General features: G+C 43.8%; 2 protein-coding genes across 3 annotated transcripts; one reads left to right on the top strand and one right to left on the bottom strand.

Moving 5' to 3' along the window:
* Nucleotides 1-102,364: 102,364 nt before the first annotated feature.
* Nucleotides 102,365-421,061, top strand: CAMK4 (calcium/calmodulin dependent protein kinase IV). The gene is made up of 11 exons (XM_077462295.1): nucleotides 102,365-102,705; nucleotides 242,023-242,101; nucleotides 260,506-260,568; nucleotides 273,301-273,383; nucleotides 277,566-277,638; nucleotides 306,789-306,879; nucleotides 322,947-323,021; nucleotides 405,608-405,683; nucleotides 413,266-413,392; nucleotides 413,701-413,853; nucleotides 420,084-421,061. Exons 1-11 carry the CDS (start codon nucleotides 102,530-102,532, stop codon nucleotides 420,240-420,242), a joined length of 1,155 nt encoding a protein of 384 aa, XP_077318421.1. The 5' UTR covers nucleotides 102,365-102,529; the 3' UTR covers nucleotides 420,243-421,061.
* Nucleotides 421,062-458,557: 37,496 nt separating this feature from the next.
* Nucleotides 458,558-500,417, bottom strand: STARD4 (StAR related lipid transfer domain containing 4). 2 transcript variants are annotated; one of them, XM_077462293.1, is made up of 6 exons: nucleotides 500,330-500,417; nucleotides 488,831-488,939; nucleotides 481,182-481,231; nucleotides 471,997-472,123; nucleotides 468,903-469,017; nucleotides 458,558-464,699 (listed from the first exon to the last, which is right to left on the bottom strand). In XM_077462293.1, exons 2-6 carry the CDS (start codon nucleotides 488,933-488,935, stop codon nucleotides 464,470-464,472), a joined length of 627 nt encoding a protein of 208 aa, XP_077318419.1. In that variant the 5' UTR covers nucleotides 488,936-488,939; nucleotides 500,330-500,417; the 3' UTR covers nucleotides 458,558-464,469. The 2 variants fall into 2 exon arrangements, with proteins under 2 accessions (XP_077318419.1, XP_077318420.1); XM_077462294.1 differs by lacking the exon at nucleotides 500,330-500,417 and adding an exon at nucleotides 498,683-498,719.
* Between the last annotated feature and the right edge of the window lie 50,144 nt (nucleotides 500,418-550,561).

Raw genomic sequence — 550,561 nt, 5'->3', positions numbered from 1 at the left:
CTATCATTTTTCTGCACCCCAGTTTGTATGTTTTCATGTATAGTTGAGTAGTTTAGCCTTGTTTCCACGAGGTATGGCTTTTTGGCTCAAATTCTTCCATGAAAACCACTTCAAATGGGTCCCACTGTCAGAATACACTGTTCAACACAGCTGATCAAATGCTGGTTTTCCAGCAGGACTGTCTTGTCACGAGGGCCTCACAAAAAGCTACTATTTGCAGGTGAATAAATCAGCTCATCTTTAGACCTTACACTCTAATGCAGTGGTTTTCAACCTCAGTCCCCAAGTACCCCCAACAGGCCATGTTTTGGGAACTTCTCTTAGATAAAATAGCTCTTATCAATACCATGTGATTGATATTGATTTAAAGCAGCTGTACAAAGTAAAGGAAAACCTGAAAGCATGGCCCGTTGGGGGTACTTGAGGACTGAGGTTGAGAACCACTGCTCTAATGGATAAGAGGCCTCCAGCACTTACGTGCTTACTCCACCAGATCGCTTACAAGACTGCCACCCGGTCTTCAGTTCATACTTTCTCCAATTTCTACCTGGTGCATGTTCAAGCTTCTGCACATGCAGCTTTTGACCAGAAGGTTCTTGCAGCAGCATTCTAAATTGGGTCACTTAAAAAGAAGAACCCCACAATCCTGCCTTTGGGGCAGTTTGTCACCATGTTACACCCTACATGTGGGTGTAACATAACGTGGTAAAAAGATGAAGTTAACCTTTAACCACTTGCTTACTGGGCACTTAAACCCCCCTCAGTCCCAGACCAATTTTCAGCTTTCAGTGCTTTCACATTTTGAATGACAATTACTCAGTCATGCAACACTGTAACCAAATGATTTTTTTGTCCTTTTCTTCATACCAATAGAGCTTTCTTTTGGTGGTATTTGATCACCTCTCGGTTTTTTATTTTCTGCGCTATAAATGAAAAAAGACCGAAAATTTTGAAAAAAAATGAATTTTTCTTCGTTTCTGTGACAAAATTTAGCAAATTAGCAATTTTTCTTCATAAATTTTGGCCACAATTTATACTACTACACATCTTTGGTAAAAATAACCCAAATTTTTGCATATTATATGATCTGTGTGAAATTTATAGAGTCTACAAGCTATGGTGCAAATCATAAAGATTTGCAAAAAAAGATCACATCTGATGTACTAAGGCCTATCTCCATTCTTGAGACCCTAACAAGCCAGGAAAGTACAAATGCCCCCCCAAATGACCCCTTTTTGGAAAGTAGACATTCCAATGTATTTAGTAAGAGGCATGGTTAGTTATTTTAAGTTGTCATTTTTTCCCATAATTCTTTGCAAAATTCCGATTTTTTTTTTTTTTTTTCACAAAATTTTCATTGTAATAGCTTATTTCTCCCACACGGAATGTGCATACCACAAATAACACCCCAAAATACGTTCTACTACTCCTCCTGAGTATAACGATACCAAATGTGTGAGACTTTTACACAGCCTGACCACATACAGAGGCCTAATTTTGAAGTAGCACCTTCAGGCATTCTAGGAGCATAAATTACACATTTCATTTCTCAACCACCTATTACAGTTTTGAAGGCCCTGGAACACCAGGGCAATGGAAACGTCCAGAAAATGACCCCATTTTGGAAAGCTAACACCCCAACGTATAATCTATGAGGCATAATGAGTCTTTTCAATGGTTCATTTTTTTCCAGAAGTTTTCGGAAAATGTGGAAAAAAATGAAAACGCATTTTTTTTTACACAAAGTTGTCCGTTTATAAGATATTTCCAACGCATAGCATTTACATAGCAAAAATAACACCCCAAAATACGTTCTACTACTCCTCCTGAGTATAACGATACCAAATGTGTGAGACTTTTACACAGCCTGACCACATACAGAGGCCTAATTTTGAAGTAGCACCTTCAGGCATTCTAAGAGCATAAATTACACATTTCATTTCTCAATCACCTATTACAGTTTTGAAGGCCCTGGAACACCAGGGCAATGGAAACGTCCAGAAAATGACCCCATTTTGGAAAGCTAACACCCCAACGTATAATCTATGAGGCATAATGAGTCTTTTCAATGGTTCATTTTTTTCCAGAAGTTTTCGGAAAATGTGGAAAAAAATGAAAACGCATTTTTTTTTTACACAAAGTTGTCCGTTTATAAGATATTTCCAACGCATAGCATTTACATAGCAAAAATAACACCCCAAAATACGTTCTACTACTCCTCCTGAGTATAACGATACCAAATGTGTGAGACTTTTATACAGCCTGACCACATACAGAGGCCTAATTTTGAAGTAGCACCTTCAGGCATTCTAAGAGCATAAATTACACATTTCATTTCTCAATCACCTATTACAGTTTTGAAGGCCCTGGAACACCAGGGCAATGGAAACGTCCAGAAAATGACCCCATTTTGGAAAGCTAACACCCCAACGTATAATCTATGAGGCATAATGAGTCTTTTCAATGGTTCATTTTTTTCCAGAAGTTTTCGGAAAATGTGGAAAAAAATGAAAACGCATTTTTTTTTACACAAAGTTGTCCGTTTATTAGATATTTCCAACGCATAGCATTTACATAGCAAAAATAACACCCCAAAATACGTTCTACTACTCCTCCTGAGTATAACGATACCAAATGTGTGAGACTTTTACACAGCCTGACCACATACAGAGGCCTAATTTTGAAGTAGCACCTTCAGGCATTCTAGGAGCATAAATTACACATTTAATTTCTCAACCACCTATTACAGTTTTGAAGGCCCTGGAACACCAGGGCAATGGAAACGTCCAGAAAATGACCCCATTTTGGAAAGCTAACACCCCAACGTATAATCTATGAGGCATAATGAGTCTTTTCAATGGTTCATTTTTTTCCAGAAGTTTTCGGAAAATGTGGAAAAAAATGAAAACGCATTTTTTTTTTACACAAAGTTGTCCGTTTATAAGATATTTCCAACGCATAGCATTTACATAGCAAAAATAACACCCCAAAATACGTTCTACTACTCCTCCTGAGTATAACGATACCACATGTGTGAGACTTTTACACAGCCTGACCAAATACAGAGGCGCAACATGCAAGAAACACCGTCGGCGTTCCAGGGACACATAGCCTGCACATACCAAGAATTACACCCCCAAATACATTATGCTGAGCAAAGGGTAAAGAAAAGATTACCTGTGGTTTTAGAAGCGCAGTTGTCCACAGGAGGATATCACTGGTCCAGGCAGCAGGCAGGGACTTGGTCAGCAACAGCGAACACAGTTTTTCAGGCAGCAGGCAGGGATACTGTCCATATTACAGTCCAGGGTTAGTGCAGAGATGTCAGCAGTGCCAAAAATATTGGTCCTGGTAGTAGGCAGGTCCTTGTGGTGTGGTCAGTGCGGCATGATGGCAGTAAGTCCTACAGGCAGCAGACAAAAGTAGAGCCTCGTTCAGGACAGAATGGGGATAGGGGTAGAGGCTTCTCCCTCCCAAATCTCTTTGAAGCCTCCGAGTCTCCAGACCCTAATCTAGGAATAAGAAAAGAAAGAAAATTGTTTTCTTCTTCCAGAAAAACTATACTGGAGCCCCTCACATATGTGAGACCCCGTGTTGAATCCCACTAGTCCAGTTGCAGAATACAAGATCAGTCCAAGAGGCAGGCAAATATCGTGGTCAAACAGTCCAAGGTCAGTTCCAGATCAGGCAGAGATATATACAGAATCGTTAGACAGAAGCATGGTCGAATAACAGTCCAGGGTCAGTTCCAGATGAGGCAGAGGTATGTACAGAATCGTTAGGCAGAAGCGTGGTCGAATAACAGTCCAGGGTCAGTTCCAGATCAGGCAGCGGTATGTACAGAATCGGCAGGCATAAGAGTGGTCAAATAACAAGCCAGGGTCCGTTACAGAGCAGGCAGTGGCATAAGGGGTGTGAAGGTGTATGAAGGCAGGAACTGAGGATTATGTTTACCATACTTCACTAAAAATTTATTGAAGTATGGTAACGCCGAAAACAGTCGCCTATACAGAGGCCTGGTTGGGAAGGACATTGTGCACAATAATAAGATGTGTCTTTTCTGACTCCTGCTTTGGTACACGCCTTACATCTTTTTTGGCGTCTTTTGCCTGCTGGTGTGGGGGGAATTTTATCCGGAAAGTGGCGCTCGGAGAGTCGACTTACAACGTCTGATCGGATATTTTCTGGTGGGCCGTTTGGGAATAAAAGGGCTGTGAAAACTTCCTCCTGGTAGCCAAAGAAACGTTTGGGGTTTTGGGTGGCGTTGCTGTAAATTACATATGAATTGTAAATGGCCAATTGAAAAAAATAAATTACTACTTTTTTGTACCAATGATATGTCCGTCTTGAGACCAGATATGGTTCCATCATTTGGTCGTTGAAGTCGACTCCTCCCATGAACAAATTATACTCTGAAATACATTTGGGTTTCTTTACGGGGCCATTCCTTCTGGGGATTTCTACGAAGGTATCGTTGTGGATAGAAGATAACATGTACACATCTCTTCTGTCCCTCCACTTCACTGCCAGAACCTCCTTGTTTCTTAGACTTGCGGTTTCTCCTTTCCGCAGCTTCTTGTTCACCAGACTTTGAGGAAAGCCCTTCCGGTTCTTTTTTACAGTGCCACATGCTGGCGTCTTCTTCCGGTGAAGGTTGTGGAACAGGGGCAGAGATGTGTAGAAGTTGTCTACATAGAGGTGGTAGCCTTTATCCAGTAGGGGGTATATGAGGTCCCAAACAATTTTTCCGCTGGATCCCAAATAATCCGGACAATTAGGGGGCTGTAGCTGGGTGTCCTTCCCTTCGTACACCTTGAAGGAATATGTGTACCCTGTGGCTCGGTCACATAATTTGTAGACCTTCACCCCATAGCGGGCCCTTTTGCTGGGCATAAATTGCTTCATCCTAAGCCTGCCACTAAATTTAATAAGGGACTCATCCACACATATGTGTTGGTCCGGGGTAAACAATTTGGGGAATATTTCAGAAAAATAATTTAGTATTGGTCGAATTTTGTAAAGGCGGTCATAATTTGGATCATTTCGTGGAAGGCATTGGGAATTGTCACTGAAATGTAAGAACCTCAGGATCATCTGATACCTGGTTCTGGACATTACCGCGGAGAAGAGCGGTGAGTGGTGGAGGGGGTGGGTTGACCAGTAGGTACGTAATTGGTTTTTTTTGTTGAGTCCCATATTAAATGTGAGGCCTAAAAAAAGCTTGAACTCCTCCACCGTTAGGTCTCTCCATTCGTAGGGACGGGCATAATAGGAGGTCGGATTTTGAAAAATAAATTGTTGTGCATACAGGTTGCACTGGGCCACAATTGACGCCAACATGTCCTCCGTAAAAATTAAATTAAAAAAATCGATGGGGCTAAAATTCTCCGTGTCCACCTGGACTCCTGGCTGGGCGGTGAAAGGGGGAACATTGGCCTCTCCTGAATTAGGAGGAAGCCACAAGGGGTTCTGAAGGGCATAGGGAAGGCCAGCATGGCTCCTAACCCTTTGGGGCTGAGATGACACCCCACTGGTACTTGGCCTTTCTTGCTGGGGCACTGCGGTGCTGGTGGACGGCATTGCGGTGCTGGTGGACGGCACTGCGGTGCTGGTGGACGGCACTGCCTCACTAGAACGCCTTCGCTTGATGGGCCGGATATCTTCCTCCTCGGATTTATCAGTCAGTGTTTCACTGCTGAGGACTGGCTCATAAGTTACGTCGGCTTCAGAATCCGAATCCGAAAAGGAATCGGAAGAGGAGAGCTCCCCGTTGCTCTCGTCGGCCGCGGAAATAATTTGGTACGCCTCCTCAGCGGAAAAGACGCGTTTAGCCATTGTAGCACTGATGGGCACTGATGAGGTGGCACAGATGGGCGTTTTTGAGGTGGCACAGATGGGCGCTTTTGAGGTGGCACAAATGGACACTGATGGGTCGGCACAGATGTGCACTGATTTATTGCACAGATGTGCAGATTTGTTGCACGGATGTGCACTGATGAGGCGGCAGATGGGCACTGCTGAGGCGGCAGATGGGCACTGCTGAGGCGGCAGATGGGCACTGCTGAGGCGGCACAGATGGGCACTGCTGAGGCGGCACAGATGGGCACTGCTGAGGCGGCAGATGGGCACTGATGGGTCGGCACAGATGTGCACTGATTTATTGCACGGATGTGCACTGATTTATTGCACGGATGTGCACTGCTGAGGTGGCAGATGGGCACTGCTGAGGCGGCAGATGGGCACTGCTGAGGCGGCAGATGGGCACTGCTGAGGCGGCAGAGATGGGCACTGCTGAATCGGCACAGATGGGCACTGCTGAGTCGGCAGATGGGCACTGATAGGTCGGCACAGATGTGCACTGATTTATTGCACGGATGTGCACTGATAAGGCAGCAGATGGGCACAGATGGGCACTGCTTAGGCGGCACAGATGGGCACTGCTTAGGCGGCACAGATGGGCACTGCTGAGGCGGCACAGATGGGCACTGCTTAGGCGGCACAGATGGGCACTGCTGAGGCACAGATGGGCACCGATTGGTACAGATGGGCACCGATTGGCACTGGCTGGCACTGGCTGGCACTGGCGGGCACTGGCGGGGCACTGGCGGGCACTGGTGGTGCACAGATGGAGTACTGGCGGTGCACAGGTGGGCACTGGCGGTGCACAGGTGGGCACAGGTGGGCACAGGTGGGCACAGGTGGGCACTGGCAGGGTAGATCTGGGCACTGGCAGGGCACTGGCAGGGTAGATCTGGGCACTGGCAGGGTAGATCTGGGCACAGGTGGGTTTTTTATCACTTTACTGTCACTTTTCAACTCACAAACACCTTCAGTCTCCTCACACGCTATCGCTGTGTGAGGAGACACGTTCGGCAATGGGTGATGATCTCATTTGTTTACATTTGAGATCATCACCCATTGGAGGAGGCGATCGCGCTGTAAACGGCCGCTGTGATTGGCCGTTTACAGCGATCTGTGATTGGCTGTGTCCAGCGGACACGGCCAACACAGATTTTCCCCGATGCGCGCTCCCGGGAGCGCGCGGGGAACTCTTAAAGGGGAAATTGAGATCCGCGCTATACACGTCTTTTTACTATAGCGCGGATCTCAAGTGGTTAAAGTGATATTAAAAGTAAAATCCTGGTTCCTTTTTTCCTCAGAGTGCTATGGGGGCATAAGACACACAGAACAGGGCTCAACCCTGCCTCCTTCCCTCCTCACTGGGTGTGATTGACAGCTACAGGAGCCAGTGGTTTCCACTGCTGTCTCTCAGCCAATGAGGAGGCAGAGACCTAGTAAGAGCAGCCACTCTCGTGGTTCGCGTTTGAAGTCGGGAAAGTATTAGGGGGAAGCTGCATACTGAAGGTTTTTTTTACCGTGCAAGGTAAAAAAAAAACCTTCAGCCTTTAGAACCACTTTATGTCAGGGCAGCAAAAATAAATTCCAGTTTGCTGTGGGATTTTACATTTAGCTCATTGCTTTTTTCCTTGTTAAGTAGTAATTATTGCTTAGTTGGAGGAATTCTTTACACAATCATTTCTCAACTGACGTGTAGAAATTAGAGATGACCTTTTTACTGTTACTCATTCTTTTGAAAAAGTGTGACATTGAATGTGAAAAAGATGTATTTGGGTTCAGTGTGCGGTAAACAGTCTTGTTGGTAAGTCTCTGAAGACCAATAGTGACAAATCATATCGCTTTCATGCTGTGGATGCTTTCAAGGAAGGCTGGCTCATGTCTCACCTTAACAAGGGCACAGATTGGTTTGGGTTATTATGTCCCTGCAGACAAGACAGGAATACTGCTTTGTTTAATGAAAGAGACTCTACGTTAAGCTAACATGAATAGTGCAAATATCTGAAAGATGATACAGTGGCTTTTATAGAGCCTGAGCAGGATTTCATATATTCCTGGACTTTAAATACAAATCCTTCATAAGGATAATGTGCTTATCATTCACATCCTGTATATGCATATATGTCCTTTGCCGTTTAGAATCAACTTGTCTAGTGTTCTGTGTACAGATGTGTGTCCATTCCTAGAGATTTTCATTTAAAATAATAAAATAAGATAAAGGCTGAGGAAAACGTGATATTCATATTTTAAGATGGAAAAAATGAAATATTTTGCTACACATTTTATTCTCCCCCAATAAAAAGGAAAATAAAGTCTCAGTAGTGAAACAGTTCAAACTCTGCATGTAAAGCTGGCCATGCATTAGTAGATTTGTTTGCACGGCCGTTTGTACAAACATTCATAAGAAAGTCAATCAAAATGAATCTGATTGTATTTCGATTGATCGGATTATAAGAATGCATGGTGGAGACAGAGATGCAGTCGATAAATAAAATTGCATATTCATTTTAAATCCTCTTTTCTATGTGCCACAAATTGATTTATTCGGTTGTCAACTATTGATCAATTGTTCCTAACAGTGCATGATGACGTGAATATACAGGCAGCCAGAGATATGAAAAGCCTGGCCATGATTTTGCCCACCACCTCAACTAGATCCTGAATTGCACGTATTGGTTGAAATCAGTCTTTAACCACTGGAATTTACCCCCTTCCTGACTCAGCCCTTTTTGCGATACGGCACTCCGTCGCTTTAACTGACAATTGCCCGGTCGTGCAACATTGTACCAAAACAAAATTGACATCCTTTTTTCCACCACAAATAGAGCTTTCTTTTGGTGGTATTTGCCGTAATCACCTCTGTGGTTTTTATTTTTTGCACTATAAACAAAAGAAGAGTGAACATTTTGGGGGAAAAAAACAATATTTTTTACTTTTTGTTACATATAGATACATAGTAGGTGAGGTTGAAAAAAAGACACAAGTCCAACCTATGTGTGTGTTTATATGTCAGTATTACATTGTATATCCTTGTATGCTGCGGTCGTTCAGGTGCTTATCTAATAGTTTTTTGAAACTATTGATGCTCCCCGCTGAGACCACCACCTGTGGAAGGGAATTCCACATCCTTGCCGCTCTTACAGTAAAGAACCCTCTACGTAGTTTAACCACTTAACAACCGGCCCATAGTCGAATACAGCAGGGCAGTTTCTTAACTCTGGGAGGACGTACTATGACATCTTCCCAGAATTCTGCTCTTGCGCGCCCCCTGGGGCACGCACTTGAGAACATCCGTGACCACCGGGTCCTTCCAGCTCATCGCGGCTGTTTACCACGTGATCCCTCCATCAAATGACGCTGGTTCCTCTCTCCTCTTTGTGTACAGTTCGGTAACGTGTAAGAGGAGAGAGGGAGAGATCGGTGGCAGCAGCGGTGTGGGCAGGATCTGTAGTGCTCAAAGCGCTGCTCTGTGCAGTCACCACCAATCCATCCATCCATGCTCAGCCATCCCTCCATACCCAGCAATACTCTGCAATACCCTGCAATACCCAGCAATACTCTGCGATACCCTGCCATACCCTGCGATACCATGCAATACCATGCAATACCCTGCAATACTCAGTGATATCCAGCCATACTCAGCCGTACCCAGCCATGCTCAGCCATACTTGACCATGCTCGGCTGTACTCGAAATATTAGATATAGAAATATTGTATAATATAATAGAAATATTGTATAAATGGACAACTTTGTGATAAAAAAAAAAATGAATGAAGCCTGCAGCTACAGGCATCATTCAGATAGCAGCTTTTTCCTACACCATAAGAATGATCATAATGGCTATTCCACTGCTTGATTGTTCTTATGGGAGGCGAGAGGGGACCCCCCCCCCCTCCCGCCGCCCTCCGGTGCTTCTACCGACTCACCACTGCAATCAAAGCCAGGATCGTTTTATTTTTTATTTTTTAGTTCAGGCTTTCCATATCTCACTGTAAAGAGGTCCTGTCATGCCATATTCTTATTACAAGGGATGTTTAGATTCCATGTAATAGGAATAAAAGTGATCAAAAAATGTTTGGGGGGGAAGTGTCAAACTAAAATAAATAAAGTAAAATGAACTAAAAAAAAAAAACATTTTTTAAAGCACCCCTTTCCCCATGTGCTTGCATGCAGAAGCATACATTAGTCCCGCCCACATATAAAAATGGTGAGGTATCGCTGCGAATGTTAGACCTCCTGTGTAACTCAAAACATGTAACCAGTAAACATTTTTAAAGCGTCGCCTATGGGGATTTTTAAGTAGTTGTGTGCAATTTTGAAGGGTGACATGTTAGGTATCAATTTACCCAGCGTAACTTTCACATTATACAAAAACATTGGGCTAAATTCACTGTTTTGTTTTTTGTAAAGCACAAAACAGTTTTTTTTCCAAAAAAAAACGCATTTGAAAAATTGCTGTGCAAGTATCGTGCGAGATAAAAAGTTGCAACGACCGCCATTGTATTCTCTAGGGTCTTTGCTAAAAAAAAACATATATAATATTTTGGGGTTCTATGTAATTTTCTAGCAAATAAATGATGATTTTTACATGTAGGAGAGAAATGTCAGAATTGGCCTGGGTGCTCCAGAACACCTGCAGGTGCTCCCTGCATGTTGGGCCTCTGTATGTGGCCACGCTGTGTAAAAGTCTCACACACGTGGTATCGCCATACTCGGGAGTAATAGCAGAATGTGTTTTGGGGAGTAATTTGTGCTATGCATATGCTGTGTGTGAGAAGTAACCTGCTAATATGAAACTTTTGTGAAAAAAAAAATATCTTGCTTTTGCAAAGAATTGTGGGAAAAAAATAGAACTTCAAAAAATTAACCATGCCCCTTACTAAATACCTTGGAATGTCTTCTTTCCAAAAAGGGGTCATTTGGGAGGGTATTTGTACTTTTTTGGCATATTGGGGTCTCAAGAAATGCTAAAGGCTGTTAGTACTTCAGGTGTGATCAGTTTTCAGATATTGGCACCATAGCTTGTGGACTCTATAACGTTCACAAAGACCAAATAATATACCCCAATTTGTACTTATTTTTACCAAGGATATGTAGTAGTATAAATTTTGGCCAAAATTTATCAAGAAAAATTACAAATTTTCTAAATTTTATAACAGAAACAAAGAAAAAATAATTTTTTACAGAATTTTCAGTCTTTTTTCTTTTATAGCACAAAAAATAAAAAACCCAACGGTGATTAAATACCACCAAAAGAAAGCTTGTGTGAAAAAAAGGACAACAATTTCATATGGGGTACAGTGTTGTATGACTAATTGTCATTCAAAATGTGAGAGCAACGAAAGCTGAACATTGGTCTGTTTATTAAGCGTGTTTAAGTGCCCAGTGGTTAAGATTAAATCTCTTTTCTTCTAATTTTAATGAATGGCTACGAGTCTTGTTAAACTCCCTTCTGCCAAAAAGTTTTATCCCTATTATGGGGTCACCAATATGGTATTTTTATATTGAAATCAAGCGTCTCTTCTCCAGAGAGAATAAGTTCAGTGCTGGCAACTTTTCCTCATAACTAATATCCTCCAGACCCTTTATTAGCTTTGTTGCCCTTCTTTGTACTCGCTCCATTTCTAGTACATCCTTCCTGAGGACTGGTGCCCAGAACTGGACAGCATACTCCAGGTGCGGCTGGACCAGAGTCTTGTAGAGCGGGAGAATTATTGTTTTTATCTCTGGAGTTGATCCCCTTTTTAATGCATGCCAATATTCTGTTTGCTTTGTTAGCAGCAGCTTGGCATTACATGCCATTGCTGAGCCTATCATCTACTAGGACCCCAGGTCCTTTTCCATCCTAGATTCTCCCAGAGGTTCCCCCCCCCCCCCCCCAGTGTATAGATTGCATTCATATTTTTGCCACCCAAATGCATTATTTTACATTTTTCTACATTGAACCTCATTTGCCATGTAGTTGTGTGTTGCAAAGATGTGTTCACATCTTTTTGCAAGGTTTCCACATCCTGCAGAGAAGTTATTGCTCTGCTTAACTTAGTATCGTCTGCAAATACAGGGATTGAACGGTTTACCCCATCCTCCAGGTTATTTTTGAACAAATTAAATAGGATTGGTCCCAGCACAGAACCCTGGGGGACCTCACCACCCACCCCTGACCATTTTGAGTGCTCCCCATTTATCACCACCCTCTGAACTCACCCTTGTAGCCAGTTTTCAATCCATGTACTCACCCTATGGTCCATGCCAATAGACCTTGTTTTGTACAGTATACGTTTATGGGGAACTGTGTCAAAAGCTTTTGCAAAATCCAGATACACCACGTCTATGGGCCTTCCTTTATCTAGCTGGCAACTCACCTCCTCATAGAAGGTTAGTAGTTAGTAGGTTTGGCAAGAACAATTCTTCATGAATCCATGCTGATTACTGCTATTGATACCATTCTCGTTACTAAAATCTTGTATATAGTTCCTTATCATCCCCTCCAAGAGTTTACATACTATTGATGTTAGGCTAACTGATCTGTAATTCCCAGGGATGTATTTTATGCCCTTTTTAAATATTGGTGCTACATTGGCATTTCTCCAATCAGCTGGTACCATTCCAGTCAGTAGACTGTCAGTAAAAATTAGGAACATTGGTCTGGCAATTACTTGACTGAGTTCCCTAAGGTCTGTCCTCCCTTTTTTACTGTTAATTTCTTGCAATTTTTTTTTTGCTCTCCTCCGCTATATGTCTTTCATGTTCTATCTTAGCCGTCCTTCTTGCACCCTTACATTTCTTGTTGCATTCTTTATAAAGTCTGAATGCTGATGATGACCCCTCAACCTTGTATTTTTTGAAGACCTTCGCCTTTACTTTTATATGCATTTTTACATTTGAGTTAAGACATCCAGGACTTTTGTTCACTCTTTTAAATTTATTACCCAATAGGATGCATTGGCTAATGCCCTTATTTAATATGCTGTTAAAGCAAACCCATCTCTCCTCTGCGTTCTTTGTTCCCAAGATTTTACCTCAATTTATGCCTTCTAGTAAGGCTCGTAGTTTAGGGAAGTTGACTCTTTTGAAATTCAGTGTCTTTGTATTCCCCTTATGTTTCCTATTTGTGTGATTTATGCTGAAGCCAATTGACCTGTGATTGCTGTTCCCTAAATTGCCCCGTATTTCCACATCTGTGATCAGGTCTGTATCATTGGTAATCAGTAGATTCAGTTATTTCTTGTTGGTGCCTCTACCATCTGAACCATAAAATTGTCCTTCAAGACATTTAGGAACTGGCGAGCCTTAGATGAATGTGTGGTTCCCTCCGCCTGGTCTATGTCTGGATAATTAAAATCCCACATTATGATAACACCTCCCATCCTTGCTGCTAATCCAAATTGTGATAGGAGATCTGTCTCCCCTTCCTCCCTCAAGTTAGGGGGCCTATGCTATAATAAATATCCCCCCCAAAAAAATGATTATATATATATATATATATATATATATAGTTCCAAAGGTTGCTGCACTTAAAAAAGAGCACATCTGAAGGTTTTCACAACAATCATCTACTATATGTGTTTCACAAGCATCATCACACATGGAATCAATATGGTTAATCATTCTCAGTTTCTATCCAATCAATTTTGCTGAATACTAATTTTATACCACAAACACAGAAAATAGCTAACCGCACAGCCTATAATCTCAATATCTCATTGTCATCTTGCAATTCATCCTATTTTCAGATCTGAAAGACATTTTATATATATATATATATATATATATATATATATATAAAATCTTCAATAAATAGATGTAAAAATCTGTTCAGTCACAACACAGAACCAATAACCTAAATAAACAAATAAAGATCTAGATCCACGTTTAAACCATGTGGGGCAATTGTATTCAAAAAATTGATCCAGTGTACCTCGTTTTCTGAGGGTTAATTCATGATTACCCCCTCTTCTATTTCTTTCAATCCCCTCCAGGACCATATATTTCAATTTTGACACATTGGCAAATTCAACAAAATGTCTAGCAAGTTGTAGCTGTATTAATTTATCCCTAATGGAATATTTTTGTCTTGCGATTCTATCCTTCACTTTTTGTGTAGTTTCACCAATGTAGACTAATCCACATGGACATTTGGCATATACTGCAAATGATGATTGACAGGTATAGTGTCCCCTAATTGAAATATTGAAACCTTTATAGGGGTGTGTGAAAAATTTACCATTAATCATAGAGTTGCATTGAATGCATGATAAACAGGGATATGAACCTAGATTTTTTTGGTCCCAAAAACATTGTTTTTGGTGTTGTTGATGAAAATTGATCAGATCTAATTAACCACTTTCAGACCGGACCATTTAACTGGTAATTGCGCGGTCATGCAATGTTGTACCCAAACAAAATTTGCGTCCTTTTCTTCCCACAAATAGAGCTTTCTTTTGATGGTATTTGATTGCCTCTGCGATTTTTATTTTTTGCGATATAAACGTAAAAAGACCGCAAATTTTGAAATAAAATGATATTTTCTACTTTTTGTTATTAGAAAAATCCAATAAACTCAATTTTAGTCATACATTAAGGCCAAAATGTATTCAGCCACATGTCTTTGGTAAAAAAAAAAGTCAATAACTGTATATTTATTGGTTTGCGCAAAAGTTGTCACATCTACAAACTAAGGTACGTTTTCTGGAATTTACGCAGCTTTTAGTTTACGACTGCCTATCTCATTTCTTGAGGTGCTAAAATGGCAGGGCAGTACAAAACTCCCCCAAATGACCCCATTTTGGAAAGTAGACCCCCTAAGGAGATTGATAAGTGGCATGTTGAGCCCATTGAATATTTTATTTTTTTGCCTCAAGCGATTGAATAATGACAAAAAAAATAATTTTAATTTTTTTTACACAAAGTTGTCACTAAATGATATATTGCTCACACATGCTATGGGCATATGTGAAATGACACCCCAAAATAAATTCTGCTGCTTCTCCTGAGTACGGGGATACCACATATGTGGGACTTTTTGGGAGCCTAGCCGCGTACGGGGCCCCTAAAACCAAGCACCGCCTTCAGGCTTTCTAAGGGCGTAAATTTTTGATTTCACTTCTCACTACCTATTAGAGTTTTGAAGGCCATAAAATGCCAAGATGGCACAAAACCCCCACAAATGACCCCATTTTAGAAAGTAGACACCCCAAGCTATTTGCTGAGAGGCATGTTGAGTCCATGGAATATTTTATATTTTGCCACAAGTTGCGGGAAAATGACAAACTTTTTTTTATTATTAATTTTTTTCACAAAGTTGTCACTAAATGATATATTGCTCACGCATGCCATGGGCATATGTGAAATGACACCCCAAAATAAATTCTGCTGCTTCTCCTGAGTACGGGGATACCACATATGTGGGACTTTTTGGGAGCCTAGCCGTGTACGGGGCCCCAAAATCCAAGCACCGCCTTCAGGCTTTCTAAGGGCGTTACAGTTTTGAAGGCCATAAAATGCCAAGATGGCACAAACCCCCCCCAAATGACCCCATTTTGGAAAGTAGACACCCCTAAAGGGTACACTAGTGAGACTAGGTAATAAATGGCGGGTGCCCTGAAACTATAAAAAAATAACTAACCAACCAGCGTCACCTGTAACAGTTATATGGTGATCACTGGTGAAAGGGTTAACTAGGGGGCAATCAGGGGGCTTTATGCGGTAGTATATGGGGGTCCCTGGCGCTATAAAAAGCTGCGGCGAACCTAAATACCTACCTGCCTAACTAGCGTCACCTGTGACACTAATACAGCGATCAGAAAAACGATCGCTTATTAGGCTGGGTTCACACTGGAGCGATGCGGGAATGCCACGAATCCGCGGCGGGTTCCCGCATCGCATGCCTCCCGGCGGCAGTTCACACTGCCCTATGCGAACTGCTGGGAGTGTCAGTGAAATGTTAATGACACCCCCAGATCAGTTTGCATATCGCAGTGCGATCTGCAAATTCGGATCGCATGGTGTGAACACCCATGCGATCCGATTCTGCTGCGGACCAAAAAAAGGGTCCCGTGCGAGTTTGCGGCGGGTGCGACACGAATTCAGCCATACTATCTGTATGGCTGAACTCGAATCGCACAGAGATCGGATGTGATTTGCACTGCAGTGCGGTGCGAATCACATCCGTTCTCATAAACCGCTGCAATGTGAACCCAGCCTTAGTGACACTGGCGACGGGGGGTGATCACGGGGTTAAACCTTTATTGGGGGGGTTAGGGGGGTACCTTAGAACTAAAGGGGGCTAACCCTAACTGCCCTAACAGTTAATACAGTCACAAATGACACCCGCCGGGTGATGAGGGGGGTTAAACCTTTATTAGGTAATAAATGGCGGGTGCCCTGAAACTATAAAAAAATAACTAACCAACCAGCGTCACCTCTAACAGTTATATGGTGATCACTGGTGAAAGGGTTAACTAGGGGGCAATCAGGGGGCTTTGTGCGGTAGTATATGGGGGTCCCTGGCGCTATAAAAAGTTGCGGCGAACCTAAATACCTACCTGCCTAACTAGCGTCACCTGTGACACTAATACAGCGATCAGAAAAATGATCGCTTATTAGGCTGGGTTTACACTGGAGCGATGCGGGAACGCCACGAATCCGCGGCGGGTTCCCGCATCGCATGCCTCCCGGCGGCAGTTCACACTGCCCTATGCGAACTGCTGGGAGTGTCAGTGAAACGTTAATGACACCCCCAGATCAGTTTGCATATCGCAGTGCGATCTGCAAACTCGGATCGCATGGTGTGAACACTCATGCGATCTGATTCTGCTGCGGACCAAAAAAAGGGTCCCGTGCGAATTTGCGGCGGGTGCGGCGCGAATTCAGCCATACTATCTGTATGGCTGAACTCGAATCGCACAGAGATCGGATGTGATTTGCACTGCAGTGTGGTGCGAATCACATCCGTTCTCATAAACCGCTGCAATGTGAACCCAGCCTTAGTGACACTGGCGACGGGGGGTGATCACGGGGTTAAACCTTTATTGGGGGGGTTAGGGGGGCACATTAGAACTAAAGGGGGCTAACCCTAACTGCCCTAACAGTTATTACAGTCACAAATGACACCAATGCAAAAAAAAAAATGCAATTGGTGTCACTGTGACTGGGGGGGCAGGGGTAATTGGGGGGGTGATCGGGGGGTAAAGGGGGGGGTGTGAGTGTGCCTGGCATGTTCTACTGTGTAGTGTCGTGTTGGTGCAACTCACCGATCCTCTCTCCTCAGTGCCGGAACGAAAAATACCGTCACGGAGGAGAGATTACATCACTTCCTCTCCTGTGTTTACATTACAGGAGAGGAAGTGATGTCACGGAGCATTTCTATTCGTCAGGAGCGATCGCGAGGGGGTGGCCATGAATGAATGGCCGCCCCCTCATCCCGGATCGCTCCCGAACGAATACCGACCGCCGCAGGCACCGGGGGGGGGGGGCCCGATCGGGCCCCCCACCCGCAGGAAGGCAGGGACCTAAATATACACCCATATGCCTGCCCGTGCCATTCTGTCGACGTATATCGTCGTGCGGCGGTGGGCAAGTGGTTAATCGATTGTGTTTTGTTCTACCCTTCCTATAAGATGACATAGGAGGACACCAGAACTGTAAAAAAAAATGTCTTCCTTAGTTTAGGCCGATATGTATTCTTCTACATATTTTTGGTTAAAAATAAATTGCAATAATTGTATATTAACCACGTGCCGACCGAGCCATAGCCGAAAGACGGCTGCAGCGCTGTTGGCTTATTCTGGGAGGGCGTCCATGAACATCCTCACAGAATCACGCACCCGGGAATGTCCGTGACCGTTGGGTCCTCTGGAGCATCACAGAGCAGGGTAAAGGACCAATGACAGCGGGCCTTTACCACGTGATCGCTCCGTTCAATGACGAAGCGATCACTTGTCAACAAACCAGAGCTTGTCCAGTGTAGCTCCTCCCACACTGTACCGATTGGTGCGAGAAGAGGAAGGAGCCGGGTGCAGCAGCGCTGTGGGCTCTCTCTGGAGTGCCCACAGTCCTGATCTGTGCCCATCCTTGCTACATCCATTCATCTATCCCTGGCTCATCCATGCTTCACATGTGCTCATACATGCCTTATATGTGCCCATCTATACTTCATCCATCACTGGCTCATCCGTGCTCATCCATGCTCCATCCATCCCTGGCTTATCTGTGATCCATCCATCCCTGGCTCATCAGTGCTCCTTCCATGCTCCATCCATCCCTGGTGGCTCACCCATGCTCCATCCATCCCTGGCTCATCCTTGCTCCATCCATCCCTGGCTCATCCGTGCTCCATCCATCCTCATCCATTCTCCATCCATCCCTGGCTCATCTGTGCTCCTTTCATCCCTGGTTCAGCCATGCTCCATTCACCCCTGGCTCATTCATGCTCCGCTCATCTGTGCTCCATCCAACCCTGGCTCATCTGTGCTCCATCCGTGCTCCACCCGTGCTTATCCATGCGCCATCCATGCTCCATCTATCCCTGGCTCATCAATGCTCCATCTATCCCTGGCTCATCCATGCCCATCCATGGCTCATCTGTGCTCATCCATTCCACAGTAGTGCTCATCCTTGGCACATCAGTGCTCATCCGTGCCACATCAGTTCTCATCCTTGCCGCATCCTTGCCACTACAGTGCCCATCAGCTTCTCACAACAGTGTAATAGGTAGTCAAATTATATTTGAAATGTATGTCCCCTGGTGGTGCTTCCTGCATGTTGGGCCTCTGTATGTGACCAGGCTGTGGAAAAGTCTCCCACATGTGGTATTGCCATACTCAGAAGGTATAGCAGAATATATTTTGAGGTGTCATTTTTGCTATGTACATGCTATGTGTTAGAAATATCTTATAAATGGACAACTCTCTGTAAAAAAAAGAGTTTTTATTTTCTTTCCACGTTTCCCAAAAACTTGTGGAAAAAAATTACGTTTAAAAGACTCATTATGCCTTATAGAATATACGTTGGGGTGTTTAATTTCCAAAATGGGATCATTTTGTTGATGTTTCTATTGTCCTGGTGCTTCAGGGCCTTTAAAATTGTAACAGGTAGTCAAAAAATGAAATGTTTAATTTATGCCCCTAGAATGCCTGATGTTGCTCCCTGCACGTTGGGCCTTTGTATGTGGCCAGGCTGTGTAAAAGTCTTGCACGTGTGGTATCGCCATACTCAGAAGGAGTAGTAGTATTTATTGTAGGGGTATAATTTGTGATATGCATATACTGTGTGAGAGAAATAACCTGTTCACATGACAATTTTCTGCAAAAATAAAAAAAATCTTTATGTTGCAAAGAATTGTGGGAAAAAATTACAACTTCAAAAAACTCACAATGCCTCTTTCTAAATACCCTGGATTGTCTAGTTTCTAAAAAAGGGGTAATTTGGAGGGTATTTGTACTTTTCTGGCTTGTTAGTGTCTCAATAAATAAGATAGGCCATCAGTACATCAGATGTGATCAGGTGAGATACATTTTCAGTAACTGGCACCATAGCTTGTAGACTATAACTTTCACACAGACCAAATAATATACACTGATTTGGGTTATTTTTACCAAAGATATGTAGCAGTATAAATTGTGGCCAAAATTTATGAAGTAAAAAGACAAATTTGCTAAATTGTATAATCGAAACAAAGAAAAGTTTTTTTTTTTTACAAATTTTTCGGTCTTTTTTCATTTATAGCGTAAAAAATAAAAAACCCAGTGGTGATCAAATACCACCAAAAGAAAGCTTTATTTGTGTGAAAAAAAGGGCAAAAAAATCCATATTGGTAACGTGTTGCCTGACTAAGTAATTGTCATTCAAAATGTGAGAGCACTGAAAGCTGAAAATTGGTCTGGTTAAGAAGGGGGTTTAAGTGCCCAGTGGTTAATTGGTTTGCGCAGAAGTTATCACGTCTACAAAATAGGGGATAGATTTATGGCATTTTTATTATACTTTTTTTTTTATTAGTAGCAGCGGCGATCTGCGATTTTTATCAATGTTGTCATGGTGCTAGGCAGAACAGGGAAATGCTTTATTTACATAGGCATATCCCCAATCTGCCTCTCCGCGTCATGATCGTGGGACCCGCTGGCAAGCACACACCTGCTAGGCTGCCGATGATGCAGCGACGAACAGGTACGTTGTTTTGCGCACCTATACCACTTTGCCGACGTATGTCAGCGTGACACTGTACTAATCTGGGGGGGGAGGTGATCGGAGTTTTGTTTCTCTTTTGTTCATTGACGGACACAGCACCTTTAGAAGGGGGCGGTCCTACTGGCTATAACCCTTCACTCTGCTTCCAGCATTTTTAGTTTCTTCCTGCCTAGTGTAGGAGAAGGACCTGACTCCCTGTGGGGACCACTGGTCCTCGGGATTTCTTTTTTTCTGCTTTTTGATTCCTGTGATCTACAATCAATAGCTGGGCCTGGTGACAGGCTGGATAATATAGATCCTGGTAGTCTCCCCATCCTGGCCATCAAGCGTGAGCAGACCCTAGCTACCTTCTGGGTCGGCCACGACATGCCCCATCTGGTCCAGGGGCAGCCGATGAGCTATATGCTCCGGGGAACACATATGATCGGGCTACTGCTGTCCGAGTTACACTGTGCCGTGGCCAACAGCCACCATGTACTGCTCGGGTGATGGGTCTGTCTGTGGAATGCGTCCAGCAGTCCCTGCAGGAGGGGTAAGTACAGTTCCACCTGTCTCGGCAGGATGGAGCAGCTGGGCATTCCCTAGGAGGTCGACTAGAGGGTCTCTCACTCTCCCTTTCTTCTCTCCCTGTCCCTTCTCCTCCTCCCCATGCTATGGTCCGCTGTGTGACTGGGCATAGGGGGTGCGATGCATTTATCTGGCCCGGCAGGGGGCTGGGCTGGACGGTTGGTGTTCCGCTAATTTTCTCCCTGTTTTTAGTCAATTTTTTTTGCATGTCTGTGTGTTTGCCATGTGAGATCTGGCCGCCGTGACCATTTTCTTGTAGCCACAGCCAGTTTTTTTTTAACCGCGGCCATTTTCTTGAGGTCCGGCAGCAATTTTCCTGGCGCTCTCAGTCGTTTTATTGCTGAGGTGGCCGGCAGCCATTTTCTAGTAGCCCCAGCTTTGTTTTACTCTAGCACTGGGTGGCTGTTTCAGTCTGGAACAGAGTGAAACTGACACAGAATACCTCATGGCTGGCACAGGGGAGAGCTGACGGCAGTAGCACAGAGCAGTACCTTGGTCAGGGTGGTGAGTCCTGCGGGGGGCCCCTCAGTCTGAGGCAGCTAGGAGGGTGAGATTTTGTTGTGACTTGCCTTAGGTCCCTAAGCGGTGACAGGCGAGAGTGGCTCACCATGGCGTCAGAAGCTGGCGCTTCTTCCCCAGACATCCCTGTTATTGCAGCCGGCTCACCTGCACCTGCGGTGCCTATGGACACTTTGTCGGTGGTCCTGGAGTCCTTTGTTGCCAGGGTGGAAGCAACGTGCAGTCGCAAGGGGGGTAAAAAAAAACGCCCCCTCCCCCCACCGTCTTATGGGGAAAGCTCTGATTCAGACTCGGGCCTCGCTGTGACAGGTGGCCCCTGTTCTGATGTGTCAGAGGATGCGGACCAGGACCGTTCGAACAGTGAGGATGCACTTATTGCAGCGTTGGGGGATACCCTAAAGATAGAGGATACGGCGGGGCCATCTGCAGAGGTGTTTGTCCCTTTTGGGTCCCACAAGCCGGCCTGCACTGCTAAGGTGTTTCCCTACCTAACTTGTTTTGATAGGTTTATTTACAAGGAGTGGGGAAGCCCGCAGCAGGCCTTTTCAGTCCCGAGACAGATGGCGGCGCATTACCCCTATGAGGAGAGTTTCCTGAAAAAATGGACATCTCCTCCGGTTTTTGACCCCCCGGTATCCAGATTAAATAAGGTAACAACGATTCCGGTGGAAGGGACTCCTGCCTTCAAGGACCCAGCCGACAGAAGGGCCAATGCGGTTGCCCGTTCCATGTTTACGGTCATGGGGTCAGCATTGCAGCCAGTGTTAGCCATGGCTCTGGTGTCACAGATGCTTACTGAATGGGCTAAGTTATTGCACCGCGAGTTGGAGAAGCAACAGGTTTCCCCGGTCTGCTTGGAACTGGCAGACCAGTTAATGCAGGGCCTGAAGTATGTCTGTGATGCGGCCCTAGATATGGCCCCTTTGCTTTCTAGAGTCTCAGTATCAGCAGTGGTGCTACGTCGCCTGATTTGGCTTAAATGCTGGTCTGCGGACCAGACTTCTAACCAGATTTGCACTTCCAGGAGGAGACTCTATGTGGAGCCTCGCTGGATGACATTATTAAGAATGTTACACGGGGAAAGAGTACTTACAATCCAGAAAGTGTAAGGAGCCACGCCGTAGGCAAGTGCCCTCCTTTTCTGCTCAGAAGCGGGTTTTTCGTCCGCCCCGGTCAGCAAGTAAGCGTTCCCAGTCCAACAAGGTGCCCGCTGAGGGACAAAAGCGTCCCTGGTTTCGCAAGCCAAACAAGCCTGCGAGCAAATCTGTTGCAGCATGAAGGTTTGGCCCCGCCATACTCTCGGATGGGGGGGTCGCCTTCAGGAGTTTGCAGCTCGGTGGACCTCCCTTCTTTCCGACCAGTGGGTTTGCGAACTGGTTTCATCAGGTTACAAGATAGAGTTTCTTTCTTGTCCGCCAAACTGTTTTTTTCCCTCCAACCTTCATCTCCTTCTGGCTCATCAGGAGGCCCTGTTTGGGGCAGTACAGGACCTGCTTCAGTGCGGGGTGATAGTACCTGTACCGACGCCGGAAAGGTTTCAGGGATTCTACTCCAATCTGTAGTCCCAAAGAAGGAAGGGATCAGTCTGGTCCTGGATCTCAAGACTCTAAACGGCTTTGTGAAAGTGCAAAGGTTCAGGATGGAATCGGTTCGCTCCGTGGTCGTTGCACTCCACCAGGCGGATTTCTTGGCGTCTTTGGACATCAAAGACACATACTTGCATGTCCCCACATGCGCCAGGCATCAGAGGTTCCTACGATTTGCGGTCAGGGATGAGCACTATCAATTTGTAGCTCTCCCTTTTGGCCTAGTGATGGAGCCAAGGATCTTCACCAAGGTTCTAGCTCCAATTCTGGCATTGGTAAGACAATGAGGGATCGCAATTGTGGGTTACCTGGGTGACCGCCTCCTGAGAGCAGCCTCAGAATTAAGGAAGGATGTGGCAATCACCATACAAACTCTCCGGGAGTTTGGTTGGGTGTTGAACCTCCAGAAGTCGGTCTTGGTGCCAACTCAACACCTGGAGTACCTGGGCTTGATTCTGGACTCCTCAGAGGCGAGAGTCTTTCTCCCCCTCAGACAAGCTGCAGGTGGTCATCGCTGCATTTTTGCATGCGAGTTCTGGGTCTCATGGTAGTCACTTTCGAGGCGGTACCATATGCTCAATTTCACACTCGAGTCTTGCAGAAAGAGATCCTCTCCAGATGGGACAAATCTCCGACATCCCTGGATTGTCAAGTTCCGGTGAGTCAGCTAGTCAGAGATTCCCTTTTCTGGTGGCTGAGGTCTCTGGCCCTTCGGTCTGGGAAATCGCTCCTTCCTCTCCATTGGATGGTGATCACAATGGACACCAGCCTGGTCGGCTGGGGGGGGGAGTTTGGGGCATACAGTCGGCCCAGGGTCGCTGGACACAGGAAGAGTCCCGCCTGCCGATCAATGTGCTGGAGCTTCGAACGATCAGGCGGTGCCTCTACACATGGTCAAAGAGGCTCTCCCTACTTAATCCTCCACAAGGATAAGGTGGTGCTGCGTCTGCAGCCTTCATTTCTTCCAAAGGTTGTTTCGGCTTTTTATCTAAATGAGGACATTGTGTTTCCGTCCTTATGTCCTCAGCTGTCACATCCCAAAGAGGTTGCTTTGCATTCTCTGGATGTGGTCCGGGCTCTACGGGTGTATCTGTCTGCTACAGCTCCTTTCTGGAGGTCAGACTTGTTTGTATCGATGGCTGGTCCGAAGAAGGGCTTGGCGGTCACGCCAAGCACTATTTCTTGGTGGATCAGACAGATTGTGATTCAGGCCTATGCCATAAGGGGGCGGGCGTCCCCCTTTCCTATCATGGCACATTCTACCAGGGCAATTAGTGCCTCCTGGGCTTTCCGAAATCAAGCGTCTGTTTCTCAGGTATGGTCACACTTTCACAAAAAGGTTGACGTAAGCACATCTTCGGATGCGTGCTTCGGCCGCGAGGTTTTGCAGGTGGTCGTTTAAGGTTGCAACTCCTCTGTTGAGGAGTTCCTTTTGTTATGGGTGGAGTTTATTTTCTTGCTGTTAACAACCCTCGTTTTTTGACACTGCTTGGGAATTTTTTTTTGTACTTTATGTTTGTACTGCTTTTTGACAAACTGAGCTGCTGGAAGCAGATTGAGAGGTTATAGCCAGTAGGACCGCCCCCAGGGCTGTACTGTGCAGTTTTTCTGTTTTTAAATATTCTGCCTAGTCGTCTCCTGAAGGTGACGATATAACCCTTAGGTCAAGATTAAAGGTGCTGTGTCTGTCAATGAACTTCAGAGAAAAGGATTTTACAGTGAGTACAAAAATCCTATTTTTTACACTAATATTGCTTAAAACCGTGATGATCACTGTTATAAAACAATAGTTTTAACTGTCATGATTGGCTTTCATTCATGACAGCTTTCTTACTATGCTGTCATTGACTACAACTAATCACATGGTACAGGGTGCTATGATCGGGCCAGGTACCATGTGATTGCTGTTATGAATGGTTTCCATTCATGGCTGTTTTGCTTACATGTAATAAATGTGATCGCTGTGATTGGTCATAGCAAATCATATGCTAGTCCGGCCATTGTGAGAACCATGATCCGGTGTGTCCACCGAACCAGTGCGCATGTGCTGAGCAATGTATAAGCAATGTATAAGCACATGTAGCTGCTGCCTGCCTGCAGTAAATGTACTGTGACGGGTGGCAAGTGGTTAAAAGCCTACTTTCATATTATTTGTAATCAACTTGCTTTACAATGCTACACAATCATAGTTCTTTGCTGCGCCTTCTTGCATTGCAAGTCTAGAAGTCTGGGTTCACTTTTCAGTACGTTGCTAAGCAAACGCTATTTTTTTTTGCCAATGCAGCAGTTTTTTAATTGGGCTAATGCGGTGCAGACCTATGGACTTGAATGGCCGAGTTTGACAGGTAGTGCCACCTGTCAACTCAGCATGTCTCCTTAAGTTTAGCCTTCAAGTGGGCAGCCATTGAGGCAGTAAAATCACAGCCCACCCACTTGATTCTAAAGCTCCCCAGCTGGCTGTGTGTAAGAAGGCCAGATATGCTGAATCATTAAAAACAATGCATTCTGTTTGTGGCTGTCTTATCCCCAGTGTTCTTAAAGTGGACCTCCTAATATCTTTACAAGTCTGCATGATGCTATTCCTGATGTCACAATGTACAGAAACATTATAACTACAAATATATATAGATTGATTGACAAATTAACATTTATAAAGACTCTGGGTGTTTGTTATTTTTGAAATTCAGCCCAGGCTGATTAGACGACTTGCACAGCATTTTCAGATTTTTAAAACCTCTTGTGCAAAATATATATACCGGTAATTATTTCTAAATAATTATATTTCTAAAATGCTGGCCAGGACTGTGTTGTTGATCAAACCATACAGTAGATGGCAGTGTAAATTTTACATATTGAAAAATCTTTCTGAACATCTCAACGGCTGTGGAGGAATATATACAGCGATTTGCCCAGTATCCATAATAGCCAGATGTGCAGGCTAGCAGTGTGCAAAGTCCAATAGCCCATAGCAACCAGATTTTATACCAATTGAAGATTAACTTAATCCAAGAACAAAAACGTAATATATATATTGTAGGTGTGGTGGCCGCATTACAGTATATTTCATTTTTTCTTTCAAGCTAATAACCTGTACTTCCTGTGAGCTGCACGGAGGAATATTTTTCTTTCTAGCTATCAGTTGTCTTGCCCCCCCCCCCCCATGTAGTAATGGAGGTGAAGAGATATGGACATATTTGTAGCCCATATCAGGAGAGCAGACCAGGGTGACAACTAGGGTTGACAGCCGCTTCTACCAAGGCCCCCCACCCCACGGCTTTCAGCTGCTTTGTTGAAATCTATAAAGAGAGATCGGTGCTTGTAACTCCCACCACCACCGCACCAATCACCCCTGACTGTCCTGTGTCCTCCTCTGGTCCCCCTCTGTGCGCCTGCTCCATGCTGCTCCAGTCCCCTTCTGTGCTTCACCTCCGGTCCCCCTCGGTGCTGCTCCGGTCCTCTTCTGTGCTCTTCCTCTAGTCCCCCTCAGTGTCCTCCTCCGTGCTGCTTTGGTCCTCTTCTGTGCTCTCCCTCTGGTCCCCCCTCTGTGTCCTGCTCCGGTCCCCCTCTGTGTACCCCTCCGGCCCCTCTCGGTGTCCTCCTCTGTGCTGCTCAAGTCCCCCTCTGTGTCCTCCGTGCTGCTCCTGTCCCCCTTGGTGTCCTCCTCTGTGCTGCTCCGGTCCTCCTCTGTGTACCCCTCCAGTCCCCCTCTGTGCTCCTCCACCATGCTGCTCCAGTCCCCCTCTGTGTATCCCTCTGGTCCCCCTCTATGCTCCTCCGGTCCCCCTTATGCCCTCCTCCGTGCTGCTCCAGTCCCCCTCTGCGTACCCCTCTGGTCCCCCTCTGTGCTCCTCCGGTCCCCCTTATGCCCTCCTCCGTGCTGCTCCAGCCCCCTCTGCGTCCCCCTCTATACTGCTCCTTCAGTCCCCTTGGTGTCCTCCTCCATGCTGCTCCAGTCCCCCTCTGTGATCCCCCCTTCATGCTGCTCTGATCTCCCTCTGTGCTCTTCCTCCTCAAGAGGAGGAGCCTTGGAGCCACCACACTGGAGCAGTGGAATTGTTGGCTGTGCGCCACCCCCCCTACAGCCCTACGATTTAATACTGTGCTGCTCTCTACAGAGTAGTGGTGGTGCCTGCACACAGAAGAATGGACAGCTGGGGCCAAACCTGTATGTAGAAAGAAGAAGAATTGCATCAAAAAGTGACACTAATGCTACCTGTATGGCCCTGGCCAGAGTCTTATTAACGCCGACCACTACCTTCCTCTCCAAGGCTGGCCATACATTATACAATTTTCTTGTACAATTTTCCTTTCGATTTACCGCAACCATATAATATGAGGTAAAACCTAAACACTGCAATCAGGCAGGCCCTTGTACTACATAGGTAAATGTAAAGGAAATTGAAAAATAAAAATGTATGGCCAGTTTTACAGAGGGTTCTGAGTTTGCCTTAAAGTGATTGTAAAAGCTTGTTTTTTATTTTTTTTAAATAACAAGTCATACTTACCTCCACTGTGCAGCTCGTTTTGCACAGAGTGGCCATGATCGTCTATTTCTGGGGTTCCCCGGCGGCTCTTGCAGCTCCTCCCCGCATCAAATAACCCCCTGGGAGAAGCGCTGTCCTGGGGAGTTACCTTGCGGGCACGCTCCCAAGTCCAGCATTTGTGTCCATAGACATGAATGCCAGACTCGGCCCCGGTGCCCGCATCATTAGATTTGATTGACAGTAGTGGGAGCCAATGGCTGTGCTGTGATCAATCTATCCAATCAAGAGCCGGGATCCTGTGGAGAGAGGGACAGCGCGTTCTCGCCAAGGTAAATACGGGGCTCAGGTAAAGTAAAATGGGGGGCCTAGGGGGCCGGTCACTGGCAGGTGTTTTTTTACCTTAATGCATAGGATGCATTAAGGTGAAAAACACAAGGGTTTACAACCCCTTTAATGTTACCCTATGTTTTGCACAGGGCTGTCAGACATAGTGTGATGTTATGGAGGGAAAGACTAATCGGTGTATAGTACTGTTGCTCCTTCATCGTTCATTCTATTTGATGTTGCCGTTTATTAGTATACATCTATACTTTTTATATCAATAAAGCAATCACAAAGATAATGCGCTAGGCTTGTGCTCCCTCTGTTTCTTATCCCTGCTTGTGCTTTCCCTGGTGCAGGTTTCCTCAACAGGTAAAAAAAAAATCCATATTTCGAGTTCGTATTTAGCTGTCTTTTTTTCAGCTCTAATGACTTCAAAAACATTGACATCTTTCATTAGCATGTTTGGATTATTAAATCTGATCTAAAAAGGATCTAATTAGTTTTGCAACAGCTTTAGCAAAAACTGCAATCCTAAGGTTTGTGCTCACATTCCCACTGCTTTCATTCATGTCCTCAAATACCTAGCAGTAGAAAGATATGATGAATCAATTCAAATGTGTCAGTAATTGGAATTGTATAACAAAATAGGCCTTTTATGTAGATTTGAGAGTTAGGCTATTATTCCTTACTTACTGGGTTATCCGCCATCTATAGGTGAATGGACACTGGTAGACCAAAGGTCCACCCTCATATAACCCCTCTCATACAGGAAGTACTTCAGTTTTTTTGACCAGTGTCTGCAAGGTGGATGGGCACGTTTGTTTGAACTCTTGAGCTCCAGACCTTGAGTTCCTTGAATGGTTCCTAAAAGAATCAAGGGATTTACCGATCTGATCCATTTGAAGAAAAGCTTATATGCTTAAATAAATGTTACCCGGGCCTCTCAAAGAAGACACAAGGATCCTGCAAGGTTTTGCCTGTAACGTAACCTTTGGGCGCTGGACCCTGTGTAGTGGAGTCCTGGACACTACAGAGCTAAGACATTTATGCGCTTTACAGGTCCAAGGGAGTGGAGCCTAAAATATGAAAAGGGTAACCAGTCCTTAAAGGTGCCCAATTGATGGAACCTGCCGCGATGGGTGAAGATTGGGCTCTTAGTTTCTAAGGTCGTCCTGCACCTGGATGGATAAGTGAAACCCCCCTTGTTACTTATTGTGGGACCCTGTGTATTGTAACAATCTGTGCCAGACACCAGTGTGGCGATGACCACAGAGGGGAGCTTGGGCTGGCTGCTGGTATTTTGTGGTAGATCCGCCAGGGCGCACGTAGTCGTACACTGCTGCGCAGGTACGCCGTGATCACGCACACATGTGCGCGAGCCTCCCGGTGCACAGCCATATTATTTAAACAACATGCGGCGCTTCCAAGGAACAGCTGTGGGACACAGAGCAGGCTCTGAACCAGTTCACTTCAACAGTTCATTCCTCCTTGCCCGGGTCACGTGAGTCCTCCATGTGTTGGTTGGTAGGCTAAAGTGCTTAGCAGGATGGTTGTATAGTGGCTTGGTGAGCCCAATTAACTCTTTTGCTGCCAGGCCCTGCACGCCATTTTTACACTCAGGTGGCCAGGCCATTTTTGCAATTTTTCCATTGTTTTTTTTGTATTTCCCTTACAGCTTTCAGAGTCTGTCAACCACTTAAGGACCGGAAGATTTTCCCCCTTAATGACCAGGCCATTTTTTGCAATATGGCACTGTGTGCTGTACCCAAACAAAATAATTTTTTTCCACAAATAGAGCTTTCTTTGGGTGGTAATTGATGGCCACTCGCATCAGCCCCCCTGTAGAGGGCGCAAACCCAACACATCACATCACCCAAAGAACACCATCCCCACAGTGAAACATGGTGGTGGCAGTATGATGTGGGGATGTTTTTCAGCAGTCGGGACTGGGAAACTGGTCAGAGTTGAGGCAAAGATGGTTGGTGCTAAATACAGGGATATTCTTGAGCAAAACCTGTACTGCTCTGTGTGTGATTTGAGACTAGGACAGAGGTTCACCTTCCAGCAGGACAATGACCCCAAACACACTGCTAAAGCAACACTTGAGTGGTTTAAGGGGAAATATGTAAATGTGTTGGAATGGCCCAGTCAAAGCCCAGACCTCAATTCAATAGAAAATCTGTGGTCAGACTTAAAGATTGCTGTTCACAAGTGCAAACCATCCAACTTGAAGGAGCTGGATCAGTTTTGCAAGGAGGATTTGGCAAAAATCCCAGTAGTAAGATGTGGCAAGCTCATAGAGACTTATCCAAAGCGACTTGGAGCTGTGATAGCCACAAAAGGTGGCTCTACAAAGTATTGACTTTAGGGGGGTGAATAGTTATGCACATTGACTTTTTCTGTTATTTTGTCCCATTTGTTGTTTGCTTCACAAAAAAAAGCATCTTCATAGTTGTGGGCATGTTCTGTAAATTAAATGATGCAAATCCTCAAACAATCCATGTTAATTCCAGGTTGTGAGGCAACAAAACACAATAAATGCCAGGGGGGGGTTAATACTTTTTCAAGGCACTGTACGATGCCCACCCAGGATCCCATCTGCGGACGTCATATGACAATGGGTGGGGAAGGAAGTGGTTAAGTTTAAAATCCTTTTCTTTGAATACATCACGGGACACAGAGGTCCCTCCCCTCTTTTGGGGATTCAGTGCTTGGTACAAAACTGAAGTACTTCCGGTATGGGAGGGGTTATATAGGGGCAGACTTCCTAGCTAAGACCTTTGGTCTACCAGTGTCCATTCACCTATAGATGGCGCATAACCTAGTAAGTAACGAATAATAGCCTAACTCTGTGTCCTTTGAAAAGGGTTTTTAAGGGTAAGTATGACGAAAAAATCCTATTTTGGTTCTTTCCAAATATTACTGCTTAGTCCCTAATAAATTGTGGCCAATCCAAAAAACGTAACTGTAGTGCTAAAGTGTAAAATCTGTTTCTCTTCCGTCTCTGAATCAGGAAACTATTTTTTTATTTCCAGTAGTATTCCCACTCGATTGCTCTGAAATTAAATCATATTAAATTATATTATCTGTGCAGTAAATTTGTAACATTTTTACATTTTGTCTCCTAATTTTTGTATTTTATTATACAATTTAGTATTTCCAGTTGCAATGTACTTATTCTTTCCCTCGGAAATTGTAGCCTATCCAAAAAAGGTTTTTAAGGAAAATCTGTACACGATTTCATTTTTTAATCCTGGAAAAACCAAACCCATTTTTTCAGTCACAAAAAATACACTATTTGTTTAATCAAGATGAAATTTGCATGCTCTCTCCCTCTGACATTGCATCTTAGCTAAAAAGGAGTAGATACTGCCCATCAAACTGTTTTTCTTGCTTGTGGCTCTGGAAATGTTTACTTTACCTTAGTTACATGTAACACTTGTAAAGATTCACCACTCCAGAATAATGACCTCTCCCAAAATCAGCTGTCTCCACAATCAAACAAGGTGCCGGCTCTGTTTGCAACAGGGATGAAATGGAAAAAAATATGTACCGTATATACTCGAGTATAGGCCGACCCGAATATAAGCCGAGGCCCCCAATTTACCCCCAAAAAAACTGGCAAACTTATTGACTCGTGTATAAGCCGAGGGTAAGACATGCCTGTCCATCCCTGTGTGTGTGTCCGTCCATCCCTGTGTGTCCGTCCATCCCTGTGTGTCCGTCCATCCCTGTGTGTCCGTCCATCCATCCGTGTGTGTGTGTGTGTGTGTGTGTGTGTGTGTGTGTGTGTGTGTGTGTGTGTGTGTGTGTGTGTGTCCAGCCTACCTGTGTCCTGAGCCTTTGTCCCGAGCCTCCGTCCCGTGCCGAGCCTCCTTGCCTCCGTGCCTCGCCGCCGTGCCTCGCCGCCATGCCATGCCTTGCCTCCGGTCCCGTCCCGTGCCGTGCCGTCCTGTGCCTTGCCTCCGTCCCGTGCCCTCTTCGTTCGTCGGCGCCTCGGCGGCCATTGTAAAATTCAAAAGCTGCGCCGCCGCCTTCGCCTGTGATAGGCGGAACACTGAATTTCCCAGCAGCCTGTGTTCCGCCTATCACGTACATCGTATCATCCTCGTCCGTAGTACGAGGATGATACGAAGTCCGTGATAGGCGGAACACAGGCTGCTGGGAAATTCAGTGTTCCGCCTATCACAGGCGAAGGGGGAGCCGGAGGCGCGGCTTTTGAATCAGAATGGCCGCTGGCTGTCTGCTCGACACGCTGATCGAGCGGGCAGACAGCGATGACTCGAGTATAAGCCGAGGGGGGCACTTTCAGCCTCAAAAAAGAGGCTGAAAATCTCGGCTTATACTCGAGTATATACGGTAGCTGGATAGCTGCACTCCAGATATTCACCTTTATTGAATAATTTTTTTTAAAATCAAGACATCTAGGCTAAGTACAGACTAACTTCACAGCCGCTGACATGTTTCACACCAAACACGGTGCTTAGTCATAGCTCGTACATCCCCACAAATACTAAATTGTATAATAAAATGAAGGGGAGCAGGTGTGTTTAATTTGGTGTGATCACACTCACTCTCTCATACTGGTCACTGAAAGTTCACCTCATGGCAAAGAACTCTGAGAATCTGAAGAAAGATTTGTTGCTCTACATATAGATGACCTAGGCCAGTGATGGCGAACCTTGGCACCCCAGATGTTTTGGAACTAGATTTCCCATGATGCTATGATGCTCATGCACTCTGCAGTGCAGTTGAGCATCATGGGAAATGTAGTTCCAAAACATCTGGGGTGCCAAGGTTTGTCATCACTGGCCTAGGCTATAAGAATATTGCCAAGACTCTGAAACTGAGCTGTAGCACAGTGGCCAAGACCATACAGTGGTTTAACAGGACAAGTTCTACTCAGAACAGGCCTTGTCAAAGAAGTTTAGTAATGTAATTGGTAGCAGTAATCAGCATGGATTCATGAAGAATACTTCTTGCCAAACCAATCTATTAGCCTTCTAAGAGGAGATGAGCTGCCATCTAGATAAAGGAAGGCACGTAGACGTGGTGTATCTGGACTTTGCAAAAGCATCTGACACAGTTCCCCATAAATGTTTACTATACAAAGTAAGGTCCGTTGGAATGGACCATAGGGTGAGTATATGGATTGAAAACTGGCTACAAGGGTGAGTTCAGAGGGTGATGATAAATGGGAAATACTCAGAATGGTCAGGAGTGGGAACTGGGGTCCCAGGGTTCTGTGCTGGGACCAATCCTATTTAATTTGTTCATAAACGACCTGGAGGATGGGGTAAACAGTTCAATCTCTGTATTTGCGGACATTACTAAGCTAAGCAGAGCAATAACTTCTCCACAGCATGTGGAAACCTTGCAAGAAGATCTGAACAAATTAATGGGGTGCGCAACTACATGGAGAATGAGGTTTAATGTAGAAAAATGTAAAATAATGCATTTGGGTGGCAAAAATATGAATGCAATCTACTCACTATGAGGTGAACCTCTGGGGCAATCTAGGATGGAAAAGCATCTGGGGGTCCTAGTAGATGATAGGTTCAGCAATAGCATGCAATGCCAAGCGGCTGCTAACAAAGCAAACTGAACAGAATATTGGCATGCATTAATTCTCCCACTCTACAAGACTCTGGTCCAGCTGCACCTGGAATATGCTGTCCAGTTCTGGGCACCAGTCCTTAGGAAGGATGCACTGGAAATGGAGCGAGAACAAAGAAGGACAACAAAGCTAATAAAAAGTCTGGAGGATATTAGTTATGAAGAAAGGGCGTGAGCACTGAACCTATTCTCTCTGGAGAAGAGACGCTTGAGAGGGGATATGATTTCAATTTACAAATACCATACTGGTGACCCCACAATAGGGATAAAACTTTTTCACGGAGGGGAGTTTAATAAGACATGTGGCCACTCACTAAAATGAGAAGAAAAGAGGTTTAACCTTAAACTGTGTAGAGGGTTTTTTACTGTAAGAGCGGCAAGGATCACACACATAGGTTGGACTTAATGGACTTGAGTCTTTTTTCAACCTTACCTACTATGTAACTATGTAAGTTGAGTGCACGTACTCAGCGTCATATCCAGAGGTTGTCTTTGGGAAATAGATGTATGAGTGTTGCCAGCATTGCTGCAGAGGTTTAAGAGGTGGGGCGTTAACATGTCAGTGCTCAGAACATAGGGTGCATTAAATTAGTCTGCATGGCTGTCACCCCAGAAGGAAGCCTCTTCTAAAGATGATGAACAAGAAACCTGCAAACAGTTTGCTGAAGACAAGCATCCTAAGGACATAGGTTACTGGAACCATGTCCTGTGGTCTGATGAGACCAAGGTAAAAGTATTTGTTTCAGATGGTGTCAAGCGTGTGTGGTGGCAACCAGGTGAAGAGTACAAAGACAAGTGTGTCTTGCCTACAGTCAAGCATTGTGGTGGGAGTGTAATGGTCTGGGGCTGCATGAGTGTTGTCGGCACTGAGGAGCTAACGTTCATTGAGGGAACCATAAATTCCAACATGTACTGTGACATACTGAAGCAGAGCATGATCCCCTCCCTTCAGAGACTGGACCTCAGGGCAGTATTCTAACATGATAACGACTGCAAACACACCTGCAAGACGACCACTGCCCTACTAAAGAAACAGAGGGTAAAGGTGATAGACTGGCCAAGGATGTCTCCAGACTTAGGCTGGATTCACACCTATGCAGTTTTAGTGCTTCTTGCATTTTGTAGATTTGCACTACAGTCCATTTAACATGGTTTCCTATGGAACACGTTCTGTAGTGCAAATCTGAAAAATGCACAAAGCACTAAAAATGCATAGGTGAGAATCCAGCCTTAAACCCTATTGAGCATCTGTGGGGCATCTTCAAATAGAAGGTGGAGGAGCACAAGGTCTCTAACATCCACAAGCTCCGTGATGTTATCATGGAGGAGTGGAAGAGGACTCAAGTGGCAACCTGTGAATCTCTTGTGAACTCCATGCACAAGAGGGTTAAGGCAGTGCTGGAAAATAATGGTGGCCACTAGGGATGAGCTTGGTGTTCGAGTCGAACGCATGTTCGACTTGAACACCAGCTGTTCACCCGTTCGGCGAAGCCAGAACTCTGTGGGCCGTTCACGTCAAATTCGTGTGGCGCTCACGCCCCACAATGCACTGCGCCATCGCAGTGCATTGCTGGCTCATGATTGGCCAAGCATGCACTGTGACCCCGCATGCTTGGCCAATCACAGCACTGGCAGCGAGGAGAGCCATAATTGGCCACAGGCAGGATGCCTGTGGCCAATTATAGCTCAGGCTGTTTAGTACATGCCCCACACTATATAAGGCCTCCAGCACGGTGGCCTTGTGTAGTGTTCCGGCGTCTGCAGGAGTTAGTGAGTGTTGTGTGCCTCCAGCGCAGTATACACCTGTATCTGCCCTTTATTGCTGTTCTCTAATTGAGCCATCTGCAGGAGTTAGTTGGTGTTGTGTTCCTCCAGTGCAGTATAAACCTGTAGCTACCTATATTCTCTAATTGAGCCATCTGCAGGAGTTAGTGGGTGTTGTGTGCCTTCAGCGCAATATACACCTGTATCTACCCTTTATTGCTGTTCTCTAATTGAGACATCTGCAGGAGTTAGTGGGTGTTGTGTGCCTCCAGCGCAATATACACCTGTATCTATCCTTTATTGCTGTTCTCTAATTGAGCCATCTGCAGGAGTTAATGGGTGTTGTGTGCCTCCAGCACAGCACAGTATACACCTGTATCTACCCTTTATTGCTGGTGTTCTATAATAAAGGCATCTGCAGGAGTTAGTGGGCATTTTGCGCCTCTAGCACAGCACAGTATACACCTGTATCTACCCTTTAATTGCTGGTGTTCTATAATAAAGGCATCTGCAGGAGTTAGTGGGTGTTGTGTGCCTCCAGCACAGTACAATATACACCTGTATCTACCCTTTATTGCTGGGGTTCTCTAATACAGCCATCTGCAGGAGTTAGTGGGTGTTGTGTGCCTCCAGCGCAGTATACACCTGTATCTACCCTTTATTGTTGTTCTCAAATAGAGCCATCTGCAGGAGTTAGTGGGTGTTGTGTGCCTCCAGCACAGCACAGTATACACCTGTATCTACCCTTTATTGCTAGTGTTCTATAATAAAGGCATCTGCAGGAGTTAGTGGGTGTTGTGTACCCACAACACAGCACAGTATACACATGTATCTACCCTTTATTGCTGGTCTTCTATAATAAAGGCATCTGCAGGAGTTAGTGGGTGTTGTGTGCCTCCAGCACAGCACAATATACACCTGTATCTACCCTTTATTGCTGGTGTTCTCTAATACAGCCATCTGCAGGAGTTAGTGGGTGTTTTGTGCCTCCAGTGCAGTATACACCTGTATCTACCCTTTATTGCTGTTCTCAAATAGAGCCATCTGCAGGAGTTAGTCAGTGTTGTGTGCCTCCAGCACAGCACAGTATACACCTGTATCTACCCTTTATTGCTGGTGTTCTCTCATACAGGCATCTGCGGGAGTTAGTGGGTGTTGTGTGCCTCCAGCACAATATACACTACCCAATTGCTGGTTTTCCCATCTCACTGCAGGCTATTATCATGTCTGGAAGGCCAACAAGGAGAGGCTGACAGGCACGAGCCAATAAAAGAGGGCAAGCAAGCTCTGTGTCTAGAGACAACTGTGCTGGTCGTGGACGCAGTGCATCGTCATCAGCACGTGGCCATGGGACACGCTTGTCCTTATTTTCGGCAGCTGGACGTGTTGAGCCGCATCATGCCGAAGACTTGGTAGAGTGGATTACCAAGCCCTCTTCATCCTCCTCATCCTCTCTCACCCAGGCTCAGGGTACTAGCAAAGCAGCTGCCACCGCATCCTCTTCCCTCGTCTCAATATCATCATCAGTCACTCCTTCCCTAGACCCACCATGTCCTCCTGAGGAGTCCCTGGAACTGTTTGAGTACAGTGTTGGGTACATGCTCCAGGAGGATGCCCAGTGTTTTGAAGGCTCTGATGACGATACTCAGCTAGAGGAAGGCAGTAGCGTGAGCACAGAGAGAGGGGATGCTCAAGAAGGACAGCAATCTGGCAGTCATATTCCACAAGCTGCAGCATACTGCCATTTTTGCTCCAGTGATGAAGAGGGAGGGGATGATGAGGTCACTGACTCCACATGGGTGCCTGGTAGGAGAGAGGAGGAGGAGGCGGCACATCTCCAACAAGGCAGGATGCCCTCCAGAGGCCAGCTTAGGGGCAGCACACCCACTGAATCACACCACAGAGCTCCGCCTGTGAAGGGCGCTGCCTCTGCGCGTTATTCCAAAAGTTCTTTGATGTGGGCCTTTTTGAGATGAGTGCATCAGATCGCACTGCTGCTATTTGCAACATATGTCTCAAGCGTATCTCACGTGGCCAAAACATCAGCCGCTTGGGCACCACATGCTTGACCAGACATATGTTGACCTGCCGTGCATCTCGTTGGCAAGCGTAAGACCCACACCAAAGAACAAAGCGGACCTCTCCTTGCTCCTCATCAGCTGGGATCTCCAACCCCACTAGACCTTCAGTCCTCTCTGAAACCTGCACTGAGAGGAATGAAGGTGTAGAATTAGATGTGTCACAGTCAAGTGCTTGCGGACACTCTGCTAGCAGTACACCCACATCAGATTGTAGCAGGCAAATTTTCCTACCCCAGCTGCTGGACCGTAGAAAGAAGTTCACTCCCAGCCATCCACATGCCCAGTGGTCGAATGCTAGCTTGGCAAAATTGCTAGCACTTCAGCTGCTGCCTTTTCTGTTGGTAGACTCGGCCCCCTTCCGTGAGTTTGTGCAATGTGCGGTTCCTCCGTGGCAGGTCGCCAAACGCCACTTTTTCGCACCGGCATGTGAAAGGCAATGTCCTTGCCTCGCTGGACATGGCGGTCAGCGGTAAGGTGCATATTACCGCTGACTCATGGTTCAGCAGGCATGGACAGGGACCTTACCTGTCTTTCACGGCCCATTGGGTCACTCTTCTGGGAGCTGGGAAGGATGCAGGACAAAGTGCAGTAGGGTTGGAGGTTGTTCTGCCACCACGCCTCCAAAATGCTACTACTGGTTGTGACACACCTCTCTCCTCCACCCCCTCCTCTTCTTCTTCCTCCATATCCTCTTCCAGTGCTCTGTCCTCGGAACCAGCGGTGCTCCATAGGCGTTCAATGGGCTACGCAATTACGCAGGCAAAAAGATGCCAATGCCGTGATTGCGCTGGTTTGTTTGGGGGACAGGAGCCCTACTGGGGCAGATATTTGGTCAGCTCTGCAGGGGCAGGCCGAGAGGTGGTTAACGCCACACCAGCTTAAGCCAGGAATGGTGGTTTGTGACAATGGCACCAACCTCCTCTCCACCCTCCGACAGAGACAACTGACACATGTGCCCTGTGTGGCTCACGTCCTTAACCTGGTGGTGCAGCGGCTCTTGGGCAGGTACCCAGGCTTACAGGATGTCCTGAAGCAGGCCAGGAAAGTCTGTGCATTTCCGCCGATCATTTAATGCCAGTGCTCGGCTGGCTGAGCTCCAAAAGGAGTTGAACCTGCCCAAGAACTGCCTTATATGGGACATGCCCACCAGGTGGAACTCAACGTTGGCCATGCTGCAGCGGCTGCACACGCAGCACAGGGCCATCAATGAGTTCTTGTGCGACTACGGCACCAGGATAGGGTCAGGGGAGATTGTTTTTTTTTCTCACCACACCAGTGGGCATGATCAGGGATGCATGCACTGTCCTGTCACCTTTTGAGGAGGCCACCCTTGTGCAGCAGTGGTGAGCAGTGACAGTGCATGCATCAGTGACATTGTACCTCTTGTCCACCTGTTGGAGCATACACTGCGTGGAATAATGGACAGGGCACTTGAGGCAGAACAGAGGCAGGAAGAGGAGGACTTCCTTGCCTCCCAAGGCTCCCTTTATCTAGACAATGTTCCTGCTGTCTCAGCCATCACACAGGAAGAGGAGGAGGGGGATAGTGTCAGCATTGAGGTGGAGCCTGGCACTCAGCATCAGCAGCAGTCTTGTAGGGATGATTTACAGTCCCAAGAAACCCGTGGACTTCTACGTGGCTGGGAGGAGGTGACTGTGGATCATGTTGTCCTTAGTGACCCAGAAAACTCTGGACCGAATGCCTCAGCTAACCTACGCTGCATGGCCTCCCTGATCCTACAAAGCCTGCGGAAGGATCCTCGTATTCTTCGGATCAAGGAGAGGGACCATTACTGGCTGGCCACTCTCTTTGATCCACGGTACAAGGGTAAGGTTGTGGACCTTATCTTTCCGTCGCACTTTTATTTTTGCATATAGGGCTGGCTTACTTTGTGTTAGCTGCTTTTTTTTTTTTTTTCGCTGGTTTGGAGCGCTTGCTCATATTGTTAGATTAAATACTTTGATAATGCTTTTAGCTATATTGTCCCTGCTACTTCCAGCTCTCAATTATGGTTTATCGTTGCTACACCAAAAAATTGTTGTCTTTGAAAGAACTACCAAATAAAGCCCCTTTCTTTTGAAAATCTAGCATAGTGGGCTGCTGCTATATGTAAGAAAATTAATAGTATAACGTAAACAACATTATTGCACATGCAATTTCTATAATGCCAGGATAAGGTATCAATGATGCGGTCCCTGAGAATTTCAAAGGTCTGTAAAACCACATAAAGCTTTAGGTCATCCATTAATCATTTAATTTGAAGGATTTTTATCATTTCAATGTTGCCCTTTAAGCTACCTGAAAAGTCCCTTTGCTTGTCAAATGTCAGAGATCCTCAGAGTGCCTAATCCTCTGATTCAAAACCCAGAGACAGCCTTTGGTACCCTTCACATGCTATTCAAGCGGTTGCCTAAATATCCTTTGTAGTCCCCAATAAATAAATGAATGCATTGTAGGATTCTGTTCCCCTGTTTAAACCAAAGCTGTACAGTGTATCTACAAGGCCTGAAAGTCAGTTCATAGTGCTATCATGATGATGTGCCGATGTTGTTAGAAAGGTATAAGGAGGCTTTAGCTAAACCCCACACTCAGGCACTGAACTATGGCTAATGGACCATGGCCTGCAGTACTAAAATCACTGTATTTGAGATATCAAAGTATATGTAAAGGCAACATTTTTTCTTGGCATGGGGAAGCGTAATGCCCCGTACACACGATTGGACTTTCTGCCAACAAAACCGTGGATTTTTGCTGAAAGGATGTTGGCTCAAACTTGTCTTGCATACGCACGGTCACACAAATGTTGGCCAACAATTACTAATGTGGGAACGTGGTGTCGTACAACGAGCCGAGAAAAAGGAAGTTCAGTAGACAGTGCGGCTCCTTCTGCTTGATTCTCAGCATGCGTGAACTTTTGTGCGTCAGACTTGTGTACACACGATCGGAAATTCAGACAACAAAGTTTTGTTGGCAGAAAATTTGAGAACCTGCTATCAAACATTTGTTGGCGGAAAGTCCGACAGCAAATGTTCAATGGAGCATACACACGGTCAGACTTTCTGACAACAAGCTCACATCCAACATTTCCGTGTGTACATGTCATTAGAGTTTCTATGGCATGCCGTATCCCCACTTGGAAGATATACTTCTCTATTTCTATGGATGACCAATGTTACTGATACAGACAAGGAGGGGAAATACATAATTTCAGAGTCTTTACCAGAGCAAGAAGTGAGGCTAAATTATCCATTTAGGACATGTGTGCCAGTTACAACCGTTTAAGGTAGGAATTTAGCCCCACTTTGAAAAGATTTTGCCTGCTGTTGCCTCTCTCAGACAGGAAGTAAAGGCAAATCTCAGCAGCAGGACAGGGAAATGATTTTGGGATTATCCCTTTCCCACTTTATCCAAAACAAATTAAAAAAGGCTACACCTCTGTGCAGCATTTTTGAGTGATTCAGGCTTCATTATTTTTAGTGCATGGAGTTTGGCTTTAAACAGTGTAATAACAATGGTTTTCAAGATTTACATTAAACATTTATGTGTAGTAACTGTATTAACATTTAAAGATACATCTGCAACTGCTGTCATGTGGGGAAAAGACTATTTAATACATCCATGGCAAGGCAGTGAAATATATTTTTTTATTAATGACTAAGTAATACTGGTAGCATTGGTTTGTCCTTGGCCCAGCTTCTAACCTCCCAGTGATGAAAATACATATTTGAATGTCATTTCCTTTGCCAATATCTCCAGGGATTGCAGAACATGAAGCTGATTAAAAATATTAAATTGTTCCTAGCAATTCTTGTGTGTGATATCTGAGATTCCGTAGCTTGCCCTTGAAAAGGTGTATCCCTGTTGGAATGTTATACTTTATTTCAGTTTTTATCAACTAAAAAAATTCTACATTGAGATGTATATAATTTACACCATCTGTCACATGCATACAATAAAATGCATTCACATACCCTAAAACTGGCAGCATAGCAAAAGGGGTAGCAAATAAAGCACTACTCTGGTGCCCAGCTTTGACCATTATTCAAGCATATGTGTCTTCTTACCTGTTACTAAAACAACTGCAGCATCATCAGAAAGACAGTTCTATGTTGATGAGCATGTTAAATTGTGTCCACACTTTTCACGAGGGCTGGGAAGATATGAATTACACCACTGAATAAAACATGAATAACCTCCACTATCACATAATGGTTAGTGCAATAGGCCCAAGCATCTCTAATTAGGTAAGTCTTAAGAGGCACGTTGGATATGACAGAGATATAGATGCAGCCATCATAAAGCTGATTGCTACCTGCACCCAAAGACTATGACGACTGCTCTGACCTTACAGCCTACCTTTAGCTGCTCCTCAAGCAGAGTGTATAGGTACAGTATTTACTTTATAGACCACACAAGTCTGTCTGTGGGGGGATGCTCAAATATCAATAGCAGAGATTTTGTAGCACTGACACTGAACAGTACCAACAATATCAACCAAGAAGGGAAATGCCAACTGTGAGCAGAGTGGTCTTTTAAAGGACAATAATGTTATTTTGAAATTCTATTTAAATACCACTGCCATTCCTGGTATATTTATAAATGAGGCTCATCTATAGAACTTGCCGTATCCTTCGAACTTCCTTTGTGTTTTGTATGATGCTCTATGCTGTGTATATTCTATGGTGTATATAGACAGGTGATTGGCTGCAGTATATTTGTCGACCTCAAGATGGTACGGTGTTGTTCCTTCAGGCCGGTGTTCTGTCTAAAAACTTCCACTTATCGAATAGTGTCCGATAGATTCGGAAAATCTCTGAAGATGAACGGCGCCTGCACCGTAAGTTGAGGTGCAAGCCCCACTATCCAAGTGGACATAGGGCTGCACATAGTTAGAGGGCCCCTCACAGGGACGCTTCGCTTGCCACGCTTCGGGCACTGCCTCGCTTCGCTCGGCTTTTAATTCTAACTCTGTCCACTTAGATGGTGGGGCTTGAACCTGGACTCACGGTGCAGGTGCCGTTCATCTTCGGATATTTTCGGAATCTGCTTGTCATGTGTACTGCGCATGCGCACTACACAGCGGACACTATCCGATGGGGAACACTATTTGACATGACACCGGCAGTAGATCATAGAGGACTATTTTGTACCCTATCATGAGTTTCAGACATCTATCTTGGGGAGGCTGTTGCCCCCTATTGGATGCTAAAGTTGGGGGAAAAAAGCAAGATTTGGGCAACCATGTTGACTCAGAACTGCTTACACTTGGCTCCGCTGGCGTGTAGGGGTAAATTAGGGATAAAGCCCTCCCCCCTGATTAGGGAGAGTGAAGGAGTAGCATTAAAGGGAGGTACCTTGATGAGGAAAATAATAGGTTTCTCTTCTGTCAGATCCAGGGGATAGTCTCCTACCCGCAGCTGAATCGCTGCAAGGACTTTTGGGTATTGCAGTGTGACCCAGTGGTACCCCTTCAAATCAAGTGCTCCTCCAGCATCCTGTGACCTGTAAGTGTATATTATAACGCTTCTGAAAAAATGCTAAAAACATTACATTCCTTGCCTGAAGAATTGTATTATCTGCAGCATACGTAGTACTCTCGCTATAACTGCCTTAATTTATTCATTATGTACATTATAAACAACATTTAACTCCCTGTAGTGATACTTCCCAATCCTCGTGTTACGATGCCTGTGGAATTGCATAATTCCTCCAATAATGTGAGGGGGGAATCCTCTGTAGGAGGGGGAGTCAGTGAGTGGAGGAAGTGGCCTAGTTGGCGGGCCCTCAGGAAGTCCAGTCTGAACTGGCCTGTGGGCTTGAAGAGCTCTGCTATTGTGTACCATCTACCCCTAGTACTGAAGTGGGAGGATTGAAATAGGCCCACGTCTGCCAGTCTCCGGAATATTGGGTCATAATTTCCCGGCAAAAAACTGGGGTTCCCCAAAATGGAGAAAAGAGGCGAGTTAGGAGATGATATGGAGTTCTCTGCTATAAGGCGGGCACAAATTTGTGATGTGTTGCCAATTAGTGGGTGTTGCTTGTCTTCGGCTGGAAGGGACGAGTGGCACCAGGGGGCTCTGTTAAGGGGGATCCCGCTTTGGTGTTGCTCTAGCTGTGTTCAAAGCTTGGACTCATAATGCCGGGTCCAGTCTATGAGTCTTCCTAGGTGTGTTGCTCGGTAATATGTGCGAATGTCTGGCAGCGCAAGCCCACCGTGTTGTTTGGGAAGGACTAAAAGTTTGTGTGAGAGTCGTGGCCTTTTCTTAGCCCAGACGAATTCTGTGAACGTAGTTTGTACCTGCTAAAAGTAGGAAGTCGGTATGTGGATGGGTAGTGCCTGCATGAGGTACAGGAATTTCGGGAGGATCGTCATTTTTAATATATTGCAGCGGCCTATCCACGAGTGTAGGCCCATGCTCCATTTGGTCAGTAGTGTCCTAACTGTGTTCAGGAGAGGCGGAAAATGAAGTTCATATAGCCGCGTGAACTTGCAGGGTATGTTTGTACCCAAGTACTTCAGAGGGGTTGCTGTCCATTTCTGTTTGAAGCTAGATTGTAGGTAGGCAAGTTGGGTCGGTGGAATCTCCATTCCCATTGCTTCTGATTTGGCGAAATTGATTTTTAAGTTGGAGATAGCTCCATATGTAAAATTCATATAAATTCCCGTAGGAGGTTAGGAAGGGAGATCGTGGGGGTGGTGAGTGTGAACATAAGGTTGTCCATGTAAGCTGAGACCTTGTGTTGGGTTTGGCGGACCTGCACACCCGAGATGTTGGGATTTAATCGTATATAGCATAAGAACGGTTCGAGGGATAGGGCGAACAGGAGGGGAGACAACAGACAGCCCTGCCTTGTCCCGTTGGTGATCGAAAATGGGTCTGAGAGTACACCATTGGCCCTGACTCTAGCCGACGGGGTCTTGTACGTTGCGGATATCCAATTTAGCATATTGTCACCCAGACCTATATGTCAAAACGTGGCAAACATAAACGCCCAGCTCACACGGTCAAATGCTTTCTCAGCATCTGTGCTTAAGAATACATTGGGTGTTTTGGTGTGGGTGACCGAATAGAGCAGGTTCAGGACTTTTGTGGTGTTGTCCCTTGCCTCTCTTGTGGGGACGAAACCTACTTGGTCAAGATGGATCAAGTGGGCAAATCAATCTGTAGTCTGGTAGCTATTATTTTGGTGAACAATTTAAGGTCTGTATTGAGAAGCGATATAGGTCTGTAGCTTCCACAGTTGGTCGGGTCCTTACCTTCTTTCGGTATAACGGATATATAGGTTTGTAGCGTGGTGGCGAGTAATTTTCCTCCGTCATTGAGGCCGTTAAGCATCTTAACCAGATGATCGCTCAACACCGTGAACAGTATCTTATAGTATTGGAGAGTAAGTCCATCAGGTCCGGGGGCTTTACCGACTTTGGTGTTCTTAATTGCCGCTTGTATTTCGGTTACCGTAATGGGGGCCTCTAATAGTTCACGTGATTCGGTGGAAAGGGTGGGCATGTGGGAAGTGACAATGTAGTCAGTTATGTGTTCAAGTGGTGGAGGTGAGCTGTTCAAATTGTAGAGTGATTCATAGTAAGATTTAAATTCCTGTGTTATTTGCTGGGGCAGGGCTACCTTTTGTCGTGTCGAGGATTGTATGAACGGTATGTAAGAGGCTGTTCTCTGGTCGCGTAGGGATTGAGCAAGTAGTCTGCCGCATTTATTTCCCGATTCGTAGATCTTTTTGCGTGAGAATTGTAGGGCCGTCTTTGCTTTAAAATTAAGCAGGTCAGTGACTTGCGTGCGTAATGCGTCAAGTTCTCTTCCCAGTGGGTCTGTCGGGGTTCGTTTGTGTCTGGATTCTAGGGTTTGGAGTCTGTTAAGCAGTGAGGTCAGTTGGGCTGTCCTCTGTTTTTTGAGTCTTGCGCCGTGTTTAATAAGTACCCCGCGTATTGCAGCTTTATGGGCCTCCCAGACTAGGTCCTCTTTGCTGTCGGATCCGCTGTTAGTGTTGAAGTATTCAGAGATTTTTCTCATCACATCTGCGAGGGTGTCGGGGTCCTTCAGGAGACTTTCATTGAGCCGCCATGACTTCCTTTGACTTCTTTGGTAGTCTGTCAGGGTGTAGCGCAGGATGGCTGGGGCATGGTCTGACCATGCTATGGACCTTATAGAGGTGTTTTTCACCGCTTGGAGTTGGTTATGTGGTAGTAGGATATAGTCAATCCAGGAGTATACGTTGTGGGGACATGAATAGAATGTATAGTCCCGTTCTCCGGGGTGGAAGAGGCGCCAGGTGTCTATCAGCTGCGCTGTGTGAAGGGCTTGGTGAATGGTTTTACGCGCTTGCCCGGAAGTGGAGGAGCGGCCTGTGGATGTGTCTTCCTTCGAGATTAAGGGAATATTAAGATCCTCGCCCACAATAAGTTGTCCCACAGTAAATCTCTGTAGAGCAGAAAGATGCTTTTTAATTAAAGTGTCCTGCTGGGTGTTTGGCACGTAAAGGTTCGCAATGGTCACCTCCACGTCTCCAATCAGGCCCTTGAGGAATATAAATCTACCCATCGGGTCTGTTAGTACGGCTGTCAGGGTCCAGAGAATTTTTGCTGATATCAAAATGTACACCCCTCGGGATTTGGCTTCCGTATACGTCGAGTGGTATACCGTCGGGAAGTATTTGTTTTTGAGGATCGGGAGGGTATTGTCACGGAAGTGCGTCTCTTGTAAAAGGACAATGTCTGCCCTTAAGTGCCTTATGTCATTTAGCAGCATTCTCCTTTATTCTGGGACGTTAAGTCTCTTCGCATTTAACGTAACAATGTTGATATCTTCCATGGTTTAGGGGGGAGTGGGGCAACTAGGTGACGGGTGGGTTGGGGGGGAGGGAAGGAGGGGGAGGGAAAGGGCCAGTAAAGGTCAATCAAGACTTAGGAGGGGGCAGAGGATGAAGTAGGGAGGATAAGAATCCTCTAGAAGGTATCAGTTCTAAGAGGGTGTGGGCGCGCCCTCACAGGCTGAGTGCCCGCAACGGTCGTCCACCAGTTAAGCTGATAGTCTAAAGTGTTAGCAAGGTATATGCTATGACGCTCCCCAGGGAAACTGGGTAACGAGCGCCATCCTAAGTGGAGGTGTGTTCGGCAAGGGCCTTTGGGAGTCTCCCAGTCCCTTCCCGACCCTGCAGACCCTTCCTAAATTCAATAGGTGTGGACCATCATTATGATAGATAGGCATGTATAGTTCAAGATGCATAGTACTAGAGCATGCATTTTATTGCTTTTTTAGCTGCTAAGTATCCTATAGGGTCAAACATGAACATAGGCAACATAATAATTATAGCAATTATAGCAGAATGCATAGGATGAGTCATCTTAAGCGGTGTGTCCCCATTTAAACCGGCTCCCCCCCTGTGCCATCCCCCAGTTCTGTCGGTGCACACCCGACCCAGCGGCATCCGGATGCCTCTCCGGGGTGAGGTGGGGTCGAAAGGGGCGCCCCGCGAAATTGCCCCTCCCGGCACTTCCAGGCAACGTCATTAGAGCAGTGTCAGTTACTTCACCCACCCAGCCCGCCCCCCCCCCCCAGGAGCACGCCGGAGGCGCCACCCCCCAAGTGTAGATTCACCGCTCCAGCGGTACCTACCACCTCGGTGTCCCGTTGGGCTCTGCCGCACCTTGGGGTTAGGGTCCCGTCCCCGCATGTGCCATTGCAAAGTGTGTAATCCCCACCCTCTGTTAGCACTCACGTGACCGATATACGTGCCAGTGTGCGGGTCCTCTCCACCAGGAGGTCTGCGGCAGTCCTTGTGGTTTAAGCCCTTCCAAGTCAGTGGGTTAACGTGTCTGATGGGGAAGGAGGGGTACAGGCCGAGTGTCCTGGTGTTTCTTGTTGTCAGAGACTGCAGGTGGTGCGAGGTGCCTCCCGAGGTTGGCTAGCAGTGGGGCTACCTTCGTTGCCAGCGGTGAGGGTTTTGTTTTGCAAAATGGAGAGTGGGGTGCGGTCACTCAGTTGTGATATCTTCTCAGGGAGGGGAGTCACCCTCAAAGTCACAGCTCCCTGGCGTGTCAGTCGGGGTTAGCTCGGGGGGCGCCTGGGGTCCTGGATCCGAGGAAGGATAGAATATGTCCATGGCTCCCAGGGGTGTCTCCCGCGCCCCGGGATCTCAGTGCCGTATCAGTCCAGGAAGGGGGGAAAGCACCGTCCAGAGAGAATGCCATAATGTGACAGGCTGGGGAGACGGGGTCACAGGGGCAAAAGCACTGAGTGTCGGCGTCGCTGCAGCAGTCCAGGCACCCCCCTCAAAACACACCGAGGGGAGGAGCTGTTTAATGGAGGTCTGAGCCTTCCGCATGATGTCTGGTGGGAAGGGGAGCATAACACCTGGGACAGTAATAAGGAATGCAGTCTGTCTATATGCTATGAACAGTGGGGCCAAGAAAGACGTTAGTAACTTTTAGGACTCACGTGACTCAATATTGGTATTGGTGCGGAATCATCCCCTGGACCTCTGCGTGCGCGGGGGCTGAGGGGGTCTGCCCGCAGCTGGGCCATAGCGTCCCGGACCTCTGGGGAGTCTCAACAGCCAGTTAGGAACCTGCACCGGAGCTGCCCCTATGCAAGTGAAAAATTCCAGCAGATCTGCAGGAGATCGCAGAGTAAAGGAGGTTTGCCCTTTATGGAAAATGACCGCCAGGGGGTATCCCCAGTGGTAGGTAAAGCCGTGTCTCCTTGCTGCCTCCAATGCCGGCTTCAGCATTGCTCTTTGTTACAGCGTTGCTCTGGACAGGTCCGGAAGAATCTGTATGCAGGCCCCGTCAAACTCAATCTCTCCAGAGTCCCATGCCTTGCGTATAATGGCCTCCTTCTGTGTGAAGCGGTGCAGGCGGCATAGTACGCCCCGCGGTCTGGATGGGTCTGTCGATCTGGGTCCTAGGGTACGTGGCACCCGGTCGATTTCAAGGGATGGTGGTGGGAGGTCCAGGAGAGTCTGAAATATTGCAGTTACCGTCGCTGCTAGGTCCTCCGGTCCTGTGACCTCAGGGATCCCCCACAGCCACAGGTTGTTGCGGCGGCTGCGATCTTCCATCTCTTCTAATTGTAACTCATCTCCTGGCCAACCAGCTCATGCGAATCCAGTGCCTGTTCCAGGGCCGGTAGCCTGGTCTCCAGTGCTGACGTACGGGTTTTCCCGGAGGTCACTCGGTCCGTGACTGTGCGGAGCTCTGTCCTCACCTCCTGGATGTCTCTGCTGTGCGCTTCCTCTATCCTCTGGATGAGCGTTTCTATGTCGGCTCTGGTCGGCAAGGCCTCTATGTCAGCTCTTGTGGGAAGCGCCCGGAGCATGGTTCAGAGGTCATCATCCAGCTGGTTCTGTGCGGGGTCCGGCATGCCTGAATGGAATACCGCTGGGGTCCCTGTGAAGCTGTCTGGTTCTCCCAGAGGAGCCAATGCAGTGTGCCGGGGAGAATCTGGAGACTGTGCCATGTGCGTCTCGCGCGGTGCAGCTGCTATGTCTCCTGCAAGTTGCCTCTCCGGGGCTACAAAGAAGCTCTGGATACTGGGCTGGGAGGTCCGGTTTCTGGTCCCTCTGGAGGTCGAGCGAGTCCTATAATGATTTGGGGTGCTCATGCCGTGCCCATCGATAGGGAATGGTGCGTTAGGGCCGCAGAAGGTCGGGTTAGGCCGGGAGCTCCTTTTAGCAAATTTTGGCCAGTTTTACATCATTATAATTACTCTGCTGCTGGCTACTTTGACACTGCTGTGTCCTGTGCGGTCTCTTAATTCTTATTAAAAGTCTGATAGAAATTGGCCAGCAGCAGGACAGTCTTGCATGAAGGAGAACAGGAACAACCACAGAAAACTATTTGGCAATTTCTATCTGCTGGTAAAACCGGACCTATTATCGCTTGATGGAAAAGCATGTGCCACTGCTAAACCTGTAAAAAGACTTTTTTCAAACTGAAATTAATCCGATTGGTGTGCTATATTTAGGCCAGGCTACTTGTAAAGGGATGACATTGATTCCACAGCCAAACATGCTGGAATGATGCACTGGCCCTGAGACTTCCCATAAAATTGTCCTCAACACTGCATTGCCTTGGTATATGTTCCAAATAGCAGTGCCCAGCTTCCTATGCTTTTTTTTTTTTTAACTAGTTTGCCCCAAAAGTGGACAAAATTTAAAGCAGTATTAAACCCAAAAGCAAACTTTTATTAGTGCAGCTTACCAATGCTTAGATTTGATTCTTGCATTCATTTTCTTTTGTAGACTTTTTTCTTCTATTTTCATTATTTATTTTCAAAAGAACACACTCTCCTGTAAATGTATTGGATAACAGGGAGGTGACAAGCTATTTACTACTGACAAGGGTGCTTACAATAACCAGATTTTATTTATTTGTGTAAAACTGCTTATAAGATTTAAGCTGGAGTTTGGCTTAGTGTATCTAAACCTGCTAGTTCATCTTAAAGCTCCCCTCAGCCCCAGACTGACAACGCTGCTGTCCAAAGGTGCCCCTGTTCCCATTAATCCAGAGTAGTGCCTCTCTAATATAGAAGGTGTGTTACTGGCCAGATCACCAGGTGAAAACAGAGGGAAAAAAAGCCTAAAAAAACAAATGCAGCCACTACATCTGATTGGTAAGCTGCAATATATTACGTTTTTGGTTTGGGGTTTATTTCCTCTTTAATAACAGGATTCACCCCACCATAGGAACTCAGTTGAATTTGCTGCTAAGTTCAGGTTCACCAAATTTCAAACCACACTCCCAATCTCACGGGGAATCATACCCAGGCAGATTCACTCACCCCTTACTGGGAATTGTGTACTTGTATTAAAACATTAACATTAGATCTATTATCTTTGATGTTTGATTCTGTATATTGCTTACAGGTCAATTCTAATTATCAGGCTGCTTTATTACTTGGCATGGACTATATTTAAGGTTTCCTTTGCACTGTGTACAGTAGTGCATTGAAAAAGTATTAAAGTGGAAGTAAACTCCCCTATCGTTTTCATTCACGGAAGCTGCCATCTTTGCCTCTGTTTAATCTTCAGCTGCCACGGTGCTGCGCATGTGATCCGTTATGACACCAGCCATTGGGTGGTTTGACAGTTTGGTTAAGAGCACAGCCAATGCGCAGTTAGCATTCCCGGCATGCCGTTTTTTGAAACTGTTTAAATCGATGGGTTTACTTCCACTTTAATACCCCTTGAAATTTTCCAAATTTTGTCATGTTACAAACAAAAACCTAAATGTATTTTATTGGGCTTTTATATGATAGACCAACACAATGGCAAGGGTGGATGAAACTAGGTTACCTTACGGCGGCCATGACGATTGGATTAGTTTCAGAACCGATCAGTCTCCAGGCCCAGCCAATGATTTCTGGCCTGGACCTGCTGATCAGATCTGACGAATGAAATGCGTCCCCTGCCTGTAAATGTAAACACAGACAGGGGAAGTGACGTCATCCCTCTCTCTGGAATTCTTTTCTGTCCCAGAGAGAGGACATCCAAATGTGAGGTTGCACCAACACTACACTGACACAGTACATGTAGGCAGACATTTCACCTGATCGCCCCCCCCCCCCCCCCCCAGTTAACCATTTCACTCCCCACTACCCAAAGAAGATGTGTCTGCAGAAGACGTGGATATAGGCATGACACCGGCTTTTATTGTCCCCCTGTCCTGACCAATCTGGTCTTTGCATTGGTGAATGTTTTGAACGCTACCACACACTAGTGGAGCATTAGCGTAGGTTACAGCATTGCACAGTCCTCTCTATTGTTACTGTATTTTAGAACTGTAAAGTTTTATTTTTACTATTTTTATTGTATTTGCTTTGCAGGTATGGTATGTCTTACTGTTATACTGTAATGTCACTTTGTTTTGTTAACCATCATTTGCTTAGCAGGTATGCTATTCAGCTGCAGCACAGGTTTATTTATTTTGACAGCAACAGCATTTGCTCCCACGATATGTAAAGCCGTGACTCCAGCGCTATAGGAGGTGATTTCACCACCACAGTTAAAAAAAATTAACATATTTGCTGGATTGTCCTCATGCTTCGGCATATAATTTTTAGGCACAGACTGGGTTAAAAAAACAAGTTGTTTTATTGAGTTAATGTTTTATCATTACCATTGTTTGCTTTTCAGGTACAGTGGAACCTCAGATTGCGAGTAACTTGGTTAACAAGCATTTTACAATACGAGCAATTATTTTTTTTAAATCCTGAGGCTCGGTTCACACAGGGGCGACACGACTTCAGGACGACTTTGTGAGGCAACTTGGAGACGACTTGAACATGACTTTTAGACACGACCTGGGGCGACTTACAAGTCGCCCCAGGCCAGGCGACTTTTGCCGTGGGCAATCAGAAAATGAGCTCTGAAGGGGGAACTCCACGCCAAATTTCTGAAAAAAATTTGGCGTGGGTTCCCCCTCCGAGAGCATACCAGGCCCTTAGGTCTGGTATGGATTCCAAGGGGAACCCCCTACGCCGAAAAAACGGCGTGGGGGTCCCCCCAGATCCACACCAGACCCTTATCCGAGCACGCTACCCGGCCGGCCAGGAAAGGGGGTGGTGACAAGCGGGCGCCCCCCCCTCCTGAGCCGTACCAGGCCGCGTGCCCTCAACATGGGGGGGTGCCTTGGGGGAGGGGGGGCCGCGCGCCCCCCCCACCCCAAAGCACCTTGTCCCCATGTTGATGAGGACAAGGGCCTCTTCCCGACAACCCTGGCCTTTGGTTGTCGGGGTCTGCGGGCGGGGGCTTATCGGAATCCGGGAGCCCCCTTTAATAAGGGGGCCCCCGGATACCGGCCCCCCACCCTATGTGAATGAGTATGGGGTACAATGTACCCCTACCCATTCACCTGTAAAATAAAGTACAAAAAAAAAACACAACACACAAGATAAAATAGTTTATTGCACAGCTCCGGGGGTCTTCCGTCTTCGGGGGTCTTCTCGCCGGACTCCTCCGCTATCTTCTTGTAGCTCTTTTACTAGCGGAGGAGCCCGGCATTCTTCTTCATCGCCGCGGCCTCTTCTTACGACTTCGGGGGTCTTGTCCCCCTCTTCGGTTCTTCTGCCGGGCCACCGCGCCTTCTTATAGCTCTTTTACAGGTGGTGGCCCGGTCTTCTGTCGCTGCCGCCGCCGCCTTCCGTTCTTCTTCTTCTTCTTCTCCTGGAGATGTTGACTCGACGTTCTCTCCGGCCGCAATGCCAGGGACGCGCTGCGCAGGGAGAAGGAGAAGAAGAACGGAAGGCGGCGGCGGCGGCGGAGATGACAGAAGACCGGGCCACCGCCTGTAAAAGAGCTATAAGAAGGCGCGGTGGCCAGGCAGAAGAACCGAAGAGGGGGACAAGACCCCCGAAGTCGGAAGAAGAGGCCGCGGCGACGAAGAAGAATGCCGGGCTCCTCCGCTAGTAAAAGAGCTACAAGAAGATAGCAGAGGAGTCCGGCGAGAAGACCCCCGAAGTCGGAAGACCCCCGGAGCTGTGCAATAAACTATTTTATCTTGTGTGTTGTGTTTTTTTTTGTACTTTATTTTACAGGTGAATGGGTAGGGGTACATTGTACCCCATACTCATTCACATAGGGTGGGGGGCCGGTATCCGGGGGCCCCCTTATTAAAGGGGGCTCCCGGATTCCGATAAGCCCCCCGCCCGCAGACCCCGACAACCAACGGCCAGGGTTATCGGGAAGAGGCCCTTGTCCTCATCAACATGGGGACAAGGTGCTTTGGGGTGGGGGGGCCGCACGCTCGTCCCCACCCCCTTTCCTGGCCGGCTGGGTAGCGTGCTCGGATAAGGGTCTGGAGTGGATCTGGGGGGGACCCCCACGCCGTTTTTTCGGCGTAGGGGGTTCCCCTTGGAATCCATACCAGACCTAAGGGCCTGGTATGCTCTCGGAGGGGGAACCCACGCCAAATTTTTTTCAGAAATTTGCCGTGGAGTTCCCCCTTCAGAGCTAATAATTCTGTCAAAGTCTCCTCCGTATAGACAGAGATCCGACTTGGAGGCGACCTCCATTGAAATCAATGGGTACAAGTCGCCTACAAGTCGGATTGAAGTAGTACAGGAACTTCTTTTGAAGTCGGAGGCGACTTCAGTAGCGTGCATTAAGACGGCTCTCATTCACTTACATTGATTTTTATATGTTGTCCGACCTGAGGCGACTAGGGGCTACCTGAAGTCGGATCGCAGTCGCCCCTGTGTGAACCGAGCCTGACTCGGTTTGCGAGTGTTGTTTTGACAAACAAGTAGGATTGTGCACCTCTGGCCAAATGCGGTGTGCAGTACCGCATTTGGCCAGAGGTGCGGGGGGCGCCGGTGACACTCGGAGCCATTCGGGAATAGTGTTTCCGAGCCATTCCGAGTCTCTCTGGCCCCCACACCTCTGGCCACATGCGGTATTGCATGCAATAGAAGTCAACGTGGAACTAATTATCTTCGTTTCTGTGGACTTCTTTGGGGAAACTCGCTTTGATATGCGAGTGCTATGGATTACAAGCATTTTCCTGGAACGGATTATGGTCATAATCCAAGGTTACACTGTACGCCCATTCAGGTGCAGCACTGATTTATTTATCTTGACAGCAACAGTGTTTGCTCTCACGATACAAAAATCAAAGACTCCAGTGCTATAGGAGGTGATTTTACCACCACAGTTAAAAAAAAAGAAATGGTGCATGTATGCCCAACATTAGAAGTGGGTGAATGAAAAGTTGGGCATAACCACCGATCAATCAGAACATTACAATAAATGCCCAACAAGGACCAGCAACGTACTGGTATGTTGCTGTTTGAGTGGTTATACCAGAATGATGCCTGCAGGTTTAGGTATCATCTTGGTATCATTCTTTTCAGCCAGCGGTTGGCTTTCATGTAAAAGCAATCCTAGTGGCTAATTAGCCTTTAGACTGCTTTTACAAGCAGTGGGGGGGGGGGGACGTTCCCCCCCCATCATCTTCCATGGTTTGCTCTCTTGTACCAACAGGGAACCCGAGAATGCAGCAGGTGGTTCCAACAGCTGGCCATAGAGCTGTTCGGAGACCAGAACGGCCCCAATCATCTCTATGGCCTAAGAAACCGGAAGCAATGAGCATTTCATGACTTAAGTTTCCCGAATATAAACAGCGCCATTGAGAAATTGGGAAAGCATTTTATCACACCGATCTTGGTATGGTTAGATGCTTTGAGGGCTTTGAGGAGGGATCTAGGGTCTAATAGACCCCATTTTTTTTAAAAGAGTACCTGTCACTACCTATTGCTATCATAGGGGATATTTACATTCCCTGAGCTAACAATAAAAATGATAAAAAAAAATGAAAGGAACAGTTTCAAAATAAAATAAAAATGCAAAATTTATAATAATACTTTTTTTTTTAAAAGCACCCCCCCCGTGCTCATTGGTAACCTGTAGAGGATTTTAAAGGCTTTAAAAAATGTATGTAGTACACCCACCATTTTAATCCATAGGGCCTTGCTTTAAAACAATATATAATGTTTGGGGGTTCAAAGTAATTTTCTAGCAAACAAAAATATTTTTTCATGTAAACAAAAAGTGTCAGAAAGGGCTTTTGTCTTCAAGTGGTTAGAAGAGTGGGTGATGTGTGACATAAGCTTCCAATATTGTGCATAAAATACCAGGACAGTTCAACCCCCCCCCCCCCCAAATGACCCCTTTTTGGAAAGTAGACACCCAAAGCTATTTGTTGATAGGCATGTTGAATCCATGGAATATTTTATATTTTGCCACAAGTTTTGGGAAAATTACAAACTATTTATTTATTTTTTGCACATAGTTGTCACTAAATTTCTCAAACATGCCATGGGCATATGTGGAATTACACCTCAAAATACATTCTGCTGCTTCTCCTGAGTACGGGGATACCACATGCGTGAGACTTTTTGGGAGCCTCGCCGCGTACAGGACCCCGAAAACCAATCACCGCTTTCAGGCTTTCTAAGGGCGTAAAAAGGTCATTTCACTTCCTCACTACCTATCACAGTTTGGGAGGCCATAAAGTGTAAAGATGGCACTAAACCCCCACAAATGACGTGCTAAAAAATATATATATATAATTTTTTTTGGGGGGGGGTCTAGTGATTTTCTGGCAGAAAATACTGGATTTTCACTTGTAAGCAACAAGTGTCAGGAAAGATTTAGTCTTTAAATGGTTAAACTGAGAACTCTACACACAGAGTTGAGTTCATTCATTCAAGTGTAAACATTGTATCTCCTTACTCTTTTCTTGGCAGACTGCCCAGAGAGGAGGAAAGTCCCTTCTATGAAGACTCAGGCACCTTGCACTGACTTCTATTACAGAAATCATTTGCAAGTCACTTTTTTTTAGCACAATCGGCCGATGCCAATTAATTAAAAAATGGCAAATATCGGCCGATATATATCGGTCGACCTCTAATGTTGGGTCCATGGCATATTTTATAATTTACCACATGTTTTGAGAAAATTATTAATATTATTATTATTATTTATTTTTTTTACACAAAGTTGTCACTAAATTATATATTGTTCAAACATGGCATGTTATATGTAGAATTACGCCCCAAAATACATTCTGCTGCTTCTCTTGAGTTTGGGAATACCACATGTGTGAGACTTTTTGGAAGCCTAGCTGCGTACAGGACCCCAAAAACCAAGCACCGCCTTCAGGATTCCTAAAAGCGTAAAATTGTTACATAGTTGCATAGTAGGTGAGGTTGTAAAAAGACACAAGTCCATCAAGTCCAACCTATGTGTATGGTTATATGTCAGTATTACATTGCATATCAGTGTATGTTACTGTTGTTCAGGTGCTTATCTAATAGTTTCTTGAAACTATCAATGACCCCCGCTGAGACCACCGCCTGTGGAAAGGAATTCCACATCCTTGCCGCTCTTACAGTAAAGAACCCTCTACGTAGTTTAAGGTTAAACCTCTTTTCTTTTAATTTTAATGAGTGGCCACGAGTCTTGTTAAACTCCCTTTTGCGAAAAAGTTTTATCCCTATTGTGAGGTCACCAGTACCGTATTTGTATATTGAAATCATATCCCCTCTCAAGCGTCTCTTCTCCAGAGAGAATAAGTTCAGTGCTCGCAACCTTTCCTCATAACCAATATCCTCCAGACCCTTTATTAGCTTTGTTGCCCTTCTTTGTACTCGCTCCATTTCCACTACGTCCTTCCTAAGGACTGGTGCCCAGAACTGGACAGCATACTTCAGGTGCGGCCGGGACAGAGTCTTGTAGAGCGGGAGAATTATCGTTTTATCTCTGGAGTTGATCCCCTTTTGAATGCATGCCAATATTCTGTTAACTTTGTAAGCAGCAGCTTGGCATTGCATGCCATTACTGAGCCTATCATCTACTAGAGGGGTGTCCAAACTTTTTTTCAAGAGGGCCAGATTTGATGAAGTGAACGTGCGTGAGGGCCGACCATTTTTCCTGACATTTTTTGAACCATTAAAATTTGGTCTGTGTGTTCATTTCAGCATTGATACACTGCCCAACAAGAATTCTCTTGCCTTTGTGGCTGTGCGTGGTGAAGAGATGAGCTCAGGCGTGTTATTTGGATATACCGTATTTATTGGCGTATAACATGCACCTTCACTTTAAGAGGGAAGTTTCAAGAAAAAACTTAAATTTTAAATAAAGAACTTTGAAGCAAAATAAGGGTTAGTGCCCATCTGCAGCCCCACCATTGCAATGAGTGCAGAATCCACCATTGCAAGGAATGCAGCCCCCCAACCATTGCCAATAATGCAGTCCCCCATCATTGCCAAGAATGCAGCCCCTCATCATTGCCATGAATGCAGCCCCCCATCATTGCCAGGAATGCAGGCCCCCCATCAATGCCCAGAATGGAGCCCCCCATCATTGCCAAAAATGCAGCCCCCCCATCATTGCCAGGAATGTAGCCCCCCATCATTGCCAAGCATGCAGACTCATCATTGCAATCACTGCAGCCTGACTAATTCCCATCCATCTGCAGCCTCGGAGGGGACAGGGAGGGGGGCGGGACAAGGACGAGTGCCAAAATATTAGCTACAGGAGAAACTCCTGTTTTCTCTGTGGCCTCTTTAATAGAAAGTCCCGCCTCCTTTGATGGACAGATCAGTCATCCAATGGCAGCGCCAGAGACGGGACTTTCTATTACAGAGGCTGCCGTGTAAACAGGAAATTTTCCTGTGTGCACGGGACTTGTCCCGCCTCCTCCCTATCCCCTCCAAGGCATCTGGACATATATATCTACTGTGGCCCCAGCGCTGGGAGATTGTTGGGGGCCACAAAAGATATATATGTCCAAGTAACCAGGCAGGCCATTCAGAACCGGAATGCTGGCCATGATTTGCCCGCAGGCCGGACTTTGGACATGCCTGATCTACTAGGACCCCCAGGTCCTTTTCCATCCTAGATTCCCCCAGAGGTTCTCCCCCCAGTGTATAGATTGCATTCATATTTTTGCCACCCAAATACATTATTTTAAATTTTTCTACATTAAACCTCATTTGCCATGTAGTTCCCACCCCATTAATTTGTTCAGATCTTTTTGCAAGGTTTCCACATCCTGCGGAGAAGTCATTGCCCTGCTTAGCTTAGTATACTCAGTATACTCCTCACTACCTATGACAGTTACAGAGGCCCTGAAATGTCCAGATAGGACAAAGCCCCCCCCCCCCCAAATGACCCCATTTTGGAAAGTAGACACCAAGGTATTTGCTAAGAGTCATGGTGAGTATTTTGAACAATATGTAATTTAGTGGCAACTTTGTGTAAAAAAAAAAAAAAAAATTTAATTTTTCCAAAACTTGTGGCAAAATATAAAATATTCCATGGACTCAACATGCCTCTCAGCAAATAGCTTGGGGTGTCTTATTTAAAAAAAATAGGTAATTTGGGGGGGTTTTGTGCTATCTTGACATTTCGTTTTCGGGGTGCTGTACATGGCTAGGCTCCCAAAAGGTCTTACGCATGTGGTATCCCGTATCCCCGGAGAAGGAGCAGAATGTATTTTGGGGTGTAACTTCACATATGCCATGGCATGTTTGAGCAATATATAATTTATACTAATGCGACCTGACACAACCTGGTTATAGCAGTGACAAGCCTCCATCCATAATGTGTATTAAACAACAGGAAAGAAATGGAATGGGACTTTGTGTGAGGCATGTCACTGAATGGATACCTTATTCATATCTTTCATAGGATTATTTATTAGTTACAAATCACGTTATAAAAAGTGTCAATCTGTGCTACAGGACACAATATACTATGATACGCTTGTATGAATATATAGTTATTATACAAAATAAAATCCAACATGATTAGCAGTACAGTTACAACTGCTCATGGTGAGCCAAACTTGTCTGGACATCAGTTCGATGTATACTCGACCCATGTTTCATGGCTCATGCTAATCATCAGGAGTAAAATACTCTGAAATTAAATCAGTGATATATATATATATATATATATATATATATATATATATATATATATATATATATACACATACATAGGATACCCTTGAAACAAAGAGCAATATCTCAAAATAAAGGTCTCAGGCTCCTTTCACACGGATGGGCCGTTCAATTTTTTTGGCGGACCTGAATGGGCACTCCATGTAAGTCTATGGAGCAACGGATGTCAGCGGTGACCATGTCCACTGACACCCGATCCTGTCCAATCCGCTAAAATCTGACGGATGGCCCTACGTTCGCATCCATCCCTGGCGGATCAGATCAGGCTGTCCGTTTTCGTCCGATCTCTCCATAGCAAGCAGTGGCACTTGACAAGCCGCTCCCCCCTCAGTGAGCAGAGAGGGACCTCTCATCCGCCGGCTCAATGGAGAGATCTGCTGAGCTAGCGGACTCCGTGGCAGCGGATCCGCCTCGTGTGAATGAGGCCTAAAACTTACAATGCGGCCCAGTGGTGACGCCCAGCCTATGTCCAAGGGAAGGCAGGGGACAGGGACAATGATCTCCCCCGGGGCTGAGGTGAGGAATCCCATCCAGACCAGAGGCAGCAGCCAGGTGAAGACCAGGCGACCATATCATGACCATGTGAATCTGGTGTGTGCTTAACAGTCCACACTGCTCTACAAGGATATGGAGATGGAACCATGTGAAATTAATGTATTATTCATGGGATAAACCTATGCCTGTAAGTGAGTGAAGGTGAAGAATGGTATATAATTACTGCAGTGATGTGGAGTGTATTAGCTAAGGGAACTACAACCAGGGAAAATGTATATCCATATGCCCACAACAGATAAATCCAAAACCAAACCCACCATGTGGTGGTGAACTGTGAAATGTGAAACTGAAATGAACAAAAAAGTATTGTAGTAGGTTTGAGTAAAGCTCAAATAACCTTGTGTATGATTCTGTAGCCGTAAGAATGCCTGGAATCCCGCTTGTGTGAATGGCCCATGTGAAATGGTCAGCTGGCCAGCTCGAGCAGCTTATATCCCACGTCATGAGATCCCGCCAATGAGGCGGGAAATGGTGACAAGCTTAGGCTCCTTCAGCGGCATGCAGATCCTCTGCGGAACCCAGCAAGTCCCAGCCCCAACTAGATGGAAAGAGAGAATCTGTTCGCTATAACTTCGCTATAACTTTTGTGCAAATCAATAAATATGCACTTGTTGGCATTTTTTGTACCAACGACATGTGGCTGAATATATTTTGGCTTAAATGTATGACTAAAATTGAGTTTATTGGATTTTTTTTATAACAAAATTAGAAAATATATTTTTTTAACATTTTCGGTCTTTTTCCGTTTATATCGCAAAAAATAAAAATCGCAGAGGCAATCAAATACCATCAAAAGAAAGCTCTATTTGTGGGAAAAAAAGGATGCAAATTTTGTTTGTGTACAGTATTGCATGTACGCGCAATTACCAGTTAAAACAGTGCAGTGCCAAATTGTAAAAAATGCTCTGGTCATTGAGCAGTCAAATCATCCGGGGCTGAAGTGGTTAAAGAAAAGGCAATTATTAATTATATTCACTGCTTTAGCTAACTTTGTCATCCAGTTAGGGATTTACAATTGCTTTAATTTATTAGAACAAGCAGTTCAGAATAACAGCCAAGCACATAGCATTTTCAAATTCATATCAGTCATAGCATCCCCCACAATTTTCTTATGGCAGATATACTTTATGGAATCAATACCAGGCAATGCATCTCCCTTTTCAACAGGACAGTTCATGGAACAAAGCCCAGATACTGTTATTTTTGAATGCTATTAATGACTCCACTGGAAAGATTTCAGCACAAGCCTCTAGAACCTTGCTACTATGATAAGACATTTATTTACAATGCTAGAGGCATCCATTCTACACTCACGGAAAGTCCTCCAGCATTTGTTTTTTTTTGCAGTTCTTGGGCCCCTTACCATCTCATCCCCCTGATGAAAACCAGAGTCTGTCCAATAGGGTTTAGGTAGGAATAGTAGGTCCCTTATACCTTCTCTCCCTTCACTCTACTGTGGAAAAACCCTTCCCCATCCCATTTTCAAATGCTCCCTGAACCCCAGTGTTGGACTAAGTTTCAAATTAAGACCTTGACGCACATTCTAGAAAATGGCTATTCATCACTGGAAAATTTACTACATACCAACCAACTCTCAAAACCAGCATCATCCCTGTACAAACAATATGATTTTTGAATACAGCTTACCTGTAAAATCCTTTTCTTGGGAATACATCATGGGACATAGAACCTTCATTACATAGTGGGTTAGATAGGCACCATCGGTGATTGGACCCTGTTTAACCCTAATTAAGGAGAGTTCCTCCCCTATATAACCCCTCCCATTTGGGGAGCACCTCAGTTTTGTACCAAAGCAATAATTAACCACGTAAAAACCCGTAGAAGGGCGGGAGCTCTGTGTCCTGTGATGTATTCCGAAGAAAAGGATTTTACAGGTAAGCTGTATTAAAAAAAATATTTTCTTGTTCATACATCACGGGACACAGAGCCTTCATTACATAGTGGGATGTCCCAAAGCAATGCTCAACTTGAGGGGAGGGAGACACAGATCAGAAACATAGACCACAAACGGATCAGAAGAGCTAAACTGTAGCCTGCAGTACACTGCGCCCGAAGTTGGTATCCTCTTGCCCTCTTACGTCCACCTGATAGAATCTAGTGAATGTGTGGACTGAAGACCAAGTCGTAGCCTTGCAGATCTGAGCCATGGAGGCCTGGTGCTGCACTGCCCAAGAAGCACTAGATGAGTGTGCTTTAACTTGAAAAGGAGGAGTCTTCCTCTTTATACCATAAGCCTGAAAAATAACTTGTCTAATCCATCTAGCAAGAGTGGATTTTGACACTGCCTGGCCTTTTTTAGGGCCTTCTGGCAGAATGAATAAACAATCAGTCTTCTGTATCTGAGCGGTTGTCTGCAGATAAATACTGACTGCTCTTACAACATAAAGAGTGTGTAAAGATTCTTCTTCCGCGGACTGTGGATCTGGAAAAAAGGATGGTAGGATCGCATCTTGATTCAAATGGAATCCTGAAACCACCTTGGGTAAGAAGGGCCGATGCGGACGCATCACTACTCTGTCCTTGTGAATAATCAAATATGGCTCTTTGCAAGAAAGAGCTGCTAACTCCAATACTCTCCTAGCAGAAGTTATAGCTACCAAAAAGACCAACTTCTTAGTCAAAAGAGCTAAAGAAGCATGGTGCGATGGTTCAAAAGGTTGTCCTTGAAATGCGGACAAAACCAAATTCAGATCCCATGGGCACTCCGGAGGTTTGACTGGCGGATTTAAGCGCAGTGCCCCCTGAACAAAGGGCCGGACAAGGGAATGTGAAGCAAGTGTCTTTTGAAAAAATACTGACAAGGCCGAAATTTGGACCTTGATAGTGCTCAAGGCCAATTTCATCTCTAGGCCTGACTGGAGAAAGGCCAGGATCCTGCTAATGACATACTTTCTAGGGCATCCCCAGGGTTCACACCAGGAGACATATGCCTTCCAGATTCTATAGTAAATAAGCCTGGAGGCCAGCTTTCTGGCATTAATCAGAGTGGAAAGGAATGAATCCGAGAGCCCGTGGTTTTTCAGAATGTGGGTCTCAGCGGCCAAACCGTCAAATTTAGACTTTGTAAGGCAGGATGGTATATTGGACCTTGTGAGAGTAGATCTGGCTGGAGTGGAAGGACCCAAGGCCTGCCTCCTGCCATCTTTACGATATCTGCATACCAAGGTCATCTGGCCCAAGACGGACCGACTTTGCTTCCCTTTTGACTCTCCCCAGGAACCGCGGAAGAAGTGGATTTGGAGGGAAGGCATAGATTAGATTGTACTGATCCCATGAAATTGTCAGAGCATCTGACCCCTGAGCAAGTACATCCCTTGTTCTTGACACAAAGTTATCCTGTTTCCTGTTGAATCTGGCCTAGAACAGGTCTACATCCGGGGTTCCCCACTTTCGCATATGATCTGAAATGTCGGGTATAGAGACCACTCTCCTGGACAAAGCTGCTGGCTTTGAAAATCCGCTTGCCAATTTTCTACCCCTGCAATGGAGACCGCAGATAGGCAAGGAACATGCCTTTCTGCCCATGCAAGAATGTGATTCACCTCTGTTTGGTCATCCAGACTTCTGGTGCCACCTTGGTGATTGATATAAGCCACTGCTGTGGCATTGTCGGACTGTACCCAAATAGGATGACCTTGTAGTCTTAAAGACCAGTTCATAAGGGCCAAATAAATTGCCTGAATTTCTAGGATATTGATGGGCAAGAGCCTTTCAGCCGCAGACCATCTTCCCTGAGTATGTTTCTTCCAGAACTGCTCCCCAGCTTATCAGGCTGGCATCTGTAGTTATGATTTTCCATGGTAGTAGAAGAAAGGTCATGCCTTTCAAAAGATTTTTGGTCTGTAACCACCAATTGAGGCTTTGGCGTATCCTTGGGGATAAGCACATAGAAAGATCCAAGGCATAAAGCTTATTTTCCAAGCCGCGAGGATTCTTCTCTGCAAAGGCCTTGAGTGAAACTGGGTGAATGGAACAGCCTTGAAAGAGGCGACCATCTTTCCTAACAGTCTCATACATAGCCGAATGGAGGGACTCTTTTTTTCTTAATACTAGGCGGACCAGAGCTCTTATGGCCTTAGCTTTTGGCTCTGGCAGAAACACCCTGCCTTGAGCTGCATCTATGATCATGCCTAGATATTCCAACCTCTTTAACGGTTGCAAGGAAGACTTTTCTAGATTGGGAATCCAACCTAGGCTTTGCAGATGTTTCACTGTCTTGGAAACACTGTGGTTTAGGTGCGTTACTGATTGCTCTATGAGTAGCAAATCGTCCAGATAAGCTATCACGGTTATGTCCTGGGCTCTTAGATTCGCTAAGAGTGGAGCTAGAATTTCTGTAAAAACTCAAGGAGCAGAAGCGAGACCGAAAGGAAGGGCCACAAATTGAAAGTGGCGCTGGCCTACCGCTTACCTTAGATATTTTTGGTGAGCGGGAAAATTGGCACATGGAAATATGCATCCTTGATATCTATTGATGCCATAAATTCTCCCCCTTGAAGGCTGAAGACCACTGGGCAGATTGACTGCAATCGGAATGACCGAATGTGCAGGAATTGATTCAGGTCTTTTAGATCTAGGATGGGTCTGGCATCCCCATTTTGTTTTGGAACCGTGAAGAGATTTGAATAAAACCCTGATATTCTGGGTTCACCTCTACTATCACCCCCTGGGATAGTAGGTGATCTAAGGTCAGAAGAAGTGGCTTTCACTTTACTCTATCTCTGGAGGCCTTTGACCTTATGATCGAAGGTGGTGGAAGCTCTTGGAACTCTAGCTTGTAGCCCAGAGATACTGAGGAGACTATCCATTTGTCTTGAAACCGCTCCCGCCAGGCTCCAGCAAACTGCAGGAGCCTTCCCCCCACTTGGCTGAATGGGGATGTCCCTTCATAGGGATGCTTTGGGGCCCTGCCTGGCAGATTTTTGTCCCCAAGTCTTCTTCTGACTTTGGGTGTGACCTTGGTTCTTTCCTCTGGAACTAGATTGGGAAGGCCGTCGCTACTGCCTAGTGCTTTATGCTCTAGGGGATGGGGAAAGAGAATGTTTAAATGATGGCCATTTACTCTTTTTAATTGGTAAAAGCATAGATTTACCACCAGTAATCTTTTGGATGAATTTATCAAGATCATCCCCAAACAAGCGCTTCCCTTTGAATGGGAATCCAGTTAAGTATTTGTTGCATGAGAGGCGTGGTCTGGAGCTGCATTAAATAGGATGTGCGGTGTAGGAGCTCCGCTCGAGACATATCCTTTTGCCGATCCTTTGGGCCTTTCTTCTTTAATTCTGCACGTTGCCGGGCCTTGGGACTACCCCACTGCTTATTATGTCCCCCCTAAACGCTCCGGTGCTGCTTCCAGGCTGGACAAATACCGCCGGGAGGACCGTGACCCTGCTGAGGAAGATGGTGCCGTCCAGCCTCCCGAGGGTGAACAGCCTGCTAACGATACTGCCCGCGTGCTCGAGGCCATAGCGCTCTGCCAATCGACCCTCACCTCCAGGATCGAAGAGGTGAAGGTGACCATTTCCTTGATATGGCAGGACATCCACAGGCTCCGGGAGCGGGTGTTGGAGACCGAGCGCTGGGTTGGCCACGTGGAGGATGGCCTGCATCCTCTCCAGGTTGCCACCGAGCAGATGCAATTTCAGCTGAACTCCATCCTCTCCAAACAGGACGATATGGAGAACCGTCTCCGGAGGTGCAACCTCCAGTTTGTGGGCTTACCTGAGCGCAGTGAGGGTGCCGATCCCCCCACATATTTGGAGAATCTGCTGATCACTACCTACGGCCGTGAGGTGTTCTCCTCGACCTTCGTGGTGGAACGCGCCCATCGCCTTGCCGCAAAGCCGCCTCCGGCAGGGGTCCCACCGAGAACCCTCATCGCCAAGTTTCTCAACTTCCGCGACCGCGACACCATCTTGAGACTCACCCGGGAGCGGGGTAACATCCCGATTGACAACGTGACTGTTGCGGTGTACCCAGACTTCTCCGCGGAGGTGCAGAAGAGGAGAGCCAAGTTCACCGAGGGGGAGCGTCAGCTACGTGTGCTCCACCTGCCCTACGCGATGCTCTTTCCAGCTCGCCTCCGTGTGACCAGGGATGGCAGGGCGCATTTCTTCGAGGATCCGCAGGCCGTTTTCGCCTGGCTGGAACGTCGTGGAGAGGCTGGCCGTCCTGATCACTGAAGCCTGGCTCCCGGTGCGGACACCACCTGTTTGGCCTACGGACAGTGCGCAAGACCTGGACATGTGAGTTTTAGCAGCCTCCACCCTGTAAAGCCTCCCCTTCTCCTCCTGGTCCCCCCATAGACTTCCTACTGTCCCTCGGCCCTGGCACTGTGTGCCCAGTTCCTGCGCTGCATGCCCGCAACTGTGTCATTGTGCCTCGGGCGGCCCTCGCTAGCCCGTTCTGTTTGGGACTGGTTTGAATCCCCCAGAAATTGATGTGTGCTCTACAGTTTGTTCGCCCCCCTGCTGAGGCTTACTCTGAGACATTGCTGTATATGCAGCTACCTGCAGCTGCCTGTAAGCCTGAGTTTCCCTGGCCGGCCTCTACCCCTCCACCTTCGGAGGTGGCTGGAGAGTTGAACCTGCCTAGCCGGACCAGTGTCAATGCAGTATTTTTGTTGTTTTTTGTTTTGTGCATTTTGCTGTTTTCAATTCTTTGCTGCAAGTGGACTCATATTACACTAACTGCTGTACTTTCTCCTCCCCGGTGGTGCCTGTGCTCGCTGCTACGGCTGCCCATGGTTGCCGGGCTCCCCCCTGACCTGCACCACCCTGGTGCTGGTCGTGACTACTGGGTTTTGACCCTGTTTGTTCCGGGGGGTCCTCCCGGGGGGTCCCGGCGACCCGGGCTGCTGGGGGCGGGATATGCACCTGCTGGGCATGGGGTTCTTATTATGTGTGCCAATGCTGGTGGAAATGGAGGGATCTGTATATACATGCGCCCCTTACATGGACTATGGTGTCCCTTAAGATTTTGACGTGGAACATTAGGGGTCTGGGAGATAGAGCTAAGCGGGCTGTGGTCCTGTCCCATGTTAAGTCTCAACGGGCAGAAGTCTCAATCCTGGTTGAAACTCACTTAGTGGGACAAAAACAGCTGTGTCTTAAGAAACCGTGGGTGGGCTGGCTCTATCAGGCCCCCCACACCTCGAACTCCCGGGGTGTGGCGGTCCTGATCGCTAAAACAGCTCAGTTTCAGCTGCATGACCTGCAATCGGACCCCCAGGGTCGCTTCTTATTTCTGCACGCCACTATTGGAGGTCTGGAGCTCCTTATCCTTGCTTTTTACATCCCCCCACCATTTACCTTTACCGTGTTGCAGCAGGGTATTACATTTATGGCCCGGTACCCCTTGGTGCCTGCTGTTTGGGCAGGGGATTTCAACATGGTTATAAACCCCCTACTGGATAGGTTGAGCCCTCTGGCCTCCTCACCCCCGTCCCTGGGTGTCACTAGGTTTGGGAGGTTTCTAGTGGAATTTGCCCTTACGGACACATGGAGACACAGACATCCCTCGTTAGCACACTATTCTTGTTTTACTCCCTCCCGTTCTGCCATGTCCCGCATAGACCTGATCCTTATCTCGCCCCCTCTCCTTCCCCACCTCCTAGACGTGGGGTTTGAGGCCAGGGTGCTCTCTGACCACTCCCCCTATTGGGTGCGGTTGCGTCTGCCGAACCCCCCTGGACCCCGTGGTTGGAAATGTAATCCCTTCTGGCTCACTGTCCTGCTGGACCTGGACTCCGTCCAGCGTGAGTGGGACCATTTTTTCCACACCAATGCGGGCTCCGCCTCGTACGGCTCCGTCTGGGGGGCCTTCAAGGTACATGCCCGCATGATCCTCACCACACGCATCTCCAGGCACAAGGCTTCCTCTAAACGCCTACTTGGACAAGCGGAGGAGCGTCTGCATGCCCTTGAACTGGCCTTTCAGGCTGACCCGTCAGAGGCTAATGCCTCCCTGATGAAATTGCAGGCCAGGGTCACAGACCAACTCCACCACGAAAAGGCTAGATGAGGCATTTGTTACGCTAAACAACGCTTGTTTGAATACGGGGAGCGCGCGGGCAAATTGCTGGCCTACATGGCCCATCTGGATCACCGGCCCCCGGTGGTGGTGTCCCTTAGGAACGCCAGTGGGAATGTCATCACTAATCCCGATATGGTGGCGGAGGAGTTTGGGTCCTTCTACTCGGGCCTGTACTCCTCTACCGCACAGTACTCCCAGGATGAGCTCGTAGCGTTCCTTGGTACTGTTCCCTTCCCCTCCCTCACGCCCATGCAAAAACTCCAACTTGAAGCGCCCATCACCTCCGATTGTGTAGCGGATGCCCTGTCACTACTCCCTACTTCTAAGGCCCCGGGTTCCGACGGCCTGCCCTTGGAGTTTTATGCCCAGTTTAGTGAGACCCTGATCCCCCAACTGACCAAATTATACTCGCACATATTTGATTCTGGCACCCTCCCCAGATCCATGGGTGAAGCCCTAATAGTCCTCATACCTAAGCCGGGCAAGGACCCGATGCTCCCCGAATCATACAGACCCATATCCCTGCTCCAATTAGATGTAAAGATCTTGGCCAAAATCCTTGCCCTACGCCTAAACAAAGTAATCCACTCCCTGATACACCCCGACCAGACCGGGTTTATGCCCCAGAGGAACACGGCTTTTAACCTTCGGAGGCTTCACATGAATCTCCAGGCCCAACACTCTGACATTGGCTCCAGGGTGGTTGTCAGCCTGGACGCCGCCAAGGCGTTTGATACCGTCGAGTGGCGTTACCTCTGGGAATGCCTGTGCAGATTTGGAATAGGTCCCAACTTTATTAAATGGCTCCAGCTACTTTATTACGCCCCCATGGCGCGTATCCAGGTAAATGGTAGGATCTCCCCTTCCTTCTCACTCTCCCGGGGGATGCGTCAGGGCTGCCCCTCTCGCCGCTGCTTTACGCTTTGGTGGTGGAGCCCCTGGCCACGGCCCTCAGGACCCACCCTGACATCCGGGGTTTTCGCTGCGGTGGCCTGCATGAGGTGGTCAGTCTCTACGCGGACGATATGCTCCTTTATTTGGCGGAAGCTGGCCCCTCATTGCAGGCGGCCCTGCGAACCATCACGGCCTTTGGAGCCTTCTCTGGGCTTCAGATTAACTGGACCAAGTCCCAAATACTACCGTTAGACTCCCACCGCCGAGCAGGCGGCTCTCCCGCTTGCTAGGGCAAGTACCATTAAATACCTCGGAGTGCACGTCTCTAGGTCCCTCCCAGACTACCTTGCCCTCAATGTCGAGCCCCTATTTGACACCCTAAAATCTAAAACGTAAATATGGTCCCGTCTCCCCCTTGGGGTGATGGGCCGAATATATTTAGTCAAGATGATACTCCTCCCCAAGCTTCTATATGTTTTTTGGCAGACACCAATACGCATCCCCCTTCGCATATTTAAAGCTTTGGAATCGATCCTCAACACGTTTATCTGGGGCTCGTCCCGACATAAGTTGCCGTGGCGGGCTTTAAAATGCCCCTCGGATTCTGGTGGGACCGCCCTGCCAGACCTTTTCCTCTATTATATCGCGTCGCAACTCTCCCACTTTTTCCATTTCCACCACACGGACAGAACCCGATACGCTACCCTGGTATGCTCACAGATCCCAGGCCCGCTGACTCACCCTTTTCAACTTTTGTTTTGCACCTTCCCCCTCCCACCCGCTCCAAGGGATAGGCACTCCATGCTTTCTCACCACTGTAAAATCTGGCACCTTGCAACACGGCTAGGTCAGACCCCTTCCCCCCACTCTCACACGCCCCTCTGGAATAATTCTGATATGCCAGATCTTGCCCTCATCCCGGATCCCGGGTTGTGGGCAAACAGGGGGGTCATCTATCTCTCGCAGGTAGTCTCCAATGGGATGGTTAAATTGTTCCAGGACCTTAAGGACGAATTCGACCTACCCAATCACATGCTATTCCGTTATCTTCAACTCCGGCACGCGCTCCACACCCAGTTTGCCAATCGTATCCCGAGAATCGGAACTCCGGCATTGGTTGACCTAGTGCTGGGTTCCGAACATGCACAGTTAATTTCACGGCTGTATACCTACCTTCTGGCTCCCACTGCCTCGGCCGTGGCCTCTCAGGTCCGTTCTCGGTGGGAGGGTGATCTGGGAGCGGTGTCGGATGAGGATTGGGACGAAGCTCTAGCGAACCACAAAATAGTGTCACCTAAACTCTCGGACCGCCTCACCCACCTCTATGTCCTGCACAGGTCTTATCTTACACCTCATCGTATAGCCAAATACAGACCTGACCATGACCCCCGCTGTCCCCGCTGTGCTTCCTCGGATGCCTCCTTTTACCATTTACTTTGGGCATGTCCGATTATACAGGGATACTGGGCACAGGTGGTCCAGTTCCTCCATGATCGCATGGGCTCCCCGGTGACAATGTCTCTTGGGGCTCCTCTCTCTGTCTGAATGCGAAAAAGTATCTTAATATCTTTCTGCAAGAGACTCTGTTTCAGGCCAGATTGCAGATCGCCAAAACATGGTTGAGAGGATGTCCCCCTACTACACAGCAATGGATCAGGGCGATCAATATCACTCTCCCCCACAAGAAACTGTTGTACACTCACAGGGGCTGTCCCCATAAATATAATAAAATCTGGGACAGGTGGTTGGAGGACGCCTCCACCTGTAGTGTTGAGGGCTAGCTGGTTTCAATCAGGTATATTTATGGATTTTTTGTGGGGACTGCCTCCCCCCCCTCGCTATACATCCTTGTTAAAGCCTCCTCATTGCTATGTGCCTCATGTGTCTCCCTCTGCAGTTATCTGTATATTTCAAGCACTTGTATGTGAAATGCACTTGTTAGGCCGCGTACACACGGGCGGACTGTTCGCCCAACCTTGTCCGCTGAACAGTGTTTGGGCGGACAGTCCGCTCGTGTGTGGGCTTTCAGCGGACAGTTTCAGCGGACAGTTGGACGGACAAAGTCTTTCGGAAATTCCGAAAAACTGTCCGCTGAAACTGTGTTTGAGCGAACAGTCCGCCCGTGTGTGGGCCTGTCCGCTGTACTTTCGAAATGAGCGGACTGTTCCTGCTCGGAAAGTCCGCCCATTTCGAGCGCGTGTACAGGTAGGCGGGGCCCGCGAAGGAGACGTCGCGGGCTCCGCCGCCTGGAATGGGCTTAAAGGGGAACCCCAACGGCGAAAAAAATCGGCGTGGGGGTTCCCCCAAAGTCCACACCAGACCCTTGTCCGAGCACGCTACCCGGCCGGCCAGGAAAGGGGGGCGAGCGAGCGCGCCCCCCCTCCTGAGCCGTACCAGGCCTCTTCCCGATAACCCTGGCCGTTGGTTGTCGGGGTCTGCGGGCGGGGGGCTTATCGGAATCCGGGAGCCCCCTTTAAGGGGGCCCCCGGATACCGGCCCCCCACCCTATGTGAATGAGTATGGGGTACAATGTACCCCTACCCATTCACCTGTGAAATAAAGTACAAAAAAAAACACAACACAGGGAAAAAATATTTTATTGCACAGCTCCGGGGGGTCTTCGGTCTTCGGGGGTCTTCTCGCCGGACTCCTCCGCTATCTGTGTGTAGCTCTTTTACTAGCGGAGGAGTCTGGCTTTCTTCCTCCCCGCCGCCGGCCTCTTCTCCCGACTTCGGGGGTCTTGTCCCCCTCTTCGGTTCTTCTGCCGGGCCACCGCGCCTTCTTGTAGCTCTTTTACAGGCGGTGGCCCGGTCTTCTGTCGCCGCTGCCTTCCGTTCTTCTGTCGCCGCCTTCGGTTCTTCTGCCGGGCCACCGCGCCTTCTTGTAGCTCTTTTACAGGCGGTGGCCCGGTCTTCTGTCGCCGCTGTCGTCGCCGCCCATGTGACATATACCATGTGACACCGCCCCATTGTCACTATATAAGTGACCGCACAGCGCGGCCCTGGCATTCCGGCCGGAGAGCTCGTCGAGTCAACATCTCCAGGAGAAGAAGAAGAAGAACAAGAAGAAGAACAAGAACGGAAGGCGGCGGCGGCGGCGACGACAGCGGCGACAGAAGACCGGGCCACCGCCTGTAAAAGAGCTACAAGAAGGCGCGGTGGCCCGGCAGAAGAACCGAAGGCGGCGACAGAAGAACGGAAGGCAGCGGCGACAGAAGACCGGGCCACCGCCTGTAAAAGAGCTACAAGAAGGCGCGGTGGCCCGGCAGAAGAACCGAAGAGGGGGACAAGACCCCCGAAGTCGGGAGAAGAGGCCGGCGGCGGGGAGGAAGAAAGCCGGACTCCTCCGCTAGTAAAAGAGCTACACACAGATAGCGGAGGAGTCCGGCGAGAAGACCCCCGAAGACCGAAGACCCCCCGGAGCTGTGCAATAAAATATTTTTTCCCTGTGTTGTGTTTTTTTTTGTACTTTATTTCACAGGTGAATGGGTAGGGGTACATTGTACCCCATACTCATTCACATAGGGTGGGGGGCCGGTATCCGGGGACCCCCTTAAAGGGGGCTCCCGGATTCCGATAAGCCCCCCGCCCGCAGACCCCGACAACCAACGGCCAGGGTTGTCGGGAAGAGGCCCTTGTCCTCATCAACATGGGGACAAGGTGCTTTGGGGTGGGGGGGCCGCGCGGCCCCCCCTTCCCCAAGGCACCCCCCCATGTTGAGGGCACGCGGCCTGGTACGGCTCAGGAGGGGGGGCGCGCTCGCTCGCCCCCCTTTCCTGGCCGGCCGGGTAGCGTGCTCGGACAAGGGTCTGGTGTGGACTTTGGGGGAACCCCCACGCCGATTTTTTTCGGCGTTGGGGTTCCCCTTTAAGCCCATTCCAGGCGGCGGAGCCCACGACGTCTCCTTCGCGGGCCCCGCCTACCTGTACACGCGCTCGAAATGGGCGGATTTGCCTCCTTACGTGGGCGAGTCCGTTCATTTCAAAAGTTGAGCGAACTGTTTGGCAAACAGTTTGCTGAAACAGTCCGCTCGTGTGTGGGCAAGTCCGCTCATGCAAATTTTGAGCGGACTGTTTGCCGAAACTGTTTGACGAACAAGGTTGGGCAAACAGTCCGCGCGTGTGTACGCGGCCTAAGTGTTGGTAGTGCCTGTTGCGCTACACAATGATGTCACTATCCTGTTTACTATGCTCAATAAAGCTGCTTTTTGAATCAAAAAAAAAAAAAAAGTATTTGTTGCATGATAGTTCAGCTGCCCAATGCATAAGCTACAGAGACCTGTGCATGTGCACTAACAGGAGAGACAAACGAGATGCTTGTTGGACTGAATCCAGAATGGCATTGATCATAAAACACAGAACTTGAGGAAGGTCTGCATAATTCTCCACTTCCTCATTGGGAAGGAGGTTAAGCTTCTGCTTAACTTGTTCCTTAAGGAATTGGCATAAACTAATGGCTGCGACTGTAGGTTGGACTACAGCACCAGCCATGGAAATGGAGGCTTTTAATAAAGTTTACAGCTTCTTATCAGTTGGATCCTTAAATACCTGAGCATTGTCCAGAGGACAGGTCAGGCTTTTATTCACACAAGAGACAGTGGCATCCACAGATGGAACCTCCCACTTCTTGGTGAAGCTTTCCTCCAGAGGATAAAGCATAGAAAACCTTTTAGGAGGAGAAAACAGTTTATCGGGATGTCCCCAGTCCTCATACAACTATTTATCCATTAGGGCAGTCTATGGGATCTTTCTGACCCACAAGGAGGAAATAGAGGATGTGGCAACCTCAGTAGAGGGTATCCTGAATGTGGCATGCACCAAAGGGATCTACCCCTTTTTATGCTATCTTTTAAGGAAGCTGTAATAATTATTAATAATAATCCTTATAAACCTTCTAATGTAGCCTAAGGGAGTCTTCTGTGACATATGCTGGGGCTGCAACATTGGGAGAGGCTGCAAAACCTGACAAGGGCACTAACTCATCCTGTGAGGCTGGCTCCAGTCTTGCAGAGGGTGGGGGGGGGGGGTTATTAATTTACAGGCATCTTTAGGACCCCTAGACATAGGCAGTGTTTTTTGTGTGCCTTTATTACCTCCCCCTGAGGTACTCTTACGAGGAGACATAGTCCCAAGCTACAAAGCATAGGTACTAGTACATATGCAATCACTCTTGTGCTGAAGTCTTATAATATACATATATGCTCAATACTGCACAACCTGATGCCAAGTAGGTGTCTTAGGTTTGCCTAGATCTGACCACTTTAGGATGCGTACGGCCCACAGCTCTGTGTCCATCTGCTTACAGGGCTCTGACACTCTGGGTTTTTCAAAATAGCCACCTGGCGCCTGCGCACTGGTACGCCGTGCATGCCGCACGTGCACTGCGCCACAACCTCACCCCCCATTCCCCTGCAAAAAGTGTAAAAGGCACGCCACCCTGCACACGTAGGACATCATGGTGGTGGCTGAGGATGAGGGGGAGAAGAGGACCATCGTAGAGAACTGCGTGGGACCTTCCTGACTACTGATATACGTTATTTGTGGCAGAGTCTGCAGCAGAGGAGGGGAGCGGCACGGAGACCGGCTTCACTGTGTGTGTATTCTGGAAGTCATGTAAGTGTAGCACTGACCCACGAAGGAGCTGCTGGTTTTATTGGGCTTAACGTTACCTTCTTGACCTCGTCTCTGTCTAGGGTTTCCCGTGGTAGATGGCCCAAAGAAATGCAGAAACTGACACTGGATCCTCTTTTGGGTTATTTATTTAGAAGATAACACAGTCTCTTAATGGAGGGTAGAGGGTTAAGGGGAAGTTCAGGTATTTTTTGGACTTTAAAAATAGAAAGTCTTTATAAAAGAAATCCAGAGAATAACTGTTTCACAGCTGGATTCTCACAACCTCTGGATAGACCTCCTCCCACTAGGCCTAGCAGCCAGTAGGGTGTTAAGGAAAGTAAAGTCTCTGCCACAGACTTGGATGTAGAATACTTGAGAAAAGTCTCTGCCACAGACTTGAATGTAACCCAGGAAATTTAGAGAACTATCATACGGTCCCAGTATCTCTCAGCCAGTCCGGCGATACCGTATGAGTGTAGATCCATGAAATGTCCTTCAACTGAGCCTCCAGGCTCCTTCAGAGAAACCAGCCTTGTGCATGGCCTTCTCCTGAAGAATCGTCCCCTGGATGCTTCTCCAGTTGCTGGGCCTCTCCTTAGATGAGACGGCACCGGAACACCTTTGAATCCTCAGGCCTCGATATCCATTCAGGCCTGTCCCTGCAATTACTTTGTCTAGGGCTATCCAGCCCCGAAACCTGGAATTGCATGGATCCGCACCCCAGGCCAGGAGGGCCATGGGGGCCATTCAGGAGGACCAGGACCAAACAGACAGAAAAAATCTTCTCGCCCAGAACCCCGAAGCACATGATGTCAGTACCTTAAATACCACCTCCAAGAGTGCACAGCAGGAGAACACTCCCACTGGGATGGTTCCGAGAAAACGTGGCACTGAATACACCCAGCTAAACTGTGTTCTACCACTTGCCGACGGTGACAGTGACACCTGCGGCCAAGGAGAACTCAGTGCAATCCAGCCAGATTGGTACTGAAACCACAGTTTAGCAAAATTAGCCCTAAAACCCAGGAATATTAATTTTCAAAACATATAGCGCATGCTCATCAGGAGGCGGCGCTACTTAAGTATTCACCAGGTTTGCTTTTTACTCCCTCTAGTGGCGAAAACCAGGCAAGACATACAACTACTCTCTGAAGAAATCCATAATATGTAATATATATAGGATTAACTTCACTTACCTGTCCCCGCCACAGGAACTCCCGAGAACAAAGAGTTTCCAGCCTTCACCCATCACGGCGGGTAGCGTTGTGCCAAACCTTCAGGGTTTTATGGGTTCCTACTCAGAGGAACCTCATCCCTGGACCTGTACAAGACTCTGCTAGAACTTTCGTGCCACTGCCTTAATAGTACACCAAGCCTGGTTTTCCCAGAGCCCAGTCCTCCAAGGAGAGACTTTCAGGCAAAACCTTGTTTCTTCGCATAACGAGGCCCGGGTATCATACTATTTTAGGAATCAAAATATCGGCCCGAGATATGGATCCGGTCAGCATAGCACCTAAGCCTTTCTTCATAGCACATGTTTTACGTAACCAACCACCTTAGACAGTGGCGAAAAAACTGAGGTGCTCCCCAAATGGAAGGGGTTATATAGGGGAGGAATTCTCCTTAATTAGGGTTAACCAGTGTCCAATCACCGACGGTGCATAGCTAACCCACTATGTAATGAAAGCTCTGTATCCCATGATGTATGAACAAGAAATGTTGCTTTCAATATGCTTTCAGATGTTTCTGGCCTATAGAGAAAATGGCAGGGTGATATACTGGAATTGGACCGGACTGATATTTAGATGCACCCTACCTTCAGCTGGCCTCTATTAGATTTATCCAATTTAAACCTCTCCACAAGGCGTATTTCACTCCTTGAAGTCTCCATAAGTTGAGGCTGTCTCTATCACCAGCCTGTTTTGGAGATGCAGTCATATGGATGAAATTTTATTTCACATTTTTTGGACTTGCCTGTTCATTGCTCAGTTTTAGCTTGATAGTCTAGTCATCAGCTCCAAAATTCATCTCACTGCAACACCAAGTATATGCCTGTTGGGTCTGGTAAAAGACCTGGCCTCTACTGTAGCTGAATGGACATTCCTAGGCCTTATTCTATGATCTATGCTAGAAAATCAATTGCTATGCACTGGAATAAAGCTTCTCCCCTACTACTGTTTTCTGGAAATGCCTGGTGAAACCACCCTCTCTACCAGGACACTTCAGTAAATAGGGGCAGTAACAAAAAGTTTGATAAAGTGAGGGGCCAGATGGTTTGAGGACCCAGCTACTGTTGTGGATTTGGCCCCCTGGTGCCTATTGGTGATCTTTAGTTTAGTGAGCTTATTTGATCATCCCTAGCCACATGAAGACATTCTACTCATCTCATAGCATTGTGAACTGGTATATCAGCCCTTGTTAGGTACAGTTTTTGTCAGTTGTGCAAGTGTTTGTTCTCTCTACAAGTAAACACCCCCACCCCCCAGTGCAAGCTCACTTGGAGTGTGTTCAAAATGAAAAAAAAAATTTGATTTGTAAATATTGGCAGCCATTTTACAGGGGCGTTTATAAAAAGGTGGTTGACCTACCTCCTGATCACCCACCTAAATCCTGACATTGCAGTCAGACTGTATAGTACACATGCCATGCTGTGGCAGAGCAGCACCACAAAAGGAGCCAGTGGTACAATACCACTGTGTCAGATAAGGAAGTTCAAAATTATCCCAAACACTTCATTTTCCAATTACAGAGCCTCCGGAATAAATTACATCTTTCTGATGTCAAATGTGCTTATCACCTTCATTTTGCTGTATGGTAATTTACTGGGCTTTAAAGCAGTATCACATAAAAAAAAAAAAAAAAATGTAATATATTGCAGCTTGCCAATCTTTAGATGTGGTGGCTGCATTTGTTTTTTTGTTTTTTTCAGGCTTATTAGCTTTATTTTTCCCTGGTAATCTGGCCAGTAAAACACTTCTTGTCTTAGGGGGTCTCCACTGCACTGCAATGGAGCCGCGCTTGGACAGCAGCATTGTCCATAAGGGGGAGGGTAGTGTTAGATTTACTGGTAGATTTAGATGGACTGGACTAACAAATTACAGGCATACACCACTTTACATACACTCACAAGTATGGACATTTTTCGCGGTGCACGGTCGTTTTTTGTAGTACACGCTATAGGATTGTAAAATACCTTGGGTTACCCAAAAAGAGTAGTAATGAGGTGTGTTACGGTGAACAGTGGCCAAATTGCATTAACAGTCGGTGGGGGACTTAAAGGGGCATGGTTAAATGAAACAAAAGCATTAGTGTACCCATAAAATATGATTTGATTAATAAAAGAAATAAAAGTGAAAATAGCCTACCTTAAAAGTGGACACTGTCAGCCAGTAGCTCAGTGGACGGTGTCAGTAGAGCAGAGGACAGTGTCAGTAGAGCAGAGGACGGTGTCAGTAGAGCAGGGGGCGGTGTCAGTAAAGCAGAGGATGGTGTCAGTAGAGCAGAGGACGGTGTCAGTAGAGCAGTGGATGGTGTCAGTAGAGCAGAGGACGGTGTCAGTAGAACAGGGGGCGGTGTCAGTAGAGCAGAGGATGGTGTCAGTAGAGCAGAGGACGGTGTCAGTAGAGCAGGGGGCGGTGTCAGTAGAGCAGAGGATGGTGTCAGTAGGGCAGTGGATGGTGTCACCCGGTGAGAACTGTATGTATGGATGGGGTTGGGGGGGGGATGGAGAACAGTATATATTTAGGGGGAGGGGGGTGTTCATGTATGTATAGTGTATGGTATTTTTTTATAGTAAAAATGTATACTTTTTTTCAAAATTGTTTTTGTTTGTAGAGCAAAAAATAAAAACCGCAGAGGTGATCAAATACTACCAAAAGAAAGCTCTATTTGTGGGAAAAGAAGGACGTCAATTTTGAAATTGCACTTTTAAAAAAAGTGTGTTTTTTCCCCAAAAATGCATTTGAAAAATCGCTGCGCAAATACTGTGAAAAAAAAATGAAACACCCACCATTTTCATCTGTAGGGCATTTGCTTTAAAAACATATATCATTTTAGGGGGCTCTTGCAAAAAAAAAAATATTTTTTCATGTCAACAAAAAGTGTCAGAAAGGGCTTTGTCTTCAAGTGGTTAGAAGAGTGTATGTGTGTGACATAAGCTTCTAAATGTTGTGCATAAAATACCAGGACAGTTCAAACCCTCCTCCCCCCTAAATGACCCCATTTTGGAAAGTAGACAGCTATTTGCTGAGAGGCATGTCAAGTCCATGGGGAAAAAGTTGCGGGAAAAAGAAAAATTTTTTTTTGCACAAATTGCCACTAAATGATATATTGCTAAAACATGCAATGGGCATATGTGGAATTACATCCCAAAATACATTCTGTTGCTTCTCCTGAGTACGGGGATACCACATGTGTGAGACTTTTTGGGAGCCTAGCCGCATACGGGACCCCGAAAACCAAACACCGCCTTCAGGCTTTCTAAGGGTGTAAATATTTGATTTCACTCCTCACTGCCTATCACAGTTTCAGAGGCCATGGAATGCCCAGATGGCACAAAATGCCCAGATGGCACAGACCTCGCTTTTTGTCACAAAGTTTTGAAAATTGAAAAAAGAAAAAAAAGAAAAGTCTTTCCTTTCTTCATTTTCAAAAACAAATGAAAGCTGCAAAATACTCACCATGCCTCTCATCAAATAGCTTGGGGTGTCTACTTTCCAAAATGGGGTAATTTGGGGGGGGGGGGGGGTTTGTGCCATCCTGGAATTTTATGGCCTTAAAACTGTGATAGGTAGTAAGGAGTGAAATCAAAGCGTTACGCCCTTAGAAATCCTGAAGGCGGTGATTGGTTATCAGTGTCCTGTATGCGGCTAGGCTCCCAAAAAGTCCCACACATGTGGTATCCCCGTACTCAGGAGAAGCAGTAGAATGAATTTTGGGGTGTAATTCCACATATGCCCTTGGCATGTTTGAGCAATATATCATTGAGTGACAACTTTGTGCAACTTTTTTGTCATTATTCAATCACTTGGGACAAAATTTTTTTAATATTCAATGGGCTCAATATGCCTCGTAGCAATTTCCTTAGGGTGTCTTCTTTCCAAAATGGGGGGGGGGGGGGTTGTACTGCCCTGCCATTTTAGCACCTCAAGAAATGAAAGCTGCATAAATTCAAGAAAATGTACCCTAGTTTGTAGACTATATAACTTTTGCGTAAACCAATAAATATACACTTATTGACTTTTTTTTTTTACCAAAGACATGTGGCTAAATACATTTGGCCTAAATCTATGACTAAAAATTGAGTTTATTGGATTTTTCTTATAACAAAAAGTAGAAAATATCAGTTGTTTTCAAAATTTTCAGTCTTTTTCCGTTTATATCGCAAAAAAATTCAAATCGCAGAAGCAATCAAATACCATCCAAAGAAAGCTCTATTTGTGGGAAAAAAAGGACGCAAATTTTGTTTGGGTACAACATTGCATGGCCGCGCAATTACCGGTTAAAGTAGCGCAGTGCCAAATTGTAAAAAGTCCTCCGGTCATTGAGTTGCCAATTGGTCCGGGACTGAAGTGGTTAAATGCGTTGGCTCATCCCTCGACGTAGCACCACAATTCTTTCTATGAGACGCAGTGCCTCATGCCGCTCTATTACATATAGCCCCTTATGTCTAACTTTGTGAGATAGTTTGTTAACATAAACGTGAAGAAAATACAACATACAATTATTGCCTGTGCTAACTGCATAGACTTATTCACATTTTAATTTTTTTCATGACAAAAGGTCTCTTTACCAAAAGCAGAATATTGATACACTGTTAAGCGTATAAAAAAAAATGAAAATATCATTCAATCTAGATGTAAGAAAATAGCTTGAAAGAAAAGATTTAGTTGTGTGTGTCTAAATTATACGATCTCATGTGTATTTTACAACTGTGTAGTAAGGGGGCCTGCCCTTTAGCTATATACAATTAATCTGGTCTTGCCATTGAGTTCTACCCAATTAAGAAAGGCTACTAATTAGTTATTGGTTAATCTATGCACAGTACATGTATTGGTGCGCTGCTGTGTCATTCATTGATAATGGTACTCCTACATATCTTCTCAATGAAAATATACCCTGGCCAATTTCCCAAGAAGCCACAGCCAGCAGGGTCATGGAGGGACCTACAAACATCGGAGTGTTCCCCAATTTCTTTGTATTTGGCTAGCTTGGCGGAGTGTAATCAGATATATACAGGCACCATAGGAATTGTATTTTCCTGAAACACATCTCTATGGCTCACACTCTTGTGTAATCAAAGCTAAAAGGGACCTCTTTAGACCAGTTCCAGCAGCAGCCGCAGGCCGTACCAAGCAGGGTTGCGATAGCAGCACTTCAGCTAAACAAAGAGTACTCCTATTAATACCCTTGGCTTCTCTCCACCACTGCCAACCATGAACAGCTGGCAGCATCTTAAATGGTGAAAGGAAAAGCTAGAAAAATGCAGACAGATCCTTATTAGTGGCATCTACATAAACATTCTGCCATGACTGCTTCCTGCTATTTGCACTTTGGCATCCGCAGGCTGATTGCAAAAGGGCGCTAGGTGCCAGTCCTTAACCAGCGGGTCTCTTATCTATTCCACTGCTATAGAAAACAAGACATGGCCAGCATCACTTTAGATGTGCATTATCCTTGCTTGTCCCAGCCAGCCCCTAGGCACCAATATTAGCTGTGATATTGTCTTCAGTGCCAGGGCAAGGTCCTCTAGCACCCAGAGCAAAGATGCCAATGTTCCGCCACCTCGAGCTGAGGCTCACTGGGGGGAGGAATAGTCAACAGATTTCCTAACATTAGAATTATGTTTCTTGTACAAAGCACAGCAAATGTATTTACAAATGAATGAAAGGTGTTTTAAAAACTTTAATTGAAAAATTCTTATGAAATAATAGAAGATTAAAAAAAAATGAAATAAAAATTGCTAAGAGAAGGAGAGGAAAAATGTTAACAAGTAATTAAGCTTAAAGTACATATAAACCCTAACCTTGTAAATGACCCATGCAGTTTAAAATATAAATGAAAGCCTAAACATCTGTGTGAAGATATAAAAGACAACACTGTATAAATTCCTTTGATTGCATACCCTCTGTTCCCAGCTGCATAAGGAGCTCAGAGAGCTGGGGGAGGAGAAACAGCAGAGTACTGGTCTTCCCAGTGAATGGCTATTTGGGGGGTGTCATGACAAGTCTGATCATTGGAGGATCATTTCATATTCATTACAGGATATTACAGGTGAATGGTATGAGTAATGACATATGGAATGAGTTGGAGACCTTTGCACTTGAATGAAGGCGCTATACCCCCTGTGTCTTATATATGCACATAGCACTGACCTGAATTACATCCCTAAAACATTGGATATCACCTGCACCTTCTCTTCTGGTCAGAGCTTTTTTTGAATGAATTAAATAATATACAGTACATGGTCCAGATGAAGTGTGTGCTCCCGTGAAACATGTAGACCAAGAAACTACTGGATCATTGATCAACGAAAACAAGATTCTATACCAGCTACTTTTATGCTCTGTACTGTATGGTATACATAATGATTTTAACGTATGTTTTTAAATAAAAAAATGGAAAAAATACTTGCTTAATACTTTGTTGAAGCACCTTTGGCACCAATTACAGCCTCCAGTCTTTTTGTGTATGATGTTACAAGCTTGGCACAGCTATTTTTTGTCAGTTTCTCCCATTCTTCTTTGAAGGACCTCTGAAGCTCCATCAGGTTGGATGGGGTGTGTCGGTGCACAGCCATTTTCAGATTTCTCCAGAGATGTTCAATCTGGTTCAAGTCTGGACTTTGGCTAGGCCACTCAAGGACATTCATAGAGTTTCCCCATAGCCACTCCTTTGTTATCTTGGCTGTGTGCTTAAGGTCGTTGTCCTGTTGGAAAATGAACCTTCGCCCCAGTCTGAGGTCCAGAGCCCTCTGGAGCAGGTTTTCATCAAGAATGTCTCTGTACATTGCTGCATTCATCTTTCCCTCGATCCTGACTAGTCTCCCAGTTCCTGCCCCTGAAAAACATCCCCACAGCATGATGCTGCCACCACCATGCTACACTGTAGGGATGGTATTAGCCGGGTAACAAGCGGTGCCTGGTTTCCTCCAGACATGATGCTTGCCATTCAGGCCAAAGAGTTTAATCTTTGTTTCATCAGACCAGAGAATTTTATTTCTCATGGCCTGAGAGTCCTTCAGTTACCTTTTGGAACACTTCGGGCGGGCTGTCATGTGCCTTTTACTGAGGAGTGGCTTCCGTCTGGCCACACTACCATACAGGACTGATTGGTGGAGTGCTGCAGAGATCTTCTGGAAGGTTCTACTCTCTCCACAGAGAAACACTGGAGCGCTATCAGAGTGACCATCAGATTCTTGGTCACCTCCCTGACTAAGGCCCTTCTCCCCAATTGCTCAGTTTGGCCAGGCGGTCCGCTCTAGGAAGAGACCTGGTGGTTCTAAACTTCTTTCATTTATTAGTTGATGGAGGCCCCTGTGCTCTTTGGGACCTTCAATGCTGCAGAAATATTTCTGTGCCCCTCCCCAGATCTGTGCCTCGATACAATGCTGTCTCAGAGTCCTACAGACAATTCCTTGGACTTCATAGCTTGGTTCAATCAACTGGATTTAGCACAGATGGACTCAAGTTGTAGTAACATCTCAAGGATGATCAGCGGAAACAGGATGCACCTGAGCTCAATTTTGAGTGTCATGGCAAAGGCTGTGAATATTTATGAACATGTGATTTTTTTTTTTTCTTTTCTTTTTTAATAAATTCGCAACGATTTCTAACAAACTTCTGCTATGTTTTCACATGGAATATTGTTTGTAGAATTTTCAGGAAAATAATGAATTGAATCCATTTTGGAATAAGGCTGTAACAAAATGTGGAAAAAGTGAATCACTGTGAATACGTTCAAGAGGAAGTAAAGCCTCTGAAAAACAAAAAATAAAATAAAAAAATATACTAGACATGTGCATTCGTTTTCGTCCGAATTCCAGGTATTTTCGTTATCATTTTGACAAAGTAGCGTAGACATCGGTGCCGATATTTCTGCAAATATCTCCTAAACCTTTTAGATGATTCTGTCACATTAAGGGTCCACAGTAATGTGAGGGAACCATAACATTAGGGAGAGGGCTTGCTTTAACTCCCAAGGACCAATGATACCAGGGCATTTTCTAGTCCCACTAGCCACACTATGGACCCCTTAAAGTCTGGATGACGATGAGCTTGCCTTTTGTTTAAAAAGTTTGATGGATATGGCTTAGCACAACCTTTCTCAACCTGGGTTCTGTGGAACTCCTGGGTTCCTTAGTAGTTTATAAGCATTCCTCTTAGATAAGTAACCACTGAAATCAATTATGCTTTTAGCTATCAGTAAGAGGACATGTTTCCCACTTACCACCCATGTAAAGGGCATTCTTCCAATTGACCACCAATGTAAGGAGCATTCTTTCAACTGACCACCAATATAAGGAGCATTCTTTCAACTGACCACCAATGTAAAGGGTATTATTTTGTATGAACGCCAAAGTAAGGGAAATTCTTCCCAATTTTTCTTTCTTAAAAGTCTTGCAATCAATAAGCATAAAAACAATATATACATATAATATACATACGTATATACATATTTACATAAAAAAATATAGCAAATCTGCTCAAACAAAGAAAGACTTTGCAGCAAAAGCAAAAAATCATGTAATTACTGGGGAAGATAAATCTTACTACAACTCACACCACTACACCAGACAAACCTGCGAGGTCAAGTCTCCCTTCCCTTCTCAAGACCCCAAATTTTCCAAACCTCAACCAGAATATCATGCACTACCACCTCAACAGAGAGGACTTTCTTCCGCAGGGTAATCTGGCACTGTGCATTCCATGTGAAGTAACGGACAACTATACTAACTAGAAATCAAATCAAAATCAAAATCCCAGCAAGTCGGGAATGCCCCGTACACCCACTCTGCATAACTCATGTGATAGAAAAAGGGGATGCCTAGAGCTCTCCCCACCCTTTTATACACCTCTATGTTAAAGGGACACTGCAGCAAAAAGTGGTCCATAGACTCCCCGTTACAAACACACTCTGCTCTAGGACAAGCCCGATCATCCACAGGGTGATGCTTCAAGTTCCCTCTAACATAGAGCCTTCCATGGAAGGCTTGATCCCTAGACTTCAAATGGATTCTTTCTTAATTGATTTAATGCAGCCCATCCCTCATGACGGAGCTTGGACAACCCCTTAAGGCCAGTGACACACTGAAAGCAGAGCTCAAAATCCTCTTCTCCAGAAGCCTCCTGGGCAGGGACTTGATATCCTCCACTGTAACCTGCCATTGCCAAAGTGTTTTCAGGCATGGGGCAACATAAGCCAGGAGCTTGTCATGTCGGACTCTCAGACTTTTCACTGGCCCACCATCTTCCCAGCATCACAGAAAAGGCCTAAAACAAGATTGAAATATGCCCACCCATCCCGGCGGGTTATCTGCTAGCATATTACCAAGATTGTACTTTAAAATAAGCAGAGAAAAAAAAAATTGGGTTGACCATTACTAGGCCACTCTCCCACCTGGACAGCTAAGTTACATTGCGTTTGATCAGGTTCAGCCTATTTCCCCATAACAGTTGAAAAAAACAGCTGTACACCCTTGCATAGAGAGATGCTGGCAAGATACAGACGAAGCTGGCATAAAAAAAAGATTGGGACCAGGTACGTTTTGATAAAGTCAACCCTCTGCCTCAAGGAAAGCTTCCATTTCTTCCAGCTTGCTACTTTGGCATTGGCACCCACCAACCTGCTTTCCCAATTTCGATGACCATAGTCACCAGGACCAAATTTGATGCCCAACACTTTCCTGCTGGGGCTCTGGGAAGGCACCCAGAATTTCAAAGCTTTCATCCTCCACCCATCAAGAAAACTTCACTCTTTTCATGGTTGACTTTAGAACCAGAAGCCTTCCGTGTACTGCTCTATTATAGAGACCACCTCCTGCGCCTCCTCCATCAGAGACAATAACAGACACATCATCGGCATAGGCCACGACCTTTAAAGATGGCACACCAGCAATGCCCACAGGCACCCCGCACAAAGATCCACTCTCTAGCCTTCTTATGAAGGGGTTGATTGCGAATACATATAACAGGGGACTCAGAGAACATCCCTGGTGCACACCAGAGCCAACCTCAAAAGGCCGTCCAACCCAACCATTAACCGTTCAACCCAACCCAACCATTAACCAGTGGGAAGATCTCAGCCCCTCTATATAATGTCTTCAGCAATTCTATAAACCTCCCCTGCAGGCCGTATCTACCAAGTAGCAAATACAGGTATTGGTGATCGACTCTATCAAAAGCCTTCACCTGATTCAATGCCAGCAAGTACTTTCTCCATCCAGTAGCCCTGCATCGTTCCAAAGCCTCCCAGACAGCTTAAACTGCTGAAAAGGTACTTCTACCTTGGACCGAGCAGTGCTGATGGCTGGACAGCAAATCACCTGTCACTGACGAGTGCCAAAAAAGAATCTTCGCCAAGATCTTTCTATCAACATTGAGAAGACTGATAGGGCACCAGTTCTCAATCATTGAGGGGTTCTTACCTTTTGACAGAAGAATCACAGCAGATTGCCTCATGGAGGGAAGGAGCGAACCCTCTTCTAGACAGCTGTTATAAACCTCTGCTAAAAAGGGACCCGGAATGGACTTAAAACACTTGTAGAATTCAGCTGTCAACCCATCTGGCCCAGGCAATTTTTTGGTAGCCAGCTTCTCTATAGCATGAACTACCTCATCCACTGAAATTGGTTCTGTCAAATCCATCAAAGGCAATGTACCATTTCCCAATCCTGGAGTAGAATCCAGAAAGCTTTCCATCCTGTCCCGACAAAGGTCCTTTCTTCCCAGAAGGTCTGCGTAATATGATCTGAAGATTTCCAGGATCCCGATCTGGACTTCACCAGGGAACCTATACTATCCCTTAGGCCTATGACCGTCTTAACTGCTATGACTTGCTTACAGTTCTGGTAAGGATAAAGCGAGTGATATTTTCCATAATCCCTCTCCAGAACCAAGGAGACATGCTGGTCGTACTGACACTTCCTAAGAAGAAACTTCACCTCAGAGATCGCCCCTGGATCTCCTCTATACGAGACAAGATTATCAAGCTTCCTCCACAAATGCTGGAGGGCAATGTACATACCAAGCTGCTTCTTCTTATTTATGGCCTTGAAATGTCAAATTGCCCTTTGTTTTACAAGTTCTCACCACTCTGACTTACTGCCGCAGAAGTCCAGAATACAAACCATTGTCTGAAAAAAATCCTCAAAGGACTGTCTTACCTCTATATCTTCCAGGAGAGCCAAATTCAGTTTCCAGGTACTCCTTCCCCTGGGTGGAGTGTCCGAGGCATCTGAGTCACAGACCGCATACAGTGGTCAGAGAACTCCACCGCCCTCAACTCAGGAGCTGAGAAGGCAGAGCTCTCCTTTAGCCACTTCAATACCAGGCACTTAGACACCTTCCTGCCCAAGCCAATTTTCAGCATGGTCTGGTCATGCTACACTGTACCCAAACAAATGTTTTATCATTTTGTTCCCACAAATAGAGCTTTCTTTTGGTGGTATTTGATCACCTCTGCAATTTTTATTTTTTGCACAACAAATAAAAAAAAAACATTACATTTGAAAAAAAAAAAAGTTTTTCTTTGTTTCTGTTAATTTTTTTGTAAATAAGTATGTTTTTGTCTTCAATGATGGGCAATAATATGGCTGCACTGAAAAGGCGGCACTAATGGGCACCGATGAGGTGGCACTGATAGATGGCACTGGTATGCGGCACTGATGGGCACTCATAGGCGGCACTGATAGGTGGCATTGATGGATACTGATGGGTGGCATTGCTGGGCATCACTTAATTGTTCTTTTACATAATGGTACCAGTTAGTGCCCATATGTGGGCACTGATTGGCACAGATTTGACATTAATTTGCACATGAGGATGTCCATGGGAGATTTACCTGGCCATCCACATTTTATGTGCCTCCCTGGTGGTCCAGTATGGGCATCAGAGGGGGGCTCCCCCCTGTCGGGAGAGCTGCCGATCAGCTCTCCTCTACTCGTGTCTGTCAGATGTGGCCAGGGCAGTGCTTAATATGCACATCTACCAGGCCTGCTTGTCTCACTATATCTCTAAAAAAACGCTATCATAATGTCTATGGAGCCTCTACTGTCTATGACTATGGTGTTAAAGTCACCTCCAAAGACAACATGCTGGGATGTAAAAAGGAAGGGTTTGATCTCTATGAGGAGGCATTTCCTGCCCCATTTTGACTGCGATCCATAGATATTGATCAAGCGCAGGTCCTACCCCCTAACAGAGACGTCCAAGACCATGCATCTCCCCATTTCTACCTCAATTACCCACCGGCACATTACCATATCGGTTTTAAAAAGGACCGCAACTCTGCTGCAGGGCTCGGCCGCAAGAGACAAAAAGGAGGGACCGCATCTCCACTCCCTTCTCCCGGTAGTCGTTTCTTAACCTTTACCACACTCTCATCACCAGAAACAGCTCTCTTCAGACTACGTGACTCCCCCTTATCCATGCATGATAAAGAGAAAGATATATCAGACACATCACCTGACAAAACTGAAAAAGTGTTGCCAAGAGGAACCCCTCCTGGGTCCAACTCTGAGGAAGAAATTACCATTTTACTTGTCTTTCTCTTCCTCCTAAACTTCTCCCATCCCTCATCATGCGAATTCCCCTCAACAGAAGGTGAGACATCGGGTCTAGACACCCTCCCATCAGCCCCACCCAAGTCCAGCACCCCCACACTCCCCACGTTTGCATTGCTGAGGGACAGGGACTGGAGGCTGAGAGGGAAAATCCGCTAAACCTGCCCCCCCAGCAGCTTCTGCTAGTCTGAAAAATCTACGTACAGAAGGATTAGGGACCACCACAGGAGAGACAGACTCAGGGTCCACATCACTAGGGCAAACAGACCCCGAAACAACAGATGTAACAGACACAGGAGGGACAGACTCAGGGACCACATCACTAGGGGAAACAGAATCTGAAACAACAGATGTAACAGACACAGGAGGGACAACAGTTTCAGTGCCCTCATCCTCCTTATCAAGCCTCTGCAACTCAGCCTCCAATCCTGACAAGTTATGTAATGCATCCGGACTCTGACTATAAGGATGACCAAGCTTTTGGCACAAATTGCACCGAATTTTGGTACAATCCTTAGCCAAATGGTCCAGATCCTGGCATAGTGAGCATTTCTTACGGGTACAGGTAAATGCAAAATGGCCTTTGTCACCACATGTATTAAAAACTTTAGGCTGACCCTGGTAAAAGATGGTCAGCCTATCCCTCCCCAGAAAAGCTGAACAGAGCAGGTGTTGAACTACATTTCCCAGCATCCCCAATTTTAGTGACACTGTTCAGGCCCCTGTCCATATTCCATGTTCATCCAGGAACTTCCGCAGTGGAGTGAGGACCTCACCATATCAGCGTAGCCATACTATCAAATCAGCCTCTGGTATGGATTCATTACACACCAGGATCGTCACGATTTTATCAGAGGCTGCCTTTGAAACCACATTTGGCACCAAACCACTCCACTGCGGAAGGCCCCTGCACCTCCTATATCCACCCCAAAAGAAATCCAGACCCTCAGGCTTTACAAAGGACAAATCAAATTCATAACTCCCCACTGGGCAAATAAAGCAAATATATCCAAGGCTTTAAACCCCATTTCCAAAACCAGCTCAGCCACCCTCCCCCTCACTGGTGGGGTCCAGGGCCGTCTTTAATATAGATTGGACCCCATGCAAAATTTTTCTTGCCCCCCCCATGCAATTTCCCTCTCCACCTGCTCTGAGAAATTCCCTCTCCACCTGCTCTGAGATATTTGCTGAGAAATACAATAAATAGCAGCTAGACTTAAAATCTGTTTACTGTATCAGATCAGGCAGCAATTGTGATTGGTTGCCAGCACTTACAGCATATCATTACTGCTTACTGACTGGTTGCTAGAGGTTACAGCACACATTACGACTCACTGATTAGTTGCTAGAGGTTACAGCACATCATCTCCTCACAGCAGGGGAGCATGATATACATATGAATGCCGCCTTTATTTACATATCAATGCAGTCGGCCACAGCTATTTACTAGTATTGTTGCGGCTATTTACATATGAATGCCGGTTATTTACATGTAAACACAGGGTCTGCAGGTGAGTCATCTGCACACAACAATAAGGCAGAGCTGGGCAGCATTAGTGCCAGCACTTTACACTGAGATATTGGGACGCAGCACAGGAATAAAACTTCAAGGGACAAGGGAATTTAAACCTGGATAGTTGGCAAGTATGAGGCAGCTGTTATGGGCCCCACAACAATGACAGGGCCCAGGGCAGCTGCCCCTTTTGCCCTGCCTTAAAGACGGCCCTGGTGGGGTCCCCTCCCAGTTCAACTGAACCACATTCCTCCTCCTGTACCCACCAACCTCCCCAAATTGTGATCACTAGTATTTACAAAATTCCCTCCACCCTCCTTGGTGTGACTCCCCAAAACAGATGCATAACTGCCCACATTTCTCCCGGCAGTAAAAACATTTGTGCGTTTTGGACCATCTGACACATTTCTATTTCGTTTGTATAGATTTGGTCTGCACAATCAATGAGTCTTTCCTCTACTGAGAAATGTCATTTTTATTTTACACTGCAACAGGAGAGGCATCCTTGGCTTCCACTGCACATGGTGCAAAATGCTGATCCCGTCCCCCACCAGCATCAATCAGCTTTGCTGGAACACAGAGAGGCTCAGGTGAGGCAATCTTTTTGCAAGCAGCTGGCATACCTTGTGCAGCAAACTTAGCGGAGGAACTACAGGTCTCAGCAGAAACATGATCAGAAAAATCCATGTCTGGGGTGCTTGCTGCAGGTTCATCAGCATTCCTCTGATGGTCCAAACACATCTCTGTCAGGGCTTTTCCTTCCATGTCTGCAGAGGGATCTTTCACAGCAGAAACTCAAGGGCAGCTCTTTGCACAGGGCCTTCTCTTTTTGCTCCTCAGTCAGGTGACCATCCGCAGGTGGAGCAGACATGTTGGAAGTGGAAGGCAGCCTGATGTACTGGGATTTCTCCACCTGTACTGGCCTTGCTGGTCTGTATTTCCTCTGCTCATCTTCAGTGAGCAGAAGAAACAGTAACAGTAAGGAACATTCTTCTCACTGATCACCAATGTAAGAAGCATTGTTCTTACTGATCACCAATCTAAGGAGTAGGGATGAGCCGAACACCCCCCGGTTCGGTTCGCACCAGAACTTGCGAACGACCCCCGCGTTCGGTACGAACGTTAGAACCCCATTGAAGTCTATGGGACTCGAACGTTTGAATTGGAAAGTGCTAATTTTAACGGCTAATATGCAAGATACTGTCCTAAAAAGGGTTTGGCGACCTGCCTCCTGCCTCAGGGGACATGGGTCACTGCAAAAAAAAGTTTTAAAAACTACCGTTTTGGCGGGAGCACTGATTTTAATGACGATTAAAGTGAAAAAAAAAAAGTGAAATATTCCTTTAAATATGGTGCCTGGGGGGTGTCTGTAGTATGCCTGTGAAGTGCCACGTGTTTCCCGTGTTTAGAACAGTCCCTGCCCAAAATGACATTAAACGGAAATAACACCATTTAAAACTGCTTGCGGTTTTAATGTTATATCTGGTTCCTGCAATATGGTTGAAAATCATTCAGAAAAATGGCATGGGTAGCCCTCCCTGCCCATTACCAGCCCCTTTGGGTTTCGTACGCATATTAAGGGGAACCCCGTACCCATATTAAAAAAAAGGAAATGCGTGTGGCCCCCAGGCCCTATATACTCAGAACAGCAGTATACAGGCGGTGCAAACAAGACAGGGACTGTGAAGGTTTGTTGTGTTAAGTTGAATCTGTTTGTAATTTTCAACTGGTACATTTTTAAAGTGTAGCTCCAGTCAAAAAAACTAATTTTTAAGCTTTTTGGAAAACATAGGGAAGGGTTATCACCCCTGTATAATTTGTTTTGTCGTCCATCTTTTTTCATCTCACTTGCTGTTGTCTCCTTCCGTTTGAAAGTAGGAGATGTTTGTAAATTGGATGTTTGAAAGTAGGGGCCTGCCCTATATGCTCTGCAGAAATGGCGGAACAAGGTGTTGGTTTTGCAACAACATTGTAAGCCCTCAAAGTGACTCTTGGTGGGCGCTGGAGTGCCCTGCTGTGAACGATTATATCAAGAATTGTAATTACATGCCATTGTTGAAGAGTGGTAGAAAAATTGACCTTTGGTGGTTGTGGTGCTGGTGCCACAACACTATAAGTCCTCACCGTTACTCTGGGTGGGCACAGGAAGGGGCCCTGCTGTGAAATATTATATCAAGAATTGTAATTACATGTCCCTGTTAAACAGGGGCAGAAAAATTGGGCCTTAGGCACTGGTGCCATCACACTGCAACCTCTGCCATATACTCTAGTTTTATTGCAGGAATTAGCCCTGCTGCAAAGCATTGCATCAAAATTTTTACTTAAACGCTCCTGTTAAACAGGGGCAGAAAAATTGGGCCTTAGACACTGGTGCCATCACACTGCAACCTCTGCCATATACTCTAGTTTTATTGCAGGAATTAGCCCTGCTGCAAAGCATTGCATCAAAAATTGTACTTAAACGCCCCTGTTAAACAGGGGCAGAAAAATTGGGCCTTAGGCACTGGTGCCATCACACTGCAACCTCTGCCATATACTCTAGTTTTATTGCAGGAATTAGCCCTGCTGCAAAGCATTGCATCAAAAATTGTACTTAAACGCCCCTGTTAAACAGGGGCAGAAAAATTGGGCTGCTGGCATCACCCAGAACCAAAAATGTTCTTCCAACATATCAGCGGAGGAGGAAAAGGATAGACAATCAACATAACAGGACAGTCACTCAGCATCAGCATAGGCAGTCTTGAAGGGATGTGGTATTTCAAAAAAAATTATTCGGTTACATCAGCTTCAGGTGCTTGGTAGCTGTGGGTGATCCAAGACTGATTCATCTTGATGAAGGTCAGTCGATCAACTGATTCGGTGGACAGGCGCACCCTGTGATCGGTAACGAAGCCACCAGCAGCACTGAAGGTGCGTTCCGAAAGAACGCTGGATGCAGGACAGGCCAGTAGCTCAATTGCATACTGTGCAAGCTCTGGCCAGTGATCCATCCTCAAGACCCAGTAAGCCAGAGGATTTTCAGTGGGAAAGGTGTCCAAGTCTGACCTTGCCCCTAGGTATTCCTGCACCATGTAAATTAGACGCTGGCGATGGGTGCTGGAACCAATCATACCTTGGGGCTGCGGACTAAAAAATTGTCTGAAAGCATCAGTCAGACGGCCACCTTCTCCACCGCTCCTTCTGACTGATGCCTCAGCAACACGTTGTCCAGGACCAGGAGTTTGTGACCTCCCAGTCTCTGGGAACGCGTTGCACAGAGCTTTCTGCAAGGCCTCCCGGAGATGTCTCATCCTCTGCTCCCTCTGCGATGGCAAGATAAGGTCGGCAACCTTACCCTTGTACCGTGGATCAAGGAGAGTGGCCAGCCAGTAATGGCCCCTCTCCTTGATCCGAAGAATACGAGGATCCTTCCGCAGGCTTTGCAGGATCAGGGAGGCCATGCAGCGTAGGTTAGCTGAGGCATTCGGTCCGGAGTCCTCTGGGTCACTAAGGACAACATGATCCGCAGCTACCTCCTCCCAGCCACGTACAAGTCCACGTGTTTCTTGGGACTGTAAATCATCCCTATAAGACTGCTGCTGCTGATGCTGAGTGCCAGCCTCCACCTCCATGCTGACACAATCATCCTCCTCCTCCTCTTCCTCCTCCTCACCCTCTTCCTGTGTGATGGGTGGCACAGCAGGAACACTGTCTGGATAAAGGGGGCCTTGAGAGGCAAGGAAGTCCTCCTCTTCCTGCCTCTGTTCTGCCTCAAGTGCCCTGTCCATTATTCCACGCAGCGTATGCTCCAAGAGGTGGACAAGAGGTACAGTGTCACTGATGCATGCACTGTCACTGTTCACCATCCTTGTGGCCTCCTCAAATGGTGACAGGACAGTGCATGCATCCCTGATCATGCCCCACTGGCGTGGTGAGAAAAAACCAAGCTCCCCTGACCCTGTCCTGGTGCCGTAGTCGCACAGGTACTCATTGATGGCCCTCTGCTGCGTGTGCAGCTGCTGCAGCATGGCCAATGTTGAGTTCCATCTGGTGGGCATGTCACATATAAGGCGGTTCTTGGGCAGGTTCAACTCCTTTTGGAGCTCAGCCAGCCGAGCACAGGCATTAAATGATCGGCGGAAATGCACACAGACTCTCCTGGCCTGTTTCAGGACATCCTGTAAGCCGGGGTACCTGCCCAAGAACCGCTGCACCACCAGGTTAAGGATGTGAGCTACACAGGGCACATGGGTCAGTTGTCCCTGTCGGAGGGCGGAGAGGAGGTTGGTGCCATTGTCGCAAACCACCATTCCTGGCTTAAGCTGGCGTGGCGTCAACCACCTCTCGGCCTGCCCCTGCAGAGCTGACAAAACATCCGCCCCAGTGTGGCTCCTGTCCCCCAAACAAACCAGCGCAAGCACGGCATGGCATCGTTTTGCCTGCGTACTTGCGTAGCCCCTGCAACGCCTACGGAGCACCGCTGGTTCTGAGGACAGAGCACTGGAAGAGGCCATGGAGGAAGAAGAAGAGGAGGGGGTGGAGGAGAGAGGTGTGTCACAACCAATAGTAGCATTTTGGAGGCGTGGTGGCGGAACAACCTCCAACACTACTGCACCCTGTCCTGCATCCTTCCCAGCAGCCAGAAGGGTGACCCAATGGGCCGTGAAAGACAGGTAATGTCCCTGTCCATGCCTGCTGGACCATGAGTCAGCGGTAATATGCACCTTACCGCTGACCGCCCTGTCCAGCGAGGCAAGGACATTGCCTTCCACATGCCGGTAGAGAGCCGGAATCGCCTTCCGTGAGAAAAAGTGGCGTTTGGGGACCTGCCACTGAGGAACCGCACATTGTACAAACTCACGGAAGGGGGCCGAGTCTACCAACTGAAAAGGCAGCAGTTGAAGTGCTAGCAATTTAGCCAAGCTAGCATTCAACCGCTGGGCATGTGGATGGCTGGGAGTAAACTTCTTCCGCCGGTCCAGCAGCTGGGGCAGGGACATTTGCCTGCTATAATCGGATGTGGATGTACCACTAGCAGAGTTCCCGGAAGCACTTGGCTGTGACACACCTAATTCTACACCTTCATTCCTCTCAGAGCAGGTTTCAGAGAGGACTGAAGGTCTAGTGGGGTTAGAGATGCCAGCTGATGAGGAGCAAGGAGAGGTCCGCTTTGTTCTTTGGTGTGGGTCTTTCAGGTACGCTTGCCAACGAGCTGCATGGCAGGTCAACATATGTCTGGTCAAGCATGTGGTGCCCAAGCGGCTGATGTTTTGGCCACGTGAGATACGCTTGAGACATATGTTGCAAATAGCGGTGCGATCTGATGCACTCGTCTCAAAAAAGGCCCACACCAAAGAACTTTTAGAATAACGCGCAGAGGAAGCGCTCTGCGCAGGCGGAGCTCTGCGGTGTGATTCCGTCGGTGTGCTGCCCCTAAGCTGGCCCCCGGAGGGCATCCTGCCTCGTTGGACATGTGCCTCCTCCTCCTCCTCCTCCTCCTCCCTCCTTCCAGGCACCCACGTGGAGTCAGTGCCCTCATCATCCCCTCCCTCTTCATCACTGTAGCAAACCTGGCAGTATGCTGCAGCTTGTGGAACATGACTGCCAGATTGCTGTGCTTCTTGAGCATCCTCTCTCTCTGCGCTCACGCTACTGCCTTCCTCTAGCTGAGTGTCATCATCAGAGCCCACAAAACACTGGGCATCCTCCTGGAGCATGTACCCAACACTGTGCTCAAAGAGTTCAGGAGACTCCTCAGGAGGACGTGGTGGGTCTAGGGAAGGAGTCACTGATGATGACATTGAGAGGAGGGACGACGATGTGTTGGCAGCTGCTTTTCTACTACCCTGAGACTGGGTGAGAGAGGATGAAGAGGGCTTGGTCATCCACTCTACCAAGTCGTTGGCATGTTGCGGTTCAACATGTCCAGCTGCAGAAAAGAAGGACAAGCATGTCCCATGGCCACGTGCTGATGACAATGCACCGCGTCCACGACCAGCACTGTTGTCTCTAGACACAGAGCCTGCTTGCCCTCTTTTATCGGCTCGCGCCTGTCTGCCTCTCCTTGCTGGCCTTCCAGACATGGTAATGGCCTGAAGGGAGTTGGGTAAAACAGTGGTTGGGTAGTTTATATTGTGCTGGAGGCACACAACACCCACTAACTCCTGCAGATGCCTTTTTTATAGAACAGCAGAGTTAAAGGGGTATATACAGATGTATACTGTGCTGTGCTGGAGGCACACACAACTTCCAATAACTCCCGCAGATGACAATCGGGCCCAAATAGAGAACAGCTATGTAGGTGGATAATAGCGGTATGTACTGGGTACAGAGCACGCACACAGCACGCACTATCTCCTGAGTGACACTACTGACTGCAAGCTCTATTGTTAAAGATGGACCACTAGCTATATAGGTGAGGTGAATATCACGGTGTATACTGCGGTCAGGGCACGCAGACAATAACCAGAAAACAGCAGAGTTAAAGGGGTATATACAGATGTATACTGTGCTGTGCTGGAAGCACAGCACAACTTCCAATAACTCCAGCAGATGACAATCGGGCTCAAATAGAGAACAGCTATGTACAGTGGTGTGAAAAAGTGTTTGCCCCCTTCCTCATTTCCTGTTCCTTTGCATGTTTGTCACACTTAAGTGTTTCGGAACATCAAACCAATTTAAACAATAGTCAAGGACAACACAAGTAAACACAAAATGCAATTTGTAAATGAAGGTGTTTATTATTAAAGGTGAAAAAAAATCCAAACCATCATGGCCCTGTGTGTTAAAACATACTATAACTGTGGTTGTCCACACCTGAGTTCAATTTCTCTAGCCACACCCAGGCCTGATTATTGCCACACCTGTTCACAATCAAGGCATCACTTAAATAGGAGCTGCTTGACACAGTAAGGTCCACCAGAAGATCCTTAAAAGCTACACATCATGCCGAGACCCAAAGAAATTCAGGAACAATTGGGAAAGAAAGTAATTGAGATTTATCAGTCTGGAAAGGGTTATAAAGCCATTTCCAAAGCTTTGGGAATCCAGCGAACCACAGTGAGAGCCATTATCCACAAATGGCGAAGACATGGAACAGTGGTGAACCTTCCCAGGAGTGGCCGGCCGCCCAAAATTACCCCAAGAGCGCAGCGATGACTCATCCAAGAGGTCACAAAAGACCCCACAACAACGTCCAAGGAACTGCAGGCCTCACTTGCCTCAGTTAAGGTCAGCGTTCATGCCTCCACCATCAGGAAAAGACTGGGCAAAAATGGCCTGCATGGCAGAGTTCCAAGGAGAAAACCACTGCTGAGCAAAAAGAACATCAAAGCTCATCTCAATTTCTCCACAACACTTCTTGATGATCCCCAAGACTTTTGGGACAACATTCTGTGGACCGATGAGACAAAAGTGGAACTCTTTGGAAGGTGTGTGTCCAAGTATATCTGGCGTAGAAGGAACACTGCATTTCATAAAAAGAACATTATACCAACAGTAAAATATGGTGGTGGTAGTGTGATGGTCTGGGGCTGTTTTGCTGCTTCAGGACCTGGAAGACTTGCCGTGATAAAAGGAACTATGAATTCTGCTGTCTACCAAGAGATCCTGAAGGAGAATGTCCGACCATCTGTTCGTGTACTCAAGCTGAAACGAAATTGGGTTCTGCAGCAGGACAATGATCCTAAACACACCAGCAAGTCCACCACCGAATGGCTGAAGAAAAACAAAATGAAGACTTTGGAGTGGCCTAGCCAAAGTCCTGACCTGAATCCTATTGAGATGTTGTGGTATGACCTTAAAAAGGCCGTTCATGCTCGAAAACCCTCTAATGTAACTGAATTAGGACAATTCTGCAAAGATGAGTGGGCCAAAATTCCTCCAGGACGCTGTAAAAGCCTCATTGCACGTTATCGCAAACACTTGGTTGCAGTTGTTGCTGCTAAGGGTGGCCCAACCAGTTATTAGGTTTAGGGGGCAATCACTTTTTCACACAGGGCCATGATGGTTTGGATTTTTTTCACCTTTAATAATAAACACCTTCATTTACAAATTGCATTTTGTGTTTACTTGTGTTGTCCTTGACTATTGTTTAAATTGGTTTGATGTTCCGAAACACTTAAGTGTGACAAACATGCAAAGGAACAGGAAATGAGGAAGGGGGCAAACACTTTTTCACACCACTGTAGGTGTATATAGTGGTATGTACTGGGTACAGAGCACGCAGACAGCACGCACTAACACTACTGACTGCAAGCTCTATTATTAAAGCTAGATCACTAGCTATATAGGTGAGGTGAATATAGTGGTGTATACTGCGGTCAGGGCACAGACAGTAACCACTACACAAGAGCAAAATAGTAAATCAGCCAAAAACGATTGGTGTGTAACTGTGTTGAAGGTACACAGAACACCCACTGCTTCAGATGCTAACAAACACTACACGAGGCCGCCTGAAAGGCGGCTTTATATAGTGTGGGGCGTGCACTACACAGGCTGAGCTATGATTGGCCACAGGCAGGATGCCTGTGTCCAACCATTGCTCTCCTCGCTGCTGGCGCTGCGATTGGCCAAGCATGCGGGGTCACAGTGCATGCTTGGCCAATCGTGAGACAGCAATGCATTGCGCCATCGCAGTGCATTGTGGGCCACACGAATTTTGCCGCGAACGGCCCAAACGTTCGGAATTCGGCGAACGCACGAACGACCGATGTTCGAGTCGAACATGCGTTCGACTCGAACACGAAGCTCATCCCTACTAAGGAGCATTGTTCTTACTGATCACCAATCTAAGGAGCATTGTTCTTACTGATCACCATTGTAAGGAGCATTCTTCCCACTGATCACCAATGTAAGTGTAGCACTATCCCCAACCTCCAGAGTCCTGGTGGTGACTACCAGAGACAGGAAGGGCTGGCATTCCTTCTCCAGGTGCAGGTTACTAGGCATGGTGGGTGTTGTGTAAGGTGGAAAGATGGGCGTCAGTCACAAAGAGTAACAAAGAGAAGTTTATTTCTCTTAACAGGAAAACTGTGGGAGAGAGGAGTAGGGCACAGGACACCCCTAGGCAAACGCAATAGTAAATTAGCAGACTCCTCAGACAAAATGTAGAAAAAGCTAGACAACAATACAGAAAAAGTGCCTTTAAGATTGACCCAGTGATCTGTATTTCGTAGTAACAGCTGTCTCCTATAGCAACAAACTCAACTCACAGCATCTCACTGAATTTCCTCAGATGGGTTCTCTCCTGAAGCTTCCACAGCCACTTCATAATCCCCAGTCTATGAAGAGTCTCCTCTGGTACTTACTCAGAAACCCATCCCTCTTAGCATGCTCTCCGACAGAGGCCCTGAACACATGGCTAGACCTCAGGCTCCAGGTCTACACCTCCGCAGCTGCTCCTCACACACCCACCCAAACCGCAGACCAGGTGGAAAGAACCCAGATCATATGGCCTCCTCACAATAAATACCTTCTCCCAGCATCCTCAGCGGCCAAAGAAACTCCTACTGATTGGCTGAGAGAAGTATACACACTCATAACCTGAATTCACTGTAATTATTCACACTAATGCCAAATGTAACAGTGCCACCTATTGACAAAAGGGAGAAATTGCAGTTAAACCCAGGCTTAGGAGAAACCCATTTGATCAAAAGACTACGAATTAGCTAGGCTAGCTACCACCTAGCACAAATAAATTGATAAGAAGCCCTGTTTAGGACAAGGGTGCTACATAAGGAACATTCTTCTCACTGACCACCAATGTAAGGCACATTCTTCTCACTGATCACTAGAGCTGGACGATTAATCGTTAAGAATAGTTATCGCAATTTTTTCCTCCTTGAGATCTCAACAAAGCATTTTCCAGATTTTTTCTATGCAGAGAATTCTCTGCTTTGTTGAAGCCACAGGGGTCAAAATAAAAAAAATAAAAAAATAGGCAGTCTGCCAAGTATCACAACATTAACTAAGTATAAACATTGTAACAATTTATCCTTTAGATCAAAGGAATACACTTTGGTGTGTAAATTAGGGAACTTTAACCACTTAAACACTAAACCTTTTTCTTATATTTGCTGGTTTCGAGTTAAAATCATTATTTTTTGCTAGAAAATTACTTAGAACCCCTAAACTTTATATATATATACATATATATATATATATATATATATATATATATATATATATATATTAGCATAGACCTTAGGGAATAAAATGGTGGTTGTTGCATTATTTTATGTCATACTGTATTTGTGCAGCAGTCTTTCAAATGCAATTGTTTTGGAAAAAAATACACTTTACGGAATAAAAAAAAAAAAAGAGAGTAAAGTTAGCGCAATTTTATTTTTGTATAATGTGAAGATGTTACACAGCGTGAATCGTGAAAAAATCATGACCTTTATTCTAAGCAAAAAAAAATTGTGATTCTCATTTTGGCCAGAATCGTGCAGCTCTATTGATCACCAATGTAAGGAACATTCTTCTCACTGACCACCAATGTAAGGAGCATTCTTCCTAATGACCACCAGTGTAAGGGCTGTTCTTCTCAATGACCACCAATGTGTGGGCTGTTCTTCCCAATGACCACCAATGTAAGGGGGGATTCTTCCCACCGATCACCAATGAAGGGAGAATTTTTCCCAATTTTTCTTTATTAAAAGTATTGTAATCAATAAGCATAAAATCACTATATATACATAAATATATACATATTTACATAAATGAAAATAAATATAGCAAATCTGCTCTCAAACAAAAAATACTTTACAGCAAAAACATAAATCCTATTACAACTCACACCACTACACCAGACATCAAACTTGTGAGGTCAAGAAACAAACCCGCACCCATTATGCATGCAGCCCTTCTTCAAAAAGAAGATAATAACCGACAAAAGCTAAGGGAGTGAAAGAAACAGAAAAAGAAAAGAGCTCCTCACCCAGAGATGGGCAGTTCACCAAAGGCAGGTCTGATATTCCTCCACGTCCTTATCCAGACTGCCCGAGGCTCCCTGCCCTTCTCAAGACCCCGAATTTTCCTTACCTCATGCAGAATATCGTGCACCACCACCTCAAAAGAGAGGACTTTCTTCCGCAGGGTAATCTTGCACCGTGCATTCCATGTGAAGTAATGGACAACTATACTAACTAAAAACAGTGTATCGAAATCAAAATCACAGCGAGTCAGGAATGCCCTGTACACCCACTCCGCATAACTCATGTGATAGGAAAAGGGGATGCCTGGAGCCATCCCCACCCTTTTATACACCTCTATGTTAAAGGGACACTGCAGCAAAAAGTGGTCCATAGACTCCACTTTACCAACACACTCCGCTCTAGGACAATCCCGATCATCCACAGGGCGATGCTTCAAGTTCCCTCTCACATAGAGCCTTCCATGGAAAGCAAGCCAGGCTTGATCCCTAAACTTCAAGGGGATTCTTTCCACTGATCACCAATGAAGGGAGCATTTTTCCCACTGGCCACCAATGTAAGAAACATTCTTCCCCCTGACCACCAATGCAAGGCATGGCAGGGTGTTCCCTTCTTTTAATGAAGGGTGTCCCTCTTATTCATCTGATGAAGTAGGGAGGTGGGAATGTTGTCAGACTTTTCTATAGCTATGAATCTGATCTATGACATGTATGCTGATGGGAATATTCCATGCTGCTCCTGGCTTCTATGCACAGTGCAGTGTTGAGGATCACTCTGGGGTCCCCCCATGATTTCTGTGCACAGTGCAGTTTTGAGGATCACTCTGGGGTCCCCCATGCTTGCTGTGCACAGTGCAGTGTTAAGGATCACTCAGGATCCCCCATGATTGCTGTGCACAATGTAGTGTTGAGTATCACTCCGGGGTCCCCCCATGATTTCTCTGCACAATGCAGTGTTGAGGATCACTCTGGGGTTCCCCATGATTACTGTGCACAGTGCAGTGTTGCAGATCACTCTGGGGCTCCCGGTGATCGCTGTGCACGTGCAGATCACTCCAGGATCCCCCATGATTGCTGTGCACAGTGCAGATGACTCCAGGCCCCCCCATGATTGCTGTGCACAGTACAGTGTTGAGGTTCATTCCGGGGTCCCTCATGATTGCTGGGAACAGTACAGATCTCACCGGGGTCCCCCATGATTGCTGTGCACAGTAAAGATCACTCCGGGGTCCCCCATGATTGCTATGCACAGTACAGATCACTCCGGGGTCCCCCATGATTGCTGTGCACAGTACAGATCAGTCCAGGGTCCCCCATGATTGCTGTGCATGGTACAGATCACTCCAGGGTCCCGATGATTGCTGTGCACAGTACAGATCACACAGGGGGCCCCCATGATTGCTGTGCACAGTACAGATCACTCCAGGGCCCCCCATGATTGCTGTGCACAGTACAGATCACTCCAGGGCCCCCCATGATTGCTGTGCACAGTACAGATCACTCCAGGGTTCCCCATGATTGCTGTGCCCAGTACAGATCACACCGGGTCCCCCATGATTGCTGTGCAGAGTGAAGATCACCCCGGGGTCCCCCATGATTTCTGTGCACAATACAGATCACTCCGGGGTCCCCCATGATTGCTGTGCACAGTACAGATCACTCCGGGGTCCCCCATGATTGCTGTGCACAGTACAGATCACTCTGGGGTCCCCCTTGATTGCTGTGCACAGTACAGATCACGCCAGTTCCCCCATGATTGCTGTGCACAGTACAGGACATTTCAGGGTCCCCCATGATTGCTGTGCACAGTACAGATCACTCTGGGGTCCCCCATGATTGCTGTGCACAGTACAGATCACTCCGGGGTTCCCCATGATTGCTATGCACAGTACAGATCACTCCGGGGTCCCCCATGATTGCTGTGCACAGTACAGATCACTCCGGGGTTCCCCATGATTGCTGTGCACGGTACAGATCACTCCGGGGTCCCCCATGATTGTTGTGCACAGTACAGATCACTCCGGGGTCCCCCATGATTGCTGTGCACAGTACAGATCACTCCGGGGTTCCCCATGATTGCTGTGCACAGTACAGATCACTCCGGGGTCCCCCATGATTGCTGTGCACAGTACAGATCACTCCGGGGTCCCCCATGATTGCTGTGCACAATACAGATCACACCTGGGTCCCCTATGATTGCTGTGCACAGTACAGATCACTCCGGGGTCCCCCATGATTGCTGTGCACAGTACAGATCACTCCGGGGTCCCCCATGATTGCTGTGCACAGTACAGATCACTCCGGGGTCCCCCATGATTGCTGTACACAGTACAGATCACACCGGGGTCCCCCATGATTGCTGTGCACAGTACAGATCACACCGGGGTCCCCCATGATTGCTGTGCACAGTACAGATCACACCGGGGTCCCCCATGATTACTGTGCAGTAGTGCGCACCGAGGGAAATCCTCTTATTATTGAAATATCACCCGGGCAGAACATGTGATGAGCGAAGCAGGATGATCTCCAGTACAGCGGCCCCTAGTGTTCAGTGTGTGGCGGTGCACGTCTAGAGGGACCCCGGGGCCGCCTGTGTGGTGTAGGTTGGATTTCGGAGGTACCCGGGCGCTCGGTGATCCTCCTCCTCATTCTCCTCCTCATTCTCCTCTTGCAGCTGACCGTGGCTCCATTGATCGGGGATCAGTGCTCGGTGTCCCTGTGTCGGTCCCTCTCCTGGATCATCCCGAGATGCTGAAAGTCACTCTGCCCTCCTCATCCTCATCTTCCTCCTCCTCCTCCACTGCCTTCTCCTCCACCTCCTCCACTTCATCCAGGTCCGCCAGCGCTGCCCCCGACTACTGGATCGATGGCTCCAACAAGGACACCTTGGCCCAATACTACGAGCTGGAGTCCGAGCTGGGACGGTAAGTGGACGGAGGGTATCCCTTGTCATGTCCGCTCTTGCCTCCTCTATGGACCATTCCCTGTCTGATCGGAGGAATACCGGGGAAAGTTGTACTGGAGGTGCTGCCAGATGTCAGCCTGCACCCTCCTCAATGGCCAGCAATGGCATGCACGCCATGGAGCCAGACTGGGAGGAGGGCAGGGGTACCCATACATGGCTAGGGATGGGGACACTATGATGGTCAGAGATGAGGACACTATGATGGTCAGAGATGAGGACACTATGATGGTCAGGGATGGGGATCTATGATGGTCAGGGATGGGGACACTATGATGGTCAGGGATGGGGACACTATGATGGTCAGGGATGGGGGATCTATGATGGTCAGATATGAGGACACTATGATGGTCAGATATGAGGACACTATGATGGTCAGGGATGAGGACACTATGATGGACAGGGATGGGGACACTATGATGGTCAGAGATGGGGACACTATGATGGTCAGAGATGAGGACACTATGATGGTCAGGGATGGGGACACTATGATGGTCAGAGATGAGGACACTATGATGGTCAGGGATGGGGACACTATGATGGTCAGGGATGGGGACACTATGATGGACAGGTATGGGGACACCATGATGGTCAGATATGAGGACACTATGATGGTCAGGGATGAGGACACTATGATGGACAGGGATGGGGACACTATGATGGTCAGAGATGGGGACACTATGATGGTCAGAGATGGGGACACTATGATGGTCAGAGATGAGGACACTATGATGGTCAGGGATGGGGACACTATGATGGGCAGGGATGGGGACACTATAATGCTCAGGGTCAGGGAAGCTGTTATGGGCAGGTATGGGAATACTATCATGGTCAGAGATGGAGATGCTGTGATGAAAAGGGGTTGGGGATGTCAAGACAGCCAGAGATAGAGGTGTTGTGATGGTTGGGGATTCTGCGATGACCAGGTATTGGATGGGATATGCTTTGATGACCACAGATGGAGATCCAGTGTTGGCCAGGGATAGAAGGTGCTTAGATTGCTAGGGATGGGGATTTTGTGATTACCAGGGATAAAGATACTATGATGGCCAGGTTTGGGGTTGCTGTTTTGACCAGGATCTGAGATGCTGTGATGGCCAGGGATGGAAACACTGTGATGGTCAGGGATGGAAATGCTGTGATGGCCAGGAATGGGAATAGTTTGATGGCCGGGGCTGACACCATTGTCATGGCCAGGAATGGAAATGCTGTGATGGCCAGGAATGGGAACATGGTGATGGCCAGGACTGAGAACATTGTTATAGCTAGAAATGGGAAGACTATGATATCCAGAGTTAAGAACTCTGTAATGGCCAGGGATGGGAACACGGTGATGGCCAGGGATGGGAACAATTTGATGTCGAGGGTTGAGAACACTGTGATGACCAGGGATAGGAACACTATGATGGCCAGGGCTGGAAGCACTGTGATGACCAGAGCTGGGAACACTGTGATGGCCAGGATTGAGAACACTGTGTTGGCCAGGTCTGAGAACCCTGTGATGGACAGGGTTGAGAACACCATGGTGGCCAGGGCTGAGTACACTGTGATAGCCAGGGCTGAGTACACTGTGATAGCCAGGGCTGAGTACAGTGTGATAGCCAGGGCTGAGAACACTATGATGTCCAGGGTTGAGAACACCGTGGTGGCCAGGGCTGAGTACACTGTGATAGCCAGGGCTGAGAACACTATGATGTCCAGGGTTGAGAACACCGTGGTGGCCAGGGCTGAGTACAGTGTGATAGCCAGGGCTGAGAACACTATGATGTCCAGGGTTGAGAACACTGTAGTGGCCAGGGCTGAGTACACTGTGATAGCCAGGGCTGAGAACACTATGATGTCCAGGGTTGAGAACACTGTAGTGGCCAGGGCTGAGTACACTGTGATAGCCAGGGCTGAGAACACTATGATGTCCAGGGTTGAGAACACTGTAGTGGCCAGGGCTGAGTACACTGTGATAGCCAGGGCTGAGAACACTATGATGTCCAGGGTTGAGAACACCGTGGTGGCCAGGGCTGAGTACAGTGTGATAGCCAGGGCTGAGAACACTATGATGTCCAGGGTTGAGAACACTGTAGTGGCCAGGGCTGAGTACACTGTGATAGCCAGGGCTGAGAACACTATGATGTCCAGGGTTGAGAACACAGTGCTGGCCAGGGCTGAGTACACTGATAGCCAGGTCTGAGAACACTATGATGTCCAGGATTGAGAACACCATGGTGGCCAGGGCTGAGTACACTGTGACGGCCAGGGATGGGAATGCTAATGCTGCTGATGGATCAGCACAGCGTCTATGGAGACAGCAGGCATTCGTATGCACACCACATCCCAGGACAGCGCAGGATGGCTTATCTGCCCAGGAACTGCAGTCTACCTGTTATTAAGCTATTAGGACTGATCTCTAGGGAGTGTTGCATTAGATTGTGTCTGACTGGAGTGGAGGCATCCGTCTCTCAATCGCTGATTTCTAATGCTCTTACACTTATATATAAGGCGCTATGAGCATCTCTGAGTAGCACAGTTGGTAAATTACATAGATTTGATCTTTCTGCCCCTGTTGAAGATTACAGTCTGTCTACTTATTTTAAGTCTATAGATATACTTTCCCTGCTGGGCAACAATGACTTTAGCTTATCTAAATATCTTTATGTGGTGACATATAGTTCCTTTACTGTATTTGGGTCTTATATAATGCTCAGAGAATCTAAGCCAAGTAATCTATATACATATTTAGGATTGAAAAATGTACATCCTCATCCAGTTCAACCCAAAAGGTCAGCCCCCCCCCCCCCCATAAAAAGTGATATTTTAGTTCTACATGGAGCCGGGGAGGCTAGCCAGTTCCTAGCTTCTGATATGTCTTGAATACTCCAAAAGTGAGATCCCCAAGTTCCTGATCGAATCAAAGAAATTATCTAGCATTGACCACAAACTGAAATATCAGTTTTGGGTGGACTGATCCCTTAAAAGGAATACAAAGAGGACCTTGTGTTCTGAGGGAACTCTAGCTATTCCAGTCTTCCAGAGAAAGGAAAACCCCAATAAACTATGGCCAAGTGCTGTAAAGGGAAATGGTCCTTCTTGACCTGCAGTGGGGTATTAGAAAATTGGTATTTTAAAGAGTGTTATCCTCTTTTTTAATTACCCAACAGGTTTATGGCCAGCTCATGTTTGGAAGTGTTCAGACCCATTATACTAGATCTGGAGCATTACAAATTCTGTATATCTGGACAGTTTCATGGCCAGCCCATGGTTGGAGGAGTGTTCAGACCCATCATAGTTAATCTGGGGCATTGAGGGTACTGTATAACTGGACTAGTTCATGGCTAGTCCATGATTGGAGGAGGGTTCAGACCCATCATAGTCGATCTGGGGCAGTGAAGACACTGTATACCTGGACAAGTTCACGACCATCCCATGTTTGAAGAGTTTTAATACCCATTATACTAGATCTGGGGCATTGAGGATACTGTATAACTGGACAGGTTCAGGAGAGTATCCATACCCATTATACTAAACTTTTGACATTGAGAGTACTGTATATCTGGCCAGGTTCATGGCCAGTCCATGGTTGGAGGAGTGTTCAGACCCATCATACTAGATGTGAAGTAATTTAGACACTGTATATCTGGATAAGTTCATGGCCAGTCCATGGTTGGAGGAGTGTTCAGACCCATCATACTAGATGTGAAGTAATTTAGACACTGTATATCTGGATAAGTTCATGGCCAGTCCATGGTTGGAGGAGTGTTCAGACCCATCATACTAGATGTGAAGCAATTTAGACACTGTATATCTGGATAAGTTCATGGACAGCCTATAGTTGGAGGAGTGACCAGACCCATCATTCTAGATGTGAAGTAATTTAGACACTGTATATCTGGATAAGTTCATGGACAGCCTATAGTTGGAGGAGTGACCAGACCCATCATTCTAGATGTGAAGTAATTTAGACACTGTATATCTGGATAAGTTCATGGACAGCCCATGTTTGGAGGAGTGACCAGACCCATCATTCTAGATATGGGGCAGTGAGGACACTGTATAAGTGAACAGGTTCATGGCCAGCCCATGGTTGGAGGAGTGTTCAGACCCATCATACTAGATGTGAAGCAATTTAGACACTGTATATCTGGATAAGTTCATGGACAGCCTATAGTTGGAGGAGTGACCAGACCCATCATTCTAAATGTGAAGCAATTTAGACACTGTATATCTGGATAAGTTCATGGACAGCCCATGTTTGGAGGAGTGACCAGACCCATCATTCTAGATATGGGGCAGTGAGGACACTGTATAAGTGAACAGGTTCATGGCCAGCCCATGGTTGGAAGAGTGTTCAGACCCATCATACTAGATGTGGGCCAATTTATATACTGTATAACTGGACAGGTTCATGGCCAGCCCATGGGTGGAAGTGTGATGGGTATATTGGCAGGATTGAGGCTGCCACTCCCAGTGATCAGACCCATCATACTAGATGCAATTCTATTTCATAAATATGTAATTCTACTAGTCTGTGATCCTCCATGGTAGAATGGTAAAGCTAGTCTTACACATGTAGAATCTCATTCGAACATTCAGTCAAGAACGTATATAAATCACTTGTATTTTTATATATAAATGTATTATATTCAACTTTTTTTATTAAGATCATGAATTTAAAGGAATATAAATGTATTTTAGCCCATTATCTGCACTTATTTTCACCCGATAATTTTTGGCGGCGATTATTGGCATCTTTGTTTCTATTGGCCAAATGTCGATAACCCTATTTTCAGATGATATATCAGTGCATCCCTACAAGCAACAGGAGGCAGCAGTTTTGCCTCCTGAATGGTTTCAAACCTCTTTTCACTGCCCTCTGAAAAGCGACCCATCACAAAGGAGAAAAGGAGCGTAAAAGGAGCTTTAGGCTGGCCATACATTATACAATTTTCTTATACAATTTTCCCTTAGCTTTACCAAAGCCATATAATATGAGATCAGACTTAAACACTTTCAATTTCAATCAGGCAGGCTCTTGCACTACATAATCGAAGGAAAATCTAAAGGAAATTGAACAAGAAAATTGTATAATGTATGGGCAGAGAATACACGGCTGTCAGCTTTGTCTGTATTAGTGAGATCATTATCACACTATGCGCACCATAAGGTCACCTTTGCCAGTGCCTGGTGGAGAGCAGATAACCCTGTAAGGGCAGCATGTGAGTTTGGTGAATCTAGAATTGCAACAATAAAAATAAAGGAAGCCATTTAGACATTGTATTGATTTGATCTATCCAGACAAGAATTCTTTGGACCAGGGGTAGGCAACCTTTTGAGTACAGTGTCCCGAAAAATGTTTTCAAAGAAATTGAGTGTGCCGATTTTATAATAAAAAAAATGTCTCATCCTCGATCACGAAAAGGATTTTTTATAAAGTAAATGCTGTAAACTACCTTAGTAGTGAGAAATGAACATCCTGCATTCTCACACCACAGATCAGATTCACCTTCACACCTCAGATCACCGTCCCGCTGCACATCTGCCCCACCTCTGTACCCCCCTGCACATCTGCCCCACCTCTGTACCCCCCTGCACATCTGCCCCACCTCTGTACCCCCCCTGCACATCTGCCTCACCACTGTAACCCCCTGCACATCTGCCCCACCACGGTATGCCCCCGCTCATCTGCCCCACCACTGCACCCCCCCTCACTCATCTGCCCCACCGCTGTAACCCCCTGTACTTCTGCCCCACCACTGTACCACCCTACTCATCTGCCCCAACAATCTACCCCCTTTTTCATCTGCCCCACCACTGTAACCCCCTGTACATCTGCCCCAACAATGTTCCCCGTTTCTCATATGCCCCACCACTGTACCTCCATGCATATCTGCTCCGCCACTGAACCCATCTTCTCATCTGTTCTAACACTGAACTTATCTGCTCATCTGCGCCACCACTGTAACCCCCTTTCTAACATGCCCCACCCCACGACTGTACCTTCTGTATGTCTGTCCCACCTCGGTCCCCTCTTCTCCTCTGCCCCACCACTGTAACCCCCTGCTCATTTGTTCCACTGATGTACCTCCTTTCTCCTCTGCACATCTTCCCCACCTCTGTACCCACCGCTGTAACCCCCTTATCATGTGGCTCATCACTGTACCCTCCTGCTTTTCTGTCCCGCTGCTGAACCCCCTTCCCATTCATCCCACCACTGTGCCTCCTGAACATCTGCCCCACAGCTGTACTCCCTTGCTCTTCTGTCCCACCACTGTAACCCCATGCTCATCTACCCCATCAATGTGCCCCTTTTCTCATCTGCCCCACCACTGTACTTCCCTGCACATCTGTTCCACTGCCGTACCCCCATGCTCTTCTGTCTCACCACTGAATCACCTTCTCATCTGTCCTAACACTGAACCCATCTGCTGCACCACGGTAACCCGCTTTCTCATCTGCCCCCACCAATGTACTGCCTGCCCTTTTGCCCCACCTCTGTTCCCCCTGCTCTCTTGCCTCACCACTGTTCTCCCTTCTTATCTGCCCCACCAATACACCTGTCACATCTGCCCCACTGCTCTACCCCCCGCTCATCTGGCCCATCACTGTACCCCCTTGCTCTTTTGTCCCACTGTTGAACCCCCTTCTCATCGCTTCCACCGCTGTACCTCCCTGTGCATCTGCCCCACCGCTATACCCTCCTGCTCTTCTGTTCCACCTCTGAACCCCTCCTCATGTACCCTCTTCTCATCTATGATATGCAGAGTGGTGAAAGGAAGCAGATATGAGACACATCCCCAGATATGAGACACATCCCCAGAGTGCAGGGTTCAGTAGTAAGTGACAGAATTCAGGAATAATTTCAAAGTTCCCAGAAGCTCAACAGTAATTCCACAAACCGTCACCCGATTGTGATTTTCTCAATCACAGTGAAATTCCTTCTTTCTGAGGCCGCGTACACACGCGGGGACTGTTCGCCCAACTTTGTCCGCCAAACAGTTTCAGCGGACAGTCCGCTCAAAATTAGCATGGACGGACTTGCCCACACACGACGAACGAACAGTCCGCTGAAACCGTGCGCGATGACGTGAACGGCACGTACGACGGGACAAAAAATACGACGTCCTATACACTGCAATGCAAACTTCGGCGTGTAAATCCTTTCTGAGCATGCGCGGAACTTAGTTTGACGAACAAGCCTACACACGAGGGGACTGTTCGCTGAAACAGAGTTTCAGCGGACAGTTTTTCGGAATTTCCGAAAAACTTTGTTCAGCAGACTGTCCGCTGAAACTGTCCGCTGAAAGCCCACACACGAGCGGACTGTCCGCCGAAACACTGTTCAGTTGAGCGAACAGTCCCCGCGTGTGTACGCGGCCTAAGATTGGTGGCAACCAAGCAAATCATTTTTCCTCCATGCTGAAGTCATGTGGTGACTCTCTGGGTTTTGACTGGATGTTAGTGATCATAGCAGAAGTTCAGTGTAAGAAATACACAGGAGAAAATGCATGTTGATAAGGGGGGGGGGGGGTAGAGGTGGGCGGGGTGTCTACTGACATCACGACTCCACCCACTGAGCCCTGGAAAACAGACCCACCCACAAAATCTGCAGTTTTTGGGGTCTCATAGCAGACAGAGGGGAGACATTTGACAGATAAGTATACATGCAGGAGGCATGTATATCATTCTAGATAACCAATAGTAGGTCCCTAGGGAGTGCTTGCTAACTGTGTGGGGGTTGCTTTAACTGTGGGAAGTCGGAGATCTGTGTTCCTATTTAGCAGAAACACAGGATCTGTCTTCCCTACTAACAGAATGACAATCTGCCTTGTTTACATAGGCAGACCAGCGTTCTGCCTCTATCGGGAATGATCGGGGGGGGGGGGGGCATTGGCTTGTGTACACATGCTCAGCAAATCCGACAACACACATTTGTCCACGGAAAATTTGAAGATATGCTAGCCAACATTTGTGGGTGGAAAGTCTGACAACAACTGTCCGATGGAGCATACACACTGTCGGATTTTCCATCTGTCATCGAACATTTCCCGTCGGAAAAAATGATAGTGTGTATGGGGCTTAAGACTGCTACTGGTGATTAAACTTAAAGTGGTTGTAAACCTAGTTATACCACTTGTACCTACAACAGGTAAGCCTATAATAACGCTTACCTGTAGGTACTGGAAATATCTCTTAAACCTGAATGGTTTAGGAGATATTTGCCATATACGCTTGCACCGACGTTATCGGCGCTTGACGTCGGTGCATGACTTTGGCGCACTTGCTGGTGATTTCTTCACCAGCAAGTACCGTGACTGAGGGTTCTCGCGCGCATGCATGAGGGTGACGTCACGCGGCTCTGGCCAGTCACAGAGCCGGAGTCCACGGCCCTGGAAGGAAGATGGGTGAAGGTGGATACGGCCACTAATGGGGACAACGCAGGCTTAATTTGCAGGTAAGTGCCACCTAATGGGCTAGTATGAGAGGCATACTAGATCATTATGCTTTTACTTTGCAGGGGAAAGCAGGGGAAAAAAAAGAGGAAGTAAAACCCATCAGGCTTTATGTGTTTTTACTCAAAAAGCATATTACTCTCAGCTTCCTCCTAATCTCCAAACTTATTTATTTTTTGCATGTGTGATCTGACTTCCTGTTAGAGGGTGGCTACATTCATTCTCCATGCTTTGGTTCACTTGCTCACTCCACAGGTGGACTAGGCATTATGTACTATGGGCATAGGGCATAATTGTAATGAGCATAGGGCCAAAACTAACGGGCACTGCTTGTTCCAACAAACAGAAGTAAGAGGGAAAAGTAGAGGTTCAGGAGCTCACATTACAAGGAAGCAGAAAAACACAGTAAAGCTTCATTCACATACATGGCTAGGGGGTGGTAAAACAAGCAATCTAGGCACAAATTTAGCACCCCCTAACCACTTACCAGAACCAGGGCATGCACCCACTCAGGGCTGTGCACACACCCGCAGCCACAATACTGTCCTTTGTGGTTGTGTGTTACCCTTGCCAAATGAGACCAATGCAAGTCTATGGGGGCCGTGCCTATATTCTTGTTTGCAGGGCGGTTGTGGTGTGACCCCCATAGACTTGTATTGGTCATTTCATTTTGTTAAGCGCTGAGCAAACTGTTGGCGCTATATAAATCCTGTATAATAAATAATAATGTGCGGCATTTACAGGGAGGCGACATATTGCCTCCTTACCACCTGTCAAACACCCTCTGAAAAGCAGTTCACTGCAGGTCGCATCTCATCTTTAGGTTTATTATTAGGTTTCTGTTGCTGGCTGTGTCCCCAGTAGGAAAATGTATTTGTGCTGTGACCTCTGTCCTCAGGATAAAAAAGGTGTGGGAAATCCAAAAGTTTGAGTTGTCACCAGAACAGCAATAGAAAGGAAATCTTCCGGTGGGGACATGTGTTTTCATTATGGTGCATTGTGGTACACTGCATTAGACAACCCGTTCAAAGTTCAAAAAGCTGCCCTGTGCCTTGTGGTACTTGGTGGTGCACTGGAATACAGCTACAACATTCATTGCTGTGCTATTCAAAGTGAACGCACACACATTGTGCTGCCCTGGGTTGTGGTAATGCTCACGTTACCACAACAAGGAAGTGTAAATGAGTCCTAATGATATATTCCTAATTTAGAAGAGAGTGCCTCCCACTTCCTGTTTTGTCTGCAGGACAGGAAGTGAAGTCAAATGTCCCCAATGGGGCGCAGATAGCAATAAAAAAAAATACTGATAGGTGTTTCAGGTGTCTATCTGAAATGAAACAAAATGTGTAGGCTTTAGATAAACTTTAAAATGAACATACTGCTGCAGGACAGCAATATTTTAGTATGAGGCAGTTTTTTTTATGTCAAATAGCTTGCAATTTATATGTTATTTCATTGTCACTGGAAGTCTATAGTAATGAGGTATCTGCAAGAGAAAAGCCATGACAGCAAGTCACAGAGGCCGGAGCCACCTTACAGAGAAAAGACCTGGTCATTCAGGACACGGCAGCAATCTCTGAGGTGTGTTTTTTTTACAGACGCAAAACAGATTGATTGGCAGGAGTCTATTCGCGGTCCATGGCATTTAGGTCGGTCATTTCCTACTGTTATTTTAAATGTTAAGAATTATAAAATTGGAATACAAAAAAACAAAAAAAGTGCTCAATCTAATGAAACCTTAGCCTGGTCATACACATAGCAGGTGTTAGGCAATCTCCACCACTTTAAAGCAATGTTAAACCCAAAAGCAAACATTTATTATATTGGAGCCTACCAATTCTTACATGTGATGGCTGTATTGTTTCCTTATTTCTTTCTTCTATTTGTATCTGGTGATCCAGCCAGTAAGTCTGTTGTTTTTCACAGCACAAGCTCTCCAGCAGAATCTATCAGTTTAAATGGATGAGACAAAATACTTAACACTGACAGGGGTGCTTAAAATTATCAGCTTTTCTTTATTTAAAACCCGCATCCTAAAAGGAAAAAAACTGTTTGCTGTAACTGATTAGAAAGTGTGGCTTTTGGCTTCAATTTGTTAGTGTGTTCTGATAATACATTTAACACTGCCCTCCCCCCTGACTGACAATGCTGCCGTCTGCTGTGCCCCCTGTTCTTATTCCTCCAGAGTTTTGTCTCACTAATACAGGAGGTGTGTGACCGTCCGGATCACCAGGTGAAAACAGAGGGCAAAAAGCCAAAGAAAAGGAAACCAATGCAATAAATTAAATGTCTGGTTTTGGGTTTAATACCGCTTTAGGACCTTATGTACACTTGCAGTTGGGGTCAGTAAAGACATGCAGCTAAGCTTCATTTTTACCACCACCAACCTCTCCACCTTAAGTTGCAGACAAGGGTGTACGCATGTCACTCCTGGCATGCTTTGGTTCCCCAGCCGTTGCAGGAATGAAACCCTCTGTCACATTCGGCAGGAGCTACCCGCCTAACCCAACCTGCATGGGGGCGCACTGCAGCCGTTCCGCAACTGCTTTCATTACACAGTGATGGGGCACTTAAGGTGTTACATAGTTAATCTGGTTGAAAAAAGACACAATTCCATCCAGTTTAACCAATATAGAAAAAAAAACACACACACATCCATATACACAATCCTATACCGACAGCTGATCCAGAGGAAAGCAACAAAAACCCCAATAAAGCATGGTCCAAATTGCACCAGCAGGGGAAAAATATGCCTTCCTCATCCATTTACAGGCAAGCGGATTTTCTCTGGATCAACTTTACCTATAAATGTTAGTACACAGTTATATTATGTAGATTTAGGAAATAATCAAGGCCTTTCTTAAAGCAATCTACTGAGCTGGCCAGAACCACCTCTGGAGGGAGTCTATTCCACATGTTCACAGCTCTTACTGTGAAGAAACCTTTCCATATTTGGAGATTTATGAAATCTATTTTCTTCTAGAAGTAAAGAGTGGCCCTCTTGTCCTCTGGGATGACGTTAAAGTGAATAACTCAACACCATGTTCACTATATGGACCACTTATGTATTAAACCAGGAGGTGAGATGGTGACATATTGCCTGCTCACCAAACACCTCTGTAAAGCGACCGCGACCATGTATCACTTTTTTCAGAGGCCTGACAGGCTTTGGCTGCCTGTGTTAATGAGCCCCAAACCAACTTTAAATCACAAAATCTGCAAAACTATTTCTTTTGAAAGCTTGAAGCAATTGAAACATTTGGGGGTAGGTTGCCTCGATCCCCTCAGTGGTGTTTGTGATTGAAGGCTGGTTTCCATGTGGGAGATGGTGGAAATGACTGTGTATGGACACCATTAGGCTGTTAGTTTAAACAATAATGGTGTGTTTGAAAATTTCTGAATATTCCTTGGTGGAAGTCTTTGAATTGTTAATTAATCTGCAGCATTTTTCCTTTCTTCCTTTGAAGTAATGCAAATGATGGTGTTTTGGGACAATGATGAATATGGAGCAGCTGAATAGAAGCAGAACACTATGTAAAGTAATGACATTGGGTGGTCACATGGGAGATTGTATTGCTGGGTACCCCCATAGTTTGCATTACTTCTGGGAGTCATATAGGGTTCAGCCAAATGTAGGTGGCCATGGGGTCCTTATGTATGCTGTGTGGCATTATGCTGGGGCTCCAAAGGAAATTTACAAACCTCATTGTGATTAATAGAAGGGGGCTAGAAATATTTTAAATTAAATGTGGAAATGAATATACAGTGATACCTCGATTCGCAAACTTAATTTGTAAAACGACTCTGCTCATAAACCAAGGCAAATTTTCCCATAGGGTTTAATGTAAATCAGGTTAATCCGTTCTGACTTTTTTTTTGTTTTTGAACTACAAAAAAATTGAAACAAAGTACAGTACAGTATGAAGAGAGAGAGAACACTAACTTTGCTTAAGACGACTTGGAGGTGGTTATTGTTCGGAGGGAGAGTCCCCCTCCATAAGGACATTAGGGAGATCTCCTTCAGAGGTTTCCTCTCTTCTCTGACTCTTGGCCACAGGCTCAGTTTTGGTGAAAAATCTGTCCAATGTCGCTTATCTTTTCCTGCACCGCATAACCCTCTGGAGATGAGAGACCGTGTTATCATTCATCAGATTTAACACTGTTCGTTACTGTTACGTTGAGGTGGTGTTTCTCAAAAAAACATGGCACTCATTCTATTTTTCAGTAATATATTTTATGGCCTCACTGGTAACCACCTCCCTGTCTTCCTCTTCCTCAGTGGAATTCTCCTCAATAAGCACCTTCTGCTGCTCACTGTGGAGTTCAGAATGTTCTTCCATGGTCAGCTCCTCCTTATGTTCCTCAACAGGCATCTCTGTGTCTGCACCCTCAATGTCCAGACTCATAATGTTGCCCCAATCCCATAATGGCCACAATCTCCTCCACTACCCCTGCATCAGACCCTTCAAAGTCACGTTTAGTGACACATTCTGGCCACAGTTTCCTCCAGGCTGAGTTTAGAGTTCGGCGAGTGATGTTTTCCCAGGCTTTGTCAATGAGGTTAATGCAGTGGAGAACATCGAAATGTTTCTTCTAGAATTCTTTCACACTCAATGACGTCTCTTCAGTGACATTAAACCACCTAGTGAAGAACGCCTTTGTGTACAGCATCTTGAAGTTGCAGATCACCTGCTGTTCCATGGGCTGCAGAAGAGGTGTCGTGTTGGAGGGGAGGAACTTAACCTTTATGAAATCATACTCAGCATGCATATCATCCACCAAGGCTGGAGGGTGTGCCGGGGCATTGTCCATCAGAAAAATGCACCTTTCAGGCAGTTGGTTGTCAGAAAGATATTTTCTTACGGTGGGTGCAAACACCTCGTGCAGCCATTCAATCAACAATTGCTTTGTGACCCAAGCTTTCGCATTGGCCCTCCACATGACAGGCAGTCTGGCCTTGTTCACATTCTGTTCCCTGAATGCACGAGGGGTCTGGGAATGGTACACCAGTAGTGGCTCAATCTTCAGATCGGCACTTGTGTTTGCACACAACAAAAGGGTCAATCTGTCCTTCATGGGCTTGTGCCCCAGTAGTGCCTTTTCCACTTGCGTGATATAGGTTCTGTTTAGCATCTTTTTTCCAGAAGAGCCCTGTTTCATCACAGTTGAATACTTGTTGAGCAATGTATCCTTCTGTCTTCATGAATTCTTTCTTGTAGGCTTCTGTATGGGCCTTGTCAGAACTGAAAGCCTCACCATGTCTTATCACGTTGTTGATGCCACTTCTCTTGCGGAATTTTTCAAACCACTCTCTTCTGGCTTTAAATTCTTCACTTGCTGCATTTGTAGATGGTTGTTTTTGCAGTAAATCACTGTGCAATTTCTTGGCTTTTTCACCGCTCATAGCTTCACTATCTGCCAGCTGTTTCTCATTCAACCACACTAACAAAAGTTTTTCCACATCTACCAGCACTTGCGTCCTCTGCTTGGTTAACAGTGTTACTCCTTTGGCCACATCAGCTCCTTTGATTTAAGTTTTCTTCTTCAAAATAGTTGAGATTGTCGACTTTGCCCTCTTGTACTTCGAGTCCAGATCAGTCACACGAATACCACGGTCATGCTTTTCTACAATTTCTTTCTTCAGCTCAATGGTTATTTTCTTCAAAACCTTACTCTTATGCCGCGTACACACGACCAGACTTATGTCCGACAGACTTTCGAAGGAGTTCTGCCGGAGTTCTGACAGAGTTCTGACGGACTTTCCGAATGAGCGGACTTGGCCACACACAAACACACCAAACTCAGACGGATTCGAACGTGATGACGTACGACTGGACTCGAATAAGGAAGTTCATAGCCAGTAGCCAATAGCTGCCCTAGCGTCGGTTTTAGTCCGTCGGAATAGCATACACACGAGCAAATTTTTCGGTAGGAACTGGGTCCGGCAGAGTTCTGGCGGAAAAATTTGAAGCATGTTGCATTTCTAAAGTCTGTCAGACTTTTGCGAATCAAAAGTCCGTTGCAGCCCACACACGATCGAATAGTCTGCCGGAATCATTCCGTCAGACTTTGGATGTTGAAAAGTCCGCTTGTGTGTACGGGGCTTTACAATTCCTGCTCTGAACAGTCTTGTCACCTTCATTACTGCTCTGCACTTTCTTTTTACCACCATGCTTGCACTGCACATTCTTGTCACCTGCATTTCCCTTCTGCACATTCTTGTCACCTGCATTTCCCTTCTGCACATTCTTGTCACCTGCATTTCCCTTCTGCACATTCCTTTCACCTGCATTTCCGCTCTGCACATTCTTGTCACCTGCATTTCCGCTCTGTGCATTCTTGTCACCTTCATTACCGCTCTGCACATTCTTGTCACCTTCATTACCGCTCTGCACATTCTTGTCACCTGCATTTCCGCTCTGCGCATTCTTGTCACCTTCATTACCGCTCTGCACATTCTTGTCACCTTCATTACCGCTCTGCACATTCTTTTCACCTTCATTATCGCTCTGCACATTCCTGTCACCTGCATTTCCGCTCTGCACATTCTTGTCACCTTCATTACCGCTCTGCACATTCTTGTCACCTGCATTTCCGCTCTGCGCATTCTTGTCACCTTCATTACCGCTCTGCACATTCTTGTCACCTTCATTACCGCTCTGCACATTCTTGTCACCTTCATTATCGCTCTGCACATTCCTGTCACCTGCATTTCCGCTCTGCACATTCTTGTCACCTTCATTACCGCTCTGCACATTCTTGTCACCTGCATTTCCGCTCTGCGCATTCTTGTCACCTTCATTACCGTTCTACACATTCTTGTCACCTTCATTACCGCTCTGCACATTCTTGTCACCTTCATTACCGCTCTGCACATTCCTGTCACCTGCATTTCCGCTCTGCACATTCTTGTCACCTTCATTACCGCTCTGCACATTCTTGTCACCTTCATTACTGCTCTGCACATTCTTGTCACCTGCATTTCCGCTCTGCGCATTCTTGTCACCTTCATTACTGCTCTGCACTTTCTTGTCACCTTCATTACCGCTCTGCACATTCTTGTCACCTTCATTACCGCTCTGCACTTTCTTGTCACCTTCATTTCCGCTCTGCGCATTCTTGTCACCTTCATTACCGCTCTGCACTTTCTTGTTACCTTCATTACCGCTCTGCACATTCTTGTCACCTTCATTACCGCTCTGCACATTCTTGTCACCTTCATTACCGCTCTGCATTTTTTTCTTACCACCATGCTTGATCTGAAGAGTCTTGTCACCTTCATTACTGCTCCACACTTTCTTCTTACCACCATGCTTGCTCTGAATTTTCTTTGGCGCCATACTGGATGTCCGGTGCAGTACAGTAAAGTATGTGATAAAAAAGCACACAAAAAAGCTTTACAGCAAGTGTGACACAGGGTTGTACAGTACAGTACTGTACAGTAGGTGCTAAAAAGCACACCAAAAAGCTTCTCAACACTGTAAGTGTCTTCACAGTACACTTTCAGTGTCTCTCTGTGACCGCAATCTCACCTACAGGAAGTTGTGACGATGTGTCATAGCAGCTGGTGTTTGTGAATTTGCATACCAAAGCGGAGTTCGTGTACCAAAGCTAATTTTTTTCAGTTGTTCTTAAACAGAAGCGTTCATGAACCAAGATATCACTGCACTCATCTTACATTTTGACCATAGATGCGATTTAATATTACTTTTTGCACTTTTGTATGTTGGGATTTTTCTTAAAGTGTAAAATCACCTTCTGCATAAAAGTGGCTATGGAGTCAAAAGGCTCGTGTAGGTTTAATTTCCCCCCCCCCTCCAAAATAATAAACATGTCATACTTACCTGTTCTTTGCAGTGGTTTTGCACAGAGTAGACATGTGCAGAGTAAAATATTTCGTTTCGGAATTTCGTTTTCGTCCGAATAATTAATTTATTTAGTTACTCCCGAAATTCTTTTTTATTTATTTCGTTTTTCGTTCAAAAATTGCATTCGTCCAAAAATCCACATGAATTATGGACGAATCTGTCTTTGAAGGCTTATGGTGTCTGTCGAAAGTATAAATAAGATTAGACGGAGCTAGTATATAGCATACTTCGTGTGACTTTAGAACCCTATTAAAGTCTATGGGACTCCAACGTTCAAAATCTAAAGTGTCGGGTGTCTATAGTATGCCTGTGAAGGGGCGCATGTTTCTGGTGCTTAGAACTGTCCCCGCACAAAGTGTCATTTATGCAGGAAAAAAAGTCCTTCAAAATCACTCGCAGCTATTATGAATTGTCGGCTCCGTAATACAGAGAACACTCATTGAAAGTCATTGATCAAATAAATAAATAAATAAATAAAAAAGCGTGGGGGTCCCCCAAATTCAATTACCAGGCCCTTCAGGTCTGGTATGGATATTAAGGGGAACCCTGCGTCAAATGTAAAAAAAATTTGACGTGGGGTTCCCCCTAAATATCCATACCAGACCCTTCAGGTCTGGTATGGATATTAAGGGGGATCCTGCATCAAATAAAAAAAAATTGACGTGGGGATCCCCCTAAAAATCCATACCAGACCCTTTATCCGAGCACGCAACCTGGCAGGCCGCAGGAAAAGAGGGGGACGAGAGAGCGGCCCCACTCCCTTCTGAAATGTACCAGGCCACATGCCCTCAACATTGGGAGGATGCTTTGGGGGTCTGTGACCCCTCAAAGCACCTTGTCCCCATGTTGATGAGGAGAAGGGCCTCATCCCCACAACCCTGGCCGGTGGTTGTGGGGGTCTGCGGGCAGGGGGCTTATCAGAATCTGGAAGCCCCCTTTAACAAGGGGACCCCCAGATCCCACCCCCCCTGTTTGAAATGGTAAGGGGGTACAAAAGTACCCCTACCATTTCACAAAGAAAGTGTAAAAAATAGTTAAATAAGACAAACACACTTAAAAAATTCCTTTATTAAAAATATTTTTTTTTTACCCCCTTACCATTTCAAACGGGGGGGGGGCAGGATCTTGGGGTCCCCTTGTTAAAGGGGGCTTCCAGATTCTGATAAGCCCCCCGCCCGCAGACCCCCACAACCACCGGCCAGGGTTGTGGGGATGAGGCCCTCCTCCTCATCAACATGGGGACAAGGTGCTTTGAGGGGTCACAGACCCCCAAAGCATCCTCCCAATGTTGAGGGCATGTGGCCTGGTACGTTTCAGGAGGGAGGGGGGGCCGCTCTCTCGTCCCCCCCTCTTTTCCTGCGGTCTGCCAGGTTGCGTGCTTGGATAAAGGGTCTGGTATGGATTTTTAAGGGGACCCCCACGTCAATTTTTTTTTTCATTTGACGTGGGGTTCCCCTTAATATACATACCAGACCTGAAGGGCCTGGTAATTGAATTTGGGGGACCCCCACGCTTTTGTTTTTATTTTTTATTTTTTATCAATGACTTTCAATGAGTGTTCTCTGTATTACGGAGCCGACAATTCATAATAGCTGCGAGTGATTTTAAAGGACTTTTTTTCCTGCATAAATTACACTTTGTGCAGGGACAGTTGTGAGCACCAGAAACATGCGCCCCTTCACAGGCATACTATAGACACCCCCCCCCCCCCATGAAATTTAAAGGAATATTACACTTTTATTGTTTCACTTTAATCATTATTAAAATCACTGCTCCCGAAAAAACTTTTTTTTGCATTGATCCATGTCCCTTGACGCAGGACCCGGGTCCCCAAACACTTTTTAGGACAATAACTTGCAGAATCTTTTGTCTCTGTCAAATCTTTTTTCTCTGTCGAATATTTTCTCTATATAATCTTGGACTAATAGAGGTAAGGTTAGGCACATTCGACCACAGGTTCTATAGACACAGATTGTTATTGTCAGAGTCACGTCGAATCTCCTATTCTATATCGAACTGTTGTAACAACGAAAATGAAAATAAAGCATTTATTTATGTCAGATCTTTCGTTTTTCGGATTCTGTGCTTTCGTTATCGTTTGTAAAAAAAAAAATAGCTGAAATTCGGACGAAAATGCATTCGGACGAAAACGAATGCACATGTCTAGCACAGAGCAGCCTTTAGTCTCCTCTTCTGAGGTCCACTGCCGGTGTTTCTTGCCTTCCAAGCACCTCCATAGCATGTGGCTTGCTTGAGGGTATGTCTATTGGCACATACAGTGTGGCTCAGCCTTGCCCCCCATGCTCTCTACTTAAAGGATTTGATTGACAGCAACAAGAGCCAATTGCCTCTGCTGCCACTGAGCCTCCTGTGAGAAGAGAGGAATGAAGAGCAGCACTGGATTTAGATGGGGCTCAGTAAGTAAGTATTTAAGGGGGATGGGGGAAGCTGACATGAAAAGGTTTTTTACCTTAATGCAGAGAATGCATTAACCACTTTCCGACCGTATAACCCAGGTATAAGGCTATAAAAAGAAAAATGTAAATAAGTACAAATTACAGTATATACTGTATACCATAGTTTGTAGAAGCTATAACTTTCGCACAAACCAATCAATATACGCCTATGTAGCAGAATACATATTGCCCTAAACTCATGAAGAAATTTTCTTTTCAAAATTGTCGCTCTTTTTTTGTTTATCGCGCAAAAAATAAAAACCACAGAGGTTATCAAATACCACCAGAAGAAAGCTCTATTTGTAGGAACAAAAGGGACATACATTTTATTTGGGTACCGTGTTGCATGATCGTGCAATTGTCTGTTAAAAGAACACAGTGCAGTTTAGCGAAAAAAGGCCTGGTCGTGAAGGCGGGTAATCTTCCGGAGGTCAAGTGGTTAAAGTGGTTGTAAACTCTTCCATATACCCTTCTACATACGTTGTACCTATTTATCAGCAGTCTTTTCTTCATCCTTTCAAAGTCCAGAATTTATAAGCTTGTCTGACCTGTCAAAAAAAGGGGTGGGGAGCTTATCTCTGCAGAGCTCAGAGAGGAGAGCTCTGAGAGCTTATTGGAGGGAAGGGACACACCCCCATTCACACAGAACACAGGAACAGAGCTGAGGCTATCAATCAGCTGGAGGTCCATCCCCTGTCACCATTTTTCCCTTGGTGTCAGGAAAACTTGTCAGAAGTTATTCATGCTGATAGCAGAGGACCGAAACAGCAGACAGAAATGAGACAAGTCCACACTATAGAGGGATATTAAGTGACAAAAACTCTCATTTTAATTAGTGCTATCCCTAAGGCTTTATTCACACCTGAGCGTTTCAAAGTCACACGTTTTTACTGCAATTTTGCCACTTTTTTTACAGTTTTTTTGCTGCAATTTTGTTCAGGTCACCAATGTAAAAGGCAGAAAAACACCTGTAATCTGCCCCAAAGCAGCTCATGTTCTTTTTTGAGCTTAGGGCGTTTTTCAGGCGTTTTACTTCAGGTTACAAAACGCTCAGATGTGAACAGGTGCCATTGAAGTGAATGAGATTCTGCTTGTTGGGCATTTTTTCTGGCATTTTACAAGTGTTTTATGAGCTGGAAACGCTCAGGTGTGAATGCAGCCTAATACCCTCAAACAATATTAAAGTGGCTGTAACCCTAAAATAGCAGAGGAATGAAGCAGCAGACAGAAATTACATGTAGTGCTCTTAATTGAAACACGTTCCCACTGTAGAGGAATATGCTTTATTCATTTCATGTCTGAAGTTTACAAAACCTTTAAGGCAAAACATTTTTTTTACCCTTATGCCCGGTACACACGGTCGGACATTCCGACGACAACATTTCCAACGGATTTTGGCCCAAACTTGTCTTGCATACACACGGTCGCACAAAGGTGTCGGAAAATACGATCGTTCAGAACGCAATGACGTAGAACACGTACGACGGGACTATAAATGGGCCAGTAACCTATAGCTTTTGTCTCGTAATTTATTCTGAGCATGCGTGGCACTTTGTCCGTCGGAATTGTCTACAGACGATCGGAATTTAAACGATCGGATTTTGATGTCGGAAAATTTTAGATCCAGCTCTCAAACTTTGTGTGTCGGAAATTCAGACAGAAAAAGTCCGATGCAGCCCACGCATGATCGGATTTTCCGACAACAAGATCCGATCGCACATTTTCCGTCGGGGCATTACACTTAAAAAAACCGAGCAGCTTTGACAAATGTAATTGCCATACCTGTAGGTTATTTGCAGCACTGCTTGACCGAAAAACATCCAAAAAGTCATCATTCCCCCATCCTGCCTTGTTCTTTGGTGAGACGCTCGCTCCCAGTATCATAGGTATGAGTCTCCCTGGTTCAAAAGCTGTGCATGCGCAGTGCACACTCTCTCCCTCTGTCACAGCAATAAAACTGCGTTTATATAGTAGCGAGGCTGGACCAACATTTTATTGCTGTTTGTGCCTTTCTGATGAGAGCAAAAGCGTTCCATTTCATGAGCAGCTGTCATTGTTGTCAGGAGAACCTCTGTGACTATTTACGGGGAGCAAAGCACAAAGCGAGTCAGCCCTGGAACACATTGGCCAGCAGATACTGCAGACGGTATAATCATGAACTGATGTGTGTACAGATCACTGTGTATATACATTACACAGCACCATCCACTACCTGTACAGGGATATGGATGTCCTCTTACACTACCTGACAGCTGTCAAAGCTAGATGAATCTCTCAACATCTCTACATCTGTGATCCTGACACTTGTAGACACGGACTCCTGGATACTATTGAATAAAACTGGATGACCTTTGGTGGCTCTGTAGTCAGTGAGGTTCTGGCTGGACAGATAGCTGTGACCTGTGCTTCTTTACCTGCCCCAGGGTAACGCACTGCTATGCTTGTAGGCTTGCAACTGACAATGCGTCAAAGGGTGCCTTTGCTAAACTGACAATCGGGATGATAATTCTAAGCATTTGCAATAGACAGGAAAAAGAAATACAACTTCCCTTTAATGCAGCAATTGTGATGCACTTTTGGCCTCCTTCATACGAGTGATTCGGGTCATAAAGTGTATTCTTGTGGCTGGGATCCTAGGTGTGTGTCAATAGCTGCAGTGGCTCAGCCTGTACAAAGCGACGTTTCCATAAATCTGCACATCGAGCAGTTACCTGCGGTTAAGGACAGGTTTCTGACTATGAATGCATACAGATGAGTCCGTAGTCATCACCCTGAGCAGCCTAGATAAAGCATCAAGCTTGGTGTATGTGCTGGAACTGCGCCCATCTTCCTTTATAGGACAGTTGAAATCACTGCCAGGCACTACTGTTTTGGAAGTGATAAGCTGGGTCTGCAGGGTCTGGAAAAGCTCTTCTCTGGGAAGGTGTACATGTTCCAGTGGAGAATTCTAGAGAAAAAAGTAGGTGTTGAAGGTCCCCTGTCAAGGGGGTCATTCCTTAGCCTGTTCCCTTACATGTCCAAAAGCCATTTGCATCGAGGATCTGGACTGTGTTTTTCAACACAGTGCAGAATCACTGGAGGTAGATAGCGATGTCCTTTCCAGGTGTACTCACTTTTGTTGCCAGTGGCTTAACCCCTGTACACACGGTCAGACATTCTGATGGAAAATGTCCGATCTGACCGCGTTGTCGGATATTCCGACCATGTGTGGACTGCATCGGACTGTTTCCGTCTGAATATCCGACCGACAAAGTTTTAGAGCTGGGCTATAAAATTTTCCGACAACATGATCTGATCGGACTTTGTCCGATCGGAATTCTCTAGAAACGATCGGACAAAGTCCGATCAGATCATGTTGTCGGAAAATTTTTGCAAAGTGCCACGCATGCTCAGATCAAATTCCTAGACCAAAGCTATTGGCTACTAGCCTGAATGTAGTCCTGTTGTAACCAACGAACGTCATCATGTTCCGAACGATCAGATTTTCCGACAACTTTGTCCGACCGTGTGTATGCAACCCCAGTTTCGGACAAAATCCGTCAGACAAAATCCGATGGGCTTAGACATTAATGGCTGTGTGTTGAGTTATTTTGAGGGGACAGCACATTTACACTGTTATACAAGCTGTACACTCACTACTTTACATTGTAGCAAAGTTTCACTTCTTCAGTGTTGTCACATGAAAAGATATAATAAAATATTTACAAAAATGTGAGGGGTGTACTCACTTTTGTGAGATACTGTATGTAACTTATACAAAGGTCTGCATTGACAGTGTCTCCACCCTGGTCGAGGATCATTATCTTCCAAAGGACTTCTGCCTCATCCAAGGCAGGCCCTTCTACAGATTGCTGGGGCTTGGTTGACTCCAACAGGCCTGTGCCACCTGGAGGGGCCGTGGAGATTGAGGCGGCTTGGTTCGGGGACTCTGTGGAAGAGGCAGGATCAGAATCCTTGGTTTTCCCTTTCACCATGTCACCGGAAGTCACTTCTGGGAGTCTTCAGCAACTTCCTTCCCGTTCCTCCACATCCATATCTTCACTTTTTTGCAGCCTTTAAAGAAACCTTTGCACAGCTACTACCTGAATTCAGTAATATAAAGTGGGGAGTAGGGTAGATTGCAATTTCATTCCTTGTGGGGGCTAACCCTCTAACCCAATGGCAAGTACAATGTATGTGAAGCCAAGCTTAATTGACAATCCTACAAGGCTGAGAAGATAGGTACCCCACAAGGACCAAGAGGCGAAGTGGCTCTCAACATCCTAGCTGGGCAGCAGGAAGGCCCCTGGGGGCTAAAATCCATACTATACATGAATCTTAGCCAAAAGACTGAGAAGCTTAGGTAAAAGAAAGAGATGCCGCTCCAGACAAGAGTTCCTTGAGACACATGCCCTGATAAGGCACACAGGTGCAGGCTCTGCAATGAATCAAAGTGCAGGAAAAAATCCTGGATGGCCACACACCGATACAACACCTTTATTTGTGAATTAAAATGCAAAACAGTCCAATGCTATGCAGAGGTAGAGGCATGTATCTTACGCATTTCACACCGTTAGTTGTTGCTTAATCATGATTGATTAAGCACCAACTCATGGTGCGAAACGCATAAGCTATTTGCCTCTACCTCTGCATAGCATAGACTGACTGTTTTGGATTTTAATTCACAATTTTCTTGATCTTTGAGAAGCTTAGGTACTCGCTTAAAGGGTGTTTTAGGTTTTGGATAGAGTGGTGGAGGATAGAACCACTGCAGGTATTTATTGCTGTCTGTGTCTCCATTAGGAGATTTCCTCTTCTTATTTGCCTTGGTTTCTGACTTGCAACTTTTGGCCCAGGGGACAGGTACAACCCAGAGACCCATATTTCCCTTTTCCCTGCCTCCTCCCGACTTTCACCTTAGGCAGAAGCTCCATTCCAGGTGCTCTCTGCTCCCCAGGCATGTTGGGCTGGACAAAGCCTGCTGCACTGACTCCAGTTTCTTGAACTGGCCAGAAGGGGGCTACAGGGGGGAGTCAGAGCGACACGGTTGGGGCTGGCTGGGGGAGGAGAGCCTCTGTTGGGGCACAGAACTGGCCTCTACTCAGACTTGGGGGAAGAGGGGATGGGGTAATTGCCCCCCTGACCCAGTCTGCCCCTGGTAAAAATCACAAATTTTGAGCAGGTAGAGGGGAATCTTCCAATGGGAGGTTTGTTCCGGTGACAACTATCTTTGAGGGGATTTCCCTGACTTCAGACAGATTTCTACCCACTTTATGTTGTGTCTACTGGACACCAAGTGAAGGGAAGTTTGCCCAATAGCACACAAATGGCAAAAACTGATGGGTTTCAACCATTCCCGACTCTAACCAACAATTTAAAAAAAATGTCTTACCTGTAGACTGCATTAAAATTACAATATTTTATGATCACGAGCAAAATCACACCATGTATGTGAATGTTTTTGTGTGTTGTCCTACCACGTACATAGGGAAGCCGATTCATTTGAATGGGCTGTGCTATGTGCAACGAATGTGGGAAAGTAGCTCAAGCATCATTTTTGCATTTGTAGTTTGATTAACAATGAATGTACGACCTGCATTTTTTATTTATTTTTGTCAATGCTCAAGAAACATTCACAAAGCGTTATAATATGAATGTAGCCTTAGATATCTAAAGCTGGGTATATGCACTGAGTTTTTTTCTAGTTTAACCAGATCCCCGCATCCACACAAGTGATATGGAAGCAGGGATCTTTCCTGCTGTGCAGATGTATTCTAACAGCAAGGACTTTCCTCCTCATCAGAATACAGGGATCAGCGCTGCAGGCATGGGCTGCATGTGATAATTGAATGCTCGTTTTCCAGCAGAACCGTTTGGCAGAAGCCGATCGTTAGACTGACTTCTGTTGAACAGACAGCGATACCCATGTAACCAAATTCAGCATGTGTATATCCAGCTTAAGCCCTAGATTTACTTTAAGTCTGAACAACATTATGGTGTGTACTCGCCTTAAGACTTGGAACAACAATAATATCACGCAGATTAAGCATGCATTCCTCAGGTATGTATGATCATAAACCCCTGTTGTGTTCCTTATACTGAACAAGACGTATGGCTGTCACTGCAATGTTTTGGATACGCTGTTTGACCATAAAAAGTAATCCTGTGTGTAAAGGCGGTTTGTTTGGTCAGGAGCTTGGATTGTAGATTGTTTGATGTTTTTCCTAGTAGTGTACATTTGTGTGTATAGCCAAGCCTGTTTGATTTCAGTTATTGATAAGCAAAGCTTGCATGACTGTGTTTTGTCAGATCTAAAGCAAGATATTTAGTGATGGCCCGCACAATTATTTGTCATGGTTACACTGTATGCCTGCTTTCTATAGACAATGTATATAGGTATGCCTGGGATGTGCTGCAAAGAGCACCAGTCCCCTACAGAGGAGCAGACATTTCCTGGATTGCTGCAGAATTCTGAGAAACATTTTAGGAACTCTTGGGAAATTCCTGGATTTTAGCATGAATGAATTTGAAATGTTATATCATAGTCTTCTAACTCAAGATAATAGATAAGACCAGGGCAGGATTTAGGGTGGTGGGGGCTCCTGGGCTTGAGTTGCTTTCGGGCCCTACCTTCTATACATTACTTTAAATAGAACAAACTGATACATACACAAGCTATGTATTAGAGCTACACAATTCATGATAAACTGAGAATAAAAATAGAGATCAGGATTCTGAACAAACAACTAAACAAAATTACATAATTTATGTTAATTGCTGAAGTCTATTAAAAATGTTAAATTAATGAAGATTTTTTTTTCAGATAATTGTCATTGTAATAGGTTATTTCTCTCACATGGCATGTGTATACGACAAATGACAGCCCAAAATACATTCTGCTACTCCTCCTGAGTATTACAATACCACATATGTGGGATTTTTCCACAGCCTGGCCACATAGAGAGGCCCAACATGCAGGGAGCGCCATCAAGAGTTCTTGGAGCATAAATTACACATCTAACTTGTTGACTACCTATTACACTTTTGAAGGCCCTGGAGCACCAGGACAATGACATGTGACCCTGACGTGTCACTGATGACAGATGGCACTAATACGTGGCACTGATGACACGTGACACTGATGTGGCACTGACATGTGGAAATAATACGTGGCACTGGTGACAGATGACACTAATACGTGGCACTGATGACAGATGGCACTAATACGTGACACTGACAGATGACACTAATAGGTGGCACTGATGAAACGTGACACTGATGACAAATGGCATTTATACGTGGCACTGGGGACAGATGCACTGACAGGTGGCACTGGGGACAGATGGCACTGACAAGTGGCACTGGGGACAGGTGGCACTGGCACCTTTTTTTTTTACCTTGATGCTGCAGCCATTCGCTCTCCCTCCTCACATGCTGTCTCTGTCTGAGGAGGGAGAGCCGGCGATGAGAGATGATCTCATATGTTTACATATTTACATATGAGATCATCTCCCATTGGACACTGCAATCAAGTGCTAAATGGCCACTCTGATTGGCCATTTAGCACAATCTGTGAATGACTGTGTCCAAGGGACACAACCAACACAGAACTTCCCCGTTTCGCGCCTGCAGCGGCACGCATTGGGGAGGTAAACAGGAGAACATCCAGGGACGTCCTCCTGGGTATTGGAGTACGTGCTGCAGCCATCTTTCGGCTATAGCGTGGACGCCTATTGTTTAAAACATAAACAGGCGGGGCCAATGGGGGCCCCCTATTGGGTGGGGCCCATGGGCTTGAGCCCAGTCAAGCCCAATGGTAAGTTTGACCCTGGATAAGACACACAGGTGGACTTTTCGTCGGACTGAACTCCGAAGGATGGAGTCCCGATGGAGCTACGCCAAAAACAGACTTTTCTACACACAATCACACCAAAGTCCGATGGATTTGACTGTGATGACATACGACTGGACTAGAATAAGGAAGTTCATAGCCAGTAGCCAATAGCTGCCATAGTGTCGGTTTTCGTCCATCGGATTAGCATACAGACGAACTGATTTTTCGACCGGACTCGAGTCCGTCGGAAAGATTTGAAACATGTTCTAAATCTAGTCTGTCTGATTTTTTGACAGCAAAGGTCCATTGAAGCCCACGCGTGGTTGAATTGTCTGACAGATTAGTTCAGTCGGACCTTTGCTGTCAAAAAAGTCCGGCCATGTGTACACAGCATTATTTACCCACTTGCCACCCAGGCCAATTCTGATACTTCGCTCCTACATGTAAAAATCATCATGTTTTTGCTAGAAAAATTCTCAGAACCCCCAAACATTATATATGTTTTTTTTAGCAGCGACCCTAGGGACTAAAATGGTGGTATCTTGCATGGTATTTGGGCAGTAGTTTTTCAAACGTGTTTTTTTGGGGGAAAAAAATCAGTTTTATGCATTAAAAAAAAACAAAAACAGTAGAGCCCAATTTAAATAGTAAATAGTAGTAAAGAGTAAATAGATACCTAACATGTCACACTTTGAAATTGCACACACTCGTGGAATGGTGCCAAACTTCGGTAATTAAAAATCCCCCTTGGTGACGCTTACATTTTTTTTTACAGGTTACCTGTTTACACAAAGCTAAACCGTGCTACTCCTTTGCAGATGCGCAGGAAACTTTCTCCTGCATTAAATGCATTTACAGCAGCTCATTTATCAGAGCCATTATACGTTTTTTTTTTGTCTGGAGATCATCTTTAACCACTTCTCGCCCACCATATAGCAGAAAACAACAAGGCCTGGGGTTTGCCCAGGAAAAATCCAAGCCTACTTACCACCAGCTCGCAGACAACCAATTGACCTGTCTAAGCCCTTGTACACACGGTCGGAGATTTCGACAACCAAATCCGTCGGATTTTCTCCGTCAGATCTTGTCCAAAACTGTTGCATACACACGGTCCGACTAAGTTGTCGAAAAATCCGATCTTTCAGAACGTGATGACGTAATTTCGTTACGATGGGACTAGATTCAGGCTAGTAGCCAATAGCTTTGATGTAGGAATTTGATCTGAGCATGCGTGGCACTTGGTCCGATCAAAATTCTGTACACATGATCGGATTACGTCCGACCGGCCCAGTTGGTCGGGAAATATTTCCAACATGTTGGAAAATTGGGTCCGACGGAGATTCGGACGGAATCAGTCCGATGCATACCACACACAGTCGGATTATCTGACGACACGGTCCGATAAGACGCATTCCGACGGATTCTCCGACCGTGTGTACGCGGCATAACAGTACGTTAAAAACAGGGGTTTAGTCCGCACGCATTTGCAAATGCATGCGTAAGCCACAGAGCGTCCCCACAGTGGAGGCACATGCATTCTAATGGATAAATGAGGTCAGGTGGACTGAACGGGAGCCCACCCCTTCTTAAAGGTACATGCAGTACACCAAACACCCAGCATGTAGCACAATGGCTGCAAAGGTGTTGGTGCATTGCTGCACATATAGCAGAATGACAGCTGCAAAGTGGTTAAGTTATCCTGACTGGGCGCCATATCACGTCAAGCAGGATAAGCCGCTTGTGTGCACCCAGGGCGATTGGTGGAGTGTTGCTCTAACACATCGCATCTTCGACCATAGTAAGGAGCCTATGACGTAGGCTCTTTACCATGTGATCAGCTGTGTCCAATCACAGCTGGTCACTCATAACCAGGAAGTGCCATTTATCGGCTTTTCCTCTATACACACTGACAAGGCACAGGTAGAAGAGAGACGATCAGTGGCTCTCTTGACGGGGGGGGTCTGCGCTTATAATCAGCGCATTTATTTTCAGTTCAAACTCACCAGGGATGCCCACTAGAGCCCACCAGGGATGCAAATCAGTGCCCATCAAGGATGCCAATCAGTGCCCATTAGAGTTGACATTCAGTGCCCATTAGTAATGCCTGTCAGTGCCTCCTTATCAGTGCTGTCTATGCCCTTGTACACACGGTCGGACATTCCGACAGAAAATGTCCGATCGGACCGTGTTGTCGGATAATCCGACCGTGTGTGGGCTTCATCTGACTTTTTCCCGTCGGAATGTCTGACCAACAAAGTTTGAGAGCTGAATATAAAAATTTTCCGACAACATGATCCGATTGGACTTTGTCCGATCGTTTGTATAAAATTCTGATCGGACAAAGTGCCATGCATGCTCAGATCAAATTCCTAGACCAAAGCTATTGGCTACTAGCCTGAATGTAGTCCTGTCGTAACTAAATAACGTCATCACGTTACGAACGATCCGATTTTCCAACAACTTTGTCCGACCGTGTGTATGCAACACCAGTTTCGGACAAAATCCGACGGATTTTGTTGTAAGAATGTCCGACCATGTGTACAAGGGCTAACATTGCCATCTATCAGTGCCCATCAGTTTGGCCTCTCAGTGCCCATATGTGCCACCTATCAGTGCAAATCAGTGCCCATCAGTGCTGCATATCAGTGCCCATCAGTGTTGCATATTAGTGTCTCATCATCAGTGCCGCCTCATCAGTGCCCACCAGTGCCTGTCAGTGAAGGCGAAAACTTGCTTATTTACATTTTATAACAGAAACGAAGAAAAACATTTATTTTTTCAAAATTTTCGGTCTGGCTTTATTTGTTTAGCAACAAATAAAAAACCCAGTGGTGATCAAATACCACCAAAAGAAAGCTCTATTTGTGGGGAAAAAATGATAAAAATTTTGTTTGTGTACAGTGTAGCATGACCGCGCAATTGTCTTTCAAAAATGCGACAGCGCTGTAAATTGGCCTGGGCAGGCAGGGGTATAAATGCCCAGTATTGAAGTGAAATTCTGTATCCTCAATACAGACATACCCCACTTTTAAGTACACAATGGGGTTTATTTACTAAAGCTGGAAAGTGCAAAATCAGGCTCACTTCTGCATAGAAACCAATGAGCTTCCAGGTTTTATTACCGAAGCTTAATTGAACAAACTGGGATTAAAAGCTCATTGGTTTCTATGCAGAAGTGAGCCTGATTTTTTGCTTTCCAGCTTTAGTAAATAAACCCCATTTCGTACTTAAAAGTGGGGTATGCCTGTAGTGATTGGGGCCCTTTAGAATAGACGTAAAAATGCAGGCTTTTTTGGTTGACATGAAAGAGTTAAAACCCAGGGAGAATCCCATTATGTGACAGTAATATGAATGTAGTGAGCTGCTTAAATTATGGATATATCAGTTTTATCCAACCTACATGATCATACAGCTGCTGTAATGATTTAGTTATTCAAAGTACATCTCGGATGTGAAATGTAAAAATCTTGCTGCCAAGCGGCATTTCAGAAGGAGATTATCAATAATTGATTAAAATATTCAGCACTGGCCTCAAAAGCAGAATCCCCCTCTGAACCAATGCATGAACACATGGCTTGCAAATACATGTAGAGCATGTGTTCCTAATATGATTCCCACTTCATGGTACACTGGTAACACAATATACGCTCCATCTATATATACAACAAGCCAGAATCTTATGTTACATATAAAATGTAAAAAAAAAAGAAAAAAGCGACAAGGGACATGGAGTGGTTGTTATGAATACAATTAGGCTGCTTGGAAAGGAGTGAAAATGAATATTCATACTAATAAGACTGTTAGCAAATCAATACGGTTTGAAATTTAACCACTTGAGTCCCAGGAACTGCTTTAAAACACAACGTTTTTGACTATTAGTTCTACCATTCTGCTACTTTACATAAAAATACGTGAGTGAAAATCTTTTAACCAAAAGGCTTTGTTGATTGTAATTTGGGGGTAAGTATCTGGGGGAAGGTAGCTAAAAAGACATGTTTGGACCTATTACAAAAAAAAACCTTTTTTGTTATTTTTCATCTTTTTCTAATAAAAAAATACTTAAATTCATATCTGTCTAAAAAAACACTCAAAAACACATATAAAATTTTAGGATTAACTAAAAAATCTGGGAGGTATAGAATGATGAATCTGCAAAATGGAAAATGTTTGGGTATTAAAGTGAACTGCAGCCAAAATTATTAGGATAGAGTGGGGAAGGGTTAGAACCCCATTGAGGTTTCCCTTCTTAGGCCTTGTTATCACGGTTTTTACCACCCAACCAGTGGCAACCTGTCCATTAGGGGCCCACTGCGTCGCCCCCCCATCCATGCACCCGGCCCCCTGATCTACATACAGGGGTCCGGACGCATGGATTCCAATGGTGGGGATTTGTTTTTTTGAAGCATGTGATTAGAGCTGGAGGCTCTAATAGGCTTCAAAAAAGGGTAAGCTATGCGCGCCGATCCCACCCAGTTGTGTGACATTAGCGAATGAATATTTGCTATCACCACATTGATTCCAATCAGGAAGCAGGCTTTGAGACCCGTCGCCCGGTTGGCTGAAAGGACAGGCGATCCTATTGGATGCCTATGGGGGGGAGGAGCCGCCATCATGCACAAGAAGAAAAGAGGACACAGGAGCCACTGCCCCAAGCCCATAGGAGTCCACTGCCCGCCGCCTGTAGGAGCCTGCCCGCCCCCAACCTAGATGGGGTAAGTCCCGGGGGGGGGTGCCACCGACCAACCAACCAGTGGGTGGTTGTTTGCCTTCCCTCCCAAAAACAACACCAGCTGCCCCACTGCCCACCTATGATTTTTACATGGTGCCCACTTGGGGTTGGTCCACTTACCAAATGTGACCATTGAAGTTATTGGGACCGCAATGCAACTGTATGCCAAACTCTTGCCACACAGTTAAGACACAGTATTTTATTAAAAAACCCCCTTTGGGTCGAAAAAAAATAAATCCAGGCATTCAGGAGGCAGCAGTATCGCCTACTGAGCTTCTGTGAACTGGTTCCAAACCACCTCTGGAATACAATCCTCTGCAGATCGCTTTGCAGAGGTGTGTGTAAACCTGCCGTCCCTCTGAACGAGGCCTTAGACATCTCCCAATGGACAAGGTGTCTCTTTTAGAAGATTTCCCCCTAGCCCAGTTCTGATGGCAACTCTAAAGTTTTGTATTTCTCATCACGTTCTCTCTATGTAACAATGGCTACCAGGACATATATAGAGGACAAGTCTTCACGGGGACACAACAATAAAATCCTGATGGGGTTTAAAACCAGAATAGTCAAAGACTACAAAACCAAGTTTTGGCTTTAAAGGCATACTTTAAGTGGGAGGGGTCTCTGGTAATGAAGTAGTTAAAGAACAATTCCAGGAAAATAAAATAAATTAACAGTGAACCTACCCTGGAGTCATTGAGTCCACTCAATTTACTTTAATATGGTTCTGTGAGATCCTCAGGAGCAGTGCCAGCCCTGTCAGACCTTTTCATTCTAACATGTGTGAACGCCTGAGGAGCACGCGGGTACAGAACAGCAGAGTGGTAATGGTGCTGGAACCATTAATGTGTATCAAGTCAGGAGAGTGGCTGGAGCATTACGGTAATCTGCCCGAAGTCAGTACATACATCACAAGCATTATAATAACTTCCACCTACAACACCTCTTCCTATGGTCCATGGTCTCCAGGGGAAAACAATGTTTGCTTGGAATATCTTTGGTCCAGGTTAATGAAACTTTCTTCTGACCAGTCCCCTACTCTGATATATTTTCTGATACCTGCCTATCACCAACTCTGATATATTTTCTGATACCTGCCTATCACAAACGCTGATATATTTGGTCCAGTTTAATCACATTTTCTATTTATCTTTCCCGCACTCTGATATATTTGGTCCAGTTTTCTGACAGTTTATTTCTGCCCATCGCCCATTCTAATAAAGTTTACTCACATTTTTTCCTACCTATTTCCATTTCTGAAATCTTTTGTTTTCTCCTGACATATCTCCTACTCTCATATCTTTGTCTAGTTTACTGACATTTTCTTCCTACCTATCTCTAACTTTAATATAGTTGGTGAAGTTTATTGACGTTCTCTCCTGGCATATCCCCTACTCTGATATCTTTGGTCTACTTTACTGACATTTTTCTCCTAACCTATCTCTGACTTTGATTATATATTCTGCTCCATTTACTGACATTTTCTTCCTACCTATCTCAGGCTTTTAAATCTTTGGTCCAGTTTGCTTACATTTTCCCCTGACCTTTCTCCTACTGTGATATCTTTGGTCTGCTTTACTGATATTTTTGAGCTATCTGCTACACCAATGCTGTCTTTTTGTTTCGTTTACTGGCATTTCTTTCTACCTATCTCCAACTTTGAAATCTTTGGTCCAGTTTACTGACATCATCTCCTGACATATTTCTTAATTTGATATGTTTGATCTACTTTACGGCCTTTTAATTCCTACATATCCCCAACTTTGAAATTTATGGCCCAGTTTATTGACATAGTCTCCTGACATATTTCCTAATTTGATTTGTTTGATCTAATTTTCTGACATTTTATTCCTACCTACAGTATCTCCAACTTTGAAATCTTTGGTGGTCTAGTGTACTGACATCATCTCCTGACATATCTCCTATGTTTGATCCAGTTTTCTGACATTTTATTCCTATCTATCCCCTATATTGATATGTTTGGTCAACTTACTCTCATTTCTCCTGATCTCCTACTCTGATGATATCCTTTGCTCAGTTATTGACATTTACTTTTGGCCCGTCTCCAACTTTGTAATCCATGGTCCAATTTGCTGACATTTTCTTCAGACCTATCTTATACTCTGATAATATACATGATAAAGACAATCTAGTATTGTGAACATGTAAACTGTGCTCATTACAAGAAACACCCTGAAAGATGGGAGCTGCCCTTTTTACTTGTTTTTTAAGAAGAATGTTCAAGGTTGTCATCCTTGTTCCGATAGGAAGGTAAGTAGGCACAAAATGTGTAAATGATCCAGTATTGACAGGTTTAGGAGTGACACGCACGTGCTTATTTTTTATTTATTTTTTGTAAAAAAAAACTTTGTTTTATTGTTCAAAACATAGGCATAACAGACATAGACAGATTTGGGGTGATCAGTGTTTCCCATTGTTCAAAACAGTCCAAGAATCAATCAAAGAATCTATCACCTATCATTTGTATACTCAATCAACAAAAATAAAAAATTAACATAACAATAAGTAAACTAAAAGTAAGGGAAATTGCAGATTCCAAAGTGTCGTATAGACTAGACTAGTGTGTAGGGCCGGAATCAATGGCATTGTAGACACCAATATTGGTCATATGCCATCCCAACAGGGAAGGGAGGCCATAGTGACCACCGTATTAATCAGGAAGATAAATGGTGGGCCACAAGATGGGAATATCACATGGGGGGGGGGGGATTTGCGCACATACTTATTTTATGTCTGCAAAGCACCTAGTATTGAAGAAAAGATAAGAGTAGAGTATGCACTTTTAAACACAGCTCAAACATTGCAACAAATGTATTTCGATCCTAAAAGGTTCCTTTTATCACTTTCAAGAGACCAGTCATTCATGTTTTGATCTGCTCTTGGTGAATCATACACTATACTAGAAATGTTGAAGAATAAATTCTAAGAAGCGTTTTGCAGTGCACCCACTGTGATGGGAATCTGGAGGGTGAGAGCTGTGCATGCTAATACTGAATGCTGTGATTCCATGGCATTATTTACACAGCCTGGAATAGGGAGTATTAAAATTCCAACACCTCCGCTATCACACCATTTCATGTTTTACCAGAAAATAATAAATGAACGGGAGGCAAAATTGTGGTATAATGTTCATGCCAAAGGAAAAGTCATCTCATGTATAGATAGCAAGCTAATATATACAAAAAACATCTTTATTCATGTATCCTTTCACTACATACCGTATTTAGCGTATTCAGTAATGCTGAATTTACAGTCTTATTGTATAGTGTATGCTCACTCTCATAGTGGTCATACACTTCGATAAATGATTGATTTCTTTTGTGATTAATCCCTTCCGAAATCAATAAATGATCTATAGTCAGAAACCCGTTCAAGCAATATGTCACACACGGGGAAGTAGGTTTCAATTGAAATTTAAGGTACAATAGATTAACATCCGAATAAAAAAATAACGAATTTCAACTAATACCAAAGAAATTATAGCGGATATAACGAATGAATTTGACATGATTCGGTAATTCGTTAAAGATCTAATGAAACCAAAGGTCAACTCAAAGTAAATCTTACAGTCCAATCAGCTGATTAATTTTGTGCTGGAGGTTGGATTACTGGCAAAGTGCATTCCTGAGAACTGAGTGAGAAGGGTAGATTCAATTTGGTCCTGCTACAGGAAAAAACACCCATTAAGGTAGGCACCACATCCCAAATTTAAAAAGAAAGTAGAGAAAAATTTGGAAAAGGGATTTTAACGGTGCAAAAATAATGATTCCAAAATATTTATAGAACGTTTTTTATACAATTTTATTATAGTCCGGATTAAAATCCTTATACAAAAAAAAAAAACGATGCAAAAAAACACAACAGTAGTTTACATAGGAGGTCTTTCGGCTCAAGGGTGAATTAAAGGGAATATCTGTTGCACACTAGCCCGACATGTTTCGCTGTTTGCTTCTTCAGGGGATGTGCAATTTATCAATAAAAACACTGTATTTACAGAATTAAGAAGAAAAAAATGATATACATAATATACAAAGCTGTTATAATAATATAAGGACACTGTCAGACCAACACCACCAAAGCTACGCTTAACCCAAGCCGTGTCCATCCACTGTCAACTACTGCCTGAGTGAGAAGGGTGTTGTATTGTATTTGATCAGAGGAGAAGAGATATTATCACTATGTGTGTTAATAGATTCAATAAACAAACATCTTTCCAAACTACGAACCATTATCACGGATATATATACATACATAAATATCGAATTTCAACCAATACGAAAATTGAGTACTGTCCGTGATACTTTTTTTATTTATTTGCAGTCACAATTGCACTAATACGGCTACAATCACAACCAATACGAAAGAAATTATAGCAGATATAACGAATGAATTCAACATGATTCGAGATTCAGTATAACGAATCGACACTCTACAGAAATAACGAATTATCGGAAAACGAATTAACGTAACATAACGAATATAACAGAACGAAATTATGTATTTTATGAATGACAACGAAACTAAACTACATTTTCCGTTGTGTACAAGTCTAGATACAATTGTAATTTATTAATCCTATCTCTGTTTTCCCCATGTAATCCCATAATCTGATCAATCAAAATACAATCATATTCTTGAACAAAGTAAGTATTTGCTGCCAATTGATGTAAAACAATCAATATTATTTTGCTCTGGCCGCTCCACTCAGTTTGATTGAATGTAATCTGATCAAAACGGAGTCTAAATTGAGCAGAATGGAAAGTTATGGCTATTCGATGGTTTGTGGATTTTATCATTTTAATTGAATCGCACATCTAGCAGATAAAATGTGAAGCATGTGCGGTCACCAGAAGGCAGAGAACATTTTGTAGGGAAATCCTCTTTCTATTATATACTGAAATTGTATTGGTTGTCATACATTACTGCTTTTGCATCACTTTATTAACATTTATTGTACAGCAGAGAATAGATATAAATGTAAGTACCATGAAAAAATTGTATAATGAAAGGAATATTTGTGTAAAACAGAATCTTAATTTTATTGTCTTAAACATTGCAGTTTTATTAGAAAGCTGGGGGCAAGCCAGAGGTTAGAATGTGCATAAGCAGATGTATTAGTCCCTGTTGGAATCGAAACCCCAAAACAAAATTATTATATTGCAGCTTATCAGTGGCTGCATTTGTTTTTTTTTTTTGTTTTTGTTTCTTATTTTCACTTGTTGATCTAGCCAGTAAGTCTGTTATTTTAAACTTTTACAAACCAAGCTGTCTAACAAAATAGGCAGGTAGCGTGTTGAGACAAAACATTTAAAGTGATTGTGTTTTTAATAACATACATGATATATTTATCTGCTATCTGCAATGGTATTGCACGGAGCAGTCTGATCCTCCTCTTCTGGGGTCCCCCACTGTCAGATGGCTTACCATAGGGGCACTCGTGAGGGCTTGATCCCGAGTCAGGCTATATGCGTCCATTGACACACACACAACACGGCTCGGCCCCGCCCCGCTCTGCTCTCTCCTCACAGATTGTGTAAAGGTTACGTTGATAACATTGTTTGAGATATCAGTTTAGTACACAGGAAGATTGGCCCCATTGTTGGTGCCAGTGGGAGGAATTGCCCCATCGTTAATGTCAGTGGAAGGAATTGTGCCCCATTGTTGGTGTCAGTGGGAGGAATTGTGCCATATTGTTGGTGTCACTTGGCCTCATTGTTGTCATTGGGAGAAATCGTGTGCCATCTTTCGTGTCAGTGGGAGGAATCGTGCCCCACTAATTGGTGTAATTTGGCCCCAGTGTTAATGTCAGTGGGGGAATTATGTCTCATTGTTGGTATCAGTGGATGAAATAGTGCCCCAAGTTCTGGATAAAAGAAAAAAAAGGGCCCCTTCTTGCCCCCTGGACCACAGTTTGAAGACCACTGCTCTAGAGTGAAAGTGAATTTTGAGTTGTTACAAGAGCAGAGATTACTCTTCCAACAAGGACACTAGTTGTTGTAAACCTAGATTTCCCTCACCTGGAGGGGATTTTTTCTCACTTCCTGATGTGGCTATGTGACAGGAAGTGAAGAGAAATCTCCCGAATGGGACATGGACACGTGAGTTTATATTCCTTCCTAAGGCTAGATTTAGATGTTTGTCTAAACCCACCACTCCTCTGAAGAGCATCTGCCCTTAAGTTTGAACATAGTGAGTGCTGCCTCCCGATGGCGGAAACACCTTCATTATGTCCAGATTGTACATGGCCTGATTAGAATGTACAGTATGTGCTGGGAAGATAAGTCTAATGGTGACTATACACGCTTCCAAAACAAATTTTTTTCTGATCGATCTTATCCAATAGGAATAATTGGTCTATAGTCTATCGATTATCAACAACCCATTCAATATGTCAAACATGGGGAAATGAATTTCAATCAATAGTTAAGATATTGTAACTTATCAACCGCATCTCTGTTTCGAAACACCATGTAGTCTCATAATATGATCACTCATGAATGAAGTATCTAAGTGCTGCTGATCAATGCAAAACAATCAATAATTGTTCATCCTACCTAATCAACTCGTTTTGATCGAATCTGATCTAGATCAGGTCTAAATCGAAGGGAAGTTATGACTATTTGATTATTTGCGTATTTAATTGTTTTGATTGAATTTTATAATAGTAAAGTTGAAGGATGTGTGGCCACCATATGCTAGAGAGAAAATAGGTCTAATAACAAAACTGGGGAAATGAAGTATTTCTTTGTGTGCCTGGAAAACATTTTTATTTATACTGTAGTTAGCTTTCTTTGTTCGCAATGAAGTTTAGTATATTCCCAGCATAGTCTTTCCAAATCGATACCGACATGTATAAAAATGCTTCTCTAATGAAATAAACAAAAGGCTTAAGTAACAGTTGCTGAGCAGCCATAATGCAAAGTAGCTCTGCGCTATAAAACAGTCTCAAATGTATGCAGAGTTTACTCTGTAATGTAACTGCTCAGTGCGGTGTGGTTGATCCACCAAACATTTTGCCTAATTAAAGCTCCCAACTAATAATGAAAAGTGACAGCTGAGGGACTGAGGCGCCTTTACCACAAAACACAGCATGCAATTATAGGGAGATTGTTTTGGAGACTTTTCTGAATTTCAAGATGTTCCATTTTCTTTAACATACTTTAAATTTGAACTCTGTTTGATTCATTTGTGTATTTAACTTACACGCATTAGATATATTTTTGTGTATATTTTTGTGCAGCAAAAAAATGTTGTTTGCATTTTGGGCAGCGCATACATCTACTGCTCAGATGCGCAAATATCTGCATTCAGTTGCTGCATGTTTTAGCCTGTCATTGATTTTGCCACAGACAATTCCAACTACTCAGCTCCATGCCCTCCTTCCTCGCTCCACCCACTGATGGCTCCTGGCTTTAAAGCGGTTGTAACCCTAAAAAAAAAATTAGCTTGTTCCTTTAAAGCATAAATAACAGCACAGTGCTTGTGCTGTGTAATGTTTCTCTTTCTATCATCTAAAATACCTGGTTGAGCCTGCCTGGTGCTTCCCTCCCCTCTGTAAACTGAGTAGGTTTATCATGGCTGCTGAGCCCTGATACCTTGATAAGTTTACATGCTTCCATCAGCCCGCTGTTTCTCCTCTCTCCCACTCAGCCCCTCCCTCCCTGCCTGTCAGCCAATCTCAGTGCTCATCTGCTCCCCACCCCTCCCCTCCTGCTGCTATAACACTATATATTGCTAAAATAACTTTGTTTTATTCATAGAATCCCCTGTGTTAAATTAAGTTATGTGCCCCCAGTGTATGTGCTTTATAAAAAAATATGCAGCTTTATACGTTATTTCAGATTGCCTCTGAGCGCTCACGTGACCCGCCGCTCTCCTCCCGGTTGACATAGGCGGGGATTCTCAGTCCCTTTCGCTGTAGTTCTCAGATCAGGGGAGGAGAGCAGCGAGCAGTCACGTGAGCACCTACTGGCGCTCTGAAATAAGGTATAAAGCTGCATATTTTTAAAAAAAGCACATACACTGGGGCACGTAGTGTAATCTAACACGGGATTCTATGAATAAAACAAAGTGACTTTACAACCACTTTAAGTGCTCTTTGACCCATGAATTATAGCTCCAAACACAAAAATGAAAGCTTCCTTTCTAAAAATCCAAAATGTATTTTATTGTAGTTATACAGTACAAGGGTAATCCATCTGATCCTTTTATGCAAACCAAAAATTACTGCTTCAATGCTCCTATCACTAATATTAGCCTACATGATGTAATGAACTGGTGCATCCATTGCCAAGGATGACAAGATTCCATTAACCATGCTGCCTGTGAAAATTTGGTTCTTGGCTGTATGTACGATATTGTCTCAGAGAGATCAGTTCTATGCTCCTGCCTAGAAATGAAGAGAACCTGTACTATAATTGTACAAGCGTACAATTGAGGCACCATAAGGTCGTACAATCTCTGTGTTGTCCTGCCGTTAGAGCCCTGAGGAAAACCCAGTACTGCTGGGTGTAAACACATATGAATCTCCTTCTAGGCCCCTCATTTAAAGCTTGGTACCAGCCAAGGTACTGTCACGTAAGGGTAAAAGTACCATGTAAAAACCTATGTAAGTTCTGATCTATGGAAAAGACAAAAGTTTCTTTGCAGTTTTTTTTTTTATTGAAATTTCACAAAATACAAATATAACAGTGTGTATGCAGTGCACAAAGGAATATCAGCAAAATATTGTTTTCCAGTCAACAGAACAGGAACATACCCTAAAAGTATGTTGTCCATTTAGTAATAGAAAAATAAGGATCTGAGGTGAGAGATAATTGCCCCAGAGAGAGTAGGTCCTGGAGGCAAAAGTACATCATGCACAAAGAAAGAACAAAATAACCTCCATGGTAGGCGCACCGAGAGACAGAAAAAACAGATGCTTGGCTAGGTATGATTCCGAAGCTACGGTAGATCAAAAAGTTCAGACCTAGAACGGACTGTCCTCTATAGCTTAAGCGGTTAGCAGAGAATGGTCAGCAGCATATAGTGTGAGTCTGCCAGCATATAGTGTGAGATCCAGAGCTCCCATATTTTAGGAATTTGGACATCTTATCTAATATGGTTTCCATGCACAGAGTAATATGAGCTTTAAGCTCCTCAAAGGAGATGGAAAAGACAAATCTTTCACATGAATTTTTGGGTAGACTGAGAGGAAGATGGGGTAGCTGCCTCAGGCGCAGTGTTTTCACATAGCATACAGTAGGAAGGTCACAGAAAATCAGTTTGCACTTCTTAGTCCAACTGGAACCCGAGTGGTGGACCCGGAACTGTGCAGTGACACTGAAACAAGCGGGCACATACTGACTAAAGGAGGAAGAAGTTTAGCATCTTCACCTTCGGCACTGGATAACCTTTCCTGGCGCTACATACATACATTCTGGTTAGCACATTTACCATTGCATTGGATGATATGGGTTGTTCATTAAACTTACCTATTCAATGTTCTGCAGAAATTGCTGGTGCTTGGAATCAATCATTAAGAAACAGCAATGACAATACCAAATATAACTTTTCATGTAGGGAAAAATGAATTTCATTCAGGGTGTACTTATTTGTTTCATTGTTATTAATGGAGCCTTGGAATCCCTCACCCCAACATGAACTAACAATTGACGGGGCTTGTACTGTGCCCAACATTATCAATTACCTTTGTTGGAGGTAGTTTGCGTGTTTGACTTCTGCTTAGTCTTGTTTAAATCTCTGTGAAAAATGTTTGGGCAATGACATCAGTCTTCTGAATGTGGGTTTAACTGGGAACTTCATATCGCATAGTAAATATTGAGTCAAGCTCAGAACATAAATACTAATGAAAACTCATGTAACTAAATATCTCTCATACCGATGCGCTTGTAAATCAGGAACCTAAGACCTAAGCCCTTGTACACACGGTCGGAGATTCCGACGGAATGTTTCCTATCGGACCGCTTTGTCGGATATTCCGACTGTGTGTGGTCTGCATCGGACTGTTTCCGTCGGAATATCCGACAGACCAAGTTTTCCAACTTGCCGGTAAAATTTTCAGACAAAATGCTCCTATCGGACATACTCCAATCATGTGTAGCCTACTCCAACGGACAAAGTGCCACGCATGCTCAGTTCAAATTCCTAGACCAAAGCTATTGGCTACTAGCCTGAACGTAGTCCCGTCGTAATGAAATAACGTCATCACGTTATGTACAATCGGATTTTCCGACAATATAGTCCGACCGTGTGTATGCAACATCACTTCCGGACCTCTTCCGGAATTAATCCGTCGGAATTACTCCGACGGATTTGGTTGTCGGAATCTCCGACCGTGTGTACAAGGGCTAAGAGTTAAAAATGCTGAAGTTATGTGAATACTTACTTTAGTAAAAGAATGTATGGTCCTACTTCCTGTTTCACGTTCAATATTTTCAGAATTGCTAGAGATCAGGCTCTAAATTTTGGGAAAACGAACTTGGTATTACTATTTGAAATTTGTCGTGGGGTACCATGACTGGTAATAACCACTGTGGTGTCATATACTCCTTAGTCCACAATGCACATGATGTATATAATTACCAATAATGGTGTTATTTTAAATAAAATTTGTATATCATATTTCAAGAATTTGGATCCATTTATTGTATTCCAATAATTGTTCACCATCTTTTTGACCACATACAGTATAATTACCATAATTGCAGACAGTTTAGCATGCACATGATTGTAATAGATATCCCTAGCTTCACATTGTACACAAAAAAGGTGTCTAGCTGTATCACTGTACACTTGTATCATGCATGCTCCTATCCATGATCAGAGATCTTCAGAACCTGCCAGAGTATTAAAAAAGCAACTGGGTTGAACTACTGTTCTTTCTAGATACAATTGGCTATGGTTGCCTGCTTAAACCTGAAGGTGTCTATTGAAATACAGCAATTGCTTTTGTAAAGTTTAAGTGCCAGTTATAGGAAAATGAGGAAATTGAATTTTTGTTCATTTGTTGGACTAGTATATAGGCGGTAACACCAGTAACAGCTAGTACTGGACCAGCAGTAATGTCAGACTCAAATGTATTTCCATTGTGCAAAAATAATACACCATTTTACATACTATATACACTTAATTAGACGCCTAAATATTGGTGAATATTATTTCAATTGACTGCCTGAACACTTAGTTGTATCCCATCAACACAATCTAACATTGTGTCAAAAAACATTTCAACTGCAATTGAACAGTAGCCAGTAAAATACATTACTGTCTTTAGTTGGAGAATTCCAGTATAGTAAAACCTTGGATTGCGAGCATAATTTGTGCCAGAAACATGCTCATAATCCAAAGCACTTGTATATCAAAGCAAATTTCCCCATAAAAAATAATGGAAACTCAAGTGATTCGTTCCACAACCATTTATTCATAAGTCCTTCAGTTTATAGTCCATATAAAAAGATTATAGCAATGTGATAGGTTGTGTAACCATAAAATGTCCATCCACAAATAGAAGCCTCCACAAGGGGATTAGAAGCAAAATCCAGCAGGAGCCACAGAGTATAAAAAGAGAAGAGAGGTGCTTCTAAGTGTAGCAATATGGTTACATTTAATGAAGGTAGAACATTTAGCAACTCACATGGTTGATGATTAAAAGAGGAACAGCTAGGTATGGAGGCATCTGGGGTAAAGCTGTCCAGAGCACAATGGAAGAGTCAACGTCAATGGCGGTGTGGAGGATGGTCTATGTGGACAGCATACTTAGATGTGCCTCTTTTAATCATCAACCATGCGAGTTGCTAAATGTTGTACCTTCATTAAATGTAACCAAATTGCTACACTTATGCCGTGTACACACGATCGAATTGTCTGGCGGAATTGGTCCGGCAAACAATCCACCCGACTTTATAACGATCAGACTTGGCCACGCGCGGATGCTCCGAAAGTCCGGTGATTTCTAATGCGATGACATACAGCATGTACGACGGGACTAGAAAAAGGAAGTTCAATAGCCAGTAGCCAATAACTTCCTTCTCGTACTTGCTTCAGAGCATGCGTCATTCTTAGTTCGCCGGACTAGCACACTGACGAAACAGATTGTCTGCTGAAAGCCAAGTCCGGCGGACAAATTTTGAGTCAAAACTACTTTCTAAGTCCGCCGGACTTTACGATGAAAAAGTCTGCTGGAGCCCACACACGATCGAATTGTCCGGCGTACTGTGGCCTGGTGGACCGAGTCCGCCGGACAATTCGATCGTGTGTACGCGGCATTAGAGGCACTTCTCTTCTCTTTTATACTCAGTTGTGACATGACGCTACTTGTATATCAAGACATCGCTTGTATATGAAGTCAAAATATATTAAACATTTTTGCTTGTCCTGCAAAACACCCTCAAACCAAGTTACTCTCAAACCAAGGTTTTACTGTAGTAGGGTTCAACTAAACTAAAGTAATATTATTTCACACAATATTTCTTGGCTTGTATCCAGTAATAGCATGCTAATGTAGTTTGTTTGTACTGTACACAATGTACCTCTATCCCTTGAAGATGCCGTTTGCAGGGAAATGCGTTGGGTGGGGACGAACACATGATGTCTTTATGCACGCTGGTGGGAATCCAGAGGTGGTTATTGTTTGTTACGTGCCTGTGTTTGTCTTCTTATAGTAAGTACAATACCTTATTAAAAACCCACGATTTTAAAAATTCTGCACTATGATGGTCCCTTCTTGCTTAATCCCTCTATGCTGAGTACATTTACATAGGGTCATACCTAGATGGAGTGGTGCGTCTGAACATTTGGTGCTGTGGGACAGCGAGGCACCTCATGATCTCTAGGTGGGATCAGTGTCTCTGGTAAGGAGTTTACCTTACGTGTGGGTGGTGGGATTCCTTGCACCCTTTATTCCAGCTACACAGAATGCTCCTCATCTCACACTTTGAAGTGCGTTTTCTTATCCTTTAGGGTTTTTTTTAATCTTGATTTTGGACTAGGATTTTCACCAGGATATTTATCCATCTGTACACACATTTTCCTTTTTTTTGCTTTATTCACTTTTATAATCTTTGTAACTAAATAACGCGCGTTTGTATATGCTTGTGTCTTCATATTTGAATTGTCCATATGTACATTTCTCCATCAGTATGGATATAAACACTTTATATGTTTATTTTAATTTTAGGTTGACGTGATTTATCAAATTGTAATACATATTTTTCAGGGCTTGAGTGTCCATTAGCACTTCTAGAATAATACTTATTGGCACTATTGCATCTATATTCAATATTTTTTTATTTTTTTTATTTACGTATTTTTCATGTAGATTGCATGCACTTAGCTTACATTATTGGCACCTTCTCATGCTATGGTAATAGTTTATGACATATCTTTATTGTATGCACAGTAACACTTTTGAATTTAAAAGGGACAGAGCGCCCACTTTTGTTGAACTAGCTTTTTTATGTCTAGTATCTAGATTGTGTAGTGGATGCAGTAGTACTTATTTATATTTTGTTTGCTAGCGCAAGTAATTTATTTGGTTTGTCATTACTATTTCAATTGACTGTCTGAACACACAGTTGTATCCCATCAACACAATCACCTGCGAATGAACAGTAACCAGTAAAATGCATTATTTAATTGGAGAGTTCTAGTAGTAGCAGGGCTGGTGCAAGGATTTTTGACACCCTAGGCTGAACCTCATTTTGCCACCCCCCCCATGGCTCTGGCCCATGAATCCACTCTCTTTGCCCTGCCCATGTGACAGTAGCCGGTGCTATACAGGAAACATTGGTTCTGTTTCCTCTAGTGCCAACTCTGTTCTTCACACTGATGCTCAGAGATGGCGGTTCGGGAACCTGCAATATGGGCTTGCCGACCCACCCTGCCAGAGCAGGAGGTAGCGAGCCACATCAGAGGGCGCCAGCGGTTGGGCACCCCTGCTGTAAAGGCATGCATTGTGTGTTTCTGTGTGGAGACCTCCACTCCTCAGCAGCTGGACACAGATGACAGCTGAAGACAGCTGAACGTCCTGTTTGTGGAGGAGAAGGAGGTCTCCATAGGAGAAGAATAGGCCCTGGCTGCATTACATCATCCATCCATATGAAGCAATGTATAGATAGACAACCTATACCAGTGCAGCAGGGGGTCACATGACTCACCATAGACAGACAGGTCACTGATTATAGAAGCATGCAGGGGATGTTTGCTTCCATTCCAGTGGGACATTGGTCAGTGGCTCACCTCTATAATGACACTACAGAGCGGAGTGGCTGCCTGAGTTACATGGAGCAGAGGCATCTCCTGCATCCCTCTAGATGCGCATGTTTTATCCCACCCAGCGCCCACTAGAGTTTATAACATTGGTACAGATGTATTTATAATACAGCACAGAAAACTACCATAGTGTGGTTGTGGAAATGGAGAGTAGGGAAAGCCTTAGCCGGGTGCCCTAGGCAGCAGTGCACCCTAGGCGGTTGCCTAGTTTGCCTAGTGGTGGCATCGGCCCTGAGTAGTAGGGTTCAATTAAACAAGTGTTATTATTTTACACAATATTTTTACTTTTAGCCAGTAGGGATGGTTCCGATGTTCGAATCAAACATAAGTTCGACTCGAACATCAAGTGTTTGTCCGCAAATGAACCGAACATATGGCAAATTTGAGTGCCGCAACGTGCCCCAACGTGCCCCATAATGCACTGCGAGATTGCAGTGCATTGATGACTGCTGATTGGCCAAAGCATGCACCTGACCTGCATGCTTTGGCTAATCACCACGCGATCTGCTGGGAGAGCCATGATTGGCCAAAGGCAAGTCCACGCCCCACACTATATAAGGCTGCTTACATGCCGGCTGTATGTAGTGTGATAACATGGAGAGATTGAGAGAACTTGAGCTAGATTAGGCAGGTTAGTTAGTGGCATGCAGGCAGTTTAGTATATATATCTATATTTACAGTGCAGTCTGTGTAGAATATATATATATATATATATATATATATATATATATATATATATATATATATATATATATATATATAGATAGATAGATAGATAGATATATACAGTATATATATATATATATATATATATATATATATATGGTGCAGGCAATGTATTACTATTTATTTATTTTTTAAAATAAAGGAATTGTCAAAAACTGTTTATTGTGGTTTTTACTTTTTGACATGTTTATGGTGAATGTACCCGATACCCACTTACATACGGGGGGCAGGATCTGGGTGCCCCCTTGTTAAAGGAGGCCTCCAAATTCCGATAAGCACCCCACCCGCAGACCCCGACAACCAATGGCCAGGGTGGTCAAGGAAGAGGTCCTTGTCCCCATCAACATAGGGACAAGGTGCTTTGGGGGGACCCCAAAGCACCCTTCCCATGTTGAGGGCATGTGGCCTGGTATGGTTCAGGAGGTGGGGGGGTGCTTGCTTGGATGTTTGACTCATCCCTATTAGCCAGCAGGAAAATGTAATCTTCTGTATTTTCAGCAATTGGTTTCCAGAAAAAATAGGGAATGTGTTCTCAAAGGATGGGGTTTTGAATAAGTATAGCTACTAGATTACAGCACACAAAATGAGTGTAAAGCTGATGTCTGATGACAGAGAATAATCGCTGCTACAAATTGCCAATGCCAGGGATTGTCAGTGATTTGTAGCTAGCAGTTTAATCGCTATAGAAATGGTGATTTGTCGCTGCTACAAGCTAAACTAGTGCTACAGTATTAGGTAGGTGTTCTTGTCTACAAATCTGTCTACTTTAGTGATTTACAGCTAAGCCAAACAATTTGTAGCTAAGCCCATGGAAGTGAAATGAAGAGTGAGCATTTTTGTTGCCATCGTGGAATCTTGATAGGTTAGCAACAGAGCAATGAATTGCTTTAAAATGTGAGTTAGCAGTTCCATATAAGATTATAAACTACTTATTGAAAAATTGCTTAAATAAAAATAAAGGGGGGGGGGGGGTGTAAATGACTGTAATATGTTTGATTTTCCTAATGGACTGGCACTGTGGTGGCTAGTGTATGAATCACACATGCAGAGAAGAGAAGTAAAAAAAAATCCCACCACCATCCACCTTAGGGCTCATGTACACACAGACTAGGTTGACCGCCCCCCACAGGAAAATGCAAGAATCGTGTTCAGGTTAGGAACGTATTGTCCGCCGCCTGCTAAGCGCTGCAAAATCATGGTAAAATTGCAGCGCGATTTTGCTGTGTTTTGCTGCCCGCGGTCAAAACGTTCCTATCCTGAACACTATTCTTCTGCGTTCAGGAGAGGGTGGTTGACTCTCCCCCAAGCACAGCAGCTTCTAAACTCTTGTAAAAGCCTATGTGTGCATGGACACATAGGCTCTATGGAGTTGAGTTTAGGCAAAAAAAAACGCCGAAAGCTCCTAAACTCAAGTGTACGTGAGCCCTTATATAGATTGAACTGTAAACAAGGATCAAGAATATTTGCTCTTTCTTCGAGATGTTCCCCAAATGTTTTCAGGACATGTTTTGGGGAATACTTTTCTTTGTATCTGCTAATTAAAAAAAAATAACGTATAAGCCAACACTTTTATTCCATTCTGGAAAGAGTAGGGAATGATTGAGACCCTTCTCAGGTATGTTTTACCATCTGTGTCCCATTGAGGAGATATTCCTTTACTTCCCATCATGCAGACAACCTAAGGAAATAAGGAGAAATCTACTGAAATCTATCCAACGTGAAAAGATTTACCTTTTAGTTGCCGATTTTACCTAAATTTTAGTGTTGTACCTCAATTTCAGTGACTTTGAGGGTTTTGATATACTTTATTTAATGTATACACATTATAATGTTAGTAGTCTGTTTTCTATGTTTTAGCATATTTTCTTTCTCTTTGGAATTCATTTGTGTATTGTTAGTAAATACATATTTTAGTACTTTGGGGACTGATATAAAGCCAAGTGACAGAAATGTGGACAGTCTATGTGACATTTTATTTAGTGCCTACGTTCAGTGTTGGCTGTGTATTCAAAAGGTAATAAACAAGAGCAGGGAGTCTGTTGCTTTGTACTATACAGTAGTTTGTTTTATTGATCTGGATTTCACTTTGATTTATTGGTGCTCTGTGGGATAGTGGGGCTCAGGGAACATAGGCAGATTGAGATAAATGTCCCACGAGGAACATCTTTTAAAACTTAATGAGCAATTACTATAGCCTTGTGCCAGCAGCTTTATGCTTTACACTCATCCACAAGTATGGCTGGAGCTGGTTAATAGATGTTTAAAGGGCCCAGTCATCTAAAACTCATAATTCATGCATGCGTGGGCACACTCGTCTTGCTGGATTTGCCTTGATATAAAAGTGAGAGTAGAATCTTCGGGTAATGGCCATGGTAGGTGTATAGGCCTGGGAGATTTCAACCACGAAGATTTTACCAACAGTCCTAAGGGAGGTATAGGATACTGTTAATTTTGCAGGATTTTTGCTAGTTTGTCTAATATTTGAACAGAATTTTCATCAGAATGTTGGAGGTAACAATGGTTCACTGGGAGTGCTAGAGGCTCTTCTCCAGATAAAATAAGAGGAATACTTGGGATTCAATGAGGTTAATTATGAACTGATCTGAGATGTAGCATTTAGAAAATTATTGGGGTGCATATTCATGTCTCCACACATTGCTTCTTAAAACTGTAGGAAGAAAGTAGCAGTTTACTATTTATTTGAAACGCTTTGAAAATGAAAAATATTATAAAGGCGATTGAGAACTAATGCGATTTTTTTGGTCATCTCCTGTTAAAATAAAACCGCAATGCAGTTTTATTTTAGGGCCTATTCACCCCTTTGTGTGCAGTAAATCACATTCATTAACACATTTTTTTGTGCACAGAGGCACGTTGTATTGAGAGAGCCCATTCATTCTGTAGTCCGGTGTCAGGCACCTCAATGGACAAAAAATGCACCTGCATTGTTTTCGCAATTAGTATTCATATCTGTATGTTGTGTTTCGCTATAGAGCAGCTGCATTTATTGTGTGCAATGGGGCGTTAGTCACAATAAATGGCAATGCACATGTAACAGAACATTAGCAGTATATGCAGCAACACAAAATGTGAATCTAGCAGTCTATTTTGGGTTAACATCAGAGCACTAATAGAGGGGACATTTTCCAATGAGGACACTAGTTCTGGTGACCCTGGTAACACACTGGGATTAAAGAGGGAGTCCACCCGAAAAAAAAAAAATATTAAAAGCCAGCAGCTATAAATACTACAGCTGCTGACTTTTAATAAAGGGACACTTACCTTTCCTGGGGTCCAGCGATGTCGGCAGCCATGGTCGATCGATCGCTCGGCTCTCAGATGCTGCTGCCGCCATTCTCGGTGAGGGAATCAGGAAGTGAAGCGTTGCGGCTTTACTTCCCGGTTTCCTACTGCGCATGCGCGAGTCGCTTAGCGCAATGGGAATGGTTTGCACTGTCTCTGGGACCCGTGTGTGTCCCAGCAGACAGCGCGGCTGGACAGAAAGAGGCATAGACTCCCATGGGAGTCTGTGCCCTGAAGTGGGTGCAAATACCTGTCTTAGACAGGTATATGCACCCCCCCCCCCCCCCCGAAAGGTGCCAAATGTGACACCGGAGAGGGGGAGGGTTCCGATGAGCAGAAGTTCTACTTTAGGGTGGAACTCCGCTTTAAGTAGGGAGCTTGAAATTTTCTTTGGCTTTGTTTGGTAAATTGAGCTGGAAATTTTCTGTGCTTTTGTTTGACTCTCTGAGATTCCTTCACTTTAGAGGGATTTCCGCTAACTTCCTGCTGTGGCTTTAGGACAGGAATTGAAGGAAAATCCTCTCAGTGGGACACAGATGGCAAAGAAAAACTGACTCTCCCTTACTCTATCCAAAAAAAAAAAGTTTAATTGCAATGTTTATTTATCCTTAAAGTGATACTAAAGTCTTGTTTTTTTTCTTTAAAAATAACAAACATGTCGTACTTACCTGCTCCGTAAAATGGTTTTGAACAGAGTAGCCCAGATCCTCCTCTTCTAGGGTCCCTCACCAGTGCTTCTGGCCCCTCCCTCTTGCTGGGTGCCCCCACAGCAAGCAGCTTGCTATGGGGGCACTCCAGCCGAGCTGCAGCTCTGTGTGTTCAGTCTCGGATGGCCAAAGCACTCATGAACATCGCTGTATTGAGGGGGAGCTGAGAGGGGCTGCTGTATACAGAAGTTTTTTCTTAATGCAAAAAAAAAAAAGAGGAGGGCCGGTTTTATTTTTATTTTTAAAAAGTCAGCAGCTGCAAACAATGTAGCTGCTGACTTTTAATAAGCACACTTACCTGTCCAGGGCGCCCGCAATGTTGGCCGAGGCTGACCCGTCCCTCGCCTCTCGGGTCCCGGTGCTGCCATTTTGGCTAAGGGAAACAGGCAGTGGAGCCTTGCAGCTTCACTGCCCGTTTCCTACTGCACATGCGCGAGTCGCTCAGCGCTTTGTGAATGGGGCACGCTGTGTTCTGGGACACACAGTTCCCAGAACACAGCGTGACCCATTACCTAGAAGACGCCGCACGGAGGAAAGAAGACAGAAGATCTCCGCGGAGGAGGAAGAGGCAGATTAGGACGATGTGCCTAGCAACAGGCATTTCTGGTAAGTTAAAAAAAAAAAAATTTTTCATTTTTTTTCTGATTTTTTTAAAAATTTGAATGTATTTATTTTTTCAGGGTGGCCCTCCACTTCAAGATAAAAAACCTTCTGCCTTTAGAATCACTTTAACTAATGTATATATACACTGCTACATAACTATGCAAAAAATGTAGGCAGGCATGAAAAACATGCTATAAAATAAGAATGATTTCAGAAATTGAAGTGGTAGCCTCCCTGGCGGTATTCCAGAGTCTGGCTCGGGGTGAGATTTAATTATCATAAGCGGTATTCCCGAGCCAGACTCGGGATCGCATCGCTGGATCCATGTAAGGGGTAACTTACCTTGTTCCCTGGATCCAGCGATGTCTCCCCGCTGTGATCAGCGAGCTGCCGTGTCTCGCTCAATCTGTCACAGTGCCGAGGACGGAGTTCGGTGCCAAATTCAAAAAGTAAATAACACAGTATAGATACAGTACTGTAATCTTACAGATTACAGTACTGTATCAAATAATTACACATCTCTTTTGTCGCTAGTGGTTTGTCCAGTGTCCTGCATGCAGTTTTATATTATAAATACTGTTCTTTATGCCTGGAAACTGGAGATTGTCCATAGCAACCAAAAAATGTCCGTTTACATCAAAAGTGGTTATAGACCAGCTAGAAAACAGCGATAATAAATTAGAATCACTCGCAGAATTGAGCGATAGTTATTTGTGGGGAAATTCGTCATCAAACACTAAAAGTAATGACAGCGACAATTCTGCAACTAAGCACATTTCAGTGTTTTTGATTTGATCACATTATTGAATAACTTATTATTAATATTATTATTATTATTTGTTATAATTATTTATAGTTATTTATTTTATTATATATATATATATATATATATATATATATATATATATATATATAATTTATGATTTCTTATTTCAAATTTTATCATACCTGGGATGTCTATTAGACTCTTGTTTGGACGGATTTAAGTGAATTATTTCTAAGAATTACAGGCCTACAATATAAAGCGCCAAATTTCCATGCAAAATAATGGTACCGATTTCAGCGCCTAAAATCTGAAATAATCATACCGCCAGGGAAGTTAATATTTTATTTTGATCAATTAACAAAATGGAAAGTAAATGAACAGAAGAGATAACCAAATCAAATCAATATTTGGTGTTACCACTTTTTGCCCTCAAAATAGTATTAGTTCTTCTAGGTACACTTTCACACAATTTTTGAAGGAACTCGGCAGGTAGGTTGTTCCAAACATCTCGGAGAACAAACCACACATCTTCAGTGGATGTAGGCTGCCTCAGATCCTTGTGTCTCTTCATGTAATCCCAGACAGACGTGATGATTTTTAATACAGATATACAATTAAGCCATATTATAATTTATTGTAAAATTTACCTTTCCTTTTTGATCTGTAGCTGCTGAAATCTTCTTTTCTTGGAGGCCTTCTATACACTGTAATGCCCCGTACACACGATAGGATTTTCCAACGGAAAATGTTTGATAGGAGCTTGTTGTCGGAAATTCCGACCGTGTGTAGGCTTCATCGGACATTTTCCATCGGATTTCCCATCACACAAAATTTGAGAGCTGGTTCTCAAATTTTCCGACAACAAAATCCGTTGTCGGAAATTCCGATCATGTTTACACAATTCCAACGCACAAAGTTCCACGCATGCTCGGAATCAAGCAGAAGTGCAGCACTGGCTATTGAACTTCATTTTTCTTGGCGTTTGGAATTTCCGACCAACTTTGTGTCACCGTGTGTAAGCAAGACAAGTTAGAGCCAACATTTGAGCCAACATCCGTCTGGAAAAAAACATGGATTTTGTTGTCAGAAAATCCTATCGTGTGTACGAGAATAAGTGTGCAGAACATCGCCAGAACTCTCATTTCCTGCTTGGCTCACTGTTTTTTCCTAGAAATCTGCACTAGATTTTTGGTGATATACTCCCAAAGGGTTAATTGCTTCTAAAGGTATGCAGACATTACAACTTTCCCCTGCAAGTGCATCAGCCAATTGGATTGAACAAAGACACCAAATAGACTTCCAAATAGTACATCGTTCCATACTAGAATATACAGCTTTTTCCTAAGAAGAGTCACTGGTAGGGCTTTGTGACAAAGTTTGCTAAAGTGTTTGAAATGTACATATATCAGCGAGAGAGAGATTTTTTTTTTTTGCTCTCAACAACAATGGCTTTACCATTTAAGGCTGTTGGCCTTGCCTTCTAAAGGGAGTTGTTGGGAGGAGGATTCACTGCTCTGACGCACTCAGTTGTAAGAGTATATTTCAGCTTGAGCTATTTAAGTCTGTAAACGGCAAGCTTTTTAACAGGGGTGTCAAAGAAGAAAGAACTTCATCTGTTGGCTATATATGAAAATACGGAAAATCAGTTTGCAATATTTTCATTTTAACTGTCATCCTAGTTTCTTAAGTACTAGGTGAGGTAAAAAAAAATTATATACGTATCAAATGTCTGAACACCTGCTATGTTCATGATTATTCCAGCGGTGGTGCTAAGCATTCATACTGTGTATTGATTCCTGCAGTATTAGAAAAAAATCAAAGCATGGTTCCCAGGCAGTTTGTGGCTTTTTAACCTTGAAGACATTTTTTTAATTATTTTTCCACCATACACAGTTGTCGCCGACGCCTGGGAGTAAAACCATTGTATTAGTATTCACCTTTGCATGCTAGTAAAATAGGAATTAATAAATAGTATATTAGGCCCTGTTCATTCTCCCTGTGAAGGAATACATTCAGCTCTTAGCAGTGATAGATGTTTGTTTCAGATGAACTATTTTTATGGTATCGCCCAACCGCATAAGAGAAGGTCTACTGAAAAAATAATGATCTTTTATTAATAGATGAGATACATTTAGCTTCCCCTTGACTTTCAGCATGCAGTTGTTTTAATAGAGCACATTCCAGAAGTAAGTGTCTTTTAAAGCACATTGAAAGGCCGGTTGGGTCCAACGGCCCTACGTTTAATTAGCACTGGTTAGTGTAAAACATATGAATTATTTGAATCTAGTATGCATATATCTGACAACTCTAATTATTCAGCTTTTAATTGAGTCCTTGGCTCATAAAATATTTTGCCAGCGCAGAAGCTACTGAACACAATATTGATTAAATATAATCTTTTAATAGAGTATGGAATAAACGTAAGGCTGGATTTTAATAATACGCGTCTATAAATACGTCTTTCTGCCCACCTATTGATCACAGATTTTTGTGGCTACACAATTCCGTGTACTTGGTAATAAAAAATAAAAAAAAGTAATGAAATAATGCTGTGAAAGTAATATTATTAGATGATCCAACAGGATCAGGTCATTAAGGCTCAGGCGGTTCTCACTTTTACGCTTCTTTGTGCGTGGTTTTTGCCATATAGAAACGCAATTCACGTGTGAACACTATTCAGGTTAAAGGAGCCTGCTTTTCTGCATTTTTGTAACTATATTAATATGATGTAGTTTTTAGGTTAAAGCGGTTATAAATTAGACAGGGTTCCTTCCCAACTTCCCCCAGTCTTCCTTCCAGATTTGCAGACTCCGGCTGTGTATGTAGCTGGAGCCGCGATAACAACACTCCCGCACATGCACACAGGAGTCTTCGGTTCTGGCATGGTACTCTGAAGGTCAGGCGCGGTATGCCAAACCTTTAGAGCGTATGCACCAGTGACGTCACCGGCTGCATCCAGGGTGAATATTTCCTAATCGGTGCATGTTTAGGAGATATTCATTTTACCAACAGGTAATCCTTTTTAGAGGCTTACCTGTAAGTAAAAAAATCACAAAACAGACTTAGCTACCGCTTTAACGGAGATTGAACAGGGCCATGGAAGTCAATGGTGAACACACAAAACACGTCAGGCTCTCTTGTGTCATTCTCATGAACATTTCTCCTCCACATGACAAAATACACAAAGCTACTAAAGGAAGAAATGTCCCAGGTATGACAGCCAGGCTTTATTACATCAGCTGCTATCAAAAAAGAACCTACTTAGAGTGTTTATAAACAATGTTCAGAGGCCAGTTAGATTGAAAATAGCATTGATACTTTCTGTTTCATTCATCTGTAGATCAAGGTCAACTTCAGTCTGCGTATGATGTCATTTAAAGCAACCTAACATGTAAAATATGATCCTATTTAACCCCTTATTAATCCTTAGTTTTCCCTAATTGACCCTGATTAGTTCCTTCTTTATGCCCTGATTAGTTCCTTCAAATACTGCAGCTGATGACTTTTAATAATCAGACACTTACCTGTCCCAGGGTCCAGCGATGCAGGGGAACGAAGCCCCGCTCGTTCCCCGCTCCACTCGGCGGCATCGGCATTCTTACTATGGGCACCCGGCTGTGGCTTCACAGGGCACCCACTGTGCATGACTGCGCCAAGGGGAAGTGACGTCAGGTGCCCGGGCACTGAAGGAGGCAGGCTACGATGGACCCCCCTAGCAACAGGCATTTAGATGTGAGTTAAATAAAAAAAAATGCCAAAAAATTTTTTTACATTTTTTTTTTTTTTATTTTAATAATTTTTTTTTTTTTGGGGGGGGAAACACCACTTTAAGCCCCAGACCAATTTGCAGCTAAAGGACCAGGCCCCTTTTTGTGATTCGGCACTGCATTGCTTTAACTGACAATTGCGCGGTCATGCGATGTGGCTCCCAAACAAAATTGGCGTCCTTTTTTTTCCACAAATAGAGCTTTCTTTTGGTGGTATTTGATTACCTCTGCGGTTTTTATTTTTTGCGCTATAAACAAAAATGCAATATTTTTTACTTTTTGCTATAATAAATATAACCCAAAAATATATAAAAAAACATTTTTTTCCTCAGTTTAGGCCGATACATATTCTTGTACATATTTTTGGTAAAAAAAAAATAAAAAATAAAAATCGCAATAAGCGTTTATTGATTGGTTTGCGCAAAAGTTATAGCATCTACAAAACAGGGGATAGTTTTATGGCATTTTTATTAATAATTTTTTTTTTTTACTAGTAATGGCGGCGATCAGCAATTTTTATTGTGACTGCGACATTATGGCGGACACGTCGGACAATTTTGACACATTTTTGGGACCACTGGCATTAATACAGCGATCAGTGCAATTAAAAATGCACTGATTACTGTAAAAATGTCACTGGCAGTGAAGGGGTTAACCACTAGGGGGCAGTATAGGGGTTAAGTGTGAGTGTGTGTGTTTTTTTTACTGTAGGGGGCATGGCTTGGCGTGTGATGTCACTGATCGTCTTTCCCTATGACAGGGAACAAACGATCAGTGACAGGCTCACTAGGAAGCACGGGAGAGGTTTGTTTACACTTACCTCTCCCCGTTCTTCAGCTCTTTGACCCGATCGCGGGACACCGGCGGCGATCGGGTCCCGCGGCCATGGTCACAGAGCCCAGGACCGGGTCGCGAGTGCGGCACCGGCGGCGCGCGCGCGACCCACGGCTGGGCTCTTAAAGGGCAACGTACCTGTATGTGCCTGTGCCCAGCCGTGCCATTCTGCCGACGTATATCGGTGGGAGGCAGTCCTTAAGGGGTTAAAAAATAACACAGGATATTGGCAAAGAGCTAAGGCCACCTTAAAGAGTAAGTAAACCCTGATGGGTTTTACTTCCTCTTTATTCCCCTGCAAAGTAAAAGCATAGTGGGCTAGTATTCATCGCATACTAGTCCATTATGCTGCACTTACCTGCAAACAAAGCTTGCAATGTCTCTGAGGTCCCTGCTGGTGGCCATGTCCATCCTCACCCCTCTTCTTTCCGTGGGCCGTGGATTCCGGCTCTGTCTTTTCTTTAGTGCACATGCGCTGATGGCATCAGTGCTAGCGTATATGGTAAATATCTCCTAAACCATGCAGGTTTAGGAGATATTTCCAGTACCTAAAGGCAAGCCTTGTTATAGGCTTACCTGTAGGTAAAAGTGGTGTGTGTAAGGGTTTACAACCACTTTAAAGTAAGCCTTTAATATTTAGAACTCTATTTAAGCTGGCCATACATGGATCGAAATTGGGACAGTTCAGCAGGGACCATGCAAACTTCAATCCATGTATGTATCCATGTAAGGGGTGGTCACTAGAGCCAAGTATGGCAAAGAAAGGGGGACATTGGTTCTCAGTGAGGAGACAATGGTAATAATTGTGTGGAGAAGGGGGCATTGGTGCTCAATGGCGGAACAATGATGCCAAGTGGGGAGAGATGGGGGTCATTAGTGTCCAGTAGGGGACATTTGCTAACTGGGAGGGGGCATTGGTGCTAAGTGGGGGAGATGGGCATAGTTGCTCAGTGAGGAAAGGGAACAGGACAATGGAGCCGCACACATGGAGGATGCACCTACGCCTCAGGCCTATTACTTATTTTGAAGCAGGAATGATGCCATACCTGTGTGCAAGAAAGCCATTGTTGAAAGAAAGCCATAAGAAGTCCAATTTGCAGTTTGTGAGAAGCCATGTGGGGGACACAGCAAACATGTGGAAGAAGGTGCTCGGGTCAGATGAAACCAAAATTTAACTTTTTGGCCTAAATGCAAAATGGTATGTGTGGCAGAAAACTAACACTGCACATCACCCTGAACACACCATCCCCACCATGAAACATGGTGGTGGCAGCATGATGTTACAGGAATGCTTTTCTTCAGCAGGGACAGGGAAGCTGATCAGAGTTGATGGGAAGATGAATGGAGCCAAATACAGGGCAATCTTAAGCCCCATACACACTATCAGTTCTGCTGAGTTTTTCCTTCAGGTTTACCAAAACCATGTAGTACAAGGGCCTGCCTGATTGCATACAAATTGAAACTCCGAAGGTTTGACCTCATATTATGTGGCTTTGGTAAATCTGAAGGAAAAACTGATAGTGTGTATGGGGCTTTAGAAGAAAACATTTTAGAGTGTGCAAAAGACTTGAGACTGAGGCGGAGGTTCACCTTCCAGCAGGACAATGACCCTAAACATACAGCCAGAGCTACAATGGAATGGTTTAGATAAAAGCATATTCATGTGTTAGAATGACCCAGTCAAAGTCCAGACCTAAATCCAATTGAGAATATGTGGAAAGACTTGAAAATTACTATTCACAGACACTCTCCATACAATCTGACAGAGCTTGAGCTATTTGGCAAAGAAAAATGGCCACATATGTCACTCTCTATATGTGCAAAGCTGGTAGAGATATTACCAAAAAGACTTGCAGCTGTAATTGCAGTGAAAGGTGGTTCTACAAAGTATTTATTGACTGAGTATTGAGTATTGAGGGGGGCTGAATACAAATGCACGCAACACTTTTCAGATCTCTATTTATAAAAAAAATGTAAAACCATTTAGGATTTTCCTTCCACTTCACAATTATGTGCCACTTTGTGTTGGTCTGTCACATAAAATCCCAATAAAATACATTTATGTTTTTGGTTGTAACATGACAACATGTAGAAAATGTCAAGGGGTATGAATACTTTTTCGAGGCACTGTATTCTGTGAGGCAGAGAAAATTGTCTTTTTTTTTTTTTCATTGAAGAAATTGCAGGTTACAGATAATAACACATCAAACCAGGCTGCAGTACATACTTGAAATATATCATTAACAATAGTGTATAGTCATAGTGTAAAGGGTAATATGAAGTCAAAGAAAAAAAAAAACAGAAACAGAAACATGAGCCAAGATGTCAGCTAGAAATTCTCCAGAATGCTTAGCTCTGTGGAGCGCTTTTAGGACTGAAAATAGGGCATATGCTCTTTCTGAATAGCCCTTAATGAAGTCTTTCCGCAGGTTTCTCCATGAGACCGGGTGTCACGTCTCAGCTACACGCACCCCTAATGGGAACTGTGAGCGGGTGAGGCTTGTATCTCCTTAAAATCAAGTCTAGAACATACCAGTCTCTCTGTCATATCCAGCGTAGTAATAAGTCCTATTACCACCATGGATAATCGATGTGATGGTGTTTGACTAAGATTGGCTATGGAGATAGCGTATGTGTATGGGGATACGGGGAATGGCAGAAAGAGGGTGTTAGGAAACGAGAGGGGGAGTATCCAAGGCTGGGTGTAAGGTTTATTTGTGAGGTATCATATATAGTCCCCCAGGCCAAGCTGTGAGGAGACATAATGGTATTATAATCTGTTGTTTCTTTAAAATGTAGTCAACATGCCCATATTTGATGAAATTTAGTCGGGGTATCCCAAGCTTGATAGATTAAATCTTCCATCGCAGCAATTTTCCTATTCTATGGAGCCATTCAGTAAAAAATGTAGTGCAAGCGCTCAACCTGTACACACTTCTTATAGTGCTACAAAGTGATATAAGTTCAAATGTATATATAAAATAACCCAAAGAGAAAAAGTGAATACAATATTATAAAGGTACAAAATATAAACATATATATAGTGACTTATATATGTGTATATATAACAAAAAATAGTGATTAATAGGATATTATATCCCAAAAAGAGAAGACAGTGACTGTGGATATCTGTAAACAATAATCACAGTGATGAAGTCCATAAATGGATATATAGTCCAAAGCAATCGTGCAAAGTGCCAATAGCAGCCAGGGTTCTGTAATGTTGTGACCGAAGAAAACAATATTTCACCATGTGACGATCCCACCACCGTATAGAGTGCAGGCTTACCGGATCTATATGACCCTAGCAGACATACGCCTCAGGGGTCAATCACAGCTTGCGATCCCAAAAAAGGTCTCAAGAATTGGATGTATCAGTCATGTCATATACGATCCCAACAGATCCCAACAGATGGCTAGATGTGGTCAATATTCCTCATGTACATGTACAAATCCAACAACGACTCATAGGTAGGCATAGAAGATGAGAAGACAGAGCCAACATGGCATAATAATGTTTTTTTAAAAAAACTTTAATAAAATTTTTTTACTAAAACTCACATTTCAGGAAGAACAATCAAGCGTGTCAGAGAGATGAAAATGGCAGTAGCGGAGTCCTCCCGACGCGTTTCGACCCACCGGTCATCATCTGGGCCCCACCCCAGATGATGACCGGTGGGTCGAAACGCGTCGGGAGGACTCCGCTACTGCCATTTTCATCTCTCTGACACGCTTGATTGTTCTTCCTGAAATGTGAGTTTTAGTAAAAAATTTTTATTAAAGTTTTTTTAAAAAAACGTTATTATGCCATGTTGGCTCTGTCTTCTCATCTTCTATGCCTACCTATGAGTCGTTGTTGGATTTGTACATGTACATGAGGAATATTGACCACATCTAGCCATCTGTTGGGATCTGTTGGGATCGTATATGACATGACTGATACATCCAATTCTTGAGACCTTTTTTGGGATCGCAAGCTGTGATTGACCCCTGAGGCGTATGTCTGCTAGGGTCATATAGATCCGGTAAGCCTGCACTCTATACGGTGGTGGGATCGTCACATGGTGAAATATTGTTTTCTTCGGTCACAACATTACAGAACCCTGGCTGCTATTGGCACTTTGCACGATTGCTTTGGACTATATATCCATTTATGGACTTCATCACTGTGATTATTGTTTACAGATATCCACAGTCACTGTCTTCTCTTTTTGGGATATAATATCCTATTAATCACTATTTTTTGTTATATATACACATATATAAGTCACTATATATATGTTTATATTTTGTACCTTTATAATATTGTATTCACTTTTTCTCTTTGGGTTATTTTATATATACATTTGAACTTATATCACTTTGTAGCACTATAAGAAGTGTGTACAGGTTGAGCGCTTGCACTACATTTTTTACCGATTTCCCAGCTAAAAAAATCCCTAGTTTTAGCGTGCTGGCTGCTAACCATACACATTTCTTATTATTTTTCCATTTTCTTTTGCGCAATATTGTTGGTGTATATTCTTTCTTATGGAGCCATTCAGATGTACTGGGGGGGGGGGGGGGGGGGGTATAGATCGCCAGTGAGTGGCGATACAAAGTTTTGCGGCATTTATGAGGTGTAAGGTAAGAGATTTTTTTATAGGCCGATTGTGGTATGAACGTATGGTGTAAGAGATATTGAGCTGGCGTGAAATCTGGGGTATATGTTGTAATATGTGAAGTAAGATGGTGAACTTTGTTCCAGTAAGGATGGATTAGGGGACATTCCCACCAGATGTGGATTAAAGAGCCTTGAGCTGTGTTGCATCTCCAACAAAGTAGAGGGACACTGGGGTGGAATTTGTTAATTCTATCTGGAGTTCTATACCACTTGGAGTATATTTTGTACCCGTTTTCTTGTGCAGACACATTTAGAGATCCTTTATGAATGAGTATCTATGTTGTGCCAGTCCTCCTGAGTAAGATCTGTGGATAGTTCTCTCTCCCATTATTGGCATGTCACATCTTCTGTGATCAGTGTCTCGGGGGAACATTACAGAGTACATATTTGAGATAACGTGTCTTTGAGGGTCGTGTCTGGTGCAAATGGCTTTGAACGGCGTATGATCTCTAAACCAACGAGATTGAGAATTCGAGCTCTGGAAAAAATGTCGTATTTGGTGATACTTAAAGAAGGGGTTGTCCGCATCAGGGAGCCGATTTGGGATGTCTTGGAAGGACACCAATTTCCTTTTATCAAAGAAGGACCTTGCTCTGATGGAACTTGATGTTCATCTGTCATTGTTGTCATGGAATGCGATACCCAAGGGAAATCCTGGGTTCTGATTGAGCGGGGTCAGTGGACCGGTTGAGGAGGCAATATTCTGCTAAAAACCTGTATCGTGGGGCCTGTCAGAGGATTTGATCTGTTTTCCTGTGGTGTTTTGTGTGGGTTAATCCATGGCAGGTGATGGATAGGCAGGGAGGAGAATACCTCCTCGATGCCTATCCATGCTTTGGTCTTGGAATGTAAGTGCCAATCTATAATTCTAGCTAAGTGACATGACCAATAATATTTTTGTATGTCAGGGAGGCCACTTCCTCCTTTCAACTTTGGGGTCATTCATTTTCCCCAACTTACACGTGATTGTTTGTCAGCCCAAATAAAGTTTATGCATAGCCTTTTATAGGTATAAAAGAATGTTGGCAGCAGTTTAATCGGGATTGTTTGTAGTAAATAAAGAAGGAGGATGTTCATTTTTAAAATCGCTGCCCTCCCAAACCATGAAAAAGTGCCTCTGTTCCAATCTTGGAGGTCTTTCTGTATTGTTTTCAGAAGGGGGGCAAAGTTCTTAGGATAAAGGTCAATTAGTTTAGATGGTATCTGAATCCCTAGGTAGGTTATGAAGCGAGCGTCCCAACCAAATGGAAAGTTGGCTTTGCATAAGGTTACTGTGGAACCAGGTAGGGATATGTTAAGTGCCTTGGATTTGGTGAAGTTTATTTGAAGATTGAACAGCTCTTTGAAGAGGGAGAAGTCTTTCAACAGGTTGGGAAGTGTGGTAATTGGGTCCGTAAGGAATAGGAGGAAGTCGTCGGCGTACAGTACAATTTTGTATTGTTTATTGGCTATTTTCACTCCTTTGACGTCCTGGTTGGACCTTATGCTGCGGCGTATCTGTTCCATCGAGTGTATAAATATGAGGGGGGACAAGGGGCACCTCTGTCTGGTTCCATTCGACACGGAGAAAACATCAGACAGATGACCGTTAACCATGATTTTTGCAGTTGGGGATGAGTAGAGGGCTAGAATGTATTGAAGCATGCGATCTTTAAATCCTATTTTACGCAAGACTTCCGTCATGTAGTACAAAGGCCACTCTGTCGAATGCTTTCTTCACGTCAAGGGAAAGGAAGAAACCCGGAGTGTTGGAGGACGATAGCCAATGATGGATACTAATTGCATTCAGGGTATTATCCCTGGCTGATTGACCGGGGATGAATCCCACTTTGTCTAAAGGAATCAGTGAGGGGAGTAGAGGGAGTATACGTGCGTATTTTGCGTAGCGTTTCATATCTACATTTATAAGCGAAATAGGTCTATAGTTGGAGCTATGGTTACGCTGGCATCTTTACCCCGGTTTCGGTATCACCACATTGTGGGCTTCGAGGAGATCCCTACATTTGTCACGTTGGGTGTATAGTGAGTTGAACATTTTTAGGAACTGTGATATGAGAGTCTCCACAAAGGTTTTATAGTAACTGACGGATAAGCCACTCGGACCGGGGCTTTTGCCTGGTTTCATTTGTTTAAGGGCTTCAACGGTTTCTTCCCATGTGAGAGGTTTGTCTAAAGCATTAGCCTCGTTGGCGGTGATGGGGTGTGGGCCAAATTGTGTCAGAAAGTCGTCAAACAGTTTTTTCCTGTCACCATTTGGGTCAGTCAGCGGGTGGGTATTTTGATTATATAGTTCGGAATAAAATTGTTTAATCTGGTTTGCTATACTGTTCGATGATTCTATTTTGTTCTCTTGGGGGTCCAAGATATAGTGGATGGTTGAGTTTGCCCGTTTGGTTTGGAGGGCTCTAGCGAGCATTTTACCAGATTTGTTCCCGAATTCATAAAAAATTCTTTGCAACAGGGGGAATTTGTGTCCGCTTGATTTCCCTATTTCTTCTAGGAGATCTTTGCTGGCTTTCAATAGCTCTTGGAGGGTTTGGTCTGCTAGTGATTGCTTGTGCTTCCTTTCCAGAGAGTGAACTCTTTCCAGTAGATAAGTGCTTGTTTGGCTTTTCGCTGTTGTGCGGCTATTGAGATTAAGAGGAAATTTTCTTTAGGTTGTAAACCCTCCCCACCCAATGAGACATGCGCAGCTTTTAGAGGAGATAGGTGGAGGTAATCAAGCCCTTCACAGTCCAATCATAAAAGGGTTACTCTGTTAATGTCTGTGTACAGAGGAGGAGGGATAGAGGATATTCCGCATCTCCTTACAGTTCTTTCATTCTCTATGCTGTTATCTGTACTTTTCCTGGCAAAATTAAAAGCTGTACAAGCTGCCAAACCTTTCCTTAACAACTGATGATGCCATGAGTTGGTAGGATGCGGGCGGCCGAATGGCACCCTGGGTGAAACACCATGAACTAGACCAACACAGTATATAATGCTAAACTTTAGTTCATCTAGTTTTTGTTCTGCTATATAATTGCCTCTAGCAGTAAGTGTGATGATGCTAGCAAAACACAATTATTTTAAATGTGATTCAGCTGGATAACTGTATATTTTGGTTTTCTTCCTTGGTAAATGTCTATCAGATGCCAAGCTGCTTGTGTATTTTGGCCCAGGTACAGCCTATAACACAAAGCTTTATTTGTAAATTATCTGCTCTTTTGTCTCAATGCCAGAAAGTTATCTTTAAAGCGGAACTTCAGTCATTTTTTCATCTTTCCATCTATTAAATCTTCTGCCCTTGTTGTTTTAACTTTGGATAGTAAAACATTTTTTTTTCTGCCAGTAAATACCTTATACAGCCCACTTCCTGTTTCTTGTCTGGTAAAAAGCCTAGGCATATGACATCATGAACAGCTCTCTCTCTCTCTCTCTACATGAGAGTTTGCCAGAAAGGGAGAAGGGGTGAGTCATAAGAAGGCCAATGAGAGCTGCGGAGCTGGAGGTGTGCCTCTGTGTGTCTGTGTAAATCCTGGAAGTGAACAGGCAGCCAGTGGAGGGAGATTTCTGCAGCATATTTTGCAAGTACAGAATCACAGTATCTATAAAATAATATGCAAAGTAGTTGGAGGGAAGCTTCAGAATGGCAAATATGTTTTTATTACCAATTATGTGAGCAGACTGCAACTCTCCTTCATTTCCTGTGTAAATAGTTTTTAACAACTGTGCCAAGAAGCTTCGAGGCTGCTACTCTACTGATCAGAGTTGCTTTGCATTCTCCATTGCCATGCAATGCAGCTTCACAAATACGTTACCTTTTTACAACATTAAAAAAGCCAAGCAGCTCTGCAGTCAGTGGTAGCCGTAGCAGTCTTAGAAAAGTAACTGGCCTATGAAATATTTTGAACCCAGTGATATACTCTTTGGGTCTCTTCACATCTGGGACCCATGGCGACAAGCGGGAAGATAGAGATGTCAGTCATAAGGGGAGGATGTTCCTAGGCAAGTAGTATTTACATGCAGGCCATCATGGGAAACATCCACTTAGGCCCTGTTCACACCTGAGTGATTTTCTGCTTGAAGCCTGTAGTTCTAAATGCTTTACAACCCAAATCCCTTTCATTTCAATGGCCCCTGTTCACATCTGAGCGTTTTGTTGCCTGAAACAAAACACCCGAAGCTCAAAAAAGTACACAAGCTTCTTTTTGGCAGATTACAAGAGTTTTTGGCCCTATAGACTTCAATAAAATGTCTGAGTTGAGCATTGTATGAGTGTTGTGTAGCTAATTTTCTGCTCAAATAGCAGCTCTCCACCCCTAATTTCCTCTCCTTCACCTCCCCCTAGTACTTTCTATTGGCTAAATAAAAACACCTTTTAAAAAGCTGGTAAAAACCTGCAAAAAATCTTTAGAAAAACATCCAAAATATGCCAGTAAATTGATATGCTCAGGTGTGAATGGAGCCTGATCATTTATACCCCGTTCACACTTAGCTCAAAGCTTGATGCCCAGAAGTGCTCAACAAGCAAAAAAAGTTTTGATAAGCTTGGAAAACACTGTACAAAAATGCTCAAAAACATGCACACTAATGCGTGACAAACATGCAATGTGCAAAACGTGTCACCCAGGTGTGAGTGCAGCCTTGAGGCACTGACCTGGAACATGCAATGCAGTGAGGAAGTCAGGGAAAAGTCAGAACTCTTTATGTGCATGCTTGTGCCAGATCAGGTGAACTATTATTATTGAAGCCTTTAGATCAGCAAGAAAGCTGAGCAACCAGCACTGTTAGAAGGAAAGGCAGACATTGCTGCCTACATGTTCTTTCAGTAGTGTTCCACTATGAGCTGTTGGAAATCCTATTACAAAACCATGGGCATTAATATGGTGTGCCCACTTTCCCCTTTCTTTGTGGCAATAGCATCCTTTATTTAAGATTTTGGGAGTGCCTCTGTAAATTCATGTCCATTCAGCCAAAAGAGCCTTTGTAAAGGTCTGTACGTTATTTGGAACAAGAATACCCGGTTTACAATTGATGTTTCAATTCATGTCAAAGGTGTTTGAAAGGGTGGAGTTCAGGTGTGCAGGCCACTCTGGTTCTTCCATAGTAAACTTTATGGACTTGGATTTATGGACAGGGATGCAGTCATGCTAGAACAGAAATGGGCCTTCCTGGAACTGTGCCTCACAAAAATGGAAATGCAAAACTATTAAAACATATTTGAATACTATATAATTTTTTTTAAATCAGAAGAAAAAAATGATTTTGTCTTTCACAATACAGGATATATACCATTCAGTATACAATAGGAAAAGATTTATAGCATTGGTCATTCCACAACATTCTGCTGGCCAGTACAATGTATACAGAACCATGTAAACCATAATTACTAAGATTGACATATATATATATGAAGGCATAGCATGACTGAGAAAAAAAGGACTAACAGTTTAACTTGTCTAAACCCTAAGGGTCCTGAGGGTAAACCAAAAACGAACACGATCCATCAAAGTCACCAATGCCATATGGGATCCTATGTGATGTGAGACCCAGTCAGCCACAATTCTGGACTTCTCATATCATTTACCACTGTAGGAGCCTGTCTCTAATTAGCTGATGTGGTGTTAATCCCGGGACATCCAGCCAAGCCTGTCACATTGAGTAGAAATTACGTGAGACATTTCTATGTTGGTACGTCAACTTACTAATTAACATGTTCCACCCATTGCCGCCTGGGAACAATCCAATATTGTGCCATCAGTTTATGTGCAACATACAGCAGTCGCAGAAACTGCAGTGTGAACTTGCGGAGTTAGGGATTCCTCATCCAGGGCACCCAGCAGACACACAACTGGGTTCCGTGGAATAATAAAAATGAAAACCTGAGAGATCACGTCAAGAACCTCCTTCCAGTAGCGGAAGAGCTTGGGGCATTTCCAAAGCATATGAATGAGGTCGCCGTGATCTCTCTTGCATTTGAACAGAGGGGGGTACTATGATTGAAGTTGCACAGGGGTTCTGTATACCCTGTGCAACAGATACAAATGGGACCATTTTTGAGAGGCTGATGCTTACACCAAAGAGGCAGAGGTCAGGCAAAGATCCCTTGTCTCCCGATCTATGGCACCTATATCCTTTTCCCGGCCATGCGGGGAAGGCAGATTGGAGGGATCTTGTATAGCATTGAGGATAATATTATAACTTCTAGAAATCATTCCCTTTTTATTGCCTTCCATAACAATCTCCTGTATTAGTATATCCCACCCTTTCCCAATCTCTAAACTCCCTGAGTTTCAGTATCTCTCTATAATTCAAATTTTGCCATAGTGGAGTATGAGTTAGAAAGCCCCGTATCCCCAGCATCCTTTTAATGTATGACCATAAAGTCTTCAATAGAGTCACTGTGGGGGCCCTAGGGTCCAAGTGCTTCCAAACACGCAAGAGCAGAGACATCATCATCCAGTGGCATCAGAAGTTTGCGGATAGGGTCCATTAAGTCTACCATTCCCAGCACCCCAACTGTTGTAGCTGGGAAGCGAGGTAATAGGCTCTAGAATAAGAGACCACCAGTCCCCCCGTCATCTTTGCTATATTGTAATGTCGACAGACTAATCCGGGCTATCTTTTTGCACCATATCAGTTTCTAAATTGGAAATCTATCCTGGCAAACCACTGTAGGGAACCCACACAGGAGAATTGTTAAATACATATAATAATTGTGGTGCTCATACCATTTTGATGAGGGTAATCCTCCCCACTACTGATAATGGTAGTTTACATCAAGTAGTACATTTTTCAGGAAATTTGCAGAGTAGGGGAGTTAGGTTCAGTTCAATATATTGAGATGGGTCTGGGGTAACCTGAATGCCCAGATAGTAAAACAAGGAGACCACTTGTACCATTCCCTTACAATCAGGGAGAGGGGCTGTTAAAGGATCTATAGGCATCAGCACCGACTTGTTCCAGTTAATGGAAAAGCCTGAGAGTGTGCCAAAGGCCTTAATAAGGGTCATGATGGTCTGCAAAGTACCCTGAGTATCACCCAGTTTAAGGAGGGTATCATCAGCATACAGTGACACTACGTCAGTGCCTGTGCTTTGCTTGAACCCAGCTATATTGTCCCCCCCCCCGTATCCGTGATGCAAGGGGTTCCAAAGCCAGAGCAAACAGCAGGGGTGACAAAGGACACCCCTGCCTAGTGCCCCGGATCAATGGAAAAGGTTTCTGAGAGCTCTCCTTTCACCCTGATACTACCTGATGGACAGCATACAGTATCTGGACCCACCTGATAAAATTAGCACCCAGGTCCATATGTTCCAACACCTTCCACAGGTAAGGCCACTCGACACTGTCAAAGGCCTTAGCTGCGTCCAGTAAAAAAAAGTGTCAATTACCAGGATTATCCACAGGAAACTGCAAGTTCAAGAAAAGCCTCCTAATGTTCTGGGCTGTGGATCTAGTGGGGATGAATCCTGACTGGTCCCTGTGTACCAATTTATGTATCACCTGAGCCAATCTGGTAGCTAACACGTGAGCCAATAATTTGACATTGGTTGTGAGCAAGGAGATAGATCTGTATGAATCAGGCAGAGCAGTCTCTTTTCCTCGTTTTAATAGTACAACCATGATCACCTCATTCATAGAGGTGGGCAAAGTTGCCTCCTGAAATGCCTCATTATAAACCTTCAATAATATGTATGGGTAGCAACGTGCCTGAATATCACTTGTAGACCATCCCCGGAGATTAATTGTTGTGAGATTGTGCTAAAGTTACTGCTAGTTCCTCCTCTGTTAACTGGGCATTGAGTAAGGCAGCATCCGATGGCGACAAGTGAGGCAGCACCCAATCATCTAGAAATCCTTAAATCTCCATGTCAGACGGCTGTACTTTAGAGGTATAAAGATCAGCATAGAATGAGCTAAAGATCTGCATAATATCAGAGGTCTGGGACTGGAGGACACCCTGATCATCACAGATGGTCAAGACAAGAGAGGAGGAACTCTGTGCATGTGCCAACATAACCAGCATGTGCCCAGTGGCCTCCCCCTCCTCTAAGTGAGTTCTTTGTAAGAAAAAACATTTGTTTTGAGCCAGCTGCAATGACAGTTGCCTAGACATGGATTGTGCTCCCAACCAAGCTCTCTTTGTGTCCTCCATTGGGTTAGCAATATATCTATATTCAGTCTTTGTAACCTGTCTGCAGACCATTGTTTCCCAGGCTTTGGTATTGGTCATGATATGGGTTATTAGTTTGATAAATTGACCCCTCATATAGGCCTTAGCAGTATCCCAGACAACACTTAGTCGTGCAGTGTTTATAGTATCTTAAAAAGGAAGTTTCAGCAAGCCACGCATGGAGTCCTGCTCCGGGTACAAGGAAAGCCAGAAAGGGTTAAGTTTCCAGCCTGTGATTTTAGAGGTTGTCGGCAGGAAAATGCTCACCCAAAACGAACAGTCATCAGATATGTGCCTTGTATCATAATCCGAGGCTATAACCAACGGAAGTAATGTTTTATTACTTAAACCTAGGTCTATCCTAGACAGTGCCCCATGCGTGGTTGAATAGCAAGAATACTTTTTTGCATTTGGATCCCCAAGTCTCCAGACATCTGTCAGACCGAGCTCATCAAGTAGGCAAACAAAAGTTGTAGGTCCCCCTCTACTGGAGGAGGCGTGGGCAGGTAATTTGTCCAATATATGATGTAGGTAGTTGTTAAAATCGCCCACTGCCAGGAGCGGGATATCTGGGACAGGCCATGACACTCGCTAGACACCTGAGGACCTCAGACGAAAACGGTGGTGGTACATATATCCCAGCTATTATACATGACAAGCCAAAAACCGTGCATAGTAGGAACACATATCTCCCCCCTAGATCTATGATCTTGTGAGAACAGGAGAACTGAACATCCTGAAGTATCAAGATGTTCACCCCCTGGAATATGCGGAATAGGTGGAATGAAATTGGACACCATACAATTGGGGGCAGAAGCTGGGTGTGAGGTCAGAGGAGAAATGGGTCTCCTGCAAGCAAACAATACCAGCGTCTAACGACTTAAGATTTCTAAGGACTGCCAGTCTCTTAACAGGGCTACCAAGTCCTTGGACATTCCAGGACATCATTTTCAGGTTCGAAGCCATAGGGGAATGCATTTACCAGTGGCAGAATCATGCCAGTTACCCAGGCATGTTACAATGTCACAACTAGCATGATAGTCTGATAGAGAATGTATAGTGCTTTCCATGGTGGCACTACCACCAAGATAAGTGAGTATTCTGACAGAGTCCACATCAGAGAAGACAAAGGATTGGGGAACTGGTAGGTCAGAATAGAAACAGTAAACACAACATAATAGCAAAAGTAAATTGAAGTGTAGAGTCAACATGGCTCCCAGCCAGTCAAGCTGAGGTATAAGCTGCCCCCATGGATCCTCCATGGGGGGAGGCAGTGGAAGCGCCAACGAAAAAAACTAGATGGTAAGTGGGTTTCACTTCGGCAGTGTACGTGTGATAATCCATGGTGTAGATAGTTCCAATGTTTTCCATTGTCCACCTTGTCTAAGAGGAACGAGAAGAAAGTGTAAAAAAAAAAAAAAAACACATATGAGACCAGATAACATTAAAGAGGAAAAAACAAACCCTCTCCTTTTGATAGGGCGACCATATTTCAACCCGCAGCAGAGCGTTGCGACTTAGCGGCTCAAAGTGCGCTATCCTCCCAATCCAGCCATTGCGCTGCAAAAGTAGGACGATCAAAAAAGGGGATCTCTCCCAGCGCGTTTTTGCAGTTCCCATGAGAAATCCGGGAAGAGCGATATTTTGGAGTTGTCAATAGCTATAGCACCACTCATGGTTCTAGCTTTGGAAGGGTATAGTATCCCTGTCCTTATAATTCAATAGTTTGAACAGAAACAGGCGCGGTTGGTTGCCCGGTGGTAAAGGGCGCGTTGGACCCTATGTGCCCTCTCAACTGCAAACAGGGAGGAAAGTATATTTGCTAAATCTGGAGAGAAGCCATTGCTCAAAATAAGTAACAGGATTTTTGCCCTTGGTCCGCTCAAGAATAGCCATGGCGCGCACATTGTTGCGACGCATGCAATTTTCTAGGTCATCTAGGCGGGCGGCATGTTGGGCTGTGAGATGACAATTGTATTTTAGATCCTTTTAAATGGGAGCCATATCATCCTCCATTGTGCTCACTCTGCCTTCCAGGGTCCCATAGTTTTTGGTTGTCAAGTTGCACAAATGAGATCTCTGCCTTCACCCCTTTAAGTTCATCAGCGAGGGCAGATATAGACATATTGCAGGATGTTACAGCAGGGAATATATCACGTAGTGTGGACTCTGGTTCTTCTGTGTCTATGGAAGTTGCATGTGGTACAGTAAAAATGTCCCTAAAAGTACTCCCTGTGCTCCACTTAGGGGGGCGATCCGCCTGCATCCTCCAGCGAGACAGTATAATCAGCCTTGAATTGACCCCCAAGACATCTCCTTGGGCAGATGAGGAAGGTAGGTGTTCTTTGGGAATCTTCCCGCCAAAGAGAAGCTTCTGAGCATCTTCCTTATATTTCTCCTTGGAGGAGCGTTGCAACCAGGTGCCATGTTGGCTCAGATCCTCCATGAGGCCTCGGTTTTCTTTAAGCCATTTTGCCATGTCAGTGGTGGCAGCAAAGTAGCGGGAATGTGGGTCACAGGCACGGTGATACCGGTACCGGTCAGCGAGTGTCCGTGAAGGAGCGATATCAGTTGGGATGATTGCACGGATTTTCAGGGGAGAAGAAGACAGATGTGACCAGCTACATTTGCTGCTCAGCCACGCCCCTCGAATACTGTATCATTAAAACGGTTGTAAACCCCCCTGTATGATAATTGCATAATGTACTAGTATGCATCGCATTCTAGCACATTATGAAATACCTACCTTAGAACGAGGCCATCCAGCGGTGCGCTGTCACCGCTGACAGGGTTTCAATCTTCACCCGGTTTTCCTTACGGGTTTGCGGGCTCCGACTGTATGAGTGGCTGGGGCCACAATGACATCACTCCTGTGTATGCGCACGGGAGCCTTCAGTTCTGGCACAGTGCTGTGAAGGTCTGGCACGGCATGCAGGACCTTCATAGCACACACACCATGATGTCGTGGGCTGCATATCTCCTAAACTCTGCCCCTTTAGGAGATATTCATGTTACCTACAGGTAAGCCTTATTATAGTCTTGCCTGTAGGTAAAAATCAGTGAACTGACTTTACTTCCCCTTTAACAGTACCTTTAAAGAGGAAGTAAACCCTGATGAGTTTACTTCCTCTTTCATTCCCTGCAAAGGTAAAGCATAATGGACTACTATGCATCGCAAATATCTCCTGCAAATATCTCCTAAACCGAGTAGGTTTAGGAGATATTTCTTGGACCTACAGGTAAGCCTTAATCTAGGCTTACCTGTAGGTCAAAGTGTGTTGTAAGGGTTTACAACCACTTTAAAGTGTATGCTAAGCCAAAGACTCTTATTCTAGTGTTAAATAGAGGAGAAGGATTGGAACCCCTGTTTGTTGGGTTTTTACTGTCGTCCAGGCCTCTATTAGAGACCTTAATCTCACCAGACATAACTAATAAAATACTTTACTCAGTATGTGTTTGGCTGAAATGCCATGAGATGTGTAAAATAGAGTTTACGAGAAACTTTTACAGTAATGATAAAGCTGACAGTTCAATCCATGACAAAGTGATAAAGCCCTAATAACATATTGATTTTCTGAATTATATTTTCTTGATTGTTGAGATCTTGAGCAGCATGGTGATGGATTTCCCCCCATTTAGATACAATTTTTCTTAAAAATACTGCACAAAATGCTTTTGAGAAAAATTGGTTTGAGTTAAAAGCAAACTGTACATTCTATTTTCAATTGATTTATTGCATACTCTCTTGGAGATGATAGAGAGATAAAAGAGCTTCCTATTTGCTGGATTGTAATTTCAGTTGAACTGAATCAAGGGGATACGACAGTTTAAATGTTAAAGCGGAGTTCCACCCTATTTTTGATCTTTAGCCCCCCAGCGTTGCTGATCGCAATACAATGAATGTTTGGAGTGTTGTTTTTCAAAAGCATATTACCTGTAGGCTAAATATAGATCTCCATTTCCATTTCTGTTCCGCCGTGGCAAGGTACGTCATATCCTGCTGCCTCCTTGGATATGTGATTTTATCAATCCCAGGAGCAGGATGGTATGCTAGCTTTCCTCCGGGTTTTCTATATTGATTGACAGGTTGACATAACAACGGGACCAGACTTCCTCTAATGCCGCCAACGCATCCGATTAGTTAGCAGGTAATGAATTGAATATTGTTTTATCTGACTTCTGCTACTTACAGTATGATTTCTTTGATAACACTTTAGTAGTCTTATTCCCTGTACACATGTTCGGACATTCCGACAACAAAATCTGTCTGATTTTTTCCGACGGATTTTGGCCTCAACTTGTCTTGCATACACACGGTCGCACAAAGTTGTCGGAAAATGCGATCGTTCAGAACGAGGTGACGTAGAACACGTACGACGGGACTATAAAGAGGCCAGCAGCCAATAGCTTTCGTTTCGTAATTTATTCTGAGCATGCGTGGCACTTTGTCTGTCAGAATTGTCTACACACAATCGGAATTTAAACGATTGGATTGTGTTGATGGAAAATTTTAGATCCAGATCTTAAACTTTGTGTGTCGGAAATTCCAACGGAAAAAGTCTCAGGCCGCGTACACACGGGCGGATTGTCTGCCCAACTTAGTCCGCTGAACCGTGTTTCAGCGGACAATCCGCTCGTGTGTGGGCTTCAGCTGACTTTTTCAGCGGACAGTCTGACGGACTTAGTCTTTCGGAATTTCCGTAATTTTGTCCGTCCAAACTTGGTTTTGTCCGTCCAAACTTGGTTTCAGCGGACAGTCCGCTCGTGTGTAGGCAAGTTGGACGGACTAAGTATGGCGCATGCTCAGAAAGGATTTACACGGCCGAAGATTGCATTGCAGTGTATTGGACGTCGTTTTTCTAGTCCCGTCGTACGTGCTGTACACGTCATCACGCAAGCTTTCAGCGGACTGTCTGTTCATTGTGTGTGGTCAAGTCCGTTCATTCAAAAGTTGAACGGACTGTCTGTCGGATTGTCTGACGAACTTAGTTGGGCAGACAATCCGCCCGTGTGTACGCGGCCTCATGGAGCCCACACACGATCGGATTTTCCAACAACATGATCTGATCGCACATTTTCCGTCAGAAAGTCCGACCGTGTGTACAGGGCATTAGAGTATCTTTTTGCTCAGAAGATTGTAGAACTACGATGTTCACACATCACAACATATATTGATGCTTAACTTGTGAATTCTGTTTTGGTGCCAAAACAGCAGTATAAAAATACATAAGAAAAGGGCAGTCAGAATAACAATCATCAAATATATTATGTGTCTATGGCCATACTAGGCAAAGTAACAGGTTTGCTATATAGAAGGCACCATAAGTAAGGTATAGTCATTATCATCCTGCTGGTCCGCTGTCCTGATCAGCAACCAAAGAACCCCCAAATTCCTGTAAAAGTTGAATCTTTCTGAAAGACAATCCAAAAACAAAGCTCACCCAATATAAATGGTCTTGGACAGTGATGGGCTACCCCCTGCAACCTACCTGGTGAAGATTGAGCTGAATAGGGGGATTCTCTTGGACCTCTGGTCTAACAATCCTGGTACCTGATCAGAAATGCTATGCTAAGTGCATAGCAAGGACACAAGCTGAAGGTCATCAACAGCTGGGCAGCTTAGACAGTGTCAGGATACAGGCAGATTTCAGCAACAGTCAGAAAGCAGAGTCCAAAACACAGGCTGAAGTCACAACAGGAAGATAGGGATCCAGGGACAGGTCAAAAGCAAGCAGAGTCATATACAGGAAAGCAGAAGTAGCACATTAGGTTACAAATTAAACAGTAACTAGCTGAAGACCACTCAGCAATCTGTCCTTGTCATACTCCAGTTTATATAGGCCATTTGGCACTAATACCTGTGCCTGGCATGCCTGCACATTCTGCTTAGTTTGGCCACTAATACATGCATGCATACACGCACGCTAATGCCCATCCAGTAGTGACCCTATGCACAGGACCTCGCATGCACCCACACTGGTTCTTTTGTTCTTTCACTGGACCTTCCCTACATCCCCCATATGGAGAACTTGGGGGGTTGTCATGTGTTTCCCTCCCACCCAAAATATTTCTCAATCTCTTCCATCAGATCAGAATGGCAGGAGAGTGCGGAGAAGGTAAGTATACCCTGTTCGTGATATCGCTAATAGGGAGAATCTGTTATTTTGTCTAGGGTTGTACCACAGTACAGGCGATGCAAGTATTTAAATGTTGAGATGCTGTATGTTAGAATTAGACTATATTATTATTATTATGATTATAGTATAAAAATAGCAGTGGTGTTCAGCCTAATGCTAAATAGTCTTAAAAATGTTTATGGATAGAAAACGGCTTACAGGGGCGTGTCCAAAGGGTGGTGATAAATAACGTGACTGTGGTCTGGAGTGGGAAATGGGTTACCCCAAGGCTCTGCTCTCGGACCAATTCTGTTTAATTTATTCATTAATTATATATTGGTCAGTATAAATAGCTCAATCTCAGTTTTTACGACACAAAAATAAGCAATAACTTCACATCAGGATATAGAAACTTTACAGGAAGACCTGAATAAAAAAAAAGGGGGACGGGTAACTACAGCGAAAATTCGGTTTAATGTTGAAAAATGTAAAGTAATGCACTTGAGGGCTAAAAATACGAACGCAAACTACTCACTAAGGGGAGAACCTCTGGGGTAACCCAGGAAGAAGAAAGACCTGGGGGTCCTGGTAGAAGACCCACTGAGCAATAGCATGCAATATCAAGCTGCAGTAAGTAAAGCCAGTAGACTATTAGCATGCATAAAAAAGGGAATTTACTCTAGAGATAAAACGATAATCCTGCCAATTTATAAAACTCTGGTTTGGCCACAAGTATTCTGTCCAGTTCTGGTCACCAGTCCTCAGGAAGGATGTGCCGAGGCTGGAAAAAGTCCAGAGAAGAGCAAAAAAATGAATACGCGTTCTGGATGACCTCAATTACGGGGAATGACTTCAAGAACTGCACTTATTCTCTCTGGAGAAGAGACGCTTGAGAAGGGATATGATAGCAGTATACAAATACCTCAATGGTGATCCCAGCATAGGTAGAAATCTTTTCAGTCTCAGGGAGTGTAAGAGGACACGCGGCCACACAATGAAACTGGAGGAGAAACGGTTTATTCCTAAATTGTGTAGGGGGCTTTTCACTGTCAGGGCAATAAGAATGTGGAACTCTTCCACAATTGGTGGTGTCAGTGGGGCGTATTGATAGTTTTAAAAGACTCTCGGACATACATCTTACTGAACACAACATACAGGGATGTGGAAAATGATTATCGACACTGATTCACATACTGTACACCTACACAGGTTGAACTGAATGGACTGCCATCTTTATTCAACCTAACCTACTATGAAACTGTGTTCCCTCCAGCCCTACTGCTATCTATCCTGCCTACTCTGTGGAAACATAAATATAAATCCGCTCCAGTCCAGTCATGTGATCCCAGCAGCTGCTGCTGGGGAGAGGAGGTAGCACTTGACACCAGCTGGGAATTCCAGCAGCGGGCATGTTACTTATAGGCTTCCTTGTACATACAGTAGCTGTTGTCAGTGCTTCCTCCTCTCCCCTGCAGCTACTGCTCACTGACATAGGGGAGCCAGAGCTGCAGAATCACATGACCAGAGTGGGGGGGGGGCATTTTAAGCATAGTTATTAGTAGGCTGGAATTCTACTTTAAAGTGGTGTTGCCACCCAAAAAAAAATAGTTTAAAATTCATTAAAATAAAAAATAAAAATTGGAAAATAAAATGTTTTTACTCACCTCTAAATGCCTGTTGCTAGGGGGTCCCTCGTAGTCTGCCTCCTTCAGTGCCCGGGCACCGACATCACTTCCCCTCGGTGCCGCACAGTCATCTAGGACCTGTCACGTGTCCCAGATGACTGTGTGGCGTATCACGGTGCACTGCGCTGCTCGCGCATGCGCAGTGGGTGCCCAGCTGTGAAGCCACAGCCGAGTGTCCATAGTAACAATGCGAGGGGAGCGGGGAACGAGGGGGGTCTTCGTTCCCCTGCATCGCTGGACCCTGGGACAGGTAAGTGTCCGATTATTAAAAGTCAGCAGCTGCAGTATTTGTAGCTGCTGACTTTAATTTTCTTTTTTTTTTTTTTTTAGGGGGAACCCCACTTTAAGGTCAACTCCAGATTCCCTTCATCTTTTTTTTTTTAATTTTATAACAACATCCATAGCCTGTCCAGCTGTGACAGGACAGATGGAATAAACAAATTATTTTTTTTATTTTTTTTTTTACTTCATACAGTATTTAAAGAACCAAACTATTGTCACTGTATTGAGTGCCAAGACCGTGTTATGTTATCTTGCTGACATGTGATTGGTATCAAGATGTGACATAGAGATTTACTTCATCTTATAAGAAGATTAGCAGCAGAACAAAAACAAAAATCGCAGTGTAAGCCAGGATTTGCAAAAAAGTCTAAAGATTACAGTTCAGTCAAATATTAGGTCACAGTATGACACGTATTATTACAGATGTTGTGGAACTGCTTTGAAAATATGTATTACTGCAGATGTTGTTGAACTGCACTGAAGAGCAAGGAAATATGAACTTTTTTTGGAACGGGACATTTAATATTTTAAGACTTTAGCTTTTTTTGGGGGTTAGAGGGAGTGGTGGGGGCCCAATAAATTATTTGTACTATAGCTCCTTTAAAACAACACATCTGTGGCTTATTAAAAAAAAATAAAAAATAAAAGCTACACTGTGGGTAGTTATTGTACATACATTTATCCTCCGTTAGTTGTAGTGTCCTCTCTACAAGCCTAATGTGACCATATTTTATTAAATAATACTCATCTCTGTGTGTTTCATTGTGTGTTGAAATGGTATTACCAAAAAGTTATAGGATGCATTTTAAAGTGGGAGTAAGCTCCGTTGCTTAATATTTACCTATAGGTAAGCTTATAATGCACGGGGGGTGCACCGTTTAGGAGATATTTACTTGCAACACTACAGGTGACATTACCTGTGCATGTTCTCTGAAGGAATGGCATTGCCTGTGCCGGTCCTTCAGAGTACTGTAGCATACGCGCAGGAGTGACATCATTGTGGCTCATCCAATCAAAGGACCAAAGCCCACCAACCTGGAAGGAAGACTGGGTAAAAAGCCCTGTCAGCGGCGATAGAGCACTGATGGAGGGCTTCGTTTTAAGGTAAGTTTCACATAATGTGCTAGTATGTGATGCATACTGGCACATTATAAGGTTGCCATGCAGGTTTAAAAAAAAAACTGCGGTTAACTACTGCTTTAATACTAATAGCTTATATATAAAAAAAACAGATTCCTCCATCCACACAAATGAGGCCAATAATGGAATCCTCCCCGCTGGGACCTGCTATTCTGACAGTTGCACCCCGTGTTGTCAGAATACACTAATCATGGGTTATAGTGTGAAATAAAAAGGTTATGGCGCTAAACCCTATCAGTGATGAGATGAGTTAACTTATCAGAACCTAGTGTTTATTTTTTATATATAAAAAGAAAAAAGAAAAACTGTGGGTGATACCGTGCAGAGATATCCTAAAGCAATTTTATCCAAAGAAGATTGTGTGTGATTAATGTGGAGTCAACATTCATGTTCCATTATAATTAAAATCAAAAATGGGTGTTAAATAATCCTATACGTATCAACCTACTAAAAACATGTAAATATTCATTTAAATGTGCAAAAATAGTGGAAATAATATTAGTATTCGACAATATGTTAGTTTAAAACAGATTGTGCAAACATGTGCAAAAAATGTGCAAAAAAGCAACTAAAGGTCAGAACAACCAAGGATCAGAAATGATTCAGCCAAAAAATCGCATGAAGACGCAAAATGTGCAAATAGACAATAACTAAGGATCACAACAACCAGGGGTCTGAAATATTTTCAACCAATAATCGCATGAAGACGCATCTGTGTCCAATATAAGTCCAAAATTAATATTTTGCTTGATACTACTGCCTCTTCAGATTATTGTTGTAATTGTTACAAAAAGTCAATAGGGAGTATTTGATTCACTCGTGCAAATAGTGCGGGCTTTCAATTAGAGAACTTCATCCCCGGTGCGCCACTCAGTGTTATAGTGTGTAAATGCTCTCACCAGAGTTAATGCCCCTGTGGGGCTGGATGGACCTTCACAATGTAAGCCACTGTGTCGCTCTCTGGCTGCTGCTGATGCACTGGGTGAAGCTTCGTTATTCCGTCCGTATGGTATCCAACGTTAATTATATAAGGAAAGACATATCCATAGTGTAATACGTTCTTAACCAAATCGTTCGTTTATTAATATTAAAATCTACTCACATTTTACATTAAAAGCATATGCGTATAGAAAAACTCCGCCGTTCGTCTCAAACGAGTGCACACAACGTGGCCACGCCCTACGCGTTTCGTCACTACGACGTCCTCTGGAGCGGCCATATTGGTGCACCTTATTGCTTAAATAGGGTGCAGTGCTCCACTACGCCTGCGCTGAACTAACAGCGCCATTTTAGGTGTGGGATGCCCTTACTCTGCTGGGGATGAATACAATAGCTCCCCCTAGTGCCCTTAGGGAAGACAGATATAATTAGCCTTGGAGCACTGCAGCCTACCCATAAACCATACTCAATTTAAATGACATTCCTTAGTCTTTTCCCATTTAACCGGGCGTTTATAATTATTTCTATCTGGGGAATATTGAATAAGAAAACAAGAATGACAATAAGAAAATAAATATATGTATAGGAATACATATATAAAATTCACTCATATATATAAAAAAATTCTTACATAAAAAATTCATACATAACAAAGGGGGGTACATATTAATACTGAAGAAAACGCATGAAAATTTATAAAGATTATAAAAATTATAAAAATTATAAAAATTATGTGACATCGTTTAAGGGGTTTTATTATATTTAAAAAAGTTTTTTTTTTTTTTTTTATGCATACTGATATGTAAATATAAAAGAAGAAATTATTCCAGAGGAAAGTTTTTTGGGGAGAAATTAAATTAAAATTCTTAAAAAGATATAAATGTATATGGAGGTACTAAGAAGGTCTATTTAGCATCGTCCTATAGGTGATTGTGATATTTGTGACTGTGTGTTAGGTTCCAACAGGGAAACTTTTAGATAATTTAGATAAGTCTTGTTGCAATTCTGACACATCTAATGTATTTTGAATGAATAACATTCCACCTAAACCCAAAAGTGTGGGCCATGAGGTTCATGAATTGTCTTGTGTTGGGGCAGATAGGCTACTTGTATATGTGGTTAGGTCTTGTCGGGATCCTGTAACATTATGTATGTGTATGGATAACATTCGACTATGGAATATTCGTCCAGCATTATCCAATGCTGAGGCAAGCAGTTAACTATTAAAAGTTAGTTAAGAAGCAATTGAGGTCTAATTCTATGTTCATTCCCCTTGGCTGGAGGGTATCTAAATTAAAAATCCATTTCGTTTCGTTCCTGGATATTTTGATCGTTTTGTCTTCCCCTCTCCAGTGGCCTCTTACTTTGTCTATTCCATAGAAAATCATTTGTCCAGGGTCCCGATTATGGAAATCCCTAAAGTGTTTGGAAACACTGTGTTTCTGGAAGCCTTTTTTGATATTTGCAATATGTTCCCTTATCCTGACTCTTAACTCCCTGGTGGTCCTTCCCACATATTGCTTATGGCAAGGACATTCAATGACGTAAGTGACGTGGGAGCTATTACAAGTAATCAATTCTTTGATTTTATATTCTTTTCCATTAGAGGTGGATTTAAAAGTAGTTTTCTTTTTTTTTTTTTTTTTTTTTTTTTTTCTGTCTTTTTACTATTTCTGCATGGGAGGCAGTTTCCGCACTTATAGAATCCTTTTAGGGTCTCAGAGATTCTTATTTGTTTTGGTGGGTCCACCACATTTTTTACTAATTTGTTTCGGAGTGTTGGAGCCCTCCTGTAGATGAACCGTGGTTTGTTCGGCAGCATGGCCTGGAGTGAGCTGTCTGCTTGTAAAATCGGCCAGTGTTTTTTGATGATACGCTCCACATCTTTGTGTTGTCTGTTATACCCTGTAAGGAACGCGATGTTATGGAGGTTTTGTTTTGGTTTTACTTTCTTGCCTTCAATTAATTTTTTCCTATCCATATGTTTTACTTCATTTTTTAATTTACGGAGATTTTCTTCTTTATATCCTTTCTTCCTAAACCTTTCAATGATGATTTCCGCCTGCTTATCAAAGTCGTCAATTTTGCTACAGTTCCTGTATAGCCGTAGAAGCTGGCCTTTGGGTATGTTCCCTAGCCACCTGGAATGGTGGCAGCTATTTGTGGGAATGTACCCATTGCGATCCGTGGTCTTGAAGAAGGTGCGGGTGCCAAGATTTCCTTCATGTTTGTAAATTTGGAGGTCCAGATAATCTACAGTCTGGGTATTGAACTTTCCTGTGAATTTAATGTGATATATATTGTCATTGATTTCTCCAAAAAAGTCTTGCAGTTGTTCTACCGTGCCTCCCCATACCAATACAATATCGTCTATATATCGACGGTAAAATTTCAAATTTTGCCTATGCACTCCATAGATTTGTTCTTCCTCCCATCGGTTCAAAAACAAGTTCGCCACACTTGGAGCGTACTTTGCCCCCATTGCCACGCCTTTCGTCTGTGTATAGAAAGTTCCATTGTACCAGAAATAGTTCGAAGTCATTGCCATCCTTAGACCTTCAATGATGTATTTTATTTGCTCCTGTTTTAAATCCGATAGTCGTTGTAATGCCCACTCGACACTGCTGATGCCATCCTCTTGTTTTATATTTGTGTATAGCGATTCCACGTCTATCGTCACCAGTATGTCACTTTCACTAATGGGGATTCCATTCAAGTCCTCTAGTAATTGCTTACTGTCCCTTAAGTATGACCTTCCTTTTGTCACCAGGGGCTGTAGGAAACCATCCACATATGCCCCTAGCCTGGAAAACAAACTTTTGGGTTTAGGTGGAATGTTATTCATTCAAAATACATTAGATGTGTCAGAATTGCAACAAGACTTATCTAAATTATCTAAAAGTTTCCCTGTTGGAACCTAACACACAGTCACAAATATCACAATCACCTATAGGACGATGCTAAATAGACCTTCTTAGTACCTCCATATACATTTATATCTTTTTAAGAATTTTAATTTAATTTCTCCCCAAAAAACTTTCCTCTGGAATAATTTCTTCTTTTATATTTACATATCAGTATGCATAAAAAAAAAAAAAAAAAAAAAAACTTTTTTAAATATAATAAAACCCCTTAAACGATGTCACATAATTTTTATAATTTTTATAATTTTTATAATTTTTATAATCTTTATAAATTTTCATGCGTTTTCTTCAGTATTAATATGTACCCCCCTTTGTTATGTATGAATTTTTTATGTAAGAATTTTTTTATATATATGAGTGAATTTTATATATGTATTCCTATACATATATTTATTTTCTTATTGTCATTCTTGTTTTCTTATTCAATATTCCCCAGATAGAAATAATTATAAACGCCCGGTTAAATGGGAAAAGACTAAGGAATGTCATTTAAATTGAGTATGGTTTATGGGTAGGCTGCAGTGCTCCAAGGCTAATTATATCTGTCTTCCCTAAGGGCACTAGGGGGAGCTATTGTATTCATCCCCAGCAGAGTAAGGGCATCCCACACCTAAAATGGCGCTGTTAGTTCAGCGCAGGCGTAGTGGAGCACTGCACCCTATTTAAGCAATAAGGTGCACCAATATGGCCGCTCCAGAGGACGTCGTAGTGACGAAACGCGTAGGGCGTGGCCACGTTGTGTGCACTCGTTTGAGACGAACGGCGGAGTTTTTCTATACGCATATGCTTTTAATGTAAAATGTGAGTAGATTTTAATATTAATAAACGAACGATTTGGTTAAGAACGTATTACACTATGGATATGTCTTTCCTTATATAATTAACGTTGGATACCATACGGACGGAATAACGAAGCTTCACCCAGTGCATCAGCAGCAGCCAGAGAGCGACACAGTGGCTTACATTGTGAAGGTCCACCCAGCCCCACAGGGGCATTAACTCTGGTGAGAGCATTTACACACTATAACACTGAGTGGCGCACCGGGGATGAAGTTCTCTAATTGAAAGCCCGCACTATTTGCACGAGTGAATCAAATACTCCCTATTGACTTTTTGTAACAATTACAACAATAATCTGAAGAGGCAGTAGTATCAAGCAAAATATTAATTTTGGACTTATATTGGACACAGATGCGTCTTCATGCGATTATTGGTTGAAAATATTTCAGACCCCTGGTTGTTGTGATCCTTAGTTATTGTCTATTTGCACATTTTGCGTCTTCATGCGATTTTTTGGCTGAATCATTTCTGATCCTTGGTTGTTCTGACCTTTAGTTGCTTTTTTGCACATTTTTTGCACATGTTTGCACAATCTGTTTTAAACTAACATATTGTCGAATACTAATATTATTTCCACTATTTTTGCACATTTAAATGAATATTTACATGTTTTTAGTAGGTTGATACGTATAGGATTATTTAACACCCATTTTTGATTTTAATTATAATGGAACATGAATGTTGACTCCACATTAATCACACACAATCTTCTTTGGATAAAATTGCTTTAGGATATCTCTGCACGGTATCACCCACAGTTTTTCTTTTTTCTTTTTATATATAAAAAATAAACACTAGGTTCTGATAAGTTAACTCATCTCATCACTGATAGGGTTTAGCGCCATAACCTTTTTATTTCACACTTTTTATTTCCCTCTCTTCCCCAATAAGGAAGTGAGGGCTTCAGGCACAGGCAGCTCTAACCCAGTATATTTCCTTTCCTCTCTCCATTTTTTAATTTTAATTTCATTTCACATAATTCTATCACATTGGAGATCTGATTTTTCCATAGCGCGACTTTATTTATTCATTCAATCATGGGTTATAGCTAAATGGCTGCAGCCACTGATTAGGGAAAATTTCCCAACATGTTCGTTTAACAAAAGTCGATCAAACAATCAACTTCTGTTTAGCGGGAAAGGCCACAAACGTATCAAAATTTGGCCCGTCTCTGCTAAACCAGCTGAATTTCAGTCAGATTTACCCCTGACCTCCTCAACTAATGTGGGTACTTCAGTATCCAAGAAAGACACTCTCACTGGACAGGGGAAATGACAGGTGAATGGGGCTTAGTTCTAGGAATGGGCCTCACTAAATCAAGCCCTTGTAAAAAAGTCAAACAGGGGTGCAAAGAAAACATATTTAGGGTAATAACTGGTTCCTTATGGCAGTGGTCATCAACCATGTCCTCAGGGCCCACTAACAGGCCAGGTTTATGTATTACCTTGGGGAGATGCAGACTAGAATACTGCAATCACTGAGCAGCAAATTATATCACCTGTGATGTATTTCGGTTATCTTGCAAACCCGGCCTGTTAGTGGGCCCTGGGGACAGGGTTGATGACCACTGCCTTATGGCATCTACTTAAAGGCGAGAATACATTACAGGTTCATGGCCAGCTTCCAGATCTGCCTCTGTAGCCCCCAATAAAACCTTGGCACAAATGTGCACACTGGACACCCCTCCCCACTTCCACAATGACTGATATCAGGTATCAGTTAGGCCGGCCATACTAGGGTTCGAATTTTGGCCAGTTCAGCAGGACCAGCCTAGTTTTGAACCATAATAGGGATCCTGAATGTACCAAGTTGATCAATTGATTAACTTGGGTACAACCAGCCTGCCAGATTCCCTTACCACTATCGCTAGCAGCTGCTTTAGCTGTTAGTAATAATCATCGTCTTCCCCTGCCCTCCCCCTGCGGGAGCAGACAATTGCTCGGCAGGAGCGATTCCCCCTGGTCAGCACTGTTTGTGTTGATGGGGGAGTCACAATAATTTCTTTCCTGCAACACGTGGTTGCAGAAAAGAAATTCACACCATGTATGGCCTGCCTTAGGCAAACCCCTATCACGTGAAGGGTTTGCCTAACTGCAAATACAGAATGTCCATTGATATGTTGATATTTGCATGGGATCTCCCGAGGACTGCACTGGGGGATCCGGACCATTAGAGGGTGTCTCCTAAACGGCTATAAGCTCCGTTTTTTTGATGTACAGTCACATAACAGGTGTACTTTAGTTGTTTCAGTGATAGGCAATACAAAAAAAAACATCAACCATATGTACAAAAAAGATACAGTACATTACTGTAGACTGAAATTTCTTGTTCTCTGTGGTAGATATCCATCTGGCCTGATTTTATTTATTACCAAGCTTTAGAGAGACACTGTACTGCTGTGACTTTACTTTCCATTATTAAGCCTTGATCAACCAGAAGGTTAGAAGTTTGTCCTAATTTGTCCTAAAGGCTGCAGAGAGAAAGCCGAGTCGGTAATCCTCACCGTTTGAACTGTATTGTTAACTGTATATGGGAGTGGTAAAAACAAATAATCAGCATGTATTGAAATAGTAATAAATACGAACGCCTCATGCACCCTTGGACTCAAAAATGTTGCTTTTACAGGCATTTGAGCTCCCGCCCCCTCCCCCGAAGCGCCCCTCCATGTTAACCTACAGTATCTCACAAAAGTGAGTACTCCCCTCACATTTTTGTAAATGTTTTATTCTATCTTTTCATGTGACAACACTGAAGAAATGCCACTTTGCTACAATGTAAAGTAGTGAGTGTACAGCTTGTATAACAGTGTACATTTGCTGTCTCCTCAAAATAACTCAACACACAGCCATTAATGTCTAAACCACTAGCAACAAAAGTGAGTACACCCCTAAGTGAAGATGTCCAAATTGGGCCCAAAGTGTCAATATTTTGTGTGGCCACTATTATTTTACAGCACTGCCTTAAAGCGGAGGTCCACCCTAAAGTGGACCTTCCGCTGATTAGAATCCTCCCCCCCTCCGGCGCCACAATTGGCACCTTTCAGGGGGGTGCAGGTACCTGTACAGTACAGGTATCTGCACCCACTTCCTGGATAGAGCTCTGCGGAAAAGGGGCGTAGATTACGCCCCTTTCCAAAAGTCCCCCGCTGCCTGCTGGGAAACACACAGATCCCAGAGGCAGCGGGTCCATCCTCATTGCGCAGCGCGGCTCGTGCATGCGCAGTAGGGAGCCGGGAAATGAAGCCGAAAGGCTCCACTTCCTGATTCCCATACCCAAGATGGCGGCGGCAGCACCCTGAGAGACGATCAAGAGATCGGCTTCGGGTGCCGACATCGCGGGCGCGCTGGACAGGTAAGTGTCACTATTTTAAAAGTCAGCAGCTGCAGTATTTGTAGCTGCTGGCTTTTAAAAAAAAAAAAAATGTCCCGGCGGACTCCCGCTTTAACCCTCTTGGGCATGGAGTTTACCAGAGCTTCACAGGTTGCCACTGGAGTCCTCTTCCACTCCTCCATGTCAACATCACAGAGCTGGTGGATGTTAGAGATCTTGCGCTCCTCCGCCTTCCATTTGAAGATGCCCCACAAATGCTCAATACAGTTTAGGTCTGGAGACATGCTTGACCAGTCCATTACCTTTCTTTAGCAAGGCAATGGTCATCTTGGAGGTGTGTTTGGGGTCGTTATGTTGGAATACTGCCCTGCAGCCCAGTCTCCAAAGGGAGGGGATCATGCTCTGCTTCAGTATGTCACAGTACCTGTTGGCATTCATGGTTCCCTCAATGAACTGTAGCTCCCCATTGTTGGCAGCACTCATGCAGTCCCAGACCATGTCACTCCCACCACCATGCTTGACTGTAGTCAAGACTCACTTGTATTTGTACTCCTTACCTGGTTGCCGCCACACACGCTTAACACCATCTGAACCAAATAAGTTTATCTTGTTCTCATCAGAACACATGATATGGTTCCAGTAATCCATGTGCTTAGTCTGCTTGTCTTCAGCAGACCGCTTGCGGGCTTTCTTGTGCATCATCTTTAGAAGAGTCCTCCTTCTGGAACGACAGAAATGCAGACCAATTTGATGCAGTGTGCTGCGTATGGTCTGAGCACTGACAGGCTGACCCCCCACCCATTCAACCTCTGCAGCAATGTTGGCAGCACTCATACATCTATTTCCCAAAGACAACCTCTGGGTATGACGCTGAGCACATGCACTCAACTTCTTTGATCGACCATGGTGAGGCTTGTTCTGAGTGGAACCTGTCCTGTTAAACTGCTGTATGGTCTTGGCCACCGTGCTGCAGCTCAGTTTCAGGGTCTTGGCAATCCTCTTATAGCCTAGGCCATCTTTATGTAGAGGAACATTTTTTTTTTCAGATCCTTAGAGAGTTCTTTGCCATGAGGTGCCATGTTGAACTTTCAGTTACGGTATACGGGAATACCACCAGGGAGGTTAAACATAAAAAATGCTCAAAAGTGCCTAAACATGCATAAACACACATTAATGCTAAGTGCATTTAAGCATTAATACATTCTAATGGCCAGAATTCAGGCCTATAGAATGTATACACGGGAATGCGCATAGACAAGCATACAAAAATGTGGCTTTTTATGACATTTTTGCTACTGCTAAACTGTAGGTGAATACAGAATACAGTGTGCATGAACCCTTTTAATTATAAGTTAAACAATTTAAAGGGGTTCTGGGGAACAGGCAGGATAAGTACAGTGATGTGAAAAAGTATTTGCCCCTTCCTGATTTTTGTTATTTATTTTTGCATATTTGTCACACTTAAATGATTCAGATCATCAAATGTACTAATCAAATTATTCAGGAAAAACAGAGCAAGAAGCACGATAATTGTGCAAGTTAGAAGGCAACTGTTGGCATAGCAAAAGGAATATATGCTAGTATAGAAGAAGAGGAAGAATAAAACAGCATAAAACAGCTTGCGTTCACAGTCCACAGCCAGGGGGGGGCTCAGTTTGTCAAGGGAGAGGGGAAGGAAAAAAAAAAGGGGGGGAAAGAGACGAGAATGATATGGAGAAAGGGGTAGGAGAAGAAAAGATTAAATGACAATAAGAAGGGAAACATTAATAAGCCTCACCTATAATCTGAGAAAATTACAGGTCTAGATACCATCCCATACAGCTTCCATCAAACTAATTTTAATATTACACAAAGACCGAGTAAATAAAATAAAATAAATAAAAACAAATCCCCCCCCGCTAAATCATAAATTATCTGTGATTAACCACAGCTGAGTTAAATTTGACTTGCCACACCCATGCCTAATTATGGCCAGACCTGTTGAATCAAGAAATCACTTAAACACACGTACACACGATCGGACATTCTGACAGATTTTGTTCGAAACTGTTGTTGCATACACACGGTCGTACAAAGTTGTCGGAAAATACAATCTTTTGGAACGAGGTGGCGTTCGTTGCGTAAGACGTGAGTACGTAGAGGCTAGTAGCCAATAGCTTTGGTCTCGTAATTTAATCTGAGCATGCGTGACACTTTGTCCATCGGAATTTTCTATAAATGTTCAGAAAAAGTCCAATCTGATTTTTTGGTCGGAAAATTTTATATCCTGCTCTCAAAAAAAAAGTCCGATAGAGCCCACACACGATCGGATTTTGCGACAATATAATCCGATATAATTCCGTCTGAATTTCCGACCATGTGTACAGGGCATAAAAGATCTCAAAATGCAACACATTTAGGAACAGATGAGAAACAATCTACAAATGGAGAAAACTTGGAACACTGGTGAATCTTCACAGGAGTGGGCAGCCTACCAAAAGAGCATGAGGACTCATCCAGGAGGTCATAAAAGAACCCAGAACAACATCTAAAGAACCGCATGCCTCACTTGCCTCAGTTAAGCTCAGTATTCATAATTCAACAATAAGAAAGAGACTGGCCAAAAATGGCATCCATGGGAGAGTCCCAAGGCGAAAGCCCCTGATGACCAAAAAGAACACAAAGGCTTATCTCACCTTTGCAGAAAAAGAATTTGATGATCCCCAAGACTTTTGGGCAAATATTCTTTGGACTGATGAGACAAAAGTTGAACTTTTTGGAGGTGTGTGTCCCATTACATCTGGGGGTAAAACTAACACAGTATTTCATAAAAACAACATCATGGCAACAGTCAAACGGGGTGGTAGTAGTGTGATGGTCTGGGGCTGCTTTGCAGCTTCAGGACCTGGACGACTTGCCATAATAGATGGAACCATGAATTCTGCGCTATACCAGAAAATCCTGAAGGAGAATGTCCGGCCATCAGTTTGTGACTTTAAGCTCAAGCACATTTGGGTTATGTAGAAGGATAATGATCTGAAACACACCAAGTCCACCTCTGAATGGCTCCAAAATAATAAAATTAAGGTTTTGAACTTGCCTAGCCAAAGTCCAGACTTAAATCTGTTTGAGATGCTGTGGTATGACCTTAAACAGGTAATTCATGCTGCAAAACCCTCCAAAGTGGCTGAATGAAAACAATTATGCAAAGAAGAGTAGGCCAGAATTCCTGCACACCAATGTGGAAGACTCGTTGCCAGTTATCGCAAACACTTGATTGCAGTTGTTGCTGCCAAGGGTGGCACAACCAGTTATGGGGCATTTACTATTTCACACAGGGCCAGGCAGGTTTGGACAACTTTTTTCCCTTAATAAATTAAATCATCATTTAAAAACTGTATTTTGTATTTACTTGGTTTATCGTTCTGAAATATTAAAATTTGTTTGATTATCAGAATAATTTAAATCTTACAAATATGCAAAAAAAAACAAAAAAAAATCAGGACGGGGGCAAATACTTTTTGACAGCACTGTTTATGTGTGTGCATTTGTGTGAATGTAAACTGCCCACAGAAAATCTGTAAGATAAACTTACACTGGACCCCCTCCCCACCCCAGCCCCGCGATCCCCAGCTGTGAGGCAACGGGACGTCGCTTTACCAGTCCGAGGATTTGAAATCCTCCTGATTTTCTCTCCTCTCTTCCAGCTCTGACAGGACAGGCAGTCCTTTTTTATGTATGCAGACCCAGAGTGGGCAAAAAACACTACTAATTTCCAAAAACAAAACTGGATTGTTTGCAAGAACAGCAGCAATTAAGACAAAGTCAGATTGCCAGGAAGATAGGGTGGTAGTCTTTCTTTCATTACATGTGTCAGTATGTTGCAGGTGGTACGGAGCATGCCATGTGGGTAGTTATGTGCCACCCCTGGTGGATCTGCCACTCTAGGACATGGCCTACGGTGGATCTGCCGACCTAGGACATGGCCTATGGTGGATCTGCTGACCTAGAACATTGCCTATGGTAAATCTGCCGCCCTAGGACATGGCCTATGGTGACTCTGCTGCCCTAAGATATGGCCTATGGTGGATCTGCCGCCCTAGGACATGGCCTATGGTGGATCTGCCTCCCTAGAACATGGCCTATGGTGGATCTGCCAACCTAGGACATGGCCTATGGTGGATCTGCCATCCTAGGACATGGCCTATGGTGGATCTGCCGCCGTAGGACATGGCCTATGGTGGATCTGCCACCCTAGGACATGGCCTATGGTGGATCTGCCGCCCTAGGACATGGCCTATGGTGGATCTGCCGCCCTAGGACATGGCCTATGGTTGATCTGCCGACCTAGGACATGGCCTATGGTGGATCTGCCAACCTAGGACATGGCCTATGGTGGATCTGCCTCCCTAGGACATGGCCTATGGTGGATCTGCCTCCCTAGGACATGGCCTACGGTGGATCTGCCGCCCTAGGACATGGCCTATGCTGGATCTGCCACCCTAGAAAATGACCTATGTTGGCTATACAGAACCTTGGCACTGTTAGCGAAGGCAACTCATGGTCTCTTACATCAGATTTACTTTTGTATCCATGGCCGTTCTGATGACATTAGAGATCTCAGGTAACAGTGAATATCAGCTCAGGCAATTATATCTTTCTCATGAGCTGTTTTCAGGATGTTTAGTGCTGATACTGAAAACATAATAAATAACCTCCTTACATATTGTTAACACAATTTCCATATCTAAAGCACAAGCAGTAAAACAAGCACTGCATGCCATAAATATTATAAATGGATACATTAATAGGCTATGTGAGCTAGCCTGCGGTTTGTTTCCTTTTCTGCATGCATGGTATAGAGCTGTTTGTTCTATTTATACACTGAATGGATGTGGGCTTGTGATAGAGAATTCATCCTACACATGTTACTTGCCATAGTCTACAGTTGATTTTTACAATTTTCTCAGATGTGTAGAGAACAAGACTGGAGGTTTCTTAAAGAGGCAGAGTCAGTAAAGGTATAAATAAAAGTCAGGGAAAAATGGAAGCCTGGCAAAAAAATGACAATCATATAAAACCTTTTCAGGTTTCCAATAAAACTTTACCTATTGTTTATGTCCAGATCTCCCCTTCATAACCTCTTTTTTTCTGGAGTGTTAAAAACTTGAAAGCAATATAAAATTGGTGTGCTTTTTTTTGTTTATAGCGCAAAAAATAAAAACCACAGAGGTGATTAAATACCACCAAAAGAAAGTGTCATTTGTCATAAAAAAAAGGACATACGTTTTGTTTGGGCACAGCGTTGCGTGACCACGCAATCGTCAGGTAAAGTGACGTAGTGCCATATCCTTCCAGGGCTAAAGTGGTTAACCACTTGCCGACCGCCACACAAACATTTACGTCAGCAGAATGGCACAGACAGGCAAATGGGCATACAGGTACGTCCCTTTAAATTTGCCACCGTGTGGTCACGCACGTGCCGTGAGTGTCATCGCAGATACCGCAGACTCGATGTCCGTGGGGATACCTGCGATCGTCTCATGGAGAGGAGAGGGAGAAGAACGGGGAAATGCTGATGTAAACGTAATCGCACTGATCGCTGTACAAATGTGAATGGTCCCAAAATAGCGCCAATTGTGTCCGATGTGTCTGTCATAATGGCCCAGTCACGATAAAAATCGCAGATCGCCTCCATAACTAATAAAAAGAAATGAATAAAAATGCCATAAATCTATCCCCTATTTTGTAGACGCTATAACTTTTGCGCAAACCAATCAATAATCGCTTGTTGAGATTTATTTATTTTTTGACCAAAAATATGTAGAAGAATACTTATCGGCTTAAACTGAGGAAAAATAAAATTATATATTTTTTGGGGATATTTATTATAGCAAAATTGTCGCTTTTTTTGTTTATAGCTCAAAAAATAAAAACCGCAGAGGTGATCAAATACCACCAAAAGAAAGCTCTATTTGTGGGGAAAAAAGGATGTCGATTTTGTTTGAGAACCACGTCAAGCGCGCAATTGTCAGTTAAAGCGAAGCAGTGCCAAATCACAAAAAACGTTCTGGTTTTTGGGCAGCCAAATGGTCCGGGGCTGAAGTGGTTAAGGAACCCTTCTTTTGCTTGTTTTCTTTGGTACGTAGCAGACAGACATCTAGATCTAGGAAAGGCAAAGTCCATGGCTAGTGGGCATCTGCCTCCACTTGCTTGATAGCCTCTAACTTCAAAAACAGTATGCTAGCTACCAGTGTGGTGACTATATTGTAACTTATCAATGGCATTGCCTTTGCAATGGATCACGCTCTTAAACCCTTAATGACCAGGCCATTTTTTGAGATACGGCACTGCTTCGCTTTAACTGATGATTGCGTGGTCACGCAACGCTATGCCCAAACAAAATTTCATGTCCTTTTTTTCCCGACAAATGGCACTTTCTTTTGGTAGTATTTGATCACCTCTGCATTTTTTAGTTTTCGTGCTATAAACAAAAAAAAGTGCCAATTTTGTAAAAAAGCCCAAATTTTATACTTTCTGCCGTTTGCGCAAAAGTTATTGCGTCTACAAAATAGGCAACAGATTTATGGCATTTATATTATTTATTTATTTTTTTACTAGTAATGGCAGCGGTCAGTGATTTTAAACAGGCTTGGACACCTAATGGACATTTTTGACACTTTTTTTGGAACCACTGACATTACTACAGTAATCAGTGCTAAAAATACGCAGTTATTGTACTAATGAAACTGGCAGGGAAGAGGTTAACATCAGGGGCGATCATAGGGCTTAAATAGCGATTATTGACAATTAATTGTGCAGCTCTAGTACATATAGTTAAAACTTCACAGTTTTATTATTGCAGAATATATTAAAAATAAAGCGCAAGTACCATATTTATCGGCGTATAACACACACTTTTTCCCTCTGAAAATTGGGGGCAAATCATGGGTATGTGTTATATGCCTATAGTGTATCTCGGAGGTGAAGGAGGGGGAGGAGCTCCGCCAGAATTCACTGAGCCGTCATCTCCTGTATAATCATCTCTCACTCAGCTCTGACGTCAATCACACAATCCCACTTCCGCCACCGGCATTGGACCAGTGTTCTATCAATCACAGGAGCTGGTCCAATGCTGATGGCGGAGGCAGGACTGTGTATGTGACTGCCGACTGAGAGCCAAGTAAACAGGAGATGATGGCTCTGTGATTTCCTGCATGAGAGATGGTGAGGCTGCAGATGGGCATCAGGCTGCATTGATGGGAGATGGGCACAGATCAGGCTGCAGATGGGTGCATAGGCTGCATTAAGGCTGCAGATGGGCACAGATCAGGCTGCATTGAGGCTGCAGATGGGCACATATCAGTTGCATTGAGGCTGCAGATGGGCACAGATCAGGCTGTATTGAGGCTACAGATGGGCACAGATTAGACTGCATTGAGGCTTCAGATGGGCACAGATCAGGCTACATTGAGGCAGCAAATGGGCACATATCAGGCTGCATATGAGCACAGATCAGGCTGCATTGAGGCTGCAGATGGGCACAGATCAGGCTGCATTGAGGCTGCATATGAGAACAGAGCAGGCTGCATTGAGGCTGCAGATGGGCACAGATCAGGCTGCAGATGGGCACTAATCAGGCTGCATTGATGGGCACTGACCATTATTTTGCTTCAAAGTGGTCTATTTTGAAAAAAAAAAAGTTTTTTTCCCTGAAACTTCCCTCTTAAATTGAAGGTGCGTGTTATACACCGATAAATACGGTATGTTCACATGATACATAAATGCATATTTAAAAACATATCCGGCCCAGAAAAACTACAAAATAAAGGTCTCCCAAAATATAAAAAATAACCACCCCTTAAAGTACCAGAGTAGAACATTTCCAACACATCTACACAATCAATGGTTAGAATTTAGAAAATAGGCTTTGAAAGGTAAGTATAGTATGCTGGGATGTTCAAGGGAGCTGGAACTCTAATGGGTTTTGTGGGAATCTGGCTTTTTCAGGAGATTAAAGGGATATCAATGGAGTGAGAAAGCACTTAAAAACCAGGCGGTAGCCCACATTGGCGAGCATAGGGACAAACACTAGGTAGCACTAAATGGATAAGAATTGGTGATATACATGTGACAAAAAGAGGAAGAAGAATTTTTGGGACTTTAAATGAGGTAATAGTAAGTCCCCTCCTCCATCCCGGTTCAATATTAGTAATTTTTTTCATTCATAGATGATCACTACAGTTTTTCTCCTGATGAGTGGCTATAAGGTCCCAAAACGCGTAGAGCTTACAACTAGCGATACGTGTATACAAATATCAACTATGTATGGATGTTCCATCTAGACCTGTTCTTTTTTCTTATTCCCAATAAGTGACATTTCAGTGGGTCACCAATATGTATAGGTATTAATTACTACAAGTGTATTATATGTATCAAATTCCCTATGTATTTGTAAATATTTCCTTGTTGGTTTGTATACTACTGTGCAATATTAGATTCTAATGCAATATAACATTTTGATATATAGCAAAATGCATTATCATTAAATATGTCTATTTGAATCTATTAAAGCGTTTTTTTATTCAATTTACTCAACTGCTTCCGTGTGCCTCATATAAAGTCCTGCCTCTTGCTCTCTTTTTTCTAAATTACTAATGGTGATAAACATGTGTTCTTCAACGAAAGGGGGAAGGATGTATAAATCCAGATGAACATTCCAAGGGCCTTGATTTGTACGAGACTTTTGCCCCATACACACGGTCGGAAATTCCGACGGAAAAAGTCTGATCAGATTATGTTGTCGGAAAATCCGATCGTGTGTGGGCTCTATCGGACTTTTTATGTCGAAATTACCAACGGAAAAAGTTTGAGAGCTGGATCTAAAATTCAATTGGACTTTTCCGATCATGTGTAGACAATTCCGACAGACAAAGTGCCACGCATGCTCAGAATAAATTGCGTGATCGAAAGCTATTGGCTACTGGCCAGTTTATAGTCCCGTCGTACGTGTTGTACATCACCACATTCAGAGCGATCGGATTTTTCTGACAACTTTGTGCCACCATGTGTATGCAAGACAAGTTTCGGCCAAAATCCGTCGGAAAAAATCCGATGGATTTTGTGGTTGGAATGACCGACCGTGTGTATGGGGCATAAGTTTGCAAAGACAAAGTCCAAGTGGACAGACTGGTAGATATGGTAAAAGTGTTTGTTACTGTCATCTGTACAGCATGGTGTTAATCATCCACTCCCAGGAATAATGCTGTCCATTTTGACTATGTGTTTACTTTAGAGGCAGATGCAGTTCGGTGGGGGGCAGTACCACCCCTCAACTGCTCCCCCTTTTGCTACACAATGAGTACAGTTGTGGCACAGTTGTCTGGTTATTCTGGGGATAAAATCCTCTCTTAGAAAGTGTCCTGAACGTGGGTCACTCCTCAAAGGGCACAGTCGGTGTAAACGAGCCTTAAAGTAGAACTAACGCCCACCCCCCTGAATGCAGCCTCACCTGGTAAGACACTTATCTTTCTCCCCATTCCAATGATCTTTGCTGTAAAGCCCTGCCCTGCATTAATTTTGCAAAAAAAGTTGTCCTCAAGACCCCCGTTTAGGTCAAATCGCATGTCAAATCTGAGCCTATTGCCATCAACAGAAGCGTCCCAATCGGTGCGATGGCGACTTTGTGGCAGCGCACCGATTTCCAAAAGTAGTTACTGCGCTACTTTTGGCAGCTGTAAGAGGTGAGCAGTCAATGGCAGCCTTCTACATGCTTTAACTTTGTTGCCTTCCTACTCATAGGACAGGGAACATCCACATTTGACCATCAGTTTTTAAGCCTAAAACCAAAAATGGAATATATTGCAGCTTCTTTTTTTCCCCTCTGTTTTTAACTGGCCAGTAACACACTTCCTGTATTAGAGTGTCCCCACTCTAGAGGAAGGAGCACAGGTGGCACAGCGGAAAGCAGCATTGTCACTCTGGGGGAAGGGGAGTATTAGATGTACTAACATATTTAGATACATTAACAAACTGAAACTCCAGCTCAAACTACAGTTACAGAAGCAGTAAGAGCCGGTTCACACAGCGGGCGATGCGAGGCGACACGACTCGCCTCGCCTCGCTCTCGCAAGTCGCCCCCGTTCTGTACAATGGAACCGTTCTGAGAGGAGCGACTCGAGTCGCTCCGACTCAGAAAAAAGGTTCCTGTACTACTTTTGGGCGACCTCGGGGCGACTTGCATTGACTTCTATACAGAAGTCATCTGCAAGTTGCCGCTGAGGTCGCGGCGAGGCAAGTCGGTGTCGCCCCGCCTCGCCTGCAGTGTGAACCGGCCCTTACAGCAACGATTGTTTTGGGGCATAAAAGTTTAAAATAAATAAATAAAGCAGATTATTAGTTATTATTTCAGATTTTCGAATTTTCAGATTTTTGAATTTCCGAATTTTTGAATTTCCGAATTTATGAATTTTCAAATTTACAAATATTCAGAAAAATTTGTTAAACGGCTTTTCATTATTTTGGATATTTCCGAATGAAAGAATTTGGCGAAATTCGTTAAACTAATTCAAAACAAAACAAATTGCACATTTCTACTCTTTGTATGAAATCTCCTGGTCAGGAAATTGATGGACAGTGATGTAAAGATAAATCTAAGACAGAATTTTAAAATACATTTTATTTTCTTCAGCACATAATGAATAAAATATGTTTTCATATACAGTATCTCACAAAAGTGAGTACACCCCTCACATTTATGTAAAGTAGTGAGTGTACAGCTTGTATAACAGTGTAAATTTGTTGTCCCCTCAAAATAACTCAACACACAGCCATTAATGTCTAAACTGCTGGCAACAAAAGTGAGTAGACCCCTAAGTGAAAATGTCCAAATTGGGCCCAGTTAGCCATTTTCCATTCTCAGATGTGAATGAGGAGCAGATGTGTTAAATTTGGTGTTATCGCTCTCACTCTCTCATATTGGTCACTGGAAGTTCAACATGGGACTTCATGGCAAAGAACTCTCTGAGGATCTGAAAAAAAGAATTGTTGCTCTACATAAAGATGGCCTAGGCTATAAGAAGATTGCTAAGACCCTGAAACTGAGCATTAGCACAGTGGCCAAGACCATACAGCGGTTTAACAGGACAGGTTCCACTCAAAACAGGCCTTGTTGTGGTCGACCAAAGAAGTTGAGAACACGTGCTCAGCATCATATCCAGAGGTTGTCTTTGAGAAATAGATGTATGAGTGCTGCCAGCATTGCTGCAGAGGTTGAAGGGGTGGGGGGTCAGCCTGTCAGTGCTGAGACCATACTCCGCACACTGCATCAAATTGGTCTGCATGGCTGTCGTTCCAGAAGAAAGATGATGCACAAGAAAGCATGTAAACAGTTTGCTGAAGACAAGCAGAATAAGGACATGGATTACTGAAACCAAGTCCTGTGGTCTGATGACACCAAGATAAACGGATTTGGTTCAGATGATATCAAGCGTGTGTGGCAGCAACCAGGTGAGGAGTACAAAGACAAGTGTGTCTTGCCTACAGTCAAGCATGGTGGTGGGAGTGTCATGGTCTGGGGCCGCATGAGTGCTGCTGGCACTGGGGAGCTACAGTTCATTTAGGGAATCATGAATGCCAACATGTACCATGACATACTGAAGCAGAGCATGATCCCCTCCCTTTGGAGACTGGGCCGCAGGGCAGTATTCCAACAAGATAACGACCCCAAACACACCTCCAAGGTGACCACTGCCTGATGAGGGTAAAGGTGATGGACTGACCAAGCATGTCTCCAGACCTAAACTGTATTGAGCATTTGTGGGGCATCCTCAAACGGAAGGTGGAGGAGTGCAAGGTCTCTAACATCCACCAGCTCCATGATGTCATCATAGAGGAGTGGAAGAGGACTCCAGTGGTAACCTGTGAAGCTCTGGTGAACTCCATGCCCAAGAGGGTTAAGGCAGTGCTGGAAAATAATGGTGGCCACACAAAAGATTGACACTTTGGGCATTTTCACTTAGGGGTGTGCTCACTTTTGTTGCCAGTGGCTTAGACATTAAAGAGGGATTTCACTGTGAAAAAAAATATTAAAAGCCAGCAGCTACAAATACTGTAGCTGCTGACTTTTAATAAATGGACACTTACTTGTCCCTGGATCCAGCGATGTCGGCAGCCAAGGTGAGGAAATCAGGTGAGGAAATCAGGAAGTGAAGCGTTGCGGCTTCACTTCCCGGTTCCCTACTGCGCATGCGTGAGTCGCGCAGCGCAATAGGAATTGTCCGTGCTGTCTCTGGGACCCGTGTGTGTCCCAGCAGACAGCGCGCAGGGACAGGAAGAGGCATAGACTCCCACGGGAGTCTATGCCCGGAAGTGGGTGTAAATACCTGTCTTTGACTGGTATCTGCACCCCCCTCCCCCCTGAAAGGTGCCAATTGTGACACCGGAGGGAGGGAGGGTTCCGATGAGCGGACGTTCCACTTTAGAGTGGAACCCCACTTTTATGGCTGTGTGTTGAGTTATTTTGAAGGGACAACAAATGTACGCTGTTATACAAGCTGTACACTGACTACTTTACATTGTAGCAAAGTTTAAATTCTTTAGTGTTGTCACATGAAAAGATAGAATAAAATATTTACAAAAATAGGAAGCGTGCACTGACTATTGTGAGATACTGTATTTGCCTGGATTTCAGCTTTATAATTGTTATGCTCCTTTTTAAAAGCAACTCTTCTTAGGATATATGGCAGTCAAGTGACTGATAAACCAGCTTGTGGAACAAAATAAGCCTCGTCAGGCATTCACAAGCTAATTAATACACACTTTATGTTAAGAAAGTAAATATACTGCAAACATCAGCGCACTTTGTGGTGATATGCTGTATAAATTACTTTGAGTGGCTCTAATGTTATTTAGAGTTTGTAACAAGATCACCAAATGAAGTTTAATCATAAAAATATTAATACATGGCACATTCCTTCCCTTATGTACTTTCATGTTCTTTCTTGATAATTGCAGCTAATTACCATAAGAGATTTTAATTGGATCTTCTAGCTGACAGCTTGGCAGTTGGAGAGCCCAGGCTATCTCAGTGAATGAATGTTTGCACTCATATAAAGATACAGCTAAGATTTCAGATGCAGCATATAAGACTAAACTCTTAAAGTGGAACTTTTCAAATGTGCATGAATACATTCCTTACATGACAAACTATTTTATTATTGTTATATATAACTTCACCTTTGTAATATTGTTATATTTGTAAAATATATCTCGGCAGTGCCCAGCCCCCTCCCTCCCTCCTGCACTCCAAGGGTTAAATGCTCATTAAAGCAGAGTTCCACCCAAAAATAGAACTTCCGCTTTTCGGATTTCTCCCCCCCTCTGTGTCACATTTGGCACCTTTCAGGGGGAAGGGGGGAGCAAATACCTGTCTAATACAGGTATTTTTCTCCCACTTCTGGGCATAGATACCCGAGCCACCCGCGGGTATCTACGCCACTTCTGGTGCCTTTTTCACCCCCCCCCCCCCCTGCTGTCTTCTGGGAGACACACAGGTCTCAGAAGACAACAGAGACCAGTGGGAATGCACAGCATGAGTCACATGCAAAGTAGGGAACCAGGAAGTAAAGCGCAAGTCTTCACTTCCTGATTCCCTCACCGAAGATGGCAGCAGCAGCACTTGAGAGCCGAGGGACATATTGGCGTCCGGTGCCAACATTGTGGGCGCCCTGGACAGGTAAGTGCCCTTATTTTATAAGTCAGCAGCTGCAGTATTTATAGCTGTTAGCTTTAAGGCCCCTTTCACACTTGTACAACTTGTCCTACGATTTGGGACTGCAAAGTCGTATCCCCATAATTTCCAATGATTACCCGTCATATTAGTACGACTTCAAAGTAGTCCCTGCACTACTTTGGTCCAACTTTGATCCTACTTCAGCCCATTGAATATCACTGAAGTCGGATCAAATTCAGATCTCAGTCTTAACTGATCCCACTTTGGCGTGCTCTGATGGTCTTGAAGCGGAACTCCACAGCAATTTTTTTTAAAACAGCATTAAAAAATCCCTCCAAAAGCATCTCCAAAATTCGGTCTGGCATGGATTTTAAGGGGAACCCCCATGCCGAAAAAATTGGTGATGGTCCCCCCAAATCCATACCAGACCCTTATCCGAGCACACAGCCTCGCAGGTCAGAAAAGGGGGGTGGGAACGAGCAAGCGCCCCCCCAAACCATACCGGGCCGCATACCCACAACATGGGGGGTTGGGTATTTTGGGGCGGGGGGGCTCTGCGCCACCACCCCCAAAGCACTTTGTCCTCATGTTGATAAGGACAAGGGCCTCTTCCCGACAACCCTGGCTGTTGGTTGTCGGAATTCTGTGGGCGGAGTGCTTATCGGAATCTGTAAGCCCCCTTTAACAAGGATGCCCTCAGATCCCGGCCCCCACCCTATGTGAATGAGTATCGGTACATTGTACCCCCACCCATTCACCAAACAAATGGTAGGGGGGTACCCCCAAAATCCATACTAGACCCTTATCTGAACACACCCCAGCAGGTCAGGAAAGTGAACTGTACCAGGCCGCATGCCCTCAACTTTTGGGGTTGGTGCTTTGGGTTCTTCTCCCTCTGTTCTTTTTTCAATGTTGACTCAACGCTCTCTCCCACTCTAATGCCGGGAGAGCATTGTGCCACTACTTATATTGGCATGGGGTGGAGTCACCGTGTGACACCATCTGGAGGCCCCGACCCCTCATGATGTCACCGCCCGGTGAGCGTTGAGTCAACATCGGAGGAAGAACCGAGGGAGAAGGCAGAGGAGAAGACCCAGCAAAAAAGCGAGAAGATAGCGGAGAAGACACAACAGAGACAGAAGACAGCGGACAGAGGGAGAAGAATTGGAGAGGGCTAGAAGACATCAGCGGAGAGCGGAGAAGACCCAGAGAGGGGAGAAGAACTAGAAGAGGCAGAAGACATCAGTGGAGGAGGCAGAGGAGGTCACCAGAAGAGCCGAAGAACAAGTCGGAAGAGACCCCAGAACTACCTAATAAATTACTTTAAAAACGTGTTCTGTGTTTTATTTTTGACACTTTTTTAGGTGAATGGGTAGAGGTACAATGTAGCCAATACTCATTCACATAGGGTGGGGGGCTGGAATCTGGGGGCCCCCTTGTCAAAGGGGGCTTCCATATTCTGATAAGCACCCCGCCCACAGAACCCCAACAACCAACGGCCAGGGTTGTCGGGAAGAGGCCCCTGTCCTCATCAACATGGGAACAAGATGCTTTGCGGGAGGGAGCGCAGAGCCCCCCTGCACCAAAGCACCCACAACCAATGTTGAGGGCATGTGGCCTGGTATAGTTAAGGAGGGGAGTGCTTGCTCATTCCCACCCCCTTTCCTGACCTGCCAGGCTGTGTGCTTGGATAAGGGTCTGGTATGAATTTGGGGGGGACCCCACACCATTTTTTGGGTGTGGGGGTACCCCTTAAAATCCATGCCAGACCAAAGGGCATGGAGTTCCCCTTTAAAGATTCATACCAGACAGTACCTTGTATTATTGGGGATCAAATTCGGGTCCCTGTTCATTGAAGTCGGACTTTAAGTTGCAAGGGAAAGTCGGATCGTACGACTGTTTTGTCACAAGGCCGGTGGAATCGCGGCAAAATTGTGCGACTTTACAGTCGCCCAAATGTGAGAGGGGCCTTAAGGGCTAATGCACATAGCAGCTCAAAGGAGCTCAAAGAAGTGGCTCCTACATGCTTTTTAGCTCTTATTTCTTGGCCCAAAGAGCGCAAAAAAAGCGCAAAAACGTGCAAAAACATTTGTTCCAGCTTTTTGTTTAAACAGTGGTTAAGAAAATACTATCTAGGAGGGTTTGTGAAAAAAAAAATGCATATACTCAAAAAAGCTCAAAGGAGCTTGAAGAAGCTCAATAAAAAAGGTGCACAAGAGCACAAAAAAGCACACGCTTCTTCAAGCTGAAATAAAAGCGGAAATGCTTGTAAATACAGTTGATTTACTAAAGGCAAATAGACTGTGCAGCAGTTGCACTCTGCAAGAGCAGTTGATCCTGAGCTTAGTAAATGAGCAGAAGCTCTGCTGACTGCCATCATCCAATCATGTGCATGCAAAAATGCTGTTTTTTATTTTTATTTTCCTTGCACGTGATTGAGTATTCTTTGTAAAGTGAAACTTTACCTCATTTACTAAGCTCTGGAGCAATTTGCCTTTAGTAAATCAACCCCATAGTCTAGTGGTAGAGTGTACACAGGATGTTTTAAACGCTCTCCTGAACGATAGTAACTGACATTTAAAAACGTCCGTTGTGTCGTGTTTACAAGCTGTTACAGGCGTTTGGTGTTTCATCTGCATCTGAATATCCGTCCTGAACCCTTTTTTTTCTTTAAAGAAAAATGCTTCTAAACTCAACTGCCTAGAAACGACTATAAACAACCCTGTGTACGTGTACTGATAAGATGACATAGAGGAGAGTTCAGGGGCAGCTAAAAAAAAACGCCCAACTGCTCCTAAACATCCGTTTACCAGCAGCAGCGTACATGAGGCCTAATACATTTTCTTTGTTCCAGCAAGCTTAACCTCTTCAACCCCGGAAGATTTGGCTGCTGAATGACCGGGCCATTTTTTGCAGTTCGGCACTGTGCCGCTTTACCTGACAATTGCGGCAGAGGGGGCGTATCAGAGCAAGTCCAATCATTGTAGGACAATCAGGCTGTTCTCCCAGCACAGCCAGAAAACTGACCACTCTAGAAAAGATGCCTGGCATGGTCTGTTTTCAATAGAAAAGCAGAGGGACTGGCAGGATCACCAAGGATTTCACACAAAGAGAACAGGACACTTTAAAACACAACTACATGGTACAACAGACATATATCAGGAATATAAAATATCGGGGGAACAAACACTTCAACTTGTCCCTCTGATGCTAGGGGTTGTGAGCAGGCCCATCGCCATCTTCATGTACAAGACAGGGCTGCTGGTCCTGCAGTGTACTACAGGATATCAGAGTGTGACCATCAGCTGGAGCACCGAAAAGGAAAGGTTCCAGGGGACTGGTTACACAGCGTGGTGGAAGACTGTTGGAGCCAGGAATGAGGGCACAGCAAGAGTAATTTTTTTGCAGTTTTATTTTCTTTTAATCTGCGATGATGTCATCAGTCTGATGCAAGCAGTAATGAGCATTTCCTCAGTCCCTCCCTTTTAGTGATCCCACTGCTACATTGTAACTTTGTATCCTGTCACAAGGAGAAAGGCTGCTGCTACAGGTCTGTATCAGTCATTTGTTAACAAAGCCAATATGCTGCATCTGAAATCTAAGGCCGCGTACACACGGGCGGACTGTCTGGCCAACTTAGTCCGCCGAAACACATTTCAGTGGACAGTCGGCTCGTGTGTGGGCTTCAGCGGACTTTTTCAGCGGACAGTCTGGCGGACTAAGTCTTTCGGAATGTTGGAAAGACTGTCCGTCAGACTCGCATTTCAGCGGACAGTCCGCCCGTGTGTGTGCCAGTCCGCCCTACTTTTGAAATGAGCGGACTTTTCCCGTCCGGAGAAAAGTCCGCTCATTTCGAGCGGGTATCCAGGTAGGCGGGGCCCGCCGCCTGGTATGGACTTAAAGGGGAACCCCAACGCTGAAAAAAATCGGCGTGGGGGTCCCCCCAAGTCCACAACAGACCCTTGTCCGAGCACGCTATCCGGCCGGCCAGGAAAGGGGGGCGAGCGAGCGCCCCCCCCCCTCCTGAGCCGTACCAGGCCGCGTGCCCTCAACATGGGGGGTGCCTTGGGGAAGGGGGGTCCGCGCGGCCCCCCCCACCCCAAAGCACCTTGTCCCCATGTTGATGAGGACAAGGGCCTCTTCCCGACAACCCTGGCCGTTGGTTGTCGGGGTCTGCGGGCGGGGGGCTTATCGGAATCCGGGAGCCCCCTTTAATAAGGGGGCCCCCGGATACCGGCCCCCCACCCTATGTGAATGAGTATGGGGTACAATGTACCCCTACCCATTCACCTGTGAAAAAAAGTACAAAAAAAACACAACACAGGGTTAAAATATTTTATTGCACAGCTCCGGGGGGTCTTCCGTCTTCGGGGGTCTTCTCGCCGGACTCCTCCGCTATCTTCTTGTAGCTCTTTTGCTAGCGGAGGAGTCCGGCTTTCTTCCTCCCCGCCGGCCTCTTCTCCCGACTTCGGGGGTCTTGTCCCCCTCTTCGGTTCTTCTGCCGGGCAACCGCGCCTTCTTATAGCTCTTTTACAGGCGGTGGCCCGGTCTTCTGTCGGAAGGCGGCGGTGTGTGTCCAGAACGCCCCTTTAAATTATCAATGCATTGGAATGAGTTTTTGTGTGCAGTATGGTGTGAAGGGGCCCTAAATGATGTATTCATGATTACAGAGCTGCATTCATTGTCCTTTTTACCTATCTAGAGATGACCTTCCTTGTCTTGTTTTACAATATCAGAATTGTCAGTGTAGAATAAGCTTTGGTTGATGTACACCCGTGTAATAATCGGACTTCTCGTACATACTCCCGTTCTGGAATGGCTTTCTCACATAACAACATAAATTAGCGGGATTGCTTCAACTGCAATAAGTTATTGATTTTTCTGTACCATTGAGACAAAATGCCTCACTATGTTCCCATTGGAAATGCCAGCTGCTGTAATGAATTATTTGAAGAACAAGCTACAGTGCTGGCCTGGACATTGCCCTTAGCTTTAGCAACAATCATTAGTGGCAAATGTATCATTTAATGCAAGAGTTATGTCCCCGACTGCTTCAGAAAGTTTTGTTTCTGACCGCTGTTTTAATATTCATGTTTTACTTTAGGGCACGGGAATGTTGTGGAAATCAATACACTTGTTTTATTAAAGAAAAATTAAGAGCTAAATAGAAAATATGACCCTGTAGTCTTGTATTGTTAACATTACTGAACAGTCAGACCTCATACTCACAAGGATGTTTTTTTTTCCTCCACGGGGGGGCCTTTTGCTCCAGGGGAGGAAAATGCAGCTTAAAAAATGCGTCCAAAGCTGCATGTCAATCTTATGCCAAATTGCTTCAATTTGAACCTAGGCTTAAACTCCAATGTGTGCATGGACACACAGGCTAACTTGGAGAGGTGCAGTGTTCATTTTGGTCATAGTCTTTTGACTAAAATGCCATTTTAGTTTTAGTTGTATTTTAGTCATCTGAATTGTTTTAGTTTTAGTCGTATTTTAGTCGACTAAAATCACCAGTACATTTTAGTTGACTAAAATCAAATGGATTTAGTTAAATTGTAATGCATTATTTAAGCATTTTTCTAGAATTGCCAAACTCATTATATACTCCTGGAGTCTAATAACATGTTATTATTTATGACATTAAGGTTTGAACATGCACTACAGACACACATTTAGATCTGTATTATAAATAAAACCAAGTTTCATAAACAAACTAAAAATATTGTTTTTTGACAAAAATAAAAATAAAAAAAATAGAACAAAAAAAGTCAACTGTAAACTCTATTGGCTGTAATGCCATTTCACATATTAGGATGGGTTCACACCGATACAATACGACATTCATACAACTGTGGATCCGAATTTGCCCTGCGACTTGAAGTCCGACTTCTATCCAGCTTCAATGAACGGGATCCGATTTTGATCCTAACAATACCAGGCCCTTTGTGTCTGGTATGAATCTTGAGGGAAAACTCCATGCCACAAGAAAAAAAACAAAAAAAGGCATAGAGTTCCCCCCACACCCTGAACCATACCAGGCCATATGCCCTCAACATGGGGGGGTGGGTGCTTTGGGGCAGGGGGTCCTGTGCTCCACTCCCCAAAGCACCTTGTCTCCATGTTGATGGGGAAAAGGGCCTCATCCTAACAACTCTGGCGGTTGTCGGGGTCTGCGTGTGGGGGGCATGTGCCCCCAGATCCTGGCCCCCCTACCCTATGTGAATGAGTATGGGGTACATTGTACTCCTACCCATTCACCCCCCAAAAAAGTGTCAAAAATAAAAACAGTAAACAGGTTTTTGACAAAGTAATTTATTATTATTTTAAAGCAGCTCCAGCATCTATTCTGGTTTCTTCTCCCTCCGGCGATGTCTTCATCCTCCTGTAATTCTGCCTCCACTGATGACTTCTTCCACCGACAGTTCCCCTCTCTGCTGTCTTCTCCCTCTGTTCCTCCTCTGATGTTCTCCTGATGATGGCTCCTGCTGTAATGCTAGGGCCGCTGTGTGCCATTACTTGTATAGCAATGCGGCGTGGCCACCCGGTGATGTCATCCAATCCGAAGGCTCCCACCCCGAATGATGGCTGCAGCACGGTCAGATAACCCTGGGAGGGCATACATTGACGTCCTCCCAGAATCTCGCACCCATTGGGGCGCGCACCTGGGAATATCTGTGACCATCATGGTAAATGGCTGCTGACAGCAGGCATTTACCACGTGATCGCTTGGTCAAATGACGGAGCGATCACTTGTAAACAAACCAGTGTCAAGTCTGGTTCCTCTATCCCCTCTGTATCGATCGGTACAGAGAGGTGAGAGATCAGAGGCAGCAGCGCTGTTGGTTGGATGTGCAGTGCCCACAGCGTTGATATGTGAAAACTTCAGCCATTCATCCATCCATACTGAGCCATCCATCCTCCTCAATACTCAGCCATCCATCCATCCATACTCAGCCATCCATCCTCATCAATACTCAGCCATCCATGCTCAGCCATCCATCCCCAGCAATACTCAGCCATCCATCCATCCTCAGCAATACTCATCCATCCATCCATACTCATCAATACTCATCCATGCTCTGCCATCCATCCATACTCAGCAATACTCATCCATCCATCCATACTCATCATTACTCATCCATGCTCTGCCATCCATCCATACTCAGCAATACTCATCCATCCATGCTCAGCCATCCCATCCATACCCAGCCGTACCCAGTCATACTCAGCCGCACCCAGCTATACTCAGCTGTACTCAGCCGCACCCAGCCATACTCAGCCGCACCCAGCCATACTCAGCCGCACCCAGCCATACTCAGCTGTACTCAGCCGTACTCAGCAATACTCAGCCGCACTCAGCGGTACCCAGAAATACTCAGCCACACCCAGCAATACTCAGCCGTACCCAGCAATACTCAGCCGCACCCAGCCATATTCAGCCGCACCCAGCCATATTCAGCCGCACCCAGCTGTTAACCTTTAAAATCTATATTTCTGATTTATTAATCACAAGATATGATATGGGTTAAATAAGAGTTATTTTGCCCAGAAGAAAAAGCTTTAACATAATAGCATTTATTAGAGTAAGATACGGGTCTATCTAATACACAGAAAATATCTATAGTCTTAAGCAAGGGAGTAAATATTAGGTTAAAATACAAGAATATAGAGTATATTCGTCACAATACAAAACGAACAAACCAGACATATGACGAGCAGGTATACCTTTAAGTGCTGGGAGATGATCTGATAATTACCTATCTTAATGGTCCTGGGCCCATGTCAGATTTCATCTACCATCTATCTTTGTGTGAGTCCCACTAATAAAGGGCCATCTCTCACTGACTTGCACAGGACCACCCTGATTGGTTAGCCCTCTCCTCCCCCCAGGTGTATCTCTTCCAAGATTGGTCAATTTCCTTATAACTTAATTTCCCCTCAATAGCATCTCCTCTCTTGGGTTAATGAGTTAGTGATAATTAGTTTGAAGCCAACTTAATTAAAGAGGAGATCTTCTCTTGAATGGGGCAATTAACTATGCACAGTCATAGCCGGGGTAAATTGTCCATTCCTGAACAGATCAAAGAAATATTTTAAGCATATCAAACACCCTTGGAAATGTATAAATGGTTGATTAGCATGAAAGAATACAAAAGCATACTTAGCATACCTGTAAACCAAAATGAACTGTTAATTGAATTACATACTCAAAACAAAAGTCTGTTCATGTATTTACTCACATCCAGCCAAGTTAACCCTAACATTTACTATACACATTCTTTATTTCTTATCCTAAACTTATATATACATCTATATACAAATATTCCCAGTTGCTAATGGAAATTACTCATAAACTCCTCATAAGGCAACACAGCCATACTCAGCCATACTCAGCCGTACCCATCTGTACTCAGCCGCACATAGCCGTACTCAGCCGTACCCAGTCATACTCAGCTGCACCCAGCCGTACCCAGACGTACTCCGCCGTACCCAGCCATACTCAGCCACACCCATCCATAACCAGCCACATCCAGCTGTACTTAACCATACTCAGCCGTACCCAGCCTCAGCCGTACCCAGCTGTACTCAGCCATACTCAGCCGTACACAGGCATACGCATTGATGCTCAGCCATCCCCATCCACGGCTCATCCATCCCCAGTCATGCTCATCCATGCCACATCAGTTCTCATCCATGCCACATCCATGCCACTACAGTGTCTCACAAATGTGTAATAGGTAGTCAAATTAGATTTGACATTTATGCCCCTAAAACAGCTGATGGTGCTCTCTGCATGTTGGGTTTCTCTATGTGGCCAGGCTGTGTAAAAGGCTCCCACATGTGGTATCGCTGTACTCAGGAGGAGTAGGAGAATCTTTTTTGGGGTTTAATTTTTGCTATGTACGTGCTATTTGTTAGAAATATTGTATAAATTGACAAATCTTTGTCAAAAAAAAATGTGTTTTCATTTTCTTTACACATTTTCCAAAAATCTTTAGAAAAAAATGACATGTTCAAAAGACTCATTATGCCTCAGAGATTATACGTTGGGCTGTTTTCTTTCCAAAATTGGGTCATTTTTGGGGTGTTTCCATTGTCTTGATGCTCCAGAGCCTCCAAAAATGTAAGAGGTAGTCAAGAAATGATATGTATAATTTATGCTCCAAGAACGCCTGTTGGTGCTCCCTGCATGTTGGGCCTCTGTATGTGGCCAGACTGTATAAAAGTCTCACACATGTGGTATTGTCATACTCAGGAGGAGTAGCAGAATGTGTTTTGGGGTGTAATTTGTGCTATGCATATGCTGTGTGTGAGAAATAACCTGCTAATATAACAATTTTGTGAAAAAAATAAAGAAAGAAAAAAAATGTGATTTTGCAAAGAATTGTGTGAAAAAAATTACAACTTCCAAAAACTCATCATGCCTCGTAATTTTTTTTAAATAAATAATCTCAGGATGTACATCCATGTTGTACAACAATGTAGTTCCAGGGCAGTCATGATGTCCAATGCCAAAAGAAAGTAACTTGCCACCCGATGACACACATCTGGTCCAGTCGCTTCATTCTCTCCAAATTACAGGGTAACACCAGATATAAAAGAGAAGCAGGGGGCTCCTGAGTAATGTCATTCACATGTGTTATATGGGGCCCCCTGATGATTAAAGAGGGCTTCCAGATTCCAGTCAGCCCCCCTGACCGCAGACCCCTACAACCACCAGGTCAGGGTTGTGGGGAAGAGAATCCTTGTTTTCTCCTCATCAACATGGCTACTTTGCCAGGCAATCCATGTTAAGGGCATGAGGCCTGGTATAGTTCAGGAGGGGGCCAGCGGCATTCATCCTGCCCTTTTCCTTGCCTGCAAGTCTACATGCTTGCATAATGGTTTAATATCAGTTAAATTTTTTTTTCTGCATAGGGTTCCCCCTTAAAATCCATACCAGGTCTGAAGTGATGTCGTCGGTTGTTAAGGATTCGGTGGTTCCTGCAAACTCCAGTGTCTTTAACCACTGAAAGGGGGAGGCTATGAGTCATGTATATTAGTTGTAGTATTACCACCATTATGATGTCTGGCTCCCACCAAATGGGTAAATGTTCAGGCGTTTGTCCGAAATGGCCAAACAGCCAAAGTTTGGACTGAACCTCAAGTTTATCTGCAGTTTTAGGAAGCTCTAATGCTAAAAGAAAAATTTGGTACACTTTTAACGCACACTGTAAAAGCTTTATGCAATTCCAAAAGGCACTTGGTTCCCTTTATTGTGTCCTGATTTTTCTTTACAATGTCTGATCTTGATCCTGGGTGGTTGGTGAGTGAAGTATTGTACACTTACTGTATAATTTAATGTAGTGTCCTGTGCTTAAGACCTGTAGAAGGTTGTTATTGTCATTGACAGAGAAAAGAATTCCTGCCTGTGATTCTTGCAACTTGTGTTAAATTTCACATTTCAGGGAGTCAGACTGCTTTCACTGGAGGAATTGCTGTATTTTTAAATGATAATAATGTACCGTATATGTAGCTTGTGGCACATAGAAAGAGCATATTGATAGAAGTGAGTGACAGACATAGTAGGATACACACAAACAACCAGTTTCAAATGCTAGACCCTGAAGTGCTGATTAAAAAAAAAGGAATCAGTCAGACAGACAACTCAACTGTCCTAGTTTTGCCTTAAAGTGGTTTTAACCCTAAAAAAAAAGATCCTGTTCCTTTACCACTTCAGTGTTTACCCACTTCCCGACCAGGCTTTTTTTTGCGATCTGGCGATATGTCATTTTAACTGACAGTTGCACAGTCGTGCGACGTTGTACTCAAATAAAATGGACGTCCTTTTTTTTCCCACAAATAGAACTTGTTTTTCGGTGGTATTTGATCACCTCTGTGGTTTTTCTTTTCTGTGCTATAAACAAAAAAAGAATGACAATTTTGAGAAAAATATATTTTTTTTACTTTCTGCTATGATACATATAAAAAAAATAAATAAATATATATATATATATATATATATATATATATATATATATTTATTTATTTATTAATTTTTCTCATCAGTTTAGGCCAATAAATAACATTCTTCTACATATTTTTGGTTAAAAAAATAAATCGCAATAGGCGTATATTGATTGGTTTGCACAAAAGTTATCACGCCTACAAACTATGGGATAGAGTTAGGACCTTATATATTTTTTTATTGTTTTGACTGGCAACGATCTGCAATTTTTAGCAGGACTGCAACCTTGCGGTGGACAAATCTAACCCCAAATTACACTTTTTGGGGACCAGGGAATTATTACATTAATCAGTGCTATAAAAATGCACTGATCACTATATAAATGACACTGGCAGGGAAGGGGACACTAGGGGGCAATCAAGGGGTTAACTGTGTTCACTGGGTGTGTTCTAACTGTAGGGGGGATGGGCTGCCTGGAACACCATAGAGATCGCTGTTCCTGATGACTGGCAACAGCAGATCACCATCATGTCCCCAGTCAGAATGGAGATCCACCTTGTTTACACAGGCAGATCCCCATTCTGCCTCTGTATACCACGATTGCGTGTCCCTGGTGGACATCACATGCACGGACCTACGTACACCTATGGCAATTCACGCTATCTAGCCACCTTGCCGCAGTATGACTGCGGAGGGTGGTTGGGAAGTGGTTAAATCAGGATATACAGCATAGTGCTTGTGCGGTGTCATTTGCTCCGTTATATGCTATATGCTGTAAAATACCTGGTTGATCCTGCCTGTTCCTGTGTCCCCCTTAGTCTGCTGAGCACGGTAATCATGACTGCTAATCCATGAAACCATGGTCATTTTACATGCCTGCGTCATCCCACTGCCTCTCTTCTCTCCCCCTCCCTCCCTGCCTGTCAGCTCGGGAGCCTGTGTGTAAGCCATCTCCCACCCCCTCCCCCTCTCCTCCTGCTGCTGTGGCTGTCATATCACTAATCACAAATCCTGGAATCCCCTCTGTTACAGAAAGATATACTGTGCAGTATCTGTGTTTCCAAAGCTATGCAGCGAAAATACCTTATTTCAGAGTAACGCTGTGCGCTTATGTTGTGACCTCCGGCCGCTCTCCTCCCAGCTGACGTCAATGGGGAATCTCAGCCCCTCCCACTGTAAAACTTAGATCAGGGAAGGAGAGCACTGGGAGGTCACGTGACTGCACAGCCGCTCTGTAAAAGACGGTATTTTGCTGTATTATTTTTCAAAAAATCACAGACACTGTATCTTCCTTTAACAAAGGGGATTCCAGGATTAATGATGAGTGACTTTACAGCCACTTTAACTCTTCAATAATAGCAAATAGCAGCAGGGTCCAATATTGATAGAGTCTGACCATGCTGTCCAGCACACTCCGTAATGTAACAGACCTGGTCAGACACACCTTTTCTCTTTCTCATCACCACAAGTGTGTCTGAAGATGCTTGTGATGAGAGATACCAATATACAGCACAAGAGGGGAAGGGCAGCAAACACATATAAAGGCATTGCCGAGTAAAAATGTGTTAAAAATCATAAAATACGCCATTAGGGAACTATAAGGCTCCATTCACACTTGTGTAAGTGTGACATTGGGCAATGCACAAATTCTCATTTTTTTGTGCATCATCGCGTTTTGCAATTAGGGCATGCTACTCATTTCAGTGGGGTGCCACACACGCAACAAAGACAGCAAAGAAGCCCATGTACTTGTTCTGCACTTTTAGTGTTTGCTTTTTCGTGTGCAAGATTTCCATTCTTACTTGGTTTATTTGGGGTGCTATTAACAATGAAGCATTAAAAGCATTTTTGCACAATTTGTGTACATGCAACAAATTGTGAGAAAAAAGATTTGTCGAGCTACACTAGTGTGCATTGGGCCAAAGAAGAAAAAATGTGTAAGACCTCAACTGAGTTATCAAATATATGGTTCATGTTGAAATTCATTAATAACAGCAGTTTGTCAGAGGGCCTATTGTTGTTTACAAGAGGGTTGTGATAGGTTGGACCTTTAAAAAAAAAAAATCTGAACAGGCGGAGAAAAATAAAAGCTCCAAACTGCTAAGCCCTCAAAGCTTCTTTGAGCTCCAGTGTTTATGAGGCATTCTTATGTGTTTATAGACCGCAACAAACCATGAAGAACAGAGGACCTAGATAGACATCCAGTTAAATAGGGAAGAACAATTCCAGCAAACACATTGCCCCAAAAGGATTTATCATCCAGGGCTATCCCAGGGAGATATCATCAAATGTTATGTAATTCCTCTAATATTTAGGGCAATCCGAGAGTGCCAGGCATCAACAAAGGCCCAAGTGGGGGCTTATGACCAGAGCCTATTAGCATCCTGAAAACAAATAAAAACCAAGAAGGAAAAAAGATTGAAGAGTAAAAAAATTGGGGGGGGGGGTTAGGGGGAAAATGGAGAAGTAGGAAAGGGGACAGAGGTGGGACCTTTTACACTTTTTAAAGTGTTACTACGCCCACAAAAGTAAAATCAATCTGTATATACAGTAAAGCATAATTGTTATACCTTCTGTGGAACCTAAGGGGTTAATCCTCTGCATTGCGTAAAAAGGCTGTTTGATCCTGTATGCACAGATCCTCCCCTTCTTCCACTGACTCTAAAACAGGTCCAGATAGTAAAGAGTCTTTGGAGTCAGGCTGCACATGCTCAGTTTGGTGTGTATTGCTAGAGAGTTTTTTTTTTCTTTGGGAGAGTGCATATGATCACCACAAGGCAAATCAGCACTGTCCAGACAGAGGTCAGGGGTCCTGGGTCCTAATAGGACAGCTCAGTGCAGTATGAAAACCCCTCCTACAAGCTATAACCAGGCACTTATAGAAGTCACAAGACTGCAATATACTGTTGATGAAAAAAAAGGTATTTAGCCCTTCATATTTACTAAAATAATTGCATTTCCATGTTCTGTGTACTGTGGGAGACCAGATATAGTGAATGCAGGGTCCTGGGTTTAGTAACACCAGATTTGATTTCTTACAAGCAGCCAATAAGCCTTCAAATAATATTGGGATTGATGCACCATAACAATACACTGTTAGAGCCGGTTCACACAGTGGGCGATGTGAGGCGACACGACTCGCCTCGCCTCGCTCTCGCAAGTCGCCCCCGTTCTGTACAATGGAACCGTTCTGAGAGGAGCGACTCGAGTCGCTCCGACTCAGAAAAAAGGTTCCTGTACTACTTTTGGGCGACCTCGGGGCGACTTGCATTGACTTCTATACAGAAGTCATTTGCAAGTCGCCGCTGAGGCCGCGGCAGGTCGCGGCGAGGCAAGTCGGAGTCGCCTCGCCTCGCCTGCTGTGTGAACCGGCCCTTACCAACTCTGCACACACTTTTTGTTTTTTACTTATAAATACATTGTTACAATTGCATTAACAATAACATATGTTTAGGCAACACGTGTGGCAATACAGCATGTTTTATCTTTGTATATTATTGCTGGTTTTGTTTTTAGTGTGGTCAGCTAGTTATTTTTTGGGAATTGTTTTATGAATGAATATAGATGGTGTGGTTAGAGGATCTAATGTTCCCTGCATCATTAAAGTGGAGTTCCAGGCTTATTAAAAGTCAGCAGCTACAAAAAGTGTAGTTGCTGACTTTTAACCACTTCAGCCCCGGAGGATTTTACCCCCTTCCTTACCAGAGCACTTTTTGCAATTCGGCACTGCGTCGCTTTAACTGACAATTGCCCGGTCGTGCGACATTGCACCCAAGCAAAATTGATGTCCTTTTTTCCCACAAATAGAGCTTTATTTTGGTGGTATTTGATCACCTCCGCTGTTTTTATTTTTTGCGCTATAAACAAAAGAAGAGCAACAATTTTGAAAAAAAAAAACACAATATTTTTTACTTTTTGCTATAATAAATATCCCATTTAAAAAAAAAAAAAAAAAAGTCGCAATAAACAGTATATTGATTGGTTACAAGAATCTATATGATATACAACCTATTCAGAGGCAGAGGGAAGATAGGGAGAGGATAGAAGAGATGAGAGATTATATTAGCAGTTCTACAATACCAAAGCTCCCCCCTAGGATAATAGAAAAACTAGAAGAACCAATAACTAAAGAGGAAATAAGAAAGGCAATAGAGAACCTACCAAGGGGGAAAAGCCCAGGACCCGATGGGTTAACTAATGTATACTATAAGAAGTTTGCCCAAATTTTAGAAACACCCTTATGCAGATACTTCAATAATATAACTGCCTCCAACCCCATGTCCTCAGAAGCACTGTTAGCGTATATAACAGTTTTACCAAAACCGGGGAAGGACCCACAGGAATGTGCCAACTACAGACCCATATCATTACTTAATACGGATACCAAATTAATGGCCAAAATTATAGCTACCAGAATACAAGAAGAGGTAACACAATTGATCCACCGCGACCAAACGGGCTTCATGAAAGGCAGGGAAACTAAAGATAACACCATACGAGCCCTAAATATACTTTATTGGATGCAAAATGGCCCAGAAGAATTACCCAGAACAATGCTATCAATGGATGCCGAAAAGGCATTTGATAGAGTGGACTGGGAATTTATGAAGGAAGTGCTGAAAGCAGTAGGTATGGGAGAGCGAATGATGGGATGGATAATAGCTCTATATGCAAAACCTAGAGCGAGAGTAAAGGTAAACGGTACTCTATCAGACTGTCTTGAAATACGAAATGGTACAAGACAGGGGTGTCCCCTGTCTCCAATACTGTTTGCCTTGACTCTGGAACCATTTCTGTGCAGGGTGAGAGAAAATAAGGGAATAAAAGGGATAAGAATAGGATCTGAGGAGCATAAGGTGTCAGCATATGCTGATGACCTATTATTCTATCTTTCAGAACCACAGGGATCAATAATGGCACTAATGGAGGAGGTCCAGAGATATGGAAAAGTGTCCAACTTTAAAATAAATATGGAAAAATCCATAATACTACCCTGTCACGTACCCCCATCGATATCAATGGCAATGAAGAATAACCTTCCTTTTAAATGGGAAAAAAAATCATTATATTACTTAGGAGTACATATCACGGTGGAGACCAAATCTTTATATGAACTTAATTATGAGATATTAATAACAGAAATAATTAAAGATCTAAAAAAGTGGAAGGGTTACTCATTGACATGGTTCGGAAGGATAAACACCCTGAAAATGAATATACTACCCAGAATAATATACATCTTAAATACTGTACCTATAGCAGTGCCTCAGGTCTTTTTTAAAAGAATACGTAAAACGTTTATATCTTTTATATGGACTGATAAAAACCCTAGAATAGCATATGACATCCTGCGCAGAAATAAGAAAGAAGGTGGAATAGGGCTTCCAGATGTTTTTTTGTATTATAAAGCAATGTCTATGGTACGAATATTAAATTGGTGCCACGACTCATTAAATAAGGCATGGGTGTCGATAGAAGAAAGCATGGCGGGCAGAAATTTAGCGGGGGCCCCATGGATACAGGCCACGAACAGAGCTCTATCAAAGTGGACATCACCACTAACACGGAATACGTTAGCAATATGGGATAGAATGAACAAAAACGAAGAATATGCCCCACGTACATCACCATTGGCACCATTAGGAGGATATCCATGGTTCCCACTGGGGGAAGAAAAGGGAGTGTTAGGTTCCTGGGGTTCAGGGGGGGATACAAGGTGTTTAAGATATGCTCCATTGGGAAGTTTACTCCCGTTAACAGAATTAATATCAGTACAAGGAGATATACATATGTCGGGATGGAGATATTACCAAATGAGAGACTTTTTTAATAAATTAGAACCCCAAGTAAGACCGCTGAGCTCCCTTACGACATACGAAAAGATGTGTATGAAAATAGAAAAACCAAGTAATTTATTATCCCAGATGTATAAATTAATTCTTAGTGAACAAAATAGAACAACCCCCTACTTTATAAGAGAGTGGGAGAAAGAACTAAAATGCACATTTAGACCAACACAAATAAAAAAACTTATGGAAATGACACACGCGACATCAATAAGCGCAGCAATACAAGAAATGTCATATAAGTTTATAGCCAGATGGTACCGAACCCCAGCCAGAATAGCAGAGATATACCCAACAGCGGATGGGAATTGTTGGAGAGGATGTAGGGAAAAGGGGACATACCTTCATCTATGGTGGGACTGTCCAAAAATTAGGATTTTTTGGAAGGGAGTGGCTAAATGGATAGGGAGGATAACAGTAAAACCAATAGAAATGACACCCCTACAATACCTGTTTCATGGGACAGAAGGATCTATTAAATCTTATAAAAAAGGAGTTATACCACATTTGCTGAATGCAGCAAAAATATTAATACCTAGGTATTGGAGGCAGAAAGCATGCCCCACCCTACTGGAATGGAAGGGAGAGGTGGATAAAATAATGGAAGCTGAAAAATGGATATATGATATAAAAGAACAACAAGGAAAACATAAAGACATGTGGGCAGGCTGGAAGCACTACTCCAGAGAAATAGAGAAAGAGTAGGTTATACCAGATCAAAAAATGTTGAAAATCCCTCCCGAGCCTCCCGGAGACCCCTGATAAGGAGAGGGAGGAAGGAAGGGAGAGAGAAAAATTAAAAAACTGTTACGTAGACTCGTGTCCTCCAAAGGTACACCGTAGAAGGGGTAAAGGGGAAATATGAATCCGAACCACAACCTTCAAATTTTGTTGTATGTAGTATGTTTTAATGTATATGGGAAGCGAATAAAGGATGGAAATGTAATTGGAGGAGGGGCTTGAGGGAGGGGGACAGGAGGAGAGATAACCAATCGTGGACATAAAAATTAACAACACAATTTTTAGGAAATATAAAGGAGGACTGAGGACCTCCCTAAGCACAAAACACAAATAATACAATAAGGGATTACAGACGGAATAAAAGCACGTAATAATGAAAAAATTAGCAAGGGTATCGGGGTTTTTTTTATTTTTTATTTTTTATCGGGGTTTTTTATTATATATATATATTTTTTTTTTCTCTTCTTTCTATAAATAAAAGGAAGCACAAGGGCACAATAAAAACACATAAAGAAGAGAAACAACACATGGGAGAAATTTAAATTCTCCCACACCTTTTTTTTTTTTTTTTTCTTCCTTTTTATATAAATAAAAGGAAGCACAAGGGCATACTAGAAACACATAAAGAAGAGAGAACACATAACACATGGGAGAAAATTAAACTCTCCCACAATTTTTCAATTCCTTTTTTTTTTTCTCTCTTTCCTCTTCTCTCTACACACAGGTTAACTCTCCACCAAGTATCCCCTTCTCCCGGGCCACCACCTAATAACGTTATAGATATGTAATGGAAAGTATGTAAGTAAATGTGAAGACATTGGAGGACTTGTGTAAACCCCAATGCTTCAGGGTTGAATGTAATTGTTTGTTGTACCTTTTATAAGAAAATAATAAAGATGATTTAAAAGAAAAAAAAATATTGATTGGTTTCTGCAAAAGTTATAGCATCTACAAAATAGGGGATAGATTTATGGCATTTTTTTTTTTTTACTAGTAATGTCAGCGATCTGCAATTTTTTTTGTGACTGCGACAATATGGTGGACACATGGAACACTTTTGACACATTTTTGGGACCATTCACATTTACACAGCAATCGGTGCTATAAAATTGCACTGATTACTGTGTAAATGTGACTGGCAGGGAAAGGGTTAAGACTAGGGGGAGCTGCAGGGGTTAATTATGTTCCCTGGGAGTGATTCTAACTGTGGGGGGAGGGGACTCACAAGGGGAGGAGACCAATGGGTGTTTCTCTGTACCGAGAACACACCATCGGTCTCCTCTCCACTGACAGGACGTGGATCTGTGTGTTTACTGGTGGACATCGTGGCTGCCGGGAGCGCGCACCACGTCTCGAGCGACGCCGGGTATAAACGGACGTCATATGACGCCCGCCCAGGATGGGAGATCCCATCTGGGGGTGTCATATTACAATACGCCGGTGTTGAAGTGGTTAATAAACAGACACTTACCTGTTCCACGGTCCAGCGATGCGGCCGAACAGAGTGTTGCTCCTCTCCCCCTCCTCTCCGCCGGCGCCTCCATTGCCACTCTGGGCATCCGGTCGTGAAACCGAAAGCTTTGTATTCTTTCCCCAACAATTGCTTTTGAAGGACTACTACGTACCATCTGACATAAAATATTGCAATGATTGCCATTTTATTCTCTAGGGTCTCTGCTAAAAAAAAATTATATATATATATATATATATATATATATATATATATATACTGTATATATATATAGATATATATATATATATATATCTATATATAATATTTGGGGGTTCTAAGTAATGCGTAAACTTGTAAGCAACAAATGTCAGAAAGGCATAAAAGAGTTAAGCTGGCCAACTGCGTCAAAGTAATCCCTCTAATGGCCGGTTCTACATTGCGTTGCCACTGCAAATGCTACGGTGGACACAATGCCAACGTGGGGCAAACAGATGTATTCACTGTCCCCTTGTATAGAGTTAATATAGATCTAAATGCTGTCAGTAAAATATCATCTAAGCTTAAAGCGTTAATGCAAATGTACAGAAAGAGTAAAAAAATACCAGGCGAGCCTGCAGTGGAGACTATAAGCTGCTGGGCCAACACACATTGTGCAGGCAGAGTTATCTTCAGGATAATAGTTCATCCATCCCTACTACGAAACGCCTTGACCACGTGCCTGTCAGTGTTATGGGCGCAGTAGGCAGGGAGGGCACGCACTGCGGAAGGACTGGGCACTCTGACCTCAGTGCCAAGCTCTGACAAATTCATAAACCTGTTTCTCACAAGAAAAAAAAGTTGGGTGCAAGCACCAACTATTTTGGAGTGGAAGCCCGACGGAATTCCAAAGGAGGTCTTCAACACCCTTTATGAATTCCCCCCTAAATATTCAATGGGGGGAGTGGGGTTAGATATACATTAATATTGAATGTTGTCATATATAATCCTGTAAATGGTATGCAGATAGAAAAGGAATGAATGAGTGAATAATTGACTTTGGTGTTCAAATACAGATGCATTTCTAACAAGCTAACTGAAAAAACCATTCACATAGGAACAATTCATCTGTAAATCCCAACAAGTTGGATTCACAGTTATGCAAATTCATAACGAAGCAGCTGGATCATTATTTTCAACATGACAGATCTGTTTGGAAAGTGAGATACTTTAACTGAGAAATCGCTAAATATAAAATGTGAGAGATTACACTTTGAGTTTTGTTTAATAAAACGTGTAATTACATTTGTTTTATACAGAATAAAAGGGTTTATGACAGTTGACAGTTCACAATGTATTTATATCTTGGATTAATATGCAGGGATGCACCTAGCCACAGACTGAGTGAAGGCCAATCTGTGGCCCAGAAGTTGTTGTAGTAACTTGTTCCCTATCACCACACCATTTAGATACACAAAACTCTAAGGGCTCAGGCACACTGCAGCTCAAAGAAGCTTAAAGAAGCTGTTCCTACAGGCTTTTGAGCCTTTTTGAGCTTTTTTGCCTGGAAACTCCCATCCATGTTAGCCAATGTGTCCATGCACACCATTACGTACCTGACGGATGAGCCTGACGTGGAGTGGGAAGGCTTCCTCGTACAACCCTGGTTCAAGGGCCACCAATGTTACAACAGTGGCCGCAAGAGCCTGGCGGTGTATGGGTGGCCATATCGTCTTCCGTGCAAAGGATGTGTCAGCTGGATAGACCATCAGGTTTAAACGACAGGTGTTGTCAGTTTAGCTGATGCAGCAGGAAACGGGAACAGGCTGGTAGGTGCAGAGCTGAGGAGACACTGAATGCGTAGTTAGACAAGCCGGCTTTGGTAACAGATGATCAGATGCAGATATAAACGGCAGGCAGAGAATGGTCAGGATACAGGAAAAGTTTGACAACAGGATATCAAGCAGGTAAGAGGTATGCAGAGTCAACGAGGCAAGCCGGGTCAGGATAATGGATTGCAACGTAGTCAGAACAGGCCGGGTCAGGTCAAACACAGGAATCAGATCAGGATCAGTAACAGGTTTCACAGTGTACAAGCTGTAGATCAGACAGCAAAGACTCAGTGCAGCCGTAGTGTTTAAATATGGTGGATTGGCGTGCAAGACCGTGCCCGCGTGCAAGTGCAGGGTAAACCCCTGACACACACTATGGCTTTTTCAGGAGTTTACAGGCATGTGCTCCTACAAAAAATAGTGCTGCGCTGTTAAATATACACTAAGAGAGTAACTACCCGTGTACAAATGAAACTAGGAACAATGCATAGTAGAAGCACCTAGTAAATCTACATAAACAATGAAAATGAAGTGTAAAGTGAGCAAATATATCAGTTTTGGTATAGGCATATAAACAAATATTTAAAAAAGTCCTCTGAAAAGTGATAAATGATCCTCTGAAGAGTGATAAATAAAAAAGTGCAATATGCAAAGATAAAGTGACTTTCTTCTGTGCGAAAAAATAAAGTGCAAGATTATTTCTCTTTTTTTGGTGAAACACACTTTACAACACGCTTCTGTGCATGTACATTCAAGTTAAATTAGTGATACAAGGTGATAGCCTCTTCTGTGCAGTGCCCTATGGTGATAGATGGCCTCTTACGTTACGGCTGTAAGGTAACAGCATGTATATAATAATCACAGCTGATTCCTCTGTACAGTGCCTTGCGAAAGTATTCGGCCCCCTTGAACTTTTCAACCTTTTGCCACATTTCAGGCTTCAAACATACAGATATAACATTTTTATGAAAAAAAAAGAAAAAAAAATATTTTTTATTTTTTGTGAAGAATCACCAACAAGTGGGACACAATTGTGAAGTGGAACGAAATCAATTGGATAATTTAAACTTTTTTAGCAAATAAAAAACTGAAAAGTGGTGCATGCAAAATTATTCGGCCCCTTTACTTTCAGTGCAGCAAACTCACTCCAGAAGTTCAGCGAGGATCTCTGAATGATCCAATGTTGTCCTAAATGACTGATGGTGATAAATAGAATCCACCTGTGTGTAATTAAGTCTCTGTATAAATGCACCTGCTCTGTGATAGTCTCAGGGTTCTGTTGAAAGCGCAGAGAGCATCATGAAGACCAAGGAACACACCAGGCAGGTCCGTAATACTGTTGTGGAGAAGTTTAAAGCTGGATTTGGATACAAAAAGATTTCCCAAGCTCCTAAGGGGCACTGTGCAAGCGATCATTTTGAAATGAAAGGAGTATCAGACCACTGCAAATCTACCAAGACCTGGCCATCCCTCTAAACTTTCAGCTCAGACAAGGAGAAGACTGATCAGAGATGCAGCCAAGAGGCCCATGATCACTCTGGATGAACTGTAGAGAACTACAGCTGAGGTGGGAGAGTCTGTCCATAGGACAACAATCAGTCGTACACTGCACAAATCTGGCCTTTATGGAAGAGTGGCAAGAAGAAAGCCATTTCTCAAAGATATCCATAAAAAGTCTTGTCTAAAGTTTGCCACAAGCCACCTGGGAGACACACCAAACATGTGGAAGAAGGTGCTCTGGTCAGATGAAACCAAAATCAAACTTTTTGCCCACAATGCAAAACGATATGTTTGGCGTAAAAGCAACACAGCTCATCACCCTCAACACACCATCCCCACTGTCAAACATGGTGGTGGCAGCATCATGGTTTGGGCCTGCTTTTCTTCAGCAGGGACAGGGAAGATGGTTAAAATTGAGGGGAAGATGGATGCAGCCAAATACAGGACCATTCTGGATGAAAACCTGTTGGAGTCTGCAAAAGACCTGAAACTGGGACGGAGATTTATCTTCCAACAAGACAATGATCCCAAACATACAGCAAAATCTAAAAAGGAATGGTTCACAAATAAACGTATCCAGGTGTTAGAATGGCCAAGTCAAAGTCCAGACCTGAATCCAATCGAGAATCTGTGGAAAGAGCTGAAAACTGCTGTTCACAAACGCTCTCCATCCAGCAGCAAAAGGTGGCTCTACAAAGTATTAACGCAAGGGGCCCGAATAATTTTGCACGCCCCACTTTTCATTTTTTTATTAGTTAAAAAAGTTTCAAAAATCCAATAGATTTCGTTCCACTTCACAATTATGTCCCACTTGTTGGTGATTCTTCACAAAAAATAAAAATGTTATATCTTTATGTTTGAAGCCTGAAATGTGGCAAAAGGTTGAAAAGTTCAAGGGGGCCGAATACTTTCGCAAGGCCCTGTATGTCCTGATGGAAACCGGACTCCTATGCCCTTGTGTTTTCAATATGGGGTTAGAAGTCTTCTCCTTTACGATCAAATACAGTTATCACTTCCACGGTATTGCTCATGAGTCCCGCAGTGAAAGTGCATGTAGGATAACAGGGGAGAAGAAGGGGATTCCAGAATGGTGTAGTATGTTTTTACAGCTTCATTTATTGAATAAAACAAAGATTCAGGTACTCACATTCCATAGTATCAATCAGTTAAAAAACCCATGAGTGCCGAGCTCACCAGCATCACTTCCAGTGTCTCTGTATCTTTATGAGTGTCGTCATAGTCACGTGACTTCATCAGGGGACCTGACTGTGACGACACAGTCGCCCCCTTTAAAAAAAAGGGTCGGAGAGCTGAAGTTATACTTTGCCGAGCTCAGTGAGGAGAGGTCTGAGAGCTGATTGGAGGGAAGAGACACGCCTCCTCCACACAGCACACAGAAACAGAGATGAGGTTGTCAATCTGCTGGAGGTCCCTTCCCATCACCATTTTTCTCTTGGTGTCAGAAAAACTTGTCAAAAGAGACTCATGCTGATAGCAGAGGAAACAAACAGCAGACAGAAATGACACAGTGCTCTTAACCACTTAAAGACTCTTTTCTGACATTTGTTGTTTACAAGTAAAAATCTGTATTTTCTGCTAGAAAATGACTTAGAACCCCCAAACGTTATATATTTTTTTTAGAAGAGACCCTAGAGAATGGAATAGCGGTCATAGCAATTTTTTATGCCACACCGTATTTGCACAGCAGTTTTTCAAATGCAATTTTTACATTTTTTAAAAAATAATTTTTTTCAAATTTTAATGCCAAACAAATACATAACATACCCCAATTTTTTTGTAAAATATAAAAGATGATGTCACTCCGATAAATAGATACCAAACATATCATGCCTTAAAATTGTGTGTGCAGGACCGACGCAGATGTTGGCCCTTGCACGCTAGCGGGGCGGGGCATATACTTTTTTTTTCTATATAATTTTGTTTTATTTGTTTTTTTAAACTGTTGTTTTATTTTTAGTTTTAGTTTTTGCTGTCACAAGGAATGTAAACATCCTTGCAAAAGCAATAGGGATGTGACAGGTACTCTTTATGGAGGGATCTGGGGTCAGTAAGACCCCATGTCCCTCCTTTGCACTTTGCGTTTTTAAATACTTTCGATTTCCAAAAAAAGCTGCTGATGACAGTAAGGTAAACCGGAAGTGATATCATGTCCTCGCTTTCAGGTTACTATTGCGGAGACACGATCAAAGCCGATTCTGGCTTTCTTTGGATCTCCGGCCCGCCGGTACAACCACTTGAAGTCAAATCACATACCAGGTACATAATTTGGCAACAAGTGGTTAATTGAGACAAGTACACACTATAGAGGGATTTGCTTGTTCATATTTCATGTCTGAGGTTTACAACCACTTTAAAGTGGAATTAACCATACTCTGAAGGGACGGCATACCGTGCCAGAGCTGAGGGGCAACGTCATCGCAGCCCCGCCCACTCTAACAGCCAGAGCCCACAGACCCAGAAGGAAGACTGGGTGAAGATGGCAGAGTCAGGGAGCCATGACAGCGCTGCACTGACAGGTAAGTCTGTCATAAACTACTAGTCCTCCCAGAATCTTGCTCACACGCGCCCCCACAAACATCCGTGACCGCCAGGTCTGGAAGACCCGGCGCATCACGGATCGCAGTAAACAGCCACTGGTAGCAGCCATTTACCACGTGATCGCTCCGTCAAATGATGGAGTGATCACTTGTAAACAAACATGTCATGACGCCGGTTCCTCTCTCCCCTCTCTGTACCAATCGGTACAGTGCAAGGGGAGAGGCGGAGAGATGGCAGCAGTGCTGTGCTGGATGTGTAGTGCCCACAGCGCTGCTCTGTTCCCATACTCTGCAGTACTCTGCCAGTACTCTGCAACACTGTGCAATACTTTGCAACATTGTGCAATACTCTGCCAATACTCTGCAACACTGCAATACTCTGAAACAATGTGCAATACTCTGCCAATACTCTGCAACACTGCAATACTTTGAAATACTCTGCCAATACTCGCCAATACTCTGCAATAAATTTTAACAGAAACAAAGATTTTTATTTTATTTTTACCAAATTTTCAGTCTTTTTTGATTCATAGCGCAAAAAATAAAAAACCCAGCAGTGATTAAATACCACCAAAAGAAAGGTCTATTTGTGTGAAAAAAAGGACAAACATTTCCTATGGGTACAGTGTTGCATGACAGAGTAATTGTCATTCAAATTGTGAGAGCACCAAAAGCTGAAAATTGGTCTGGTTAGGAAGGGGGTTTAAAGTGGTTGTATACTGTTTTTTTTACTTTTACCTAGAGGTAAGCCTATAATAAGGCTTACCTCTAGGTAAAAAAAATATCTCCTAAACCTGTATGGTTTAGGAGATATTCCCCTCGCAATGAGCCGCTGACTGCAGATGCACACAGGGGATTTTCGGCTGGAAGCTCGGCAGACGCCGGACTTTGCCGGACATAAATCTCCCGCGCATGTGACGATATTGCGGCTCCGGCCACTCACAGCGCCAGAGCCGCGATACCCGGAAGACACACTTGAGAAAACATGTCAGCTCCCTCGGCGTGGATCGTCGGAGATATCGGGGCCTCGTTCTAAGGTAAGTATTTCACACTAGCTCATTATGCCTTTTCCCTTGCAGGTCAGAAAAAAATAAAAAATTTCAGCGGGTTTGCTACCGCTTTAAGTGCCCAGTGGTCAAGTGGTTAAACCTGCAGGGGGCTCATTGCTTTTTATTTTATCTGACTGTTTACTACTGCTTTAAGAAGAAATTGCTCTAAAGTGGGGAAATATTCCCTCTTAGACAGTTATCACCAAGACAGATGTCTGCTTTGGAAGATTCCCTCTTTCCTCCCATCACAGTGAAAACTGTAAAAAATGTGGATTTCCCATCACCTGGTCTTGTTGGCCATTAGTCACAAGGACATATATGGAAGGTGAATCTCCAGTGTGAGCTCAAACAGAAATAAAAACCTTACAAGGGTTTTAAAGTGGTTGTATACCCACATTTTTAACTTTTACCTACAGGAAAGCCTATAATAAGGCTTACCTGTAGGTAAAAAAAATATCTCCTAAACCTGTACGGTTTAGGAGATATTCCCCTCGGTATGCGCCGCTGACTGCAGCGGCGCATGCGCACAAGGGGTTTCTCGCCGTCAAAATCCGGCAGCGGCCGAGCGGCCGGACTGAAATCTCCCGTGCGCATGCGCGGGAGTGACGATATCGCGGCTCCGGCCACTCACAGCGCCGGAGCCGCGATACCTGGAAGAAACGCCGAGGGAGCATGTCAGCTCCCTCGGCGTGGATCGGGCCAGATGTCGGGGCCTCGTTCTAAGGTAAGTATTTCATAATGAGCTAGTATGCGGTGCATACTAGCTCATTATGCCTTTTGCTTTGCAGGTTTAAAAAAAAAAAAAAATGTGGGGGTTTACTACCGCTTTAACCATCCCTTCCTCATTCTTCAAAAAGAAATAAAAAGTTTGGGCTTTAGATATACTTTATTGTGAAATCAGTCTTGTAGCAGAGTGTATATATATATATATATATATATATATATATATATATATAATTTTTATTATTATTATACTCCATTTATATAGCACCAACAGTTTACACAGCGCTTTACAATGTAGAGGGGGGGACAACACAATTACAGTACAGTTCAATACAAAAGGTACAGGAGGGCCCTGCTCATAGAGGTTACATTCTAAAAGGAGGGTGTGGTACAAAAGGTAATAGCTGCAGAGAATGATTTGATGGGGGTGGCCCGGGGACAGTTAGGTGGGTGTGGATATACTTATGTGACCTATTTTGCCTATTTTGACCTATTTTGCCTGCCTAAATATTTTAGTTTATCTTCTTTTGTGATTCATGCAAGGTGAAACCATGTTCTCTATTATATGAATAAAGTAGTGTCACCTCTCAATCTATTGGTTGGACAAAGAAGGAGTCATATCTGTGCTCTCCCTTCCCCTCTCCCTTCCCCTAATTATTTCCACAGTTTTAGAAAGGCTAAAAATGCCCATATGTGCCCCATGCCAACACTACTGTTTTTTTTACAAAGCTCTCACACAAGGCTGGGGCACTGGGGGAAGTGCAGTAAAAGTAGAAGTGAACATTAATTGGCAATAGTGGAACAAATACATAGCTGGAATGTTCATTATATTTACCTAGTATCCTAACATTAAAGAGTAACTCTACTTTTGTTGAGAATAAAATTGCACTCTGAGTGATCTATGTACATGGCAAGGATTTTAACAAACTTTGTTGCAGATTCCCACCTTGTTATTCTGAAGAAATCCCTGTGTTTGTCTGTGTCCATGGGGGGAAGTGAGTTTAATGGGAGTTCATAATTATCAACCAGATGTGCAAATACAGAGCACTAACGCGGAAAGCTACTGGGCCTGCATCCCTTTAGACATGATTTCTTATTGGGAATATCTCACAAAAAAAGTAACTTTTGTTGCAGAGGATGCTTGAAATCTCACTTGCATCTTAGTGTAAACTTCTGGAAAAATCAGTAATCTGATCACACAAGCAGGAAATGATGTTTCTGGAGGGCGTTCTGTACACATGCTATGTACAGAACACCCCCAGGTAGCCATATTGCATTGCATTTTCAGAAAATTACAGAGCTGCACATTGAAAAGGAAAGGTCATTTTTAATAACACTTAATTTCAATATGACTTGTGCCCCAATTGTATATGCTATATTATTTATTTGCTATTTTTCTTTCCCACAAAAGTGAAGTTACCTTTAAGTTAAACTCGCACTTTTAAGGCCAACAAACACAGCACAGAGGTTATATGTATAATACTTCTAGGACTTGGAGGTGTCAGAGAAGAGTGTGTGGGCCATTTTCCATTTGTAAATCAATAGGGGAAGTACTTTGTTATATTTCTTTGATCTTTGCTTCCTATAAACTCCTTGAGAGCATTGTATGAAAGTTTTTAATGGGAAAATGTTTCTTTTTACATTATACTTACAGTATAGTCAAATAAATTCAAATCATTTTTACCAGTGTTTTCACTTTTCCATCACAATGAAAAGAAATCCAATAACAAGCCAAGGTATGATGCACAGGAATCACATTTGAACGCAGAAATTGTAGGATTTATTTAGCTTCAAACACTCGACTTATTCATCTTGAACCGTAAACAAGTAAAGCCAAAGCTCATTTCGCTGTACTTGTCCTGTGGATGACACAAGTGCTGAAGCCCGCTGACGGCTGACTCCACAGAGCCGATCCAGGATGGGGAAAGATCGAGACCATATGGTCAGGATCCACCCAAATGCCTGGACTGGCACCTGGCTCAGCCTCTCAGCAAGCCACTGAGAGCCTGAGCCAGCGGTTCCAGCCCCCTCAACAGTCCAGTGAGCATGGGGGGGGGGGGCAGAGCAGAGAACAGCTGACTGACAGTCACCAGCTCTCTGCTCACAAAGATCTGAGAACTGAGCGATTGGTGGTGATAGTTCTCAGCCTCAAAGCTGGCGGGGGACAGATGCAGCATCAGACCAATGCTGCATCCACCTAGGTAATAATGATTTAAAAAAAAAATACTTGCATACTTCTCTTTTAAAGTAGAACTATAGACAAAACTTTTTATTTTGATTTTAAATAGAGTAAGGGAGGGTTATAACCACTCTAAAGGTCATTTATCCCAATGGGGAGATTTGCATAAGCTTCTTGTTTCATAGCCAAAACAGGAAGTAAGAGGAAATTCCTGCAAGCTAAGGGAATTCCTTAAGGCCCCCCAGGTTACAAGAACTAGTGTCCCAATTGGAAGATTTCCCCTCTATTAATTTTCCAAGGACAACAAAACATTTTGGATTTTTTTTACTTTAACTTTCAATGATAATGGTAAACAGGACAAATAGAGAAAGTGAATCTCCAGCATAGACAGCAATAAACCTGCCAGGTGTTCTAATCCTTCTCCACTTTATCTAAAACTAAAATTAAAAAAGTTGTGTATTTTGTCCTGGAAGATTTGGCTGCTCAATGACCAGGCCATTTTTTGTGATACGGCACTTTGTAGCCCTAACTAACAATTGCACAGTCATGCAACGCTGTACCCAAACAAAATTGATGTCTTTTTTTCCCCACAAATAGAGCTTTCTTTTGGTGGTATTTGATCGCCTCTGCAGTTTTTATGTTTTGCGCTATAAACAAAAGATGAGCGACAATTTTGAAAACAGAAACACACTGGGGGTTATTTACGAAAGGTAAATCCACGTTGCACTGCAAGTGCACTTGGAAGTGCAGTCGCTTTAAATCTAAGGGGTAAATCTGAAATGAGTGGAAGCTCTGCTGATTTTATCATCCAATCATGTGCAAGCTAAAATTCTGTTTTATTTTCCTTGCATGACCCCCTCGGATCTACAGCGACTGCACTTCCAAGTGCATTTGCAGTGCAAAGTGGATTTGCCTTTAGTAAATAACCCCCAATATCTTTTAATTTTTGCTATAATAAATATCCCACATTTTTTATAAAAAAAACAAATTCTTTCCTTAGTTTAGGTCAATATGTATTCTCTATATATTTTTGATAAAAAATTGCAATAAAGGTATATTGATTGGTTTGCGCAAAAGTTATAGCGTCTACGAAATAGGGGATAGATTTATGGCATTTTTATTTATTTATTTATTTTACTAGTAATGGCGGCGATCTTCAATTTTTATCGGGACTGTGATATTGTGGCAGACACATTGGACACTTTTGACACAATTTTGGGACCATTGACAATTATACAGCGATCAGTGATATAAAAATGCACTGATTACTGGTTAAATGTCACTGGCAGGGAAGGGGTTAACACTAGAGGTGATCAAGGGGTTAACTGTGTTCCCTAGGTGTGTTCTAACTGTAGGGGGAGGGAACTGTCTAGGAGGAGAGAGAGATCAGTGTTCATACATAGTATGAACACACGATCTCTCTCTACTCCGCTAAGCTCTTGTACACACGGTCGGACATTCCGATGGAGAATGTCCGATCGGACCGTGTTGTTGGATAATCCGACCGTGTGTGGGCTCCATCGGACTGCTTCCGTCGCAATATCCGACCGACAAAGTTTTAGAGCTGGGCTATAAAATTTTCCGGCAACATGATCCGATCAGACTTTGTCCAATCGTTTGTAGAGAATTCCGATCGGACAAAGTGCCACACATGCTCAGATCAAATTCCTAGACCAAAGCTATTGGCTACTAGCCTGAACGTAGTCCCGTCGTAACGAAATAACGGCATCACTTCACGAACGATCGGATTTTCCGACAACTTTGTCCAACCATGTATATGCAACACCAGTTTCAGACAAAATCCGTCGGACAAAATCTGGCGGATTTTGTCGTGTGTACAAAGGCTAAGAGAACCAGGACCTGTGTGTTTACACACACACAGATCCCGGTTCTTGCTGTGTCACAAGCGGTTGTGAGAGCGCGGCGGTCCGTGCACACGCTGCAGGCGCGAGCGCCCCTAGTGGCCAAAGAGATGTAAGGTAACGTCGTTTTGCCCTGCCCGTGCCATTCTGCTGCATTAAAACTGCAACAGCTGGTCGACAAGCGGTTAAGCCCTTCACACTGGCTGCCTCCAAGCCCTTTAAGGGCTCTAAACACAGGGAGGCAGAATTGGGCCTTTGGGTCATGTCGGTGTGATTGGCTGTCACAGTGGTCACATGATCGGAAAGCTCCCGATCGCTAGTTGCACCGGGAGGTTTCCAGTAGCCTCTGACTACCGCGCAGGGAGCGTGCTGTCAGCACAGTAAGTGTTTTACACAGGCACATATCCTCTGTATGAAGGCCCACACTCCGAGAGACCCCATATATGCGTTCGGCGAGCGTGAAAAAGTTAATTAAAAGGAAAACATTATTATTATTTTTGTTTGTTTTCACACCAGTGAATATAACATATTTGCTGGGCAATGCCATGTATCTATGCTGGAAGCTTGGTATGACCACGGTGTATGACATCATAATAGCCAAGCAGTGTAATACAAGTAAACTATTGATAGGTATTTGGGGGTGATAGACAGAAGGCAAGTAATACATTTAGTACCTTGTGCTTTATAATATGTTTTTGCTAAAACAAATAACCACCTACTATAGTACTGGCTGCGTTTTTTTTTTTGTCCTGACAGATTTTTGATGCTGCTGATTATATGTAATTCGCTTCACTTCCTCCTCTGGGAGAGTTATTGAATTGGTAACAATAACCATCTTTGCAACTCAAATCACATGGCGGAATAAAGCAGTGCTGTCAGAAGTATACAAACCCATACGGAGAGAGAAATTTATGGCATTTATCGAGTGGAGGTACAGGTTTGACTGCTATGACAGCATGTCTGAATGAATGGGAGGCAACTTCTGAAAGGGAGAAAAAGCGCTAATTGGAGTGGCATATTTCTAAAGCAGCTACTGTACGTTTCTACAATAATTTTGCAAATGTTGTCATCTCATTACACTCCATTTCCAGAACAGCGGTTAAATCTAGGAAAAGGAGAAGACTCGTTCTCCCCTGAGAGTGGGAGGAAGATGTAATGAGATCTGCCCTTAGTCTTTGTAATTTGTCTCTAAGATGTGGCATGATGTTTAAGAAGAACTCCAGGCAAAACACCAACTGCAGTAGCTACTATGCAATGTGAAAAGCTTTTTTTCCCATGTATCTGCTCTTTTGAATGCTCTGCTTGAAAGAAAGCAGTGAGTAGGCGAAACTGTAATCAGCGCTGCCAGCAGCCCCCTTCATTTGTTAAAGTGAACAGCTTGTTTCAAAAACTTTGCATTAACTTGACATAATACATAAAAAAAATGGAAAAAAAATGCTGTACAGCACAGAACATGTGTGAAAGTGATCCAGGTTCTATGTTATTCAACTCTCCAGTGCTGCACCAACCAAGATGTAGTGAAAGAAGCAATGTTGGGTGGGAACAGAGCAGGCCTTCATATCAGTAAAGCTGTGGCCAAAAGTTTTGAGAATGGCACAAATATTCATTTTCACAAAGTCTACTGCCTCAGTTTTTATGACAGCAATTTGCATATACTCCAGAATGTTATGAAGAGTGATCAGATGAATTGCAATTAATTGCAAAGTCCCCCTTTGCCATGAAAATGAACTTAATCTCATAAAAAAAATGTCCACTGCATTTGTGAAAAGGGCTTCAGGGCGCCCAAGAAAGTCCAGCAAGCGTCAGGACTGTTTTCTACAGTTGATTCAGCTTTGGAATCAGGGCACCGCCAGTACAGAACTTGCTCAGGCATGGCAGCAGGCAGATGTGAGTGTATCTGCATGCACAGAGAAGCGAAGACTTTTGGAGGATGGCCTGGTATTAAGAACAGCAAATAAGCCACTTTTCTCCAGGAAAAACTACAAGGACAGACTGATATTCTTCAAAAGGTACAGGGATTGGACTGCTGAGGACTGGTGTAAAGTAATTTTCTCTGATAATTCCCCTTTTCGATTGTTTGGGGCATCTGGAAAAAACCTTGTCAGAAGAAAAGGTGCTACCATAAGTCCTCTGTCATGCCAATAGTAAAGCATCCTGAGACTATTCATGTGTGGAGTTGCTTCTGAGCCAAAGGAGTGGGCTCACTCACAATTTTGTATAAAGAATGGTATAAGAATGGTATAAAAACATCCTCCGAGATGTAACTCCTCAGAGCAACTACTCACAACCATCTAAGAACAATTTGGTGATGAACAATGCCTTTTCCAGGATGATGGAGCACCTTGCCATAAGAAAAAAGTTATAACTAAGGGTCTTGGGAAACAAAACATCAACATTTTGGGTCCATGGCCAGGAAACTCCCCAGACCTTAATCCCATTGAGAATTTGTAGTCAATCCTCAAACTCCACAAATTCTTACAAACTCCAAGCATTGATTTTGCAAGAATGTGCTGCCATCAGTCAGGATGTGGCCCAGAAGTTGATTGACCGCGTGCCAGGGCAAATTACAGAGGTGTTGAAAAATAAAGGGCCAACACTGCAAATATTGACTCTGCAAAAAATGTATGTAATTGTCAATAAAAGCCTTTGCCACTGAAATGCTTGTAATTATACTTCAGTATACCATAGTAAGCATACCATAGTAAAAACATATAACCCAGATCTTAATCTATGGTGAGGAGTCACACCCCAGCCAATTCACAGAGGAACTGCACCGTGCAGGCGACCTAGATATATGGGTTGATTTACTAAAACTGAAGCGTGTGCATGGTAGCCAATCAGCATCTAACTTCAGCTTGTTCAATCAAGCTTTGACAATAAGGCCAGATTCACACTGGTGCGACAAATGCTCCGACATTGGGAGCTCATGTCGCATGACATGTGAAAATGAATGTTTCCCTACGGGGGCCGTCTTAACTGGTCTGACACAAGTCGGTCCGACTTTGAAAATGCTCCCTGCACTACTTTGGTCCGACTTTGATCCTACTTCAGCCCATTGAATATCATTGAAGTTGGATCAAAGTCGGATCGCCATCTTGCCGGATCCAACTTTGGCATGCGACTTGTGCTCTGATGATCTTGAAGGGGAACTCCAAACCAAACCGGAATGGGTTCCCCCTCCAAGAGCATACCAGTCCTTTCAATCTGATATGGATTTTAAGGGGAACCCACTATGCCAAAAATCCATACCAGACCCTTATCCAAGCATGCAGCCCGGCCGGTCAGGAAAGGGGGTGGGAATGAGCGAGCGCCCCCCCCCCCCAAACCGTACCAGGCCACATGCCCTCAACATGAGGGGTGGGTGCTTTGGGGCAGGGGGGCGCACTGCGGCCCCCCCTCACCCCAAAGCACCTTGTCCCCATGTTGATGAGGACAAGGGCCTCTTCCCGACAACCCTGGCTGTTGGTTGTCAGGGTCTGCGGGTGGGGGGCGTATCGGAATTCGGGAGCCCCCTTTAATAAGGGGCCCCAGATCCCGGCCCCCCGCCCAATGTGAATGAGTATGGGGTACATCGTACCCCTACCCATTCACCTGGGGGGAAAAAAGTGTCAATAAAAAAAAACACACTAGACCGATTTTTAAAGTAATATATTAGGCAGCTCCGGGGTCTCTTCCGACTTCTTCGCTCTCTCCGGCCTCTTCTCCCAGTCTCCGGTTCTTCTCCCGCTCTCCAGTGTCTTCTGCCGGGCTCCTCCGCTATCTTCTGCTCTTTTAGTAGCGTTGGCCCGGTCTTCTCCGTTATCTTATTCCCTCCAGTCTTCTTCCGATGTTGATACGACGCTCTCGCTCAATGTAATGCCTTGCTCTCGCTCGATGTAATGCCTTGTGCGCAGTGCGCAGTGACTTATATAGGCATGGGGCGTGGTCACCGGGTGACCCGACCCCTTATGATGTCACTGCCCCATCATGCCCCACTGCCCCAAAGCACCCACCCTTCATGTTTAGGGCATGCAACCTGGTACGGTTCAGGGGGGGGGGGGGCCTTCGCTCACTGATTGCAAGCTGGGAAGCTGATTTGCATGTGTTTAGGGAGTGTTCCTCCTTTACTATCTTTTAATTAGCGGGGGGACCGGAGGACAGTGGGCATTGAGTGGTGCTTTTTGTGGTACCGCGTGGCGTCAATTCCGGTTTCCCGGCTCACTGCTGTCCTGTGTGGAGTGGACTGACTCCAACTGAGACTGCCTGAGCGACTGAGGTGTGGAAGGCCTGAGCGGGTAAGCCTCTAGTAGCAGCACAATGTTCCAGTCAACACAGCATAAGCATCCTTTTGGAGAAGCACAACAATCCCCCTGAGGCCATGACACAATCCGATACCCATACACAGGCACGGTGGGCCTCAGCCTCAGTAAAGTCTCTTTCTCCTCCTACCTGAGCTCAGCTGACTGACAGCCGCGAGCCACCCCTCTGCTCTGCAGTGTGCCTCAGTCAGTTCCGGCACTTCTCTGCTGGATGAGGTCTCTCCACTAGCAGATGATGTATATCTGTATGGATGGACTTCAAAGTGTGTAAGGGCTGAAAGAAACAATGTCTAAAAAAAGGAAACCAATGCAGCCATTACCATTGGTAAGCCATTGGTAAGCTGCAATATATAACTTGTTGTTTCTGAGTTTAATACCACTTTAAATCCATTTATATCCATTTACTATGCATTTCCTACAAAATAAACTGAACAAAATATATGTATGTGCACCTTTTATACAATGCAGATTAAGGCATTGCACAGCCTTATGTGCTACTCCATGGTGTGTTGATAAAAATAAGAATATCCCTAGCCTACAAAGCTAAGTATATTTTAGGCTGGAAATAAAGGTGGACCATCTTTATCTTTCAATTACTTTAGTATTAAGTAAGGCTGCTTTCACACTGGGGCGGTATTCAGGCGTTACAGCGCTAAAAATAGCGCCTGTGTAACGCCTGAAAAAAACCGGCCCCTTTAACTCCAGTGTGAAAGCCGGAGGGCTTTCACACTGGAGCGATGCGCTGGCAGGACGGTGAAAAAAGTCCTGCTAGCCGCATCTTTGCAGCGGTGAAGGAGTGGTGTATTCACCGCTCCTAAACCGCTCCTACCCATTGAAATCAATGGGACACCGCGGCAATACCGCCGGCAAAGCGCCGCTGCAGCGGCGCTTTGCGGGCGGGTTTAACCCCTTATCGGCCGCTAGCGGGGGTTAAAACCACCCCGCTAGCGCCCGCACACTGCCGCTAAAACGACGGTTAAGCGCCGCTAAAAATAGCGGCACTTTACCGCCGACGCCGCTCCCGCTGCAGTGTGAAAGCAGCCTAAATGATTCAATTAGTGAAAATTTATAAATGTGTGCATCTAAAGCACAGAGGACAATTCTAAAATTTGCCTCCTCACCAAAAGGGTCCTTAAAGGGGTTGTAAAGGAGAAGTTTATTTTTTTTATCATTTTATACATTAAGATAAAAAGCCTTCTGTGTGCAGCAGCCCCCATCCCCCCCCCCCACCCCAGCCCCCCTAATACTTACCTGCGGTCCCTTTCTGTCCAGCGATGTCCATGAGTTTCTCAGCCATTCAAAATTCTTCTTCCTGATTAGCTGAGACACATTGCCATTGGCTCCCGTTGCTGTCAAAGTCAGCTAGCCAATCAGGGGAAAGAGGGGGTGGGGCCGGGTCGGGGCTCCGTGTCTAAATGGACACAGGGAGCTGTGACTCAGCTCGGTGCCCCCATAGAAGAGGAACCCAAGAAGAGGAGGATCTAGGCTGCTCTGTTTAAATCCACTGCAACAGAGCAGGTTAGTATAACATGTTTATGATTTTTATAGGAAAAACATGATACTTTACAATCACGTTATGCTTTTTTTTAGTGTGTATTTGATTTGAAATAAAACCAACCTTCTTATCATTGTCAGAAGAAATGTTTTTTTCCTAGGCTCTACTAAATACAATAAATGCTGCAGAAATGTTTATGTACCCTTCCCCAGATCTGTGCCTCCATACAATATTGTCATGGAAGTCTATAGACTCCGTGGACTTCATGGCTTAGTTTGTGCTCTGACATGCACTGTTAACTGTGGGACCTTATATAGACAGGGGTGTGCCTTTCCAAATCATGTCCAATCAAATGAATTTACCACAGGTGGACTCCAATCAAGTTTTAGAAACATCTCAAAGATGATCAGTGCACCTGAGCTCAATTTTGAGTATCATGGCAAAGGCTGTGAATACTCGTCGTGTACATGTGAATTTTTTTTTTGTTTTTTAATAAATTTGAAAAGATTTCAAACAAACTTCTTTCATGCTGTCATTATGGGGTATTGTTTGTAGAATTTTAAGGAAAATAATGAATTGAATCCATTTTGGAATAAGGCTATAACATAACAAAATGTGGAAAAAGTGAAGCGCTGTGAAAACTTTCCAGATGCACTGTAGGTTGATGATAAAGTATTTTTTTCAAAGCTAGGAGGATGGCATCCACTTACAGTCTAACCTAATCCTAGAGATAGAAAAAAAAAAAGGCTCCTTAGCAAATATTTATTCTGATCTCTAATATACTGAAACTTTAATATTGTCCTAAGATCCTGTCTTTTCCTAGTGTAAATAGGTACAGTAGGCCTTTGGTAATAATTCTATAACCTTCTATTTTCTAAGTTGATCCTTGTTACATTGATGTCTGTCATGTTGATGCATAAACTATAATAATTGCTATTTGCAGACATTACAGTACATCAAAATCACTTGCTACACAGGTCATTGGGCTCATAGTCAGCTGTGACAGTTGCACAGTCATTACAGTTGCTAACGGATGAAGGTGGTTCTGTGTGGCTTATGCAGCACTTTACCAGAGCTGGTAAGGTACACTATAAGTCCTACACTAATGTGTCCACTTAACGGTAAACTTGGATCATGGCATTATTAAAATACCAACAGCATGCTATTAAAATGTTCTTTCATTGAAATGTTGTGTTTGCATACAGTGGGAAAAATAATTATTTGCCCCCCTGCTGATTTTGTAAGTTTGCCCACTAACAAAGAAATTAAGTTAGTTTTTTTTTTATCATAGGTGTATTCTAAATGATAGAGACAGAATATCAACCATAAATCCAGAAAAAAAAACGATGAATGAATGTTAAAAATTGAGTTGCAGTTCAGTGAGTAAAATAAGTATTTGATCCCCAAGTAAAACATTAATTAGTTTGGCAAGCACAGAGGTAAGACATTTCTTGTAGTTATTGACCAGGTTTGTACAGATCTCAGGAGGGATTTTGGTCCACTCCTTTTTACAGATCTTCTCTAAATCCTTAAGGTTTATTGGCTGTCGCTTGGCAACGTGAAGTTTCAGCTCCCTCCATAAAATTTCTATAGGATTAAGGTCTGGAGACTGGCTAGGCCACTCCATGACCTTAATGTGCTTCTTCTTGAGCCACTCCTTTGTTGCCTTCGTGGTATGTTTTGGCTCATTGTCACGCTGAAAGACCCATCCATGACCCATCTTCAGGTTTTTGGCTGAGGGAAGGTTTTCATCCAAGATTTTACAATACATGGCCCCTTCCACGGGCCCATCAATGCAGCAAAGACAGCCTCAAAACATAATGTTTCCACCTCGGTGCTTGACTGTAGGGATGGTGTTCTTAGAGTCATAGTCAGCATTGTTCTTCCTCGAAACACAGCGAGTCCACCTACTCAAGAAGGCACATGTACAGTCATGCCAATAAACATTTAAATGATTCAGAGAAGGAGTGGGAGAAAGTGCTGTGGTTACATGAGAACAAAATTGAGCTCTTTGGCATTAACTTGACTTGCAGTGTTTGGAGGAAGAAAAAATCTGACTATGACCCTAAAAACACCATCCCTACAGTCAAGCACGGAGGTGGAAGCATGATGCTTTGGGGCTGTTTCTCCGCTAAAGGCACAGGCCGACTTTGACGCATTGAGGGGCCAATGGACAGGGCCATGCATTGTAAAATCTTCCCTCAGCCAGAACACTGAAGATGGGTCATAGATGGGTCTTCCAGCATGACAATGACCCAATGACCCAAAACATACCACCAAGGCAACAAAAGAGTGACTCAAGAAGAAGCACATTTAGGTTGTGGAGTGGCCCAGTCAGTCTCCAGACTTTAAAACTATAGAAAATTTATGGAGGGAGCTGAAACTTCAAGTTGCCAAGAGACAGCCAATAAACCTTATGGATTTAGAGAAGAGGTGTGCCAACAAGGGTTTCTCCACCAAGTACCAAGTCATGTTTTGCTTGGGGACCAAATATGTATTTTACTCACTGAACTGCAACTTAATTTATAGCATTTGTTTTTTTTTCTGGATATTTCTGGATATTTGGTTGATATCATTTAAAATACACCTATAATAAAAATTATAGACCCTTAATTTCTTTGGAAGTGAGCAAACTTACAAAATCTGCAGGAAATCAAATAATTTTTTTCCCAACTGTATACGCACTACGACAACCTTCAACAATAACAGTTGAAACATTTATCTTCTAGGGGAGCAACATCCGTTGTATACAGATGCAGACAAAAAGGAACTCAGAAGCCTTTTGCTGTCAAGATGTTGAAGAAAACTGTAAGTTGACAATTTCTTTGTATGGATGATTACTCATAATTATTTCTATAAGATGACTAAAGTAAAATGAGGCAGTAAATATTTTTTTTTTCTGTCATACATATATTATCCACTCTTAACATTCACAAATATAATATTACTCATGTGAGCAGGGGTGTTACTAGACCCTAGCACCTACAGCACATGCCATGCTTTTACTGACTGCCCCTAGGTCAGCTTTGTAGCAATTTTTCCTGTCAGCCCAAGAATGGTCATCCAGACAAACCAATTAATCTTTGCTGAATTGCGGTTTACACATTTTTAGAAGTCGACTTATAAATGCTTTATCAAAATATTCACATAAATGTGACCCAGGAGTCACACAATTTTTTTAATTGAATCTAAATAGAATCTTGATTGTTAACATTTATGAATAGGCCCCTTATTCCTTTAAGAAATTATAACACATTTCATTTTTAATCAGTCCTGTCATCAACTTTCATGAAATAACTGTTAAGGATATGTCATACCTATTCATTTTTGCAGTAAAAAAAAAAAATATTAGACCTGATTTGATCCAGAGAGATTTTTTTAACCAATAAATGGCATTACGAAGTAGCTGATTGTCTCTGGTAAAAGCTATGTCATTGCTTGGAACTTTTGTTGGCCTTTTGCAAGTCCAAGGTGTTTGGCTTCACATCCCTGTCATCAAAAGGCCACCAAACTTTTGGCAGTACATAAGAAAATAGGTTAAAAAGAAGGCAGGCATAAAATAGAAGTAAATAGGTATGGTAAAGAGAGTGTATAAAGACGAGAAAACAAAAGCTTTTATAATGCTACAGCATTTCACCTACACTGAATTTTTATTAAATTTGTTAAAAATATAGATCATAACATGAATGAAGAGGTAGATATGGGCAATGCAGTCACAAGGACTACAGCCACCATTAACATAATTACGTTTATGAGCATAATGAAAATCCATACATTTTCAGATTAGTAAGCAAACAATACATGTGATCTGTGGCTAACTGGTAGGGGATTTGGTGGCTAATCAGAAACTGACCAAGATGTGGTGCCAAGTACAGGTGGATTGTAGAATCTGTTTCATGATGAAAATGAGAAAAGATATAAAGGTATCTACACAGCAAGGGGTATAAGGAAGTGTAAGCCCTTGTACACATGGTCGGACATTTCGACAACAAAATCCGTCAGATTTTGTCCGGCGGATTTTGTCCGAAACTTGTGTTGCATACACACGGTCGGACACAGTTGTCGGAAAATCCGATCGTACGTAACGTGATGACGTTATTTCGTTATGACGGGACTACGTTCAGGCTAGTAGCCAATAGCTTTGGTCTAGGAATTTGATCTGAGCATGCGTGGCACTTTGTCCGATCAGAATTCTCTACACACACAATCGGACAAAGTCCGATCGGATCATGTTGTCTGAAAGTTTTATAGCCCAGCTCTAAAACTTTGTCCGTCGGATATTCTGACAGAAACAGTCCGATGGAGCCCACACACAGTCGGATTATCCAACAACATGGTCCAATCGGACATTTTCCGTCGGAATGTCTGACCGTGTGTACAAGGGCTTAGAGGAGAGAAAAAATAAGAAAAAACGGGGAGCGGAACAAGTTTATTGATTACACCCAAATGAGGACCTCGAGGCCCAGCACTTACAGAGAGGAATAACTTGCCTAAAACATTGAAGGATGAGCACACTGAATCAACAGAGCCAATACCTTAAGGAATTTCTTACGTGTTTCTAAAAGAATGCTAGTGAGTTTTTATTGATGAAAAAGTTTTGAGACGTTGGTGGATTGCCACAAAGTGAGAAAACTGCTTTTTCTGCACTTCTGCAATAGTTTGTTTTGTTGATTAACAGAACATGGGTCACTATTTTGATGAGACTTGGTAAACCTTGGGGTTTAAAATGTAGTAGGATGTAATAGGAAATGCCAAGGGTCTCAAAGACTGCAAGTGCTTGAGAACCTTGGTCCAGAACCTTGCAAACATGGGAAAGGTCCATCATATGTGGAAAACATCTCCCAAGGTGGGACAGCCAAGAAAGCACGTGCTAGGAAGAGATGGATGGAGGTATGCTTATCGGGACAAAACCATGTACCATCTTAAATGGTCTTGAATGCAAATTCAGTTGTGTTTAGGTTTATAGAACAGGAGACCATTGTTGACCAAATCTCTCTATCTTTAGTGCACCAGAGTTGTTTAGTTGTGAGTAAAGGATGGACATCAATTTGGGAGACAAAGCAAGATGTATGATAGTAGCTATGTTTAAAAAGTAAGGGCTGGCTTGTGAGATCTTTGTTAGTGAATATGGTGGAAAGCCAATGTTTTATTTGCAGGAAGTGAAAACATTCAGAAGATGGAGCATGATATTTATCTCTGCCCAAGTATAAGTGGTGCAACTTTTAAGGAGTTGAGTAGGCGTAGTGAAATATGTGGAAAGCACCAGGAGAGTATAGTCCTGGGGAGAACAATGGATTGCCCAGAAGGGGTAGGAGAGGTAAATGCTGAAATATTTGTGCCCAATATATTAAGTATTGAGTATGCCGCATCAGAGGGCCCATGGAAGTTGGTCTGGACTTTAATGAGATCCAGGGAAGTGAACAAGGGGAAACAGGTTGACCCATAAAAGTTCCTATTGCGTGGTGTACAAGGGGATTAACGGGTGATTTGTGCACCTGTGAAGTATTTGACGAAGTTGCGGACTCCAAGTCTGCCCTGCCTATTGTGTATTTTGAGATCCATGTTTTTTTACCGGACCAAATAAATTGTGGAACATGGTTCTGGAAAGATTTCAGGGTGTATGATGGAACTGGGATTGAATGGGTGCGGAACAGGTAAAGGAGCTTTGGTAGAACTGTCATTGTGATGGCATTGAATTTCCCTATCCACGGTAGGTGGTATCAGAACCAGGAGGAGATCAAAGTTTTTAAGCATTGTAAAGTTGGAGTATAGTTAGTTGCATGAAAGGCAACGTTCGAGCGGGTGAGGTGAATTTGATATGCTACAACATTTCATATATAACATACATAATAGATGTTGTATGGGGAGCAGCAGCAGTGTATGTGCAGCTGCTATATCCAAATTGACAGCAATGGGACTGCTTGCACGGGGATGTACAGAACACCCGTGCATCCTTATGCAGGTAAACACGGCTCTCCATGGGCATATGGTTTTGTATACTCTGTGTGATTGAGGCTTTACACTTGAGGGTTCTAATTGGTCTTAATTGCAGGTGAGACGTAGACGTATTTTTCAAGTGATTTGCAATTGCCACTTATTGATATTTATCATGTGGACTATCATCTCTTTGACAGCAGCCTATACAGGCATACCCCACTTTTAAGTACACAATGGGGTTTATTACTAAAGCTGGAAAGTACAAAATCAGGCTCACTTCTGTATAGAAACCAATGAGCTTCTAACCTCAGCTTGTTCAATTAAGCTTTGGTAATACAACTTAGAAGCTCATTGGTGTCTATGCAGAAGGGAGCCTGATTTTTCACTTTTCAGCTTTAGTACATAAACCCCATTGTGTGCTTAAAAGTGAGGTATGCCTGTATTTTGTTACTTCTTCTATCTTATTGCTCCATGTATGTTAGCAGTCATTATTGTTTCCACCCATAGCAGGCAATTTCTTATATATGATTAAGGCCCACTGAGGCAGAAAACAAATTAGCAAATCATTTATAATGCCGTTATAGTAAAGGAAGAATTTGGAGGCTTATGCTGTGCTAGATACTTTCTTTGCATGCAAAACAAAACAGTGGGTTCCCTTAACTGTCAACGCCTCAGCTGTTTATTCTTACCTTCTATTTGCACCCCCCCATTAAGGGATCTCAGCCCACCCCATGTGATGGTGCTGGCAACAGGCCACTTATTACCCTGTTTCCCCAAAAATAAGAACTAGCACGATTGTCGGTGATGGCTGAAATATAAGCCCTACCCCCCAAATAAGCCCTACCCTGTTTCCCCAAAAATAAGCCCTACCCTGAAAAGAAGACCTACAAGGACATTAACTAGGGCTTATTTGGGGGATAGGGCTTATATTGCAGCCATCACCGACAATCACGCTAGGTCTTATTTTCGGGAAAACAGGGTAGGAAGAAAGTGAGCACATGTTCTCTGTACCCTGTATTTCAATTTGATTCCGGAATCAGACAGAGCAATAGGGGACCAAAGGGAAAGGAGTATATTTGCACCTTGAGGGATAGAGGAAGGAATAGCAGTAATGTTATGTACAGCCAAAACTTTTTTTTTTTTTTACGTTCGCTGACTGACACAGCTCCTTTATTCTTGACCATTGGGTTGTTACGCCACCTTCAGGATAGGACTTGGCTGAACATGTTAACATGTACAAAAAACAGAACTTTCTAGTTCCCCCAAGGGGCAGTCCCTTCAGTAACAACCTTCCAGCCTGCTTCCTGCAGCCTCAGCCTCAGTTTTTTTCTGCCTAGCGAAGGAGAAGGATCTAGGAACCCTGCGGGCCCATCGGTCCGTGGATTTTTTCTGCAGAAGTTTGCTTTTTGTGCAAGATTAAGATCCTGTGATCTGCTATCAACAGCCGGCTAGGTGACAGGCTGGATACTCCCCAGCCTGGCCGGTGAGAGCTCCACGCTGGGTCGGCCATGACATGCCCCCCAGGCTCCAGGGGCGGCCAGTGAGCGTAATGCTCCGGGGCACACATATGACCAGGCTACTGATATCTGCGTCACTGCGCTACTGATGGCCAGCAGCCACCCCGTACTGATCGGAGAGTGGGTCTGTGATGGAATGTTCCCCAGCTCATCAGGACTTGTAAGTACAGCTCTCCCTGCCTCGGTGGGGCTGAGCATCTGGGCATTCCCTGGGAGGTTGATTCGGGGGTCCCTCTCCTCCCTCTCTTCTCTCCCTGTCCCTATATCCCCCCATGGGGGAAGCTGCATGGGCTGCTGAGCGGTGTGTGTGCCACATGGACAGGGGCCCCCTGGGGGGGCTCTCACCTTGGGTGGGGGGCTGCGCTGGGTGGCTGTGCCCTGGATGTCTGTTGTCTCTCCACTGGGTGTCTGGAGGTCTCTGTCTGCTGATCGCTGTAGCACTGTTTGCCGCCATTTCCTCTGCCTGTGTTTCACTGTCCCTCTCTGCATACATTGTTTGGCAGCCATTTTTGGTGTGACCAGGGAGAAGCATGGTCAGTAACCATTTTTCTGTAGTTCGGCGCCCATTTTCCCTGTGATTATGTCCTTTGTACTGGACACTCGACGGCCATATTGTTGTAGCCTAAACATGTTTTCATGCCTCAGCGCTGTTCTCTGAGGCTCAGCACAGCACGGTTTTCTCTCACAAGCACCTGGGAGCTGACACAAGACACAGGCACACCTAGCTGGACAGCACAGAACTTGGACAGGGTGGTGAGTCCTGTGGTGGGGGCCCCTCAGACTGCAGCAGTTAGGAGGGTGGGACCATCACTCTCCTAAGTCCCTAACAGGTGGCAGACAGGGTAGGGTCAGAATGGCTTCAGAAACTGGTGTTTCTTCCCCCGAAATCCAGGCAATTGCAACCGGTTCGCTTGCAGGTGGTCCTTAACACATTCGTTGCCAAGATGGAGGTGGTGCGTGGGCGCAAGTGCGGTAAAAGCGGCCCCTGCCCCCCATCCTCCGGGGAGAGCTCTGATGCAGACTCGGGCCCTGCTGAGGCTGTTGACCCCTGCTCTGTTGTTTCAGATGACGCTGACCAGGACCGATTGGACAGTGAGGATGAGTTCCTCTCTTGGCCAACAAACAGATCTTCCCTTCCAGCATACCCTTTCTTCCGGCTTGCTGGGAGGCCCCATGGGGGCAGTATGGGACTTGCTCAGGGTGATAGCGTCTGTTCCGGTGTCAGAAAGTTTCCAGGGGTTCTACTCCAATCTGTATGTAGTCCCCAAAGAAGGAAGGGGTACGTCCAATCTTGGACCTAAAAAGCCTCAATTGCTTTGTTTAAGTACAGAGGCTCAGTGTGGAATCAGTTCGCTCAGTTGTCGCTGCACTCCATCAGGGGGACTCCCTGGTGTCTTTGGACATCCAGAATGCGTACCCGCACATACCCATATGCTTCAGGCATCAGAGGATTCTGTGAAATGCAGTCGGGGAAGCCCACTACCAGTTTGTGGCTCCCCCTTTTTGGCTTGGATTCAGCAGTCCTTACCAAGGTATTGATTTCAATTTTGGCGTTGTTGAGACAACACGGGATTGCAATCGTAAGTTACCAGGATGAACACCTTCTGAGAGCAGCTTCCACCTCAGATTTAAAGGAGGATGTGGCGATCACCATACAAACCCTGCAAGTATTTGGGTGGCTGTTGAACCTAAAAAGTCGGTGTTCATACCGATTCAGCACTCGAGTGCCTAGGCTTATCACTGGACTCCATGGAATCAAGAGTTTTCTCCCTTCAGACAAACTGCAGACTCTCAGAGCCGCAGTAAAACTATCGCTGAACTGCAGGTGGTCGTCGCTGCGTTTCTGCAATGCGAGTTTTGGGCCTCATGGTGATCTCCTTAGAGGCGGTACTGTATGCCCACTTGCCACCAGAGTCTTGCAGAAGGAGATATTGACACAATGGGACATATCTCCATTATCCCTGGATCAGCAGATTCGGGTGAGCCAGTCAGTCAGGGACTCCCTGCTTTAGTGGCTGAGGTCCTCGGCACTTCGGTCCAGGAAGTCGTTCCTACCTCTGCATTGGGCTGGATCACAACAGACGCCAGCCTGACTGGCTGGGGTGGACTACTGGGAGTACAGTCGACCCAAGGTCTCTGGTTGGGTGAGAAACCCAAGTTGCCGATCAATATGCTCGAACTCCGAGTGATCAGGCTTGCCTCTCCACATAGTCGATGAGACTACGAGGGCACACGATCAGGATCCAGTCAGACAACGTCACGGTGGTGGCATATGTCAACCATCAAGGAGGAACAAGTAGCTCGGCTGCAGCACGGGAGGTCACTCACATCCTTCACTGGACAGAGCTACAAGTACCGGCCTTGTCGGCCATTAAATCCCGGGAGGAAGAATCAGGCAGGCGGACTACCTAAGTCGCCAGATGCTGGGCCCAGGTGAATGGGCATTGCATCCAGACATGTTCAGGCACACCAGATATGGATCTCCTGACTCCTGTCTCAATCGGAAGCAGCCAAGATTCGTATTCCAGGATAAGAGATCCTTGGACAGACGTGTCAATCGCACTGGTGGCTCCATGGGATCAGTACCTGCTATTCTACGACTTTCCTCCCCAAAAGCTACTACCAGAGTGGAGGCTGAGGGGGTTCCAGTAATACTAATACCCCGGATTGGCCTTGGCGTCCCGACCTAGTACGCCTGGTTGCGAAGGCTCCCTGGTGACTGCCATTGCGAGAGAACCTTCTGTGTCAAGATTCTCCTATTCTCCATCTTGTTTTACCATAGCTGGTTTTAACGGCATGGCTGTTGAGAGCCAGATGCTAAGGTACCGAGGCCTATCGGACTCAGTGATCTCAACTATGTCGCTCTGGTGTGTAAGGCGGCAATTTAGTCGTCCGTTCACACTTTTACCAAATTCTACTGAGTGGATGTAAGCGCATCGTCTGATGTCTGCTTGGCCACAAGTTTTTTCTACAGAGTGGATGTAAGCTCATAGTTTTATGTCTGTTTGGCGCAAGTTTTTTCTACAAAGTGGATGTAAGTGCATCGTCTGATGCCTGCTTGGCCGCAAGTTTGCGGGCGGCCGTGTAAAGTTGCAATCCTGCACTACTTTTTCTGTTTTAAAGAAAATACAGTTACTTTTGAGTATAATGCACTGTTGCATTGTTACCACAAGTTCTGATGCAGTCAGATAAGGTGGTGACTCCCTTGTTAGGGAGCACTTCTGATTGTGGGTGAAGTTCTTTTATGCTGTTTCCCACCCCTTGTTATGATACTGCTTAAGGATGTTCCAATGGTCAAGAATAAAGGAGCTGTGTCAGTCAGTGAACGTAGGAGAAAATAGGATTTTTGTACTCACCATAAAATCCTTTTCTCTGTAGTTTACTGACTGACACAGCATCCTCCCCTCTTATTTTTTTACGTTATACTGCTTGTTGACGTACTGAGGCTACAGGAGGCAGGCTGGAGGATTGTTACTGAAGGGACTGCCCCTTGGGTGGAACTTCTGTTTTTTGTACATGTTAACATGTTCTGCCTAGTTCTCTCCTGAAGGACAACCCAATCACAACTATGTTGAGAGCATGGAAATCTTCTTCTCGGAAGATATACCGTTGTATCTGGAAGGCATACATCTCTATGTGTGAGGAGAAAGGATGGCACCCGTGCACCTATTCAGTTTCCAGGATCCTGCTGTTTCTACAACGAGGAGTAGACCAGAAGTTGGTTTCAAGCACCATTAGGGGACAAATATCAGCCTTGGCTGTCGTCTCACTTTCTAGTGAACGCTGTTGTTCAGAGGGTCCAACTTGTAGTTACTCCGGGGCGTCCACCATTACCCCGTGGGATCTGAACCTGGTGTTATTGGTGCTTCAGATACTGCCATTTGAGAACATCAGAGGAATTCCCTTGTTGACTATTTCTCAGAAAAGGGTTTTTTCTAGTAGGGATGCACCGAATGGGTTTTTTGGTGCCGAAACCGATACCGAAAATGAAAAATACACTAGGCCGAAAACCGAAACCGATACCGAAACAGCACCGATACCGAAAATGACTGTTTTTAAAAAATATTTTTATACAGGAGGTGGTCAGAGACTGGGGACATGGTACAGGAGGTGGTCAGAGACTGGGGACATGGTACAGGAGGTGGTCAGAGACTGGGGACACGGTACAGGAGGTGGTCAGAGACTGGGGACACGGTACAGGAGGTGGTCAGAGACTGGGGACGTGGTACAGGAGGCATCCCCCATTGCAGCCAGTGTGCCCCATTGCAGCCAGTGTGCCCCATTGCAGCCAGTGTGCCCAATTGCAGCCAGTGTGCCCCATTGCAGCCAATTGCAGCCAGTGTGCCCCATTGCAGCCAATTGCAGCCAGTGTGCCCCATTGCAGCCAATTGCAGCCAGTGTGCCCCATTGCAGCCAATTGCAGCCAGTGTGTCCCATTGCAGCCTGTGTGCCATTTTGCAGCCAGCCTGTGCACTGTGTGCAGGGAAGAGAGCCGCCTCCGCTGCCTGTTTGATAACAGCGCCGGGAACATCACAGCTTTCATTTCAATAGCTGTGTGTTCCCGGCCGCGCGCCGTCCCACGCAGCCCCTCCCCCTTGTCCGGGCACTTTGATAGACAGATCATCCGTCCAATCCTGCGGATGATCTGTCTATCTAAGTGCCCGGACAAGGAGGAGGGGCTGTGTGTGACGGCGCGCGGCCGGGAACACACAGCTATTGAAATGAAAGCTGTGATGTTCCCGGTGTCTTGTCAAACAGGCGGCGGAGGTGGCTCTCCTGCGCTATACACCCCCCATGATGGGCGTCACCAGGGGCGGGGGGCGGAGCCCGTCCCCACCCAGGCCACGCCCCATTTTCGGCTTCATTATCGGACGTTTTTCTCTTTCGGCAAATTGCCGAAAAGGGCATTTTCGGCCGATATGTTTCGGCGGCCGAAATTTCGGTGCATCACTATTTTCTAGTGGCCATTACATCGGCCAGGATGGTTTCAGAACTGGCGGCCTTGTCTTGCAAGTCGCCCTATATGGTTAACCATGCGTTTGCAACATTCTTTTCTGCCGAAGGTGGTTTCGGCGTTCCACATCAATGATGATATTGTGTTACCATCTCTGTGTCCTAAACCGACACATCCTAAAGAGGTTGCACTTTATTCCCTGGTCGTGATCAGGGCTATAAGGATATATTTGTCTGCTACGGCTTCCCTGCGGGAGTTAGATCTCTGTTCGTTTCGGTAGCTGGTCCGAAAAAGAGGTATGGCGGTCTAGTCGATCACTATTTCCGGGTGGGTCAGACAGATGTGGTACAGGCCTACGCCTTGAAGGGGCAGGTGCCCCCCTTTCCTACCATGGCCCACCAGGACAATTGGGGCCTCTCGGGCTTCCAACATCGAGTGTCAGTCGCTTTGGTGTATGAGGCGGCGAGTTAGTCGTCCGTTCACACTTTTACCAAATTCTACTGAGTGGATGTAAGCGCATCGTCTGATGTCTGCTTGGCCGCGCGTTTTTTCTACAGAGTGGATGTAAGTGCATCGTCTGATGCCTGCTGGGCCGCAAGTTTGCGGGCGTGTAATGTTGCAATCCTGCACTACTTTTTCTGTTTTAAAGAAAATACAGTTATTTTTGAGTATAATGCACTGTTGCATTTTTACCGCAAGTTCTGATGCGGTCAGATAAGGTGGTGACTCCCTTGTTAGGGAGCACTTCTGGTTGTGGGTGAAGTTCTTTTATGCTGTTTCCCACTCCTTGTTATGATACTGCTTGGGGATGTCCCAATGGTCAAGAATAAAGGAGCTGTGTCAGTCAGTGAACGTAGGAGAAAATAGGATTTTCGTACTCTCCATAAAATCTTTTTCTCTGTAGTTCACTGACTGACACAGCACCCTCCCCTCTTATTTTTTTTTACGTTATACTGCTTGTTGACGTACTGAGGCTGCAGGAAGCAGGCTGGAGGGTTGGAACTGAAGGGACCGTCCCTTGGGCGGAACTAGAAAGTTCTGTTTTTTGTTAACATGTTCTGCCTAGTCCTCTCCTGAAGGTGGCGTAACAACCCAATGGTCAAGAATAAAGGAGCTGTGTCAGTCAGTGAACTACAGAGAATATTATTTTACGTTGAGTACAAAAATCCTATTTTTTTTAGTTCTGGTTAGAGAAGGAAGGGTTGGAACACTTGTCCGATTTTCATTGCTGTCTGTGTTCCCGCTGTGTAGATTTATCCTATCTGTTCACTGGGACTGATTGTGGGGGAAAATACTACATTTGAGTTATCACTAGAATAGGAATAAATTGTAAATCTTCAAATGCTTGAGCGACAACTGCCTGTCTGAGGAAATATACCTCACTTTGTAGAGATTTCCTCTCCCTTTCTGTTGTGCAGGAAGTGAAAGGAAATCTCACTAATGAGACACAGAAAGTGAGGAACAATCTTCCTAGTGGTGCATTACAAAAATTGGCTGTAGGTAGCCCAGCCATACACGGTTTGAACCTTCAGCAGGAACTGGTTGAGATTTGAACCATTAATGGGCAGGCTGAACGTGCCAGGTTGATCTACCGATCAACTTGGGTTCAACCAGCCAACCGAATTCACTTCCAATTATTGCAAGCGGCTGCTATAGTGGCTAATGATAATCTCTTCTCCCAGTGGGAATGGCTCCCCCCGACCAGGGGAGAAGACAATTGTTTGGCAAGAGGGATTCCCCTATCCACACTCTCTATGTTGATGGGGGAATCATGTAAATTTATTTCCGTCTTTGGGCTGTCTTAGACTTTAGCCACTTTGTGTTTTTAAAGACCCTTTTAACATTATTTGATTTTCAATTATCCAATTTGTCTTCCTTAGGTATTCAACCTGAGCAATTTCTACGACTCATTGTTTCATGCCAATTATCCAGTGCAGTTAATTGCATTTAAATGTTCTGCTAAACTTAAGTGTTACTGTTTTACAGCGGGCACCAATTTTCCTCTATGCTTATCAATCTTGAGATTTTGTTGGCTTGATCGTTGGTTAAATGCTTTTCTTTCAAAGAGTTGTCTGCCATAAAACCTTTGAACTACATTATGTGATTATGAGCAGCGTCTAAAGCTTTACTAGTTTATAGAATTTGGCATGTATAGATCTGGAAATCAAATAAATTACATAGAAGCAGCTTGTCTCTATTTAGATTGCCTTTATTATCTCAACTGCTGAAAAACTGAAGATCTGTTCTGATTCTAAGTCTGTAAAATAATGTCATGAAATGCAAAATGAAAAGAAGCTGGAGGCGTGATGGTAATAGAAACGATAAACATTGTACCTTAGGAAAAATTGTGCTTTTGTCCTCAAATCATTCTTGCTTGCTTTGGTTTGTAAGCTGTCCAGCGCAATTGTAATTCTGATCTCACAGCAAGCTTGAAACAGCACGAGAATTGTACAGTATTATTCGTCTCCTTGGGCTGCACTAATCAGGAACCAAAAGGACTGTTTTCATCCGAATGGAGAGTATTCAGTATATTTATTTATTTTTTTAGATTGCTCATTTAGCTAAGCATTATCCTTTTTACAGTTTATTCAGTTATATGGAAGCTTGTTTTTTTTTTTTATACCTGGAGTGAGATGTTTTAATGTAAAAAATAAAATAAAATCAGAAGACATCATAGATTCTGAACTTAACATAATACATAACACATGCTGTATCATATTACTTAATGTATTTCCTGGGAATTGGTCTAATGGGCCTATGATTTCATTTGGGAGACGGAAAGGAACGGTATGCATAGTACACTGCAAAAATAATAGGTGTGTACATGGTGCACTGAGAAAAAAAAAACCTTACTCCTGAAATAGAAATGTGGTCAACATATTCATATTTCAAGAGGCATGGTTTTACTACATTGACAGGCCTTTAAGAGGGGTTTTTCAAAGTTTTTCTGAAGATTGATACACTAAACAAATCACCAGATGTGTCCTTTTTTCACTCCGAGCAGCCAGTGTACAGTACATCCCCAAAATCAAAGCATGGTTTTGGCTGCCATGATGACACGTGCAGACTAAAGGTACTGCACACATTTATGGCATTAATCATGTAGCTCAGTGGTATTGCATAGACAGCTCAATAGTAATGTACAGGCAGTTGAGCACTGATAGCACACCCAGACATCTCTGCCTACCGCCCTATCTCCATTTTAGGGCATGGAATTAAAAACCAGTGCAGCATCAGAAGGAGCAACTCCATCTTCCTCCAAACATGGTTATCTTTCTCTGCCCAATAACAAAAGGAAGGAGAAGAGGGCACAACCTACCCCAGCTTCCTCCTCCTGATATTCATTGTCAGTCAAAAGTCACATGAAACAGTTATTACGTATTACAGCTCTTGCTTAATGTGGTTATGTCAGAGCAAGCACTGTCCCACACAGGAGCCGCTTTGAAGATTGGGTGCTTTGTACTTCTACCTCGATTCTGAGAACAAACTTAGCCCAAATAACACACCGGGTTAAGCAAATGGATACTGCACTGCTACTGGGAGAAGAAATATAGATACCCTGCACACAACTAAGGTTCGGCATCAAAAAGCAAACATGAGACTGGTTAGTGATAAATGAACCCAATATATTTGTATAGAAAAGTGCCGCGATATCAAAAACACCCAGAAGAGCTCAAGAAATTAAATATATAAATTGCAATAAAAGATATACTGTATATGTTGTGGCAGAGTGTTGCCCTGACATGGTCTAGAATGAGGTTGTGACCCAGAATTCTCAACCGGATGGGTTGAGGGGCTCCAGCAAGCTTGTAACATGAAGAGGAAACTGGCTTTTCAGTTTCCTGCTTTCTTAGAAAAGTCCACTTTGGGACCTGGAGCCCGGGGATTTCTGAGAGATCTGTGTGGGATGAAATCCCCAGTCCTGGGTCCTGATTTTGAAAACAGCCAGCATACTGATTAGTCAGGTGTGTGCTGGGCTTTTAGTAGTAACCTGACCATAGTTCTGGGCTCCACCTCGGCAGAGAGGAAGTCTGAGTACCAGGAGTCAGGAGGGCTCCATGGGGGAGCCAGTGCAGCAAGAGGCTGCTAGCTGTGTGCACCAAGGTGGTCATGAAACAGTCTGTACAAGACAGACAAGGGCCTGGAGTGTAAGGCCAGAGCCACAGTGCTGCAAGTGAGAGCCAACTAGGCTGAATGTCATTTTGTTGATGGACCAAGGAATGCTGAAAACCCCTGCTTTTAATAAAAATTAGCAAACAAGAACCAGCGAATGGCGGTGTCCTTAAAGCTCTACATTTGACGCTGGTCCTTTACACATGGTGGAGAATGCAGGCACAACCCGAGATCCCTGCAATCAAGTAAGTTCATCTGTTATATGAACTGTGTTTTGGTACATGAGACTGCATAATCTGTGTGCAGGTGAGGAGAACCTGCAAGAGAAAGGTAACTAGCCTTAAAGAGACAGTGGTCCAATTTGTCACTGAACTATTTAAAGTTGTTTTGGAGTGACTGTGAGTATGGGGTGATCAAAGCTCCTAAAAGAAGCAAGGATGGCTGAGATGATAGATAGAGCTCTGTGGCTGGAGGGGCTGTTACCACCTGATTGAACCCCATACATGCCTGTACAGATTTTGCCAAGGAGAAAGCGGGCTGGGGTTGTCCCTAGCAACACTGGCGCAATGAGTGCACAGGTGACTATGAGTATGGAGAGTCCACCAGAGTCTGCATCTGTGTATGGGAAATTTGAGGGGATGGGAGACACTGCACACCACTAGCTGAATAAAGAGAAATGTGAATAGTCTCAGCCTTGAGCTCCACAAAGAAAACTCTATGATTAATCCCCAATGAGCGGGGCAAAATGCATCAGTACGGAGCTCAGGAGGATCTCTAGGCTGAGGCCATTCACATTCCTTTTTACTTGTTGAGCTAGTGGTGTGTGGCATCTCTCATCCCCTCATACTTCCCTGCTTTATTGCATGTGTTCTCCTTTAACAGCTAGGACAGATTTAGGCAAACAACTTTCTGTTGTTTATTTTCCTTTTCCAATAAAACAGCTCCACGATCCATATATGCAACTCTGCATATATCCATCTGGGGGAATCTAGAATGGAAAAGGACCTGGGGTCCTAGTAGATGATAGGCTCGGCAATGGCATACAATGCCAAGCTGCTGCTAACAAAGCAAACAGAATATTGGCATTCATTAAAAAGGGGATTCATTTCAGAGATAAAATGATAATTCTCCCGCTCTACAAGACTCTGGTGGCACCTAGAGTATGCTGTCCAGTTCTGGGCACCAGTCCTCAGGAAGGATGTACTGGAAATGGAGCGAGTACAAAGAAGGGCAACAAAGCTGATAAAGGGTCTGGAGGATATTAGTATGAGAAAGGTTGCGAGCACTGAACTTATTCTTTCTGGAGAAGAGAAGCTTGACAGGGGATATGATTTCAGTTTACAAATACTGTACTGGTGACCCCAGAAGAGGGATAAAAATTTTCACTAAAGGGAGATTAACAAGACTCGTGGCCACTCATTAAAATGAGAAGGTAAGAGGTTTAACCTTTAAACTACGTAGAGGGTTCTTTACTGTAAGAGCAGCAATGATGTGGAATTCCCTTCCACAGGCGGTGGTCTCAGCAGGGAGCATCGATAGTTTCAAGAAACTATTAGATAAGCACCTGAATGACCGCAACATACAGGGATATACAAGGTAAAACTGAGATATAATCACACACATAGGTTGGGCTTGATGGACTTTTTTTTATCTCACCTACTATGTAACTATGTAACTCATAAAAGGATACAAAAAATAAGAATTTGATTTGGCTGATGGTTGGAAAAGGGATTTACCATATAGGTGACTATCTTGGCCACTGAGGGATATGCCCTTCTTTATACTTTATGAACAGTTTGGAGATGACCTCTACTGAGAATTTTCACTTACACCAAATTTACAATTTTCTTAAAACATTACAGAAAAACAGCTCAGACCTAGCAGTACACATAATGTTTGAAAACAGGTGCATACAGGAGATGTCACATATTCACAAAGGAATTCTAAATGTTATTGAAGCAGGGTACAAATGTACCCAAGCTCATCAGCCTCCTGCTTCAGGGGTTGTGGCCAGAGGTACGACTTTGCCCGTATGGTGGTATTGCCCCAAAGTTCATCGTTTTTGGATGAGGGTACATTACTTTATATTTTCAATCACGACGATCAATACTACTAAAGATGCAAGTATCACCCTGCTGACCAAACCAGTCGAAAATATTCAGAGACACACAGACCTTAATATACTTTATGTTCTTAGTGGCCAAAATTGCTATTGCAACTGCATGGAAACGTCCAGTTATAGATAGAGCTGTAATGAAATGTAAAATCACGTGAATCATGTTAAATGAAAAAAATGTTAATGCCTTGCAAGATAAGCAATCTCTCTGCGAAAAAATCTGGTGCCCCTGGTTTGCCTATTTGCATGTTCCATATATACAAGGCTGATTTCAAGGATTGTTGACGAAAGATCCCCGGACAGATTCACCTTCTCTCTTTTTCTTTTCCTTTTTACACTCTTATTATCCCACACCCTCATTTTTCTTTCTTCTTCCTTCTTTCCCCTTCAGTCGTTTTTCTGCTCCCTCCCTTCCTGCTGTTCTCAACTATGATACATACTCTATTAGCTGTGGGGATTTGTGACCCTAATAAATGACTAGGATGATTTCTGACAATGAGAAGAGCCTCTGAAATCTTATAACACAAGTTAAATGCTCTACCATTTTGCAGACCACTTCATAGAGGTTATGCATTATTGATGCTTTGGACCTAATGGATCTCATGTATATCATAGACAGATCCAATAAGCTGTCTTTCGTGATGGTTTTCTTCCATTTATTATGGTGTTATTGATCAATATTATGTAGCTCTCTATCACATGTTTAATCTTTATATCTGTATATAATTATATGGGACCTCATAGATGGTTCATCCTATTTGTCATGCTCCCTCTAAGTTCCCCTTTTTGTGTATATACTTTGTTGTATGTACAGAACTATGCAAGGATAGTTTACTGCTCTGCTCAGTATTACTCCTTTTTCTTCAGAAAACAATTAATAAAAAACAATTGAAACAGAAACCTAGGTACATTTTATTAAAACCAGACTCACAAGACAGGTTAAAAGTAAACGTAGGACATCGGTACGCAGAGCAAGGTAACTTTCACAGCCTACTACTTTCCGTGGTATCTGGTTGACAGCTTTGATGTACACACAGGATGGACTGCAGCTGATAGAAACAAAATCTACTCATATCAAGCTCCGACCTATGCGTTACGCCTGGAATCGACTTCTTCCAAGGGGGGAAGAAGTCAATCCAGACGTAAGGTCTCCTCGTAGCAAAGAGAACATTCCTTGGTATTAGGGCTGCAACTAACGATTATTTTCATAATCGATTAGTTGGCCAATTATTGTTTTGATTAATCGGTTAATAAATTCTTTCATTCAGCGACTGTACAAATATTTTTTCACATGAATATTCTTGTCTGAAAATGTATCTGTGTGGCCAGCATAAGGCTCGGTACATACCTATGCAGTTTGCTTTTGATTAATTTATGCAGTGCTTTTTGCTGTGCATGTTTATTTTTGCGCATGTGATTTGGCTGTGATTTGCGTTTGCATTTTTTTTTTTTTTTTTTTAACTATTTTTCGTCCAATTTGTTGTTGGGATGAAAACACAAATTGATGCAAAAACGCACTACATTCTTTTCTGCAGCTTCTCCATTGAAGTATATTGAACCAAACAAGCACTGTTTTGAGTTGAAAAAGGTCCTGGACCCTTTCCACCAGCTGAAAAAAGTATAGATGGGAAAGTTAAATGAACTGTAGTGTGATTGTGCAAAAAGCATCAAAACACATGGGTGGGAACCAGATTTTAACTTAATGTGGTTAAAAAAATATATAAAAAAATGAGCCCTTCATAGTACAAAAAAAAAAGCAAATAATCGCTACTGTAAGGGGTTCATTTTTTTTTTTTTTTACTGTGCAACAGTGAAAGTCATATTTACAGTAGTGACTATTCACTCTTTTTGTACTATAAAGGGCTAATGTTAGTTTTTTTAACCCCATTATGTTACTGGCCGATTAATCGATTATGAAAATAGTAATTGATTAATTTCATAATCGATTAGTTGTTTCAGCCCTACTTGGACCTTGATAGGTCTGAGAAAATACAATTCTCTCTCCCCTTATACCCAGCTCGCATTGGGAATTGAAGCTCAATGGTCCATAGACTGCCATAGTAATGTTTCTTCTTTCTAAAAAAAATATGCAGCTCAGTAAGTGAAACTGAACATTTCCATTTTGGAAAATGTGTACTTGGTGACCAAACAAATAAATTTCTAAAATTTTCAACATTTTAGAAACATTTTATATAATAATAGTTTATATAGAACACAAGGGCTCTAATCCACAATAACCCTGCTAGATTCATACTGCCAATTTTCTTTGCATGCTATTACCAAGTTTTAACTGTTTCATGTATATACACCTTTATTTTTTGGGAAATAACCAAAACATATGCATACAGAGAGAATTGTGTGAATCCCTTTATTAACCTTTCCATCTTTATCTTGTTACTTTTGGCTGGTGTTCTGTTTTAGGTTGTAATATGCTCAGATTGTTTGGTACTGTTGTAATACTGGGATTCTGTTTTATGTATTTTAAAATTATCATTAGTTGTCCCTCAAGCTATTCAAATTAGTACTCTCAGTGATTATTACAGTTTTTTTCTTATTTCTTTCTTTATTCCTTTAGGTAGACAAGAAAATAATACGAACAGAAATCGGTGTACTGTTACGCCTTTCACATCCAAATATCGTAAGTATTTTTTATTAAAATAAAAAATGTTTTTAAATATAACAGGGCACACTTTTGCCTTTTAACTATAGATGTCCACACATTGCAATCTTAATAACACCAACAACTGCACAAATAGACTGTAACATGTTCAGCCACAAATGAGTGTTGGTAGTTTAAAAGTGAATTTCAGGCAAACGGGTAAATACTTAGATTAAATACAGATAGTGAGTTGTTTTACCTACCAAAGGCAATGGTATTTCTATCTTTCTAGCCCTGATTTTTAGCCAGCTCTACATTACTTGCTGCCAGTGAAATCACTGGCGCATGCGCTGTGAAGGAACTGCCATCCATGCCATTCCTTCAGAACCTTCATTGCGGCTCCCTCCAGTCATTGCGACACTGGAACAGCTTCATTTTAAGGTAAGTTTCACATAATGTGCTAGTATGCAATGCATACTAGCCAATTATGGCTTTACCTTACAGGGGAAAAAATAAAAACCATCCAGTGATTTACAACCGCTTTAATTATAAGATATTTCACAAGCCAAGAATATGCAGGCTGTATTGTTCTCCGCAAAGTATTGTACACTCTTTTAATTATATAAATAGAATCAATAAATACATTTTAGCACCACTCAAGTCCACAGTGCTATCCAGAGCTGAAATGCTTGTCCTCAGCTGTCATTCACTATGAAAACAGTCTGTCCCTGGCCATCAGCATAGAAATGGCAGGCATGTACCTTTTCAGTGGAAGAAACTGTAATAAATGTCTGCTCACTAGCAAATCAAATTCAAATGGACTTGTTCTGTAATGTTAAAGACATTTACCATAAACCCAAGTAGTGTACTCAGTTCCAATGAAGATCTGGAACATTTATCAATATTTACAGAGTTTGTCCAGTTACTGTATATATGACTAACTACATCATGACCTAGGGAAAATGAGAACCTTCACAGCCATATTGGTATCTCACTGTTCCCTGTATAACGGAATGTGTGTTTAGTTTGGAGTAGTGTTTTTCCCAAAGTATAATGCACTTTAAAATGTATCTAAAAACCAAAACGTTTTATTGGTTTGAGTAGAGTATGGAATGGGGTTCATCTGATGCCCCCATCAGTCGTAAGGTTCTTCAGTCCCCAGTTCTGTTGGTTTTCTCATGGACATGTTAGCTTTATTTTACTTTGATGCTCACCCCTCAGTTGGACTGCTTTTGGAAGTCTCGAAGTTTAAAGCCTTCATGTGTTCCTCAATGGACAAGATAGAAAGTAGGAATTTGCACTGTACTTTACTATTTGTATTGTAAAATTATTTTCTTGGAGTTCATTGAAGGATACAGGCCCCACCACCTTAGTGTTTATGATTATTCTCTTAGTGCTGCTTTGCTACAAAACTAAAGCTTACTGGTAGTCGATGTGGTTATCCTGGGCAATTTTTCGTGTTTGCCAATATCCAATACTCCTTTTTAATCTGCAGCTCTGCAATTCTCTGTAAAATGCAAGGCAATATGGCTACCTGGAGGTGTTCTGAGAATATGTACAGAACCCCCCCCCACCCCCACCAGAAACACAAGTTCCTGCTTGGGTGATTGTCTCACTGATTTTTCAAGAAGTCTATACTAAGATACAAATTTACAATTTTCCTCATTAGAGCTCTGCAGGTGGTGGTGGAGTGACTTTTTAAAGACATTATGGTGGTTATTTACAAAAGCAAATCCACTTTGCACTGCAAGTGCACTTGGATGTGCAGTCGCTCTAAATCGAATGGGTAGATCTGAAATGAGTGGGAGCGCATTTTATGATCCAATCATGTGCAAGCTAAAATGCTTTTTTTTATTTACCTTGCATGTCCCCCTCGGATCTATAGCGACTTTACTTCCAAGTGCACTTGCAGTGCAAAGTGGATTTGCCTTTCGTAAATAACCCCCTATGAGTCCGATTGGTTGCTTTGGGCAGAACGTAGAAACGTTTTTTTTGTCAATTTGCTAAAAATTGCCCTTTATCATTAACTATCCAAGCTATATCAACTTGGCTGTTAAGCCTTACATATCACAGAATACATATCAATAGTATTATTATTATCCACTTAACGACCGCCGCATGCCATTGTACGTCATCACAATGGCATGTACAGGCACAAGCACGTACATGTACATGGTTGCCTTCCAGCGGGTGGGGGGTCCGATCGGACCCCCTCCCGATGGATGTGGCGGTCCGGTTCACTTCAGGAGCGATCCGGGATGAGGGGATGGCCATTGGTTTCTGGCCATCCCCTCTCGATCGCTCCTGGCGAATGAGAAGCTTCCTCCCACTGTGTATTGTATACACAGGCAGGGAGGAAGTGATGTCATTCTCCTCGGGGCGGTCTTATTGACCGGACTACGAGGAGAGGACACAGTAAGTCTGCACCAAACACTACACTGACACTAACTAACACACAGGCACACAAACCCCCCCCCCCCCCCAATCGCCCCCCCCCAGTCACAGTGTCACTGATTGCAGTGATCATTTATTTACTGATCACTGCATTCAGTGTCAGTTGTAAAAGTAAAAAGTGTCAGGGCAGTTAGTGTTAGGTCCAGGGTAGCCCCTACCACCCCCCAATAAAGATTTAACCCCCTGATTGCCCTTAGAGTTAACCTTTTCACCCCCTTTTGCCAGTGTCACTAAACGATCATTATTCTGATCGCTGCATTAGTGTCGCTAGGTATCTAGTTATTTTTTTAGGTTCACCGCCAGGTTTTATAGCGCTAGGTACCCCGATATACTACCCAATAATGGTTTTAACCCCCTGATTGCCCCTAATTAACCCTTTCACCCCCTTTTGCCAGTGTCACTAAGCGATCATTTTTCTAATCGCTGCATTAGTGTCGCTAGTGTGGCTAGGTAGCTAGTTATTTTTTTAGGTTCACCGCCAGGTTTTATAGCGCTAGGTACCCCGATATACTACCCAATAATGGTTTTAACCCCCTGATTGCCCCTAATTAACCCTTTCACCCCCTTTTGCCAGTGTCACTAAGCGATCATTTTTCTGATCGCTGCATTAGTGTCGCTAGTGTGGCTAGGTAGCTAGTTATTTTTTTAGGTTCACCGCCAGGTTTTATAGCGCTAGGTACCCCGATATACTACCCAATAACGGTTTTAACCCCCTGATTGCCCCTAGTTAACCCTTTCACCCCCTTTTGCCAGTGTCACTAAGCGATCATTTTTCTGATCGCTGCATTAGTGTCGCTAGGTAGCTAGTTATTTTTTTAGGTTCACCGCCAGGTTTTTATAGTGCTAGGTACCCCGATATACTACCCAATAACGGTTTTAACCCCCTGATTGCCCCTAGTTAACCCTTTCACCCCCTTTTGCCACTGTCACTAAGCAATCATTTTTCTGATCGTTGCATTAGTGTCGCTAGTGTCGCTAGGTAGCTAGTTATTTTTTTAGGTTCGCCACCAGGTTTGTATAGCGCTAGGTACCCTGATATACTACCCAATAATGGTTTTAACCCCCTGATTGCCCCTAGTTAACCCTTTCACCCCCTTTTGCTAGTGTCACTAAGCGATCATTTTTCTGATCGCTGCATTAGTGTCAATAGTGTGGCTAGGTAGCTAGTTATTTTTTTAGGTTCACCGCCAGGTTTTTATAGCGCTAGGTACCCCCATATACTACCCAATAATGGTTTTAACCCCCTGATTGCCCCTAGTTAACCCTTTCACCAGCGATCACTGTATAAGTGTCACTGGTGACGCTGGTTAGCCAGTTAGTTATTTAGGTTCCCCGTCAGGTTTTTATATAGCGCCAGGGACCCCCATATACTACCTAATAAAAATTTGAACCCCCTGATTGCCCCTAGTTAACCCTTTCACCAGTGATCACCGTATAAGTGTTACGGGTGACTCTGGTTAGTTAGTTTGCTTTTTATAGCATCAGGGCACCCACCATTTATTACCCAATAAAGGTTTAACCCCCTGATCACCCAGCGGGTGATATCAATTAGGTTTTAGGGTCAGGGTCTGAGTCGCCCCAGGCAGCGCTAGGCTAGTGCCAGTACCGCTAATACCCACGCGCAAAGCATAAACCTCCCGTAGTGGTATAGAATCTGAACAGATCAATATCTGATCTGATCAGATCTATACTAGCGTCCCCAGCAGTTTAGGGTTCCAAAAAAACGCATTGTTAGCGGGATCAGCCCAGATACCTGCTAGCACCTGCATTTTGCCCCTCCGCCCAGCCCACCCAAGTGCAGTATCGATTGATCGCTGTCACTTACAAAACACTAAACACATAACTGCAGCGTTCGCAGAGTCAGGCCTGATCCCTGCCATCGCTAACAGTTTTTTTGGTAGCGTTTTATATTTAAATCCGAGAAGGCAGTGCTTGGTTTTCGGGGTCCCGTACGTGGCTAGGCTCCCAAAAAGTCCCCCACATGTGGTATCCCCGTACTCGGGAGAAGCAGCAAAATTTATTTTGGGGTGTAATTTGACTTATGCCCATAGCATGTGTGAGCAATATATCATTTAGTGACAACTTTGTGCAAAAAAAAAAAAATTTAATATTCCTGCAACTTGTGGCAAAATATAAAATATTTCATGGACTCAACATGCCTCTCAGTAAATAGCTTGGGGTGTCTGCTTTCCAAAATTGGGTCATTTGGGGGGGTTTTGTGTTATTTTGGCATTTTATTGTAGTGAGGAGTGAAATCAAAAATTTGCACCCTTAGAAACCCTGAAGGCAGTGGTTGGTTTTCGGGGTGCCGTACGCAGCTAGACTCCCAAAAAGTCCCACATATGTGGTATCCCCGTACTCAGGAGAAGCAGCAGAATATATTTTGGGGTGCAATTCCACATATAACTATAGCATCTGTGAGCAATATATCATTTAGTGACAACTTTTTGTAAACTTTTTTTTTTTTTTTTTGTGTCATTATTCAATCACTTGGGACAAAAAAAAAAAATATTCAATGGGCTCAACATGCCCCTCAGCAATTTCCTTGGGGTGTCTACTTTCCAAAATGGGGTAATTTGGGGGGGGGGGGGGTTGTACTGCCCTGCCATTTTAGCACCTCAAGAACTGAGATAGGCAGTCATAAATTAAAAGCTGTGTAAATTCCAGAAAATGTACTCTAGTTTGTAGACGCTATAACTTTTGCGCAAACCAATAAATATACGCTTATTGACATTTTTTTTACTAAAGACATGTGGCTGAATAAATTTTGCCCTAAATGTATGACTAAAATTGAGTTTATTCGATTTTTCTTATAACAAAAAGTAGAAAATATCTTTTTTTCTCAAAATTTTCGCTCTTTTTCCATTTATATCGCAAAAAATAAAAATCGCAGAGGTAATCAAATACCATCAAAAGAAAGCTCTATTTGTGGGAACAAAAGGACGCACATTTCATTTGGGTACAACATTGTATGACCGTGCAATTACCAGTTAAAGCAGTGCAGTGCAAAATTGTAAAAAGACCTCCGGTCCTTAAGCTGAAAATTGGTCCGGGGCTAAAGTGGTTATACATGTTTTATATAGTGCCAACAGTTTGTGCAGCATTTTACAACATGAAGGCAGACAGTACAGTTACAATACAATTCAATACAGGAGGGATCAGAGGGCACTGCTCGTTAGAGCTTACAATCTAGAAGGGAGGGAGTGAAACAAAAGGTAAAAACTGTGGCTGATGGAGAAAAGGAAAATACAGTTGTTAGGTGTGGGCAGGATAGGCTTCTCTGAAGAGGAGGGTTTTCAGGGATAATCTAAAAGCTAAAAGAGTAGGAGATAATTGGACAGATTGGGGTAAGGATTTCCATAGGATGGGAGAGGCTCTGGAAAAGCCCCGGAGGCGAGCATGGGAGGAGGTGATGTATTTTGAAACTAGGCTAGTGAGGGGGCTGAGTTGTGGATGGCTTTGTAAGTTATTGTTAGTATTTTGAATTGAATTTGTTGGGTGAGTTGAAGCCAATGGAGGGATTGACAGGGAGGAGTAGCAGACACAGAGCGATTGGTACGGTGGATGAGTCTGGCAGCAGCATTCACGATGGACTGAAGGGGTGATAGTCTATGTAAAGGTAAGCCAATGAGAAGGGAATTGCAGTATTCGGGACGAGAGATGACAAGGGAGGGAATTAAGAGCTTTGTGGTGTCATTGGTTAGAAAGAGGCGTATTTTGAAGATGTTGCGGAAGTTAAGGCGGCAAGATTTAGACAGTGATTGGATGTGGGGCTTATAGGATAGATAGAGTCCAGAATTACACCTAGAACTTTGGCATGTGGGAATGGGCTGATAGTTGTGCCTTCGATTTTGACAGAGAAATCAGGGGAAGGGGTACGTGGGGGATGAAAAATTATAAGTTTGGTTTTGGATAGATTGAGTTTGAGGAAGTGGTGTGACAGCCAGACTGATATATCTTAGTAAATTTTGATACATGAGGAGATGGAGGGAGTGAACTGAGAGGTAGAGAGATTTGGGTGTCGTCAGTATTGAGAATGTATTGGAAGCCATGGGAGGCTATCAGATGACCCAAGGAGGAGGTGTAGTTTAAAAAATAGGAGAGGTCTAAAAACAGAATTAGGACTGAAGGTGTGGTTGGATAAGTAGGAAGAGAACCACAGAAGAATACAATTACAGAGACCAAAGGCATGGAGTTTTTTTAAGTAGGAGGGGGTAATCAACCGTATCAAAGGCAGCATAAAGGAGTAGAAGTACATAATAGTGTCCATTTGTTTTGGCCACCAGTAGATCATTTGTTAGTTTTAGGAGAGCCGTTTCTGTGGAGTGTTGAGGAAGAAATCCAGACTGAATTTGATCAAGAAGGCTATTCTCAGCGAGGTGGATGCTCAGTCGGTTGTAGACCAGACGTTCAAGGAGTTTGGATAAAAAGGGGAACAGGGAGAAGGGGCATAGGTTTTTTTGGTTGATGGGGTCCAGGGAGTGCTTTTTAAGTATTGGACTGACTAGTTGTCAGGTCACCTAGAGCCCAGGTGACAGGTGCACACCGTAGGGTTGGGGATGCACCGCAAGGCTGTGGACACTACGGCTGACGGCTGCCGACGGGGGACAGATCCCACTGGGGTAAGAGCGTAAGATTCCCCGGGGCGCGGAGTCTAAGAGCCAGCTGGTGTTCACCAGAGCTTCGAGTGGTGAAGATGGTCTTGGCTGCAACTGGCTCCAGGTCGCGACCCCCAGGGTCCCCCAGCTCACACCCACAGTAGGTAACAGGAGGATAGGGATGGTGAGGGACAAAGCCAAGGTCGGGGCCACAAGCAGAACAGAATAGTCGGGTACACGCCAATAGGTCAGGGTCACAGGCAAGCAGGGATGGTCAGAACACGCCAAGGTCGGTAACGGAAATCAGAAGCAGAGCACACGACAGGAAACAGGAAGCTAATACACAAAGGTTGATCAGCAGGATAGGCTAGCAGTGCAAAGGTTAATATAGTGTAGTCTGATAGGGGCTAGGGTGGAGCCATTCCAGAGGAAGGAAATAAAAGCAGTCAGGTGAAGCTCGGCTGGTCTCTAGAAATGAACACATGCAGACAGGTAAGGAGAACCACTCTAATGCATAACCATGACAGTACCCCCCCTCTTACGAGGCCTCCCCCTCCCCCGCCTGGGACCAGGTTTAGAGGGGAACTTCAAATGAAACTTCCTCAACAGACGAGGTGCAAAGACCTCGGAAGCCGAAATCCACGACCTCTCCTCAGGACCAAAACCTTTCCAGTGCACGAGGTACTGGAGAATGCCTCTACAGAGTCGGGAATCCAAAATTTGGCTAACCTCGTACTCCTGATCATCCTCAGAGACCGGTGCTATGGTAGGGGAAGGACGAGAGAACTTATTGAGGACTAACGGCTTTAGAAGGGCAACATGGAAGGAGTTAGAGATTTTGAGGCTTTTGGGAATCTGGAGCTTGAAACAAACCGGATTCAGTTTAGAAATTATGGTGTATGGACCAATGAATCTTGGGGCAAATTTGAGGGAAGGAACCCGGAGTTTGATGTTCCTGGTGGAGAGCCAGACTTTGTCTCCTGGCTGAAAAGAGGGTGGCTTACGCCTGCGACGGTCAGCAAAACTCTTGAATTTGTTGGCAGCTTTCTGGAGGGAATCATGAACGTCAGCCCACATGGAATTGAATGATTCCTGAACAGTAGCCAAAGCTGGAATGTCAGAAGAACAAATCATAGGAAGGGGAAGCTGAGGATGTCTTCCATAAACAGTGAGGAAGGGTGTTTTCTGAGAACTGACGTTAACATGATTATTGTGGGAGAACTCAGCCCACGGTAATAGTGATGCCCAATCATCATGATGGGCAGAGACCAAGGTACGGAGAAAGACCTCTAACTCCTGATTAACTCTCTCAGTCTGGCCATTGGATTGGGGATGATAAGAAGAGGTAAAATCCAAGGTAATGTCGAGGGATTTGCAAAAGGCTCCCCAAAAACGAGAAGTAAATTGCACACCCCTGTCCGAGACGACATGCGAAGGAACACCATGAAGGCGGAAAATCTCTCGTACAAAAATGGGAACCAAGGCAGGGGCAGAAGGGAGACCAGGAAGAGGAACAAAATGAGCCATCTTGGAGAACCGATCGATTACTACCCAAATGGCCGTATTATTCTCCGATAGTGGAAGATCAGTGATAAAATCCATGGCGATATGAGACCAGGGCTCCTTAGGAATGGGCAAGGGCATGAGAAGACCAGCAGGGGCTTGAGTGGAAGATTTAGACTGAGCACAGACGTGACAAGCCTTAACGTAGTCTTTAACATCCGAGCGGAGATTAGGCCACCAGTAGTGACGACTGATAAGCAGGAAGGATCGGAGGAACCCAGCATGACCTGCCATCTTGGAATCATGTCCCCAACGAAGGATCTTGGTTCTTAGCTCCGTGGGAACAAAGGTCTTACCAGGAGGAATCTTTGATTCCAGGGTGGTAGAATGGGCAACAATGCAAGAGGTAGGAATGATCGGCTCAGGATCAGGGTTGGACTCCTCGTCCAAGGTGTCAAATGACCTAGAGAGCGCATCAGCTCGACCGTTGCAGGAACCAGGTTTGTACGTAATCGTGAATTTAAAACGAGAAAAGAAGAGACTCCACCTGGCCTGTCTGGGGTTCAGACGTTTAGCATTCTGTAGGTACTGTAGATTCTTATGATCAGTAAAGATCGTTATGGAGTGAGGGGAACCTTCCAAGAGATGACGCCACTCCTCCAACGCCAATTTAATTGCGAGAAGTTCCCGATCACCAATGGCATAATTTCTCTCTGCCTGAGAAATTTTTTTGGAGAAGAACGCACATGGTTGACGTTTCTTCTCAAAGTCCTGAAGAAGCACAGCTCCCACCCCCATCGAAGAAGCGTCTACTTCAATAAAAAATGGGTCTTCAGGATTTGGTCTCCTCAAGAGGGGTCCAGAGACAAAGGCCTGTTTCAGATCGTGAAACGCAGAGACAGCCTCGGAAGACCAGTCTTTGGCATTAGCACCCTTCTTGGTCAAAGCGATAATAGGCGCAGCAATGGAAGAGTAATTCCTTATGAACTGCCTATAATAATTTGTGAAGCCAAGGAAGCGCTGTGTGGCCTTGAGGCTAGCAGGAAGGGGCCAGTTGGTAATGGCAGAGACCTTTCCGGGATCCATGCGAAGACCCTCACTAGAAACAAAACATCCCAGAAACAGGACCTCGAAACATTCAAAGGAACATTTCTCCATCTTGGCATAGAGATTGTTCTCTCTAAGGCGCTGAAGTACGGTGCGTACATGGTTTCTGTGAGCAGGCAGATTTTGGGAAAAGATGAGAATGTCATCCAGATAGATGACAACAAACTGGTACAGTAGATCCCTGAATATTTCGTTGACAAAGTTCTGGAACACAGCTGGAGCATTACACAAACCAAAAGGCATAACCAAGTACTCGTAATGCCCGTCCCTAGTGTTAAATGCGGTCTTCCATTCGTCACCTTCTCGTATTCGAATGAGATTGTATGCACCTCTGAGATCCAATTTAGTGAAAATGGAAGCCCCCTTCAACCTGTCAAATAGCTCAGATATTAGAGGTAAGGGGTAACGGTTTTTAATAGTCACAGCGTTTAAACCTCTATAGTCAATGCAGGGCCTGAGGGTGCCATCCTTTTTGGCAACGAAAAAGAACCCTGCTCCTGCAGGCGATGAGGATTTCCGGATGAAACCTCTCTCCAAATTCTCAGCGACATACTCAGACATGGCTTGGGTCTCTGGAATTGATAAAGGGTTGGTACGACCCCTGGGCAGGGTTGCTCCAGGGACAAGGTCAATAGCACAGTCAAAAGATCTGTGAGGAGGAAGTACCTCAGCAGACTTCTTACAGAACACATCCCGGAAATCGCTATAAGCCGCAGGAAGATCGGACGAGACAGATGTGGTAGCAATGGGAAGTTTCCTCTTGGGGGTCACCTTGGAAAGACAAGACGAGAAACACGAAGGACCCCAGGCCAGGATCTGCCCAGATACCCAGTCCACATGTGGCGAGTGGAGCTGCAGCCAAGGAAGACCCAATACAATGGGGGTAGAGGCCTTGGGTAGGATGAGGAAGGAGATCCACTCCTGGTGGAGTATCCCTACCGACATCCTAATAGGTAGCATCTGGAAACAGATAGGACCCCCTGGGAGCACAGTGCCATCAATTGCCGAGACTACTAGTGGAGTAGCGAGGGGAGAAAGGGTAAGCTTCATAGAAGAGGCAGTTCTCCAGTCCATAAAATTGCCGGCAGCCCCGGAGTCCAGATATGCTAGGACTGATTGGGGAGAAGTGCCTACATGGAGGAACACCGGAAGAAGGAGACGAGAAGGTGATGTTTCTGGGTCCAATACTCCACCTTCCAAATGTATTAGACCCGAGCGTTTCCCAGACGGAGCAAGCAGGAGTCACGAAAATGACCCTTTCCCCCACAATAAAGACACAAGCCCAGAGTTCTGCGTCTAGCACGTTCTTCGGGGGTTAGTCTGGTCCGGCCCAGCTGCATGGGCTCCTCAGCAGACGGAGGATGCTCCACAGGGCGACGGGGAAAAAGCTCAGGCTGACTAGAACCTGGGGGGTGCTGGCGTCTTTTTTCTAAGGACCTCTCCTGGAAGCGAATGTCAATTTGATTACATAAGGAAATGACTTCGTCTAGACCGGCGGGGATAGCTCTTCCTGCTAATTCGTCCTTCACTCGGTCTGAGAGGCCATGTAAAAAGGTTGCGACCAGGGCCTCATTGTTCCAGCTCAATTCCGCTGTAAGGATACGGAACTGAAGTGCATATTGGCCCACTGAACCAGATTCTTGGCGAAGGCGTAAAAGGGCACTAGCCGCAGAAGAAACCCGAGCTGGCTCCTCAAAGATGTTACGAAAGAGCTTCAAGAAGTCGGACAGGCTGGAAACCACTGGATCATTTTTCTCCCACAGGGGGGCAGCCCAGGCTAAAGCTTCACCGGAGAGGAGGGAAATGATATAGGCTACCTTTGCCCGATCGGATAGAAAGTTTTGAGGCTGGAGCTCAAAATGAATGGTGCATTGGCTGAGGAAGCCCCTGCAGGCCTTGGAGTCCCCAGAGAAACGGGACGGAGCAGGCAGTACTAATGAATGCGTGGATGCGACTGGTGTGATAGGTGCAGTCGCAGACTGTACTTGAGGCTGCGGGTTCGGGGTTCCCAAGGAAGCCTGTAGCTGCTCGAAGCGAGAAGCCAGATCCTGGAGGAATCGCATCACCTGAGTCTGATTAGATTCCTGGGTCTCGAGTCTCCGCACTATGCCCTGCAATGGATCGACTGCAGGGAGCGGCACGTCAGCCGGGTCCATGGCTGATCAAACTGTCAGGTCACCTAGAGCCCAGGTGACAGGTGCACACCGTAGGGTTGGGGATGCACCGCAAGGCTGTGGACCCTACGGCTGACGGCTGCAGACGGGGGACAGATCCCACTGGGGTAAGAGCGTAAGATTCCCCGGGGCGCGGAGTCTAAGAGCCAGCTGGTGTTCATCAGAGCTTCGAGTGGTGAAGATGGTCTTGGCTGCAACTGGCTCCAGGTCGCGACCCCCAGGGTCCCCCAGCTCACACCCACAGTAGGTAACAGGAGGATAGGGATGGTGAGGGACAAAGCCAAGGTCGGGGCCACAAGCAGAACAGAATAGTCGGGTACACGCCAATAGGTCAGGGTCACAGGCAAGCAGGGATGGTCAGAACACGCCAAGGTCGGTAACGGAAATCAGAAGCAGAGCACACGACAGGAAACAGGAAGCTAATACACAAAGGTTGATCAGCAGGATAGGCTAGCAGTGCAAAGGTTAATATAGTGTAGTCTGATAGGGGCTAGGGTGGAGCCATTCCAGAGGAAGGAAATAAATGCAGTCAGGTGAAGCTCGGCTGGTCTCTAGAAATGAACACATGCAGACAGGTAAGGAGAACAACTCTAATGCATAACCATGACACTAGTGCATGTTTGAGAGGGTTGGGGAGCGTGCCAGAAGCGAGGGAGAGATTAAAGATGTGGGTTAGAGAGTGTAGAATAGAGCCAGAGGGGGAACGTAGCATTTGCGAGGGAACTGGATTTAGCTGGATGTTAACAAGTAGTTTAGCAACCTCATCTATACTGGTGGGGTAGAATGAGGGAAGCAAGTATTGTACATGTGGCCATTAAGTGTAAAGCATAGAAGGTATCTGTACAGCAGAGATCACCTCACAAATTGTATGTGTATCAAAAGTGTGTGTGATATAATCATATCTAGTATTAATATTTAATATCATTCACCTACAGATCAAATTGAAGGAGATTTTTGAAACCCCTGCAGAAATTAGTCTTGTTCTTGAACTGGTGACAGGAGGAGAACTGTTTGACAGGTGAGGATTGAAATTGCAGAGCAGAATTTGATGGCGCTTTATAATGCTGGTATATGAAAATGCAAGGTGATGTCCACTTTATAGACATGGTAGGCTATTTAATAAAGTAAATACATATTATTGCCATTGCCATTACCCTGAGGCCCTGACATCTTATTCCTGTGTCCACATTTTCCTGTTGGTTATTGTGCCTCAGGAGGACCTCCCTGTGATTCAGGCACGCTTCTATGTCCTGCAAATTGGTTTGTTTTCATGCCAGAGAAACTATAGCTTCAACTGCACTTCCTGGCTGCTTTGGCTGTAGGTCCCATAGTCCCAGCGCTATGGACCTGTCTCCCACCCTTTTTTTTCTCTAGGCCATTCACAAAATACACAACCCAAGACTCTGTTTTGTGTCTGTCCTGGAGTAGAGGTAGGCAAGAACATGATCATAGCGCTGAGGTTGGGGTGATTATATATGTTTAGAGCCACTTGCAGCCAAATTAGCCAGGAAATACAACAGGAGCTGTACTTCCTCTGGCATGTCAACAAACTAATTTTCAGGACATAGACATACAAGTGCTGGCAACCTGTGAAGTTAATTCTGCCACAAATTTGCCTTTAAGCTCGCCATACTTGTTACAGTCTGACTATACACATTTTGTACAATTTCCTTTAGATTTACCAAAGCAATGAATATAACAACCTACATAAACTACACATAAAATATGTATGCACAACATAGTTGTTGGTAGACCTAAAGGAGATTGTAAAGTTAGATTGTAATTGCGTGGTGAGCTTTATACAGTGGTTCTACCCTCCCTCAGTTCAAGTAGCTATAAAGCATTCTCTATGTGGCTACTGTTGCAGTAATGCTGAAAATAAATTATACAGCATACCAATTTACTGTCCTACACATGCTGGTTAGTGAGCCTCATTATTGCACATTGAGACTCGCTAGCCTCAGCAGACGCATGCAGTGGATAAATCATGTTTTATGCTTGTATACTGCTACATTACAACATGTTAGGAGTTTGTTAAGACTAATTTAACTTTTTTTTAATACAGTTATTCGAGTCCTTAGCATAGTTTAGTATTTATGAGGCATTATCATACTATTAAAATAAACATTTGATGTTTCTTAGTATCTAAAAACATCTCTATACAGAGCATTAACTATGTAATCAGCAGTGCTTTAGTGGAAGCACACTGCCTTTAATCAACATGCTTCTTATCTTTCATGAGTGACTGATTGCCATAAAATGTACATTATCAGCCTCATACTGAGTAGTCAAAGTGCTCCACTAAGCAATTTAATTGAAATGTATCTAGCTCTAACCACTTGAATGTCCCCAAGGAACACCAAAGTATGGGTATGCTTATTTCTGTCCGATTTTGGATAAACTTATGTTTATGTCTACTTTCTGTTTTTCAAGAAATCCATTTTTTTCAATAGGGTCAATTGTTTATTGAATATTGGTGCAGTACATTATTTCGTGGATAATTAGTTCATTACAATAAAGTATTGTAGAAAATGATACTTGGATTTCTCCTAGTAAATGTAAAGAAACTGTGTCATTAGTTTGCCCATTCAAAACTAATTTCCCAAGCTTTCCTAAGCCATCCTAACCCTATGTAGCTCTGTATTGGATTGAGCTTACACAATGTTGATGACGTCATCCTTTCCCTTACATCACAGTGTTTCGGACAGATGATTGGCCATTCAAGTACAGAACAGTGCTTGACATTAGTAGATCCCATGCTCCCCCCACGCAGGAACATTGCATATTTCACTGCGGCTTCAATAGGTCAATGCAGCTGTGGGAAAGAATTGTGAAAGTGAATTTCTAACAATATCAGCAATTATTTGCTTTTATCAAGTAGATATAACAAAATGCATCCATAAATATGTTTAAAAGACCGACATGGAACAAATAAGATAAGTTCACTGTTTTACAGACACTTTAAGTCAGCCACTTTCCCTTTGCTAATAGATTAGCACAGTACACTATTAAATGTTCATGTATAATTCCAAGGCATTTAGTTCTGTTCAAAAGAATTAACCTTTAATAATAAAACTTGTTTAGTATTGTACATCTTGCAGTTACTTGCTTTTTTCAAATTTCCTGGTTTTATGTGACTTTATTATTAATGTTAATTATGTAATTTTGTCTGACATTTGAAATACTGAATAACATAGCACTGCAGATGAACATTGAAGGTGCCAGTCTTCATCTGCAGGCTGAAGACGTTGTCAATAAAACTTCCAACTTGCATGTGATAACTATTTAAGATTTGACATGGTGGTCACGTGACCAGGAACCACTCTTGATTGGGTCCTGATAGTCAGTGGGAAACCCACTTGTCAGTAAAAGAGGAAGCATTCTGTAAAAGTGTCAGCTGCTTTCCCATAAAGGTGAGGATGTTTAATATTCTATCCTTAGCATTGGACATCATGTTAGAGAATGTTAAAGCAGTTGTAAACCCCGCTTGGTCATTTTTACCTATAGCTAAGCCTATAATAAGGCTTACCTGTAGGTAAAATTAATATCTACCAAATATTCAATGTTTAGGAGATATTCACCCTGCATACAGCCAGTGACATCACTGGGGCATGCACTCTGAATGTCTAGGATTGACATAATTGTGGCTTCGGCCAATCACATAGCCAAGCATGCGAACCCCCGAAGAAAGACAGGGGAACATGTCATGCCCCCTCAGAGGTAACATTACAGCGCTGGCGGGCTTTGTTCCAAGGTGAGTATTTCATAATGTGCAAGTAGGCGATGACTTTCACCCGATTGGCTGAAAGGACACGCAATCCTATTAGAAGCCTAGGAGGAGGGGAGGAGATGCACGGCAGAAGTGAAGAGGAGAAGAGCCGCTGACCGATGCCTGGATGCCTGATCCCCGCCGCTGCTTGGTGCCCTGATCGCTGCCAGTCCTCAGATGCCCGATCCCAGCCGCTGCTCCTCGGATACCCGCAAGTGCCCGATCCCCGCTGCCTAGATGGGGTAAGTAATGGTGGACCGACCGCAAGGGGGGGTGATTTGGTTAGTTGCCGCCCCCAAACAAAAAATCACCAGCCACCACTGATTGGATGATAATAATAATAGTGGTTGAATTAAGGGTAGGTAACAATGGGGGCCCATCCATAAGGGGCACAAGGGTGCTGCCCCCTAATCCATCCATCCGGCCCCTAATCTACTTGCAGGGCGCAGGACACATGATTAGAGCCTGAGGCTCTAATTGACTTCAAAAAAAGGGTGGGCTCAGGGTGCAGAGCCCTGCGCCCACTCAGTTGTGTGACAATAGCGAATTAATATTCGCTATTGTCTTCCTGACTCTCCGCCCGGCCAGTTAGGAAGCAGGTCCTGAGATACAATTGGCTAGGGAGTCTTAGGACCCACTTCTTGTGAGGCTGGGAGGAAAAACAACAGCCCCGGAGTGAGGACTAGCAGCCCTACCCCGGATCCTTCTCATCTGCCTCCTAAGGTAAGGAGGCCTCTGATTGCTACCTTCTCATCTGTCTCTCGCAGGGTGGGGATCGCTACTCCATCTGTCTTCTGTGGGGGGGGGTTCTGATCGTTGGTTTGCCTCCCCCAAATATTGAGCTCCACCCACCACTGGTAGGTAAGCCCACAGGGAGTACATCACTCCTTAAAGGCACAGGGACATACCACAAGCCCAGCACAGTAGAAGCTGAAAGCATCTAATGTATCCCTGTATCTGTTTTGATGACAGCTGTCAAATGTTGGATTTCCTATAACTTTTGGGAAATTTTCTGTCATTTCCTCTTTGCCTATGGGACAGGAAATAACTAGTAAAAATGTGACAAATGTTCTAAATCCTACCTCCCACAACTTCATCTAAAAAAATATATATTTTGTATGAATTTCCACTTTAAGTGCTATACAAAATGTAACTGTAAAATTCTGTTTTCCTGCAAAGCATTGATATGTTGGCACATTATTGAGAGCAGACGGCACTGTCATTGGGACTGCAGGAGGTGCAGCTGCTCTGACTGTTAAGGGTCAGTTTAGGCCAAGGTAGTCTAAGCATTCCAACTGCCTGCCATTGCCAGTGAAGGAAGTTGGTTTTAGCTATTATTGTGGATCCATTGTTAGAAATAGCCAAACTACATTACATGTAACCTTTACTAGTTATGCTTTTTGTAAGACATGTCTCTTGTGTTTTTTACAGGATTGTGGAAAAAGGATATTATAGTGAGCGAGATGCTGCTGATGCTGTGAAACAGATTTTAGAAGCTGTTGCGGTAAGTGTTTTGTTTTATCGTAATAATATATTACTGCTTTTGAAATTATTGGTTAAGCGAGGAGAAAAAGAAAATTTATGTTGCTTATGTTGATCAGTTTCCATCAATGTATTTAATTTAAAGGGCCATCCACCAACAACAAATATTTCAATTATTAGTAGATGCCGGAGGTTTAAAGCTGAACTCCGAGGAAGGGGAAAAACCATTGTACTAGTGCTTCACTCACACAGGCAGGTTAAATGCTTAGGGTACCAGCAAAACAGACTTCTACTTACCATATCCTCCGGGCTCGCTACAAGCAATGGAACCCACTGCATTCTGTTCTCTAAGCGGTCGCAGGTACTCTGACATCATCAAGTACAATGCAGGGCCAGTAGTTCAGCATTGTATATTTTGATGCCCAGGCCCTGTCCACAAGCTGAATCATCAGGGAGAAGAGTTGAGCACTGACCGCTGCCGAGTGGGGGATCAGGTATTTAAAAATCTTTAACAGGCAAATGCACAACCTCCTGCGCTTGAAAGTGGTTCCCAGAGGTAGAAGACTCTTATTTCTGTATTCAAGTCCTGGCTTTCATGGACATGCCATGTTTTGCTTGCCTCTCAATATTGGGGAAGTCTAAACACACTGCAGCCATAGAGCAAACAGCGGGAGCACCAGCCCAGCGCATTATCCTCAAAATATATTTTATTGTTACAAAGTAATAGTAAGTAATATGCTCACAAACCAACAGGTACATCAAAGCTTGTCATAATAAATCAGCTTCAAGTCCTTAAGTCCTTGACACATCACATCTCATAGAAGGACAGTATAAGTCTGACAGGCTAACGTGTTTCGAGGGACTTACCCTCTTCCTCAGAGCCCAGGGCTTCAGTTCTCAGGTCTATACGCTGCACAAGGGGACTTGGAATAAGCAAAGCTGGGCAAAAACACCCCAGTGGCAGATGTAGCAAAGTGCCCCTATGCAAGTACATTTTTTCTTTCCTTCCTTTTGTTTCACAGTATATTCACAGTATAAGGCAACAGTTGAGACACCATTAACAGTGTATCCCACTTGTCACCTCTCCAGGTTAAAGTGACAGCAGGAGGGGGATTGGAGGGTCCCCACACCCACCTGAACTACAACTTGGGTACATTGACCTTTAATCTCTGAAGGCCCTTCTGCAGTTGTACAGCCTGCAGAAATGGTGCATTCTCCTATGACACCCTGAGCTCCCAGGATGTCAAGAACTATGGCAGAGAGTTCTTGCAGCAGGAGTATTTCTTCTCACTTCCTGTCATGTGACTAGTACAATATGTACTTTAAAGTGACCCTGGCAGTGTTGCCTGGGTGCAGAAATGTGCCTGGAGTTGTATGGCCTAATCTGCCCATCTGCATCAGGCTTTTTTCATGCTTGCATTAACCACTTCAGGACCGCCGTATTGCCAATGTACGTCAACACAATGGCACAGGCAGGCACAATCACGTAGATGTACGTGCCTGCCTTCCAGCGGGTGGGGGGTCCGATCGGACCCCCTCCCGCTGGATACGACGGTCCGGTTCGGTCCAGGAGCGCTCCGTGATGAGGGGATGGCCGTTGGTTTTCGGCCACCCCCTCTGGATCGCTCCTGGCCAATGAGAAGCTTCCTCCCACTGTGTATTGTTTACACAGGAAGGAGGAAGTGATGTCATTCTCCTCGGGGCGGTCTTTTTGACCGGACTACGAGGAGAAGACTAATAGTAAGTGTGCACCAACACTACACTGACATGTAGGTACACACAGGCACACAAACCCCCCCCCCGATCCCCCCCCCCCCGATCGCCCCCCGATCCCCCCCAGTCACAGTGTCACTGATTGCATTGATCATTTCTTTACTGATCAATGCATTCAGTGTCAGTTGTGACAGTAAAAACTGTCAGGACAGTTAGTGTTAGGTCCAGGGTAGCCCCCTATCACCCCCCAATAAAGATTTAACCCCCTGATTGCCCCTAGAGTTAACCCTTTCACCCTCTTTTGCCAGTGTCACTAAGCGATCATTTTTCTGATCGCTGCATGTGTCGCCAGGTAGCTAGTTATTTTTTTAGGTTCACCGCCAGGTTTTTATATCGCTAGGTACCCCGATATACTACCCAATAATGGTTTTAACCCCCTGATTGCCGCTAGTTAACCCTTTCACCCCCTTTTGCCAGTGTCACTAAGCGATCGTTTTTCTGATCGCTGCATTAGTGTCGTTACAGTCGCTAGGTAGCTAGTTATTTTTTTAGGTTCACCGCCAGGTTTTTATAGCGCTAGGTACCCCGATATACTACCCAATAATGGTTTTAACCCCCTGATTGCCGCTAGTTAACCCTTTCACCCCCTTTTACCAGTGTCACTAAGCGATCATTTTTCTGATCGCTGCATGTGTCGCTAGGTAACTAGTTATTTTTTTAGGTTCACCGCCAGGTTTTTATAGCGCTAGGTCCCCCGATATACTACCCAATAATGGTTTTAACCCCCTGATTGCCGCTAGTTAACCCTTTCACCCCCTTTTGCCAGTGTCACTAAGCGATCATTTTTCTGATCGCTGCATGTGTCGCTAGGTAGCTAGTTATTTTTTTAGGTTCACCGCCAGGTTTTTATAGCGCTAGGTACCCCGATATACTACCCAATAATGGTTTTAACCCCCTGATTGCCGTTAGTTAACCCTTTCACCCCCTTTTGCCAGTGTCACTAAGCGATCATTTTTCTGATCGCTGCATGTGTCGCTAGGTAGCTAGTTATTTTTTTAAGTTCACCGCCAGGTTTTTATAGCGCTAGGTACCCCGATATACTACCCAATAATGGTTTTAACCCCCTGATTGCTGCTAGTTAACCCTTTCACCCCCTTTCACCAGCGATCACAGTATAAGTGTCACTGGTGACGCTGGTTAGCCAGTTAGTTATTTAGGTTCCCCGTCAGGTTTTTATATAGCGCCAGGGACCCCCATATACTACCTAATAAAAATTTGAACCCCCTGATTGCCCCTAGTTAACCCTTTCACCACTGATCACCGTATAAGTGTTACGGGTGACTCTGGTTAGTTTGTTTTTTATAGCATCAGGGCACCCACCATTTATTACCCAATAAAGGTTTAACCCCCTGATCACCCGGCGGGTGATATCAATTAGGTTTTAGGGTCAGGGTCTGCGTCGCCCCAGGCAGCGCTAGGTTAGTGCCAGTACCGCTAACACCCACACGCAAAGCATACACCTCCCGTAGTGCTATAGAATCTGAACAGATCAATATCTGATCTGATCAGATCTATACTAGCGTCCCCAGCAGTTTAGGGTTCCAAAAAAACGCATTGTTAGCGGGATCAGCCCAGATACCTGCTAGCACCTGCATTTTGCCCCTCTGCCCAGCCCACCCAAGTGCAGTATCGATCGATCACTGTCACTTACAAAACACTAAACACATAACTGCAGCGATCGCAGAGTCAGGCCTGATCCCTGCCATCGCTAACAGGTTTTTTGGTAGCATTTTATATTTAAATCCGGAAGGCAGTGCTTGGTTTTTGGGGTCCCGTACGTGGCTAGGCTCCCAAAAAGTACCCCACATGTGGTATCCCCGTACTCGGGAGAAGCAGCAAAATTTATTTTGGGGTGTAATTTGACTTATGCCCATAGCATGTGTGAGCAATATATCATTTAGTGACAACAAAAATTTTTTTTTAATATTCCTGCAACTTGTGGCAAAATATAAAATATTTCATGGACTCAACATGCCTCTCAGTAAATAGCTTGGGGTGTCTGCTTTCCAAAATTGGGTCATTTGGGGGGGTTTTGTGTTATTTTGGCATTTTATTGTAGTGAGGAGTGAAATCAAAAATTTGCACCCTTAGAAACCCTGAAGGCAGTGGTTGGTTTTCGGGGTTCCGTACGTGGCTAGGCTCCCAAAAAGTCCCCCACATGTGGTATCCCCGTACTCGGGAGAAGCAGCAGAATGTATTTTGGGGTGTCATTTCACATATGCCCATAGCATGTGTGAGCAATATATCATTTAGTGACAACTTTGTGCAAAAAAAAAAAGTTTGTAATATTCCCGCAACTTGTGGCAAAATATAAAATATTCCATGGACTCAACATGCCTCTCAGTAAATAGCTTGGGGTGTCTACTTTCCAAAATGGGGTCATTTTGGGGGGTTTTGTGCTATTTTGGCATTTTATGGCCTTCGAAACTGTGATAGGTAGTGAGGAGTTAAATCAAAAATTTGCACCCTTAGAAATCCTGAAGGTGGTGATTGGTTTTCGGGGTGCCGTGCGCGACTAGACTCCCAAAAAGTCCCCCACATGTGGTATCCCCATACTCGGGAGAAGTAGCGGAATATATTTTGGGGTGCAATTCCACATATAACCATGGCATGTGTGAGCAATATATCATTTAGTGACAACTTTTTTTTTTTTTTTGTCATTATTCAATCCTTTAGGACAAAAAAAATAAATATTCAATGGGCTCAACATACCCATCAGCAATTTCCTTGGGGTGTCTACTTTCCAAAATGGGGTCATTTGGGGGGGTTTTGTGTTATTTTGGCATTTTATTGTAGTGAGGAGTGAAATCAAAAATTTGCACCCTTAGAAACCCTGAAGGCAGTGGTTGGTTTTCGGGGTTCCGTACGTGGCTAGGCTCCCAAAAAGTCCCCCACATGTGGTATCCCCATACTCGGGAGAAGTAGCGGAATATATTTTGGGGTGCAATTCCACATATAACCATGGCATGTGTGAGCAATATATCATTTAGTGACAACTTTTTTTTTTTTTTTGTCATTATTCAATCCTTTAGGACAAAAAAAATAAATATTCAATGGGCTCAACATACCCATCAGCAATTTCCTTGGGGTGTCTACTTTCCAAAATGGGGTCATTTGGGGGGGATTTGTACTGCCCTGCCATTTTAGCACCTCAAGAAATGAGATCGGCAGTCATAAATTAAAAGCTGTGTAAATTCCAGAAAATGTACTCTAGTTTGTAGACGCTATAACTTTTGCGCAAACCAAAAAATATACGCTTATTGACATTTTTTTTACTAAAGACATGTGGCTGAATAAATTTTGCCCTCAATGTATGACTAAAATTTAGTTTATTCGATTTTTCTTATAACAAAAAGATTTTTTTTTCAAAATTTTCGCTCTTTTTCCATTTATATCGCAAAAAAAAAAAAATCGCAGAGGCAATCAAATACCATCAAAAGAAAGCTCTATTTGTGGGAAGAAAAGGACGCAAATTTCGTTTGGGTGCAATATTGCATGACTGCGCAATTACCAGTTAAAGCAGCGCAGTGCGAAATTGCAAAAAGACCTCTGGTCCTTAAGGTGTTTATTGGTCCGGAGCTGAAGTGGTTAAACTGCCTGGAGGTGATATGTGTTTGCTATAGATTAGTATTATTTTGTATGGTTTATACAGTTACTATTTACCTTTATTATATAAAGTATTTATACAATTTGCCCACTTTATAATTACTTGTTGATAGAACCTACAGTGCCTTGCAAAAGTATTCACCCCCTGTGGCATTTTTAGTGTTTGTTGCCTCACAACCTGAAATTAACATGGATTGTTTGAGGATTTGCATCATTTAATTCACAGAACATGCCCACAACTTTGAAGACTTTTTTTTTATTGTAAAGCAAACAACAAATAGGACAAAATAACAGAAAAAGTCAATGTGCATAACTATTCAACCCCCTAAAGTCAATACTTTGTAGGCTATCACAGCTCCAAGTCGCTTTGGATAAGTCTCTATGAGCTTGCCACATCTTACCACTGGGATTTTTGCCCATTCCTCCTTGCAACACTGCTCCAGCTCCTTCAAGTTGGATGGTTTGCGCTTGTGAACAGCAATCTTTAAGTCTGACCACATATTTTCAATTGGATTGAGGTCTGGGCTTTGACTAGGCTTTTGCAACACATTTACATGTTTTCCCTAAAACCACTCAAGTGTTGCTTTAGCAGTTTGTTTGGGGTCATTGTCCTGCTGGAAGGTGATCCTCTGTCCTAGCTTCAAATCACACACAGAGTGGTACAGGTTTTGCTGAAGAATATCCCTGTATTTAGCACCATCCATCTTTCCCTCAACTATGACCAGTTTCCCAGTCCCGACTGGGAGTCTCCCACATGCCTTTTTCGCGAACTCAAAACGTTGTTTTTTGCTGAAAGTAATGGCTTTCTACAGGCTACCACTTCAGGCCCAAGTCTATGGAATGTATGGCTTATTGTCGTCCTCTGCTTTGGAACTTTGCAACTCCTCCAGGGTTACCTTAGGTTTTTGGGCTGCCTCTCTGATTAATGCCTTCCTTGCTTGGTCTGTGAGTTTTGGTGTGTGGCCGTCTCTTGGCGGGTTTTCTGTTGTGCCATCTTCTTTCCATTTGGTTATGATAGATTTGATGGTGCTCCTAGGGACTGTCAAAGATTTGGATATTTTTTATTTTTTTTATATAGCGTAACCCTGACTTGTACTTATCAACAACATTGTCCCTTACTTGTTTGGAGAGTTCCTTGGTCTTCATGGCAGTGTTTGGTTAGTGGTGTCTCTTGCTTAGGTGTTGCGGCCTCTGGGGCCTTTCAAGAAGGTGTGTATATGTAATGACAGATCATGTGACACTTAGATTGCACACAGGTGGACTTCATTTCGCTAATTATGTACTTCTGAAGGTAATTGGTTGCACCAGAGCTTTTTATGGGCTTCATAATAAAGGGGATGAATACATCCGCACATGGCAATTATCAGTTTTTAATTTCTGAAAAATATTTTTATGTTTATATTTTTCGAAATTTCCTTTACTAACTTAGACTATTGTGTTCTGATCCATCACATATAACTCAGATTAAAAAAAACATTTAACCAAAGGCTGTAATGTAACAAAATAGGTAAAAAGCCAAGGGGTGGATACTTTTGCAAGGCACTGTAGCTTTTCTCTGTTAGCGAAATAAAAGCCTAGAAGAACATCACTTAGATGAGATCACCACTTCCCCAAGAGAGAGACCAGTCTTATTGCATTTCATCCAGAAACCAATTTATTTATTGGTTCATATTCTACACAGCTGCAGTGCACAGAGCAAACAACCCCTGTTAAATTCTTTTTTTACAAATGCTCTCCAGACAGAAAAATCATCAATTTATATCTAGCACAAAAAGAAAATAACCTTATGTTTTATGGGTGTTGTATAATGTTTGTGTTATATAAATTAGTGAAAATGCTGAAATCTTTGCATATATTACAAAATCACATCACAAATGACTACAATTATATGGTAAAAAAAATAATTAAATATATTTTAAATACTGTAGATCTAGTATAAATATCTGAATCAGTTTTTTGCTACTGATCAGGCTATATTACTTAAAGCGTTAGTTCACTTTTTCAGAAAAAAAATAAAAGGTGAACTAACACTGTACAACCCCCCCTCCCTTCACCCCTTCAGTCTCTGCTGTATTTACCTAGCTGGGTTACGAGCTGTTAGTGCCCTCGCAGCACGCAGACAGTGTAGCGGCCCAGGGATTCACTCTTCTCCCTCTTTTCTATGCAGTGCTTCCAGTATTAATCAGTGTGATTCTCCGTGCTGGCATTGACCAATTAGAATCACTCTGATCCATCCTAGAAGTGCTGCAGAAAGAAGAGGGAGCACACATTTTAAATCCATGGACTGCTGCATTAGCTGGGTGGGTACTGACAGCTCATCACCCATGGTGGTATATATAGTGGGGAGCAGGGGGAATAGGGAGGGTATGCAGTCTTAGTTCACCTTTAAATTTTTTCTTAAAAAAGGTAAATTTACATGTTAATGCATCAAAGGTACAGTATCTCACAAAAGTGAGTACACCCCTCACATTTTTGTAAATATTGTATTATATCTTTTCATTTGACAACACTGAAGAAATGACACTTTGCTACAATGTAAAGTAGTGAGTGTACAACTTGTATAACAGTGTAAATTTGCTGTCCCCTCAAAATAACTCAACACACAGACATTAATGTCTAAACCACTGGCAACAAAAGTGAATACACCCCTAATTGAAAATATCCAAATTGGGCCTAATTAGCCATTTTCCTTCCCGGTGTCATGTGACTCATTATTGTTACAAGGTCTCAGGTGTGAATGGGGAGCAGGTGTGTTAAATTTGTTTTTATTGCTCTCACTCTTTCATACTGGTCACTGGACATTCAACATGGCACCTCATGGCAAAGAACTCTCTGAGGATCTTAAAAAAAGAATTGTTGCTGTACATAAAGATGGCCTAGGCCAGTGATGGCGAACCTTGGCACCCCAGATGTTTTGGAACTACATTTCCCATGATGCTCAAGTACACTGCAGAGTGGATGAGCATCATGGGAAATGTAGTTCCAAAACATCTGGGGTGCCAAGGTTCGCCATCACCGGCCTAGGCTATAAGAAGATTGCCAAGACCCTGAAACTGAGCTTCAGCATGGTGGCCAAGACCATACAACAGTTTAACAGGACAGGTTTCACTCAGAACAGGCCTCGTCATGCTCATCTTCATTTCCAGAGGTTGCCTTCCTTTGCGAAATAGACGTATGAGCGCTGCCAGCATTGCTGTAGAGGTTGAAGGGGTGGGGGTCAGCCTGTCAGTGCTCAGACCATACGCCCCATGCTGCATCAAATTGGTCTGCATGGCTGTCGTCTTAGAAGGAAGCCTCTTCTAAAGTTCGTGCACAACAATGCCTGCAGTTTGCTGAAGACAAGCAGACTAAGGATATGGATTACTGGAACCATGTGCTGTGGTCTGATGAGACCAAGATAACTTTATTTGGTTAAGATGGTGTCAAGTGTGTGTGGCGGAAACCAGGTGAGTACAAAGGCAAGTTTATTTTGCCTACAGTCAAGCATGGTGGTGGGAGTGTCATGATCTGGGGCTGCATGCGACATTGGGAAGCTACAGTTTATTGAAGGAACCATGAATGCCAACATGTGCTGTGACATACTGAAACAGAGCATGATCCTCTCCCTTCAAAGACTGGGCCACAGGGCAATATTCCAACATGATAAGGACCCCAAACACACCTCCAAGACAACCACTGCCTTGCTAAAGAAGCTGATGGTAAAGGTGATGGACTGGCCAAGCATGTCTCCAGACCTAAACCCTGTTGAGCATCTGTGGGGCATCCTCAAATGGAAGGTGGAGGAGTGCAAGGTCTCATCCACCAGCTCTGTGATGTCATCATGGAGGAATGGAAGAGGACTCCAGTGGAAACCTGTGAAGTTCTGGTGAACTCCTTGCTCAAGGGGGTTAAGGCAGTGCTGGGAACTAATGGTGACCACACAAAATATTGACACTTTGGGCACAATCTGGACATTTTCACTTAGGGGTGTACTCACTTTTGTTGCCAGCGGTTTAGACAATAATGGTTGTGTGTTGAGTTATTTTGAGGGGACTGCAAATTTACACTGTTATACAAGCTGTACACTGACTTTACATTGTAGCAAAGTGTCATTTCTTCAGTGTTGTCACATGAAAAGATAATAATATTTACAAAAATGTGAGGGGTGTATTAACTTTTGTGAGATACTGTATGTCACCAGGATAGCTGTGCTGTGTAGTAAGGGTTTGTAAATCTCTGGGCAGGATAGACAGAAATACAAATCCTTTGACATGTAATATAGCTCCTGTATTTTAATTCATTACCATCATACACCTCGGCGTGTTAAACCCCCTTTCTGACCAGGCATTTTTTTTAGATTTCAGCACTGTAATACTTTAACACAGTTATGCAACACTGTATTCAAATGGATTTTATATCATTTTTTGAGACAAACCGAGCTTTCCTTTGGTGATATTTAATCACCACTGGGTTTTAGGAAAAAGCCCTAAAAAAATAAAACAAAATAAAAATTTTCTTAGTTCCTGTTTTAAAACTTTTCAAATCAATAATCTGTCTTAAGACTAAAGACTAAGGCCGCGTACACACGGGCGGATTGTCTGCCCAACTTAGTCCGCTGAACCGTGTTTCAGCGGACAATCCGCTCGTGTGTGGGCTTCAGCGGACTTTTTCAGCGGACAGTCTGACGGACTAAGTCTTTCGGAATTTCCGTAATTTTGTCCGTCCAAACTTGGTTTCAGCGGACAGTCCGCTCGTGTGTAGGCAAGTTGGACGGACTAAGTATGGCGCATGCTCAGAAAGGATTTACACGCCGAAGGTTGCATTGCAGTGTATTGGACGTCGAATTTCTAGTCCCGTCGTACGTGCCGTACACGTCATCGCACAAGCTTTCGGCGGACTGTCTGCTCATCGTGTGTGGTCAAGTCTGTTCATTCAAAAGTTGAACGGACTGTCTGTCGGATTGTCTGACGAACTTAGTTGGGCAGACAATCCGCCCGTGTGTACGTGGCCTAAGACTAAAATGTCTTCATAATTTGGGCCAAAATGTACTCCGATACATTTCTTTGGTAAAAATAAAAAAATATATATATATATAATTATATATATATTTTTATTTTATTTTTTTTATTATTAACTGTGTGCAAGTTCCAGAGTCTACAAACTTTGGAATATACAGTATATTTGAAATGTATCAACCCCTTTCTGCCCATCTCATTTCTTGACGCTTAAAATGCCAGGGCAGTGCAAACACCCCACTTTTTGGAATGTTATTCAAGGTATTCAATAAGAAGCATGGTGTTCTTTTTGAAGCTGGAATTTTTTTTCCACAATGTTTTGTAAAAGAAAGAAATAAAATATAATTTTTATTTCATAACGTTGTCATTTTAAGTTATTTCTCACACACAGCATGGGCATACTTACCATTTACACCCCAATGCACATTCTCCTTACTATGTTGTCTTATGTATGTCTCCTTAATATGTCTCCATACACGACTCCTTACTATGTGGATACCACATGTGTGAGACTTTTTAATGTCTGGACTGATTATGTACCAGACATTACACCTTGTGTATCACAAAATTCAACCAATACTATATTAAAAACAGTGTAGTGTAATGCTTGCCTCTGAGTGGTCAGCCTATTTGACCTTGCTAGCATACCAGTGTCCCCAATTCCTATATACGGTAGTGTTCAATTAAAGAAATCCATATTTAGCCATTTTTCATGATAGAAAAACGGGATTCAGCTTGAGTTTGCAGAATTTTAGCGTTGAATCTTTTATACAAAAGCATTAATGCCATGTGGAATTTCACATTGAGTTGTTCTAGTAAATCAGCACATTGCTGAAATAATCTCTAGGGAATTTAGTTAGCTACAAATGGGCCACAATGACATATTAGTCCAGGATGGCTTTTATTGCTATTTTTCTATCTCTGAAATAGTTGTTACAGAAGCCCATTAATCACAGAATTCTTTGATTTACTTATTGCACATAAAAGGCCAAAGACAGCGGTAGGTCAACTTAAAGAGGTGGAGATCTACCCAAACAACATGGAAGAAGTCGAGGATCATCAGGCACAGTGTCGCCTCCTCACACCTGATTTAAACCTCTAATTACCGTACTACCATCTTGAAATCATGTCACATTGCACAGCAGCCACGTGTTTAAATTAGGTGGTGGCACGTTTGCCCCCACCACTTTCTCCATTAGGTGGCTTTCCTTGGTTCACCCCAGGGGAGGACTTGGCCTTTTTTAAGTCCTGGGGAGGAGCTCAGGAAATCCGCTGTTTTTAATTTATGGCGGGTGCTAACTTGAAGCTGAACTCTGTAAGGAATGGGGAGGGTCGCCCTGGGACATCGGAAACATATCCAGCTAAAGAACTTCTTTAAAACAATAAAGGATGAGATGAAAACCAATGACTCCCTCTCCCAATTTGAGGCCATGTGTCTAGATAAAGAGGGCTCAACCCACTTACGCTCTAAATTATATAGACTCCTACTTGAGAAATTGACCACTACAGTCCTCTATTATGTTAATGGAAGAAGGAATTGGGTAGGGAACTCTCCGAAAGCAGCATTAAGAAAATTACCTTGCTAGCACACACTTGTTCTGTGAATTCTAAAACCCAGGAGTGTTTCAAATTTTTGTCTAGGGTCCCTGCCAAATTCTTCTGTATATTTCCAACAATATTGGAACTATTCTGTAGGGGCTGTGCACAGAGAGGCTCCTTTTTACACTTATGGTAGGAGTGTCCTGTTGTCAGACCTTTTTGGATTGATGTCTGTAATGTGATTATAAGGTGACACAATGCCAGATAACAGATGATCTTCTACCTATGTTATTTCATAATAATGAGGTCCTATAAATGCTCCCTGGTGCCTCTTCTCCTCAATACTGGTAAGAGCCTTATCCCACTTCATTGCAAGTCTGTGACAGCACCTACTATTAAGAAATGGTTGTTGAAGGTGCATGATATTATGGAGGAGTGGAGGCATCAATGTGCAGATATTTACCAGAAATTCTATAAATGTTGGGCATTATGTTCCTCTGACTTTTATAAAAAAACTCATGCTATGAATATGGAGTACTGCAGAGCTACTGTATATTCTGATGTTTACGTTTCTATCGAGGCTTTCTGACCAGGAAATTTCTGATATACATTGTTAGTCATTTTTGTTGTCTTTATTATCTACTTTAATTATCTGGGATTAGGGGGTTATTTCCCCTATCTGTCCAACATGTCACCACATTTTTGGTGGCCACACATTATGCTCATTTTCATTTTCTGTGTTCTTCACCTATCCTTCCCTCTACCCCATTTTAATTTTCCCCATAGTACCCTAGCCAAGCCATATAATGCTGGGCTCCATGCATCATCTTCCACTATAGATTTGATGGTGTTATACTCACAACATGTTTGAAGAACCATAATGAAGTCCTATAGTGGATTATCTAGACAGTTTCTTTTTCTTGGGAATGTTTATGTCTGCGTTGTTATTCCTGCATTACTTGTACATTGAAAAATAAAATAAAGATATAAAAAAATAAAATAACCAGGTGGCGAGGAGTCAACATATCACCTCGTCACTACCCAGTGGCGTAACTAGAACCTTCAGGGCCCCGATGCAAGAAACCATGAAGGGCCCCCCTGAACCCCAGCCAGGGCCCTTCCCTCCGTGTCCGGTGGTGGAACTCCAGGGCGTGGTCACAGGTATGACCTTTGTGAGCCCTGTAGTTCCACCACTGGTATCAGTAGTTTTTATTTATTTTTTTACATTTTTAGGTGCCCCATTGGGGGACTGTCCCTAGGCAGGATTGGGTCCCCGTCCCCAGAAGAGATGAGGTCCTTTTCTCCAGGGCAGATGAAGTTACTGCCCCCAGGGGAGGTGGGGGTCCCTGTCCCCACATGAGAAGGGGTCCCTGTCCCGAGGGGGATACGGAAGGGGTATGTAATAGTGTGTGCTAGCTGCCTATGCTGCTGCTGGTCATATGTAGAGGGGGCTGCATGGGCCCCCTGCATCACAGGGCCCAGTTGCGGTTGCGACTGCTGCACCCCCTATAGTTACGCCCCTGTCACTACCTGTCAAACACACTTGGTTCAATTTTCACATAGGAGCTGCCGTGCCTGCTGCACTTGTGAATGAGCCCTGAGTTAAATTGGGCAGTGCCACCCTTAGGGCTCATTCATGCGTAAAGTTAGGGGGGTAAAATCCAGAGATTGCGTTTTACCAGCAGCCAAAGGTGTAGACATGCCGCAGCAGAAATTAAATCCCCTTTTGCTTTTGGTGGGTGCTAACTCCTGCTAAATGTGACCCATTCAAGTAAATGCATGTTCCCTGGCAACTGCATGCTTCTGCAGGGTCCAAGGGGTTAAAGCAAGTAGTGAGAAAGCAACACAATGCTGCCTGTTTTAACCCCTTGTTTGCTGTACTGCACAAGTTTGAAGGAAACTTACAGAGCAGCCTCATTTACTTGAATGGGTAATGTTTGGAAGGTGCTACACCCACCAACCATGACAGGGCATATAACTTCTGCAGTGGCCAGGGGTGTACACCCCTGGCCACTGCAGCTAAAGGGGGTGCAGTTGGGGCAGGAGTGGTAAAAACACTTCTTAACCAGTAATACAGTTTACAAAGGGGTGGGGGGGGGGGATGGACCGCTAGTAAGAGCTGCTAGTGAACAGTTCTAGGGCCATAATACAGCTGGAGAAATGGGGATCACAGGGATTTCTTTGTGAAAAATGGAGACAGCTTTGTCAGTTCAAAACTATAAGTTCTGTTATATGTTGCAAGCGGCAGCCAGCTCCTGAGAGAGCAGAAGGGACTCTATAGTATAGGAGAGAGAGATAGAGCAGCACGCGCTCTAAGGGTAGTAAATCATTTAAACATTTGGCTTTAATCATAAAAAGGTTTGCACTCACATTTTGAGTAAATAAAAACAGGCAAGGAATGGTTCTCTTTAAGGCGTCCTCGGATGGCTTCCGGTTTCCTGCTGGGCTGCAGTGGGGGGTCAGATTCCGGTCGTTTCCGGCGTAGTGAGTACCTCCGGAGTGTGTTTTTCCACGATGGACAACGCCAGTAGGCACGTCAGCGGGAGGCGTCAGAAGCTTGAGATCGGGGGCGTGGCTATAGCGTTCGCGTTCAGAGCATGCGTGCTCCTTTATCAGGCATTGGTTGCAGCCATTACTGGCCATCTTTTTATGGAGGAGGGGAGGATAAGGGGAGGGGAAGGGGCGGTGCCCAAAAATCTATGTAAAAATACTTTCAGCTGACCAGCGTAGATTACGAGGTGTAGGCTATAATGGAACAATCTTTGTAGAACAACAAACACAGTACAAATGAGAAGAGGGTTGATAATAAGGGGGAATGAAGGGGGGGGGGGGGGGGGGGTAGTTCAGTATTGAACGAAAGGGAAAGAAAAAATAAAGAAAAAAATAAAAGGGAGAAAAAGAAGGGGGGTAATAATGGATGATAGTAATGATGAATAAAAATAATAAATAGAATGGAGACCAAGCTATGGAAAGGAGAGAGAAAGGGTCTGAAGCTATGATAATAGTAGTCAATAGTAGTCATGGGGAAGGAGATAAAAAGAGAGGAAAATAAGGATGAATGGATGTATTGGAGAGTAGTGAAGTGAATGGAATAAAAAATAATGAGAATAATAAATATACAGATAAAGTAGAATAAGTTAAATACAAATAAAAATAAAAGTGAAAATAAAAATAAAAGTGAAAATGAATATAAATAAAGATAAAGACAAATAATAATAACCAATATTAAAGAAAAAGAGAATTGCAAAATAAAAATAGTAATAATAAGAAGAATAAAAAAAATTACAAATAAAAATAAAAATAAATAAAAATGGAAAACGAAAAACAACCAAAGTTGTAAGGAGAAAGGGATATGCAATTATAAGTGGAAAAATAAATAAACAGAATAAATAATTCAATGGATGAGTAAATGAAGGAAGAGAATGTTTAGATAAAAATGGAGAGGCATGAAGGTGGAAATGGGAATTCTTTAGGGGTGGGGGTACAACTGAGGGGTGTATATATAAGTGACACATACATACACACATGCGCATGTATATATATATATATATATATATATATATATATATATATATATATATATATATACACACACAAACATACAAAAAACAGTGCAAGCTATCACATCACTAAAGATATGAGCGGGGGATAATTTGGACTATAGCATACTCAATGAAAGTAGAAACTAAATGGGGTGTTTTCTTGCCCTCTGACAGTATCCCACTCAGGCTTTTTATAAAAGATCCATGGGCAGCTGACTTGCTAGCAACCATTTCTACCTGGCCATTCAGTTGTCAGTTGAATTTAAACAAACGGGCAAGGATGGTGGTTGATATCGTGGAGCGATGGACTGTGGAGGGGGCAGGAGCGGCTGGCTCAGGCTCTCGGTGGTTCACTGAGAGGCTGAGCCAGGTTCTGGTCCAGGTATGTGGTTGGATCCCAACCATATGGTCGCAATCTTTCCTCAGCCTGAAACGGCACTGTAATGTCAGCCGACAGCGGGCTTCAGCCCACTGTCAGCTGAAAATGGATAACAGGACTACAGAACAGGGCTGTACTTCTTTTAATCAGGTCACCAACGTCCATAATATATGTGAATTTGAACATTTTTTCATTTTGCCTTAAAGAGTACATTGGGAACATTAGCTAGGAATTAAAAATAACTGTGTTTTTACAAAGTATGGCAAGTTTTAAACAAATTCCACATTTTCTGCTCAGAACTATTCTCTCATGAGTCATCTATGATTTCCATTTTGAAATGTAATGCTCGGAAAACATTTGTAAGGTTTAGCTGACTATTCTGTTCAGTTATATAGATTCTCTATAGAAAAGCATTAGCCCAAGCTCTCAAAAGGTTGAGCATTTTTTTTCATTAGCTTTAAAGCAATGACATCTGTATGGCGTAGGGTATTTCATATCATCTCTCATTACTAGACGTCTAAATCATTCTTATCTAACATGCTTTTTGTTGGCCTGCTTGAAATGGTGCCACCAATGAGTGTGCATTACTCACCGGAGAAGTGGTGTCTGCAGCAAAGTCTGAAAGATTTTCTTTTTTTAGAATACATTGTCCAACAAGGCGCTTGAATTTGATATACAGTGAATCTGGGCCTTATTCTGCATTACAGACAGTGATTAGTTTGTGTAAAAAGGAACAAAACAGCTGGCTGATAGGTGCCAAGGCACCGTCTAAGCTCAGTCAGTTGGGTGTCATTACACCTTTAGGTGCTCAGTCCTAAGGGTCACCATATATGTTACAACGTTTGTACAATCAGTTTTCGTTTTACCACAACTATGTAACATAGTAGCTAAACTATTCAATCAACCCTTATCCAATCAGACAGACCCTCGTAATACATATTTCTTGGTAGAGCTAAAGGAGATTGTACAATGAGACTGTAATGTGTGTGGTGAGTTTAAAGTCAAACGTCACTCTCCCAATCAACATTGGTAATTTTTAATCCTCATGCTGCTAGCATTAGTAAATGGATAGAAAAGTATATTATATTTACTTGTTTTAAACTTTTTATTTTTCATTACTTCAGTTACTTCCTGGTTTCTTACCTAGGCAAATGATGTCATACATCCCAGGAGTTTTCAGGAGGGATTTTCTCAGCTAAGCACACTCTCCTGCACGCATACTTGAGCTAAGGGCAGATGGATTCAAGGGGGTAAATGCTACATGAATCATTTGCCCTTACTCAAGATGGCCATGGGCAGAAAGGCTAAGGGATGTTTTTCACAGTCATTTCTCAACAAAATAAAGCATGGAGACAGGGATAGATGGGGAGTTTTCTTTGAATATTAAAAATGAATTAAAATGTGTTTTTGGTTTGCGATGCTCAAATGTGAAGTGAAGTGAAGATCCCCCCCCCCCCCCCCCAAAAAAAAATCGAATTGTATATTGCAGCTTACCAGTTCCTAAAGTGGTTGTAAACCGCTGTAGAGAAAAAAGAAACCTGTAAGACAATGCCAAAATGTGCTAGTATGCATCGCATACGAGTACATTATGAAACACTGCTTAGAACAAAGCCCTTCAGCAGGGTCCGCTCACTGATGAGACAGCTGACCTCTTCCATGGATTTTCTTCTGGGTTCGCGGGCTCCGGCGCTGTGAGTGGCTGGAGCCATGATGATGTTGCTCTCACGCATGCATGCGGGAGCCGCTGTTTCCAGTACAGGCTCTGAAGGTTCAGCACTGTAAGCCGGACCTTTAGAGCACATGCGCCTATGACATCATTAGCTGCATGCACTCTGAATATCTCCTAAACTGCAAGAAGATATTCACAGTACCTACAGGTAAGTCTTATTATAGGCTTACCTGTAGGTACAAGTGGTGTAACAGGGTTTACAACCACTTTGTGTATTATGTTTATTGTTATTTTTAATTAATTTATTTTTTAATGTTTTTTCCCTCATTTTCACCTGTTGAGAGAAACCACTTAGCACTGACAGGGGTGCTTAAAATAATCAGCTTTTATTTTTTTATGTAATGCCCTGTACATGCGTTCGGAAATTCCACCAGCAAAAGTCAGAGCTTTTTTTTTCGGAAAATGTGACCGTGTGTATGCTCCATCAGACTTTTGCTGGTGGAATTTCGGCCAGCAAAAGATTGAGAGCATGTTCTTAATTTTTCGGTCAGAAAAAGTTCAGATCGGAAATTCCGATCATCTGTTCAAACTCCGATGCGCAAAATACCTACACATGCTCGGAAACAATTCGACGCATGCTTGGAAGCATTGGACTTCATTTTCTCGGCTCGTCGTAGTGGTGTACGTCACCGCGTTCTTGGCGGTCGAAAGTTCAGAGAACTTTTGTGTGACTGGTTGTATGCAAGACAGCTTGTGCGGAATCCTGTCGGAAAAACCATCAGAGCTTTTTCCGACTGAAATTCCGATCGTGTGTACAGGGCATTACACTTTTATTCCAAAAGGGAAAAAAATGTTTCCTGACAGACTCCATGGCAGCCTACGTGTGGGTTTAGTCCCGCCTCCATTACCCTATAGGACGACACTCCCATAAATCTTTGCTCCCTGCCACAGGCCGTGTTCTTTTTTTGTCCTCCTCCATAGGACTTAACATGTGTCTTTTTACCCTGAAGACTTACTTTTTTCTGCATTACGGACCGGCCGTGCGACTTGGAAGTCGCAAATTTCCAATAAGCTCTAGCTACTAGCGGAGTATGGAAAAGGGGCATATGGAAGAGGCGCTGAAGAGGTGTATGCCTAGTCACTGACAGGTGAAACCGCGTTTGAAGTCGTGAACCTTGCTACTAGCAGGTGACTGTTTGCCCCATCTTCCCCTCCTCCTCCTCTCAGAAGTCCGGCATGTGTGGGGACCTACCTCGGCTGGTGTCCGTCTACTGGAGTGGTGAGCCGTTTTCTTTCCATGGCAGCCTGTATTTGTTTCGTTTGCTTTCTTTTTGTGTGCAGTGTCCCTTCGTTTTTTCTTTCCCCATACAGCGCCGTGCGTTGTATCTGGCTTGTTTGGGCGGCTGGTTTCCGTGCGTTCCAGCCGCCCAGTTACTTCCTCGTTCCGCCGCTCGTTCGTTCTGCGCATGCGCGGGACCGGAGCGAGGACGAGGCTTGGTTCGCGCATGCGCGATGCGGGCTTCGCGCATGCGCACTAGCGTTTTAGTGACGAAAATCGTTACGTCATTATGGCGGCGAATTTAAAAACGGAAAACAGCTGGTTGTATCCCTGGGATGTTTGTGAAGCCTGCAGCATCATCCCTGAGCTTTGATTCTTCTGTTTCAAGGTATGTGTCTTTATGGGATCAGTTTGTTCTCTGCCTCCTTGCTGTTTTTCTGTATTTAAATTAGGCTGATTTTTCTCCAGCCCTGATGGATCCTGTGGATGCCTCACCGCCTGCTAGTGGCCAGCCCCCTCGGAGAAGGTACTTCTTTTTGGGGTTACCTGCCGGGGGGGGGGGGGAGCAGTGGAACATTAGGGAATGTTCCACTAACACTGCTGGTTTGTTCTACAGCCCTTCTAGGTCTACTCAACGACGAAGTTCTCACCGAGGAAGTGATTCGTCTAAATCCCACCGCCGGCATTCCTCTTCCAGGTCCAGACGACATGATTCTCCTGCGAGAACCAGTCTCCGTAGCCGGGAATCTTCCCGCCCTTCAACAGCTCGCCCAAGTCTCGGAGCTGAAGGTGTATGCTGGGGGTGCAAGACGCAGGTTCCTGCTGACAAGTCCCTTTGTGATGACTGTTATATCAAAGCGACAGGTGAAAGGAGCGACTCTGACCAACAGCTAAGGTCTATGGTGGAAAGATTGGTTAAGGACAGTCTTAAGAAGTTTGAAGCCCCCCAGTTGTCTCCCATAGAGTCTCCAAGGTCTCCGGGGAGGGAGGCTCAGGCCCAGGACACTTGGGATTCCTCGTTGCCTAGCCATCCATCTGCTGTCCTTTCAGAAAGTGAATCTGAGGAGGAAGAGTCTGGTTCAGGTTTTGACTTTGCCCTGCTCCCTCCCTTGGTCAAAGCCATTAAGGAAACACTGAACTGGGAAGAGCCGGTAGTGGCCCCAGCAAAACAAAGAAAAATTTTCAAACAATTGAGGAAAGAGCGTATTAGCTTCCCCTTCCTCTCAGAACTGGGAGAAGTGATTTCAGATGAATGGAGTAAGGTAGAGAAAAAGAATTCTCTTCTTTCTAAAATTCAGAGACTTTATCCTTTCAAGGAAGAAGAGGTTAAGAATTTGGAGTCTCCCCCTCTAGTGGACGCAGCGGTAATGCGATTGGGCAGGCATGTGACCCTTCCCCTGGAAGACACAGTCTCCTTTAAGGACGCTCTGGACAGGAGAATTGATTCCGACCTAAAGCGGATCTACCTTACGGCTGGCATGGCCTGTAAGCCGGCTTTGGCCTTAGCGGCTCTGTCTAGAGCAATGGAGGTTTGGTCCAATAATGTTGATGATTCACTCAGGAATGTTTCTGAAGATCTGGCCAGGAGTTCTCCCATTCAGGAGATGAGATTGGCTTCAGCTTTCCTGGGAGAAGCCTCGATCGACATTATCCGTCTGGTGGCTCGAGTTATGCTCTCATCTGTAACTGCCAAGCGTGCCCTTTGGCTCCGTCTTTGGTTGGCCGATCCTGCCTCTAAGCAGGTTTGGTGTCGTATTCCTTTTGACGGTTCTTCCCTTTTCGGCAATAAGCTGGATAGTGCCATAACTTGAGCCACTGGGGGAAAGTCGGGGTTTCTTCCCCAGGATAGACGCCTGCAGAGTCAAAGAAGATCGTTCCCTAGGAAGCAGGTTCAAGATCGTGCTAGGGAGGCACGCACTTACAGGCCTGGACGAGAATTTTCCAGATCTTGGAGGTCCAGGCAGACATCTCTCAAGAAGTCTGCGAAAAGCAGTTCAATGGGGGAGAAGGAGCCGACTAAGTCCTTTTGAGATCAAGCCCGTCCAGGCGGTCCGGGTAGGAGCACGTTTGTTCCACTTTCGGCACGTTTGGGCGGCCTTGATCCAGGATTTTTGGACCGTCAAGACGGTTTCCTCCGGACACACGTGGACGTTCAGCAGTGTACCCAAACTCAAATGTGTTCCCACATCCATTCCAAAATCGGAAGAAAAAAGACAAATTCTTTTAGCTTACATAAAATCTTTATTGGATCAAGGCGCCGCTATTCCTGTTCCAGATGTCCAGCGCGGCAGGGGAATGTATTCACCTCTTTTCCTGGTCCAGAAGAAGAATGGTACATGGAGACCCGTAATAGACCTGACGCATCTAAATCGCTACATAAAAAAGGAAAAGTTCAAGATGGAAACACTTTCCACAATTCAACATTCAGTTCAGCCAGGGGACTGGCTTGTCTCAATAGACCTCAAAGACGCCTATTTTCACGTCCCAGTGGCCACAGAGTTCCAACAGTTCCTTCGTTTTTCCATTGGCCAGTTCCATTTACAGTTTACTTGCCTTCCTTTCGGACTGTCAACCTCCCCTCGCACTTTCTCGAAAGTCCTTCTGGCAGTTGTAGCCTTGTTGAGAATCAGAAAGATCCGGATTTATCATTATCTAGACGATCTGCTTCTTCTCGCTCGGGACAAGGATTGTCTCTTGAGCCACAGGGATCAAGTCATTACAACCCTCAAAGAATTCGGTTGGCTCCTAAATTTAGAGAAGAGCCAGTTGGTTCCTACACAGTCTCTCGTGTTCCTCGGCGCTCTGTTCAACACGGCAAGAGGTACCATCTCTCTACCCGAAGAGAAGATTGCAGTAATACGAGACAGGATCCACCTAGCTCTCTCCTCATCTCGTCTCAGTGCTCTTCATTGCCTAAAGATCATTGGCACCATGGTGTCTACTATACCAATGGTGAAGTGGGCACAATGGAAGAAGCGCCCCTTTCAGGTGGGGTTTCTCCGTCAATGGTCGGGAGAGAAGGCCCAGTCCATCGAAGTTACTCAGACCATGAGAGGTTCCCTCCTTTGGTGGCTTCGTCGGGAGAATCTACTGAATTGTCATTCTCTTCTGTCAATCAAATGGATCTCAGTGACATCAGATGCCAGCAACAAAGGCTGGGGGGCACATTGTCTGTCGGAAGTGGCCCAGGGCATTTGGGACTTTCCCTCTCGGGGAATAGTGTCGAATGTGTTGGAACTACGAGCAGCCTTCCTAGCGCTGTTGGCATTTCCGCATCTGATAGTGGGTGCATCCGTAGTCCTCAGGCTGGACAATACGACTGCGGTCGCATATGTGAGGAAGCAAGGGGGCACCAGAAGTCGGTCTTTGCTGAAGGAAGTGGATCCAATAATGCGTTGGGCCCAGAGGAATCTGTCCAACCTAACAGCAGCCTATGTACCCGGAGTCCTCAATGTCCAGGCGGACTTTCTTTCACGAGTCCACTTGGAGAACAACGAGTGGACCCTTCACGAAGAAGTGTTCCAGTGGATTCTATCCCTGGGAATGTCTCCAGAAGTGGATCTATTCGCCTCTCGTTTCAACAAGAAGCTAACAAGGTTCTATTCAAGGTTCAAGAATCCGCAGGCCTACGGGATAGATGCCCTAACAGAACAATGGCGATTCCACAAGGCATATGCCTTCCCTCCAACACCAATCATCTTCCAATTTCTGAAGAGACTCAGATGGGAAGGAGTAGAAGTATTGGCAATAATTCCGTACTGGCCCAACAGGCCCTGGTTTCCTCTCCTGTCCCTGCTCAGCTTTCGGGACCCGGTTCCTCTTCCGTCCAGGCGGGACCTTCTCTCCCAAGGGTCGGTTCTCCATCCATGTCCGGCTCAGCTCCGGTTGAAGGTCTGGTTCTTGAGAGGGGAAGGCTGGAAGCTCTAGGGTGTCCTAAGGAAGCCATCCCCACTCTCCTAAGTGCAAGGAGAAGAAGCACTAATAAAGTGTATGAACGAATCTGGGCCAAGTTCGTTTATTATGTCCTCCAGAACCAGTTCCTATGTTTCACCCACAGTTCAAGATGTGTTGGGGTTCCTGCAATCAGGTCTGGACTTACCGTTATCAGTTAGCTCCCTTCGGGTTCAAGTTTCAGCTATTTCTGCTTTTACAGGGGTTCAGTGGGCCAGCCACGCTCTTATTCAGCAGTTTTTTAAGGGTGCTGTAAGATTGAGACCCCAAAGAAAACCCAGGTTCCCTAAATGGGATCTACCCCTAGTCTTGGACTTCTTTTCTCTGCTCAGTAAGGATCTCTCCATCCGAGAACTTACCTTGAAAACCACGTTCCTGGTGGCGGTCACCTCAGCGAAACGAGTTTCGGAAATTCAAGCTCTGGGAGTCAAGGAGCCTTTCCTAACCTTTTTTCCGGACAAAGTGGTCCTAGTTCCAATGTTGGGGGTCAAACCCTAAGGTCACTTCGGTTTTTCATGATAATCAGGAAATCTCTCTACCCTTATTCAGATCCTCGGATTCCTCAGATATTCATCCTCTTGACGTTGGACGCTCTTTAAAGCTCTACTTGGAAGCTACAGCTCCGTTCCGACAGTCGGACTTCCTGTTCGTTCTGTTCTGTGGAAAGAACAAGGGCACTAGAGCATCAGTCAGGGCAATTGCAGCATGGATAGTTCAAGCGATCCAGTGGGCATACAGAGAAAAGGGCTTGGCTCCTCCTCAGGCGGTGACGGCACATTCGACCAGAAGTCTTTCTACCTCGTGGGCAGCTTCTCGCCATGTGGCTCCTGACGTGATATGCAGGGCAGCCTCATGGTCTTCCATTCACACCTTTATGTCTCATTATTGTGTTGAGCCAGCGGCTTTATCCTCAGTTGATTTTGGAGTTAAAGTTTTGTCAGTTGACGGTGTCAAATAAATCTTTGTTAAGCAGCATTTCTTGCCCACCCGGGTGTGTCTTGGCGAGTTATTTCCCACACGTAGGCTGCCATGGAGTCTGTCAGGAAAACTGAAAATTTATGTCAAATACTTACCGTAATTTTCCTTTCCTGATGGACTCCATGGCAGCAGGAGTTCCCTCCCAAATGGCTGGAGTAGGATAGTTACCGAACACGGCCTGTGGCAGGGAGCAAAGATTTATGGGAGTGTCGTCCTATAGGGTAATGGAGGCGGGGCTAAACCCACACGTAGGCTGCCATGGAGTCCATCAGGAAAGGAAAATTACGGTAAGTATTTGACATAAATTTTCCGTTTTTTTATAACTGCTTACATTGGATGGAGTTCAGCTTTAATTTGTTAATCAAGTCCATCTAAAGCTCGCCATAAACTGTTGGTTTCATTTTACTCAGCTCACTAACAAATTTCTTTATCCACAAAAAAGAGGTGGATGGAGAAATCCCCCACTCCTACTGCTGTCAGAATACGCTGATCAGCAACTGTAGCTGATGAAAACGTTCCAACATGTCTCCAACACAAGACGATTAAACAATCAATTTCTTCCAAGTGGAAGAGCGTAGCAGGGACCAGTGGAATTTCATTCAGTGTATGGTCAGATTTAATCTGCTAGGTCATCTATCACTATCCTCTCCACAAAGTGACTTTGCTGATGTCCAAAAGTGTTCTCCATTGCTCCTCCAGCCAGAGTGGAGACACACTAAGACAGAAAGTGTATTACTGGCCAGATCACCAGGTAAAAATAACAGGAAAATGCCTAAAAAAGGAAAACTAATGCATCCACCACATCTAAGGATTAGTAAGCTGCAATATATTACATGTCTGGTTTTGGGTACTGGGGTACTTGCCTGCCACGTGCCAGTTCATAACTGAAGCATGGAAATACTCTGCACATAAATTTTTTGCTTATATTGTTAGTGTTGGCTTTGGGCAGTGTGAAAAAGAGTGTAACAGACACTCTCAGCTTAGCCAACTGCAGCCAGCGAATCTGCTGGGAAGCCATAGTCCAGTCTGAATAATATGTGCGGGTTTCAGGTAGTCTGAAACACAGACGCATGATTCCAAACCCAAACTGTCCGGGTGAATCCCGGACAGGTTGCAACCCTGAGCTCATGCACTCTGCAGTGTAGTTGAGCATCATGAGAAATGTAGTTTCAAAACATCTGGGGTGCCAAGGTTCGCTGTCACTGCCCTATATGGTTACCATTGGGGTTTTTGTTTTTCATTTTCTTAACCTGTACAGTACTAGAAAATGAAGAGAACACCACAGATAAGGCTGAGGGTCTACTGAGAATATTGGCACCATTTTAGACTGGCAATCCAATCTGCTTACCAGAGAGTAATAGTAAAAAGGCATGTATCATGAAACAGAGGATCAAGGTATCACACTCCAGATAATGTAAATGGATCACAGGAACTCCATATCCAAATCGCATATAGCCACCAACTCATCAGACTCCAAAACAGGGATGCATATGATAAACGCTCATCTATGAGATATAACCCAAATGGAAAAAAATAAGGCAGCAATAGTGAAGCCCATAAGGTAGAAAACAATAATTTATTGTAGTCTACTTACAGGGAATAAGAAAATACAGGCATCATGAGGTATAATATAAATTCCGCGGCTTACAGTGTGCCCGCATCGGCCAGCCTGACATGTTTCATCCCCTAGGATATCATCAGAGACAAAATACGGCCAAGGTCTATCTATCTGAGCCTGCACATTTTTTTCGGGGGGTAAAAAATCAGGACAATCTCTCCATCATGCCTGGGATGTTTGTAAAGGTGACACAATCCCATATGTTACCGATTTTCTTTTCCGGATGAATGTCTACCAAGCAGAGATGAATTTTAGCTTGATTAAGATCCTGACAACAGCCTGGTTATACGACATGGGAAATGAAATATGTATTACCTGCCTGGCTTTCTAGGTTTTTAGGACACATGAATTCCTGGAATGTACAATATCTATGCTAAAGGCTACTGGCACTTCTAAGCCAATTTATATGTGCATGGTTCTAAAAAATAAAATTCAGATTACATTTTACATGTGGCTTTACATTCTGCACCAAAATATATACGGCTGCATTTCAATTTAAAAAAAAAATACTGATTTGCAGGTTAAAGGGCATGACTGTGTATTTTGTTAGTAAGTGTGAATTAAAGTGGTTATAAACCTCTGAACTGAAAAATGGACAAAGCATATCCTGCTATAGTGTGTACTTGCCTCTGTTCAAAGCACCTAGTGTGGTTCCTATTTCCTCTCCCCTCCCACCGTTAAAGCGGAACTTCCGTCATTTTTTCATCTTTCCATCTATTAAATCTTCTGCCCTTGTTGTTTTAACTTTGAATAGTAAAACATTTTTTTTCTGCCTGTAAATACCTTATACAGCCCACTTCCTGTTTCTTGTCTGGTAAAAAGCCTAGGCTTATGACATCATGCACAGCTCTCTCACTCTTGTGAGAGTTTGCCAGGAAGGGAGGGGGGATGAGTCATAAGAGGGAAAATGAGAGCTGCAGAGCTGGAGGTGTGCCTCTGTGTGTCTGTGTAAATCCAGGAAGTAAAAAGGTTGCAGCTTCAGCTGCCCACAGTTAAAATGGATGCAGCCAGACTCAGTGGATGGAGATTTCTGCAGCATATTTGGCAAGTACAGAATCACAGTATATATAAAATAATATGCAAAGTGGTTGGAGGGAAGCTTCAGAATGACAAAGATGTTTTCATTACAAGTCTTGTGAGCAGACTGCAGTTCCTCTTTAACTATATGAGTAACTTCCAAAAGTCTATGCTGACATCAGATAATCTCAGAAGATGGCCCCGCTCCCCTCTGGCACACAGCAGGTGATTGACCTCAGCTCTGCCTCTTTTCCTAAGAGACTATGTAGAGAAGGGTGTGTCTTTTCCTTGCACTCTCAGGTTACACTGAAGTTCTTGTCCTAGCTGTGCATTGTGTGATGTCAGATCCTTGCCCTCTGCTGTCTACTACTAAGAAATAGCATTTGATCTGTGTACTTTAAACAAATCTGGAGAAGAGAGGGCTGCAGATAAACAGGCACAACCTATGTAGAAGGATTTGTTTCATTTCTGTTTATCACCTTAGATTAGTAGCTTCAGTAGGTATATGTAATGCCGCGTACACACGTATCAGACTATCCGGCAGACTTAGTCTGGCGGACAAACCGCCAGACTTTCTGAACGAGCTACCTGCCCCCACACAGCACTTTTGCGGCTGACTATCCGCCGTACTTTTGAAATGAACGGACTCGCCCACACACACGGAGGAAAGTCTGTTCATTTTGAGTGCGGCTCCAGGTAGCCGGGACCAGCGAAGGAGGCGTCGCTGGCCCCGTCACCTGGTATGGACTTAAAGGGGAATCCCCTATGCCGACAAAACGGCGTGGGGGTCCCCCCTAGGTCCATATCAGACCCTTATCCGAGCACGCTACGCGGCAGGCCAGGAAAGGGGGTGGGGATGAGCGAGCACCCCCCCCTGAGCCATACCAGGCCGTGTGCCCTCAACATGGGGGGGTGCCTTGGGGAAGGGAGGGCCTCGCTCCCCCCCACCCCAAAGCACCTTGTCCCCATGTTGATAAGGACAAGGGCCTCTTCCCGACAACCCTGGCCGTTGGTTGTCGGGATCTGCGAGCGGGGGGCTTATCGGAATCCGTGAGCCCCCTTTAATAAAGGGGCCCCCGGATCCCGGCCCCCCACCCTATGTGAATGAGTATGGGGTACAATGTACCCCTACCCATTCACCTGTGAAAAAAATGTAAAAAAACACAACACACAAGGGTTAAAATAGTTTATTGCACAGCTCTGGGGGTCTTCTTCCCTCTTCGGGGGTCTTCTCGCTGGATTTCTCCGCTGTCTTCTGCTCTTTTACTAGCTCTTTTACTAGCGGAGGAGCCCAGCTTTCTTCTTCGCCGCCACCCTCTTCTTCCGACTTCGGGGGTCTTGTCCCCCTCTTCGGTTCTTCTTGCCTAGCCACCGTGCCGTTTTCTAGCTCTTTTACAAGCGGTGGCCCGGTCTTCTGTCACCTCTGTCTTCTTCCCCTTTAAGTCCATACCAGGTGACAGGGCCAGCGACGCCTTCTTCGCTGGTCCCGGCTACCTGGAGCCACGCTCAAAATGAGCGGACTTTTCTCCGGGCGTGAAAAGTCCGTTCATTTCAAAAGTACGGCGGACTGGCACAAACACGGGTGTATTGTCTGCCGGACTAGCACACAGACGGCCTGATTGTCCGCCGAAATGCAAAGTCCGGCGGACAGATTGATGTGCAAAACTACAATCTTCGTCCGCCGGACTTTTGGGTAAAAAAAGTCCGCCGGAGCCCACACACGGGCGGATTGTCTGGCGGATTGTTTGATCGTGTGTACGCGGCTTTAGGGTTTACAACCACTTTAAAGCAAAACACAATGTTGTAGTAAATATGATATAATATATATTATATATATATATATATATATGATTTTGTGTTTTTTGTATTGTTTTCTTAATGTTTGGAAGAAAAGCCAATGAGCTGCATCAGATTTCAGAACAATATCTGGGTTCAGAAATATGTAAAGTGTTTCAAACTATGTGAACCACAAATGATCCAGCTAAATCTATTTAGCATACTTAAGCCCCATACATAACTTTTTTCCCCCTGGAGTTCAGCTTTAAATATCAGTTTAAATCTCTAACATCTCTAGGTCCTCCTTAAGCCCCATACACACCATCAGATTTTCTGCTGACTTTTGTCTTCAGATTTACCAAAACCATATAATATGAGGTCAAACCTTATGCAATTTGTATGCAATCAGGCAGGGCCTTGCACTACATGGTTTTGGTAAATCTGAAGACAAAAATCAGAAGAAAATCTGATTGTGTGTATGGGGCTTAAGGAGGACCTAGAGATGTTAGAGATTTAAACTGATATTTAAAGCTGAACTCCAGGGGAAAAAAAGTTCTCCCTTTCAGGGAGGCTGCTTCCCCCCCCCCCCACCCCCACATTGCAAGGATTAAATGTTCATTGGGTCTAGGCTACTGGGGAAAGAAGTTATACCTCCTGGCGATCACAGGTTGGACAGACATGTCCTTGATATATGGACTGTGGTTGAAAGCCTGGTGTCACTTTCTGTAGGCTGTGCAAGAGGAAAGATGGTGGCATCCAATGATAATATACTATAACTAATTTCTGTCATCTGATTAAGCACTTTTGAATTCTTTATGAGCTAAATTGTAATATTTGACAGTAGTATCTGTAAACAGTGGTAAAGGAAAGGGTTGCTTTAAATACATACAGTATTTAGCTACGGCTATAAATTGTAGAGATAGGAAAAGCACATGGATTTTTCAGGCTGTTAGCAGTCCAGATCAGAGCATGAATAACTGATGAGCAACCACAACAGCAATTAGTATTTTTTCAGGTGAAGTGGATCTAATGGAATACTTTCATTTTCCAGTATTTGCACGAAAATGGCATTGTTCACCGAGATCTCAAGCCAGAAAATCTCCTCTATGCTACTCCAGCACCAGATGCTCCTTTGAAAATTGGTAAGCATTTTAAAAATCTTCTGTATTGTATTCATACTGTGATTGGTCCTGTACAAGTAAGACAGCAGTGATAAAAAAAATAATATAATTCATTCATGCAAGTGCATATACATTGTATATCAATCATTATACCAATAAAAGGGGATGGGCCAAACGGACCTCTGTTCGGTTCGCACTAGAACTTTCGAAAGTGCCCATTTTGCCCATATATGCAAGTAATTGGGTTTGCATATAATAATGGTTATGGGGGTCCGGGTCCTGCCCTGGGGGACATGTATCAATAAAAAAAAGTTTGTGAAAAATGTCATGAGCAGTGATTTTTTTGATTTTTAAAGTGAAAGCATAAAAATAAAATGTTTTTGTTTGGATACATTCTGGTGTCACTTTTACTTTGGATAGAAGTAACAGGTGCGTAAAAATTGGTCTTTATGTGTTGGTGGCGCCTTCCCACCATAACCCTATAGAGGTTATCTTGATGAAAGCATGAATTGGCCTTGCTGTAAGAAATTGCAATGATATGCACCTGTTAAACAGGTTCAGAAAAATTACCTGTAAAATGGCAGATATGTACCATGTCTAGAATCTGCTGCAGTAATAATTGCATTAAATAAAGCAAAAAAAATAAAAAATTCCCTGCAAGCCACCTTTATTTTGCTCAGCAACAGCTGGGGAGACAGTATGTATGATGAGGCCACAATGTAGTGCACTGGGAATAAGATTAGAGATTTTTTGGATACATTCTGGTGTCACTTTGACTTTGGATAGAAGTAACAGGTGTGTAAAAATTGGTCTTTGGGTGTTGGTGGCGCCTTCCCACCATAACCCTATAGAGGTACTCTTGATGAAAGCAAGAATTGGCCTTGCTGTAAAAAAATGCAATGATATGCACCTGTCAAACAGGTGGTGAAAAATTGGTCTTTGGGTGCTATATGTGTCCATGAAACCTATACCAAACATATTCGTCCAGATTAAATGATTGAACACCTTCAAAGCTAGGCAGCCTCGAACTCCTGCAGAGATTCCACATCCCAAAAAGACTTAAGTGACATCAGCATCAGGGGCTTCATAGCTGGTAATCCAGGACTGATTAATTTTTATAAAAGTCAAACGGTCCACGAAGTCTGTGGACAGGACAGTAACAACACCTCCTACAGCACTGAATGCCCATTCTGAAAGCATGCTGGATAGCACAGGCAAACTCGCTAAACAGAGGAAATTATGCCCTGCCTGAGGACTGACCACCATGTCCACCTTTGCCTGAGGACACGTTTGTTGCTGGCCCCCTTAAGCCGCGTACACGAGGGCGGACTGTCTGGCCTACTTAGTCCGCCGAAACACATTTCAGTGGACAGTCCGCTCGTGTGTGGGCTTCAGCGGACTTTTTCAGCGTGCAGTCTGGCGGACTAAGTATTTCGGAATTTCCGTAATACTGTCCGTCGGACTCGCATTTCGGCGGACAATCCGCCCGTGTGTGTGCCAGTCCGCCGTACTTTTGAAATGAGCAGACTTTTCCCGCCCGGAGAAAAGTCCGCTCATTTCGAGCGGGTATCCAGGTAGGTGGGGCCCGCGAAGGAGACGTCGCTGGCCCCGCCGCCTGGTATGGACTTAAAGGGGAACCCCAACGCCGAAAAAAATCGGCGTGGGGGTCCCTCCCAAGTCCACAACATACCCTTGTCCGAGCACGCAACCCGGTCGGCCAGGAAAGGGGGGCGAGCGAGCGCCCCCCCCCCTCCTGAGCCGTACCAGGCCGCGTGCCCTCAACATGGGGGGGTGCCTTGGGGAAGGGGGGGCCGCGCGGCCCCCCCACCCCAAAGCACCTTGTCCCCATGTTGATGAGGACAAGGGCCTCTTCTCGCAACCCTGGCCGTTGGTTGTCGGGGTCTGCGGGCGGGGGGCTTATCGGAATCCGGGAGCCCCCTTTAATAAGGGGGCCCCCGGATACCGGCCCCCCACCCTATGTGAATGAGTATGGGGTACAATGTACCCCTACCCATTCACCTGTAAAATAAAAGTACAAAAAAAACACAACACACGAGATAAAATACTTTATTGCACAGCTCCGGGGGTCTTCCGTCTTCGGGGGTCTTCTCGCCGGACTCCTCCGCTATCTTCTTGTAGCTCTTTTGCTAGCGGAGGAGTCCGGCTTTCTTCCTCGCCGCCGGCCTCTTCTCCCGACTTCGGGGGTCTTGTCCCCCTCTTCGGTTCTTCTGCCAGGCCACCGCGCCTTCTTATAGCTCTTTTACAGGCGGTGGCCCGGTCTTCTGTCGCCGCCGTCGCCGCCACCTTCCGTTCTTCTTCTTCTTCTTCTCCAGGAGATGTTGCCTCGACGATCTCTCCGGCCGGAATGCCAGGGACGCACTGCGCGGCCACTTATATAGGGACAATAGGGCGGTGTCACATGGGGACTATGACATTGTAAGGGGGCGGGGTCACCATGTGACACCAACCCATGTGACATAAAGCCATGTGACACCGCCCCTTGTCCCTATATAAGTGGCCGCGCAGTGCGTCCCTGGCATTCCGGCCGGAGAGATCGTCGAGGCAACATCTCCTGGAGAAGAAGAAGAAGAAGAAGAAGAAGAACGGAAGGCGGCGGCGACAGAAGACCGGGCCACCGCCTGTAAAAGAGCTATAAGAAGGCGCGGTGGCCCGGCAGAAGAACCGAAGAGGGGGACAAGACCCCCGAAGTCGGGAGAAGAGGCCGGCGGTGAGGAAGAAAGCCGGACTCCTCCGCTAGCAAAAGAGCTACAAGAAGATAGCGGAGGAGTCCGGCGAGAAGACCCCTGAAGACGGAAGACCCCCGGAGCTGTGCAATAAAGTATTTTATCTCGTGTGTTGTGTTTTTTTTTGTATTTTTATTTTACAGGTGAATGGGTAGGGGTACATTGTACCCCATACTCATTCACATAGGGTGGGGGGCCGGTATCTGGGGGCCCCCTTATTAAAGGGGGCTCCCGGATTCCGATAAGCCCCCCGCCCGCAGTCCCCGACAACCAACGGCCAGGGTTGTCGGGAAGAGGCCCTTGTCCTCATCAACATGGGGACAAGGTGCTTTGGGGTGGGGGGGCCGCGCGGCCCCCCCTTCCCCAAGGCACCCCCCCATGTTGAGGGCACGCGGCCTGGTACGGCTCAGGAGGGGGGGGGCGCTCGCTCGCCCCCCTTTCCTGGCCGGCCGGGTAGCGTGCTCGGACAAGGGTCTGTTGTGGACTTGGGGGGACCCCCACGCCGATTTTTTTCGGCGTTGGGGTTCCCCTTTAAGTCCATTCCAGGCGGCGGGGTCAGCGACGTCTCCTTCGCGGGCCCCGCCTACCTGGAGACGCGCTCGAAATGAGCGGACTTTCCTCCGCATGTGTGGGCGAGTCCGTTCATTTCAAAAGTAGGGCGGATAGTATGGCGGACTTAGTACGCCATATTAGTCCGCTCAAAAAGTGCCGTGTGTGGGCAAGTCCGTTCATTCGAAAGTATGACGGACTGTCCGTCGGATTGTCTGACGGACTAAGTTGGCCAGACAGTCCGCCCCATGTGTGTGCGGCTTTACAGTGCCAAGGGAACATCTGCCTCTCCTTGTTGTCCTCCCAGACATTATTGGGAGGGAGGGGGCGGTGCTTATAAGCACATGTAAAGAAGTTGAAATTTGTACATAGATGCATTTAAATCAATGTAAAGAGGTGTTTGGTGCAGTTTAATTTAAGTACTCACACTACACAGACACACTCCACGGATAGACTATAATATACTGCAATATAATGCTCCAAATGTACAGTGATGCACAGAACTATATGGCGTTAAACTGCCAGTAACGCACACAGAACTATATGGCGTTAAACTAGCAGTAAGGCACACAGAACTAGATGATGTTAAACTGGCAGTAACGCACACAAAACTATATGGTATTAAACTGGCAGTAACGCACACAAAACGATAAGGTGTTAAACTGGCAGTAATGCTCACAGAACTATATGGCGTTAAATTGGCAGTAATGCATACAAAATGATATGGCGTTAAACTGGCATTAACGCACACAGAAATATATGGCGTTAAACTAGCAGTAACACACACAGAACTATATGGCGTTAAACTAGCAGTAACGCACACACAGAACTATATGGCGTTAAACTGGCAGTAACGCACACAAACGATATGGCGTTAAACTGGCAGTAACGCACACAAAACTATATGGCGTTAAACTGGCAGTAACGCATGCAAAACTGTATGGTGTTAAACTGGCAGTAACGCACGCAGAAGTAAATGGAGTTAAACTGGCAGTAACATAATCAAATATACGGTGCTCAACCTTCACTATGCTGGCGCTATCTGAACTGTCCCTACTGTAACTATACACGATTACTGACACGGTCTCACTACACTACACTGAAACTATATGAGCTATCCCTACTTTACGCTAATGTATGTATAAATGACACGGTCTCACTACACTACAATGAAACTATCTGAGCTGTCCCTACTCTAGCTGCACACTATGCAAAGCTTAATGATGGTCTTTCTCACTACACGCACACTACACTATCTCTGGACTGAACTCAACTAATATTCTGCACTGAAAATTGAAGCAAAAAAGCACGGTATAGCACACTAACTAACTAATAGCACTGATCAGAGCCCTGTTCTATCTCTCTCCACGCCAAAATCACACTGAAAATGGCTGCCATTGAAAGAATACTTTTATACTGTGGGGCAGGAATGAGCCATGATTGGATAAAGTCATGATGACTGGTGACACTCAGAGGACAACTTCCAGCTTATTTTAAAACTTTAGGTATTTACTTTAGATGCATTTACCATCTTGAAAGAAAGCAAATTGATCCCTTTTGCTTATGTCCATGCACCCCTGAAGAAGAAAATACATTTTTGAAATGCGTTAGGTGTTTTTGATTATCATTCTTTGTTTGGTAACTTTTTGCCAAAATACTGTATCTAGTCCTGGTACTCAACCTATTTCTAATATGTATTGTCAGTTTTTTGTAATTTTTGTGCAACAATAAAGAATCTGTAAACTTTTAATAACCTTTCCAATCTTTTCTTTCTACTAATGTACTCTTAGGTAAAAGCCACTCCCCGGCCGTCAATCCACTGTAGGCCAGGCAGGAAGGTGTTAAACATTTACAGCAGCAGTTTTGGTCCTTTTGGGACAAAGGTATTTACATAAATCCCCCAGGGTTCTGTCTTGGGACCAATCCAATTTAATTTATTTATAAACGATCTGGAGGATGGGATAAACAGTTCAATCTCTGTATTTGCGGACAAAACTAAGCTAAGCAGGGCAATACTTTCTCCACAGAATGTGGAAACCTTACAAGAAGATCTGAACAAATCAATGGAGTGGGCAACTGCATGGCAAATGCAGTTTAATGTAGAAAAATGTGAAATAATGCATTTGGGTTACAAAAATATGAATGCAATCTATACACTGGGGGAAGAACCTTGGGAAATCTAGGATGGAAAAGGACCTGGGGGTCCTAGTGGATGTTAGGCTCAGCAATGGCATGCAATGTCAAGCTGCTGCAAACAAAGCAAACAGAATATTGACATGCATTAAAAAGGGGATCAACTCCACAGATGAAATTATAATTCTCCCACTCTACAATACTCTGGTCTGGCCGCACCTGGAGTATGCCGCATTGCCGTCCAATTCTGGGCTCCAGTCCTCAGGAAGGATGTACTGGAAATGGAGTGAGTCCAGAGAAGGGCAACAAAACTAATAAAGGGTCTGGAGGACATTAGTTATGAGGAAAGGTTATGAGCACTGAACTTATTCTCTCTGGAGAAGAGACTCTTGAGAGGGGATATGATTTTCCGCGAAGGGGAATTTAATAGGACACGTGACTATTCGCTGAAATTAGAAGAAAAGCAGTTTAGCCTTAAACTGCATAGAGCAGGGGTCTCAAACTGGTGGCCTTCCAGGTGTTGCGAAACTACAAGTTCCATGAGGCATTGCAAGGCTGACAGTTACAAGCATGCCTCCCACAGGCAGAGGCATTATGGGACTTCAACAGCTGGAGGTCCACCAGTTTGAGACTCCTGCCATAGAGGGTTCTTTTACTGTAAGAGTAGTAAGGATAGGGAATTCTCTTCAATGGCCAGTGGTTTCAGCGGGGAGCATTGATAATTTCAAAAAACTATTAGATAGACACCTGAACGACCACAAACTAACAGGGTTGGACTTGATGTAACTATAAATAAATAAGTGCTCATCATTGTAAACACCCCTGTCAGTGGTAAATGGTTTGTCTCAACTCTCCAACTGCCACATCTGCAGGACAGTTTGTCCTGTTAAGTTACAACAGCCATACCAGAATTGGTTAGCTGCATTATAATAAATGTTTGCTTTTGGTTTAATAGTGTTTGAAGTTTAGGCAAGTGCTGTCTAATTGGAGGTGAGATATTTAAAGTGGAACTTCACCCAACAGAAGACTTTCTGCTCTTCCTCCTCCTACCCCTTTTCTATTACAGTTGGTACATTTCTTTGGGGGGGGGGGGGTGTCTGATTTTGACAGTTACCCGGTCCCCCACTTCTGGTCAAAACGCGCAGTGATCTAAGCAGAATTTCGCCCCCCCTTCACCCGCATCCTCTGGGACACATCACAGATCCCAAAAGACTTCAGGACCAATCACAAAGCGTAGTGCTGCTCGCACATGTGCATTTGGAAGACAGCTGTGAAACCATAAGGCTTCACTGCTGGTTTCCCATTGTCAAGATGCCGGTGCCTGCACCCAAAGCTGACTGAAGAATTGGCTTGGGTGAGGACAGAGCTGGATCCAGGGACAGGCAAGTGTCCTTATATTAAAAGTCAGCAGCTACAGTATTTGTAGCTGATGACTTTTAATTTTATGGGGGGTGGACTGAAACTCCTCTTTAAATGTCACTTTTGCACCTCTGTTACATTCATTCTCCATTGCTAAAGTCAAGTCCTGTCATCCTGCAGCTCCATTTGAGTGCTCTACATAGATTGCCATCTCTGACCTCACTTTTGGCCTCACTTTAATGTTGATCCAAGGCTTCAATACTTTCTGACAATATAAACCTACAGATCGAGAGTTCTTAACTTAGTTTGCTGCATCCTTGTTCTGTCTCAGTGACTCAGAGCAGTAAAGCATAGCAGTCAAGCAATTAGGTCATATAACAAGGAGGTAGCTGAAAGCAGAAACACGCAGGGTACATGTAATATTTACAGAGTGCATACTTAAATTAATATTCTGAAAGGCATGTTACTCATTTCAAGGCCCAGAAAGGAGTCTTTTTTGACCTTACCTTTATCGTTACACATGGAGGGATACATTCTACTTTTCACTTTGCTAAAAATAAAATAGCTTTTGATGATAATAAAAAAATATAAGAAGAGAGAATTCCCATTTTCTTTTGTACTTTTTTCTAAAATGCAATTTTATAGAAGATTTTGCTCAATAGCAAAATGCCTTAAGGATATAGAAATAGAGCATGCTGTCACTTGATTAGTAAATGCACAAAGAGTTTAAGAAAATGATGTCGACCTCAATATTCTTATTCCATAGCTGCTTTTAAAAATCATCTTCAAGGTGCTTTCAAATTCTTCCTGCAAGCTAAAGACTGCTGTGTTTGAAAGGTCTGTATTATGAAGCATATAAAAGATAAATCCATTAAAATAAATAAAATTGCAGTTGCTAATCAGGAATACTGTTGGCATTTAATACCGACAGAACATTTCAGGATTTAACAATGTGAACTATTCATAGTGATTGCTGCACAGTTATTCGCTTTTTGTTATTTCCACTAAGACTGAAAGTGCTTAGGCTGGAGGGACAGCCAAAATTACATTTAATTCAACATGCCTGCTCAATTATGTTGAAAGTAAACTCAAATAAACTATTCTTGTTAAATAGTTTGGAGGCTATTCAGGGCTTTTGAAAATGCCTTTTCACAATTTGGTCTGTTTTAAACCTGTGGGAATGAAATTGCAAAATGTACAACACATACTAATTATCCAGACAGCATTTTCCTCAACCAGAAGGGTGCCACGAAAGGCCTGGCCTTTAGCATAGGTTCTACACATTGTTGGTGCCGGTTCACACTTGTGTGATGCGGGAACCCTGCAAATCCACTGCAGGTTCCTGAATCGCACCTGACTTGCACAGCAGTTCACATTGCCATATGCGAACTGCATTGAGTGTCAATACATTGTTAATGACACCCCCATTTCAGCTCGCATATCGCACTGCGAACTGTCAGTGAACACTCATGCGATCCAATTCTGGTGCAGAGCAAAAAAAGGGACCTATACTATATACTATATCTATGCTGAAATCACATTGCGCGGTCATGTGATTTGCATTGCAGTGCGGTGCAAATCACATGCGATCTAGCACCACACAGCAGTGTGAACTGGCACCAAGTATGATAACATCACTGTGTTTAATGTGCCATTACATTGTCAGAGAGTTCAGTAGACTCGCTGGGGTTGTTTACTAGAAGAGCATGTTAAGTTTGCAGGTGAACTTTTCCTCAGTAAGGGCCGGTTCACACTGCAGGCGAGGCGAGGCGACTCCGACTTGCCTCGCCGCGACCTGCAGCGGCCTCGGCGGCGACTTGCAAATGACTTCTGTATAGAAGTCAATGCAAGTCGCCCCGAGGTCGCCCGAAAGTAGTACAGGAACCTTTTTTCTGAGTCGGAGCGACTCGAGTCGCTCCTCTCAGAACGGTTCCATTGTACAGAACGGGGGCGACTTGCGGGAGCGAGGCGAGGCGAGTCGTGTCGCCTCGCATCGCCCGCTGTGTGAACCGGCCCTAAAAGCTTTATTAATTAACAAAAATCGGTATCGTACTCACAAATAAAGGCTTGAATAAAAGCATAACATATCATTCCTCCATATGAGTCCATATGAAGCTGTCCCCATCCATCACATGGGACTATTTTGCAAAAGCATAGGCTTTGCTGCTCATATGAAGGAATGCTATGATATGCTTTTATGCAAGCCTTTATTTGTGAGTACGATACCTATTTTTGTTGATTAATAAAGCTTTTACTGAGGATAATGCGCTAGGCCACACCCTTCTATTTTCTTTTCTGTTAGAATACATTTAGCGAGTGTAGTCGTTCCTCTGAATTGATGTCCTCCAGTCCCCATATTAATTTAGTTGCCCTTCTCCGGACTCTCTGCAGCTCCAGCACATCCTTCCTGAGGACTGGTAACCAGAACTGGACAGAATATTCCAGATGCGGCAGAACCAGAGTGGCAGGGTTATTGTTTTATCTCTGGAGTAGATTCCCTTTCTAATGCATGCCAATATTCTGCCAGCTTTGGTAGCTGCAGCTTGACACTGCATGCTATTTTTTTAGTGTGTTTTCTACTAGGATGCCTAGATCCTTCTCCATCCTGGAATCCTCAAGGGGTTCTCCCCCTAATGAGTAACTTGCATTTATAGTTTTACCCTCCTGCAGACCTCAGTTTGTAGATTAAGCATTTGTGGGGGACTCTATCAAATGCGTTTGCAAAATCCAGATACACTGCATTCAACAGCCTACCCCTGTCCAGATGGCAGATTACTTCCTCGTAGAATGTTAATAGGTTGGTTTAGAAAGAGCGACCTTTCATAAACCCATGACGATTACTGCTACGGTTTTCATCAGCAAATTCTTGGATATGATCCCTTATCACCCCCTTAAATAGTTTACTTACTACCGATGTTAGACTGACAGGCCCAGGCCCTTTCCCCAGCCAACTTGTGCAGTTGAATAGCAAGGCTGGGTATTGAAGCCAATGAGAAGAGGAGAGGGATGAGTAGGAGACATGGCTCCAAACTGACCATGGAAGATACAGAAAGGCTGTCCAGTGCACTGACCACAATATCGCATAGATAGGCTTCCATACTAGCGTGGTCAGTTTTCAACCATGAAGAATGGGAACTGTTAGGATCAGCTAGGTATTAGATGGCAAGATCAGTAAAAATTAACATAATTATATGTAAAAATAGATTTGAACTTATTAAAGAGATAGATTATTATAATTACATTTTTATGCTGCGTACACACAAGCAGATTTTCTGTCAGAAAAATCTTGGATGGTTTTTCCGATGGAATTCCGCTCAAGCTTGGGTTGCATACACACAGTCACACAAGTTCGCTGAACTTTCGATCGTCAAGAATGCAGTGACATACAACACTACAATGAGCCGAGAAAATGAAGTTCAATGCTATCCGACCAGGTGTCGAATTGTTTCTGAGCATGCATAGGAATTTTGCGTGTTGGAATTACTACAGACGATCGTAATTTCCAATTGGAACTTTCTCTGACCGAAAAATTGAGAACATGCTCTCAATCATTGCTGGCGGGAATTCGGCCCGCAAAAGTCCGATGGAGCATTTTCCGACCAAAAGCTCTCATCGGTCTTTTGCTGGCCGAATTTCCAATCGTGTGTACGCAGCATTAGGGTTACAAACATTTTAAGTAAAAGTAGATCTCCACCTGTTTACGGTTGCCCTTGTTTCAAACTGAGAAGCTAATAGGCATATCAGTAGGATCTCAGAGCCACACGTGTGTTATGAGTCATTGGGATCTAAGCCCTTGTACACACGGTCGGAGATTCCGACAACCAAATCCGTCTGATTTTTTCCGACGCATTTTGTCCGAAACTGTTGCATACACACGGTCGGACAAAGTTGTCGGAAAATACAACGTGATTACGTTATTTCATTACGACGGGACTACGTTCAGGCTAGTAGCCAATAGCTTTGGTGTAGGAATTTGATCTGAGCATGCGTGGCACTTTGTCCGATCGTAATTCTCCACACAATTCTCTACACAATTCTCTACACATCAGAGCATTTTGTCAGAAAATTTTACCAAGTTGGAAAACTTGGTCCGTCGGATACTCCGACAGAAACAGTCCAATGTAGACCACACACAGTCGGAATATCCAACAAAACTGTCCGATCGGACACATTCCGTCGGAATCTCCGACCGTGTGTACAAGGGCTAAGAGTGACATCTGTTATGAGCCACTGGGAGCTAACAAACACATGTGTGTTATAAGCTACTGGGATTGGATTAAGCTTGCTGAGAGAAAGCTACATGTGTTATAAACCACAAAATGATGAAACTGAAATGTATGCCATGAGCTACTGGACAGTGAGAGCTTTGTGTATGTTATGAGCCACAGGATCATGAGAGCCACATGTGTATTATGAGCCAAAAGATGTTGAGAGCTACATGTGTGTTATCTTGATTATTTCTACACACACAGTGAAAAAAAGAGAATGTTCAGCTTTCCCTTTTTTCAGTTTCTCAGGCTATACTGTATGTAGCAGTTTGGTTTTCATTTGCAATGCGATTATTGAATGAAAGTTTTGAAATCCCAAGTGCTTAACAAGGCTGATCTAATATTTATACCTAATACCTGTAGAATTTGTTCCTTGTCAGAACTGCCTGAGACGCAACAATGCTACCCATGGTAGCTGTCACCTTCTCATCTCTCATTATCTGCAAAGGGTGAATCACTGCTTTGCTCCCAATTCTGAATTTGTGAGCATTTTATGTTCATACATGTGTATTCAGCTTTATGCATAAGCTGATATAGAGAATTCTTTAGCTTATGTTTGATAAGCTTTTAGGGGGAAATTAGTGCCAAAGAATTTGCATAAACACTCTGCAAATAAGTCTTTGTATGTATTTCATGTTCATACAGTTAGTTCCATATATATTTGGACACAGGTAGAATTTTCATACTTTTAGCTCTGTATGCCACCAGAATATAATTAAGACAATCCAAATTAATTTGAAGTGCAGACTTTCAGCTTTAATTCAAGGGGTTGAACATAAATATCAAGTACAAATGTTAGGAGCTACGACCATTTTTATACACAGCCCCCCCATTTTCAGGGGCTCGAATGTAATTGGACAAATGAATATAATCATAAACAAAATGTTCATTTTTAATATTTTGTTGAGAATCCTTTACTGGCAATGACTGTCTGAAGTCTGGAACCCATGGACATTACCAAAGACTGGATTTTCTCCTTTCTTGATGCTTTGCCAGGCTCTAACTGCAACTGTCTTCAGGGCTTTCTGCCTTTAGTTTTGCCTTCAACAAGTGAAATGCATTTTCTATTGGGGTGAGATCAGGTGATTGACGTGGCCATTGCAGAATATTCCACTTCTTTTCCTTCAAAAACTCCTGGGTTGCTTTTGCAGTGTGTTTTTGGATCATTGTCCATCTGTACTGTGCAGCACCGTCCAACCGACTTTACTGCCTTTGGCTGAATCTGGGCTGACAGCATATCTCTAAAAACACTGCAGAATTCATCTGGCTGCTTTTGTGTTCTGTCACATCATCAATAAACACCAATGACTTAGTGCCACTGGAAGCCATGCATGCCTATACCATCATACTGCCTTCACCATGTTTTACAGATGATGTGTGCTTTGGATCATGAGCTGTTTCAAGCCTTCTCCACACTTTTTTCTTCCCATCATTCTGGTACAGATTAATCTTAGTTTCTCCCATCCAAGGAATGCTTTCCAGAACTGGTCTGGCTTTTTTAGATGTTTTTTGGCAAAGTTTAATCTGGCTTTTCTATTCTTCAGTCTTATGAATGGTTTGCACTTTGTGGTGAACCCATTGTATTTGCTCTCATAAAGTCTTCTCTTGATTGTAGACAATAATACGCCCACCTCCTGGAGAGTGTCCTTCACTTGCCTGATTGTTTTGAATGGGTTTTTCTCTCATAGAGAGGATCCTGCGATCATCCACCACTGTTGTCTTCTGTGGATGTCCAGGCCTTTTTATGTTGCTGAGCTTACCAGTACATTCTTCTTTCATCAGAATGTACACAACTGTTGATTTGGCCACTCTTAATGTTGCTGCTATCTCTCTGCTGGATTTGTTTTGTTTTTGAAGCCTTACAATGGCCTGTTTTACTTGCCTGGACAGCTCCTTTGAATGCATGATGTAGGTTCACAGCAATAGATTCCAAATATAAATACCACACTTAGAATCCACTCCAGACTTTTTACCTGCTTAATTGATGAAGGAATTATGAAGGAGTAGCCGCCATGAAACAGCTTTTGATTCAATTGTCCAATTACTTTTGGCCCCTTGATAAAGGGGATGGTTATTTTTAAGAGCTGTAATTCCTAAACCCTTCCTCCGCCCATATCCATTATATACTTATAGCTTGAATATGTTTTGGTAAATAACTGAAAAAAAAAAACAAAATTGTGCCTGTGTCCAAATTGATATGGACCAGTTAACTGTATATTGGCTTCAACTCACTCGTATGGGAAACTTTAAAAAAAAACAATTATCATAAATCAAACACAAATTATGGCAGCCTTTCTCAACCTTTTTAACTTAGAGGAACTCCTAAAATAACCTTCTGGTCTCAGGAAACCTCTGTTAAAATGTATTGTACTTACATTTTTTGATACATTAGTGTGATGGTCAGTGGGAAGAATTGCCTCCTTAGAGATAGCTAAAAAGATCAGTGGGAATTTATCTAAGAGGCATAAGTTGCTCATTGTTCAAGGAACCCTTATAAACCTCTGGAGGAACCCTGGTTGAGAGACCCTGGACTATGAACTGCCAATACTGACCAAGCAGGTGGCTCATTGGGCTAGCAATTCATCTCATAGTGCAGAAGTCATGACTTCCTATAGGGTAAAAGTGGTAAAAGAAATTTGGGCTGCAGTAATTTTTGTACATTTTTTATATTCCAATCTTTTTAAGGTTTAAGGTTATACTCCCTTGTCAAGAAAGAAAATAACAAATTAGGTACTTGGATTTTTAGTACAGTTAAGACACATTACAGCAATATGAAAAAGTCTCAAATTAAGGGTACATACCTGAGAATCGATAGGCAGTTAAGCTGTAAAATTACATATGGGATCAAGTCATAGTGAATTAAAAGTACAAAAATGTTTCCACATCTAAAAGTGTAAATGTACCAAGTGACTATATAAAAAATGTACTTAAAGATAATAGGAGAATCATTGCCAGAAATAAAGAAGTGAATAAGAAAGGTAATGCATTATTGAGGGGATCTCCGGATCACACAACACCCTATTTAAGATAGCAAATCCATGGTTGCCATGTTTTATCAAATTTCAATTGAGTATTGGTGAGAGTAGATGATATTTTATTGTTTATCATTATCCAGTTCAGTTTATGCTTAACGTATTCAAAGGATATCGTTGGTTGATTCAAAAATTTAGCTATGGCAATTCTGGCTGCCAGAATCATGTAAATGATAATTTTTTGGTTTATATTTAGATGTTTATATATCAAGTTTTGAAACAGGGCTGTTTCAGGGGTACTGGAACAGAGCTATTTCAGGGGTCCTGAAAGAAGGCTATTTCAGAGGTCTTGGACCAGGGATGTTTCAGGGGTCTTGGAACAGGGCTATTTTAGGGGTTCTGGAACAAGGCTATTTCAGGCGTCCTATTTGTACATTTTAAAGATTTATTTAGCTTCAGAAAACATAGAAGAGATGGTTAGGGCACAGGATACACAAATACAAGCAAAATTACAGCTCTGGAATTCTCCTCTAGTAAAGCATGTATTCGGCCCAGCCAAGCAGAACCCAGGCCCTATGCAATCTCAAATACTTTAGTGGATGAATAGTGAGAACTTGCACTATCCACCACCAGCAGCCTATACTTATCTTTTCAGGACACTCTTCAGCACAGAAGCCTCTTCCTAAGATACTACACACAGGCAGCCATTCTTCTCCAGGATGCAAGCCAACTTCTGTTTTCTAGTTCAGCCTATATTTCTGCAACACCATCCGTAGGCATCAGGCTTGGAAGGCAAGGAGCTTCCCTACTGGTGGAAGCCCAGGAAGCAAGGACTAATTCCCACTGACATCCTCTTCAGGCAAAGCCTGGGAGGAAAGACCCTTTTGAAAGATCATCCCAAATAGTTATTTTCTCCCCTAGGCTGCATTACTGATAATAAACCTCCTGATGATTGACCAGAGAGAAATAAATATTAGTAACTCAGAATGCTGTTTCATTTGCTCTATCTACAAGAGAACACTCCCTAGCAAGAAGCAGAAATAAACAATAGTGTGATCTTGGGGACATTCAACAAACACAGAAACAATAATAATTAGAGCTTAGGCTGACTACAGTCTAGCTTTTCTCTAAAATTAGACAAGGGATGCTCTAGCCCTGTCCCTACATGCCTTTTTGCTCCCTTTAGGGAGAAATCTACTAGGCCCTGACATTGAACTCAGGCTTGATTCACACAACCCATATTAATGGAGCAGTGGTCTGCTTGCATTCCATCCACTGTTCCAACAGCTATTCAGAATTGGACAGCGGTCGTGATGTAGCAAATAGTAGGTCACAGCCTAAACATTACAGATAGCAGTGAGGGACTGCACCCCCCATCCCCAGCCACAGGTGTACTGAGCCATTGGGTACATTACACTGAATCAGCGTACTTGCCAAGGATCAAACAAACCTGCTTTTTGCCTCCTTTTCCAGTGTGTGTGAACGCAAACCTTTGTTAAAAGAGTTTACTTATTATGGTACGAATTATGATATGATGATAGAAAATCTGAAACAAGAAAAAACAAAACACAACTGCCATGATTCAGTAATGTCTCTCCCCCCTCCTTCACTTTGTGATTTGCTGTCTGTATAAGGTACTGGAGTGGGTGAGCACACATATTACCTGCCTTCTCAATGCAGGGAAAGTGGGTCAAAGTGTAAAAGCAGAACTCCATGGAAATTTTAAAAATAACTATAGTTCAAATATGTATTTTAAAAAAAAAACATTAAATACATTTAAAAATACTGGTGATTTAAATTCCAAAAGTATGTACTGTACAGAAAATACTTCTGACAAAGGGGTACTGAGGAGGACCAGGCCCCTCTTGCCTCTGTGCTCTATACCATTTGCATGAATTGTATGATGTCAAACATCAGAAAACCTGAAAATTACAACTGTATGTAATTATTGATGTAATAATTGTAACATACTTGTGGATGTTTTTTTTTAATTATTTATTATTCATTTGTGATCTGTTTCTGGAGCTCAATACTGTTTTCCATTTTTATGCTATGTCTTACAGCTGACTTTGGTCTGTCAAAAATTGTGGATGATCAAGTGACAATGAAGACTGTGTGTGGGACTCCAGGATATTGTGGTAAGAGAATTTAAATATTCCCATTTACTGATTTTTTTAAGCAAAAAGCCTGACACAAATGCAAGCATTGTTTAATATGAGAGAATAGCTCAAAATAATACTGTATTTCACCACTTCTCGTTGTCCATATGAACTTATTCTTGTTTATTTGCATATTAGGAAAAGAGTACAGAGAGGCACATAGTGGTGCTTTGGTAATTGTAGACATAAGGGTGCTCATAAACTTCCACGTGGATAAAGTATAAAACAGATGTAAAAACAAATGCGGCCAGCACTTACTCCAATGGCCACTGTTCCACATGCATATGAATGCAGCATGATATTAAGATAGGCAGAGCCCCTGAAGACATGCATGCGCACGAAACGTGCCGAGTAGAGCCCTATACGGTGATGTCACACCGCCAACTCTGTGTGTATGTGGAGCGGCGGCCTTTGGAGGAAGTGCTGGCCGCATTTGTTTTTACATTTGTTTTATACTTTAGCCATGTGGAAGTTTATGTGATTTACGAGCATTAATACATAATACTACACTATATACGGCATCTCTGACTCCGGGTGGTGAGCATTTCTCCATTAGCATGGATGATCAGCAATTTTATATATTGAGAGGAAAGGACATAATAGACCTCTTGAAAAGGTGGATTACACATATAGGCTAATTGCCATTAGTCTTCTGGTGAGTGCAATGTGGTGGAGGAGTTGCACTTTTGGACACATAGATTGAGCTGCACTTTTTCCTTTTTCTTCTGCATGGAAGCACTTTAGAATTGAGAGTTGGCCCTTTGGAATTATATAGTGGACCATTTGCATCGACTTATACATTTGTATGATCTAATTGAGCACCTTTATTAGAGCACTGTTTATATTGATTTACTATATTTATTTATCTGTGTTACGCTTGTGATTTAATAGTGGTCACAGTTTATATATTTGCACATATAATTGGTATAAGCATAATACTATTTTTTGTTTTGGCGCTGCACTGTCCGTTTGCTTTATATTTGTTAGGGAGCTTACACATAGACAGTGTTGGTAGTGTTGAGTGTCTTGTACGACGAAAAATGCTCTGTGTTGTATTGCTCCCCATTGCTCTGCAAATATTTTGTAATAAATCTCAATGTTTTTTAAACATTTTTCTATGCAGGCAAGTTACCACAGTGCTCCAGCTCCTTCTCCTTTCTGTGTGGATGGTGGTGTGACCATTCTCCCTTGTTGACTACCCCTAGAGCTATAGATGCTGGCAAGTGACATCACTACTTTGGGTTATTCAGCCCTCCATGTCACAAATAGAAGCAGAAGCTTTGTTGGTCACATGACTATATAGAAAAACATTTAAAAAAATATTTGCATTTGAATTTATTATAAGGGCAATGGTAAGCAATGGGCTAGGCAAAATTTTTTAAGCTGGTTTATTGTTTAGCCTCTCCTACTTTAAGACACGTTCGTATTTCTAGCAAAACTTTAGGTATGGAGGGGGGCGTGGCCAGGATGTGAGACAGAGAGGACATGTACTGCCTGAGCTCCGCTCCTGCTATAATCCTGGCAGTTACCTGGGCTCCTTTTATTCCATCTTGAAGCCTATTTTCAGTCATCCTGGGTTCCAAGAGGACACAGGACACCCCGCAGCTTCTCTACTGTCATGGGGAAAGCTGTGATCCTCCTGAAATCCTGCTAGTATGCCATGCCACCCCCTCCAGTAGCGGCCATCTTGACCACGAGGAAGCCTGTGATTATCATGTCAGCAGCTAAACAGACACCTCCTGGGCATCAGGAGATGGCTGGACCTACTTCCACCGACATCCTTGAGGCCATAAAGTCCTGCAATGACACCATTAACCACTTTCAGACCGGACCAATTTGCTGGTCAAAGACCAGACCACTTTTTGCGATTCGGCACTGCGTCGCTTTAACTGACAATTGCGCGGTCGTGCGACGTGGCTCCCAAACAAAATTGACGTCCTTTTTTTCCCACAAATAGAGCTTTCTTTTGGTGGTATTTGATCACCCCTGCGGTTTTTATTTTTTGCGCTATAAACAAAAATAGAGCGACAATTTTGAAAAAAACGCATTATTTTTAACTTTTTGTTATAATAAATATCCCCCAAAAATATATAAAAAAAAATTTTTTCCCTCAATTTAGGCCGATATGTATTCTTCTACATATTTTTGGTAAAAAAAAATGCAATAAGCGATTATTGATTGGTTTGCGCAAAAGTTATAGCGTTTACAAAATAGGGATAGTTTTATAGCATTTTTATTAATAATTTTTTATTATTTTTTTTTTTACTAGTAATGGCGGTGATCTGCGATTTTTATTGTGACTGCGACATTGTCGGGGACCCATCGGACATTTTTGACACATTTTTGGGACCATTGTCATTTATACAGTAATCACTGCTATATAAATGCAGTGATTCCTGTGTAAATGACACTGGCAGTGAAAAGGTTAACCAGTGGGTGGCAGTGTAGGGGTTAAGTGTTCCTAGGGGTGTGTTACTAACTGTGGGGGGGTTGGGCTTTCATTTAGTGTACACTGATCTCTGCTCCAATCACATGGAGCAGAGATCAGCGTCACTAGTTGCTAGGCAGAATGGAAAAATGTTGTTTATACAGCATTTCCTCCATTCGGCCGCTCCGTGAGACGATCGCGGGGATGCCCGCGGCGATCGAGTCCGCGGGTCCCGCGACCAGACTCACGGGGGTCCCGACCAGCGCGGGAGCGCGCCGCCGGCGGCGCGCTCCTGATGGCAGGGCGGCATCGAATATTGGACGTACATGTACGCCAATATGCCTGCCCGTGCCATTCTGTCGACGTACATCGTCGTGCGCTGGTCGGGAAGTGGTTAAAACCTGCAAGGACACTCTCATGGTCAAAATTGATTACCTGGCCATGGACATTAGCCTAATAGATCATGGTCTGGATAAGATCAGATCTCGGGTATTAGAGATGAGGAATGTATCTCCCAGCTGGAAGATTCTACCAGGGTGGATTCTGGGGAAATGCATGCCTTACAGCTGCAGTAAGTAAGTAAGTAAGTATTCTAAGGGAGAATTCATTGTTTAGTTGGATAGGTGAGAAGGGATAAGGGTGGGGGGGGGTGAGGATAGAGAAAGTAGAAGTATAAGGGGGGAAAGGAAGAGGAGGCAGGCGCCATTCCCGGCACCCCCTTGTTTTATAAGTTATGTATCCTTAGTTGGGGGGGGAAAAGAGTCTTATATTTATCTGTGGTTTGAAAGTGTTTACAGCAGGCCCAGATGGTCGAAAACTTCTGTAGACGTTCTTGTGTGGTATAAATCAACTCTTCCATCTCCTCTATCTTAGCAATTCTAGTCAGCCATTCCCGAATGGAGGGGACATCAGTGGATCGCCAGTGTATAGGGATACACAGCCTGGCTGCATTGACCATAATCTATCGCTAATGATTTGCGATAGATCCGTTGTAACTAGAAAATAAATTACTGTGAGCAATTATTTAAAACAGATCAACAGATCTTGCAGTAAAGGGCAGGGTCCACTTATACTGTTTGGACCCCCTTCTTTAAAAAGCACGTGCTGTTAGTAGATGCAAAATATACACGTAAAGAAGAAAGCTAGACTAAAGCCCCGTACACACGATCGGATTTTCCGAGGGAAATGTTCCATGTCAAGCTGTTGGCGGAAAATCTGACTGTATGCTCCATCGAACAGGTGTTGTCGGACTTTCCGCCAACAAATGTTGGCTAGCATGTCTTCAAATTTTCCGCCAACAAATGAGTGTTGGATTTTCAGATCATGTGTACACAAGTCTGTCAGACAAATGTCCAAAGTACAAACACGCATGCTCAGATGCAAGGATGAGCCAGAAGCGGACGGTCTTGTAAACTAGCATTCGTAATGGACAATTAACATTTGTGACGTGGCAAATTATGAAATCTCGAAATGTACATATTCTCTTCTTCTTTAATGGGATAATAATGAAGCTGATTTGCTGGTGATACTGATGGAATTATTTCAAATTCATTTTCAAAGGTTTTTTTTTTCTAGTGATATCAAGAATGATATTATTATGTTTTTTATTTTTTTATTTGGGCAAGTTAACACAACACCATTATCCCATAGTTTTTAAGATCAAATATACAACTATGTTGGTGTCCCTTGTTAATTTAAAATTTTATTTTTTAAAATGTAACTGCCTACTCCCAAACTGTCATTTGAAGTAAAACACATAGCCAAGTATTATTCTACACAATTTTTTTTTATTGTGCATTAAAAAAAGAAAACAAATAAAATTAGACATGCTATCTGCCAATAGAACTTAACCAAAGAGTGCATTCTATGCATCCAAAATATAGAAAATATACCAATCAAATCATTATTCAACCAAAACAATAATGTCAAAGCAATAACTCCAAGGCCAATAATAAATAACACTTTATCTCCTCCGATTCCACAGCATGTTTGGTCATCAAACACTCACCAAACTTCCACTAACACAAAATTAGCAGAAGGAGCCCCAAGGGTGGCGCTAAGGAGCTGAAAAACCACATAATACATCTAGTACATCACTATGTTCGTAATTTTTGGCCAACAGATGTGTGACCGTGTGTATGCAAGACAAGTTTGAGACAAAGCCCTGCGGTTTTGTTGTTGGAAAGTCCAATCGTGTGGCATCATACTTATCTTGCTCCTACTGCCTGCAGCATCTTCAGTTAGATCCCTGGGAATGTAGAGCGGCCAAAATCTCTGGAGAAGACGCTCTTGCAAAAGACTTGAGTGTCTTATCGCCAAATTTCACCTGCTCTGCGTTCCCCCCCTGAATCTTCCTGGCAGAACAGTGTCATTCCCAGCGGGGTGAAAGATAGGCGTAGTGTAAATATAAATCTAACTTTCTTCTTTACAGGTACATTTTCCACATACAAACATCAGATGATTAAAGGGGGGACAGCTTATATGTAGAACTGACATTTTATTGCAAGTTTTGGACTGCGTACAGAATTATTAAGTTTTGTTTTTAGATACACTTCAAGCAAAATGTGCCACAAGTCAAATGTTTTATGGGGGTTTATTTACTGCTTAGCTTATGCACCCATTTCCTTACATGACCGCATAAAAAGTTATGCTTCAGTTATCACGTTTCTTGATGCTTTCTCTAAATAGCATACTGGAATTTATTTGACGGAAGATTAACATTTTGTAAAATACAAATAGTATTTATTATTTAAAATAAAGGTCAGTCCGTTAATGAAAAATCAAAATCATTTCTACCTTTTTCTTTTTTAAATAAATGATGTCCACATCTTACCTATCGCTGTTCACGTGGCAGGTCTGATTATCTTTATCATAAATAATCCCTTGCAGTGTTGGCGATAGAACAGAACCAACAGAAAAAGTCAAATGGGAGATTTTCATTGTATATTCCGATCGTGTGTATACCTCATCGGACTTTTTTTATCGAAAATTCAGACGGACCTAGAAATAGAACATGTTTTAAATCTTTCCGACAGAACCAATTCCTATCGGGAAAACCGCTCGTCTGTATGCTGTTCCGACGGACCAAAAATGACGCATGCTCTGAAGCAAGTATGAGACGGAAGCTATTGGCTACTGGCTATTGAACTTCCTTTTTCTAGTTCCGTTCTTAGTTGTTGTACGCCACTGCGTTCCTGACGATTGGACTTTGGTGTGATTGTGTGTACACAAGACAGTTTCAGCAGAATTCCGTCGGAAAAACCTTCAGAGTTTATTCCAACAGGAAAACTGGTCGCGTGTACGTGGCATAATACCCCCTTCCTGCCCAGGCCAATTTCCAGCTTTCAGTGCTGTAACACTTTGAATGACAATTGCGCGGTCATGTACCCATATGACATTTTTATCATTTTTTTCCACACATATAGAGCTTTCTTTTGGTGGTATTTATTCACCATTGTTTTTTTTATTTTTTGCTAAACAAACAATTGGGGATAATTATTCACAATTGTATATTTTTTTTTATTTTTTTATGCTAAACAAACAAAAAAGACAGAAAATTTTGAAAAACAAAAAAAAAATGTTTTTCATATTTTGTTATAAAATTTTGCAAACAGGTAATTTTTCTCCTTCACTGATGGACACTGATGAGGTGGCACTGATGGGCACTGATAGGTGGCAATTGTGGACACTGATGAGGTGGCACTGGTGAGCACTGATCAGGAAAGTTGACAGCTATTCCAACAAGGGGTATTCTGATGTTAAATGAGAGGGGACAGAGCTTTGTTCCTACTAGTGGAGGTCGGGCTTCTCGAGGGCTCTTGAACAGACTTAAGAAGGCATGCAGACTCTACTGGGTGTCTGTACCAACAAAATGATGGCAACTTGCGTCCAAACAAATGAATATAATTGTACTATAACTACAAAGAGCTACAAGAAATGTGCTATTTGCATGCCAAGAAATAAATGTGAGTGGTAGAGTATGTTCTGACAGCGTATATTGTATCTACCCAATATTGCAGTTTACATTACATTTTTTTTTCCACAAGCACACTTATGCCGCGTACACACGGTTGGATTTTCCAACAAAAAATGTTCAATTGGAGCTTTTTGTCAGAAATTCCGACCGTGTGTAGGCTCCATCAGACATTTTCCATCGGACACACAAAATTTGAGATCTGGATCTCAAATTTTCCGACAACAAAATCCGTTATCGGAAATTCCAATCGTGTGTACACAATTCCGACGCACAAAGTTCCACGCATGCTCGGAATCAAGCAGAAGAGCCGCACTGGCTATTGAACTTACATTTTCTCTGCCCGTCGTGCATCACCGCGTTCTTGATATCCGGAATCTTAGACAACATTGTGTGACCGTGTGTATGCAAGACAAGTTTGAGCCAACATCCTTCGGAAAAAATCCCATGGATTTTGTTGTCTGGATGTTCGATCATGTGTACGCGGCATTAGAATTTCTTTGCTGATTTGTGCAGCACCATGGAGAGGCCCCTACCCAAGTTTTTTTTTTTTTTGTAAAACAGAGTATGATCTCACATACAGGAACATCATCTGGCAAAATCTGGAAGTTCTGAGTAAGCAACAAATTTCAGCCTGTCAAGCCCTTTAAACACAAAGAAAATGTGGATTGCTCTGTTTAGGGGGAAATCCTCCTTGTTACCACAATACAAAGCCTGGTTACTTCGTCTTACATTTTAGCAGCAACCGGTTACAATGTATTTATGTTGTTTACACAATGATATAAAAAAAAAAAATATATATATATATATATATATATATATATATATATATATATATATATATAAAATGAAAAATAAAGATCTATATAAAAACCGCGCTATTCAGCACCAGGAGAGGCTTAAACCAAATCAAATAAAAAGCTCTGTATGAATATGACGTACCTGCATGTAAAAACACTACATAGGCTGCTGCCCCCCGGACAGAAGGAAACCCCTTAGTAGGGTTCCTTTTAAAGAGTGAAAATATTAAAATATTAACGGGTTAATTGGCGCTACCTAAAAAACAGGTCTCCATTACAAAAGGGTCTTATGGAGAATAAATGAATGGAGAGGCAGGACACGGTCTTACAAAAAGCCCAGTGTTCCCTCTCAACCTACTTCTAATGACACTGTATATTGGCAAACCCAGAATCACCTAAAGAGCCAGGACACCATAAAAAGCCCCAGCTCCGCCCAAAGAAAGGTTTAAATCAAACAATAAATGTAATAAATCTGTGGGCCACCATAGAAAAAAGGTCCCAAAACATAAATTGCTAATGACGGGGATTACTAATCAAACCCATTATGAATTAATACTACAAAACAGCAGAAAAATCAGGAACTAATGGTGTTAGAACAAGCCAGGATACTTCCTTAAAGAATATATGTTCAAACACACATTCTCAAGTATGTTAAAAATACAGGCCAAAAAACTACATGTACCAGACTACTTGTACAACCTGATGTGATTAAAGATCAAATCGCCTGAGATGCGACAAAATACATTCAGTGATAGGCCTATTGGCAACAGTAATGAAGAACCCTTTATCAGTGTAAAGTGATAAAGATATATATATATATTTAAAGTCCCGTACACTAGTGAACAACCTGGGGTCACATAAGTGTACCCACCAGTGTGTAATGCCAAAATATATATATATATATATACATACACCTCAAACAATATTGATATTAGATCAGTGTATATTGGAAACCAAAAAGAAAAGAAAATTATATGTGTAGGTCAAATAGCTGAAAGTGTGAACGTTTCACACCCCAGAACCCAAACGGTTAAAAATAAAATTGTGTGTGTATTAGTGCATACAAAAAATGAAAATACAGTAATACAGAACCTTTTTGCGATAAAAGCTAAAAAACATGTGCGAAGTGCAATAACACCTAAAGTGAAAATAGTGAAATAAAAATGAAAATGAAAAATTAAAAATAAAAATAAAAATAAAATAAAAAATAGAATCTGAAAATAAGTTACAAAAAATATATATATAAAAAATATGCAAAATGGAAAATATATATATAAGAAAATAAGTCCCAAAAAAATTATATAAGTTCAATGGTATTAGTCCAAGGGATCCTAAAAAAATCCTTAATGTGACTTTTGTGCTTCCTATTCAGTCTTCACTGTGACTTCTGTGCTCCCCCACCAGGAATCCTACTCACCAGAGGTAGATACCCCTACAGGGGTTATGCGCCTTAAGAATCAATCTCCAGATATCCCGTTCTTTATTTAGTGATAGATGCCCGAGCCTGTATCAACTTGGAATCCACAAGTCCTCATGAGAAAAAAATGGAAGCCTCCATAGTGTAATCCGTATAAAAATGGTTTATTGACACAATAAATAAAAATATATATGAGAGGCAAAAACAGCACAGCAAAAAATCAAAAATCAAAAATAAAAATAAAAATAAACAACCAAAAAATAAAAGATGTTCACAATGGCCACAATTCTCATAAAGTGGGCTATATTGTAGAACCACAGTTAATCAGGGGGTTAGTAGGATAATCTCCCCTAAAAAGTTCCGGATTAGCCCCAGAAACTACCATAGACCATATGTAGTATCATTAAGAACACAAACGGAAAAGTGGAAACAATAGTTCATGAAACCAGAACAAACCTCCCTATAGAGGTGGTAGATCACGGCTGTGTTCCCCCTGGGATAGGGCCCTTTCCGTAGTGTTCGAGAGCAAAAAGAAATCCTTCCTTCGGGGACCGTGTGATAGATACGCGGTTTGCGTTCCACCTGCGTACCAGAACACCAACGGCAACCCGGAAGTGACGTAACGGCGTGGTTCCGTCGGACGCGTTTCGTCATAGACGTCTTCAGCCGCCGCTGAAAAGTCACATTAAGGATTTTTTTAGGATCCCTTGGACTAATACCATTGAACTTATATAATTTTTTTGGGACTTATTTTCTTATATATATATTTTCCATTTTGCATATTTTTTATATATATATTTTTTGTAACTTATTTTCAGATTCTATTTTTTATTTTATTTTTATTTTTATTTTTAATTTTTAATTTTCATTTTTATTTCACTATTTTCACTTTAGGTGTTATTGCACTTCGCACATGTTTTTTAGCTTTTATCGCAAAAAGGTTTTGTATTACTGTATTTTCATTTTTTGTATGCACTAATACACACACAATTTTATTTTTAACCGTTTGGGTTCTGGGGTGTGAAACGTTCACACTTTCAGCTATTTGACCTACACATATAATTTTCTTTTCTTTTTGGTTTCCACTATACACTGATCTAATATCAATATTGTTTGAGGTGTATGTATATATATATATACCGGTATATATTTTTTGGCATTACACACTGGTGGGTACACTTATGTGACCCCAGGTTGTTCACTAGTGTACGGGACTTTAAATATATATATATATCTTTATCACTTTACACTGATAAAGGGTTCTTCATTACTGTTGCCAATAGGCCTATCACTGAATGTATTTTGTCGCATCTCAGGCGATTTGATCTTTAATCACATCAGGTTGTACAAGTAGTCTGGTACATGTGGTTTTTTGGCCTGTATTTTTAACATACTTGAGAATGTGTGTTTGAACATATATTCTTTAAGGAAGTATCCTGGCTTGTTCTAACACCATTAGTTCCTGATTTTTCTGCTGTTTTGTAGTATTAATTCATAATGGGTTTGATTAGTAATCCCCGTCATTAGCAATTTATGTTTTGGGACCTTTTTTCTATGGTGGCCCACAGATTTATTACATTTATTGTTTGATTTAAACCTTTCTTTGGGCGGAGCTGGGGCTTTTTATGGTGTCCTGGCTCTTTAGGTGATTCTGGGTTTGCCAATATACAGTGTCATTAGAAGTAGGTTGAGAGGGAACACTGGGCTTTTTGTAAGACCGTGTCCTGCCTCTCCATTCATTTATTCTCCATAAGACCCTTTTGTAATGGAGACCTGTTTTTTAGGTAGCGCCAATTAACCCGTTAATATTTTAATATTTTCACATATATATATATATATATATATATATATATATATAAAAATTTATTATTATGCCTTGTAAACATCTGACCTTTTTTCATAAGAGTTGCCCTTTCTTTTTGCGACAAGATATCTGTTGTTTATATTCAGTAGACAATTCACTCCTATTAGATCTGTGTCTAAAATATAGTAAGATAAAGCACTAATAAAATTCAATGTGTTTAAAGCACACCAACATCATTCTAAATAAATTGTCTGCAGCTGAGGTTTTTTTTTTTTTTTTTTTTTTTTTTTTTAATAAAACAGCTTCATAATGACCGTGGTAAATCAAAAATAATTTCATATAACTGAGTGAATAAATAATTGTAAGTTTCCGAAAGTTATAAATCTTAATTATAAAATACCCCAAAGCAATGTCTGATATTGCGTCTCATTATTTAGGAATACTTTCTTCACAGAAAAAAAGAAGGCTTTTGGAGTGGGTCACCCCCTCCAGTTAGGCACAAAGATCATTTTTACTTTTTAATTCTGCAATACAATGAATGATATTTCTAAAAAGGGCAGTCAATGCAAAATTGATATTTAAAATTTAGGTGAATGCAGCTGTTTGATTACTTATTGGCATACAGGAATAGTGTTACCATGGTGGGATGGGAAAAAGTATAAAATAGTATATTTGTATATATATTTTGAAAAACTTCCTTTCTCTCTTGGTGATCTAGTTCCTAAAAAGGCAAAGAAGGATGGAGTCAAAATAATATATACAGTCTAAACCTTTCCTCTTCAACCTTACTTTATAGAAGAGGCGGTGATGTCTCCAGCTTCAGTGGGTGACTTGGCTGTAACAATTGTCCTAGTTTGAGAAACTGAGTACAGTATCTAAATCACTTTATATTAGCAAGTTATATAGTTACATAGCTACATAGTAGGTGAGGTTGAAAAAAGACACAAATCCATCAAGTCCAACCTATGTGTGTGATTATATGTCAGTAATACATTGCATATCCCTGTATGTTGTGGTCGCTCGCTTACCTAATCGTTTTTTTAAACTATTGATGCTCCCCACTGTGTGTGGAAGGGAACTCCACATCCTTGCCGCTCTTACAGTAAAGAACCCTCTACGTAGTTTAAGGTTAAACCTCTTTTCTTCTAATTTAACAAGTGGCCACGTGTCTTGTTAAACTCCCCTCCGTGAAAAAGTTTTATGCCTATTGTGGTGTCACCAGTACAGTATTTGTAAATTGAAATCATATCCCCTCTCAAGCGTCTCTTCTCCAGAGAGAATAAGTTCAGTGCTCACAACCTTCCCTCAAAACTAATATCATCCAGACCCTTTATTAGCTTTGTTGCCCTTCTTTGTACTCGCTTCATTCCCAGTACATCCTTCCTGAGGACTGGTGCCCAGAACTGGACAGCATACTCCAGGTGCGGCCGGACCAGAGTCTTGTAGAGCGGGAGAATTATCTCTGGAGTTGATCACCTTTTTAATACATGCCAATATTCTGTTTGCTTTGCTTGCAGAAGCTTGGCATTGCATGCCATTGTTGAGACTGTCATCTACTAGGACCTCCAAGTACTTTTCCATCCTAGCTTCCCCCAGAGGTTCTCCCCCTAGTGAGTATATTGCATTCATATTTTTGCCACCCAAATGCATTATTTTACATTATACTACATTAAACCTAATTTTACGTTGCCCACCCCATTAATTGGTTCAGATCTTTTTGCAAGGTTTCCACATCCTGCAGCTATGCTATTGCCCTGCTTAGCATAGTATCATCCGCAAATACAGAGATTGAACCGTTTACCCCATCCTCCCGGTCGTTTATGAATAAATTAAATAGGATTGGTCCAGCACAGAACCCTGGGGGACCCCACTACCCACCCCTGACCATTCTGAGTACTCCCCATTTATCACCACCCTCTGAACTCTCCCTTGTTACCAGGTTTCAATCCATGTACTCACCATATGGTCCATGCCAACGGAGCTTATTTTGTACAGTAAACGTTTATGGGGAACTGTGTCAAATGCTTTTGCAAAATCCAGATACACTACGTCTATGGGCCTTCCTTTTTCTAGATGGCAACTCACCTCCTCATAGAAGGTTACGGTAATAGATTGGTTTGGCAAGAAGGATTATTCATGAATCCATGCTGATTACTGCTAATGATACCGTTCTCATTACTAAAATCTTATCCCCTCCAACAGCTTGCATACTATTGATGTTAGGCTAGCTGGTCTGTAATTCCCATGGATGTATTTTTGGCCCTTTTTAAATATTGGTGCTACATTGGCTTTTCTCCAATCAGCTGGTACCATTCCAGTCAGTAGACTGTCAGTAAAAATTAGGAACAATGGTCTGGCAATTACTTGACTGAGTTCCCTAAGTACCCTCGGGTGCAATCCATCTGGTCCCAGTGATTTATTAATGTTAAGTTTTGCAAGTCTAATTTTAATTCTGTCCTCTGTTAACCATGGAGGTGCTTCCTGTGATGTGTCATGAGGATAATGTGTAATGAGGATAAACACTGCCGTTTTGGTTACTTAATCCCCCCAATTCCCTTGTGAAGATTGAGGAGAAGAATAAATTCAATACCTAATAAATTCAATACCCTCCCCATCCTTTGTAACCAGATGTCCTTGCTCATTCTTTATGGGGCCAATATGGTCTGTCCTTGCTTTTTTACTGTTTACATACTTTTTTTTTTTTTTAAATTTATTTTTATTGAAAGTTTTCAATACATTAATAACATACAAACATACCAAACGGTCCCAACAACCTCCCCAAAACCCCCCCCCCTCCCTTCCACCCTCCCCCCACCCAACCAAGCTCCCTTCTGTGCAGCCCTCCATTCTTCCTCCTAGTTCAGTCTATAAACACCGACAGTACCACTCATAAAGAAACACATAGCCTGTACTGTATCTGAATAACGAACTACTTGAAATGGGGATATAACCAATCCAGGGGAAAGCACCTCTCTGCCCCGCCCCTCACCTTAAGGAGAAAACCCCACGCCTAGCGATTAATTCACAGTATCTGCGGCATCAAGCCAGCACCGCCACACCCTCTCAAATTTGTTAGGGCACCCTCTGCTAAGATAGGTGGCTTTGTATAACGGCAAAGCATTATTAATCAAACCTTTCCAATAAGAAACCGTAGGAGGTTCGGGTTTCTTCCAACACAGCAGGATAGCTTTACGCGCATAAAACAGCGCCAGAGAAATCAGAGTCCTCTGCGCCCTTCGAGGTGCCAACTCCTCCACCAGTCCGAGCAAACATACTGCAACTGTGACTGGAATCGGCACCGAAAGGACAGATTGTATAACCTGTGTCACTCCCTTCCAGAACTCCTCAATCCGCGGGCACTGCCAAAACACATGGTCAAAGTCCGCTCGGTCAGCTGTGCAGCGCCAGCATCCCCCCGCGCCGGTACCGTAAATCCTAGCCAGTCTGACTGGGGTATAGTATACTCTATGTAGAATTTTAAACTGAATAAGTCTGTCTCTGGCCGATACTAGGGTCTGAAACGGGTGTCCCCACATGTCGTCCCAATCCTCCCCTCCAAAGTCAGGTATCAAAGCACTCCAAACATCTCTACAGTTTTGGACAGGTTTCGGCCTGTCCGGGAACAGCATGCTGTACACAACGGAGAGAGGCTTTTTCAGGTCCTCTGTCCGCAGCACAGTCTCCAAAGGCGAGACTTCCACCCGCAAAACCCCAGGACCGAACTGAGAGAGAAAAGCATGCCGCAACTGTAAGTATCTAAAAAAATACCAATTTGGGAGATCATGCTTTACCTTAAGCTGATCAAACGTCAGGAGCTGACCCCCTCCCACCACATGCTTCAGTTGCTTAATGCCTACCCTAGCCCAAATCACCGGATCTGGTATGTCCCCAAAATGTGGCAATTTAGGATTGAACCATAGAGGAGTGTCAGGAGACCAACTCCCCTCTGGCTGTTTCAACAAAGTCTGCGCTTTTTCCCAGGCCCGTATCGTTGCCCGCATAGAGGCCGTCAGAGCTGGTGAAGCCCCCGAACCCCTATACACCAGATGGGATAGGCTCTCATAAGAGCCCAAAAGGGCCGCCTCTAGTACATTCGCCGAGTCCCCGTCCTCCCGTGTCAGCCACCGTCCGGCGACCACCATTTGCCCAGCTAAATAATATTTAAAAAGATCCGGCAATGCCAAGCCACCTTGACCCCATGGCTCTTGCAAAACCCTGAGACTTATGCGGGGGTGCGCAGCGGCCCATAAAAAGGATCCAAAGAGACTATTGACCCTCCGAAAAAAAGAGCAGGGAACCCAAATAGGGGAATTGCGTAAAAGATAAAGGAACACAGGCAGAACCTTCATTTTGAGCAAATTAACCCTACCTATGAGGGACAGTGGCAGATGCTTCCAAGCTTCCAGCTGCCCCTTCACCCTGGCCAGCAAGGGAAGGAGATTCAGAGACATAAAGTCGCCCACTCTTGGTGAGACTCTCACCCCCAAGTATTTAAATTCTTGCACCCATGCGATGGGGACCCTAGTGGTCGCCAACTCCCCCGCCTCCCCGTCAATAGCCAGCACATTAGATTTCTCCCAATTGACCCGGAGCCCGGAGAACTCAGCAAATTTGTCAAGCACCCCAAACACCGCCTCTAAAGATGGCCCTGCATCCTTCAAAAAGAGAAGCATGTCGTCTGCATACAGCGCCACACATTCCCTAATGCCCCCCACCTCCAATGCTCCTACCCCAGGTGATAGTCTCAGGGCTATAGCCAGCGGTTCTATTGCCAATGCAAATAAAAACGGGGATAAAGGACACCCCTGACGCGTGCCCCTGTAAACACCGAATTGGGGTGACACTAAGTTAGCTATCTTGATACCCGCCTGTGGAGAACTGTAAAGCAAAGAGACCCAGGTCACAAAGATCTCCCCAAAGCCCATTTTCCGCAGAACTGTCAACATGTATTGCCAGTCTACTGAATCAAAGGCCTTGGCCATATCCAGGGAAACCACCACTCTAGATCCCCTGTCTGCGTGGTCAATCTGTAGGTGGGCAAACAATCTGCGTAGATTAGTATCAGTAGATTTCTGCGGTGTGAAACCCGTCTGATCTATATCTACCAGGGTCGTGATAACCTGAGAGAGTCGGATAGCCAGCACCTTGGTTAAAATTTTCAAGTCCTGGTTCAACAGTGCAATCGGTCGATATGACGAGCATAGTAAGGGGTCCTTGCCCGGCTTCGGCAACAAGATCACCTGTGCCTCCAGCAAAGAAGCCGGGAGACACCTGTGTTCCAGACAGTAGTCATATAAGTTTTTAAGTCTAGGAACCAATTCTTCCAAATGCTGTCTATACCACTCGATGCAGAAGCCGTCAGGCCCCGGGGATTTACGGGGAGGAAAGGACCTAATAGCTTTTTCAATTTCTTATGTCGTTATGTCAGCCTCTAACAAGTCCCTATCCGCCTCAGACAGCCTCGGGATCTGCAACGATGTTAACACCCCGTCCAACTCTGCCATGTCATAAGTCGGAATGGGTGCGTACAGAGTCTTATAGTACTCCACAAATGTGTCCAGTATGTCCGTCGGGGATGTTAACAGGTCACCCTGAGTGTTCTTGATACAAGGGATATTAGTCTGTACCCGTTGCTCAGCCACCAGCATGGCTAACAGTTTACCGTTCTTATCCCCTTGTTCAAAAATGGCTTCAGCCATTTTTGTCCTAGATGTGTGCGTTAGATCAGAGTAATGAAGTGCCAGAGCGCGCCTCGCCTCCAACAGTGCGCCGTAGGAGACATCAGACTGATTATTCGCGTGCTCCATAGCACACACCCTCTCCCTGTCCTGCAATTCTTGATCTATCTGATTATGGGACCTGCGGGCCTGTTTAATGGCTGAAATATAGTGCCCCCGCATGCAGGCCTTAAAGGCATCCCAAACTATGGCGGCGTCGGCAGACCCCTCGTTATCCTCCCAATAATGAGCAAAGTGTGGCGCTACATGAGAGGACACCTCTTCCACCTCCAGCCACCCCGGGTTCAATCTCCACCCCCGCCCCGTAGGATTAACAGTGGAGCCAATATGGATCGACAAGGGCGAATGGTCTGAAATACCCCCCGCTAGATATTGTGCCCCCCCCACTAATTGCAGCATAGAAGCATTTGCAAACGCTAAATCTATTCTCGAAGAGGACTTATGAGTTTTGGACAAGAATGAGTAACCTCTAGTGACAGGGTTTTTCCAACGCCAAAGCTCCGTCAGGGAAGCAACCGCCGCCCAGGCAGAGAGATCGGCCGACGCCACCCTAGATGCATTGGACGAGTCCAAGGCAGTAGAGAGGATAGCATTAAAGTCCCCGGCTATAAGGAGAGGGAGATGCGTGTAAGGCGCCAATTTACCCAAAAGGTCATACAGGATCTGAATCTGGAAGGGAGGTGGGATATACACATTCACCAATACCATTTTGCACGCACCCACATCCGCCACAATCACCAAAAACCTACCACCCGGGTCCGAGATCACATGATGGATGGTACACGGTACCGCCTTACTGATTATAATTGACACTCCCCTGGAGTAGGTAGAGTATGTAGCATGTAACGCCCTCTGTACCCAGGCTCTGCGTAAGGCCAGCACCCTGCTCCCATCCAAATGTGTCTCCTGCAAAAACACCACATGAGGATTGAACGTTTTTAAATATTGAAACATTAAAGCTCTACGGAATTTATCATTAAGACCTCTAACATTCCATGAAACCACATTAAACCCCGATCCTGCCATCATTCCCCACATAACTCATTAGACGATGAATACAGTACCAACAACAGCAGTGATACATACACCGGCAGACTGAATTCAGAGATAACATTTAACATACAGATAAACCATGTACCTTGGAGGGCTGCACCTATCACACCCATTACCCCGTGAACCCCAAAAACACCCTGCTGCCGTGTAACAACACAAAAAAACACGTACACGCAGCTTATCCCCAAACTGAGTCCAAAAACAGTCCCGGAAGGCATAGCTTTGATGGCTCAAAAAAGGACCCCTAGACAAAAAGTAAGAAACCCCTATAACCAAGAAAAAGAAAAAGGGGGTCAAAAGTCCAATCTAACACGGACATAGTGTTCCTGTGCCTGGAGCTCCCACTCCCTTCACAGCCCGCCTGTCCCTCGGTATGAGCTTCCGGAAGGCCTGTGCCGCCCTGTGCCCACAACAACTCGTTCAAAAAAAAAAGAAAAAAAAAGGGGGAAAAAGTACGGGAGAAGTTGCCTTCAACTGCCACCACCCGCTCCCCACCCCAGCCAAAGTGCGTCAAGCTTCTTGGTGGATAGCAAGGATATTCCAGCTGGGGACATATGCGTAGAGGAGGCCGGCTCCCCCGACTGGGGGCACCAACCACACATGGCAACCATGAGAAAGAAAAAAGAGGAGCAGGCAGCTACCAAACAAACCGCCACTTGATGAGCAGGAGTGTCATGGCAGGCCAATTACAGTGATTGCAGCCATTGATCTGCTTCCACGGGAGACTCAAAGAATTTCACCGATCCTCCATGTTGCACCCGCAGCCGGCTGGGATAAAGCATGGAATATTTCAGCTCACGCTCACGGAGCTTCCTCCTGACGTCTGTAAATGTCTTGCGTCGTCTCTGAAGATCCGCAGAGAAATCAGGATACAGGTGCACCACCGTGTTTTCAAAAGGCAGAGTCTGATGTGTGCGGGCCTCACGTAGGATCCGATCCCGGTCCCGGAAATTGAGAAAGCGAACCAAAAACGGTCTTGGGGGGGCCCCCGGAGGACCCCGACTTGTCGGGACCCTGTGAGCTCGCTCGACCACATATGTTGGAGGGAGATCAGTCAAATGAAGCAGCGATTTAAAGAAACCCTCAGCAAATTCAGCCGGACGGTCCCCTTCTGCCCCCTCCGGTAGGCCCAAGACCCTGACATTGTTTCTGCGTAGACGGTTTTCAGCGTCATCAGACTTGGCCACCAGAGTCTGGACCGTGCGCTGCAGCTCTTGGATGGCCACATCATGGCGGTGAGTAGTATCCTCCGTCGCGGAGATGCGCGATTCAGTCTCCGAGAGCCTGCCCCGGAATTTGTCAAAATCTGCTCTTATAAGGTTGCATTCCTCCGCCAAGTGATCTATACGCACCAACAAGGAGGTTCTGCTTTGCTCAATCGCTGCAAGAATAACAGAGGTATCATTGGTGGGAGGTACCGTGGGTGCAGATGCGTTAGCCTCCGGTGGGGCCGCCTGCTCCATATCCGCCATGAGAGCCTTAAATTGATTTAAAAAGTCACTAGGGGTCTGCGCAGGCTGTAACGCTGCTTTCTTAGCTGCAGACTTGCCTTTGGAGGGCATGAGGAAAAGATAGCAGGCAGACTGGCTGTGGATGCACTTGTGGGTCTAGAGGGTGGTGCGGCCCTTTAAAGATATGTAGTCGCTGGGATGTAGCAGGAGAAGGATGATGAGGACAAAAAGTACAATGTTGGTAGCCCGCGAGCCACTCACAGCCACAAGCAAAGTAACACAGAATGCAGGCAGACCTGCTATATACTAGGAAGGCTGAGTATGGCCCTTTAAGACAGTCAGATCATGCCAGTCATTAGTACAGCAGGTGAAACAGCAGACAATGTCACCAACACTGCTACCCTCTCCCCCTCTCCTCTCTCCACCGCTTCAGAGCAAATAACAGTGCCCCCCAGTAAAAGGACTCACCGCCCAGCAAAGTCAATACAGGGCCTCCACAGAGCAGACAGGCCTCCCCGCAGTACAAGCGCCGCAACGCGGCCGTTCGGAACGGATCTTGGCCGTCACGGAATCCGTTTCTGGCGGTGGGGCCCGAGGATGGTTCTCCTTCCCCTCCGTTCCGCTTCTCGTGCGGCCGTTTCCCGCACTCGGTACTCCAGCGCGGCCGGTCCGAAGGCTCTACAGGCCGCAAGATGGCGGCCGGACCCCACAGATCAGCTAGGCCGCAAGCCTCGAGGCCTCCAGGGACACCGCGCTCCGCTCCAAAAAACCTCCCGGCGGTCCAGCGGAATGGCAGCAGCACAGGAGAAACACTTATGCAGTCCCCAAGGTCAGACAGGCGAAGGATGCCACAGGATTTTTATCAGGATGGCAGGAGCTCCAGCACCACACGTCCTCCTTGCTCTACATCCGGCCACGCCCCCACTGTTTACATACTTAAAGAATTTCTTGGGATTTATTTGCTTTCCTCCACTATGTGTCTTTCGTGTTCTATCTTAGCCGCTCTAATTGCACCCTTTCATTTCTTGTTGCATTCTTTATAAAGTCTGAATGCTAATGATGATCCCTCAACCTTGTATTTTTTGAAGGCCTTCTCCTTTGCTTTTATATGCATTTTTACATTGGAGTTAAGCCACCCAGGACTTTTGTTCGCTCTTTTAAATGTATTACCCAATGGGATGCATTGGCTAATGTCCATTTTTAATATGCTCTTAAAGCAAACCCATCTCTCCTCCATGTTCCTTGTTCTTAAGATTTTATCCCAATTTATGCCTTCTAGCAAGGTTCGTAGTTTAGGGAAGTTGGCTCTTTTGAGATTCAATGTCTTTGTATTCCCCTTATGTTTCCTATTTGTGTGATTTATACTGAAGCTAATTGACATGTGATCACTGTTTCCTATATTACCCCGTATTTTCACATCCATGATCAGGTCTGTATTGTTGGTAATAAGTAGATCTAGTAACGCTTTATTTCTAGTTGGTGCGACCACCATCTGGCCCAAGAAATTGTCCTGCAAGACATTTAGGAACTGGTGATCCTTAGACGAATGTGTGGTTCCATCCTCCCACTCTGTCTGGATAATTAAATTCCCCTATTATGATAACACTTCCTAACCTTGCTGCCAATTCAAATTGTGATAGGAGATCCATCTCCCCCTCCTCCCTCAGGTTAGGGGGCCTATAGCATACACCCAGTATTATTTTCCCCTTGACTTCATCCCTTTGGAGCTCTACCCTTAAGGATTCCACCGTATCCCTATCTCCCTTAGTGATGTCATCTCTCACATTCAGTTGTACATTATTCTTGATATATAGGCATACCCCTCCACCTTTTTTACCTTCTCTATCCCTGCGATAAAGGGTATACCCTTGAATGGTTGCCAGCCAATCATGAGAGCTGTTGAACCAGGTCTCTGAAATTCCCACAAAATCCAAATCCTCCTCGTACAACAGTATCTCTAGTTCACCCATCTTGTCCGCCAGGCTCCTGGCATTGGTGAACATGCCACGTAGTTTAGACCGGTCACTATACTTACCTTGGGTTTATGTGCTTTAGTCAACCTACCACTAATACCCTCAATACTATCATCTGGAATATGTTCCACACTGACTATCTCTATCTCTGCCCCCCCCATCGCCTAGTTTAAAAACCCCTCTAACTTTTTCTCTACTCTCAGCTGATCTGCACCCTCCTCATTTAGTTGCAGTCCATCCCTTATAGTACTGGTGACCAACTGAGAAGTTGGCCCAGTCCTCCAGGAACCCAAACCCCTGCTTACTACACCAGCTCCTCAGTCACTTGTTTACTTCCCTAATCTCCCTCTGCCTTTTTGGTGTGGCTCGAGGTACCGGTAGTATTCCTGAGGATACTACCTTGGAGGCCCTTTTCCTCAATTTAGCTCCCAAGTCCCTAAAATCGTTCTTTAGGACACTCCATCTGCCTCTGACTTTGTCATTGGTGCCAACATGCACCATGACAGCCGACTCTTCCCCCTGCCCCTCCCAGTAATCTGTCCATCAGATCCGTGATGTGCCGAACCCGAGCGCCCGGTAGACAACATACAGTTTGGCGCTTCAGGTCTTTGTTACAGATTACCCTCTCTTTCCTTCTAAGAATTGAGTCCCCTACCACCAGAATCTGTCTTTCCTTTCCCTTCGCTTCCCCCCCCCATTCTCACTAGAGTTCTTCCTCTGGCAGCTAGGAGAGTAACTCAGCTCCAGCAGTGCTGGTCCCTGACCGGTTTCACCAATGTCACTCAAAGAAACATACTTATTGAGATGCTCCAGCCCTGGATCGGCCTCCCTGGCACTTCCCCCTCTACCCTTCCTGACTGTCACTCATCTACTCTTTTCTAGTGCCAGCACCTCTTTGTCTCCACCCGCCTCTGTGCTGGCCCCTGTCGGCACCTGTCGGGTACGTTCCCAGCTCTCCTTTAGTAGAGAGGGTCTTCTAAGTGTTGACAGTTGCTTCCCCAGATTCAGAACCTGGGCTTCCAGGGAAACAATGTGCTTACATTTTGCACAGCAGTATTTTCCCTCGATTGGATGATCAAGGAATGCATACATGCTGCAAGATCTACACCGAGTCGCATCTCCACACCCACCGGGCATCATATAAGACAATACACAGGTACTCAACAAAACAATACACAGGTACTCACAGACCCATGTGCACTCACAGACCCACGTGCACTCGCATACCCATGTGCACTCGCAGACCACATGCACACACAATACACAAGTACTAACAATACACAAGTACTAACAATCCACACACACTACTCAGACAACACCCAGGTACTCACAATACACAGGTACTACCTGACACTAATACTCAATACAGCCCACATGCACTTGTAGCACTTATGTACTTACAATACACAGGTACACACTCACACTACACAGGTACTTTGAACCCTGTTATAACCTCCTGTTTTCAACTCTGGTTTTTAGCTCACCACTTAGTTCAATTCCACTTAGTCTAAATTCCAGGAAACTCAAAGATGAGCAGGCTAAAAATGTGTTCTACAGAAAGTGTGACCAATTAACCACTCCCCTTAATTAGTAGGCTGAACGAAGGAAAGAAAAAAAAGGCTGTTTAAAAAGTTACAGAAAAAGGTGTTAAAAATATGCAAGAAAAAGCCCCAAAAAGATGCAACACAGCAATCACCAGCAGTCAAAAGCAAAACTTGTTCACACTCTCCACTCAAGGTCCCCACTGTTTAGCTTTCAACCAGCAGTCTGGCCAAGTTGGTAACCAGTTAGATGACTTCTATCAGTTCTCTTCTGCGCTAACAAGTTTGTGCCAGAAAAATGTAAAGTTAGAGACTAGAATATTGATCATATTTAGCTGCTGCACAGTATAGTAAAAATCTGTAATGTACTAAAAGAGGAACAGAAGCCCTCAATTTTCAGAATTTGGAAGCCCCCAGATCCTGGCCACCCCGCATGTGAATGAATAGGGATACATAGTACCCCTACTCATTCACCAAAAAAGTGACAAAAGTAATTAAAAACTCCCAAAAAATATGAAACGTCTCCCCATGTAAATCCATTGTCAATCACGATGAACACTAGCCGCGACCCACACACAAAGAAAAAAAAACCCAAACAGCACTGTCGCCTGCCAAATATGACTGCTCCCATTACTTCACACTCACTGAATGACAGCGCTACTTCCCCCCGTTTTGTTAACGAACAAAGGGACAGGTTCTCCTGGTGATGAAACCGGGTAACCTCACCCCTATGATGCCTCTTGGAGACCCCTCCTGGTGATGTAACTGGGTAACCTCACCCCTATGATGCCCCTTGCAGACCCCACCTCATAACTTCATAGGGTCAGGGATCCCCACACTGTTTTTCTCCTTAACAACCAGTGACTCATACCTGCTGGCTGACAGCAGGGAAGAGTTGCAGAAGTAAAACATGCACTAAAAACATATAAAAAAATACATATGCATACACAGGCAGGCAGCCCTAAACTATTACCCAGTTTAAGCATATTAGCAAGTGATAATTTACATATTTTGTATTTAGCTTTAAAACAGGGATTTGAATTAGTTTTAATGGTTTATGCATGCTTCTGCGATGGTCAAGATCCTTTTATTGTCTGCAGTTCTCTGTGTTCTCATTAACAGCCACATGGCGGGGACCCACAATTCTAATTCCTGTTAGCTAACCTTTTCAGACTAGCCAAACAGCTTCATTAGCAGTTCAATAGAGGAAGCCTAGCTACTCACTGAAACGCACCAAAGAAATGTAGCTAACCTTTTATACCAGAGGATAGCTAAAAATAATAATATAAATTACTTTTAAAAAAATCCCGAAAATGGGGATAGCAATACAAGTCAAACATCTATTTAAAAACAAAAACTTAGTAAAATAAAACATAACCAAAACCATTATTCTTTACCTTTAAAAGGGTCACTCTCCCTTTCAACTTGACAAAATGTACCCATTGTTATCTCTCCTTATTCCACTACACACTGCTCACATACAGACTTTTGTTTTTTATGCACAATTAAGACCATAGCTTGTTATTTTACATCTGTTCCCTGGTCTCTATTATTCATCCTGTCAAACAAAATACCCATATAATTTTGTTAAGTTCATACTAATTCAATATTTCATCCTCTTTGTTAAATAAAACAGAGCATACAATATTGTGCAGAGAAGTGGATTTTCTAATGAGAAAAAATGCTCATAATTACGATGCTTACGACATATTTCGTGAGTTCAAGTAAAATGTTATTCAAGGCTGGGCTGAATACAGGAATTGGCTTTACTGCTGTATAGTAGACATTCCATGTCTGTAAAGCTAAAATACAGGCATCAGTGGTGGTCCCATACAAGATACCGATACATATGATCCGTGGTCTGGCTTTTTGCTTTACAGCGAATGAGCAAAGTGGTGATTAAGAAAAAATTTTAAGGAAAATGCAGCTTTATTAAAATAGGAATATATATACTGTATAAAAGCAATAATAATTAATACATGTTAATAAATAAATAATAACTATAAAAAATAATAACAAAAACTAATAGTTTTATTCCCACTTATCCTACTTATCATTTACAGGTCTTAAGGGCTATTTCACATGTGCAATAACCCATATAAGAGCCATGCTCTAATGCCATCTTTTTCAAGTACAACTTCTTTCCAGTTTTCTATGTAGAATTTAAATGGAACCTGAGGCAGACTCTTAGTCTAGGCTCCCGTCCAGCTCTGGGGGCTGCCTGAATCTTGGTAGCTGTGAAAGCTAATTAGGCGCACGCAATGACCTGATTTACTTTGCAAAGTGAAGATTCACTTATCTTAGTGTATGAGGTAAAACTAATTGAAAATTCAATTTGCAAAAAAAAAAAAAAACAATCACGTGCACTGAAAACTGCGAGTCAGCACGTCTTCACATCATTACCCCTTGGTGCTGGCGCCTCCTGGCCCTTTAAGATTGAATATGCTGGGAGGCGGGGTTTCTGATCATGCGACCGCTGTGATTGCCTGTCACAACGGACACATGATTGGAAAGCTCCCGATAGCTAGTATGCGTTGGGAGCTTTCCAATACCCACCGGCTACCATGCTGGGAGTACGCAGGGAGCGTCAGCCTTATAATAGCAATACAAACAATAGTTATATTTGACAATCTAAAATAAGCTTACTTAAAAAATTATTTGCATGTTGAGTACCACCTGTCTGCTGGACATCTCTTTCCACAACTTCCTAGATTCTTGCATGCTTTGCACTTCTCCTCTGTTGGTTAATTTCAATTTCTAAGGACTACAGAGATGTGTGACACTGCAATGCCTGCCCACAGGACATAGTGAATGTGTCACAGAATTTAAGAAACTACACATGTGAAATATGGAAATTAATATATGATCTTAGATATCATATGTTGGCCATAGATAAGCTTTAAGGTTAGTGAATTTTATCTTTTCAAAGTGCTTTTGCTCTTTGCAAAGTACATTTTATGAATGAGGTGAAATTGTGTTGACTTCAATTATCCAATCATGTACGAACACAAATCCTGTTTTGTTATTTTGTTTTTATTTGCCTTGTATTTGTTTGGGTATTCTTTGCAAAGTGAATTTTCAATTAGTTTTTTTTTTTTTAATTACCTTGTATTTGGGTATTCTTTGCAAAATAAATTTTCAATTTGTTTTTTTTGTTTTTTTATTTACCTTGAATTTTTTGGGGTATTCTTTGCAAAGTGAATTTTCGATTTGTTTCACCTCATTAACTAAGATAAGTAAAAGTTAATTTTGCAATGTGCTAATTCACTTTGAAATGAATGTGCTCTACTCCTTTAGTAAAACAACCCAACCTTGTAGCTATTGTACATCTAAAGGACATTGAACTAAATTGAGATTATAAATATTGTGTGTGATCAGCTTTAAGTATATAAACTGTAAAATTATTATGATCTAATATCGAGAGATTCAAGCAATTTAACCAGCTGTATGTAAGAATATACAGTTGTGTGAAAAAGTATTTGTCCCCTTCCTGATTTTCTATTTTTTTTGCATATTTCTCTCACTTAAATGATTCAGATCAGCAAACTAATTTTAATATTACACAAAGATAACCAGAGTAAATACAAAATGCAGTTTTTAAATTATTATTTAATTTATTAAGATAAAAAAGCTGTTCAAACCTGCCTGGCCCTATGTGAAAAAGTAATTGCCCCCTCTCATGCTGAATCATGAATGAACTGTGATTAACCACCATTTTTTGGAAAGCTGAATTAAATTTCACTTGACACACCCAGGCCTGATTACTGCCAGACCTGTTGAATCAAGAAATTACATAAATAGAAGCTGTCTGACAAAGTGAAGCACGCTAACAGATCACAAAAAGCCACACATCATGCCACAATATAAAAAAGTTCAAGAGCAGATTAGAAACAAAATAATGTACATGTGTCGATCTAGGAAGGGTTTTTAAGCCAGTTCTAAGGCTTTGGAACTCCAGTGAACCATGGGGAGAGCCATTATCCACAAATGGAGATAAATTTGAATAGTGGTGAACCTTCACAGGAGTGGCAGGCCTACAAAAATAACTCCAAGAGCATGACGAGGACTCATCTATGAGGTCATAAAAGAACCCAGAACAACATCTAAAGAATTACAGGCCTCACTTGCCTCAGGTAAGATCAGTGTGCATGATTCAACAATAAGAAAGAGACTGGGTAAAAATGACATTCATGAGTTCCAAGGCCAAAGCCACTGCTGACCAAAAAGAACACAAAGGCTCATCTCACATTTACCAAAAAAATCTTGATTATCCCCAAGACTTTTAGGCAAATATTCTGTGGACTGATGGGACAAAAATGTAACTTTTTGGAAGATGTGTGTGCCGTTACATTTGGCATAAAACTAATACAGCATTTCAGAACAAGAACATCATACCAACAGTCAGACATGGTGGTGGTAACGTGATGGTCTGAGACTGCTTTTCAGCTTCAGGACCTGGATGACTTACCATAGTTGATGGAACCATGAATTCTGAGCTCTACCAGAAAATCCTAAAGGAGAATGTCCGGCCATCAGTTTGTGACCTCAAGCTCAAGTTCACTTTGGTTATGCAGCAGGATAATGATCCAAAACACAACAGCAAGTCCATCTCCAAATGATTCAAACAAAGCAAAATTTAGGTTTTGGAGTGGCCTAGTCAAAGCCTGGACTTAAATCCAATTGAGATGCTGTATCATGACCTTACACAGGTCGTTCATGCTGGAAAACCCTCCAATGTGGCTGAATTAAAACAATTCTGCAAAGAAGAGTGGGCCAAAATTTCTCCACAGCAATGTGAAAGACTCCTTGCCAGTTATCGCAAAGGCTTGATTGCAGTTGTTGCCGCCAAGGGTGGCACAACCAGTTATTGGGTTTAGGGGGCAATTACTTTTTCACATAAAGCCAGGCAGGTTTGGACAGCTTTTTTGCCTTAATAAATGAAACCATCATTTAAAAACTTCATTTTGTATTTACTTGGATTATTTTTATGTAATGATAAAATTTGTTTGATTATCTGAGTCATTTAAGTGTGACAAATATGCAAAAAAAAAAAAAATCAGAGAGGGGGCAAATAATTTTTCACACAACTGTACCTAATGTGTTTTAATAGATCCATACTTGGATTAAATGGTGAGTTTCCTATATCTGATTAAAGTTCAACTTTAAACTGTAACTAGACCTAAAATTACATAGCCCAGTTTTCTCGATTTATATATAGTATGCAGGTCTAGTAAACCACATTACAAAGCTGATATATGCAAATCCAAATTAAGAGATCAGGGACAAAGATCTTGCTATGCATGTTTCTTAATTTAAACCTGCAGAAGGTACAGTATATAACTTTTGATCAAAATAGGTGGTGTGATATATAACAGTCCCACTGTGTCTCACATATGCAGATGATATTGAATGTGTTAGTAGAAAACAGAGCTTCTTATAGAAGCTTTCCTAGAATTAGAAAAGGATTCTAGGTCAAAGATTGGGAGTACAGTCAGTGATAATAATACAAAATATATAATTACACTATACTGCTTAGGACACAAATTGAAGAAAAAAAATAAAAATAGAATTGTTATGATTATCAAAGTATTAATTAATTTAAAGGGTAACTCCGCTTTCATTGGAAAAAAAATATAGCAAATAAATAAATAATATAGCAATAGCAAGCCATGTTGTAATTGAACATTATTAAAAATTATCTTTCCTTTTCAATCTGCAGTGCTGTAATTTTCTGTAAAATGCAATATGGCAACCTAGAGCCCATCTGTACACAGTTGGTGCACAGAAGGCCCCCAGAGATGTCAGTTCCTGCTTGTGTAATTCTCTCACCGATTTTCCCAGAAGGCTGCACTAAGATACAGGTCAGACTTTAGGCATCCTCTGCAACAAAAATGTAATCTTTGGTGATACGCTTCCAAAGAGTTATTCACTTAAAGGGATGCTGACCTGTTAACTTTCATCATTAGAGCCCTGCACGTGCATCAGCTGATCAACAATGAAAAAGTCACTCCTATTCAGAACCATTATCCAAAAGACATAGAAGAACAAATAGCTTTTTCTTCAGAGCAGAAACAGATGAGAATCTGAAAAAAAGTTTTCCTAAATCCCGGCAATATACATTGATCGAAGGAAAAAAGATTGGTCACACAACATGGAAGGAAGAACTGCTGTAAAAAAGTTACGTTATTGTGAAAGTGCCAAAGGACATAGACAGGACGTTACAGGAACATTGGTAGACCGGTTTCACATGGATAACTCGTGCTTCTTCACAACAAAAATGTAGCCCCAAACCTGAGCTATTTAAATGCTCCACCCAAAAATGATGCAAAAAAAAAAATGTTTGATTGGCTGACCAATCAAAGCAATTAAAAACACCAGATAAAATCACCAGAGACACACCAGATAAAATCATTAAATCACAAAGTGTGTAAAAACTAAACTTGAAAAAAACTGACATAATGAAGATAGAACGAAGAGTACAGCATGAGGAGAAATATACATAAACATAAATATAATAATAATATATACATAATAAAGACAAATTCAAGAATAAAACCAAAACAAAATGAATATAAAATAATAGGGTTATACCGATACTAGTATTGGTATCGGTGCCGATACCGAGTATTTGCCCAAGTATTTGTAGCAAATGCTCCCCGATGCCAGAGCAGATACCTTTGCATGAAGAGGCAGCTCCCTGAAGTCGGTGGGTGGAGCAGAGAGCGAGTCCTGGCAGTGGAGAGTGAGTCCTGGCAGGCTGACAGCAGCGGAAGGTAAGCTGGCCAGGCACAGGGGTGTGGGTCGCAGCATCGGTGACCTGGGCCGTCACATTCGTTATCAGAATTGACGGGCCCCGGTCTCCGTTGGAGGTTGAACAATGCAACGCCCATCTTGGTACACCCTGAACTCAGCCTCAGTAAGCAGCAGTCACAAGGTGGAAGTGGACATCTTGTTACACCCAGCCCATATAGTTCCCTGACTATATGGGCTGGGTGTAACAAGATGTCCGCTGCTGCCTTCTGATTGCTGCTTACTAAGATGTGTACTACAGGGTGTACTAAGATGGGCATCGGAGCACTTGTATGCTGGACAAAGTTTAAACTGTTATTGATTGTCTCTTATTCCTTTATCATGCCTGGCTTCCAGCAATTTCCAGTGCAATCAGTGCTGCATTTAATTGCCACTGCCTGCCCATCAGTTCCACCTGTCATTGCCCATAAGTGCCATCCATAATTGCCACCTATCAGTGCCCATAAATGCCACCTATCAGAGCCAGCATCAGTGCTCATGAGTTAGTGCCACCTATCAGTGCTGCATATCATTGCCAGCCATCAGTGCTGCATATCAGTGCCCATCAGTCAGTGCCACCTATCAGTTCTGCAAATCAGTGCCACCTATCAGTGCTGCATATCAGTGCCACCTATCAGCACCAGCCATCAGTGCTGAATATCAGTGCCCATCAGTCAGTGCCACATATTAGTGCTGCAAATCAGTGCCCATCAGTCAGTGCCGCATATCAGTGTCACCTATCAGTGCTGCAAATCAGTGCCCATCAGTCAGTGCCACATATCAGTGCTGCAAATCAGTGCCCATCAGTCAGTGCCACCTATCAGTGCTGCAGATCAGTATCCCTCAGTCAGTGCCACCTTTCAGTGCTGCATATCAGTGAAACATATCAGTGGCAGCCATCAGCGCTACATATCAGTGCCCAACAGTCAGTGCCCATATTAGTGCCCACCAGCCAGTGCCACCTATCAGTGATGCACATCAGTGCCACCTATCAGTGTCAGCCATCAGTGCTGCATATCAGTGCCCATCAGTCAGTGCCACCTATCAGTGGTGCATATCAGTGCCACCTATCAGTGCCAGCCATCAGTACTGCATATCAGTGCCCATCTGTTAGTGCCGCCTTATCAGTGGTGCATATCAGTGCCACCTATCAGTGTTGCATATCAGTGCCACCTATCAGTGGTGCATATCAGTGCCAGCCATCAGTGCTGCATATCAGTACCCATCAGTTAGTGCCACATATCAGTGCCAGCTATCAGTGCCAGCCATCTGTGCTGTATATCAGTGCCCATCAGTCAGTGCCACCTATCAGTGCTGCAAAGATATCATTAGTCTGTATTATACTTTGAAAACTGTCACATGACATTAAAAAAAGTATCGGTAATCAGTATCAGTGAGTACTTGAAAAAAAGTATTGGTACTTGTAAAAAAAGTGGTATTGGTGCAACCCTATAAAGTAATATACATTGAATGGTTAGTTAAACCGGAACAAAGAACACAAGAAGCAACCAAGGAATCTAAAAGTGAGAACATATATATCGATTGTAGGAGAGCAATCAAAAAAAAATGTACACTTAGAAAAATTATTACATAACAAAAAAAAAACATATATAAATGTATATACACATGTATACAATTAGATTGCAAATCCAACAACAGAAGCAGTCCTCTTTTGAACTCCTATAAACATTTTTCTGAATATATGCGAAAAGTACACACGGAAATATATAAGAGTGTTTGGAAAGTATGAGACCAAACAACCATACAAAAACAATTGCAAGTAGCAGAGATGTAAGAAATGGTGTGCTAAATAAAAATGCAGCAATGAATATATAATATTCACAAATGCTACATTAAAGCAATAAACATCCTAAGAAAAACACTATTGTCGGATAATCCGACTGTGTGTGGTCTCCATTGGACTGTTTCCCTCAGAATATCCGACAGACCAAGTTTTCCAACTTGTCTATAAAATTTTCCGATAACATGCTCTGATCGGACATACTCCGATCATGTGTAGCCTACTCTGACGGACAAAGTGCCACGCATGCTCAGATCAAATTCCTAGACCAAAGCCATTGGCTACTAGCCTGAACGTAGTCCCATCGTAACGAAATAACATCATCACGTTATGTACAATCGGATTTCCCGACAACTTTGTCCGACCGTGTGTATGCAACAGTTTCGGACAAAATCCGTCGGACAAAATCCGTTGGACAAAATCCAACGAATTTGGTTGTCAGAATGTCCGACCGTGTGTACAAGGGCTTAAACCTTCGAAGCATCATGATTGATAAAATATTATGACAACCCTGTGGAATGCAATAATATATGAATACTTAAAGCGGGAGTCCCGCAATTTTTTTTTTTTTTTAAGTCAGCAGCTACAAATGCTGCAGCTGCTGACTTTTAAAATAAGGACACTTACCTGTCCCAGGGTCCAGCGATGTCAGGACCCCAGGCCGAACCGTCCCTCGGTCCTCGGATGCTGCCATCGCCATCTTCGGTAAGGGAATCAGGAAATGAGCCTTGCGGTTTCACTTCCCGGTTCCCTACTGCGCAAGTCACGCTGCGCAATCAGAATGGTCCCTGCTGTCTCTAGGACCTGTGTGTGCCCCAGCTGACAGCGCGGTGGGACGGGAAGAGGCGTAGACTCCCACGGGAGTCTATGCCCGGAAATGGGTGCAAATACCTGTCTTAGACAGGTATCTGCACCCCGTCTCCCCGAAAAGGTGTCAAATGTGACACCAGAGGGGGGGAGGGTTCCGAAAAAGGGAGGTTTAATTTTTGTGTCAACCTCCGCTTTAAAGATAGCAAAGAATGACATGGCGGTAAATCCTGGAAAACTGTCCAGCATGACTGCAAATATCTGTGCAAAAACTCAAAATGGCAACCAAAATCCCAAAATCGGTAAATTGCTAGTTCATTAATGAGAACATTGAAATCGAATGTAGTCATGAAAATGCGTGATATCCCATTCTAAATTTAAACCGTACGGTATACGAGTGTTGAAATGAAAGATCCAAAAAAACTGTTGTTTATACAAAGCTCTAAACACATGCCCTCCTTTTAGGCGGGCTGACTTTCTCAAGGATCTGTACTCCCACTGCTGAGGTGTCACCATTATGGTATTGATTAAAGGGGCGAGCAACATTGGTGGAATGATTTTTCTCAATACTGGATAAATGCTGAAGGAATCTATCCCTGAGATGTCTGATTGTGCATCCAATGTACTGTACATTGCAGAGTCTATATGTAATGTTATATACAACATGTTTGGTATTGCAATTATAGAATGACTGCTCTCTGTTCTTTCGCAGTGGAATAAGAACGCACAAGTGCCAAAATGGTTATCCATGATAAATATAAGATCATCTACAGTATGTAACGTTTGAAGATTCTAATGTGGGATCTGAAAGGGTTGGTGCCGCCATAAATGAAATGGCGCTCCCACCAACCCATGTACAAGTTGGCAAGTGAGGGCAAAAATTTTGCCCCCATTGCTGCTTCGCACCTCTGGAGAAAGCATTCCTCATTAAACATGTATAAGTTGTATGTTAAAAGATACTCCAGAGCTTCCAACACATATAAACAAATCTCAATAAGATTGGTATTATGTTACAAGTAAAATCCAACTGCTGCATCGCAGGAGATCCACATAGCATGAGCATCCCACTGAGTGTCATGTGCAATGTTTAAAAGGTGATTTTTAGAGATCCTCCAATTCACCCAGGGCACAACATTACCTAAAGATTTGTTGTAAATGGTCACTGCCTACTTCATTCATTGGAGGTCTCACAACCATGTTACATTAACCTCCCTAGCGGTACGATTATTTCGGATTTTAGGTGCTAAAAGCGGTACCATTATTTTGCATGAAAATTTGGCGTTTTATATTGTAGTCCTGTAATTCTTAGGAATAACTCTCTTAAATCTGTCCAAACCAGAGTCTAGCAGACATCCCGGGTATAATAAAGTTTGAAAAATGAAATCATAAGTTATAATATAATAAATAATTATAAATAATTGTACCAAATAATAATATAACAATAATAAAAATTATTCAATAATGTAATCAAATCAAAAACACTGAAATTTTCTCAGTTGCAAAATTGTCACTGTCATTACTTTTCAGTATTTGATGACGGATCTCCGCACAAATCGCTATCCCTCAATTCTGCGAGTGATTACAATTTATTATCGCTGTTTTCTAGCTGGTCTAAAATCATTTTTGATGTAAAGGGACAGTTTTGGTTGCTATGGACAATCTCCAGTTTCCAGGCATAAAGAACAGTTTTTATATTATAAAACTACATGCAGGACACTGGGCAGACTACTAGGGACAAAGGGGATGTGAAATATTTACATACAGCAATGTAATCTGTAAGATTACATTATACTGTATGTATACTGTGTGTTTCACTTTTTGAATTTGGCGCCAATCTCCGTCCCCGTGCGCCGCAACGCTCGCAGGGAACGGAGATCGGCGATGTGATAGATCGAGCGAGACACGGCTCGCTCGTACAGCGGGGAGACAATGCAGGATCCGAGGGAGAAGGTAAGTAAACATCCTTCTGGATCCAGCGATGCAGTCCCGAGTCTGGCTCGGGGTTACCGCTTTTGGTATAAAAATTCCACCCTGAGCCAGACTCAGGAAGACCGTCAGGGGGGTTAAGAATCTGTATCTGCATTAAAGTAATGTTTCTTTATTGCTAAATTTCTAATGAACTTGTTAATGTCCACAATTGTTTCAAAAATATTAAAATGCTTCAATGGACAAAAGTTCAGACCCTTGGAAAGTAAGGAAGTCTCTTCAACGGTTAATACGCTACTAGAGAAATCTAACATGTTATGGGTACCCGTTAAGTCCTGTGGTTCTGGGTGTGAAGAGGATATCGATTGTTGCCTCCATCTGTTCCCTCGTTTCTGTCCTCTTCTTGTTTCTATTATACCCTGAGTGCGGGGCCTCCTGTATGATTTCCGTTTCTGTCCCCCATTTTTTGGAGGGATGGGGGTACTGACACCGCCCTGTTGTCTGGATCTGGATGGCTGTGCAGATTAATGGTCAGAATTAGGGATGAGCTTCGTGTTAGAGTGGAACATACGTTCGACTCGAACACCGGCTGTTTGCCCCGTTCGGCGAATTCCGAACGTTATGGGCCGTTCGTGCCAAATTCGTGTGGCGCTCACTGCCCACAATGCACTGCGATGGCGCAGTGCATTGCTGGCTCATGATTGGCCAAGCATGCACTGTGACCCCGCATGCTTGGCCAATCACAGCGCCGGCAGCGAGGAGAGCCATGATTGGCCACAGGCAGGATGCCTAGGGCCAATCATAGCTCAGGCTGTGTAGTACACGCCCCACACTATATAAGGCCGCCAGCGTGGCGGCCTTGTGTAGTGTGTTGGTGTCTGAAGCAGTTAGTGGGTGTTCTGTGTACCTTCAACACAGTATACACCGATCGTTATCGGCCGATTTTTCGATCTTGCTCTTCTGTAGTGGTTGTTGTCTGCGTGCCCTGACCGCAGGTTACACCGCTATATTCACCTATATAGCTAGCGATATATCTATCTTTTATAATAGAGCTTGCAGTCAGTGTTAGGAGCTTGTGCGTGCTGTCTGCGTGCTCTGTACCCAGTACACACCGCTATATCCACCTACATAGCTCTTCTCTATTTGAGCCATCTGCCATCTGCAGGAGTTATTGGAAGTTGTGTGTGCCTCCAGCACAGCACAGTATACACCTGTATCTACCCTTTATTGCTGTTCTCTAATAGAGCCATCTGCAGGGCTTAGTGGGTGTTGTGTGCCTCCAGTACAGTATACCCCTTTATCTACCCTTTATTGCTGGTGTTCTATAATAAAGGCATCTGCAGGAGTTAGTGGGTGTTGTGTGCCTCCAGCACAATATACACTACCCAATTGCTGTTTTTCCCAACTCCCTTCAGGCCATTACCATGTCTGGAAGGCCAGCAAGGGGAGGCAGACAGGCGCGAGACGATAAAAGAGGGCAAGCAGGCTCTGTGTCTAGAGACAACAGTGCTGGTCGTGGACGCGGTGCATCGTCATCATCAGCACATGGCCATGGGACACGCTTGTCCTTCTTTTCGGCAGCTGGACATGTTGAGCCGCAACATGCCAACGACTTGGTAGAGTGGATGACCAAGCCCTCTTCATCCTCCTCATCCTCTCTCACCCAGTCTCAGGGTACTAGCAAAGCAGCTGCCAACGCATCGTCTTCCCTCGTCTCAATGTCATCATCAGTGACTCCTACCCTAGACCCACCACGTCCTCCTGAACTCTTTGAGCACAGTGTTGGGTACATGCTCCAGGAGGATGCCCAGTGTTTTGTAGGCTCTGATGATGATACTCAGCTAGAGGAAGGCAGTAGCGTGAATGCAGAGAGAGGGGATGCTCAAGAAGGACAGCAATCTGGCAGTCATGTTCCACAAGCTGCAGCATACTGCCAGGTTTGCTACAGTGATGAAGAGGGAGGGGATGATGAGGGCACTGACTCCACGTGGGTGCCTGGTAGGAGAGAGGAGGAGGAGGCACGTGTCCAACGAGGCAGGATGCCCTCCGGGGGCCAGCTTAGGGGCAGCACACCGACTGAATCACACCGCAGAGCTCCGCCTGTGCAGGGCGCTGCCTCTGCGCGTTATTCTAAAAGTTCTTTGGTGTGGGCCTTTTTTGAGACGAGTACATCAGATCGCACCGCTGCTATTTGCAACTTATGTCTCAAGCGTATCTCGCGTGGCTAAAACATCAGCCGCTTGGGCACCACATGCTTGACCAGACATATGTTGACCTGCCATGCAGCTCATTGGCAAGCGTACCTCAAAGACCCACACCAAAGAACAAAGCGGACCTCTCCTTGCTCCTCATCAGCTGGCATCTCCAACCCCACTAGACCTTCAGTCCTCTCTGAAACCTGCTCTGAGAGGAATGAAGGTGTAGAATTAGGTGTGTCACAGCCAAGTGCTTCCGGGCACTCTGCTAGCAGTACACCCACGTCCGATTATAGCAGGCAAATGTCCCTGCCCCAGCTGCTGGACCGGCGAAAGAAGTTCACTCCCAGCCATCCACATGCCCAGCGGTTGAATGCTAGCTTGGCTAAATTGCTAGCACTTCAACTGCTGCCTTTTCAGTTGGTAGACTCGGCCCCCTTCCGTGAGTTTGTACAATGTGCAGTTCCTCAGTGGCAGGTCCCCAAACGCTACTTTTTCTCACGGAAGGCGATTCCGGCTCTCTACCGGCATGTGGAAGGCAATGTCCTTGCCTCGCTGGACAGGGCGGTCAGCGGTAAGGTGCATATTACCACTGACTCATGGTCCAGCAGGCATGGACAGGGACGTTACCTGTCTTTCATGGCCCATTGGGTCACTCTTCTGGCAGCTGGGAAGGATGCAGGACAAGGTGCAGTAGTGTTGGAGGTTGTTCCGCCACCACGCCTCCAAAATGCTACTATTGGTTGTGACACACCTCTCTCCTCCACCCCCTCCTCTTCTTCTTCCTCCATGGCCTCTTCCAGTGCTCTGTCCTCAGAACCAGCGGTGCTCCGTAGGCGTTCCAGGGGCTACGCAAGTACGCAGGCAAAACGATGCCATGCCGTGCTTGCGCTGGTTTGTTTGGGGGACAGGAGCCACACTGGAGCGGATGTTTTGTCAGCTCTGCAGGGGCAGGCCGAGAGGTGGTTGACGCCACGCCAGCTTAAGCCAGGAATGGTGGTTTGCGACAATGGCACCAACCTCCTCTCCGCCCTCCGACAGGGACAACTGACCCATGTGCCCTGTGTAGCTCACATCCTTAACCTGGTGGTGCAGCGGTTCTTGGGCAGGTACCCGGGCTTACAGGATGTCCTGAAGCAGGCCAGGAAAGTCTGTGTGCATTTCCACCGATCATTTAACGGTTGGCTGAGCTCCAAAAGGAGTTGAACCTGCCCAAGAACCGCGTTATATGTGACATGCCCACCAGGTGGAACTCAACGTTGGCCATGCTGCAGCGGCTGCACACGCAGCAGAGGGGCATCAATGAGTACCTGTGCGACTACGGCACCAGGACAGAGTCAGGGGAGCTCGGTTTTTTTCTCACCACGCCAGTGGGGCATGATCAGGGATGCATGCACTGTCCTGTCACCGTTTGAGGAGGCCACAAGGATGGTGAGCAGTGACAGTGCATGCATCAGTGACACTGTACCTCTTGTCCACCTCTTGGAGCATACGCTGCGTGGAATAATGGACAGGGCACTTGAGGCAGAACAGAGGCAGGAAGAGGAGGACTTCCTTGCCTCTCAAGGCCCCCTTTATCCAGGCAGTGTTCCTGCTGTGCCACCCATCACACAGGAAGAGGATGAGGAGGATGAAGAGGAGGAGGAGGATGATTGTGTCAGCATGGAGGTGGAGGCTGGCACTCAGCATCAGCAGCAGCAGCAGTCTTGTAGGGATGATTTACAGTCCCAAGAAACCCATGGACTTGTACGTGGCTGGGAGGAGGTAGCTGCGGATCATGTTGTCCTTAGTGACCCAGAGGACTCCGGACCGAATGCCTCAGCTAACCTACGCTGCATTGCCTCCCTGATTCTGCAAAGCCTGCGGAAGGATCCTCGTATTCTTCGGATCAAGGAGAGGGACCATTACTGGCTGGCCACTCTCCTTGATCCACGGTACAAGGGTAAGGTTGCCGACCTTATCTTGCCATCGCAGAGGGAGCAGAGGATGAGACATCTCCGGGAGGCCTTGCAGAAAGGTCTGTGCAACGCATTCCCAGAGACTGGGAGGTTTCAAACTCCTGGTCCTGGACAACGTGTTGGTGAGGCATCGGTCAGAAGGAGCGGTGGAGAAGGTGGCCGTCTGACTGATGCTTTCAGACAATTTTTTAGTCCGCAGCCCCAAGGTATGATCGGTTCCAGCAACCATCGCCAGCGTCTGATTTACATGGTGCAGGAATACCTAGGGGCAAGGTCAGACTTGGACACCTTTCCCACCGAAAATCCTCTGGCTTACTGGGTCTTGAGGATGGATCACTGACCAGAGCTTGCACAGTATGCAATTGAGCTACTGGCCTGTCCTGCATCCAGCGTTCTTTCGGAACGCACCTTCAGTGCTGCTGGTGGCTTTGTTACCGATCACAGGGTGCGCCTGTCCACCGAATCAGTTGATCGACTGACCTTCATCAAGATGAATCAGTCTTGGATAACCCACAGCTACCAAGCACCTTAAGCTGATGTAACCGAATAATTTTTTTTGAAATATCACATCCCTTCAAGACTGCCTATGCTGATGCTGAGTGACTGTCCTGTTATGTTGATTGTCTATCCTCTTCCTCCTCCGCTGATATGTTGGAAGAACATTTCTGGTTCTGGGTGATGCCATCAGTCCAATTTTTCTGCCCCTGTTTAACAGGGGCGTTTAATTACAATTTTTGATGCAATGCTTTGCAGCAGGGCTAATTCCTGCAATAAAACTAGAGTATATGGGAGAGTTTGCAGTGTCGTGGCACCAGTGCCTAAGGCCCAATTTTTCTGCCCCTGTTTAACAGGGGCGTTTAATTACAATTTTTGATGCAATGCTTTGCAGCAGGGCTAATTCCTGCAATAAAACTAGAGTATATGGGAGAGGTTGCAGTGCCGTGGCACCAGCACCAGTGCCTAAGGCCCAATTTTTCTGCCCCTGTTTAACAGGGACATGTAATTACAATTCTTGATATAATATTTCACAGGAGGGCCCATTCCTGTGCCCACCCAGAGTAACTGTGAGGACTTATAGTGTTGTGGCACCAGCACCACAACCACCAAAGGTCAATTTTTCTACCACTGTTCAACAATGGCATGTAATTACAATTCTTGATATAATCGTTCACAGCAGGGCGCTCCAGCGCCCACCAAGAGTCACTTTGAGGGCTTACAATGTTGTGGCAAAACCAACACCTTGTTCCGCCATTTCTGCAGAGCATATAGGGCAGGCCCCTACTTTCAAACATCCAACTTACAAACATCTCCTACTTGCAAACGGAAGGAGACAACAGCATGTGAGATGAAAAAAGATGGACGACAAAACAAATTATACAGGGGTGATAACCCTTCCCTATGTTTTCCAAAAAGCTTAAAAATAGTTTTTTTGACTGGAGCTACACTTTAAAAATGTACCAGTTGAAAATTACAAACAGATTCAACTTACCACAACAAACCTACACAGTCCCTGTCTTGTTTGCACCGCCTGTATACTGCTGTTCTGAGTATATAGGGCCTGGGGGCCACACGCATTTCCTTTTTTTAATATGGGTACGGGGTTCCCCTTAATATGCGTACAAGACCCAAAGGGGCTGGTAATGGGCAGGGAGGGCTACCCATGCCATTTTTCTCAATGATTTTCAACCATATTGCAGGAACCAGATATAACATTAAAACCGCAAGCAGTTTTAAATGATGTTATTTCCGTTTAATGTCATTTTGTGCAGGGACTGTTCTAAACACGGGAAACACGTGGCACTTCACAGGCATACTATAGACACCCCCCAGGCACAATATTTAAAGGAATATTTCACCTTTTTTTTCACTTTAATCGTCATTAAAATCAGTGCTCCTGCCAAAACGGCCATTTTTAAAAATATTTTAGGCATTGACCCATGTCCCCTGGGGCAGGAGCCAGGTCCCCAAACCCTTTTTAGGACAGCATCTTGCATATTAGCCGTTAAAATTAGCACTTTTAATTTCGAACGTTCGAGTCCCATTGACTTCAATGGGGCTCTAAAGTTCATACGAATTTGGGGTCCGTTCGAAAGTTCTGGTGCGAACCGAACCGGGGGGTGTTCGGCTCATCCCTAGTCAGAATCTGTAGTGACCATGTGACCATAGAGTCATCCATATACTCAGCTTCCGTATTCGAAAAACTGACATGTTTGCCTGATGGTTGGCCCCAAAATCATTTGTGCTTCCACACATATACTGTGTTAGTGTCATAGACCAGTTTATCTCTGAGCATTTTGGCATTTTTGGTTTCAATAATACCTTTTTCCAGACGATCCAATTTTTCATGAAGTACCAGAAATTTGTCCAGGTCGGCAAAATCAGCCATGCTTTGTAGAGGCTTAACTTCCTCTTGTAAATTCATGATATAATTTTGTAGTTCTTCAATCTCCTTGTTTTTAGACAAGATGTTGATATTCATGAGTGCAATGGAACAGGTGGACAGGGTGTCTGACCACTTCTTTTTTAGTTCATCATCATGAAGTTCAAACGTAGGGAACTTCTTTATATGTAAACCCCTTGGAATCCATTCCAAAGCAACATATTCAAAGTGCTGGAATCCCAATAGGTTCTGATCTCCTAATTCATGGACTTTTCCAATTTCGGAAACAATAGCCTAATTGAGCCCATGTTGCCTTCTGAATTATTTTTCAGTGTCCCAGGCATTGGCTCGATATGGATTCTCAGTTGATTGTCTGAACATGCGGCTGATGTCCTTGGTCCCTTGGCTTTCCAACATGTACATTGATCACCCAGAGGGAATTCAACAAAAGGGAACTTACTCTTTACTTACTCTTTTTAAATCTTTAGGATCTATTTTATAGAGAAAAACAAAGATATCCGAGAATTTGATATTACAATTAAAGCAGGAATAATTTTGCAGTACAATAAAGAAATGTCCAGAACGTAATAGTTTACAAAGCTGTACTTAGACCATCTGTAACATATGGCATGAACACAAGTAGATAAGAAAATGCTTTGTATGAGTATGGGAACAGAAGGTGTTTTTGAAAATCTATGGAACAGTGTGTGAGAATGGATTAAGAAGATTAAAGTAGAAGGTAAAACTTTTATTATTATTTTTTTTTTGGATAGATTAACCACTTGACCACTGGGCACTTAAAGAGGAAGTAAACCCTGATGAGTTTACTTCCTCTTTCATTCCCTGCAAAGGCAAAGCATAATGGACTACTATGCATCGCATAGTAGTCCATTATGTGTCACTTACCTGACACAGGAGCCAGCGAAGTCACCGATGTCCCCTGTAGTCCGGCGCATCCATCTTCTCTGTGGGGTCTCACTGCTCTGCCGCTGTCATTCGGCGAAGCCGCGATGACGTCACTCCCGCGCATGCGCAGGGAGCCGACATGTGTGGCATCTTCGTAGTTGACTGAAAATTCTGTAAAAAAAAGATTTTTTCTTCATTTCTGTTATAAAATTTAGCAAATTAGTAATTTTTCTATACATTTTGGCCAAAATTTATACTGCTACGTATCTTTGGTAAAAATAAGTACAAATTGGTGTATATTATTTGGTCTTTGTAAAAAGTTCACAAGCTATGGTGCCAATATCTGAAAATCTAATTTCTTGAGATCCTAACATGCCAGGAAAGTACAAATGCCCCCCAAATGACCCCTTATTGGAAAGAAGACATTCCAATGTATTTAGAAAGAGGCATGGTGAGTTTTTTGAAGTTGTAATTTTTCCCACAATTCAAGATTTTTTCTTTTTTTTTCACAAAAATGTCATATTAGCAGGTTATTTCTCACACACAGCATATGCATACCACAAATTACACCCCAAAACACATTCTGCTATTACTCCCAAGTATGGAAATACCACATGTGTGAGACGTTTACACAGAGTGGCCACATACAGAGGCCCAACATGCATGGAGAACCTTCAGGCGTTCTGGAGCACCCAGGACAATTCTGACATTTCTCTCCTACATGTAAAAATCATCATTTATTTGCTAGAAAATTACATAGAACCCCAAAACATTATATATGTTTTTTTAGCAAAGACCCTAGAGAATACAATGGCAGTCGTTGTAACTTTTAATCTCACACGGTACTTGCGCAGCAATTTTTTGAACTTTTTTGTTTTGGAAAAAAAACAGTTTTGTGCTACAAAAAACAAACAGTAAAGTTAGGTATCTATTTACTCGGCGTAACTTCATCTTTCACATTATGCAAAAACATTTGGCTAACATGTCACCCTTCAAAATTGCACACGCTCATGGAATGTCGCCAAACTTCGCTACTTAAAAATCCCCATAGGTGACCCTTTAAATTTTTTTACTGGTTACATGTTTTGAGTTACAGAGGTCTATGGCCAAAATTATTGTTCTCACTCTAATGTTTGCAGCGATACCTCACATGTGTGCTTTGAACACCGTTTTCATATGTGGGCTGGACTTATGTATGCATTCCCTTCTGCATGCGGGCACATGGGGACAGGTCTGGTATGGATTTTAAGGGGAACTCCACACCAAATTGAAAAAAAAGTGGCATTGAGTTCCCCCCAAAAATCCATACCAGACCCTTTTTCTGAGCATGCACCTGGCAGGCCGCAGGAAAAGAGGGGGGGACGAGAGAGTGCCCCCCCTCCTTAACCGTACCAGGCCACATGCCCTTAACATGGGGAGGATGCTTTGGGGGTCTGTGGGCAGGGGGCTTATCGGAATCTGGAAACCTGTGTTACATCAGAGGGAGACGGGGTCACCTGAACATCACTGGGGAAGCCTGGGTTTCCCCTTGCGTCAGAGGGGGTTGGGGTCATGTGACAGGTGGCCCCGTCCTCAGCTAAGAGACCTGTCAGGCTGCCGGGATTCCCGCAGTGCCTCCGGTGGAGACAGGATGCGCTGCGCTGGACATCATCATTGGACCTTGGACCTGGAGAGGAGAGATCATCCATTGCTGGACCCCGGAGAAGAGATGACTCATCGCAGGACACTGAGAGTAGATTACCACCACTGGAATCTTTTTTTAATTTTTTATTTTTAATAAAGGATTAATCCCAACGGAGTCTGTGTGTTTTTTTAAAAATGTTTACACTTTCTTTGTGAAATGGTAGTGGTACAATGTACCCGTTAACATTTCAAACGGGGGGTGGAATCTGGGGGTCCCCTTGTTAAAGGGGGATTCCAGATTCCGATAAGCCCCCCACCCGCAGACCCCCACAACCACCGGGCAAGGGTTGAGGGGGTGAGGCCCTTGTCCCCATCAACATGGGGACACGGTGCTTTGAGGGGTCACTGACCCACAAAGCATCCTCCCCATATTGCCTGGTACGGTTCAGGAGGGGGGCGCTCTCTTGTCCCTCCTCTTTTCCTGTGGCCTGCCAGGTTGCATGCTCAGATAAAGGGTCTGGTATGGATTTTTGGGGGGAACTCCATGCCATTTTTGGAAAAAAAATTGGCGTGTAGTTCCCCTTAAAATCCATAGGGTCTGGTATGGAAATTTGCCGCAAACATCCCAAATTGTTCACTGTTTGGCAAAGCTCATCCCTATTGCAGAGTACGGCTGGGTATTGCAGAGTATGGTTCAGTATGGCTGGGTATTGCAGAGTATGGAAGGGTATTGCAGAGTATGGCAGTGTATTGCAGAGTATTGCAGGGTATTGTAGGGTATCGCAGAGTAATCCCAGAGTATCGCAGGGTATCACAGGGTATTGCAGAGTATCGCAGAGTATTGCCGAGTTTTGCAGGGTATTGCAGAGTATTGCAGGGTATTGCAGAGTATCACAGGGTAGTGCATAGTATTGCAGGGTATTGCTGAGCATGGAGGGATGGCTGAGCATGGATGGATGGATGGCTGGATGTGACTGCAATTGTTACAGAGCAGCTGTGGACACTACAGATCCAGCCCATAGCGCTGCTGCCATCTGATCTCTCCCCATCTCCTCTCACACTGTACCGATCAGCACACAGAGTTAAATGCTCCGTCATTTGACAGAGCAATCACATGGTAAACGGCTGTGATCAGCGGCCGTTTACCATGATCAAAGAGGACACAGTAGTCACGGATGTTCTCGGGTGCATAAGAGCAGAATTCTGGGTGGAGGTCATAGTATGCCCTCCCAGAGTTAAGCAACTGCCCTGTAGCCGTCATTCGGCTTTGGGTCAGTTGCTAAGTGGTTAAAGGGGTTGTAAACCCTTGTTTATTTTTTAATGAAAAATAGTTTTGCACAGAACAGTCCTGATCCTCTTCTTCTGGGAAGCCCCACCGGCGCTCCAGGCCCCTCCGTTCATCGGGTGCCCCCACTGAAAGCCGCTTTCCCTGGGGGCACCCATGTATGCTCGCTCCCCAGTCCCGTTGCTGCATCCATTGGCACAGACAGCGGTACTCGAACCGGCCCCATGCTCCTGTGTCGCTGGATTTGATTGATATCTGATTTTCACCTTAACGTGGATGTAAACTAGATTCATGAAATTTTAGCTGGGCACATATATATCTGCCGTGTTTTGTTATCTCTCTCCAAAGCACTATGTCTCTTAGCTGTCTTCTGCTCTGTTCTTCTGTTATCAGCGTTATAACTCTGGAGAAGTTCTCAGTCACATATGATAAAAGCATCCTGAGTTTTGTGTTGGGGAGGATGCTATAAATAGATTAGCAGCATGCTGAATGATTCAAGGGACAGAGTTGAAAGTCTCTACCTGTGAGGAAGGGGGTGTGTGCTTTCCTCCAATCAGCTGTCTTGGCTTTATGCCCAGGCTTCCCTGCAGTGCTAAATAAGAAGAGAAAATCTGTTCACTTGTGCACTTTCTAAACAGTATATAAAGATGAAGACAGCAGATATACATGTAAAACTTATGTAGGGAGATTGGGTTCATCCCTGTGTATCATCTGAGGCTGTTCACTTTACTGGGTACATGTGAGGGTTTACATCCACTTTAATGCGTAGAATGCATTAAGGTGAAAAACCTTGAGGCTTTGCAACCACCTCAATACTGGACACTTTGACCCCCTTCCTTCCCAGACCAATTTTCAGCTTTCCAAATTTTTGGAAAATGTTTGTGTTTTTACACAAAGTTACCAATATATAAGATATTTCTAACACATGTCATGTACATAGCAAAAATGACACCCCAAAATACATTCTGCTACTCCTGAGTATGGCGATACCACATGTGTGAGATTTTTCCACAGCCTGGCCACATACAGAGGGCCAACATGCAGGGAGCACCATCAGGTGTTCTAGGAGCATAAATTACACATTTAGTTCCTGACCACTTATCACATTTTTTAAGACCCTGGAGCACCATGACAGTTGTCAATTTATAAGATATTTCGAACACAAAGCATGTACATAGCAAAAATTATGCCCCAAAATACATTCTGCTACTCCTCCTAAAAATGATCACAGACAGATGTCTATTGTGGGGTCACCAGTATGGTATTTGTACATTGAAATCATATCCCCTCTCAAGCGTCTCCTCTCCAGAGAGAACAAGTTCAGTGCTTGTAACCATTCCTCATAACTAAGTAAAAAAAACACAGACAAGCACCTCTAAGTGCAATGTTTAATATGCAGTATAATAAAAATATCCTAACATCTAGTTAAAGACTAGTATGCTTGTGAGAGATTGAAATCTCCTAAGATTATTTCCAGTGTCTAAAGCGTGTCCTGAGCAATCATTCAGTCCAGGCTGCAAGAGCCAGGGAGCCAAAGAGGGAGCATACTAAACCCTTTAGATGGCTGGAGGGGATGATGATAATAATCAGCTTGTGGAACGACGCTTCTGGGCGTGTGACGTCAGCGGGATGTAGAGGAACCACAACACATTTCAGAGAATGTGCAAAGCTCATATAGAGTATGCGCGCTCCTTTCTCAAGTGTAGGGTAAAGGGGTGAGATTTAAATGCTCTGCTCAGAGAAAACCTCAATTGGCTGATTGCTTGATGGATATACTGAACAGCCAATCGTATAATTGAACTATGCAGTAAAGGAAGAAATAACATTTAAGCAAGGTCAATTATCGTTAAAATAAACTCAAAACAGGTTGAAAAATGATTTTATATATATATATATATATATATATATATATATATATATATACATATATATACATATACACACACGCACGCACACACACATGGTGGATGCTGGATAAAATTTGTGATTAAAAGGAATAAAGATGAATATAGATTTAATTTTAAAATTAATGACATGGGGGCGTGGCCAAGCAGCGCATGTAGGCAGACGTGTGTTCCCGGAGCTCCGCCGATCATCCGCACATACATCCTCCCCAGCCCGCGCTAGTGCGGCGAAAAGTTCCAGAATTGCTCCACCGGGTACCGGGAGACGACCGGGCTCTGCCTCCGGACCCCGCAGGACACCGGACATGTCTAAGGGGCACAAATTGAGCAAGGCCCAGCCGGATCCCCCTGACCAAGATGGCGCCGGCGCGCGGAGGACGGAGAAAGACTGTTACAAGGAGGCAGCGCAGAAACTCCTGTATGGAGGGAAATTCTATAAAGAAGCTCTAGCTGGTCCACCCTCGTCGGGGGCTACCCCCCAAGGGTCCCCTGAAGCTGATGACACCCTTCCCTTGGAGGATGCTGATGGATTCCCTGCGCCATGGAACACAGTAAGTACCCCTGATGGCGGTGTCCCTGAGCTGCATGCTCACTCCCCTGCTGCTGATACACCAGAACCTACATTAAGAGACATATTTACTGCGGTTACTTCATGTAACCACTCTATAACTGCTCTCTCTGCTGACATTAAAGGTGTAAAAGCCGAGATTACTTTTGTCCGTCATGATATGCAGAAGCTTAGGGAGAGGGCCTCAGCCCTGGAGGGCCGGCTGAGCACAGTGGAGGATGACATGGCACCCATGCAGAGAGACTTGCGATTCAATTGCCATCTTACTGAGCAACATGCTATGCGACTTGACGAAATGGAGAATCGCATGAGACGCAATAATGTGCGCGCCCTGGGGATTCCGGAAAAGGCTGAGGGCAGAAATCCTGTAGACTTTATTGAGAACTGGTTGATTGCAACTTTTGGCAGGGAGTCCTTCTCTCCTCTCTTTGCTGTGGAACGTGCCCATAGGGTGCCATCCCGCCCGCTGCCTCCTGGTAACCACCCACGTCCCTTCCTGTTTAAACTCCTCAACTACAAAGACAGGGATGCGGTACTTTCCAAGGCCAGAGGCTTCTCTGACAAGATGGTGATTGATAATGTCAAAATATCGCTGTTTCCTGACTTCTCAGCAGAACTACAGAAGAAACGGGCAACGTTTATTGAAGTCAAAAAGAAGCTCAGGGATCTCAATGTTCAATACGGCATGCTGTACCCGGCCCGTCTTCGGGTCACCGCCCTGGGCTCTACCCATTTCTTTGATAGCCCTGCTGCGGCCAGGCAGTGGCTGGACCGCGAAGATAAGGCGCTTAGAGAAGCCAGGCAACAACGCCCTCCTGTTTGATCCCGGATCCGAATGACTTTTTCTGATGGGGACTATAGTTTTTCCAGATTCGGCGGAGCAAGCAGGACTCAGTGTTTACTTCTACCTACTGACAGACTATGCTGCTTGTTTGGGTGAAACCCCTTTTGTTACCTGGGAATGTTTTCTCTGGGTGTTTCCGTGGCCTTCCCCCCCATCCCCCCATAATGATAGTGGGGGCACGTCCCACCCTTGTTATGCAGATTCAGGGCCTGTTTGGCTCTGCAACTGACCTCCTTTTTTTCTCCCCCTGCTTTTTGGATTTTCTTTTTTTTCTCTTTTTTGTTTTGTTTCCCTTTTCTTCCCCCCTTTTTTGCTTTTACAGAATCCCTCTGCCTCCACAACCTTTTTTTTGCTACGCAGACAATGCCTACATATCTGGATCCGGAACTATGATGGGAGGCTTTGTGTTTGTCATGCCCAGATACTCTGACTCTTGGTGTGGCTATGCCGGGGTGCTTTGGTCTGTTATTACCTTCCTGTTTATTTTGATGCTGATATCACATATGTTGAGTGTGCACATTCTTATGTTTCTGAGCAATGTCGACCACCGTTAAGTGCCTTTCCTGGAATGTCAGGGGACTGAGCAGCCCTGTGAAGCGCCTGGCTGTCCTCCGGCATTTGAAGGCCATGGGATCGGGAATTGTCTGCCTGCAGGAGACTCATTTCCCCCCGGGTCACATACCTAGTCTTAGCCCGAGAACATACCCTACCCAGTTTCACTCTACGTTCTCTGCATTTGCTAGGGGGGTGAGTATCTTGATACGTCAGGATACCCGCTTTACCTGTTCTCGGGCAGTTATTGATCCTGGGGGACGATATATATTTCTGCATGGCAGGCTTGGTCACTGGGCATGTATTATAGCTAATATTTATGTGCCACCCCCGTACTCAGCTGAAGTTCTCCGCTGTTTGGCCAAGTTTATGGCCCCACACCATACGGTCCCCCTGCTGGCACTGGGTGACTTTAACAACTATCTTAATCATAGATGGGATAAGATCCCCGCCCCCCCGCCCATGCCTTCCCGCCCTGTGGGTGATACCCCGTTCGCAGACCTGTTGACTGAACTTGGACTGAAGGATGTCTGGCGGACTTCCCACCCCCGGGTCAGGTGCTACTCGTGCTGCTCTACTTGAATAGTAATGATGGGCTGATGGCGCTACCTCAAACCTTCTGTTACCTATTATCTTCCCTATAGGCTCTGTGAGACCCAATTTGTGCTTACTATGATGTCCCAATTGTTTAGTGTTTGTGTCCAACTAATTCTTTCTGTTAACCCAAATTCAACCATGTGCCACTACAAATCAATTATATTGCTTACCCTAAAAAAAGGTGACACGTACAGTTATTCACTAGCGTGATCAAACCCTCAATCAGAATCCCAAAGGGATAAAAAATAAATAAATTAAACCCTAAAACACCCAAAACCACATATAAAATCCAAGAATCCCAAACAATACACAAAATATTTTTGTGATAGTAATTTTTGTGATACCAAAAATATCAGTATACTACACAGCAAACAACCGCACTTATGCCCCGTACACACGAGCGGACTTTTCAACATCCAAAGTCCGTCAGACCGAGTCCGTCAGACTATCCGATCGTGTGTGGGCTGCAACGGACTTTAGCTTCGCAAAAGTCTGACGGACTTTAGAAATGAAGCATGCTTCAAATTTTCCCGACGGAACTCCGCCGGACCCGGTCCCCTTCGAAAAATCCGCTCGTGTGTATGCTACTCCGACGGACTAAAACCGACGCTAGGGCAGCTATTGGCTATGAACTTCCTTATTCGAGTCGGGTCGTACGTCATCACGTTCGAATCCGTCGGAGTTTAGTGTGATCGTGTGTGGCCAAGTCCGTTCGGCCGAAAAGTCTGTCAGAACTCCGGCGGAACTCCTTTGGAAGTCTGTCGGACATAAGTCCTCTCGTGTGTACGGGGCATTAGTGTACAAAACCCCTAATCGGGGAAAAATTACACCTATAATCGCACTGCGTTTATGCAGTTCCTGTGCAATTACTGACACTGTGCACAATTTATATTTCCACTATAATACCCCGTGGGTGAAAAAATATTACAATAAAGGAACAAAGACCACCAAGACCATGAAAAATACAAAAATAAAAAATAATAAAAATAAAAATGTGCGGGGTGATTCCTAACCCCCTTGCAAATGTGAAAAATACAAAAACCTGGAAAAAATGTAAATAAAATCCAAAAAATATCAATAGGTATATATATATATATATATATATATATATATATAAGGTCCACAAAGAGTCTCTTATCATGTATTTTCAACCATGCGATTATTCTTTTTCAAATAACAGGAAGGTGACTTTTGTGATTAGGCCTGCTTATTGGTGACTTCCGTGCTCGTTCCCCCTCAAGGGTCCCCACTCACCGAATCCACGCACCCCCTAGGGGGTATATTGCCTGTAATCTGTGCTCCACTAGGTTGAGGATTCTTCTAATTAGCTCTGTCTTCAGCTGGTCTTCCCCAGGGTTTATTGGAAATGATGAGAGAAGGAGGCTTTGTTATCCACCAATGGGTCCTCAAAAAAGAAAAAATCTACTCATGGTGTAGTATTCTCAATAACTGACCACTTGAGAGAAAGGGAAGCGGGCTACAAAAAAGTTCTTCAAAAAGGCTTGCACAGAGTAATAGCTTCTGAAAAGATTTATATACCTTATTGATATGTATATAGCAGAGGACTAATGATCACTCAAAATATGCTTTATTACAAAAATATTATATAATTACAAAAAAGAGAGCTTTCGCATATGCTAAAAAATTATTTTACAGCGCTTAGTGCAAAAAAAACTTTTTTACAAAAATGTCCCTTTAAGTCAAAAGTGCGATCTACAGCAATTGCACTATGAGCCTGTAAATTTAGTATATATGTATGTACCAATAATGCATCTCAAAAGAGTATACCAAAAAGTGGCAAAAAATAAACTAAAAGCCAAAAAATCAGAGAAATATTAAAAATAAAAATAAAAAATAAAAAATAAAAATGTATCTTAAAAACAGCGGTACAATCCTTTTTAGTGCAAACCAGCGCTATACACAGTTACATGGAGCCTAATTCCCCAATTCTCTAGGGGGTCCCGTTTTTTTAGGCACTACAGGCTTCCCATACACTGGATGCAAAGCTACTTATCTTCATTAAGCAGTCATCCTCCTATGGACGGAGGTTTAAAAGAAATTTTAGCACCAGCCCGGTTCGCTCATCCACAAGGGTAATCCCCTAATCGAACGGCGTGCGCTCCAGCTGCGCTCCACCGGGTCAGGCGCACCGGAAGTGACGTGGTGTACGTAATGACGCTGTACGCGTTTCGTCATAGACGTCCTCAGCAGCGATATCACGTACACCCATAACCACATCTTTAAAGGTGCCTGTCATGCCCATTCCCAGCCTTCAGCCAATCGCTGAACTGGGTGGGTCTACCGGTTTATTTACATATTGCGTTCCTCATTATATCATGCGGGCTAATCTTTGTGACCATACTCCTAATGTTTATATACTAAGAAGATGATTTCTACTAACATAAGGGGACGTATAAAAATAATAGTGAATGTATTCTCAATACTCCTCACTTTATACATAATGCTCTTAAAGAGAAAGAAAACCGGACTTTCACAGGAATAAAAGGGGAAGTTTTTTTAGTAGGATCTTTAGTGTACCCACATAGCGCATTAATTTTATTTCACTTATATTGATTTTATTTCAAAGAAAGGGAGTTTTTTTAAGAAATATTAAGTTTACAAATAGGTTCTACATTGCCCTCTGGGATGTTTATGCGCATGGAACCATCACTGCTATATTTTGCTCATCCCGAGTATCCCGGTAGTTTGACCCGGTATCATTTTAAATCTAATAGCAAATCAAGGGGGTGCTGGTTTCAATATTAAATTTCCTATGATTTCTTGAATTAATTTCCCTGTTTCTTATCCCATTCTAATAATTTCGCAGAAATTTCTATTTACTATTTTATATCCCAGATATTACCTTGTAAAACTGATGTTAGTCAGGGAATTTTTATATAAATTTTTTAGATTTTTAAATATGAACCTCTTATCAATATTCAAGAAGTTATTCCTGCTTTTATAACTATATTAACCTCTTCATTCCCAGATGATATCCTATAAACCTCAAATGGGGGGCTTAGATTACTTATTCTCATTAATGGGTTATATTTATTTTCATAACATGATTATTCGCATATTATTAAATTATAGGCTCATCCTTATCCTAAATTTCCAATGTTAAATGGTTAATCTTTGCAAATATATATATATACACATATGCTATCATTAAGACATAGGGTCATCCTCAATCCTATTCTATATTTCCAATGTAAATGATTAATATTTGCAAATATATATATATGCCCATATGCTATCATCAATGTACATATCTATATTATAATCAATCTATTTTTTATGTCTGACGCTGAAAAAACCTCTAAAACCACCTTTTTTGGTTCAATCCATTACATAGTCAGTTAAAGAACTATACCATATAATGAACCAAAGGAAATGAGATAACACAAACAAAAACTTAAACACCCATAAATAGGTGTAATCTACATTTACATGTACCACGTTTTAGCAATTCCAGTTCACCTACACCTACCACATAGAATTTCATGTGTATATATATAGGGGAGACTCTAGGACTGTCTAGCAGACAGTGGGCCCTGGGCAAAAATATATCCCACCTTACTATCTATGGATTTGCTATAAAGCAATTAAGATCTATGTCGATATTTAGCCCTTTAGGAGCCAATGTGTTCAGTCTATATATCCAGCTAGTCTCATTCTGAGATATAAGGGTGGTCATATTGCCCCCTCTCCAGTTTTGTTTTATGCAATCAATACCATAAAATACCATTTTAGAAGGATCTCTTTGGTGGAAAAGATCAAAATGTCTAGATACATTATGATTAGGGAACCCCTTCTTGATGTTATTAACATGTTCCCTAATCCTAATGTATAGTGGTCTAGTGGTTCTGCCCACATATTGTAAATTGCATGGACATTCCAACACGTATGTGACGTGTGTACTGCGACATGTAATGAGTTCTCTAATTTTGTATTCTGTGTGATCTGTTTTAGATCTAAATGTTTTCCTCCTTCGAGGTTGGGGTTTACTAGCCCTACAAGCCAAGCATTTGTTACACTTATAAAACCCTTTCAATTCTTCCAGAAAGGTACTATTCTTAGGGCCATCGACTACATTGTGTGCTAGCATATTACGTAGTGTCGGCGCTCTCCTATAGATAAATTTTGGTTTCTTTGGGAGGATTGTTGACAAAACTTTGTCTTCGTGGAGGATAGGCCAATATTTTTTTATTATTTTCTCTATTTCATAATATTGTACATTATATCCGGTAATAAATGCTAGATCAAATTTTTGTTTTTCTTTTATGGTTTTTCTTATCAGGGTGTTTCTATCAGTATTCCCAACTTCAGTTTTTGTTTTAACCAACGATTCATACTTATATCCCTTTTCGATGAATTGTGCGACCAATTTATCTGCTTGGGAAGAGAAATCCTCAATAGAGTTACAGTTCCTCCTGATTCTTAAAAGCTGTCCTTTTGGAATATTTGCTTTCCATTTTGGATGATGGCAGCTTGAAGTGGGGATGTAGCTGTTTCTATCCGTTTCTTTGAAGAAGGTTTTTGTATGAAGAACATCATTTTTCTTAAAGATTTCCAAATCAAGGAATTCTATCTTTTGTTTGTCACATTTCCCACTAAACGTGAGTCCATACTTGTTGTTATTCAGATTGGATAGAAATCTTTCAAATTCTTCTGGGGTTCCATCCCATAAGATCACCAAATCATCGATATACCGTCGAAAAAACTTTAGCTGGGGTATTTTCCTTGAGTATATATACTCCTCCTCCCACAGATTCATAAGCAGGTTGGCGACACTTGGTGCATAACGTGCACCCATAGCCACTCCTGTGGTCTGTACATAATAATGGTGTCCATACCAAAAATAATTACAGGCCATGGCCATCTTAAGGCCCTCTAAGATGTATTGCACTTGTTCTTGTTTCATGTTCGTGTGTTTGTGTAGTGCTCTTTCTACCCCTATTAGACCGTCCTCCTGCACAATGCTTGTATACAGCGAATTTACATCTATAGTTGCTAATAGATATTGGTCTGTGCCTTGGATGTTATTCAGAAGCTCTATAAGTTGGGCACTATCCCTGAGGTAGGACTTGCCCTTCAATACCAACGGCTTCAAGAAGATATCTAGATATTCCCCCAGTCTTGAGAAAACGGAATTTATACCACTGATGATTGGCCTTCCAGGTGGTTTATCTAATCTTTTATGTATTTTTGGATTGTAATACATAACAGGTGTTTTCGTTGAATTTGACACCAAGTATTCGGCACTACACAAACACACGAACATGAAACAAGAACAAGTGCAATACATCTTAGAGGGCCTTAAGATGGCCATGGCCTGTAATTATTTTTGGTATGGACACCATTATTATGTACAGACCACAGGAGTGGCTATGGGTGCACGTTATGCACCAAGTGTCGCCAACCTGCTTATGAATCTGTGGGAGGAGGAGTATATATACTCAAGGAAAATACCCCAGCTAAAGTTTTTTCGACGGTATATCGATGATTTGGTGATCTTATGGGATGGAACCCCAGAAGAATTTGAAAGATTTCTATCCAATCTGAATAACAACAAGTATGGACTCACGTTTAGTGGGAAATGTGACAAACAAAAGATAGAATTCCTTGATTTGGAAATCTTTAAGAAAAATGATGTTCTTCATACAAAAACCTTCTTCAAAGAAACGGATAGAAACAGCTACATCCCCACTTCAAGCTGCCATCATCCAAAATGGAAAGCAAATATTCCAAAAGGACAGCTTTTAAGAATCAGGAGGAACTGTAACTCTATTGAGGATTTCTCTTCCCAAGCAGATAAATTGGTCGCACAATTCATCGAAAAGGGATATAAGTATGAATCGTTGGTTAAAACAAAAACTGAAGTTGGGAATACTGATAGAAACACCCTGATAAGAAAAACCATAAAAGAAAAACAAAAATTTGATCTAGCATTTATTACCGGATATAATGTACCATATTATGAAATAGAGAAAATAATAAAAAAATATTGGCCTATCCTCCACGAAGACAAAGTTTTGTCAACAATCCTCCCAAAGAAACCAAAATTTATCTATAGGAGAGCGCCGACACTACGTAATATGCTAGCACACAATGTAGTCGATGGCCCTAAGAATAGTACCTTTCTGGAAGAATTGAAAGGGTTTTATAAGTGTAACAAATGCTTGGCTTGTAGGGCTAGTAAACCCCAACCTCGAAGGAGGAAAACATTTAGATCTAAAACAGATCACACAGAATACAAAATTAGAGAACTCATTACATGTCGCAGTACACACGTCACATACGTGTTGGAATGTCCATGCAATTTACAATATGTGGGCAGAACCACTAGACCACTATACATTAGGATTAGGGAACATGTTAATAACATCAAGAAGGGGTTCCCTAATCATAATGTATCTAGACATTTTGATCTTTTCCACCAAAGAGATCCTTCTAAAATGGTATTTTATGGTATTGATTGCATAAAACAAAACTGGAGAGGGGGCAATATGACCACCCTTATATCTCAGAATGAGACTAGCTGGATATATAGACTGAACACATTGGCTCCTAAAGGGCTAAATATCGACATAGATCTTAATTGCTTTATAGCAAATCCATAGATAGTAAGGTGGGATATATTTTTGCCCAGGGCCCACTGTCTGCTAGACAGTCCTAGAGTCTCCCCTATATATATACACATGAAATTCTATGTGGTAGGTGTAGGTGAACTGGAATTGCTAAAACGTGGTACATGTAAATGTAGATTACACCTATTTATGGGTGTTTAAGTTTTTGTTTGTGTTATCTCATTTCCTTTGGTTCATTATATGGTATAGTTCTTTAACTGACTATGTAATGGATTGAACCAAAAAAGGTGGTTTTAGAGGTTTTTTCAGCGTCAGACATAAAAAATAGATTGATTATAATATAGATATGTACATTGATGATAGCATATGGGCATATATATATATTTGCAAATATTAATCATTTACATTGGAAATATAGAATAGGATTGAGGATGACCCTATGTCTTAATGATAGCATATGTGTATATATATATATTTGCAAAGATTAACCATTTAACATTGGAAATTTAGGATAAGGATGAGCCTATAATTTAATAATATGCGAATAATCATGTTATGAAAATAAATATAACCCATTAATGAGAATAAGTAATCTAAGCCCCCCATTTGAGGTTTATAGGATATCATCTGGGAATGAAGAGGTTAATATAGTTATAAAAGCAGGAAGAACTTCTTGAATATTGATAAGAGGTTCATATTTAAAAATCTAAAAAATTTATATAAAAATTCCCTGACTAACATCAGTTTTACAAGGTAATATCTGGGATATAAAATAGTAAATAGAAATTTCTGCGAAATTATTAGAATGGGATAAGAAACAGGGAAATTAATTCAAGAAATCATAGGAAATTTAATATTGAAACCAGCACCCCCTTGATTTGCTATTAGATTTAAAATGATACCGGGTCAAACTACTGGGATACTCGGGATGAGCAAAATATAGCAGTGATGGTTCCATGCGCATAAACATCCCAGAGGGCAATGTAGAACCTATTTGTAAACTTAATATTTCTTAAAAAAACTCCCTTTCTTTGAAATAAAATCAATATAAGTGAAATAAAATTAATGCGCTATGTGGGTACACTAAAGATCCTACTAAAAAAACTTCCCCTTTTATTCCTGTGAAAGTCCGGTTTTCTTTCTCTTTAAGAGCATTATGTATAAAGTGAGGAGTATTGAGAATACATTCACTATTATTTTTATACGTCCCCTTATGTTAGTAGAAATCATCTTCTTAGTATATAAACATTAGGAGTATGGTCACAAAGATTAGCCCGCATGATATAATGAGGAACGCAATATGTAAATAAACCGGTAGACCCACCCAGTTCAGCGATTGGCTGAAGGCTGGGAATGGGCATGACAGGCACCTTTAAAGACGTGGTTATGGGTGTACGTGATATCGCTGCTGAGGACGTCTATGACGAAACGCGTACAGCGTCATTACGTACACCACGTCACTTCCGGTGCGCCTGACCCGGTGGAGCGCAGCTGGAGCGCACGCCGTTCGATTAGGGGATTACCCTTGTGGATGAGCGAACCGGGCTGGTGCTAAAATTTCTTTTAAACCTCCGTCCATAGGAGGATGACTGCTTAATGAAGATAAGTAGCTTTGCATCCAGTGTATGGGAAGCCTGTAGTGCCTAAAAAAACGGGACCCCCTAGAGAATTGGGGACTTAGGCTCCATGTAACTGTGTATAGCGCTGGTTTGCACTAAAAAGGATTGTACCGCTGTTTTTAAGATACATTTTTATTTTTTATTTTTATTTTTAATATTTCTCTGATTTTTTGGCTTTTAGTTTATTTTATTTTTTGCCACTTTTTGGTATACTCTTTTGAGATGCATTATTGGTACATACATATATACTAAATTTACAGGCTCATAGTGCAATTGCTGTAGATCGCACTTTTGACTTAAAGGGACATTTTTGTAAAAAAGTTTTTTTTGCACTAAGCGCTGTAAAATAATTTTTTAGCATATGCGAAAGCTCTCTTTTTTGTAATTATATAATATTTTTGTAATAAAGCATATTTTGAGTGATCATTAGTCCTCTGCTATATACATATCAATAAGGTATATAAATCTTTTCAGAAGCTATTACTCTGTGCAAGCCTTTTTGAAGAACTTTTTTGTAGCCCGCTTCCCTTTCTCTCAAGTGGTCAGTTATTGAGAATACTACACCATGAGTAGATTTTTTCTTTTTTGAGGACCCATTGGTGGATAACAAAGCCTCCTTCTCTCATCATTTCCAATAAACCCTGGGGAAGACCAGCTGAAGACAGAGCTAATTAGAAGAATCCTCAACCTAGTGGAGCACAGATTACAGGCAATATACCCCCTAGGGGGTGCGTGGATTCGGTGAGTGGGGACCCTTGAGGGGGAACGAGCACGGAAGTCACCAATAAGCAGGCCTAATCACAAAAGTCACCTTCCTGTTATTTGAAAAAGAATAATCGCATGGTTGAAAATACATGATAAGAGACTCTTTGTGGACCTTATATATATATATATATATATATACCTATTGATATTTTTTGGATTTTATTTACATTTTTTCCAGGTTTTTGTATTTTTCACATTTGCAAGGGGGTTAGGAATCACCCCGCACATTTTTATTTTTATTATTTTTTATTTTTGTATTTTTCATGGTCTTGGTGGTCTTTGTTCCTTTATTGTAATATTTTTTCACCCACGGGGTATTATAGTGGAAATATAAATTGTGCACAGTGTCAGTAATTGCACAGGAACTGCATAAACGCAGTGCGATTATAGGTGTAATTTTTCCCCGATTAGGGGTTTTGTACACTAAGTGCGGTTGTTTGCTGTGTAGTATACTGATATTTTTGGTATCACAAAAATTACTATCACAAAAATATTTTGTATATTGTTTGGGATTCTTGGATTTTATATGTGGTTTTGGGTGTTTTAGGGTTTAATTTATTTATTTTTTATCCCTTTGGGATTCTGATTGAGGGTTTGATCACGCTAGTGAATAACTGTACGTGTCACCTTTTTTTAGGGTAAGCAATATAATTGATTTGTAGTGGCACATGGTTGAATTTGGGTTAACAGAAAGAATTAGTTGGACACAAACACTAAACAATTGGGACATCATAGTAAGCACAAATTGGGTCTCACAGAGCCTATAGGGAAGATAATAGGTAACAGAAGGTTTGAGGTAGCGCCATCAGCCCATCATTACTATTCAATTTTTAAACATAACCTGGGTTTCAGATTGTGTTCTTAGGGAGGCAGCAACCTCATAGTGATTAATATTAATAGATCCAACTTCTATATATGTATTTTCTACATTGTTATACCTCATAAAAACTGCAACTAGTAACACATTATCAATAGAGTCAGGGGGAGACACAGGCATTCACATATATCCCTGTTTGACTGTGACCTGCTCCATAAGCGCGGCCTTCCGTGTACAGTTGACGTGCTGCTCTACTGCTTATGGAAGCCTGTCGCGCATTGACCTGGGGTTGGGTAACGCGGCCTTACTCCCTTTTGTCGTTGACTCTGGTTATGGGGACAGACATGTTTCTGATCATTCATCCTTTTGGGTCGAGCTTAATCTGTTTACCGCGGCTACCCCTAGAATATGGAAGTTGAACCCTTTCTGGCTGACGCTTTTTCCCTCACCCGACCCAATTAGTGACAACCTCCAGATTTTTTTACGGGACAACATTGGTTCCGCCCCCTTGGGCACGGTTTGGGATACGGCGAAAGCCTTTCTGAGAGGTCAATTTATTGCCGCTATTACTTCTATTAAAACAAATACTAAGGCCTGGGAGCGGGAGGTTTGTAAAACCCTTAGGGATACAGAGGACCGATATATCAACCACCCCTCAGATGATACTAAAAAGCTTTGGCTGAGTGCACAGGCTATGGCTACTCAGCTGACTCTACAGTTGGCGGAAAATAAGAGATTTTTTCTGCAACAAACACACTTTGAGGAGGGTGAATCTACTGGGCACATGCTGGCTGTGCTGGCGAGAGCGCAGGGATCCGCTCCGATGGTTTCCTCCCTGTGTGATGCACAGGGGGTACTCCACATGGATACTCCTTCTATATTGCAAGTCTTCCGCTCGTTCTATGCTGATTTGTATGCATCCAAGGTTCGTCCCGGCGCAGAAGAGATTGATGCTTTTCTGGCTAGGAGCGACCTACCTTGCCTGTCTACCTCAGATGCTTGTAAGCTGGATGCCCCATTGACTATAGACGAACTTGCTCTAGCATTGGAACACACCCACAATAATAAATCTCCGGGGGCAGATGGGCTTCCTTCTGAGGTGTATAAGCGATATGCGGCCACCTTATTGCCGACACTTTTGAATGTTTTTAATAATGCATTGGACTCTGGCACGCTTCCGGATTCCATGAATGAGGCCATTATAATTGTGTTATTGAAACCAGGTAAAGAGCCAACGTCCCCTGACTCCTACCGGCCTATCTCCCTACTTACAACGGATGTTAAGTTGCTGGCTAGAGTCATGGCGACCAGATTGTCTCACGTTATTCAAAAGTTAGTACACTATGACCAGGCGGGTTTTATACCCACGAGATCCACGGCACACAACATACGACGTCTGTATCTAAATATTCAAATCCCTGTATTAAACCCTGGTAACCAAGCCATCCTTTCGCTGGATGCAGCTAAGGCCTTCGACAGTGTCGAGTGGCCTTACCTGTGGAAAGTTTTGGAGAAGATGGGCCTAGGCAGACGGTTTATCGGATGGGTCAGATTACTTTATGCTAACCCTGTAGCTAGGATTAGGGTTAACTCTGCAACGTCGGAACCCTTTCCCTTGTTTCGTGGTACCAGGCAGGGTTGCCCCTTATCTCCCTTGCTCTTTGCTCTGGCTCTCGAGCCTCTTGCTGCTAGGATCAGGGGAGATGCCGGCATTAAAGGATTTATTCGTAACACGGGTGTGGATGTAGTATCGCTCTATGCAGACGATACTTTGTTATACCTAGGTGACACGCAGGGCTCCCTGACGGCCGTTATGACTCTAATTACGGACTTTGGTGCTCTTTCTGGCTTTTCTATTAACTGGAATAAGTCAGTACTTTTACCCCTAGACCCCATACCGACCGCCCTCCCTGACTGTGCAGCTATGATTCAAGTGGTGTCCACTTTTAGATATCTGGGGGTGCAGGTTTCCCGAGAGGTAGCACATTATGTTCAATTAAACCTGGTCCCCCTGCTGACTAAATTTAGGGAAAAATGCAAGGCTTGGTGTAAATTAGCGTTATCAGTGGTGGGGCGGGCTAATCTTATAAAAATGGTCTGGGCTCCCCAATTATTATACGTTTGCCACAACTCCCCGGTGTGGATACCCAAGTACTGGTTTGACAAAATAGACTCCCAATTCAGAGAATTAATCTGGCGTAAAAAAGCTGCCAGGATTAGTTTGCGAACATTACAATATGGTAAAGAAGACGGGGGTCTGGCTATTCCACATGCCAGGGCCTATTTTTTGGCGTCTCAACTACAGCAGCTTGGTGGCTGGGGACTGGAAGACTCACTGGACCCTGTTCGCAAGTTGCTGAGCCATACAGCTCACCACCGTGTAGCGTTCTCAAACTTAGAAGCGGGCTTCCCTCATCTTCCTAAGGGTGCTCCGACTGTGGTCTTATTAAACACACTCTGGAAATATGTTAAGCGACTATTGAAAATTCAGGGCTTTTTTTCTCTCACCCCTATTTGGGACAATGGTTTTTATTATCAGCTGCTGAGACTCAAGGGTTTCCGCAGCTGGCAGGTGAAAGGTCTGGAATACTTGACTCAATTATACAATGGCCCTACTCTTAAGTCTTTTCTGGAGCTACAGAGGGAGTTCGCATTACCACGCACTGATTTTTTTAAATACCTTCAATTGAGACACGCCCTACAATCTCAGTCCAGAGCTACCCCACTTGCCTTGGTTGACCATGCAATTATACACTCTATCATGATGACGGCCAGTAGGAAGGGTATGATTTCTAAGGGGTATGCCATTATTACCGGGGTGCTTCAAGACTCGGCTATGTTGCCGTGCAGGCGTAGATGGGAAGGGGACCTAGGACCGCTAGATGGTGAGACCTGGGATCTCTGTCTTATGTCTGCCCACAGGGTATCAGTGTCGGCCTCCCAGAGACTTTCCCATCTTTATTTGTTACATAGAGCCTATATGACACCAGCTAAATTATATGCTTGGGGCCTCCGGGATTCCCCTCTGTGCCCTAAATGTAAAAGAGACCACGGTGACCTTCTCCATATGTTCTGGAAATGCCCTAAACTGACTCGTTATTGGACTACGATTCTGGAAACTATCCATCAGGTATTTCGAATCATGATTCCCACAGACCCGGTGATATGCCTGTTGGGGGCCCTGGACGAAGAGTCCCTTACCCCGGCCGTCTGCACGGCGATTCTCAGGCTGCTTTATATGGCTCGTAAACTGATAGCCCAGATGTGGATCACGCCCAGGGTACCCAGCAGGCAACAGTGGATTGATCGGGTTAACGGGATGTTGATACGTGAGAAGCTGGCATACCAACATAGGAATACCCCCCAAAAGTTTTATAATATGTGGCAGGACTGGCTGGACGTCCCAGGTCTGGCACCGCACCAGTTGATTCAGAATAGGTTACTGCAGGGCTGATTTGACCTTGACATTTCCCATGGGTCCTGTCTTACCTGTTTGGTTTGGTTGTATACAATTGTTGAAGCATGCTATTGAATGCTAATAATTGTGGGTATTGTGTACGGTACTATTTCTATGTGTTCTGTGGCTCAGGGATCTCTGACTATCTCTCCCTCCCCCTAGTTTATTCTGCTTTCTTTTTCTGTTAAATTTTCTTTTCTCTTTATTATTTTGTTTCTTTTGAATAAGAAAATGAAAAATTTGAATACTGTGACTGCACGATAGCATTCTCCTTCTTCCCTCTTGCTTCTTATGCTGAGGACAGACTTGCTGACATCCTGTCTATTATCCGGTCTCCCTTATTCTCATTTACTACACCTCCTTGATCTGCTGTTTCTGGGAAGTTTATGTTTGTTACTCTGATTTCATATTGTGTGCGTTCTCATTATGTGAGGCCATTGTATGGATGTATTGTACCATTATGTTTTTCTAATAAAAACTTTTTCTGATAAAAAAAAAAATGAATGACATGAATTGATAGTTCGCTATTAGATAGATGGGGCAAGGGTCAATTAATATATAGAAGTATAGCTCACATACAAGTACATAGAGCGAATTTAATGATCGATATACAGAAGGTGGATCAATTGATGTATCATATAAAAGTGATCAAAATGGATAGGAGTTATAATATAATAAAATATTATAAAATATATTATATAATGAGGGGTAACTTGGATAGTATATATATATCGCTATAATGCTGACATATATCAATAGAAGTAGGGATGTCCTAGTGTAGTAAATGTGCACACGCGTCCTCCAGTCCCTTGGTATTAGTATTAGTTTTGTTGCCCTTCTCTGGACTCTTTCCAGTTCCAGCACATCATTCCTGAGGACTGGTGCCCAGAACTGGATGGCATACTCCAGGTGTGGCCGGACCAGAGTGTTTTAGAGTGGGAGAATTATCATTTTTTCTCTGGAGTTAATCCCCTTTTTAATGCATGCCAACATTCTGTTTGCTTTGCTTGCAGAAGCTTGGCATTGCATGCCATTGCTGAGTCTGTCATCTACTAGGACCCTCAGGTCCTGTTCTATCCTAGATTCCCCAGAGGTTCTCCCCCTAGTGAGTAGATTGCATTCATATTTTTGCCACCCAAATGCATTATTTTACATTTTTCTACATTAAACCTAATTTGCCATGTATTTGCCCACCCCATTTGTTCTGATCTTCTTGCAAGGTTTCCACATCCTGCGGAGAAGTTATTGCCCTGCTTAGCTTAGTATCGTCCACAACACAGACAGATGTGCGCATATTTCTACTGGGACAGGTGTTGCAGATGTTTACTGGGACAGATGTGGCAGATGTTTACTGGGACAGATGTGGCAGATGTTCACCGGGACACATGTGGCAGATGATCATGGACAGATGTGCGCAGATGATCATGGACGGATGTACACAGATGATCACAGACCGATGTGTGAAGATGATCATGGACAGATGTGACAGATAATCACTGACAGATGTGCCAGATGATCATGGACAGATGTGCGCCAGATGTGCGTAGATGATCACGGACAGATGTGGCAGATGATCACGGACAGATGTTGCAGATGATCATGGACATATGTGCACCAGATGATCACTGGAACAGATCTGCGCAGATGTTCACTGGGACAGATTTGGGGACACTATCTGGGTGATCAGTGTGTAAAAAGCTGTAAAATATAGCTCATACACACTGATCCCTGGCTCGCAGCACAGGTCCGCTCTCCTTCTCCGCACTGACGGGCTGTGTGAGGAGAAGGAGAACTGATCGCCTGGCATTGGCTATCTGTTTACATTACATGATGGCTGGGATTGGACACAGCCATCATGTGATCAGCAGGGCCAGTCACAGAGCCCTCCTGCCAGTCCGAGATGCGGCACATCCGGAAAGACACGAACGCACTGGGATAACGCGGCTGCGCTATCCAGCTCCTTCTGAGGGATGTTCAGGAACATCCACTCACAAGGATGAAATGCCCACCTGGCCGTTTATATGGATTGGCTGGGTGGGAGGAGGTTAGGGAATGTTATAACTCCTGTAAGGTTATTTTTTGCCATCTGTGTCCCATTGGGGAGATTTCTCCTTCTCTTTCTGTCACATAGCAAAACAGGAAGTGTGAGAAAATCCCTCTAAAGTGAGAGAATTTCCTGTTGTCACCAGAACTAGTCTTCACACTGGAAAATATCTACACTATTTCTGTTCTGTGGACAAGCCAAAATTTGTAAAAAAATAACAAATAGAAAGGGTGACTCTCCCTAATGGGGACACAGACAACAATAAAACCCTTAATTTTATCCAAAACTAGAAAAAAAAAGTTTTGCCTTTAGTTATACTTTAAAGTCGTAATGATGTGTGGAATTGTCAATCTGTATCTATGTCTAACTGCCCTTGAATGCCTATGACCAGAAAACCATTCTGTGATTTATACCTTTGTTATATAGCATAATTATTCACATTTATGTAATGAATATAACATGTCTCGTTTATTATAGACAAATCTAATATTACTAGAATGCATTCTACACAGACCAAGGTCCACACTGGCCTAATATGTAGTAAGATAAATTGACCTAAAGGGGTTGTAAAGGAATTTTTTTTTTTTTAACCACTTCAATACAGGGCACTTTCGCCCCCTTCCTTCCCAGCCCAATTTTCAGCTTTCAGCGCTCTAGCGCTTTCAGTGACAATTGCGCGGTCATGCTACACTGTACCCAAATGAAATTTTTATCATTTTGTTCGCACAAATAGAGCTTTATTTTGGTGGTATTTATTCACGACTCCGTTTTTTATTTTTTGCGATATAAGCGCAAAAAAGCGGAAATTTGGAAAAAAAAAACAATATTTTCTTTTTTCTACTTCAATAAAAATCCAATAAAATCAAATTTTGTCATAAATTTAAGCCAAAATGTATTCTGCTACATGTTTTTGGTAAAAAAAAATCCATTAAGTGTATAATAATTGGTTTGTGTGATCACGGACATATGTACGCAAATGATCATGTACATATGTGTGCAGGTGATCACGTACATATGTGTGCAGATAATCATTGGGACATGTGATTTTAGTGGGACATATGTGGGGGACATGTTTTTATTATTAGGGACATGTGTTTTTATTATTTGGGGACATGTATGTTTTGGGGACATGTGTGGGGACATTGTGTTTATACTGTGTGATGTGTTTACTGTGTGGTGTGTTTACTGTGTACACTAGACTGGTGATCAGTGAGTAAAAAGCTGTAAAAAGCAGCTCATACTCACTGATCAGCAGCCGGCTGCAGCGATCTGCTCTCCTCTCCACAGCGATGACTTCTGTGTGAGGAGAGGAGGAGCCGATTGCCTAGCAACCGGCTGTTTGTTTACATCACATGACGGCCGTGATTGGACACGGCCATCATGTGATCAGGAGGGCCAATCACAGAGCCCTCCTGCCGATCTGAGATGCGCCGTGTCCGGGTGACACGGGCGCATCGGGATCGCGCCGCTGCGCGGGCACGCGCGCGCGCGATCCCGCTCCTCCTGATGGACGTTCCTGAACGTCCTATCAGGAGTGGGCGGCTCCCACCCGGCCGTATATGTGCATTGGCCGGGTGGGAAGTGGTTAAATAACAAACATGTTATTCTTACCTCCACTGTGCAGCTCGTTTTGCACAGAGTGGCCCCGAACCTGGTCTTCTGGGGTCCCTCGGCGGCTGTCTTGGCTCCCTCCCGCAAGGATTCCACAACTTCATGCACGCTCCCTCACATGATGTGGAGTGCTTGTGGGCGCGCTTTTGTGATACAGCCGGCGGCTATAGCCATTCGCTATATATCACTCAGCCCCGCCCTCGGTGCGCTGCGTCATTGGATGTGATTGACAGCAGCGCATGCAAATGGCTGTGCTGCTTTCAATCCATCCACTGTAACCAATTAGCGGCCAGGCTGATCAGCGAAGAGGATGTTGGGGACAAGCGCAGGACTTTCGAGGGGTCAGGTAAGTATAACGGGGGGCTAGGGAGGCCAGTATTGTCAGATTTTTTTTTCACCTTAATGCATAGAATGCATTAATGTGAAAAAACTTTTACCTTTACAACCCCTTTAAGAACATTGATGAAACTGCATCCATTACTTTGACTTGACTTTAGTACGCTAACTACACAAATAACCAGTGTTGTCTTTGTCGCCCACAATAACTTTGATCTTAATGTTTCTTTACTCACTTGGCATTTTGAAAAGTCTTTGAAGTCTTGCTAGCGCAGGAAGATTATATTGATCACTTCAAATTCAGCAAAGGTGTCCAATTAATTTCTTACACGTTGCAGTAAGTTAACAGGAACAGTGGGAAAGCAACATCCCCATAAAATGCTGGCCATGTGTAGTCAGGCTTCTGATCCTAGCCAATTAAATGTTCCCTCTGACAGAGATGTTGATCCCCAACTGACAAGAGATAGTTGCTGGACCTGACTGAAAAATAGTTGGATAAATAATTCTCTTCTTTACTCTTTGAAGAGTCCCTAAAATGGGCTTGACCAAAGGAGGCCATTAAAAGTTTTCACTTTATTAACATTTTGAAAAGTTATTCAAACTGGAAAACAATGTCAGTAGCAGCCATATAGACAGGTGCAAAAGTAGGCTAATTAAATAAGGCAATGCAAAGTGCGATCATGAAGTGCAATGACCTAAAGCAGTAATCTCCACACTACGGCCCTCCAGCTGTTGTGGAACTACACGTCCCATGAGACATTGTAAATCTCTGACATTCACAGACATGATAAGGCATGATGGGAATTGTAGTTCCTGAACAACTCGTGGGCAATAGTTTGGAGACCCCTGGCCTAAAGGAATAGCACTTCTCTGTGATGGACACAGATCACTTAAAGATAACCGTCAATCAATTGCTATAGGTTGTTGAAATATGTACTGCACTGTTTGCCTTATTGAAGGAACATGGAAATGTTTAACACAAGTACATTAAATAAAGGTTTGCAGGCACACCATAACCTTGGTCCAGGTATCATGAACTATCTGCCACAGTGATAGCTACCTACCAACTAACATTAAATAAATATACAGTTAAAAAATAAAAAATCCAGTTGAACATCTATCAATCCAGACAAAAATGTGTTATTTTGGATAAAGCCCCCCGTACACACGATTGGCAATTCCGCAAGTCCGATGTGAGTTTTTGGTCGGAAATTCCGACCGTGTGTATGCTCCATCGGACTTTTGCTGGCAGAATTCCCGCCAGAAAAATATTTAGAGCAAGTTCTTAATTTTTCGGTCAGAAAAAGTTCAGATCGAAAAAATTCCGATCGGAAATTCTGATCGTCTGTAGCAATTCCGACTCGCAAAATTCCTACGCATGCTTGGAAAAAATTTGACGCATGCTCTGAAGCATTGAACTTCATTTTCTTGGCTTGTCTTAGTGTTGTACGTCACCTCATTCTTGACAGTTGAGTGAAATTCTGATCGTGTGTTCGGGGCATAAGTGTGTTTATGTTGTAGAATAGATCTATTCTTTATCTGACAGCAGTGGCGTACTAACTAGGGGGCGGGGGTGCGGACCGCCCCAGGTGCCACACATTAGGGTGGTGTCAGGCAGCTCCCCTGTATGAAACAGTGAGAGTGGGACAGGCTTGATAGTGCAGCCGATGTGACATGCTGAGCAGGGAGACCTCAGGCAGGCTGACCCATTGTCACAATGCTCTCACTCTCTGTTTAATTATAACAGCCCAGTGAGTGAGTACAATTCCCCCCCCTCCACAGAGATGGAAGAGTCTGCCCTAGCTCTGCCCCCTCTCTCCCCTGCGTGTCCCATCCATGCTCCGTGCAGCCTGTGTGCTGAGCTGCTCTGAAAGGAATATGGGGGAGGGAACATTTGAACAGTGTGAGGAAGAACATCCAAGTAAGTTATCAGCACTGTCCCTGTGTGCAGACTCTGCCCTCTCTCTCCCAAATCTCATTCACTCCCCCTCTTTCCTCTCTTGTCCTCCAGTATCTTTCCATCATGTCCCCATCATATTCCCATCATGCTCCTTTACCAGGGTTTACACTACTGTGTTCATAGACATTGCATGTGATTCACACTGAATTGCTGTGCAAATCCCATGCAATGTCTGTGCGATGCAAATTCAGCCATACAAACTGTATGGCTGAAATCACATTTGCACCAAAATGGTGAGGGACCCTTTTTTTGGTCTGCACTGGAATTGGATTGGATGGGTGTTTACACCTATGCAATCCGATTCTTGCACCATTTCACAGTTCTCACTGCGATTTGCAAACCGATCTAGGGATGCCATTAATTTTACATTGACACCCGTAGCAGCTTGCAAAGGGCAGTGTGAACAGCCAACAAGCAACATGCAATGCAGGAATCTGCACTGGAATCTCGTTGATTCCTGCATCGCATCGCATATATGTGAACTAGGACTCAGGTGGGTTCACACTGATGCGCTGTGGTTCAGTTGCCTCAATTTTCACTACAGTCCCACAGACTTCTATTAGGTTACACATTTTTGCACCATTTTCTGAAAGCGCACCAAATGTCCTCTATACTGAATCTTTCAGAAAACACAGTAAAATTACACAAGCTAATAGACGTCTGTGGGACTGCAGCTAAAAATGAGGATTATATGCAGAAAAACTGCATATACCCCAACACTGCGACAAACTCCAAGACACTAGTGTGAACCCAAAGGCTTCAGGGGGTTGTGTAATGTAAAGGGGTCCTGAAGTGCAGGGGGTTGTGTAATGTAAAGGGGTCCTGAAGTGCAGGGGGTTGTGTAATGTAAAGGGGTCCTGAAGTGCAGGGGGTTGTGTAATGTAAAGGGGTCCTGAAGTGCAGGGGGTTGTGTAATGTAAAGGGGTCCTGAGGTGCAGGGGTTTGTGTAATGTAAAGGGGTCCTGAGATGCAGGGTGCTGTGTAATGTAAAGGGGTCCAGGAGGTGCAGAGGGTTTTGTAATGTAAAGGTGTCCTGAGGTGCAGGGTGCTATGTAATGTAAAGGGGCCCTGAGGTTCAGGGGGTTGTGTAATGTAAATGGTTCCAGAGGTGCAGGGTGCTGTGTAATGTAAAGAGGTCCAGGAGGTGCAGAGGGTTTTGTAATGTAAAGGTGTCCTGAGGTGCACAGTGCTGTGTAATGTAAAGGGGTCTAGAGGTGTAGGGTGCTGTGTAATGTAAAGGGGTCTAGAGGTGCAGGGTGCTGTGTAATGTAAAGGGGCCCTGAGGTTCAGGGGGTTGTGTAATGTAAATGGGTCCAGAGGTGCAGGGTGCTGTGTAATGTAAAGGGGTCCAAAGGTGCATAGGGTTTTGTAATGTAAAGGTGTCCTGAGGTGCACAGTGCTGTGTAATGTAAAGGGGTCTGGAGGTGCAGGGGGCTGTGTAATGTAAAGAGGTCCACAGGTGCAGGGGGTTGTGTAATGCAAAGGGGTCCAGAGGTGCAGAGGGTTTTGTAATGTAAAGGTGTCCTGAGGTGCAGGGTGTTGTGTAATGTAAAGGGGTCTAGAGGTGCAGGGTGCTGTGCAATGTAAAGGGGCCCTGAGGTTCAGGGGGTTGTGTAATGTAAATGGGTCCACAGGTGCAGGGTGCTGTGTAATGTAAAGGGGCCCAGGAGGTGCAGAGGGTTTTGTAATGTAAAGGTGTCCTGAGGTGCAGGGTGTTGTGTAATGTAAAGGGGTCTAGAGGTGCAGGGTGCTGTGTAATGTAAAGGGGCCCTGAGGTTCAGGGGGTTGTGTAATGTAAATGGGTGCAGGGTGCTGTGTAATGTAAAGGGGTCCAAAGGTGCATAGGGTTTTGTAATGTAAAGGTGTCCTGAGGTGCACAGTGCTGTGCAATGTAAAGGGGTCCAGAGGTGCAGGGGGATGTGTAATGTAAAGGGGTCCACAGGTGCAGGGGGTTGTGTAATGTAAAGGGGTCCAGAGGTGCAGGGTGTTTTGTAATGTAAAGGGGTCTAGAGGTGCAGGGTGCTGTGCAATGTAAAGGGGCCTTGAGGTTCAGGGGGTTGTGTAATGTAAATGGATCCAGAGGTGCAGGGTGCTGTGTAATGTAAAGGGGTCCAGGAGGTGCAGAGGGTTTTGTAATGTAAAGGTGTCCTGAGGTGCAGGGTGATGTGTAATGTAAAGGGGTCTAGAGGTGCAGGGTGCTGTGCAATGTAAAGGGGTCCTGAGGTTCAGGGGGTTGTGTAATGTAAATGGGTCCAGAGGTGCAGGGTGCTGTGTAATGTAAAGGGGTCCAGGAGGTGCAGAGGGTTTTGTAATGTAAAGGTGTCCTGAGGTGCAGGGTGTTGTGTAATGTAAAGGGGTCTAGAGGTGCAGGGTGCTGTGTAATGGAAAGGGGTCCAAAGGGGCATAGGGTTTTGTAATGTAAAGGTGTCCTGAGGTGCACAGTGCTGTGTAATGTAAAGGGGTCCAGAGGTGCAGGGGGCTGTGTAATGTAAAGGGGTCCACAGGTGCAGGGGGTTGTGCAATGTAAAGGTGTCCAGAGGTGCAGGGGGTTGTGTAATGTAAAGGGGTCTAGAGGTGCAGAGGGTTTTGTAATGTAAAGGTGTCCTGAGGTGCAGGGTGCTATGTAATGTAAAGGGGCCCTGAGGTTCAGGGGGTTGTGTAATGTAAATGGGTCCAGAGGTGCAGGGTGCTGTGTAATTGAAAGGGGTCCAAAGGTGCAGAGGGTTTTGTAATGTAAAGGTGTCCTGAGGTGCAGGGTGTTATGTAATGTAAAGGGGTCTAGAGGTGCAGGATGCTGTGTAAAGTAAAGGGGCCCTGAGGTTCAGGGGGTTATGCAATGTAAAGAGGTCTAGAGGTACAGGGGGTTGTGTAATGTAAAGGGGTCTAGAGGTTCACCAGTTTTGTAATGTAAAGGGGTCCAGAGGTGTGTAATGTAAAGGGATCCAGAGCTGCGGGGGGCTGTGCAATGTAAAGGAGTCCAGTTGTGGAGAGGGGGTACAAAGTAGTGACAAAGAGATATTGGGGGATGCAGAGGTATGCAGGGGACACAGTGCAGTGTTTTTACATTTTAAAGTGAGGGCGGGTGCCAGATATAGGAGTCGCCCCGGGTGCCGAATGCTCTAGGTACGCCCCTGTCTGACAGTATTTAGTGGCTAGATGTTACTTGGATTTTACTGCAGCATACATTTTGAATTCACCTTACAAATGGTATACAAATGGCATACTCAAAGACTTTTTCTAGTTTCCAGCTTCCCTATGTACCAATATACCATTGATGTACTTCTGTTGCAGAAAAGAAAAAGCTTTCTATGTATTTTAAGAGAAGACATCACCTCAGCCTCCAGCTTGTTCCACAGAAAAGTTCATGGTATATAGATTTAGGGCATGATGGTAGACATAAAAGAGATTGTAGTTGATGGTGAATATAAAGGAGATTATACAGTCAGATTGTATAGTGTATGGTGAGCTTTACAGACTTTCAGGGACACACTTCTGTTTTCAATACTACTGCCTGCATATGACACACATCTGCATGTGAGTACAGAGGTGGGTGGGAGCAATATCCTGGAGGGGGAGGGCAGGTGCAGGGAGTGTGTTAATGAAGTTAGCTGGTGAATTACTAACTGTGTCTTAGGCCGCGTACACACGTGGGGACTGTTCGCCCAACTTTGTTCGTCAAACAGTTTGAGCGGACAGTCCGCTCAAAATTAGCATGGACGGACTTGGCCACACACGACGAACGAACAGTCCGCTGAAACTTGCGCGATGACGTACGTCACGTACGACGGGACTAGAAATAGGAAGTCCAAGACACAGCAAAGCACCCTTTGGGCTCCTTCTGCTGACTTTGCGTTAGTAGAAGTTTGGTTAGAGACGATTCGCGCTTTTCAGACTTCAGCTTAATTTGTCCGTTCACTGCGGCACAGTCTACCTGTGAGGTTTGTATCTGTCTTTCGGTACGCGTGGATCAGTTGTACCTGTTATTAGGCGCTTCTGGTCCGCTTGTTTCTGGGTTTCAGGTCGTTCTTCATAGGTCTGGCTGTTCTTCAGTGCGTTCAGTTGAGCTTGTCTGTCCAGCCGACCGTTTCAAAGCCATGGAGAGTGGACGTACTCGGGAACGATTTCGTGCTATATTGGGGCTTGGTGTTGGGGTTAATACTTTGACCCGAGCCCAGTCTGTGAACAGGGTGAGGAGGAGTTCATGGACAAAGAATTGGTTGCGCCAGCGTGACCAATTCTCGCATATGCCTTTACTCCGTGAGATCCGTGAGAATAATCCTGATGATTTCAGGAATTATCTCAGGATGACGGACCCCGTTTTTCACCGTCTGCTGGCTTTGCTGACCCCTTATATCAGCAGGCAGGATACCTGCATGCGGCAAGCCATCACTCCGGAGCAGAGGCTCGTCGCCACGTTGCGCTACTTGGCGACAGGGAGAAGCCTTCAGGACCTCAAGTTCTCGACAGGCATCTCCCCCCAGGCTCTGGGGATCATTATTCCAGAGACCTGTTCTGCCATTATTCGGGTCCTGCAGAAGGAATATATGAAGGTAAGTTTGTTCTTTTAATATTGCATTATATGCATTATATGCATTGTATGTTTGTATTCATTTAATCATGACTTTTAATATCCATGACAGGAATATGATGTGAATGTCCCCTTTATATGAATGCATGCATTTTTTTTTTTTGTGTCATTTTTTTTGAGCTTTTTACCTTTTTTGTGTCCCACATGCATATTTGCTTTCATTAACATCCTCAGCATTCAATCCTGGGCCCCATATACACCCACAGCCGAGACTGTTTTTATCTATAATTCATATTGTCAGCTCCATTGTACTATTTTACTTGCCCCCCCACCCTTTGTATACTCTTTGTATACACCCTGTGTGTGTAGATAGATAGATAGAGAGAGAGGGGGAGAGAGAGCGGGGGAGAGAGAGCGGGGAAGAGAGAGAGGGGGAGAGAGAGAGGGGGAGAGAGAGATATATAGATATATAGAGATATAGATATATAGATATGGATTGTCAACTCATTAATTATTCCCCCCACTCAAATTGCTTGCAGGTGTTGGATACTTATTAATTAGTCCCCCCACCCCACTCAAATTGCTTGCAGGTGTTGGATACTTATTAATTAGCCCCCCCACCCCACTCAAATTGCTTGCAGGTGTTGTATACTTAGTAATTAGTCCCCCCACCCCACTCAAATTGCTTGCAGGTGTTGGATACTTAGTAATTAGTCCCCCCACCCCACTCAAATTGCTTGCAGGTGTTGGATACTCATTAATTAGTCCCCCCCCCACCCCACTTACCCACCTAATTTATGTCCCCTGGTCCATCAGAGGGCTGATTAATCTGTGAATTGTGCCACCCATTTTTTTTTGTGGTTTATTTTTTTGTTTTTGTTTTTTGTTTAAATTTTTTTTTTTTGTGTGTCATTTTGTAGGAGCTTTTTACCTTTTTGTGTCCCACGTGCATATTTGCTTTCATTAACGTCCTCAGCATTCGATCCTGGGCCCCATATACACCCACAGCCGAGACTGTTTTTATCTATAATTCATATTGTCAGCTCCATTGTACTATTTTACTTGCCCCCCCCCCACCCTTTGTATACTCTTTGTATACACCCTGTGTGTGTGTGTAGATAGATTAGATAGAATAGATAGAATAGATAGAATAGATAGATAGATAGATAGATAGATAGATAGATAGATAGATAGATTGTCAACTCATTAATTAGTCCCCCAACTCAAATTGCTTGCAGGTGTTGGATACTCATTAATTAGTCCCCCCCCACCCCACTTACCCACCTAATTTATGTCCCCTGGTCCATCAGAGGGCTGATTAATCTGTGAATTGGTCCGCCTACTTTTTTTTTTGGCAGAAAACAAATTTGCAATATTTCTGTTTAACTGTTGTTCCAAAAGGTTTTTGAGTTTTATTTGTTATGAATTGTTTTTATTTAATGACTAATTTTATTTTTTTTCATGTGTTTGACTCCCCAGTGTCCTTCCACGCCACAGGAATGGCAGACTGTGGCTTCCCAGTTCGCTGCCCGTTGGGACTTTCCCAACTGCGGAGGGGCCATCGACGGGAAACATGTGAGGATTGTGCCCCCACCCCATTCGGGGTCCTACTGTTGGAATTATAAGGGGTTCCATAGTGTGGTGCTAATGGCGGTGGTGTCGGCACAATGTGACTTTCTTTATGTGGATGTGGGGAAGAACGGCCGGATGTCTGACGGAGGAGTCTTTAGGCAGACCGAGTTCTGCCACCGTCTTACCACTGGTGGTCTGGACTTGCCACCAGATGCCGAGAATGTGGAGGGGCTCCCGTTTGTTTTTCTGGCTGATGAAGCGTTCGGTCTGAGTGAACATCTTATGAGACCCTTCCCCCAAAGGACCCTCACCCCGGAGAGGAGGGTTTTTAATTACCGGCTGGCCAGAGCAAGAAGGGTTGTGGAGAGTGCCTTTGGCATTATGGCCAGCCGGTTCCGTCTGTTACTGACAGCCATCAACCTGGCCGAATATAAACTGAACTATGTTATTCTGTGCTGCTGCATTCTGCACAATTTTCTAAGGAAATTTTCAGGTAACCAGTACCTGCAGCCTATTGGGCCTGAGGCCGGACTCAGGCTTCCAGAACTGACAGGGCTGGATCATGCCCTTCCTGGCTTAGCCCCCCAAACAGCACGTGAGGTGTGTGACCGCTATGTCAGCTATTTTAATGGTAGGGGGGCTATTCCAATGCCAGCTGACCAATAAAAGTGTATTTTTCTTGAAATATGTCTTGTCTGTTCAAATTTTGAAGTTTGGTTCTTGTTTGCTTTTCACGTTGCTTGTATCCTACATTCTCCTAATTCAGGGATATGCAATTGGCCAGCCTCCGGCTGGTGCAAAACTACAAGTCAATCATGCCTCTGGGTCTCATGCTTGTGGCTGTCAGTCTTGCTATGCTTCATGGGACTTGTAGTTCTGCAACAGCTGGATTTCCACAAATTGCATATTCCTGTCCTAGTGCATTTGTATAGCAAAGTGGTTTTTGACAATAGGAAATAAGGCCCTTTGTGACAGAAAACACAAAATGACTTCCCAAACTGGGATTGAGTATTGAAAGAAGTAGACACACACACACACATCTTTTTTTTGATTTTTTAATAGTGCACATTCCAACCAGTGCCTCTTTTTTAGATCGTATTTTTTTGTGTTTTTTTTTTTTTTTTTGAAATTTTTTTTGTTTTGTTTTTTTGAATTTTTTTTTGTTTTTTTTGTAAACATAGAAATATATCGATATATCTAAAATACAATTATCACAAAATAAAAGCATATTTTTAACTATTTACATAAAACAGGGGGCAAAGCCAAATTTTGAAGATGCACACCAAAAATTGGTAATGTCAACATGTGCTATGTACCATCATGAGTGATCAATGGACGTGTTTGGTGTGTGCAATCCCTTCCTCTCACATACTAGAATGAGGAAGGGTTTTCAAACACCAAATGCGTCCATTGCGATCCTCTGATGGCACATAGCACATGTTGACACACCGTGTGCATCTTCAAAATTTGGCCTCTAAAAACTCTGTTTTTAAAACATTAAAAACGTTTTTACAAGGGAATGAAGAACATGATCGATTGGGTTTTAGGGAAAAGGGGCTTAGATTCTCCCTAAAACATCAATCATGTTCTTCATTCCCTGCCTCATAGTGACCAGTTCTCTTTGGATATTGAGAATCTGGTTCTCCATCCGGTCAATCTGCCCATTCCAGGCCATGATGTCACCAATTAGCCTCTGGGCACTGTCCGCTGAAAATGGCTCCGCGGCTTCTCCAACCACAACCAGATCATCACCTAAAAACATGTGTAGATAAAAAATTGGTTAAAATATACAGCCATTAATTGTTTACCTTAAGCTGGGTTGTCAGACACTCACTTTGTGGGGTGTGTAACTCCACCTGCTCTTCCTTCTCCACATCTAGCCCTGGGCTGGGCTCATCCAGTGGAGCTACAGAGCTTGGTCCAGCGGAGGATACCGAGCTTGGCTGCTCCCTCACAGACACAGGGCTGGGCAGCTCCAATACTGACGCGGGGCTGGGGCTAAGTGCCCAATCAGGCTGGCGAGGTCGGGGGGTCCTGGGCTGCTCCGCCTCTTGTCTGAGTCTTTGTTCCCCTATGAGAATGAAAAAAACAACAAAAAAAAACAAAACAAAAAAAGATACTTTTAAGCATAGTGATATTTGAGTTCAGAAATTTGAATATGAAACATTGGTTTGAATTGGTGTACAATTATTAGTGGTTATTACAAGATCCTAGTTTAATACATCCTTAAAATGACTTTTTTTTTGTTAGGCTGTGTTCAGACTGCTGCGATGTGCGAACGCTGCAAATCTACTGTGGTTTCACGCATCGCATGCGCAGTTCGCACTGCCCTATGTGACCTGCTGGGAGTATCAGTGTAAAGTTTTATTGACACCTCCAAATTAGTTCTCATTTCACAGTGCAATCTTTAAACTCGGACAGGAATCGGACCACATGGTGTGAACACCCATGTGATCCGATTCGGTTGTGGACTAAAAAAAGGGCCATGTACAAGTTTGGGCCGGATGCGATGCAAATTCAGCCATACTATATGTATGGCTGAAATCGCATCACACAGAGATCACATGTGATTTGCACTGCAGTGCGTTGCAAATCACATTTGATCTCGTACATTGCAGCAATGTGAACCTAGCCTTTAACCAAACTGTGATACTGTATTTCTTTTTTTCAAAGTTTCACAGACGGACACACTCGAATCATCCCCTGGAGTACCTGTGTGTGATTATGTCAAAAAATGTTCTATGATGGCCCAAACTACACTTATAAATGTTTCCCAGTCCAGATGTTGAACCAGCATTTTATCTATCTATCTCATTTTTTTAATTGAGTCTACATTGCACTGAATAAATTTATGAAACTTTAGTAAAAATGTATATCCTATAAACTGAGCGTGACAATTCAGTTTATCATGAATAATACAAAAAAAATAATAACTAATTAAAATCTAATCCAACACCAGATAAATTTACACCATACACAAATTCATGCTATTTACGCCCACATATACGAACAACCATATGCGCTCATTACATGAACTATTAACTACACGAACGATCAAATCCGCCAGATTTACATACACTACCTACACGAACGATTACGATCAAACCCGCCAGATTTTCATACACTATCTACACGAACGATTACGATCAAATCCGCCAAATTTACATACACTATCTACACGAACGATTACGATCAAATCCGCCAGTTTTACCCCAAGCCTACACGAACGATTATGTCCGACAGTCACGAGAAACGCGGAGTTTACTCACTTTTTTTCAGGGCCTTTTTGATGCGGTAATATTGGTCCGGCTCCCTGGACTTGATGTCGGACCATCGTTTCCGGAGCTGGTCCTTGCCTCTTCGTACCCCAAATTTCTGCTCCAAGGTTGTGACTACCTCATCCAAGATGCTGCTTTTCCGGACATTAGGTTTGGGGTACGGGCCATGTTCCCCATCATAATCCTCCCTTCTTAATATAGCCACCATCTCCACCATCTCTTCAAAGGCCATATTGGTGGCCTTATATCTCCTCCTTGCTCCGGAAGCATGGGGTCAATGGCTTTCCTCCCCGCTGCTCACGCTGCTCATAGAATTTGCGTCCGCCATTTTCTCCTATCATTCACCCACAGCGGAACGAGGGTAAAAGGGGCGGGGAAACACGGTCACAAGGAACGTCAGGGGCGGGCGACGCAGGCGGAGCCTGAGCGCATGCGCTGTATATAAAGCGTTACCGCGAGGCCGTACGCTTGTCCGAACGGAAGCAGCGAGTGCTACACGCGACGGTAAGATAGTTCTCGTTTTATTTTCTTTTTTTTATTTTTCGTCTAATTTAAAGCCTGCATTAGGGATGTGCATATTGAATTTTATTCTTATTGATGTTTAATTGATTTTTATGTGGGTTGGTGGTTGAGTGGGGTTGGTGTTTTGTGTGGTAGTGTGGGGGTGGAGGTAGGTGTATAGGGGGGGTGGGGGGTGGGGGTAGTGTGTGTGTGTGTGTGTGTGTGTGTGTGTATGTGTATGGGGCAGTAGTGTGTGTAGTGTGTGTGTGTGTGTGTGTGTGTGTGGGGGGGGGTAGTGTTTGTGTGTGTGTGGGAGGGGTAGTGTGTGTGGGAGGGGTAGTGTGTGTGTGTGGGGGGGTAGTGTGTGTGTGTGTGTGTGTGTGGGGGGGGGTAGTGTTTGTGTGTGTGTGGGAGGGGTAGTGTGTGTGTGGGAGGGGTAGTGTGTGTGTGTGTATGTGGGGGGGGGGGGTAGTGTTTGTGTGTGTGTGGGAGGGGTAGTGTGTGTGGGAGGGGTAGTGTGTGTGTGTGTGTGTGTGTGTGTGTGTGTGTGGGGGGGGGGGGTAGTGTTTGTGTGTGTGTGGGAGGGGTAGTGTGTGTGTGTGTGTGTGTGTGTGTGTATGTGTATGGGGCAGTAGTGTGTGTGTGTGTGTGGGGGGGGGGTAGTGTGTGTGTGGGGGGTAGCGTGTGTAGTAGTGTGTGTCTCGCCTACATTGTCACAATATAGTGTGCATTTGGTCTGACTTTATTTTTATTTTTATTTATTTTTTTGTTATACAGAAAATGCAAAGGTATACTCCAGACCCCTTTAAGGAGGAGGCCTTCCTCTCAACATTTCTTGATCTAGTTGAGTCGCACAGCAATCTTTGGGATTCAAAACACCCCCAATATCCAAGCCGTGCTGCCCGGAAGAAGACACTGGAGACAGTTTTGGCGTTTGTGAAAACCCGACTCCCCCAGGCAGACACTGACTTTGTGAACGCCAAAATTAAGAACCTGCGTAGCGTGTATAGGCGGGAGCAAAGAAACATCCTAGAGTCCCAAACATCAGGAGCAGCAGCAGGTCAGGTCTATGTACCTAGGCTGTGGTATTATGACAGGCTGCGTTTTCTGGATGACACGTCCGAAGCCAGGCCGTCACTTTCGACTCTTCCGTCTACCCTTCCCTCCACCCTTCCCTCCGCCTCAGGTGAGCCATCCCTGGAAGATTCAGACCCTTCCTTGCTGGACGAAGTTGATGCGCCCAGCTGGAGCCAGGTATATTTTAGTTTCTAAAGTTTGGATTGCTCAAATATTAATGATGTCAAGTTCAATGTTTGAATTGCTTCCAAATCTAGGATTTCATCACAAATTAAATTAGATAGAAGGATACAGTCGTTTACACAAATGTGGCTCAAATCTTGGTGAACTGATGGAAAAATGATGGTGTCAAAATGATAGCCTTTTGTATTTCAAGACAAATGTATTTGCAAGTGAGAACTGTAAAATTGTTAGTGATTGATGATTTCTAAATATAGACATATTTTAGTTATTGATTTCTTTGTTTTTTTTACACAGGATGAGCTCACCCAGGAGGAGGCCGGGACCAGTGGTATGGAGGAGGAGGCTGGGACCAGCCACACACAAGAGCTAGCTGGGCCCAGCAGGAGTCGGACTGAAAGCCAGGTCCCTCCCCTCCGCCTAGCCAGCAAAAGGCCCAGGAGGATGGCCCGTACAGAGGAGGAGTCCTTGGCACTTATACGCCAAGCCACACAAGTTTTGTCAAAACCCCCCAATCCGGAGGAGGCCTATGCCACTTATCTGGCTAGTAAGCTACAAGAAATGGACAAACCACAGCGAAACTTGTGTGAAGCAATCTTTTTTGATGCCATCCAACGGGGTCTGAAGGGTGAGCTCACACCCACCACTAAGCTTTACAACACAGACCCTACTGCTCCTCCTCCTCCTCCTCCTCCTCCTCCTCCTCCTCCTACCACAACTCCACCACCAGAGGCACAGCCTCCAGCGACGCGTGGAGGGAAGGCTAGACGGAAGAGTCGCAAGTGACTGCCTGGCTTCAGTCTGCTCTGAAAGAAGACGCAGGCTGTTGTAGTACCACAGTCTGGGGACATAGATCTCATCTGCTGCTGTTCCTGGTCTTTGGGATTCTAGGACCTGGTTTTGCTCCCTATGTACATGCTACGCAGGTTCGGAATTTTGGAGGCCACTCACTTGATGTGTGCCTGGGGGACAAAAGGCTTCACAAACGTCAAAATTGTCTCCAGTGTTGCCTCCCTCTTGATTTATTTTTGTTCTGAGGAAAAATAAAAATTTATTATTTCAAAAAAAATCTTGTATGTTTTTATTTTTTTTTATTTTTTTTTTAATATTTTTTTATAATTTTGGCTTAAAAAAAAAGTTTATTTGTGAGTAGGCAGATACATGTCAAAAGACTCTGGGGGTTATTTACAAAACACACGTTCATGTAAATATGCTAACTTCAAGTGCAATTTTTAAAGCACTGCAAGTGCACTTGGAAGTGCAGTCGCTGTAAATTTGAGGCTTAACATTTGAAATGAGGGGAAGCTCTGCTGATTTTGAACATGCAATCATGTGTAAGCTAAAATGCTGGTTTGGGTATCTATCTATCTATCTATCTATCTATCTATCTATCTATCTATCTATCTATCTATCTATCTATCTATCTATCTATCTATCTATCTCTACTTGCATAGTCCTGCTTGGCCAAAAAAAATGCAAGTCCATCTTGTTTCAACCCCCCCCCCCCCCCCACACACAAAAAAAAAACAATAAAAAATATGACAATAGTAGTTCCAAAAATATATAGTAATAGATAAATTCAATTTTTTTTTTTAAGAAATAAATATATATATATATATATATATATATATATATATATATATATATATATATATATATATATACATTTTTTGGGGGTGTTTTTATTTTATATTTTTTTTAAGATAGACATATATATATATATATATATATATATATATATATATATATATATATATATATATATATATATATATATATATTTATTTATTTATTTATTTTTTATTTTTTTTTTATAGGGTTTTTTTTGTTTTTTTAAAATGTAGAATAATTTTTTTTCTATAATTGGAAGATTAATCATAGGATGAGGATGAATAAAAACATGTGGTATAACTCTGTGTGAATATAAGCAGCAAAGCTACTTCACTTTTCTTGCATTACGAAGAAGAAAAGAACGGGCTATATTAAAAAACCACAAAATTAGCAGCATGACGAATATGCTAGCTTCAATACGAACACTAGTTTTACAAGACCGAGCGCTTCCGCCCTGTCCGCCCTGTAAATTCTTTCTGAGTATGCGCGGAACTTAGTTTGACGAACAAGCCTACACACGAGCGGACTGTCCGCTCAAACAAAGCTGAAACTGTCCGCTGAAGCCCACACACGAGCGGACTGTCCGCTGAAACACTGTTCAGCGGACAAAGTTGGGCGAACAGTCCGCCCGTGTGTACGCGGCCTTAACAGTTTTCGTGTTCTAAACCTACATATCAGGAAGTCATGAACTTTTCTATTATACAAGCTGGAGGCTAAGGTTATACCTTGTGTTAAAATACAACTTAAGATTTTTAAGAAGTAAATGAATGGTATATTGGTACATAAGGAAGCTGGAATTTAGAAGAAAGAAAAAGTGAACTTAGCCTTTAAGTAAAAATTTAAAATTAGGCAATGATAAACTTGAAGTGAAACAGCCTACCTTCTCATGTCTGTTTTTTAACAAATTATTATTGCATTGGTCGCCCTGTTCCTTAAATATTGTGAAAGTCCGGTGTTCTGGGAATGTCATTTTACCATCATAATGTTTGGGGGTTCTTGAGCTCAGTATAGCACTCACCAGTGAGTAGAGTTCATGCCAGTTGTGCATTTTAACAGCTTGTTGGCCCACTTTTATTAAAGAGCAAGAAAATGTCCAACAAAACAAATAGCTGTCTACACAGGGGTATCCACCATTGATGCAAAACAAAGCAAGTCAGTTTCAGCCTCCTGGTTCTCTTTAGCAGCACTGCTACTCAGACTTTAGGCCTCGGTCCTCTTGACCATATAACAGTGTCCCTGCATTCACGTGCAAACAATGTACCTTGGTTAGCACTTTTTTTGCAGCTTCCTACTGCTTCAGCTCGCAGGCTTGGGCAGGTCCCAAACCGGATTTTGTCAACAACAGAGGAAACAGTTTCCTCCAAGTAAAACAAGCATCCTGTAGCACCTCAACCTGCCTTGTTGAGAATAATAGGTGACATACAGCATCCTAGATGAACTGCACTGTCAAGCCATGTATTTTAAGTTTTTGTGCGTATTCCTAATCCAAGATACAGAAGTCTTAATTCCATGTGAAGGACTAGAAGATATCTTGCATCATCACAGTAGCACAAAATCACCTTTCACATTCTGTTTCCCATTAGCCTCCCTTCCATTCTCTTCCATTCTCCTGATATCATCTTTCTCTCCACAGTTGATTCCTGGTTCCCATCCCTCCCCAGACCCTTTGGACCCTCATACTGTTTCTCCTGTGGTTCTCTTCTCCCCCGGTGCTGTTCCTGGCTAACCCCTGGTGACTCTCCTTACTTTCTCTTGGTTGACTGGGATTAGAAGACTTTCTTTTCATCCAAAGAGACCTGCCAGGACTATCTGGAATTATTAATAGCATAATATATGAATGTAATAAAAGGTGTTTTGTGCCCTTCATTTTCTCTTTTTTTCTTAAAATGGTCCTCTATCATGGGCTTATTTGTAAAAGTAACACTAGAACAATACGGTTTTCCAATAGGTCATTGCAAACATCAATGGTACTATGCAGTACCAAATTGTATCTTCCATCAGGTAATAGCCTAAGGAACAATTACAGATTAGTGTTGGTTTGCTGCTGTGTTACCACGCTTCACACTTTACTCTTTGTATTGTTAAATAACCCCAAGGTACCCACAATGTTTGTAGGCTCCAAACCTTCTCCTTACCCTGCAAATATGTTCCACTGCTATAGAGATAAGGGAAAAGTACTGGTGATGTCGGAGTCCTCAGCTCTAAAACAAACTTAAGCTACATAACATCAATGCCTTTTAATACAATAAAACATTCAAAATATTTTCTTTCATGATTTTTATTAACTTTGTTTTATTATATTTCAGCTCCAGAAATTCTGAGAGGATGTGCATATGGACCTGAAGTAGACATGTGGTCTGTGGGTATAATTACTTATATACTGTAAGTAATACAATATGTATTGTTTTAAAATATTTAAAGCTGTATTATATGCAAAACCACAGATGTAATATATTGCAGCTTACCAATCTTTAGAGGTGATGGCTGCATTTGTTTTATTTTTTCAGGCTTTTTCCCTCTTGTTTTCCCTTGGTGATCTGGTCCGTAATACACCTCCTGTAATAGCGTGTCCCTCACTCTGGATGAAGGAGAAGAGGGGCACAGCAGAAAGCAGCATTTTTAACCTGGTGGAAAGAGTGTTAGATGGACTAACACTTAAAGACAAAGTCCAGCTCACACTGCAGTAACAAAAACAGTTAGCCCCCGTACACGATCGGACATTCCGACCACAAAATCTGTCAGATTTTTTCCAATGGACTTTGTCCGAAACTCGTGTTGCTTACACACGGTTGGACAAAGTTGTCGGAAAATCCGATCGTTCGTTACGACGGGACTACGTTCAGGCTAGTAGCCAATAGCTTTGATCTCGCAATTTGATCTGAGCATGTGTGACACTTTGTCCGATCAGATCATGTTGTCGGAAAGTTTTATATCCAGCTCTCAAACTTTGTTGGTCAGAAATTCAGATGGAAAAAGTCAGATGGAGCCCACACACGGTTGGATTATCCAACAACACGGTCTGATCAGACATTTTCCGTCTGAATGTCCAACCGTGTGTACAGGGGCTAACAGTAATGCCACGTACACACGACCGGACTTTTCCCGGCAGACTAGGTCCGACGGGATCAGTCCGTCGGACGATCCGATCGTGTGTGGGCTAGTCCAACCACTTTTTATAAAATAAATCTGACGGACCTAGAAATAGAACATGTTTCAAACCTATCCGATGGACTCAAGTCTGGCGGCCTAAAAATCTGGAAAAACGTTTGTCTGTGTGCTAGTCCGACAGACCAAATATGACACAAGGGCAGCTATTGGCTACTGGCTAGTGAACTTCCTTGTTTAGTCCCGCTTACGTCATCACATTCAAAACAAATGGACTTTCGAACGGACTTAGTCCGGTCGTGTGTGGCCAAGTCCGTTCGCTCAGAAATTCCATCAGACCTCCGCCGAAAGTCAGTCGGGAAGACTGTCAGACCTAGTCCGTTGAAAAGTCCGGTCGTGTGTAGGCGGCATGACAGTTTTATTTTCTTTTGAGATAAAGGTTTTACGTGACTAAATAAAAGCTGATGATTATAAGCAGCACCCCTGTCAGTGGTAAATGGTTTGTCTCAACATTCTAATTGCTACATCTGCAGAACAGCTTGTTCTGTTGAAAAATAACAGACTTACTGCTTGGATCACCAGATGAAAATTAAGGAAAAAAAACACAAAAAGAAAACAAATTCAACCACCACATCTAATGTGTATTGGTATGAATTGGTAAGTTGCCTTATAATTAATGTTTGTTTTGCGCTTTATTGGCTGAAATTTTCAACTGCTAACATATAAAATAATGTAGGGGTTGTTGCTAAATCTGTCGTTTGGCCAAACCTCCAAACCTTTATTAAGGTAAATCTGTGCTTTGCAACTGGCTCATTGTCATTTAGTACTCACCAGTTGCATATACTTACTTCCCTTTTGTTTAGTGGCATCTAAGAAAGTTTTAATGTAAACTTATGCGTTGCCCATTTAACCACTTCCCACCTGACCAATAGCAAAATGATGGCTGGGTGGTGGCTTTCCCGCTCTGACTGGATGTTATATGACGTCCTTCAGGATAAGTCGCTCATGTACACCGATCGTTGGTGCGGTGCGTCACTTGGACACACCACATCTCTGATCATGGTAAAGACGTAGGCTCTTTACCATGTGAGCAGCTGTTTCCAACCTCAGTTACAGTGTAACTAGTAAGTGCCATTTATTAGCATTCACGCTGACAGCGAGTGAGTAGAGGAGAGCCGATAAGTGGCTTTCCTGACAGGGGAGGTCTGCACCGATAATCAGTGCAATGATTATCAGTGCAGCCCCTATCAGCTATGCCTGCCAGTGCCCATCAGTGATGCCAATCAGTGCCTATCAGTGATGATAATCAGTGGCCATCAGTACTGCGTTTCAGTGCCCATCGTTGATGCCTGTCAGTGTCTCCTCATCAGTGCCACCTATCAGTTACATCTATCAGTGCCCATCAGTGTCCATCATTACGCATCAGTGCCGCCCATTGCCTATCAGTGCACATTAGTGCCGCTTATCAGTGTCCATCATTGCCGCCTATCAGTGCCAACTATCAATGTCCATCAGTGCCAACTATCAATGTCCATCAGTGCCAACTATCAATGTCCATCAGTGCTGCATATTAGTACCTCCACATTAGTGCCCATCATTGTCCCCCCATCAGTGCCCGTCACTGCAGTCCTATCAGTGCACATCAGTGAAGGAGAAAACTTACTTATTTACAACATTTTATAACAGAAATAAAAAAAAAAGTCAAAATTTTCATTTTTTTTTTCATTTGTCTAGTAAAAAAAAAAAAGCTCAGTGGTAATTTAGGCCCAATCTGTCTAAAAAAAAAATCATAACATTTAGTTTGGATACAGCATTGCACGACCACGCAATTATCATTCAAAGTGTGAGAAAGCTGAAAATGGCCTGGGCAGGAAGGGAGTAAAAGTGCCCTGTATTGAAGTGGTTAAGACAAAGCAACAAACTTGCTTTAAACCCCTACCCCCATCCACGCATTATATACATACTTTTCCTTTTCTCTTGCTGCTCTGTTTAGTGCAGAGAGCTGAAAGGAAATACATGTTACTTCTGGTTATTGAAAAGCATGTGGTTCCACTTGGCAGCCCTGGGCTGTACTGACCATCAAACACAACTAAGGGTATTATTTTAGCCACATCATGATGGGAAGCATTGCACCCACTGTATTTGTATCCCCCCCCCCATATGGCGTTTCATCCGATCTATAAAATTGATGATCATTAGCACCTGCTTGGTAAAATAATGAATCATATACCTAACTCTAATCATAAAAAATCCTTGAGTTTGTGCAAGTGTACAAAGTGTGCAAGTGTAAGAATTTATGCTGGTTTGAAGCCAAAGGGTAGTCACACCAGTGATTTGATTTAGGTTTGTCTTCTGATCGCTTGTTGATAAAAAAAACAAAAAAACTATCAAAATATATATTTTTGAAAGCAATCTTACTTTACAGTATTTCTTCACACCTGCCTAAATATTTTGCACAATACAGTGTATATTATTATTATTATTGTTATTAAACTGGTAAATGTAAATGACAGTTGCTCTTTTTTCTTCTGTACTATGTTCATCATTCTATTACCATTGCATTCAAATTCTCTGCAGGAGTTCCTCATGAACATTTTTCCTCTTTCACTAACCTTTACTACACCAGTATGGCCTGTAATTATACAGTATCACCCTGTGATCTCTCTTGACACAACATCCTAAGAGACATTTCTTGCTGGCTTTATTATCGTTATTATTATTATATGGGATTTATTTAGCACCAACAGTTTGCACTGTGCTTTACAACATGAGGGCAGACAGTACAGTTACAAGACGACTCAATACAAGAGGAATCAGAGGGCCCTGCTCCTTATGGCTTACACTCTAAAAGGGAGGGGCAGGTGATACAAAACGTAATAACTTTGGGTGATGAGGTGATGGAAACACTAAATGTACAGTTGTTAGGTGGAAGAAGGATAGGCTTCTCTAAAGAGAAGAGTTTTCAGGGCTTGCCTAAAAGTCTAAAGTAGGAGATAGTTGGCCAGATTGGGGTATGGAGCTCCAGAGGATGGGAGAGGCTAGGGAGAAGTCCTGGAGGCGAGAGAATGATTTGGTTTGTTTGTTTGAGTTGTGGATGGCATTGTAAGTTATTGTTATTAGTTTGGATTGTATTCGTTGGGTCAGTGGAAACCTATAGAGGGATTGGTAGAGAGGGCTAGCAGACACTGAATGGTTGGTAAGGTGGATGTGTCTGACAGCAGCTTTCATGATGGACTGAAAAGGGAATAGTCTATGTAAAGTTAAAGGAGTTGTAAACGCAGAAGGTTTTTTATCTTAATGCAGTCTATGCTTTAAGATAAAAAAAAAAAACCTTCTGTGTGTAGCAGTCTATCCAATACCCCCTAATACCCTGAACTTACCTGAGCCCACACCCTATCCAGCGATGTCCACGAGTCCCTCAGCCACCCGGGACTCTACTCCTGATTGGCTGAGACACAGCAGCAGTGCCATTGGCTCCCATTGCTTTCAGTCAAAGTCAGTTAGCCAATAAGTAAGAGGGGGTGGGGCCGAACAGCAGCTGTGTCTCCGAATAGACACACGGTGCTGAAGCTTGGCTCGGGTGCCCCCATAGCAAGCCGCTTGTCTTTACAATCACAAGTCTTTACAATCACTTTAAGCAAATGAGGAGGGAATTGCAGTAGTCAAGGCAAGAGATAACCAGGGAGTGAATGAAGATTTTACGGAGTTAGAGGTGACAATAGTTAAAAGCTCAGGATTACCCATAGCACTCTGGCATGTGGGGATGTAATGATGATAGTTGTCTCATCAATCTTGACAGAGAAGTCAGGAGAAGGAGCACATGGGGAGGAATTATGAGCTCATTTTTGTAGTGATTGAGCTTAAGGAAGTGGTGTGACATCCAGACTGATATGTCGGTCAGTAAATTAGTGATGCACGAGATGACTGACGGAGGGAGCTGAGAGGTAGAGAGATGGTTTTGGGTGTCGTTTGCATAGCCTTTCCACAGACATATGTTTTATACATAACCCATATGCCTTTAAAGAGGAAGTAAACCCTGATGGGTTTACTTCCTCTTTTTTTCCCTGCAAAGGTAAAGCATAATGGACTACTATGCATCGCATAGTAGCTCATTATGTGTCACTTACCTGACACAGGAGCCAGCGAAGTCGCCGCTGTCACCTGTAGTCCGCCGCATCCATCTTGGTTGTGGCGTCTCTCGCAGCTCCGACGAATGACAGCGGAGAAGCCGCGATGATGTCACTCCCGCGCATGCGCACGGGAGTCGCGTCTCGGAGCTCCGACGCTGCCATTCGCCGGAGCCGCGATGACGTCACTCCCGCGCATGCGCACGGGAGTAGACAAATTTGGCAAATCCATTCTTGGACTTGCCGCATTTAGTGCGCCTGCGCGCCGCTGTCTACGGCGCATGCGCCGTAGACAGCGGTGCCCATTTTCGGGCAAATATCTCCTAAACCATATAGGTTTAGGAGATATTACTTGGACCTACAGGTAAGCCTTAATCTAGGCTTACCTGTAGGTCAAAGTTGTTTGGAAGGGTTTACTTCCATTTTAAGCACTAATATACATTACCATGCTGTAGCTTCTGCACCATTCACTGTATATATTTAGATGTGTAAATTAAGTGTCTGGTTTTATCGGCACTGCGGAATGACTACAGTATCAAATAAAAAAAAGTAATTTTACTAAATATACAGTTCATTGTTAGGACTCTAAGAATGTGAAAGTAAGATTATAAAGCCAGTCAGGCACATGTGAAAAGGGTAAAACACCTTAGTCTTTATGGTGTAGTGGAGGGAGTGGGCACAGGCCCTGGACTGTATTTTAGCTGCCCTTCCAGGAAAGGTGACAAAAAGTTATAAAGAATAGGTTCACCTTTCCGAACATGTTACCTATATATAGTGTGTAAAATGTAACCTATTACTAAGCACCTGCCTCACACCCCAAGAGCCCCCTCTCCCTGTGACAGCACACAGGGGGTTCCTTTCCCCCACAGGCACTGTCAAAATTGAAATCAGCATGACTGTGCATGGCTCTGCCATCACAGTTGTGTCATTCATTCACAGAGATCTGTAAATGAATAAACTACAAGTTCCTTCCACTACCACAGCAGATGCACTTGTATTTCTGAATGGATTCTGATAGCTCTGATCAGCACACTCATAGTCCATTGACACTTCCTACAGCTTTGCAATTAAAAGCCTGTAAGGAGGTACAGGCGAAGAGCCATTGGAAGTGTCTGCAGGAGCCTGACATTGCACCTATGATCCACTGATGCCGGGTGCAATAGTTTGCAGGCTGCTATGAAAAAAAAAATAAATGCATATTTTTTCCTGCAGAAATATGTACATTTATTTTATTATTTTTTCATAAAGATGAATCAGCCTTTAAATCATAACATTTACAGTAAACATTAAAAATAAGTGCCTATACTGTTTAAAATCCAGAAAGGCATGGTCTAACCATGCTCTGCACAGCCTCAGTTGTCCTGTTGTCACGTACCAGAGAGGAGACTAAAATGACGAGGTAGGCCTCTCTTGTATCTCCAGCCCAGGCCCCACTGAAAGTGGAGCAGAGGGTACCAAGGGACAGGAGAAACACGAGTGCCAGCAGATGTTGATGAAATAACTTGCAGCAGGAGATGCAGTCCCAAAGAGACTGGATAACCAATGGATCAGGAACAATAGCAATGTTCAGAGGTCTAGCCCAGGTTAAAGGGGCACTCCATTTGCACTGCTGGTTCAGAACATGTGGCTTGTGAAAGCTCTCAGCAGACTTGAGGCAGGAACACTCAGCGGTGCACAGAGCTGGTACAGCAGACAGCCAGATAGGCACTCGAACAGGATAGGAAGCCAGGATCAGAGACATCAGCATAGTCACAGGAATAGCCAGGGTCTTGAACAGGGGGGTAGCGAGGTACCAAATAATGAGCAAAGCCGAAGTCAGCAACAGAGCCAGGTCAGAAGCAAAATCCAAGATCAGGAGCAAGTCAGGTCAGCAACAAGGGAATCATACAGGATAAACCCAGGACACAGGGAACAGCTAAAGATCAGTCAGCACAGACCATGGGCATGAGCATCCTTTATATAGTCCATCTGGCACCAGCAGGAAATGTGCATGCAAGCATGAGCAAGTGCATATCCTTGCGTGCATGTGCATGCCTGGTAACCGTTCTGTGGGAAATACCATGTGCATATCTTTTTTAGCCTTTCATGTTGCTAAGGGCCTATGCTGTTCAACTGCTCACTGCAGAAAAAAACATGGCCCCCCAAACAAACATGGGCAAGACCCCAAAGACTCACCCTTTTAAAAATATGCCCTCCATCTTGCGGTAAGAAGATATCAAGCTTTTAACATGGTCAGGATTACGTAATCCAAAAGCTCCTGGTAATTGGTGTAGACCAAGGCTGTGACATTGATTGATTTCAGACCAAATGATTGGTTAGAAGAGAAATGAACTAACAACAGGTGAATTGCTTGGTACTCCAGGATGTTGATTGGAGTGTATGGCCAACGTAACCCTTACCCTTAAACTGCTATAAGGAACCTAGCCCAACCTCTGACCCAATCCCTAACACCCTGAACTAACTTGCACTTCCCTTGTCCAGTGCCTGCACTTTTTTCCCAGAGTTCCTAAATTTATTTCACATTTCTTGAAGTGGGAGGGAAACTGTTAAAAATGTATTTCTGTGTACAGCAAATTGTATTGTAATTGTATTTTGTATAAAATATATTGTTGTTCATCCACACAAAAAAGCTGTGATGTATTGTTTTATGAGGGGGTAGCTTTTAGCTTTAAAACCAGTACATGAAAGACATAACTTGTGACCTGTTTATGATCTGATGACTTTACTGGCAGGCTGTGTGGTTTTGAACCTTTCTATGATGAACGTGGGGACCAGTACATGTTCAAGAGAATTCTTAACTGTGATTATGACTTTGTCTCCCCCTGGTGGGACGATGTATCTCTGAATGCCAAGGACTTGGTGAGTAAATGCCGAGCATGGTATACCTACTTTGTGCTTTTATTGCAATACATCGCTATCAACAAATTGTTTGTTTGACATGTTAGAGCACATGTAAAGGAAATGGAGACTGGCATCACAAGCTCTTGCTTAAGGATACTCTGACTTTGTAGTTGTAAATATATAGAAGTGCTGTATGTGTAAATGCAGTATGTTGGCAATTATATACAAACGCAAATTTAGACGTAAGCTAAATGCACAGCACTGTACATGAAGGTGCTAAAGAACACTTACTCTTATCTTATGCATTTTGTGTTTATTCAATACAGGTGAAAAAGTTGATTGTATTTGACCCAAAGAAGCGGCTTACCACTCACCAAGCATTGCAGCATCCCTGGGTCACGGGCAAAGCTACAAACTTTGCTCATATGGACAATGCACAAAAGAAACTGCAGGAGTTTAATGCAAGACGCAAACTAAAGGTATAACTGAATATACAATTAATAAATGTCATGGTCTCAGGACCACTGTTAGGCGTGCTCACAGGGTGTGTCAGGTGAGCCTGGGCACACCCTAATCATCCTGTGTGGCGCAGAATGCCCCTGTTTAAACCCCTGATATTTAACCAAAGCCCCCTAACCGGGCTCCTAAATTTTTTTTTGAAAATAATAAAAAAATTGTAAAAATAATAAAAAAATACAAAAAAATACAAATAAAAACTACTGACACCATCCACTGCCCTACTAACCCCATCCACTGCCCTACTGACATCATACACTGCCCTAATGACACCATAAGTATACAGTATATACACATGCAAACACACATATGTGTTTGAGCTTTGGGGTGCACACCCTAATGCATGAGGCTTTGCACAACTATGGGGGCACTGGTGTAGTTGCAGTAAATCGAGGGGAATCTTGACCCTTTATGAAGTTGGAAGCCCCTTTTAACCACTTGCCGCCCACCCACCGTCAAATGACGTCTGGGCGTTGTGGCTCTCGTTCTGGGTGGACGTCATATGATGGCTTCCCAGAATGACCACCCTAGCGTGACCCCAGGGGAGCGCAGCACGGCGACCTCGGCCGCATCATGTTGCTATGACACTGCGCAAATCCGATCTGTGTAAAGAGCCGCGGCAGCGGCTCTTTAACCATGTGAACGGCTTTGTCCAAGCACAGCCGGTCACATGTAAACACGGAGATGATGGTAATTGGCGTTCCTTGTCTCACACTGACAGAGTGTGAGTAGAGGAGAGCTGATCAGCGACATCTCCTCACAGGGGACAGCTAGGTATGTAATCAGTGCCCTGATTACAATTAAGTGCCCAGCAGTGCCAGCAATGATTGCCCACCACTGTCAGCAATGATTGCCCACCACTGCCAGCAATCAGTGCCCACAAGTGCCAGCAATCAGTGGCCATTAATGATGCCAGTCAGTGCTGGCTATCAGTCCTGCCCATCACTGCTGCTCATCAGTGCTCATCATTGCTGCCCATCAATGCCGTCCATCAATGCCACCTATCTATACCACCGATCTGTGCCCACCAGTTTCCGCCTATCTGTGCCTAGTGCCAACCAGTGCCACCCATCAGTGTCACCTATCAATGCTCATCAGTGCCACATATCAGTGCCACCTATCAGTGCTCATAAGTGCGGCATATTCGTGCCTCCTCATCAGTACCACCTAATCAGTGCCCATAAAGCCCCGTACACACTATCAGATTGTCTGCTGAGTTTTTCCTTCAGATTTACCAAAACCATATAATATGAGGTCAAACCTTAGAAGTTTCAATGTGTATGCAATCAGGAAGGCCCTTCTACTACATGATTTTGGTAAATCTGAAGGAAAAACTCAGCAGACAATCTGATAGTGTGTACAGGGCTTTAGTGCCACCTCATCAGTACCCATCAGTGCAGGCTATCAGTGCCCATCATTGACGCCTTATCATCGCCCATCTGTGAAGGAGAAAAATTACTTGTTTACAAAATATACTGAGAGAAACTAAGAGAAACTTCATTTTTTTTCAAAATTTTTGGTATTTTTTTAGGAAAAAATAAAAAACCCAGGAGTGATTAAATACCACCAAAAGAAAGCTTTCTTGAAAGATAAGACAGAAACAATCAAAATAAACACCACGTCCCAATATACAAAAGAAGGGGGGAAGGGAGGTCACAAACCTCTGGACTTTAAAGGTGTTAGAGAAAGAGGCTAAAAGGCTCACTTGCACAATATATAAAATTTATTTTATTTCAAAGATAAAAAACATGAGAACAGTATTTCATCCTTATCAAAAATGTATTGTTCTATACAAAGGCATATATTAACAGACACCACCAATCAACATGTTTCACTCAGCAGAGCTTCCTCAGGTGATGTTTTAAATGCTATAGACAACAAAAAGATTGGAATGAATGCTCATGTTGATAAATGCAAAAAAAAATATTATTGGCATACACTAAATATGCAAAGATTACAACATAGTGAATTTAATATCCATTATAAAGCCTCAATAAATTCTTATAGATATAGGGGAGAGACATGGATCTTACCCAGGACTGCCCAGGGTTGAAATGTAGCTTGAAAATTAAGAAATACAGATTTCATACGTGTAAAGAACGTCCCATTGGTAAAATGCCCAGCCAGTGTTTGCAGAAGAAGACAGAAAAAACAGTTTTCCTGAAAAAACAGGAAAAGAGTATATAAAATAGGGGTTTCCATTTTTTGAAATATACAATGCAGGGACCAATTCAATGATACTGAGACAGGGGAGCCTGGGTATTCCTATACCTCGTCCACGACCCAGCGGTGATGTCAGACGCCGCCGGCTTGGAGGGAGAGTATGAATTGTGGCATTTCGCCGCTACACTCTGTCAGAGACCCACTGAGAGAGGGAGAGTAAACATCTCTCCTGTCTCTGCTTAATTTCTTTTTCTTCACCCATGCTGGTAATTTAACTTTTACTTATGTGACTATCCTGTTCACTTAGAAAAGCCATTACTTGAACATTCAAACAACTGGGTTCTCTTCTATGGTGCTTTATTAGTACATATATTTTTTCAGGTTTGCCTGGGAAATGACAGCCCTTGAAACTATTTCCCATGCTATAAGTTTTTCTCATGACACTGGCACTGACTGCACTCCTACTGATATTCAACAATCTGGTTTCATCACCATTGCTTGATATTAACTTTAATCAGCAAGATTAAGTAGCTAATAAATTGGTTCAACTTGCATAACACCCCAAGGTAAATTATTTATTTATTCCTTCAGTATCAATTGAATTGGTCCCTGCATTGTATGTATATTCCAAAAAGGGACACCCCTATTTTATATACTCTTTTCCTGTTTTTCAGGAAAACTGTTTTTTTCTGTCTCCTTCTGCAAACACTGGCTTGGCATTTTACCAATGGGACGTTCATTACACATATGAAATCTGTATTTCTTCATTTTCAAGTTACATTTCAACCCTGGGAAGTCCTGGGTAAGGCCCATGTCTCTCCCTTATATCTATACGTATTGATTAGTGCTTTATAATGGATATTAAATTCACTATGTTGTAATCTTTGCATAGTTAGTTTATGGCAATAATAATTTTTTTCTATCAATAGGTTTTTTTTTTGCATTTTTCAACATGAGCATTCATTCCAATCTTTTTGTTGTCTATAGCATTTAAAAGATCACACCGGAATCTCCTGACGAAGCTCTGCTGAGCGAAACATGTTAAGTGGTGGTGTCTTAACTACTTAAGGACCGCCTCCTGTACATATACGTCGGTACTTTGAAGAGGGATACCGCGGTAACGGCAGCAGCTGCTGCCACAACCGAGAAATCCCTCTTTACAGGAGGTGGTCCTGTTTACGACAATGGTGGTCTCCGCGGCGAGTTCGACACAAGAACACCGTTATCGGCAGCAGGAGAGGTACCACCCCCCCTCCCGCCGCTCTCCCGCGCCCTCCGCCGCTTATTGGAGCCTTCGGTAGCGGCAGAGGTGATCGGGTCCTTCTTGTTGCTGGGTATGGAGACGAGTGAGGCTAAAATGGCCCCCACTCGTCTCTATACCATAGGAGGGCGGAAGCAACGTCAAAACGTCACTTCCGCCCATAGCTCTTAAAGGAACATTTTTTCAATGTCATTTTTCCAAATGACATTTATTTTTTATTAATATTGCCTGTCCTTGACAACAATTGCAGTGGGAAATACCTGCCAGCTAAAAGTTTTGTGTGCAAATATATAGTCACTAAACTGCCTTAGTCATTCTAACTACATATTTTGCAAAATCATTATAGCAGGCTTCTAAATATATAAATGATTGCTGAATTTGTGTGCTGTAAGTTTGCCTTTTCTGTTTAGTGCAAAGGGGACAGAAAGGCTACTTGTTAATATGCTTCAGGCTGTCAACAGGTGACAACAGAGTAAAAGGCATGGAAGTCTTTGTAGTTCATTTCATGCTCATCCTACCTGTACATCACTTCACTGATAGTGAAAAGCAATTTCCAGTCCTCAGAGGTTCAGAGGACCGTTTTTTTCAAAAAAAAAATTCTGATAATTCTGTGGGCAATAATATGTAATAATATGTATTGCCGTATTTATCTGCGTATAACACGCGCCGGAGTATAACACTCACCCCAAGTTTAGGAGGGAATTTTAAGGAAAAATCTTTTAGGAGGGAAGTTTAAGGAAAATAAACTTACATTTAAATGCCCATCAATGCAGCCTTATCAGTGTCCATCTGCAGCCTTATCAGTGTCATTTTCAGCCTTGTCAGTGTCATTTTCAGCCTTGTCAGTGTCATTTGCAGCCTTATCAGTGTCATTTGCAGCCTTGTCCATCATTTGCAGCCTTGTCATGTAGCCTTGTCCATCATTGCACCCTTGTCAGTGTCATTTGCAGCCTTGACACGCAGCCCTGTCCATCATTACACCCTTGTCAGTGTCATATGCAGCTTTGTCCATCATTTGCAGCCTTGTCAGTTTAATTCTCGGCTTTGCCTTTTAAAAATGGCGCAGCCGAGATACAGAGCCGGATGTCCTGTGTATCTCGGCGGCGCTCAGTAGTTCTCGGCGGCTTTCGGCCGTTCTCGGCCCCCATGCCTCCACGATAAATTTGAGCCTGCCTAAAGCCTCTGTGTTCTGTAACTAGTGCTACCAAGCTGGGTGGGATCTGTGCTGCCATGGAGCTGGTCAGGAAAGGAAAATTATGGTTAGTATTTGAATTACATTTTTGGTTTTCCTGACAGCTCCATGTCAGCACAGCTGGGAACTAGTCAAAACAGGGGAGGGATAATGCTACGTACTCCTCAATTCTGACAAAAAAAAACAGAAGCCAGGATGCCTCTGCCAAATTCAACTGTCATTCAGCCATGAATATGAATATTTTGGTGCCCACGTAGCTGCCTTGCAGAAAGTTTCAGACACTAGGCCTGCTGCCATTCTCAAGGTCGAGACCCTTCTAGTGAAGGGTGCCGTGATTCTCCTGGCACGGCCAACCCTTTCAACTTGTAGGCCAAGGAGATGAGCTTTACCATCAAGAGACAATAATCTTGCTGGGACCCATAAAATCATTATGTGTTCCACCTGAAATGACAAACAGATGCCCCAACTTCCTGATGGCAGAAGTCGCCTTCATTAAACATTTTAAATCGGAGCCGCAGCCGGCTCTGCTCCTTTTTTTTCCTAATTGGCTGACTGACTTGGATTGATAGCAGCGGGAGCCAATAGCGCTGCGCTGCTGTCTCAGCCAATCAGGAGGGGAGTCCCGGGCAGCTGAGACACTCATGCAACATCACTGGATTTAGAGGGAGCTCAGGTAAGTATTAGGGGGGCTGAGGGGGGCTGCTGCACACAGAAGGCTTTACATCTTAGGCCTCATTCACACCTGAGCATTTTGTAGCTTGAAGCCTGAAGCTACAAAACGCTGGAGGGGAAAAAATCTATTATTCTCAATGGAGATCTCCACTCCAAGTCACCTGAAGCCGAACGCCTGAAGCACAAACAAGTTCTGGACCCTTTTATGTCACTCGAATCGGACAGATTTGGGTGTTTTTCTTCTTTTTACATTGGTGACCTTTTGCCCTGCACAAAATCTCGGCAAAACACGGTAAAAAAACGCAGTAAAATCGCGGTAAAGACCACAGCAAAATCACACAATTTTCTGCCTGAAAACGATATGCTCAGATGTGAATGGGGCCTTAATGCACAGAATGCATTAATAAATAAATAAATATTCTGCCTTTACAACCACTTCCTATGATTTTTGCTTCTTCTGCACTGTTACCAGCTGCTCCCAGCAATCTCTGTGTATTACTGTACACCTCTCCTCTATGTTATGCAGATAAGGCAAGAGGGAGGTTTTCTGTAGCCCAGCATACTGTTCTAGGGTGCTGCTCCTTCATAGGTACAGTACACTGAGTGAATATTGACACCTTAAGACAGGAAGTGTGTTACTGGCAGGATCACCAGGTAAAATAAATAAATAAAAGTGATGCAGCCACCATATCGAAGAACTGGATTTTTTTTTTGGGGGGGGGGGGCTTGGGTTTAAATACACTTTAACATATATTAGTAAGCTTATTCATGATCAGCAGATGATAATCACACGTATAGCTAAAAATATGTTTAAAACAAAGGAAATGGTCTTTTAAATATGTTTAAAAAGACCACTGACATGCCCAAATTTTCATGTGGATGAAACTTTTGGACTTGTTTTACAGGCAGCCGTTAAAGCTGTAGTAGCCTCAACTCGTTTAGGAAGTGCCGGCAGCCACAGCAGCCACAACAGCAATAAGGCAAGCCGAAACCCGTCTCCCGTTCAGGAGAGCGGCCATGAAGAAAGGACAACAGCAGAATCCAAACAGGAAGGAGCCTCTTGAGTTTGCCACCTCCATGTTTGGGTCTGGGTCTCTGCCATTTCATGCACCAGCTACATCAATCTTTTTCTTACAGGAAAGATTCCTTAGCATGGCCTTCTGGCAGTTCTTTTCACGGGGTGCAATGAAATGCACAAGTTGGTTCTACTCTGTTCAATGCATGTGACTGCTTATCAAAATAGTTACTATGGGGGTGACCTGAGACATGGAAGGTGTAGTGCTCTTTCTACACAAGAAGTATGACATGAGCAAATATTCAATTATAACCTTGATATGCATATAGTATCTACACTCTAGCTAGAGAATGAAGTGAGTAGTGTTTCATTTTACAATTTTATATAAGTAATGGATTTCATAGAGGATATTCTACTAGTAGGATTTTCATTTCGTATTATATCATGTTGATGGTATGAACAATAAGGTTTAAAACGTATGTTTTACATTACAGGGCCATTTGACATAAACCATAATTTGGTTTACATAAAGAAGCTATTAATACCACTCATAAAAGATACATATTCCAATAATTTATAATCTAAAAATAATTTCAAAGCCCTTCCCAGATTAAACCAAATCCCAGGCACACAAATACAGTTCTATAAAACTTTGCAGAAAAACAGGGTTCCCATAATTTGGGATACATGCTAATTCTGGCCATTTGTGTAATCCCTCTCTGCTCAGCCTCTACACGAGGGATGAGCCGAACATTCTCCTGTTCGTTACGCAGCAGAACATCCGAACAGGCACAAAATTCAGCAGAACACAGTTAAAGTGTATAGGGCACAAACATAAATAATCAAAAGTGCTAATTTTAAAGGCTTATATGCAAGTTATTGTCATAAAAAGTGTTTGGAGACCTGGGTCCTGCCCCAGGGGACATGCCTCAATGCAAATTTTTTTTTTTAAAACTGACTTTTTTTGGGAGCAGTGATTTTTTTTTAATGCTTAAAGTGAAACAATAAAAATGAAATATTCCTTTAAATATCATCTATAGTCTATAGTATGCCTGTAAAGTGGCGCATTTTCCCTGTGTTTAGAACAGTACCACAGCAAAATGACATTTGTAAAGTTAAAATTGTCATTTAAAATTCATCGCGGCTGCAATGAATTGTTGGGTCTCGGCAATATGGATAAAACTCATTGAATAAAGTGCATAGGATCCTCCCCCAATGGTGAAATGGTAGGGGTCGGGGTACTTGTAACCCATTACCAATTCACACAGGGGGGAGGCTGGGATCTGGGGGTCCCCTTGTTAAAGGGGGTTTCCAGATTCCGATAAACCCCCCGACGTAGACCCCCACAACCATCGAGCAAGGGTTGTGGAGATGAGGTGCTTTGGGGTTGAGGTTGCATGCTCGGAAAAGGGTATGGTAGGGATTTTGAGGGGGACCCCTATGCCAATATTTTTTTTAATTTGGCACAAGGTTCCCCTTAAAATTCAGGTCAGGTATAAATTTTGGGGGGGGGGGGCTACGCCATTTTTTTAACATTCTGGCGCAGGGTTACCCTTAATTTCCATATCAGACCTAAAGGGCCTCATATAGATTTTAGGGGGACCCCCACGTCATTTAAAAAAAAATTTGGGTTGGGGGTCCCCCTTAATACTCGTACCTGACCCAAAGGGCCTGGTAATGGACTGGGGGGGGGGGTCCCATGCTCTTTTTTTCAATGAGTTTTATCTATATTGCTGAGACCCGATAATTCATTACATAGTAAGGTTGAATAAAGACACCAGTCCATCCAGCTGCGATCAGTTTTAAATGACAATATTTCCTTTACAAATGTCATTTTGCTGTGGTGCTGTTCCAAACACAGGAAAAATGCACCACTTTACAGGCATACTAGAGACACTCCCCAGGCACAATATTTATAGGAATATTTCATTTTTATTGTTTCACTTTAAGCATTAAAAAAATCACTGCTCCTGAAAAAAATGAGCATTTAAAAAAAAAATGTTTGCATTGATACATGTCCCCCGAGGCAGGACCCGGGTCCCCAAACACTTATTATGACAATAACTTGCATATAAGCCTTTAAAATTAGCAATTTAGATTTTCCATGTTAGTGTCCCATAAACTTTAATGGTATTCTGGCAGCTTTCGAATTTGCCTCGAACACCACATATTGTTCGCTGTTCAGCGAACAGGCAAATACCTGATGTTTGAGTCGAACTTAGATTTGACTCGAACATCGGTCTCATCCCTACTCTACACTACCAGTAAAATGGCAACTACTTCCAGAGTGTTTGTAATTACATTAAGTGGGCATTTTCCTTTGTTTGAAAGTACTTGCATGCACATTGCATACTTTTTTGGATATGTAAAGCCAGTATGCAAGCCCAGACTGGGACAAAAAATGCCTGGACATTCCAGACTGAGCAGCCAAATACTCCAGGGACGGGGGGTATGGGAGAGATGCCCGTGGGTGCAGCTGGCGACAGGACACCCACAGAGCCGGACCCCCACACGGCAACTCAAAGAAACACTGAAACAAAAGGTGCCTGCAAAGGGGCACTGTAATGATTACAGTGCCCCTAACAGTGCAGCCCCCTTACACCACAGTGTCACCCACAGCCAAGCTTCTCCTCTCCAAACAAAGTGTCCCCTCCCCTGCACAGTCCCATCTCTGGTGGGGGGAGTTGCAATTGCAATTGGTAATTCCTGGAGTTGGGCTTTATATGTTAACACATGATTACACCCCATGGTACTCCCTGCATATGCAGTATGGATTGGAGAACAAACATTTTTTTTCAGTTTCATTGCAGGTTACTGACCAGTCCTACTTCTGTAGCTCTTCACCAAATGTGTCAGTATACTTTCTATGTGCATGTAAGCATTTGCCATTTTGTTGGTAGGGACTCACCACAGGGGGTTGACTAACAAAGTTTCTTTGATGTGGGCCTTGTCATGCCCTCTATCAGAGTCTATGTGGGATGCTCTGTCTTAGATATAATGACATGACATGTGTCTGCTGCGAAAAAAAAAAAAAGCTACAACTCCATTTCCTTTTTGTGTGTCTTCATTAAAGCTGAAGTTTAGCTATAAATTATTTTAAATCTTACAGCTTTAGTGACCTAACTTACCTTTTATCAAGTAGGCCCCACGTCATGCAGGCAGCTGGATCCTGGAGAAATCTTCACTGCAGGAATAGCCTGTCTTCTTCCTGTCTCTGAAGTTCTGGTGCTGCAGTGGTAAAAGCTTCAGGTTTCTGGGCCAAATTCAGTAGACAAATCTCCCAAAGGCACCTGCTCACTCCTCCTATATTGAGACAATTTATTTATATTTATATTAATCAAATAGAGCATACTAGTACATTTAGTGTTTTACAGAATACATAGAAACATTAAAATCAATACCCTTCCCCCAAGAAGCTAACAATCAAATGCAACTACCACATTTGGTGCCAATTCCATGGGAGTGAGATTAACCTGCCAGTAGACATGGATGGGCTTTAAACACAGGACCCAGAGTTGCAAGACAAGAGAGACAGTGCTCTATGGGCTCTAGTTGCAGTATTATTACTGGACAGATGTCAGCTGATGGAAAACACCTTTGAACAATCATAATTCTTAGAAATAACAGGAATCTTCATACTGAAGCATTTGGGGAGATACATGGACTGGAGGTTGCTCTTCTGTTCACCCTTTGCCTTAAAGTGTTACTAAACCCAGGACCCTGCATTCACTATATCTGGTCTCCCACAGTACACACAACATGGAAAAGTAATTATTTTAGTAAATATAAACTGCTAAATATCTTTTCTCATCAGCAGTATTAAAGCTTGTAGGAGGAGTTTTCATTCTCCTCTGACTGTCCTATCAGGCTGCAGGAACCCTGATCCTCTGTTTGGACAGTGACGATTGGCTCTGTGCTGATCACATGCACCCTCCCAAAAAAAAAAAAAAACTCTCTAGCAATACACACCAAACTGAGCATGTGCAGAGTGACTCCAAAGGCTCTGTCTTATAAGGAAATGGATTGGGGACCATGGAAGAAGGGGAGGATCCGAGAAGACAGGATCAAACAGGCTTTTTACACAATGCAGAGGATTAATCCCTTAAGTTCCATGGCGAGTATTACAAGCAGGCTTTACTGCATACACAGACTGATTTTACTGTTGTGGGTTTAGTAATACTTTAATGCTTAAGACCCCAATGTTGAGCTGTGCATTGTCTGAATTTTAGTACTTGGTACCAAACAGTCTATGCTGCAGAGGCTGAGAAAAGAAGTAGACAATGGGTAAACAGTGTGGAAAGCCAGGATTTTACTGCAAAGGATGTTACAGAGGTAAATGTTGCTTACACATTATACTTACCTCCTCACAGTCTACATCAGATCACTTCCTAGTCTGTTTCTAATAAAATACAAAATATTCACTTTTACCACTGAATGTTATTAAAATCATTTTTATATAAACCCATTGGTAGTTTATGTCTGTTGATACTTTAGGTTATTGATTAGAAATGTTTTATAGAAATGTATGCATTAAAATATATCTAAAGCCAAAACGTTTTTACTAGTGGGGGAGAGTTAAGACTGCTGTCAAATATTATTATTTTTTTTAATTTTTTTTGCCATTTTGTCTCAATAGGAATATTTCCCTTATCCTTCTGTCCTGTAAACTCAATGGGAAGTAAGAGGATTTCTTTCCAATGTGAAGGTAATCCCACCTTAGACAGTTGTCACAGGAACAAGTGAAATATTTCCCTTTTTTCATGTTTCCCTTGTTTCCTGCAACTCAAAATGGTGCATTTTCCCTCACTTTCATTTCCAGTGACTAGAGATAAGCTCGGGCATCCTCTGACCTCATCTGTAGTCTAAACTTTAAACTTTTTTGTACTCCAATGAGCTGTGGGCTGGCTCAATCTCTGCCCCATAACGCATGGAAGGACGCCCAAACTCATCTCTACCTGATATTGCTGATCAGGACAATTAGTGCTCAATTACTTTTGCGGTTGGAGTGATGTTGAAGCATGCAGTTTTATCACCCCCACAATCACTCTTCCTTAAGCTGCAAAAGCTGCACCCACAATACTTAACTTCATGGCAAGAATTAAACCCTCTGTTGCTGCCCCTTTAATGCAAACCTTCCAACTGAATGGGGCTGCGCCACAACTGCCCCTTCCAGTGTGACTTTTCACACTCGGGCGGTGAGTTTGCGGTACGTTCCGAAAAGTCCTGCAAGCAGCATCTTTAGGGTGGTTTGGAAGTGCTGTATTTATTGCTCCCAAAACGCCCCTGCCCAGTGGGCAGTGCTTTGAAAGTGCCTGCAAAGTGCTTTGAAAGAGCTGCAGAACGGGAGGGGTTAAAAGGGCCCCGCTAGCGGCCAAAAAGCAGTACAAGAGCACTGTTTAAACAGCGCTAAAGTGTGGCTAAGACGAGCTGGAGCTTTCAGTGTGAAAGCAGTCTTAAGCCTCGTACACGCAATCAGATTTTCCGATGGGAAATGTGTGATGACAGGTTAGTATGTATGCTCCATCGGACAATTGTCGGATTTTCTGTGGAGAAATGTTGGATAGCAGGTTTTAAAATGTCTGTTGTTGGATTTTCCGAGCGTGTGTACACAAGTCCTTCGGACAAAAGTCCAAAGTACTAACACGCATGCTCGGAAGCGAGGACAAGCCAGAAGCGGTCAGTCTGGTAAAGTAGCGTTCGTAATGGAGAATTAACATTCGTGACAAATTATGAAATCTTGAAATTCTCTTATACTTTAATAAGATAATAATGAAGCTGCTTTGCTGGTAATACTGATGGAGTTATTGCAAACAAATTTTCAAAGGCTTTTTTTTTCTAGTGATATCAAAAATAATATTATTATTATTTTTTTTTTTTGGGGGTGGGGGCAAGTTACCACAACACCATTATCCCGTAGTTTTTAAGATCAAAGATACAACTATGTTGGTGTCCCTTGTCAATTTTACATTGTATTTTTTAAACTGTAACTGCCTACTCCCAAACTGTCATTTGAAGTAAAACACATAGCCAAATATTATTCTACACAATTTTTTTATTGTGCATTAAAAAAAGAAAACAAAGAAAATTAGACATGCTATCTGCCAATAGAACTTAACCAAAAAGTGCATTTTATGCATCCAAAAATATAGAAAATATAACAAACCAAATCATTATTCCAGCAAAAAATAGTGTCAAAGCAATATTACGCCAAGGCCAATAATAAATAACATGTTATCTCCTCCGATTCCGCAACATGTCTGGTTGATGAACGGCTGTTCAGAAACGAACTGAAAGGCATGAATCAACACTCACCAAACTTCTATTAACAAAAAACTAGCAGAAGGAGCCTAAAGGGTGGCGCTAAAGAGCTGAAAAACCATGTAGTACGTCACTACGTTCGTAATTGTTGGCCAACAATTGTGTGACCATGTGTATGCAAGACAAGTTTGGGCCAACGCCCTTCGGACAAAAGTCCACGGTTTTGTTGGCCAATAATCTGATCATGTGTACGAGGCTTAAGAGAGCATGGCTGTTCCTAACAGAGACACAGACAGCAATAAAAAGCTGACAGTAGTTTTAACTTCTCAAGACTTATCAAAATATTAAAAAGTTTTGCCCTTAGTTATAGTTTAATATAAAACATTCCACTGACACAGCACGAATGCACAGGCTCAAGGGATTTATTGTGGTACACTAACATGGCATGTATGAAGAATGCCTTATTATTACAATTTATATACAGTATTTTATTAATCAAAAAGCACTTTCATAGATTTTTTTGTCGATGCATTGCCTAAACAATGTACAATAAACAGCAAGTGAAGTACAATGTGTTAACACAATAAGTGTATAACTGAATTCCTTTTTCCTTTTTGTTTTATGGACACTGGATAATAACAAGAGATTATTGGTTTTATTTAACTAAATAGCGAGTAGAGCGATGGTGTGCAGTCATATGTAGCAGCCAATAATAACTGGGTTGTTATTAACATGTTTATCTTCAGATAGTTAATTGGTTGTTATGGTTTACTGTGTGCACTTGCTCTTTGCATGCTTATTAAATCAGTATAAAGAAAAAGGAGAAATGCAAATTGTACAATGATTTTCCAGATAGATTTAATACAGATGACTGTCATTTATGCTATTTAGGTTTAAAACTAAATTTTTTATGAATGAACATTCATCTCCCAAATTATTATAATTTTTTATTATTATTAAAATATTCAACAGATTTCTTTGCTACCTCTTTCATAAGTGTCTTTATTTTTATCAAACCCAAAAGTGAGTTGCATGCAATACAGTACACAGTTGATGTATTAGGTTGAATATGTTCTGTTCATACATATGGAACTGGAAGTTGAAATTCATTTTATAGGTGGAGCCTGGTGGGCTGAATCTGTCCTTATATAGAACCTTGGCACTCCAGCTATGGTGAAGCTACAAATCCTTTGAGACATTGGAATACATTGACCGCTACAGGTATGACATCCCAGAGGCCGAGGCATGATGGGATTTGGAGTTTCACCACAAATGGGTGTGCTGTGGTTACGGACCCCTGCTCTACATTTTCTTTAATTAGATACAAAATGGACTTCCAAGGAACTAAGCCATGATTGACAAAACACCAATATCTGAAAAATGTGCGTATAAAAGATGTTATACAAACTTTATTGAGACAATAAATATATAAAAGAGCTTACGGCTGTAATAATTGCTTAACACCAGAGTAACATGAATAAACATAGGATGGTATTCTATCGTGTTTGCTGATGATATAGTAGTCTATTTATGGACCAATCAAACAGAAATCAACCGACAATGTTGACATTAATGTTGTTCTGCATATATTACACCCCTGAAGAAAGAAATTCATTTCTGAAATGCGTCAGGTGATTTCTCTTTGATTGATCCATAAAGAGACTACTATATCATCAACAGACACTGTGGAATACTATTCTACACTTCATGTTAGTCTGGTGTTAAACAATTATTACAGCCTCTTTAATTATATATTTATTGTCTCAATAAAGTTTCTACAAATAATTTTGTACGTAAACTATTCAGATATTGGTGTTTTTTCCATCGTGGCCTACAATGTCCCTTGGGAGTCCATTTTGTATCTATATACTGTCATAAGGATGATGCCCTTTTAACTTTCTGCCTATACCTCTACTTTACCATACATTCTCTTTAAAGGAGAGTATCACAACTTTGCCATAAGTGGATTAAATCAGTGGTCTCCAAACTGCAGCCTGGGGGCACGGATGTGGCCCTTCGCTTGCCTTTATCTGGCCCTTGGGGCACTATTCCTCCCGGTGATATGAGACATTATTCTGCCAACTGACACCAACAATGGGGCCCAATTTCTCCCACTAACACCAACAATAGGACACTATTCCTCCCAATGATACCAACGATGGGGCACTATTCCTCCCAATGATACCAATGATGGGGCACTATTTCTCCCAATGATACCAACGATGGGGCACTATTCCTCAGAATGACACCAATGATGGGGCACTATGCCTCCTTTTAATATTAAATGTAGTGATATTTACTCCCACCGATGTCAGGAAAATTTCCACTCCTGCTGGCCACAGTATTGCCCCCCTACAGTCTGAAGGACAGTAAAGCGGAAAACTTTGTTTAGAAAGGTTGGCAACCCATGGATTAAACTGATGCCTCAATTCGCGTCTGTACCATGCATTCCTCCTGCAGTCTTGCCCTGACTGCACAAATTGTCACTTGGAGAAATCCCCCAGAACACACAATCCACATAGCAGACTGAAGACAAGTGTGTGTGTGAGATAGGACTTGGATCCAATTACCTGAACACACCACTTTTATTTATAAAATGGCATAAAAAACATAAAGTATGTACAAAATAAATGATTACAACTGCAGGCAAAATAAAGACTGTCTTTACTAGACTAGAAATACCGAATGTACTTTAGCTAAAGAGTGCCAAGAGATCTATAAACACTCAGAGTTATACGTCTTTTACAATCATAGGAAACCAGACCGCTGCTGTCTCTCCACTGCTTTCTAAACACAATACCAATGTCATGTCTGAAGGTCAATTGATTGCAGGTCGTTCAGGAATGAATTTCAAGTAATAATGAGATAACTCTGTTTGCAAGCACAACAAGGGCAGTATTTCTGGATTAAGGATCATTTGTTCTAAATGAATGTTAAGGAACTAATCTAAATGCAATTGAAATGCTTGGCATTGCATCTGCAGAAAATAAAATGGCATTACACACCTTTTAAACACAGTTGGGGGGAATCTACTAAAACAGATTCAAATTGAAACAAAATTATTTTGTGGACATCTGATGATAAATAATTTATAAATAAATGATACTTTTTATTTTATATAATTTGTACCTGTATGGCAAAATATGCAGATTTTGAACATTATGCATACAATTACTTGTTTAATTTTATTTAACATTTAAACTAGTGCTAGGATCAGAAAATATGGAGGTACCTCTTTTCAACTGGATCTCTCTGCACCTCTTTTTGTGAACTACTTTCTGAAATGAGCTGATGTTAAATGGTGCACTTTCATAAAATAGGTATTTAGTGTAGTAAGTATTCTTACTAATCTGGCTTATATACACGATTTCATGTTACCATTTTTGAGAAACAACAGGGTATGGACTAAAATATTCTAACATGCCTTTCAGTGTCTTTCATGGGATGAACAGCTGCCATGAATGTAATAATAAATGCATGAACAGTTGCCATGAATGTAATAATAATTGCACAGTGGCTTAGTGGTTAGCACTCCCACCCTGCATGTGAGGTGGGGACCTTAGATTGTAAGCTCTTCAAGGACAGGGACTGTTGTAAATGTACAATATATAAAGCGCGGCATACATTGTCTGTGTTATATAAATACAGTCCCTGTAATAAAGAGAATTTATATTGTACTCCTTCCATAAGGTCTCCATAAGGCAAGTGTGTCGTTAGACTTTTAATATACATATGCAGGGTTGGATATAAGTGGAGAGTGCAGTCCTCTGTATTAGACCATGTAAGTTGAATGTACACTAATCAATTGCATTGTGAAAATGTCTAGGAAGCATTTTGTGATAGTCAGTATTTACTTCTCTTCTATTCTCTTCTTGTCAGAAAGGAAATGTAATACCGCAAGGCTTTTCTCTCCTGCTTTAGTTTGTTGATGATAATAGATACTCAAAAAGTATCATATAACAAAAGTGCTGTCCTGATTACTGTACATAAAAGAAAACTCAAGGCTAGGTCAGGATAAATGTTGTATAGAAAAGAATCACCCCCTTTAACCACTTGGGATCCGCGCTATTGCCAAATGACGGCATTAGCGTGGACCTACTTTTCCGGGACTACGTCTATTGACGTCGTCCCGTACACGAGAGGTCCATGAGACTCGCCTGATCACCGATCCGTGCAAGGGGTCGATCCTGACCCCTTATCACGTGATCAGCTGTCAGCCAATGACAGCTGATCAGGTGATAGAACGGAGCCGGTAATCGGCTAGTATTCCTCCTCGCGCTGACAGCGCGAGGAGAAAAAAAAAAAGCCGATCGCCGGCGGCCGTGATCGGGACATCAGTCCCGATCACGACCAGCAATTCAAGCGACCATCTGCCTCCTGCCAGTGCCCACCTGCCCCCCGCAGTGCCATCCTGAATAAAAGTAAGTGCCCCCCGTCAGTGCCACCCAGCAGTGCCCATAGTGCCACCCAGCAGTGCCCAGTGCCACCCAGCAGTGCCCACAGTGCCACCCAGCAGTGCCCACAATCTGCCTCAAAGGTGCTTCACCCCAGTGCCGCCCATCAGTGCCCAGCAGTGCCGCCCATCCGTGCCCAGCAGTGCCGCCCATCAGTGCCCAGCAGTGCCACCTATCAGTTCCACCTATCAGTGCCCATCAGTGCCACCTATCAGTGCCCATCAGTCCCATCTATCAGTGGTACCTATCAGTGCCCATCCGTGCCACCCATCCGTGCCGCCCATCCGTGCCATCTTATCTGTGCCCATCTTTGCCCATCAGTGCCGCCTTATCTGTGCCCATCGGTGCCGCCTTATCTGTGCCTATTAGTGCTGCCTTAACTATGCCTATCAGTGCCCACCAGTGCAGCCTATCAGTGCCCACCAATGCAGCCCATCAGTGCCCACCAATGCAGCCTATCAGTGCCGCCTAATCAGCGCACTTCAATGAAGGAGAAAAATGACCCGTTTGCAAAATTTTAGAACAAACAATTAAAACATGATTTATTTTTATTTATTTTTTTGCATCTTTTTTTGTTTGTTTAGCAAAAAATAAAACTCCCAGCTGTAACTAAATACCACCAAAAGAAAGCTCTATTTGTGGGAAAAAAATTATAAAAATTTCATTTGGGTACAGTGTTGTATGCCCGCGCAATTGTCATTCAAAGTGCATCAGCACTGAAAGCTGAAAATTGGTCTGGGACTGAGGGGGGTTTAAGTGCCCAGTAAGCAAGTGGTTAAAATAATCACATTTTGTTGCTGGTCAATCTCTTAAGCCAGATGTGTAAGGCTGGATATTCAGCACATGCTAGGTCCCTAACAGGCTTTTAGGCCTAGCAGCATCTTCTCAGGCCTCAGCCTGAGGCAAGGAAGCTAGCACATGGCCTCCCCAAATATTTATACTTTCCCCCATCATGCCACAGTGGCCTGAACCATCTACTGGGATGGCTGATGGAAAAACAAGAATATTCATAACTCACCCTGGCAGGGAAACCTGATACTGTAGCCAGTGGTGCAGTGACACTTACTGGCAACAGTGAGAGATTACAACCCTACTGAGCTTAGGGAGAAGCCAAGTGCACAACTATACACATCAAAACTGGGCTAACTGCCTCCCAGCCAAAAACTAAATTACTTTACAAACCAACTAAGGGTGCTATAAAAGAAAAATTGTGTGAGGGGGTTGCGGTACTGGTCAGCAGCATATCCGTGCTGACTGCTCAAAGTTTGTGTGCCCCTATGGGGTTCTTGGGCTACGTTGGGAGATGAACGGGTCACTTCACCCTACACGTGGGGTAATACTTACGTGGAGTGCACTCATCAATGCCCAAGACGAGGCGGGGACTGCGGTCATGTGAAGAATCTAACATTAAGGCAGTTCCCCGACTTAGAGATACTTCACTGTGTGTAGTAATAAAGTGCAGAGTTCCTCTGAAAAGCAACTTGTTCCATGTCAATACACACTGTACTTGTATGTTTGCATTAGGAGGAATCTGCTGAGCCTGCACCCACTCCATCAGTCCAGCATACCTCACTCCCAGTAACAGAAAAGAATCCCACCGAGCATCTAGTGTAGACCTCATTTACGCTCTCACTTAACTCTGTATTTCCTGTACCTCGTGACAAGGCCATAGATCTCAGTAACGCTAGCCTGCTCCCGGTTACCATGGGAGAGGGACTGCTGGAGAGAAAGTCAGAACACCTACCCACTCACTACTGGAAGACCTTCCACCTTATCAGGTATCACTCTTAATGACTGGTTGATGTAGCTTATTCCTTCTCTTGGTTACCCACAGCAACTACACTCCGGTACCTTGTCTCGCTGAGTTAATCTTTTATAGTGAAGTTATTCATACCCCATGGTGCTTGTACAAACCCAGGTTATGAAATACGCCAGAACCAACATGCACCCCTTTGATTAACTTCAACCAAACTAGATACCCTTAGGTGGACTTTTAAGTACACATAAAAAGTAACATTTATTGAACAGAGTATATAAAAACAATGAACACATTAAAGAAATGAAATGAAAACAAATCTGTATCAGGTATCACCACATCACATTGTCATAAGCATTGTCATAAGGTCTCCTTTACCCAACGCATTTCAGAGAGTTACTCGGTTCAATAAATGTTACTTTTTTAACGTAAACTCTCTATACTATATTAGTGCCTTAGAAAGTCCACCTAGGAGTATCTAGTTTGGTTTAAGATTGTCAGGATGTGGCACAATGAGAAGATTGAATCACTGATATAAATATCTTTGAATAACTTCAGACCAGGCTTAGAACAGTTAACATAACTTTACTATAGAAAGACATTATGGCAATACAACATGAATAACGTCCTGTTCCTAAAACAGCATAGTGGTCCAGGTATACGTCTTTGAAGTGAAAGTCCATGTAGGCATTGTCCATGACTTGGATGCTGTTCTTAACTCTTGCTATCTCCAGTGACATCCTAGGTCTCACAGGTACATCTCCATGCCCTCAGCTCTATGTGCTCTGCTCTGACTGCTGGCTTCAGCTGCAGTCTTAGCAGTGGCGTATTATCCATATGTGCATGTTGTGCGTTGCATATGGCCCCCAGGGAAGGGGGGCCCACTGTGGCTTGACACACACTGCACACAATGATTACATAAAATAAATTACAATCCAACATTTCCCTGAATCCCAGGTGGGTAAAGTACTGTCTCTAGGCACCAGGAGATTTCTTTCTATCCTACAGACAGACAGCAGCTGTCCACATTTGCTGATGCTATGATTATAGTTTTGGCTGCCGCCGGCCACAACCACTGTCTGGAAGCCCTGCGGAGTGATATCTTGATTTGCTCCTCCTGAGAGTGTGCTTGTGACACTGGGAAATAATGGAAACATGCCCCTTCATGCTGGGGGGGGGCGTGCTGGCTATGTGGCCGCTCATCCTGCTGTTCACTGACAGGAGTAACGACAGATAGCTGCAGCTGAAAAGAAGATTAGGCTTTCTTTTTCCTCCAGCTTGCATGTGGCAATAGAGAGCATGTGCTGAGGCTCAGTCCCTCAGTCTCAGCACAGTGCCGCTGTGCAGTGAGGGCAGGCTGCTGTTCTTTCTCGACTCCTCCTAAGACAAGCACATACTGGAAATATAAAAACACTTAACCTTAAAAGAGCAAATTTTCCAAGGATGAGTGCTGCACTTCAATACTTAGACTGGGAGAGAATATTGGCATTGATGAACACAGAACAGAAATGGGGATTCTTAAAAAATACTGTATGTGAACTCACTGCAAAGTATATTCCCATGGTCAATAAGTTTAAAAGGCTAAAAATAAAACCTATGTGGCTCAAAGCCAAAGTTAAAAAGCTATAAATAATAAAAAAATAACTTTAAAAAAATATAAAAATGAAGGAAGACTATCATCGTTTGAATGTTAAAGACTATAAAAGAATATGTAAAAGGGAAATCAAGTGTGCAAAAATTCAAAACGAACGATAAATTACAAAAGGACAAACCCCAAAAATTCTTCAAATATATTATTAGTAAAAAGGTCAGGTCTAAGCATGAAGGCCCTTCACAAAATAATCTAGAGTGGGTGACTGGGGGCAAAAAAATATTAAATACTTTATTCAGCTCTGTTTATACAAAGGAGTATGGGGGAGCTCATGGCCCTAATGGGGATGGTATTGACACAGCCCTAAATGATCCACAATGGCTCACAATTTATATGGTCCAGAAATATTTAGACAGCATAAAGGCAAATAAAGCACCGGGTCAAGATCAGTGGTGGCTGGTGAAGTTTTAGGATGGGGGCGCAAGACCCTGCCCTTACTTTTAAACCCCTCCCACTTGGTATAATGGGTGTGGTTTCAGAGGAATAGTGGGCGTGGATTAAAGGGTGTGGCTCTAAGCGGTGTGGTTAGCATCTGAGATGAATGAGGGATGGAGGGGGAGGGAGGGACAGCAGGCCCAGATCCTACACAACAATATAAATATGTATATTCTAGAAAGTTTAACAATCAGCAGATAAAGATACTCCAAACACCTGGTGTTAGCACTTCAATCATCCCGACACCATGGTTGTTATGGTGTCAGGATGATTGAAGCACAGTATTTCTATTATTACATTGTAATATTAAATTAAATCATTCAACTCACCATAATACAGAATCAGTGGGAGCCCTGAGAGTGTCACCTGCCATGTCCCCTGCCACCAGATGCCATCAGTTATCCCCAGCAGAATCTGTCCTTACATCAGGTGCCCCCAGTGGAGTCCATCCTTACATCAGGTGCCCCCAGCAAAATCCATCCTTACATCAGGTGTCCCCAGCAGAATCCCTCCTTACTTCAGGTGCCCCCAACAGAGTCCCTCTTTACATCAGGTGCCCACAGCAGAGTCTCTCCTTACATTAGGTGCCCCCAGCAGAGTCCCTCCTTACATCAGGATCCCCCAGAAGAGCCCCTCACATCAGCTGCCCCAGCAGAGTCCTTCCTTACATCAGGTGCCCGCAGAAGAGTCCCTCCTTACATCAGGTGCCCCCAATGAAGTCCCTCCTTACATCAGGTGCCCACATCGGAGTCCCTCCTTAGATAAGGTGCCCCCAGCAGAGTCCCTCTTTACATCAGGTGCCCCAAGCGGAGTCCTTCCTTACATCAGTGTCCCCAGTGGAGTCCCTCCTTACATCTGTGTCCCCATCAGCAGAGCCCCTCCTTACATCTGTGTCCCCAGCGGAGGCCCTCCTTACATCTGTGTCCCCAGCAGAGTTCCTTCTTACATCTGTGCCCCTATCAGTGGAGCCCCTCCTTACATCTGTGTCCCTATCAGTGGAGTCCCTCCTTACATCTGTGTCCCCATCAGTGGAGCCCCTGCTTACATCTGTCCCCATCAGCAAATCCTCTCCTTACATCTGTGTCCCCATCAATGGAGCCCCTCCTTACATCTGTTTCCCCATCAGTGGAGTCCCTTCTTATATCTGTGTCCCCATCAGTGGAACCCCTCCTTACATCTGTGTCACCATCAGCAGAGCCCCTCCTTGCATCTGTGTCCCCAGCGGAGTCCCTCCTTACATCTGTGTCTTCTACAGATTCCCTCCTTACATCTGTGTCCCCAGCTCCTTACATCTGTGTCCCCAGCAGAGTCCCTCTTTACGTCTGTGTCCCCAGCAGAGTCTCTCCTTATATCTGTGTCCCCAGCAGAGCCCCTCCTTACATCTGTGTCCTCAGTGGTGTCCCTCCTTACATCTGTGCCCCCAGCAGAGTCCCTCCTTACATCTGTGTCCTCATCAGCGGAGCCCCTCCTTACATCTGTGTCCCCAGCGGAGTCCCTCCTTACATCTGTGTCCTCATCAGTGGTGCCCCTCCTTACATCTGTGTCCCCAGCGGAGGCCCTCCTTACATCTGTGTCCCCAGTGGAGTTCCTTCTTACATATGTGTCCCTATCAACGGAGCCCCTCCTTACATCTGTGTCTCCATCAGCAGAGTCCAGCCTTACATCTGTGTCCCCATCAGTAGAGCCCCTGCTTACATCTCTGTCCCCATCAGCAAAGCCTCTCCTTACATCTGTGTCCCCAGCGGGGTCCCTCCTTACATCTGTGTCCTCATCAATGGAGCTTCTCCTTACATCTGTGTCCCCATCAGTGGAGCCACTCCTTACATTTGTGTCCCCATCAGTGGAGCCACTCCTTACATCTGTGTCACCATCAGCGGAGCCCCTCATTGCATCTGTGTCCCCAGTGGAGTCCCTCCTTACATTTGTGTTCCCAGCGGAGCCCCTCCTTACATCTGTGTCCCCAGTGGAGTCCCTCCTTACATCTGTGTCCCCAGCGGAGCCCCTCTTTACATCTATGTCCACAGCAGAGTCTCTCCTTACATCTGTGTCCCCTGTGGAGTCCCTCCTTAAATCTATGTCCCCAGCAGAGTCCCTCCTTACATCTCTGTTCCCAGTGGAGTCCCTCCCTACATGTGTCCCCAGCGGAGTCCCTCCTTACATCTGTGTCTCCTGTAGAGTTCCTCCTTACATCTGTGTCCCCAACGGAATCCTTCCTTACATCTGTATCCATATCAGAGTTCCTCCTTACATCTATGTCCACAGCGGAGTCCCTCCTTACATCTGTGTCCCCTGTGGAGTCCCTCCTTACATCTGTGTCCCCAGTGGAGTCCCTCCTTACATCTCTGTCCCCAGCGGAGTCCCTCCCTTACATGTGTCCCCAGCAGAGTCCCTCCTTACATCTGTGTCTCCTGCAGAGTCCCTCCTTACGTCTGTGTCCCCAGCACAGTCCCTCCTTACGTCTGTGTTCCCAGCAGAGTCCCTCCTTACATCTGTCCCCAGCGTAGTCCCTCTTTACATCTGTGTCCCCAGTGGAGCCCCTCCTTACATCTGTGTCATCAGCGGAGTCTCTCCTTTCATCTGTGTCACCAGCAGAGTCCCTCCTTACATCTGTGTTCCCGGCAGCACAGCCCTCCTTCATGCTGCGTCTGTCTCTCTGTCAGAAACCATGAATCAGACTGAGACAGAAGTACAATTAAATCACACTTGTTTATTAATAAAAATAAAAGGGTAAATAGAAAAAGCGTAGTCAAGCATAGCCAGAGTCCAGTAACCAGATCGGGTAGTCAGCCAGGCCAGAAGTCAGGTATCCAAGTAGAGCAACAGCAAGCAGGATAAGGAGCCAGAAGGGATGTCAGCAAGCCAGTCTTTAAACAAACCACAGGAGATGGTTTCTAGTGATGTGACCAAGGCGAAGGCATAGGTGAAGTGAGCTGGAAGGCTTTAAGTAGGCAGGTCAGACGAGCATCATCAGGAACAGCTGGTAACTGTGGAGAGAGAAGAGAGCTGGCAATTAGCTGACAGCTGAGTGGCCAGCCCAGAGAAGGAAGGCCTAAGCCAGCCCTGACAGTACCCCCTCCTCAATGACCCCTCTCCCTCGGAGAGTCACCGAGCTTGCAGGGGAAACTGTCTATGGAACTCGTGGAGGAGGACAGGGGCATGTACGTCAGAGGATGAAACTCAGGAGCTTTCCTTCGGATCGTACCCCTTCCAATGCACCAGGTACTGTATTAGCCCACGGAACCTACGGGAGTCAACAATGGATTGTACCTCATACTCCTCATGGTTCTCAACCTGAATAAGGTAAGGACGTGACACTGAGGTGGTAAATCGGTTACAGACCAACGGTTTCAATAAGGAGACATGAAACACATTTGAGATGCACATACTAGTAGGAAAGTCCAACGCGTAAGCCGCTGGGTTAATCCTGCGAAGGATACGGAAAGGCCCAATAAACCGAGGTGCAAACTTCAGTGAGGGAACACGAAGCCGGAGGTTGCAAGATGACAGCCAGACCCTGTCCCCAACCTGGTAGGAAGGCGCAGGCAGGCGTCTGTGGTCAGCAAGGAGTCTGTACCTATCATTAGCATAACGCAAAGCCTCCTGGACTTGTACCCAAGTGGAACGAAGACCACGGAGATGCTCCTCTAACGCAGGAATACTCTGCGGAACAAACGAGTCAGGCAACATGGAAGGTTGGAAACCATAATTCGCCAAAAATGGAGACAATCGAGAGGCAGAATTCAAGGCACGGTTGTGAGCAAACTCTGCCCAATGTAATAGGTCAGACCAGTTGTTATGATGGTCAGAAATATAGCAACGTAGGAATTGCTCCAAGGACTGATTGGCTTGTTCTGCAGCCCCATTAGACTGCAGGTGATACGCAGAAGAGAACGCAAGCTAGATTCCCAACTGTGCACAAAAGGCTTGCCAAAACCGGGAGACAAACTGACTGCCCCTGTCTGAGATAATCACCTTGGGTAGCCCATGTAAGTGAAAGATCTCCCGAGCAAAAATGGAAGCCAGTTCCTTAGAGGTGGGCAACTTCTTAAGTAGAATACAATGACACATCTTTGAGAACCGGTCAACCACAATACGGATAACAGTGTTGCCTTGGGAGTTGGGCAACTCCACAATTAAATCCATAGACAGGTGAGTCCAGGGCCTCTCTCCATTGGGTATGGGTTGTAGGAGGCCCACTGGAAGGTGTTGTGGAGTCTTACTCTGAGCACACATGGGACAGGCAAGCTACGAAGGCAGTAACATCAGCCCGTAGACTAGGCCACCAGAATTGTTGGGAAACGGCCCAAATGAGTTGATTCTTCCCAAGATGGCCAGCTGCCTTGGGAGAATGGTAAGTCTGGGGCACAGCAGTACAGAAACTCTCTGGTACAAAGCAGCGGTCCCAAGGTTTATCAGGAGGAGCATGGACAGGAGCAGCAAGAATTTTGTCACCCAAAGGAGAAGTAAGACTGGTAAGAACCAGTCAAAATACGATCAGGAGGAATCATAGGAACCGGAACTGCCTCCGACTTGGAAGTGGAGGAAAATTGTCGTGACAAGGCATTACATTCTTAGTAGCAGGTAAGAATGAGACAATGTAATTAAAGCTCGACAAGAAAAGAGCGCATTGCGCCCTTGTGGGAGAGAGTCGCTTAGCCTCAGATAAGAATGTAAGATTCTTATGATCAGTAAGAATAAGAACAGGTACAGTGGTACCTTCAAGGAGATGTCTCCATTCTTTCAGGGCTAAAATGATCACCAACAGCTCTCTGTCACCAATCTCATAATTGCACTCAGCAGGTGACAATTTCTTGGAAAAGTAGCCACGTGGATCCATAGCGCTCTCAGAGTTAGGACATTAAGACAGAAGGGCGCCAACTCCAGTCTCAGAAGCATCAACTTCTAGGATAAAAGGCAACGTAGGATCAGGATGTGCCAACACAGGAGCAGAAACAAAGGCAGCTTTAAGAGTCTCAAAGGCCTTAATGGACTCCGGAGACCAACTCTGTGGGTTACCGTCCTTTCTGGTCATATCAGTCAGGGGCTTGACCAGAGACGAGAAGTTACGAATAAACTTCTGATAGTACCATCGGCCACGAGGAGGTATGGCACCAGGTTGAAGGTCAATTGCGCAATCATAAGACCGGTGTGGAGGCAAACTACCGGCTTGACCTTTATCAAAGACATCGCTAAAATCACGGTACTCCTCTGGCAGGGAGGGGAGTGAAGAGGTGCACAGGACCTTGGATACCGTCAGGAAGCATGTCTCACTGCATTGTGCTGACCAAGAGAGAACCTCAGCACGGAGCCAATCAAAAGAGGGGTTGTGCCTCTGTAACCAAGGATAACCAATAACCAGCGGAAACCTGGGTGAGGAAATAACTTTGAATTGGATTATCTCATGATGAAGAGCCCCTACGGCCATGGACAATGGAACCGTCTCATGAGTCACATAGGCAGGCTGTAAAGGTCTCCCATCAAGAGCCTCAATGGCAAGTGGAGTGTCACGCAGCTGCAGTGGAATTGAGTGCTGTGAAACAAATGCAGCATCAATGAATAGGCCTGCAGTCCCAGAGTCGATTAGAGCCTGTATCTCAATGGACGACTCAGCCCAAGAAAGGGTGACCAAAACCAGGGGCTTATACTTCTGGACAACTGGGGACGAAACAATGCCACCTAAGGTCTGTCCATAACAGGACCTGAAGGTTCAGGGGGCGTTCCCTGAACGGGTAGGACAAGACTTCAAAAAGTGACTTGCCTGGCCACAATAAAGGCACAATCTCTCCCTCCTCCTAAGGGCTCTCTCATCCGCAGAGACGCGTGAAGCCCAGGTGCATGGGTTCATCTTCACTGACCAACTCGGTACCAGGAGGCATAGGAGGGGAGGGAGGCATGGGTGGGACTACAAAGCTCGGAGGCAAATGTACAGGAGGCTTCCGCAAGCGCTCCTTAAGAGAAAGTCTTTCTCTGAGTCTGGAGTCAATGAGGATGGCAAACGAGATCAAGCTCTCCAGCTCAGTGGGTATATCTCGGGCTGCTATCTCATCCTTGATGGAATCCGAGAGACCATGAGAAAAAGCAGCAACGAGGGCCTCATTGTTCCAAGCAACCTCTGCTGCCAGAGTACAGAATTCAATGGCGTAGTCGGCAACAGTTCTCGTACTCTGTTTGATGGACATGAGGCACTTAGCAGCAGAAGCGGAGCGTGCAGGGACATCAAATACCCTTTTAAAGGAGGCCACAAACGGAGGGTAACTCAAGACAACAGGTTTTTGCGTCTCCCATAGAGGGTTAGCCCAGGCCAAGGCTCTCTCAGAAAGCAAAGCTATCATGACACCTACTTTGCTTCTGTCCGTGGGAAACGCCTGGGGCAGCATCTCGAAGTATATCTCAACCTGATTGAGAAACCCTCTGCGTTAAACTGGATCGCCCTCAAATCGCTGGGGAAGCGGAGCAGAACCAGACATACCTCTTATAGAGGTAATACTCGAGGCGGGTGCCTGTACACAGACTGGCGCAGCAGCAGGGATGGCCTGCGACTCAGGTTGTACCAGAGCAGCCACCGTGGGGGATTCCAGGTGAGCCATGCGATTCAGGAGCGTTTGTAACGCCATGGCAAATTGATCCATGTGGTAATCTTACTCATCCAATCTAGAAAAAATATTACCAACAAGTGGATTGACTGTATCTTCTGAATTCATGGCCTTCGCCTACTGTCAGAAACCATGAATCAGACTGAGACAGAAGTACAATTAAATCACACTTGTTTATTAATAAAAATAAAAAGGTAAATAGAAAAAGCGTAGTCAAGCATAGCCAGAGTCCAGTAACCAGATCGGGTAGTCAGCCAGGCCAGAAGTCAGGGATCCAAGTAGAGCAACAGCAAGCAGGATAAGGAGCCAGAAGGGATGTCAGCAAGCCAGTCTTTAAACAAACTGCAGGAGATGGTTTCTAGTGATTTGACCAAGGTGAAGGCAGAGGTGAAGTGAGCTGGAAGGCTTTAAGTAGACAGGTCAGACAAGCATCATCAGGAACAGCTGGTAACTGTGGAGAGAGAAGAGAGCTGGCAATTAGCCAACAGCTGAGCAGCCAGCCCAGAGAAGGAAGGGTTAAGCCAGCCCTGACACTCTCCCCTTTAGCTGCAGCTAGTTCCTGTCTTTATCTGTGTGTTCAGTGGAGAGGGGAGGGGCCACCCCTCTCCACTGAAAACAAGGGGATTAGGCGACCATATTTTTGTAGCCTTCCGGAAGTGACTGTTCTCACACTGAGAGCAAAGCACCCGGCCGTAGTGATATACTATGGGTACCAGGCGGATGCTGCTCCGCGCAATGGATTGCACTTAAAGGGCCATGTTTAAAATGTATTTCTTTTGTGACTGCCCGGGAGAGGGGGCGGGGTGGCACCGGGGCGCCCCCTATGGATGGGCCGCCACTGGTCAAGATGGAATACACCCACGGATCCTAAAAGAATTGAACCCTGTGGTGCCCATTTTTAAAAAGGAATCAAAGTCTTTACCAAGTAACTATAGACCTGTTTGTTTAACTTCTTTAGTTGGGAAGAAACTGGAGAGTTTAATAAAATACCATATAGATGAGTTCTTGCTGGAAAAAAATATTTTAAAGTGAGTAAGAGCAGAAGGTTTTTATTATCTTAATGCATTCTATGCCAATAAAAACTTGACAGCGCCAGTAAATTTTGGGTGTTGTGTCAGTAAATTTCAATCTGGTAGGTTGGCAACACTGAAGGTGCTACACATAAGCCCACGAATTACAAAGCATGAATAAAAAAATTATAAAAACATTATTATCCTAATATTTAACAAAAGAAAAAGGACCATAAGATTATTATAAATAAGGCCCTATGAAATAAATCTATACTAATTCAACCTTTGAAAAATAGCAAAAAAAAATTGTAAAAGAATGATGATGAAATAGAACACATTAGCTATTATTAATAAAACATTATTTTAATAGGCGTTGCACTTTTGTTTTTTGTAATATTGTTTGGTTTATATTATTTATGGTTTAGATACAATTTCCTTGCTGCTGGATCAATTTATTTGCCATGGATAGTTCTGATTTTCATAATAACCATGGTAATGATACAGAGGGTGTTTTTGATAAAAACTGAGCACCAGGGTGCTTTAGCGGGTGGTTTTATGCGACTAAAAAACCTGATGACTTCAGAGATTCATGCTAACTGGGACATAGCATTTCTAGAAGAGTGGGTTCAATATTTCAATGATGCTGGGTTGAAATTCTTTGCAGTTTTTACTTGGTAGGAAAATGAATAAACTAAAGAAAATTTATTCAGAGACACTAGCAAAGTTAATATGTCAGCCCAACAGGACCAATTGTCCAAATCAGAGAGGGGAACCCATGCAAACTTCTCATATTCCCCCATCTCAGTCTATACAATGTGTAATTATCTGTAAAAAATGGGGTAAAAAAGGTCCCAGGGCCCTCCCCCTAATACCTACTATCAGAGCCGGCCCAATAGGTACACTGTCCCAGGCAACCGCCCCCCCAGAAATTAGTGATGGGCCAGCGGGCCAGTCAGGACAGTCGGCAGGTGAGTGGGCGGGCTGGCCAATCACAGGGCCGGCAGGCGGGGGAGAAGAGAGATAACATCATCTCTCAGCTGCCTGACTTCACTCTGAGACACAGCAAGTGACAATTCGCACGTTAGCAGGCAAGTGACACAGCAAGTGACAATCCACGTGGCAGAGTGACAGGTGTCATGGCAAGTGACATCTGTAACGTGTGCCAGGTGATGTGGCAAGTGACAATCTGCAACGTGTGGCAAGTGACAATCCACAGCTTGTGGTAGGTGACGTGGCAAATGACAATCCGCAACGTGTGACAAGTGACAATCCGCAACTTGAGGCAGGTGACGTGGCAAGTGACAATTCGCAACATGTGGCAGATGACAATCCACATCTGGTGGTGGAGTCTGAATCAAAACTGTAAGTACAAACACACATCACAAGTTGCATGAGACATGAGAGCCTGAGAGGGACTTGCCTTGCCCAGCCCTGATTAACCACTTCAGCCCTGGAAGGATTTGCCCTCTTAATGACAAGGCAATTTTTTGCAATACAGCACTGCAACGCTAACTGACAATTGCGTGGTCACGTGATGCTGTACACAAATAAAATTGAGGTCCTTTTTTGCCCACAAATGGAGCTTTCTTTTGATGGTATTTGATCACTTCTGTGGTTTTTATTTTTTGCGCTATAAACAAAAAAGTGCAACAATTAAAAAAACATTTTTTTTTACTTTTTGCTATAATAAATATCCCAAAAAAGTAAAAAAAAAAACAACAAACAATTCATTAGTTTAGGCCAATATGTATTCTTCAACATATTTTTGGTAAAAAACAAACAAATGTACATTGATTAGTTTGTGCAAAATTTATAGTGTCTACAAAATAGGGGATAGATTTATGATATTTGTATTATTATTTTTTTTACCAGTAATGGCGGCGATTTTTAGCGGGACTGAAAAAATGCAGTGGACAGATCAGACAGTTTTGACACATTTTTGGAACCATTGACATTTATACAGCATCACTGGCAGGGAAGGGGTTAAATGTGTTCCCTGGGAGGTGTTTCTAACTGTGTGGGGGGGGGGGCTGACTGGAGGAGGAGAGAGATCTGTCTCTCCTCCTCTGTCATAATGGGGATCTTTCTGTTTACATTGACAGATCCCCATTCTGTCTCCATGTGGAGTGATCGCGGGTGGCCAGTGGACACTGCAGCCGCTGGCCAAGCACGGGTCTTTTTATACTCCTATATACATGTATAGAGCCCTGGCACATTCTTTTATACTCCTACATACATGTATAGAGCCATAACTGGTCCTCTTTATACTTCTATATACATGTATAGAGCCATGATGGGTTCTCTTTATACTCCTATAAACATGTGTAGAGCCATGACAGGTCCTCTTTATACTCCTACACATGTAAACAACCATGAAAGATCATCTTTATACTCCTATATACATGTATAGAGCCATGACAGGTCCACTTTATACTTCTATATACATGTATAGAGCCATGACAGATCCTCTTTATACTCCTATATACATGTATAGAGCCACGACAGGTCCATTTTATACACCCGTTATACATGTATTGAGCCATGACACTTCCTTTTACACTCCAACACACATGTATAGAGCCCTGGCAGGTCCTTTTATACTCCTTTATACATGTATAGAGCCTTGACAGGCCCTTTTTATTCTCCTATATACAGGTATAGAGCCATGACCGGTCCTCTTTATACTGCTACATACATGTATAGAGTGATATGTCATATTTATACTCCTATACATGTATAGAGCCATGACAGGTCCTCTTTATACTCCTATAAACATGTGTAGAGCCATGACAGGTCCTCTTTAATTCCTTTACATGTATAGAGCCATGACAGGTTCTCTGTCTACCACTATATACATGTATAGAGCCATGACAGGTCCTCTTTATACTTATATATAAATGTATAGTGCCATACTCTATATACTTATATACACATGTATAGAGCCATGACAGGTCCTCTTTATACTTCTATATACGTGTACAGTGCCATGACAGGTCCTTTTTATTCTCCTATATACATGTATAGAGGAATGATAGGTCCTCTTTATACTCCTATACATGTATAGAGCCATGACAGGTTCTCTTTATACTCCTATACATGTAGACCACCATGATATAAAATAATGAATGTGGGGGCCTTTTGGTGAGCGTGTTTTTGTTGGGGGGGGGTGTATTTCATCCTTGGTCCCAGGCAGCACAATGTCTGGGCCGGCCCTGTCTACTATAGTCATCAAGACCCATAGAGAAATAGAGAATGATAGCTATACACAGAGTGAGGTGAACCCTCGGCCCCAGAGAGATGGTGGGAATTCACAATATCCGCCCATCCTTGTTCAGTATAGAGCCCGCACGCACCCTCCTATTTCGCCGGAGTCCCTACCTTTAACAGGTATGCACCTTTGGAACAGGACATTATGGATTCTCCTGTTTAACCGATTCCCGACCAGCGCACGACGATGTACATCGACAGAATGGCACGGGCAGGCATATTGGCGTACATGTACGTCCAATCTTCAATGCCGCCCTGCCATCGGGAGTGCGTCGGCGGCGCTGCGCTCCCGCGCTGGTCGGGACCCGCGTGAGTCCGGTCGCGGGACCCGCGGACTCGATCGCCGCGGGCATCCCCGCGATCGTCTCACGGGATGGCTGAATGGAGGAAATGCTGTGTAAACAGCATTTCTCCATTCTGCCTAGCAACTAGTGACGCTGATCTCTGCTCCATGTGATTGGAGCAGAGATCAGTGTTCACTAAATGAAAGCCCAACCCCCCACAGTTAGTAACACACCCCTAGGGACTGGTTAACCCCTTCACTGCCAGTGTCATTTACACAGGAATCACTGCATTTATATAGCAGTGATTACTGTATAAATGACAATGGTCCCAAAAATGTGTCAAAAATGTCCGATGGGTCCCCCACAATGTCGCAGTCACAATAAAAATCACTGATCGCCGCCATTACTAGTAAAAAAAAAAATAATAAAAAATTATTAATAAAAATGCTATAAAACTATCCCTATTTTGTAAACGCTATAACTTTTGCACAAACCAATCAATAATCTCTTATTGCGATTTTTTTTACCAAAAATATGTAGAAGAATACGCATCGGCCTAAACTGAGGGAAAAAAATGTTATTTTATAAATTTTTGGGGGATATTTATTATAACAAAAAGTAAAAAATAATGCGTTTTTTTCAAAATTGTCGCTCTATTTTTGTTTATAGCGCAAAAAATAAAAACCGCAGGGGTGATCAAATACCACCAAAAGAAAGCTCTGTTTGTGGGGAAAAAAGCACGTCAATTTTGTTTGGGAGCCACGTCGCACGACCGCGCAATTGTCCATTAAAGCGACGCAGTGCCGAATCGCAAAAAGTGGTCTGGTCTTTGACCAGCAAAATGGTCCGGTCTGTAAGTGGTTAAAATGGTGTAATCACACGACACCCATTAGACACTCTACTGTAAGTGGTAGTTGGGGTAGAAAAGTCAAAAAAGAAGATGGGTTTGAATAATGGGGGCATTTTTAATCTGTCTAAGGTCATACTGATGGAAGAAGAAAAATTGGTGTTAAATCCAGGTTTAAAATTCGCCCCTTTGAGACCTTTTAATACATTTGAGACCTTTATGGACATTCAAAGGTGTATTAGGAGACTTAATGTGAAAAGGTATTTGGTGTCAAATCTGGTTAGCAATATAGGCACGGGAGGGGATATATAGACACACATCAATCTCTCCAATGCCTCTCTGTTTAATCGTCTGGGGAAACCACCTCCGTCAGTATCTGTTTTCAAGGATCTGTTACTCAAAGATCTTGATTCTGTTAATAAAAAAAGTGGCTCCAGAAACAGGATTTTTGATAATGGCTTGCAATGGCTATGTGATAGAAAGGATACAGGGATTTGCCCCGCTCACAAGGAGGGAGGGTTGGGGATTGAGTTGTAGTGTTGAATAAAAAAGATTATGTGGCAGAAATTAATAATATGAATAATATCCTTTCTGATTGTTCTACATATGTCCCCACCTCTAAATTTTAAAGAGATCTGCAAAAGATCATCAATGAGGGTTATGGGGATGGGATTTAAAACAAAAAGGAAATATATTATCTTATTCCAGTGGCCCCATGTGTATCTATCATCTACTATCTTCCCAAAGTGCACAAAAATTCCCAAAAAAACCCTGGGCGCCCTATTATCAGCAGAATTAATTTGTTGACCTCGAGAATTGGGAAGTATGCAGATGAATTTTTACAGCCTCTTATCCCCAACATGCCCACTTTTTTGAAGGAAACTAGTCATGCTTTGAATCTTTTACAACAAGTGACATGGAAGGATAGTTACATCCGAATGTATGAATACATTCAGTATGAATACTTTATCAAGGCACTGGATGGCTTTTGTAGAGCCTTCCCATATGTTATGCTTTGGTTATTCAGCTCTTTGAAGGTTATCAGCCCAGTCTTAAATTGTTATTTTACTGCCAATCAATATAGGGTGTATAGACGCAAGGTAATGTGTGAATAGCAGGGTGGATTTGTAAGCAGTACAGCTCTAGCATTTGACATAGATTGCTTTTTTAAAGGTGTTATATACAGTAATAAAGTACAATGGACACAGTATTCACCATGTATATAGCAGAAGATGGAGAGTCAGGCAATCGTCATTGTCAGTCATGAAGTCATGGTAGCCAAATTTTATAGAATGTGTTAGGGCATGCTGTGCCCGTGTAAATGATTTTATATTTAGGCAGCTCCATATTTACTTGATGAAAGGCATGCTGTAGGGTTTTACGATAGATATAGCAAGACCTTCCTACATGAACGAACAAGTGGTATAAAGTCATTAAAGACACATAAAAGACAAACATCTGAGGTTCTTGTAGCATGGAAGGTCAGGTGGGTATCAGCACAGATAGTAGGCTGCCCCAGACGGTATCAATACAGGAACAAGTCTAGAACTGATTGATTCGTTGGCAGATATTTCCGATATAACTACATATACTGTAAAGCATTGCAATATTCTAGTCAGGAGGATAGAAGGGCATAGATTAGTTTTGGTAGCCCTTCATGGGGCATAAGATGCTGGAATTGTGCCATGCAACTAATGTATATGCCAAAAGGTTATGACAACAGCTCAGCTTCCACCAGCTGGCATCTATAATCATTGTCTGCATACCAATCATAATCATTGACAAAGGTAACATTAAATTGCAACCACCAGAGGCCCTGGGGTGCCTTGCATGGCAACACAGATAGGTGATATTAAGCTTGGACATAGTAAAAAAATTTTTGTGTTGTGAAACATCAGTGAGCTTATGAGCTTGTAAACACTATGTCCCGTTTTAACTATAATACATGACTAGTGTAGTCTGAATGTTCCCCTTATATTATTCCTTACCCATACCTTCCCCTATTAGAAACGAGACCACACCATAGGTTGGAGTAAACTGGCCACAACAGCCTTTATTAAACATAACTCAAAATTCACTCCAATAACTTGTAAATATGAAAATATCTAAATATATATAGATATATAAATATAAATAACTTTATTACCATTAAACCACATTAAATAACATTAACTGCCCATTCTGGTGATCTCTGACGGTGACCCCACTTAAGCCAATACCAAATCACTGCGGTACACCTCACCAACTTCCCAAAGGCCTCCACCTGTGACCGGTCGGAGACAACTTCCGCCAGTGAACATAACCGTATTCCCTCCAACGTTCAGGAATACCCAGAGGGGCCGATCGTTAGATGAGCCCCCCACACCCTCAGATCCCTTCTGAGTACCTGTCTACCGTCAGAAACCACCAGAAAACACACCGCCAACACAGGAAAACCTTCAGCTGCCGTGACAACCGACGAAACCTGCAAAAGAAGAAAAGACCAGCAACAAACGAAACAACAAAACAACCACATAACATTAGGGCGGGAGGGCGGGAAAACTGCCTCCTCTGTGTCACGCTGGGATCCGAATGATCCCCTAAAGCCACACCCCTCCCTTTTATATGACCCCTCCCCTACACTGAACTTGCTTCCTGCAAACCTTTTTACTCAGCTCCACCCATAAAGCTTAACCCTCTGTGTCCCTCATCCACACTGTCATGTCCAGCACTCCTTATATCATTGCATTCATAATCCGTGCTTCTCTTGACTAGTGTAGTCTGAATGTTCCCCTTATATTATTCCTTACCCATACCTTCCCCTATTAGAAACGAGACCACACCATAGGTTGGAGTAAACTGGCCACAACAGCCTTTATTAAACATAACTCAAAATTCACTCCAATAACTTGTAAATATGAAAATATCTAAATATATATAGATATATAAATATAAATAACTTTATTACCATTAAACCACATTAAATAACATTAACTGCCCATTCTGGTGATCTCTGACGGTGACCCCACTTAAGCCAATACCAAATCACTGCGGTACACCTCACCAACTTCCCAAAGGCCTCCACCTGTGACCGGTCGGAGACAACTTCCGCCAGTGAACATAACCGTATTCCCTCCAACGTTCAGGAATACCCAGAGGGGCCGATCGTTAGATGAGCCCCCCACACCCTCAGATCCCTTCTGAGTACCTGTCTACCGTCAGAAACCACCAGAAAACACACCGCCACAGCCCGAAAGGGTGACCCCCTCAACCTTGAGGGCCACCCCACACCCTAAGAGCTATTTTGTATACCCTCCTGCAGACCCAATGACCAAAGGTCAATACCCACGTCCGACCCCCATCCTGGTTTTGTTGATGCTTACCATGGACCTAGCCCACCTCCACACCGATCCGCCCGCAACGACCTACCAAACCAAGATGGTACCCGGGAAGCGGACTCGTAAGTGCAAAACATCCGCCCTAACATCAGCTAAGATGTCCCTTTCCTTCCGTATGCCCAGGTCGTTGCCCCCTGCGTAAATGACCAACACATCCGGGGGCCCGTCCCTCATTGCAAAGCGCTCAACTTCCTTCATCACACGCTCCCACCGCATGCCCGGGAATCCCAACCACATCAACCTAGCCTCCCCCCAGGAATTCCCAACGGCCCGCCTGCCGGCTGAGCATCACCTCTCCCGGCCCCCCAGCACACGTCCGAGTGCCCTAGGATCCAAACGAGGCGTGAGGAACCTCCATCTGGAATAAAAAACATAACACAGAACACATAACAACCAACAAACGTAATATACCATAACACCTGTAACTCCCAACCCCATACTGCAAAACACTCCCAGCCGCGCCCCCACTCACCCCAGGATCAACTGCGGCCGGACATACGAAACGGAACCTCTTAGGTTCCCAATGACCGATCCGGCGAACAATCGCCTCAGCCAGCCCACATCGGGCAGCCTCAGTGGCCGCCCCAATACGGAAGGAGTGCGACGAGTACTCCCGGTCGTCCAAACCCACAGTCCGCAGGCACCGTTGAAAACTGACACGAATTGCAACCTAGAGAGAAAAGAGCCCCCCGCATGCAGCAAGAAAGCCCCCCCCCCCCTCCAGCCGCACCGCCAGAAAGGCCCTTACCGCCACCACAGGGCCCACTGCCGAGCCTGGCAAGGCAAACAGTATAATCACCACTCCCCTGCCCAGCTGGTCAGGCTTGGACCTCCGCCACCGTATACTCACCCGATCAGCAGCCACCTGTACATCCTGATCCAACAGCCCCACAGCACCCCGTTTAGACCGACACCAACTCCCCAGTCCCAAACGCCCCATAAAACGCCAATGAAAAAGCCGCTGTGAACAGGATGGCCTTGTAAGCGGAAGAACAAACTTCCACAAGCCGGGAACAAATCGCCACCAAGTTATCACACTTCACCAGCCTGTGCGCCTCCCGACCTTTCCGTTCCCTCCTATACCCCTTCAAGGTTTGCCGCACCCAAAAAAGCCGCATTCCCGTCCGGCTCTCCCCACAGCTTAAACAAAATGCCAACCCCGCCAATTTCCGATCAATCGACGCAGGTGCCATCTCAATGTTCCGTGCCACCCAATACAGCCCCAACCAGCGCTGGTCGGAGCCCCGACCAACCGCTCCAACTCAACCATTCTGACCACACCCTAGAATAGGCCGCCCACGTGGACTCACTCAAAGACCCCTGAATCCAACCTGCGGCGACTACAAGGGCATCCCCCACATCCACCCAGGGCAAGACGCCCTAGACTCCTCCGTTCTCGGCGCCAGATCCCGGAACTCGTCCCACTGAAAACGAGAGAGCGAGTTAGCCAAAGAATTCTCCACCCCAGGTATGTGCACTGCCGAAACGTAAACATTGAGCCGTAAGCACCGAAACACCAGCCGCCGTAGCAGCCAAATGGTTGAGGACCTGAACCACCCCCATGCCGTCTCAACTAATGCGCAACTTCATATTACGGAACTCCTCCCCCCACAGCTCCAATGCCAACACCACCGGGAATAGTTCAAGCAGAACCAGGTTGCCCAACAACCCCGCCACCTCTCAAGATTGCGGCCAAGGGTCAGCACTCCACCGTCCCCGAAAATCCGCCCCATAACCCGCCGACCCAGCCGCGGCAGCGACCAATTCCACATCGAAATTGCTCACTGGCCCCGACATCCACATGTCCCGCCCGCTACAAGAGGCTAGGAATTCACGCCACGCCCGCAAGTCTTCCCTGTGTTCCTTCCCGCAGACGCACAAAATGGTTAGGCACACTCACCCCGGCCGAGGCTGCCGACAGCCGTCTGCAGAACACCCGCCCCCATAGGGATGATCCGGCAAGCAAAATTAGGCTAGCCCAACAGAGACTGCAGGGCCCTCAACCGGACCTTCTACTATCCTTGCATCTCCGCCAATTCCATTTTCAGATCAAGTAATTCATTCTCGGGCAATCGACACTCCATTGCCCTCGAATCGATCACTATCCCCAAAAAACTCAAGTCCGTAACTGGTCCCTCTTTTTTATCCCCCGCCAACGGTACCCCGAACTTACCTGCAATGTGCTGCAACGTGGACAGAAAAATCGCACCCACACTGAAGGCAGGCGGGGCCCACACACAGAAAGTCGTCCAAATAGTGGACGACCGACTCCAGGCCCGAAACGTCACTCACCACCCACTCCAAAATGAGCTAAACGCCTCAAAGTAGGCGCAGGAAATGGAACAACCCATGGGCAGGCACTTACTCATATAGAACTGGCCCCGCCAATGGCACCCCACATCTGCCTTGGCCATAAGAGCCCCGCATCCAGAAAGCCTGACCCACCTCACCGCCGCATCAAAAGACGTGTATGAGACCGTACACGCATCAGGGCCGATGAAGTCATTGACCGACCCCCCTTTAGGAAAGGACAAGTGATGAAGCAAGTGAAATTTCCCAGGCCCTTTCTCAGGAACTACACCCAGCGGGGACACCAACAGGTCGCCCCACGGTTGCACTTCGAAAGGCCCACCCATCCGGCCCAACGCCACTTCCTTGCCCAAGTTTTCGCCTACCACCCCCCGGGTGTACCAAAGCCGATCGCAAGTTCCGGGCCACTGGGGGCACCTCCGCCAATGAACAAGGAATCCTGAAACCGTCCCAAAAACTCCGAAATCAACCCCCGCGCCGCCTCACCATCCGGATACTTACTTAGGAAAGGAAGTATCCTTTCCAGGGTTACCGGCGTCATCCCTTTCGTGAGCAACATCGCCGGAACGCTTTCCTTTCCTGAAACAGCGGGGCAGTGCGAGGGCGCCGCCGCAGCCGGAGCACTCGTGCTTAAATCGGCACGCTCTCCCGAATTTACAAGCCCCCCATTAAAGGGCCAGCACACACCCCACTTTTTCCCGGCCGGCAGCCCTGAGGACAACACACTCCCGCCCCCCCTGAAGAAACGGAGCAGGAGTCCGAGCCGCAGACATAAGCCTCATCCAGAGGCTGATGTCCTTGTGGTCCCAGCGTAGTTCCGGCCGCACCGCTGCCTGGACTGTTCGTCATCACGCAGCCATGCCACCCCCCATACACCCGATAAGCCTCTCCATTCGCGTCCATACAGCAGAACAACGCCGAGCAATGCTCGGGGTTCTTCTCCCCAATCACCCTAGCTAAGCCAGCGAACGCCTGAAGCCAATTGGAGAAAGTGCGCAGAATCACCGATACCAACGCTGCTCCTCGTCGTCCTTTTTGAACTGTCCGGCTTGACCCTATCCAAGGTGAACTTCTCAAGGGGGAGCAAAGAGAAAATCTCCACATACTCACCCATGCCAATATTCTCCCGCACCTCCTGCTCCAGGCACGCCCCCACCGGGCCCACGAATCAACATATACTTCGCACCGGGCAGCATCCGCAATCCTGACCATATCGGTCCACGCCCCAGGTTCCGTGACCACTGGGGGGACCCCCGTGCCCCCAGGCCCCATGTCTACCACCCCCCCAGGAGCCGCAGCGGTCGGGGGGTCCACCACCGGCGTGGCCCCGGACCCCCCTCCCCCCGACCCTGGGCCCGCAGCCATCCAGGGACCCACTTGCGGCGCCCCCGAACCCCCGGCAAACTTACCCACCAGGGCCCGCAGCCCCTCCAAGAAGGTCCTGCAGCTGTCCGTGGGCCCCCCCAGGGCGACATGCCCCACCCCCGCCGACCGGCCCTCTGCCCCCATCCCCTTGCCGTTCTGGGATACCGGGTCCCCCAGCAAATCCCCCAAGGCTTCCGTCAGAACCAAAAGATCACGTGACTTACCTGGCCGCACCGGGGCCTTGCCGACAGTCATGGTTTCGTGCGCTGCATGTGAAAATTCCTCCTCCTGCGACAGCTCACCCTCGGACTTGTCCTCCGCGGTGCGCGCTGGGGGCGCCGCCATCCCCCTGGGCGAACCGCAGACCTCCTGGTCCGGGCGTTCAGGCGCATCCCGCAGTGCCTGTGGCCCCCGACCACCCCCGGCATGCTGGTGTCCAAGACCAGCCCTGCCAGGCACCTCGGTGGCTCCCTTCATCCCACCCGCCCCAGCCCGGGAGCCGCGACCCCCCCCCGTGCCAACCCTGCCCCCCCACCGCGCGTGTCCCCATGCTGGAACCCCCAGTCCGAGGATCCCCCCCCTTCCGCTGCACCCCCAAGGCGGCTGGACCCAGAGCCCCCCGCCCGTTCCCCCCCCCCCCCGTTCCCGGGTGCCGGCCCGACCCGGAGCCGGCGCCATTGTGCCGCGAGGCCCCGCCCCCCTCCGGTCGGCGGCGCAATGACCACCCGGACCAGGGAGAGCCAGGCACCTTCCTCGTCGCCGGGGGGACCGAGCGGTCGGCCCCCGGGCTCCGACAGTCACGAGGTGGACGAGGTGTAGGCCCTGGGGAAAAAACGCGCCGGAGGCCGAGACCTCCGCGCACGCAGCGGCGCCTCACCTGCATCCCCGACATCCTCCGCGGTGTCCTCCAGGTCCCCGCTCGATCCCGCAGCCACTCCGCTCCGCACGCCTCCGCCGCCCGTCTCAGCCTCTTGAAAATCACATCCAGGTCGGCCATTACAGAGGAGCAGAGAAAAACTGCCTCCTCTGTGTCACGCTGGGATCCGAATGATCCCCTAAAGCCACACCCCTCCCTTTTATATGACCCCTCCCCTACACTGAACTTGCTTCCTGCAAATCTTTTTACTCAGCTCCACCCATAAAGCTTAACCCTCTGTGTCCCTCATCCACACTGTCATGTCCAGCACTCCTTATATCATTGCATTCATAATCCGTGCTTCTCTTTCTTGATAGGGATCCTACTGAAGATACATGCCTTCAGAAAGATTGCATTCGTTTCAGCTCAGCTTGGCAACAGATTCTAGAGGTGATAACTTGGATAAATGTCCAACGTATTGGTTAAACTGTAACTGGAATGTGTTTTCTGCAAACACAAGTACCATTATTATTTCTGTATGGATCATTAGACAGTCAACAAGTATTAAAACATCAAGATGAAGTTTACATAAGCTATCGAGATGTGTGGGACTACTAAGGGATTGTAATAATATGATCATATTCTGATGATTCAGATCAAATAATTGCACCAGGTTTCTGCAATGAAACCTACCAACGAATGTGCTGTAACAAAAAGTGACATACACTGCAGTTACAAATGCTAAGGTCCACGGTCATGGAAGATATGTTATCTTTACATAAGTTAATTGTGACACAGGAGGGCACAAAACACATACATAGTCGTGAGTATGTAGAAACATAATGCTGAATTAGGCTGGGTTCATACTACAGCGATGCGGGAACGCCGCAAATCCGCGGCGGGTTCCCGCATCGCATGCCTCCCGGCGGCAGTTCACACTGCCCTATGCGAACTGCTGGGAGTGTCAGTGAAATGTTAATGACACCCCCAGATCAGTTTGCATATCGCAGTGCGATCTGCAAACTCGGACAGGAATCGGATCGCATGGTGTGAACACCCATGCGATCCGATTCTGCTGCGGACCAAAAAAAGGGTCCTGTGCGAGTTTGGGGTGGGTGCGATGCGAATTCAGCCATACTATCTGTATGGCTGAACTCGCATCGCACAGAGATCGGATGTGATTTGCACTGCAGTCTCCTAGCCGCAGCAGTGTTAACCCAGCCTAACTGATATTTTTATTTGCTATTAGCAAAGTGACTAGTATGAAACTCCAAAAATATGAATTCTTATGTACTGATATTACTTGTACACTTTATTACCAAAAGTATTGGGATGTCTGCCTTTACACGCACATGACCTTTAATGTCATTCCAGTCTTAGTCCGTAGGGTTCAATATTGCATTGGACCACCCTTTACAGCTACAACAGCTTCAAATCGTCTGGGAAGGCCGTCCACAAGGTTTAGAAGTATGCCTATGGGAATGTTTGTTGATTCTTCAAGAATTTTTGAGATCAGGCACTGATGTTGAAGAGAAGGCCTGGCTCGCATTCCCCGCTCTAATTCATCCCAAAAGTGTTCTTTGGGGTTGAGGTCAGGACTCTGTGCAGGCCAGTCATGTTCCCTCACCCCAAACTCACTCACACATGTCTTTATGGACCTTGAGTTGTGCACTGGTAAAAATCATTTGGTGGAGGGGGGATTATGGCATGGGATGGTTTTTCAGGGGATGGGCTTGACGCCTTAGTTCCAGTGGAGGGAACTCTTAAGGCGTCAGCAAACCAAGACATTTTGGACAATTTCAGCTTTGTGGGAACAGTTTGGGTATGGCCCCGTCCTGTTACAACATGACTGCTCACCAGTGCACAGAGCAAGGTCCATAAAGACATGGATGAGCGAGTTTGGCTTGGAGGAACTTGACCGGCCTGCACACCCTGACCTCAACCTGATAGAACACCTTTGGGATGAATTTAAGCAGAGGCTGTGAGCGAGGCCTTTTTGTCAACATCAGTGCCTGACCTCACAAATGCGCTTCTGGAAGAATGGTCAAACATTCTCATAGACACTCCTAAACCTTATGAACAGTCTTCCCAGAAGAGTTGAAGCTGTTATAGCTGCATGGAGTGGGCCAACTCAACATTGAACCCTACAGACTAAGACTGTATGCCATTAAAGTTCATGTGCGTGTAAAGCCAGGCTTCTTAATACTTTTGGTAATATAGTGTAAGTTTTACTGTATTAATATACACATGTCCAGCTTTTCTATGCAGGCCAAACAAGTACAATTATTCAGTGAACTGGTTCTACTAAGGAAAACAATTGAACTGTGAAGAAACATTCATCTTTTTTAAAGTTTACCTAATTTTCTGTTCTCATTCTTCTAATTTCTGGAGTTCAGCTTTATAAATGGCTGTGGAACATGCTTGAAAACGGAGCATTAAACCAAAAAAACGAATTCATCCTGTCTTGTAAAATCCTATTTATATAACAAAGTGCTTCCAAAGTGAAATGTTCCTTTACCAATGCAGTGCAAAGTAAAAGGTTCTAATCAAGAGGATCCTAACACAGTCATGTAGGAGAAAGCTGCATTCTCACCCATTTTCAGTAGTGTTGGATATTTTACATTGCTGCTGGGAATGGGGAAGCTAAGTATTTCTTTTTTTACTTTTGCTGCAATAACTGAGCAAAGGTTAATTTAAAGAGAAGCACCCAAAAGGGGAAGATCTGCTTGTTCGCACCCCCCTCCCCCACTGCTACATTTGGCACTTTTTGGAAGAGAGGGGGGTGTGGGCACCTGGTTTTCACAGGTACCAGCTCCCACTTCTGGGTAAGATCGCCGCATAGCGATCTACGACATTTCAAGCCCCTCCTCCTTCCCCCTGCTGCCTTCTGGGACACACAGAGGTCCCAGAAGATGGTGGGACCATTCACAAAATGCAGTGCGACTCACACATGTGCAGTAGGAAACAGGCTGTTAAGCCGCAAGGCTTCACTTCCTGTTACCCTTACTACAGATGCCAGCGCCTGCACCCAAAGCCAAATGATGAATCGGCTAGGGGTGCCGACATCCCTGGACAGGTACGTTTCCTTACATTAAAAGTCAGCAGCTACAGTATTTGCTGACTTTACATTTTTTGTTTACAGACTGGAACTCCTCTTTAAGGTTCAAAATTGTGTTCATAATTCATGACAAATGTTCATATTTAAAACATGATGCTGCACAAAAGATGCTATAGAGATCACAATATGATACGTTCGTGTATGACCAACATAAGATATATGGATCAATTTCCAGTGGATCTGGACTCAAAACTTTAAAATTTGCTATTTTTTAGGGATCATCTAGAAAGGTTATTTGTGACTAACCTGTACCCTGAAAAATGTGCCCTAAGTCTTATAGCTGTAAATCTGCAGTGTAAAATAATCCAGGGTGCTGCTGCCTATGACTACTAGTTTATTTGGAGTGATGTCACTACTATGCTCTTCACTGTTTTCCTTGCTGGGGAGGAAGCTGCATCTAAGCACCTGAAGTGCAAAAACCTCCCTGCCTCTGCTTCATTCATTATGTGGATGTGGACTTTCTGTCTCTCCTAATGCTTTTTTAATATTTCTGCAGCAGTCATCAGATCATCATCCAGGCTGGCAGATATGACATAAGGAAACAAACCCTGCCTCTTCCAAGATGGTTGCTTCCACACAGAGTCACAGTGCAGAACAAATCAGGAATGGGGGAAAAGATCATCTGCAGGGAGCCTATAGGCAACACTGGTTACTAGTACTTTGCCCTCAGTTTGTCTTTTTATGGGCACAACTTCCAGAGTTCAGATCTTAAAATGTGTCTACAGATAATTACAATTGTACAAACTGTTATCACAAAAGAGGAGACAGAAAGAAACAATGAAATTAATTTAATCTTACTATAGTATGCTCATTTATTGAGTAAAAGGCATGATAAAATACAAGTATTACATTTAGATAACAATAGGATTAAATTAAATAGATAAATTATAGCACAATTTAATACACGATAAAAACATTTTTTATGGCTATATATTGATATACAATAACTCTGAGCAAGCTCATTAAGATAAAAAAAAACAAGTAACTGCACACAAAGCATAATAGATAAAAAAAAGCCTCTTGTAATCCTAAGCACAGCAGGATTCAGACTGGGAGACAGAGGGTCGGCTTTCTGTGCCAAACAGGTTCTACTGCTGTGTAGTGTACTGCTTGTGCAGTGTTGTCAAACTAATCCTCTGAACAGGAAGGGAGAAGAGAGAGATAACCTCGGTGTGCTTTTGCTTCATTGATGTCCAGTCAGCGAACTGGAGTGCCTTGGGCCTGACTGTATTGCTTAACCACAGTGTAGTTCACAGTAAGGACCAGGGCCCGGCTATCTGGCAGGGGTGCCTGGCTCACAACACTGGCTGCTGGGGGGGGGGGGGGGCACATCTTATATATAACAGTCTGTACACTTTTGGAAAGATCTTACTACTGATAGTAACACAATTAACAAGCAGATTCCCATAAGAGCATGCAGAGGAATGACACCTAAAGGAGCCTCCCTGATAATACCGCATTGTGATTAAGGTAGCAAAGCTCTTTTCTGGATTCGTCCCCACATGCAAAAGTTTCATATATATATTTATCTACATACAACACACTTAGGCCTGATTCACACCTATGCAGTTTGAGTGCTTTTTGCATTTTGCAGATTTGCACTACAGAATGTGTTCCATAGGAAACCATGTTAAATGGACTGTACTGCAAATCTGCAAAATGCAAAAAGCACTAAAAATGCATAGGTGTGATTCCAGCCTTAAACTGCAAGTCAACTTGAAACAAGTGGTCTCACACAGAAACCAGCACTGGAACACCACTGGTAAAGACTTAACAGTTTTTTTATGGTAATATTGCTATTTAACTTGCCTTAGGGCCCATTTACACTAGGAACTGCACATGATCACGCTGCATGTTCCTGGGTGATCTACATGCAGTGTAATTTCAGCTCATTCAATTTGAATGGGCTGAAATCGCACCACACAGAAAGTAGTGCATGCACTACGTTTGCAAACACGCTGACACCGAATCACGTGGTACATTTGTACCATACAATCCAGTGTGGGCGAATGCACTGCATTTGTAACCTGCATTTTGGACATCATTAACTTTGCACTAACACCCACTGCATATCGTAAGGGCAGTGCGATTTGAACGCGGTTCGGGAAACCAGCACGGAACGCGGGTTTTCTACATGGCATTCTACTGTGAACGGGCCCTTACAGTACTTGTATCATAAATTAGCAACATGTAAAATAATCTCTGAGATTTGTAAAATTGCAGTTGAATATGAGGTAAAATTGATGGCTTAAAAAAAAAAATTAAAATAGGCATAACAAAAATAACATTCTCCCTACCTACCCTGACCATCTTGGTTTCTACCTTAGCTGTAAAAGAAGTGTTCCAACACTTACTTTTGAAACAGAAAGCGGAGAGGGGATGTGACAAGTTTCCATCAGCGTTGCAAGCACCCTACTTAGCAAAGGTCATGTGACCAGCGTAAGAAGTGCTAAAAGCTCTCAACTTATCAGAGGTCATGTGACCAGCGTTAGAAGTACTGCACGCTCCCAAATTAGCAAAGGTCATTTGACCAGCGTCAGAAGTGCTGAAAGCTCCCAACTTAGCAAAGATCATGTGGCAAAGTTTCATTAGTTCTGCAGGCACCCTACTTAGCAGAGGTCATGTGACCAGCATCAGAAATGCTGCAAGCTCCCAACTTAGCAAAGGTCATGGGACCAGCGTCAGAAGTGCTGCAAGCTCCCAACTCAGCAGAGGTCATGTGATCAGTGTTAGAAGTACTGCAAGCTCCCAACTTAGCAAAGGTCATGTGGCCAGTGTCATTGGTGCTGCAGGCACCCTACTTAGCAGAGGTCATGTGACCAGCGTCAGAAATGCGAAAAGCTCCCAACTTAGAGGTCATGTGACCAGCGTCAGAGGTACTGCATGCTCCCAAATTAGCAAAGGTCATGTGACCAACATCAGCAGTGCTGAAAGCTCCCAACTTAGCAGAGGTCATGGTGACCAGCGTCAGAAGTGCTGCAAGCCCCCAAGTTAGCAAAGGTCATGTGGCCAGTGTCATAAGTTCTGCAGGCCCCCCACTTAGCAGAGGTCACATCAGTGCTGCAGGCTCTCTACTTAGCAAAGGTCTCATGTGACCAGGGTCCATCAGTGCTACAGGCAGCGTAATTAGCAAAGGTCATGAGAACAGTGTCCAATAGATGGAGTACTTGTCAAAGACAGTATTTTGGCGCTTCTTTTTCCATGTATGGTGGTGGTGTGGAGTAGGGGGGTTGCTTTTAGTTATGGCTGCTTTACTAATTAAATAAAAAAAAATGTAAGAAAGTAAATATAAAATATCAGATACTACAGTAGCTAACACTGAGTAAAATGCTTACAGCATCAAACTGGAGGAATGTAAACATTTGAAAGCATAATGAGTTGATAGAAAAAATGTTGGGAATAAAACACATCTAAACATCTAAAACAAACATTTAATCTATGCAGCTTTCCATTTCTTAGACGAGGTGTCGACATGATCTGCTTTTCTGATTTGAACTACAAACACCTCCCTCTCTCCTCATCTCCATTACATAGACAGGAGGTGTCCTGTAGTTCACAGAAGATAGCTGATAAGGCTGATAGGACTGTTTGATATTTTAGTTCAGTGCACAGGAAGATAGAAGAAGACAAGATTTCTGCAGAAAATGTACACTGCATCTAAGGACTGATAAACTGCAATGCATTACAATTCTATTCTTAAATATCAGTTATGTAAAATTATTTATAAAGCATACCAAGCATATAAACAATGACAGTAGCAATTTTAAGTAGTAGACCAGTGTTCATGAGTATGCATTCTTTGTTTATGCTAAGCATTAAAATTCACAAGTGATCCTCGCAACAACTAACCCCTGAGCTTTCAGAAATTGACTTGTCAATGCTCACTGACTGACACTTTGGTGAGCAGCAGGTAGTGGCGGGACAAGATCCTCTGACACCTAAGGCTATGGTGCCAAAAAGCAACAGCCCAAGCTTTACAAAAAAATGTAAGCAATAAAAAAAAAAGCTAAGGGAAGGGAAAAGGAGTTAACAAACATAATAAATTTTAACTAAAATGTTAACTTCAAATCTTAGGTAAAAAACAGAAATGCCACATACACACGATTGGAATTATTGTCGGAAAAAGGTCTGATGGTTTTCCCAACAGGAATTCCGATGGAATGCATACACATGGTCACACCAAATTCCGACTGTCAAGAACACGGTGACGTACAACATGTACGACGGGACTAGAAAAAGGAAGTTCAATAGCCAGTAGCCAAAAGCTTCCGTCTCGTAGTTGAATCTGACCATGCGTGAGTTTTTGCACGTCGGAATTGCATACACACGATCAGAATTTCCGATAGAAAGTTTTTCCTTTGGGAAAATTGAGAACATGCTCTCAAATTTTTGCTGGCGGGAATTCGGCCAGCTAAATTCCGATTGAGCATACACACGGTCGCATTTTCCGATGAAAAGCTCTCATCTGTCTTTTGCTGGCTGAAATTCCGTTCATGTATACGTGGCATAGGGGTTACCTATTTTCTTTAATCTGGAGCTACAAACACAAATTTAAAGTTTACATGCAAATGATTTTAAAAAATCGGTTAAAAAAAGTAACTGTAATTAATAAAAATGTAATTAGCTTCCATTCATGAATAAGCAGGATCTGAGCTGTCTCACTTGAAGATTACACAGGGAGAACGCACCTTCATGACAGCTGGACATTGTGCTTTGTTTATTAGCGTCACACAGAGCTCCGGATACAGAGCAGGCAGCTGTAACACTGATCTCCATGGATGTGAATGTAAAGATCTCCATGTGTAATTTGCAGGACTGGGCTGTCATTTGACAGCTCAGTCCTTTACAGTACAGGGCTATGCAAGGGCAGGAGAGACTCTTGCTTCAGCTGTGATCCACATGGCATCCAAGGGGGGTGCCCCTCTTGCCTAGGCTCAGCCTTGCCAACAGGTACATCTCACAATCTGTTAAGGTGTCTAGCAACTACCAAAGGGCCATTGAGCATTAACATAAATGTTATATATACTGTATATAACTGTTACATGAAGAACTGTTTATACTTTTCTGAAAACCCCAAGGGCAAGAAGAGGGATGGGTGAAGCGAAAACCACTGTTGAGTGTGTGGCCTTGAACCTGTTGTATCACTGTGGAATTTTAGGAATAACAATCACCAGGCTTGACTAATATAAATAAAGCACTCACGAGGACTGGCTGTCCATCTTATAAAATCACAAGGCCAAAAATAGCTATCTGCATTTTCAAATTTTAAAACTGACCATGTAGTCAGATCTGAATGCATTATTGTATACTGCATATCCTTGTTATTTTAGATTGACAGTAATATCACTGGAATTTCAAGTAATGTATTTAGTACTATATATTTAGCTAGGTGTGCAAAGCAGCATGTGCAACTATAAAAATACATTTCAGCTAGCTAAACAAAAATAGTATATACCATTAAATATATATGTATATATGTTTCTTTACCTAAATATAACTTGCTATTTTTAAGACCTAATATAAGATAAAATCTAAAAACACAAACACCAAAGGGAGTGTATGAGGCTAGTATTGAGCGGTGTGGTGTATGAGGTACAAATTGAGGCTGGTGTAAATAGTGTGTAAAGAGCTGCCTGGTGTAAATGGTGTGTGTACTGTACATCTCTCTGGTGTATGAGGTGTGCAAAGAGCTGCCTGTTGTAAAGGGTGTGTATACTGTACATCTGTCTGGTGTATGAGGTAAAAATTTAAATAACCTGGTGTAAATGGAGTATAAAGGGTTGCCTGGTGTAAAGGGTGTGTATACTGTACATCTGTCTGGTGTATGAGGTACAAATTGAGATAACCTGGTGTAAATGGAGTGTAAAGGGCTGCCTGGTATAAAGGGTGTGTATACTGTACATCTGTCTGGTGTATGAGTTACAAATTGAGATAACCTGGTGTAAATGGAGTGTAAAGGGCTGCCTTGTGTAAAGGGTGTGTATACTGCACATCTGTCTGGTGTATGAGGTACAAATTGAGATAACCTGGTGCAAATGGCGTGTAAAGGGCTGCCTGGTGTAAAGGGTGTGTATACTGCACATCTGTCTGGTGTATGAGGTACAAATTGAGATAACCTGGTGTAAATGGCATGTAAAGAGCTCCCTAGTGTAAATGGTGTGATACTCTAACTCTGTCTGGTGTATGAGGTGTGCAGAGAGCTGCCTGGTGTAAATGGTGTGTATAGAGCTGCCTGGTATATGAAGTGTGTATGGAGACAGCCTGGTGTAAATTGTGTGTGTTGAACAGCCTGCTGTATGAGATTTGTATTGAGCAGTCTGGGGTATGACATGTGTATAGAGCAGCTTTACCTGCAGTGCAGTCATAAAACGCACCAAGAACCACAGCACATAATGGAAGTCTATGGCATCAAAAACGTTGCGGCTAAACGCAGTGGGACAGTGTGAAGCTGCCCTATAGTGTTTGAGGTGTGTGTATAGAGTTGCCCAGCATATGAAGTCTGTATTGGGCAGTCAGGTATATGAGGTGTGTATACAGTTGCTGTAAGTCAGATATGAACATGGACTGCAGGCCTCATTCCTGTGAGCACCAAGCAGCAGGAAAACATTGTTCTATTACTGTATGTGACTGAACATTTACAGAAACAACTGTCTGCAAAAGGCCTTGTTACTTGTTATAGTCTCATAAGGAAAACTCTACGACTTCTTTAAAGCTTTCCTGAGGTCACTATAGAAATTTACAAGGGAACCCGCCATAGCAAAGTCAACAGTGCTCTGTGGAAGCATCCCCCTCAGATCGGTCTGTATGTAACCCGTCAGAAAGCTGTGCTCCGGGCAGCTCTGTAGAGGCACACAAAACCAGCCACAAGGGTGATTAAAGCCACGGACACAATGTGGATGGCTATTTTCATGTTCAATGCTGACACCTATGTGAGAGAACAAACAAAAACAATGGATGAGACTACAAATCATTACGTTTTCATAACCCTGTTTTCACGGATGTATTATCTGAGAAGAAAAGTATGCATGCAATGTTTATTTTCATATATGAGGTCAGTCTTCACCAAGGTGCCTCTAAGCTTTAAACAAACTGTCACCCATCAAAATGTGCTGAATTCACAGACTCAATCTGTATTCGTCTCCATGCTAAACTTGCGCCTGTTGTTCCCTCAGCTGGAGTACACAAGACTAATATGGAAATGGAATAAGTCAAAGTTCAACAAAGTAATCTACAAGTACAGGGCTAACATTTCTGTGAGGGAATGTAAGGCATGCAGAAGACACCAGAGTCGTCCTACTGAAAATAATGGATTATGCTCATTTTAAAATGGCAACCATGCTAAGCAAACATATAGAAAGGAGTCTACATTTATCTTTGCAGATTCTTTCTTCATCATTGTAATAATTTGAAGAAAATCATTGGTAATAAAGCTTTGAGCTGTAGCAAAACAATACTGAAATCAATACTTCCTCCAAAAAAGCAAAACACTGAATGAGCCTTTTTTTTTCATTAGCTACTTGATAATTATTAGCTCTTCATAGCTGCCAAGCTATTCCCATGAGCAGAGATTGGTTGAATACTGCTCATCAAGTGAGCACCGAGCCCGCTCAGGGTCTCCTATTCATCAATACTGCAGAGTAGATCTGAATCAGTGCCCTTCAGCAGATGAATAGCTCCATAGGGGCCACAGATTAGTAGGATTAGTCTTTTATATGGCAACTACTGTGTATTTTCAGTGATCAGACATTTAAAATGATTAATATTATTAAAGTGATGCTAAAGTCTTGTTTTTTTTTGTTTCAAAATAACAAACCTGTTATACTTACCTGATCTATGCAGTTGGTTTTGCACAGAGCAGAACAGATCCTCCTCTTCTCAGGTCCCTCTTCTGTGCTCCTGGCCCCTCGCTCCTGTTGAGTGCCCCCACAGCAAGCGGCTTGCTATGGGGGCACCCAAGCTGCGGCTCCGTGTGTCAATTCAGACATAGAGCAGTGGCCCAGGCCCATCTCCTCTCTCTCCTCATAGAATGCATTAAGTTAAAACAAAAGTCTGCCTTTACAACTACTTTAATTGGTTCCCGACCGGCTCATGTCTCTATGCTGCGGCACAATGCCACCTCTGCGCAAAATCCCATACCTGTACGGGGCGCGCTCTCGCCGACAGCACGCTCAAGACCATCGGATTCATTTCTGAACCGATCAATCTTCAGGTCCAGGCCAATGATTTCTGGCCTGGACCTGCTGATCGGTTCTGGTGAATGAAATGCTGTAAGTGTAAACACAGGCGGGGAAGTGATGTCATCTCCCCTCGTGGAACTCTTTTCGGTTCCAGAGAGAGGAGAGAGGACATCTAACTGTAAGTTGCACCAACACTACACTAACACCAGTACATGTAGGCACACTTGTCACCCCCAGATCATCCCCCAATCGCCCCCCCCCCCCCTTTAACCCCTTCATTACCTGTCACAATGTCACCAAGTGCAGTTTTCAGATTTTTCACTGATCACTGTACTAGTGTAATTTGTAATACTAATCAGCGTTGGGGTAGTTAGTAGTAGGCCCAGGTAGGTCTAGGGTACCCCCCTAATAAAGGTTTAACCCCTTCATCACCCCCAGTTAACCCTTTCACCCCCTGTCACCAGTGTCACTAGTATAGTGTACAGATCTATATTCTGAAATAAAGGTTTAACCCCCTGATCACTCAGCGGGTGACATCAGTTAGGTTTTAGCGTCAAATAGGGTCGCCATCAGCCCCAGGCAGTGTCAGATAGATAGATAGCGTCAAGCAGAGTTAGCGAGTAGCATTAACACCCACGCAAGCACCATACACCTCCCTTGGTAGTATAGTGTTTGAGCGGATCAATATCTTTGATCTGATCATATCTATACTAGTGTCCCCAATAGTTTAGGGTTCCCAAAAAGCAGTGTTAGCTGAATCAGCCCAGATACCTGCTAGCACCTGCATTTAGCCCCTCCGGCCAGCACAGCCCAGCCTAGCCAAGTGCAGTATCAATTGATTACTGTCACTTACAAAAGACATAACTGCAGCATTCGCAGAGTCAAACCTGATCCCTGCGAACGCTAATGCCGCGTACACACAACCGTTTTTTCCATCAGAATAAACTCTGACGGTCTTTCCGACAGAGTTCAGACGGAGTTCCGCTGAAACGGATTTGCCTACACACAATCACACCAAATTCCGTTCGTTTAGAACACAATGATGTACGGATGGGACTAGAATAAGGAAGTTCAATAGCCAGTAGCCAATAGCTGCCCTTGTATCGTTTTCGGTCAGTCGGAATAGCATACAGACGAATGATTTTCCAGATAGGAATTGATTTTGTTGGAAAGATTTAAAACATGTTCTATTTCTAGGTCCGTCAGAATTTTTGAAAAAAAAAAAAGCCCACACACGATGGGAATATCCGATGAAATGATTCCATCTGACCTTTTCTGAGGGAAAGTCCGGTCGTGTGTGCGCGGCATAACAGTTTTTTTGGTAGCAATTGAAGCAGGCTCTGACAATCAGGTGCTCTTTTTGCCTGTGAGTTGCACTAGTTGTACCAGTAAACAGGGAGCACTAGTAAAGATTGTGTGGGACTTGGTGTCACCCTTATTCGGAAAGGAGTACGACTTGTGTGCCACTTTTATTCACTCGTTTGATCATGGAATTGGCGCGTGTGGCACTGTGCGATTTAATCACAGAGGCTTGCCCCAGCGGCTTGTAGATTCCCATATTAGACTGGGGGAGAGAGCCTGCTTGAAGTGTAATGATTTGCTTGCAGTGAAGTGGAGGGATAATCACAGACACGAAAGTCCAAATTCCTACGGTGACTGGTGTTGTGGAGAAACCCCTCTGTGTCAACTAATACAATCTTAATTTGGGAGGGGTGGACCTCAACAACCAGTTGATGGCTCTGTACTTAATTGGCCTTAAGGCCAGACGCTGGTACAAAAAAGTATCTGTATAATTTTTCTAATTGGCCCTGCTGAACGCTTATGCGCTGTACAAAGCGTCAGGATGATCTGGATCCTTCCTTAAATTCTAGAAGAGATCATCACAGCCCTTGTGTCTCCAGACAGTGCTGTGCCCCAACTTCCCAATCCAAATGCAGTGAGCCGGCTGCATGGGAGGCATTTTCTGTATGTCCTCCCTGGTACCCCTACCAATCAATCACCCCAAAGAAGATGTTGTGTCTGTAGCAAGCGCGGATATAGTAATATAATAATCCTAATGGCACGCAGCCCGCACTGGAAATTGGTTCCCGTGTGAGCTGCGATTTCAAACATAGTGCAGGAACTTCTTTCCTGCGTGTCGCTGGGCACAGTGGCCATTTCAAACGAATGGCCTAATAGTAGCAACTGATCATTAAAGCAGTTGTATAGTCAAAGTTTTGACTTTGAACCTACAGTTAAGCCTATAATAAGGCTTACCTGTAGGTAAAAAGAATACGGTACGGTTTAGGAGATATTCCCATCGCAATGAGTGCTGACTTCAGCAGCGCATGCGCACAGGGGATTCTCAGCTGAAAGTCCAGCAGACGCCAGACTTTGCCAGCAAGAAAACTCCCGCGCACATGCACGGGAGTGATGACATCACGGCTCCGGCCACTCACAGCGCATACTAGCTCATTATGCCTTTACCCTTACAGGTGTAAAAAAAAAAAAAAAAGTCAGCGGGTTTACCCCCGCTTTAATAGCATCAATATATTACCAGTGGAAGCTAATTTGAAGTTCTTTGTTTTTCATCAAGTATACAATCCAAACAAGAGACTCATTACATCTTATCTTTTTGAAACTGAAACATGATATGCAAATTGTAAAATGTTACTCAAAGTAAAAGCTGTGAGATGCATATCATTTCCTACTGAAACAATGTAAAAAAAGCATAGATGGTAAAATATCTGTTTATCATGAGGGAAAGTCTCCCTGGCTGTATAACTCAATTTCTGGTACTTTGAAGGGAATGAAGGGAATACGAAAATGGAAAGGAGGGTTAAAACAAGGAAGTAAAACTAAAGGGTCTCAGAATCCTAAAGGTAAGGGCAGTTACTGTAAATCTGTGATGGTCAGGTGTCAACAATATTTGGTCATACAGCATACAATAATAATAAAATTTAAAAAAGTACCGCAGGTTAAAAGTCCATTTTCGTAGCTGGTGGTGTAGGAGAAGTCAATGAACTCTCTTGGAGAAATAATGTTCAGGAGTTGCCCAGCAGTCGTGTATTGCATCACGCAGCAACTCTGCCAACCAAGGCAAAATAACGGTGAGATATTGGTGAATGGTACCTTATAACGTCCCCAATCATTGGCCCAGATTCTCGTTTTCCTTTTAGCTGTCATTCTCTAGCCATAGATAAAATCTTGATTGTCCCTATGGTTACTGAAAAATAACTGATAAGTAGAAGAGGCAGATTTTCATCATAGATAAGATAACTAGTAAGAAAGCAGCAGGAGATGCTTAAGCTGGACACAGACAATAAATAATGGTCTTTGATGCAGAAAATATTGGTTGGAAACAGTCACTATATACCCCAGATAGAGATTTCAAGGGGATTATCTTGAATAATTTCTCCCAGTTGACAATGATGTTCTCCTAAATAACCTGTAGGAAGTGCTGTGTAGGTACATTCCACTCTGTTCCATAGATGCATACGCTGTTTTAATAACCTTTAGACCTCTTTCACACTTCAGCACCCGGCCGTTAGTGCTAGAGAACCACAAATTTTTTCGGTGCTTTAGCTCTGTTTTAGATGTACTTTTGCAGTGCTTTTCAGCCGCTAGCATGGCAGTTTTTACCTTAAAAACAAGGTTAAAAGTCCAGTTTTGCAGTGCTTTCAAAGTCGCTTTCAAATTGTTGCCCATTCATTGCAATGGGCAGGGTGTTTTATAGCGCTCCCAACCTGCCCCAAAGATGCTGCTTGCAAGACTTTTCGTAAAGTCCCCCAAGAGCACCACCCCAGTGTGAAAAGACGCACTGCAATCAATGGGAGGTGGTTTTCCGGTGCTTTTCAAAAGCCCCAGTGTGAAAGGGGTCTTACTGTCTACGAGCAGGAGATGACAAAATGGCCCCTCTTTTGCTTACCAACTTGCCAACCAGCCACCGTCATTATACTGTGGCAGGTTGGCTCATTCACGCAAATCGCTGTAGGTGTACGTTAGAGCCATAACAGGCAAGGGACCCGATGCTTGTGGCATGTGGCTGTGATGATTAGGAACAGCGATCTCTCTCCTCCTTCAGTCAGTCCCCTCCCCACACAGTTAGAAACACCTCCCAGGGAACACAGTTTACCCCTTCATCGCCCCCTAGTGTAACCCCTTCCCTGCCAGTGACATTTACACAGTAATCAGTGCATTTTTATAGCACTTATCGCTGTATAATTGTCAATGGTCCCAAAAAAGTGTCAAAAGTGTCCGCTGCCACATCACAGTCCTGCTAAAAATTGCAGATCACCGCCACTACTACTAATAATAATAATAATAATAACGATGCCATAAATCTATCCCCTATTTTGTAGACGCTATAACTTTTGCGCAAACCAATCAATATATGCTTATTGCGATTTTTTTAAATCAAAAATATGTAGAAAAATACACATTGGCCTAACTGATGAAGAAATGTATTTAATTTTTTTGGGATATTTATTATAGCAAAAAGTAAAAAATTATTTATTTTTTTCAAAATTGTCGCTCTTTCTTTGTTCTTTTTGCTCAAAAAATAGAAACCGCAGAGATGACCAAATATCACCAAAAGAAAGCTCTATTTGTGGGGGAAAAAAACCCATACATTTTGTTTGGGTACAGCATCGTCGCATGACCGCGCAATTTGCATGTAAAGCAATGCAGTGCCGTATCGCAAAAAATGGCCTGGTCATTAAGGGGGAAAATCTTCCGGTCTGCAAGTGGTTAAAGCGACATTACAGTCTAATTTTTTCAGAAAACAGATACAAATAACATTACTTTTGTTAAATTTTTTCCAATAAATTCACTCATTTGAATTTACTTGGAAAGTTTATTTATTTCTCTGGCTATGTTGACACATTCCCAGTTCTATATCTGCCCACTGTGCTCAGGACCTATGGAGTCTTGTACGAGTCTCCTGTACCTGCACAATCCTGCCCTGTACTCTACATGCAGCTAATGTAAGCACCACACACACACAGGCAGTGCAAGACACACAGCAAAAGCTGTCAATCACCGCTGCAGAAGAGGAGGAGAGGTTTGGCATTTGGTGTCTGCACGGCACTTGCAGCAGCTGCTTGTAGGGAGGAAGCATGCATATACAGGAGACTTTTACAGGTTCTCTATAGGTCCCAGAGCACAATGGGCAGATATAGAACTCTCCATAGTTTGTGAGGCACAGTGTGTGGACATTGAATGGGAAGTGTGTCAGCGCAGCTGGGGACAACCTTGAAAAGTACACTCCAGGACTGGAAATTTTTTGAAAAAAGATAATACATGTAGGTTAAGGTTATTTTCTATCAGTTTTATTAAAAAATATAGACTTTAATGTCACATTATAAAACTGGAGCCGCTGCGTGTTCTAGTGTGAACCCAACCTTAGATAGATTTCTCTGGACAGGTGTCTGCATTGGACAATTTCCTTATACCTATTGTTCTGGGGACAACTTTTGGATTTCCCCCTCCATTTCCTGGGCAATGGTTACCAGTACAAACAAAGGAGTGAATCTCCCCAGTGGGGACAAAGACAACATTAAATTTTTAAAAGAGAAGTTGGGGGTTTAAAAAAAACAAACATTATACTCAACCTAGGTGGATGCAGCATTGATCCGATTCTCCTTTAACAAAGGGTCTAAACAACGGGTCTCAAACTGGTGGCCCTCCAGCTGCTGGGAAACTACAAATCTCATTAGGCATTGCAAGGCTGACAGTTATAAGCATGACTCCCTCAGGCAGAGGCATGATGGGACTTGTAGTTTCGCAACAGCTGGAGGGCCACCAGTTTGAGACCCCTGGTCTAAACCCTTCTCCATTCTATCCAAAACTAAAAAAAGCCCAGAGATACATTTTAAAATTGATCTCTGCTGTGCACTAATCACAAACATTGGGTGGGGTGTTATTTGTTTAAACCAGCAACGTATTTTTGGATTTTCTAATTCCATTTATGCTGTTCTTGTAAAACTGTTGAGAGCTTTTTTGGAAGATCAAAAATGACTAAATCTATTTTAAAATAGAAAAAAATCCCAACCTAAAAACACTGACCTGTTCTAGATCCTTGATTATTTCCATTGTAGTCATTAAGCTGTCCCACTGCAGCCTGTATGGTCCGGGTCGGATATAGTCAACAATTTTGTTTGTAACATCTTGCACAACACCTTCAATCTTGTAGCTTTAGAAAATAAGATAGAAAATAAGAGGAAAACATTTCACAAAGTCCAAAAAAGTATGAAAAAATTGTATTTTACACATTGGAAAAGGTAGAACCAAATACTGTATGTATAATGGAATTTTGCTGATCTGGCATCAAAGAGCGTGCAGGATTATTAAAAAATATATAGAATTATTATACATGCAAAATACATAAATATGTGCACTTTTCTTTCCTGATAATCAGATTTGTTGGTGCTTAATTCATTTGCCAAGGAACTCCCACTCCCAGGCCAAGTAACTCATAATTACTACAGCTGGCCCCACTGATCAAAATTTGACCAGTTCAGCAGGGTCTGGCTGAATTTCAATCAGTGTGTCCGTTCCTGTAAGACAGAAGTCAGTTGTTTGGTTGACCTCTTTTAAGGCTGGATTCGCACCGCACTGCAGTGCAAATCACATCCGATCTCTGTAGCAATGCGAGTTCAGCCATACAGATAGTATGGCTGAATTTGCATCGCACCCGCTGCAAACTCGCACGGGACCCTTTTTTTGGTCCGCAGCAGAATCGGATCGCATGGGTGTTCACACCATGCGATCTGATTCCTGTCCGAGTTTGCAGATCGCACTGCGATATGCGGACTGATCTGGGGGTGTCATTAAGATTTCATTGACACTCCCAGCAGTCCGCATAGGGCAGTGTGAACTGCCGGCGGGAGGCATGCGATGCGGGAAAACGCAGCGGATTCGCGGCGTTCCCGCATCGCTACGGTGTGAACCTAGCCTTAAGAGACATATTGGAAAATGTTCCTTGATTGGCAGCTGTAACCAACTGGCTAATCAAAATCGGCTACAGCCCTTGATCAGTGTATTCTGACAACAGAGGGTACAGCTGTCAGAATGTATTATCACAGAGGGGGGATTCCTCTATCCACCTCATTGGTGTGAATATGGATAAACCAAAAAAAAATTACCGTAACAGTGTATGGCCAGATTTAGGGGTCTATTTATAAGTGTTTTTACCCAAGATTCACACATTTCTACTTAGATTCCATTGGAAGATGTGGAAATTATCAGTAACATATAGAGGCGCAGACATCCCCTAAATGTACTGTGAAGTGGCATTTAAAAAAGTATATTTATATGTGTCAAACACAGCGGTCCCTTTAATGCCGCGTACACACGATCAGACTATCCGGGGGACTTGGCCGTGTGTGGGCTCCGGCGGACTTTTTCCTTCCAAAAGTCTGGCGGACTTACAAAGAAGTTTTGACTCAAAATTGTCAATCCGCCCATCTGTGTGCTAGTCCGCCGGACTTTTGGAATGAATGGACTTGCCCACACACGGAGAAAAGTCAGTTCATTTTGAACGTGGCTCCAGGTAGCCGGACAAGACCCCGAAGTCGGAAGAAGACCCCCGGATGGATGCGACGACGACGAAGAAAGCCGGGCTCCTCCACTAGTAAAAGAGCTAGCAGAAGATAGCGGAGGAGTCTGGCGAGAAGACCCCCCCAAGAAGGAAGAAGACCACCAGAGCTGTCTAATAAATTATTTTAAAAACTTGTGTTGTGTTTTTTTATTTACACTTTTTTCACCGGGTGAATTGGTAGGGGTACAATGTACCCCATACTCATTCACATAGGGTGGGGGGGCTGGTATCTGGGCACCCCCTTATTAAAGGGGGCTCCCGGATTCCGATAACCCCCCGCCCGCAGACCCCGAAACCAGCGGCCAGGGTTGTCGGGAAGAGGCCCTTGTCCTCATCAACATGGGCACAAGGTGCTTTGGGGTGGGGGGGCGCAGGCCCCCCTTTCCCCAAGGCACCCCCCCATGTTGAGGGCACGTGGCCTGGTATGGCTCAGGAGGGGGGGAGCTCGCTCATCCCCACCCTCTTTGCCGGGCTGCGTGCTCAGATAAGGGTCTGCTATGGACTTTGGGGGGACCCCCACGCTGTTTTTTCGGCGTAGGGGTTCCCCTTTAAATCCATAACAGGGGACAGGGCCAGTGAGGTGTCAGTCTCGCCGATGGAGGTGGCAACATTGACTTCCTTTGCTAGTCCCGGCTACATGTCCATTCATTTCAAAAGTCCGGCGGACTCCCGCCATAGTCTGGCGTGTTGTCTGCTGGACCTAGCCCACCGGAAAAGTCCAGTCGTGTGTGGGCAGGTCCACTCATTCGGAAAGTCCAGCGGACCTCAGATGCAAAATCCGGTGGTTTGTCCACTGGATTAAGTCCGCCGGATAGTCCGTTCATGTGTACGCGGCATAAGGGGTTATGTCAGCAGAATCAAATACTGGTAACGGAAATTGGGCTTGCTATAGCTCAGGCATATCATCATCAGCTTCCAGATAAGGTACATGAAACAAAAGCAACAAGGAAGCTGATGATCATATGTATGGGCAGGCTGATTGTAAATAAATTGATCCATCGATTGACTTGAACATCTGTATCTGTCAGATTTTTCACTCCCTGCACCCACCTACCCTGCCAGCAGAACATAATAGCATTTCCAGAGGGTTCTCCCAACAACACAGTCAGTGTTTGGGAATTGGACTGCCTTAAAGTGATGGTTTTTTGTGATTGAGATTCATCATATCTTTTAAAGTGGTTGCCTTCACATCTCTGTTTTTGGTATCACACATAATTGAAACATAGTGGAAGGCTGAAGTATACTGAGTGTTAATCATTTGACAACTGTCACAGAGGCTGTGTGGATTAGCAAGTAGCACTGCATAACTTAAATACTGTATAGATGTACCTGATGACATATTTTGGGAGTTTTGTGTTATGTAGCAGCTAAATTGGGACATATAAGTGCACAAAGGGCCAAGTAGACACGTACAATCCTTGGAATTGCACTTAATATTTAAAGCGGAGTACCAGTCCTCCCAAACATTTTTTTTTAAAGACTGCCCTGTAATTGTCCAAACCCGTACATGAACATTTCTAACATGTCATATTTTTATCGCTTTTACTTTTTTAATAGTTTGTTACTCACAAATCTCAGCCATAGGCAGGTTCAATTTTAGCTGTGGGCATCTGAAGCCCTCCTGTGTTCATTTGCTGGATTTCTGTGCAGCTGGCTACCCAGCATGCACCTCCCGATCTCTGCATGCACAGTAATGCTGCTGTGCGACTCTCCTTCTTCCAATAACACGAGATTTCGCCAGTAGGTAATTCATAAGGGCTTCTGGGATACATGACGCTGCTATCCCAGGAACCCTTGCAAATCGCCTAGTGAAGGTACTTCTAAGTAGAAAGCTAAGGGGATACAATAGGGAGAAAGTTCAAAAAATGGGTGGAACTCCGCTTTAACTATCACACTAACTAACACTACACTCACTGCAATGTAGATTGTTTTTATTAACCCACATATAAAGTCAGCATCTTATTTCCCTAGATCTGCTATTTATCCTGCACATTTATCCTACTGAAAATAACCACAGTTTATGGGTTTTTTTTCACTGGATGCTTACTGTGAATGGCTCAGATTTGTGGCATGTTTAGCAAAATCCACACCGAAAATCCCCAGGGCAAGTATCTACTGATTCCTGCAGCTGACATTGACACTTTGTGTGCGTCCAGCTACGATCGCCAAAAGTAATCACTGGCTGTGCAAACAGTCATAAATAGCTTCAGCCACCTACAGCCTGTCATAACCATGTGCGACTTGGCAGCCGCAGCTATCCGCACTCAGCTGTCAATTCAAGCCGCAGGAATCAGTCGATGCTTGCTGCTGGGATTCACAATATGGATGAACACTAGTGATGCACCGAAATTTCGGCCACCGAAACATATCGGCCGAAAATGCCCTTTTCGGCAATTTGGCGAAAAAGAAAAACGGCCGATAATAGAGCCGAAAATGGGGCGTGGCCTGGGTGGGGGCGGGGCTCCGCCCCCCACCCCTGGTGACGCCCATCATGGGGGGTGTATAGCGCAGGAGAGCCACCTCCGCTGCCTGTTTGATCACATCCGCAGGATTGGACGGATGATCTGTCTATCAAAGTGCCCGGACAAGGGGGAGGGGCTGCGTGTGACGGCGCGCGGCCGGGAACACACAGCTATTGAAATGAAAGCTGTGATGTTCCCGGCGCTGTTATCAAACAGGCGGCGGAGGCGGCTCTCTTCCCTGCACACAGTGCACAGGCTGGCTGCAAAATGGCACACAGGCTGCAATGGGACACACTGGCTGCAATTGGCTGCAATGGGACACACTGGCTGCAATGGGGCCCACTGGCTGCAATTGGTTGCAATGGGGCACACTGGCTGCAATTGGCTGCAATGGGGCACACTGGCTGCAATTGGCTGCAATCGGGCACACTAGCTGCAATTGGCTGCAATGGGGCACACTGGCTGCAATTGGGCACACTGGCTGCAATTGGGCACACTGGCTGCAATTGGCTGCAATGGGGCACACTGACTGCAATGGGGCACACTGGCTGCAATGGGGGATGCCTCCTGTACCACGTCCTCTGACCATCTCCTGTACCATGTCCCCAGTCTGACCATCTTCTGTACCACGCCCCCAGTCTCTGACCATCTCCTGTACCACGTCCTCTGTCTCTGACCATCTCCTATACCGTGTCCCCAGTCTGACCATCTCCTGTACCGTGTCCCCAGTCTCTGACCACCTCCTGTACCGTGTCCCCAGTCTCTGACCATCTCCTGTACCGTGTCCCCAGTCTCTGACCATCTCCTGTACCATGTCCCCAGTCTGACCATCTTCTGTACCACGTCCCCAGTCTCTGACCATCTCCTGTACCACGTCCTCTGTCTCTGACCATCTCCTATACCGTGTCCCCAGTCTGACCATCTCCTGTACCGTGTCCCCAGTCTCTGACCACCTCCTGTACCGTGTCCCCAGTCTCTGACCACCTCCTGTACCATGTCCCCAGTCTCTGACCACCTCCTGTACCATGTCCCCAGTCTCTGACCATCTCCTGTACCGTGCCCCCAGTCTCTGACCATCTCCTGTACCGTGTCCCCAGTCTCTGACCATCTCCTGTACCGTGTCCCCAGTCTCTGACCATCTCCTGTACCGTGTCCCTAGTCTCTGACCACCTCCTGTACCATGCATGCAGTCTCTGACCACCTCCTGTACCATGCGTGCAGTCTCTGACCACCTCCTGTACCATGTCCCCAGTCTCTGACCATCTCCTGTACCATGTCCCCAGTCTCTGACCATCTCCTGTACCATGTCCCCAGTCTCTGACCATCTCCTGTACCATGTCCCCAGTCTCTGACCATCTCCTGTACCATGTCCCCAGTCTCTGACCATCTCCTGTACCATGTCCCCAGTCTCTGACCACCTCCTGTACCATGTCCCCAGTCTCTGACCACCTCCTGTACCATGTCCCCAGTCTCTGACCACCTCCTTTACCATGTCCCCAGTCTCTGACCACCTCCTGTACCATGTCCCCAGTCTCTGACCATCTCCTGTACCATGTCCTCAGTCTCTGACCATCTCCTGTACCATGTCCCCAGTCTCTGACCATCTCCTGTACCATGTCCCCAGTCTCTGACCACCTCCTGTACCATGTCCCCAGTCTCTGACCACCTCCTGTACCATGTCCCCAGTCTCTGACCACCTCCTGTACCATGTCCCCAGTCTCTGACCACCTCCTGTACCATGTCCCCAGTCTCTGACCACCTCCTGTACCATGTCCCCAGTCTCTGACCACCTCCTGTACCATGTCCCCAGTCTCTGACCACCTCCTGTACCATGTCCCCAGTCTCTGACCACCTCCTGTACCATGTCCCCAGTCTCTGACCACCTCCTGTACCATGCCCCCAGTCTCTGACCATCTCCTGTACCATGTCCCCAGTCTCTGACCATCTCCTGTACCATGTCCCCAGTCTCTGACCATCTCCTGTACCATGTCCCCAGTCTCTGACCATCTCCTGTACCATGTCCCCAGTCTCTGACCATCTCCTGTACCATGTCCCCAGTCTCTGACCACCTCCTGTACCATGTCCCCAGTCTCTGACCACCTCCTGTACCATGTCCCCAGTCTCTGACCACCTCCTTTACCATGTCCCCAGTCTCTGACCACCTCCTGTACCATGTCCCCAGTCTCTGACCATCTCCTGTACCATGTCCTCAGTCTCTGACCATCTCCTGTACCATGTCCCCAGTCTCTGACCATCTCCTGTACCATGTCCCCAGTCTCTGACCACCTCCTGTACCATGTCCCCAGTCTCTGACCACCTCCTGTACCATGTCCCCAGTCTCTGACCACCTCCTGTACCATGTCCCCAGTCTCTGACCACCTCCTGTACCATGTCCCCAGTCTCTGACCACCTCCTGTACCATGTCCCCAGTCTCTGACCACCTCCTGTACCATGTCCCCAGTCTCTGACCACCTCCTGTACCATGTCCCCAGTCTCTGACCACCTCCTGTACCATGTCCCCAGTCTCTGACCACCTCCTGTACCATGCCCCCAGTCTCTGACCATCTCCTGTACCATGTCCCCAGTCTCTGACCATCTCCTGTACCATGTCCCCAGTCTCTGACCATCTCCTGTACCATGTCCCCAGTCTCTGACCACCTCCTGTACCATGTCCCCAGTCTCTGACCACCTCCTGTACCATGTCCCCAGTCTCTGACCACCTCCTGTACCATGTCCCCAGTCTCTGACCACCTCCTGTACCATGTCCCCAGTCTCTGACCACCTCCTGTACCATGTCCCCAGTCTCTGACCACCTCCTGTACCATGTCCCCAGTTTCTGACCACCTCCTGTACCATGTCCCCAGTCTCTGACCACCTCCTGTACCATGTCCCCAGTTTCTGACCACCTCCTGTACCATGTCCCCAGTCTCTGACCACCTCCTGTACCATGTCCCCAGTCTCTGACCACCTCCTGTACCATGTCCCCAGTCTCTGACCATCTCCTGTACCATGTCCCCAGTCTCTGACCATCTCCTGTACCATGTCCCCAGTCTCTGACCACCTCCTGTACCATGTCCCCAGTCTCTGACCACCTCCTGTACCATGTCCCCAGTCTCTGACCACCTCCTGTACCATGTCCCCAGTCTCTGACCACCTCCTGTACAAAAATATTTTTTAAAAACAGTCATTTTCGGTATCGGTGCTGTTTCGGTATCGGTTTTCGGCCTAGTGTATTTTTAATTTTCGGTATCGGTTTCGGCACCAAAAAACCCATTCGGTGCATCCCTAATGAACACCCATGGGAATGTAGCCTTATGGAATAGGAAGGGGAGACATAGGGTAAAAGATTTAAAAATGCTTCCAGAACTGGTGCATATGTTTACAATAGCTGTGAAAAAAAAAATTGTCAGGTTGTGTAACAGTCATTTGAATAGTTATGTAAGTATGTTAACAAAACCTAGTTAATACGGTCTACCAGATGAAAAATGTAGTGCCCATTCAAAACACATGGCACTAAAATGCAATTATGAACAACATTTACAGTGCCTTGCGAAAGTATTCGGCCCCCTTGAACTTTTCAACCTTTTGCCACATTTCAGGCTTCAAACATAAAGATATAAAATTTTTATTTTTTGTGAAGAATCACCAACAAGTGGGACACAATTGTGAAGTGGAACGAAATCTATTGGATTTTTGAAACTTTTTTAACTAATAAAAAAATGAAAAGTGGGGCGTGCAAAATTATTCGCCCCCTTGCGTTAATACTTTGTAGAGCCACCTTTTGCTGCGATTACAGCTGCAAGTCACTTGGGGTATGTCTCTATCAGTTTTGCACATCGAGAGACTGAAATTCTTGCCCATTCTTCCTTGCAAAACAGCTCGAGCTCAGTGAGGTTGGATGGAGAGCGTTTGTGAACAGCAGTTTTCAGCTCTTTCCACAGATTCTCGTTTGGATTCAGGTCTGGACTTTGACTTGGCCATTCTAACACCTGGATACGTTTATTTGTGAACCATTCCTTTGTAGATTTTGCTGTATGTTTGGGATCATTGTCTTCTTGGAAGATAAATCTCCGTCCCAGTTTCAGGTCTTTTCCAGACTCCAACAGGTTTTCATCCAGAATGGTCCTGTATTTGGCTGCATCCATCTCCCCCTCAATTTTAACCATCTTCCCTGTCCCTGCTGAAGAAAAGCAGGCCCAAACCATGATGCTGCCACCACCATGTTTGACAGTGGGGATGGGATGTTGAGGGTGATGAGCTGTGTTGCTTTTACGCCAAACATATCGTTTTGCATTGTGGGCAGAAAGTTCGATTTTGGTTTCATCTGACCAGAGCACCTTCTTCCACATGTTTGGTGTGTCTCCCAGGTGGCTTGTGGCAAACTTTAGACGAGACTTTTTATGGATATCTTTGAGAAATGGCTTTCTTCTTGCCACTCTTCCATAAAGGCCAGATTTGTGCAGTGTACGACTGATTGTTGTCCTATGGACAGACTCTCCCACCTCAGCTGTAGTTCTCTGCAGTTCATCCAGAGTGATCATGGGTTGCTTGGCTGCATCTCTGATCAGTCTTCTCCTTGTCTGAGCTGAAAGTTTAGAGGGATGGCCAGGTCTTGGTAGATTTGCAGTGGTCTGATACTCCTTCAATTTCAAAATGATCTCTTGCACAGTGCTCCTTGGGATGTTTAAAGCTTGGGAAATCTTTTTGTATCCAAATCCGGCTTTAAACTTCTCCACAACAGTATTATGGACATGCCTGGTGTGTTCCTTGGTCTTCATGATACTCTCTGCGCTTTCAACAGAACCCTGAGACTATCACAGAGCAGGTGCATTTATACAGAGACTTGATTACACACAGGTAGATTCTATTTATCACCATCAGTCATGTAGGACAACATTGGATCATTCAGAGATCCTTGCTGAACTTCTGGAGTGAGTTTGCTGCACTGAAAGTAAAGGGGCCGAATCATTTTGCACACACCACTTTTCAGTTTTTTATTTGCTAAAAAAGTTTAAAATATCCAATAGATTTTGTTCCACTTCACAATTATGTCCCACTTGTTGGTGATTCTTCACAAAAAATAAAAATGTTATATCTTTATGTTTGAAGCCTGAAATGTGGCAAAAGGTTGTAAAGTTCAAGGGGGCCGAATACTTTCGCAAGGCACTGTATCTTTGTTAGATACTTACAGGCAGCCTCCAAATTCCTCAGATGGTTTTCGCCACACTGTTACATCATTCTGTAAAGTAGAGAAGTCAAGGTCAGCAATACTGGTTCAAGTATCAGATGACTGATAGTAGAAAATATAACATAACTACTGTAGATATCCTATCACAAAGATTACCAACAATAGGCTATAAATTATTACAAAGCAAGAAATGTATATTAGTAAAAGTGAACAAATGACTTAAATGGCTTCACCATAAGATTTATTTAAAAATGTACTTAAATCAAAATGATGGCCATGTAGGAAAAGGAAATAAAAATGATTTTGCCCCCCTGCTCCACCTGTTCCTAAAGATTGTATTTGACTAAAAAGAAAAGGTGTTGGGACTTTAAATGAGGTGCATGGCAGCTAATGGGCAAATAGTAAACACATAATAATGTAATGTATCCAAATACACAGGTGGACTCATAACACGGTATAGTATATAAAATAAATGCTGTTGAGAGCAATTTTATTTATTTGAAAGACTATATCACCAAATAAGTTGAAACAACATGATTATAACAATACATAAGCTGGTTACATACAAATATAAATACAGCAATGTACAATTAGTAAAATGTAGACACATTTGAAATTTGAAGTATGCTCCACTTCCTTAGGAGCAGATGCATTAAGAATAACTGTAAAGAGATATATAAGAAATACTATAATCTGATGGTTGAGCAAAGATAATAAAGAAAGAAGACAAGAGGGGAAAATTGAATCCACCCCAATAGGAAAGTACCCGTTCCTAATATACTCACAACTCAGCTCTGGGTGCAACACGTAATGTTGTGGATAACGGGCTGCTAGGGGATGTCTCTATTGGGAACTGTGGGGTATAATCTATGACCACCCAAGGCACAAAGGAGGACCTCAAGAGAGATGCAGATTTCCAGTGCATAGTGAGTAATACCAAAAGTAGCAATCTCTTATGGAATTCTCTAAAGAAGTGTAACAGGCATTCTGCCATTGGCTTATTCAGGACATGCATAGATGATAATGTAATTGATCCAACCAAACATGCAATTTCTCCTTTTGGCCACAAGATTGAGATAGGGGGATGCTGACCCATCCTTTCTGAATATAAGGAGACAGAGAGGACACTGGGAGAAAGGGGAGTTTTCTGTTTCAATATGTAAATATTTTTTTTTTGGGGGTAAACAAGAGAAATATAACAAGCTCGTTGTTCACCCACGCAGGGGCTGGAGACATAAAAATTACCAAAGATCAATATCATTCACTTCAATTAACCTATAACATAGTGAAAATAGGGGATGGTATCAAAAAATGACTACTGCGTAGAGTACCCTGTCCCCAAATTTGTCGCAGAAGGGGAGGCTCTTCTCCAGCAACCCTGTTCCATAGGAGGCAATGGTAGGAGTCAGAATAGTGAGAAACCAGAAAAAAAAGCAAGAAGAGCAAAAAAGGCAGAGAGAAGGGGGTCATAGATAGGAGAGGGGGAAAGGGAACAGTAGATCTCGGATGCAGGCGCCTCACAGAAGGGAGTCAGACAAGTCCCAAACAGGATGCTTGAAGTATGGGAAAATTATAAGATATCCATGGTCCCCAAATTGTGAGAAATTTGGCGTGTGAATCATTCACAATACTGGAATTCATTCCTGAAGTAAAGTGAAAGGGGAGTTTTCAAAAAGTGCTGAGGTGATTGAAGGGAAGGAAGGCTGAGGTGATTGAAAGAGAGAGAGACAGACTTCAACACATCACTACAGAGAGAGTGCTGTCAGCAGAAGAAGAGAGAGAGTGGAGGAGAGGTGACAGGACTGTGTGGTAAAACTCCACCTGAAAGAGAGAGAGCCACACTGTCTAGCTGCCAGGATTGGGCTCAGCCCTTCCTTCTCTGAGCTGGCTGCTCAGCTGTCGGCTATTTGGCAGCTACTATCTCTCCACAGTTACTCAGCTGTTGATGATATCCAGCTCGTCAGTCCTGCCTACTTAATCCGTCCAGTCCAGAGGAGCTTCGCCTTCGCCTTGGTCACATCACAGAAACTTTCTCCTGCAATCCTGTTCAAGACTTGCTTTGCTGACATCCCTTCGGGCCTGATCCTGCTTGCAGTTCGACTACATTGTTCTCTGAGTTCTGGCTTGGCTGACTATCCGTTCCGGTTACTGAACTTTGGCTATGTTTTGACTACGTTTGTTCTTTTTACTTTTATTATTAAACAAGTGTGATTTAACTGTACTTCTGTCTCGGCCTGATTTCATGGTTTCTGACAGTAGGAGAAGTCCATTCATTCAGAAGATGCAGTCAATCCACTAGTTGGTAATATTTTTTCCAGATTGGATGAACTGGATCACCACATAGATCAGTTTGCCATGGCGTTACAAACGCTCCTGAGTCGCATGGCTTACCTGGAATCTCCCACTGTGGTCGCCCCGGTACAACCTATGTTGCAGGCCAACCCTGCTGCTGCTTCAGTCTCTGTGCAGGCACCCACCTTGAGTATTACCTTTATAAGAGGTATGTCTGGTCCCGCTCCGCTTCCCCAGCGATTTGGGGGTGATCCAGTCCAATGCAGAGGGTTTCTCAACTAGGTTGAGATATACTTTGAGATGATGCCCCAGGCATTTCCCACAGACAGAAGAAAAGAAGGTTTCATGATATCTTTGCTTTCTGAGAGAGCCTTGGCCTTGGCAAACCCTCTATAGGAGATGCAAAAATCTGTTGTCTTGAGCTACCTTGAGTTTGTGGCTTTGTTTAAAAGGGTATTTGACGTTTCCGAATGATCCGCTTCTGCTGCTAAGTGCCTCATGTCCATCTAACAGAGTACGAGAACTGTTGGCGACTACGCCATCGAATTCCGTACTCTGGCAGCAGAGGTTGCGTGGAACAATAAGGCCCTCGTGGCTGATTTTTCTCATGGTCTCTCGGATGAGATAGCAGCAATATACCCACTGAGCTGGAGAAGTTGATCACGTTTGCCATCCTCATTGACTCCAGACTCAGAGAAAGACTCTCTTTTAAGGAGCTCTTGGGGAAGCCTCCTGTACCTTTATCTCCGAGCTTTGCAGTCCCACCTGTGCCTCCCTCAACTCCCATGCCTCCTGATACCAAGTCGGTCAGTGAAGGTGAACTCTTGCACTTCGGTTTCACGTGTCTCTCTGCAGATGAGAAAACCCTTTAGGAGAAGGGAGAGATTGTGCCTTTATTGTGGCCAGGCAGGTAACTTTTTGAAGTCTTGTCCTACCTGTCCAGGGAATGCCCCCGAACCTTGAAGTCCTGTCATGGACAGACCTTAGGTGGCATGTTTCATCCCCAGTTACCCAGAAGGATAAGCCCCTGATTTCGGTTACCCTTTCTTGGGCTGAGTCGTTTGCCAAGATACAGGTCCTAATCGACTCTGGGGCTGCAGGCATGTTCATTGATACTTCTAAGACTGGTGTTGGTGCCCTTCTTCCTCAACGTGATGGGCGCGATGGGCTCTTTTCTTGTCAAGTTTCAATTACATTGTCTCATTCTTACCCGGTACTAAGAATGTAAGGGCTGATGCCTTGTCACGACAATTGTCCTCCACTTCCAAGTTGGAGTCGGTTCCGGTTCCTGTAATTCCTCCTGATCGTATTCTGGCTACAGTTCGCAACAGTCTCACTTCTCCTTTGGGTGACCAAATTTTCGCAGCTCAGGTCCATGCTCCTCCTGAGAAACCTTGTGACCGTTGCTTTGTCCCAGAGAGTCTCTGTATTGCCATTCTCCAGACTTACCATTCTCCCAAGGCTTCTGGCCACCCTGGGAAGAATCAACTCCTTTGGCCCATTTCCCAACAATCCTGGTGGCCTAGTCTACGTGCTGATGTAACTGCCTTTGTAGCTGCCTGTTCCGTGTGTTCTCAGAGTAAGACTCCACTACACCTTCCAGTGGGCCTCCTACAACCCATATCCAATGGAAAGAGGCCCTGGACCCACCTGTCTATAGTTTTCATTGTGGAGTTAACAGGTTGGGCCCATCTCGGTATGGGTATGTTCCCTACTAAGGAAGTAAGGGGCTATCGGTCATCGGGCCGGGAAAACTGTTAAGAATATTGTCCCTGAGCCAGTTTAACTGCGGCTAGGGGCCAAGATGGTAAATTGTTTGGTGATACAGTCGATACGATAGAATAAACTTCATTCATCAACCTGAGACATATATCCAGTCAGATATTTTTGGGTTGTAAAGCTTTTGTTTAAGTAAAATGGAATAAAAAGTTCATAATGTTATTTATGGTTGTTAATAAAGGACTTCTATGGCCCTTTAAATCCAAGAAATGTATTGCGCATTTATTTAAAGTGATGGTTGGGAAAAGGGTAATAGAGGTAGGCTGTGGCAGCCACAACATCCGCTATATTTCAGTCAAGAAAAGGCTGGTAACTGCATGCCCAGCATAAGTGGAGGGCCTGCATGACTGAGTTGCTGGGTAGGCTACAACTAGGAGGTAGGATGTTAGTTTTGCATAAAGTGATAGGGCCTTCCCTATTGGGTAATATGGGGGGCAGGGTGTGGCTGGGTGTGGCAGCGGTGGTCTAGTGGAAGGGAGTAGTTGTTTTAGGGTCAGTGGAGAGCCTGCCAGCAAGAAGGAGCCATTTCCCTCCCTCCTCTTAATTTTGGTTTTGATTCAGGGCTATGCATGAGTCGGTTTTCGTTAGAGGTATTTTGTAATTGAGGGGTGGTCATAGCAGTAGGCAGGGGTTTCAGGTTTGTGAAGATCGGAAAGTTAAAATACAGCAGGGGTCAGCAACCAGTAGCTCGCGGACAGTTGACTGGTAGCTTGCTGACCCGCCATTCCAGAGCATCAGAGTGCAATGCAGTGGAACTACTTGGAGCTGTGGTAGCGAGCAAATCCTGCATAATCTGATGCCTCCTCTGTAGTGCTGACTCTTGCCCTATGTGGAGTGATACCAACTGCACTCCACCTCCTTTATCACCTCCATCCCAAACGCGTTTGGGATGCAGTGTCACAGCCACAGCAGGAGTTACACGCCCTGTCACAGTTGGTGGTTTGGCACCTGCCAACCATGACCCATTCAAGTGAATGAGGCGTCTCTGCAAGTGCCCTGCAACCTTGTGCAGTACAGCAAATAAGGGGTAAAGCAGGCAGCATTGCGTTGCTTTCTCGCCACCTGCTTTAACCCCTTTGACCCGCAGAAGCATGCAGTTTCACATGCCAAAAGCAACAGGGTGCATAATTCCTGCTGCGGCATTTGTACACCTTTGGCTGCTGTCTCAGCAGCTAAAAGGGGGGGGGGGGGGGGGTGGTAGGGATTGGTTTTACCGCCCCCAACTTTACACATGAACAAGCGCTAAAGGTTCTACTGACAAATGCAACTAAGGGCTCATTCACAACTGCTGCTCCCCTGAAAAGTGATCCTCATCACCTGATTTAAACCCATGATTGCTGTGCAATGCATGCAATTGTGGCACGGTAGTACAACAATTGGAGATTTAAATCAGGTGTGGGGAGGCGACACATCTTTGTCAGTGATATTTGACTTACCCTATGTTCAGGTAGATCTCCACCACTTTAAGATTGCCTACCACTGTTCTACAGAGTGTAAAATAATCAGCTTGATGAAGGGGCCTTAAGCTTGCTATGTCCTGCACTATACTAAAGCTGGCAAGAGATGGATAGAATTCTGAATGGAAATTCTCAAAACATTTGAATGTCATTCGAAAGATTTTGTTTGCTTTTAACATTTCATTTTTAAATGAATGGACTTTACTGAACAAAGACCAGATACACTGTTGGAAATTTGTTCAAGAAACATTTTCCATCCTGCTCATTTTCTATAACTGCGGTCAAAAATAAGTGTCAATTTGACCCCACTAATGATTAGAAAAAAATAAACAAACTTTCTTAAAATATTATTTTCCATAGGTAGGTGCTAGGATAGTTAGGAAAGTCATAGTGCTTGTTTTTTATAGGTAAATTTACCTATGATTTTGGTTGATGTAAAAGCATAGTTTGGCTCATTGTACTCAGTGAGCTACAATTGTTTAGTCAGGCCCGATCTGTGTGTTCTGCTGCTGCTAGTCTGCTGGATAGCTCCCTATGTATCCAGGCAACTTGAGAAGTTTCTGGAGGATAGGTGTGGAGCTATGCCGATAGCAACATGAATACTGATAAAGCCCTGGCCTATACCAGGGAGGCAGGCTCTGAAGTCTGGGAGACTGTATTTATTCTTAGAGCCCACAGAACTCTGGGTCTTGTCCCAGAGTGGAAGAGTCCAGCCTGAGGGGCGAACGCTGCCCTCTCATGAGGACACCTCAGGTGGATGACCTGAGTGAGGAAGGCAGATTGCTTAGAAGAAGCTGACCGTGGGGAGCTGTCTGCTTCGGATCTGTCTGATATTCACTGGAGGGCATCGCCTGGAAGGGTATCGCTTGGAAGATTGGAAGGAGGCATCCATCTGTCCTTGGGCATTGTGTGTACAGACATTGGGAAGATCTTGAGGACCTCGTGCTCTAGCTACCCTTCTGGTGCCTAGTTATAGTTAGCTGTGGGTCTGTTAAAGGGGACACTGGCTGGTGTCCTGAAGACCTTTGTCCAGATACTTGGCCACTAAAGAAAAGGGGACTTTGCTCTACTCGCTGTGCTACTACATAAACAGAAAGGAAGATTAAGTCCTCAGCTGTACAAAGTTCTTATCTTGGTGTATCCCACCACCTCCCTCATCCCTATCTAAGTTCTCCAAAAATAAAAACAACAAAAACAACATCCCCTAGACTCTTTTTTGTAGAAGAACGAATGAACCTGCTGTGTGCCTGGCTGTGGGGCTGAAGTTGGGAAGACCTGGGCAAGTAATTCTTGTGGCTCCTATGGGAGTAGTGCTACAGAAATTGTACCCATCTATAACCAGCTTAAAGCGGATTTCTACCCGGTTCTGTGTTTATTAAAAGTCAGCAGCTACAAAAAGTGTAGTGGCTGACTTTTAATAAACACACACTCATCTGTCCCACGGTCCTGCTATGCGGGCACCTGAAGCCTCACTTCTCTCCCCCACCTGTCCACGGCACCGGCATTACTACTGTGGCTACCCCACTGTGACAGCTTGTGGCTTCACAGCTGGGTGCGCACTGCACATGCACGAGTCTCGTTCCGCGTCCTGAATGGCCGTGCAATCTTCTGAGACCTGTGATGTATGCCAGAAGATTGCAGGGAGGGAGGGACGACTAGGGAGAGGAGGAGTCGCCTAGGCCACCTGAGCAGAAGTGGGAGCTGGGTACCTGTCAAAACTAGGTACCCACGCCCTTCCCCCAAAAAATGACATGCCAAATGTGGCATGTCAGGGGGTAAGAAGTATTTAAAGCGGAAGTTCCAATTTTGGCTGGAACTCTGCTTTAAGCCATTAAATCTACTGCCCTCAGTTATTTTATTTTTTTTTACCAAACCTATGATTGTTAATATATCTTGCAGCCAATATGGGAATATAAATCATCCTTAACTGATAGTATTGTGGCATGGTCTGGGAAGTGAATAAGTTTGCTGGAAGTCTTATCATGTAATTGCATTTCTGAGTACATTTATAACTAGCGCGGGTAAAGGTCCCGTTTAGTATTTTCTCTCCATTCAGATAAAAGGTTTATTCTCAGTCTGTATATAAGAGATTACACAGATAAAATACTGTAAGGAAACTTACTGATTTTTTAGCGACACTCCATTTATCTTCTGGAAGACTGTGGTACTGAATCAGTGTATTCTGCAACTTTGTAGACATTGTTGGTACATCTATATGGTCCACCATGTTTCTAAATTAAAAAAATAAAATTTCCATTAAATGATTTTAAATTGTAACTAGCTATGTACTAAAACAAATTTCGTTTTACAGGCCCCCTTCGACCTCTCCATCTACTACGCATGCCCCAGCAGAGACCTCCGACACCTCACCTTCATCAAAATAATACACCAAATGTACCACCTTCATCCAAATAATGCACCAAATGTGCCACCTTCATCCAAATAATGCACCATATGTACCACCTTCATCCAAATATTGCACCAAATGTCTCACTTTCATACAAATAATGGACCAAATGTGCCACCTTCATCCAAATAATGCACCAAATGTGCCACCTTCATGCAAATAATGCACCAAATGTGCCACCTTCATCCAAACAATGCACCAAATGTGCCACCTTCATCCAAATAATGCACCATATGTACCACCTTCATCCAAATATTGCACCAAATGTCTCACTTTCATACAAATAATGGACCAAATGTGCCACCTTCATCCAAATAATGCACCAAATGTGCCACCTTCATGCAAATAATGCACCAAATGTGCCACCTTCATCCAAACAATGCACCAAATGTGCCACCTTCATACAAATAATGGACCAAATGTGCCACCTTCATCCAAATAATGGACCAAATGTGCCACTTTCATCCAAATAATGCACCAAATGTACCACCTTTATCCAAATAATGCACCAAATGTACCACCTTCATCCACATAATGCACCAAATGTACCCCCTTTATCGACATATTGCACCAAATTTACCACCTTCATCCAGATAATGCACTAAATGTACCACCTTCATCCAAATAATGCAGCCAAATAACACTGAGCTGGTTAGTCAGTGGTTCTGCATCATTGATTATGATTGAGAACTTGGGGTCGATTTACCACAGACAAACAGGCTGTAAACTTTGCAAGATACTTTTCCATTAGCTTAGTAAATGAGGTGAAGCTCTACTGACTTCCATTATCCAATTATATGACAAAAATGCATTTTTTTTTTCTTTGTATACCATTGGATATTCTTTGTAAAGTCTTTTTTTTTACCACACTGGGAAAATCCCTTTTAAAGTGAACAGTTTATTTTCCTACCCTACTGTGTTCACAGTCCATACAGTATAAAGGAGAGACTTGCAAGCTGACATCTTCTACATTACACTCAATAGCAGAGGGGAATATGCAACACCCACTGCTAACCAGCTCACAGAGGAAATGAAATGCCACCTGGGTTTGAGTGGTGTGTTTATTAACTTTGCATGTGGGTAACATAGTAATTACTTAAGGCCCCTTTTTAAAGCAGCAGTATGGTCTTACTGTTGCCATATTTTGCTTAAAAAATATACCAGCACACACTGTAGGTTCCACACTGCGCATTGCAAAATGGGTCAAAAAAAGCAGGTGTAGTGTGGAGTAAACACTACTGACTGTAGACAGCAATATCTAGTCTCTGTTTTCAATAAACCTGTTAGTGGTACTTTGGGAACCCCAAATCCTTGGGCACTCTAAAATCAAACTAAATATGCATGCCCTCTTACCCCACTTCCTGCCTTAGAGAGTGCCAAGAGACAGGCGATATGCTAGATTCTGTAGTCTTACCCTAAGGTCTATGGATAAGGGTCTATATTTATACAATTCAATCCTACTTAGTAATCTTCAAAAGGACCCTTGGGAAGGAAGCTTTCCTTCACAAACCCATAGACAATGTCCCTTGTCAAAAGTTAACACTCATATTTATAGCCACCAAACAAACCATTGCTGGGGCATGGAAATCCCCAATCCCATAATTTAATCCCAGACAAGGGGACATTTATCAAAGAAAATAAAAATATCCGCAACACTAGAAAATACCCATGACAAATTTCTCTTAATTTGGCAACCATGGCTTAATTATTCTTCCCCCCCCCCCCCCCCCCTCACAACAGACCTCACATCAGATCTCACATCTTCTCCAACTTTGAAATCTGCAGGTTAGCTCGCTGTCTGGACTAGGGATGCACTGATACCAGTTTTTTAAGACCAAGTACAGATACTCTTTCTTAAGTACTCACCAATACCAATTACCGATATCTATTTTTATTGTGACAGTGTTTTTAGAAAACTCATTACTTAAAGTGGAGTTCCAACCCCCTGGCATGCCACATTTGGCATGTAATATTTTTGGGTGGGGAGCCGATACCCTCTTTTCAGAGGGTCCCAGCTCCCACTCTCTCCCGGCGCACTGCAGCACCGGAAGGGAGATCACCTCTCTCCCCTCCCTCTCGGCAATCATATGGGACACATCACGGGTCCCAGATGATTGCCTGGCTAGTCACGGCGCATGGCTCGGCTCGCACATGCGCAGTGGGTGCCTGGCTGTGAAGCCACAGCCGGGCGCCCACAGTTACAATGCCTGCACGGCAGAGAGGAGGGGGAGAGGAGGAGGGCTTTGTACGCCCACATCGCTGCACCCAGGGACAGGCGAATGTCCAATTATTAAAATTCAGCAGCTACAGTATTTTTAGCTGCTGACTTTTAATTAATTTTTTTTTTAAGCAGAACTCCGCTTTAAGAAGAGCGGGAATGGGTTCACATATGTGCGGTCTGGTTTTGACAGCGAGATTTCGGTCCCCTCCAGTGCGATGATGTTCAGATGTTCAGCGGTTCAGGTGCAAATTGTCAGAGTATAGGACAAAAGAAATTGCAACTGAACCATGCTCAAAATCCTACCAGACTCTTTTAAAAAAAAAAAAAATATGTGGACCGGCTCCATTAAAAAGGCTCACATGTCAGCCAAATCGTATACAGTTCAAAAAGCATCCAATTCGCATATATGTAAACCAGGTCTTCACACTTGAAGGTATCGGTTTCAGTATCAGAGCATTTGCATGAGTACAAGTACTTGTGTAAATGCTTAGTATCGCCAGTTAGCCAGCTAGTTTAGACCAAACCTTTACCCATTACAACACCTCAACTATTTTAGCAAATTCTGAGAGCCCTTCCTCTTCCTTACCCCATTATCTCCCCATCAAGGGGGCAGTCAGGGTGTGGAAAAAATGTGGTTCAACAGCCTTTTTTTCCCTCACCCCAAACTACAAGTGTAAACAAACCCTTGCTAGAACCCATGGTAGCATGTACTTGGAAAATACTGGCTTTTATAAAGTGGTATACTGTTTGATAAACACAAAAAAACATTGCTGTGAAAAGCCATAATGTGGAACTAAATTCAGGACATTTTTCTTACGACTCTATAGAGTGAGGGAGGGTAGGAACCCCATTTAGAGATTTCTCCTGGCTTTCTGATCCAAAGATGGGAAGTGAAAAGAAATGTCACCAATAAGGATGCGTTTTTTTTTTTGTTTTGTTTTTTTAGTAAAATTTCTTAGAGCTAGTAATAACTTTGGATTTTACTTTTATTTTTTTTACTTTAGAACCTTTTTGGTCATTCCGGGTGCATCAAAGTGTGAGAAGCCTTACAATGTGTTTTCTTTTTCCTTTTTTTTCCATAAAAGTTTTTATTGTGAAAAAGGTGTCAGTACATCGTTTTTATACAAACAGTAGGTGCTTGAACAACAGGAACATTTACATATTTGATATGATCTTACTCTCAAAAACTAATCTGGGCAGATGAACTATTAATAAAACCTAGAGATCTCCACCATGCTCTGAGAACTGCAATAGGATAAAGCAGGGTAGCCATTTTGAGCATATCTCCTGAAATATGGGGCCAGTTGTAAAGAGGTATTAGACTTATATGCATATATCTACCGGCTTATATCTAAGCAGGTATTGGGGTGTGGAATCTTTAAGGTGGAGTGAAGCTGTATGGGGGGGGCGGTCTCATCCGTCTTGTTTGGTGTGGGGAGTAAGGGGCGTGATCAGTCACCTGGGCTAAAGTAATCATATGGAGTAAATGGGTCGTCGTTATCTGGGTGGGAAGCAAGAAGGGGGAGATGTCGAGGGGAGGGGGGGCATGGGAGAAGTAAAAGAGGGGAGGGGGGAGAGAGGGGGTCCGAGGGTGTCACCTCCTCTGACTCCACAGAGCGTTAAGGATATAAAGGTTCTCATGAGAGTAACCCAGTCTAGAGGTATCTGCTCCTGGGGTCTACTTCAGGGTAAGAGTGAGTTACTCTATGTGTAATGTTGATAAAGTATACTTCTAGAAAGAACTATTTGGGGTCTCTCAATCAGCTCTTGGAGGGTTCAGGGCAGTTTAAACCCATGATGGATATATATCTCTCTGTGGTGCAGAAGTGGGTCCAACAGGCCCAGGTCCGGGAAAATTTTGATGGGGAATCTTGTGCAACATGGATTTGTTCCTCCATCTCAGCTATTCTCCCCACGCGATGGTAAGCCATTCAGATATAGATGGTGTGTGGGGTGAGCCCCAGTGGGCTGGAATGCATAATTTATCTGCATTAAGCATATGTATTCCCAGAGATTTTCTGTATGAGTGGGCTGAAATGGTGGAGAATAAGCCGAGATGGAGTGTACTCCATAGGGTATGTGGTCACTTGAGAGGTGATGTCATGTACCTGTGTCCAGATTGGATTTTATATTTATAGCCCCACTGGGAGTTTCCCCATCACTTCCTGCCAAGTGGTCACTGAACCACATTAAAGACATGAATATTACAAGATGATGAGGCTGATTTACTAAAGGAGCTGAGAATCATCACACAATAAATGGGGTTGATTTTCTAAAGGTAAATAAACTGTGCACTTTTAAAAGTGAAGTTACACTCTGCAAGTGCAGTTGTTCCAGAGCTTAGTAAAGGCCGAGGAGCTCTGCTGACTTCCATCATCCAATCATGTGCAAGCAAAAATGTTTTTTTTTCCCATTTTCCTTGCATGTGATTGGTTGTTCTTATTAAAGTGAAACGTAAGGCTCGGTTCACACAGGGGCAACACGACTTTCAACACGACTTTTGGAGGCAACTTGGACGTGACTTGGACGCGACTTGGACGCGACTTGGACACAACTTGGACACGACTTGGACACGACTTACAACACTACTTTAAGTCGCCCCAGGCCAGGCGACTTGCCGTGGCCAATCAGAAAATGAGCTCTCAGGGGGGAACTCCTTTTGAGAGCTGATAATTCTCTGAGAGTCGTCTCCGTATAGACGGAGATCCGACTTGGAGGCAACCTCCATTGAAATCAATGGGTACCAGTTGCCTACAAGTCGGATTGAAGTAGTACAGGAACCTTTTCTGAAGTCGGAGCGACTTCAGTAGTGTGCATTAAGACAGCTCTCATTCACTTACATTGATTTCTACATGTTGTGCGACCTGAGGTGACTTGGGGCGACTTGAAGTCGGATCTGAGTCGCCCCTGTGTGAACCGGCTCTTACTTAATTTACTAAGTTCTGGAGCAACTTTGCTTTCAAATGTGCACAGTCTATTTGCCTTTAGTAAATAACCCCATGGTGTAAATATTTGCTTTAGGTATCCAGTAATGTGAAAAAGCAAACTGATATCAATTTTGTCAGCCATGCATGCTTGGATAATTGAAATGAACATCAACACAACAAAAAGATTGTTTGAAGCAAGCTGGTCCATCACTAATGCATGCAGAGGCTGTCAGCACTGTAAGGACTACATGTAGCCTCAGCTACATACAATATACAGCTCTGTGTTCCCAGACAAGGTCAGGAAATGCAAGTCCCGCTCCTAGAACAAAATACAGTCGGGCTGAGATCTTCTCGGCCATTCGCAAGGAGCTTTGTATTCTTTTAATAAAAGGCTCTCTCTGATTGGCTGGGTCAGAGATTATGACATAATCTGCCTGCCCCAGTCAATCAGAGGAACCTTTGTATTCATTCATAGAATTCAAAGCTCCCTGAGAAAGGCTGAGCGCTGCTTGACCCGCCTTGATTTTGTTTCGGGAGCAGGAAGGGTAGTTCCCACCATTCTGCCAGAACACAGTGTTGTATATAGCTGAGGCTACTTACATTTAATATAGCACTGACAGCTGCTGCATCTGTTAGTGAGGTAAATGGGTTTATTTGGACCAATTTGATCCAAACAAACTATTTAAACTTCACTAAGACATGGAGATCCACTTTAATGTGTGAAGATCCTTAAAACTGAAGTTCAATTACTTTTTTTTTTGTTGCTTTTTCAACACCAGGGACGTACCTTACCTATAATGAAGTTTGCTCCGTGTCGAGCTGGGTGCTGTGCAGTGCAGAAATCCTAATCTTCTGGAGCTGCTGGGGTTAACATCAGGCGCTGCAAGTGAAGTGCTGTGCCCTCTCTTGCCCCTTCCACCCACCTTCTCTATTCATAAAACTCATAGCCCTTGTACACACGGTCGGAGATTCCGTCTGAATGTTTCCTATTGGACCGTTTTGTCGGATATTCTGACTGTGTGTGGTCTGCATCGGACTGTTTCCATCGGAATATCCGACGGACCAATTTTTCCAACTTGCCGGTAAAATTTTCCGACAAAATGCTCCGATCGGACATACTCCGATCATGTGTAGCCTACTCCGACGGACAAAGTGCCACGCATGCTCAGATCAAATTCCTAGACCAAAGCTATTGGCTACTAGTCTGAACTTAGTCCCGTCATAACGAAATAACGTCATCACGTTATGTACAATCGGATTTTCCGACAACTTAGTCCGACCGTGTGTATGCAACATCACTTCTGGACCTCTTCCAGAATTAATCAGTCGGAATTACTCTGATGGATTTGGTTGTCGGAATCTCCGACCGTGTGTACAAGGGCATAGTGTAGTATTCTTTCCCAGAATGCAAAGTGCTCTGTGTTTGGAGGAGGCGGATCCTATTATTCAACTACCCGTCCTCTATTCAGGGGAAACTTTGCACTCTAGGGAAGAATACTTCAAGTTCTATGAATAGTGGATGGAGACGGAAGGGGCGAAACGAAGACCTCTACTCTTGCTGTGTCTGTTGTTAACCACTTTCAGACCGGACCAATTTGCTGGTCAAAGACCAGACCACTTTTTGCGATTCGGCACTGCGTCGCTTTAACTGACAATTGCGCGGTCGTGCGACGTGGCTCCCAAACAAAATTAACGTCCTTTTTTTCCCACAAATAGAGCTTTCTCTTGGTGGTATTTGATCACCCCTGCGGTTTTTATTTTTTGCGCTATAAACAAAAATAGAGCGATAATTTTGAAAAAAACGCATTATTTTTTACTTTTTGTAATAATAAATATCCCCCAAAAATATATAAAAAAACATTTTTTTCCCTCAGTTTAGGCCGATACGTATTCTTCTACATATTTTTGGTAAAAAAAATCGCAATAAGCGATTATTGATTGGTTTGCGCAAAAGTTATAGCGTTTACAAAATAGGGATAGTTTTATAGCATTTTTATTAATAATTTTTTATTATTTTTTTTTTTACTAGTAATGGCGGCGATCTGCGATTTTTATTGTGACTGCGACATTGTGGGGGACCCATTGGACATTTTTGACACATTTTTGGGACCATTGTCATTTATACAGTAATCACTGCTATATAAATGCAGTGATTCCTGTGTAAATGACACTGGTGTAAATGTGGGTGGCAGTGTAGGGGTTAAGTGTTCCTAGGGGTGTGTTACTAACTGTGGGGGGGTTGGGCTTTCATTTAGTGTACACTGATCTCTGCTCCAATCACTAGTTGCTAGGCAGAATGGAAAAATGTTGTTTATACAGCATTTCCTCCATTCGGCCGCTCCGTGAGACGATCGCGGGGATGCCCGCGGCGATCGAGTCCGCGGGTCCCGCGACCGGACTCATGGGGGTCCCGACCAGCGCGGGAACGCGCCGCCGCCGGCGCGCTCCCAATGGCACGGCGGCAACGAATATTGGACGTACATGTACGCCAATATGCCTGCCCGTACCATTCTGTCGACGTACATCGTCGTGCGCTGGTCGGGAAGTGGTTAAAGTGGTTCTCAAGCTAAAACATTTTCTACCTTGATGCATTCCCTTCATTATGGTAAAATTAGTTTTAAAGCTTTAGCTTGCTGTGCACTAGAGCTGCGCAATTAATCGTTACCGCGATCTTGATTCCACCCCCCCTCCCGAAGATGTTGATCCAGCATTTGCACAATTCATGTAAAAAGTGCACAGCAGTTGCCCTGCTGACAGCTGTTAAAAAAAAAAAATAGCAGCTGCAATGTTTATCAACAACATTGCTCAGCCTGAAAGAGATAGATAAAAATAAACAGTGTATCTTCTTATCTGTCCTTCTGTTTATTAATTTACAGATCAAAGGGATGAACTTTGGTCTGCAACCTTGTCAAGAAAAAAAATACTTTTTTTTGTTTTTTATTAAATTGTTCCTCTGTTTAACCCCTTATTCTCCTTCTCTATTTAATTATTATTTTCCTGCTGATTTTTTTTATTTACTTCTTTTTTATGAACTATTAATAATTAAAACTTTTTTTTGTTTACTTTGTTCATTAACCCCCCTGACGATCTTCCCGAGTCTGGCTCGGGGTGGAATTTTTGTACCATTAGCGGTAACCCCGAGCCAGACTCGGGACCGCATCGCTGGATCCAGGAGGAGGTTTACTTACCTTCTCCCTCGGATCCAGCGTTGTCTCCCCGCTGTACGAGCCAGCCATGTCTCGCTCGATCTATCACATCGCTGATCTCCGTTCCCTGCGAGCGTTGCGACGCACAGGGACGGAGATCGGAGCCAAATTCAAAAAGTGAAACACACAGTATAAATACAGTATAATGTAATCTTACAGATTACATTGCTGTATGTAATTATTTCACATCCCTTTTGTCCCTAGTGGTCTGACCAGTGTCCTGCATGCAGTTTTATCTTATAAAAACTGTTATTTATGCCTGGGAACTGGAGATTGTCCATAGCAACCAAAACTCACACTTTACATCAAAAATGATTTTAGACCAGCTAGAAAACAGCGATAATAAATTAGAATCACTCGCAGAATTGAGTGATAGCGATTTGTGGGGAGATCCGTCATCAAATATTGAAAAGTAATGACAGTGACAATTCTGCAACTGAGCAAATTTCAGTGTTTTTGATTTGATTACATTATTGAATAATTTTTATTATTGTTATATTATTATTTGGTACAATTATTTATAGTTATTTATTATATTATAATTTATGATTTCATTTTTCAAACTTTATTATACCCGGGATGTCTGCTAGACTCTGGTTTGGACAGATTTAAGAGAGTTATTCCTAAGAATTACAGGACTACAATATAAAACTCCAAATTTTCATGCAAAATAATTGTACCGCTTTTAGTACCTAAAATCCGAAATAATCGTACCGCCAGGGAGGTTAATATGTTTACACCTTTAACATATATTTACATGTTTCACATTGAAAAAAGTGCAAAATTAAAAAAAAAAATTATTTCATTTGTAAAATAACTTTTCAGTGTTTCATACAATTGCTGACAGCTGAATTGTAAAAAAAAAAAGTTGCAGTAGGTATTGATAATTGGTATCGTTGAGTACTAAAAAAATAAAAAGACCCTAATATAACTTAGTGGTACATTTTTTATTTCTTTACACATTACATTCTTTTTCATTACATTTATTTACATTTTACTGAAGCAAAGAGTGTTATGTCTTATTTTATTGCCACCTTGTTTGATAACCTAATGTTCAGAGGTTGTAAATCTTTAAAATAAAAAAGTTCTTCAGAATCGTGAGAGAGCTGTGATCTTTATTCTAAGGAAAAAAAATGGGATTCTCATTCTCATTTCATCCAAAATCGTGCTGCTCTACTGTTCACCCCCCCCCCCCCCCCCCCCAAATACCTACCTGAGTCTTCAGCTAGATCACTTCTCTTCCTCTTCACACAGGGACTCAGGCAATCAAATACTGTAAGTAGGAAGTGGGGGGGAAGGGCCAAGCAGCACTGTGAGTGTCTAAAGTACACCTCTATAGACACACACAGCTCGAGAGCAAGAACGTACATGGGCCACCATAGCAAGTGGCTTGCTTTGGGGGTACACGGAGAAGAGGAGGGGGGACCCCAGAAAAGGAGGTTTGGGGCCCTTGTGCAATACCATTGCACAGAGTAGCTGAGTATAACATTGTTTTAATTTCAAAAATGTAATTTTGGTATAACTTTAACCCAAACATCACAGGACGGTCAGCCTTGTTGGGAAGACCTAATAGCAATGGGGAGAAGATTTTTACATTATGCAGCACCTTGCCAGACAGGGGGCACACTTCAGAGGTAAGTCATTTCTCTGGTGCTGCAAAGCAAAAAAAAAATGTAGCTAAGTTTTTTTTGTGGGCAGAGAAGGCTGGATTTTATACACAAAACTCTGCCAACAATGCATTAAAAATACATGTACATGCAGTTTACATGCACTGCCATTGAAGTCTATGGGGCAAAAAATGCGTTGCACTGCTCCAAAGGAAGCGCCTGCACCTTTTCAATAAATGCATTGCAGCTGTGCTGATTGGAAATGACGGGCAAAAAGCATAGCAAATAACCAGATGCATAAATATTACCACATTCTCCCAAAATAACTCAATGAAGATAATCTAATATTACACACAACTGAAGTGGACCACATATAGTCTGATACTACACACATTTAAAGTGACATGTAGCCGATACATACAGATCTCCCTCATGTGCATGCCAAACCTTTGTCTGATTTTCCTTGTCACCTGGAATGGGATTTCCAGTAAACAGAAAAAATACCAATTTCCCAGTGCCCCTCTCTGAACTAGATCAATTCAATCCACAAAGCATTAACACCTTTGCGACTGTCTTTATTTTACCCAGGTGACTGTAGTTTTCACATCTCACTGGCCTCGGCTGAAAATAACTGTCATTTTTTTTAAAACAATAAGTAAGGAATGAATCCCAGCGCTGCTGACTACATCAGTGGGGTATCTCAGGACCAGGATCCCATGGGTGGATCAGATCCTTTGTACAGGTGTCACTGTCCAGCACCTGTCCTTGTCCTGTATGCTGCAAATGACATGGAATATAGGGAGGGATGCCAGCTATTGCATGCACTTTTCTAAAATAATAATAATAATTAGCTACAATGAAGTAATCATGATCACTCATCTGAAACTTGGATCCTTATGTAACAACAAAGCAGCAGTCATGTGACTCATCTATAGCATGATCCAGCAGACTTGTGTCCCTAAGCAGCAGCTTGTGCTGATCATCTGTATGGATGGCCAGTCTGACCCCCTGCCATAGAGAGTGACCTGAGTACTGCAGCATGAGTGGGATCTACTGATATCCCCAATAGTGACATTCTACATCATATGTGATCAATGCCCAGCTACACTGCCTCTGATTAACTAACTACAAGAGCCTGGAAAGGTGCATGCTGAGACTTGTAGTCCCCCCCTGAACACAAGATCACACACACAGTCCAATTAAAGGATAAATAATAAAAGAAAACACAGCCCATAATATCCTTCTACACGTACCCACCTCTGCCTTCTCACTCGCCGGATGGAAGCTACACAGTGTTCTCCAGTATCAGCAGTTCTACTACCGTCCAATCACGGCGCAAAGTCATTCATATCCGCGTCAGCAGAAGAGAGCATGAACCAATAAGAGACGAGCCCCGGTCAGAGCCCGCCCCCCGTCCTGTTTGTCCGCATCTGTGTGATGACAGAGGGATGCTGGAGTGGGCGGAGCCATGTGACTCATTCAGACATCTCTGCTGTGTGTAGAGTGATGATCGGAGAACAGATGGGGGGTGTAGGGAGCGATGTACAGGGGTGTCTAGGCTCACAGAAAGCAGCATGGAGCGCGGGGACCAGTACAAAGGCATATATATCCTTATACCCTGTACATACGATCCGAAAATCGTCCGAATAAATGCCGCATTCGGATTGTTAGTACAGAGCTTTCGAGAGCCAATCAGGACAGTTCACCCAACATTATTCTATCAGTCATGCATGGAAATTTTTTTCGTACGATGCCAGATCGTACAATTTTCGTTTAATCAGTACAGCTGTCGTTCGAAAATGCAATACAAATGCATTACAACACATGACATCACTTCCGCATTTTTAGTCTGTCGTACGACAATTTTCGTAACTTCATCAGATTCGACATGAGATTAGCATGCAAAAAAAACAAAAAACGGAAGATGATGCGCCCGATAATCTCATCGTGTGTACGGGGCATTAGCTATGGATGGGATGAGTCATTCCTGGATCATTGTGACATTACCGGATTAGCAGCTGCATCATTGTTCATGTAGTTTGAATTTTGAATTCCGGATGTAATGAATCAACAATAATTAGTGTGGTGCTAAAAGCGGTGAAACAAGTAAAATAAATTAAAAATTAAATAAAAACAGATGTATAAACGCCTGGATGACCCAAGGTGTATACAATGGTGAATGATTCATCTCACAAAATTGTGCATAGGTGAATAAAATACTGGAAAAAAAATCATAAAATATGAGTGAATGGATAATGATGAAAATTATCCAAAGTTTGTGAGTAGGGATGAGACAAACACCCCCCCCCCTCCCCTCCCCCCGGTTCGGTTTGCACCAGAACATGCCAACAGGTATAACATTTGTGCGAACACTGTTAAAGTCTATGGGACACGAACAAAAACAATAGTGTTCATTTTAAAGGCTAATATGAAAATTATTACCATAAAAAGTGTTTGGGGACCTAGGTCCTGGCCCCAGGGGACATGGGCGTCCGCAGAACTTTTTTCAGGGGGGGGGGGGGCATCATTTTAAGGCCACATACATGTGTTATATAAGAGATAATTCATCTCCACTTTGTATTGGAAGTTACTCAGGCATACCATGCCCATATAAATAGCCTAGAGCAGTTATGACGATCCTTGGCACCCCAGATGTTTTGGAACTACATTTCCCATGATGCTCAACTACACTGCAAAGTGCATGAGCATCATGGGTAATGTAGTTCCAAAACATCTGGGGTGCCAGGGTTCGCCATCACTGGCCTAGAGAATGTGCATCTTTTTATATTGCAATGCATTGCAATACATCTGCAATACAGTATAGCTGTTTTCATCAAGATCAAAATATGGCCACCACAATAGATGTATTGCAATACATTGCAATATAAAAAGATGTACATTCTCTAGGCTATTTATATGGGCATGGTACGTCTGAGTAACTTCCAATACAAAGTGAAGATGAATATATAAAACATTACACTACTCAGATATATTTCCAGCAATAGCTGGTCCAACTTTCCAATATATAGTATAATATACAATATCTCACAAAAGAGAGTACACCCCTTACATTTTTGTAAATATTTTATTATATAATTTCATGTCATAACTCTGAAGAAATTATACTTTGCTAAACCGCTATATGGCTTTGGCCACAGTGCTGCAGCTCAGTTTCAGGGTATTGGGAATCTTCTTATAGCCTAGGCCAGTGATGGCGAACCTTGGCACCCCAGATGTTTTGGAACTACATTTCCCATGATGCTAATGCACTCTGCAGTATAGTTGAGCATCATGGGAAATGTAGTTCCAAAACATCTGGGGTGCCAAGGTTCGCCATCACTGGCCTAGGCCATCTTTATGTAGAGCAACAATTCTTTTTTTCAGATCCTCAGAGAGTTCTTTGCCATGAGGTGCCATGTTGAACTTCCAGTGACCAGTATGAAAGAGTGAGAGCGATAACACCAAATTTAACACACCTGCTCCCCAGTCATACCTGAGACCTTCAAACACAAAAGAGTCACATGACACTGGGGAGGGAAAATGGCTAATTGGGCCCAATTTGGAAATTTTCACTTAGGGGTGTGCTCACTTTGTTGCCAGTGGTTTAGACATTAATGGCTGTGTGTTGAGTTATTTTGAGGGGACAGCAAATTTACACTGTTGTACAAGCTGTACACTCACTAATTTACATTGTGCGCTGGGAACAAGTTTGGAGATTTTTTGGATAAATTCTGGTGTCTCTACCACAGACTTTTATTGAAGAAGTGACAGGTCGGGAAAAATTGGTCTTTAGGTGTTGGTGGCGCCGTCACACCATAAGCCTATAGAAGTATCTTGATGAAAGCAAGAATTGGCCCTGCTGTCAAAAATTGCAATGATATGCACCTGTCAAACAGGTATGGAAAAATACAATTGGTCTTTGGGTGTTCATTGTGCCCACGAAATCTACACCAAAAACATTCTTCCAGGTGAAATCAACACCTACAACACTAGGCAGCCTAGAAGTCCTGCAGAGATTTCACATCCCAAACAATAAGAGATGGTTTTCCATCCCCAGAACTCTTGGGAGTAGTACATGGCTGGGAGGAGTGGATAAAAGACAATCTGCAACTCCATACAGTACATGCTCTTTAAATCAGTCCAAATTTATTACATCTCCATAAAGATAAAAGTACAGCAGAGGTAGATGCGTTTCAGCCGCAAACAGCACAAAATACAGTGCCTTGCAAAAGTATTCACCCCCTTGGCATTTTTCGTGTTTCACCTGGAATTAACATGGATTGTTTGAGGATTTGCATCATTTAATTTACAGAACATGCCCACAAGTTTGAATTTTTTTTTTTTATTGTGAAGCAAACAATAAATAGGACAAAATCACAGAAAAAGTCAGTGTGCATAACTATTCTCCCCTAAAGTCAATACTTTGTAGAGCCACCTTTTGCAGCTATCACAGCTCCAAGTCGCATTGGATAAGTCTCTATGAGCTTGCCACGTCTTACCACTGTGATTTTCTCCCATTCCTCGTTGCAAAACTGCTCCAGCTCCTTCAAGTTGGATTGTTTGCACTTGTGTACAACAATCTTTAAGTCTGACCACAGATTTTCTATTGGATTAAGGTCTGAGCTTTGACTAGGCCATTCCAACACATTTGCATGTTTCCCCTTAAATCCCCTTAAATCACTCAATTGCTTTAGCAGTGTGTATTGGGGTCATTATCTTACTGGAAGTTGAAGCTGGAGTGGTACAGGTTTTGCTCAAGAATATCCTCTGTATTTAGCACCATCCATCTTTCTCTCTACTCTGACCAGTTTCCCAGTCCTGACTGCTGAAAAACATGGTGTTCTTTGGGTGATGTGATGTGTTGCGTTTGCGCCAGACATAGCATTTTCTTTGATGGCCAAAGTTCAATTTTAGTCTCATCAGACTAGAGCACCTTCCTGTCTCATTCCACGTGCCTTTTTGCAAACTCAGAACGTGCCATTTTGTTTTTTACTGAAAGTAATGGCTTTCTTCTGGCCACTCTGCCATAAAGTCCAACTCTATGGAGTGTACGGCTTATTGTCATCCTATGTACAGATACTCCAGTCTCTGCTGTAGATCTCTGCAGCTCCTCCAGGGTTACCTTAGGTCTCTGTGCTGCCTCTCTGATTAATGTTCTCCTTGCCTGGTCAGTGAGTTTTGGTGTGCGGCCGTCTCTTGGCAGGTTTGCTGTTGTGCCATGTTCTTTCCATTTGGTTATGATAGATTTGATGGTGCTCCTAGGGATCATCAAATATTTGGATATTTTTTTATAACCTAACCCTGACTTGTACTTCTCAACAACATTGTCCCTTACTTGTTTAGAGAGTTCCTTGGTCTTTATGGCAGTGTTTGGTTAGTGGTGCCTCTTGCTTAGATGTTGCAGCCTCTGGGGCCTTTCAAAAAGGTGTGTATATGTAATGACAGATCATGTGACACTTAGATTGCACACAGGTGGACATCATTTCACTAATTATGTGACTTATGAAGGTAATTGGTTGCACCAGAGCTTTTTATGGGCTCCAAAACAAAGGGGGTGAATACCTACGCACATGCCAATTGTCAGTTTTTTATTTCTGAAAAATAGTTTTATGTATATATTTTTCTAATTTTACTTCCCCAACTTAGACTATTGTGTTCTGATCCATCACATATAATTCAGATTAAAAAAACATTGAACTAAAGGCTGTAATGTAGCAAAATAGGTAAAAAGCCAAGGGGGGTGAATACTTTTGCAAGGCACTGTATATACTTGTAAAAAAAACTCCCCACCCCCTTCATTGGTCACAGAGACTTCCAATTAGCCCCTTAATCCTCAAATTGATGGAAAGGAGGATTGAAAGTTGTTCTTTAAAAAAGTAAACCACAATAAAAAATAAAGATAGGATATATGAATTTCTAAATAAAAAAAAAATAACATTTGATAAACAATAACATATGACAAGTAGTGGAAGAAAAAAAGAAATATACCTACATATATATACACACACACACACACACATACAAACACACACACACACACACACACATATATATGTATATATAAATATATATATATATATATATATATATATATACACACACATACACGCATACATACACATACATTAAAAAATTATAACTAGCGTAAATGTAAATCCAGGTCCCACCTGAAGTTCAACCCCGGGGGATACTCTAGTTTGAATCCTAAAAATCCACCATGCCCCTCTATTCAAAAGTCACCTACCCCTATCTCCACCCCTGGGCATTGGAGTCAGGCGTAAGAGAAAAGGATCACTATTGGTTGGCAACCCTCCCTGACCACCGTTATAAGGAGAAGGTCTCAGAACTCATCCTGTCCCCATAGAGAGTGCAGAAGATGAAATAACTTAAGGACACCTTAAAGAGGAGTTTATAAAATGCTTTCCCCGACTCTAGTAGGTTACATTGTCATGGAAAATGTAGTTTTGAGGCTTCTGTTGGTCAAGAGAGGAGTGATGGAGGAGACGGCCGCCTAAGTGATGCAATTCTCATTTTTTTTAGTCCTCCCTGCCTAGGGCTGTCAGATTCCGCATCCCATTGGCAGCCTCTGCATCACATGGTGGATGATTATCTAGGGGCGAAAACAGAGATGGAGAGCTTTTCAGTCAATGATCCACTAGTTTACTGGGTCATGACAATAGACCACTGGCCAGGACTTGCCCAGGATGCTATTGAGCTGCTGGGCTGCCCTGCATCCAGCGTGCTTTCCGAACGGGCATACAGTGCTGCTGGAGGTTTTGTTACTGATCAAAGAATGTGTCTGTCCACAGACTCCATGGACCGTCTGACTTTTATCAAAATGAATCAGTCCTGGATTACCAACAGCTATGAATCCCCTGATGAAGATGTCGCTAATTAAGTGTTTTTGGGATGTAGAATCTCTGCAGGACTTCTAGACTGCCCAGTGTTGTAAGTGTTGATTTCATCTGGAAGAATGTTCTTGGTGTAGGTTTCATGGGCACAATTACCACCAAAAGACACATTTTTCCACACCTATTTGACAGGTGAATTACATTGTAATTTTTGACAGCAAGGCCAATTCTTGCTTTCATTAAGAGTACTTCTATGGGGTTATGGTATGACGTGCCAACGACCAAAAAGACAGATTTTTCCCCACCCGTTACTTCTATCCAATGTCTGTGGTAGAGATACCAGAATGAATCCAAAAAATCTTCAATCTTGCCCAATCGGTGCCCAGTGCACTACATTATGGCCTCATCATACAGACTGGCTCCCCAAGCCTTTACTTACAAAATAAAGTAGGAAGGAAAATTTCATTTTTTTGGGTTTTATAATTGCAAATATTGCTGCAACAGCTTCTATACACAGTACAGATGTGCTACTTTACAAGTGGACTAAGGGGCCCCCCAGGCCCTATATTGAAATTCATTTTTAATTTTTATAATTTCACTTTAAAATCAAAATCAATGCTTATTTAAAAATGAAGTTTTTTTATAAACTTTGTTTCATTTATACATGTCCCCCAGGGCAGTACCCGGACCCCCATAACCATTGTATTCCCAATTACTTGCATATATGCCTTCAAAATGGGCACTTTTGATTTTTCAGGTCCCATAGCCTTCAATGGGGTTCATTACTTGGTTCCGAACTTTCACAATGTTCAAAATTTCTGGAGCGAACCGAACAGGGGTTGTTCGGCGCATCCCTAAAAGTCACCAAAAGTCACCCAGCCCCTCTACAATACCCAAAAGACACAAAACGGGTCCCGTTGGTTAGTGCTACATTTGCGTTGCTAATATTTTTATTTGTGCTGTTATGGTTTTTTAGTTATAACAGCTTGTTTTTATTTGATCACACCCCACCCACTTTGCACCCCATGTTATTAAATCTTAAAAATAAACATACCATATGTTAGTGCTACGTTTGTGCTTTTTTATGTCATAAAAATTTAATTTGTGCTGCTATTTTTAAGATAATAGCAATTGTTTTTTCCAGACAATGACATTACCCTGCCCTCTTGTCACGTACCCGCTTAGTGAGCTCCAGCTTGGGGGCCACTGATAGTAAGACAGTGTTGTAGGAGGACTGGGTGATGTTATAGTCTGGAAAAAACATTTGCTAATATCGTAAAAATAAAAGCAGCACAAATGTAAATGTTTACGGCACAAAACAGCACAAACGTAGCACTAAAAAAAATCACACTTGAGTTTTTGTTTGTGCTTATTGTAGGAGGGCAAAGCGAGTGGGGTTTGATAAAAAAGAAAAAAAACTGTTATAACAAAAAAACCAGTACAGCACAAATAAATATTTTAGCAGCACAAATGTAGCACTAACCAATGAGACCAGGTTCATGTCTTTTGGTTGTTGTAGGGGGGCTGATTGACCTTTGGTGACCTTTAAAATATCATTAATAACCCGAAAATGATAAAATAAATTTAAACAGCACAAACGTAGCACTATCCAACGAGACCAGTTTCCTGTCTTTTGGGTGTTGATTGAAGGGGGGCCAGCTTCACTGAGCTGTTATCATTATGGTGGTTGACCGGTTCTTCAAAATGTCTCATTGTATTCCACTTAAGAAGTTGCCCACATCCAAAGAATTGGCTTGCATTTTTGCTCGGGAGGTCTTTCTTACATGGGCTACCCAAGGTTATCATCTCGGACAAGGGGTAGCCGGTTTATGTCCAGGTTTTGGCTAGCCTTTTGTGCTCAGTTGGAAATTCAGCTTTCATTCTCATCTGCATATCATTCACAGACCAATGGGGCTGCAGAACGAGCCAACCAGTCCTTGGAGCAGTTTTTACATTGCTACATTTCTGACCACCATAACAACTGGTCAGACCTCTTACCTTGGGCGAAGTTTGCTCACAATAGTACCGTCAATATTGCTTTCCGATTGTCTCCATTCATGGCGAATTATGGTTTCCAACCATCCATGTTGCCTGACTCTTTTGTTTCTCAGAATATTCCTGCATTGGAGGAGCATCTCCGTGGTCTCTGTTCCACTTGGGTACAGGTCCAAGAATCCTTGCTATGTGCCAGTGATAGGTAAAGACTCCATACTGACCACGGACGCCTACCTGCGCCTTCCTACCAAGTTGGGGATAGGATCTGGCTTTCATCTCGCAACCTCCGACTCTATGTTCCCTCACTGAATTTGGCACCATGGTTTATTGGGTCTTTCCGTATTCTCCATAGGATCAACCCAGTGGCTTACGCTTTAGACCTTACTTCTAATATTTCTAATGTATTCCATGTCTTAATAAAACCCTTTGTATGCAACCACTTCAAAGTCATATTTTGAGTTCAGCTCATGATAAATAAATGGGGCAAACACAAAAGTGTTGCGTTTAAAATTTTGCTCAGTGTATTGATATCTATCTATCTATCTATCTATCTATCTATCTATCTATCTATATATATATATATATATATATATATATATATATATATATATATATATATATATATATATATATATACAGTATCTCACAAAAGTGAGTACACCCCTCACATCACAGCAGGAAATCCTGAAGTAACATACCTTAACAGTGAAGAACCACGGGCAAAAGCAGCATTTACAAAATAGGAGTTGCATTTTGATATACAGTATCTCACAAAAGTAAGTACACCCCACACATTTTTGTAAATATTTTACACATCTTTTTATGTGACAACACTGAAGAAATTACACTTTGCTACAATGTAAAGTAGTGAATGAACAGCTTGTATAACAGCGTAAATTTGCTGTCCCCTCAAAATAACTCAACAGACAGCCATTAATGTCTAAATCGCTGGCAACAAAAGTGAGTACACACTCCAAACTTGATAGACAGGTCATAAAAGTATCCAGGTTCATCAATATCAGAAAGAACATCAGTACTCACACCAGAAGATGGATGTATTGTGCAATCATCACTAGAATGTAAACCCCCAATGAAGAAAAAAAGCAGCAATAGTGAAGCCTGTAAAAGTAAAATACATGAGTATTTATTGTAGTCTACTTACAGGACAGAAGAAACATCAAGACATGAAAAATATGTGCTTGTATCAGCCAGCCTGACATGTTTCCTCCTATGTGGATATCATCAGAGGCGTGGCCAATGATGCAAGCACGCTAAAATATATAGCAGACATCTCCAAACATGCTGCCCAATGATAGTACAGCATGACATAAATAACAGCTGCTTTTCATTGTAATCGCAATGCGGCTGCGCTGACAATTAGAAAAAACACCGCCCAGCCGCGCATGGACAGTGTGGCCATGCAGTTCACTATAGACAGGATGCAGAACCAGATAAGGTTACTGTTTACTTCCGGTAGGCAGAACAACGTCAACGCCGACAAGAAGTACCATGAACAAAAAATGCTCATGCGCAATACAGACTTGCAGTGCACTGCGCAGGAGCTAAAACCAGATGAAGTTGCCTAACACTCCCAGTGGGTGGGATAGCATACACACCAACCGGAAATGACATTGGCACAACAACCAGCTCCAAACAGCTGCCCATAGAACGCAATACCTTCCAGTGGGGAAAACAACTAAAACCCCACATAGGAAGGCAATGATCCTAATGCGGAAAAGTCCGCTCATTTTGAGCGGGTCTCCAGGTAGGCGGGGCCCGCGAAGGAGACATCGCTGACCCCACCACCTGGTATGGACTTAAAGGGGAACCCCAACGCTGAAAAAAATCGGCGTGGGGGTCCCCCCAGGTCCACATCAGACCCTTGTCCGAGCTCGCTACCCGGCTGGCCAGGAAAGGGGGGGATGAGCAAGCGGCCCCCCCTCCTGAGCCGTACCAGGCTCTCCCACCCCAAAGCACCTTGTCCCCATGTTGATGAGGACAAAGGCCTCTTCCCGACAACCCTGGCCGTTGGTTGTCGGGGTCTGCGGGCAGGGGGGTTTATCGGAATCCGGGAGCCCCCTTTAATAAGGGGCCTCCGGATACCGCCCCCCCCCCACCCTATGTGAATGAATATGGGGTACAATGTACCCCTACCCATTCACCTGTAAAATAAAGTAAAAAAAAACACAAAACACAAGATAAAATAGTTTATTGCACAGCTCCGGGGTCTTCCGTCTTCGAGGGTCTTCTCGCCGGACTCCTCCGCTATCTTCTGAACAGAAGGCGGCAACAGCGGCGACAGAAGACCGGGCCACTGCCTGTAAAAGAGCTATAAGAAGGCCCGGTGGCCCGGCAGAAGAACCGAAGTGGGGGACAAGACCCCCGAAGTCGGAAGAAGAGGCCGGCGGCGAGGAAGAAAACCGGGCTCCTCCGCTAGTAAAAGAGCTAGCAGAAGATAGCGGAGGAGTCCGGCGAGAAGACCCTCGAAGACGGAAGACCTCCAGAGCTGTGCAATAAACTATTTTATCTTGTGTGTTGTGTTTTTTTTTTACTTTATTTTACAGGTGAATGGGTAGGGGTACATTGTACCCCATACTCATTCACATAGGGTGGGGGCCGGTATCCGGGGGCCCCTTATTAAAGGGGGCTCCCGGATTCCGATACGCCCCCCGCCCGCAGACCCCAACAACCAACGGCCAGGGTTGTCGGGAAGAGGCCCTTGTCCTCATCAACATGGGGACAAGGTGCTTTGGGGTGAGGGGGCCGCGCGGCCCCCCTTCCCCAAGGCACCCCCCATGTTGAGGGCACGCGGCCTGGTACGGCTCAGGAGGGGGGCCACTCGCTCGCCCCCCCCTTTCCTGGCTGGCCGGGTAGCGTGCTCGGACAAGGGTCTGATGTGGACCTGGGGGGGACCCTTCGGCGTTGGGGTTCCCCTTTAAGTCCATACCAGGTGGCGGGGTCAGCGACGTCTCCTTCATGGGCCCCGCCTACCTGGAGACGCGCTCGAAATGAGCGGACTTTCCTCCGCGTGTGTGGGCGAGTCCGTTCATTTCAATAGTACGGCGGACTTAGCACGCCGTATTAGTCCGCTGAAAAAGTGCCGTGTGTGGGCAAGTAGCCCGTTCGGAAAGTCGGACGGACAGTCCGACGGGAAGTCCGCCAGACTAAGTCCGCCGGATAGTCGGCTACGTGTGTACACGGCATTAGGCACAATTAAAAATATTAACATCTCTAGGCAAAAAAATATATTTAAAAACACAATATAAAATTAATTATAATAAACCAAAACCTGGTTAATAATGAAAAAAACTACAATAGGTTGCATACATGAGAGGATGTAGGAGGCTCTCCCACTAATGTAAACTGCAACACAAAAAATACATATAAAAAATGTATAAATATATATATATATATAGATGTGAATTATATATATATATACTCATAAGCTTCATACATAATACTTAAAAAAGCATATAATTCCAAAAAGCTAAAAAATACCTGTGAACACTGCCCACTAGTGTCCATCAAAAAAATAAATAAATAAATAAAATAAATAAAAAAATTATAAGATATAATTAACTATTGTTAATGAAACAATTTACATCCCACTCGACATTCATGCCGAAAGAGATGTAACACTTCAAATCATATATCCAGCGGTTCTCAAGTTTTGAAATTTCCCGTTTGGATACACTGCCACGCCAATGAGGATTGAATCTGTCAATAGCCAAAAAGGTATTTCCTTTAGGGTTTTTGTTATGATACTCCAAATAATGTCGTGAAACAGTATGTTTCGCAAATCCTCTCTTTATATTTACAATATGCTCATTTACCCTGACATGCATGGCGCTTGTTGTGCAGCCCACATGTTGTAGGCCGCATGGGCAAATCAACAAATATGCCACATTCAACGAGGTGCACGTAATAAAAATATTAATGTCAAAAACTCTCCCAGTGGTGTGGGATTTAAACTGGCATATTTTCTTACTCTTGTCCTTATTAGTAACACTAATGGAACCGATCGAAAAAAAGGCAAAGAGTGTAAGAGATGCAGGGATTTTCAATCTCAGCCAAAGCACTCTTACTGAGAATGAGAAATGAGAAATTGGTTCTTGATCACGGTCTCAAATTTGCTCCGGATAGACCCCTTAGCAAGTTTGGGGCCTTTATGGATGCACAAAAGTATATCAGGAAGGTCAATATAAAAAGGTATTTTTTGTCCCAAACAACTACTACCACTCTTAGCCCTTGTACACACGGTCGGACATTCTGACAACCAAATCCGTTGGATTTTGTCAGACGGATTTTGTCCGAAACTGTTGCATACACACGGTCGGACAAAGTTGTTGGAAAATCCGATTGTACATAACGTGATGACGTTATTTCGTTACGACGGGACTACGTTCAGGCTAGTAGCCAATAGCTTTGGTCTAGGAATTTGATCTGAGCATGCGTGGCACTTTGTCCGTCGGAGTAGGCTACACATGATCGGAGTATGTCCGATCGGAGCATGTTGTCGGAAAATTTTATAGACAAGTTGGAAAACTTGGTCCGTCGGAATAAAAAAACAGTCCGATGGAGACCACACACAGTCGGATTATCCGACAATACGGTCCGATCGAACACATTCCGTCGGAATTTCCGACCATGTGTACAAGGGCTAAGAGAGATTGATGGATTGATGCAACCTGGCAGGCCACAGAAAAAGAGGAGGGAAGACAGAGAGCCCCCCCCTCGAACCGTACCAGGCCACATGCCCTCAACGTGGGGAGGGTGATTTGCTTTGGGGTAGCCCCCCCAAAGCACCCTGTCCCCATGTTGATGGGAACAATGGCCTCATCGCCACAACCTTTGCCTGGTGGTTGTGGGGGTCTGCGGGCGGGGGGCTCATCAGAATCTGGAAGCCCCCTTTAACAAGGGGACCTCCAGATCCCGATCTCCCCCACTGTGTGAAATGGTAACAGGGTACAAATATACCCCTTCCATTTCACAAAAAAAGTGTCAAAATGGTACAACAGACAAGACACATCTTGGGACAAGTACCATGAAGTCCATTCATCTTCTCTCGCTCCACCGATGGAACGAAAAAAAAAACCGTAACCCAACCGCCTCCATGGGAGGCACCTGCCATATGACGTGTCCTCGTAGGTGACAGTTCTTTTATAACTGAGGGCGGGGCTACACGGTGATGTTCCCAGATGACCCCGTTCCCCTCTAACGCACAGGGACTTCCCCATGGCTTTCTGTTAACGTAAACGGGTGGCCCTGCCCCCCTCTGACACCCCGGGAAATATAGGGGAAGTCCCCGTATGTCAGAAGGGGGTGGGGTCACCCGAGAACATCACCATGTGGCCTGTGGCCGTGTGTTTGAGTCCTCTCCTCCTGTCAGGTCCTGGCTTAATCACAGGCCTAGTGGCAGGGCACCCTGGGAACGCCACAATCTTCCGCCCTGAGTTGGCAGCAGGACCCTGGATCCAGGGCCTGTGTTCTGTCGAGAAATGCCCGCCATCGAATAGTGCCCGGGACGAACTGCGCATGCGACGTACGTGATAGCACAACAGCTGATTTTACGATCAGCTGTTGTGATGGCGAGACGGCACCTGTGCACAATAGCCGACTGAAGAAATTTTTCAGTCAGATTGTGCCTCGCACTGCCGAGGAGTGTTCATGTAGGTGAGGGGCAGAATTTAACATGAAGGGCGTGGATGTTTTCAATGATAGCCAGTGTTGCAAAGACGGGGCGGAATATTTAACGATGCCAAAAGAAATCTGCTAACCAAATCTTTATCTGCTATTCTTCCTGGAGGGTCTATTTAGCTAGCTAACTTTAAAATTCTGTCCCTATCTTTGAAGCTGTGGCCATCAATGAAAACATCCACCCCCTTCATGTTAAATTCCACCCCTCACCTACATGAACGTGCCTCGGCACAATCTGACTCAAACATTTATTCAGTCTCCTATTGTGCGCAGGCTTCGTCTCGCCGGCACAACAGCTGATTGTAAAATCAGCTGTTGTGGTATTACGTACGGCACATGCGGAGTTTGTCCATGTGTTTTGTCGAGAAGTGCCCCCCATTGAATAATGCCCAGGCTGAAGGGCGCATGAGCAACGCGCCGACTGTACGTAAAATCACAACAACTGATTTTACCATCAGCTCTTGTGACGGCGAGACGGCACAGGTGCACAATAGCCGACAGAATTTTTTTTTTCTGTCAGATTGTGCCCTGCACTCCCCCGTGCTCCCGTGGCGAGTTCATGTCCATCATGGGCAGATTTCTACACGTTGTGGGCAGATTTATGGGCACTTGGGGGTGGAATTACATGTCTAGTGCTGAAAAACAAAGCTTTATGATGGGCGGATTTCTACATTTCTTGTGGGTGGATTTATGGGTACTTTGGGGTGGAATATCACAAAGTTTTATTTTTTTACAGCACTGGCCATCTAATTCCGCCCATCATGGACATGAAATCCGGCCATCATGGACATGAACTTGCCACGGGAGCGTGGGGCACAATCTGACAGAAAAAAAAATTCTGTCGGCTATTGTGTGCCTGCACTGTCGCCATCACAACAGCTGATGGTAAAATCAGCTGTTGTGATGTTACGCATGGCACTATTCGATGGGGGCATTTCTCGACAGAACAGGTGGGCGGGGTGATGGGCGGATCCTCCCTCTGCTCTACTCTCCTGTGCTGGGCTGCAGCAGCATGCGGTGCAGAGAACACAGGGAGAGAAAGCTCCCAGCCACTGCCACCCGCCTAGGATCGGCCCTGCCTGCGGGCCATTTGTAACCGGTCCGCGGGCCGGTACTTTGAGGCCCCTGATGTTAATAAACTAAAAATCATTGATAAAACAATTTAAATCACATTCAATATTCAATCCTCGAGGTGCGAAAGTATCGTTTATGAAAATCCATTTGGATTCAAGCTGACTGAGTGTTCTCATTCATGGCTGTCCCGCCAATGTTTTTTTTATATGGTTCTATCACCCAGAATCTCAAATGGGTGGGATTTTTGTTATGGCATATGGAAAAATGTTTAGATACGCTATGTTTGTCATATCTTTTAAGGATGCTCTGTACATGCTCTTTAATGCGTATTTTTAGGAGTTTTTTAGTGCGTCCTATGTACTGTAGTCCGCAACTGCATTCCAAGGCATATAGCGCCCCCTCTGTGTTCCAACCTATAAAATCATTTATCTTGTATGTATTTCCTGTACTTGTTGATGTAAACTTGTATTTCTTCTCATTCAGTCATTTTGTTTTTGTACATGCAAAGCAAAGTTTAAACTTTGAAAAACATGAAACCTCTTTTAGGTGGATCCAATATAATGTTAACGATCTTATCGTGGATAGTGGGTGTGCTCTTGTAAAAGAAATTAGGATTACCGGGTAGTATATCTTGAAGGTGTCTATCTATCAAAAGTATATGCCAATGCCGTTTTATGATCGTCTCTATTTTCTTTTGTTGGATATTATAATCAAGAATGATCGGTACTGTATCTAATGGAAGCTCCGTTTTTTTCTTATCCCTAATTAATTTGATTTGATCCATTTCAGCTACTTCACTTATTCTTAATTTTATATATTACTTATTGTAGCCTTTCTTGATGAACCTATGTCCAATTCAGTAAGCTTGGGTCAAAAAAATCATCTAGATTGGTTCAGTTGCATCGCAAGCACATAAGTTGGCCTTTAGGGATATTGAATAGCCAATTTTTGTGAGGCAGCTTTCCAGCAGAAGATAGCATTTTTAAAGTGGGTTATTGAAATTAGTTTGTGTTCTCCTTGGATAATTTCTAGATCAAGAAAGGGTGGAATATTCTCGTTGATATCCCACAATAGTTTAATAGTTCTGTCATTATTATTCAAATCTTCCAAAAAAATTGACTAACCGGTTACAATCTCCTTTCCATAATATGAAAATACCGTCAATATATCTTTTGTATATTACAAGTTCCATTGGTGTATTAGTAAACACAGACACCTCTTCCCATTGGGCCATAAAAAGACCTGCTACACTGGGTGTGATTTTGGCTCCCATAGCAACACCGGTCTTCTGGTTATAGTAGTTTTAGGACATTTGGGGTTAAAATAATTTATATTCATATATATAAAGTAGCATATTGTATAATTTTTCATATGTTTCTATCATGTATATTTTTCATGAATGCTTTGAGCAGAACCAAAGCCATCTTGTTAAGGAGTTGTTCTTTTTAGAGGTACTTAATGTGATTGTAGCCGTATTAGTGCAATTGTGACAGAGAAAATTGAGTACTGTCCGTGATACTTTTTTTATTTGCACTAACATACAATTTTTCAGGACAAGCTTTCGGGTATGTCCCCTTCTTCAAGGTCCAAGCAGTACTGATTTACAAATTTTTAAGCAGAATGTAAAACAAAAAAAAAAACAAAAAAAATAAAATAAAAATAAAAACACCTCTGAGGGAAAGAAGAGAGAAAACAAAAAAAACACATACAAATCAATGGGGCAATAAAGATAAGAGAAGAGTTAGTGAGATAAGACAGAGGGAGAGCTATGGAATGGAGGGGGGGTTGCTAGTCACAGAGGGGGTTGTAAAACTTTAGTATAATGAGTAAGGAAACCTATATCTAAATTCAGGCCATTATTTTTTGTGTCAAAAAGAATTATCATTCTTAGTTCAAAGGTTTTCCTTTCCTGGATAGTTCTGAAATTCCCTTTAAGAACTAAAACATTGAGGTCTTCTATAGTGTGGTCCGGTTGTGAGAAGTGATGTCCAACAGGTGTACATCAACTGTCTTCTTTATGTTCCTTGATGGTGTGTCAGACACACCATCAAGGAACATAAAGAAGACAGTTTATGTACACCTGTTGGACATCACTTCTCACTACCGGACCACACTATAGAAGACCTCAATGTTTTAGTTCTTAAAGGGAATTTCAGAACTATCCAGGAAAGGAAAACCTTTGAACTAAGAATGATAATTCTTTTTGACACAAAAAATAATGGCCTGAATTTAGATATAGGTTTCCTTATTCATTATACTAAAGTTTTACAACCCCCTCTGTGACTAGCAACCCCCCCTCCATTCCATAGCTCTCCCTCTGTCTTATCTCACTAACTCTTCTCTTATCTTTATTGCCCCATTGATTTGTATGTGTTTTTTTTGTTTTCTCTCTTCTTTCCCTCAGAGGTGTTTTTTTTTTTTTTTTTTTTTTTTTGTTTTACATTCTGCTTAAAAATTTGTAAATCAGTACTGCTTGGACCTTGAAGAAGGGGACATACCCGAAAGCTTGTCCTGAAAAATTGTATGTTAGTGCAAATAAAAAAAGTATCACGGACAGTACTCAATTTTCTTTTTAGAGGTTAATTTGAGTTCACTGTCTTTAAAGAAGACATTGTTTTTCTGTCTTACACAGAGGTTGTAAGTCTTGTCTGTACCACCTTCCCAGACCATAAATTGAACACTTAGTCAAGATAAGGGAGCATGAGCTTTACAAACACTAATTGGTATTTCTAGAATGAGCCAGAAAAACAAGAGGGCTTATTCACAATTACTATCATATTGCATTTTAAATAATGTTTTCTTTTATAATATGTTTATAGTATATATATATATATGTATTACTTATTCATTTATAAACCTGTCCACATATATACATATTATTATGGTAAAAGTCACAAGTGTGAGGTTCTAAGATTGTATTGGCATGAAAGTTTTACAAGCTGTACATGTAAGGTTGTAACTCAAAGTATAACGTCACTTTAATGGCATTTACCAACGCAACTAATTGTGTGGGTACTTGTTCTCATGCCCATATATTTTAACCACTTGACCACTGGGCACTTAAACACCCTTAATAACCAGACCAATTTTCAGCTTTTGGTGCTCTCACATTTTGAATGACAATTACTCAGTCATGCAACACTGGACGTATATGAAATTTTTGTCCTTTTTTTCACACAAATAGAGCTTTCTTTTGGTGGTATTTAATCACCTCTCAGTTTTTTATTTTTTGTGCTATAAAAGAAAAAAGACCGAAAATTCAGCGAAAAAATTAATTTTTCTTCGTTTCTGTTATAAAATTTAGCAGATTAGTAATTTTTTCTTCATAAATTTTGGCCAAAATTTATACTACTACATATCTTTGGTAAAAAATAAGTACAAATTGGTGGATATTATTTGGTCTTTGTGAAAGTTATAGAGTCCACAAGCTATGGTGCCAATATCTGAAAATTGATCACACCTGAAGGACTGACGGCCTATTTCAATTCTTGAGACCCTAACATGCCAGAAATGTACAAATACCCCCCAAATGACCCCTTTTTGGAAAGAAGACATTCCAAGGTATTTAGTAAGAGGCATGATGAGTTTTTTGAAGTTGTCATTTTTTCCCACAATTCTTTGCAAAATCAAGATTTTTTTTCCTTTTTTTTTTTTTCCCACAAAATTGTCATATTATCAGGTTATTTCTCACACACAGCATATGCATACCACAAATTACACCCCAAAACACATTCTGCTATTACTCCTGAGTACGGCGATACCACATGTGTGAGACTTTTACACAGTGTGGCCACATACAGAGGCCCAACATGCAGGGAGCGCTATCAGGCGTTCTGGAGCACCCAGGACAATTCTGACATTTCTCTCCTACATGTAAAAATCATCATTTATTTGCTAGAAAATTACAGAGAACCCCAAAACATTATATATTTTTTTTAGCAAAGACCCTGAAGGATACAATGGTGGTCGTTGCAAATTTTTCTCACACGGTATTTGCGCAGCAATTTTTCGAACGCGTTTTTTTGGGGGAAAAAACAGTTTTGTGCTTAAAAAAAACAAAAAAAACAGTAAAGTTAGCCCAATTTTTGCATAAAGTGAAAGATGAAGTTATGCTGAGTAAATAGATATCAAACATGTCACATGTCAAAATTGCACATGCCCGTGGAATGGCGCCAAACGTCGCTACTTAAAAAATCCCCATAGGCGACGCTTTAAATTTTTTTTACTGGTTACATGTTTTGAGTTGCAGAGGAGGTCTAGGGCTAACGTTCGCGGCGATACCTCACATGTGTGGTTTGAACACCGTTTTCATATGTGGGTGGGGCTTACGTATGCGTTCGCTTCTGCATGCGAGCACATGGGGACAGGGGCGCTTTACATTTTTTTTCTTTTTTTTTATTGTTCATTTTACTTTATTTATTTTAGTTTGAATTTTTTTTCCCCAAAAATAAATTTTTGATCACTTTTATTCCTATTACAAGGAATGTAAACATCCCTTGTAATAGGAATATGGGGTGACAGGTCCTCTTTACAGTGAAATCTGGGGGTCAATATGACCCCACATCTCACCTCTAGGCTGGGAAGCCTGAAATAAAAAAAATAAAAAAAGATTCTGGCTTTGATCGTACTGGCGAGTTGGTAGAAGCACCGGAGGGCGGTGAGGGGTGGGGGGGGGGGGGCGTCTATGGCTGGATATTGCAGGGTATCACCGAGTATGGCTGGGTATCTCCGAGTATGGCTGGGTATGGCAATTTATGGCAGGGTATTGCAGGGGTATTGCAGGGGTATTGGCAGGGTATTGCAGAGTATTGGGGGGTATTGCAGAGTATTGGGGGTATTGCAGAGTATTGGGGGGTACTGCAGAGTATTGGGGGGTACTGCAGAGTAATGGCGGGTACTGCAGAGTATTGGGGGGTACTGCAGAGTAATGGGGGTACTGAAGAGTAATGGCAGGGTACTGCAGAGTATTGGGGGGTACTGCATAGTAATGGCAGGGTACTGCAGAGTAATGGCGGGGTACTGCAGAGTAATGGCGGGGTACTGCAGAGTATTGGGGGGTACTGCAGAGTAATGGGGGGTGCTGCAGAGTAATGGCAGGGTACTGCAGAGTATTGCAGGGTATTGCAGAGTATTGGCAGGGAATTGAGGGGTTAAATTCGGTGAGCAGCGATGTGGGCACTGCAGATGCAGCCCACATCGCTGCTGACACCGATCTCTTTCCCCTCCGCTGTACCGATCGGTACAGAGAGGGGGAGGGAGGAACCGGCATCATAACATGACGCCGGTTTGTTTACAAGTGATCACTCCGTCATTTGACGCGACGAGCGGCCGTTTACCGTGATCCGTGATGATCTCGGGATCTCGTGTGCGCGCCCCAGGGGGCGCGCGAGAGAAGAATTCTGGGAGGCCGTTAATTAACGGCCTCTTAGAGTTAAACAACCGCCCTGAAGCCGTTAATCGGCAATGGGCGGTTGTTAAGTGGTTAAAGAAACGCCAGGATGGTTAGAGGAAATTGACACATGTTGGACAGTATTAGACAATTAATGGTGTTTTGCTAAGCCAAGGTCAGAAGGTCATGCCAATCACATCTAAGGTAATTTCTGATACAACATTGCCCACTAAAGGGGAAAATAGTAAGAATCCAAGATGGCTGCGCATGCATGTTGTCAGGGTGATGTGGAAACATCATCATCATATGACATCATGAACTACATGATATGAGATATACACACCCATTTTTAGGGTTAGATAAAAGTAGCTACAAACCACAGATCTGGAGGCTGATGGGAGAAAGAGGCTGATGGGAGAGAGATCGGAAGATGGCTGGACGGTTCCATCTCTATAGAGCCTGAAGGAAAGTTCTCCGGGGAGCTTGCTGTAGCTCCCTGAAAGATGGGGAGATGTAGGGAGATTAAAAGGAGTCCCTTTGGGGGATTCATCATTGCCTACTGATGCTTTTCAAGATGACAGACTTCTTAGAGTTTTGGTAAAGTATTGGTCTTTCCATATTATACCTTTTTAGGTAATTGAATTGTTTTGATATATACAAAACAGAACCATTTAATAGTATGGCCTAGCATTCGGAGTTGTGTGATGTCTACCTGCAGCATGATATAATTATACTCCAATTAATAGACATACACATGTGTTGTCTGTCGCTACAAAGCTAAGACCAAAGTCTGCATAATGGTTTTGTCATGATATGTGTTTGAAAATAAATTCTCTCTAAATTTAACAGAAGCTTTGATCAAATTATCAAGCTGTGCACAATATAACAATTTTGTTTGTGCATTTAAGAGTGTTAGGAGATCTGTTTGTTTGAGAAGGATCACAGTTTAGATAACAGATTGTTTACATAAGTCTGTGGGGTGACGGAAGCCATTCACAAATTACCAACTCTCAAAAAGTACAAGTATCATTCTAATATTGAAATGTGGTATTTTGTTATAGAGTTTGTATAGAAATGTGAATAATATCATCTTTATCATCATTTATCTGATATGTAGAAGTATACATTTGTATATCCATTTATTTGTTTTATCACAAAAATATACCTGATATTATTTTGCACTGTATTTTAGTTAAAATATATATATTTTAAGCAATATCATTTGTATCACCTGTCTTCAAAATAGCACGGATAAACAAACTTAAATTTCTTGTTTGTATTGTTAGAAGATTGTAAATCTCCCAAATCAAATATTTGCATATTTTCATAATTACAATACTATTTTTAATATTTCAATATAAAGATTCTGACAGTAGTTATAGTTGTACCAAATATTTATTTCTCACCCTTTCATTTCCCTATTTTAGCTTTACAAAGTATACATGTCATGAGATCTCACCGAGTTATAGGAAATGCCAGTCACTGCACACGGAGGAATTATCAGCACCTATCTATAATATTATATATAAAAACACCCTAGACATCAGAGATCAGAAGATCAGGCATACAGATACAACCATCCACAGACATGTATGCTGGCCACCAGGTAAAGATGCACCTGTTCTGGGGGAGACCTTCTGTAGACATTTCTGATTAAAGCTTATCGCTGAACAAACAAAGCAATCTGACACGTTTATTGAAGTTGTGCAATCGCTTCTCCCAATAACAGATCTCAGCTGACAATATCTACAGATAACCAACAGATTAGATTGTCTTTTAATCTGGCCATTTCAGTCAGATCATGAGACTGTCAACTAGTGTGTGTGGGCCCCCTAAGTATTTAAATCTCTACAATGTGCTATAGACACAGTACCCTTCTCACAGACAGTAACCTTCTCACTTTTAAGTGGAAACAGGGGTTAAAACATTGTATTGCTCTGGTTCTTAATGCTGTCTGTGACTTCATATATGTGGTGTGTGTGCAATAAAGTGCATCATCTTTGCCGCCACACATATGCCACCACGTGTTAATGAACATATTGCACAGTACTGTCTACTCAAATGCTTATAGACAAGGAGAGCAATGCAAAGATGAAATCAGTGTGCTCTTTCACTGTCCAATCACAGGGTGGGACAGGTCCAGGACTACATTGTAGTAATAACAGTGTAGCAAGCAGGGTGGCCCAGGGCCTCAAGCAGTAGCAGTGCTGGTAGGGATGTCCGAATCATAAGACTGTCTGAACAGAATTACAGAATTAACCATTTAGCTGGTAAACAAGCTCACAGTGGTGTATGTCAACTGTGTGCAGTATGTAACTGTTTGCATGATAAATGCTTCTGTAGCATAGCTGTTTCTCTTATAATGTTTCTTGCTGCCTATAACAACTTTTCCTGTTTATTTTCCCTTTAATATTACTTTTCAAAAAATACTTAGCTCAGTCATCAGTTAACCTAGGGGTCTTATTGCTGAATTTGTAAATAATGGCAAAAACCTGAAACTTATTGGGATTGATTTATTAAAAGCAAATAGGCTGTTCATTTTGCAAAGTAATTTTCTCTTAGGCCGCGTACACACGCGGGGACTGTTCGCTCAACTTTGTTCGTCAAACAGTTTCAGCGGACAGTCCGCTCAAAATTAGCATGGATGGACTTGGCCACACACGACGAACGAACAGTCCGCTGAAAGCGTGCGCGATGACGTACAGCACGTACGACGGGACTAGAAATAGGAGGTCCAAGACACAGCAAAGCACCCTTTGGGCTCCTTCTGCTGACTTTGCGTTAGTAGAAGTTTGGTTAGAGACGATTCGCGCTTTTCAGACTTCAGCTTAATTTGTCCGTTCGCTGCGGCACAGTCTACCTGTGAGGTTTGTATCTGTCTTTCGGTACGCGTGGATCAGTTGTACCTGTTATTAGGCGCTTCTGGTCCGCTCGTTTCTGGGTTTCAGGTCGTTCTTCATAGGTCTGGCTGTTCTTCAGTGCGTTCAGTTGAGCTTGTCTGTCCAGCCGACCGTTTCAAAGCCATGGAGTGTGGACGTACTCGGGAACGAGTTTGTGCTATATGGGGGCTTGGTGTTGGGGTTAATACTTTGACCCGAGCCCAGTCTGTGAACAGGGTGAGGAGGAGTTCATGGACAAAGAATTGGTTGCGCCAGCGTGACCAATTCTCGCATATGTCTTTACTCCGTGAGATCCGTGAGAATAATCCTGATGATTTCAGGAATTATCTCAGGATGACGGACCCCGTTTTTCACCGTCTGCTGGCTTTGCTGACCCCTTATATCAGCAGGCAGGATACCTGCATGCGGCAAGCCATCACTCCGGAGCAGAGGCTCGTCGCCACGTTGCGCTACTTGGCGACAGGGAGAAGCCTTCAGGACCTCAAGTTCTCGACAGGCATCATTATTCCAGAGACCTGTTCTGCCATTATTCGGGTCCTGCAGAAGGAATATATGAAGGTAAGTTTGTTCTTTTAATATTGCATTATATGCATTGTATGTTTGTATTCATTTCATCATGACTTTTAATATCCATGACAGGAATATGATGTGAATGTCCCCTTTATATGAATGCATGCATTTTTTTTTTTTTTTTTGTTATTTTTTTTTTTTCTTTAAATGTATTTTTTTTTTTTGTGTAATTTTTTTTAGCTTTTTACCTTTTTTGTGTATACACCCTGTGTGTGGAGAGAGAGAGAGAGAGAGAGAGAGATATATAGATACATAGATATATAGAGATATATAGATATATAGATAGAGATATATATAGAGATATATATATAGAGATGTATAGAGATATATAGAGATATATAGAGATATATAGAGATATATAGATATATATAGAGATATATAGATATAGAGATATAGAGATATAGAGATATATAGATAGATATAGAGATATAGAGATATATAGAGATATATAGAGATATATAGAGATATATAGAGATATAGATATGGATTGTCAACTCATTAATTATTCCCCCCACTCAAATTGGTTGCAGGTGTTGTATACTTAGTAATTAGTCCCCCCCACCCCACTCAAATTGGTTGCAGGTGTTGTATACTTAGTAATTAGTCCCCCCACCCCACTCAAATTGGTTGCAGGTGTTGTATACTTAGTAATTAGTCCCCCCCACCCCACTCAAATTGGTTGCAGGTGTTGTATACTTAGTAATTAGTCCCCCCACCCCACTTACCCACCTAATTTATGTCCCCTGGTCCATCAGAGGGCTGATTAATCTGTGAATTGGTCCGCCTACTTTTTTTTTTTTTTTTTTTGGCAGAAAACAAATTTGCAATATTTTTGTTTAACTGTTGTTCCAAAATGTTTTTGAATTGTATTTGTTATGAATTGTTTTTATTTAATGACTAATTTTTTTTTGTTTCATGTGTTTGACTCCCCAGCTTCCTTCAACGCCACAGGAATGGCAGACTGTGGCTTCCCAGTTCGCTGCCTGTTGGGACTTCCCCAACTGCGGAGGGGCCATCGACGGGAAACATGTGAGGATTGTGCCCCCACCCCATTCGGGGTCCTACTATTGGAACTATAAGGGGTTCCATAGTGTGGTGCTAATGGCGGTGGTGTCGGCACAATGTGACTTTCTTTATGTGGATGTGGGGAAGAACGGCCGGATGTCTGACGGAGGAGTCTTTAGGCAGACCGAGTTCTGCCACCGTCTTACCACTGGTGGCCTGGACTTGCCACCAGATGCCGAGAATGTGGAGGGGCTCCCGTTTGTTTTTCTGGCTGATGAAGCGTTCGGTCTGAGTGAACATCTCATGAGACCCTTCCCCCAAAGGACCCTCACCCCGGAGAGGAGGATTTTTAATTACCGGCTGGCCAGAGCAAGAAGGGTTGTGGAGAGTGCCTTTGGCATTATGGCCAGCCGGTTCCGTCTGTTACTGACAGCCATCAACCTGGCAGAATATAAACTGAACTATGTTATTCTGTGCTGCTGCATTCTGCACAATTTTCTAAGGAAATTTTCAGGTAACCAGTACCTGCAGCCTATTGGGCCTGAGGCCGGACTCAGGCTTCCAGAACTGACAGGGCTGGATCATGCCCTTCCTGGCTTAGCCCCCCAAACAGCACGTGAGGTGCGTGACCGCTATGTCAGCTATTTTAATGGTCGGGGGGCTATTCCAATGCCAGCTGACCAATAAAAAATTATTTTTCTTGAAATATGTCTTGTCTGTTCAAATTTTGAAGTTTGGTTCTTGTTTGCTTTTCACGTTGCTTGTATCCTACATTCTCCTAATTCAGGGATATGCAATTGGCCAACCTCCGGCTGGTGCAAAACTACAAGTCAATCATGCCTCTGGGTCTCATGCTTGTGGCTGTCAGTCTTGCTATGCTTCATGGGACTTGTAGTTCTGCAACAGCTGGATTTCCACTAATTGCATATTCCTGTCCTAGTGCATTTGTATAGCAAAGTGGTTTTTGACAATAGGAAATAAGGCCCTTTGTGACAGAAAACACAAAATGACTTCCCAAACTGGTATTGAGTATTGAAAGAAGTAGACACACACATTTTTTTTTTTGATTTTTTAATAGTGCACATTCCAACTAGTGCCTCTTATTTAGATCTTTTTTTTTTTTTGTGTGGTTTTTTTTTTATTTTTAATTCTTTTTTTTTATTTATTTATTTATTTATTTTTTTTGGGAAATTGTTTTTTTTTAAATTGTTTATTTTTTTTTTTTATATAAATTCTTTTTTTTTTTTTATTGGTAAACATCGAAATATATAGATATATCAAAAATACAATTATCACAAAAATAAAAAAAAATAAAATCAGATTTTTAACTATTTACATAAAACAAGGGGTAAAGCCAAATTTTGAAAATGCACACCAAAAATTGGTAATGTCAACATGTGCAATGTACCATCATGAGTGATCAATGGACGTGTTTGGTGTGTGCAATCCCTTCCTCTCACATACTAGAATGAGGAAGGGTTTGCAAACACCAAATGCGTCCATTGCGATCCTCTGATGGCACATAGCACATGTTGACACACCGTGTGCATCTTCAAAATTTGGCCTCTAAAAATCTTGTAAAAACATTAAAAACTTTTTGGCAAGGAAATGAAGAACATGATCGATTGTGTTTTAGGGGAAAAGGGGCTTAGATTCTCCCTAAAACATCGATCATGTTCTTCATTTCCTGCCTCATAGGGACCAGCTGCTGTTGTATGGCCAGGATTTGTTGTTGTATGGCCAGGATTTGTTGTTGCATGCCTGGATGTTGCTCTCCATTAAATCGATCCTGGCATTCCAGGCCATGATCTGCCCTATCAGCCTCTGGGCACTGTCCGCTGAAAATGGCTCCGCGGCTTCTCCTACCACAACCAGATCATCACCTAAAAACATGTGTAGATAAAAAATTGGTTAAAATATACAGCCATTAATTGTTTACCTTAAGCTGGGTTGTCAGACACTCACTTTCACTTTGTGGGGTGTGTAACTCCACCTGCTCTTCCTCCTCCACATCTAGCCCTGGGCTGGGCTCATCCAGTGGAGCTACAGAGCTTGGTCCAGCGGAGGATACCGAGCTTGGCTGCTCCCTCGAGGACACTGGGCTGGGCAGCTCCAATACTGATGCGGGGCTGGGGCTAAGTGCCCAATCAGGCTGGCGAGGTCGGGGGGTCCTGGGCTGCTCCGCCTCTTGTCTGAGTCTTTGTTCCCCTATGAGAATGAAAAAAAAAATAAAAAATACTTTTAAGCATAGTGATATTTGAGTTCAGAAATTTGAATATGAAACATTGGTTTGAAGTGGTGTAAAATTATTAGCTGGTTATTACAAGATCCTAGTTTAATACATCCTTAAAATGATTTTTTTTTAGTTAGGCTGTGTTCAGACTGCTGCGATGTGCGAACGCTGCAAATCTACTGTGGTTTCACGCATCGCATGCGCAGCTCGCACTGCCCTATGTGACCTGCTGGGAGTATCAGTGTAAAGTTTTATTGACACCTCCAAATTAGTTCTCATTTCACAGCGCAATCTTTAAACTCGGACAGGAATCGGACCACATGGTGTGAACACCCATGTGATCCGATTCGGCTGTGGACTAAAAAAAGGGCCATGTACAAGTTTGGTCCGGATGCGATGCAAATTCAGCCATACTATATGTATGGCTGAAATCGCATCACACAGAGATCACATGTGATTTGCACTGCAGTGCGGTGCAAATCACATTTGATCTCGTACATTGCAGCAATGTGAACCTAGCCTTTAACCAAACTGTGATACTGTATATCTTTTGTCCAAGTTTCACAGACGGACACACTCGAATCATCGCCTGGAGTACCTGTGTGTGATTATGTCAAAAATGTTCTATGATGGCCCAAACTACACTTATAAAAGTTTCCTAGTCCAGATGTTGAACCAGCATTTTATCTATCTATCTCATTTTTTTAATTGAGTCTACATTGCACTGAATAAATTTATGAAACTTTAGTAAAAATTTATATCCTATAAACTGAGCGTGACAATTCAGTTTATCATGAACAATACCAAAAAAATAATAACTAATTAAAATCTAATCCAACACCAGATAAATTTACACCATACACAAATTCATGCTATTTACGCCCACATATACGAACAACCATATGCGCTCATTACAAGAACTATTAACTACACGAACGATCAAATCCGCCAGATGTACATAAACTACCTACACGAACAATTACAATCTAATCCGCCAGATTTACATATACCGCCTACACGAACGATTACGCTCAAATCCGCCAGTTTCCATTCACTACCCACACGAACGATTACGTTAAAATCCGCCAGATTTACATACACTATCTACACGAGCGATTACGATCAAATCCGCCAGATTTTCAATCCCTACACGAACGATTATGTCCGACAGTCACGAGAAACGCGGAGTTTACTCACTTTTTTTCAGGACCTTTTTGATGCGGTAATATTGGTCCGGCTCCCTGGACTTGATGTCCGACCATCGTTTCCGGAGCTGGTCCTTGCCTCTTCGTACCCCAAATTTCGTCTCCAAGGCTGTGACTACCTCATCCAAGATGGCGCTTTTCCGGACATTAGGTTTTGGGTAAGGGCCATGTTCCCCATCATAATCCTCCCTTTTTAAGATAGCCACCATCTCCACCATCTCTTCAAAGGCCATATTGGTGGCCTTATATCTCCTCCTTGCTCCTGAAGTATGGGGCCCATGGCTTTCCTCCGCGCTGCTCACGCTGCTCCTAGAATTTGCGTCCGCCATTTTCTCCTCTCATTCACCCACAGCGGAACGAGGGTAAAAGGGGCGGGGAAACACGGTCGCAAGGAACATCAGGGGCGGGCGACGCAGGCGGAGCCTGAGCGCATGCGCTGTATATAAAGCGTTACCACGAGGCCGTACGCTTGTCCGAACGGAAGCAGCGAGTGCTACACGCGACGGTAAGGTAGTTATCGTTTTATTTTATTTTGATTTTAAGCCTGCGTTAGGAATGTGTATATTGAAATTTAATCTTATTGATGTTTAATTGATTTTTATGTGGGTTGGTGGTTGAGTGGGCTTGGTGTTTTGTGTGGTAGTGTGGGGGTGGAGGTGGGTGTATAGGGGGGTGGGGGTAGTGTGTGTGTGTGTGTGGGGGGCAGTAGTGTGTGTGTGTGTGTGTGTGTGTGTGGGGGGTAGTGTGTGTGTGTGTGTGTGTGTGTGTGGGGCAGTAGTGTGTGTGTGTGTGTGTGTGTGTGTGTGGGGGGGGGTAGTGTGTGTGTGTGTGTGTGTGTGTGTGTATGGGGCAGTAGTGTGTGTGTGTGTGTGTGTGTGTGTGGGGGGGGGTAGTGTGTTTGTGTGTATGCGTGTGTGTGTGGGGGGGGGTAGTGTGTTTGTGTGTGTGTGTGTGTGTGTGTGTGTGGGGGGGGGGGGGTAGTGTGTGTGTGTGTGTGTGTATGTGGGGGGGGGGTAGTGTGTGTGTGTGTGTGTGTGTGTATGTGGGGGGGTAGTGTGTGTGTGGGGGGGTAGCGTGTGTAGTAGTGTGTGTCTCACCTACATTGTCACAATATAATGTGCATTTGGTCTGATTTTTTTTTTTTTTTTGTTTTTTTTTTTTTGTTTTTGTTTTTTTTGTTTGTTTTTCAGAAAATGCAAAGGTATACTGCAGACCCCTTTAAGGAGGAGGCCTTCCTCTCAACATTTCTCGATTTAGTGGAGTCGCACAGCAATCTGTGGGATACAAAACACCCCCAATATCCAAGCCGTGCTGCCCGGAAGAAGACACTGGAGACAGTTTTGGCGTTTGTGAAAACCCGACTCCCCCAGGCAGACACTGACTTTGTGAACACCAAAATTAAGAACCTGCGTAGCGTGTATAGGCGGGAGCACAGAAAGATCCTACAGTCCCAAACATCAGGAGCAGCAGCAGGTCAGGTCTATGTACCTAAGCTGTGGTATTATGACAGGCTGCGTTTTCTGGATGACACGTCAGAAGCCAGGCCGTCACTTTCGACTCTTCCGTCTACCCGTCCCTCCACCCTTCCCTCCGCCTCAGGTGAGCCATCCCTGGAAGATCCAGACCCTTCCTTGCTGGACGAAGTTGATGCGCCCAGCTGGAGCCAGATATATTTTATTTTCTAAAGTTTGGATTGCTCAAATATTAACCACTTCAGCCCCGGACCAATAAACACCTTAAGGACCAGAGGTCTTTTTCCAATTTCGCACTGCGCTGCTTTAACTGGTAATTGCGCGGTCATGCAATATTGCACCCAAACGAAATTTGCGTCCTTTTCTTCCCACAAATAGAGCTTTCTTTTGATGGTATTTGATTGCCTCTGCGATTTTTTTTTTTTTTGCGATATAAATGGAAAAAGAGCAAAAATTTTGAAAAAAAGAGATATTTTCTTCTTTTTGTTATAAGAAAAATCGAATAAACTAAATTTTAGTCATACATTGAGGGCAAAATTTATTCAGCCACATGTCTTTAGTAAAAAAAATGTCAATAAGCGTATATTTTTTGGTTTGCGCAAAAGTTATAGCGTCTACAAACTAGAGTACATTTTCTGGAATTTACACAGCTTTTAATTTATGACTGCCGATCTCATTTCTTGAGGTGCTAAAATGGCAGGGCAGTACAAATCCCCCCCAAATGACCCCATTTTGGAAAGTAGACACCCCAAGGAAATTGCTGATGGGTATGTTGAGCCCATTGAATATTTTTTTTTTTTGTCCTAAGGGATTGAATAATGACAAAAAAAAAAAAAAAAATTTTTTTTACAAAAAGTTGTCACTAAATGATATATTGCTCACACATGCCATAGTTATATGTGGAATTGCACCCCAAAATATATTCCGCTACTTCTCCCGAGTATGGGGATACCACATGTGTGGGACTTTTTGGGAGTCTAGTCGCGCACGGCACCCCGAAAACCAATCACCACCTTCAGGATTTCTAAGGGTGCAAATTTTTGATTTAACTCCTCACTACCTATCACAGTTTCGAAGGCCATAAAATGCCAAAATAGCACAAAACCCCCCAAAATGACCCCATTTTGGAAAGTAGACACCCCAAGCTATTTACTGAGAGGCATGTTGAGTCCATGGAATATTTTATATTTTGCCACAAGTTGCGGGAATATTACAAACTTTTTTTTTTTTGCACAAAGTTGTCACTAAATGATATATTGCTCACACATGCTATGGGCATATGTGAAATGACATCCCAAAATACATTCTGCTGCTTCTCCTGAGTACGGGGATACCACATGTGTGGGACTTTTTGGGAGTCTAGTCGCGCACGGCACCCCGAAAACCAATCACCACCTTCAGGATTTCTAAGGGTGCAAATTTTTGATTTAACTCCTCACTACCTATCACAGTTTCGAAGGCCATAAAATGCCAAAATAGCACAAAACCCCCCCAAATGACCCCATTTTGGAAAGTAGACACCCCAAGCTATTTACTGAGAGGCATGTTGAGTCCATGGAATATTTTATATTTTGCCAAAAGTTGCGGGAAGATTACAAACTTTTTTTTTTTTTGCACAAAGTTGTCACTAAATGATATATTGCTCACACATGCTATGGACAGAAGTCAAATTACACCCCAAAATAAATTCTGCTGCTTCTCCCGAGTACGGGGATACCACATGTGGGGGACTTTTTGGGAGCCTAGCCACGTACGGGACCCCGAAAACCAAGCACTGCCTTCCGGATTTAAATATAAAATGCTACCAAAAAACCTGTTAGCGATGGCAGGGATCAGGCCTGACTCTGCGATCGCTGCAGTTATGTGTTTAGTGTTTTGTAAGTGACAGTGATCGATCGATACTGCACTTGGGTGGGCTGGGCAGAGGGGCAAAACGCAGGTGCTAGCAGGTATCTGGGCTGATCCCACTAACAATGCGTTTTTTTGGAACCCTAAACTGCTGGGGACGCTAGTATAGATCTGATCAGATCAGATATTGATCTGTTCAGATTCTATAGCACTACGGGAGGTGTATGCTTTGCGTGTGGGTGTTAGCGGTACTGGCACTAACCTAGTGCTGCCTGGGGCGACGCAGACCCTGACCCTAAAACCTAATTGATATCACCCGCCGGGTGATCAGGGGGTTAAACCTTTATTGGGTAATAAATGGTGGGTGCCCTGATGCTATAAAAAACAAACTAACCAGAGTCACCCGTAACACTTATACGGTGATCAGTGGTGAAAGGGTTAACTAGGGGCAATCAGGGGGTTCAAATTTTTATTAGGTAGTATATGGCTGTCCCTGGCGCTATATAAAAACCTGACGGGGAACCTAAATAACTAACTGGCTAACCAGCGTCACCAGTGACACTTATACTGTGATCGCTGGTGAAAGGGGGTGAAAGGGTTAACTAGCAGCAATCAGGGGGTTAAAACCATTATTGGGTAGTATATCGGGGTACCTAGCGCTATAAAAACCTGGCGGTGAACCTAAAAAAATAACTAGCTACCTAGCGACACTAGCGACACTGATGCAGTGATCAGAAAAATGATCGCTTAGTGACACTGGCAAAAGGGGGTGAAAGGGTTAACTAGCGGCAATCAGGGGGTTAAAACCATTATTGGGTAGTATATCGGGGTACCTAGCGCTATAAAAACCTGGCGGTGAACCTAAAAAAATAACTAGCTACCTAGCGACACATGCAGCGATCAGAAAAATGATCGCTTAGTGACAATGGCAAAAGGGGGTGAAAGGGTTAACTAGTGGCAATCAGGGGGTTAAAACCATTATTGGGTAGTATATCGGGGTACCTAGCGCTATAAAAACCTGGCGGTGAACCTAAAAAAATAACTAGCTACCTAGCTACCTAGCGACACTAGCGACACTGATGCAGCGATCAGAAAAATGATCGCTTAGTGACACTGGCAAAAGGGGGTGAAAGGGTTAACTAGCGGCAATCAGGGGGTTAAAACCATTATTGGGTAGTATATCGGGGTACCTAGCGCTATAAAAACCTGGCGGTGAACCTAAAAAAATAACTAGCTACCTAGCGACACATGCAGCGATCAGAAAAATGATCGCTTAGTGACACTGGCAAAAGGGGGTGAAAGGGTTAACTAGCGGCAATCAGGGGGTTAAAAACATTATTGGGTAGTATATCGGGGTACCTAGCGATATAAAAACCTGGCGGTGAACCTAAAAAAATAACTAGCTACCTAGCGACACATGCAGCGATCAGAAAAATGATCGCTTAGTGACACTGGCAAAAGGGGGTGAAAGGGTTAACTCTAGGGGCAATCAGGGGGTTAAATCTTTATTGGGGGGTGATAGGGGGCTACCCTGGACCTAACACTAACTGTCCTGACAGTTTTTACTGTCACAACTGACACTGAATGCATTGATCAGTAAAGAAATGATCAATGCAATCAGTGACACTGTGACTGGGGGGGGGGGGGGGTATCGGGGGGCGATCGGGGGGGGATCGGGGGGGGGTTTGTGTGCCTGTGTGTACCTACATGTCAGTGTAGTGTTGGTGCACACTTACTTTTAGTCTTCTCCTCGTAGTCCGGTCAAAAAGACCGCCCCGAGGAGAATGACATCACTTCCTCCTTCCTGTGTAAACAATACACAGTGGGAGGAAGCTTCTCATTGGCCAGGAGCGATCCAGAGGGGGTGGCCGAAAACGAACGGCCATCCCCTCATCACGGAGCGCTCCTGGAGGGAACCGGACCGTCGTATCCAACGGGAGGGGGTCCGATCGGACCCCCCACCCGCTGGAAGGCAATCACGTACATCTACGTGATTGTGCCTGCCTGTGCCATTGTGCTGACGTACATTGGCAATACGGCGGTCCTGAAGTGGTTAATGATGTCAAGTTCAATGTTTGAATTGCTTCCAAATCTAGGATTTCATCACAAATTAAATTAGATATAAGGATACAGTAGTTTACACAAATGTGGCTCAAATCTTGGTGAACTGATGGAAAAATGATGGTGTCAAAATGATAGCCTTTTGTATTTCAAGACAAATGTATTTGCAAGTGAGAACTGTAAAATTGTTAGTGATTGATGATTTCTAAATATAGACATATTTTAGTTATTGATTGCTTTGTTTTTTTACACAGGATGAGCTCACCCAGGAGGAGGCCGGGACCAGTGGTATGGAGGAGGAGGCCGGGACCAGCCACACACAGGAGCTAGCTGGGCCCAGCAGTCGGACTGAAAGCCAGGTCCCTCCCCTCCGCCTAGCCAGCAAAAGGCCCAGGAGGATGGGCCGTACAGAGGAGGAGTCCTTGGTGCTGATACGGCAAGCCACACAAATTTTGTCAAAACCCCCCAATCCGGAGGAGGCCTATGCCACTTATCTGGCTAGCAAGCTACAAGAAATGGACAAACCACAGCGAAACTTGTGTGAGGCAATCTTTTTTGATGCCATCCAACGGGGTCTGAAGGGTGAGCTCACACCCACCACTAAGCTTTACAACACAGACCCTACTGCTCCTCCTCCTCCCCCTCCTCCTCCTCCTCCTCCTCCTCCTACCACAACTCCACCACCAGAGGCACAGCCTCCAGCGACGCGTGGAGGGAAGGCTAGACGGAAGAGTCGCAAGTGACTGCCTGGCTTCAGTCTGCTCTGAAAGAAGACGCAGGCTGTTGTAGTACCACAGTCTGGGGACATAGATCTCATCTGCTGCTGTTCCTGGTCTTTGGGATTCTAGGACCTGGTTTTGCTCCCTATGTACATGCTACGCAGGTTCGGAATTTTGGTGTCCACTCACTTGATGTGTGCCTGGGGGACAAAAGGCTTCACAAATGTCAAAATTGTCTCCAGTGTTGCCTCCCTCTTGATTTATTTTTGTTCTGAGGAAAAATAAAAATTTATTATTTACAAAAAATCTTGTATGTTTATTTTTTTTATTTTATTTTTTTTCAATATTTTTGTATAATTTTGGCTTAAAAAACAAACTTTATTTGTGAGTAGGCAGATACATGTCAAAAGACTCTGGGGGTTATTTACAAAACACACGTTCATGTAAATATGCTAACTTCAAGTGCAATTTTTAAAGCACTGCAAGTGCACTTGGAAGTGCAGTCGCTGTAAATTTGAGGCTTAACATTTGAAATGAGGGGAAGCTCTGCTGATTTTGAACATGCAATCATGTGTAATCTATCTATCTATCTCTACTTGCATAGTCCTGCTTGGCCAAAAAAAATGCAAGTCCATCTTGTTTCAAACCCCCCACAAAAAAAAAAATATGACAATAGTAGTTCCAAAAATATATAGTAATAGATAAATTCTATATTTTTATTTTTTCAGAAATAAAAATATATATATAAATTTTTTTTATTTTTTTTTTATTTTATATATATTTTTTTTAAGATAGACACACACACACATATATATATATATATATATATATATATATATATATATATATATATAGTTTTTTTTTTTTAATTTGGAATATATTTTTTCTATAATTGGAAGATTAATCATAGGATGAGGATGAATAAAAACATGTAGTATAACTCTGTGTGAATATAAGCAGCAAAGCTACTTCACTTTTCTTGCATTATGAAGAAGTAAAGAATGGGCTATATTAAAAAACCACAAAATTAGCAGCATGACGAATATGCTAGCTTCAATGCGAACACTAGTTTTACAAGACCGAGCGCTTCCGCCCTGTAAATTCTTTCTGAGTATGCGCGGAACTTAGTTTGACGAACAAGCCTACACACGAGCGGACTGTCCGCTCAAACAAAGTTTCAGCGGACAGTTTTTCGGAATTTCCGAAAAACTTTGTTCAGCAGACTGTTCGCTGAAACTGTCCGCTGAAAGCCCACACACGAGCGGACTGTCCGCCGAAACATTGTTCAGCGGACAAAGTTGAGCGAACAGTCCCCGCGTGTGTACGCGGCCTTAGTTTAGCTCTGCTGACTTCCATCATCTAATATAGTGCATGCAAAATAAGCTTTTCTTTGCACGTGATTGGCGGTTCTTTGCAAAGTGAGTTTTTATCATCTTTGCTAAGCTAAAGGGTGATTCCCTTAAAATGAAATACCTATTTGACTTTAGTAATCCAACCTCCTCAATGTTCACAGTGAATGAGTCTACACCTAAAGTATAACCAAAGGCAAAACTTTATTTTTTTGCTTTGAACAGGTAGAGAGTGATTATACCTCTTTTTATTGCTGTCTGTGCTCCCATTAGGATTCACTTTCTCTATTTGTTTTGCTTACTATGATCATTGAAAGAGAAAGTAAAAGAAAATTCCAAATTTTGGGTTGCCCACAGAGCAAAAATCAAGGGGAAATCTTTTGCTATGATCACTAGCTTTGGTGACAACCAGGGATTCCCTCACTTTGAAGGAATTTCCTTCTATTTCCTGTTTTGGCTGTGAGGCAGGAAGTGCAGCTAACTTTCCACAAATTGGCCACAAATGGATAAAAACTGTCAGGAGTTATAACCATCCCTTACTCCTTATCCAAAATGAAATAAAAGCCTTTATCACAATTTAGATTAGCAGCAAGGATGGAAAGTGTCATCTTAATTTTAATTATCCAGACTGGGCAAAAGGAACCGTTCATTCATTTAAGGCTTGCCAGCTCCTAAATTAAATAGATGCCTTTAGTTCTACTTTAAGCATTGTCAGAACATACTCATTTTATCACATGAGATAAACCAGAGTCCAAGAGAATTGCTGTGCACTCTAGTAACTTTTTTAGTTTACTGTACTGTCCAAAGTCTAAAAGTGGTTTCAATAAATGACAATGATAAATGGGTTCAGATGCAGGCAACATCTCTGACTTGCTTATAGCAGCAGTAAATAGCAATATATGATATGATTTTAAACTACTGACAATAATAAATCCTTCACCTTTACCTTACATCCTACAAACAGCACAGCATATAATTAAGTATTAATCCGCAATACCTCCAGGTAATCTTTGTACTATGTCCCAGGGCATTTTACACCACGTTTATTTTTTGTTAAGATGATCAAGTTGATGATTCTTATGAGCCCCACTCAGCCTTAATTGTGTCTCAATTTTCTGTTGAATCACACATAATGAAGCTACATAAACGTTCTTTGGGAAATAGACATTAACCACTTCAACCTGGAAGGATTTGCCCCTTTCTTGACCAGGCCATTTTTTGCGATACGACACTGCATTGCTTTAACTGACAATTGCGCGGTCGTGCATCGTTATACCCAAACAAAATGTATGTCCTTTTTCCCACAAATAGAGCTTTCTTTTGGTGGTATTTGATCACCTCTGAGGTTAGTTTTTGCGCTATAAACAAAAACATTAGCGAAAATTTTGAAAAAAACACAATATTTTGTACTTTTTGCTATAATAAATATCCCCCCCCCCCCAAAAAAAAAATTCTGCATCAGTTTAGGCCAATATGTATTCTTCTACATATTATTGTTAAAAAAAAATAGCGATAAGCATATATTGATTGGCTTGTGCAAAAGTTATAGCATCTACAAAATAGGGAATAGATTTATGGCATTATTATTTTTTTTTGTTTTTTATTAGTAATGGCGGCAATCTGCGATTTTTATATATTTTCAATTATTTTTCATTACATTTTTATACAAATATAAAACCTTACATATCATTCCAAAAGCATATATACAAATCATTCAAAAACTCTCTCCTAGAATACATCATCCTCAAAAAGTTCTTAGAAAAAGTTCAAATTTAAAAAAGGCTTGTATTCCAATAACTCGCTCTGCTCACCCCCCCCCCCCCCCACCCCCCGTACAAACACCCCTATTTCCTATCACAATATGTGAAGGAAAAAAAAGGGGGGGGGGGTGTTTATACTAATGTGTATAGTAGGTCATTCCCCTTATTCCCTCCCAAGTTATTAACCACTTGCCGACCAGCTGTCGCAGTTATACTGTGGCAGACTGGCACGGCTGGGCAAAACGATGTTATGTAACGTCGCTTCCCCCTGTTGCCACCCCCCTGAGCCGATACGAGTGCCTGGCGGTCACGATCACCGTCGGGCTCCCGCGATCGCCACTGACACATGGAGAACCAGGATCTGTGTGTGTAAACACACAGTTTCCGGTTCTCTGAGGGGAGAACAGACAGATCGTCTGTTTATACAGAGTATGAACAGCAATCTGTCATCTCCCCTGTACAGTCCCCTCCCACTTCAGTAAGAAAACACACACTAGGGAACACATTAACCCCTTGATCGCCCCCTAGTGTTAAACCCTTCCCTGCCAGTGACATTTTTACAGTAATCAATACATTTTTATAGCATTGATCTCTGTATTAATGCCAATGGTCCCAAAAATGTGTCAAAATTGTCCGATGAGTCTGACATAATGTCACCGTCCCAATAGAAATCACAGATGGCCAACATCAATAGTAAAAAAAATCATTTATAATAAAAATACCATAAAACGATCCTCTATTTTAGAGATGCTATAACTTTTGTGCAAACCAATCAATATACGCTTATTGCGATATTCTTTTAGCAAAAATATGTAGAAGAATACATATCAGCCTAAACTGAGGAAAAAAATATTTTTTTATATATTTTTTGGGGATATTTATTATAGCAAAAAGTAAAAAATAATGCTTTTTTTTCAAAATTGACGCTTTTTTTGTTTATAGCGCAAAAAATAAAAACCGCAGAGGTGATCAAATACCACCAAAAGAAATCTCTATTTCTGGGAAACGTCAATTTTGTTTGAGTGCAATGTCGCATGACTGCGCAATTGTTAGTTAAAGCGATGCAGTGCCAAATCGCAAAAAGTGCTCTGGTCAGGACTGGGGTAAAATCTTCCGGGGCTGAAGCGGTTAAATACCCCTACCAAATTTTCTATTTGTGTAAAGTGAATCTTTGTTTTTCACTTTCCCTGTTTTTTAAGAGGGGGCGATAATCTCAACCCGCTACCCCCTTACTCCTAATTCCTTCCCCAAATATAACTACCAAATTTTCTATTCCCAATCTCCCTTACTAAACCGTGAATTACAGTGTGTATCAAAAATGTAATTGTAGTTTAATTTTAAGAGCGTAGATCCAGGGTAGGATAACTACATATATCCTCTCCCTAGATTCCAACCTAAAAAAAAAAAAGGGGGGATAGGGCAGGAGGGGGAAACAGAGGGTGGAACTCTAAATAACACCCTCACTACTCATGTAGCTCAAGGAAATCAAGGAGTCATTTTGTAAGTATATTCATTATTCCATCAGCCTAGTTTTATCTACTTCCCTAAACCAATCCTTTATCATCGGTTTTTTCGATTGCTTAGGGATTAATGCCTTCACTGCATTTAACAGGAATGTGGTGCTCTATAGTTTTTCCTTGAGTCACTTATCGCATGGAACAAACATTGCCAAGGGTCTTGCCCAATTTCAGCCCTGCAGATCTACTTAATTAAGTATAATACTTCCTCCCAATATGGCTGGATCAAAGGGCATTGCCACCGCAATTTTGATGAAACATAATACCACTTATGCCGCGTACACACGATCGGAAATTCCGGCCAGAAAAAGGCAGATGAGAGCTTTTCATCGGAAAGTGCGAGCGTGTGTATGCTCCATCGGAATTTAGCTGTCCGAATTTCCGCCAGCCAAAAATTGAAAAACTTTCTATCGGTAATTCCGATCGTGTGCATGCAATTTCAACACGCCAAAAATCACACATGCTCAGATTCAACTACGAGACAGAAGCTGTTGGCTAATGGCTATTGAACTTCCTTTTTCTAGTCCCGTTGTACGTGTTGTACGTCACCGCATTATAAACGATCGGAATTTGATGTGACCGTGTGTAGGCAAGACAGCTTGAGCCGAATTCCGTCGGAATTCTTTTGGGAAAACCATCAGAGCTTTTTCCGACGAGAATTCCGATCGTGTGTACGCGACATTAATTAATAATATATAATTCATTTCTTTTGTCCTTGTGTCCGTTGAAGTGGAATGTATGTAATCAATAACTTTAGGTTTCGGGTTACTGGCAACGGCTGATTCAATTACAATTCCCAACTCTCCGAAAGACACATGCACCCAGAATCTGGGGGGTCTGTCAACATCTTATATAAACTAGAAATCCCCTCTCTATTTATTACCCCTTGGTCAACAAATCTTTCCCATGGGCTTAACCTGCTGACCGGGCAGGGAGGATTTAGGAGAGACTTAACAAAATGTTGGAATGTCTGTATCTCCAAACATCCCATGGTGTTGTGCCATATCCATCTTGCAATTCCAGTAATGAACAAAGAACATTTCCTTTCAGAACATCTTTTAATCTCAGACAGTCCAAGAGGGTCCATTTTAACTACAGCGTATTCTCTTTCCCTGACGGGAAGTAGGTAGTATTTGAGAGAGGCATTAAGGAACATTATGGTGACATGATATACTTTTAAGTAGCTTATACCATGATCTTAAAGTTTCTATTGTAATTGGGGCCATTTCTTTAGAGAGACCTCTATATTGCCTTGGGATCCAGATAATCTGGCCCAGAGCTAATTTACTTATATTTTCCTCCAGTGACAACCATTTTTTATCAGAAGTGCTATGAACCCAGTCTATTATTCTCTTAAGTAGTGCTGCCTCATGGTACTTCTCAAAGTCTGGAAGGAATACGCCCCCCTTTTCTTTTGGTCTACTCATTATTTTATAGGCAATACATTTGCCTCTATTTTTCCATATGAATTTCTGCAGTAAAAGTCGAATGCGGGGGGCGTGACCGGAAGTTGCCCTGCATGGAAGCATAAGCCTTTAGCTTTCCACAAGCCAGCAGCAAACCAGCCTAAAAAATTGCACTTCCAGTACTCGTTTATGTGTGGAAGCGGAAAAACTTGATCCTCCAGAGTCAGAGGATGATCCCAGCCACCTCCCGACTCCTCTGCATCCTTCCGGGGATATTTTAAGCCGCCCTCTGCACTCGGCAACGGGGACGGCAACCGTCGCAACGATCGGGCTCACAATCTCCGATCCACCCGCGGAACCCACCGGATCCCTTATGGGACACCAACGAGCAGCCACACTTGACCCCAGAGGCGGTGAGGCTTCCCCCGCCCCACACCCCCGGGAACTGCCATTCCAGGAGTGGCAGCATGCTCCACTAGGCCCAGACACTGCCGCCTAAACGCAGTACTCAGAGGCCTTCCCACGCCTGCTACGCACGGCATCAGACCCAGGCCTCACTGTAGAGAGTCTTGGCTCCCCCACCCCCTCTCTGCAGCCAGAAGACTTCCCCCCTTGCCTGCACTGGAATATACCCGAGTCCCGGGACCCCCACAGTTGGGACAGCATAGGGAATTTACACTCCAGCAGGCACACTGCTATAGCCCTGCTCCCCCAGCCGCAGAGACAATCTCGGCACAGCACCTCCAGGTCGCAAGACAGAGAGGGGGAGCACACAGTCTCATACACCCAGGCAGCCAGCTCCCCGGCCCTGGCCCACACGGAAGAGCAGAGAGACAGGCATGTGCACCCCCCATGGCACACTATATGGGAGGACCAACAGAACCCCTAAATGCCCGGCTGGGCGCCAGCTCAAAATGCACCCCCTCCATACCCGCAGCAGGAACTTTCCCCGCCACACCTGTTACAGCAAAATAAGGAGATAGATCCTTGTTGCTTGCAGAACCCTGCCTGGCAAGCTTACCTCCAAGCCATGCCAACTAAAGAGAACTTTAAATTGTTAAGTCTGCCTGCCGTGCTGAAATCCAAGTGCTCCACACTAATTTTAAACATCTCTCAGACAGAGTGGAGATGGCGGAGGAGGAAATACAAGAGACTAAGATAGCGGTACATAGCACTCAATTACAGGGAGCTGACCATCAGCTGATGCTTAGAGACATGCAACGCCACATAGGATAACAGGTCCTGAATAACAGGGGGGTGCAGAAACAACATCCGCGTCAGATGCCTGCCTGAATCAGAATGTCCAGAAGACCTACACGAAATTCTGAAAAACCTATTCAACGACCTCCTAGGAGAACCCCCTAATAAGCCTATCAAGATGGATTGAGTGCACCACGCCCTACGTCCCAAGGGCCCAGCTTTTAGACCCCGAGATGTCATATGCAGGGTCCATTGTACCTGGACCTCTCCTGAATCACCCTGCAAAAACGAAGGCTCCTCCAATCCTTGCTCCTCTCGCTACAAGAAAAGGACATTCTTTATCGCTGGGGTTTCCTCTTCAGCCTAACAACCCGCCAACAAGTTATATCAGTGCTACTACGCTACCCCGAGGACTTGGACACCTTTAGCAACACCATGGAGATCCCAGTCCTGTGCCTTCAAGAATGGGACCTGGTGACCACACCACCACCACCCCAACTGGTCTGGCAGAAGATCCCACCGGCTAAACGTTCATGGGGCCAAGACTCCCCCTGCGGACCTGCCAAACCCAAACATGGCGGACAGACATAGGCCCCCTCCTTCTTAATAGCCATCGCTATGGCATAAGCACCTAGTCTCTTGACTTGCCTAACCCACCCATCAGCCTAATTTGCACCCCCCAGGCCCTCTATCTGTTATCTCTTCTGTTTACTGGGCGCTTCCTACTGAAGACTTGAGAGTGGTTGCTTCCCTGTTCATTAGTCCCCCTATAGTATTACCCTACCAAAGTTCCATTGGTACCCTGTTATGGTACTTGTTTATCATTCACTGTTCTTCTCTATGTCCCCCCGGCATGGGTCCCCCTTTTGGGTCCTGACCGGGAGGACTTACTGGAGCTTACTAAGCCCCGGACAGCACCAAAGGCATGGGGCTCCATTGTATTGCTTATTTTTGCATTGCTTATTTTTGCATTGCTTATTTTTCAATATGCCTCTAATCACTATACTTTTCCCTCCTCTTTCTGTATCTCCATCCCTCCTCTCCTTCTCCACCCCCCTGGCTCACCATGCGCTCTCGGTGGACACGTGACCCAGCTCACAGCCCAGGCGTCCTTCTTTTCTGGGCACCGGAACATCCCTGCGGCTGGATCAAATAAGTACCACTAAGTTCACACACACCCACGACAATGGCTAAGATTATGTTGATTATTGTCCACGGCCTAAACTCAAACAGAAAAAGACACGTGGCACTTAGGGAACTGAGGCATTCTGGGGCGGACAATGTCATGCTCCAAGAAACGCACTTTAACAAAGGAGACTCTTTCACTTTTGCTTCCAGACAATACACTCAGATATACCAGGCATTTAACCCTCGTAAACGAGCGGGAGTGGCCATCCTTTTTAAATGTGGCACCCCTTTCACATGCTCTGAGTCATATGTGGATCCATGGGGACACTATATTATTTTGCGGATGTCATCATATGACATCCACCTGGACCAATGAGAATCTGGCCCAGACATCCTTCAGCCATAGGCCAGGTGGCAATGGGTTAAACAGCATCTCTAAATTATTTTTATAGTTTTGGACAGAGTGAAAAACAGAATTACTGTTATTTTTCTATATGTGTCTTTGCTACCTGTGTCCCATTGAGGAAACTAAGAAGTAAAGAAGCTGGGCGATAAACAGCAGAAACTGTTGGTTCTTATAATTCCCTACGCTATATAACATAAAACGTTTGGCTTTGTATATACTTTAATGGGTATATTTCTGCCATGTTATTTGTATGGGCACATTTGATCATGATTTATAAAACATATAGCATAAAACATTAAATGGAGTGATTTCTTAATTGATACTAAAGGCAACAAGGAAAGTACACCTCATCATTGTCCTACCTTCATCTTTTGCTTACAGGAGTGCTTATCAGTCCAGGGCAGGTTTGGAAGAACTGCTGTGGGGTCTAAAAATAGGACCAGATTTCAGGCTAGGCCATATAGGCTGTAGCCTAGGGTGCAATGGCTACTAGGTGATTTAACCCTGCAGCTTGTCCTGCTATGAGTGATTAGGTATGGGGTCACAGACCTTCCATTATCATTACCAGCTGGGCATTGTTATCAGCACATGCTATACAGCTGGGAGGTGCATCTTTCCTGGACAGATATCAGCTTCGTAACCCAAGATAAGTGCATGTACAAGGCTGAGGTCTGACTGAAGTCTGTAAACTCAATACATATATGTAGTGACATCCCCGACTTTCAAAGGCCTAATGGTGACCTCCAGTGTCAGGGAAAGCTGACATCCATCTTCACAGTGTGGGTTACTAGGCATAGTGGGTGTGGTGAAGATAGAGTAAGTTGGGTTCCAGACACTTTGAGAATGCAAAAATTGATTTATTGTCTCTTAACAGAACTGGGGAGAGCGGATTAGGGCCTGAACACCCTTAGGCAGATTACTTATCAGACTCCAAGTCAAAAATAGTAATCGAAGCACAGTTATATACAGTTCAAGGGCCTTTAAGCTGAATTGCAGCAAACTGTATCTGTAGACCGCTGTTTCCTATAGCAACTGATCTGGTAACTTCAACTTCAATAAAGATCACAACTCACAGTATCCCATTGTAGATCCTCTCACTGAGCTCCCAGTCTCTCACTAGAATTTTCAGATCCCAGCTACCACTGGATCCCTTGAGCTCCTTCACAACTTCCAAGTGTCACCCACGCTGTCCTGCTGTTCGCTGTCCTAACTTGGCTCTTCAGCTAACCTGCTGAATCTTCTGCAAGCGTCACCCACACTGTTCTGCTGGGTCCCTAGCATGACTCTGCTGAAGATTTCCCAACTTCTTCACCATCTCCAGCTAGTGAAAAAGGCTGCTCTAGTACTTCTTCAGTCTCCACAGAACTTGGCCCCGATAACAGGATAGATTGTCCTTGCTGACGACTGTGTCCCCTTTACCTCTGACTGGTTCTCGCTCGCCTCTGGTGACGGGAGTGGTTGTCTCTGACGGCAACTGCTTTCTTTCATCTGTGGCAACTAATTGGTTCTCCAGCCAGCAGAACCCCCTGCAACTTGGTTGGGCTTCAAGCCTGAAGCCCCAACCTACGCTGCTTGCTTCCAACCTGGATAGGCCGCAGACCGCCTAGCAGCCAGATACTCCCAGATAGGCCTCAGGCTTCTGGTCTAGCAACCAGGAGCTTCTGAGAACGCATCCACCCAGACAGCCATCCAGGTGGCATCAAACCCTGATCACCTGACCCATCCCAAATAAATAGGCTCTCCCAGCAGGCCAAGGGCAAAGAAACCCCTGCTAATTGGCTGAGACAACACAACAACTCCTAGTTCGGATGCACTAAGCCCTTGTCAATCTAATGCCACAGGTAACAATGCCACCTAGTGACATTAGAGAGACATGCATCAAATCCAGATTTCGCAAATGTCAGTGGATCTCCATAACAATCAGCCAGGCTGGTTACCACTGAGCAAACTAAATTTGTTAGCAACCCTGCCTAACACCAGGGTGCTACATCTACAGTAACAGTTTTATTTAGTAATTTTATTTTGTCAGTAAGGTGTCCCCGGATTACATTTTGAAAATCTGGTAACCTTACAACATGAAAAGCAAATCCCTAGAGTTGATTTACTAAAACTGGATGAAAAAAAACTCCATTGAAAGCGCTATCATCTCTTAATGACCCCAAGTCATTAAGTCAGTAAAAAATATATATGTTATTACTAAAGTGGAGTCCTGTCCAAGAGGGACTCTGGTGAAATGCAGAATAAACCAAATAAGGGACAAGACTTCTTCCAGTCAAGCCCTTGAACTTTTTGAGTTGCCCCAAATAAGAGTTAAACACAGTTTATGGGGTCAAGAGTATGGTCTGTAATCCACCCAAAACGAAGGTTAACCGCTTCAGCCCCGGAAGATTTTACCCCCTTCCTGACCAGAGCACTTTTTACAATTTGGCACTGCGTTGCTTTAACTGACAATTGCGTGGTCATGCAATGCTGTACCCAAACAAAATTTACATCCTTTTTTCCCCACAAATAGAGCTTTCTTTTGGTGGTATTTTATCACCTCTGCGGTTTTTATTTTTTTGTGCTTTATAAAAAAGAGCGACAATTTTGGAGAAAAAAACAATATTTTTTACTGTTTGTAGGAAGTAGGAACAACGATATGTCTTCTCCCCCAGTCAGTCCTATCCCCATACAGTTATAAACACTAACTAGGGAACACCGTTAATTCCTTCATTGCCATAGTAATGGTGGTGATCTGTGATTTTTAGTGGTACTGCGACATTGCGGGGGACAGATCAAAAACTTTTGACACTTTTTTTGGGACCATTGACATTTATACAGCGAACAATGTTATAAAAATGCACTAATTACTGTGTAAATGTCATTGGCAGGGAAGGGGTTAACACTAGGGGGAGATCAAGGGGTTAACTGTGTTCCCTAGTTAGTGTTTCTAACAATATGGGATAGAATTGACTGGGGGAGGAGACATGAGGAGTGCTTTCACACTGGGGCGCTGCGCTGGCAAGGCATCACAAAAATGGGCAGTGCCGCCGTACTGCCGGCAAAGCGCCGCTGCAGCAGCTTTTTGCTGGTGGTTTTAACTCTTTTTGAGCTAGCTAGAGGGGGTTAAAACCACCCCACTAGCAGCCGAATAGTTTCGCTAAAATGACGGTAAAGCATGCTAAAAATAGCTCCGCTTTACTGCCGACGCTCGGGCGATTTCAGTGTGAAAGGGCTCTAAAGGATCCATATATTAAAGCCTTGTCAGACCAGCTGTGGATTTTGATGCAGGAGAGGATAGTGAAACGTGAACTGCCGTTAAGGATATTTATACCAAAGCTTCATTAGACCTGTTGTGGTCTTGAGCTGCTAAGGGCACACTCCTGGTGGATACCTGGATGGTGGGAGCAACTGTATTCACAACTGTGAAGAACTGTTTTTTTGAGCACTTGATCCTCACATCTCATCACTTTTTGATGCACATGCACTTTATTATTTGGGAATTATCTTAATATTTTTTATGTAACATCAGATGAATATCTGCTTTTGATGTGAGTTATTTATCACTGTTTCATATATTATCACATATTATTGCATATATTGTATTTTTATTTTTTTTGTTTAATTAGGGATAGTCTTTCTAGATACAGTATCTGTCTATTTTTGCTGCTTAGCTTCTTGAATTAGTGCACTTTATCACTGTTTCACATATTATCACAATTTCATTGCATTTTTATTTATTTTTTTAATTAGGGATAGTCATTCATGCATATTTGTCTCTTTTTTTTCTGCATATCTGCTTGTATTAGCTCACTTTATCACTGTTTCACTTAATATCGCAAATTATCACATATTACTTTGTAATATTGATATTCGGGGTAATCATTCATGCATATCTGTTTATTTTTGCTGCATAGCTTTTTGAATTAGCGCACTTTATCATTGTTTTACCACATTATCTCACATTATCACTTATTACTGCATTTTTATCTTTTTATTTTTTGTTGCATAGCTCCTTGAATTAGCACACCATTTTCTTTTTATTATCAGCTTCAACAACCAGTCGTTGGTGTGGTACCTGGTTAGGTGACAAGTCCCCATTAAGGAGAAGTTCGTTGCTCTGACTCCCTCTCTAAAGTTCTGTCTCCTCCGGGGACTGGGAGCACACTAGCATTATAGAGATCCAAGGCCTGATCACTAGGTACAGGAAGAGGAAGGGTTAACTTTGAACATGCATGAGACCTACACTATGTGTCCAGAAGGAACTCATTCCATTACTGGGAGTGAGGTAACGGAGGTACGGGAGGTACGCTGGACTGGTGGGGCTCTGCATGTCCCTCCAAATGCAACACATACATCAGCACAAGGGTTTAGTTGCTTGGGACAAAGTATCTTATGGAGGCGCTCAATATATTGTTGTTGCATACAAGTTGCTCATCTCTGAATCGGGGGACTGCCTTAATGTTTGATTTTTCACATGACCAAAGCCCCACTTGGTCCTAGGCATTGGTGTGCACACCTTCTGGTAGGTGTTACACCACGTTCATGGGCACAGTTGATCTTCCCACAAGCTCCGTATCACGTATGACTCCCTTTAGCTTAACTGTGGGTGGAAGCCTGATGGGGAAGCTGAGAGACTAGGTCCCCACCAGGTCCATCTTCCTAATGATTGACATTAGTCTATGGTCTGATGTGGACCTGGGGGGGACCCCCATGCCGATTTTTTCGGTGTTGGGGTTCCCCTTTAAGTCCATACCAGGTGACGCGGCCAGCGACGCCTCCTTCGCTGGCCCCGGCTACCTGGAGACGAGCTCAAAATGAGCGGATTTTTCTCCGGGAGGGAAAAGTCTGTTCATTTCAAAAGTACGGCGGACTGGCACACACACGGCCGGATTGTCCGCCGAAATGCGAGTCCGACGGAAAGATTGGAGTGCAAAACTACTTTCTCAGTCCGCCGTACTTTTGGGTAAAAAAAGTCAGCCGGAGGCTACACACAGGGGGATTGTCCGGAGGACTTTTCCACCGGATTGTTTGATCGTGTGTACGCGGCATTACACTCCTAGCCCTAATCCGATTCATTATAAACCTAACCCCATATGTACATACTTACCTCTCACTAACTTTACAAAGTTAAACGATATCAGTGTCCAAGTACTACCAGCAGCAACTTGTGCTTCCCAAATTCATGGTTGCCATGACATACATATATTTTATATTGCCATATACCAATATAGCCACAAGATGGCAAAATTGCGCAACCCATTTAGAATTATACTGCAATGAAATATACTGAAATGAATCACAAGTAAATGTGATAAAGTTTATATACTAATTTACTGCACTTATCTCTTTAAAATATAAGGGGTTTCATCAAGCTAATTTGGATAAAAGGACAAAGATTCTCAGCCCACGCACTTGCAAGTTTACTAGGGTCCTCCACTCTCCATTTAAAAAGACCTGGTTGTGACTAAGGAGGCAGCGGGTCTACAATGTAAAGTTAACTGGGGTATCCCCCAGTGAGCAGTCTAATTGATTAAAGTGGATGTAAGCCCCCACATATACCCAGTGAAGTGAACAGCCTCAGATGATACACAGAGATTAAACAAATCTTCTTACATAAGTTGTACATGTATATCTGCTGTCTTCAGATTGATATACTTATAAATTCTGTTTAGAAAGTGCACATCCTGTTAGAATGTCCTCTTCCTGATTCACCTGTGGGTGTGGATTCTTGCCATACACTGTGTGACAGCTGATTGGAGGGAAGGCACATAGGCAGAGACTTGCAGAGCTGTGCTGTGAATAGACCAGTTCTCTGTTAATCTATTTATAGCACCCACCCTGACACAAAATTCAGGCTGGTTTTATCACAGTTGACAAAGAACTTGTTGGAAGTTATCATGCTGATAACAGAAGAATGGAGCAGGAGAAAGCCACAGGACTTTGAAGAGAAATACTATATACATCCAGTATATACACTCCTCTGCCTCCTGCACAAAGGTGCTTGCAGATCTACTCCTTCTTCTCCAGCACAACGCTTGCTCGTGGACGTGTAACTTCCAGGACCAGCTGGCACTGTTTTGATAGTCTAACACAAGGCTCAGTGGAACTAGTAGGAAATTCCCCCTACATGCAGGGACCGCAGGCCCCTTTGGTGTAGCGAAGAAAGTCCCAGTGCACAGCTGTCCTATCTGTGGCTACTGCACCAAGTACCACCTCTTCAGGCACTGCCAGTCCACCTGGCTGCAGCTGCCCCTTTCTCCTGCCCATTCAACCACAGTCCTCCCGACAGCCTCTGCATCTATCCCAGACTTCTCTGTCCCGGTCCTCTCAGTCATGCCTCTCAGTCCTCCCGATTGTGTGTCACCAACCAGCCCACCTAGCTGTCTTCCTCCCTGGAGCTTTGCCCTGCAGTGTCCTCCTGCGGTCCTCTCCTTGTTCTCGTGCCTACTGGTCAGGATCCCTCTGTGTGTCATGAGACGGGTCCTTTATGCACCTGAGCCCAAGCTTAAGTTCACCCCTCCAGACTATGGGTTACTCTCAATGGCCTCCAACAGCCTAACACCCATGTACAACTTCCACCGAACTGTACTTCCCCAGCTGGGCTGACCCTGAGTATTTGAGGGGGCCTGCCCCCTGCCAACCCATCTGTTGGTGATTGGTCAGGACCCTCATGAATACTCCAGGCAGCTCCACCTTACTTCCCCAGCTATTCTTCTGGAAATTTTTAGTAAGTTCGAAGGGGGGGGGGGGGGGTGTAATCAGAGGGCCCTGCTCATTAGAGCTTGCAATCTAGAAGGGGGGGGTCAAGTGATACAAAAGGTAATAACTGTGGGGGATGATCTGATGAAGAAAATTAAAGTACAGTAGGAGATAGTCGGACAGATTGAGGTAGGGAGTTCCAGAGGATGGGAGAGGCTTTGAAAAGGTCCTGGAGGCGAGCATGGAAGGAGGTGACAAGGGAACTAGAGAGCAGAAGGTCTTGGGAGAATGAAGAGAATGATTTAGTTGGTATGGTGAGACTAGGTTAGTGACTGAGGGCTGAGTTGTGCATTGATTTGTAAGTTGTTGTTAGTATTTTGAATTTAATTTGTTGGGTGAGTGGAAGCCAGTGGAGAGATTGAAAGAGAGGAGTAGCAGACACTGAATAGTTGGTAAGGTAGATGGATCTGGCAGCAGCATTCATGATGGACTGGGGGGGTAATCTCGTGAGTAGGGAGTTGCAGTAGTCAAGGCAGGGAATGACCTGAGAGTGAACTAGGAGCTTTGTGGTGTCATTGGTTAGGAAGGGGTGTATTCTGGAGATGTTGTGGAAGTTTAAGGGCAAGATGTGGACAGTAATTGGATGCGGGGCTGAAATGATAGTTCGGAGTCCAGGATTACACTTAGAACCTTGGCTTGCGGGGACGTGTTGATAGTTGTGCCATCGATCTTGACACAGAAATCAGGGAAAGAGGCACGTGGGGTAGGAAAAATTATGAGCTCGGTTTTGGATAGATTGAGTTTGAGGAAGTGGTGTGACATCCAGGCTGCTATGTCTGTTAGTAAATTAGTGATATGTGAAGAGACTGAAGACGTGAGCTGAGGGATAGAGTGATTGATTTTGGTGTAGTCAGCATAGAAATGGTATTGGAAGTCAGCTGCCCCAGGTAGGAGATGTAGATGGAGATTGGAATAAGAGAGGTCCAAGGACAGAACTCAGCAGTTATACAGTTTCTCAA

Source organism: Lithobates pipiens, unplaced genomic scaffold (genome assembly GCF_037356315.1).
Source record: "Lithobates pipiens isolate NorthernLeopardFrog02 unplaced genomic scaffold, aLitPip1_a1.2 Scaffold_3, whole genome shotgun sequence".
In the NCBI taxonomy this organism is placed as follows: domain Eukaryota; kingdom Metazoa; phylum Chordata; class Amphibia; order Anura; family Ranidae; genus Lithobates; species Lithobates pipiens.
Note: the sequence above shows the minus strand (reverse complement) of the source record. Positions and strands in the feature narration are given on the sequence as shown.

Bases quoted from the DNA above. Each gene is read 5' to 3' on its own strand.
- CAMK4 (XM_077462295.1), top strand. From the start codon at position 102,530: ATGCTGAAAGTCACTCTGCCCTCCTCATCCTCATCTTCCTCCTCCTCC. The intron at 413,393-413,700 runs GTGAGTAAATGC...TATTCAATACAG, and splicing joins CTCTGAATGCCAAGGACTTG to GTGAAAAAGTTGATTGTATT. The intron at 413,854-420,083 runs GTATAACTGAAT...CTTGTTTTACAG, and splicing joins ATGCAAGACGCAAACTAAAG to GCAGCCGTTAAAGCTGTAGT.
- STARD4 (XM_077462293.1), bottom strand. From the start codon at position 488,935: ATGGTGGACCATATAGATGTACCAACAATGTCTACAAAGTTGCAGAAT. The intron at 472,124-481,181 runs GTAAGTATCTAA...TATTTTCTAAAG, and splicing joins GAGGAATTTGGAGGCTGCCT to CTACAAGATTGAAGGTGTTG. The intron at 464,700-468,902 runs GTACTTTTTTAA...TCTCTCACATAG, and splicing joins AAATGGACTTTTAACCTGCG to GTGTCAGCATTGAACATGAA.